General features: G+C 39.8%; 9 protein-coding genes across 19 annotated transcripts; 6 read left to right on the top strand and 3 right to left on the bottom strand.

The window, feature by feature from the left end:
• Positions 1–22,537: 22,537 nt before the first annotated feature.
• On the bottom strand, positions 22,538–70,808 carry MPPED1 (metallophosphoesterase domain containing 1; the record flags this gene model as incomplete). Its single annotated transcript, XM_080355776.1, has 6 exons — positions 22,538–22,656; positions 26,534–26,647; positions 31,352–31,467; positions 49,122–49,343; positions 65,335–65,520; positions 70,657–70,808. 6 exons carry the CDS (start codon positions 70,806–70,808, stop codon positions 22,538–22,540), a joined length of 909 nt encoding a protein of 302 aa, XP_080211902.1.
• A 74,726-nt stretch (positions 70,809–145,534) lies between these two features.
• SCUBE1 (signal peptide, CUB domain and EGF like domain containing 1) lies at positions 145,535–349,098 on the top strand (the record flags this gene model as incomplete). Its single annotated transcript, XM_080363809.1, has 23 exons — positions 145,535–145,625; positions 148,409–148,531; positions 174,079–174,207; positions 196,350–196,484; positions 250,594–250,719; positions 259,048–259,164; positions 262,032–262,121; positions 281,818–281,934; positions 301,908–302,030; positions 324,354–324,470; positions 327,233–327,355; positions 330,346–330,465; positions 332,038–332,130; positions 333,668–333,784; positions 335,564–335,722; positions 336,752–336,955; positions 338,370–338,531; positions 341,666–341,833; positions 342,722–342,883; positions 344,081–344,278; positions 346,576–346,728; positions 347,758–347,837; positions 348,946–349,098. The coding sequence occupies exons 1-23, from the start codon at positions 145,538–145,540 to the stop codon at positions 349,096–349,098; spliced, it is 3,057 nt and encodes a 1,018-aa protein (XP_080219935.1). The 5' UTR covers positions 145,535–145,537.
• Positions 349,099–361,545: 12,447 nt separating this feature from the next.
• Positions 361,546–391,254, top strand: TTLL12 (tubulin tyrosine ligase like 12). Of its 2 annotated transcripts, XR_013922922.1 has the most exons (15): positions 361,546–361,685; positions 368,156–368,331; positions 370,320–370,518; positions 371,872–372,031; positions 372,676–372,809; positions 377,955–378,031; positions 382,724–382,840; positions 382,948–383,142; positions 384,715–384,826; positions 385,750–385,901; positions 385,987–386,068; positions 386,528–386,596; positions 388,654–388,792; positions 390,304–390,370; positions 390,760–390,822. XR_013922922.1 is itself a non-coding variant. In XM_080354813.1 (14 exons), exons 1-14 carry the CDS (start codon positions 361,566–361,568, stop codon positions 390,909–390,911), a joined length of 1,884 nt encoding a protein of 627 aa, XP_080210939.1. In that variant the 5' UTR covers positions 361,546–361,565; the 3' UTR covers positions 390,912–391,254. The 2 variants fall into 2 exon arrangements, 1 of the variants encoding a protein (XP_080210939.1); XM_080354813.1 differs by lacking the exon at positions 390,304–390,370 and having other exon boundaries at positions 390,760–391,254.
• Positions 391,255–392,951: 1,697 nt separating this feature from the next.
• TSPO (translocator protein) lies at positions 392,952–405,202 on the bottom strand. The gene is made up of 4 exons (XM_080363862.1): positions 405,155–405,202; positions 397,747–397,947; positions 394,690–394,828; positions 392,952–393,816 (listed from the first exon to the last, which is right to left on the bottom strand). The coding sequence occupies exons 2-4, from the start codon at positions 397,932–397,934 to the stop codon at positions 393,640–393,642; spliced, it is 504 nt and encodes a 167-aa protein (XP_080219988.1). The 5' UTR covers positions 397,935–397,947; positions 405,155–405,202; the 3' UTR covers positions 392,952–393,639.
• MCAT (malonyl-CoA-acyl carrier protein transacylase) lies at positions 404,820–408,155 on the top strand. The gene is made up of 4 exons (XM_080363861.1): positions 404,820–405,912; positions 406,080–406,167; positions 406,662–406,879; positions 407,151–408,155. Exons 1-4 carry the CDS (start codon positions 405,469–405,471, stop codon positions 407,571–407,573), a joined length of 1,173 nt encoding a protein of 390 aa, XP_080219987.1. The 5' UTR covers positions 404,820–405,468; the 3' UTR covers positions 407,574–408,155.
• A 5,248-nt stretch (positions 408,156–413,403) lies between these two features.
• Positions 413,404–429,336, bottom strand: LOC308048756 (uncharacterized protein). Of its 2 annotated transcripts, XM_080358055.1 has the most exons (7): positions 428,982–429,336; positions 428,355–428,436; positions 425,984–426,029; positions 416,741–416,877; positions 415,444–415,545; positions 414,407–414,518; positions 413,404–413,700 (listed from the first exon to the last, which is right to left on the bottom strand). In XM_080358055.1, the coding sequence occupies exons 4-7, from the start codon at positions 416,869–416,871 to the stop codon at positions 413,599–413,601; spliced, it is 447 nt and encodes a 148-aa protein (XP_080214181.1). In that variant the 5' UTR covers positions 416,872–416,877; positions 425,984–426,029; positions 428,355–428,436; positions 428,982–429,336; the 3' UTR covers positions 413,404–413,598. The 2 variants fall into 2 exon arrangements, with proteins under 2 accessions (XP_080214181.1, XP_080214182.1); XM_080358056.1 differs by lacking the exons at positions 425,984–426,029; positions 428,982–429,336 and having other exon boundaries at positions 428,355–428,381.
• A 399-nt stretch (positions 429,337–429,735) lies between these two features.
• Positions 429,736–453,307, top strand: TTLL1 (TTL family tubulin polyglutamylase complex subunit L1). 3 transcript variants are annotated; one of them, XM_080352835.1, is made up of 11 exons: positions 429,762–429,855; positions 438,264–438,317; positions 438,857–438,989; positions 440,811–441,019; positions 442,500–442,680; positions 443,721–443,855; positions 444,024–444,132; positions 447,405–447,548; positions 449,330–449,416; positions 451,182–451,345; positions 452,773–453,307. In XM_080352835.1, the coding sequence occupies exons 3-11, from the start codon at positions 438,877–438,879 to the stop codon at positions 452,900–452,902; spliced, it is 1,272 nt and encodes a 423-aa protein (XP_080208961.1). In that variant the 5' UTR covers positions 429,762–429,855; positions 438,264–438,317; positions 438,857–438,876; the 3' UTR covers positions 452,903–453,307. The 3 variants fall into 3 exon arrangements, with proteins under 3 accessions (XP_080208960.1, XP_080208961.1, XP_080208962.1); XM_080352836.1 differs by having other exon boundaries at positions 429,826–429,855; positions 438,243–438,317; XM_080352834.1 differs by lacking the exon at positions 438,264–438,317 and having other exon boundaries at positions 429,736–429,855.
• Positions 453,308–462,753: 9,446 nt separating this feature from the next.
• On the top strand, positions 462,754–525,580 carry PACSIN2 (protein kinase C and casein kinase substrate in neurons 2). 4 transcript variants are annotated; one of them, XM_080348591.1, is made up of 11 exons: positions 462,754–462,884; positions 496,646–496,757; positions 509,103–509,259; positions 509,976–510,211; positions 510,721–510,876; positions 511,982–512,157; positions 515,214–515,334; positions 517,448–517,572; positions 518,247–518,363; positions 519,218–519,414; positions 523,756–525,580. In XM_080348591.1, the coding sequence occupies exons 2-11, from the start codon at positions 496,698–496,700 to the stop codon at positions 523,866–523,868; spliced, it is 1,458 nt and encodes a 485-aa protein (XP_080204717.1). In that variant the 5' UTR covers positions 462,754–462,884; positions 496,646–496,697; the 3' UTR covers positions 523,869–525,580. The 4 variants fall into 4 exon arrangements, with proteins under 4 accessions (XP_080204717.1, XP_080204719.1, XP_080204720.1 ...); XM_080348593.1 differs by having other exon boundaries at positions 518,250–518,363; XM_080348592.1 differs by lacking the exon at positions 462,754–462,884 and adding an exon at positions 464,335–464,382.
• An 8,298-nt stretch (positions 525,581–533,878) lies between these two features.
• On the top strand, positions 533,879–568,252 carry ARFGAP3 (ARF GTPase activating protein 3). 4 transcript variants are annotated; one of them, XM_080361715.1, is made up of 16 exons: positions 533,880–534,148; positions 539,768–539,886; positions 540,964–541,036; positions 544,577–544,708; positions 546,896–546,979; positions 548,981–549,068; positions 549,475–549,531; positions 551,303–551,349; positions 553,387–553,532; positions 557,067–557,192; positions 557,732–557,854; positions 560,733–560,870; positions 562,112–562,235; positions 563,254–563,344; positions 567,172–567,293; positions 567,994–568,252. In XM_080361715.1, exons 1-16 carry the CDS (start codon positions 534,080–534,082, stop codon positions 568,009–568,011), a joined length of 1,557 nt encoding a protein of 518 aa, XP_080217841.1. In that variant the 5' UTR covers positions 533,880–534,079; the 3' UTR covers positions 568,012–568,252. The 4 variants fall into 4 exon arrangements, with proteins under 4 accessions (XP_080217842.1, XP_080217841.1, XP_080217844.1 ...); XM_080361718.1 differs by having other exon boundaries at positions 534,053–534,148; positions 539,736–539,886; XM_080361717.1 differs by having other exon boundaries at positions 534,082–534,148; positions 539,847–539,886.
• Positions 568,253–569,060: the final 808 nt, after the last annotated feature.

The following is a 569,060-nucleotide window of genomic DNA, read 5'->3' on the forward strand; positions in this document are numbered from 1 at the left end:
TGCTTAGCTGTACTGGTCTCAAAACTTTTGATATTGTTTTAATGAGGAATAATCATCATTATTGCTTCTGGAGTAATTCTGAATATTTGCTATTCAGCTGTAAGAAAAAAAATGGCATAGGGTCCTAAGCCTTAACACTGCGTGCAGTAGGACATCCCTTGGTATTGTTACTGCTTCAAAGAGGTGAGGCAAGCGCTGATCTCTTCTCTCTGGTGACCAGTGTCAGAACCCAAGGGAATGTCAGGAAGATGTGCCAGGGGAAGTTTAGGTTGGACATTAGGAAAAGGTTCTTCCCCAAAGGGTGTTGGAGCACTGGAACAGGCTCCCCAGGGAGGTGTCACAGCCCCAAGCCTGACAGTGTTCAAGAAGAGACTGGACAAGGCCCTCAGACACATGGTGTGAACTGTGGGGTTGTCCTGTGCAGGGACAGGAGCTGGACTCAATGATCCTTATGGGTCCCTTCCAGCTCGGGACATTCTATGACAGAACTGCTCAGCAAGCAGTCAGGATGCTCAGTCACAGCTGGCAAACACTTGGCTGCAATAAGCAAAGCTGAGGTGTGCTTCCAATGCTGCCCTTCCCCTGCAGCTGCAGGAAGACAGCTCCTTGCCTGGTGGACTGTAAACCTGGTCGATTATACCAGTCACAGACATGTTATTTTAAATCTTTACTTTTTTAAGCCTGGTGGGAATGAGATGTGTTCTGGTACTGCCACATAGCTAAAAACTGAGTCCCTGTCTGCCCTTCTACAAAGGCTGAGGAGCAAGATGGATCAATGTGCCCATGTCATCCTTGTGCCTGAAGCTCCCAGTCTATCACTGCAGCTTTCTGACAGCTTGGGGACGCCCTCAGCAGACCAGGCTCAGGGAAGAAGGTGTGACAATCAGGCCCATTGCATTTGATTTTAATTTGTCGTGTTCCTCTAGGACATGTGATGATTACCATTGCTAGTTAAAGCAATGTCGACAACTTTCAGATCAAGCTTTCTAATACAATATAAGCTAAGGAAAAAAACAAAACAAACAAAAAAAAACCAACCACCACCACAACAACCACCATAACCAACAACAACAAACGAAACTGACAAAACCCACACACTAAAAACCCCAAACCTAAAAACCCTCATGGATCTAGATCAAGAAGCAATCCTCAATTTCAAAATCCTACTACAAAGGTGTTAATCTGCTGTTTGACAAGATATCAAGTGATTTGTGGAGGTACAGATCCCTTTATCTCCTAGGTAACTTAATTTACTGAAATGGGGAAATTAGCTCTCTACTAACTTCAGTAACACTGCTATTTATGGCTGTACTGTCTGCAAGGGGTCATTAGTGATTTCTGATGCTGATCTGTTAAGAGGGAAAGAGCGGCTAGGCTGATTTTGCCAGAAAACTGATGACAACTGGTATAGCACACAAGGACACACCACGCTGCTGGTCACTTTCAGCATTTAAATTCTCAAGTACCTCTAAAACCAGAAGTAATCCTCACAAAATTAATGCAGTCTTTTCCTTCACGTTGGGGCATTGAGAACATTTTAAAATGTTGAAGTGCTAAAAAAGTGCACTGGATGAAATATTTGAAAGATGCAGGTATCTAACCTGGCTTTTAGCATCAGGTGAACCAAATGTGTGGTGTTCAAGTCAGGTCCTCACTGCAACGTTAGGAAGGCATGTTCGCAGTCGGACCATTTGTCCCATTAAAATTAAAGGCATCGAGTGCATCGTTTGCATTATTATACACATAAGGGTTTGCACAGTTTGAGCAACTGGATTATTCCTTCTGATTCTCCATATGCAAAGGGCGCTGTTCACCTAAGAAGGAGAGAAAGGACTAAGTTCCACCTCTTTATCTCATCTCCAGATGGCAGTGAAAGCCTTTTAAACATATACTTTTGTAAATCAGCTTCTATGCACATGGGTGCTACCTGTTTCCCAATGCTCCCTCAGGTAAGTGCTGGCTGGGCCAGTGGACAAAACCCGTGTGTATGCAGGTTTTCAGATATGGAATCCAGGGAGCCAGTATTGCTGTAGGAAGACTAACAGATAATAAAGGAGGGGTTTATGATTCTAATGGTCTGATAAACCTAAGACAGAGTGGAGCTGAATCATCAAGTTATTTTGTAAATAAATTTTAGCAAAGATAAACTAATGTTTATACTTTTTGCTCACCCAGAGCACTGGAATAATTTTTAAAGTTGTCTCTGTCTTTTGCAGGTTCTTCGTGAGTACAGCATTGACCTAACTGGATTTATTTAAGATTTTGTAATAATACGATAAAACTTTGTCTTCAAAAATATTCTATAATGATGTTCTCCAGGCATTCATCCAGTAGGATTTGGTCAAATGCAGATAAAGAGAGTGACTGATTTATAATTTCAAATTTCAAACTAATAAATGAATTGAGTATGGCATTTTTGTATCTATTCATTAGAAAACTCAAAATAGTTTAAAATTCTGACAGTGGTCCTGTATTGTGGATTAAATCTACATAGTGAGGGAATTAATTTTGCATAATCCATTTATCAAAAAAGAGAAAGACAACAATTAACATTGTCAAAATAATGCTTTCTAAGACATCTCCAAAAGCAATTCATTTAAGGATTTTTTTTTAATTTTACGCATTTTATTCATGTCATATGCTTAACTTCAGTAAAAAGGTTTACAAGGCATACTATTCAATTTCCTCAATTGTCATTTTCCATGTGTATTACTTTTCACTTGTTATCCTTCATTATTCAGAAAAATCATCCAGTTTCTCGGTGCAGCTTTTTCCCCTACTTGCAGTGCCATATTTGTACTGTCAAAGACATGTTGATATGGACCAGCCATTGAAATCTGAGGAGATGCCAACTGTGTGTGGACACCACAGCTTTCTCTGTTAAAACTGTTGTTCTACATCCTTCAGCACAGTTCAGAAAATAAACTGCTTTACCAATAAACATCAGCTTCTTAACTGCAGAGAAATACACAAAGTGTTAGCTGTGAGGCTTAGTTTTTTAAGGATACCAGATATATATTTATAAGATAAACAGTAAACTCCAAGTAAAAATCTCTGGTTATATTTCCCTGATTCTGTTTGCGTATTTTGGGAGGTATTAAGAAATAATTGTTTGACTGTTGAACTCTTGTGATAATTAAAGGATAATATAATCATCAGAGCCTGCTTTTTGGCATTATATCAACAATTAAACACTCACCTGCTCTGAAGAGTTTTTAAATAAATATTTCACTATCTGGTTCCTGAATTAGTTTTTATCAACACACCAAAGAGCCCTGTCCTCATCACCTGAACTGATTCAGTACCTTTCTTTCTCCCAAGTAACAAATAAAGATAACTCAACAAAAATTAATAAAACAAACAAAAAAAGAGAGCAAGTTATGCATGCACAAACACATATATACACATCAGTGGAGGGTTTTGGAATGAGAAAGGGCAGAAGAACAAAATCCTGGGTTTCTTATTATTTCTAGTGAACATGTGAACCATTGAGATGAATCCAAAAGGTTCCCAGTGCAGAACACTTCCATGCATGTTTTTTTCTGAGAAAATGTTTCATTGCATTTGGACCTTTCAGGACATACTTTGAAAATTCTGAGTAAAAAGCATTGGGGAGGTTTCAGGTTGGATGTTCTGTATTGTTTCTCTTTTAGCTTCTAAGACTTGTGTAATTTGTACCCTACTATAAAATAAATACATTTTGAATTGGACATATCTGAAATAGTAATATAAAAAGTGCTTGCTAGGATGTTTTTCTGACACTGCTGGCTATTTGTAAGCCCCGCTGCTTAGATATTTGATTAACACGGGAGATCGAAACTATCATTATTTAAGGATGTTCTCCCATACTAAATAAATACCAAAATTCCACTAATAGAAAACAGCAGGCTTTAAGAACACACGAACATGTGTCAGCAAGAGTCTAAAAAGGGCTAGTCCCTGTTGAGTTGCTTGACTACAGGCACGAGTCAGCTGTTCCCACCTGGTCGCCATGGTGGGTCCCATGTCAGCACTGTCCAGCCCCACAAGAATGTCCCCAGCATTGGGGGCACCCCAAGCTGCAAGAGGTAACTGTGCTTCACCAAGCAAGCTGAGCACAAGGAGCCTTCAGTTTAGCCGCACTTAGGATCCAATTAGCCTATTTTTGTTTAATTTTATCCTTGAAACTGATGTGAAGCTTCAAACTTCTCCCTTCCTTAATGGCAACTTCTTTCCTCCTTCCCAGTCAGGTGCAACATGCCTGACGTAATGTCTATTATTATTTCATACAGTTTATGTACTGAATTAATAATTCATATTCATGAAAGAATTGCTATTTTGGAATACTTAAGATTATAACACAAATTTTACATTAATAATTTTTGAAATAGTCAATTTCACTGTACTGATATAACAGGAGAAAAAAATAAACTACTTAAGCGATTATTGGGTAGTGTTGTTTGGCTTTTGTGTTTGTTGGGGTTTTTTTGTGAGCTGGTTGGTTTGTTCCTTTTTCCTGTTTTTGTTTGTTTGTTTTTCAAACTCTCTTATACTTCATCTTTGATAATGTGGTCCAATTTTATATTCAAACACAATAAGACCTCCATCCCTGTGCTGCTTTCTGGCACGGAGTGGGGTTGCTGTGTTTCACGAAGGGTTGCGGGAGTTGTGTCCCTTGCTCCCCCATTTCCAAGATACCCACCTTGTTAAGGAGTGGCAATGTGATGGATGTCCTCAGGTTTCCTGACACATCCTGCCAGAGGATTTCTCATTAGTTCGACTGGCAGGAGTATCAAATCCAACATCTCTGAAGAGATTAAAGAACAATCTTGTCACTGTACAAACAAATCAAGTCCTGCTGCTTTTTTTAGTGAATTCTTACAGGCTGGGATGGCACTTATCAACTGTTTATCCAACATCAAAAAAACCCCAACAAAACAAAACTCACAAAATTGAATTGCAAACTGCCAGCATTTTGAAATAACAGAGGTAATTCTTCACATTAAAATTGCAAACTGCTGGATGGATACACTTTGTAATAGAGAGCACTTCTGCGGTTTTTTTTGCAGCCATTCCCCCAGCCATGGGTCAGCCACGCAGCCAGGAGGGGGCTGGCAGAGATCCCCTGTGTTTCCACTCTGAGACATATAATGTCAGCGGGACTGAGCATTATCCCAGGGTAATGGTCTCCCGCTGCTGTACATAAATGCTGCAGCAAAGATGAGGCAGTTACGAAAACAAAGAACATCAGTGCAAAGCTCAGAAATTTCACTTCCATGTAGAGGACAGCAACACCATGTCTGCTCCAGAGGGATTGCCATTTGCTCTGTTGTCCCCACGGCTACTGCTTGGGGCAGGAAGCAAGAAGGACAACGCCTTGGAGGGATTTTGGCAGGATGGGTTCCCATCAGAGCCCCCTGCAATGTGACATCTGCCGCCACCAAAACACAGGAGCAGGAGATGGCCTCCTCCCTGCCCCTGCTGGCCATCAAGGCACAGAGAGCCATCACTGGCTCTTCCCTCCAGACATACCTCTTCTGGGCTCAGCAGTGAAGAGCCCTTAAGTGTGGTCTCGCCTCTCCCTCTCCCTCTCCAAGGGTCCTACGGCTATCATTGGAAGGGAGGCATCAGCTCTCGCTCCTGGCCTCCTGTCTGCTCCTGGCTTCCTGACCAAGCCCTCACACTTGGCTTTGTGGTGGGCAGCCATCAAGCATCTCACTGGGCTAATGACAATTAACACCATCAGAAACCTTGCAGGCCAAGCACACTCTGTAATCAGGGCAGATGTCTGCCTTCAGCGGCCTCACCAGTAAAGCCTGGAGAACAGTAGATACAAATTCTCCAGGGTTATCTCAGCTGTGGTCAAAAAGCTGTTCCCTCCCAGATGACTGCCAGGCACCTGCACCCAACCCCAGCATTGCCCTTGCTTCTCTGTTCCCAAAACCAGCAGTCCCTGCAATTGCCTGTCAGCCTCTTCTAAGCTGAAGACAAAAGGTTTGCTGAAACTAAAGGAAAATGGGTCCTCCGGCAGTATTTTAACATTGTTATAAGGTTCACTTCCTTCACTTCAGAGCAGAATAAGCTAATTGAAGGAGGCTGAAGCCACTAGCAAATCTGCTGCTGCACAGGAGCTTCATGTCGCTGCCAAGTCATGCCCTCACCCACCAGACCCCTCTTGTCTCCCCAGCTACACATTCAAGTTTTGATCATTGCTAAATCCCTCAGCAAAACAGCTGCTCACACATAGCAGCTCTAACAGGGCTGGTGAGCAGGCATCTCCAGCTCAGCACTGCCAAATTATATAGTCTGACTGTTTAGAAAACCCTTTTACAGTAAGAAAACACCACAAAGAAATACTGGCCACCTGCATGGGGAAAAGCCCCCCAGAGCTGTAACTTGCCCAGAGGGACCAGGCCACCACAAGAAAGCTTACACCAGCCAAGCATCACAGGGCTTCCAGGCAATTAAAATACAACGTAAATATCCCTCAGCACACAATAAGTGAATTTCTTGTAAAAGCAGGCTATAAGAGAGAGTGTCTGTCCCCAGATTTTCTTTCTCCCCTGTTTTTCTTCTCAGGTTGTTCTCACTTCGAAGCTCTTGCAAATATGGATGCTCACCAGTAACATGTGCTGCTCATTAGCACATCCCCAAGCCCACCTGAGCTACTTGGCCTCTTAAAATCCCCTGCCCTGAGGCCAGCCTGCTGCTCTTGCCAAGAAGCAGGGGCTGGTTTGGGGGAGGGGGGTTAACTCCAGAAGAGCTCTTTTGGAGTAGGGCAGAAAGGCTGAGGCACAAAATCTGTTTACTAGAAGCCTGACGAAGCAGGGCAAGGGGTGTGAAAGGTAGGAATCGGTCAGAGGAGAGGGGGAAGAAGAGGTTTGTAGGCTCTGTACCAGCTATTTCTGTCCTAAGGCTTGGCATGGAGCCTGTTAGAGCAGAAATAAAGCATCTCTGTGCTCAAAGGATGAAGAAGTCGGGAAGGGCAGGGGGAGGACCAAGGCTAGGCAAAGGCACAGAAGAGAAAGGAAAGAAGGAAGGGATTAATGTGGGCCATCTTCTACACCAGCAACTGGCATAAAGCCTGCAAAGCTAGAAATAGACTGTGCTTCAGGAGAAAAAGAAAAAAATCAAACTTCTTCAGAATACAGTCATTTCATTTGTTTGATTAAGGCATTACTGTGTGAAGTGCCTATATCTCTGTGCAATTACTGTTTTTATCTGGATGATGTGCAGCAGGTCATGAGCAGTAAGGGATGCTCCAAACATGGGAAAATGAAAGTCAGATTAAAAAAAAAATCCATTTTCTAAAAAAATAATTTTCTTCAGTCTTTGAATTTTTCTATGCTAAAGGCTGTCATGGAATGGAAAGAGCATTATTATGCTGTGAAAAGAGTCATAAAAAGAATTTTGTATTATATCAATACTTAAAATATGCAAATATGAAATCTTCACAACGCCCAAAAATTATGCTTGGCATGAATTCCTAGCAACAATACAAATATCATCATCTTCAAATAAGCAGGTATAACATGCTGTTCAAATAGCTGTAAAAACAACCTCATCGCAGCTCTGGGAGCATCCAGATTTCGTCTTTGATGTAGGTAGATTTTAAGTAGGAAATGAAAGGAAGTTATCATAAACATCAGGGTGCGTTGGGATGATCCTTAGCGGAGCAACTGCGTATTTAAAGTGGAAAGGAGATCTGCTGGCATGCATTTACCATTGTCATTATAAAAATCAGGTTCTGGTTCTGAGAGCTGTGGCACAGCCTCTTCATTCCCTCCTGAATCCTCATGGAAACAGGGTTACCCCTAGGCTGCCATCCAGTGCATTTGGGCCTTACGTGAGCTAGTGTCTGTCTGTATTGCCACCTGTGAATTGGCTGTGATTTTTTAATAAAAGGGAGGGGAAAATGGTAAAAATAGCATAACATGGAAGTTTCCTTGTCAGGTGGATACTCTTTTGCACCTTCTTTCAGAGTAGGTACTTTTACAGGGCTTGATTCTGATCTTGTTAAATTCACAGCATACTGTGATGACACTGAGAGCAGTGGGTTAGTCCCAGCATTTGAGATCAGGATCAGACCTCAGCACTTTCTTTTCTTTTCACTGCAATCAGGTTTTCAAAAAAGTAGCAGCTATTTCTGCTCACTCCAGAGCAAGAGTGGCAGGAAGGTTTTGCCTGAGGAACAATGCATCCTTCTCCATACACTGTGCAGAATTCCCATCTTGTGCATTAGAATAGATGTTGAAACAGTTCTAATTAACATTTTTAATTTGCATTTTAATTGCCTGCCAGGGTGTGAAATGACATGTCTGGCTAAAGGAGCGTTTTTCTTAGTTGCAGTAGTTTGCACAGTCCCAGCAAGGTGACAGGGGCAGAAGCACTCTGGCCACTGGTCATTTTTGCAGCGTTCCCCATAATCCGCAGCCCAAATAAGTTAAGATGAAAGGGTTCACATGGGTGTTTGTTTGTTTGTTTATTTTTAATGAAGGGGACTCCCATAATTAATTTTTGTTTGAAGATTCACATCAGATCTTGATTTTTAAATTGTCAGTTGCAAAGAATCAGTGCAATCATTCAAAGGTTGTTTTAGTGGCTAATTACTTTCTTTGTAAAGAAAACACCATATACATACCTATGAATACACGTATATATATGTATTTGTAAGGTGATGTTATTTCAGATATTCATTTACCTCTGTGCAGCTTCCAGCTTGTGCACCCTGCAGTTACATAAAGGTCACGAGGAAATCATCCTGCACCTCTTATTTTTTCAGCAAGACAGAGCGAGCTATCCAGATTTTTACCTCTTAGGGCAAATTTTCAATTTCCACAGGTCCTCCTGAACTTCTGCAAATCATGCTAGAGTCAGAGATGTATGAACTAGGAGGTTTTCAAATCTCAGCCATAGGGATGTCAAATGTGGGGGTCATGTAATCTCCTTCTGCCAGCTTTGCCCACTCAACTGCTGCATTTGCTCTTCTGGCCGCAGAACCATCTGGGCACGCCAGGTCCTTTCTGCCAACCAAACCCATATCCAGGTCTTTTTCCCCAAGGCAAACTCACTCTGGTCCATGTCCTTGGCGATATGACTTCATATGTGGCTATAGTGAAATGTAGACCAAGTTGCTGTACCTCTAAAAAAAACCCTATATCATTGTGTACCTTTGAGCCACCCTATTCAGTATTTCCTGCAGTCCAAAACTTGGTTCATCTATAAAAGTTTCAGTAACACCTCTTTCTTTGGAGGGGGAGGTAGGTTTCCCGGCCAAGGTCTAGCAGTTAAATCATGTCGGGACAGGAACCACTAACTGGAGGAACCCACAAAACATATAGCCTCTTAAAGATGATTCCCCTTTTAATTACATCGGTTAGGTGGTTTTAAATTCATTTAATGTGTGCCATGTTGAAATTATATCATTACCGTTTCCTCCTCAAAATACTAGGCAATGGTGCCAAATCATGTGCCTTACAGAAGTCTATTACCTTAACACTATTTCATTTGTCATCCCAACTTGTAATCTCGTAAAAAGATATCGAATTAGTTTGATGAGATTCATTTTACTTAAATTCACCTTGATTAGCATTTAATTTTATTAGCCCCTTCTAATTCTTTATTACTCAATCCCATCATTGCTTTTTTCCGGGGATCAAAGTCAGGCTGACACTCTCTTGCGTTGGCCATTCTCTTTCTCTTTTTAAAATATTGGCACAATCTCAGCTTTCTCTGGGCTACTGAGACTTCTCTCATGTCCTAACGTGTCTGAAAATTCATTATTAACAGTTTAAAAAGCTCCTTGGACAACTTCTGGGATACGAAGTTCCCGATTCAAGAAATTCAGTAGTTGCTGTTTAACATGCTGTTTGAGGACTGCTGGGATGAAAAATACTTGGTCAGCAGCAGTGTGTAATGTTCCACTACTACCTGGCCTTTTTGTCTGCACACAAAAAAGACATTTATTTAAAAAGTCAACCTTTTTAATAGGACTGTTGAGGAATCTCCCATTCCCATTTTCTTTTGTATTCTTATCATTGCTGTTTCAAGCTATTGATACTCCCTGTGCGCATTTGCTTTCGTCGTCGCTGTTTAACATACATTTTTCACTTCATCAGTTCGGTGTGTATACATATGTGTGTGTGTGTGTATATATCTATATATTTGTTTATTTATTTATTTATTTTAAAATTTCCTCGGTGTGCTTTTATTTACCCTCAAAAACAGGATGTTTTTTTTAAAAAAAACTAGTTTGGATCTTTCTGGATTCTGGGACTGCTCTTTGGCAAATTTGATTAAAGCTTGCAAATACCATCCATATTTTCATGCTTGAAAATTCTCCTAACTGATGTGTTAGTGTTTGTCTTCGTAAAATCGCCCTCTTGAAAGACAATTTATCTGACTTGTTCTGTCTCCTTATTTTACGTTCACACAGTGGATGTGATTGAAGTCATGGCTGCTGACATCTCAAGCTGCTCCAGCGTCCTTGTTCTGTGAACAATTCTCCTTGTCCACCAGGATGAGACGCGGTGTAGATGTTGTTCCTGTTAGAAGTAGCCTTTTTTGTCAGAAAATTGAGATGTGGGAGATTTAGAAACTCTGGCAGACTAAATCTCTACTTTCAACCATTCAGAACAAACTGCCTCGCAACAAAGGGTGAAGGGCATGTTGCAAGTGTTATTGGTACATGTGTAAGTAGTAGTCATCCTCTATAGGTATGACTCACAAAGCTCAATTGAATTTAATGGTGTCAAGTGCATGTCACCTGGAGGGACACAACAAGCTTTACTTCTTAGGTCCAGTGGATAAATAAATACTCCAGTTGACTGACTTCATAGTTGCCAGGAACACCATTTTATACTGTGAGCCTGTTTTATTTCCCTTTCGACGAGTTATCTTTTCTAAAGAGATTATAAACAACTTAATCAACATTCCTGTCATGTGTCATCCTATTAAGTTTCATTAATATCAACTAGTTCAAATGCATGTTTCTAAACAAGCAATTTCTATTCCTTGCATTTATTACTTGGGCTTTTATTCTTGATACATAATCAATTTATGAATTTCTGCGCAGCATAATCTTTGTAATACGTTGCTAATACAAAGATCTTGTACAGCCTGAGGGTTTGGTGTTCTCTTATTTTCACACACCTCTGCTAACTGAAACCCCTCCTTGCAGCTCCAGAAAGCCTGGTCTTCTGCAGAAGAGGAGCTCTTCCAAACCCTGCAGATTTTCTGGTGTCCTAAAAACCCAAATTCTTTAACTTATACCACTAAGTTAAGCAGCATGTTCATTGTCAGGTCTATGCATCTTCTGATTTCCTTCATTTACTTCCAAGAGGATACCTTGGACATCACTCTCCCTCAGCTCCTTGGAATCAGTGCAGCGGTGTGTTCTGATTTCATGAGGTGGTGTCCTTTGTGCTGTGACTCTTCGTGTCAGTTCATCACTCTGCTGCCAGTCTGTCCCCTGGAGAATGTTTCTTCCTCCTCTTCTCCATGCAACAGGAGTCCATCTGCCTCCCTGATTTTGTCTTTTTCTGCTTCTTTCCAGTATCTCGTGTGGGGATCTCTCTACATTTCACCATCCCAGTAGAAAAATTTCCTTAGACTTGTCTTGTGGAAGTAGTAGAGGCTGTGCACTGTATTAACTTATCAAAGGCAATAATCAGTTCAACAACTTCTAAAGCAAAATCCTTTCCCAAAGAACGAAACATTTTGCTTGACATAGCTCAAGTTCCTGCATTTGAAGTCTCATATCCTGGCTAAATGTGAACCAAACTGCCATGGTTTGCAAATAACTACATAGTTCAGCATCTGGCTCTCACAAGGATAAAACTGAGGTGATGCAGGGGCAGGTACCCATGTCTCATTGATGAGTTGAAGATGTATTCCCTCAAAAAGCTGAAACGTTCCTTGGAAAATAGTCACAAAAATAAAGTGAAAGTGGGCTGTAAATTCAGGCATAATGAGTACAATATTTCATTAAACATGATCAGAGTGTTTCCCCTGGAAAGGATACTGCTCTAGTGTGGCCAGGTGAAGCGAAGGTCTGGCACAGAGGGTATTTCTCTTGACAATGCCAGCTCAGGGCATAGTGCAGAGATAAACATGGCTACTCTTGAAAACATCCCCAAAACTGCATAAGCCTTAGGGTGCAGTCATGTTAGGATGCTCTTGGCTCAAACTTACTGAGTTAGCCACTCATTTTGCTGAAGTTGGTTCTCACACTTCCACTGACTTCAGTAGGACCAAGACTTATTTTCCAGCATACATTTCTTCAGAGTAGGTTTTCTTCCTGCTCTTCCAAAACAGCCAAAGCAAATCAAGCTGTTGCACTGAAGTCATCAGAGAATAAGAAAGGAAAACAGCATGCTCCAGAGCTTTGCTTTGTTTCCCATCAAATTTTGGAGCAGCTGGGGCAGCCAGATGGACATGCCAGCTGCCTGGAGGCCACATGCCAGCTCTGAGCCAGGCACAACACAAGGCATCACCAAGCAGGAAGTCACCATGCTTGGTGGTCCCTCATCATGTAGCCATGTGGGCTGAGGGACACTGAGGACAGGGAGCAGTGCAGGCACCTTCCATTGGGAATGCAGGACATGAGCTTTCCCTTTTACAAGGAGGAGTGTTTTTCACCATGAGCGTGGTCAAACACCCACACAGGTGCCCAGAGAGGTCATGAGATCTCCATCCTTGGAGATACTCAAAACTCATCTGGAGGAGCCCTGAGCAGCCTACCCAACTGGGTGGGCTTCAGGTTGGAGGTTGGGCCAGGTACTGCCAGAGGTGCTCCAACCTGAGCAACCTGGAAACCAGACTTGGGTTGTTTTGCTCATCACAGAATAAATTAGTTTCCAGATTGCATGGACCTTGGGCTTCTGACGCAGTATGGGATGGATTACACTCAGATTTGCACTTCTACTGGCATCAGCACCCTCCTCTTGTGGGAACAGCTTTGCAGGCCTCTGTAGACACATACACAGGAAAGGAAATGCCACTGTGAAGCCATTGAGGAGTCAAGAGAAGTAACTGTCCTTTACATATATGGAACTTTTAAAGATTTTTTTAATTATTATTATTAAAAAAAAAAGCCACATACCACCTTCTGGTTTCAGCTTTACATGTGGGCTGTGATTTCCTCACGGCTTTTAGATGAAGAGCACGGTTGCAGAACGCAGTCGCTGTTAATAACTACAGCACAGAGACTACCAAGACAACACTGTTCTTTAAAGGACACTCTCCTTTTTCACTCAGAAACAGAAATGAAGCCAATAGGGAGCACGAAACATCACCGTCACTTCTGAGAGCCCCATTCAAGTCATTTGCTTTCATACATTTTGTTGCCTTCCATCTCCCGGCTTTGAGTTCCTTTTGTTGTTCCTGCTAGATAACACCAGCTTCAAAGTTTGGAGGAACTATTCTTCTGCTGCTGCTGTTGTCCTTTTTTCTTTTATTCCTTTAACAAATGTTGATTTTTTTTTTTCCCCAGTTAAAAGGAACTGCTTTAAGAAAGCACTCCCAGTACCCAGGAGATCTGTGCCTCTGGTGCTGTGATGTCTTGAGCTCATGGAGGGGTGAAAGGACCCTTTCCTGACCAGCAAAGTGAGCTGCACCTGTTGCCCCTCCAGTCTACCCAACCTGGGGGGCTTGGCGGAGAAGGTCCTACATTTTAAATTAAAACCAGTGCACTAAAGTTCCTATGCCTTTACTTTAAGGGATGGCATGTGCCCGTGAATTAAAAGCAATTAAGAAATCCTCTATTTTACCTTAGAAGCGAGCACAGTTCACCTCAGCACTAGTGAGAGCTCACTGGTTACAGCTGCCGTGCAGCAGGCTCAGCCAGCACTGCCTCGAGTGCAACACACTGACACAGAGCTAAAGGCAATTGATGAAGTGTCTTCATCATCGTTTGTTGAGTGCCTTGTCTATAATTTTATGATTTATTACTTCCCTGACTTTCTTCGGTGTTGGGAGGAACAATGAATCAATCCAGTCATTTTCAGAGTAGGGACTGCTAATTGCGTGAGCTCTGTTTACCGCTCCAGTTTTGACAAGTCTCTTGACCGCATGTTAATACATATGATTAATTATTGTTACAGGTATCCACAGAAATGGACCGGATAAGTAACACTTCAGAGCTATTATTTCTTCCTGACCAAGCAGTAAACATAATTATGTACACACTGCGTTACAAGCATAACAGGCAGGGAAAGAAGGTGCTTTTGAAGGTGTGTGGGCAAACCATCGCTCCCCAGTGATGGGTACCCAGATGGCACCGGCTGAAACGATGGGGTGGCAGGTGCAAAGTAGTTGCTTCTCTTGACTCCTTGGTGGCTTCACAGAGGCTTTTCCTTTTGTGCTGCATCACCTGGTGTGTGAATGAGGGGTGAACATCACGGTCAGAGTGCCAGAGGCAGGCCACAAGTTTAGCGAGGTGTCAAATTTCTGCAGTGTTTCACAAATGGAGGGGACTTCAGTGCCAGGAGGCTGGTGGACCCTGCTGGGCACACCTCTACAGAGGCTTGTCCAGCTCTGCCATGCTTTGCATTGGCCACCCTGGTGAGAAGCTGCCTTTGCTCTGGCTGTTGTTGGTATTTAATCCTGCTGGAGCAGGACTTTTCCCCCCCCACAGAGCAAACTCAGCTCATATGTGGGTAACTGCTAAGCCAGAGAGGCTTGGGGTGATGCTGGGAGATGTTGCAGGCTCACTCCAGGCAGAAGGACCTGTTTGCCTTGTCCTACACCACTCTTGGCTCATTGCTGGTTGTTGGAGTCGGTGCTGATGGGGGAGGCAGCAGGGTTTGTCTGTGAGCTCAAAAGCAAGACCAGAATGGGGTAAGGCTTGCACATCGTCCCTGGGGAGACCATATGGGTATCCAGGATGGGGGTGGCCATGGCGAGAGGCTGTTCAGGGAGTCCTGTCACAAATGGCACAAAGTGGCAAAGGCTGGCAGGACCAACCATGGGAAGCAGAGGAGTCGGTGACAGAAGAAAGGTAATCGACAGCCAACACACGTCTCTGTGAAGCAGCTCTCTGCTCATTTTAAAATATCAGGTAACAGATGCAATCAGAATGGCTGCGCCATGCAGCAGCCTCGTAAAACAGTAGAAAAAATATAAATACAGGTTTAATTGCCCACTTCACTTAAATTGCTTTATCCTGCGTAACTTCATTATTTCTAGAAAATAATGACCCAGGCCATTATGGTGAGCAGTAAAGTTTGTAGGAGCCTATGAAATTTCCCACTGCAGCAGCAGCCTTCCCCAGTGGGTTATTCCACCAGTTAGATAAGAGCATTTCTGCTTGCACAAATCTCTCGGTCAGCATGCTGGAGGCAAGGCAAAGCGCCATGCAGCTGGGGCCCGACCAGCACTTCTTGGCGTCCCTTGTGTCTCTCGGCGAAGGGGCAGCACCACCCATCTGAAATGAAAACCCGAAAGGACAGGGGAAATCCTCTCTTCAAAATCCACAGCAGATGACACCAGGGCTGCCCGGCTTTGCAGAGGTCAGGACAGAGTCACCTGCCCCATGTTGTTGGCTCTGGCCCAATGCACCCCCAGGAGAGGTCCCCACCAGGGCACTCACTGCAGCATCCCCAGACATTCCCTCATGAGAAAGGGTAATTTTTTGGGGGGAGGCACCCAGGGCTCTCTGTGACGCCTTCCCACTCCAGTGGCCTCTGCAGAAAGGTTCGTACCATCAACCCCAACAGCCTCCAATATCCCCTGAGGCACTCATCAGGAAATGGGGCCAGCCCCGGCATCCATCTCGGACCCACAGAGAGCCCCTGGCCAGGTTCGCATTGCAGTGGGGAAGGGGAAGCCAGAGCTGGGCTGGTGGGAATGTGTTTCCATGTCACTTGCGCTCCTCCCCTGCTTTTGCTGTGTACTGGGTAGCTCAGTTGGTGGGGTAGAACACTTTCCTTACCCTGATTTTGCAGTTTAATGCTACCATAAGCTGTTGCAGCAGGTTTATAGCATACAGCATTTTCCCATCTGGCCCTCCCCAAACTGCTTATCCCATCCAGAAAGCAGAAAGCATTAAAACAAAAATGCAATCAGAGTAAGCGAAATGGAACCCTGTTTGGGTCATAGCTTCCTACGGCTGTACCCCTTCCCCGGCCGCTCGCTGCAAGCACAGCCTCACGGTGCAGCAAAACTGGGGGGAGGCAGCTGCACTACTGGGTTTGCTCTGATGGAGTGTGTCAGCTGCACAACCTGATGAGATCCAGAGCCTTCAATAGTGCAGCTGATGGCTCTTCAGCACCTTTCGTGCCCCACTGTGCCTGTCCCCACATACACACCTGGGATGGTACTGACAGTCACCTTCTCCCCACTGGTGGCAGAGTGACTTCACCTCCACGCAGCTGGGGCTGGGACCCTCAATCAATTGACAGGGTCCTCAACAAAGGAGGTGCCCAGAGAAGCTGAGGAGCTTCTGAACCAAGTTGTAATGATCACAACCAGATCTGACCAGGCTATAAAACGAGGCCTCTAGTTTTGTTTCTCATGAGTGTATGTGTACATGTTGTGGATCGTCATTATTCTTATGTTATCATACCCCAATAATCTCCTCAACTGATATCCGAACGTGTTTTATGTTGTCGGAGTGCTAAATAACTTGTACAAGCCCTGTTTCTAGTCGGTTTATTTACTATACTTTTCTGGCTAGAATAAAGTCTGCTTTGGAACTTGTCCGCCTAAACTGACTTTTGTGGTGCCTCCGTGACAGGGAGCAAATGTCACTTTGTCCAGTGGTAGGAAGCACTTTGTCCACTAACTGGGCCTGGACTGCACTGAATCAGAGCAAACGGCACAAGGGTGAGGGCATGTTGTGCACTGGCCCAGTGGCCGGTAGCGAGGTTAATTACTCTGTTCACATTTGGGCCATTGTGCTCTAGAGTGGGAATACACTTTGCTGGGCAAGTGAAGAGGGGAAAGCCAACTGGTTTGTGGAAGAAAAAAGCCTGTTCCTTTAATCTATTTGAAAGCTTTTGGTACATCAAAGTCCTGGTGAGAAGAGATATCTCTGATATGTAATTGGTATGGACACTTGCAAAGGTTTTGATAAAGACCTTTGCGAGAGAGCTATTTATGGGAGGCAAAGAAGGGTCATGGGTTAGGAACTAGCCAAGAAACAAAAAACCCAAAAGCAGGATGAGGACTGGGCAAACATCACACCCTACCCAGCACAACCCCACCATAAAGGGCGGACAAGGGGTCCCCGAAAGCAAAGCCAAATTGGGGATGATGACGATTGCCGAGGGCACCACCAGATCCAGGGGAATGGGCCACAAAGGGAGAAGGATCTCCCCATGGACACAGCCTGGGCAGGGCTCCCTGGGACGAAGCGGGTGATGGTTGTGAAAACCGGCCAAGTCCAAATCAGTCATCATCTCAAAGAGAAAACACAGCTAAGGCCATAGGCAGCTCACCAGAGTCCTCCATGAGGGGTTGCAAATATATATTATGACCCTCAAAAACCCTAACCACACAAAGAACAGAACTGGATAAAGATCGGGAGAGAAAGTAGCAGGGAACTGTGTCCAAATGTTCAGAGAGGAAGGAGGAGGAGGTCCTCTTCTGGCATTGCTGCCTTGTGCTAGCTCCCGAAGGACACATCAAAAGGAGAGGAGGGGAGCATTTCCGAGATGGGAAAGTAAGAGAGGTTAGAAATAGAGTCTAGCTAGAATTGAAATTGTTTTAATTTCTAGACAAAGTGAGTAAAAAGCAACATAACGGCAGTATACAAAATAATGAATGGCACAAAGAAGGTACATATAAGTACTCCAATTTACACTTCTCGCAGAAAAAGAGAACAAAGGGACAGTCAATAAAGCCAAACAGCAACACACATACAAGGATAAGCGAAATACTGTTTGTTTTAAAGCACTGTGCACAATCACCTGGGGAGCTCACTCTTCCAAAATATCGCTAAAATCGCAGATGCAGAGAGACTTGCAAGAAAGGGAGAGGAATGTACCTGAAAGAAAAGAACATTTGCAGTTATATTTGCTATATGTGAGTTACATTAGCAGTGAGCAATAATACAGGTTTTAAAGAGAGAAATTCTCATACAAACAAGAATAAGTGGAAGGGGGGCAAGGATCCCCCTGGGCAGATTATTTCCAAAATTGCCGCCTAAGGAATGTCTTGTTCCTTCTTCCTCCGAGGCATTTGCATCGGCTGCTGGCAGCAGTCAGTGATTGGAGAGGAACAGCTACTTCATAGCCCCTGTGGCTCCCTCCTGCAGCAATACCAGGCACCTTCCCACCCGCTCTGTCCCCATGCATCGCCCAGAGATGGGGATTTTCACCTTCCTCCCCACAGCCACCTTGCCAGAGCAGCACCCGGCAGGGCCAGCCCTGCGTGCTGCTGCCACCAGCCTCGCTCCCTGCAGTGAGCTCCCTGAAGACCATGATAGTTTTGGGGTCTCTGGCTTCAGAGGCTACCAAATAGCACCATGTGCCAGCCAGTTGCCCAGGCCGGGCTGCAGCTGCGGTGGGTGGGGGCTGCCTGGGCAAAGGCAGCTGCTCAGGAGGGTGCCGAGTCCCAGCCTGCTCGTTCCTTGTAGCCAAGGAACATTTCACATCCTCAGCCATATGTGACTGAGAGAGGTAAAAATAATCATCTTTTCTTCCTTTTTCCTTTTTTCATTGACATGCAGCGATATCTCCCATATTCGTCATCAAGATGAACTGAAAGTAATCTCTGTAACAATTCTGCCTGGTGACGGGAAGGCACGTATTGGTGATACACATCAGCACACCTGCAGGAGTCATAGTACCTGGATAGATATCACTGAAGGTCAGCAGTGGGGAGGTGGGGAGGGAAATTATTTGAGAGACCATCCCTGAATTTAAATGGAGCTGACAATTGCAAAACTGTGTTTGCAGAATCCTTCCTTTTCGTGGCCTTGCTAATCCAAGGTAGATCAGATTCAGGGAACAAAGCCCAAAATCACAGAATCACAGAATGTCAGGGATTGGAAGGGACCTCGAAAGATCATCTAGTCCAATCCCCCTGCTGGAGCAGGAACACCTAGATGAGGTTACACAGGAATGTGTCCAGGTGGGTTTTGAATGTCTCCAGAGAAGGAGACTCCACAACCTCCCTGGGCAGCCTGTTCCAGTGCTCTGGCACCCTCACTGAGAAGCTTCTTCTCAAATCTAAGTGGAACCTCTTGTGTTTCAGTTTGAACCCATTACCCCTTGTCCTATTACTGGTTGTCACCGAGAAGAGCCTGGCTCCATCCTCGCAACACTCACCCTTTATGTATTTGTAAACATTAATGAGGTCACCCCTCAGTCTCCTCTTCTCCGAGCTAAAGAGACCCAGCTCCCTCAGCCTTTCCTCATAAGGGAGATGTTCCACTCCCTTAATCATCTTCGTTGCCCTGCACTGGACTCTCTCCAGCAGTTCCCTGTCCTTCTGGAACTGAGGGGCTGTCAATTGTGCCACAGTTTAAATAAAAATAGCCACCTTGTCTTAATTGCCTTCTCTGTGAGGGTTGTGCTCTTACAGACTCAACCCAGATCACGAACCATCTTTCCCCTGGTTGCTGCTCGTTCCCGAAGGACGGCACCTCAGTTCCCCACTGCCTCACCGCTCTGTTGCAGCGTTGGCTTCTCCATGCCCCACAGGCACATCTGGTACATTTCCCCACCAAAATACCACATTAGTGGAAGCAGCTGCTTCTTTCCCTTCTCTCTGCAATTGCAACTTCCAACTTGTGCCCTTCTGCAGGAGCTGCAGAGACCTGACACTGGCAGATGGATCCGGGCACCTTCTGCCATCACCCCCATTGCCCCCACCCCCTCTGCCAGCTGTCCCCCACGCTGACCCACAGGGGTGGGTCGTGGTGACAACTTCAGCATCCCACAGGCTGGCTCCTGCCTCTTGAGGCATGTGGGCAGCCTTTGCCCACATGGAGCTGAATGCATGAGGTGGATATAAAGAGGCGCTTTTTGTTTTTTTTTAAGACTTTATTCGTCTAACATGCTTGACCAAAAATTACAACAACAATCAAGTTATGCAAAAATGATTAAATAACCTTTAAGCTCTCATACCTCAAGTACTTTAAATGATATTTTGAAGTAACAGCTGCTTTCGTATCCTTTTCACATAAAAATACACAGCATTTTGAAGATACCTTAGGAAAAAACTATTTTTAAGAGAATAGTTTATGGTTGGCATAGAAATTTTGTTGAGGCTAATAAAAGGACCTCTTCCCCCCACTTTAACATTTTAGTGTCTTTAAGTGCCGTGAGCGAATGTAAACATTTCAGACTTCTTTAACATACAGCCAATTTCCTGCCACATTTGTTTCAAGCCACTTGAATTGTGACTAGCTAAGACACTTTTATTCTAACTACATGCTATTGCTCATCTTCCCAGTGAAAGCGGGAGTTCATATTCAACTATGCAATTCAGTCCTTGCTGATTAAGGAGCTGATCCTGCAATTTCTACAGCAATAGTTTTGACAAAAGTGGCCCCATCTGAATTCACGGCAGACTGCTCACGCACTTTGTGAACTATTCACCCAAAAACCAGTTGCAGGTACCACCGATCATTCTGGGTTTCTTTTCAGGAAAAAGAAGCAAGTTAATGTAGACTTCAAGCCACCCAAGAGCTTACAAGAAATGTCAAGAGCTGTGACTTGTCATGTTGTCTGGTGGGTTTCTGGTGGGTCCACAGCACGAGTTAGTGACTGGGTTTGCATGTCACCGGTCCCGGCAGCAGCTGGAAGAGCTGCTGCACACGCAGAGCCAGACAAACACCATGTTTCTGCCCACCTTGCTTAGAATTGAGGCTGACATAGCCTGGTTTTGCGACACAGCTATTTCTAATTGTGTATGCACATAATATACATGCAGCTGCTACGTGAGGCTCACATTTCCATTCATATATCAGGCAAAAAGTAACATACACAATTATCCAATGCATGTGTGCAGATGTGGGCTACGCACAGACCTGCTCACAACCTGCTAGCATCGGCAGTGCGATGATTTGCACAATGTGTGAACAAGATTAATGTCTAGATGCTGTCAGCCCGAATTCAGGATGTCCACATTCGGAATACAGCAGTTATCTCTGTCAGGGCAAAAAGGCTCCTTTTTGAGTATGGAGATATTTGTTAGTTCAAGGCAGACTTATTTCTCGTAGGGCATGTTGAAGCACTTGGCTTTGGAAATGGGTTTGTCATCAATTCTCAAGCTTCTGCTTAGGATGGGATGGAAATCCCAGCAGCTTCAACACCACTGTTCACCTGCAGGAAAGCTGCATGGGCAGCCTTGGCCACTCCAACCAGCTGCTGACACTGCTGTCACATGCAATGTGACAGACGGATTTCAACGCGGTGGACGATTTTGTCTCAGGCCTCTCTCAGCAGTGTCTATGAGCGGGCAAACAGCAATGACAGGTTCTGTGAGGTGAGCCCTGCTCGGTACCCACTGCTGTGTACTCGCTACTCATCACACTTAGGATGCCCAAACTCCACCTTGGGATGACCCCTTCCCCCTGACATCCATAATGCTCCCCAAGGACAAAACTATCATAATGACATTTAATTGCTTCTGAGTGAGGCTAAAGTCAAACCAGGAATCTCATCATTGGCTGTATGTCGCATTAACAAGTTTTAAACAAACAGTCTCAGTGGGCTTTATCTAAAATGCCATTGCTGAGTATTGGGTGGGTTTTTTTTTGCTTTTTACATACAATCACATACCGCCTTACCAGACAAAAACACAGTCATATTTTTTCTTCCTTATTTTTTTTTTTCAAGGGAAATGTCACTTTTTTTTTCACAGGCGAGGCCAGGTTACAAATTCCTGAGTTTATACTGCACTTAACACAGTCTCCCTTCTTGAACGTTGAGCTGTTTACAGCATGCCGGCAATATGCACCATTTCCCTTACCATCTGTAACGCCAGATGTAGTAAAACTTCATTTCAGTACAGTGAATTAGGGCCTATTGCATTGGTTTTGAATAGATGCAAAGACTTAGACCTGGAGGACTTGAAGTAATAGCTTTCCTCCTGTGACTGGTCATTCGTGCACCATCTTTTATACTTGCCATGTTAATTAAGGGAAAACATCTTTACCATCATTTTTCTTTTACCAAGAGCTCACTGGGAAACATCTGAAATGAGGAAATCCTAGTCTAAACACTTAAGTTTAAACCGCAAACTTTCTTAAAGAAACACTCCTTTGAAAGATGTCTTTTAATAAGTCCAATATAATGTACGGTATATACAAAAGTCCCTACTTGAGAGAGATATATATGTATATGTATATATATATATGTGGAATGCATTCACTTTTCTGTGTTCACAAATATTTTAATGGTGAAATGTTGAAGTCTTTAATCTGTTTCTGGCACCAAAATGTCTTTGTTCCTCATCCACTTTTGTCACTCAAAATTTATCTGTGAAGAGCTAGCAGGGAAAAAGAAGAAGGTTTTTGCTTTTTTGTTGAATGGTTCCCTATTGGGATTCTCAGCCAGCAATACAAAGTTGCTAATGTGTTGGGTACAACTTCAAATCCTCATTATAATCATGTGTTCCTTGGAGTAGGTAAATCAATAACTATAGGTGGATTAAGCGGCTGGTAATTCACAGTGCACACAGATGCATTCACATAGGTAGTAGTTCCATCAGCCATGACACCATAACCTACAAAGAAAGGAAAAACCACTCTGGTTACTCTCATTATTATTATCTTCTTTTAATTATTCAACTTTATCACATCATGGTAAGTGCCACATTTATTAGTCAGAAGGAATTTAAAAATCCCCTACATGCAAAACACAAAAGTCTCCTGAATTAATACCATCTTTGTCCTACAGCAGAACCTTCTGCCATCTTTTAAATTGTGTAAGAAAAGCAAAATGGACCCTCACTAGTTAGTGGCTACAATCTCTGGCAGCCAGCTCAGCAAACCTCTTTAGAAAGACAGATACTTTGCTCAGCAAAGGTTTTTTCTTAAAACCTTCTCAGTTTTGGAAAGGCTTAGAAGATAAAGCTTAGGCCATGGCAGCATTGAAGAAAACATACTTCTCGTCATTTAGATTTGCTGCCATCAGTGCAGCAAACTTTGGGTAATTTTCATCTTTCCACCTTTTTTCTTGTCCTGTGTTGTACACCAATGAAGAAAAATCACTGCTGGACTAAGGGGAGTATGTGTGCATGTGCACCTGGTTGGGATTTGTCTAGCAGTAACCTCTTTTTCCCATGTTTTAATTTGTTGACCAATTTCCATCAAATTTGATTTCACCTTATATGTCAGAGGATGCATGAATAAAGCTGTTTTTCCTCTGCTGGGGCAGGAATTTCCATCAAATTTGATGGAAATGCCTGCCCCAGCAGAGGAAAAACAGCTTTATTCATGCATCCTCTGACATATAAGGTGAATTCATACCCTAAGACACCATAACATTTCCACAGGAGAAAACCCCCTTCTGTATGTCTTCTCAGTGGTGAAAAAGCTTTGACTACATCTCATGCCTGACTAGACACCCAAGCCAAACAATTCCAGAGATAAATCTGCAGAAAATCAAACTTCCAGCTCTGAGGCCTTTAGAAATATGGTGAAATGCTGTTTCAGAAAGTGAAGAAGCAGCCCTTTAACTGCCCTGGTGTTATGAAAAAGTAGATATACTCTCCATTGTCAAAAATCTTTTCATGAATGGCTAGGAAAAAAACATAAGCTTGATCACACTAAGACCAGAAGCTTTATGCTGGAAACTTGTGTTGAAATGTTATGATCAATATGAAGAAATGCATTCAGAATCAGAAATATATGATTTTGGGGAACTCACCTGGTAGAAAGCGTTTCTACTTCAATTCAATCTCATCATTAATGAAGTTAACAGTAAAATGTATGCATTGCTACACACACTGAGTTACAGCTATTCAAATCCTAGCATCCTACAGTTTTTCTGGGTGCGATTTTGTGTCTTATAGAAGCATTGATAGTTGCATAATTTAAAACAAAACAGTAGCCAAATTCCTTTCTTTCTTGTTTCTCAAAATATCCTGAATAATGCAGGGCCTCCTGGACTCCCCATGGAAAAACCACACTATAATTAGGGACTGGGGAGGGAAGAAAACTCTGTCAGGTTCCTGTCACAGCCATTTCTTTAAATCATTTGCTGTTTGCCACAGAACAATTGTTCTGTGTAAAACACAAACTGCACGGAGGACAGTCAGCATTGCTGCTGGGACTTTCTGTCTCCTCGCCTACACGTTCAGAGAGAACGGAATCAGCTTGCTAATAGGCTCTTTTTGCTGGAAGATTCCTAATGCTACAGTTTTCCCTCCTACCCCACCGCCAACAGAGTTTCCTTGGCCATGACCTCAGCCCAGATCTGGCAGTAATGGGCTCATCAGGATTTTAGTCGGAGTCCCTGCTACGCTGCTTGACACTTCCATGGGTCGATGGGCAGCAAGCCCAAGTGTAGAGGTATGTTTTTGGCAGAGACAGCAGTGCAGAGGGGGAATAGGGAAGAAACATCCCTTCTAAGCATCTCTTCCTCCCGGATGTTCAGTAAATGAGTGCTGCAGATGTAGCTATGCTCAGTCAGGGGAAGAACTCATCTGTTCAAATCACGCGTTCTCTCTGCAAAGAGCAGCTTCGTTTGCACAGGCTGTCTGCAGTGGGAATTCTCCTCTGCAGAGATTTAGCATCCCACTGCAAAACAGGCTATGCAGTTTCCCATTTGTTTTCTCTAAATTATGATAGTTAACAAGAAGAGCATCTTGTTTCTGTGTTCCAATACCTACCGTGCCAACTGTATAAAGTGACCAGATTTACCATTCTGTGGAGGTGCCATTCTTTTCCCTTGGGAGCCGAAGTTGGGCCTGGTCTTAGCAGATGTGGTTATGTTTACCTGCCTGAAGCTTCGTGGCTTGCTAACTATTTGCTTATATCCCCTGCAACCCACTTGGCTTATGATTTCTGAAAAGGTAATGCGTTTGAATTGTATTTACTAGCTCTCTTGTATGGAATCTCAAAGACTGCTCTAACAGCAAAGGGTTAGGAAAAAATACTGCCTATGTGTTGTTTGTTTATTCAGTGATTTAACAGCACTTTAGACATTAACTAGGTATTAACAGGTCACTGCAGATGAGGCACATGAGGAGAATGGACTTAATTCCTGAGCTGTGAAATAATGATCTGAATGTCTTCTCCACTGATTTTATACCATCACACCTCTCAGCCATGTCACTTCTAACTTATAAAATCGTAGAATCATTTTGGTTGGAAGAGACCCTCAAGATCATCGAATCCAACCACAACCTAACACTGGCATTAAACCATGTCCCTAAACACCTTTTAAACACCTCCTGGGATGGTGACTTCACCACTTCCCTGGGCAGCCTGTTCCAATGCCCAACAACCCTTTCCATGAAGAAATTTTTCCTAATATCAACTTAGCATGGTGAAAGCCCCAGCAGCAAGTCAGAGTGGGATTTGTTGGGAAGGATAAAATGGTTCTTCACAAATCCAGAAGTATCTGAAGGCCAGCTACTCCAGTTTTTCTATTTGTTCATTTCTACACTTGCGAGACCCACAGAGATCCTACATCAAAGGCTGGAGCAGTCCCAGAAGCAGAAAACTGGCAGTTGCGGAACACCTTTTCCTGCCAGTAAGTTAACACTGCCAAGAACTAAGCAGCTGGCAATATATGCCTACATACCACTAGATACACTCCTGCACAGCCCAGTGGTTTCTTTAGCTGGGGGTACTGCTTGAAGTCTTGTTGCCATGATAAGTGAACAGGACAGATTTCTCTACAGGGGAGAGTATCTACCTTTTCCTTTGTCGGGAGAGGACCTCTGGCTGTCACTGACTTCAGTGGTGCATATTTGTCAACATTTACAGACTTATACAAAGGAAACCCATTTTTTTTTCCAGTTAAAAATCAAATAGTCAAGAGAACTGCTTTGTTTAGTCTGGGCACAAAATGTTTTCCCTGCCAAAGCAAATAAATACATGAATAAATATCTTGAACTTCTACACAAGTCAGCAGTGACATCCCTCTTGATTTCAACTTCTTATAAGCACTGATGGAGAGAGACAACTTTTATTGTACAATCTTGAGGATTAAGCCTCAGAAGCACCCCTCAAAGCATTCTTACCCGTTTTATAAACAAAGAAACTGAGACACAGAAGGCTTACATTAATTATCTTAAGTCAGAGAGATTCAGCAGAAGAAAATACAATCCATCAATCCTAATATTTAGTTGCTTTCTGTAACTACTGGACTTGTGTTCTTATTTTAAAATTCACAGTAATCCTCCCTGTGAAGGAGGCATCACCCTGTTTTATAGATGTAGAAACTGAAAGAGAAGCTTATTTTGCTGCATATATAGTACAAATACCGAAATATGGGTATCGGCAAATTTCATCGCTATACATGCAGCTAAGTAAGTATCTGAATTCCATAAGTGCTTCAGTTCAGACATTCAAGTTTGAAAATGTTAGTTAAACCAGACAACTTCTGTGTTTATGGTTTCCAAATATATATAGAAAGCAATGTGTTCTGACCTTCGTGGATATGTCCAAAAACATGAAGCCTTGGCTGTATTCGTCTCTGGACTGTGTTCAGCAGCTCAACACATCCTACCCGCTGCATTTTCTTAGGAACCCAGTCTAGAAAACCTTTGGAAAAGAAAGGAAAGCTTTAAAAGAAGACAGGTTATCTGCAAAGCTGTACTGCTACACAGTGTTTCTGAGATTTCACGTCTCGTGGCTTTTCATGAGCAGCAATGGAAGAATTGACATGGAAAAAACAGCATTTACCTTGGTAAGTAGAGGAAGGAAGGAAGGAAGGAAGGAAGGAAGGAAGGAAGGAAGGAAGGAAGGAAGGAAGGAAAAGTACTTGAGGAAAACCATAAAAGCCCATCTGAAGAATAAGCCCTATAGCTCTTGCCAGTTGTTTTTCAAGGACAAAAGAATTACTGCAATTAAAGCATTTCTGCACTGCTGTTAATGGGGAAACTCAATGTTTTATCCATTCTTCTTCCTTTCAGAGAGTGAGGTGTAAAGAGCAGTATGTCCACAGTGAGTCTCCAAAGAATCTAAATCAGCGCTTATCTGTTTAAACCTAGTCCTGGGATCTAGTTTCTTAAATTGAACACTTTAACTAATGTCATGGAATCTGTGTTGCTAATAATAAAACTACATTGCTATCACATGGAATTTTACAGGAGTGTCCCACTCAGGTGGACACAGGAGTGTCTCACTCAGGTGAGGAACACACAGCATGCCTAAAAACAACATCCTCCAGGAAAACTGGATGAAGTAGTTCATGACACAGTAAGCCTAAATCTATGGACCTCAGATAGGAAGCGAAGCTCAGCCCTTCCGCAGTAGATGTGTTTAAGTGCTATATTTACTTGCACAAAGTTTGTATAAAAATGCAATTTTTACGAATATAGACAAAAATGTGCACCAACTTGCTCAGATGTCTAAAAACATACTGCAGAGGGATGCTTACTGACAACTGAAGTCTCACGTTTCCCTCAAAGCAGTAGTATAAGAAGGATGTTGTGGTATTAGAGAGTTTGCAATAACCAATCTTGTTTTCTTTCTGTTGTTCTGCCATTTTCATCAGGCTCAAATTTTTCTTTAGTTGGTGCTTTCCCTGTGTGCCTCTCATGGATTTGTGTCTCTTACGGTGCTGCAATAGCATGAATATACTGTGCCTTTGAGAAAACAGTTGTCAACCAGAGAGGTATAGAGACTGGACCTCGTTTTCCTGTGTTTACTTTTGATGCCCACTCAGGCGTGGCTAAACAGCAGCTAACCCACTGGCTTAAAAGACCAAAACTGTGGTATTCAAACTCTTGGAAGAGCTCTCAGATTTTGTTAGAGTATCAGGGTAGGTTCACACACAGAAATAACTCTTTAGATGCCAGTGCTTGATAATGTACATTGTGCGCTTTTACAAAAATGGTAAAAATTTGCCCTTGCATCATAGTGACTCGGAGAGCAAAGTCTAGTTTTCAGAAATGAATTGGGACTGCAACATCCTAAGTGTCAAAAAGGAGTTCTGATAATGGCCACAGACTCCCAATTCATTCAGACGCCTCTAAAGACGCTGCCGGAGGGATGTGCAAAGAGAAAGCCCTACTGAATTACAGACAGAGCAGAGCAACGCCCAGCCCTAGTAACCAATTTTACCAGTCACTCTTGGTATCTGAGGCAGGTCAAAATTCACTGTAGGAAATAATTAGTATTTAAGATGTCAAAGTGAGGCCAGCAGCTCCTCTGGAATCCTGCCGTGTTTTTTTCAGAGCACACATGCTATAACCATAGGTTTTGTTACTACAATGATTTGAAACGGTTAATTGTCAAAATGTCTGTGGTGAACATAAAGCCAAAAGTATTTCCACTTCAAAAACTTCACAAACAAAAATCCATAAAATTAACTTCTCCATTAAATTAAGCATTATTTATGTTGAACATGTTTTTGTTTACATGCATTATCACCCTTCTGAAGCTTTCCCATATGTTTGCAGCTTATTATGTACACCTGACTACACAAACTAAGAATAATTGATTACACCTAGCTAACAATTAGAGCTCATCTTAGGGGTTTTTTAATGTTTGGTTACTTGAAACAGGTTTCTGCAGCTGTCAGGAGAAGTATAAATCTTTGTCACAGACAATCAAGCAGACAGCGACAAATGAAGACTTAAAGGTGAAATTAAATTAAAAACAAAGGAAAGTGAACTTTTTGAAGAGAAATAAAAGAATCGTAAATGCAGATCTTTAGGCATGAGATAAAAGACTTAAGAAGTTATACTATACATAAAAGTAACAAAAATATGCTGATAGAGAAATGAGCATTAGCACTAATCCCATAATCATGAATATTGTGTTTCATAAACTATGAAATATATGGCGTATCTTTATTAATATTAAACAAGTTACTAATAAAATGGTCAATAACAGCTGTTTTAACCCTTGTTTTCTGTGTGAACCTCCTGCATGTCTCTGTCCCGGTTTCATCAGAAAGCACTACTCTAAAACAGGAAAAAAAACCCAACAAACCCTCAGATTTTTATTATGCGCCTAACTGACTTAAACCCACCACGTCCATTAACTATCAATGGTGCTTCTGCATCTAAATCATGCAGGCAGTTTGAAATCTCTCTAATAATGTAGTATTAACTAGTTTAGGAGGACGCACGCTCTTTTGAAGTGAGGGAATGAGATAGCAGAACAGAAAATGGATGATAGACAGAATTCAAGTAGCCATGCTGGAGAAAAAAAAGGAATTTGCAAGAGCATTGATTTCTATTTGTGATCATTAGGAACAGCTCTAGTTATGCTGTCCAAGATCAGAACAACAGTAATCAGCTTTCTGGTTAAAATAACTGGCTGGGCGGGTCAGGAGAATCCTTTCTCCTGAAACGTCTGTGGACAGAGCTACACAATAAGGAGGTTCTCTAAGTTAGGCAGAGTGCTAATTTCTTTTGAAGCATCACGTATTTGTTGCCACGAGTGTCAGGGGGACCAACAGCTGATGCCCTCAGGGAGAGGGTTCTGTGCCTGAGCCATCTATTAATGCATCAATAACAAAAAGACAAAGAAACGGGAACTTTAGAAAAGAAAATCCTTGGAGGATGGTTGAAGCTTAAGAAATTAAAAAAAATAATAATAATTGAACAAATACTGAGATATGGAGATGGGGGGAATTCACATTAGCCCCTTAGAGTCAGTGGAGAGGGACGGCTCTTCCTCAGAATTACTACTATTACTAAATTACTTTTCAATTATTAAATTTACTATTAAATTTATTATTAAAGCATGTCTGTCGAGTGCCAGCTCTGCAGTGCTCCCCAGAGGTTCTCCTCCCTCTGCTGGTCCCAGAGGTTGCCTGGAGAGGCCTGGTGGCTAAATTAGCAAGGTGGCTGACGCTTGGTGGTGCCAACCACTCTCTCCCCTTCCCAACACGGGATTTCAAGTGCTAGATACAGGGATGTTCTGTACATCAGGCAAAGGTTGGACTTCTTTACCACTGATGAGCTGGTTTTAAAAATGGCTTTAGAAGTGCCGAAAAAGCTTCTGAAAAGGTTTTAAATATGCCTTATAAATAACACTGTATCAAAGACCCAGCAACATGTCTTGGATCCTAACGAGGACTCGTCTCCAGTACTGACTGTTTGAAGTCAGTATCTCAAGGTCTAAACAATTCCTGCCATGCACTTTTACAACACAGGTCCATGTTAAAAACAGCCTATGGCATGGCATGAGACTCCACTGAGGTGAAGTATCAAAACACATGCCCTTACTGTGAGAAACCGCTCACAAAGAAGCCCTTTCCATCAGGATTAGTGAGCAGTGGAATGCAAACATGTCTTTCTAAAGAAAACAACAAAACACAAACCCTTTAGATACTTTCTCCTCCAAGCTCTGAAAGAGAAGAAAGGGTGGAAGACAAGAGGGTTTTACCTTCAGGAAACTGACTAATCTAAAGGTTTAAAGAAACCAACTGCCTTCATTTCACACAAAGGACTCCTCCACAGTAAGGCTCAGCAGAACACTTAAGCACATGCTTCATGTTTGTGTCCATTTATTAAATCGGTGAGAGTTAAACACACAGTTGCCTTAATATAGTTTGCTATATGTTAAATACACTGAAAAATACGTTAAAAGCCTTAAGCCTTTACTGAATCTGGACAAGTTTCTGTGACTGTATTATTTCTATATAATTTCACTATTATTTAGGAATACAAGATATCTCTCCTGGGTTTTACAAAACCTACATTAATATTTTTAAAATACAAATACAAAACTATCTCTTGTTGGCCTGCTAGTGTTGCCAGATTGTATAGCAGACAGGCAATTCACCCATGCTATCCAAAGAACAGGCCAACAATGGCAGCATTTGGGTTTTTGAAGCAGAAGATGCACCAAGTCAGCATAATGAGGACAAATACAGACTCTGGGTACTTGTTGGTGGGGAATGCTACTGCAAGGGAGAGAGAAAGACAGTGCTAAAAATATAAGATCCCAATCCTTCATTGCTCTTCAAGCAGGCTCCATGCTTTAAATCTACTAATTTCACCAGCGGCAGACTGGACAGATGCACAGGAAAACTAGACTTTGCTTATTTATAAAGCTCACTAAGGCTTTATGTGTGAAGGCTTTATTTTAAGCCATTATTTAATTTCCTACCCTTGACCATAGGTCATCATGAAACATAACCTGAGCTGAGGTCCTGGTGCTGCTGAAATCATTATAGATGTTACTTTTAACTCTTCTAAGTCAGGATTGCACTCTTTTCTAAGGAGAGCCATCAGTTACTCTATAATCATCTGAAATACACAGCTAAGAGCACTAGTATTTTCTTACCGAGAGGTGGTCCATGTGTTATAAGAATATCTATTCCATCTGGAATAAGGTTCCATTTCTCTAATAGTGCTTGGCCTCGTGGAAGATTAAAGCCCCAGCCATAAAACCAAGGTTGCCTGCCAAGAGAGGAGGAGAATGTCTTCAGTGCTACTTCCATGTACTGGTTATCTAATTAAAATATGGAGATTTACTCTCCACTAGCATGGAATTTGGAGACACAAATAGCATTCATTTTCTTTATTGTGTGCACAGCAAAACCCCCTTTCCATACATCCAGTGTTATTTAACTTGTGTGGCAAATCAGTGCAGTCCTTACCGCTTTCAGTAGGCACCATACAGTAAAATATTCACGGTATTCCTCTAACTAGGCGAAAAATAACTCTTATGAGACCTGGATACCAAGATCTCCATCTGTGGATTAGCATGCTGGACTCTCACAACATCTAGAAGAACTCCTGTCTCAGATAACCTGGGTGTGGATACATGTTTCACATTGGCTCCCACGACCTTTGGCCCTCAGCCTACGACCAGCTGGGCAAGGACAGACACTGGCACAAGGAGAGATCCTGCTCCCAAGTCAGGGACATCATCTACGCTGCTTTGTTTCCCTACTTGGAAGCATCCCATCAGAACAAGAATACTGCTTCTTTTCTCACACACAATTTTCTTCTGTCCTCTGGTGTGTGGGCTTGATTTTAAGTAAGACTTTACATATTCAGGATTTCTTATCAGACAGGCATTTACATTTTTTAAAGTGTGCTCATGATGGAGCAGTGCGACAGTAACACTGCCAGTTAGAACATAATTTATCCAGATCTTGCTATCCCATTGATTAAAAAACTGTATTTCACAGCAATTATATCACACTGGTAAATTATGTCTTGCTGTTTATGCTCTAATTCTAGGTCATAAAACTGAGGGGTTAGTTTTAGGTTGGAATTTTTTTATAATTTTTTGACTGACGTCTTCTGGCTATGTCCATATTTGGAGAACAACAAATAGGCTGCTGTGATTTAATAAGGTTTATAATAATTGCAGCCTTAGTGTTTATAAATACATACACATCAACCAGAATTCTCTTTGAGATGTTACTTTGTTGAAAAAAGCTTTACACTCCCTCACTGCATCAAGAGACAGAAAGAATTCTTTCAAACAAATTCTCTGAACTGCACTTTACATCATGTATGCCAAAGACAAAAGAAAATGCCCATAAAGCTATTATTCATCCTCTTCCACTACTGATGCTTGACTAACATTTCAGAAATTAGCACATCTTCATGATGATATATTTTCCACTTTTCTTTTTGGAATGCTGTAAAGCACACGCCTATTGGAAACAGCTTTTAAAAGACAGATCTTGCAAAAATACGAAGCCATGTGGCTTACCTGAGGGAAGAAAATAAAATTCTGGTAAAAGGAAGAAGGGAGCTTTGCGGAAGGTTCCCTGCCTTTCTTTCACAGACAAAAAAGAGCCTCAACCATTCTAGACAACGATTGAAAGGCTTTCTGTTTCCATAACTAAGAGCTCATCTCCCAGCTCTTCATCACACACCCTGGATAACCAGGGTCTTGATAAATAGGTGTCCCAGGAAAAAAAAAGTGAGGTGAAGGAGTATGAAGAAGAGATGCTAATAGCAGTAGCAATGAAGCAGAAGCCTTGTTCCAAGTCAGGTTGCTCAGACCAAGGCATCTGGCTCACAAAAAAGCATATCCCTATGTCAGGGACATGAAATCACACTTTTCTGGTTACCTGTTCAACTCCTAGCAGGTTTCCTCATCGGAAGAACAGCACCTAACTCACATGTACATGTTTTCTTATCTTCCTACTGCTTGGGTGGTAACTCATGGTCCAGTTAGGAGGCTGAGGGGAGACCTCACTGCTGTCTATGACTCCCTGAAAGGAGGCTGTAGCATGGAGGGTGTTGGTCCCTTCTCCCAAGTAGCAAGTGATAGGATGAGAGGAAATGGCCTCAAGTTGCACCAGGGCAGGTTTACACTGGGTATTAGGAATAACCTCTTCACTGAAAGGGTTGTCAGCCATTGGAACAAGTCACCATCCCCGGAGGTATTTAAAAGATGTATAAATGATATTCTTAGGGACATGGTTTAGTGGTGGACTGGCAGTGTTAGGTTTGTGGTTGGATTTGATGATCTTAATGATCTTTTCCAACCTAAACAATTCTATGATTTGAGTTACTGGCTTATTCTGCAGTGAGCTACCCATGACATTACCGTGCAACAGTCACACAGAACCAAATCCCAGTCTGGGGAGCTTGATCACCCTGTCTTTACATTCAGCTCACCACTGACAGAATGGGAGTATTTTTATCTCACAGGAGAACCCTGAAAATAAATAAACTGAAGTCTGCGATGTGCTTGGATATTACAGAAAAGAGAGGCTTTGTAAAAATATACAGATGTTAGATTTTTTCTAAACTGCCCATTCATTCATGTCTTGGGATTGTGTTTCACACTGTACATGCCGAGTATGTTTCTTCACCAAGATGAAAATACTCAACCATTTGGCAAATTGTCTTTAGGCCTAGAGCAAGCTTTCCGGGAGCAAAACCTCACTGACAGAAAATATTTGCAAGGGCAAATAGGAGACAAACAAAGTGTCAGCAGAGTAAATCACGCTTTTAAAGTCACTGACAGATTCAGTGAATACAAGCCCCCGCTCCCTCCCATTCTTCGCCCCGTTGCTGCTGGGCACGGACAGGATTGTCCCCAGGTCCCCAGTGGGAAGCTGGGCGAGGTGCCGTCCTGCGTCCCGCACGTCTGCCAGATGCAGCACAATGGGCCCCAAGAAAGAAACCGAGGGGAAAGATCAATATTTGCCCAAGAAGGAAAGGTTAAAAACCTACAGAATAATTATTCTAATGCCACAATGAAACATTTATAAAGAAAAATAATCATGACTGTCACAGGTCTCGCCAGAAGTCAGTGTAATCCTGCTGAAATCCAATGGCGCAGGCAGCTGTGAGAGCCTCTGCCAGGGCTAGCCTGTACACGGCCACTTTTTAAAAATCCCGTTTACCCTTATGAATAGGCATGATGTGGTTATTAAGACAAGCAGCACTTTCCCCCGTCCCTCCTTCCCTCCCTCCTTTTGTGGTGACGGCAGCGCGGAGCCGCCTGCGTGCGGGGCTGGTAAGTTATGCATGCTGGAGCTGTTCTTTTGTGAAGGGGAGATGTTACAACTTGTGTGATTTGCCATTATGCTGTCTTTTGTGACAATCCCGAGATCGAAAGAGATGTCTCGAATATTTCTGGTAAAAAAAAAAAAAAAGGAAAAGAAAAAATAATCTGAAGTCCAAGAAAGGATTCAGCAGAGGATGTTGGTGTGTTTTACATCGGAGAGAAGAAAGACAAATCACACACTTCAGTGCCCCCACCCCCAAAGCAAAACCATCTTTATATGCACACAGGGATTTTACAAATCCCCAAGTCTCTTCTGAAAATTTATTGCAAAACAGCCATCAAAGTTTCTGAGTAGGGGGAAAAAAATCTTCTCTAATACCCACTGATGAGTCTGTGACCTGGATATCATGCAAAGACAACTTTCTCTAAAATTTCCATTTAGGATGGAACCTGAAAGGAAAGTTAAAGTGTTTGTATCACACCCCAAATTTCTGGATCCCCAGTTACTGCTTCCTCAGGAAAAGCATCATTTTTTAATATATTTTTTTTCAATACCACTTTACATTTTACCAAGAAAATGCTGTCATGTATGTTCCAGAAGAGAAAAATCCACTGTTCGCAAAAAAAAAATTCAAGAAAAACATATTTAGCAATTAAAGACATACATCATGAGCGTATTTCACCTCTGAGGTGAAGCGCTCATGTGTCGAAATGTACTCTGATTTCCGTCTTATGTTCTTAAAGTGAACAGTTTGAGTCTTTCCACATACTACTGAAATTCAATGGCATTATTATTATGGTAAGTATAATGATTGTCTACATACAAGACTCTAGGGGGAAAATACACTGGAAGTGAATTTGTTTACAGCACAATTAACCTTATGTTAAAAACATATGAACAAGTTTTGCAGGTCAAATAATCTACCATACAAAAAGGGCTGAACTATCAGAATTTGTGCTAGCAATCGGATGTTGCTTTATGTACTGAATTTCTGTCTTTCTGTTCTAAAGTAACCATTGGAATAATTTTCTTACAGAATGATAGTTGCTATGACAACCATAGCAAATTTTCCTTTTCTGAAACAGATGTCTCATTTAGTTGAAAATTAGAATGTGAAAAACCCATGGGAAAAATTAATTCAAACTTTAACAGAACACTGACTACAATGTAATCTCTTATAGGTTAACCCCTTAACATCTTTCTACACTCTTATAGTAACCTTCTCATAAATTCTAATTAAACCAGTTTAACCTCACAGGAATGACCTTCTTAGCTACCATTAGTGCTTTAGTTGTCTTTGAAAGGAGCATTTCTGTTACAATTATAACAGAAAAAGTCATAAAAAAGAAGCGGTCAAACATATTACCTCCTTAATTATTTATTAGTTTTTCTTCTTTTATTCAGCCACTCCTGGAAAGAGCTACCATGCAGACCAATAATTCTTTTGTCATTTAAATGTGGCATAACTTAGTTTTGGATGTGATTTACTGTAAAGGGCAGTGATGCACTACACAGATTTGACCTGTAATTTACGTGAAAATTGAAGGCTTTCAATTTTCAAGCCACTGGTACCCAGCTCAATCTGCTCAGAAGATGCACAAAAAGGGGACACAAAAAAGGATACTTGATCAGGGAAACCTATCTATGTGCATGGATTTTTCTATTACAAGCAGCAAGAGAGTGAAATCTGATTCTCCGTTACCTTGATTCAATTTAAACACCTTAACTTCAAGAATGGATTCCTTCCTCTCCGTACACTTACCAGCTCAGGAGGACCCCCCCACGGTACTTGGTCATCAGCTACAAATGGAGGCAGCAAGCAACCAGCAGCCCCTCAAAGCAAAATTCCCAGCAAGGCTCAGCTTGCAGTGCTTGCGGGGTGTCAGCTACCAGAAGAACTTTGGGACTGCAAGATTTAGTGCAGCAGCTGCCTCCAGGTTGTCCAGTTGAATACAACAAATCCTACCACCAGCAGGCGCTTACTCTCTTTGACTTCAAGGGAGAAGTCCCTGGCATAAGCCAATACCCGTGGAGAGCAATAGGTGGTAACTGACTGAATGGCCCTTAGCGTATCAAAGGGATTGGTGGGCAGTACCTTGCAAACATCTTAATAGCAAAAAAATGCAAAAAGAAAGCACAACACACCTCCTCATCTCTGTAGTTTCCTGCAGAAATCTTTTCTGCAGCTCAAAGGCAGGTTGTCTCCCTAGAATTCCTTTGCTTACAAAACACACTTAAAAGGTTCACAAACACATGTAACTTGCTCCAGTGTTTCCTCCGCAGCAGTTGGCATTTTTCTCGGATAGGAAAACAACCAGATATTGGCCAGTGCCTGTAAAGAAGCTCAGTGGGAAAACAATGGACCAAATCAGTCTTCTCACTTCTGTTCCCCTTCCCGACAATTGTAGAGCCACATATATTGAAAGTTTAGAAGACTGGACTGTGCGCACTGAAAGTCACACTGGTTAAAGTGACAGGTCATGGAGCACCGAAATGTAGTTCGATTCAGCAGTGGCGATCACAGGTAAAATTCCAACACATCCTGATTCCCAGCCTAAGAAATCGCACTGTTGGGGACTGAAGTCTAATTTTTCCTGGTCTTGATTTAATCTTACTATTATAACTAGCTATAGACCTGTGAACACAGATACACAGTACTATATACGCTCCATCCCTGCCTGGTGTTCACATCCTTCAGGTGTTCATATTTTTACGTTACTTTAATTTACCCAATGTCTGTAATTACCTTTTTAGCCTTTCCTCACTACATAACTGTCCAGTTCACTGAGTCCTTCTACTGCTTTTTACTCAAATTTCCCTCCAAGTATGGATTAATAAAAGTTCGCTTTTTTTTTTGCAGGGGGGGCGGGCAGCAATATTGGCTGTTTCTGCATCTGAAGTACTTGTGAAATAACACTCATTTTTCTAGACCACTAGTGCGAAGAAGGACTTGCTGGACACTGTTTATGGGCTTTCAAATACTGTTCAACATCTTGGTATCTGAGCATTTTAACAGTGAAACTGATATTTATAGAAATATAGGTTTCAGAAGTTTCAAGGAGTTTTAGGAGACATATAATGATCAACTTCCATGTGAGAGACAAGGGTAGTACGATTTTAGAGAAGAGGTACAAAAGGAGTGTACAAAAACAATTAAATTCCTCAAGAAAAATACTTAGTTTCACTCATTCATAATACTGGAACCGGGGTTTTTTTTAATGAAAGCTAAGGCCTTATACTTAAAACTAATAAATGCAAATGATGGATAATCTCATATTAGATTATCCCCTGGAACACATGGCCACAAAGTACAGCTCAGCAGGGGGAAAGGAGAAAGCAGAAGGGAGGGGAATGTAGGAGCTAAGACAGGAGATGGTTTGCACAGCATTACTTTGGGGGGCTGTACTGAGAAGCAAACTGAACTCAGACTCTCCCTCAGTCTGCTGGCCACAACAGTGTTTCTTCCTTGGGAAAGTTCTGCTGTGTTCTTTTTTTTTTGCCTTACTTGCTTTGCATCCAAGGTTGTCATTCTTGAAACCCGGAATCAAATTAAATTATTGTTTTGAAATTCAGGAAAGGAGGGTAAAAATCAGAACATGGCCCTTTGTCAGTAATTATTTCTTTTGCAATTTGACTTATACATGAAATCATTCATCTTTTGTTTAGTAAAGGATTTCATACGTCTCTGACTGGAAAAAAAAGAATGAGCTGTGACTAATAGGAACTGATCATTTCTGAACATTAATCTGTTATAAAACAAAGGAAAATACAATGAAATCTACTTTGTCTTCATAATAAGAAAACAGAAGATAACAGGTAAGGAGAAAAAATAATGAAAGACTGAATTTAAAACATGACAACACCAAATGCAAATTCTGCTGGGAGCCAAACGATAATATCCCGTCTGTTATTTTTAAAAAATAATCAAATAAACCCAACAACAACAAAAGGTAAAAGCTGATTTGCAATAGTTAGCCAAGAGATCCAATGCTGAGAGTACAGAACTGTACAGACTTTCAGTACGCTCTTACACATTTAAAGCAAGGCTAAAGTCTTGAGTTGCTGATGTCTCGGAGTGTGTTCCCTCAGTCTCTTAGACTATCAATATGTAAAAGTATAAGTACAGCCAGGTTGTGCAGACTGTACTTCACATGCTGACAGCTGACAGTCACAGAAAGAAGAAGGGTTAAGAGAGAGGAGGAGTTAACAGCCTCTCTGTCCACAGTAGAGTCAGCATCTCATTTTAAATGTAAAACTTGCCATGAATGGGCCAATCAGTAAGGAAAAATAATTTGAGGCCCATTGATGCGTAGCATCTTTATCATTTTTCACTATCAAATGACCCAACAACTGAAGAAAAACCATGTTCTTCCACCCAGCCAGCTAGTTAGTGTTTGCTGCAGTCCTCTCAGACTCTGCAGAAGTTTGCTAACTGTAGACCTGGAATATCCCTTCAAATACAGATCCTATACTTGTGGCTTTTTTTAAGGATGCAGCTCCTGGAGGGGCTATCCTAGATGAAACATGACTAAAACACATAGGATGTGTAATAGGTGCACTGAGAATCGATAAAAAAGGCCCTCACGGTAGCCACTTCTCAGTTTAGTAACTCACCAGGTTTACATTCTTTTCTCAAAACACCAGGAGTAATTAGACCATATGGACTAACTGTCTGCCAGTTCTTTTCTGTTTTTCCTTCCTTTTTGTTTTTTTTTCCTTCTTTTCCTTAGAAAATTCAAAGCCATTTTGAGTTAAACAAGCATGAAAGTGCTTCCAAAACTAATAAATTAATCTAGCACATGTGCATATATGCATGAAGTGCATTATTTTTAACGTTTTCAATTTAGGAACAGATGAACTTCTTGTTTAAAAAAAGCAAATACTGATACTTCATACACCATGTTTTCACCTGAAGTGCACGAAATCTAAGCAATCCTAAATTCCAAATTTATGTTTTCCTACAGTCCTCAATTCACCCTACAGTACAGTGGTGGAAACCAACTGCTGCAATGTAACTTTCTACATCAAAAACGTACAGCCTTAACACCTGGATGCTCATTCAGCTAGCGAGGAATTCTGAGATAACCTTAAAAAAATCATATACTTATCTGATGTAAATTATGTAATTAGAAATACCTGTCACACACAGCTGCAGCCCTCTGTTTTAATATTGGTTCCAATTTATTCTAATACCTTACTGGGGAAGAAAATCCTCATATTAATTCATATTAAACAATGCTAGTTTATTAAACAAAATTAATTTATGAACAATGAATCCAAAGGCAGCGTTACGATGTTAAACAGCTTCACAACAAGTGGTAAATTACTTTTCCTCTTAAAATCTGGTCAGGGAAAAGAGAAAGAACTCAGAGAACTGCGCTGCAATTAGTTCCTGTGACAGTGGCTCTATTTACAGTTCTTCACGTTGAGCACAGTGTCAAGTCACCAGCTACTTCTTGATGTAATAACACATGTACCGTGTAAAAACCTAGAGAAAATGCACACATAGAAGCTACCGTGAAGTAAGGGGGCTGATTTTCACCAGGTGTAAATGGCTCAAAAGCCGGTGGAGCTCTGCCAGTTTACTACAGCTGAGAATCGACTCCATGTAGATTCCGCTCCAAACTAGTTATCTGTTTGTGTTTCTCTTGGAATATCGCCAAAGGGCTCATCGCAATACCCAACTGTGTTTACATCTTTGAAACATCCTGAAATTGCTGCTGTCTGAGCCTACAGCCCAGACTACAGATAGAGCTGGTAGTCCTTTTGTTCAAGAAAAAATGGGGGAAATATGCGCAAAAACAACAACACCACAAAAAAGCACTTTAAACTTTAAAATCAGCTCTGTCTCATAAAATTAAACTTTCGGCAAATGTGAAAAATAAAGAGAAAACTGCTGTGGGGGATTGCAATTTCACTCTTGTGGTTTATGAACTGCAAGAAAGTGAAGCCAATTCCCTGTAGTGAGATTACAGGTCTCCTCTTCTATAGGTATTAAATTAAAAACCAGCTGAATCCAAAGTGAGCTAGTTTACTGGATCAGAAGATTTAATTATTTCTGCTAAGTAACCGAATGTGAACTACCTCCTTTTAATAATATACAACTAATAATTACTGCCCAAGAAAGGACTTTTTTCTACCAAGCTAATTAAACTAAAGCAATATATTTTTTCAACTGCTCTCAAATTTAACTAAAGCTAGAAACATTCGCAACAAAACAAGCAAATACAAATCTCCACTCACAAACAGAAATATAAAGCCACACAATGTGTTAGGACAGCACAAAACCCATGATTTGCCCAAAAAATGTAACATGAAATCACTATAATTTCTGGTCTATATTCAGCATACATGCATGTATTGGCAGCGTAACATCCTGCACTTGTACAGACACAATGGAGGAACACAACTGCAAAGCAGACGCAAAGAACCTTTGGTTTCAGCAACAGATTAAGGTCACTCTGCAAGAGGTCACCGTGAAATGTGTTGAGAGAATTGATCCATATCACTAATACGCAAACACGTACAACCAGCACGTGAAGGAGTTTGACTTGCTGGTTTTCCTCTATTGCAACTGTTCCAGACTCCTCCACCTTGGGCAACATTGGGAAGAAATTCTATTTGGGAGAAAACATTTTCTGGAATGTTTGCTAACAAGAAAAGAGAAAAGGGATACTCTAAACTGCTGTGACCTTAAAAAAATCTTGTGGGAAATGGAAAAATACAATTTCTCAGGAGCACGTAATTAATAGAATTTATCACATTGGTCTGACTTTTATATTTGTGGGCTAAAGTAGCTGTAGTTCAGTTTACATTTTAATTCACTCATATTCCTATTGCAGAGCTTAATTATAGTTAATAACAACTAAGTTCCTTTAACGTGCTAGAGAAACTTCACTTGGAGCCTGTGAAATTTTTATTTCCTTCAGTACACTTTTTTCCAGCAATGTTAATGATTCTTGCTAATTCATTTCAGTCACTTAATTTGTACAGCAGTGTTCATTAAAAAGACCTCTCCTGAATTCAGTATGATTGCCCACATGAGCAATAGCACCTGTGTACCTGCTGTCTACTGAATGGCACTCACATTTCCTGTATTTCCAAGATGTGTTTATCATACGAAATGTAACAATTTTAGCAAAGTGCTATTTGGCTGGTTGGTTGGTTTTTGTTTGGTTTTTTGTTTTGTTTTGGTTTTGTTGTTTTGTTTTGGTTTTGGTTTTGTTTGTTTGTTTGTTTGATTTAAAAAAGGAGGTGAAAAATTATCTGTTTCTGATGTTAAAACAACCAGAATGCACTCTTTATGTCTCACTTTCTGCCCCTGAAAAGCCTTTCACACTTCAGGAGTTCAATATCTTCCATTTCTCCCCACCACCTTCCCTGAACAGCTGAATTTAATAGATCAAAATCATTTTGCAGGAAAAACCATTCTTACGATCTTCCATATGCTGCAAGCTAAACTACAGTGTATTGTGGTTTTATGTATTTTTAGAAGCAGCACTTTCCAAAATGGAAAATAGTTTCTGATAGGTATGGAAGAGGAAATAAAAATATCACTCCAGCATTCTATTAAAATACAATAAAACCTATATCTATGTGCCTCAGCCTGTTAATTAATATATTTTAACAGGATGATGAATTTTGCTTTCTCTCTTCTAAACACATTGCTGCTTCTTACACATCTGTCACATCTTACCTACCTTTTACTGAATGCCTGAAATAAAACACCTGCAGCATTCCTAATCATAGTAATGCAGCCATATCAGGTAGTCTTAGATGCCAACCTTCTCCCCAAAATTTCTGAAACTTGAGATGCCTCAATTCTAAATTATGAGTGGAGTCTATTATTCCCACCCATGATTTTCGTTTTCTTCAAGAACCGTATCAGTCTACCTAAATTACTCACATTGCCTGCCTCAAAGTCACAAATTAAAAAAAGCTGTGAATGGTTCCCAACTTCAAAGATCAGGGAACATCTACCATTTTTAAAACATACTTCTGAGCAAACAAAACCCAGCACGCTGTAGTATGTCCACATCCAGCATTTCCACATCCATACATACAAAACTGTAGTGCTGACAGAGCTAGACACAAAAACAAGCCACTTGCTCAAAAATCTATCTATTCTGAGGTTTGCAAGAATTTTAGAGTGGTATTTTATTGCTTTAGAAAACAGTGAACAAGTGAGGGTGCAGAAAGAAGAGAACACAGGAGGATCAGCTGTTTTACGTAGAAAAACTTCTAGAATGGTTTTGTCCAAAAGTCACAAATTTTTGAGTCCCTATATATATATTAGTCCTGTGCAAGGTACTGAATAGGGTTTTTTTCACATTTGAAAGGGGGCATAAGAACTCAGAATAGGAGTAGTCACTTTGAGGCACAAGTTATTATTTTCTGTGAATTTTACAGGAAATAATACCTATAATGTAACGCCTTGAACTGCTACTGATGCTGTGTCTGGAAGCCACGCTCCCAGCTTGGGATACACATTATGTTAAATGGAGTCAATATTTTATATTAATACAGCTTCATTTTAATTGATGTTCACCTCAATAACTGTAAAGATTTGTACAATGTCTGGGAAAGTAAACATTAGGTGATTCATCACTGGCAAAATGAAAGCGTGTCCTTCTCATGAAATGAATCTATAAATCTTTGCTACATGATTTTACTTATGGAATCTGAGCTCAGTGAGGAATGAAAGAGACTATTATTATAGCTGTTCTTGAAAAGATGGAGGAGGAAGGCACTGAAACGGAGACCTAGGGTATGGTGGTCTAGAGCCTGTGGGGAACAAAAAGAAGTTTGCCCCATTTTGCCTTTTACTTGCTCTCTGAAACAACCCAAATTATACATGAAAGTTACCAGCTTTGCTATGCAAAGTGCACATACACACACACGTTTACACACACAAAGAAGAGAGGGAGTATTTGAGAAGGAGTAGAACAAAGTCACCTACTTCATGATGAAAAAACAAATCAGACAAGAAAATATTAAATCAGGTGGGAGTTACGCACCTGTAGTTAAGCACTCATGATCACACAGGGCTACACAGCTGAAGTAAAGATACTGGAATAGTACAGACAGCTGCAGTGTACCAAGGAAAGGGCCAACAAGTTGGAACAGATTTCCGGCCCTCACATCCAAGTGGGATGAAGATTTGGAGAATAAGCTCCCTGTCAGGGTTGCTTTGGGCTGATCTGGTGGCTGACACTCACTAAAACAACCTCCAGGTTGATGTCTTTTGCACTGGAAGGAGTTCAGCCTTCTTCTCTGACATAGCCAGAGCTCACCAAATGGCCCTGACCCAGAATGCTGAGCTCAGTGAAAACAATACTTGAACAGAAAGAAAACACTCCCCATATACAGACCCCTAATCTCCTTCACTGAGTTGCCATCATCAGAACAACAATGTCGTACAAGAGCTGTTGGCCTGCATGTAAACACACGGGGGCCACATCTCATCAATGTTCCATTGAAGAGAAGCTGCCAAAACCCAGAGTCCAGCCCAGGCATCTGTCACTTCAGGACAAATGGTCACAAATGTCTTTCTAGACTGATATTAATCTTTGCACTCCCATTTTCCCTGACTGGGAAATAAAAGTTTCTGAAGTTCCAGATGGCCTTTAACAAAAGAATGAAGGAGGAAATGAGGATACATAGACACTAGAAAAAATGGTAATTCTGCAAAAAGAAAAATGAGGTTCTGTTTCACAGGCATAGATCCCTCCAGATAATCAAAGCCAAGCAAAAATTCACTCTCTGGATAATGAGTCTGGAGGCAATCTCATTCCGAAGGGCTTCCTTACTCTATCCAGGCCAATATGTCATTTAGAAATATTAAATTGTCATATGTTTGGCAAGAGGGCTTTGATTGTCCTTTCCTTTCCCACATTGTGGAGAAGAAAAAATAAAAGCTAAAAGAGATATAATGCTCTCCTGACACCTTGTAGGCCTGTTTGAGGGTAGAAGGGGCAAAGTTTCTCCTGCAGTTCTGTACAGCTGCTTAGAAGCATTATGGAGATTCAGTGGCAAGGAAGACGTTTTCCTTCTGCCACTTGCATTTCTCTTGCTATGGCAAGTAAAAGGTGTACTCTTACCCTGCCATTAATACACGATAATCCACGTTTTCATAGAAAATGGCACTGGAATTCCTGCCATTTTCCACAAGATCAGAGCATATACACAGAATACCTGTTCTGCAGATGCACACATTTTCTGTAAATTTGGAGCAGGTGTGCAATATTACATAAGGGGGAAACAGCCAGCATAGCCTTTACAGACAGACACAAACAGCAACTGATTATTGATCAGGTGTCTTATCAGTAGTTATTGCATGCAACAGAAAAACAGAAAGCCAAGTTGCTTACTCATTCAGTTGCAAAAAACTCAATGGAAAAAAACACATAGTTCATTATCGGAACCTTGCACAGCAAAGAAGCAGACATAGCAACACTCAGGATCACGCATGCAAGTATGAACCTTAGACAGGTGTTCTCACATTCATACAAAAACATACGTGCACAATTAAAGGCATTTATTTTTACATGGCAATTCTGAACAATGACTATCAAAGGAATAAAATACAGTTGACTCGTTCAGCAAACACAGATCTTGTGTACTGAATGCATCAGGGATTTTTGTGCAAACAAGGTGTGTGAGTGTGCAATTAAAATCTTCAGCAGTGCAGAGGCACAAGTGGATTGGATGGCCTGTCTTCATTCCCACTGCAGCCAACGCTTAAACTCTTTCCTGAAAAATAATAACGCATTGTAGGGGTAATGAACCATAATTGAAGGCTGAAAACCTGTAACTGAAATACTCACTGATCATTTATTAATATGGTTCCATGAATAACATCAACATAGAGACAAAACCCAGTCTGATGACACAGGAAAGACCTCCTGCTTCAAACTCAAATTCAAATTTCCACTATTATCTTGGCTTCTTGGCTTCCAAACCACCTGTCAGGACCATCTACTGCTTGTAGCATGTGTGGTAACAACAGCAAAGCTCACTATTGTAAGGGCTCTGTTGATACCTGTTCAAGTATCAACACTGATATTAGCTCTAGCCCCACAGAGGGACTAAAAGAATCACAAAAGCATTGCTCAAAAGGGACCTTTGGAGACCTTTAGTCCAACCTACAACTCCCTACCACTCACCACCACCAGACCTGGTCAGCCATGCATGTCTAGCCAAGTCTTGAAAACATGTAAGGATGGTATCTCTATCACCTCTCTACAGTAGAAGGAAGCACGTTGTACTCTGTCTGATGCCCTGCTCATCCAGATTTGGCAGCAACACTGGATAGCGCACTGTCAAAAGCATCAGCCCTCTAGGCCCAGCACAGCCAACCTTAGAATTCCAGATTGCGCTAGATGCATTTACCACATTGGTATTCCCCAAGTTTCTCATTAAGTATTTAATGTTCTTATACTCCTCTCCCTCATCATCTATACTTATAGTCTGTGGTCCAAGATACCAGTGTTGCAAATACTAATTCCTAAATAGCAGATTTTGTGCTGTGCAGCTCGCATTTCAAAATGGCTGCTTCTTGCTTGATGATAATACTAGCATAATTAACATTTAAGGCAGTCAAATTTTCATTAGTCAGTAGAGGGTCAATCTGGCACTTGAAATCTTGCCCTTGGAGACCAGAAGAGTTAGAGTATTGGTTTCTGAGACAAGGCAGTGTCTCATTTCTTCTATGCAATTAAAAATAACCACCGAGTTTTAGATAATAATAGAGGTCAAAATACCCAAGTGCTTTTGAAAATATTTAACCACACACAAATGGTACATATTTAAAAGGCCTTAGAGACTGGCATGTTACGCAAACCAATCAAGCTCTCATGGTGTACTTGGCAACTAAAACATCTTAAGAAATACGAGCTAATTGTGTACAGGTCACATATAAAACCACAGATGGCTACAGGTAAACACGCATTACATTAATGCTGGTTGGCATTCACTCAGACCTTACTCTAGAGTTCTCAAAATACTTTGCAACTACTAGTCAACCTGTTTTATAAAGGAGGGATATCCACAGCTTGTACTTATTTTTACACAGTTTGAAGTAAGACAGAAGGTCAGGGCTGTAACCAGGAAAGGAAAAGGCAGGATCTGGGGCCACAGCCTTTTCATTTCTAGATTGCTTACCTACTCATTAAATAGTGTCATGTATGGACAACAAACATAAACTGTAATTGGGAATTCTCCAATTAAACAAATCAATTCAAAAGCTAGATGCCTATTTTCAAGGCTGGAAAATAAAGTATTTTAGGATACTAGAACAGCAACTGCATGAAATTTAGCTTTCTTATTGAGTTCTGAGATCTCAAAGAGCTCTAAATTTTGAAGTCTTGACTAGGATAATAAGCATTTTCTAAAGGACTAGCTTCATGATGCAAGGGCAAAAAAAGATTCGCCAGGGAACGTTCACCAAAATTCTGTAGTTCTTTAGAGATAGCACTACAAACCTCTCTTTTCAGAGTGAACAAAGAACAGAAACAAAAAGTAATGCTAAAGAACAGTAGTGATCAGTAAGCACAGACTTGTACTACAGCCTTCAATCTAGAAGGCAGCAAGTTTAACCCACACAAAATAGCTGTTTCTCATCCTAAGGTTTCTGACTGGTGGGCTGGTTGCTGTGACTTCGTTACTTCTGCATCTGCTGTTCTGATAGACTAATGAAGAACAACTTCTTATTGCTGTTCCTGTTTTCACTGGACAAGACATCAACTAGCAGGGAAACTTCATGCAGTATTGCATCATAACAAACAAAAACCACAGTTTGGCTGGAAGACTTGCATCAAGATTTTCTCCCACATGGAGTAAGCAAAGATCTTCAAAGGACCTTACAACACTCATCTTCCAGGAGCATAAGGGGGTGGAAGATGAGTTAGCAACACTGGCAAACATGTTGTGTGGAAGTTTAGATATAACCCGAAGATGCATAAAAGATGGAAAGCAATCTTTTTTCATGAAGAATAGCTCATGCCAGATAGCTTAGACAACTTGTGCAAAATGACAGGATTAGCACACAGAGGGAATGAGGCAGAGCTGATTTTACAGAAACATTATTTATGGGTTAGTGGGTGGACAAAAGTTTTCTCAACAGATGTTTACAGATCTAATCACACACAGAAAGTTCAAATGGTTTCCTTTAGCCTCCACTTAGTGCTACTTTATAGATAGTGTTTTACTTTAATTTAATTTATCTAGACTTTAATGAGACTTTTGGTACTTTACTGCCTGGAAAATTATTACTGACATTGGAAATATGGTGCTTGGTTACGAATATTGCAATGAAGATATGAAGTTGCCAGACATATTGTAAACAGAGCATAATTACGGTATTTACAGTTGAACATCAAAATGGGAAGAGATGCCAAGTGGCATTTCTCAGAAGTTAATATTGGGACTGATACCATCTAATATCTTCCCTAATAATTTGGAAATTGAAGTAAATTGTACATTGATTGAATACAAAGTAGACACAAGAGGAAGATGAACTACAACACAGCAGGTGGGTAGGTTGAAAAAAACCCAGAAAGATCTGGAGATCTAAGAGGGAGAGAGAGAAGTGTGCATTTAAGACGGGAGCTATTTAATGTAGACAAATGTAGAATAATAAGCTCAGAGAAAATTAACACCCATCTCAAGTAACCAAATGGGAAAATGCCAATTTTCATTTAAAAACAGAAATATACAAGAGATTTCACAGTTTATTCACACTGAAAATTCACATTGGGGTATATGCATCAGGTTTGACAACTTGTTTGCTACATTCCAGCCTGATGTGATTTTAAAAGAATAACAGATTCCCTTAAAAACCTACCTTTTAAAATATTTTTTTTTACTTATTTTAAATATATACTGATTGCTCATAAAAGACCCAATTTCCAGTCCTGTTAGCAGAAATAACACAGTAGTAATGTAATGCAAGAGACACAGATGCAGCACATCCAAGGTCCAAGGTAGAGGTCAGGAAGCCAAAGCCCATCTGTCTCCAACACTGTCAAGGAGTTCTGAGTGTTCACTCCATACAGTAGAGCAAAATCCATGAAATACTATGTTGCTACTGATTTGTTGACTTTAGTCTAAAAGCTCAACTATACCTTGAGGAAAGCTATTACTGTATAAAAGAAAGCAAGATTCTGAGGGATATTTAAAAAAAAAAAGCCTAAACAAATACTAAAACAAGCTTGCTGCGTTAAGTGACTACTGTAGGCACTAATGAACCTTAAATATTACCTGTAGGATGGAAAATGTCAAAAGAATGTACCCTTGCAATAAAATTAAACTATAATTACATAAACGAAGTATAGAAAACATATTTTATGACACAAAAACCCCCTACATGGACTACATTAGAGAATTGCTCCTGGTTGAGAGTTTAAAGAGCACACTACGTTTTTCCCACCATTATTCGGTTAACAATACCAATAGTACATTATTTTGTCACAGGAATGATTCATTTTAAGAAAATACAAAAACTTTATCGAACTGAGTATTACTTTTCTTCCTAACACAGCAATCCAAATATAGCTGATGCATACAAAATGGCTGATGTGATAGCAATCAACAATATTTTTTGTTATGTATGCTTAAAAACCTGCTTACCAAGGGGAGCCATATATTCTGAATCCCCTCACCGTCACTTCAGAGTCTTGAAGATAGATGCAGTTTGTTAGAAGAGATTGTACATTTTCATAGCTCTCTGGCTTCAGCTTAGAAACAGAGGGGAAATAGTAAAAGTCCTGCTTGATTAAGTCAGCCATGAATTCCTGGTCAAAGGTCAATTCATGATTTCCTGCTATCACAATCTTGTATTCATAGGGCAGGCTACCTAAAACAGTGAAAAACAAACAAATTACTTGTTTTGTGGAAAATCTGATAAAAGAAAACAGATACTCACAAAATACTATCGATTCCTATAACATGCTCACATATTTCAAACAATCTAGCATATCCCTACTATGTGTTACTGTAATTGCTGGTGATTTCAGGTAAATGACATCACTGTCCTTTTCAGGGCATACTATGATTTAGCATGCCTAGCATTAATGTGTTGAAACTACTTTCAACTCATCAACCTTAAAAACCAGTCTGCAGACTTCCGCTCTACTATTTACTTCTAGTTAATTGCCACTTGTGCTGCACGTATCACTTACTGTGACAGTGATGATAACTCTTTGACAGAAATTAGGGTTCAAAGACAATTGGCCATAACGCTTCATAAAATAACGTCAGCTCTCTTCTCCTAGAGCTGTGGTCTGAATCAGCTTGTACTGAGGAGGCCTTACAGACTCAGAACTTGGGTCAGCAAGAGGGGTCTGCCACCCTTGTTGCCCTGACATTAAGATGAAACCTTCCACCAAGACAGGGATTAGGTTTAGCTGTCAAAACTCCCCATCCCACAGAGAAGTCTTGCAGTTTGCCTCTAGCCCATGGTTTTTTTTCAGCTCCATTTTCTCAGTGACTTCCTTAGATCCATGGACTATAATTTCAAGTGATTCATGTTCAAGAGTATTTTACAACCCGTATTTAGTGAAAAATCTTACAACAACCTTCTGCTGAAGGCAAGATTATATATATGCCCACAAATGTGAGTTCTTCCTTAGAGCAGCACTGAAACAGAAAACTTTCCACCTAACTCCACGTTTGATTATCAACTGGATTCTGCCCTTGGGAGCAGGCATTGCCTGTCTCAAAAAGCTCATCAGAAACCTTCTAAGTATATCTGAGAGGAACCAAAGACAGAAACTGTGTGAAGCTGCATTCATTAGTGCTTCTGCACTATTAATTTGCATCAGGATGAAGACATTCAGAGCAGGAGACTGGGAGCAGAAATAAATATTTTGTTGAAAATGAGACCCACCTTGCACAGCAGCAAACTTGTCATTTTTTAAATAAAAATTTTAAATAAAAATTTTTTATAACATAGAGACCTATAGCAATGACCCCAAGCTTAAGCTAGAGGTAGGATGCCTAGAAAAAGTAAACCACCAGTCAATATGTAATGGCAAAAGTTGGCATGAGTAGGATTTAAGAACAAAATGCATCAGCGTGATTCAGAATTATGGAGAGACAAGACAGAGAACAGTGCTAGCCCAGAGGAGATGCCACATGGCTGACTCATTATTTGCCAAAGGAAAACATTGTGTAACTCTGAAGTTTAAGTTTCAGATACTTGTGACACCTGTATTAGAAAAATTGATTGTATAGGTTCCAGTCTTTCATGTGGAATATTTAGAATATTTATTAACAGAAACTCTTTTCAGAAATTTATAATTACACATTGAATGTTGGAGATCCAATTATTTACCTGAAAGACTACTTGAGATGTAACTGTTGTAATTTTTGCTTCTCAAAGGCTTAATATTTTGCAGATGTGCACTCCGCCTCTGCGAGTTTGGGGTGTGTGCACATACACAAGTTAAAAATTTTACTGACATGCTACAATGTATATGGGCATTTATAGGCCTTAAAGCGTTCTTGGGATTTAGGAAAATACAGCAATATTGTGTGCCGCACTGTTGTTAACAATTCAATTTCTCTTCTGGTTTGCAAATCTTTTCCAGCTCATCTGATCCATCCATCTAGCAGCCAAGAACCTGTACGAGCTGGTTATAGTTGTTGCTTCCACTAATGTATTTATGTCATGTTGCTGTCTGTGGGTGTTACTTAGGCAAATTAGCAAATTACTCTAAATGTACAGTTACATTTATTATAGTGGCGGCCAGAAGCACTGCTGTAGTTACAGGTCTGTCAGCTTTTCAATTAACAACTGTGTTTTTGATGAGTTTGCAGCTCAGTTTGTCTTCCTTTCATTCCATACCAGGCAGAAACTTGCTAAACCTATTTCCTTGGTTTTTGTCTCCTCAAGCCCACTTTACCCTTTAAATCTTAATTTTGTTGTATACCTTTAAATCTTAATTTATTTTTGTCTAACATGGATTTTTTTTTTTGCTGCTTGCACAAAAATTTAACAATATTTTGTTTAAACTTTCTTCCTTAGAAGACTTGTGAATATGCTTTGCTTTTTACCCCAAGTGCGAAGTCAACCTCTGGAATAAATCTGTGAAACCTTGTTCTTGGCTGGGCACCCCTGTCATGAACTGTATCTGCAGAACACCAGCTGAGCAGCTGCAGATGCAGACCCTCAGCTTTCAGACCACAATATTGATTACACATTTCCTACCTTCCCTGCTTCTAGCATGATCCATACTTACCAGTGCTCACTCTTGTCCACATGCAGAAATCAACACTGAATACTAAACATCTTTGCACTAAGTATGGTACTCCGACCACTGCCCTCAGAGGGACCAATACCACCTTACTGCAGCATCACCACAGTTGAACATTGTGTGTCAGCACAATCCTGAGAAATGGTGACTGTTTCAAGTGCCTTTATAGCATGAAGATCCACCAAACATTATAAATATCTGATCAATATTTACCTGAAAACTGCTTTAAAGCATAAATTCTTTCCTATTTCTGACCTACAACTTCTTACTTTTCCTTTTTATATGTTATTATTTAAACTCTACTGTATTTTCTTATTCCATTTTGTCCTTCCAACACAAATACATGGGTTTCTATTCCTAGGCACAGACTACTACACAATTTGTAGCCTTGGCTCAGCCCCTGGCTAGGACCAAGACCTCCCCAAGAGCACATAGCCTCATAAAGTCACAGAATCATAGAGTTGTTTAGGTTGGAAGGGACCTTCAAAGGTCATCTTGTCCCCCTCCTAGCAGTGAGCATGGACATCTTAAACTAGATCAGGTTGCTCAGAGCGGTGTCCAGCCTGGCCTGGGATGTTTCTAGGGATGGGGCATCTACCCTGGGCAACCTGGGCCAGTGTTTCACCATGCTCCTTGTAAAAATCTTTGTTGTATGGCTGTGTTTCTACATGTGTTCATAGCTTTAGAAAACTGCTTTTCCATATATTATATTTTGTGCCACCAGCTCTTGATCAGAGATAATTTAAAACACTTCCGGATTGACCAGTTTATTCCCACACCTGCTAGTGGATGCTAATGACAAGCTGAGTAGAAGACACTGGGCACATTTCCTGTCCCTTGTTAAACAAACTGAGCTGAGAATGTTGAACTCTCCCTCCTGCAGGTTTTCATGGCTTCTTATAACAATGTTTTGCTTAGAAAGACTCTGATTGAAGACAGCAGTGGCTACAATGTATGCATTGCAGTGGGTTCCTTTTGTCTTCTGTTTACAAACTTCATGAAAACAAACCTTAGTAAAGGCACTGGCTAACATTTTCATTTGCTAAGCTGTTTTCCTTGGTTTATTTTCCCTTCTTCTTCTTTTCCAAAATAGACAACTGCTAAACATTAAGTTCCCTGACTCTTCATCCATGTGGGCACCAATGGTACCACAACAGCAATTTTGAGCGCATCAAGGGTGACTGACAGCCCTGAGATAACAGTGAGGGGCATGTGACCCTGTTGGTACCTCCTCAGTCATCCCAGTGAGGGGGATCACTGCTCAGCTGGGAGTGGACGCATCCCACAGTCAACACGAGGCTGCGTGGCTGGTGCTGCAAGCATGGTTCCAGCTTCTATGACCACAGGACCATTTTTGAAGAACCAGAATTGCTGCACAGGGGCGGCAATCCCCTGGCAAACTGTAGCAAGAGTGGCTTTGCCAAAAAGTTCAATAATACAGTCAGAAGAATTTTAAATCAGGTGTGTTGGGGAAGGGTTGTTGTGCTGTGAAGGGCAGTGAAGGCGTGGAGGAGGCAGTGAGGAAGCATCTGGGGAGCAACAGGATGGCAGGGGCTCTTGCATTAATCTTGCAAAAGCAGCCTCACTGGGGCTCCTCTCAGGCACAGCATGGAGAACAACCAGGAGGAAGGAGAATTCCATACACAGCAGAGAGCTGTGACATCTCTGAGATTATGGAGACACGGTGGCATAGTTCACCTGACTAGACTGCTGCAATGGATGGACATAGACCTGTCACCTATCACAGGTCTATCATCTTTGAAAAGGATTGGAGAAGCTCCCAACGGCTGGAAAAAGGCAAATGTCCCACCCATCCTCAAGAAAGGCAAGAAGGGGAATCTGGGGAACTACAGGCCATCAAGCCTCACATTAGGTCTGGGAAAATTATGGAGCAAATCTCCCACTAAGTAATTCTCTAGGCACACAAAGGTCAGAAAAGTGATTTGGAGCAGCTGTCCTTGGTTTAACATGGGTAAATCATACCTATCACAACTGCTTTCTACAAGGAGATGACTGGCTCAGGGGATGTTGTTCACCTTGATTTTAGCTTTTGACACGATCTCCCATAGCATCCTCATACCCAAACTGGTGAGATAAGGATGGATAACAATGTGGGTTGAGTATCGCCTGGAATACTTTTCTCAAAGGACCAGAATCAGTGGTGCAAAGTCCATCTGGCGGGCAGTCACTAGATGTATCCCTCAGGTAGTGATGCTGGGGCTAATACTGCTCCTCATCTTTATTAACAGCCCAGATTATGTGATGGAGTGCACTTTCAGCAAGTCTGCAAACACCACCAAATTAGGGGTGGGGATTTGCTGCCCCACTCTGGAGGGCATGTCTGCTACTCAGAGGAACCTCCAGAGGCTGGAAAAAGGGGCTGACAGGAACCTCATAAACTTCATCTAAAACAAGTGCAAGCTCCTGCATCTAGAATGGAGTAACTTCATGCAACAAGCCTCAGCAGCATGTCTTTGTGGCAAAGACAGCCAACCACATCCTGGCCTGTATTAGTAACAGTGGAACCAGCTGAACAAGGGGAATGATCCTTCTCCTCTGTCTAGCACTTGTGAGACCACATCTGGAGAGTGGTGTCCAGTTCTGGGTTCCTCAGTAAAAGCAAAATATTGACAAACTGAAGCAAACCCAGCAGAGGACCATCAGGATGTAGCTTATGGGGAGAGGCTGAGATCTGAGTCTGTTCAGCCTATAGAAGATGAAGACCTTACTGCTGTCTGCAACTACGTGATCCAAGGTTCCAAAGAAGGCAGAGCCAGGGTCTTCTCAGAGGTGCACGAAGATACAAGCGGCAACAGACACAAGTGGGAACATGGTATAAGGAAAGAATTTTATTATGAGGATGGTGAAAAAGTGGAATAGGTGCCCAGAGCAGATGTGAAATCTCTACCCATGGAGATACACAAAATTAAACTGGACAAGGCGCTGAGCAGCCTGCTCTAACAAGAGCTGCTTTCAACAGGAGGTTGGACTCTATGTCCCCTCCATCCTGTGTGATTCTAGGTTTCTTTAATTCTACACTGGGAAACAAACAAGAATTTTAAAGAGACTGCAATGCTGAAGGAAATTAAAAACTCATTCTGTGTTGTGATTCTAATGGAACAAATCTATAGCAGACAAGCAATTTAACAGGACTAAAGATTATGTTCCATTAACTTTGGTATAAGTTTCTTGTGCCATCCATTTAGCAGATGAGTAGGACTAAATACCCAACTGATTGCCAATTAACATTTGATGCTAGCATATGGCTCTGCTGGTGGGCAGGTAGCAAACTTGGTATTAATACAGAAGCTCTATGTATACAAAGATATTAAAGAAAATGTATGGCTGTCATAGGAATTCTGCACACATATCCAGGACAAAATTCATTCCCCAGTAAAATTAAGGCAGCAACCATGTAAGAAATAGATCTGCCCTTCAGGAGTGCCAAGAAACACATGCAAGAACATATGCTATGGGAGTCAACGATGTATTTTCAAACCAAAAAAAAAGGAAAAGTTCTGAATTTGGGGGAAAGTTACTTCTTTTTTTTTTTTTTCTGATCTCTTAGTCTGACTAGCCAAAACAAGCCAAGTGGTTTTGCCCAAAGATCGGGGATCTCCCTGTTTTTGGCACCTGAGAAGTTTCTTCTAAAATATCCCTATAGCCTGGAGATGAACTACACCTAGAATTGGTAGGAAAAAGTTTACCTAAACAGTTTTCTCTATTAAAATACCACTTGGATGGAATGGGATATATTTGGAAATTCATGTAGTGATTCTGACATTACCAAGGAAACAAATGGAAGCAAAATGTCAGTTTAAAATATTTTGAGGTGAATAAAATAATCATTTCCAAGCAAAATTTCACTTTTTTTTTTCTAAAATAAAGGGTTTTTTCCCTCCCATAATGTCTAACTTTCAAGAGATTAAAATTATTTTCCTCCATAATCAACCTATAGCCACTTCACCCTATTTGGCTTTGGAATCAACAGAAATGTTTACACATCAAAATTCTGTCAGAAACCCACTGGCTCCAATTCTGTCCTGGGCTTCAGGGCTTTCTCTTTCAGGCCACATCCAACTTGCGCCTTCTGCCAATTTGGAATGGGGCTCCAAGACACCACCCACTCTTTCAGCCTCTATCTTAACATGGGATAAGAGATTTTTCCCTTCCTTCTCCTTCTCTGCTACATGGTTCTTCATCTTTTCCCTTTCCTTACCCGTTTCCCTTTCCTTACCCATTTCCCTTTCCTTTCCTTTCCTTTCCCATTTCCCTTTTCCTTTCCTTTCCCGTTTTCCTTTCCTTTCCCGTTTCCCTTTCCTTTCCTTTCCTTTCCCGTTTCCCTTCCCTTCCCGTTTCCCTTCCCTTCCCTTCCCTTCCCTTCCCTTCCCTTCCCTTCCCTTCCCTTCCCTTCCCTTCCCTTCCCTTCCCTTCCTTTTTTGTAATTGCAACCTGTAGGCAGAAAAATGCTGGAGACATATTATCTTGCACTTTAGCAGTTCCAGCAAAGAGTGTCTTTTTCTCACAGAAACAAAATCTGTATCAGTACGATGCTTTACACTTCTGTATGCTTGTCTCTCAATAAGCCTCTGAAAACACCCAATAAATTCAAAAGTCATTTACTGTATTCAGCAGAGGAGAAAAGGCCTCAAAGATAATTATGTTCCTTTGACTTTCCTGTAAGTGTCTAAGAACACTAACGCCAAGTCTGAAGGAGAGGCTTCAAAGGAACTGGACACCTTCAGTATCTCATGAGACACCTAAGAACCCACAGAAGTCTATGAGACAAACTCCAATAAGTTAGGCAGCAGTGGTTTTGCTCCCAGAACAATTCATCATGCACATTCTGCCTCAAATCTCCTAAATCAATGTCATCATTCTTTGAGATTATTTTACTATCAAAAAGCCTGGGATGTCATATTTAGCTTATATATAGCCAGATGGTATTATCCCCTTACAAACTTCTTAACTAGATAACATGGAGTTTTTGGCAGTTCTGGCGAGCCCTCCTCAGAAAGTTTCTTACCCTTTGTTTGCTTAGTTTAAGAATCTGACAGTAGTTCTGGTAATATAACTTGTGTAAGAGTATATATATTGTTTAGCTGGTAACATCTTTGTTTATTCCTTTCATTACTGTAGATTACTAATTAAGAAAATCAACTGAACATCTAATTGTTTGCATGTTTATGCACCAATTACAAAATTATTACAGCAATTCTTAACTTCTAAACTACAGTAGGTCCTTTTTATGGTGAACATAAATTTTACAAAATAACTTGAAATGCTTGGAAACCAATACTTGAACTACAAACTGCATAATGCAAAGCACTGCACAATGTGCCTTTGTTTGCTATTTCTCTGCATCTGAGTTTGTTCAAAGTAGAATTCTATGTGCTTAAAGATCCATCTCATTCTATCAGCTAGTTGTCTTCTCCGTAAATTAGATCAACACTGCAAATAATTCAAAAGTAAATGCATGATGTTTATACTCCAGGCTCCTCTTGTACTAAGAGGTCAGGCATCCTTATCAACCAGTGACCTCCTTTGGAGCTTACAATTGTTATCAACTTGCAACTTCACCAAGATAAATGCAAACTTGTACCAGCAGATGTGCTTTGCTTCTCTCCTGCTATTGTACTGAGCAGGATTTTTAGTATTCATTAAAAGCAGTGACAATCATATAAGTGCCCACTTAATGCTTTTTCCCTCTCATTTCAACCTTTCAGAACAGAGCAGTGAGTGATATAGTAAAAAGACTGCATAACTGTCTCAGATTGCTTTTTTAGCATCTCTTTGACAGTTCTGTGTTTAAACACTAGGGCTGATGTCTGGGAAATTCACATTAACATACTTTTTGTATGGTGCGTAATCTGGAATAACATTGTAAATGAACACTCCCTCCTAAGTCATCCGTAACCTGCTAGCTCTAGACATTCTCGCATTGTAAAAGCCAGCAATTATATCAAACACTAAAACAGCAAACACATACAACACTGCTCAAATTTGCAACACAGGATTTCTTAAAATAAATACATAAAGACAAATCAAACAAAAAAATATCTGATAATAGTCCAACGTAGACTCTTTGATATACTGTGTTTTATATGCACCCACACATATGTATAGTAATTGGCCCAAATTACTTCTAAAGAAAAAGTGGCTTCCTTTTACTCTGGTTTATTTAATTACCCTGCAATTATGCTGAACCAGTCCAATTCATGCTGCAAACTAGGCCCCTAGAGTAGCTGTAGTCAGACAAATTAGAAGATTACATAGCTCTGTACCTTCTGTCCACTAGTGGTCAGTAACAGATGCCTAGAAAATTATACGACTGCAGGGTTTGCCTAGATTGAACCTTCCTTTGACATGTCCCCTTAGATTATGCCAATTAACGGTTTGAGAATCCCCAACTACGTAAGTCACAGGGTCCATTGTAACTTTTTTTCTTTTTTACTTCCTGGAATATAGACTTGAATAATACACCTTTCTGAGGAGATAATTTTTCTACAACAGCTTTTTTGCCCTTCGGAATATTTTAGTTTTGGTTTACAACATGTATCTGGGGACAGTGAAAGCGAAGGAGATGGAGAACTGTGTTAAAAAGTAACAACTAAAAGAATCTTTAAGACTTCCTACCCGGATCTCTCTGCACACTGATACATATTCCTATTCAGATCTTCAGATCCAACAAATATCTCCCGCTTGCCACCTCTGGAAGGGAAGACTACAAAGAGCTGTGTGTCACGTCACCCTACGAGATGCACCACGCTAATAACAATACTTAATGTTTGTGTGTAGTGCTTTGCAGTAGGTGTTCAAAGCGCTGTACTGAGAATAATTAATACTCCAACACATTCATGTGGTAGGTGGGATCAAGCATCATTTTCACAGTTTTACAAAGGGGAACAATAAAGAGGCTGTCAAACCTGAAGAGGACAAATTAGAATATGGTTGCCTGTCTTCCTCAGGCTTTTTCAAATATCTCTGCCAGAGGCAATGACAGTTCACAAAATCAATATTCCAGATCTTTCAGTTCCCTGGTTGCTCCCCACACTTCTGGGTTGAGTGCCTTCCTAAAGCCACACCTGTCTGCTAGTCTGGAATAAGACTGTTTACTTGTACTCACTTGCTTATTTGGGGGGTCAGTGATCTCAGTATTTATGAAAATCGCAGGACGTTTTTAGGTGAGTCATCCCGAAGACTCAGAATCTTGAAGTCTGGCTACTTTCCACTCCCTCAGGGGCAAGAAGCAATCTCAGTATTAGTACAAAAAGCAAGAAATCCTCCCAAAGCATACCTGTGTTTGGAAGCGGGGGATGAAGGAAAAATCCTTTAGCACCTACCACTCCTATAGCTTCTCACCACTAGCATGGGAGGAATACCTGGAAAACAGTTGTTCTGGGTCATCTTCCCAATACAGGGACGTAGCTTAAATATTCCCTGAGACTCCCGGCAACCAGTTTAACCATCACAAGTCTCCAAGACATACTAACTCCCCAGAACTGGAGAAATATTTGAAGAGTGTGTTGCAGTGCACTTTTCTGTACGGCACTGTCTGAGCCTTAGAGGTACAGACAGATCTGAACCATCACACATTTAAGAAATGCAATAAAAGAACCCAACACTTTTTTTAGTATGCCCAGTCTTTTAAAAATGACATCTGTTCTAAATCCCTACACAGCTCAATGTTTTTTCACTGCATTTCCAAAGCCATTCTTTTGTAAATAGATAATTAGTGCTTAAATACTTCTTTCAAGGGGTTTCTACATTAACATAAAAATAGTGTAATTACCGATGGTCAAAATGGCATGACTACAATTTATAAATTCTAATGTCTTTTGCTGCTCTGAAGCTTATTTTCTTTCTTCTTCAACACAATTTTGATCTGTTTTAAATTTATTCTTGAACCTAAAAATATAAAATACCTGTTAAGAGATGAAGAAAAATAACTACCATCATTTTGCAAGACTGAACAGTAAAGTAAAAGCAAAGCTAAGCCTAGTCTTTCAAGCTTTTCTGAACGTATTTTATTTTTTTATCAAGAACTTAGAAGTAGGGATGACATTTATTGACCAAAATTAGCCGATTTTGTTCTACCATCTAATACTAGAAATAGGTAATTCTAGTACTGCTAGTTACTATAGCTGGGAAGGCATCTTCACTCTAAAACACTTTTTAGTCTGAAATGAAAATACTGGCCTTCGAACTGAATCTGCCCAGGTCAGTTCCTGAAGTGCATGTCAAATAATTTGTTTGTGTACAATATGCAAGTAACATTAACATTTTCAGGAAAATACTCTGAACAGCTAATTATTATTTTCAACTACAACGCAAAGCCACCTTCTGTTTTTTTATTTCAAATTTAGCTTGAACTTGCATTTTAAATAGGAAGACTGACTTTGACATTGGAAAATCTCAAGCAAACACACTGAGACAATGCATAGTATAAAATGTGCTAGTTTAAGTCATCTTTCCAATCCATGCACAGAAGAGAATTCTCAGAGAGAATATGGAAGCATGTGTTGCAGCTTATATCACAGATCGGCTATTTAGTTAAATTTCCAGGAAAGTAACCCACAAGCTTAAAGTGACAGTGAGTCCTGGAGCACATACAATTTGGAAACTATATTACAGACTTCAGCAAGGGGAATTACAAGTGCTACTGAGCCAAGTGGGCAATCTGCAGTGCCAACAATATGGGAGATAAGAAATAGAGACAGTTTGGGAGTCATTATTTGATGAGTGCACTAAAGCAGGACATGACTTTGTCCTACAACATATTTGATTTATATGCAGGTAGAGAATAAGTAACAAAGGCAAAAATAATGATAAATCTGAGGACAAGAGTAACTATAGTGCATAATGAGCTTGATATATATTTTATGATACAATCTACCTTATTTAGCCTTGATTACATAGAATCATTGAATGGTTTGGGTTGGAAGGCACCTTTAAAGATCACCTAGTCCAACTCCCCTGCCATGGGCAGGGACATTTTTCACTAGATCAGGTTACTCAAAGGCCTGTCCAACCTGACTTTGAACACTTTCAAGGATGGGACATCCACAACCATCCATCTGGGCAACCTGTTCATTGTAAAAAAAATATTTCTTTATGTCAAATCAAAACATACCCTCTTCCAGTTTAAAACCGCTGCCCCTCCAGTCAATACAGGCCCTGGTAAAATGTCTTTATTCATCTTTCTTATAAGCCCCTTTTATATAAATATATTGAAAGGCTGCAATAAGGTTTCCCTGGAGCCTTCTCTTCTCCAGGCTGAACAACCCAAACTCTCTCAGCCTGTCCTCACAGTAGAGCTGTTCCAGCCCTCTGGCTGTTTGTGTGTACCTCCTCTGGACCTGTTCTAACCGTATTTAGAAACAACTCCCATTAATTATTTTCAGCTGTTCAAAGTGATGTCATTAAAATCTCCTGGACACACTGGAAAATTAGCCCATGTTCAGAGCTGTCATACCATGCATCCTTACAATGTCGTTAGAAAGTTTCACTGGTCTCTTGGCCTTCTATTTGACCCTACCACGATACATTTGTTGCACTTCATTTTTTTGGATGGTCAAACTTGGAAGAAAAACACAGTCAGATAAGAAACTAGGTAAAAAAAAAAAAAAGGAAAAGATGAAATATAAAAATAGGAGAAAGATCATTTTGAGGAAAAAAAAAAAAAAAAGACAAGGAAATTACCAGGTTGGCACCATTGGCAAGTTTTGCAAACTGACTATTCATCCCTTTTTTCCCTTCTTTTTCTAAGCTACCTTGCATAAGAGTAGCAAAATAGAAATCTGACTTACAGAAGTACATCATGATACTGCATGACTGGGCAATAAAAGGACAGATGAAACTGAATATAAATTTATGCAGAATAATTCAAGTGCTGGAAAAAATATACCAACTATAGATACACACTGATGGGTTCTGAACTAGATATTACCATTCAGGAAAGAGTTCATAGAGTTATAATAGGCAATTTTATGAAAATGTCATCTCATTGTTCAGTCACAGTCAAAAATATAAACAGAATAACCCACAACACCAGAAAGGAAAAGAGAGCAAACTAGGAATTTCATTATGGCAGGGGATAAATCTGTGGTATACTCAGATCATGTGCAGTTCCTGTCTCACCATTTTGAAAAGGATGTAGAACAAAGAGGTACAAAGGCATGTAAGGACTTCTAAACAAGTCTTCAGCCTGAAAAATACCTTAAGGGCAGATATGGGAAGAACCTATAAATTCTTAAGCAGAATGAAGAATGAAATTGTTCCATTGTGTCTTTCTGTATTAGGAAATACCAAATGAAACTAGAAGATGACAGGTTCAAAATAAGCAAAGTTCTTCACACAATCCATATCACATTGTGGAACTCTGATGCAAGACTGTGTCAGCACTCAAAATTTGCATCGATCCAAAAGGCAATTAAAAAACTCAGAGAAGAAAAATCTATATATTAAATACAAAGTAATGCTATGGCTCAGGAAGTCCTTGGACTGCCTACCAGAGAAAGCCAAGAAAATATGCACAGCCAGTTATCACCAGCATTTAATCTCCTCCATAGAGTTATGCATCAACATAGTCCTAGTAAAGCTTCAAATCCCTCCCTGTGAAGGCACGGAGGAGGTTTTGAGAAAAAGAATAGTGAAGGAAAACTACTATTACTGAAAAGAACAAAGTGAAATGTAAGGAAGTGGAGAACTTTAGGGGTCAGAGGATAAAAAGTATAAAACCAGGTGACTAAGGGGCAGACAGAGCACAGCACGTTGGCTGCTAGCCACAAACACTGGGCTACAGAGACATATTATCTGAGCTGGTACAGGCCTTCCTGTGTACCCACATACAGTTAGCCTAAAAAAGAGAGAACATATTTTAGGGTATGACTCAACAAGCCAACATGCCTCTATTAGCACAACACTTGAGCATGTGCTCAATGTAACCAGAAGGTCCATGGAAGTTAACGATGTTAATGTAAAATATACTTTGCATCAGAAAGGCACTGAAATTTTATGTAGAACAGAAAGATAAAATCCAAACTTGCTGAAAGGCATCTTGAAAAGATGTAATAGGCCGATAGCCCAGAGTGGTACGGACCCAAGAGGGTATGATGGAACAGAAAGCCAAAGGTAGGAATCAATGCTACATAGAAAGATATGGTGCAAAAGCAGGAGGAGGAGATATCCCTAGTACCTAAGAGAAAGCTGAGATCAAGGGAAAGCGTAACAAACATTCTAGTGTGCATTCCAGGGCTTTAACAGAGTTATAGTCTAGCAATGGCAGAAGACATAGATCTGACACAGAACAAAATAAGTGGGAAGGAAGGCGAGCCCTGTGCTATGGGATGAAGGAATGGACAGGGAAATTGGGTGACGGCAAGTAAAAAATATGGTGGAGGTAAAAGTCTGTGCCAGGGTCTGTCAATCACTTTCTCGAGAAACTAGTAATATGTTAAGACAAGGAAGAAGGAGAAGGTTGAGAAGTTGCTGTGGGAGAAGGAGAAGGCTGTGGGAGTTGCAAAATCACGGCAGCTGCTGGAAGCAGCTACCTGGAAAATCCAAACTGTTGCAGACTAGTGCCTTTCACAACACAAGAACAATCAACAAAAACTTGAAATTTCTTCTTCTCAAGGAGAACGCCTTTAACCATTCTGCCATTTACTACAGGTTTTGCTAACATTCCAAGTATTTGAGAGTTGATAAATTGTTTATTTAAAACAAACAAGCAAAAACTTTCAAAAAAAGCTAAAGTTTCCATTTTGAAATCTCATTGTCTATAATAAAAATTTTCAATTTTGAACTGGAACAAAACTTTAAATGCTATCTGAATGAAACCCATGCAGTGACCCCAAAATATTTTTCTACTGGATATTGCAGAATGAATTAAAAAATTAAATTTGCTATTTTTTCAAATGGCCAAGACACTGAAAAAATCTTTTAACTTGCTAGATTTGCCTATCTCAAAGATGCTCTTTCAAAAATATAACTCAAACCACCACGATCACCTTTTCCCAAAATGCACACTACCATGAAATTGGAAGCATGCCTGAAAAGTCAGAAAATTAAGCCTTCTTTCGGAATAAAAATGATGAAGAGACCATCACAGAAATGCCTTGGGAAATCTCCCCACCATACTGAGAGGATTTCAGCTTAAGGACTTCTTCAGAACACTGTGCAGCTGTGACCAGCAGGGAGGCAGATGGAGAACTAGGGAGAGAAAAACTGTGCAGCAAGTAATGTGCGTAGCCCCCATCCTTGCTCGCTAGCAATATCCCAAAGCACTTTTCTTCCCACACTAGCAGATAAATAAAATGCGTATTATTTAGAAGGGACAGCCATATGGTTTGTATAATCTTTATATGCTATTTTCAGTACAGTATTATAATACATGGTAGAGACCTACGAAATAGGATTAAAATTCACTGTTTTACAACCGACCTGTGCACATTTGGATACAGAGACAGAGGTGAGGGCTCTAGGTGTTATGTTACTTCCACATGCTGTCCCTACCCTAATACTCCTAAAACAACGCAACTGTTCCATGCGGGGCATATTATTGGGTTCCCAAGCTCCAATAAATATTTATCAGCCTTGCTGATAATTATTTGCTAGTAAATATTTAAATTGTGAAGTCCTGACTTTTTTTAATATTCCATTTCAGCCTACATGAATCTGTCCACTTTATGCCTTCCTAGTGTGGAATGCTGTCATATGTAGCAATAAGAAAAAAACCAAGAAAAATGCAAAACTATCAACTACAGGAAAGAAAATCAACCTTAAAACTGAAATCCATTACCCTTAAACTGTGTCCTTGCTCCCTCCAACTCCTTCATTTCCTGTCGTCCTTTTTTCGATAATGAAGTATCAGAATCAAGAATCCATTTTTATTCTAAATTAAGGTATCCACATTGCTGCAGGAACAATACCGATCAGGGCTTTTGTCTGGATACAGTCTATGCCTTCCAATTTTCACTGTCATTTTTTTTGGCATATACAAAACATTGCTGAAGCACATGTAAATCACCACTCTCTTGCCCAATGGAACAGAATTTCAGTTACCAATGCCAACAGTTGCCTACAGAAGGCATCTACATCTGGTCTGCTACATCCAAGACAGCAACCACAGGCACACGTTTCGCTTTGTTTGGGAATTCATCATTGTGGTGCAGCTGAGCCTCAGATAAAAAACACTATGAGCCTCCGGGGTTAAACAGACAAATGTTTTCAGTCACAACAACTTTTTTTTGAGGGGAAGCAGAGCCATAACAATATATGTAAGAGGTTTTATGTAAATCATTAAAGGCCTACTGACTTAAATTGTTGCTAACACCGAGAAGTTGCTTAATGTACACTTGAGAGTGTGAAGGCAGAACAGATGAATAGTCTCACAAATCTTATTTGCTCAGTTGGAAAAATGCAAAAATATTTGTTAAAAAAATCTGATTCCTGCTCATTGCCATTCAAATTTAAAAGTCAAATTAATATTCATCATTTTTGAGTGCATGATGGTTTTTACTGGGAGGCAGAAGGGTAGATACAATCAGTAAACAAATTTACTTTCAAATCCACAGAGAATTCAATACCTACCTAGCCACTCGTTGAATTTTTTTACTTCACTAGGAAGTCCCAGCTCAGTAAAATCACCAGCATGTATTAACACATCTCCATATGGCATTTGGATGGGATCAGTTCTTGAGTGAGTATCAGAAATACAGACAAATCGTGTATATCCTGGAGGTTTTGGAGCATCATGGGGCACCGGATCAACCCTGTAGGAAATGCATCATAACAAGGTTATGTACTTCTTAGTATCTGCTTTGCAATTCTAATACTATTTTTTGCCTTTGCAAAAGATTACATAGACTCCTAGATCTCTCTGATGGAAAGGATTTATTAAAACAAACCTAACACTAATGGGAGGTGTAAAAAATCTTGATGTTCACATCACAACATTTTCAGTATTTGTAGGGTAGATGGATTAATTTAAAGAGATTAAGAAAAGGCTGCAACTCTGAAACAAATACTTACAAATAAATCAAAGCCATTGCCAGTTTCAAAGGAACAGTAGTATCCCCCTCCATTGTTTAAATATGATTACATGGTACACAGAGAAAAGATTTATTTAGATACATAAATACATTTAAATGCATTTTTTCTAATCGTAACTTTTTTTCTGCAAGTTATATAATTCCAGCAAATTTAATTAACACATTTTGGAGATATGTTTCAGTGCATTAATGCCAAGTAAGATAAGAACTCTCCTGACAACAGCTGTAAATGTATGTTCAAGCCTGACTATTGTTAGGACAAATGTGGCAACTTTCTGGGCTTAATTATACTAAATGAAATCAGATGCTATGAGGGGTACGGCTGCATTGTTCAGAGCCCAATCTTGATATTCAAAGCTGAGGAAACTAAAAGATCTGACCCAGTTTGATGAGACTTACTTATGATTTAGAAGAGAAAAGCAGAGAACACCTCTCTGCTATATGAGGAATATTTACTTTCAACTCAGTCTTTTTACCCTCAATCCATATTTTATTGGAATATATAGAAGCACATGTATCTATATGCAGCCATAACATATCTGCTATTCCAGTTAGGGAATTCTGGTGGAATAAAATGAAAAAGCCAGATGCACAAGATTTACATTTATGTCACTAGAAACTAGAGATATATAGAGAATTGTTATGAATTATTTTACTTTTACAATATTTATTTTGAAAGGACAAGTAAAATTAGTTTTGTTCACTGTTGCAGTATGTAATACATATTCCTACACCTTGCTGGTTGTGCTTCAATTTAGGAGCTTACTTTTATTTAAATAAACTCATAAAAAAGTTTGAGATTTTTGCTGTTAATAATATTACTCCTGTTTACTGGGTAAATTTTCAGAAGTCATTTTATTGCTTGAAAGACACATGATAAACATATTTAATCCCACAATCTTTTCTCTAAGTGGAAGAAGAATTCTATAGGCAGGTAAACTGAGCTGGTTTTGACAACTTCACAAGATTAGTGAGTGAGGAATAAATATAAGACACTCGATCTTGTTAAATACAGAAAAAGTTCTTAGCATTTTCTACAATATAACTACAAAATTAGAGTATAACAAATTATTTTGTACCCGTCTTTCCTGTACCCTTTTAGGAAGAAGAAATGTTGGGTTTTTTTACAGCAGCACTGAAGACACAGCCTTTTGTACAAGTACCTTGTAGTTGTCTTTCCGAAGTTCCAGTTTTTGAGCAGGAAGTAACCAAGTATGAGGTAAGGAGTAAAGCCAGCTGTGATCAAATCACACCTAACGAACACCCAGCACTATGTACATGCTAGCGGGATATGTAAGCAAGCACGTACTGGAAACTGTAAAACTTGGCTGACAAAGAGTGGAACGTTTGGACCTCGAGAGAGACCAGCTGCAAACACTGTGTGCCGGGCCGAGGGAATGTGCGTGTTGCGAAAGGACCACAGGCATGTGTAGAAGGACAGATGGGAAAAAGAGATGCAGAGGGAGTTAGGCATAGGAGGTCACAACCCCAAAACAGTGCAGCTGCATGACTGCCATCGCTTGTTAAAAATGCCTGTGTTTTGGAGGGAAGATAGCTGCCGTAGCACGAGTTCCATGGGTGGTGAGTGTGGAGGTAGCAGGGGTGCAAAGGCGTATGGATGGTGAATGGTGGGGTTTACACTAGTGAGTCTGGCTTGTCATAAGGCGTTAACTGTGTGAAGGGTAATGCATTGAGTTCATGGAGTTCCTCCACAAAATGAACTGAGATTGCTGGATAAAAATGATGAGGAGCTGACCCCGGCTATCACTGCAGCCATTCAAGCTAAAAAGATTAAACATCAGTTCAGTAAACAAATTTCTGATTACTGCTTTCTCTGCCCAGCACTTCTCAAAGTGATTTACAGGACGTATTATTAAGCCAGGTTTAAATTATGCATACTACCCTGGCACAACTTAAGGATATGGACCGATCTAAACTACCACTTTTGGGCTTTTCATGGTAGGGTAGCCTTTAAGGCTGCTTCTTCTGAAATCTTTTGAAGCTCAGCACACCAGTAAATTGCATGTTGGGGAGCAGCATGCATTTCACATGTTGCTCCTCTGAAGCTGAATGGAAAAAACAACAGACTTACCATGGCAACCCATGCAGCACATAATACATACGCTTTTTCTTATAGTTTGGGTGAGGATGAGGAAGATGTGGACAGTACTTTCCTGGTTGCTGAGGTATGTATAACTTTTAAATCCTGTGCAATGGGCCAGAGAATTTTCATGGCAAAAAAAAGCGTCAATACAAAAAAAAAAAAGGCAACAAATAAATGAGATGCAGATTTTCACACTGAAGTAATATGCACACACTGAGCCCGGATATAGGTAAAAACATATGTCAAGTTTCACAAGCGCATCTAAGTTGTATGACTGGAAATAATTTCTGAAGGCTCCATCCCCATACTCTTGCGTAACGCATTCCCACAGCAGCTGTCACACCAACACCCAATGCACTGCTTGCAGCACAAGCAGAGGAATAAAGATCTGCTGATTATTTTTGTGCTAATGCTTTTCCTTTTCTTTAAAGCAGAATGAAAACTTGCAGAGAAATTGAAAAGCAAAGTTAAAAAATCTCACAGCAAAATCGCTGCCAGAGGTTCGTTTATACACTAGATCTCAGTAGTTTCACAAAGGAGCAAGGCAGGAACTTCCCAGAAATGACTGGTGGACTTGAAAACACTATCAGAATTTACCACCCTTCTTGTCAGTGGCAAGCCAGTCATCTCACAAGCAAAAGCACAAGCATAGGAATGCCAGAGTGAGATGGGGCTAGGAAAGGGGTTATGGGTGCTAAAAAGTAAAACAAGAAATATAAAACTGCATGGAGGACCAAGGAAGAGCTGCAAGACTGAGTTCAAAAGAAGCACAAAAATAACCCTGTGCTTAAAGTAGTTAACTGCGAGTTCAGATGTTAACAGGTCTATGTGAAATCTGTTTATGATTGTCTGCAGCATCACTAACCTACCCATTTTGAACTATACATAAAGACAAGACAAAGCCTTCACCTCCCTGAACTTAACAAAAAGCATGGACTAAAACAGGGCTAAGATTTCACCCATAACAATCACATGAGTAAAAGGTGCTTTTGTTACACTTTTTCCGTCTATTTTTCCCTTCTTTGTTATTAGTCTATTCATTGGTGGGAGGCAAAAGCATTCCTGCTGCTATTCAGGAACACTTCCTAAAATTTCTGTACCAAGAGAAAGAGGAGGTCAGATTGTGGCAAATGTATCAATTGATTTAGCCTGTTTTTCTATTTGCACAAGCTTCTTCAACAGTATTAATCATTCATGAGAGACCTCCAAGCTCTTCTGAGGAGCCTTTTTCTAAGGATAGTTTATTTCTAACTTCTTGCTTAGGTGATGAACTTCTATCATGCAGCTGACTGTCCAAGCCCACCAGTAATATGATTTGTTACTGGTTAGTAGTTTAGACAGCATATTGTTGAGTAACCAAGCAAATACTAATAACTTATTTTTCACCCAGTAAAAATATTCAGCTTTAAGTCCAGTGAAAAAATTCATGAGTGCCCAGGAACTGCCTGAATATTCACAAAGAATGGCTAAGCCTCAAAAAATAAAGCAACCTGAATTTGGCATTTTCATTTGTAAAAGTATTTCTGAACCCACATTTTTTGTTTGTACTTTTGCTACCATTTGCCAGTTCTATAAATAAAATATGTTTCCCAGTGCTAATACTCAACTCATTTTACTGTTTGCATTTCAATAGTACCTAAAAAGCCCCAACAAAGACCACAAGCTAATACACTGCCCCCACAAACTGAGTGTTTTTTCGACACCCTGTTATATATGTTAGTCTTTGGAATTTTCTAATATAATACTTTGTTTATGCCAATGCATGCACATAAGCATTCACTAAATAGATAAAGATCATTCAACCAGTCATAATTGCTGGGGTTTTTTAACTGCAGAAATCATGGCCTACGTTTGTAAATTATCAAATCATATTAAATATCAAAAATGTGCATGAGGTGATTATTTATTCAGTCTTCCTAAAGGAAAAACATTTCCTTTAAAAAAATGAAAACCAGCCTCCTGATCTAAAGATAAGGCTGCTTCTCTCTTTAATAAACACAATAAAATGGTGCAGACATTTTTATTCCCTATAAAAGTATTTTACAGTAGAATTTTATACTTAATTTATTTGTAATAGCTTTACTGTTTTGTTCTTCCTTCTGGCTTTAAACTTTATGGCAGGTTTCATTTTGTAATTATAATTCTCCACTTTACATTACAAGTAAATCATTTAGAGCAGTTAATTTTACTGATGTTGTCATTATATAAGAAGTCAGAAACAAACACATTATTTTAATTACTCTTTAAGCACTTGGCATCTTCGGCACATCAACAGGAAAGTAAGTTGTCGGATGGGTGCCCACACTATCTTATTTATTGATGTGATTTCTCCCTTATATGTAGCTGTAATATAACTAACCAAACAGTATGTGTTGTACAGATACAGGCTTGGTATTTTCAACAGCCATTTACATCAATAAGCAAGTGCACAATGCAAACAAACGTTATTAAGTTTGCAGAAAGTATAATCTTTGAAGCATCTCTTATTTTATTACCACTGCTTGTTATTTCTTTTTGTAATACATATTATGTATAGAAGTTACATTGGTGGAGTGATCTTTTCCCCATCCTTTAGCAAAGTACTTGTACTTTCCAAACAGACTGATTTTGTATCCTTATTGTAATTGTTATTAGGAAGGCGGCAAAACAGTGTTCTTTAAACTCTTTTTGACTGATCCATCAAATACCACATCGACAGGGCAATAACAATTCAGAAGGCTGTGCTGGAGCAATAACAAAACTATAATACTTACATTTGCACATGTGGGGGCTGAAAACGTCCCTGGTTAATGTTGTAGAACGTGAAAGCCTGTGTGGGGTTGGAGCTGTACTCATCCACTTCAATTATAAGTCTACTGTGCTGATGCCTTCTAGCTGCCATAATGTGCGACTGGGAGAAAGCCATGCTTGCACTGCAGGGTTTGTTTTGTTCAGGCGATCATATCTGCTATCTTCCTACATCGACGGAAGAAGACCATGACATCTCCTTACCTACTCAGCACGCTCCTCTTCAAAAAACCTACAAGCAGATTGAAGAGATGGAGCATAACTGTTTGGCAGTTAATCTGTTTGGAATGTGCATTATTTAATATGAGATGAAGATGAAGGGGGGACGTGGAGGGACGAAGACGCACAGCTCAAAGATCTCATCACAAATCCTTCCACCTCAGCATTTTGATGAACATACTTTAGTTGGGGATGGGAAGCAGGGAGTGGAAGTAAACTCGTTAAAGAAACACAGGGGCAACTTGCTCAAATATCTCAGACATCTAACACAAATCTAAAAGACAAGGCAGCCATTCTTCAGAATGGTGTGTCAAATAATAATGCTTCTTCAACAGAATCATTTAATTTCTTTTTTTTTCTTTATTGCATTGCTGAATGTTTATTCCCCATCATCTTTCAAAAAAGGCCCACCAAGCCCAAAATTGAATACATTGCTGTACAAGACTAAAATGCAAGTTAATTAAACAAGAATCAGTTCAACCAATTCTTCAGAAAGTCGGTGCCATTTATTACTGGGAAGCATTGCAAGCGGTTGTTCTTTACATCCTAAGAAACAAAACAAATGGCCTTCTGTGCACTCTCTCCTGGTTTTACAGTATCACTGAAGGAACTCCTGAAACAGAAGAGCTCTCCCCTTCAAACGTTCTCTTCTCAGACAGCCCTAGCCCAACATTCTGGATTCACTAGAAAAGAAAGTGATTCAAAGGCTAACACACAGTTAAATGTTATTAAATATTTAAAAAGTAAAATCCATACAGGTTTTATGTTTGGGAATAAATTTTTCCCTGAAGTTTATGCAAGTCTAGAGCAGCAGCACTGAAAATGGGTAGAGGAACAGCAAAGTTAAACCAACTGGAATGCAAAGAGCATCCCCTAGAAACAGCAGAAAGTAATTTACATGTGAATTTTGGTTTTATTTCCCAGTTTTAATAAAAAATGGATTATAAGCTATAAAGGTAGGTATTTTTACAGTATAATTTTGCATCCTTTTTAAAAGTTGCCTGTCTTAAATATTTGCTTTCATACAAGCGAGGACTCTTTTCTTCTAGGGAATATAAATAATCTGCTTCAGAAGATGTATTTCATGAAAAGCCATGCTAGAATGCAGCAATTCACTTAATATGTGCAGTCTCTAGAAAGCAGGACTACAAGTATATTATGTGACCTTGCTGATATGCCTTACTTCCATTCTGAAGGGACCAAGAGTGAGAGATGCAGCAGGTCTTCCTAGTCACTCAGAGTTTTAAAGCGATTTACAGGTTCTTAGGTCAATTCAGTTCTAGTGGCAGTCAAGCACCTAAGCATCTTTAAAAATCTGGGCTTCAGTCCTTTGCTTATCTGCTACAGATGTTAAGTGCTCCAAGAAGTGGCTGTGTATTTTTTGTTTTGGGAAATCTTGTCCTTAGGAAACTGAAATGAGAGATTCAGCTCAGTTGCTGAATGGCTGCAAAATTATGACAACTTGCTGTCACTAACAACCCACAGGAAAACAGTTTGAGAATAAAAGAGCAGATTCCTTCATGCTGTCCCCCAGAACTGAGTGGTTAAGGAAATGGCAGAATAACAACAAAGAAAATTTTGGATTTTAAACACTCTCAGATGCCGTGTTCAGGCTACAGAACAAGCAGCAGCACAAAGGAATGTGCCAGAGCAGGCGGATGGACGGGAGGCACGATCCTTGTAAGAATAATCAAGTACAAATTGCTGCATTTAGGAAATAAGAAATTACGATGGCAGATGTGAAGAACCCTCCCCGAGGAGCTTCCTGTATTAAATGATGCATTTGTAAAGACGTTTGAATAGGCAAGGTCAGAGATTTTATAGGGGGCAAACTCTTCTAAGTGAACCTACTTCTGTTTGAAAGAAACTATTAGAACTGGTGACCTCTAGAAATATTCTCTAGTAAGATTAATAATTTATGATTCCACAGCTCTACATAAGGATTTTAAGCTACCTGAAAAACACAGCCTTTGTTTTATAATTCAGGGATTATGCCCACTTTACGCACAACTGAACTTGAAAAGGAGTTAGGGCACTGCCTTAGGGACCCAGAATCTCCCTTTGGCCTTAGTAAGTTCCTAGGAGCTCACAGCAGCCGAGAAAACGCCTTCTGTCAGCCCCTTCTTTGGGTCCTGTCTTTTATGACTTCTCTCAAGCTATACATCAGATCTGCTGCAGAAACAGCAGATGTATGCAGGTACCCCAATATCCACCCTTAAACTCTGCTTCCTCCTTCTGGCTAAGTGGAAAAGAGTACTCACCCAGGCAAACTAACTCAAAAGAACAAATTTGTTTGCAAACAGAAACAAACCACAGCCAGCACACCACTGGTATACCCTTTAATGCTGAAGAGTTCTTTTAAACAGGGAATCAATCCTTGCACATGGGAGAGTGTGTGAATCACACCATTAGGCCAGCTTGAGAGGATGCTAGCCACAAACACTCAGCAAGAAGTTCACCATATAAACATTTAGAAAATGGGATGATAACATATTTCACTAGAGGTAAGGAAAAATAAAAAAGATGCCACAGCACTGCTAAGCCTTCTGCCAAATGACAGTCACCCAATATCAATCCTGGACATATAAAAGGCATCCAAGACTGAAGAAGAAAGAGCCAGATCCTGCAATAAAAGAACCAAACCCTAGCAATCATATGAATAGCCTATGTTTAACAAAAATCAGATCTGTAACACACATAATCAGTAAGCATAATTCAATAGCAAACTTAATTCAAGCTCATTTCAGAAACATACACAGATGTCTTTGAACCTTACCTTTCAGTTTAGGGTTTTTTCCTGCCTAAGTGGTTGGCTGACTACTAACATGCTCGGTGTTCGACAGAATAAGCTGTCTCTTTCCAGCTTGACTGATAACCAGACTGACACCCATTACTCCCCTCTTTCTGTTTCCATTTCCAATAGTCCCCCAAATCGTAACTTTTTCCTTCTTTTAATATATTAAAAATTCTTCCCTTCCAAACCAGAGTATAAAATGCAGCAGGGAAATAATTATCTGCTTCTATAGCATGCAAGGTTTTAAAATTATATGCCCAGCATTTCCAACACAGAGCTTTAAGACTCGAATCCCCACAGCAACAACATGCTAACCATCCTCTTCCCCCAGACTTATGGAGCTGCGGGATGTCTGCCAGGGAAAAGCAGAGAAATGTAAAAAGGACTGCAAGAACATGAATACTAAAATAAATATCACAAACCTGGCTGTTAGAATCACAGACTGAGAAAAAGCTATTAAATCCGCTAAGCCATCTTCCTACCGATGGCAGGAATATTCTCCAATACACTATTTTTCTGCTGCTTTCTCCAGCACATGTTCAAATGTTCACAGAGCTCTGACCAAATGCCCACTGTTTTGGACACTGCTCCACTGTTTTCAGAAGGCTTTGCATCAGGCCATAAACTATGTGGACTGAAACATGTCTCCAGAGGAATAACTGAACTAGGCAGGTGTTTAAACCCAGACATACAAGTCCGTTGATGAGGTCCTCAAATAAATCTTTGTCTTTAGATTTTTATACTTTTTCACCCTGACATTTCTGGTATTTTCATCTCACAGCCTCCTTGTATAGCTGGCATAATTATTTCCCTCTTTTACATCAATCTTCCAACCTTTTTATGCATCCTATTTCTCTTTTTTTTTTCCATTCCATTCCAAGCCAACATTTTATTTTAATCTCACTTCTTCACTCACAAATGCTGTTTTAGTCTATGTTCATCCTTCAGTTCACTCTCACATCCACTGTCTCTCACCATATCTCATTCCATCGTCCCCACTGTTCCCTCCATCACCTACCCTTTGTCTCAAGCCTAAAGAAAACACTGAGACTTCTTGAAAATTATTCCAGCAACACAGAATACAAGTCTAGACTTGAAAACAACATGGTTTAAGCGGATGTCATAGAAATAATTAGAAACCAAGATAAAATACTGATGATGATGATAAAAAGGAAGATATAAATTAAGAGGTAGTATTGTGAAGGAGTTATCTGTTGAGCAATGAACTTCAATAAGTCACAAAAAAATCTGGAAGTCAAGAAGCACAACATGGTTATAGCACATCCTGGCAAAAGCCAAAGAGAGGCAGTTGCCAGATTCTGCACTAATAACTGTGAGATGACATAAAGAAAGAAGAGGATACTGGAACTGTCGGCAACACCAAGATCAGCGGCAAAGAGCTAGGTACAGAAAACATGAGTTTTGTTCAGAGCGTCTGACACACTGGGATTTGGGGAGGCAGTGAAGAAACAAAATATAGTATTAAAAAAAGAGGCATTTTCATGCAACTATAAAACATCAAAGCCATATTTTTTTTCAGGGAAAGACAGTAAGACCACAGCAGTAAAATATCTTAAAGAAGTGCGTGAGAGTTTGGGATAGACCACACAGTGACATACTTGCTTCTTGTGCAAATCTTGTACACTGTTAACCAGAAACCCTTCAAAGAGCTTCATCAAGGGTTCAGGTCTTCCACTATACTGCACACTATGCACTCTTTATAAACTGCCAGGTCATCCTTTACACAGGGAAGTAGACCTTTTATTTAAACCCCTCAAAAAGTGCTATAGAATATTCTGCAGCAATTGTCCAAATTGTCATAGTAACATTCCTATAACCAGTGGTGATTGGCTTCATTATCACAAATTACTGGTTTTGTTTTAACGCACCCCCAAAAAAGCTTGTTATAGACTGACCAGCAGTAAGCAAACATAATGGAACCAGTAAAGCAATTCACTTACTATGAGACATATGCTGAAAATGCAAAAGGTTTTTTGCTGTCTAAAATACCCATTTCAGATACTTCAGGTAGAAGCCAATCAATGGAATTACTCTGCTATCTTCAGTTCTGCCATCGGGAAATGAATAGTGAAATAATCCTAAAAAGGCATTTTTCTGTGGGAAAGGATGAGCCAAACAAATCACTCTGCAGACGAAACCTTTTTCCAACATGATACACTCTCTTCTTCCTCCTCATCATTTTCTGAAACAGAATGGAAGTCCTGGCAAATCAAAACCACTGAGTCTCCCCTTAGCAGGCTGGTTTGGACTTACTTGACAAACGAGGATTTTAAAGTGAAGGCAGCATAATCAAATGTCACTGAGACACTTGTAGATTTTAAGGTCGATCATGTACCTTTCTACTGATGGAATCATTAGGCTTTCTAAATGAATACAATTTGTCATCGACAGAAACACTTCCCATTGCATTTTAAGAATCAAGAAATAAAACTACAATGTGTTGAAGTGAAATACACACTTATAAGCCGCCTTTTTCCAAAGCAAAAAAAGCTTTATGTACCTGCAATTTGTGTCACTGAGAACTGAACAACAGCGTTAAAAAAAGAACAGACTCCTCGAGGATATCTGAATTACAATCTCACAACCTCTGGTGCCATTTAAGGTGTTTCCCATCCTTACAAACCTCCCAGAGCTCTTCACGATGAATGCAGTGACACAGAAATCCTGCCAGGAAACCTAACCCCACTTCAGCTACAGTACCATGAGATGGCAACATGCTTCTCGGGGCTACAACATGGACATATATTGCTGTGCAAGCTCCTGAAGTTGTCTTAAGGTCAAAAATTGGAATAAAACCTTTACACATGACTCTTTACCATGGCTCTTACCATGGATTTCACAATCCTTATGTGGTAACTTGAACACATATGCTCCAGTGTGGTATGACCAAAGACCTTTGCCTGTGGTTTATCTTTAATGGAAAGGGATCTTAAGCATCCCGTTTATAAGCCTCCACTCTCTTCAGTGGCTCCTGCTGAAAGAAGTTTTACCATCTCCATGATTTATTAAGGCGACTCTTTGGACTGTACTTTTAAAATGTGTCTGAGACAGTTTGCTGTGCCATCCAACTCTTACCAGTCAAATACTACTCAGTTCTGTGACCATATCTTTTCCCTGGAAGTCAGAGCTATTCCCACATGTGTAACCAAAACCAAGGGGCCTAATTCTGAGCTAATTGTATGCCTCAAAATAGTACTGAGTTCCATGAGAAGAAATGGAAAATCTATCCTGTTAAGAATCTCCTATTTCACCTATAAATGTGAATCGGTGCCTCATCATATATATCACATACTTGTTAACTGCAGATCTACAGGGTACTGCCGAGCAATCTGTTTTGTAACACCACAAAAAACAGTGACTTAAGTAAGACCTCTTATTTCTCTGTAATTACAATTATCTTAACCTGCATTAAAAAAAACACAACAAAATCTCCCAGGATATTTCTCACCATGCTAAAATATACACCATTGTTCCCTCTGCTAATTATAATGACCTGTCAAATGTAGCATGACAAAATTCTTCAATGAAATTAATTTTTTCTTCAAATTAGTTTTCTTTCATTGCTCTCAAACACAAGCATTATACACATTTCTCTCATTACCTTATTTATAAAGAACACTAACGTACTTGTTAGCTTTAGCTGTCATAAAAAGATTATATAGACACAGCAAGTAGGAAATGAGATCAATTATTTGTCTTTTGGAACTATGCCCTAACATCCACTTCTGTGGAGCTCCCTCCAAAAATATATTGCACCTACTATATGCCAAAGTTCTGATCGGGCAGCCAGAAAAAGAGATACATGAATTCATCCAGAAAACACCAGAATTGCACATTTGCCTATGAAATCTAATTCTGAATTTATTTAAAGCAGTTACCATTTAGACACCTTCCTAGCTAGTCTTATTTTGAATGATGATTGTATGATTTTAAATTACTTTTTCTCATTTCCCTACCTAGGGTCCTAAATCTACAGTAACTGAATATTCTATTTTAAAAGATTTAATTTTATTTTGGCTCATCAGCATTATCATTTTCTGAATCAAATTCTCATCCATACCAATAACTGTTCGTTTATTCAATTTACAAAATAAACACAACCTAATAATATTCCTTTGTTTTCACCTTAAATGTTCCCTTTACAATATATCAAATATATTTTAGATTTCAGCACTGCAATACTCTAAAATTTACAAACGGACTCAACATTTGTCAAGGCTAAATGCATTATTGTAATCCTACATGTGATCTTGTCTGAATGTGTAAAGCATTATCATATTTGGATAAAATACTTAAATTGATACATTTTTCTTAAGTAAAACTGAAACTTTTCCCTGAAAAATATACTGGTTTGGCCAAATATTAACTCCATTTATGCACCAAAATACCTGCAGAGGTAGCTAATCTATTTAGTAATTACCTCTAGGGAAGAAAATCTAAAATAAATAACTAAAAGCCACAAAACCCATGCCTCACTCTAAAACATTTGCCTTCATCTCTGGCAGTATTTCAAAATCTACTACTTTACTGAAAATCGTAAGTATTCATAAAAGACAAATTACAAGTCCCAAAATGGTAATAGTCATTCTAAAGAAAAATAGCTGAAAATACAGTTTATGTGGCAAAATTATCTAAAATGGACATTCCAACAGGAGTAAATTAGGGTTGCAGGAACTTGATTCTACATTTCAGTCTGTAATTTGGGCATGTCGTCTGATTAAGCTCTTGAATCTCTTAAAATATTATGTACTGAGAAGATAAAGTACTGAAACAGGATATATTTAAGAAATGGTTTGGCTTAATTTTTAACTGAAAAATGTTCTTTCTCTTCATCCTTTTGTGACAACTGGCCTCACACTCACATCCTAGCCTTTACCTGTACAAGCCCCGCTGGGTCAAATCCCATTTGCCTGCGCTACATACTTTATCCAAATGTATTTCAATGGAAATTTTGTATAAATGCACAGAATTTGGCCAATTTGATCATTCACGCATATCTGAGAGCAGAATACATCCCATCTGGCTTAGCTGTTCACTCCAACACCAAAATTACGTTGGAATATGTCAAAGCCTAACACTGAGCAGCCGATTATTTTAGCAGACAGCTCGAGTAGTTTTCACGCATGCATTCAAAAGCAGCATTGGTCACCAGCGGTGCCAGTCGGTGGGGTCGGTGAAGGACGGCAAAGGTGCTGGGGTGGCTCAAGGCGGAGGCGAATGGCACAGAGCACCCTTGGAACAGACAGCAGCAGAGCCAGCGACTCCCCTGCTCCGAATTTAGCAGGAGCTGGGAGCTGCTGCTTCATCCATAGGCACGTTAATACTGGTGAGACAGTTCCCAGGGTCTTCCCTTTTTGTGCAGCAGCACCTCTCGGCTGCAGATGAATTTCTATTGCCAATATTGTCATCTGATTTCAGAAAGAAACCTAACACTAACTGCTCATGAGAGGTTGCTGATCTCTATGTCAGTACATAAGAATGGAAAATAGAAGTGGGCAATCTATTCCTGTAGTTCGAGATGAATGAAATGCCAAAGCAGCAGCACACAAATATATATAAAGTGGAAAGCAGAACGCAGCTTACATGTAAATGTATTTCTAGTGATACTACTTCTGAGATCACTGTATCTTTTTCTATTAAGGCCAGGAGTTAAATTATAAAATGAATCAAGCAAATCCGTAACAGCTACATTTTTTTTTCTCTTAGACATAAAACTTTGAAAATGAAGTACACTGTCCTATTGATTTTGGTTTTTTCTGCTTTTCACTCATTTACCTGCATCCATTCCTTTGAAATCCTGCATGTCAGCTGATTAATGTTCAGGGACTCACTCGGTTTGTTCTATTTATTTTTCCAGATATCCTCCCCAGGACTGATGTAAGGAAAAAATACTCAACAGTTGTTTGGGCCACTCACTCCTCCCTACCCATAAAGTCATGTCTAAAAAGAGCCCCCCTACGTGGTCCACAGGAAACTGAAACAAAGGCAACTAAACCCTTTCCTTTCCATCAAAGAGATAGTATGGGGGGAGTGCCAGACCCACACTCCTGGGAGGGGAGCATTTCAGGTTAAAGACCTCTGGATATTCTCTAAGACCTAAAATGGAGCCTACTGATTAGCAAAGTATCCAGTCCCACAGCACCTTTCTCACACAGGGATGCTTCAAATCACTGCTCTCCCTGAAGCTGAAGAGGGTTCTCATAAAAGAAGCAAGATTCAGAAGAGCTATTCGGACAGTGTGCTCCCAGTGCTCCCTGGTAGCCAGGCTGGCTCAGGTAGAAGCCATCACACTGGCTGAGCAGGCACTGACTTGGGACTCCAGGCTGTGTGCACTGTGCATCAGCCGATACGCTGGCTGCCTGAAGAACTCCTTGGCAAATTTTATTTGGAGTGACTACAAATTTTTGTGTGATGTGAAAGATGCTAAAATAAAGCTGAACAGTTCAGGGGTGGAAAGTAAAGGGAGATCAGAATGAAAAAATATTTAGGAGGAAAATATCCAAGTAGTGAAATGCACTGACTACACAGTTTCGGATTTTCTTTTCCCTTGTTTTACTTAGTTGACCTGGTGAAACCAGACGTTTTTTTGTGTTGCCAAATCTGAGGTTTCCACTGAAATGTGTTGAAACTGACATTTTTTTGTTTCATTTCTTGTCCAAGGTATTAGACTGCTAATTACTGGCAGTGGTTGAGTTTTAATCCATCCCAACCCTCTACATTAGGCAAGTCATCTTAAACTAATCATAATAGGGATGAAATGCTGATGGTCAAAATCCAGAAGAGCAATACAGTGAAGATAAGCTCCAAGTGAACATTTTTTTGCTTTACTATCAAAGAACCAAAAGAAAGGCTTTCCACAAAATTGAAATAATCCCAGTACTACTATTTGTTATCATATGAGTGCCCACAGACCACATGAAATCCAACAGCAAACTATGCTAGGCACTGTACAACCATAGACAGAGTCTCTGCTCCGAACAGCCTGCAGTCTCCAGAAACTCAACAAAAGATACGGGAGAAAAATAATACAGCAACGCAGAGAAATTATCAGTGCCATGGTAGAACACTATGTTTCTATTTTATTTGACGGAGAAGGAAAAAAATAAGCAGGATTAGTGTCACAAAAGAGAGAGAAGACGGGATATGATAGAGTCAGTGAGAGGAGGAATAAGGTGATAACAAATAAAGTGGCATGCAGGATGTTTGAGCGACACAGCACGTTAAGGAAAGTGAAGCGACTGCGAGAGCTGGCAAAGAGTGAGCTTGAGAAAAACAGCCAATTAGGAAAAGGCAGAGAAAAAACAGTCAAAAATATCAGTAACCATCAGTCTCCTTCATATGCCGCTTCTACAGCTGCTCTTCTGGCTTCAGTCTTTGGCTGAATGGCAAGACCCTCACCTGCCATAAGGGAAGCTGTATTGGCTGTATGGCAGAGGAACTGAATTTAAAAGGTCAGGGGACATACCATACAAATACTAAATATAGCAAGCTTGGTTTTAGCGGAAATGTATAAATTAAAACTACATAATAAGTAACAGCAAATACTTGCAATTGAAATGTATTATACATATGTGTTAGATTTCTGAATCTGAGTAAAAAAGAAGACAAGTCCTTATCGCACTAATATTAGTATGGCTCCCTATATTTATACACAGTATAGCATATTTAAATGGCATTATGAACCAAATCTTACCCCCATGGTAAATAATGGCATTTTAAATAGTGACTGAATGGAAAACGCTAAGCATTTTGTATTTAGGTTAGTGTAATGAATCCCAAATCAGTTGTGACTGCGAGTTACTACATATAAACTGTGATGGTTATTTTTTAATCCTAATACAATTTCCATTGTTGTTCCAAATCACAACAAAACTGTCACACTTGTTGACAGCTTCAACAATGAGGTCAAGCAGTGAGCAGTTACAAAGAATGAACTGCTTTACCCTCCAGAGGTGGTCACTGGAGAAGCAGGTGAACAGCCATTCACACAACAGCTCTGATCCTTCTTGTGACAGATCTTATACTGGACAGTCATTCTGCAACCTTGCCCAAGGATTACATTCACATGTTATTTTATTTGTAATAACATGAGCCTGACAAAATTACTTTCTAAGAGGCACTCAAAGCATCGACCTTTAAGGATTTCCTTACATTACTAAGATTCTTTGTATTTCAAAACATTACCTAGAACATCCAGAATTTAAACAGAAGCATGTATTTAAGTTTGAAATAACAATTGGAGACTACCTTGCCCTCAGACACTCTCACGCAGACCCAAATTACCTACTAACAATGATGGCAGAATCCAAACTAGTGTATGAGCCAGAATATCCAAATTAAGGTTTGCAGCACTGTACTTTGTCTTATTCTGAAAGCTCAAACTCTACATTGTAATATTCTAATATATCTTAACATTACAGGAACATGTGAAAAGGCTCTTCCCTCAGATTACCTTATACATTCTCTCTGAATTCTTCAGAACAAGGTTCAGCAAGAATCAAACGGACTGCATTGATTTATTTTTTCTATGTTTATTAAACATTTAGGATGAAAACTGTTTTCATGGACAAAACTATTAAAATTCTCTATTATAAATGCACTTTTTCATTTACTATTTTCTATTGTTTCCATATGTCTGATAAAAGAAACTGCTTGGATAATCAACTAAGCAGCTACCTGGCTTCAGGGGATTTGAGTTTCCTTCCTTGTAATTCAGCAGTAAAACTCTAGCTGACTTAAAACAGTAACCTTTTTATACATCTCTACATGTTCTACTATACAGAAGAGCCCACTCCAGTGTAACTCTTCAGGTGAGAAGGACTGCACCTGAGGAGGCAGATCTGATCATATATGGTTCCAAAAATTACATAATCTGGACTTTTTTCTAATTCTGTATAATTAATTCAATTAAATAAATATGATCACGAACAACACTATATTCTATGAACCATTAATTCAAGAAGTAGACACATCAATGTCAGAACTGGCCATGTATGCCAAATCGGAATTCCAGTTCGCTTTACATTCCTGTTGACGGTTCCTGTAATGACCACACAGCATTAAATAAAAAGCATGACCTGTTTAAACAAAGATCAGAGCACCAGCTTTATCTGTGCATTCTCTCATGTTTGCTGTTTGGCATCACAAACTAATACCAAAACAAGTAGCTTATTAATACCAGCTCAATAGGTTTGCATACAGGGCATGAGGGGTTTACTCTCATCTACCAAGAAGATCTGTATATCTTTAAAATGGGCACTTTTCTTCACACAAACATGTACAGGTATTCTCAGCAGTTACTCTGCTTTAAACCAGACCGAAGGAGAGCAGGGAGAGAAGACATACAGAGAATAACATACAAGCAATAAATTTTAGGATTCTTCCTTCTCAGATAGCTTGAGACAATGAAACAAACCAGAAGAGTCAAGCTAAAACTGTTTACACATACTATTAAAATTTAATGGGTAACAATTAGTAGAAATCAATTCATGTATATATCATACATGGGATAGCCACTACATTCAATATTTTTTTAAAATACATAAAATATAAATTAATCCCCCTCATTTTTTTAGTACTCTACCAGAAAATTTACAGTGCCTGGCATCGTGTAACTATTTATTACAAGTGGGTGCAACACGGAGTACCGTCATTTAATGACTCTAACTGGTCTTCTCAAAAGATACACTATTTTTTGGTAGTCAGATTTCAGACATGCACATTTTAAACGTAGCCTTGCATTTTACATATCTACAGATACTCTTTCGCAAAACTGAGAGTGCACTTCATCAGGAGCAAATTACAAAGTTTAATGATCTTGCCTGGTTATAAATTTATCCAGAATACCCAAAGATCCTTTATACTAGTCTAAATTACCTACTATGTTCATTAAGCCTTAACTGAAGTTGAAATGGCTATCAACACCGCACATTATCAGAAGATCTCTTAATAATGATATCGTCAAGGTATAGATTGTGTAAGCAGAAATCTTCAACTATTGATCTTCCGCCAAAGAGAAAGGAATGTTTAAAATCTGTCTAGTTTCTGCATGTTCCACATCCTTATCTTCTGTGATATTCACAGACAAGTATATGCACTTTTAAATGTATTCCACAATACCCATCTGAAAGTGCAAAATGCAGGTATTAAGAAAGCAATGTCTTAAAAGCAATGCAATCCCTACCTAAACGTCCCTGATGTTTTTTTTTTTCTGCTCCACTGCTTTGAGCGTGCTGGACACCAAATAAACAGTGCCACCAATTACATGAAAATTTGCATGAACCCTGAAAAACTTATTGAGCCGTTTCCTCCCGGAACAAAACTTCGGAGGTCACTAAATCCTCTCCTACGACAAAGGAAAGTTCCTCCACTTCAGTCACCCCTTCCCCCGGCTACGTAAGGAGAAGCTATCGGGGAAGGCACACACGGATCTTCCTCACGGGGCTCCCCTACCGGGAAGTCCCCGCTGGCGGCCGGTGACACCTGAACGCGCGGGGATGAGAGCGGCTCGCCCGGGCCGAGCGGGCGGGCTGGTGGCGGTGCCGGGCGCCCGCGGGGGGGTCACCGCCGCCCGCCCGCGGCAGCCCAGCCTCCGCGGGAACTCTGCGAACAAAGTAACTTCCCGGCTGGCTGGCGGGAGGCGGCTGGACACGCGTGGGGCAGGGGAGCTGCTCTCCCCCTTCGCCAGCCCGCACTCGGCACGGCCGGAGAGGCAGGCGCGGGCAGGGCAGCGGCAGCCCGTACTCCCGGAGCGCGGTGACAGCCCTTACCTCCACACACCCCCTTGCTGGCGGCCGGCGGCAGGCGAGCGCCGGCAAAGGAGCACGGAGGCAGAGCGAGGGGAGCTACGAGGCTCTCGGCGGCTCTCCCTCCGCCTCTCTCCCGCTCCTCAGAGAAGCCCTTCCCCCCCACACCCCGACCGCCTCACTCTCTCTAGCTCTGGGGCATATATATCTATGTTTTTTTTTTTTTAAGGCGCAAAGAAAAGCCACGGGGAAGCTTGGTTGGGGGAAGCAAAACCCTGACGCGCTTAGGGGTGGGTAGGTGGCGGGGATGAATGGGGAGGGGGGGGTTCAGACCCTGGCAGACCCATCCCCCAGTCTCCTCAGTCCCCAGCCGGGGAAGACAGCGCCGAGGCTTGAACCTCGCCGCCTTGAGCCGATCCTGCACCAGGGAACGGGCCCTGCGCACAATTCTCCCGCCCCGAGCTGGCGGAGAGACCCCGCCCGGGGCGGCCGCACGCATCTCTCCCCCGCTTCCCATCCCTGCAGGGACAGAGGGGCGCCCGGGGCGGGGGGAGAGGGGGGGGCTCCCCCGAAATACTTACCCTGCCCGCCGGGGCTGCTTTGAAGACGCAGGATTTTGTGCGAGCGATCGCCTCCTTCTCCGGGAGCCCAGCCTCCCCTTTCCCCCGCCTCCCCTCCCCCGCCTCCCCCACCTCCTTTGGGGGGCCAGGAATCCCCCACAGCCGGCCCTCCCCTCCTCCCCGCCCGGCCGGGGAGCTCCGCCGGCCGGCTGTGCCCCGCGCCGCCGGAGCCGGGAGCTGCCGGGGCTGCGCCTGGGCCGCGGTCGGGGCGGCCCGGCCGGCTGCGGCTCCCACGGTGCTCCATGGCCACTGGCCGGGGCCGGGACGCGCTGCCGGCCCGCGCTGCGGCGGAGCCGCGGGTTGGCGCCCTCCCGCCTCAGGTGGGGGTCAGCGGGGGGCGGCGCGGGGCCGCCTCCGGCAGGAGGGGTGGCTGCGCCCCCCCGGCCCTCGCCTGAAGAGCCCGCCGGAGCCCGCCGGCGGGGCCGCCCGCCCCGGGGCAGAGTTGAGGCAGCACTCTGGGGAGCGTGTGTGTGTAGGGGGAGAGACAGAACTCCGCGCCGGTCTTTCTAGGGGACTGTCGGGGGGCGGACTGGGGGATCCCGGCCTCCGGTGCCCGGCCGTCCCTCCTTCTCCCCTCGGAGAGCAGGGGGAAGTTTGGCAGCGGGGCCCCGGCGATGTGTGCCCGCAGCCAGGCCGCGCCGCGCCGCGCCGGCTGTGAGGCGGGTTGGCGACCGTTAGGCGGGTTGGCGACCGTTAGGCGGGCGGGCGGGCGGGAGGCCCGTTGGGGTCAGCGCCAGCTGTCCCGGAGCCTGCGTCCCCGCCGCAGCCGGAATGTGCCGCTCCGGCCAGCGCCTTGGGGCCGGAGGAGCCGCTTCGGCAGTGCAGGTGCTTGGTGGGCGAGAAGGACGCGGGGGCTCCGAGGTGGCCGAGGAGGTCGGGTCCGATGTGAGGTAGCGGTGCGGAGCTCCGGGGTTACACGAGGGAAGGCCCCTTTCCTGCCAGCGCCTGGTGTGTTTCTCAGAGGCAATGAGCATGCACAGCTTTCCCTTCGCTTCGAAATCAGGCCATGATAGAATCATAAATATATAATATTACGTTCCTATGATATTATGAGTAGAGAGCAGGCAAGTTAAATGCATACATCGAGGAGAGGCAAATTACATATGAAGGGCTTTCCTGCACAATTGTCGCACAATTCTAAACCGAAATACTTTGAAATCCCTCCAAGAATAAATTTAATTCCTGCACGCTTGTTCCCATATCGCCTACTAGGCAAACAAGCATGCTGGATATCTAGGCAACAATTAGTGGAGTTACGTCTGCTTTTGGTGCACATGGTGACTTTATCACCAATCAAACAGTCTTTTTAAAAATCCGGGGCTGGAAAGTGTCCATTCGATTAAAGAAAATTGAGGTTTGGGCATGTGTTCTATGTTAGAGTGAAATAGAAGGAAGGAGTTAGGAAATTTTTTGGAGGTTGTGGAGTCTCCTTCTCCGGAGACATTCAAAACCTGCCTGGATGCCTTCCGGCAGGGGGCTTGGACTAGATGATCTTTAGAGGTCACTTCCAATCCCTAACATTCTGTGATTCTGTGAAATAAAGGAATGCATCCTAGCGTAGCCCCGTGGTCAGTGTATTACCAAAGCAGAGGCCAAACGTGAACACAGGCCTCTGCACATGGAGGGGATACCTCAGCTACCCACTGACCTGTTACTTACGTGTGCAGATGGAGATGAGGCTGGGCTGTGCATCAGAAGCCAAAAACTGGACCTGAGAGCCCTCCCACACAGTTTCTGTTACTGGCAAAACATATATTTATCTTGAAAGTTTTCATTTTGACATGTCAGCGTTTTTACAACAATATAAATGTGCTTGAAAATTTTTTGATCAGCCTAATGGTTAGGACCTATTAGAGGCTACAGAACATATTCACAATCAATTCACTTATTCAGATGCATGAATATAAGCTTAGAAAAGTAATTACAGGCACCTTTTTTGGAAATCTTGAGGCTGTGTAGTTTCCCCATGGGAAATATGAGTAATAAATTCCTACTAAAGGAAAAAAAAAAAAAGGCAAATGTGCTAAGCATTGTTCTTATTTATTTTTGTCTTTAATATTAAAAATTGTTGATTAAATGTTCCAGAAAGGGTAAGGGTGGTGGATGTAAATCCTTCATTTTAACTATTGTCTAAAACAACAAGCAGAAAAAAATGATCTTGGTAATTTAGATATTCTTTTTAGTTTTTAAATTTTAGTTGTCTTTCTTAAGAGAAACTGATTTTCCTTTTATCGTGAACATGTAAACATATATTTGCCACTGATCAGTATTACCAAATCTGGCTATTCCGGGTCTAAGAGATGACATTGTATCTATACACATTGAATTAATCTATGTTAGCTTTAAGATCTTTTATTCAGAATGTTAATTTCTCACCCTTTATTGCTACAAAATAGTGCATGGTACTTTACCTTTTTAGTTATTTCTTTATTATTTCCGTCAAGTTCTGTTTGTATGAAAACTGACATTCAATTAAAATTTACATGACATAATTATAAATTGTTCCTTAAGACCACCTTAAATATGCTTGATGCATTTCAAAAGCAGGTTTGCATTTTAAAATGTTTAATGAAACAACTGAAATAATGATCTGTAGATTGGCAATTAAATTGGAAGCTTCTAGTGGCCATGCCCTTAACAATCTTGAAGCAAGTAGATCTTATCCTCTCATACTTAGGTTTAGCTGTAGATTGACAGAAGAAAATAGGCAATCTTACTTTTTCTACTCTTACGTTGATTTTTCAGCTTTGAGTTAAATAGTTCTTAACTGAACTACGTGAATGGATTGAAACAAAGAAGATATTCACCCTGCCAGCACAAGATACCGCAGCTCTCAAAAATTGCTTTCCTGCATCAGTTACATCCTGTTCATCTGCTCAGCTAGTGACTTCAGTCAGTTCAGTGGCATCACCTTCAAAACTTCCGCAGCAAACTTATCTTTTGATTGACTGTCTTAACTCACTTCAGTACATGACAGCAAGTGTAAAATCTGAGTTAGCTGCAATATCAAGTATAAATCAAAGAAATACCAAAAAAGTGTTATTTGATTTTTTTTTTTAAATAATGAATTTTGGGGAAAAAATTATGAAATAATGTCCAGTTAGGACAGTACTTGTAATGTGATTTTGATCAAATTCATGGGATAACAAAGGAAAGAACCCCTAAACAGTTACCCGTGGTGGTACTAAGAGATTGTTGCTGTTAGGTGGAAAAGGCTATATATGTTATTTTTGAATGATTAGTTTTGACAACAGAAGGTGCTCTATGTGAACCTTCACTTGCATAGCAATGGACAAAAGTTAATTTCAAGTTATATGGGAGGAGATTATCCCCTTTTCTGAAGTGAAAGGTAGTTGGGCAAACGCAGTATTCAGGATAACACTGGGGAAAGCAGAAACAGATAATAAATACAATCCTGTATAACAGTGCATCACTATTTCTGCTGAATTTTTGTACTTAATTTGCTTTAGTGGGTGACATTTATGTGTAGCTTGATTTAAATCGGTACTTCAATATCACCCATTAAGTGAACAGATCTAGTCTACTTTAAGGGTTTTTGTGATTCTCAAGCGGTTTGATTTTTGCAGATAAGAATTCATGCAGACTTCTGTCAGCACTGTGTCACTGAAGAGGAGGAGCAGTAGACCACTGCTGAGTGACAGCCTGTAGCTCTGAAATCTGCAATCCATCCTCTCTTACATTATCCAGTTCCCATCCTCTGTGCTTCTTTCACATGTCAGACTTCCTGCATGTGCAGTGCAGACCCAGTCTACTCGTGTGAACTGAAGTCAGTGCTTCCTAAACCTGTCTGACTTATGGTCCTATGCTGCTTTCCTGAAGGGTCAGATTTAACACGCATGTGGAAGTAACAGCTGACCTGTACATTCAGCGTGGTCTTAGCCAGGACACCTGCATGTATAATGTGCAAATCAGAGTTAGTGTACATGAGCTCTGATTCATTGCTGTATGTCCATAAAACATGAACAAATACAGACAAACATCAGGTTGTCCCTGGACATAATAACCACACAGAGAGAATTACATATGTAGGAAGCCTTGTTTATAAAGTAGCCTTACCTCTTCATTGTACAGAATGGAGAGACCTGTTACTGGGGCAGCAGAACTTCTCTGCTAACACAGAAAATGTGTTACAGAGGTTTTGCCCTAAATTTTACATCTTTTCCATGGAAATTTAAAACTGGGTGTGATACATGACTAATATCCCATTGTCATTTCTTTAGTGGGGAGGAGGTCTCTAACATGCATTATATTGTTCATCTAATAAATTCATGGCTAGGTCTTAACACTAAATATATCAATCAAATCAGTCTCATGTCATTATCCAGTAAACCTCATTGATCTTTTTTTCAACTGTGGTAAAGTGTTCCCTTCAACTCCTCATAAAATATGGAACTGCGGTACTCTGCCTATGGGGAAAAAGCCTGAAGGCACATAGTGGTGTATCTGTTCAACAGTGTGAAAGAAAAATTCCCTATTCAGAGTCCTACATAGTCAACGTTACCTGCTGGTAAATGTTAAATTGCTGGAGTTGCTTAACATTCTAATTAAAAGCCATTTGTTTCTTGTATTATGTTGTGTTTGACAAAATAGAAGAGACACAAATCTCACAATTGCTTTCATATTGAGCAAACAATTGTACATTGTCCAATTGTACAGGTTTTTCTTATTCTTAAAACTATGGTCTAGTAATACTGTAGATACCACAAGGCCTTTTAATTTATCCATCTCGAGCAAAATGAAAGGCCGAAGTCTGGAACCCCAAAGCACAATTATGTGAATTGGGAAACTGAGTAGGTATATCCAGCAGCTACAGAAAAATGACAGGACAAAACCTCAGACAAGCCAGCATTGTTTCACCCCAAAGATGCTGAAAATGGCCTTGGAATTATATTCAGCTTTTAATTAAGACAAATAAGAAATGTCACAAATCATCCATTGTACAGGTCACAGCAAAAACACGTAACTACCGTAGAATTTCTCCTTCTTAAACACTGATGTAGTTCCCAGTTTAATTTAACTGGAGTTTTTCTTGAAGTTTACTGCTGTGTCAGAGGCTGGGGTGCTACAAATAACTCTAAAGCCTGAATAGCACTTGCTTATTGTTTTTAATACTAAGACAAAATGTCTGCGTTCTCCTGTATTATAAGGCAAAAATTAAGTAGAGTGAGTAAAAAAACAACCAACCAACAAAAAAAAACCCACAACCACAGAAAGTATTTGTATTTTGAAAGATCTGGAGTTACATATTTGGAACAGCTCCAAAGATTAGCTTCTTTTCAGTGTTATAAATTTTAAAATGTAACTGAGATGCCATCTATAGCGATGAAAGGTGTTCTTTTTTTTACCAGTGATACATATCCTTCAGCTCAGGGGAAAAAAGTCCATTTCAACAATCAAGTGGACATATTTGTGCTCCTATTTTAGGAACACAGATCCCTTTTATATACATTAAACAGTTTACTAGTGGAATTTTTTCATTTATTATAACTGTTTCATGTAATGTCTTTCATGTAAACATTATAAAAAGGATTTAGTGTTGGATTTAGAAGTTGGGGGTTGGGTTTTTTTGCCCTTTGTTCTTGTTTTGTATTTTATTTCTTTGCAGAACCCTTTTTTCCCCCTTTCAGGAAATTTCACATAATCTTTTCCATTCGTCATCAGCCAGGTTGCTGATTACCAGAGGAACTGCCAAGCTTTCAACTCCTTGTCATCAATGGGCTGTGAATGACAGACAGCATTAATGTTGGCAAGCTCCCACTCTCCTTTTCGCCTTTCCCAAATGTAATTAAACTGCACTAATACAGCAAAAGAAAAGCTGCAGCTTTATTTTACTCACCCTAATAACATAACAATTAAATCACAGAAGCACACAATACAGTCAAACAAACCCATCATGACAAGGAAATTCAAAGGTCCTGGAGGTGTGTATCTATCATTTAAAGAAAAACAGGAGTGAAGAGTCTTTCTTTCCTAGCACTATGGCGACCATGCTGTTTGACCTTCAGCAAGATGATACTGCCAGCATCGGAGTAACCACTCTGTTGCAGCCTGGTGAAAGGCCTCAAGTGCTTCCTCTTCTGTTGCACCTTTGGTTTAAAGCATAAAGGGAATCATTAGTTTCTCCTTCAAATGATCTGTTATCTCCCTAGTAGGGGACAGCTGGATAAGGAACAGAAAGGATGTGGGTCGTAACATGGAGTTCAAACGGAGTTACGCACTTTGCCCACCCGAAAGAAGTGGGATTATCCTGACCTTCAATGAAGTTCTGGGCCTTTGGTTTAAAGTCTGTAGTGGTAGAAGACAGCCGAGAGTCAGGAAGAGGGAGAAAACAGAATCCTCGCTCACTTGCAGAGGATTTTGCAGGCTCATAGAATGTACAGATACCACTGAATATTTCTGGGGTAGATAAATTGTCAGTAAATGAGTTTATATATGTTTCTCTGGACCAAGGCAAGTGAAGAAGCTGCTGGCCCTCAGAAAGGCAATGGAATTTACCCATAAACCCATTATTCCTCACAACAGTGCTTTAGGATGGGAAGGAAACAGCACAAGGAGGCTGAGAACTCATTGCCACGAGCTTTGTAAGCACAGCCTACATACATAGCCTGTCTCGCTTTTCAAGCTATCAATAAAAAGGATACAGTTGGCTTACAAGACAAAGTAAATTTGCAGTAACACAAAGAAATAGTTAAAATAAATGCAGACAGAAGAAGATACACAGCTAGCCAGAAAGAAGGGGCACCGTACTCAGTAGGGAAAGCAGGGAAGTTGTCCAGGACCCTCACCAGCATCTACTTGGGCAACAAGAAGAGGAACTTGGTTACCGACCAAAGGAGACCCAGCTTCAAACATGGCAATAATTAGGCCAGCCAGGCTAAACAGACTCTGAATGAGTCTGTATGCTTGTGCAATTTGGTGACTAATAGTGGGTGCTGGTTGACAGGTGGTACCTTATAAATCCAGCCCGTGACAAATTTTCTGAAGATCTGTTAGTGTGGAATAAGTAATCTACCAGTGTGAACAAACTGTCCTGCAACACTGAAAGCAGTTCAGTAATACGGTAGACTTCTAGAGGAAGAAGCCTTTGGTTGAAACCAGCTTTTAGACAAAGTTTACAGCAGGATGTTATGTGTTACATCTTTAGTAGATCTGGAGCAGGGGTGAATTTTTATTTTTGATAATGTGGCTAATTTGTAGTGAGCAGCAAAAAGGGGAAAAGAGGTGCATGTGAAGTGTAAAAATGTAAACCCACTGGAGCAAATGAACAGTGTATAGGAGGAACACTAAAGAGATAGAGTTGAAGGTTTCTTTTAGATTTGTTCTGACACCATACTGTTGTTTTAAACAGGCAGTTGCAAAATGGCCCAAAAGACCTTTTGGTTAAGTGTCACGATTTTATTCTTGATTCAGCAAAGACGGAGGCTGCAGTGTTCCAAGCCAGCTTCAGGCCATCAGAGGGAGAACCAGCACATCAAACACCCACCTCATCTGTTTTTGCCATCAAGCAAAGAAAGAAGAGGCCACAAAGGACATAGAAAAAAACATATCAGAAGAGCATGAGTGAGCTGTCAGCTGTGTTTGTGCATCAAGCACAATTCTTGTTAGAAAAAACCATTATGGCAGACTTGGTTCCTATGTAGAAACTACCCTGAACACTTTAAAAGGCTGTCTGAGTGACTATGAATAGATGATTCCCCAGACCTATAAAAATTAGTCTTATTTTTCAGACTGAATATTAAGCCAAGATTGACAATAGAAATTTGCTCTAAAGATGAGGAAAAGCACTTTATTGCAAGCAAGGTTTGCAGCATTTCAGTGTGATGGCCTTTGATTTTCATAGCGGGCAGCTACATTTGAGGTACCACCAGAGAAGGCTTTGGTCCAGAACTCCTCCTGGCCTGTTCACTACACCTAGATAGTACCCTAGGCACATGCTAGAATCTTGGAACAAATTTAGATGTATTTACAACTATACTAGGATCAGCTCAAGGCTGCTGACCTGAAACTGGACCCAAAGCAATAGTAACTGTGTTAAAAAGAATGAATTTAGGTCTGGCACACAGAACAGTGAGGAGGAAAAATCTGCTTTTAAGACCTTTGAACACCAGCCAGCTCCCCAGAGACTCCCAGATGTGCAGTTTTGTGGGACTTTAATCCTACCAAAGGAGGTATATTTGTGTGTTTCACAATATTACATAACATTTGCATAAAAAGGGTAGGAAAAGAACGTTATTTCAGTGGTCAGTGTGTGATTTAGCATTCAGATATTAAAAGGTTCTCCTGACTTTTTTAACTGACCAGGGCTTCAAGCCTCCTTTTCAATTAGACACAGATGCTTTGGGCTGGGTATTGATACAGGAATGTAAATGACTCGAGAGGATGATGGTTTATTAAGAGTCAATGGATAAACTCTCCTGGAAACAATTATCATATGCTCTGCCAGTGATTAAAACTATAGAACATGTTCACACCTACTTGTATGGAAAGAAGCTTAGGATGGGAATGGACCAGTAGTGGTTCTTCAGATTCAGAACCAAAGGGGCAACTTACTCCAACCGCAGACTGGAATAACTGTAGTGTTACGGTTTTGTAGTAACCAAAAAGCATGGATGCAGGTTTGACATTGACTGCTATTGATGTTTTGTCCAGATAGCTCCATTGAGGGATTGATTGCAAATGTCAGTCTAAACAAGCAAGGAGCAAAGAATTGATTGTTCTGGGGAATTAGTATATTTGGGAAGAGATGATTGTTTCCTCCCTTCCTGTATCCTGCAGAAGTGCAAATCCAGGGGAACAGTGGCTACAGGGATTTCCTAAGAAACAAGCGATTTCCACAGAGAGAACCTGATACCAGAGTACTGTGCTATTGGCAACAGCTATCCTGGAATATAGTCTCTCCCTTAGCATACTGCAGCGAAAACTGTTCACACTGGAATGGCTCAGGGTTTAAAACAAAGTTCTGTATAAAAGACAGGAAGAAAGCAGTAGATTATAAGCTTTATTAGCCAGCTCTAGATTCATTGAAAAAAGAAGGCTACAGTGTAATGTCAACGTTTAAAAACTGCTAGATATTTGAGGGGTTGCAAAGTAGTATGATTACTTTTGCATGAGTTACAAAATATATGTATAAAAAGTAGCTAGGAACTGTTGACACAGGAAAAGTCTCTGTCAGGCAGTATTTTGCCAAGCAGATATTTCTGATGTTTTTGAACAAGGACTAGTAATCATTATTTTTTAACTAGTTCACAAAATGGCATAAAGATTACTTGGGATGGCATTATCAGGGCCCCAAGTGCACTAATAAGTCTTAATGACCTTGACCGGCCTCACTTGAAGCCTCCACCCACACTCATTGGCCCAGGAACTCTATTTAAGCTCAGCCCTGGCCCTTCAGTATCTCCCTAAGCTTTGCTGGAGAAGTAATGGGTCATGACCATGTTGTGCAACCTCTTGATCTGGATCTTAACCTGTTGCTGTGGACCTCTCTGGTGATCACTGGGCCCATAGTAACTCTGACCTGTGGGCTGACTTTCTAGCTAAATCTGAGGCCTGCCTCATCACCATGGACTGCCTTAAGATCTGGATTCTTGGTTGGACCTGGCCACCATCTCTGGGTTTGTCCTGCTATGTCCCTTGAGTTGTGCGGAATGGGCCCTGGCTAGTTAGGCACCTGTCTTGGTGGCCCCAGCATTCCCCTTGGTTTACCTTCCTTTATGGAACAGCCTGCCCTGCCTGCTCCCTGCCTGCTCAAGTAGAACAGACTGTAGCAAAAAAGATAAATTAGATTTGGAATTTTTGGGGTGGGTCATACACAGGTCAAGGATGAAATTTTGAATCTAAGTGTTTCTGTAGATTTGTGAGACTATAGGAAATCTATTAACTACCATCTCAGTGCATCAACTTCTGATGAGATAGTAGAGGAATTCAGAGGGGATACTGCAGTTTTTTGTCCACAAGAGGCAGTAATTAACATTTTGTGTTTGTTTTAAACTTGTAGGCTAGAGCTTCTTGCTCTTGGTTGGGGGCTGGAGACTTCTGGAAATCTTCCACCTGGAGTTCCTGTAGAGTAACAAATATTCGGGTCATTCCAAAAGGACAAACTGAAGTGTCCTGTGCTTGCTGGAATATATTTAAAGCCAACGTCTGATAAATGGGACTGTCTACTACTGATGCTTCTAGTGTGTAAGCCAGGAGTGCTTCCCCACTCTTGAGTGTGGGTGCTGTGCAGGGACAAGACCCAAAGTGCACCAGCCTTTTACATACTTATTTTCACTGAGAGATTCGAAGCAAGCTTGGAGTTTCTCAGCTGGAGAGATCAGGACTGCAGGGTGTGCCACAGATGGCACTTTTTCAGCAGTGTTGTGGTTTAACCCGAACTAGCAATTCAACCACAATAGCTGCTCACTTATCTTATTCTCCGCTGCCCCCTCAAATAGGGGAGAGATTCAAAAGGGAAGGGAGAAACTTGGATTGAGATAAACACAATTTAATAAAATAGCAAAACTAATACTCTACTAGTAAATATATATATGTATAAATAGAATATAAAATAAAAGATAATCAAGGCAATTCCTCATGAAGTTTTTTCACACTGAGCAGCCAGTCCCAGGAAGCAGCACCTGGTCCTGAACAGCCGATCCTGAAGGCAGAAAAGAGCAAAAAGGCCCAGAGGCCTCTGCAAAATGGCAGAAGGCCTAATTAAATGTCCCAAACAGAACTACCCTGGCACCCACAAAAAGAGCAAAGAAGAATGCGGGAGAGAGGGAGATCCCAACTGTCCTTAAATAAGAAGCATGACACTAATGGGATGGAATACTCTCATTGCTCAGCCTGGATGTCAGTCAAGCTCTGCCCCATCCATGCCCCGCTTCCTCAATGCCTCACACCTGTGGGCAGAGCACTCAGAGTGTCCTTGGCGCTCAGACCAGAGCAATTTAAAAAATTAACTCTGTCCCAGGGTGTTATCTCTTGTTCCCAAACTTAGTCCAAATAATGACCATACTAGCTATGAAAAAGAAACGTTTCTAACTGCATGAAGAAAATTAACTCATTTTCAGTCAAACCAGCACAAGCAGCAACAGTGCCATTCCTGAAACAAAGATAATTTGCTAGAAACATCTCAAGCCCTGTTCCATTTTACTGGATCTAAGACAGTTTCTGAATTTCTAGCAAACTTTGGAGACTATCATGTCCTCCCCACAGAGCAAATCACAGATGGAACTACTTGGAACTGGGAGTTTGAGTCCCTATCACTGCTTTGTGAAGTCAATGCTCATTTTAGCTGTGATAATCACTGAGCAGCTGAATGGTTTGGGGAACTTCCAGTTCAGAAGAATTCCTGAAAATATCTCACTTAGATTTTATTTGGACTCCAGTCAAATCTGAAAAGCTCCCTCAAATTTCCATTGAACTGCAAATCTTGCCTTTGAGCCAAAACTGATTGGAAACTTTAAACTGGGTAAACCTTGGATAGGACCCCACACAGAACTGGTATGAATACAAACAATGTCATTTTAGATAATCTGGGGTTCAATCTTGGAAATATATTGTCGTGTTCCACTGAAAGCATTTCCAGGGTTAACATTATTCTCCTCCCTCTCTCATCCTAAAAATGGAGAGAATACCTGTCAATCTTCAAATTTCAAAAGCTGTTTCAGTAGCAAGCTCCTTCCCTTAGGATACTGTGGGGGGTGCCTCAGCCAGCAATTTCCAGTCATACAACAGACATTGTTCAGGAACCTGTTGAAAGGGATCCCTACAAGTAGGCTGAAAGAAACCTGTGTGAGGAGTGGAAAACTCCAAAGACAGATGCAACAAGGTACAACTGGTTTGGAGTGGCACATGAAAGCATCCTAATAGAAAGGGTGCAATTGCTTAAAATTATATAGTTTGTAATGAATCTTCTATATAGACTCTTTTATTTTCATTTCCCTATAAGGTGACTTGTAGGTGTCAAACTTCTGTTCTGAGTTGCAGTGATGAATAAGTGAGGTCAGTGGAGATGTGGCTATGAACTGCCTTGAGTCTGATCCTAATTGCTGCCTTATACTTCTAGTAAGTGGTAATAAGCTGTAAAGCTCCCTCATGAAACACTGGAGCAGAAGTGATGGAGAGTTCAATCCAAAGCTCATTGTCCAGAAACAAAGATACAGAAAGCAGTTTGGGAATTTACAGTATGTGGCCAGAGAGTCTTCAGTGGGAATCCCTTTGAAGGGAATGCAGTATATGTGTATAAAAATAGATAAGAGAAAGCTAGGTATGCAAAATGAACAGGTATTAGGAGTGTGGTCCTAACAAAAAGCCAAAGGAGAGCTTTTGAGGCTGAACTGTGTCAGATGACTGGCATTGTGAGCAAAGGCAGTCTCCTGCTCTTTGAGTCCTCTTCTGTTCAGGCAAATAGGGTGTCACCAAAGAAGCAGCCAACTCCTTCACCAACCAGTTTCTCCTCCTAACTGGAACAACCTGCAATGCCCAGTGTGATTCAGAAGGTAAGAGGGATTATAACACATATGCGTTATTTGCTAGAATAGTTATGATAGTTTATAAAATAGTTTCTCTCCTCTACTCAGCATATGGATCCAGTCTGACATCTCATTATTTGCAAATGGACGATAAGGGGAAAAAATAGTACTGGCACAGAGAGAAGTGGATCCTGCACACTGAAGTTAAGGAATTGGGACAAGTGCAAAGGAAAGTCCACAGTAGGAACATTTTTGTTCATGGTGCCAAGAAAAAACATGAAAGATTATACTATTAAGCTTGGAAAATAGGAATCTCATGCCAGTGATGTTAGAACCTCAGAAATGTGTCAAATTTGTTGGAACATTTAGAATACAATCTTTTACTGTTTCAATGTCATCAACATGTTGTTCTCACTATTTTCTATGACAAGAGAATTTATTGAGTCAATTTGTCTTCAACATGTTAAATGTACTATGTATAGGCAGGTAAGCTAACCTTACTTATATAGTATTACAAGGCAGAATGCTGACTACACTCACTTTTGCACTCTTGAAAACTCTATTTCTTCTAACAGAAAATACCACACATCCATTTTTCAGAGTTACAGACTCCAGCAGGTGTGAGAGTGCTGTTTCTTAAAAGAGTGGCTCTATGAAGAAGATACTGAGGGCAGGGCGTAGTCCTATCTGTGATGTTGAAGTTACACTGAAAAGTTTGGCTCGTCACTTCGCTTGAACTTCTCTCAGACCAGATACTGGTCCATCTTTCCTACAAAAATGCTCTCTCAGAATGAGACCCCAAGATATCTTTCCTTGCTGACCCTGAAATATCTATCGCCTTTCTGCTTCGTGCATTACTTCTTCTCAGCTCCACCTTTTTACTTTGTTGCTTTTATTGACTTACAGGGAGAATTTATTGTCTTTGCCTTTATGTTAATTTGGTTTTTGTGGTCATTCCCCTTCCTACCCCTAGGTAGTGATAGAACAAATGAATACTCAACCCTGTGCGTTTTCCTCATCTTTAACCGTGACCACTTTATATCTCCTATGTGATCCAAAGGTCTCAGTTCTGCAGTCTGCTCCTTCTGAGCGAGTTGCTTTTTTGTCACTATGTGGTATAGCCTGTGCAATATGACATCCCTCTCCACCACTGCACATGCTCAAGTCCAAGCAGAAACAGGGCTTCTTTGTGTTCATTGCACATCTTATTGCACTCTCTAAGGGACTCCAGCTCTCTAAGAGTTGATTCTGACTCAGGTGGTCTTCATACTACTCAACTTAGGTGGCAGTTCTTTTCATTTTTCTCTACTTCATGTCTGCCTACCTTCTTTGGTGTTTTCCCTGTCACTTTTTCTATATACCTGTTCACTGTACATACATACAGCTGAGATTGTGACTCTGTGTATTTCTGCACCTGTGTTCCCTGACATTTTCCTGCAATATGTTTGAGATCAGCAGTTGTTTATGAGAAATCTCACCCTGAGTATCTAGTTTAAGTATACGCTCTTTACCTTTTTTTACCTTTGCCCTTTCATTTTTCTCTGCACAAATTTCCTGTTCTCAAAGTAGATAATTCCTCCAGTCTCATCTTTTTCACTTGCTTACTTTTGTCTTTTTTTGCTCTTCAAAGGGCTGTTGGTCAAAACCCAAGACATACATTTCAGCAAAGTAGTCATCCTGTGCGACTAAAATCTCATAATAGCCCTTTTCCTCCCTAGCAAAGGTAGGCTTGTAGTATTTCTAGACAATGAATAAATCTTTAAGCACCTTACTGTTTCTGAGAGGGGTGCCATATGCTGGACTTCTCTCCTTCAAGCAGAGGTGATGTAGCTGCTTTTGCTTATCATATGAAAGGTGATATTATATGTGGAGATAGGATAACAAGCAAACTGGAGCCAGACTGGTTCGATGGCTTCACAACTTGAGAAGCAGGGTCTGATGCCGCATTCCTTCTCCTCCCCAGTCTGCCAAATATTTCTTCAAAACATTACACTGAATTCTTGTCTCTCTAAGACAGTGGTCCTTGCCATACCGTATCTCTTGTCATAGATAATACAGTCTGCTGTCATTTGGCTTTATAGCAATAACCTCACTTATCCAAGCTAAGCCATTAGAAGCCACAGTCCTTGCATGTTAGTCTCATAGTCCAGTCTCCTTTCCCTCCCTCCTTTAAATCACTGCATTGACTTTCCACACCAAGCAGAAACTCATCACTGTTACCTCTCAGCACTTGGTACCAGTCTGCTGATGTATCTGTCAGCTTGAACCTGGCAAACACCCTACTTTTACAAACTGATATGGACCATCTTGCTTCCCTGCTGTCCTTTCTTTAAGCAAATCCATGTGCGGAGAACATTGTGCTGGATGTTGTGCCCTGCAGCCACGCACTCAGATCCCCCCCACCCAGTTTCACTGCAATAACCTCTCCATTCTGCTGAACTGTGCTATAATGATATTAAATGTCCAAAAGAAACAATCTGCTCCTTAAGTGTCAAAACTACTCTGGTGCCTCATGGAGGTATACATCTCATAATTCACTGACTATCCTGTCTAAGGAAGAGCAATCTCTGATTGAATCTTTTTTCATGGTTGAGATGCTCGTATGGTCACTCTCCCACACATGGATATTGATGTCTAAAAATATCTTAACCTAAATGACACTCTTCTCCTCAGCAGAGGCAATTGTAGGGTTTCTGGTCACTTGAATTCACTAATGCTGTAAGAATTCAGTTACTCAGTTTGGGACACTTGTTCTCTGACAAATTTGGTTAAAAGATGTTAATGACTTGTAGAGGTATTCTGGGAGGGACAGATGTGCCTGTGCACACCAAGAACATGATTGATCAAGTAAAAAGCCTAGAAAGAAGCTTCTAATGTTTGTAGGCATGGTATTAATCTCAAGCTGTTTTCTTGTTGCAGACCTTGTTGTTTATCTTCTCTCATTATCTTACAGTGTCATTCCTGGTAATGTTGCCTCCCGTACTACACCTCTTATTAGGCATAATGTATTCTTATACAAGCACTCCCTTCATTAAGTTTACGTGGGTATAAGATTATAGGTCACATCAGCTGTTTCCTTCTGTTGTTATTCAGACCATCACCTGCCAAAACAGGTCTGCAAAGAAACTAGTGTATGTATCTTTTAAACATAACACTATGTATGTAAACTGCTTTTGAGAAGTTCTACTAGTTTGTAGATTTCAGGATTTTGTAACTTAGAACTAGGCAATTAAAAATATAGTCTGTACCAGTGTGTGTAGATGGAGAAGCAGGATACTTCTTTTCTCAGTTTTATTGTTTTTGTTGAAAGAACAAAGAGCTCTGGTGGCAGAGGTCACATCTGTGTCTGCATTTTGTACAGTGGCAAGCACTCAGCACATAGTCATTGATACATGGGCAGGCCAATTTGCAAATAGAGATGCTTTAATAACATGTCTAAACACAGAACTTGGGCACTCTATTAAGGTCCTCCAGGGCTGACACAATTTGAATCAATTTGACAATAATGTTGGGCACTTTATAAAAGCAAGACTAAACAAAAAGAAATTTTAAAGAAAGACTCACTTGAGACATGGAAATTTGGATATTATTCAAACCACAAAGCAGAATGGGTGCAGGGCAATACAACTGGTAGCTGTTGAAATAAATCTGGAAGCTGGAAGAATCTCCGCTTGGTTTTACTGATGTAAATCCTTTCAAAGGCAAGAACTCAATGCACTGCAACTTTCTGAAGCTACAGCAGATAAAAAGGTTTGAGTGATTTCTCTAAAGTGGATGAAATGACAGCAGCATAGAAACATCTTTCTGATATCTGCTTGTTAGGGCTTTAGCTAAAGTGTAATTACCCTAAGAAAGGATGACTCGTAATGGGACACTGTAAAATATAACAGAGGTCTGTGCACACATTGTAACCTTCATGTTGTTTGGATTTTACTGCAAATGTAACGAACTACAGAAGTAGCTTTGTCTAAATATGGACAATAATGAGAGAAGTATGCAAAATTCAGGGTTAAAGAAGAAAACAAGTAGATGGAGATGTAAGAAGAAAACAAGTAGATGGTGTCCATGTAAGCTCCACGGGGCAGGCTCTGATTCTTTCTCAGCATTTGCACCATGCCCAGATTAATAGAAGGGCGCTGATTACGGATCTGGAGCAAAAAGAATTAGAAGATAAATGAACCTTCGAGACACCCAGATCACAAAGAAATTGCATCTGAGAGGAAGTGTCATTAAATACACTCCATACATACTAAAATTAAATCCACTAAAGGGATTCTTAGTCAGAAGACTTTACAAAGTGGGGGGCTTTGTATACAAAATGCGTATTACATTCTGCATGTGTATTAGGCAATAATTTCCAGCTTCCTTAATTTGTTATTTGTTTACATTTTTCCTAATTACCATCCTTAATTTTCTTTCATTACTTCCCACAGTGTTAAACCACATAAAAGAACATCTACGAAGTGAATAGTACTTAGCACTATCCCAAACGGAAGCATAACAAAACCTAAACCTGTTAATTCTGCAACTGTGCTGAGGCATCTGTGCGGTAGCGAGGTCACAGCAGAAGGCCCAAGGGAGGACTAGGTCTAGTCTCAGGTCTGCAAATAAGCGATTCTGGATGCTGTCCAGCTTTCACTGATGTTAATGTTGAAACTCGCACTGAGTCTAGCAACTTGTTTCAAGTCACTCAGTCTTCCTACGGCTTGATTTACTCCCACTAAAGAGGAATAGAATGAAGAATGAAATGGAGGGAACTTTTTTCCCCTGCAAAAGCATTTTCTAGGGGGAGGAGACAAAAAAGGGGAATAAGCAAATTACTGGAGCAGTCAAAAATATATCTAAACAGGAGAGAAATGGAGTGATACGCGCTGCAATACAAAGGACTTCTAAGCAATGTTCTGATGCACTCTTTAACTTTCTGTATTGTACCTTAATTATTTGTAGGGCAAACCTGAGTTCATACCTCTGGTGCCTGGCTCTCGGGAAGTTAATAGATTCTCTGCTTTCCTGGAAAAGCCCTGGCCAAAGAGAAGAGAATTTTCTGAAACAGACTCATCTTCAAAACCCCTTTCTTATTCTTCCTTTTTCTCCAAAGTTGTCCTTGCCACTAAACTACACTAGGGCAAATAATAACCTCCATTTTATTTGAAAAATTTTCCTTATGAATGTGGTCACTTCTTTCCAAATTTTGATTTTTCAGAATTAAAACACTTGAGGTCAAACAGAACATTTCATTTCACTTGAAAAGGAATGTTTCCCTTTCCATAAAGCCCAAAGTATTACTGTGGGTCATACTGAAACCTAAAAGTTTATTAGATTCAGCTACCAAAATCATTTGTTCACACAGCTCCATGGCAGGGTGTTTTTCATGGCAAATTAACAACTGAAGTATGCTTTGAGACCTTTGGATGAAAGGGACTATAGAACTGGAAACGATTATTAGGTATATTTAATTTGCCTCTAGTAACATGATGGAGGAAATAATCAGTATATTAAACATACATGAAATATTTTCGGCATGCATAGCCTGTTGGAAAGGAATGAATGGTTCACGTTATTAGCTGGGAAGTGAAGTATATATAATCCACGGTGTGTGGTTGTCATCAAAGCCTTACCAGGAATACAAGACTAAATGTGCTATTACTACCTTATTTTTCTTTCCTGCTTTGTTTGTGGTTTTAGCAGAACAAAAAGAGACCCAGATATAATGCGAAAGATTGTTTTGTGTATATCATGATTGCATTTGAGGCACTGTCTTCAGTATGAAGGCACAATAAGCTTTTCATTTATTATTTGTATTACAGTAGAACATAGAGGCCTAAACTGAAACTCTACCATCCTAAGCACTGTGTACTTATGAGGAGGAACAGTCTCTGCATCCAAAGACTTTATGATAAAATAGTTATGGCAAACAATGAGGAGTGAACCGAGTCACAGAGAGTAACTCTGTTTACCTCATATCTGGAACATAACAAAACCAGTGCTTGGGTTGTGGTCTGCTGCCTCCCCTGTTCCTTACTCTCTTGAAACATGCTGCCTTCCACTGGAATTGATCTCTGAACAGCACGTGATCCCAATAGAAGTATCATCTTTTCTGTCCACAGATTTCAGCAGAGGCAGTGGATGAGTGTGATATGTGATTCACTAGAAGGTACCTGTGTTATTTTAACTTTATTGTGACAGAAATTTAAAAATAAACATATTTCTTTCATCTCCCAGACCTGACCTGGCAAGAACATTCATTTAAAGAAGCTGGTGATAATGCTATACAAGAGATTAATCAGCTTTAAATCCAAACCATTTGTAAAAGAAAATGGGATGGTACAAGCCTAGTCTTATTTTATTTCAGTATTTTAACAACAGATGCAATGCTGCCTTTGTTATTATCCTTTATTCCTCAGACAGTGTTCCCCCTCCTAATTATTACTTGTCGTCTTTAGTAAGATTGAGAAATGGCGTTCGTTGAGCTCAGGTAAATATCAAAGCAGTCTTACTTGTAATGACAGAGCTGCTTTCACCGGGGAGTGAAGAGTAATGAACTAAAAAAGGAACTTATACACTTTCCAAATTAAATAATGTATTAATTTCTTCCAAACAGAGGTCCCCAGCCCCACTTGAAAACAATGGTGCTTATAAATACCTGCAAAGCTTGAGGGCAGTCCAGCAACCAGCAGCCAAGAAGCAGAAGGTGCTGGGGCCACCTCCTTCATTGCAGTGCTGCTGCTGATGAACACAGCTGCCCATCGCACCCCTGCGTGAGCTTTGTCCCACTGCTGGCCCAGGGCAACCTGTGCGGGGACTCACTCTGTGGACACTCTACTGTGTCAGTCATCTCTTCCTTGGTTTTCGCCCCTTCAGCCGCCAGCAGTGACGCACATCACAGCCACAGCTTTCGCTGCAGCTCCCCACCACCTGAGCATCCTTTCGCAAGGGCCGCCATCTCTTGCGGTTTGTCACAACGTGCAGCGTTTCCCTGGCTGCCTCTGTGGCTGGAATCATGATTATATCCCCTCAAAAATGGCTGGTTTTGTGATTGCAGCAAATAGTTTGAATATAAAGATTCTAAAGGTTTTTAAAATCAAAGGCAAGTTAAAAAACAGGTACCTTTTTCATGTTTTGAGGCAGATACTCCTTTGTTTTAGGTATGTGTTTATTTAAAAGGAATAAGCGAAGATAAGAAACTCATTCAACTCAGTGCTTTTAACCTCTTGGAGAATTCTTTAGAATTGTGTTGAATGATTATTTGTTTTCCTTGGAACATCTTCTTTTTTTTTTTTTTTTTTTTTTTTTAAATTTCAGGAAGGGTTTGGAACAGCAATTCCAACCAGTTTTATGCAGAATTTAGTGATTAATCTCTGTTGAGCGTCTTGAGGTCATTAAAAGTGATGTTGCTGAGAGCAAGCGTGGATCCAGGCATGCTTTGCTACACAGAGATGGAACCACAGACTTATTCCAGCAGAGACGTGAAGTGAGAACTGTGACTTTTTAATCCGTCTGTCTCCATGAAACTCCATGTAGTCTAGACTGCTCTGAACATATCTATATGTGTAGATGTGTAAACCTATGGATGGAAACATATAGAGCTAAAACAGAGAAAGCGTGGAGGCCTGTATTCCATCACTCCAGCAGAACCATAATTAATGCATACTTATTTAAGGAGAGAAAAACAGACTTCAAAAGTGTTAAGAAATAAAGGAACATTCCCTGAAACTGAGAAATTTGCAGACTATCACAGATATAGCAAAACTGACAGAGCTGGCCAGAAATTTGCCATTTAAAAACTACTTCAAAAAAAATCTAATTTTGTTCGTTACATTCAAATCAATTTCATTTAAATCAATACTTAATGAGTGAAATGATCTTTTTCACTTTGGGAAAAAAATCAAGGATCTGCTTCACAGGCTTCATTTATCAGCCTTTCTGGTTTTCTGTGTATTACTCATGTTATTTCAAAACAAGCCAGTAGCACGCATAGAAATGTTCTTTTATAGACTGAAGTGTCAAAATGTCTTTTTTTTTTTTTTTTATTAAAACATAAACAGCTGTTTCAATTGGAATTCAGAAATAGCTATTTTAATTCTTTTTTTAAGTAAAGGGGAAGTTTGTCTCCTGCACCACAGCAATGCCTCAGTGAGCATTGGCATCATACATTCTTCTTGACACCTGGGAGCAAGGTAAAAATAAGAAAAAAGTGTAAATAAGGTGTGTTTAAGCATCATACATTCTTCTTGACACCTGAGAGCAAGGTAAAAATAAGAAAAATGTGTAAATAAGGTGTGTTTAATTAAGATATTTCACCTCCAAACTGCCTTTTTTTTTTTTCAGTAGGCTCTTCGAGACATTTAGTCGGAAGAGGGGCATTGAAAAGCACTTCCTGTGAGGTCCTGAAAATATTTGGTTTTACTCTGACCTATAACAGGGGGTAAATAACTCAAAACCTCGGGTCTCTGGAGGCAGCGGGCGGTACAGGCGGCTCGTTCCCCCTCTCCCGACCACAAGACCCCAACGTGCAGCTGCCTCCTCACCCACCGCCCGCTGTGCGGGGCAGAGACACCCTCCTGTCCGCCCCCACCTCGCGGTAAGGGTTTGGGTAGGAAAACAACCAACCGACCAACAACAACAACAAAAACCAACGTCGCCCCAAACCCCGGTAACGCCGCAGCTTTTCACACCGCGGGTCTGAGGCGAACAGCAGGCGGCGGCGCCCCCTGGTGGCCGCGCTGCGGGAGCTGCCGCGCCGCCCTCAGGCCGCTGGGCGGGCGGGAAGCGGCCGAGGCCGCCCGGGCTCTTCGGCGGAGGCGGCCCCCGCGCTTCTCACGAAGGCGCTTTCGCGTTTGGCGGCGGCGGCGGCAGCGAGGGAGGTCGGACGAGCGGGCAGCTGCTGGCTCGTTGCAACCAACACGAAGGGTGAGCCTGGCGGCAGCGCCGGCCGTTGCGTGTCGGCCATCCCCGCGGTTCATGCGCCTTCAGGGAGCTGCGGGGCAGCGGCGCGGGTGGGAAATGGCGTTTGCACTTAGGGCAAAGCCCGACGGGTTGCACTCTTCTGTGCACACGGTTTCTTTAGTTTCAGGGCCTCTTGGTCCACTTTTTCCCTCCGTGGGCTGTGCGTGAGGCTGGGTGCACGCAAACCCCAGCGTTAGTCACCTCAGATTGGGCACAACTGCTGCATTTCTCACAGCTCTGCTGAAAATGGGCCTCTCACTACAGGAAAGACATTGAGGTGCTGGAGAGTGCAGAGGAGGTGACGAAGCTGGTGAGGGGCCTGGAGCACAAGTCTGATGAGGAGCGGCTGAGGGAGCTGGGGCTGTTCAGCCTGGAGAAAAGGAGGCTGAGGGGAGACCATAGCACCCTCTACAACTACCTGAAAGGAGCTTGTAGCATGGAGGGTGTTGGTCTCTTCTCCCAAGTAACAAGTGATAGGACAAGAGGAAGTGGCCTCAAGTTGTGCCAGGGAAGGCATAGGAAGGTTCAGATTGGATATTAGGAAACATTTCTTCACAGAAGGGGTTGTCAGGCATTGGAACAGGCTGCCCAGGGAAGTGGTGGAGTCACCATCCCTGGGGGTGTTTAAAAGGTGTTGAGATAAAGTTCTTAGGGACATGGTTTAGTGCCAGAGTTAGGTTATGGTTGGACTTGATGATCTTGAGGGTCTCTTCCAACCAGAATGATTCTGTGACTCTATGAAATCTTCTCCCGGCTTCGCTTGAGAGGTTTGCAGCCCTGCGGGGAGGAGCATTGCTGAGCCACCGTGGGGTGAGCATCCCCTGCGAGGTGCTTTCTTGGAAGTTTTCTCCGTGGGGCAGTTATTCTCATCCTCTGTTCACGGTAACCTGCTCCAAAGCACCTGATTGTCTGAGCACCAGTTAGCCAAAATCTGGTGGGGCCAAGGAGTACCTGGTTAGATTATGTATGTGGGTGAAGAAAGAATCATAGAATCATAGAATGTCAGGGATTGTAAGGGACCTTGAAAGATCATCCAGTCCAATCCCCCTGCCAGAGCAGGAACACCTAGATGATGTTATGCAGGAAGGTGTCCAGGCGGGTTTTGAATGTCTCCAGAGAAGGAGACGCCACAACCCCCCTGGGCAGCCTGTTCCAGTGCTCTGGCACCCTTACTGAGAAGAAGTTTGTTCTCATATTGAAGTGAAACCTCCTGTGTTCCAGTTTGTATCCATTGCTCCTTGCCCTATCATTGGTTGTCACCGAGAAGGGCCTGACTCCATCCTCATGACACTCACCCTTTACATATTTTATAAACATTAATGAGGTCAACAGCTGAGCTGTTTTCTCCCCCTCCCAAGAGACAAGAGCTGCCCAAGCAAGGCAGCCGCCTGTGAGTTGGACAGTGTTGGGTTGACAGTTGGATTTAAAGGTCTTTTGCAACCAAAATAATTCTATAACTCTGTGACAGGAAAGGGGATAAATTAACTGTACTACAGAGGCTGCACCCAAAACATGTTTCTTCTTTTTCCTTTCAGACTAACTGGAAGAACTACCTGCACCAGTTTCCAATTGATTTGTGGCCAGTCATTTGTCCGAACTATGAGCCCTGTGCTCAGCTTTACAACTGAGATCCAACAGATTGTCCTGTGTGGGAATGGGGCCTTGTGAAAAGAAGCTCCGTAGTTTAATGCACTCCTTCCAAAGACAGGAAAAACATGACTCCTCTGCCTATTTGTGCTCTTCAGGTAACTCTGTATTGTACTCAGGAGAGTGGAAGGAAGGATGCCACTGCTCAAATCCTCAGCCCTGGAAGCCTTAAACATGGACTCAAGTATTTCCGCTAAAGACCACACCACATGCAGCCATAGTAGTTCATCTCTACCACTCTACCAAGCTCTCTCAATCCTTTTGCCCATTATTAATAATATTTGGGTGAAAATGCTAAGCACAAAGTCTGATCTGACAGCCACGGGCTGAAGAAACACCTGTATCAAGGCAATACTCAGATATGTGATAAGTAGGTAGGTAGACATAAAAGCATAGATAGATTCCCCACTCAATCTGTAAACCAGTCATTAGATGGGATCTTCTTCTAGGTCATTCATTAATCACTAATTCAGCCTCGGAAGTGATGCATTAGAAAGTAAATATTTTTTGGATTTTTTTTAAGCTTTTGAGACAGTGTTTGAGGCTTTTGAAAAAAACAGGAACATTTGACTCCTTAAAAATAGTCATTCTTTTATTGGGCAAAGGGGGCAGAATTCCTGCTTTTTTAAAACTTTCCTGTTCTTTTTCCTTACCCACAGGTGAAAAAGTGCATGAAAAAACAGAAAGCACCATAAACCATTTTTCCTCATAATTTATCTTTTCCCTTGGAAAAGGGATTTGCTTTCCTTGTTTTACTTGAAATGTGAGAGAAGGCTTGTGTTCCAAATTTTTTTTTTTTTAATGGAGAAAGCAAATGAGCGGGCTTTTTGCTCTTTACTTACTTTATTATGTTTTCCTTTTTATTATATGGAAGAAGAAACATGGTGATAGAACATTTCTTCCCACACACTCTATTTCAAGTTCTGTGACCTTTCCTTTGAGAAAAAGGGGTTTAGAGAACATGGAACTGGAATAAATCCCCTCCAAAAATCCCTCCCCCCCCTTTTTTTTTTCAAAATTTTTCTTCCTGTGGGAAAGACAGATGTAAGATAGCAAATAACATTTTAAGTATTTGCTTCTAAATGTGGTACTAAGAATTATTGTAGTGTTTTTCTTAGGTTTTCAATAACTTTTCCCTTCCATGAAGTATCTGCTGTTTTGTGGAAGTTGTTTCGCTTTTTTAGTCAAAATCTGCAAACTGAAATTTTCTTTCAGAGTTTCAACAGAAGCAAAGAAAAATTTAAAAAGTGAGAAATTTGGCAGGAAGAAAATAATCCTGCCAGCTGGCTTCCCTAGTTACACGAAGTGGAAAATGGAGCCATTGCTGGTGCTGCTGTCTCTTGCTTGGCTGAAATCTGGTTTGGATGAGTAAATTCACATAATCATCATGGAGGGTGTAAATCAGGTGAGATCCCACGTCCTCCTTGCTTTTTTCTGTAATTATGAACTCAGCGGGGCTATGTTCAATAGGTAAAGCCTTTGTTCCAGGACTGTCGAGCCATGGACATGAGGCCATCCTAGGCAGAAAAAGTAGCTCTGTGTGAGAATGTGCCATCTTCACAGGAATAAAAAAAAAAAAAGATCAGGGAAAGGGAGAAGCAAAACAGGAATTAATGCTTGTACATCAGCATGGTCAGAGATATGACAAAGAGTTATGTACAGATTAAGACTCTTTGTGCCAAAAAGGCAATCATATATTTTTAGGAGCTGATAATTTTTGAGCTTGCTGCACCATTGAGTTCTAATAAAATAGATTGTGAATATTTGAAGATTAAGCTACTTCTGCAGGTGGATTGCTCTGATATCTCCTTAAGCAGTTTCCAAGCTGGGTGATGCCTTGCTCCGCATTACAACTCTATGGACTAGGTATGCCCGCATATGTTTAAAACCATATGAGGAAGATGTGACAGAAAATTTCTGTGGGAAATTATTGCTGGGAATACCTATTCTTAGTTATATTAACTGTTGGCAGAACATGCATTATGGCCTTCTGCAGTTTTGGTGGGTTAATCAAGTTCTATTGGAAGATTTGAGGGTGAGGCAATGATCTCACAGTCTGTGCTGGCCTGGACAGCAGACTCTCCACTTTGCACAGGACAAATGGCAGAACTCTCCATTGGACCTGCACTCCTGTGGAATTGCCTTATCATGATTCCTGGGAAAGTGCCGCAGAGAAGCTAATGTCGTCAGTGCTGTGTTTTCCTGGGTATGTTTAGTGGGTCAGTAAGCTGTCCTCCTGGTCCTCACTTATCCAGTTATTATTAATCCCCTATAATTCCAGGCACGTAAATCAAGAATCTCCCCTGAGCTTGCTTTATAATCATTAGAGAAAGATTTCCCCCTGACAGTAATTCAGTTCTTAAGGAGCAGTGCATCTCTGGAGGGTGGTTTGACTCACTCGGGTGGCTCAGATGAGGGAGAATCTGATCACCATCTCGTCTTTCTTCCCCCATAGAAATACCAGTGAAGGCCCAATTGCATCTGGGTGATGGCAGTGACAGTGCCAGTTGCTGAGGAAATTTAGGAAGTAGAAATACAACATGAGGAACAACAAAGGTCTGATCTTCCCGTGCTAAAGAAGGGCAGACAGAGCTGTGCTGACCTGCTGACCTGCCCTTACTCTGGCAGTCACTGCTTGCTGAGTCAACAGCAGCTCGTATCTCCTCCAGCGCTAGCCAAGAAGTGCATCTGGTGCCCTGTCTTCCCCTTCTGCGCATGCTTTGCGCCTGGTCACTCCAGGACAATACCACACTTCTCTCCCTAAAAAAGGCTTCTACAGAACCTCTTGGCTGTGCTACTGTCTTCTGTAAAATGAGTGTTGTCTTCCTCCTTCAGTGAAGGGTCAGAGTTATTTTCTCCATAGCTTTTCCTCAGGAATAGCACAGAATTGCTGTGCCCCACAGGGATGAGGGAGACCAAAGTGGAAGTCACATTTTCATAGCAGTTCGAGCCCATCTATCTCAGCACTGCTGCCAGCTTACTGCTCCCCTACCTGTTGTAGCTCTAGAGAGCAAGGTTTGGGGCTAAACCAGTAGAAAACTTTACTTTTTTTTGATTCCTAAGCTTAGAAGTAGTGGGAATGTGTAGCAGGATGCCACAGCCGTTCCTTGGTCACTCAAAGTTCAGGCCCAGCCCACCAACAGATACAGAGCTTGGGGACAGGGCAGCCAACCGCACCAGAGTGCACCTTAGTGGCATTTCCTCCTGTGGGACTGACCAGTGAGTACTCTGACATCCTTCAGCATTCATCTGTAGTGCTCCAGTCCTTTTTTTGTACTTACTAGCTAGACAGAGGTGTTTAGAAATAGTCTTTCAAATTGGCTTGAACTGAAAATGCTCTTGCACTTGATTCTGGTTTCAAAATAAATTCTAGGTGAAGGCATCCCAGTCTCCACAGGGAGGCAGCAGAATACCTGTCAATTTGTTTGCAAGCTTAAATTGGCTGATGCTTTTTTTTTTTTTTCCTTTATTTTAAAGAGCTCCCTAACAGCGTACATATTGTTTGGATAAGAGGTTTTAAGAATTTTAAGTTCAGATGAAAATTCTTTTTTTCTTGCCAAGATAAAGTTTGCCAAAATCAACATTCCCCTTATTTCCCTCTGAGCTGCCACTGAAATGATTTACAAGTTATAAAAGAACCGATTTTGATAGAAATATGCATTTAATTAGAAAGTAAAAATCACAGTGTCTCATTTGAGACAGTATAGTTAAAGTTCTGCCAGTATTTCCATTATTTTTAGGGATTTATCGCCTCAGGAGAAGAAAGCGTTCTACTCTGCTGAAACTTGGAATTTTAGGCCTCAATACTTATAAAATAGGTAGGAAATAATAATACTATAAAGTCCAGCATTTCCAAACCAGCCATTCAAATATCATTGAGCAGACACCCACCACACTGCCTAAATTATGTGATTGGCTTAAAAATTGTGAAATCTTAAAACAATAAACATAAGGTTCTTTTTGTTTGTCTTCTGACTTGTGAGAATTTATGATCCATATTTTCAAAATGTTTCTCTGCAACCATGGGGACTAAAAACTTACTTATTTTTGCTTTTTCCATTTTTCTAAATGGAAGTTGAGATTTTCTCACATGCTCACATAACCCCAAAAGCTGAGTCTTGAAAAAAAATTGCAAATGTTGAAGGACATGTGAACATACACATCTTCACTAAATCAAACTACGTGTAACTGTTCTGGACTGCCTATATTCTTAGAGTAGCTTGCCAGGAAACAGGGTCAGAAATGCTTTAAATAAAACAGAATGGAGCAGAATGGACAAGGCAGAAAGATTTAAACTATGTATTTGCTTCAGTCAGAAGCGGTTGAATTTAAATGTATCCTTCAGAGAAAAGATAGGTTTTTCACAGTCACTGTTTGTTTTTGTTTTGTTTTGTTTTAATGTGAATGAATTCATCTTTTATAACTGTTAGTTTTATCTACAGGAGAGGTATCTCATTGCTAGGAGCAGAATCTATTTCTTTCCTGCTGTTCTGAACTAGCTATCAATCTGCCTCTGAAGTTTACTTCACAGGAGAAATTCCAAGTAAGTTTCCTCAGCTCCTTTGCAGCACCGTGTATTTGCAAAAAAGCTCCTCTCACTTGAGGAGTCAATTAATTGATACAGTGTGGGAAATCCTGCATTCCTGGCAAGACTTGGGGTTTTAGACTGTTCTCAGAGGTTCACTGACTTAACATGTAGCCTTCTGAAGACAGAAAAGAAAGATCCTGCTCTCTTCATGGTCATTTCTGTCCAACACAGTGCTAGATTTGCTTTGTGCAACTCCTATCTACTTGGGAAAGACAAGTAGAAATACTTTATACTTTTCTGTCCCTCATAAAATTCCGTTGAAAGTAAAAGCCTTAAAAATGATAGTGCATTTTTATTACATCTAGACATTTTCTTTACATACTTTTCAACTCTACAATTCCAAAATTGATCTGTGTGAAAAGTTTTCAGATTTTTTAATCTGAACACGCTTCTCTGAGAAGTATTCAACCAAAATGCTTGCTAGGGCCCTGGGAACACTAAATAGGTGTGGTCACTTCAGGGTAACACCATGGACCTTAGTGGTCCTGACTAGCCTCACCTGGAGACCCCACCACACACCCCCTACCCATTTAGGCTGAGCCTTGGGTCCCAGCCTGACCTGTGCTGCCAGGTTGCCTGTCTGTAGTGCTGTTCCGGTGGTATTTGGATTTCCTAGCCTGACCTTGGACCTGCCTTGTTACCTTGCTTGGTGCTTGCTGGGGAGGACTTGTTGCTTTCAGCATCCTTCTCTACATGTCTGTGTCTGGTTGGTGAGGTCACTGCCCACCTTGTGTTGTTTGCTTGTCTTCCCGAGTAGTAGCCCCACGCTTGCTGCACCCAAACAATGCTGTTTTATTTAAAAAACCTGCCAAACTTCTGGTGAAACAGGCAGAGAGAACTCTCCTGCAACCAACAGACCTAAGTCAGTGAAATCATGAAAGGGGAGCTTTCAGTCTTAGCTTAGGGAGATAGTGAACTTGTAACCTCAGGGTTAAAAGCTCTAGAACGAATTACGTGAGTTGTGAGCTGTGTAGTCCCTTTGAAACGTGGTTATAGGTAGAAGAGGAATGATAGCAATTCAAAGCCACTGGTGGTGTAAAGTTGTGTTGAGCCACTGGCTTGCTCCTCCAGCGCTAGCATTGTTCTTGCTGCTTTGGAGATGCTTCCTTCCCAATGTGAGTTGTTAAGCTAAGCTGAAGGGAAGGGTAGGTGCCCCAGGATGAGATGGAGTGTTTGATATTAGGAAGGAGCCAAAGGAGAGCTCCAGTTCTGTGGTGAACGATAGGCAGGAACTCAAAGATTGGCTACAGCCTAGCAGCAGTTAAGAAGCTGTCCTGAAACACTTCACTGATGAAGCAACAGCCAGAAACAAAGCCACCAAACTGTACCTTGTCAGTCCTGTTCCATGACCATGAGAATACTTTAGGCCTGAGCAACTGAGGCGCCAAACCCTAAGGGGGCTTGTCCAGTCCTCAAGGAGAGAGGGGCCAATCCTCAGCCTCTGCCTAGAGGCTTTGATGAGGCTATGGCACTGTGCTGTCACCTGAAAAAGAGCTGCTGGATGTAGAAGATGTGAGTGTTCCTGAGCCTTTGGTTCCTTCTCTGTGTAACTGATTATCTTTACAGGGTTGCTGAGAGGAGGAACTCATCTGTGACTGAAGCACTGGAACTACAGGGATGTCTGTTGTCAGGTAATCTGTTATCAATCTTTCCTTCTGTGCTGCCTTATCTCTAGTGTTTCGAGTTAGTGTCATCATGCCAAGTCCTCCTGGTGTTCCAAATTGTATTTAAAATAATGATATTATGATGAAAGGACAAATGTACATCAGAGCTGCTGCACAGGGCCACTGCATTTCAACAGTAATGGGGAGCCAAGAACTTAACAAAAGGGCATCACTGAAGACTTTTGTGAAATCCTTGGTTAAATAAGTTGGATTCAAAGGCTCTGATTTGGGCTCGAGAAATGACAATTCATCTGCCTTTAAAATTAGCTGATGTATTTTTCACATTATTGCTGCAGTGTTTCTGTTCTCTGCCCTCCCTTTCACTTCAGATGTAACCACATTTTGGTGGCAGATGAAGTGGTTCCTATATATAGCATGCAAAACATTTTGGGATCCTTTCAGTGGATAAGTCTCAGATACATGTCAGATATTTGTTTAGTGCAGCACTCACCACGGTCAAGAACACAGCCCTGGAGCACTTTCTGGCTTTAAGCTCTAAGCTGAACCTACTGTGTGTGGCTTGACCAGAATCTTTGAGTAGTAGATGTGCTGAGAAAAAAAATAAGTCTGCATCTTTGTTGTGAGTAATGAGCTCCTCACACTGGATTAATTGCAGTTTCCAAGGAGGCTGACATTTCTGCCCATTTCCATAGGAAAGGAAATACCAAAGGGTAGGCTCAAAGGAGGGCTTTCCAGGAATTTAGGATTTGCTATACCTATCAGGTCAGATATCCTGTTCCTAGCAGCTGTCAGGACATGATGCTTCAAAGGAAGTTGGATAAGTTTACCAACAGTTAGCCAAAGCATGACTAACTAAGGCTGAAGAGAACTGAGGTAAGCATCACTTTAGGTGGTGTGGGATTCAGCTTTCTGCCTGGAACATGAGATCTGGTTACCCGTGGCTTAGTAAGTTGTATGGCTGTAATTTTAGTAGTAATCATATTCAGACTTCTGCAGCTTTACCAGCTCTTTTTGTTGTCCCTTTCAGTTACCTGTTCAGCATCTGCTATATTTTCCCAAAGGTTTTGCAACCAAAATAGGATACAGCTCAGTGGGGAGACACTATATAGTTTTGTGTGATCAGTGACATGGTTATTCTGCAATGTATCTGCTGGGTCCAGATTTTGAAACAGATGAGAAGTGGGCAGAGAGCTGAAAGCCTTAGGACCACTGAGCTTCAGCTGTTTTCCTGCCCACTAAATTACAAGATCAGGTCTTCCTTAACACTTCCGTAAAGTGCCATATGTTAGAGATATCACCAATCCTTTTGCCAGTTATTCAAGTGTCTGTTGACTTCAGAGGTCAAACTTATTACTCTTTACCAAGTATGGCACTGAGGGCGCACAACACCAAATATTTTGTTTCATCTACTCTTTCAATGTATCTCCTCCTTTGAAAGATTCCTCTGTTAACTAAAATTGTCAGCTAGTGCAAATGGGCTTGAGGTTTTCTGAATTCTCCAAAAATCAAGAATTCTCATCTGCCTTTCCCTCGTCCTTGGAAATCATAGTCATATGTTGTTGTGCACTAGTGTTACTCCTTTGCATCTAGGAATGGGTTTACTTCAAAGTATAGTGGTAATTTAACCACACTTATCTCTGATTATCTCTACAGAAAAAGGACTCTTGGAAAATGTTTAGTAGGCAAATAACATAGGGAAACAGTTACATTTCATACCTAAACTTGTATATCTTTTTTCTGAAGTGTTAGGCAGACTAGAGGGAGAATATTTATTTTAAATTTTGTTGGGGGAAGGTAAAAGATTAAACAGTCTTTACTACCCAAGTAATTTGATTTTTTTTTTTTAATGGGCTGTTCCTTTTCTAAGTCTCTGGAGATACCATATCTTCTAGCATAGGAAAATGAGTAGATACAAAGGTTCCTGCTCAGTTTTCCCTGGATGTGATCAAGTACATTCAAATGTTGAGTGATAAATGAGCTAATTTACACATCTGCAAAACTGGCATTAGCATTTTACTAACTCCCTACAGTGTCATGAGGTTTAATTAATGGTTGTAAAATACTCCTCTGAATGAAAGGTATGACTTTTTACATTTGAGATTATGTAGATCCATCAGCTTCTGCTGTATTTGTAACAGCCGTCTAGAAGACTAATAACTGTGCAGATTTACTGCTGTGCTCTGCTGCTTTCTGCCAGCCTGCATTTTTTGTAAGTTTGATACTGGTGGTCACTTTCAGAGACTAAGACCAAGCCTAAATTTGTATTTAGCTGGAAGACGCCTCTTCATTAACTGTTCAAGGCAATTTCCTGGCATTTTAATACCTGTAACTTAAACTGTGTCAAATCAATACAAAGTGCACAACATTATTCACAAGAACGGTGGTTTTCTAGTAGTTGTGGAAAAAATATAATCTTAATTCCATGCAGCCTCAATGAGACGACTCAGTGAAGAAGTGAAATCCTTTCTGACTGCATCATCACTAGGTTGGTAAACCAGATTCTGGCTGCAGGACCAAGGCTGCATGCACTGGGACCCCTACAAATAGTCTTAAGAGGAAGCCGACTGAAGTGACAATTCAAAATATTTGTGCAATTCTTATCTGAAGGCTCCTTCTCAATTTCTACAGATAGCTGAATGTGGTTTTGTGGGTTACCCCTTGAGACAGCCTTAAGACTGCCCAGAGTGTTTCAATGAGATCACCAATCCTAATTAAAGATCATGATGAGACTATATTACTGGGGTACAAAGGATTTCTTTTTTTTTTTTTTTTTAATTACCTGCTCTCTGTTCCCCTCTGTCAATGTTGCTCCTGCTGATTTGGTGTAACAATGTCCCTTCCTGAACGAGATGGCAGTGAACACATGGCCTTAAGTTCAGCAGCAAGAATCTGTAGCCTGGTCAAATACTTATTAATTTTCACCTTTGCCTTTTGTATTGTTCCACATCATTTACTATTGTTCACTCGTCCCCAAAACAACATCAAAAGACTCTTTCCTAATGTTGCTTTAAAAACTAGAGATAGATAGAAAATGCTATTGCTGTCGTCATCCTGAAAGTGTCATGTCCCCCACTCACATGGAGCTCTTGTGTCCTTTTTGAAACCAGGAAGACACCACAGCTCTGCAGCTGAGACCCAAATAATCCACTGCAATGTCCTGTGCCTTACTCTGAAGGGACTCAATGGTCTCCTGAGGCTCACATAGAGCTGTCAAATTCTGGCAGAATGAGAAACCACCAGGTAGGTTTTTTTCTGTAATTCTATCACATATATCAATATTATATATGGATCAAGCCAGGGTCTCCTGGGCCTATGCAGCTAATAAGAGAGTTATTGTACTTAGAGAAGGATGTGACTTCTGGCCACACCAAGTAGAGCAATTAACCCAAAGTTACATTATACATTCTGTATTGCTCTGTTGATCTAAAATATCTGGGACTGTCAGTTACAGCCATCTCTGCTTTAATCATTTTTATTTGTATTAGCTGCATAAAGATCAGGACTATAGGAGCACATCTGTCTAAAGTGTTTGCTTTTTTCCTTGTGATAGCAAATTTATGTTTGACTGTGTTTATAACCCAGCGATTCTCGGGTAAATGATACAAACTAAAAATAACCATGACTTGATCCAGATGGTGATAATGCTTTTTTTACGATTCCTTAAGTCACTTTCTAAGACAAGGATGATGTTTGAGGTGTACTTTTTTAACCAGCACATCTTGTGTGGATAGCTAGGAAGCAGTCTTGCAAATAATTATCACCTCTGCATCAGTGTTGGAGCAGGAAGCAGTGTCGTACCAGTGCTAGTGCAGCACATAAAAGTATGGAATGGTCTTCGGAGCTCTAATTACTGAGCAGTAATTCACCCCACAGCAGGTCAGCAGCACACTGCAACCACCATCATTCTATTATTCTGCTTTTATATTGTTTCATTTTCCTTTGAGAATTATGACAGAAAAACCCTGCACAAATCTTACATGAGTTATGTGTGACAGCAAAAACATTCCAAGAGAGAGAAAAATCTCATTGTTGGTGACTTTAATCACTGTATCCTAAAAGGTAGTGAACGACACCTCTGTGGAATGTTGGAATATGCTTTAGCATACGAATTGAAATTGCAAACAGTACCTGGGAGTATGCATGAAGGAAAAAGACAGGACAAACAGAAAAAAAGTGTCACTACTTTTCTGGGTGGAAGAGCATGTCTAAGGGGCTGGAATTCCTGTAGGGCAAACAGTTTGAATTACTCTGTACAGTTGCTCAGTCCCTCTCATCACTTTCATCCCTATAGTGGGGGGCAGTTCCTCCTGTAGGGTGGTCTTTTGATCAGGTGGATTCTTGTTAACCAGGCAGTAATGTTGGAGCACTTGCCAGCCTCCTTCCATCAACAGAAGCAATCATAGGGACAGAAACCATGAGACCTCAGCAAGGCACCCAGTAAATCCTCTATTTTCTTTGCATGGAAGCAGCTAGAAGTCAGCAGGAGTGGAATATACCTCTCATCTCTTTAAGGATGCTTCCCAGGAGCCCTGCAGCCCCTTGGTAGGGAGGGGACGAATGCTGCAGCCATGCAGTGTCCTGCTGCAGCTCTACAGGATAGAGCTGAGGTTCAGCCTTGGTGCTGCGATGGTGGCCTGAGTTAGGCTTGTTCAAATAATCCATTTGTACAACTGAAGTGGAGGAGAATGGAAGGGGGAAAATAACTGTAGACATTTTAAAGCGGAGAATGAAAGATTGACTTAATAAACAGAGTTGTACCATAGTGTTGTAATATATCCAGAGGGTCTCTATGCCTCCTTTGTGTTGCCACCCACAAAGTTCTAGGCACTGCTTTGTCTGTAGCTGTGTGGTGCAATCTGTGGACCAAATGAAGGATGTGCCATGACTTGAAATGACATCCTTTGTTTGACATTAGACCACACTTGTACTTCCCAAATTTTTTTCTGTTGGCATTTCAAGAATTGGATGGTGTTTCTGAGTAAAAGCAAATCCATCCTCTTTGTCAGGAACACTTCATTTTTAGGCAAATAAAAAAGACTGTATCATTCCTTGTTATCTTTGTTCTTCAATCAATTATTCTTTAATCTTTATTCAATATAGCTCTTTTACCTGAAATACCAAATAATTGTTGTTATACTTCACAGGTTCTGTACTTTCTTTACTAATATTGATTTGTCTTTCAATTTCATTGGTGAAATAAGAGGCCAATTTGCAAACCGTGGTCTGGGGAAACATATGAAAGCACTACATTACACAAAAAAGGCAAATGATTCTGTGTAGTCACCGTTTTGTACAATACCAGCTAGTTGTGTTAGGATGTTTGTTCATGGATAAGCTGCAGTGCACTGACAGCCTTTGTTGACAAGATATTTTTTTCTATTGTCTTGAACAGCTGAGAGAGGCGTATCCCAGTTGTCTTTGTGCTTGCGTTAGATGTTAAGCTCTTGACTTCTGTTGGCTGTGGACCATGACTCCTTTCTTCCTGTCCGTGAGATTTTTACAGGCAGTGGCTGTTGAATAAGACCTGTGCCATTGCCTTTCGATGTCCAGTCGGAGGATGCATTCTGTCAGTGGAAACCTGTGGTTGGGTTATACCCATTGGTCTAGGAAGACAAAATAAAGTAATAAATATTAGTTTGATGGTCTAGTATTGTGTTACAGTTCAGCCACTGCATAGGGAGCTGCAGCATGTGCAAACTGACCTGTACCCACAGGCCATCTGCCTGTCTCTGATTTACAGTGTAGCTAACAAGCTTCCATTCTGGACAGAGGTGTCACAGTGTGCCAATAGCGGTCCATCTGAAAAAAAAAACAGAGTGTGAATTGAATTTTTTCAAGTGTGATTTTGAAAGAGAGCAGAGCACAGCAGGAGTCACATCCTATAGTGTAAGGGGAACCCAGCCTGGAATGGTAGAGCCTCATAAGAGGTATGGGAGCTCTGACCAGTCTCTGCATTCAAATGTTGCTGCTCAGTTCTCATGTCCCATTTATGTTAAAATATTTTATGTCTGAGGTTCTGAGACAAAAAGTTTGGTCAGACACTGAATGTCTCATTCAATAACATGTTACTGAGTGTTTTAATTATGCTGAGAGAGCAATTTTATTGTACTGGCACAAAAAATTTCAGCAAATGTCAAGCAAGCTGCAAATAAGGCAATTCCAGGCTGAACTTTTATTGCATTAAATGGATTATTTCCTTGGTGCCTTCGAAGTCTTCAAATATGTCTGGAATCTCTTACCCAGTCCTCTAAGTCTACTGAAACCAGATTATTAAATTGTCCATTTTCCATAATATCAGTCTGAATTTTTCTCATCAGTCCCTTGATGATTATAAATTGCATGGTGTGATATTTCGGAAGATTAATATTCCATCTGCCCTGCACACTGCCAGGAGATCAAAACGATTGGCTGCTCCAGCTCAGACTTAATCTGCATGACAGCAAACCGCTGTAAACACCCTATGTGTTCATGGTGGGCTTGTCTACATGGGTGGTTTATGCTGGCGGGAAGCTGACTGCATCAGTATAAAGAGATCTGTGTCATGCATCATTGACAAAATGCTCTGGAGCTTTAAATTCTGTTGAGATTAGTAGCACTTTCACAGTGGAATAAATACTGTTGAGTACCAAGTTAATTTTGTCTGTGCTACCGTGTTTTGTTAGCTGACTTGTTACTTTCCTGTATTTCTTTGTACCTAGTCCCATATGACTGCCCTGAAGATTCCCACTTACCTCTGGCCATCTGCAGCTGCATGCTGGTAAATGAGAAAAAGGAGCTATTCTACATTGTAAGGAAACTACCATTAGTGCAAAGCTGTGTGGGACACCTACTCACAAGCCTGAATGCATATTAAAAAAATAATAATAATCTGATCAGTAGTAGCTGGTAGTCAGCAGTTTGTTTGGATATGGTTTCTGCATGTTGGTTAATGTGAGACATTACCGCAAAGAATCTTACAGTAATGTGAATCTCCTTGCACAGTAACATTCACATTTGTGTATAATACATGAAATGGTCTTCTCTTTCCACACTAGTTTTGGTATGAAGGCTAGTGGAATGAGAATAGCAACAATAAACCCCATATTTGTAACCCAGAAGAGATTAAAATTCGCTTTTCCATTCTGCTTCAGTGCTGGCCAAGCTGTGGCCTGTAAGTATTGTGCTTCCTTGCTTAGGCAAGACGCCGTTCCTGGTGATGGGAGCAAAACTGCTTAAGCTGGTGTTTGCAGAAACCTTGTGTTCACCGTACAGTGAAAGAGGGGGCTCCAGGAAAGCCACTGTCATCCTCTGTATCAGAACTCATATAAAGACTTGTTCTGGGTGTACTCTGAAGTACAAGGCATACATCTGGCAGCTGCCAGCTGTGGAGTCAGGATGTACATCAGGAAAACTGTCCAACCCTTTGGTTGTTCTCATTCTTTTCTTTCAGTGTCCTGTCCCAGCACCACAGTCTGTATCACCCTCTTCACAAACTGTTCAGCTCTGGAGACTAAGGGGAAATTATGTTGGCTCAATAGTGAGCCAGCAATGAATAAGCATTATGTGGCAATTTGTACTCTTAAATTATCTGTGACAAAGATGAGCTTCAGCTCACAGAGAAAGGTGATTCTGGTAATTTTTTACACTCAGAACTAATCTGGACTGTAGATATTCAAATGTAATTGTGACAAAACGGTGTTCACTTAAAGGAATGGCTTTCGATTCTTCTTCCTCTGTATTTTTATACTTGTAGCCTTCACTGACCAGCTCTGTTCCAATGTACTCTGGGCACCATTGATGCCTGTAGGGACACACAAACATTCTGAGAAGTGAAATTGTGTTCTCGTGATGCTTACTTATACATCTATGCATTTCTCACTGAACAGTGTTAGCATGTTAAATTCACTTCTTGGTACAACCCCACTGTAATACTACATATCAGGAATTAATTTGGTATATAGTATCAAAGTGTTTGCTGAAATCATGGTATGTAGAGTGTTTAGTAATATGTTTAACATTGTCCTGAATCTAAACTTTCCCTAGCTCAAGAAGTTTTAAATTGCTAATGTGCACTCTTTAGAAATCCTTTCCTGATACTTTTTTGGTTTCCTGCTAATAACAACCACATTTAAACTGCTAAAAGGCGTTGAAACTGTGTGTGAACTGAAACATATTACTGTTATTTTTGTGTAGTCGAAGCTAGCAAGGCCAATCAAAACCTGTCTTGCTGTGTTTCATACAAATGTATGTGAAATAATCACCACCCTGAAGATTTTGCCATGAGGCAACATAAACTTCTCAGAATGCAAAACGGTGCCAACCCAGCTTCTAAGCCAGGGATGCTCCTCTCCAGCCAGGTCAGAACCTGAGCAGAGAAGCTTGTGTCTCTCTGCTCTCACCAAGCAGATGATATATAATTTCAATATGTGAAGCAAGCATTACAGTGAAGTAAGGATTATGCAACATGCAAATGCTGTGACAAAGTATAGGATATCAGGATGTTTGTGGCTAATGCCTACATATCACATGCTACCCCTGATGTTTGATTCCATTCTCTTTGATTATTCAGTTTTCTGCATTATTTAATGGCAGACCTTTTCTTGTTCCTAATAAGATAATCTATTGTCTCCCAGATATTTTTATAAAGGATTTTACAAAAGTACCTTATAAACTATGGCTAAAGTTGGAACTCTGCCCTTGACAAAAGCTGGACAGAGAGCAAGAGAGATGTGAGGGGAAAAGCAAACATACACTCAGCCTGGATGTTCAATGTCTGACTTTTTTTTCCTTCTGTAGAAACAAATGACTGACTACCATTGAAACCCCACTTTTTTAGGCATTGACTTAAAACATTTCAGTTTGGGATTTTCAGATAAATATAGGAAGTTATCACAGCAAACTTATCATTCTCACAAGAATTTTGATTTTGCTGAAAATGTGATCTTCAGTTGCATGAAAATTACATTTTTTCATCTAGCTCCTGCTGCCCAGGAGCTTTCTGTAGCATATTCTGGACAGAACCAGGATGCACCAGTATCTCCTTCCTGGAAACATTATTCTAATATGATCATAGTAGCTCATTAATGCTACTTGTGCTTATTTAAACTGTCAGAATTGTGACTAACAGCTTTGACCCTGCCCCTTCACCCCTCGAAGCTGTTGTGTGGAGTCGGGCAGAACTGCTGTAGGTGTTGAAGCACTAGCAAATGCAATTTAGAAAACTGTTTTTTGTGCTTGCTAAAGAAGTTCCACTTGAAATAAAAATATAAACAGCTTTAATTTCTCTTCTGTTGTTTGGAGATGAAGGATCAGAGCTTCTGCTGGTGAAGGCTGACTTGAGTAGAGCTGTATCAGGCTGTCAGTGCTGCTTCTACAATTGCTTCTACAATCTATTTTTCTGCAGTGTTGGTTCAGCCCACCCAGATAGCGCAGAGACCGGTCATTACTTTTGACTTGGGGAGCATGTTCCTAGACTTAGATTTCAGTCTAGCATTCTTCTCCATGACTAGAATTCTGAGCCTGAGACTTCCCAAACCATTACACACATTTCCCTTGAGTCTTACAAAGGCTTTGAGAACTCTAGGCTGGTGTTGCACTTCTAATTCAACTGAGCTGGAAAAACACAGAGGTGAAGAACACAGGTTCGTACCGTAGAAGTTTTATTTCTAAAGCATCTGGCTCTACAGATCTTGGAAAACAAGTTGATACCAGCTACACAGCTCCATTAATACAAATTTACCATATCCATAAGACTAAAGTTGCATCATTATTTTGGGAGAATTCCCTCTACACTTTCTGTCATGCAAGAAAGTCGCTGTATGTAGCAGTGGTTGATCACACTGCATCAATGATTATTTGGTGCATTCCTCATCTCTCTTCCCTGTGCTCCACTAAGATACTGCTCCTGGAGTCATGAAGCTCTAGCTGTGGTCTCTTGCACAGAAAATGTCCTGGTGAATGGTGAAGGGCCAGGAGCTGAGATGCGCAGAGCTGATGTCCCCAGCATGTATCTCTGAGGTGTTCTTTGTGATGGTCCTTCAGTGGGCCAACTAACTGATTTTACTTGGCTGAGCACCTTGCGATACCATAGACTGTGGACCTTACCCTCCTCACTGTCCTGCTTCTCCCTTGTTTTTGGACACTTCAGATTAGAAAGCTGCAATAAAATAACAACAACAACCTCTTAAGGACACAGAGGTGCCAGTTTGGATCAGCAGGATACACATTGTGTGTTCAGGTCACTGTGTCTCTAGCCTAAGTGCCAAGGATCACTTTTTAAGCAGATGTGTTTAACAGGGTGTAGATATAGCTATTAAATGGTAATGATTATTACTGGAACTTAACTGTAAAAGTAACTCTGAAAAAGGTCCTGGGATATTCCAGTTGAATTATGCTGGATATGTTTTGAAGCATAATGGTCTGAATTATTCCTAATGCCATTGTCAAGCATTATTATCATGGTCTTGAAGGCGAAACTTCCTGTTTTGTGAGAGTCCAGCCATAGTAAGACCCCAGAGTGTAAACTGCCCCATTGATTTCAGAGAGGTATCAGTTGCTCTCCAGGACCAAATTTTCCACCAGACATTTGGACAGCCAAGAAAGGGACAGTTTTTGTCACCCTGAGAGAGTCCCACTGAAAGGTCCTTTATCTAGTGGAAACAGACAAAATGTGGTCATAATTAAAACCACCCTTTCTATTAGAGAAAAATATTGCAAATTGAGTGAAAATATCCAAATCAACTTTTGCACTACTTCTTTCTAAAATATTCAGAACAATGGACTGTGAAATTCAATTCTTCACCTAACCAGATTTGTTCAACAGTAGCTGTTAACATGACACAAATGCAGAGAAGAAACACATGCTGGAAAGTAATCAGTTTTGAGATTTGAATACATGGTAGTGGCTTTCTTTACTTTTACAGAACAGCATCTTTTATCTGAATAGTTCAAAGCATTCCTCAAATAATTTATTACATCAGACCACCGCCTCTCTGAGGCTTTTAAATATTATTTTCTCATTGCAGAAGATGGAAAAATGGAGAAATCAGAAAAATTAAGTTACTTTCCTAAGACCACACAGTGAGTCAGAATCAGAGTGAAGAGTAAAAGTCTGAAGTGATAACTTCTTTTCTGCCATTCCAAGTACTGGATTATATAGTTTGCCTGTGACATTCCTTACAGTGAGATGTAATAGCTTTCTCAAGATCTCCTATAATTCAACCTGGAAGTTACTGGGGCAGATGTGTTAATTACTGGGTGAAATTCTGTGACCTGCTATTCAAAGGGTCAGACTAGATGATCAGAAAGGTCTTGTCTAGTCTTAAAACCTAAGAGTCATTACCACCATACAAACCTACTTGCCCTTTCTCTCCTTCCAACAAAAATCAGCAATTAGTCTTGTTTAAAAGCTTGCTATGAAACTGTGTTTTTCAAATGTAAGCATATTTTGCCAGAGGTTAGCAAAAATAGCTTCAGAATTCCTGAAAAATTGACAGGTTGAATCAATCAAATCCATTTTAAATTTTATTTTGACAAAAATTCACACTAGGGCTGACAGCTCCTTGTAAAAACAGCTTTGCTGACTGCAGTTTGAAACACACATGCTATAAAACCTCGGAAACAGTATTTATAATAGAAACCTGGCAGTCTCCTAACTCTACTAGTATTATCACCATGTGTGACGCTAATATATTAGGACCATACTTCAGAGCTCCTTCATTAGATTCTGACATATGGAGGAGAAAGGAGAGCCTGAAAACCAGGGAGGGCATAGAGTGCAGCCTCAGCTGTGCATATTTATCATCTAAATCAAGTGAAGGCTATTTATTGACTTATTGATTCTAATTCAAAATGAGAACTTAATTAAAAGTTTAGTTCATTACCACACAATTACATGGCCCTCAAGACATTTCTAGGCTAGTAAAGTGCATGCCTAATCATGTGGTATATTGGGAAGGCTGGATCTTCAGTTATTATAAATCAGGCATTAGTGGTACCATGCTAATTTGCGCCATCTGGGGACAGGGCCTATTAGTTTTCTATGCAGGAGACAGTTGTTATTGTTTTAAATAAGCGAACTACAATGTAATATTGTCCTTTGCTGAGCAATAGCATATGTTAACTTCCCACCAGAAGGCAAAGTAGTGATGAGAAATCTAGTCTCAGTGCCATGTATACCACATAGATATACCAGCCTCAGAACAGAAGCATTCATAAGCAGCATAAAGGACTGTCTGCCAAAATGTTAATAACAGGCCCCAGAGAAGCTGTTCTGCCTTGGAAACATGCTGTAGTGACTCTGCTAAGAGAGATTCTGGCAGAGAACAAACTTTCCTGCCAGTTGCTCCCAAGAACCACAGCATACGCGTGTCGGGACACAGGGAAAATCTACACAGATGTGCTGTGCAAGCTCTGACACCCTTTCTGGTTCTCAGCCTCACAGGGCTGTGCCTACTCCTCACAGCTTGTCGTGCTTCTTCCCCTCTGCACAGCTAGTGGAATCGTTTGTGTATGTAAATTTGATTTCCAAGGCAGAGGTTCTTTGAATGCAGCAAATTTAGGATTTGTTCCTGCAGAGGACCAGAGTCGTGGCTATATTTGCACTCATATCATGTAGCGTTCCAGGGCTCTAATCTTGAGCATTTTTATGTGTTTACATTTCTTTGGAGCATTTTTACATATTTACAAATGATCAGAACTTAAAATCTGGGAATCGAATTGTTAAAGACTTTCACATACAGGCACAAGGCACATTGAGGCTTAGCTCATTTGAGGTCAAGTTAAGCTGTTCGTGCAGACACACACTGTGTATCTTCAGTGACTGAAGTTCGTACTCTTAAAAAAGAAACTCAGCAAAACCACACAGAATGATACTCTTCAGTGTGATCCACAGTAAGAGTCTGAAGTCTTTGCTTTGCCTGGTATCTTTATTCAGCTAATTCTTCCCATCTCTGAGGCTCCTAAAAAGAATTAGGGGAGGCAATTTCTACATGTGCTTATATTTTGGATTCTCAGCATAGGATTTTCAGCAGTAATGTTGGGTGGGCTAATGTCAAGGAACACAAATATTACTGCACTTCTGACCTTAGGGACTAAAAGATTTTTCAGCTTGTATGTGCTGTACTTAGATGGACATCAACACGAGTCAGACACCAACAAGGAAGCAGGCATAGAAAGAGTTTTCAGACAATTCTCTGTTAGCTATGGGGCTGTTCTTTACATTTGAAAAGAAGCACACCTAGCAGTGCAGCAGGTGTGGGGTGAACAGCAAAAATTTTACCTGTTCAATCTGAAGCAAGTAATGGACAGAGGCAACTGAATGCAGAAGGGCACCACACACAGCCAGGAAGCTGCATTCATGCTTCTGTCACCCAGCAAAAATTAAGCATGTTCTGCGGGAAGCACAGTGAATAACCTCACACAGGTACATGTGCTCGTGTGGTTGCTGTGGTGGTGGTAACAGAGCCAGACAAGAGGAGCCTTAAGTGACAGAGCCTTTGAAAACTGGTATGTCTATAGGCCAAGGAGTATCTGTGTAAGGAATCGATTGAAGGAACAGGCATTTTAATAGCTGCATAGTAGGTGCACCTGCTACTACTCAATGTTCAACCAAATAGTATTTTCCAACTATTGATTGAGCACATCCCAGAGCTGCTGAGGAGCTGTTTCTACATAATGCCAGATGATGTGTGTGATTGCTCTTCTCTGTTGTCTTGGGCATTTCTGGAACAAGAAGACATGGGCTAAGGATGGCCTCTGCTATGCTTGATTGCAATATCTCCAGCTGGCAAGAACCCACGTTTTATGCATTACAATCAGATTAATGGTTTGTGCCTTTCCAGCACTCACAGCTCTGAGCCATCACACTGAGTTTATGGCAATAGCTGCATGAAACATCCTGCTGTCTCAGATCCCACTTACTGTTGTGCTAATTGTTTTTTCTCTCTCTGCTTATGCTTTCTCCTAGGGTCCATTCTAGTAGGCTGAGATCAAGCAGGCTTTTTGTGTGTGGCCAGTGTATATTACTGGAATGGACAGAGGCATAAGTAAGGATAAAAGAGCTTGCCTTGAAGCCATGCTCTGTGCTGTAGCTTGTAAACTGCATTTATTTTAATTTTGCTTCTTTGCTTCCGGTATGACTGTCTGGTTTTTCCAGCCAAGAAAAACAGAACACCACATTTTTGCCTAGTTCCTTGCAGAACTTTTGGAATCTGAGAGAGAATTTCCCTGACACCTTACAAATCCCACTGAAGCCTGAAATAGAGCAGTTTGGGGCTAGCGGAGCCATCAGTAGGCAGGTTAACAGAGTAATGCAACTGAACAGTTTATCACTGCTTTTCAGGCTTGCAGAAACTGGTTTGATGAGGAAGAACTCCTGCTAGATAAATTTCACATGGATTTCAGACAGTGCCCTAGTAGTGAGGGTAACTGAACATTACAACAATAGATGAAGGGGGCAGCATGACTGACGTCACTTGGAGTCTAAGTGACAGTTTAGATATCTTTCTAAAAGATATTATTTTAAACTGGCTTTGGCATCAATGGTCCCTTCTGGCCAAGGAATCTATCCAGAATGTGTCGTTCATTCAGCTCTTTCCTTCATATGTAACAGGCAGAATCAGTCCTCAGCATGATCATCATTTGCATAAACATAATGGTTGTAATAAAAGCCTGTGCTTCAGGGGTTTAGCTGGGTAACCACTGGGGTCACGAAAGACTTTTTTTTTCTCCCACCATACAATTAGCCAGATGTACTCTGGGTTAGTGTTTGCTTAGTTCCTCTGAAGCACTGGAAATTGGCCATGCCTAGAGACCAACCCTTCCCTGATGAACCTCGCAGTGGCCCAGGGTTATACTGAGACTTCCCTCACCGGTACCCAAGGGAAGCAGTTTGATTATTTGCTCAGACCTCAGAGATCTCCTGCAGCATGAGAGCATGGCTAGCTGGGTGTGTCTCATCAAACAATCCCTCATCTCCAGACAGTCTCCCAGTACCTGAGAGGCTTTGGAAATGTAACAACCTACAATAAAGATTAGAGTGACTCCTTTGTTTCTAAACTTTTCTGTTTGCAACACCATTTCTGGAGTAGTAAATCCCTTTCTGTGCTCCTAATGTCATTTGGGAAAGACAATAACAAGAATTTCCAAGATGGGAATATCTGCATTAAGTAATCAATAGTTTCTTACAGCCTTCACTTCTGCTGCTGCATTTATCTAGTTTTTGTCAATGTAGCTACCTCCCTCGCAGCCCAATCACTCTCAGGCCCCCTGATAGAGGCACTGCAGATGTGTAAGCTGGGGCACACCTGGGAGAGTCTGCAGGAGCCTGGGGAGGTGAGTGGCTCCAGCCATACCTTGTGTGCTAACATGCAACTGGAGATACTCAGGCAGGCTGAGGAGGACGTAGAGCCTGCTGTGCCCTGGTTGGCCTTGGGATCATTTTTTTTTTGTGTTGTTCTGTTTGGTTTGGTTTTGGTTTTTGTGGGGGTTTTTTTGCCTTTTTTTTTTGCTTTTTTTCTTTTTTTTAAGAGTGGTGAAGGCAGACTGTGAAATTGGAAGAGAAGGTTAGAGGTAAAGGTAACCTGCCAGTCTTGTGCTTGCTTTCAGAGTTACTGTGCCTTTCAGGCATCTAAGATGTGTGTTAATCCACATTTACAATATGCTTGTGTAAGATTAATTCCTACTTTGTGGGCACTGAGAACTACCTGTATTGTGCAGATTCTTAGAGAAATAATAATCTCTGAGCTGGATCTTACCTGTGTGAGTAAATAGGTAAGTAAAAAGACCTATGCCTGAGGATCTGCAGCAACAGGTCCTTAGGCAACACAAAATAGATGTGATCCTTCTTTCCTAACCTCCAGTGATTTTCATGGAGAAGGAAGAAGCCTAATGAGATTTGCCAGGACATATTACTGAGATCTGATGGCTGTGGCAGCTGAATGCTGCATAAAATGTGCAACTGTTATGTGCTGTAGAGTGCTTGGATTGAGTCACTGGCCTCTACTATGGTTTCTTTGGCAGTAAAACTTACATCTTTGTGACAAAGTAGTCACAGTGATTCAATACAAATGCATTTTCTAATACAGGGCTCCTGCAGCTCAGGAGTGGGTTCTGATCCTGCAGCTGTGATTGTACCTATTTTCATTATTGTAAACATTTGTTTTTTGTGGAGCTGCTCACAGGTGTGCATCTGCTGTTTATCTTACCCAGTGCTGGAATCTTTGCTTTCAAACATTTTTTTACTGAAAGCCTGACTTCTGGTGGCTACTCTGCTGCACAGGTTTTTTGGCTCTTGATAGAATTTGGACTATAAGCTAGTTCTCTTCCCTTTGTACACAGTAGCTTTTCTCCTCTTGCTTTAGGAACTTCCATGAAGATGGATCTTAATGCTATTTTTAGTTGTTGAAACCAAGGCTAGGAGAATATACCTAGTGTACCTAAATTCACAGAGCAACTCCTTGGCACAGAACAAGATCTGATTTGCAGTCTCCCTTTTTTTACTGCTACAAAATGGTAACAGAAACATGGTAGAAACAGGAGTTATTTTATATATAACCAAAAATCTGTCTTGTGTAGGGTAGGAAAGCATCAGGTTTCTTAGAACTGAGTGCCACAAGATGAATGCCTACTCTAAGGAATTTCCTTTCAAGCCATTCTTTCAATATTTTCATGTGTTCTTATGCTGTATATTTAGATAGAGTGCTGTTTTTTCACCAGTACTCCTAGGCAGGGCTGGATTTGTCTTGCTAGAAGTTTACAACGTCTTGTTCCTGTCCCCCACCCCAGTGTATATTCATTTTCTTTTTGGCATTAATAGCAGCACTACCTTAGAAATTTCAAAATGTAAGTTAACACTTTTTCAGGGGAAAAAAAAAAAGTCTGCCAAATACTGCTTGTTTTCAACCCTCCTGCAGGGTACCAGAAGTCAATGGAATTTCTTTCAACTAACGAAGTAAATAAAGTCTAATTGTACTTAGACTTTTAAAATGTTTTTGCAGCTTTTTCTCACCCCTCCTGGACCCTCATTTTTGTGCTGTTTGGTAATATTTATTTTTTTCTTGCAGGGTAAGATAGCACCTGATTTACCCTTAAATCTGCTTTTTCTAGAACTTTGCCACCCTTTGGTGACTCAGGTGTGCAGATTTTTTCCTCTTCATGTTTGAAGGGAACAGATATTCCAGTTACGAGCCAATTTTCTTATAACCACAATAATTCAAATACACAGTGATGCTTTTTTCTGTCTCGCCTAGTGGGAACTGTTATGTTGTCTGTGATATGCCAGTGCATGACATCAGAACAAACATTTACTCATCAGCAGCCCATATGCCACTTTGGGGATCATGAACTACCTTTTACAAGCCTGACAAAAAGAGGGAATTTTAGTTTATGACATATTGACTACCAAGTATGAAGTGTTACCTTTAAAACAAAATCACAAGTATTTAGTGTTACATCAGTTACAATTTGTTTCTCTCAAAATAGTTAGGCTACAATCTAAAGAGAAAAGAATTTACATTTTTCCAAGCATTACTATAATTTTCTTTAGTGAACTTTATTAATTTCAAAAATTGTACTCAGAGTTGCTGCTGCCACTTTCTGCAAGGTTTGATTGTTTGCTGCACTATCTGACTAGTGCTGCAGTCATCTGTAAACATGGGGGACATTTAGAGTTAATAAAAGGAAAATGTTGAAGCTTTGATCAGGGGAAAAGCAGGAGGGGGTGGGTTTTGTTTTTGATTTTCTTCCTCATGATTTTACAGTTTATTAGCACCAGGTTAAACAAGCTAATGGGTTCAAATTATAACAAAATAATTGCAGTGGTTTATGGAGCCACTGTGAAATAACCCCTCCTCCCCTTTTTAACCTTTCATCTTAGTCTCATTCTTATCTGTGGACTGCCGCTTTGCCCTCTTCTTCCACTTTGCCTGAAAAATAAGCAGAAAATACAGTTTATATTATGCCTGTACACACTTCTAGGTGTTTTTTAATACATCCCCAGAGGAAAGTGGATAAATAAATATACATTTTTCAATAGTTGTAGAGCATTTGTTTAACATTGGCTAACTCCCCAATAACTGGCAGAAGATTATACACGCAAATCTAATTTTCTTGCTAGCTTAAGCCTCTCTTGGGAATCTTGGTGGCTGCCTGCAAACATTTTCTTTGAATCACCAGTATCAGCAAAGATGCATTATGTTGCTAAAAGTATATAATGTAAAAAGTGAACTAAAAATGGAAGAAGATTTAGAAAGTAGGAGGAGATGGAAAAGGGAAGTACTATAAAGAGAAGGGCATCTATAAAGACAGAGGGGTTTAAGCCTTTTACAATAGAGGCAGTCTGAAATAACCATGGTTTCTTCTTTGAATCGTGAGAATAGCTATTTTCTTGTTTAAGAGCTTAAAGAGCTATTAAGTTGGGCAAATCACTGGTAAAACAGCTGGAAATGTAAATAGCAATTTAAACAGTCCATTGCCCCTCAATCCAAATGTGGAATGTGCAGATCTACTTCAAAAAAGTTCCTCTGGTTTTATTATATTGTCAATGGTAAGAGGATTGAGTAGGCACCCTTTCTCCGTGGACTGAATGGAGACCATGTGCTTTATTTAGAAAATCCACAATTTTTTTTCTTTTCTCATTTTTCTCCTTTTTTCTTTATTTTTCCTTTTTAACAATTTCGTTTCTTTTTTCTTTCTTTTTTCCTCTTTTTTTTCCTTTTTTTTTCTTTTCTTTTTTTTTTTTTTTGCAAGTGAGCAGACGGGTCTCTAATTTTCACGCCATTCTCCCTTAGAGACCTCCTTCAATTGCACCATTCTTTCATTATGTGGAACTAATGAAGTGCTCTGCAACCTTTAGGTCTCCAAAGAATCCATTGCTCTAGGAATATAGTCCTTAAATAAAACATGTTTCATTGGCTGACTTCAAAACACTATTCTTATTGCGGGGGGGGGAAGGAAAGGGGGATAAATAATTGGCCTGGAATCACTGTGTGAAAAAAGAAGAAATTACATCAGACAATGCTTCTAAATTATAGTTACAGTCAAAGGATACATTCAGCAGTGACAGTTTTGGTTCTTATTCCTAGTAAGTTGGCAAAATTAGATTATAATTTTTTGAAGTCCCAAATTACAAACCTTTCTATGACTGTTGCCTTTTCAGTGCCTGCGTTCTATTGAGTAACTACTGGGTTTTGTGATATAAAAAATAATGCAATGACAGATCAATAATTCAGCAGCTGAGTTTGATGGCTGGCTGCCTTGGATGCCTTAAGAATAACACCTCACATTTTATATATCACTTTTCATCTTCAAAGTACACACCAAACACTAACTTAGTCATATGGCTTGTTTATTTAGCCTGTGAAAGCACAGATCTGTATTGTCCATGATGTACTAACTAGATGCTTTATTCTCCCATTAATATTTGCAAGGATGAATGCAACTTATTTTCTTTTGCTGTTATGGGCCTTGTAGAACACAGCTATTTCAAATTTGTCAAAGTCTCTTTCTAAGCAGTGTCTGGCCCCTGGCATTTTTAATTGATTTGCCTTTCTTCCCTTAAGCCTTTAATTGGTCTGAGCCCTGTTTTCCTTCCCTTCTGCTAAAAACAATATCCTTGCAACCAAAATGTGCTCTCTCATAGTATCTTTGTCTGCAAAACCTGCTTTTAAATTAGAAAAACAAACAAACCAAAACAAACCAACCAAACAGAAAACACAAACAAAACAACAACGGGGGGGAGGGAGATCGTGGATGACGGGGGAAATAAAGCTAGAGTTCAACATGAGATTGCTTGTATATGTCAAGCTTGTATCTGAACCCAGCAAAGAAATGTAAACACTTCATTTTTTCTTAGTATTCATTTCCTTTAGCATTGCTTATCTTTTGCTTAATTTTATTTGGTGCCTGATCTAATTTGTAGCATATTGGATTTTGGCTTTGGTAAACTGAAATAACACTATCAGCATTATTATTATTATCGTACTGGCATGAGAGATTTGCTGGCTTAATTTCAGGGAAAACTAGAACAAACTGTAATGTCTGTTTTTGTCTGTAAAACAATTTGTATTTATAGAAACTGTTGTAATCATCTATTTTTGAGTGAAAGGATTTCTTGGATCATAACTATTCTACAAAACCCAGGACTTATCCCAAATTTCTAGTCTTAAAATAACACATTTAAGCTCTGTTGAACAGATTAGAAAACAAAACAGTGCTTAATGAAGATGAAGCTTTATTTTTTGGGTGGCTAAGGATAAGTGATAGTCTTAAGTTAGTTCCCACTCTGTCTTGGTAGGACAGTACACTGTGCTTTGTGCTACCAAAGAGCAGGAGTCAAGAATATGGACTAAGTTTTGCCAAGGTCATTAGTGGAAATGGTTGCCTAATTATGGACTGTCTTGAGTCGCCTGATTTTGAACATGCACAGAGCTTGCAATCACTGTATTAAGCCATCCTGTGTTGTATAATGGAGACATCTGAAATCCCTTTGAAAGTCTCCGCTCTGACTATATTTCTGGGTTTTCAAACTTCCAGTGTGAACCTGAGAAAGTCATTTAACTTCTCTGTATGTTCTTACCCTTGTCTTTACTAAGGGAGAGTAATACCCGTCTTTTCAGTGTTATACGATGTAACTCATGAATATTTATCAGTGTCTTTGTGGAGAGTATAATTTTTGAAACTGCAAATTGGAAACCTGATGTAGTTTCTGTAGCTCAGTATAGGAGGCTTTCTTGAACTGTATCTCATCAGTTCCTTGTGTGGAGTAACATTAATTTAACTTTGGTACCTAGAGAGAAAGTGCTATTGTGCTTTCTTCCCAAAACAGTGTCTGCAGTCCCAGGCTGACAAGCTGTGACTGGCATGCAATGGGAGCACAAAGTCATGGACAGATGACTGGCTGGCACAGCTGGCAGTGCTTGCTGTTGTCACCCAGCTGCTCATGGTACACTTCTACTAGAGACGTAGTTGTGGGCTCTACTACACCTCTGTTGTCTTCAGTTTGACCTAGGAGATGCAGTGCAAGCTTCCCGCAGGGCTGACACTACTGTTTTGCACTTTGCAGAGTTGTTCCTCTTGCTGTTTAGATCTGGCACAGCCTTTGTGTGAACCTGAATGCATAACTGAGGGCTGAATGAAGCCAGTAAAAAGCTCTACATTATTCTGAGTTGTTGGGTTGGACATGCAGATGAGAAACTGAGAAAGCAGATGAGAACTGAGACCCTTTTTGCACAATTAATGACATGCTAGGTGAAGAAAAAACCTACATGAAAGCTGTAGAATGGAGATTATCACCATGTTCAGTGTCAGTTCAATAAACACTTACGTGTAGATTAAGTTGTCTTTTCCTAGGTATGAAGAGAGAAACCTGAGATGCTGTGTGTAAAGCAGGTTCTAAATGTCAACAAGATCTTACATGTGCTATCTGCAGTCTTGGTCTTGACCCATGTAGGTTTCTGCATAGACCTGATTTGGGTTTTTTAGTGTCCAAGGATTCTTTACATTCACTTGGAAATCAGTGGGACAAGCATTGATTTTGCTTTTCTATAATTCTATTGTAGATATGTAATTGAAATTAATTCCAAATTATTTTAGATGTGTAAGCAAAACATGATCAGTTGAAGCATGAGAGTTTATCTGAGAGCTCTCAAGCAGACAGTAGCTTCTGCTTCCTGTATTTTCACTTAGTACTAAGCCTGCTTTTTTCTGATTTCATGAGCTTTCTGAGCACGCCTTTGTGAACCAGTCTTTCCATCCTGTTCTTCTCCGTAAGTTACTTCCACAGTAATTTAGTATACCTGCGTTAATCCAATCCATCTCTAATGATATAATACTGCTAACAAACGGCAACATTATTCATAGGTCTACACAGTCCATTTCATACAATTTGAAAAGAGAAGCAGTAAGCATGAGACCAATTCCTGCTGTCTTTATTCATACAGCTATATCCATTCAGTTGAACAGGATAATATGCAGGATTAAGCTGAGTGGAGTTTTTACCCTTTCTATATCAAGGCCTCCTGAGGATGCTGTATTTAATTGTATTTGATAATCTTCTCGTTTATTTGCCATTTCACACCACCTGAAACTGCAGCTGCCTGTCAGGAATTGAGTTAGTCTGAGCTTCAGCTATCTCATAGGTAGCTTAGCACACTAAAGCATTGGCTTCTCCAGAGAGCCCTTAGGGAGAAGATCTCATTTAGCAGAAAATGATAATTGGGTTTTCCAAATGGTTCTGGAATTGTCACTATATATTTGGATAGGATGATATATTTTAAAAGCCTCTGCAAGCGTGTAACTAAGCAGGCTGTGCTTTTAAGGATGAAGTAGGCTCCTAGGCTACCCCAATTCCTGGTTCCTGTAAAGATGATTACTGGGAAAACATGCAAGTGTGAGATAAGCATTCTACCATAGAGGAGCAGGAAGGTTTCAATATGAGGGTTTTGGGAGAGATGTTTACTTTCTGTGCTGGAGAGGGATCACTGTGGAGTCCTTCACAGCAGGGGCTGGTGTCTGTATGAGCGTGGCCCGTGAATCATGGGCTACCTGACAGCAACTGGAATTGCACCTGCAGACAGAATAGGACTCTAAAATACTGTAATATATATATTATATGTACGTAATACAATCCTGGGACTTGGAGAAAATGTGGTAGAAGAAATGAAGATTTGCTGACCTTCTGTTTTGATGAACTCTCTGCAAACTCAGGCTAGAAGAACTGCAAATATCAACACCCGTGGGTGTGTAGACTTACGTTTTTAAGAAGGGGGAGGCATTGCTCGATATTGTGGAAAAGTCCAACAGTAAGATTTGAGCTTGAGTATTTTCTGCAATATGTTCTCAGTTGAAAGTTTCTCTTAAACTACAATGATCATGCTAGTTTTGTTCCATCAGATTTTTCTTGTGTGTTGAGAAACACGTGTCTACTCAAAGCATGTTCTTTGCCTGTTGCTGTGTAGTCCTACGGGAACTGAATTTTACTTGTGTTGTGCCCATTAAAACTTTAAGCACACAACTATATTCTGTGGTCTAACTTCTGTCTTCCATTTACTTTGGCTAGTCTTTTGAACTAACGCATGTTCCTCTTCTCTGGGTAATGGTCACAATAGTGCTCAGCATCGACATTTTAAGTGTTTGAAGGGCTGAAAATGAGAGGAACACAGGTTAACCTTCCATCAAAGAATCTGCTCAGTCTTCTTAAAAGTTAAACAGTATTCTGGTAAAGAAGCTTCATCCAAATATTCTTATAAAGATCCTATTGTGAGATAAGACAGTATTTTTTTTCCTTCTCTCTTAAAAGACACTGAAGAAAATAATCTTTCCCTGCTTTGAACATTTCTATGTACAGAAGCACTGTTCTATTTACTGGGAAGTGGTTGAAGCTTCTCGTCTGTTACAATCCTTAGCTAATCTGAGCACAGCTAGAGATGGCAACAAAATTGCTTAGTACAGGATTATAGAAGGCAGGACCTTGGTTGTTCTGATTTTGAACCTTTAAATGTCTTGCGGTGCTGCTCTTGTTAGTTATTCCTCATCATGTGAACACCACAGTCCTCATGCTACAAGACACTGTAACTTTCTGCTGCCATCTACCTGATGCTCACTTGTCTTTCCAGGTGACAGGTGGAGTATTTTATATCCATTTGTCACAACTGAAGAAGCCTAAGCTACAGTCAAAGCAGGGGAAATGCAGGCTCCCTCATCAAAGCTGATCTCCACTCAGCTGTGTTGGAGGAACAGAATAACTTAATTAAAATTTGTTTAATTACAGTGTAAAGACTTACATGTGCTTATTTTTCAGTATAGGCACTGACTTTGAAATTAAACTCTACTTGGTCAACAGTGGTTTTGTCTCGGATAAAAGCTGTTATTGGTAATAGACCAGGCTTACTGAATAAAGTCAGGGCTTGATCTAAAGCACCTCTTTAACAACATACTTCTTGCTTAAGATGAAGTTTCTGTGGCAATGGGCTCTTACACTGTGAATCGTATGCAGTAAAGATGGCAGCTAAACAAGGGAATAAGTACATATCTACACTTGCACTAAAATAATTATATTGGTTTTAGGAAATCTGTATGCAAATCGCCACCAGCACATAGCTCCCTACTACATAGATAGCAGGACTTGTGTTGGTAAAGGAATTGATGCCATGACCTGGTCCTTGGTCCTCCAGATGTTTTTGATGGAAGAGTTTTTCTCCCTGCAGTGAAGTGAACAGATGTTGCAGTACAAAATTATCTAATTTTTCAACAGCATTGGACCCTTCTCATATTATGGCAAATTAAAGGGAAGGTCTTGAAGAGTAGCTTTGGTACCGCGGGCCTCCCTGAAGAATGCAGAATTTTGAATTGGTACACAAATCTCACTCTATGCTTCAGTGGCAGGGTAGATGGGTGGGGAAGGAGGAAAACTGCAGAAGCAGGCTGTATTACAGATATTTTTCTTTCCTGTCTGCATGAAGGTGTCCTGAGAAACAACCTTAAATTGTTCGTGGAATTGTGGAGTCAGGAAGCATTTTGATTAAAGAACTTCTGTTGAAATTTTCCTGGACTCTTGTTGCTGCTGTTAATGTTTAAACTGAAACATTTTGGGTTCAGGAGAGGTCCAAAAGAACAGATGTAGAGGTCTTAAAGGATCTTACCGTGACTTGGCAAGATGTCCTGCCAACTCATCCACCCTTGCAGCTGTTCTGTGAGGCTACATGCAGCCTCTGGAAGTCTTGGGGCTTCTGGAAGTGTAGGTTTTGAGTTTTGGTTTGGCTTGGGTTTTTTGGGGGGCCAAGGAGAAGAGTATGCAGGGCTCTGAATTGGAGCAAAATAAAATTTCACAATATTAAGTCCTCTGTGAAGTAGAATCAGCTTTTTCCTCTGAAATGCTGTCATGTTATGTTCTATGGAGCAAAGAGGACTGCCCATGTGGATTAGAGCCATATTACTCCCCACATCTGTTTTTGAGCTAAGCTGAAGGATAAAGGGACTATGAGTAGAGGCCATGGCCCCTTCTCTTTATCTTGCAATATACAATTCTGAGCCTGCTGAGGCAGTCTTTGCAGAAGTCTATGTGCAAGAGTAGTCCTGCTGATGAATATGTACATGCTTCAGTGTTCCTTGCATGTTCAGGGCCTTGATTAGACTGGGAAAGCACACAGATAACTGACTGCAGATCATGAATAACAGTAAGAAAGGAAACAACAGAAAGTACCTCTGCTTGAATGCCCTAATCAGAGCTTTGAAGAAGAAATTGGAGACAGCTGTAGCTATTTTTGAAGGATAAGTTCACTTTAAAAAGACTGATCATAAAATGTCACCTAAAACAACACAAAAGCTTTCTCACCTGTTGGGTTGTTATAATTCTTGTTGCTGTCCTATGCAGTTAGAGCAGTTAATGACTATTCAGGATTTAAGACTAGAAATGACAGTACTTTCTTCTGAGTTGTTGGATCTTTTAGACTGTGCAAACCCAGGTGTTCAAGAGGATAGCACGTTAAAACAGCAGCAGTACCACGTATTTCTTTGGAATCAAAATAATCAGTGAAATTCATTTTTAGAGTAACTGAGCTGCCAATGATAAGAATACAATGGTAAGTAAGCTGTACCAGATCAGGAGCCAGAGCTTGTACTAGCACAAAGTCACTGTTTTGAAGGCTTCTGTGAAGTAGTCTTTGAGTTAAGATTCTGATCCTACTCTGGTCTAAAGTTAGCAGATGGACAAAGAGTAATGGGATCCTGCTCGCTTCATCCCCTTTGTAGTCAGGATAGGATTCGATGCTGACATTTTAGCACCTCCTACATCTTTCTGTGAAGTCCAGGTAAATACACTGTGGCTTAGCTTCTGTCAGCTGGTGTGTTTTTTGTTTAAAGGGAAGAGTGTTCTTGCCATCCATTTTCTTTCTCTATAACATCTATTGGCACAGAAATCTGAATGCTCAGCTACTGTTTCTCCAGTCTTCCTTTTTTTCTTTTTTTTTTTCTTCCCTACCCCCGTCTTGAGATTGCCCCTCTGGTTCTCTTATGCCTTCCCTACCTAAAATCAAACCATTTCAGAATGCTGCTGCCCATGTCCTTGTGAACACAGACACATCACCACCTCTAAAAATATTATGGCAACAGAGTTGACAAACAGGACTTTTAGAAGAGTATCCTTTTCAGCTGCATGTTTCCACAGGTCCTTGTCCTCCTACCTGCTACAGTGTAATCTCGTAACAGGTAGTACACACAACCTTGTTCTCTGCAATCCCTTTTACAGCTTTTATAGGTGTCCCTCATTCATTTTAAGGTAGACTGCTGTATCCAGTCTCCTGCATAATCCAGGTCATGAAGTTTTACCCTTTACTTTTTGTGTATGAAGTCCTTATTCCCCTGTTTGGGAAGTAACCTTCATCATGCCTCTACCAGGATGCAGTGAATACCAGTAACAGAGGATCTACTCTAATCTTAGTGGTGATGGTGTTATGTTCCAGCTCTTCATTAATATTATCATCTTCCCCTCTCAGTGGGTACAATCCAAGCAGGAAGAAACAAACAAAAAAAAAAAGCACTACTCTTTCTAGTAATGTTTCTCCCCGCTTCTAGCTGCTAAAGCAGTTTTCTGGATGGAAAAGTGTTCTTAAGACAGTTAAGGGGAAGACAGTTTGATGAATTTGTAGATATGCATTGCTCAATAAGGTGTATCACGATCCACCATGTTAAAAGATTTACAGGTTTAAGAAAATGTTTTTGTATGGGTTGTAATCTCTTTTCGCACTTTGGCAAATGAAAGGGGGAGGGTCAGTTGGATTAAACAGGTGATGTGTTTTGGAGGAAGGTGACGTCACAGTAGAAACGGGAGAGTTGCTGTCCTCAAGCATGAGTTGATGTATCCCTTCAAAGTTTGGCACTGACTCACACAATTTTTTTGGCCAGAATACCCAGATTTACCACTCTTCCCACAAGGTTTCAGCCATTGTCTTACCAATGAGAGAATGAGATAAAATTGGTTGTAATCTCACCAAAGTGAGAATGAACATCCCCTTTTAACTGTTACAGCAGCTGCTATGTAATTTCCCATCCCCTCCAAGGAAAAAGAAAAAATCTCATCCTCTCAGATTCTTATTTATAACTTTTGTTATGGATTGTGGTGGCCTTTTTTTTTTTTTTTCTCCCAAGTACAAGGACAAATCATGGAAATACTTCAGCTGCATGCTGCTATGCTGCTTCTGACAAATTCAGATACTGTATTTTCCTGGAAAGAAGTAATATAGCACTGAGCATGTTGTGCTATGCATGTCCGTGGCCTCTAGTTGCAAAATCTTTCCCTAAGTACTGTAGAAATGCAAAATAGTCTATATTGGATTTTTACATTGTTTCTTTCTTCCCAGTAGAAGAAAGAAGATTTTAAATAAAGTCTGGAGATACACGGTTAAGGGTTCATAGTGTATATGCTCCCTGCACAAATTCTGGCACATGGCCTCCCTGTCCCCATTCTGAGGGAGGCAGGTTTCATGGAATCATAGAATAGTTTGGGTTGGAAGGGACCTTCAAAGGTCATCTAGTTGAACCCTCCTGCAATGAGCAGGGACACCTTCAACTAGATCAGATTGCTCAGAAGCCCTGTTCAGCCTGGTCTTGAATGTCTCCAGGGATGGACTACACTTCAGGGAAAGAACTCAAGTTAAATAAAAGGATTCTCCTATCAGAATTTATATGTCTCCTTGACCTCATGAAAGCCCTAACTGGGGAGACAGGCAAAATAAGTTTAATTTGTTCTTTTGTAGGGTGTTGTATTAATATAGTGATAGACAGGCCCCACTACATTTGGCTTGCCCTGTAAATGGGCAAGATGGACAGAAGGAAGAAAGAGAAACAAGCAAAGAGGTACAGGAATTTACTCAAGTTTGCACAGCCTGTCCAGTGACTGCTGTGATTCCTAGGCCTGTCCATAGCTTGTGTTGCCTCCTGCGGCAGCATGTGCCTCAATTTACAGGTGTTGACAAATAGCAAACCAGGAAACCAAATAATTCTGCAGATGCTGTTCTGTCTTCTCAAAGTATTCTTGGAATGGTGCACGTCTGTGGTAGAAGGTGTTCTGGAGGCGAGGTGACTGTTCTGCAGCCATGTTTCTATTTCTATACGCTTGGCATTCTCAGTATGCAGGTGTTCATGGATGTTCTACTCTGTAAAGAGATGGGTCCTAAAAAAATGTATCAATTATTATTATTTTATTGGAATATTTCCCAAAAGCTTTAAAGATGTTGTTACAGAAGAACGTTAGAAGCCCGTGCAAGATGTTGGTGCAGACTGCCCAAAGGTTTTCAGGCAGAGCTCAAATACATTGGTACAGGCTTAAACAGAGGCAGTGATTCCAGGTGAGGCCTCCTCTACATTCAGTTCGGGTGGCTTTTGCTTACCCCAGTTATAGAGAGCGGATTTATGGTCATGAATCTTGCTCTTAGTTTCCACACTGGAAGAAGTTGCTTGGTCATTACTTCTAATATAATTTTTTTCATGCAATTGGCATGGGATGATGTTAGATGATGATAAAGCAAGCATAGAAGCATAATTACAAGTGGCAAAGGTGAAAGTCCACAAGGATCCCCTTCTGGAAATATTCAGACTGGCAATGTAGATCATATTCTTTATTGTATGTGATGATCGCCACTTAAGGTTCAGGCCCTCTTTTGAAAAACTATACTATTGTATTTTCTCATATGTTCTGTCAGTTAGGAACTTGGGGGGTTTTGTGTGTTTGTTTTTAAAGAAGGAAAAAAAAAAAAAGAAAAGGTGTGCTTGCTAGAAGAGGGACACCTGATATGAAGGATCTTTAGCTTTCGGTTGCATGTGACCCTTGAAGTATAGAAGGGCATATATATTATAGACAGTGTGATGTTTGGATCAAAGTGACTTCCTTTCCTGAGTGCCATACAGGTAGTATTAGTTCTGTACCAATTATAAATGCATAGAATCAGGGAAGATAAAAAGGCACAAGTGTAGTGATTTCTGTAAGAGTAACTTCACAGATGCAGTTAACATGATATTTATAATAAATGCTAAAGAGCAAGTCACCAAGGCAATTGGAGTATTTTGTTGAGTTAGCAAACCTTTTTATTACACGCTGACTTTTTAAAAGTTGAGATATTTAATTTTTAGCCTTAATTTTAGTGAATTCCTTCATGGAAAATATAAATTTTGGACAATTCATCCCATGATATCCCATGATAAATTGCAGCATGATTTCATGAAATGCAATGACAAGGCCAATTACGAAAGATTTCAAACAAAATAGTAAGAAGGCTTAGCTTTATTTTCCACCTAGGGCAAAACTCATACTTACAGAGTCTCTGAAAATAAGAGCCTTTCCAGAAAGATCGACGAGTGGTGTTAACAGGGTAAAGATCATCCTACCAGCGGATAAAGTTATTGAGGTGCTGTTCGCTCTGCTACAGCGTGGCATAAACCTCGCTAGGTGGAGCTCTAAGGTACCAGGTAATCCCTCTGGGGACCTGCATGGGAGTAACGCTCATGGTCTCCATGGGAAGACTCGGGCATGGAATTCACAACCGCATCTCCGCGTATTCACACAAAAATAAGGGGCTGGAATTAAAATAATAATACCCCTGCCCCACCCCTAAAGGATTAAGGACGGGAATGCTCAAAGCAGAGGTGTAAACATTCAGAAAGCAAACAGCTTTTGCTCTGTGCACAAGTTTAGTTTTATGAGGGGAAAAGATAGTGGCATGTACTTTTATTTACCAAGCAGCCAGGCTGAGCAACATTTCTCAACGTTTCCTTCCCATCTCCTCAGGCTTAAAGATACTTAATGGTGCTACTCTCTGGCCCAGTGTATTGTACTGAAACATGCATACATTTGGGAGGAACTTGACAAAAAGAAGCATCTAAGGCTATGGAGGAGTGTATTTATTATCCAGATGACAAGTGGATGTCGCATACAATGGACAGCCTCGCTGGGGAATTAGGAGGAGTTAGAACCTAAAGTAGCAAAGCATTTCAGTAGGGAGGGGTCTGTGAAAGAAACAAAGGTGTAAAGCGAGTAGGGGTGTAAAGTCCTAATGAGGGATGTCTGCAAGCTGTTCCAGTCCTTTAAAAACAGTCTGGAAGACGCCAGGGTCAAGAAGTTTGCCTCAAAGGGGGCAAATTTCTCATATTTGGGTTTAAAACCGAAAGATTTTCTCCTTCAGGGTGGTGGTGACAATGACACTCAGAAACACATGGCTGCAGCAAGGGGCAGTTACAGCTTCCCTGATGATTTTGGGGGAGCATCTCACCCGGGGCAGGGCCGCACGGGTCACCTGCGAAGTCGCAGTGGGGCTTGGAGGAGAAGAGCTGGGGGAAGGCTGGCCGGCTGGAGAGGGACATGCGCCTCTGCGAGCAAAATCCTCAAAACGCTGGAGAAACCCAGCGGCTGGTAATGACCTGAGGCGAGTGGGAACGGCAGCGCTAGGAGTTAGGCGAGGCTCAGAGGAAGGCGGGGGGGGGAGTGGGGGGGGTAGACGACTTTTCTTTTAGTCTGAGCCCAGGAAGGGGGGAAAATCCCTCTCAGCTGTTGTCAAGGAGATGGGCGGCCGGGTTGGCCGGACTGTCTGCTTTCAGAGCCCGCAGCTCGGGGGGAGCCGTTTCCCCGCGGCTCCGTGCGAGGGGCAGGGGACTGTGCCCCCCAAAGAACCACTCCCAGCTGCGGGCGGGGGCACAACCGGGGGGGGGGGGGGGGAGGCACTAACGGTCCACCCGCGCGCCCCGGCCCCTGAGGGGAACAAAGCTGCGGGCTCGCGCAGCTGGGTACGCCCGAGGTCGAAGCCCGGTAACGGCTGCAACGGCTTTCTGCGGGCTTCCTACCTGTTGGGAGACGGGAGCGGCAGCTTGCGGTGGCGCGGGCATCGCGCCGGTAAGCACCGCGCTAAGCCTGACTAACAGACATCTCTCGCGGGTGGGGAGGAGTTCCACCGCTTCGCCGACCACCCCCCACCACCGGCGACGGCGGCGGGGCTCAGGGGCAGTCCCGGGGGCAGGAGGAGCGGCCCGGCCCGCCCCGGCCCGGCCCGCCCCGGTGGCCGGCACCGCCCCCGCCGCGGGAGCCCCGGCGAATCAGCGGGGCGCTGTCAGGGCGTCGGCGCCGGCGGCTCCGCGCGCCCGGCCCCGAGCGCGTCCCTTATCGCAGACAGGCACCGGGGGCCGGAGATCGCATCATTATCATGGGCACTGTTTGCTTTTCGCGGCGCTGCTGTTTGCTTTTCGCTCTCGCCTGGGCCGGCAGGTTGGCGGGAGGCAGCGGGGGCGCAGGTAAGAGGGGGCTCCGCCACTGTGCCGCCTTCCCCAAGGCACGGACGGCGCGGAGCCGTGGCCCCGGGGGGACCGTGTTTGTCCGCTTTCCTCTCCCTGGTGCAAGGTGTTGAGGGGGAGGTCACTTCTTGCTGCGAGTAGTGCCGGGCGTGTTGGAAGTTGTGGTGGGGAGGCGTTTTCTCGCATGTTTGACACTGCCGGAGCCAAGGGACGTCTGGAGGGAGAGACTGGGAAGAAAAAGTTACTTTCCTTTAAGTGCCTACGTGATAAGTCTGTGCTGAACCCTAGAGACTCCATAGGGGAAGCGTTGTCTGTTATATCTTCACAGGTTTTCCTTGTTTGCGCATTAGCCCAAAGACCTGCCGTTTCCTAACAGCCGCGCTCGTATCTGTTTCATAGCAGTAATGATATTAAGTCTTTGCTCCGGTGTTAAAAAAAAAAGGCACTGAAACCGCTCTCCTCCCCCCTCCCCCCATCTGCATAGGAACGTTGTAAGCCCAAAGTAATTCCTTTAAGATGTGTGTGCAGTCTCTGAAGTTGTGCTAGAATAAATCGTTTAAGGTGAAGTAGGAGAGTGGGGGTGGGCCGAAAAATCACTTTTTGTCAGATGGCAAGAGTTTAAGCGCAACAAAATGAACGAAGTCAGCGTAGAAGTTCTTAAAGTCCAAGAAATGCAATGTGAGATGTGGAGCAGAGCAGGGGCTCATATTTGGTTTTGCCCTTTCATTTGACTCATTGGCATTCACGCCTGACTCCCAGGCATCCTCTGGTTGCTGTGAAATGTCCCCCTTGGCTCAATGCAGTTTGAATTTTTGACGGCATTATAAAGAGTCCAGCTGTCACTTTTGCTGATCTTGATGGGAGATGGGTGCCGGTTTAATGAGTCAAAAGTATGAACCAAAGCATTTAAAAAAAAAAAAAAAGGCACAAAAAAACCCCTTCTTTTCTTTTCGTGCTTGACTGGATCTGTGTCTGATCTGGGCAACACCCTCGGACCCCCTCAGCTAATTCACGTAAATCATAGCTAGATCTGAACCGGTTCAGCGGTTAAAATAAACGAATGGACAAGAGATAAGTATACAAATTACAGCAGCTCTGCGTTTCTCCAGAAAATACAATGCTTTGCTGTTGGGAAGGGGCAAGTGTTCCTTTTTTTCTTAAAAAAACAAAACCAAAACATAATAACAACAATACCGAGTGCAGGCAGTTCTCTTGCTAGGAGCCCTGAGGTGCCCCGCGGGGCCGTTCCTGGTCTGCACATCTCAGAGAAGTTCTGTGTGCCGTGCCACAATATCTGATTATTCTCCCCTCTCTAAGTAGCCCCCTCCCGTCCTCGGTTACTTTGAAGGATCCGTGTTTTATCACTGGAGATGGCTTGAATGAGCACTTCTGAAACAATTCGCGTGAGGATTTTAAGCTAACAATAAAAGTGTTTTCACTTTAGTGCACCTTTTTTGAGGATCTGTTAATCTAATTGGCATGAAACTAGCTGCGCATGTGTCTTGCTGGATGCCCTCCTCCCTCCATCCGCAGCACCTCTCTTTCCTCGACACTTCCCTAAAAACGAAGAGGGGAGACTCTACTCTGTGCAGCTCGGCTGGTTGTTACCCGGCTGCTCACCCGCCCCCCCCAGGGCAGGGCGCTCCCCTGCCTACCTTTCTCCTCCCGGGAGCCCCAGATGTGGCTCTCGCCTGCCTGACATGATGAGGGAGTCCCCGTGAGGTGCGTTACTGACACTGCGGCCGCGGCTGACAGCGGCGGCCCGGCCGGTCTCCTCGAGGCAGCGCCGGTCTCTGACGGCGGCGACATCGCCTCCTCCCGCGGCGGCCCCGGCGCCCCGGCCCCTCGCGTAGGGCGCTGCGAGTGACGGGGTGGCCGGGGACAGCCTGTGAGGAGAGCGGGGGGCAGGGCAGGTTAGGCAGGGCTTTAAATGTTCCCCTGTTAACAGCACACCCCATCCTTGAATAGGTCGGAGCTTTTTTATTTTCTTTCCCCTTCTATGTTCACTTCATTAACATTCCCACGACTACCAAATCTCGACTCTCTCTCATCCTTCTCCCTCCCCCATTTTCTTTAAATCCGGGGGAGAAAACGAATGCCCGTCACTGAAATGTTTGTAAAGGCTTCCTACCCTGAAAACAAGAAAAGAAGTCTGTGTCCCCCCTTTCAGAGTCCGTTTCACTAGTGAGGCACCCACCCGAGCAGGGGCTGGGAAGGCTGCTGGGACCTTTCCCTTCTAAATGGGTTTTAGTCCATGTAGATGATGCAGGTTGCTTTTCTTCGTGCTAACTTACGGAGTTTCATATGGTCTTTTTTTTTTTTTCCTCTTAATAAAAAGGATTCATGTGGTTTTGCTGTTCAAATATTTCTTTTTCTCATTCCCCCACCAGCATAGCTTATTTAAACTAGTGTAAATTAAGAAGATCTCTTTGCTAGAACATGTAAATGGGCTTTTTTTTTTTCCCCCCTCTTACAGGTCATTTAAGCACTCTTTTGTTTTATGAAGATGTGAGTCCAGACCTATACAGCTGATGCTAATTTCTCATATGTCTAATGATTTCCTAACGCAGAAGCTTGGTGAAGCAGTGCTTATAAATGACTTCAGAAGAATAACACATTGGTTTGTTAAGTTATTTGACCTTAGCTGTTCCCATTTCCAGGATGACACTTGGAAGGCAAGCCAGCAAACAGCTTCTTCAGGGGGAGTATTTCTCCTTCGTGGTTTTCTGTGTCTCAGGTCTCCCTTCTTATCTGTCCCCTTGGGGTTCATTCTGTGCTTGCAGATGTTGACGAGTGTGCAGAAGCTACGGATGACTGTCACATCGATGCAATTTGCCAAAACACACCAAAATCCTACAAATGCATCTGCAAGCCAGGCTATAAAGGTGAAGGGAAACAATGTGAAGGTAAGGACAGCTCAGCTCCTCTCCTTTCTCCCCTCCCATCTCTTATTTGTTTGCTCTTTAAAAGCTTTTGTAAACAGCTGAATTCCTGAAACGATTAATGCAGATTTACAGCTGCTTACTCTCAAATCTCGGTGTTTATTGGCAAGCATCCCCCTGCTGCTTTTGCTAATTGTCCGGCATCACAAACATCGTGTCCGCCAGCCCACTTTTAGCAATAAAAATAAATAAAATTTTAAAAAGGGTGGGGGGTGGGCGCGTTTCCCCCTCCTGGGTAGCACCAGCTTGTCCCGGGCAGCGCTGGGCCCGCTGCCGCCGGGGCTCGAAGCGCCGCGCCTGGCACGTGGGCCTGCCCGGGGCGCGGCCGCCGGGCTGGGCTGGGACTTCGGTTCCCTCCCGGTGGGGAGGGAGGGTGCGCTGGCCGCGGTGGGGAGCCGGGGTGGCCGTCTCTCCCAGCCGCAGGCGTTCGGTGAGGCCAGCCAGCGGGGCTGCGGGGAACCGGGGCCGCCTCACTGCACCGCCGTCCGCCCTGCGGCCTCCTCAGCCTGGCCCAGCACGGTGTTGCAGCCTGTCTCAGTCACTCTCCTCGGGGCCCTCTGAGGTGCAGGGAAGCTTGCACCTTCCACTTGGCTAAGGTGTGATTAACCATCACTCTTCTCACCCAGTGAGAGCCTCGTTCCTCCTGGTCTGTTTGCAGTAGGTGTTGTTTTGTGTCAACTCGAACAAGACACTGGAGCTTGCTTCTTTCACCCCACGAACATGTCATGATCATGTATTTCTAGTATATGAAACACTATTTGAAAAGGAACTATTTCAGATTATTATACTTACACAGACTTTAAAAAGTTGGTTTGCTTCTGTATGTCCTTGCATCAATCCTTGCACTTGAAAAAGACATAGCATGTTTTATTAGGCACTCTGTACACTCATATTTCAGGTTTTATGAACTCTGTCTTGTTCTCTGGTGAAAAGACCTAATATTGTAATTGCAGCAGAATGCCTTAAAAATATAAGATACAAGGTGTGTATGGGGGGGTGTTTGTTTGTTTCTACCTACTCGTAGATGCCTAGCAGCTATAAAAATTCTAAGTCTCTGTCTTTCTCTAGCAGACTGAAACTTTTTCAAAATGTATATGGCCAGTCCATTAAAAAGATTAAAGACCTAGAAATGACTTTGCTGAAGTCTACAAAAATTTGAAACCACATATTATTCTCCATGGACTTCCGAACTGTTTGTTCAAGTGCCCTCATAAAGCATTTTTGTGGTTGTCATATTTTTCTGTGTTGGGCTTAACGTTGACAGAGCCAAATTTCTACTGTCCACCTCTTGGTGCTCTAGCATCTCTGAGCTGCTGTTTAGAAGCCAGATTCTCTTTCTTGCAAACAATAATAATTCAGCACCACTTATTCATCCTTTCCAGGGGAAGAGTTTTGTACAGAGAAAATGTACTCAAGGCCACAGCTGTGGAAGTTATAGCATTCTCAGAAATGGGTACTGCTTGTTGTATTGGTTTTCCATCTCAAAAGCTTCCTTAAGCTTTAACTACTACTACTGTTTTAGCTGTTGAGCTCTATTTAATGGTAGACCTGGCTGATACTCATGATTATTTAATACATATATTTCTCTTTGCCTGACTTACCTTTGCTCAGTAAAAAAGAGAGCTTAGTAAGTAGTAAAAAACAAGTTTTGTCTGTGGAATGATATACAGAATTATAGAATTTCTGTGACTGATGTCAAACTTGTATCTGATGGAATGTAGTGTCTGATAAGCTTGATAAGTAAGGTAAGCCGAGGCAGACTGCAACACATTTTGCATGCATGTTAATTATTCAGCATTAGGTAAATGAATGCGAGGTGTCTAAACCAGGTATTACTAGGTGTGATATATAACTTTAAAAAATATCACAGTAAGAGTTCTGAAGATTTTGCATCAGGTCTATATTTTAAGTTTGTAATTCATATCAAACTTAGAGATAAGCAGAAAGCTTGAAATATTTTTGGATGCTTCCTTTTTGGAGCTCATTTTAGATTACTTATGTAGTACGTTTTCATTTGATGTCAAAGTACTTTGAAACTTTGTTACTGACATTATGTACCTTCAGTGGCAGGCAGATGTCATTATGTCCTTTTTGTAAGTGAGCAAACTCAAACCTATAGAGGTGAAGGAAGGGTCATACACAGTGCAGGCCTAAGGTATGTCTCAGGTCTGCTGTTCACATAGAGTGGCTTGATTTTGCATCTTGAGGTCAAGTATTCAAAACCTACAGAAATAAGCAGACTGGCAGTATTGATTGGTATTTAATATTCTGTCATAAGACAACACCAGTAATCAGCCATTAAAATTATCTTTTCAGATAAAAGTGACTGTGCTTGTAATAACAAAGATGAAATACAGTGAGTGGTTTTTGTTGTGCCAAAACCAAAGCGGGGTCATGAAGCAATTCTGGATATTTATAGCTGAGCGTTTCTAAATAAGCTTTTTGATTGCTGAAACTAGAAAAGGATGTCTTGTGCACAGATAATGTGCCTATTTAACCAAGTTTGTAGTAATCTACTGGTATTGCTTCATGTCTAAAGAACATTCCTTACATCATGACTAACTCCCTTATAATACAGGCTCTTATATACAGCCAGATTTTACTAAACAAGCAGAATTGCAACTTTTATAGTGCAGTGAGCTTAAAGAAATTATATGATCAAATTTATTCAATTTAATTTTAGTGAGCTGCCAGTTTAGGTTATACTGAGGCATTACAATTAATTTAGAAACATCAGTCTTTAAACATCAGTCTTAAGTTTTACATTTGTTCACTTAAAATCCATTTTGAAAGAAAGGGATAGGGTATGGGAACTAACATGATTTATAAAAGTGACGGAGAACATATTTGTACAGATATACCCAGTACGTGAATATGTATTTTGTGTACTTTTGCATATTTATTTATAGTGTTTTATTCAAAGAAAATTAATATTTTAAAGAATGGGATCTTTAGACTAATGCAGGAGATGTGGAGCCCAGGCATTTGTGCAGGATTTTGTGCATATTTTGGTGCTCTGACCTAAAGATGGGGGAGAAATACGTACAACAGAAACACTCCTTAAAGGGACTCGTGGAGAGCCCTAGCAGCAATTATACTAAAATGAAACATTTTCTTGACAGTCTGTTAAATGCCTTTAGCAGGGAATTTGTTTCTGAACTTTCCTTTTCTCCCAAAATGTCTTTCGGATTGGATTGCTCCAGAGTTTCCAAGGATTTGGGATCACTTCACAGTTTGCAGATCTTTTTTCTTTCCATTTTTTCTTCTGGTTAGCCTTCTTACCTGAACCAGCTGACCTGTTTTTTTTCCACAGAGCACAGTTGTTTCTCCAGACAGAAGAACTGCTCATTCTTCAGGTGTCTTGTCTCTTGCTTCTCTCTGTAGTTTTCAGTTTAACTTTTTTTCAACCACCTATCCCTTGTGCTTTGTCAAGCCATATGGTCAGCATTGCCATGATGATATTTCCCCATATCACATATTATACCAGTATCTTTTGACCACAAATTCTCTAGCTGGTATTTTCATAGGACAGAATAATGTGTCCAGCCCTGGTAATCTTAAAAAAAATACTTGCTTCCAATTGTCCATTTCTATTCAACATACAAAACCTATTCATTGATAACTGATTCAGTTGCCCTGGCAGACCTACTATTACCTAGGAAATCTTCCATGTTGTGATTTTAGTCAATAACTCAAATGCAGTGGCCTGCATTCAGCTGCAAGTGTGCATTTTCATGCTCCCTAGGTCTTTGTCCTTGCCTTCTCTACATTGACTTTTGGTCTCCCCACAGGTTGATATCTCAATAAAATTGTTAGCTGGAAAGTGGTGTCAAAGCAATAGAGATTCCAGAGGGTTCAAAAGGATTCCAAGCCCTGAGGTTCCCCTAGGCCTCGACAGGGTCTTCTTTGTCCCCGATACCAATGCTGCATGTTTGCTCTTGTACTCTGTCATTGAACAGTTTATAGCTCTTAAACCTAAGGTTTGGAGGTTTTTGTCCATGTTACTTCTCAGGCTGTTCCAAACCCTTGTGCCATTAATGGTTAAAATACTCTGTATAATTGCTGGTTGCTGTTTATGTGTGCCAATTTTATATCCAGTTAGTGTGTTAGCTTTATTCTCTATTTTAAGCATTTTTTTCCTTCAGCCTACTGTTTATCCCCAGTGTGACTGTGATTTCAGTGAGTTCCTCTAGCTGTAGTTTCTTTTTCTTTTGGATACCTTATGTGTAGGATTCTTTCTCTACAGTATATAGAGGATGCGATTGGGTGGATGTGATTTTTCCTTGAGAGATGTTCACTGGGACCTGTTGCTTCTAGGTTGCAAAACTCTGCTCCAAGATTTCCCATATTGAATAAGATTTCCCTCTTGGTGTGTGTTTTCTACTGTCTTTCATAGTATTTGCATAACTATTCTTCAGTTGTTTTAATAATCGGTCTGATACAGTTGTTATGTTTCTTGAATTCTGTACAGAAGAGAAATGCTCAAAACTTTTAGGTGTACTTTATTTTTTTTAATTCTTGCTGTGTAGCTTCATAATACTGTTGATGGACTTTGCACGGAGAGCAGCATACATGTGCTGTGGCAAAGTATGCTGTCAGTATGCCTTGAGAGGGTGATTATCAGGTTGGAAATTTGTGCTAGCAGCAGCAGTTCTGCTTGAATACTAGTTGAGTAACCCTGTGCAGTTGTCATGCTGTTTGTCATATATTGAGGTACTTGCAGACTTTTTCCTAACGTAAGTAATCATTCGAGGTAAACAGGCAGGTGATCATGCTGATCTGCAGAGGGGGCTGTTATTCTTGATTACCCCAGTGATAGCATCCCACTGGGTATAGGCATGATACAATCTCAGAATAAGATAAACCATTCCTGTCTCAATCACAGGTTATATTCTGTGTATGTCCATTTGGAAACACAGACTTAATTGTCCTTTCTGAACATCAGTGCTCATCTAAGGGCTGCCTAGCTGAAGGAAGCTTCTGGAAAATGTGCAGCCAAACAGTCTAGGAAGGCATCTCATAATCTGGGGCTGATATGCTGCTCGTTGCAACTTCTACCATAGTTCCTAACATTTGTCTGTTTACAGTGGATGGAAATAATATGGTATCTGGAAAAATACTTGCATGGATATAGCTAGGTTTTGTTATTCCCATATGTTATGTGATGTCTGGCTTTGCTTCTGACACGGTACATTGCTGCAGACAGAAAAGCACAGAGTATCATACAGATAATCTCTGAACTGTTAACTAAAGTTCCCTTTTCTGAATTAGGAATTCTATTGTTGTGGAAACAACAGGATGGTGAATTTCTTACTTTGGCAGGTGTTTGAGACTCTTGTGATAGGACATGCAATTCTGTCTTCATACTGCAAGTGCAATAATGTCCCTAAGCCAAGATTTAAATTCCTCATGGTGTTTGCAACAATAGACTTAAGTATAAAATGAAAGCTCATTGCAATTACAATGAATCAGAAATGGTATAGATAACCCACTCATTATCATATTCAGTAATTGTGTGGTGTGAAGATATACCTATTTGTTAGATCTGTTTAAAAAATATTTTAAACAAATATTAGCAATAAAATTATTATTACAGGGCTACTCTGAAACAGCAACCTGGAACCAGCACAGGACATTTCAGCATTCTCACTTCCCAGCTCCTGGTCCAGTATCTCACACTGAAGCCTTCTTTTCTCTGCAGAGATAATTAAGTATGAAGCTTTTGGATGTCTTCGAGATGGAACAATGTTCCCAGTTCTTTTAAGAGCTCTGTGGTGTGCAGTCAATCCACTCTCAGCTATTTTTTCTTAAGTGGACCATCTTTATCAGTGATGTTTTGTGGGAGTAAAAGAACACTGTTGGGTATCCTTTGGTTTCGGAAATTTGGGCGTCTTGATGCTTGCACAACTGCAGTGGTCTCAGGCTTGTACTGTCTGTCTCATTGCTGAATAACAGAGATGCCACTGAACAAGGCAGCTTAAGTGACTTCTTCCTGATTGATGATTCTTCTAATTGCAGTAGAAGGTGGATTAATTCTCTCAAGGAAGGGTCATCCTCTGGGATCTTGCAAATATTGACTCATTTCAGGCTGAATATTATTACTACATCCATAGTCTTGTTGTTATTGCTTTCAAGAAGGTGCTATGGGAAGTCAGTTTGGTCAAATCCGCTAATAATATCTACTACTAATGTCCCACTACGTATCTGTCAGGGCAACAAAGGATTTTCTGAATAGCTCTGTGTTGGTGTGTTGAGGTTCTTTTTCCACTTAAAACACCTCAAATATCTACACTCTTTGTCTGTTCTGAAAAGCTGCAGGAAGACGGAATGTGAACATTTTTTCCTACATATTGTTTCAGCCTTTTTTCATATCTTTATTCAAATTTTGTTATTTTTTTGTTAAACCGTTTTATGCCTTGATCTCAGTTTAGTGCTTGAGGCTTTGATGCTGATCTAATTGCTTTGGAACTGGATGTCCAGTAATCTTGAGGTCTGCAGTGAATATTAGGTAATGAAGCTGCTGTGCTTTCTATTTTTACAGTTATAATACCTTAATAGATGACATTAATGTCATGTTTTGAATTTTATGTCACCCTTCTGTAATGGCTGTGTTCTGGATGAGACCTGTTGCTACAGGCCTGTGATGCTGGTTTTGTCCTGTTGGCTGCAGCAGCCCAGCTGACCACAGAGGAGGAGATACTCTACAACCTCCCAGTTTTGTGGTGATTTTTATTTCAGGGTCAAACCTTCCTTCCCAGTTTTATTCACACAGATCATAGCTTTACTCTGGGTAAGCCATTGTGCTGATTTCCTGAAAGCAGCTTCCAGAAGCTGTACATACTGTCAAAAAACAGGGAAGGGAGAATATAAAATAGCTGCTTCGATTTAAGCTGGTAACTTTTTTTTTTCCCCCCTCTCTGTAAATCCTACTTATTTGATTGGGTAAATTATGCATCTTTTTTTCGGTTTAGGCTGATAAAAGTGTTTCCCAGAATTCAATTCTGAGGTCTTCTCCGTGCCTTTTTTTTATATTTTATTTTTCATTTTAATTGTCTGGTACCATTTAATACTTGATTCTCAGCTTGCCAGTTTTCCGAATTACTTCAGGGATGGAGTTTCTTTGGGGATGGAGAAGAAGTAGCAAGCAAGAAAATACTCTTGAGAACATTCTGTAATAAACCAGAGTTTTATTAGAGCCTAAGTGAATTAACAGATTATGATAACTTTTTCTTTTCTCTTGCCACTTCAGTTCCTTGAATAGGGCTTTTGTTTTGGCCAGGGTTGAGCCTCAATTTGATTTGTTTATTTATTTCAGATGGCTTCATTTTCCGTTTGTTCGGCAGTTTATTCAGTAAAACCAGAATATTCCTTAGTTGGGATGACATGACACTTTTCACTGCTCACAGTACCATCAGTCTGCAAGTGTCACACACCCCATTGTTTTCTCCTCTCCCTTTTCCTCTCTGCCCTGTCCTGCCTCTCAGAGCTACTTTCTGGCAACCCATAGTGCTGCTTCACTGAACAGCTCCCCTGGTGGTCCAGCTTGGAAATCTTTCATTTTTCCTTAAAAAAAAAAAAAAAGAACATTTGCTCCAACTTTTCTTTTTTTAATTTTTTTCCCCCCCTTTTTCCTCCAGAAATGCTTCTTGGATACAATTATCGCTATATTTTGCATAAACAAATACCATACCACTAGAAATTTGGTTTCATTCTTCAGCAGCATTACATGTAATTCTCAATTTGGAAAAAATATAGTTTTATCCAAAGACATTTCTCTAAATAGTTGATAAGCTCCCTGTCTGCTGGATGGTCTGTAGGTACTCTGGGAACTTATAAATATATATAACATTTTATCAGTCTCAGCAGTTGTTAAGCTGCAGAATCCAGGGTGGCCTCCTGTGATGATGTAAACTTGGTATTTAGAAGGAACCTCTCCTTTCCCCCAAATATAGAGTGTAAATTTTCTGCCAGAAAAATTATAATAAAATGAAGGAGCATAAATAGAATGTACTAAGCTCAATGTGTAAGAACCTGTCCTTCTTTTGTCTTAATTCTTTAGACATCTGCCAGATACTGCCTGGTTTTCCTTGTTTTCCCACCCGTCACCTTTACTTGTGGTGTAGTCCCCTTTCCTTGCAGTCTTCATTGTGTTGTCTCGTGTATTCTGTTACTCAGCTGTCTCTTGGTCTTGTCATTTCCATAGTGCAAATCCTACTTCTCTTTCTTTTGTCCTCTCCCAGTGTATTTTCATGTGCTTCTTTTTTATTTTCTTCAGTTTTCCTTCCCTTATCCTTTCTCTCTGCTTACTGCAGTTACAGCAGTATCAGTATGCTGAGAGCCAGTGACCCACAGCAAGATCTCTGGGACTGGAGAGCTGGTAGCTGCAAGCTCTGAGGACCCTTTACAGGTCCTTTTCCTTGCTTTCTGTCTTCAGGTCAAACCAGCTCCTGCTAGATCCTGTAGTTTTCCCTTTTTCTTCCTTTTTCTCCACCTCTTTCTTGCCCCCCCCCCCGAGCTCGGAGTTGACCTGTCGCCTCAGCACATTTCTCTTAATGTTGCCATTCATTGAGGAAGATCCTAGTGTTTGTAATTGCAAAGCCACCTGAATGATCCTATTTGCACACAGCATATTCTGTAGGATTCATATTTAATGAAAAGGACAGCCTGGTGTCTTGATTACGTTATCTGATTTGTGTGCTCATGGAAAGTCCTGAAGGGTGCAAAGAACACAGGAGAGATTTGCTATTTGGGTGTGAGTGTTGCAGAGGGTCCTGCTGGGTGAGGGCTCTGCCACAGCTGGGCAGGGCTATGTGAGGGTGTGTGTCATGCCCTCAGAAATACAGGCCTCAAGCTTGCTCAGCTGTTTTTGCTTGAACTTGCTAAAATAGCTTGATCTCAAAGACGAGACCAAGCATGCAGAATTTCAGTCTTTGAAGAAGCTGTGAAAATGAGAAGTGGAAGGTGAGGTTCTTTGAAAGGCAGTTTATGTAAGTAATACTAATTGCAGTATACGTCTGCCTTTATCTGTCAGAAGTACACACAAAACATATGTGATTAAGACCATTAGGCCAAGTATGAACACAACTAGCAAAAGGGAGAAATACACTACTGGGAAGTTTACTACATATTTTTATTACCAAACTATGTAAAATTAAGGGAGAAAAACCATAATAGGAGCAAAAATTATACTACATTTATAAAATTACAGAATTCTATTTTATATTTTGTTTTTAAAATTATGCATGGTAAGCTGTAACATACAAACATATAACAATCTGAAAATCTAGTTTACCAAAGGATTCTTCTTTAATGACCTTTATGATCAACAAGGAACTATAAAACTTAGGGGAAATACATGTCTTCTGGTCTGAATTAGTCACTAACATGGTCTTTTCTATTATAGTATTTGAAGCAGGAGGGAGTGCTTTAAATGCTTCAACCCATTTAACCTTAATTGCTCAGTTTTAATAGACATTTGCTAACTAGAGGAACCAAATTATAGCTTGAATTAGGGCTTACTAATCTTAATTAAAAGCTCTACTTTATAATCGGAAACAGCTTATGTTTAAACCAGTAAGCCTTTCTTAAATGACTTTTTTTTTTTTTTTTGATGCTAAGGCCCTTTTGATAATAATTCTTTAGATTGAATATGGGAAACCATTATTCTCTTTGCATTGCATTTAATTAAAAATATCTCCTCCATGTGGTTTTGTGCCTTCTGCTGGCTGTAAAATTTTTGAATTGGTGGGGGGTGGGATTACTTTACTTTTCCTGTGGTAATTTGAAAACATACTGGTGCCCTTTGGTTTAACAGTTTTCTGGAGTCACAACTTAGAAAATTAGTGCGTGAATTAATACAAATAATAGCTTCCTGCGTTTCTCTATCCTCAAGTGAACGCTTGTCATTCACTTCAATTAATTGGTGTGCTAGGCATATAATTACAACTGTTAATAATACATCTGATAATTCATTTATTTTAACATTTAAATTATGCTGAGACAGTTGATTATGGTCTTCATGTTCCACTCCTTCCTGAGACCTAACTTCTAGTAAAAATAAAGTCTGTTATATTGAGAGGGAGGCCCTGGCTCTATGTATTGCACATTTGGTATACTGGTAGAGTTTCTGTTCATTTCAGGGGTATCTGAAGAGAACAAAGGGTGGATTTCATCTGTCCAAATATAGATCTCAGTAGCAGAGACCAATACACTTAAGCTGTTCACTTTGCTTTCCCTTTTTAGTTGATGGAGAGAAATAGGAATTTCCTTAGCGGCGTTCACCTTGTATTAACTGAGACAAAAACAGGTCAGATGAATCGTGTCCTGACAATAACAGTCTCTTTCTAACACAGATGTGGACATGTACAATGTAGATGTGTGAAGTTGGGTGAGGTGTATCTGGGCCAAAGAGCCTGCAGCTGTGAGATTCAGAGGCCATTGAAATTAGTGGAAAATATTCTGTACTTAATTGCGCTTTGAATTTAACAAGGACAGGAGATTTTTAAGCTGCAGTATTATTGTTTGATCATTATGAAATTCATCCTCTCAGTTTCAATTTTACATTTTTTATTCTTTAATTTAAAATAGGCTCCTACCTCTTCAGCACAGGCATATAGTTAAAAATACAAAACCAAACAACCTCCCCCCCCAAGTTTATTCTAGGAAAAAGCTGATTTTTTAAATTGTCTTTTCTTAGAACTCAGCCTTAAGATTCTTGGTGCATCCTACTCAGGAAGCGCTGCCAGACTGTATAGTTATACTTGTGTTTAAATTGCATTGCTTTTAATTCCAGTAGCTGAGTTGTCTGCTTGCATAAGCTAAATGCATATTAAGAGTCCTTTACACTAAGCCTGCTAGACCTTTCTGCACACTTAGAAGTAACTTCTAAGAAAAGTCACTTGTGCCAGTTATGGAGATGGACAGACCTTCTTGAATGTCAGTCTTGTTTGTTTAGTTATCTGTTCTTTAGAACACCTCTTAAGCATTTTTTAGAATTTTTCCTTTTTGTTCAGTTTGTTGTATGTATGTTCTGTGCTGATGGAGTAGAAAAAGGTTTTTAAATTATACTGGTTACAGGAACATAAAATCAGGGCGCTCTGCAGTGGGTTCAAAGAACTCTGGTCCCTGTCCATGACACATGTCTGTATATATTTATCTTTTAATATGAGAAGTGTGTAAGCTGGACAGACCAAGTTTGACTAAAGATGTCTAGCTTGACGTGCAGTCTCTGACAGGGGCCAGTGGATGTTTAGGGTAGATGATATGAAATGGAACATGGAAGAATGCAGCTAGAGGTTTAAAGGCTTCTCGTGCCAGAAGTTTCATTCAAATCACTGTGTTTAATTGCATCTTCAGAATATAAATGGAAAATGAGTATGTTTGCTTCTACAGGTGTTCTGCAAAACTCACAGCTGGTAGATAGGTGATTAGCCATGCTCAGTATACTGGAAAAGAATTATATAGGAGCAGGGAGTCATAAACACCAGTCTCTTTTCAGCCTCCCATCCACTGTTGTTTACCATGAGTGTCACATCATGCTTCTCTATATTGGATGTACTGTCCGTTTTTTTTAAAAGAAACAACTGTTTATTGGATTTACTGTTATCAAGTCTTTAGTCAAGCAACTGCTGCCTTTGCTTTTCTGTGCGTAATAAAATAGCATTGCTGTAAAAGGCATCTGTTGATAAATTGTCTAAATGAGAATATTGAGGATAACTCTACAGGACTAAATGAATATTTATATCAACATTTCCACTTTCATTCCTCTACTGTTGGGGAGGAGAGCAGTACAATTAGACTGCCTAGCTTTCTGTCGTGTATTCTGTCAAATGCATATTATTATTTGAATAGTGCACAGAAGTTGTAGGCATTCTTTGGTTCTTTCTACCTAACATCCGCCCCGATATAACAAACAAATATAATTACATAAAATTGCAAAAGGAAAATTTCCAGGTTATGAATATAAGCAAATGCGCATGTTGCTGTTTCCATATCTACAGTATCATTCTTTTTCTACTGAATAGTATTAACGGTGCTGGATGCTATGTTTGCTGTCTCATATAGGGTATTTGAACACTGGAGCAGAAATGTCTAATTTCTTGGCAACCCTAGTTGATTACATCTGTTTGCTCTATATTTCGTTCTTGTCCAAACATCAGATGTGAGCATAGCCTGTAATTGAAAATATTTGATGATTCATGGTTCGGCAATGGTGTTTTTACATTTAATCCTTACTCCTTTTCCTGGATTTTCCTTACTGTGAAATAGGTGTTTGTACAGCCTGCCCTGGCCTCATCTAACCCTCACTCTGGCGTGTCAGGCAAAGGGGAGTGTGTAACTTCATTAGTTTCTGTTCAGGGAGCCCCAGCTCTTGCTTTGTTCTCTGCTGGCTAAAGAGTTCAGGCAATGTTTTGAAGTCTGTAAAGGGTCATGATGGAGAAGCTGGTGGGTTCCATGCTGGTGTTCACTATGTGTAGACATGTGCCTCTGCTGGACAATTGTTACACATCTGCAGGTCAAAACTCAAAAGCTGCTTGCCACTGGTTTTCAGATTTTCTCTGGTTTTATTATATAGAGCTCTAGCTCACAAGGCCAATTTCTGCATGGCTTTTTAGAAGACTAAGGAGAGCCTATATCATAACTGCTGAACTCCCTTTGTGAATAAAATTTTAGAATTGTCAGCATATATCAGTAGGAGAGGGTTCTCTGCTTCAGGAATAAAAAGCTTCAACCAAAAAATTACATTAATATTTGAAAATAAAACTTTTTTGCATTGATTTACTGCAATAGCATCTAGGGCTTCTTGTTTATACTGGCTGGGGCCACACTTTCAAAACAGTGTGGAACATGTTCCATCTGTATACCCAAACAAAATTATGTGGCAAGTATTTTACACATTGTGGCAATAGAATTTTTGATACGAATCTGAGAGGCTGTGCCAAAATTCTGAATTGTGGAGCAAAATTGCCAAATGTTTTGGCATCTTGGAAATAATTCCACATTTCATGATTGTAGAGTTCCCAAACTACTGACTTCTGATTGAGGTAGCTCTTAGAGCTGTGAACTGTTTCCAACAGTGCTTTGTGTGCACCCACATTTATGGTATTATATTTATTATCACAGCTTTAGTAAGATTCAACTTACCGAAAGTTGAGATGCTGAAACACAATTCTGTGACAAGTTGAATTTGTCATTATAGAAATATAATGTGACTTGATCATCTTCAGCTCTTGCATAATAACAAAATCTGCAGCCTAGTAACTTTTTTACCTCCTATACAGTGCACAAAGCTGAAGGGTGCTGGACAAAAGTGAGTTTGAGCGTTTTGTAAGCCCATCTCAGATTTTTAAAAAAATACTGTAAATCTTTGATGTAATTTCTGTTCGATTTAGTCTTCACAGATCTTTTTGAAGTAAATGTGTCAAGCTCATAAAGGAGACATTTCTCTTAAGTGTAGGGTCATCTCAACTGATTTTATGCAGTTTGTTTCCTAAAGATGCTGGGTACCCACAGCCCTGCAAGGGACTCATGAGAAAAATTAACAATTACCACTCTCCTGAAAACATAAATTAGATACAGATAATATATCTGTATCTAGGCTGGAGCACTGAAATAATTTTTAAGCAGACTTACTATCAGTGCACAACACCATAGAAAAGAGAAAGAAAATATGGAATCCTCAGTACCATCTCCTGGATAAGAAAAGTGGAATATTAAATGATTGATATTGGAAGTAGGCAACATGCTGATATTAACATATTTGTCTTTCAAAGGTTACTCTGGAGTCTTAATTACCACAAGGTGTTTGGGATTTCTATTTAACTGAGTTTTAACGAGTGGCCCATACTCTTCATTTGTTAGTACATTCTGTGCGTGTTATTGAACCATCATGTGGACCTTTGTAGTCCAGATAACCACTTCTGTAGCTGGAAAATCTACTTATGGCAAAAATAAACATGATGATTCTGAAACAAAGGAGCATCCGTGCTTTGATCGTCCAAGTTGTCCTCCAGTAAGCCCCTGTTTAACAGGTGAGGAGTTACACTTATCATACTTGTGAAGGACTGAGAGTGCCAGTCCTTACTGGCTGCCCTTTGCTTTTCTCTGCAAAGCAAAATGTTGGGAGGCCTTCACTTCATAAAAGGGTGCTGTTGGGGAACTGTGGGAATTTGTCTGCGTTTGGGGAATGAGTGACAAAATAGTAGGCAGGTTTGGTTTCTTGAGTTTCATAACTATTAGGTCCAGCACTGTCAGGGAACACAAATCCATGGATCCTCTGTGTATCGTGTTTAGAATCAGCCACGCGACTTCGATAAATGTCGCAACAGAGGGCAGCCCTGAACAGGTCATTTGAGTGCGTGCAGTGGTTCTCTCATGGCAGTGTACAACAGCGTGCGCAATGCAGAGTTGCTCTGATCAGAGTTAGATGAGTTGTGTACTTTCATGGGAGTTTTTGTAGGCTAGTAAAATTTATGTCTGATATGTGTCCCACACAAAGGAGAGAGTTTGTCCAAGTAATGCAGGATGACAGGAAGCCCTACATTTTACAAATCCTACATGATATAAATTACATTGTATTTCCCAAGCGGTTAACCAGCACAGCAGGACGGTTCTCAGCCAGGAGTCTGCAGTAGCCCCAGGACTACTGCTAAAGCACATGTGGAAAAAGTAGATTGAAAAGTCAAGTCTACTGTCAGAAAACATAAATTTGCTATACCAGGATTTGCACCTCTGCTGGAAAACATAACAGTTTCTCTTATCCAAGAAAGTTGAAAACTGCTGCTATATAGCCTTTCAAACTACTTGTGTCCTTAGCTGTCTCAGCCTAAAACTGGAACAGTGTTGATCTGCCAGGGACTAATGAAGCACATGCTGTGTGATATCAAGAAATCTTCCATTTTACAGTACTTGATCTGCCACTGACTTGTTCTGAAATGAGCAAGAAGGAATAGCTAACTTCTGTTCTCCCACATGAAGAGCCCCAGAAAATAAGTTAATCCATGAACAGATAATAATTACATTTATTTCAGAATTGAAGCTTGGGATTGTTTCCTTTTGTCAATGGACAGAAATTTTAATATTAAATGCAAAGGAAGGTTGATGGACCACAATCTGAGAATGAAGGAGATGCCTACAGGGGCTGGAAAAAACGTAGGTGTATGAATCAGCTAGTTTCACTGTTTTAAACCTCTCCCTCAAAGTTTTTAGATTAATATTTCAGTTTAAAGGTCTAGGAATAACCTTCTGTCTTGACTTACTGAAGCAATAGTCATTAGGATGCATGCACACCAATTGTGGCAGAAAGGCACACAAAAATATTCTCCCATTAGATCTCCAAGAACTTGCAAGATTAGATGTGAAATCAAACATTTCCCATTATATTAAAAGAGGGAATTGTGGTGGAAATGACTGTGATTTAGAAGTGGTGGGAAAAATGCTGTCAAATGTCATGTTTCACATTCATAACAGCTTGTGAACAGGAAATCTCTCTGCTTGAGCTTGTCGGGCATGGCAGCTACTAAATAAAGACAGACTCTAAAACTGTTATGTGCTCTGCAGGTATCCATCTTTATTTGGGTATCTCACTTGCAGTTCAAAGAACTTGTTGCCAGTCTGTTTAAATATCAATTAAGAAAAATGTCAAACCACAACAAACTCTAATCAAGTGTTCAAGATGCGTAATGCAGGATAACAATAATTTTGTTATTATCTAGAAAAATACTGTATTAACCATGAATAGATCTGGAATAGTCCCAGATAAGTTTCCATGGTGCTGAGATGTATATGAATAGGTATATGAATAGAAAACATATTTTTCCTCAGGGAAAAACCTCTGCTTAATTATTTTTTTCCATAAATGACTGTAGCTGTCCACAGGTTTTAGACCTTCAAAAGGTACTCTTGGGTAAGAAACACTACATGAACCTAATGTTAATGCAGTTGGAAGACTTGTCAATTAAGCAGTCAAAAACTTTGTAAGGTCCTAAATGAATAGTATTCCTTGTCATTTATTTGATCTCCTTTTCATTTCTGCTTCTGGAATGTTATCTATATATATAAAGAGTATTTAGGTGGCTTTGAAGTTGCACCAAGCATGCAGAATCTCAGCTTTCAGTTTCTGTGGGGTTTTGTTTGTTTGTTTGATTGTTTGTGTGTTGTAAAGTAATTTTTATTACCCTGTACCTCAGTGATAACTTTTCATTGATAAAGTACACGTACACTGAAGCAGTGATACCTGCCTCAAACTGCAGGCATCCTGAAAGAATGAATCAAAGGGGCAGATTCTTTTGTCAGTTTGATTGGCATATCGATGTCCAGCCACTAAAAATGTTCTTCTCACTCTTTGAACTAGGAGTTTAAGCAAGGAGGGAAATGTACAGGGAAGAGAACAGAGACAGGAAACTGCGGAAGGAAAGGTGAATTTAGGAAAAATACAAGGAAGGTAGTCTCCAGAGACCATGTTTGTTATCAATGAATGAAGAATGTGATGGTCATTCACCAAAAATGTGAAGTATAATCATTCCGCTACTGCAGAAAGTTTGGATTTTAACAGCCTTGTTTCGTTTAACAATATGAGCTGGACCAGCTGAATTCTGCTTACAGCATTTGGTGCTTGACACTGTCTAGCCACTAGAGTCTTTAAAAGTGACTTTTTAATGTTCTCTTTGTATGATAAACAGTATTTAAAGATAATTAACTAAAACTTGCAAAATAACAAGCACTAAACACACCTACTTTTTCTACAGCTGATTAACTCAGAAGTTCACATAGTCCATTGACTCCTTAGGGAAGGACTTGTGTGTCTGAAAGCTTGCTGTTTTTTCTCCGAGTGGTGAAGGTGACTCTTACAAGGCCATCCTTTCTCTGTGCAATTTGACAATTTGACTTATACTTGCTGTGATCAGTGTAGTAATAGGAAACAAATTCAGACACGGGACAAAATAAACATCTGCAATAGATGTGTCTGTTCATTCTCTAAAACTAGGAGATAATAAGTGTGGTCAGAGAAAAAAATTAAACAAATAGGAAGTAAAAAAGTCCCATCCTACAGCCAGTGATAAATGGGCCGGTGTCTCATCTGCCTTCCAAATGCATCCTAAATGTTTTTTAGGCAAGCCAGTTCTAAATATGAAGCTGCTCACACTTTAAAAACATATGTGCTGTTTAACCAGCTGGGTATACCTATACATAGTTTGGTTTGTATTCCATTTCCCTCCCACCTCCTTTCAGATAAGTGCTTTAAGAAGATACAAAGCATAATGAAATTCATGCTCAGCCATCACAGAAGGAAGCAAATAAAACTGGTTCAGATTACTTGATGTTTTCTGGAAGCTGTATGAAATGGCTTCCAGAAAAACACCCCAACAATACCACAGATTGCATCCAAATAATCTCCACTAAGTTGGCATGGCATTTTCATTTTATTGCTGATTTAGTACTAGAAAATAGGAGTTTGTGACATTTTTGAAGGAAGTTGTAAAATGGATTTTTTTTTCTTTGTGGATGCACTAATAGGAAAAACATTGGAGAGGCAGTTCCCATAGTGTAAAGGCTCTTGAGGGATTTAAACTGAAAAAACCCATCATGCTAAACAACCTATTGTACCTGTTCTTTTTCCTTTCTCCACTGAGAAACATGAAGCTGCTTTTTCTGATTTTACCCTCTCTCCAGCCTGCTCACCCTTGACCTTGGCTCTCAGAGTAGTTCTAATGGCTATCAAATTTTACAGTTTTCTTGAGCACAAGCGTCTTGAAAATATCATGACAACTTGAAAGCTGTAAAACTGCACTGTGTGTTCCTCTGATTCATTAGATCATAACATTTCCAAGGTCACAGCATCTAAAGAATAAAGATGTTAACATTTATGAGTCAAAAAATAAAGTGTCTCAGGAAGAACCAGATGTTACAAATGATGGTTTTTAATTTGTTTTCTCTTATAGAAAAAGTGACTTATGAAGCTTTTCATGCGAAGGGATTTTCAGACTTCACTCTGAGATGAAGGTCAAGGTTTCATTTGGAGTAGAAAAAAAATGATTGAATCTTGATATGTCAATATTTTCTTCATAAATTTTAGACTTGGAGTAGATATTGAATTCTGCTACCATGGAACTTAGAAAGGCAAGCGGAATTTCAGTGGGTCAGGTTGAGTGGGATTGATAACATTTTCCCAACTGATTCTTCATACATCTAGCTGGGTCAGATCTTGCAAATGTTAAGAGCAGAGCTGAGTGGACTTCAAATAATTTTGAACACGTGGAAATGTGCTGATGCTAAACTCCTCTTGAGAATCTAATAATTTTAGTATTCTTGCTTGGGTTGAATGCTTTCCAGAGAGCTGAACTTTTGGCAAACTTGGCCTGCCTTTAACCAAAAGAGTCTTTAACCAAAGTGTGAGGGTTTTTTTTCTGGTCTTCAGATCTGAAGCTGGTTCCCTTCTTAAGAAGTGTGCAACTTGATATGAGAAATACAAATGCCTTAGGTTTGGGTTATCCAGTGTGTGTGTAACTGCTGAAAGTATGTTAAATGTAGAATCTGCCGAAGAAACAGAGTATATCTAAATATCCCCATGTTGTTTTTATTTAATGGCTTTTACAGTCTCCAGTCCAGTCATTAAAAGAATAAGATGCTGATCTTATTATGATCCAGGACATGAACTTGTTTGTATTCTTGTCAGTATGTGTGTTATTTCATGTCTGCCTGTTTCCTTAAAAGTAAAGTTAGTGTGTTGACACTGCACTGCTGCCTGTTCTGAATTGGAAGCAGGAACAAGAAATTTAAGTGCTTCTCCCGTCTCACATGTCTCTTAACTGTGAGTCCCAGGAAACACGTCTTCCTGGCTCCCTGAAGCCACTGGCAAAAATGCTTCTTGGCTTTAATAGATTGGGATTTCACCCCAGGGCATTTCACCTTTGGATATTACAAGGTCAATTCTTTCCCAGGCATCTGAGATCAAGGTTGCATAAAACTATGCAGTGATGAAGACAGCTCTGTTTGTACTGTAATTCTGTTCTTAACTGGGTAGGATTCGGAACCTTGGGTGAAGCTTTTATCCTCTGTTTTCCTATGGAAATGAGGATACTGCGTTAGTCTTAGTGACCAAACAACAGTGACCAAAATGCAGTAAAGAATCAGTAAAAATTTTTGAAAGCTTTTAAGAGGGAAGCCATGAAAGTGCAAAATATGACCACATGGAAATATGCATTCCAGCTTTTTGCCATGTCCATTGCTGCATAACTGTTCTGGATAAGAAGGCAACATACTGCAATTCTAGAACTGTAGTATGACTTTTTTTAGCAGGAGAGAACTGGTAATAAAGAATTCTGCAAGGTGTATGTTTTGTCCTCTGTAGGGGGCTAGCAGCAGCCTCTCATGGAGCAGGAAGGTAAAAGCACAATTCCTTTACTGGCAAGTTTGTAAGGACAATGTGATTTACTGTCTTCATAATGCCTCTTTGGCAGTATTTCATTCAAAGCACCTAGATAAATAGATGAAGATGAACATAAAAATATTTTTCTCCTCAGATACTGAATAAATATGTGGATTTATTCATCAAGGTACACTTACAAAGAATTTAACATTTCTTTTTCTTGCTATTTTATGGATCCAGCTCCTTTAGGAGATATTCCACATCTGCATAATATACCTGTGTGCCAAGTTTTGGGTTTGGTTCTTTAAATTAGAAGAAATTCATGTGGGCAGACAGCTTCCTTTGACTATTCATTTTTAAATGTCCAAGCACATAAATTATTCCTTTCAAAGTCAATTGAAATTTGTGTTTCCTAAATTAACTCCAGATCTTTCCCTTACATTAGTAGTCAAGAAATACTTTTAAAAGAACACAGATTTTACCCAATCCTACTCCTATTTTGAACATCTTCTGTTGCATTGAGAATGTTGGGATCTGTGGCCTAAACAGATGCCAAGATAAAGCTTATGCCAATTCACACTTTCCCATTTTCTATAGAAATCCATGGAATTCAACACTAAAACTTGAATTTGGCTGATTGACTTTCAGGCCTCAGCTATTCTTCTTTTTGCGTGTTAATAGCCGTCAGACTTCTATGATAGTTTAGCTGTGACACTGATGCAAAATTCATCAACTCCCTGCAGACATTTGCTTTGATTTCAGTAGCCTTGCCCATTATGATTTGTAGCTATGCTGACTAGTTTTGTTACACGTGTTGCAACGATTTTTGGACATTCAGGAACTTAATTAATGGCAACTGCTATAATGGAGAGTGGGAATGGATTTTGCTGGAGGTAGATTTTGTACGTTGCTGGTATAAAATTGATGCCATCTTCTAGCAAAGATTGTTAGTGTTTGGAAAAGATGCTTGGCATGCCGCAAATTTCATGACAATGCTGAAAATGTTTAGACGAAATGAGAACTAGCATTTTCCTCACTCTGTTTTACAGTTTGTTTTGTCTTTTGGACATTAGTTATTGCATGCTGATGTGTCTTCTATTCTCTGCTGAAACAGAAAGCTGAAATACTGGAAGCAGAAGAGACGGATTCTTGTTTTATGTTGAACATTTCTTAGTCAAGTTGTATGTGCTCCTGGAAGAGCTGCTTCTCTGCAGGGTGGCTTTGTGAGAGCTCTGAGAGTGCCGTCTCCTTGTTGCAGAATACACAAGTAAACAAATTTCTGGAATAGTGTCAGTCAACACCAATCTGTATAAGGTAGATACAGGTCTCCTCAAACTAAAAAGAATTAGGTCACTTAAATACAGCAGATTGTAAATTACAGCACTGCCTCACAGTAACAAATGCTAGGATTTTCTCGGATACTTGTTTAGGTTTTCTTAAAAAAGCTCTTGGGTATTTATAGAATAATTGCGGTCTCATACAGTATATATTCTTTAAGTAACACCACTACTCACTGATGAGGTCAACAGCCAAGTATGGCAGTGCCGTGTTTCCCATGGCTGAAAGAGATTTATTTCCAGGCCGTAGCAAAAAGATTCATCTCTGCTTTCCAGAAGGAATTATAATGTACTTCCCAAGCTTCTTTAACCTTGGCAAATAGCTGAACCGGTGCAGTCGGTAGTACATCCAGGTAAACGAGCTTCTTTTTATCTCTTTTTTTTCTGATCATTTTTTCCTTTAAAACTTTTGAAACAAACAGTGGATTTTGGAGATTGCCCAAACCAGTTCCAGAAAGATGGTCAAAACTACCTCATCAACAGCTGTGGTTGTGGTTGTATACATCCAGCTCTGGCATTAGGAGTTGCTTTCTCATTTGAACACAGTAATAAGTGGCCCTACACTTAATCACTTTGGTGCATTTAATTTTTTTCCAAGGTTCCTGTAATTGCTCTTGTTGTAATAACATATGAATTTAATTCCTCTTAGAAAGGAAATCGAAATGCTTTTTAAAGGTGTTTTCTTCTCTTGATACCCCAAAAGTTGCCTGTCTGCACAGGCCAAGTTTACTGGAGTGAAAATTTGATAAATATTTTGCCAGTGTAGAAAAAGTTTTACATTTCCCATTGAGAACTAGATTGCAGTAAACCTTTATAGTTCAACAGTATATGCAGCAATTTCATGGTTGGATGTCAGCATTTCTCTGTGTCTCTTGTTTTGTTTTTGTGTTACGGTAATTCCTTCCTGGTGAAAGACAACATTAAATGATTGAACACTACAAATGTTAAGGGTAGTTGAAGCAAGATTAGTGGGAAGAGTTAACATTCTGAGATAAAGGGGTTTGATGCCAAGAGTCTGATTAGTACCCAGTCCTATCAATTACAGGAAAAAAAGAGTAACGGGATATGACCTAACCCAGGGGCATCAAACTCATTTTCACCGAGGGCCACATCAGCCTCGCAGTTGCCTTCAAAGGACCAAATGTAATTTTAGCTTCTGCTACATTTGTACAGTCCTAAAATTACATTTGGCCCTTTGAAGGCAACTGCGAGGCTGATGTGGCCCCCGGTGAAAATGAGTTTGACACCTCTGACGTAACCAAAGGGAAATGAACATAGCTGGCCCCTGCTGTGCATTTTACAATAGATAAAATTCAGAGCAACCCTGCAAGTTTTAAGTGTATGTACTCCTATTGCTTTTATCGCTTATATTAAGCTTACTAAGGAAGCTGCGTCGTGCCATGGCAGATGTAATATTCTTCCCGTAAATTATAGCTGTTCAGCACTTTCACTGATGCATTCTGTAAAGAATGTCCTCCTCCAGGTATACCAGAAGAGAAGATGGGGTGATGTTCACATTATTTGCAAGTGCATTGTCTGCTTTTATTTTGGTGCAGCTGGAGCTTGAAAGAATCATTTAGGTTGGAAGAGACCCTCAGGATCATCGAGTCCAACCATAACCTAACTCTAGCACTAAACCATGTCCCTAAGAACCTCATCTAAATGCCTTTTAAACACCTCCAGGGATGGTGAGTCCACCACTTACCTGGGCAGCCTGTTCCAATGCCTGACAACCCTTTCCGTGAAGAATTTCACAGGCTTTATACATGCTTTTGGTGGAGTTTCTTCATGTTTGCTTTAAAAAATAAAGTGTTAAATTCACCAGTTTTATCCCCTTGGTGTTTTATTAGCAATACTGAAGATAGAAATTCCGGTCAGCCTGCCAGGTGAAGTCTCTTAAATAGCAATGTGGTTTTGAAGGGGAAAGAAACACCAAAAAACCCACAACATTGCTCTTAAAAACAGGTAGAATATTTGGCTCTACTCCTAGTTTTGTACAGTTCTTGAGGTACAAAATGGAGAAGTAATCTTGTAATCCTTTTGCAAAATTTAACATAACTGGAATTCCTTGAGAGAGATGAAAATAATCTGTTCCTTTTATTATTTTTCTGGTTTATGTATCTGTTAAATTACCCTTTCTGGAACTGAAGTGTTTGTTCTACATCAGCACCTTGTGCTGCTAATAACAATACAGCTTTTTATAAACAGGTATTATATAAAGGGTAGGCTCTCCCATCACTCGTTTAAACCAGTAGTCCTGTTTGATTAATTGTTTGAATAAAGAGAATGAATTGATCAGTCTGATGCTGAGTAACATAACTGATAACACTTCATTGTGAATTCCCTCTTTTGAAGAAACTTGATGCTGGATAAAAGTTAAGAACAAATCTTAAAATGAAGGTACCGTTTTTCCTGAGTGTCCTGAAGGAAGGCCTGGCATCAAAATCATGTTACGTGCCTTTTGATTATTGACTTGGCCTATTAAAACATGGCATTACTGTAGAGTTCTGATTTTGTCCTTGTAGCCTGAGAATGATAGGAGATTTCTGCAAGTATTCTTGAATGGTTATGGAAGCTGCAAATATCTGCTAAATCGAAACCTCACTGGAATGCTTTGGCAATGTGTGCCCAGGCACACTGGGCTGTAAATAAAGGAGAGTGGCTTCTCCGGGACTTTTAACTTTCCATTTAGCTATATCTTTATTCAGCATAACTGTAGATAAGGCAGCAAACAATCATTTGAAGCTTAAAAAACACTTTTAAATAAGTATCAAGGCATCACATTTGTTCTGAAACGGTTTTATTTTTAGGGAATACTGTTTAATTGTATTTCCTGCCATGCATTGCGACACTGCAAGTATGTTCAGAATGAACCAAATATGCAGTAATTGACTTGCTGGTGGTAGTTTTCAGGAAGAATCACAGTCATATCTTTTTGTTGTCATACTGGACTCCAGAAGGTTGAGCATATCCACAAGCTGTGCTGACTTGGAACTTATACGACTAACAGAAATTTTTAGTAAAGGATGGGGACTTTCTGAAACAGAGCAGTGGCTAAAAGACTGGAAAGTTTACCTTTAAGCAGCAGGTCATATTTTTGTGAATAAGATCCTTTCTCCCGCTTCTTACTTACAGCATTTTTGTGATGCTGAATGCTGAGTTACAAAAAAGCTAACTGGGTTTGCAGATAAAGTCAAATTTGTAATTCCTGTTTCAAGCTGCTGCAGAGATTGTAGAAGCGGGAGCTTCAGGGCTATTGGAGGGAAGTGGGTGGAGACCTGGGCTATTCAGAGTTTAAGGTAGGTTTCTGGTGGGGTCAGACCAGAGTGGGGGAAGGCTTGCAAAAACCTTGGGAGGAGCGTGTCCCTGCTCTGACAGACCAAACTTCTCAGAGCATTGTGCAAGGAGGGACAAAGCTGGCCAGACTCAGTCCAAGGGCCAGAAATGCTGACAGCTTTGAGTGGCTGAGTCTTAGCTGGCTTTTGAGAAGAATCTGGTTTTACCTTTCTGTTTTGACATTGTGGCTTGGTATGATGTCAGGTAGCAATGCTTTTCCTGGACTACTTAAAGAAGTTAATTAAAAAAAAAGGAAAAAAGGCTGTGTGAATGTGAACCTAATACAGAAATATTTCAACCACCTCTGCAGTGGAAGGCACATTTGAAATGTACAGCGAGGATAGCTCTGATGTATTGACAGTTATCAATGACTTTATCTGTTTATCATACACTATCTAACCTAGAGACAGTAGCTGGGGTTTTTGATCTAGCACACCACAGATATAGAGCTGGTAGTTATCAAACTATGAGGCTGTCTATAATTATTTGTGTATTTTTGGTTGGTTGATGTGCACCACTGAATGATTCAAAGCAGTGACTGTGGTGCTGATGTTCCATAAATAAGCCAAGATACAATCTGTAAGAAGAAGAAAGTTTGCACTTTCTAGAATGAGTGAAGAAGTGACTTTTTATGAGGGAGGGAAGATCATAACAGAATTGTTTGTGCTTGAAGCAGAATGCATCTTGCTTACCATTCATGATACTCTTTCGGATGCAGGCCAGTGTACAAGAAAAGAATTAAAAATAGCTCTAGCATACCTTCTAAGAATAAAACGTTTGACTTTCTCTTGTTGCTGTGAATTAATACAGAAAATGATAATAGGGCTTATTTTGTGGAAAAAGGGGAAGAGACAGACAAAACTGTACCAGGTTTTCAGCAGTAACTTCGTAGAGCTCTGTGGACTGACAGCTGTTTCAGAAATGGTGTTTTTCAAGGTTTATTGTACAGAACCACAGCCTTATGTGTTGTCAGGCATGTTGCAGATGATCTTTATTCTGAGAAGACAATTTTTTGTTAAACAAGGTATGCTTCTGTCTTATGCCATATTATTATCATGTTTCAGATAGTTGTTTGTTACTACAAAGTCAAAGGTTAACTCATTGTCTTCTTTTCACTTCGGAAGACAAAGGACAAAAAACCCAGAAACCAGATATTAAATATTAAAAATGTACCAAAATCAGGTGTTTCTTTTTAATTTTTGACAATATATCATTGTTTACTGTGATGATACTACAATTATTTTGGGAAGGAGTACTCTATACATTGGCTTGCTGCTTTTCAGTCATATATGACCCAGCTATATTCAGTCAGTAATTCCCTGAGCTGTCTTTTGGATGAAATATGTCATATGCCTATTTAGAAAGATTAGGAACATGCGTATATTCAAACATCGTGCTCGGCTGCAGAAATTTTTCTGAATACTTAGCAGTCTCTTTTTACAAAAGATGGTTTTCCTCCTCTTGTGTTTTAGATATTGATGAGTGTGAAAACGACTTCTACAATGGAGGTTGTGTCCATGAGTGTATCAACATTCCGGGAAACTACAGGTGTACATGCTATGATGGGTTCATGTTAGCCCACGATGGCCACAACTGTCTTGGTAAGTACTGAACGCTGGCGAGAATGTTTCATTTCAGAGCTAAGGTAAGAAGGCCTGATCTGCTTGCTGCATTTTGTCATCTGATGTGTTTTCGGTAAGGATTTGATCCACATCACACTAAATAAGTTCAGATCTGTCCATTGACTCCGGTGTGGTTCAGAGCAGAGCCTTAAAGTTGGCACTCTTAATCCTAACATACAAAAATCAGTTTGCTCATCTTTAACATTGCTAAAAATAAAGCCCTGGTGTCCAAAGCCTGTTCTGGGTGTTCGGGCTTCTTTTTTTTCAGAAAAGTAGTTGTCCCATCCACTTAAATATATTTGGTCTGTTTCTTCCAACTTCTATAGTTCCAGTCATATCTTTAAAGCTCCCTTTCCTCCTTTTTCCCTTTTAGGCTAACGTAGTTCCAGGATATGCTATTTGAACTTGAATTACAGAATGTTAAAAGTGCAAGTGTGTTGAAGGAATACTTGGACAATAAAACAGGGCAGAAGAAACAGTTATCTGTAGTAGCAGTTTACAAACCGTCCACTAACTGTACAAAGCCATCTGCACCAGTCTGAGGATTTGGGGATATGTTTTTGTTTTGGTTTTGTTTTGCTTTGTGAATTAAAGTCCATTGCTCTGGTTTAAATAGGTTGAGTTTTTCCTATAAGCTAAAAAAGTATGTCTTTTGTTTTGAAATTTCTTCACACCAGTTATCTGGAAATGAACTTAGACTGCTATATCCAGTTTCCCATACCTGCTTACTTGGTAGTTATTTTAGCTAAATCCTAGTGCCTAGAGACTATCTTTCTGAAATGCAATGTCCAGTGTTTGGTACACTCTCAACTTCATTTCAATGTGTCATTTACTAAAAGTTTGGAAAGGGTATTTCTTCTGTGTCACGCAGCACCTTTAGCAATAAAAGTCAAGAAATAGGTAGTGAACCAGAAATAATGAAGTCCAGTAACACCAGTCTGCACTGACTGAAACCATGGAACAACTTGAATTTCTGAGCAAGAATTTGGTTAGCCTTTCAGTACACGTATTTCCTACTGGGTTCATTTTCAAGCTGAGTAATATTTGTTCAGATGGATTATATATCCTGACCATTGACAGGCTTTTGACTCAAACTTCCAAATTTCATTTGTTATAGAACAGACTAAATAGATTTATTTGCCACAACCCGAGGTGGTTAAATGATTAATTGTGCAAGAGGTATTTCTTACACAAAGAGCAGCCAGCCATTCATTTTAGAAAGAAAGGAAAACTCTATTTATACTCATGTTCATAAATATATCTCAATAAAACAGGACACAAACATAATCAAATAGTTCAGCTATTTGGAATTCAAATAGCTGTGAGTATACGTTGTTTCAAACAGCTTGATATTTTCAACTTTGTTTCCACATGATTCCCATTGGTTAGCAAGTAAGTTAGCAAGTATGAACAGCAAAAGGAGTGACCTGGTAAATGATAAACCTTTCAGGAGCTCTCTGACATGTATTTGGACACCTGCTGTCTGTGCTGTTGCTCGCTGGTCATGAAGTGTAGAGGCTGGATCTACAGACATGGCCAGATTTCTGATTTTCTTTTAATTAATTTCTATTCAGCCACTTGGGTGTGGTTTTTTTTGGGGGGGAAAAAAAAAAGTCTACAAAAATATCAACAATTGTGCTTAACGGGTGGCTACAGTTGGAAGTACCAATCTGAAGCTTGCCAACAGATCTTTCAGGTTTTTTAGAATGAGCGTCTGCCCACATTAATAGTCTACTCTGAGCTGACTTTCTGTGTTACCCCAAAAATGTTAAGAACCATGTTGCTTCTAGAAGTTCAGTGAACTCCCTTTCTCCTGGTGTGTGACTGTAGGACACTAAAAGAGGTCACAATTGCCCTTCTAATTTTGAGACCACAGACTGGGGAAGTTTCTATTCCTCAAATGCAGATTGAATATTTGCAACTAATGAATGGTCTTTGATATCTCAATAAAATAACTACTTTTACTTAAAGGCACTGAAAAGGAAATCAAGGGACATTCCTCTTTTTACCTTTCTTTGAGTGTGTTTACTGAGGACAGAAGTGTCTGGTTGTAAGGTCTCAGACTGAAGTTTTTAATCCTGACAGTAGCCACGCAAATCTTGCCATGACTGCCTCTTGTGTGCTAACTCAGATTTTGGACAGCATTGCTAGAAAAGAGAGAATTTCATTTTTCTGCCATCATTTGGCCCCTCGCTACCTGTGGACATTATCAGTTAAACTGACCACTGGGATAGCCTGTTTGTGCCCATTAGCACAGTACCAGTTTTGAAAAGGGGAATGTTCTAGTCTTGTCCCTTCTAGAATAGTTGTATTTCCCTTCGCTTCTGCTATCAGAAATGTATAAATGGAGTTGGCTGTTTTTAAGAGGACACAGTGAGGTCTCAGATCAAAAACAAACTTTGTGTTTGCACATATTTAAATTAGGATTTCTATAACCTTTTGGAAAATTTTTCCAGCATGTAAAAACTTGGTTCATTTATTCCAAAGAGATATGTATTTTTTTCCCATGAGGTAATCAGGCATTGAAAGGAATTAAATTTTTGATGAGTCCACTGTTCTTGCTTTTTGAGAAACTACTGATTTTTCATGGATTATAAGGAGACAAAGAACTCTCATAAGATTAGTGATAATGTTTTTCACCTTTCAGTGCATTCTTTTACTGTTTGTTTGGGTTTTTTCCCCTCTTCTTCACCCTCCACCCCCCAACCTCTATGGGACTTTACAGAACTGTCAAATTGAAAATTATTAGTTAGGTATTGCATCATATGTTCTCTGTATCAAGTTTATGTTCCTCTTAGAAAAGGCATGTAATATTTGATCAGCATGCTGAAATTAAGTCAGTATACACGTTAAGTAGGGCTGTAGTGTAGAAGGTTGATTTTGAAAATGCTCTCTGAACCGTCTTCTCATGCAGCACCATGGACGCTTATGTGCTTGGATAGAAGATTTTCTTGGAGTGACCCCGTGTGAGGCTACACTTTTCCAACTTCTGTCCTTTTGCCTTCCAGGCATTACTGTTGGGGTCCATTTGGTCAGCATATGGGGAGGAAGGCAGCAAGAACTCTTAGGGGCAATTTGACTGTCTAAACACAGGAGCCTCATGCCAGTGAGAACACCCTGGAGCTGACAGATGTGATGTGAGATCTGCAGGAGTAGACCTGGAGCGTGAGATGAAGGCTGGATGAGATGATACTAGGAATCTAAAGTGGCATCTGACTTCAATGTTTAGACAGTTGACTTGCTCTCACAGTGACTTGGGCCACGTTTTATCACGCACACAATCTTTGCCTAGTGATTTCAGATAGAAGGCCTTGGGATGAGACCCCACAGAAGTTCAATGATAGTCCTATAGGCCATCCAGGAACCTTTAGGAAACAGATTGTAATGGACAAGAGTGCTATATCAGGATTTCTGCATCTCTTGCTTGACTGAAGTCTGTCCAAAATATTAAGCCATCTGTTATTGACCGGGTTTACATTCCTGAAGCCTTCGCTGGATATCTTTCTAATAATGTCAGTATAGCAAGATCATGACAATCTTCTTTATAAATAACAAACTTGGAGTATTCACAACTAATTAGAGCAGGTACAGTTGCAGGTTGTTTTTTTTCTGAGTACTTGTTTCAACATTTGTTTCTTTCCAATCAAATTAAATTTCCTATTTATTTATTTGTTGGGAGGAGGTGTTTGGGTAAGAATTCATGGTTAAAATTTGTACTGGAAAATATCCAAAACTGTCCTCAGGGAAACTTGACTTGCTCTCTATTTGACATTTTTATTGAGGAATTTCTCAAATATAACGTTAAATGACACCACAGGGAATTCAAACTATGATGAGATCCTTGTCTGGCTAAAAATAATTTATTTTATCACTGTAATAACTTGAAATAGCAGTAGTTCTTTCTCAAAATTGTGCTAAATTCTGTTCAGTGGATGCAAGACTAATATTTGGTCTCCTGCAATAGGTTTTCTTTATCCTTCATTTGAAACCAGTTATGAAATATGTTTTCCACTCTCATATATGAAATACCAGTCTGGTTTTTTTATAAGCAATTAGCTCACTGGTCCAGATGTTCTTTCCTGTTTGATCATTTTTCTCAATGATCTTACTGATAAATTAGTTTTTCCTTCTTTATGTCTTTCACATCCAATGAATTTTCATTCTCTTTTGCCTTTAAGAGAGATTATGGCATAACTGATCATCATTCCTATAATGTGCCAAACACTTTACCCACCTCATTTGCAGTAAATCAGAGTCTCTTCTCAGCTATCTGGTAAAATCTGTGCTACAGATAATCAGTGGATAAGATTTATGCTTTTAAAGCTGATTATTCAAATTATACTCCCTGTTCTGATTCAGCATGCCACTAATGACATGTTTCTCGTTTGCCTAGTGTTTTTTTAATTTATTGGTTTAATATTAAGTAATAAGAACGGACTTTTGCATATATATGTAACTGCCTATTTGTAAGGCCTCTTTGGCAGTTGGGATTAGTTGTATTCTGTCTTCACATCCTCTTGGAGGCTTTCAGTAAGACAGGTAGCAGAGGAGGTAGATTGATTCTGGTTTTATAAGCCTGGGTATTGTACAAGGTGAGAAATGTGATAGATGGGGATGACATGGAGAAGACTTGAGAATTTGTCTTCCTTTTCAGTGGGAGTTTCCGAGGAGCTTGGCATAGCTGCCACTATGGTGACTCCAGAATGTACCCAGGAGGGTAAAAGGGAATATCCTCAGGTTTTCAGTTTACTCTCAAATTATTGGGATAGAAATTTTCATATGGTAAGAACCTCTCTGCTCCTACAGTAGCAGTAAGGCTTCAGTTGGTGGAGGACTGTTCAGTTTAGGCCATTGCACTTGGATGAAGCCAAAAGAGAGCAGTGAGAATGAGTGATCTAGAGAATACAGAATCACTGAATACCTCAAGTTGGAAGGGACCCATGAAGATCATGAAGTCTAACAGGGCTAATGCCAGAAGAATGAAAGAAAATATGTAGTTTTCTTATAGGGAGTAGAAGAAGAAAAGTAAGACTCACTAGTCATAAAATTCAGAAGAGGCTACTTTGAAGAATTAGATTGTTACTCTTTTATTTTTTTATCCCTGACAAAGCAAATGAGGTAGCACAATATTATTTGGTTACTACACTTGGGAAATTCACAAAGTGTGTTGAATTATTTTTTCATTTCTCCTGAAGGACTCTCAAGTGACGAATCATTATCTTACATTAATCTCTCTCCTACTGTATAAAAATTTAAGCTTCCTGGGAGAGCATTGTGTGCCGTGTTGGTCTGAAGCATCACCAAAGAGAAGAGTTCTGAAGCTTATCATGGATTACTAAACGTTGGGATTTATCCCAGAAAAGCTTGCTAGAAACCTTGCTGAAAGCAGTTCTTGCTGATATTCCTGACTAGGTCTTACAAATTTATTCTGCATCTGAAAATAGAAAGTGGAAGAGAGTACCCTAACTATTCGGATGAGAAAGCAGGGAGCCTTGCTTTGCAGAATTTCCTTGCCAAAGGGCTCAGGTATCAGCTGGTGCTTCAGCTGTTCCAAGCCTTCTGGAATTAACCTATCTCTGATCAGAATGTGAAAAAAATGGGGAAAAAGGAGTGTATAAGAAAAATATGTAGCACCAAAAGCTGACTGTCAAGTGATTCTTACTGGACAAAAACATGTAATACCTACTGCACATGCTGCACTTCTCTTTTTCCTGGAGGCAGAATTTTTGTGTACATATCATTGTGGAATTCTTCCTAAAGACTTGACAGAACTGTTTTCTGTTTTCAAACCAAATCTGGGTGTGAAAAATATTTCATGTTAAAGAATGAAATTGCATGGAGTGATTATTTTCTTTTGCTTATCTGTTCAGATATAGATATGAATAGGTATGAAGTGCTACTCATCTCTCCTTTTGTGTGGCTTTAAAAATTTTCTCCATAGCTCTGATTTGTCATAGTCCCTTTTTAATAGGGGGTAAGTTTTTTGGCAAAAACACTTCTTGCTTCCAGGTTGCACTCATCTTAACTCTTTTTTTCTTCTGATGATTAGCGTAGGTTTCATGAAGTTTTCTGCTCTTTTTAATTTCTGTGGCAAGTAAGTGTGCTCAAGAAGGTTGTAAACTCCTCTTGGAAACCATAAAAAATATACAAAGGAGCAAGGACAAAAAAATGTATAATGATATATAAAGAGACTTATTTATTTTATTTATAGGTTTTTCTGTGGTATTAGTTGCTGTGGCTTAGGAACATATGTGAGCACCTTGTAAATACTAATAGATTTGTCCTCAGAAAATCCTGTAAGGAAAAGAAGTATAATTCACTTTTTTTTTTTTTTAATGGATGAGGAACCAGGGTAAGCAGATTAAGTTACTTCTCAGTCTTAACACAGGATGTCTGGATGTCTGCAGCATAGCCAAGAATAGAATCCTCACACTTCTGAATCCCTGCTTACACAGTCTTGTTTTGAATATTCTGTGTAACTTTGGTTTCTCTTACAGAAGAATAACAATTACTAAATTTGGACATCTATAATGCGATATCTCAGTTAATTCTCTTGTATGTCAGTTCTCCTGAAAATAACTACAGAAGTAGATTTTGATGATCCAGTATATTTTATGGTTCGGCAGCAGTTAATCCTATGTCTGATTTAGAAGAGTCCTGGGAAGTAGAGTGAACTTCTGATTATAAATCATATTGGAATTGCAATTACAAGTGTGCATTATAGATTCTGTGAAGCTCTCTGCAAGAGCTGAATGTTCCGTACAGTAGACAGAAACACAAGCACAGTGTCAGCTGTCAATTCAGTAGCAAAGAATTGAATAGCAAAGTCCTGGTCATGTCCACAATCTTGCTGGTGTGCTTTGGGCAGAAGCCTAATTTTCCAGCCTGAAAAACAGACATTACTGTTTTATTGGTCTATTCTCAAATGCTATTTTGCATTTCTTGACAAAGTGACGAAGTCACGTGGAACACCCTGTGGGAAAGGAGAGGCAGCACTTTCTCCAGAGCAACTGAGCCTGCTCCAGGTGTGGTACTCATGTGCCTATTCTGATAGGTGGAGCAGAGTGACAATCCCAGCGAGGCATTTGGGAGCCTGCAGCAAAAGGAGAAACTTCTGAGACAAACCAGGCCTGGATGTTCACAAGCTTCGAAGTAACATCTGCCTGTTATAAAATGGGCCTTGAGATCCCAAACCAGTATAAAAAGCAAGTTTGTGTTTGAAGTCACACAATTTCTTTTCTTTTAAGGTCTGAGGTTAGTATCTAAACCCAAGTTCCTGTCTTGCAGTGCTCCTTTAAAATCTGTTGTGATATTTGAAGAGAAGGGTGGTTTTAACCCTGGCATGTAGACTTAATTCCTCACTGGTTAGTAGTAATCTACGATCTGACTCAGATGACAAAAAGGACATTTGTATGTACATACATGTGTGTAGATCACATTGTATTGTTCATCCTCCTTCAGTGAATGTTCCAGAGCTCTGTGTTTGTTGTTTTTTTTTTTCCAAAACAAACCCAAAACAGTTAGAACCCTGAATCTACCTATTCCTTCCCTTCTGTTTGTCTGAATGTATGCACTGGGATAGGGGATTATGACCTAGTCTACCTATCAGTGTGATGTGGGAGGAGAGTTGCAAGTGTATGAGAAATAATTTCTAAAGCTCTGACATGTAAAATGTCAAGAAGTAGTAAATAACTCATTTAAGATTGCATAATCACCACTATGGTTAAAGAGACCAGTGTCTTCCTTTTAATTTAGCTTTATTTTTCTTTTCTCCAGACAGCTGTGCACAATGTGTAGCTTACTTGAACTCCAAATGAATGCTTCTGTTACTGTTGTTTATTTTTCTTTATGTTTCCCAACAGTTCAAGTAGATATTTTTTTAATGTGAACATTTTAAATATAAAACTAGCCAGCTTTTGGAAAGTTGTTTTTAGTTTCATAAAAACAAATATTTTAAAGAGAAGCTGAAAAATGGTCAATTTTCTTGGCTGTCTTCCAGTTTTCCTTGCCCTTCTTTCCTAATTCCAAGAGACTATTAGGTGAGCTGACAGTTAAATATTGTCCTACTCTAGCACATCAGCAGGGCCTCTAATAATACTATCGGTCATAAACTCTCTTCCAGATTTTCATGGTTGCTAATCTTAAACTCCTTGGCAGATGGAAGAGGGTTGAATAAACCAAATAGCCTTCTTTTCATAACTCTTCATTTTTATTAAAACACATGTAAAATTATGGTATTTTTGTAGAGAAAGCTATTAATCTAAATCTTGAAGCTCTTACTCATTTCCAGTGATTCCAGTCAGAGTTTTGCTTGAGCAGACCTTCAGGATTTGGCAGTTGTTTTATGTCTTAAGAGAAGGAGGCCAGACTCCCAAATCAGGGCTCAGTGGTTGAATAGCAGAGATCTGTTCTAAATGTGAGGGGCCTAGCCACAGGATGGGAATGGGGCCCTATATAAGACATATTTACAGACAGCATGAAAAGTGTCGAAATGCAAATTCTAACAGTAGATGCATCTGTATGCTTTGAACCTTTATGTGTTCTAAATTTCTACAGTGACTGGCAATGATTGGGTCCTTGGAGCACAGTAAGAACCTTGGGATTAGAGGATCCGTGCAAATGGGGGCCCAGAGGTATTAAGCTACTGAACCTCACCCAGACAAGCTGCAGTGGGTGCGTGCACAAATATCCACACTGCATATTTCACAACTGGCTGAGTTTCAGTGATAAATGTATTCTTTCAGAGTAAAAAACTTGAGTGCATTTTTTTAAGTTCTTGGTTTTTCAGATGCAAGCCTAAATGACAAAAGAAAGTTACTTTCTGATGTATTGCTTTAGCAAGCTAATTTTTACTCTATTACTGCTTTCAGATCTTCAGTTAGTCTTGCTTGGTCTGTACATTAGATGAATGATAACAGCTGTGATTCATCACAGCAATTTAAAGTATCCAGTCTTTGTGGTAAGGTGGCATGCATCAGATTTTATAACATGTACTACTATTCTACAATGCCTTCCGCTAACTCATGATTAGGTGCTGAGCAAGTATGAATAGCTAGGATGATAAATGAATATTCTATAGACAATTCTGTATTAGATGTTTACATACAACTTCTGTATATATGTCTTTACTTCTGTTACTTGGTTACCTGCATCTTGTGAGAGTCTTCATGGGACAAATGCTAGTAGACAATCAGTATGGGACTATAATATGTTGGTTCTGATGATTTTCCTCTTCTGAACCTCACATTCAGTTTTATGGCATCTGGTAACTGTAGAAATGTCCAGACTCTGAGCCACTGCAGCCTCCTCTCTTTAGGAAGGTTCCATGATAGACAGATAAGAATCGTTATTATGGTGTTTGCATACAAGTTTGAAAAACATTTAATGACCAAGAAGTGAAGCCCTACATTTCTATAAAGTTTATGAAGCCCTCAAATTAAGAATCACTTACTTAAAATGTCCTAAGCTGTGCTTTAGCTGCTGGAATGTTAGTGTCTGCACACAGGCCATCTATCTGTACTCACCTTGGAGTCACTGGAGAGAAACAGGTATTTTGTGTGTGTGTGACTGCCCTCATCATAAAATACATCTATACTATAGTTCAGATGAACTGCTCCCTTTTTTTCATGGATACAATCTCAAGGACTTCAGTTAATCAACACTTTCAAAAATAGGTTTGTGGCTATCAGAAGTTTGGGGCCCAAAACTGGAGACTAATTTTGAAAATATGTCCATGTTCACTTTTGAAATCCAATAAAAATATGGTACTGTCATTGTGGTTGGTGGAAAAGCCTCTGATATCCAGCCCTCTCTGAGGCCAGGATCTGAGCACACTGCTTTTCTTATCCTGCTTTTTCAATTTCTGTATCTGAAAGTTTCCCCCTTCGAAAGTACTCTAATGTTTGGTCACCCCACATTAATCTTTTGAGTTCAAAGAAGATATAACTTTCTTTACGTCTTAATTTCCCATGTATTTGCTTTCTTAAGCCAATGTGATCTGAGAAATACCAAAACAAGTGAGAGTATAAATCAGCGTAGGCCCAAGGTTTTTTGTTAGGTATGGGGAAATAATCAAAAGTGTGGAATAAATCTTGTTCGCTGTCAACTGTGAAGTTGGATTCTCAGACTGTCATAATAAATTAAGAAGCTGGGAGCTATGTGACAGCAGCATCAATCTCAGTCTCTTGTTTCTGCAAGTCTTCTTGTCTGAGTATTTTTTTTAAATACTTACTCCCTGGAGGAGGTAATCAATCACAGTAAAGATTTCTCTACATGGAACACTCAGGAAAGTAAAGAATAATCTGCTTAGAGTGTGAAGTTCATTTGTGTAAGTTAAATTTGTTAAATTGCATATAGATGCTCTTATTTGGTCTGATATGGCCGTAGATGCCATGTGTCTTAGTTCAGCAAAGAGTTCTATTCTCAATTATTTATTCTGCATCCTTATTGTTTTATCTTGTTTGCATTAGTTTCGTATCTTTTGTCAGTTCATTTTAACTTTCTCATAGTAGCAAATTTCTAAGCCAGTGTTGGCTAGATTAATGTATATCTTAAGAGAAAAATTATAAAATATATTAAAATTAACCAAAGCTTTGGAAGCCACATTGTGTTTAGTTCTTACTTAAAGCACGAGTGGATGTGTATTCACGTGAGGATGCAGGGGTTCAGCCTGTAATGGGTGTGTTTACCAGTCAGATGTGCGTGTCATTCAAGCCATCCCTGTGGAAAGGTGCCTTTGTCAATCCTGAAAATTACACAGATCCGGTTAAAACACTGAATTCATATGGATTACAAAAAGGCATCAGACAAAGTAGAGAGCAGTGAAGTTGTCTGGTCCCTGATTTCAAATATAGCCACTGTCATTATACTTTGCTTAGAACACAATCACTTCTTAGCACTGTTGGTTTATGATAAACAGTATAGTTTATACAGTCATAGAATAGCCATTGGAAAGAATAGCTGCTGCATGATTGCCTACTGTATTAGAAAATGAAACCAAACTCTTTTGCAGTATGAATGAGTACCAGATGAAAGGTTGGTAATGATTTTCCTTGTTAAGTAGATTCCAGGGTTTCGGCTTTCTGTAGTGCCTTGTTTTTGCTGTCTAATACTTTCCATGCATTACTGCATCTTGATGTTTACCCTTTTGACTTCAGCATACAACGTGCAAACTTAAAAATTTGAATCAGACTACAGGACCAATATAGAGGATGCGTTTTATTGCTTCCGTTACCTTCTGCAGACTTCAATCCAGATCGTTCTCAAGTATCTCAAAATATTCCCTGTATACGCATTTCTTACTGGAATTGTATCAGAGCACAAGATGTAGTTTTGCATAAAAGAGGGGCAGGAGGTATTATAACGTGGACTAGTTAATGGTAGCATATTTTAAAATGACTTTGTGATTACTGTAGTTAATATCTGAATAATAATAACTCATTAATGAAACAGTAATTGAAAAGTCTCTCAACACAGTTTACAAGAATGATTGGTTAGAGAATTTGGAAGGTTTAGGAATAAGGTGAAATTTATGATTAAGAGGCCTTATGGGATATGAAAATAAATGTTTGGAAACAATTGAAATGTACTTTGTTAAAGAAATAAGGCTGGAGTGGACCTATGGTAGTGTGCTGTAGGACAGGAGCAGAAATGCGAGTCAGGGCAAAGCTTTTCCACTCCATCTTAACAAAAGAAAATTCTAACTGAAGAGAAAGTTGCTACAGCACTATTAGGCTACAACACAGCCTCTTCAGCAGAGCAGTAATACCTTCGTTAAAACAGAGTAGAAGTAGAACTGAAGAGTTCAAAAGAATGGAAACATGTATTTTGTGAATTTATTTAGACAGCAGCATTACAGACACTCCTCAACAAGAGTTAGGCATCCAGAGTTCTGGGAGCCTTTAGCTTTGTGTATTTAGTGAGTGTAGTTCCCTGGGTACTTTTCCTCTCATAAGAAGAGTTGTGAAGAGAGGACAAGATTTCTGCTGCAGGACCTTGAATTGTGGCTTGACTTTGAAAATTGTGGATATAAAATTGTATAGTTCTTCATGGGCAAAAAAGTGTATTTTTTAATTTTAGCATACACCATACAGTTTTTCATGCTATTTTTTCCTTTTATTTGCTCTTGCGTGAGGCAACATACTAAACAGAGAAAACACATAGGAGAAGTTTCTTATAATTCTTTTTGATGAAATAAGCTTGAATAGGAAAGAAGCACATTTTCCTATGAGGTTTTTTCTCCTACAGCATTTCTTCAATGTAATGTGTTTATAAGTATGCAAGCAACTTGAAAGTGACGTGATCTATTTTTGTGCATCTGAGTTAACAAAAAACACCCCCAAAGTGATTTTTTGCAAGTACTTCTTGTGTGTTTCTATTGTGACCAATATAGGCTGAAAAGTTTTCTGCTATTGATGACTTATACTGTTATATAAAAATACCAGAGTCATATTTTTCAGATACATATTAGCAAATAAGGAGTAGAAATATTTCAGTATTATCTTCTGAAAAATAGTTTCTGGAATTCAGTATCATGAGTATATACATTGGTATATTTAGACTTAACTGGCGAGCTTTAACAATTTCCTTTGAAAAAGTTGAGAAACTTCATTTATTTAATTATTTCTGTTGTTTGTTTTGAAGGCATAACTAAGAAACTGCTTCTGAAGTTAGTCAGAGAGACAATGAAAATGACTAGTATGACAGCTGAGGATGGGTTCTGGATCCTACTAGTGATTTATAGTGACAGGCTTGGAGCTGCACTCACTGGACAGAGAGTCCAGCTTTTGTCGTGTGATTTAGGAATCACTTAGGGCTGGGTTAGATGAGATGTGAAGCATCCCAGTACTTCTATGCACACACCAAGTATGAGTCATGATATCTGCTGCCTGTGCGAGTGCAGGGTTTGCTTTAATAGGCTGAGGCTGTCTGTGTGCCACTGAGTGTTAGACAGGACTTGCAAAAACCTCTGAAACATCTTAGGGAAGCCTAAGAGACTGGATTTTACTCACTTTAAAAATGACTGGAAGAACTCCTCCTAACTATAAATTCACTATCAATTAGGTTCTGAAGGGACCGCAGGCTCAGCCCGTTAATGACTGTGCATTGAAAGAATGTGAAAAACTCATTCTTGTACTCTGAAATGACATGAATATCCTGGACTGAGTTTTGCTTTGGGTGTTTGAATTTGAAATGAGAACTCAAAGAAGAACTGAGCTCCAAATAGAAGTGTCCACTTTGTAATTTCACGTGGGCTACATCTTTGAGAGGGACTTTACCTGCCTTAACATGTGCATACTTTTCCCTCTGACTTCAGATTCTGTACAACCAACAGCAGATATCTTAGACTAAAAAGTAAGAAGGCTTTTAGTCGAATAAGTTGCCCATGGGAAGCTCTGCATGATCCTTGTCATTTACAAATTAATCTGCGCATGAAACACAAGGTCATCTCTCTTGTATTTAACCTATCTGATGCATTTGCAAAGTGAGTAGATGCATAAACGTCTTATGTTGGATGCTGATAATGGAAGACCATGACTTTGAATTAAGTACTTTGAATTAAGAAAAAATGCACACTTTTATTCCCATGTGTTGGTGAAAATAATACTGTCAAGGTTTAAGGACAAATACACAGCTCTGGTGAATTTCATGGAGAAGGCAGGGATGAGGCGGTTGTTTGTTTTGATTTATTTGGGCTTCTTTTTTTGTTTGTTTTGACTTTACACTACCACGCTACAAGTCTGAGGAGCAGCTGAGGGAACTGGGGCTGTTCAGCCTGGAGAAAAGGAGGCTGAGGGGAGACCTTATCGCTGCCTACAACTACCTGAAAGGGAGTGGTAGCATGAAGGGTGTTGATCTCTTCTCCCAAGTAGCAAGTGATAGGATGGGAGGAAATGACCTCAAGTTGCTCTGGGGGGAGGTCTACATCGAATATTAAGATTAATCTCTTCACAGAAAGGGTTGTCAGGCACTGGAACAGGCTGCCCAGGGAAGTGGTGGAGTCACCATCCCTGGAGGTGTTTAAAAGGCGCGTAGATGAGGTTCTTAGGAACGTAGTTTAGAGGTAGACTTGGCAGTGCTGGTTTAATAGTTGGACTCAATCTTTACGATATTTTCTAACCAAAATGATTCTATGATTCTATGCCAGCTTCAAACCTATTAAATTCATCTCTTCTTTACAGAGTTATGACATTCCCCAAGTCAGGTTTTTTGACCACTGTTGCTTTTCATTGGTAATTCCCAGCATTCTTACGGATCAAGCAATGCTGATCTCTGTAAGAGATGCATGTGCCTGATGATGTTCATCTGTTGATGCAGCTTCCGTGTACTAATTGGCAGCCACTGCACAGGAGCAATTTCAGCATTTCCCAAATGTTTTCAGCGTTTTCCTCCTCCAGAAATGTTTAATACATAGATATGTGCCTGACTGAGCCAGTGTTTCTCAATTCCTGATACAGATCTCTTTGCAATGTGTTGAAGGTTGTGCTTCAGACACTCCTGTTTCTTCCACTTTTCATGGATTTCAAGTTTAATCAATATAGAGAGTGAGAACGACTTCATAGCCTACTGGATGCTGCAATGCTTAGTTTAAAATCCCTCATCTGAACCTAGAAAGTCTGATAAATAACAAAGAAAATAATTAATCTAGCCATTTCCTTGGCTTTTATTACCAGAGCTTAGAACTAAAATGCATCATAGACCTGGAAAATATTACCAACTCGAAAGGGATATATTGTTTGGTTTTTCATGTTAAGTTATATGCCGACCGACAGCAAAATATTTTTCTTTTTTTTGTAAGAAAAACATCAAAACAAACAAAAGCACTTTTGAGTAAACCCAAACCAGGGTCTATAAGTAGATGTAAAAGGAAACAGGTACAAGCACTAGTTATCTTGGACGAAGGATATAGAATAGTGCTTCAGTAGCCTGGAGCAGTTAATGATGCTCCAGATAAAGCCCAGGGATAAGACAAAGTGAGGGACATTATGATAATAAACTGCATAATTTGCTCAACTTGTCCCAAAATTTTCCTTCACTTGATGAGGACTGCTGCTTGTTTGCATCTGTAATTAACTTCCCTCCTTCCAGTTTATAGAGGATTGTTAATCTAGCATTGCAACTTGGAGTGCCCTCTATTCAGCTAAACATCAGGGGCAACTGCAAGCTTCTTGCCTGTGGGGCCGGGGCTCTCCAAGCCTCACAGTAAGAGCCTCATGCCAAGCTGGAAGCCGCTGGCATTCCCCAGACAGTGGCACTGTAGATGAAAAGAAGCAGGATCAAATTCATACAAAATTATTTTAAAGCCCTGTATCAGGAGAATGGACAACTTATTGAAAAGCACTTGATTGGAGACTTGGTTGTGTTTAGGCGCTGTTGTCAGGAGGCCACCATGTGTATTTGTCTGTCTGAAACACAGACATGATTACCAAGTGAGAAGATAGAAGCTACAACCAAGATGTCACATTAAGGGGCTTGGATGTTTATTTTGGAAATGCTAAAAGCTGCAAAAAGGGTTTTGGTGTCTTAAAAGGACAGACAGTGGTGCCCAGTTGTTTAAGAAAGGCATAAACAAGTGACGTCAAGAGTCTTGAACTCGATGCAACATTCACGCAGTGTCCATGGGGCTGTTTAATTCAGCTCAGCAAATGGGCAGGCATCACATGCAGCAGAGTTAAGCTCGAGTTAAGTGAATATTTCCTATGCTATACATAGCAAAGAAGTCTGTTGCAGCCACATTTACACTGTGTTTGTATAGTGTGAAATTTAAGGAATTCCACTGTGTGTCACAAAATAGATGTCAAGCATTCCTTTTCAAGTTGCTCACATCTATAACTCTCCAGGCAAACAAGAAGCCTAGTGAGTGGGTGTTGAGGTGATAGGTGATTGTAGCCCATTAAGAGAGGGGATTCTCCAGGACAGATCAGGGGCATCATTTTAAGTGTTCTGTCCTTGTGTGTACGAGAAGACTGGTTCTGGGGATCAATTAATTGATTGTTTTAGAACTATTTTAGTATTCATCAGCCAAGAGCATTCTTGTAATTAGTACTTCATATTTATCTTCTGTAAAATGCACTTTATTTTTCAGGAAAAGGTAGTTTTTTTAATGTCTACACCAGTAAACACTCAATGCTGTAGGATCCATTTTTTTGCAACGGGATCTTTTCTCAGCAAGGGGTCTAGTGAAAATTTCTGTAACTGTGGTAGTGAATGAAGTGCGAGATTCAAAGGTGTGGTGACTTTTTCCTTTCCTTCATGACATTTTTCCATTTCTGAAGGCAGGGGACAAAAAGCAGAACTCTAGCCTTATGTGCAAATAGTAGATAATTTGGGCTGTGCTTTTGAATCCTTAGTGAAGTCTGATTTCAGATCTCCTGGAGCTATGAATGCTGTGTACATAGGTAGTGGTGACTCTTCTGATATTTCCCTTTGTACACTCTTATGAAGTTGGTCTGAGAAAGACGGCTTAGCAGTTTTTTCAATTAGCAATGATTCCTGTTTCCATGCCCCCTCAGCTGATGCATTATATCACCCACCATCCCTACCTTGACAGCATATTGCTTCTTGTTTGATCCTTCCAGCATGAACACCTGCCTCCAGCCTCTAATCTGATATGACTTGCTTCAATCCTACGTGCCAGATTTACTCCTTGGGCTTCCACAGCTATCTTGAAATCAGATCTTCCAAGTCACCCACTCCAATAGAGCATCTTGGTACTTGAAGGGAATGGAATAGAGAAGTGAAAACAATATGACAAATATTGCTGCCATTAAGGTTAACTTCAAGAAATGAGCACTTTTTGTTTTAAATGTGATATACAGAAGTAATTTAAATTGCCTCTGTAGTAATCATATTTGTGTACTGCTGTGCTTCAGGGTTCAAAATAGCTGAGGTAGACAGTGTGAGGCTGAGGAGGATCTGTAAAATCAAGAAAGATGCAGAAAAGGCAAATAAGGAATGGGTATTTACTGTTTCTCACAACTATGGGATGAGGGGCATTCATTCAGACTATGAAGCAGCATGTTTGAAATTAACAAAAGGATGTCTTTTTTATGTAACTCATAATTAAATCGCAGACGCAATTGCCCCATCGTGTTTGGTTCAGAAGTGATTGCACAAATTCATACAGAAAAGTTCCAGCAGGACAATAGTCTAGCAAGTGATTTAGGAAGGTTAATGGGTACGTGGTTGCTGGAAGCTGGGGAAAGCATGCCAGCAATAGTTCTGTCCTATCTCTACAGTCTTCTCCCAAGTATCAACTACAGGGCAGTGTCAAAGAGAGGATGCTGAGCTAGATGTTCTTTTGGTATAAGGATAACTATGACTACAGTAAACCCAGGTATATTATTGTTTTAATGAGACTTTCAGCCATCTTTCTGACTAGAAATATTCAGAATATAATGATTTAAAAACCCCAGAATCATGCACTCATTTTTTTCTGAGTCTGTGGTTGCTAATTGGTTCTCTTACAAGTATAAGATATCTTCAGTGGTTTGGTTGCAAACTTTTGAGAAAAGTCTGCAGTATTGCTATCATCAGTAGTTCATCTCTGTCACCATGTTTTGCATTGGTAGAACAGGCATCTTAGAAAAATCTTCCAATGGTTTCAAAATGTAGCCTAGAGGAAAAACTAACAGGATCAGCTCCATGGATCATGAGTCAAAGTCCTGTTTTTAGAAGTCTCCAAATAAACTTAATGCCATCATAAGTGAATTGTACTGTGGCTCCCAAATGCTTTGGAGACTTTGAAGATGAGACTCAGATTTCTGAGGGACTTGAGTGCTTATGAAAATGCCGACGTGAAGGAAAAATGTCAGAAGGAAGGAAGAGAAGATCATGGGAGGAAGTGGACAGTGGACATACTGTTCTTGACATTGATCCTCTGTAGCGTTTCCACTTCTGTATCTTCCTGCTTGTGGCTTTGGTTTCAGGTACCCTTAGTAGATACTTCTCCCTTGATTATACCCAAACATAACGCTGGATCAGAATAGCTTCTGTAGGCCAAATACTGCGGGAAGCTCTGAGCTAGATGAGGATGAAATACCAGTGGAGCTAGTTTGAAAAGTTCATCAGATAAAATAAATGAGAAACAGAAAGGATTTGTTTATTTAATAAGTAAAACATCCGTCTTTACCAACTGTAATGTTTCCTACCCTTTGATACTGTTCCACACTACCACTGTCTAGAGGATCTCATCTTACCAAGATACAGAAGTTTGATTATGGGAAGGCAGTGAGCCAAAAAGCTAGAGGTCTTATGCAAATTCAGATATGCATTAATTTGCACAATGCTTCTGATAAATAGATAGATATATGTATGTATGTATATATGCATCCATTATCTCTCCTTCTCTTTTGAAAGATACTTCTACTTTCCCAGCCTCTCCCTGAGCTGGCTCTTCACGAATTCCCTGTTGTCTTTGATGATGATTGGCCAATTTGAAGTCCGGGCCCTCATCTCCCTGGAAACTCAAGTTTGTCACTCTGGTCTAAATTCTGTATAAACAATTCTAGCTCTTGTACTGATTGTCATCTTAACTATTTATTTGTGCTCGTATAAAGTAGTTAAGAGCTGTGGAAACTGAGTTATTTCTAGATGCTTCCATCAGGGTTTGTGTTTGGTAGACATAATCACAGGACAGTTCTTTGTGGTAAGTGTTACAGAGAGTGAGTTAAGGACATATAGTCACTTTCTCCTAGTTTTTCCTTCTCTTTTTGAGGATGAGAGTTGGAGCAGCCGTGTGGGATAACCATCTGAGCTCAGCTCAGGTGAGAACCTTTTTCCATCTTTTTGTGAGTCTGGATTGTGTAGATTTGCTGAAACCTTGCTCCAGATTCGGCCCTGAGATCATTAGTAGGATTTTGAGGCTCAGTTCTCCTGCAAGCAGTGGATAATGCACTCTAGGAATCAGCATGCTGTCAGGTGGTGAGGCCAAGCTGGATGCAAGAACTTTTCCCAGATAAGGAGCCTGGGAAATGGATTTCCATACACCAGTTTAAAGGAAGGGAGATCTGCACCTGCTGCCGTGGGGCTGCCATCCTCAGGGAGACAAGCCTGGTCCTGAGTAAGATAAGCAGTGGTAGCTGATTTTATGCAAAAGATACGTCTGTTTGCTCTAAAAAACAAGTCATTTTTATAAAGAGTAGAGTAATAAAGTGAGCTTTGCATTTTTACTCAATAAATTTAAAAGTTTTTAAAATGGGTTTAGTTGGGGCTTAGAGTAGATGTTTGAGTGAAGGGATTTTACATCATAAGTGACTTTTCCCTGTGTCTAGAGTTAGGCTCTGGGGTGCAAGTCTTCAACAGGTGTAAACTATCACACAGGGTGGCAACAATTAAAGCTCCTGAGGATCCACCCTTAGTTTTTCAAAACAGTCAACAGCCCAGTTTGACATGTAGGACCTCCAAAACTGGAGCCAAGGAGAGCTTTATTGAAAATCTGGCTACTTATTGTGGTGTTTATGTGGAACTTAATCTCTAGAAAATCTGGTCCAAAATGCAATCTCACAAATGCTGCATTACTGATGTTTACGCGTTCAGCTGGGTAACTTGAGCTGCATTGAGCGAAGGTTGCACAAACAATGAAAGAAAGGAAAAGCTTCTCTGGCAGCTATTTAATTTCCGAGCTTTGAAAAAATTCAGATACATGAAGGAATTATCCTTCCAGATTTACCAAAGCTTGAGCTTTTTGGAGCTGGAGTTCTCTCTCCTAACTTCGGAACTCTTTTTAAAATGCATTCTCTAAACTGGGTTAGTTTTAGGCTGATCATAAAGTGCCTTTATTGGAAAGAAAGTTTACCAAGTAAATAATTCAGTAAATATTTTCCAGGCAGCCATGTCTAATAGATTGCTTGGTATGGTGGATAATAAGCAATACTGTCTTTTAAGACTGCAGTAGTACAAAGTGCTCCAAAAAGCCTGACCCTGGTAAGACTGATTTTAATCCTACACCACCAGGCCAAGATTTACTGGAAGGCATGTAGTATGGAGATATAGCAGTCCTGGATTCCAGCTGCTCCCTTTCTTCAACTTATTCCATTCATGAATGCCAATGACAATAATTTTCAGGCAAGTAATTGAAAACAATTAGAAGAAATTCCTCGTAGTATAAGTTTTTAAAGAGTTTAAATTGTAATAAAATTTATTCAAGCATATGGATTTGTAGCTTGATGGTAAATTTAGCTGTCTCTTTATGGAAGTGCTAAATCACCAGCATTTGCTATCAAGAGCAGAAAAAAAAATGTTTATAAATAATTGCATTTGTTTCAGATTATTCATCAGAGCTGGAAGGCAATTGTTCAAGTTGCTTTGTGATACTATAAACAGAATGCTGGGAAGGCTGCATACTTTGTAGCAAAATTTTGGGGTTTGTATGTGTACCAACTGAGACTTCTTCCTTCAGTAAGTGTTCAACTAATCCTCCAGAGAGCAGGATCTAGATTCCAGTGTACTGTTTTGAAGGATCAAGTTTAAGTTGGCACTGAGGGCAGCAAAGTCTGCTGACTCACAGAGGAAGGGTCTCACAAAGTTGTCTTATTTATCTTTCCTTCTTATACTGCAGTCAGCAAGGAAAGTCTTCACTTCTCCTTTTCCTGTGTGCTCCCAAACTGCTCTGATGGGGTTATGACAAGGTTCAAATCTGGAAAAGAGTAAGAACTGAGGACAGGGAGGATTTTGATATAGAAAATTTGAGGCAATAATGCTCAACATTTCCTGGTAAATAAAAAAAGGACAAGGACTGTCTCCACACTTGCATTGTAGTTCAAGATGGGAGGAGACTCCCGGTTTTCCTTGTGTACTGCTGTAATTACCCTAGAGTTTTTCTTCTCTGAGAAAGAGCTACAATTTCATCACATGAAGCGCAGGCAGCACACCAGCGCAAACAGCAGTGGCAGGCTTAGTCGAACAAGCTACCAGAAACAGCCAGTGTTCCTGCATTAGTTACTAGCTGAGTTTCTCCAGCATTTCAGAGCTTCCTGGCCTTGCCTGCAAGAGTATTGGCAAAAGCAGCTTGGTTTTACCTTAGCATATTGTGGCCAGCCCTGGATGAATTAATTCCTGTAGAAGCTGTGCCAGCTCTTCTGAGGTTTTGAACATTGTGGATCATTTAGCTTTGTTGTGGTTTTTCTCCCCCTCCAAAACCAAAATGAAAGTAAAACACATGCCAACTCATTTGCTGACATGTTGACACATACTGTGCAATAACTAACTGGCTGCAGAGTCTCCAAAAAAAATGAAAACATGGATTTTTCAGGTGACAGGTTGCTTTTATCCAGAGGAGAAAAAAGCCCAAACCAAAAAAAAAAACCCAACACCCAAACACACACCAAAAGGAGAAAATGGGTATGGTATACCTTTTATGAGTAAAACAGGAGAGTTGCAAGGTTGAATGTGGGTCACATATGTTTTAGTGGGCATGATTTCCCAATGCTGAACCATATGCCTCTATTAAACACAACAGCATAAAAACTTTAATGCCAAAGAGAGGTGATGGAGGGTAGGCAGGGATCCTCAAAACAGCCAGTAGCTAATGCTGCCTTTGTGGTTTTATATATTTGCCTATTAAAATGACAATACAGACATGGAACATTTAGATTTAAGAAGCCTTCTTTTCATTAAACAACATTAAACAAACTGACAAAGTAGGAGGTTATGACTCCAGTAATTGAAACATGCTGTTCTGTTCAAGACCAGAACTCTGTAAAGCCTCTTTTCACCCAGTAATGCCCTTTGTGTTTGCCTGCTACCCCTGCTAGAAATTACTGTAGGCCTGAAGTATGTCTTTCCAAGTGGAGTGGGAATGACAGAGTGCAACACCACACTTGGCAGATGGGGTCACAGCCTTTTTAGGCCGTTAACATTCATTGTGCATTGGAAATCAATTTGCAGCTCAGAACGCATGGAGGCTTAGCTGGACTTCCCTCCCTGCTGTTTTTTATGTTAACTTTAAACCTAGGATGCAGGAAAAAGAATCAGATGGATTAATTTGGATTAACTCTGATGGGGTTCGGGTAGTTTTCATTAGCTTAATTTACAGTGTGCCTTTTTGTGGATTCCTTGCTCTTCTAGATGTATTTTCTGAATCTGTACATTATCTTGCATTTATTTTTCCTTCTCTCTTCTAGATGTTGATGAATGTCAGGATAACAATGGAGGGTGCCAGCAGATATGTGTAAATACTATGGGCAGCTATGAATGTCAGTGCAAAGAGGGCTTTTTTCTGAGTGATAACCAGCATACCTGCATTCATCGCTCCATTGGTAAGTTTTCCGTGTGTAAACTGTGCTCTTTAGAATAACTGTGTTCAGTCAGAAATGCAGAAACTGTTTGGGAGATATTTTTCACCTGCAGACCTTCCAAAATGATTTCACTGGTTGGTTCAAATTGGTTAATTCTTCTGCTACTCAAACTTATAGTAGAGCCATAAATAAGACAGGGGAAAAGGCTTTAGTTTGACATAGAAATTATACATGGTTTAAACAGCAGACTTTTTGGGCAGGCAGAGGCAGATTTTCAAATGGCAGCTTTCTGCTTCTGAGTTTGCAAGACTTAAAAATTTCTCATCTGTTTGTTGCATGATAGTTCCCCTGTCTTCCACCTTGGAGAACATGGTATCTTAAGTCAAAATGAACAGCTCATTGCTTCTGAAAGTTACACAGGTTATGTTTTTTTTGCCGGTCATGTAGCTCATTGCTTCATTGCAGACTGATGATGGCTGATATTATATTGACACAGTACCCTGTCTAGGGTGGATTAGAAAACTGCTTTTCTGTTGCCTATGCACTAGCAGTAGAAATAAGGAATCCCTGCAAAACTGTGATCCTTGCCTGCTGCTGATTTTGACTATAATAAGCAGCTCTCCCTTTTCTATACATGTCAGACATGGAAGACAAGTTTGAGTGGAAAGGGAGAAAAGAAAACAGCATAGCTATAAATCTTCGCAATTAGGTGGACTCTTTATGTGTTCATTCAGACTTCTGGTGACCCTGGCAGCAAAGAGAATATATGCTAGTAAACTCATTTACCAATAGGCAATACAGAATGACAAAGTAGCAAGATGAGTCTGGTGATCAACAATGTAAGCACGCTGTAAATTTCAACGAGCCACACAAATGGTTCTTAACTATTTGAAGTCACTAAAATTAACCAGAAAATCCTACTTGAACACAGAGTATGAATTTAGTCGCTCTGTTGACAAGAAAGCAAAACATTGTAGTGTAGCATCTCAGAAATGTAAATGTGTGTGTCTGCTTCCACAGAGTTGTAAAGACAAGTAGGAATTTTGATTTTTCAGAAATGTGAATCTCGGGAATATATTCACAGGTCCACTTTTTAGCATGGTTGTTAAGTTTTAAGCAATTGAGGTATTTTAATTATGATAAGGACATACAATTAAGCTCCATCAACCAGGGCATTTTAAAGATTGTTATCTAATAGGTTTTTAGTCATTAATTTGAAAATATATTGTTCAGATTTCTGTCCAATGTCTTTACAAAACCCTGATACAAAGATATCCAACAGAGCAAGGAATAGTAGCTGGAGGCTTAATGAAAACCACTTGCAGAGTACTGCAATACAATCATTATTTCAATTTGCACGTTATAAAAATTCCCAGCTGTAATAAAACAGAATTTAGTTATCTGAGATGGAAACTAATGAAATAAATGAAAAACGAGACTCCAAAGGCAAAAGTTGCTTCTAAGGAATAGATCTATTGAGGGAAAAGGGTAATTTTTTTTCACAAAGAGGATTCCTAGTTTGCCAGAAGGACTGGGGAAGTGGATTTGTAAATTGACTGCTGCATGGACATAATAAATATGCATGGGAATAATATATTTGTGTTAACTTGTTTACAAAGAAAATTTCATGTAAGATGTGGACATTTAATTTGAAACATCTTCAAATTATTTTAGTTCTGAAAAAAATAAGGAGCCTACCAACAGTGATTGTGAAGTGTTTTAAGAGCGAACCATTTATAGCTTTTCAAAAATAAAGTACCAATTTGCAATAACAGCAAACACTGTGGTACCATGATCCCCCACAGAATTATGTCAGATGGGTATGCTGGAGGAAAGAAATAAGCTGAAATGATCTCCTTCAGTTGTCAGAGGTGACTGAACTGCAAATAGTGAACATACACAGGCAGAAAGTAAATGGCTTTTAAATATCTGCGTTTACATACTTTTTTCCATCTCACTTGTAAGCGCTGCTACAGAAACTATTGGAACACAAAAATACGCATCAACTTATTTAGCCAGAACTGTGCCCAGGGCTATATTGTGTCTATACCTCTGTTGGTAAACAAGGCTGAAGTAGACAAAGGGCACACAGCCAGCATTGACACCCAAACACAAAGGTGCTGACTTGCCAAAGCCCCTCAGCAAGCTTGTTGACTTTGAGCATAATAAGATCCATTAATTGCAGTGGGATTACTTTTCTGTCTCTGAAAAATGCATGTGTAGTCACACAGTCTCAGTGTTCTTGATATTACCTAAAGTTTCTTCAAGGACTGAGCTAGCCTAAAGTAATCAACCACAAGGTTCTTCATACAGTTCGCTGTCACCTTTTCCCTCCTGTTTTCAAATGTCTTGAGGAAAGGGGAGAAGCATTGCAAGGTGCTTAGGATGTCCTTGGAGTTGGGATGAGTTTGGACTGGAGGGAGCAGTGCCAAGCCTAAGTAAGGCCCTGTCTGCAGGCCCAGCTCACCTGCCTTGGCCATCAGCAAGGCTGGTGCTGATTACATGCTTTGAGCTCATCAGCACATGCTAGTGATGTGGTAGTTTCAGAGTTGAAAAAGGGCACTGTGTATTCTCCTAGGGATTGAGCAGAGGAAGGAATATGTTCTTTTTTGCACTAAGCAGCCAAGGGAGAGGTGTCTTCTGATATGAGGCACCACCCTCCATTAAATTATTGGCTGCTGTGAGAATTTTCTCAGCTTCCAGAGATGATGCCGTGCCTGTCCCAGTATTTTGGGCAATTGTACCACCATGCTCCTACCCACAAGCTGTGGTTAAAAGCCACACTGGATTTCATGGTAGGGGCTTTTAATATCCTTGTGTCCCAAATGACATGTTTATTTGCCATCTAGAAGTGTTCTTATTATTTCCCGTGGACAAAAAAGATTGATGATCCACAGAGAAATACAAATTTTATACCAATGGGAGGCCAGGCTGACATTAAAGTCAAGGTAAAGCATGTTTTCTGAGTATTTGCTTTGTTTCACTGTCTTTCATTATAGACTTACTGATTTCTTATGTTTAGTTTCAGTATCTTTTGGGAGGATACTATGCCCAGTACAACTTACCTCATTTATTTTTGCATTAAACTTAATTTCCTTTTGCCAAGTCAGATTTCTGTACTAGTTTATTAACAATAATAATGGCAACAACAGGGAGAGAGAATAGATGGGAGAATACATTGCAAAAGATACAGAGAACTTAACAGTTACTTATGTTAGTACATCTTAATTGTGATAGTAGGCGTGAACACTGAATTATGCCAGAGGCACGTTTGTGTTTGTTTCTTCGTGACTTAAAAAGAAACCAGAATAAACCAGCTGTTACTGTATCATCTCCAGCTCCAGAGGGAGCATGTGTTTAATAAATGTGTAGATTAGTATTGTACACTGCAGCTGTGACTGGGTCAGGTGAGTGGGTTACAGCTTATTTTCCCTTAATTTGATGATAAGCCAAAAGCCTCAATTCAGCAAAGCCTCTGGACACATCCTTAAAGTCCCAGTGACAGCAAAGTTGGTTGAAAAAACATCAAATAGAGTTTAGCTATATGCCTGCATCTCCGTTGAAGTTTAGAGACAGCTAACAAAGGGTACGGTATGTCCTATTTGCATTACAGGTATAAAAGGTATTGTTGTCAGGAGCCCTGGCTACAAACTGCCTCACCAACCATAATTCTCAGGTGAGGTGTTAGAGAAAACCATTGCTGTCCCACCTCCAGAGGGCGAGTCTCCTAAAGCACGAAGGTGGTTTGCTTACACACCAGATACCTCAAGAGTTCTGTGGCTAGGAAGACTTCTGTGATTTTAGATTCCATCCCCTGAATGTCTACCTAAAGCATAATTATATTAATGATCTTATATGTGCTAATCATTGACTGCCAATGTTTTTATACAGCTAGTGCTAAGTAAGCTGAAAAGGCTGGTGCAATTAGGAATGGTAATTATAAACAGAGACGAGAAGAGGTGGAGAAGTACCAGGCTACAGAAGGCTAGAAATTATGATGGTCCAGTCAAACAGTGGAAAAGCTTTTTACACGGTTGTCACTATCATTTTCAAGGCTGTTTAAAAAACGTTTGGCAAGGAAATGCTTTTTCACTTCCCTGTATCCCATTAGCGTTATGTTCTTAGCAGAGTTAGGGAGTTTGACATAACGTCAAGCTACCACAACTTAGCAAGTTACTGTGCTACAGTCTCAAAACCAGCTCATCTCTTTTCTACACTAGACGTGTAACAGTGTAGTCCCAGAGAAAAGGCAGACATGCTAAGCCAAGTTGTCTTGTATTTTTCATGTGCTAAATGGGTTTATGAAATGGCTTACTATGCTTGTGCTCATACATAGTAACCCATTAAACTTGATTATATGTTTAAATGCTTGTTAATTTTGCAGTAGTAGCATAGGAGTCCTTTGGTTAGCTGATGTCAAACTAGGAAGTTCATTCTTGTTCTAAGGATTATAAAACCACCTTTCTTTCATTTTTTTCATTCCTACTTTCCATGATTTATTTTCATTGTTACCTGTTTTCTTAATTCAGTGTGATTTTATAGCGGCAGAATGATGTGTTGGGACTCCCTGAGAGGAAGCATGATCCCCAATCAGTGCAGGAAAGGTTACAGGTTGGGATTCTGGACTTTATTCCCATCTCTGGTGCTGGTGCCTTGTAGGACTCTAGGCAAGAAGGTTATTGTGACTCAGAATTTCTGCAAAGCACTTTAGAGAACAGAGGTGCTTTTTCTACAGAAAGCACAATAATCTATTAATATTTAGATTAATGTGGAAGGGTGACTGTATAATTAAGTGTTGCCAGCACTGTTCCAGACTTTATGAAGTACAAGGTTTTTCATCTCAACTATGAAAGCTGTTTCATGATGATGTAACTGGTTAAATTACTCCATTACTTGAATATATTTCACCATTGATACCTTGAGTACAGGCATCCCATTCACTGGAGCTTCAGAATAGTCCTATTTGTCTTTTTAAATTGGAATGCTAATATGATTGTAAAGGAGAGGAATATATGTAAAATAAATTTTAAGGAAATCAATTCATATGCTTTTAGATAACATAATAAGAAAACCTTTCAGGCACCATAAGTTTTATCTGGACAAAAATACTGTGGTCTTGGAAGCTATTTCCTAAAACTGCACATAGTATGACCTAAGTGTAATAGAAACTTGTCTGTTCATACATTCCCATGATACATTTTGAATAAATAGTTCAATTGATTGTCTTTCACAGAATACAGGATACAGAACATATCCCGGAAAAAAAAGCTCAATAAACCATTTTAAATGTCATTGTGCCCTGTTAACAGTGTGTAACCTTTTAAAACTGTGTATAAGCCATGAAACTTGCTGTACTTTGGTTTCAAGGATTCTTATTTGCTGCAGTAGCCTGTGTGACGGTCACCTTACATTTGCTTTCTCCATTCCACTGGAATGGAAGAGTTTGTAATTTGTCTGGAGGGAAAATGCAACAGGTGAAAACACCTGGTATAAGCAAAAAATAACCTCTGTTAGGCCTGGTCTCTCCCCTTTCATGTATCAGTAATTTACCATTATTAGGACAAGTAAAATTACACGGGTGTAAAACTAGTTTAAGTGTGATCTGACTTAAGTTCAACTGTGAGGGGGAAGTAGTAATTATATAATAATAAAAAACAGTGTTAGGTGAAAGTGTAGCACTAGATGTGAAGGTAAGTAGTCTCACAGAATCATAGAACAGCCTAGGTTGGAAGGGGCATCGACAGATTGTCTGGTCCAACCTTTTGTGGGAAGGGAAGCCTGGACGACAATATCAAGTACTGTCTAGTCGCATCTTGAAATCCACCAGCAATGGGGACTCTACAGTCTCCCTGGGGAGGTTGTTCTCATTGTAAAAAAATTATTCTTATGTCAAGATAGAACTTCTCACCATGAAACTTGGACCCATTGCCCTTTGTCTTCTCCATGTGGCTCCTTGTGCAAAGAGAACATCCATCCGCTTCATAGCTGTCCTTTAAGTGCTGTTTAAATAAAACTAAGTCTTGTTTGTTTGTTTATTTTCTTTTTTGTTTTCCCTTAGCTTTTCATGTTAAGGCCTTCAATAAATATCAGCTTAAATAGTGACTGCTTAGGATGTTATAGATTAGAGGCAAAGTCCTGTCACTTTTGGCTTACAAAAATTTTAAATGCATCTGAAACATGAGGATTCAATCTTCCTTTTATAGGTAAGAACATTGAGCTGTAGAAGTTTACAGTATTGTCTAAAGTTCTTGTGATTGTGTCTGAACTGCGGGATAGATTCACCCCACTAGAGCAGCTGCAGTTCTGTTCCTCAGAGCAGTCCCAATGGAAACCAGGATGTGAGGAAATGATATAGGGTATGAAATCAAGATAGAGTTTCAGTATATGCGAAGTTGCAAAGTTAAATATAGTTAAGTAGAGTTTGTTCCAGGCCCTCATTGAGTTCCTGGGCACTAATTCAGACCCATATCTTACTTCTACTCAAAAAAATATGAAGTCTCTACATATTGTGCCTTAGTTTTATAGCTTGCCTTCCTTCTGAAGGAAAAATATTGTGCTTCAAAGTTTTTGGGGACTTTGATGTAGGTTTAGTTCAGAAAGAAAACTGAATTTGTTGAGTAATCAATACCCTCTGCTGCTTTGCTTCAGCTGAGATTGAATGCAGTAGTAAACCAGCTGGTTAGGGGATGCAGTGGTGGTGAGTTCATTGAAACTGAAAGGAGAAATGTCCCAGCGCTCAGGAACAAGAGCAGAATGCCAAATTTTGCCAACATCTGGGATTGAATTCTGAGAGGGTTGTGCAGAAGCCGTCCTGTAGCAGGTCCTAGATTTAAGTGTACTGATCAGAACAGACAAATATTTAAAAAACAACAACAAAGAAGAAAATAAAATAATAATAAAAAAATTAAAGCCTAGATGTACTAGAAAACATAAACTGAGGTCAAACCTGTAACTTGCGTATAGTGCTTGAACTGTAGTAAAAGCAGATGCACAGATGGACATGACTGACTAGATGATGAACTAGGACATGCAGATAATTTCTTAATGAGCCCAAATTTGAAATAGTTTCGTGGTACAGTAGTTGTTTCTGCATGGCTCCAGTATCAATGTCTTTTGGTATGGAAAGGATGAAACTAAAGGGAGAAAAGAAGTGTGGAAGAAACAATGAAGCTGGAGATGCAAAGTAGTGTGTCTTGGAAAGAGCAGCTGTTTGAAACACCCTGCAGCAGCATGACAGCCAACCAGTTTGCCAGGGGGAGCAGGGAATTTGTAACTCAGATCAAAAATCTCTCCACACCTGTGTGACAGAAAGTGCAGTGAACAGTCTGTAGCTCAGCAACTGACTGACTGTCAGTGCTGACAAGATGGGAAAGCTGTACGCATGAATGGGAAAACACACTGGAACGTAGTACATTAGAAAAAAAAATTAAAGAGAGAAAATATGCAAAGGGGGCTTTCACACTCAATCATTCAATAGCATTGGAAGGGAACCAATGTTCTGTTCATTCTGTCTGCTCTGGGTATAGCAGGATTATACTAAATAAAAGAACTGACATGTTTTTTAAAGGCCTCTAGTATCCAGTTGACTGAAACATCAGGTGAGAAAGATCTGGGAAGAATATTAAGCCAGAGTGTACTGGAAAAAATCTTGTATTCACACATGAACACAACAAATGGACTCTGTTTTAAGTATAGCATACGTTGTATTTGTCATGATGTGTCGCTCTCATGCCATCAGGGGTATAATGATGAATTCAGGGCCTGCTCTGAATACTGTGTAAAGATGCTGAGCATCTTTCATCCAACCTGTAGTCACTATGGGTCTCTCTGTGTATGTCTTGTACTTTTCACTGTGCAGAGAGATCAGCTACAGACCATGTTGCAGGCACTGTTCCTCTTTTCTGCTATTCATGACAAATCTCAGGGATGTGATCCAGCAGAAACTCTCTAGAGGTCAATACTGCAGTGTGGTTTTGGCTATAAACCAGTAGGAATCCAATATATGAATGCCAAATACCTGTTCATAGATACTGTAACCCTCCTATATATGGTATGCATACTATGCATTTAAAGAGTTCTGTTCATTATTCAATTCCATATAATTATGTTTGAGGTTGCTCTGAGCTATTCTGAAATAATTAGGAGTTAATGGAGATAAGAAGGAAGATGCTTGTATTTAATAGCCATGTATGTTTTCAAACCTAAGAATACTTGCCTGCTCTTTGAAGCTTTATATCTTGGAAGTATCTGGGTCATAAAATTGTTGGGTTTGTTACTGTTCTTGGTGGTATTTTGATCATTTTGTACTTGAGCACCAGTCAAGAATGGGGCTGGATTGCACAAGATGCTGTACAAATGGAAAATGTACAGCCTGAGTAAACAAGGCAAACATGAAGCAGAGGACAGCACAAAACACATAGTCACTATGAACACTTTCATGGCAAAACCACTGTAGTAGCACCATGAGATATTTTGAAGAGGGGGCACAGAGGAGAAAGGGAGTGAGATGAGGGTATGTCAGGTAAACAGAAAGTGAGAGGAGGAAGGAGACAGCCAGCCAGCCAAGTGGGAATGAGGTGAAATGGAGGAGAATAGATTGAAGAAAAGAAGGGTGTGAAATGGCACAAGTCAAAATCTGGTCTTCTCTGTCTCCTTAATTCCCTGGTTCACTAATGCCATTTCTTTTCAATATCCTCTCCCTCATAGTTTTCTTTCTGTTTAGCTCACTGCTCCTGTATAAACCACAGTCTAGTCATAGTGTAGTCAAACTTCAGTAATGTCTTTGCAAGCTAATGTTTTTCTCAGTGGAGTGGGTCATGTGCTGAGACTGCAAAGCCAACCTGCAATCATGCACAAGTGATCAGGATGATACCCTTGCAAAGGTTCAACTCCTTTGCTTTTCTCAGGAGTCGAGAAATGTGGAAACAGAGACGTAGAACAGGGAGACAAGCATCGTGTGCTGTTGGAGTTACTCTCTGCACTGTGTTTGCCATGGATAAGAGCATTGAGCTTGTGCCATGAATCAGTTCACCTGCTTTTTGTGCATGATGCATAGTGTGACTGAGTGCTTTCAAAAGGCTTTGCCTGATTTACCAGTGCTGAGTAGCTGCAAATAATCTGTCTTCTCTTGTTCCAACATAAAGCATTCACCTTTGAGTAAAAGCAACAGCACTTTTGTCCCTCTTTGATATGGAACACCTCCTTTAAAAGTTCTTCATTGTATTTATAGCTGACCAAATTGCTGCACACACAATGTAAGCCAATCATATCCGGTACAGTGTGCTGCAAGTATTGTGTTACATTAGTGATTTACCAGAGTTGGCAGGTTTTCTCCCTACAGTTAACGCGGGCTGAGGATAATAGAATAGCTGCTATCTTCAATCCATATCAAACTGCAAAGTACTAGACAGGCCAAAACTAAGAGCCTCCTTACTCGCACATTAATTTTTGACAGAAATTCACATGATCGGTGTTGGCATTTCAGTATTTAGTGTAATGAGAATCGGTTATTTAAACTGACATTTGTTTGGAATGCTGCAAATGCCAAGAAGGGGAATCAGTGATGTGAATTGTTCTTATGCTGTGCATTTCTCGTTCTGCCTGCTTCAGAAGTGAACTCCTAGTTATTTGCTTTTCTAATCACTAATTCACTAGAGGCTGTCATAGGAGTCTACAAAAACTACCTGAGGACTCCAAACCCCCTCTGAAATAGGAGCTATTTTGCCATGTGCTGTAAGCTACAGATATGGGAGGAAGAAAAGTTAAATAACTTGCATAGAGTTACACAGGAAGGCTGTGGAAATCCTGAGAGCTTTTCAAAAAAACTGTGAAGGAATTATTTGCCAGAGCCAGTAGTTTAATTGATGCTATGCTGATTTCACCAAACCTGCTCTGTAAAACTGTTCTTGTCTATGCTTCTACTAGGAACACAATGCAGATACCCTGAGCTCTATTCTTTTGGTCTGTTATTTAATTCCCTTCTTTTATCCCTGGTGCACTTTAACATCAGTGATTGATGAATTACACGTACACGTTTTGAGATCAGAGCGTAGCACAGGGAACCAAGTGGGTAACTGCACATTTTGCAGATCCCGTGCTCTCCTGCCTTCCCTCCCTACACTTTTTGTTCTGTTTGTTCTCTGTTGGCTCACTGTTGGAAATTGAACAATTTTGGATGGTGGCAGGCAGCTTGACTTCTTACTGAAATTCAGGATTCCTGATGACTGTCTGCACTGTGCCCTTGTACTGGGAAGGCAGCCAAACTGACACTGGGAATGTGTGGGTTTTCTGAAAAGTGAGGTGGAACACAATTACCTGAACAGGTCAACCAAATGTTGTCAAAATTTTTTTTTTAAAATAAGTGTATTTTTCCACTAAACTAAAATTTTTTCTCTGAAGTAGCTGCTTTTCTTGTAATAATAATAATAATAATAATCATCATCATCATATATAGAAATAATCATAGAACAAACAAACAAATCAAAGCTCTGAAACATTTAGAGCATTGTCCTTGGCACTATATGGTAGTGGTGGTTTGGCAGCCTTGCCTGCCTCCATAGGCGGCTGTTGTATTGTACTATAGCATGAATGTCCATGAAACCCCCTTATCAAGAGGAGGGACAGCACGCTTGGTGCAAGAAACAGCTCAAACATGAAGCCAAATTTGTTGGGTGAAGGTGCTTATTCTTGGTAGTGTTTCTGAAGCGCCTCCTTTCACAGATGAAATATTTCAGTGTTGGGGAGCTTTCCGGGAAAAGGCCAAACAAAACAAAAAGTCCTCCTGCCATTTAAGCTGTGCTTGAGGTAAGACTGGCCTGCCCTGCAGACAGCTGCTTGTCTGCCTGCCCCTCTCCAGTACTGTGTGTCCACTCCTTGCCTCTCCAGACAAAGTGCTTTCAGAACTCCCTCTAAGCTTCCCAGGAAAAGCTATCATTTGGCCTAAGTGCTTCTTTAATGGATATTTAATTACTCTGCTCTAATTGGAGTCTGAAAAACATATAGTTTAAAAAAAAAAAAGCCTATAATGAGCTGTTTTAAATCAGGTTTTGTGAGTAATACTCCTAGCCTAATCTATGTCTCTCTCTTGAATCCTCAGTAGTATGTTTACCTGGAGATTTATTTTGAAAAAGCTTCCTGTGTAGATCTCAACATGACTTTTTAGCATTTGGCTAAGTTACCATTTGTCTTCAGCTAGCATTAGCTGAAAATACCTCGTGCTGTTCAATCTTCCAAGAATTTGCAGAAAGAGATAGTGAGCTGTCATTCCTGTGCTATCTCACAGGGAAGCTGACCACTTATCGGCCAAATGAACTCTGAATTAATCTGGAGGATTACTTGTCAGGAGCTCACTGAAGTGCTCTGTGAAATAGCCCCATGATAGAGTAAAATGCCAGAAAAACAATAAAATCAAAGAACACTGGTGGTAATTCTCAGTAGGTGGATCTTTTAAAAATAAAGCCGTGGTGGGAGACAGAAAGCCCCTTTGTGTTTTTTATGTTGTTCTCATTAGTTTCATATAAGAGGGACATAAGATGGCTAAAGGAATTTTCCTGTTGTCCAGACTGTGGATATGTTATTCAGCTTGGCTCTGAGGCTTTCTAGACCTAGTGTAAATGCTGCCACTTCTGAGTGTCCATCAAATTCACCTCTTACTATTAGCTGTCAAGTGCCCAAACCCAGAATGTAAATATAGCTCCCAGCACTCAAAGTTTATTTATGTGTCATTTGATTAAATATTTTATGGGGTTGTTTTGTTTCTTTGTTTCCTCTAAAAACACCTGTAAAGGCCTAATTTTCTCTTAGTGTTTATTATGACTCACTTCATGGAGGTACTTCAGTGTTGAGCTGTCTCAAAAGCAACATTGTGGTCAGCAGTGTGGCTGTGTTGAATGACATCCCATTTTTTCTGTTCCATATTTATTCTCTCCTTGGACTTCCACAGTCTATTTACAGGCAGAAACAGGATTTCCTTGCTTTCCAGTATGACCTGATATCAGGAAAAACACTGCCATTTTTTTCTGCTTAACTCAACCACCAGCAAATACTGCCCAAATTAAAATCTGTATTCAGTGTTTAGCTGATACTTTTCATCGCAGTATAGAAATCAAATAGAGCTGCTTATCCAGAAGAGTTCTAATTTTCCATGTTCACCCTTGCACAGCAATATTTACTGCACTCTATTTACTGTCTCAAAGTCTTGTTGACCTCTTGCAAACAGCTCATAGTTCCCAAAGGATTTTCTTCACCCTTCTTTTCTTAGATCGTTAAGCCAGGGGTAGCTACAAACCAGGTATGCTATTAGCAGATGTCATGCTTATTTCCATGTGCAGTTCTGCCAGTGTATCTTCACCTTCATTCATCCTGTCCTGTCATGTCCTTCCTCTTTTAAAAAAATGGAATACCAATTAGGTGTATACATGGCGACTAAGAAAAAAGATGTAGCTTTGACCACAAAATCTGTATAGGCTAAAGACAGCTTCAGTCACAGGTATAGGGTTCTTTCTGAAATGGAGATGAGATGCAAGTCTGATCAAACTGGTTCAGAAGTCCACAAACTCCCAGAAGTTTCATTAGGATTTGAACCAGCATCACAAGACTCTGAGTATCTTCAACAACAGAGATGGAATCAGAAGGCGATGCAAATTATCGTTGTTTCTTTCGGTTACAACATTGCACAGCTAAAGAAAGCTGTCAGTAACTGTACTACCATTGTAAACTTTTCACTTTCTATGGAAGAGCTAAGCAAAGCATTTCACTAATCTATAGGACAGATGTGTTTCTAGGACCTACGCAGAACTTTGAGAAAAGAGGGTAAAAAGTTCCAGAAAAAAAAAAAACAATAGGTGCTAAGTAGGTTAAAGGCAGTTCAGTACTGTACAATATGTTTGCAGGGCAATCATGGAGTCTGCTAATCCCAAACACCACTAATGATTGTTATTGTAGTAAGCAGTCACTACACGCTGTAGCAGAGCAATAAACAAGTGCCAAGAGATAGTCACCTTGGCATGGAAGAGAGCCGGCTAGTTTTAAGATGAAAAAACTATTCTGCATTGGCAAGTTAGCCTCAATGCACAGAAAAAGAGCAATGATATGAGAGCAACAGAGTGGTTTGTGTAAACACTGAATGTTTCTCACCCTGAATGTGCCAGCAGAGCATATAGACTTCTGAGAGAAGCAGGTTCTTCCACTTTCACACCACTATTGCCCTATAAATATTTCATTCATTTCTGAAGTACAGCTTGGAGATTAGGCTTCCACTCATTGTGTTAGTGATAGCATTTGGTCTTAAACAGCTAATAACATAGGACTGCTATTTCAGGTGCCTCCACGTGAAATCTGATGCTGAGTGCCTCAGAAAAAAATTAACCATTTGTGACAGGAATGGGATCAAATCTGCTGCTGTGTGGAAAATGTGTTTGCCTGCGTGCCCACTGTGTGTCTGTATTCATTGCTGGTTGTAGCATTTGAACAGAGAAGCAAGAGGTTTATTTCGGTGAATATAAATACTAATGATAGTAAAAGGTGAAATAATAACTGTACTTAGTCCTTTTGGTGATATTCTTGCTCAGATAATACAGGATTTTGTTGCCTGAGGTCAGTGCAAAATGGTTTTTGAATGCCTTAATGGTGCTGTCTGAGCAGATCATGATAGCAGGTAACTTTTATCAAATGGCAATAGATTCATCATCTCCATTCCACACCCACCTTTCCCCAGCACCTCTCATTTTTCCCCTGACCCAGACCCTGCAACATTGCCTTCCATACCGTGAATCACTCATCTCTCTCCCTTGTGCCTCCACCAAATGTTATCACCACACTCGCTTGAACGCTGACACTTGATTTGTGTGAGCTAGGATTGCTGCGTGTCTCGGGCTGATATTTTATTCAGATTCTTTCTCTGAGGAAAACTCAGGGAAAATGGAGCAATATATTCCATTTCCACTGAATAGCAAACTGTCTTCCCATAAAAGCAAACCCAGTAACAAGTTTTGATGTTTTTTTCATAGCTAAATGGCCCTTTCATATTGTGAATATGCTAGACTCTTACAATGATTAGGAAACAATATGTAATACCACCAATGTATATGTATTTAAAATTTGTATATATGAATACATAGCATTTTGTAAATACATTTTCCTAAGCTGTCCTTGAATGTGGCTGCTGTGAACCCCCTCCTTGCCTGCTATACCCAAGGGAGGCAGCATTGATTTTATTCTCTGGGTTCTGTAGGTTTTTCTGAAAGCAAGGGAGAGGCTTGTGCCTACATTGCATTTTACTTTAATGTATGGTCAGGCTTTCAGGCCTTTGTTGTTGGGACTATTCATGTACTTAAGTGTTTTGCTGGATTGGAGCCACAGAGCAGTTAATGAATTAGTGCACATACCAGGGTATAGCATTCTATTTCTTCTTTCCAGACAGTCTGCATTTCCAGTATTTGTATAGGATATAGGGTGAGCAGCAGCCTGTTTTCTTTATTTATGAAATTGTATGTAAAAATGTCCTCTCAGTTTTTATATTTCTGCATTGCCTTCTGATCGATGAATTATGTTCTCCTTCCGATCCAAACTCCATTCCCTAAAGAAAATTGTATGTGGTAGACATTTTTGCTGTACTTTCTTCTGTGAAAGTGGCGATGTATGAATGTATATTCCTCATGGTATGTCCCAGAGAGTATTAGAAACAGAATTTAGTTGCCAAATGATTATAGTGATAGTGGCAACAGGTACTCAGTGCAGGCTGACAGAAGCTTCTTTGAAAGCATTTGCTTAATTTTGTTGCTCCCAGCTTGGAGTATGGAACAGTAGTTGTGCGTGTCTTCAGCAAATTTCTCCTTTGAAATGAAATTTCGACAGTGGCATTTGAATTGGGAAAACACATATTCGTAGACAACTTATTAGGTGCAGATGAGTTCTCATTTTGCTAAGTTATTTGTGATCTTCTATATTGATGTTTCTGCTCTAGTAGTAAATGGACCATGTGAGCTGAATATTGCTACTCGTCCACTGGCACTGCTTTGTGTGGCATGTGCTGTCAGTCACCAGCCCATTCATGTCACAGCTATGTTGGGTCCTGGTTTCCACTTTTGATTAATATTTGGTGGCTTTCTCAAAGCAAGGTCGTGCCCCAATAGAGCCAATAGTGCCAGGGTTCCACCTTCCAGGAAGCAGTGCTGGTGACTGCTTCTTATCTTGCATGTTAACATTATTTTCTGGCCCTCTAGGCCTTTTTCTATCCTGTGTCATGATGCTGTCTCCAATGCTTGATTCTGTTAACTTGGTATTCCTGAGTGAAGTAGCAGGCCAGCAGTAATTTTAAGGTACTGGTATGTATTGTTTTCTCACAGTGCTGCTTCTGAGGTAGTTGTATTTTTAATGGGGCACCTCTCATCCTGAAGTATCTCAGGGTGCTTTACAGATATGGTCCTAGAAAATGCCATTACCTCTGGACAGAGGCCCTTGAAGGCATGTACAGTATGGGGTGTATGTACAGCATGCTCTTGGTTTTACTGGAAGCAAGCTGTAATACTCCCAGTAGTGATGACCACTAGAATCCAGTGAACAGAAGGAGGAGCTAGGGATTGTTCTCCCTTCACCATCTCCCTGAAGAGCTATGGGAACTCATCAAGTATGAGGAGACAGAGACAGGTGGAGGCAAAAGCTTGATGTTACATAGAGTGGATATGCTAAGAAGCAGCCAGGGTCAAAGACTGAACAGCAGATGGACTCATTCTTTGAAGAGTGCAAACTCCATTATACAGAGAAGTAAGGAAAGAGTGGTTTATAGAGAAAGCCAAGTCCAAGTTGCAAGTGGTAGCTACTCTGTAGGTGAAGAGAGAAAAACGGGAATGATAGCTTGGAAGGGATGTTATGACAGAATAAAGCGGGCAATGCAGTAGCTGTTTGCCAGCATTACATTAGGTTGGGAGTTAGACATGATCATCCTTCTGGGTTCCTTCCAGGTTGAGGTGTTCTATGATTCTATGATTAAAGGAGTTAGCAAGAAAACCAACACAAAGGGGGAGGACACCTTAAGAAGATGTAACTAGATAGGGGTCAGAGAATGATAGAAGAAAATGGTGAGTGATGTTAAAGGGATAGCGGGGAAGAACAATTCCAGATCCTTGCTTACAAGTCTCCCTTGCATTATATTCCATTTCCCCACATCAGAAGAGGCAAGTAGTTCAGCCACCTCTGTGGGTTAGCATACACTTTTTTCCATACCCCGGGACTCCAAACAGAAGCCCTACTGGGAAAGGACAATGAAGAGACAGGTTCTGGAGAGGCTATGTCAAACTTATTTGGGCAGCTGGACAACAGACCCTCCATTGTGCTAGAAGATAGTTTAAAGAAAGTGCACACAGTTTTTATATTGCCAGGGACCTGCAAGATGCATCAGATTACTGTGGTGAGCTCTCTTACCTTTACTGGGATACAGAAGGGAGTTATTTACACGCCAGAAAGCTAGGAGAAATCTCGCGGAAACCTTTCTGCCCTGTTATGTTCATCAGTTTCTATATAGCAATACAATGTGGATTTGTTTATCTCCTGAAAAGTGGGAAGTGTGAAAGAAAACATATTTGCACACAGTAAAATATATCTGTACTTGTTACAAGCTGGTTCATAAAAGTGTATATCCCTTCACACAGCAGTTTCATGCTAAGAATCCTGGATTTTTCTGAAGGTGTATTGATATTAAGCATTCAAAGAATAACTGCTGATGTTTTGTGGTAGAGAGGAGTTATTATCTAACACAGTGTAAGCACAATAAAATATTTATACAGTCATTAAACTCTCCGTGTTGGATCAGTCATTGGATCATTCGCTAAGCTAATTCTCAAAATGTTAGCAACAGGCCTCAGTTGGCAGTATCGTTACAACCAACACAGATCTCGAGCTAACACTGCTGTTGCCCTTTTGTTTGGAGTATCTGATTACAAGTGAATGGATTCACTCTGAGATTCTATGAGGAAAAATGACTTATTTCTGCTTTCAAACTCTATGGAAAGCATAAAGTCATGCTGCCTTCAACTCTTCCTGCTAGATGAATACAGTGACTGTGTGTAGCACCCTCCTGTGGTGCCTTGTGGCTTTTACTGCTACTTTCATTTTCTTCTCTGCTCTCTCGTTACCAAATTGGTGCCTTGATACTGTCTCACATGTTGTAGCCCAGACTGAGAACGGAAAGATGTACTGTAATGAGCAATTCATGTGATACTGTCAGTTTTTCTCGTGGACTTATTTCTGGATTCTACCACATCTTTCCGCAATTCTGCTTGGCATCAGATGTTGAAAATATTTAATTGCTTTAACCTTCTGGTTTCTGAACGTATTTAGTGTAATGTTACGAAGATATTTGAAAGAAGTAGAAATATTATTAAAAGGTAGGTGTAGTGCGAATAAGTACCCTTCATCACGCCTCTCAAAATTCTTCTTTCTTACTAGCTGGTAGCATCCCTTTTACTCCATTTTTGACCCTTTGTCTGAGCAAGCAATGGTTAGTCATGCTGAAGTTAGTTTAAAGATTTTGTATGGGAACATTCATCTAATGATCTCTTTGTACAGCTTACTTCAAGAATTGAACTTACCTTTCCAGGGTGTAGATCAAGCAGCATTCATCTGCTGTGTTGCTGTTCCATTCCATATATGCTATTGTATCCTAATCATCTTAACATAAAACCACTGCAATATTAATCTGCATCATCAATAGCAGTTATTTCTATCACATGTTGCTTGTTTGTATTGTCATCTTTTCCACAATAAGTGTGTACAGGATCTCCTAATTCATCTCCCCTTCTTCCATTCACCTCCAGGAATGATGTCTCTGTTGCAAACCAACTTTTTCTTTGTCAGGGAGAATTACACCTCAGTGAAGAAGTGAGCTTTTAGCTGAGGCATTCACAGTAGGGATTTTTTAAATTCCTTTGAAGATGATTAGAAACTGGGTGTAGAAGTCATTTGAGATAAGAAGGAGGAACTTGATGACACGTCAGTGGCAAGCCAGTGTAGAAAATGGAGGGAATGTCTGATGTGCCTAATCTAGGAAATACGCTGCAGTTTTTTGTACTTGAGCACTAGCATTTCCTAAACACTAAAGGTTTTGAGCCTAGGTGTATCACCTTGGTGTGGCCCCACTGAAAGAGGATAACATCATGAACTACTGAAGCCAAACTTAGTTAGCAGTCTCCTTTCTAGCCAGAAGGTATAGAAGGTGATAATTGGGAGCTTTGCTGTGTTAGGCTTTACGTGGCAAGGAATGCAAGAGGCTTTTTCAGCTAGAGAGAGAACATACCACTTACCATCCAACCAAAAGAGACTAGAGTGTCTGCAAGCTTGTCAAAATACTGTCATGGGTCCCACTGCATCATTTGCTGTGGTGCAGCTTTAGTCACACGTTTTTAAGGTGATACCTTTAAATTGACAGCTGAAATGCAATAGTGATAGAACAGACTGCATCTGTAACAAGGAACTACTCAGCAATGCATTTCGAAAAGAAGGGTTTAATTCTCAGATTATGCTTTGTAACTCTATGTTGACGCCTTTGGTTTCTTCAGGTACAAAATGACTCCCGTTTTTTGAATGAATAAAGGTCTGCTAACTCTGTAATAAAAGCAGACACTATTCCTTATGGGTTTGAAAAGCAGCTGTACCAAAATTAGGTTGAACTGATGTGTTTCATACTCTTGTTATCTGTTAAAGAATGTTGCTCCTTTTGTATGATATTAAATTGCTATTACGTGTCACTGTCGAGACAAGAATGGTTAGGTGAATGATGGGAGAAAGTCTGACAGAAAAGCACTAATTAAATACTGTTTTGCAAATCCCTCATTGAAATTCATAGCTTGGTACCTTTGGGGACTTGAAAGTAGGGGAGATGGAAAGATTTCAATTAAAAAGGTATTTGTATGGTTCTTTGGGAAGCCAATCATTGCCTTTTTAATATGAAGCATGTAAGTATCTGTCTAGTACACTTCACAAACATCAAACATCGTGCCTTGAAACAATGAGTGTTTTAATAGGTCTCAGAGCAAGGTATTTTTAAATAAAATAAAAATTCCATAGACCTAAAATTTTATTCAGATCAAGGTTCTGTTTTTTTGTTTTGTGTGTTTGTTTGTTTGTTTTTTGCATAAATGCAATCTTAAGTAAATTCTGCATTTATTGCCTAATTAGAAAATTAGAAAGAAAAAATATACTTGCAAAAAGGAATACAGTTGCTTAATAACTAGTTTAGTTATTTGTGTTTAGCAATCATTGTAGTTATCATTCACAGCTTTTCCATGTATGCAATGATCTTTTTATTCTTAGAAAACTTTTACTCGTTTGGTTTTTTTTTAATTCTAAGACCTTCTGTAGCATGACACCTCATTGAATTGGTGTTTGAGCAACCTCAGTCAACAAATAACAGGAATATAGCAATATAGGGCTAGAAAAGAGCACCAGGGCCATCAACTGAAGTCAGTTGCAAGAGATACATAGTTCTGAAGGATTGAGAAAGCATCTATTCCAGATGCGACTAAATACTGTGAGCCACAAAACGCTTGTCAGTAAAACAAATGCAAAACTTATAGCAGAACCCCAAAAGCAGAACTGTAATTTACCACAGAAAGAAAAAGAAAAAAATGCAGGCATTGCCAGTTCCTTAGATCCTTGAAGTCATGGGGAACTTAAAATGAAAGTTCCAGGTAACCCAGTGCCCCATGCCCAGTTATAAAAGCCAGCAGATCCAGAATGATCGCTGTTGGACTGACGTACAGTTAGAATTACTCTTGTATCTAAATCTGATGGTCAGACAATGAAGAAAGTGTACCAGTAAGCAAATGCTGGTGGGTGTTCAGACTAGCTATTGTAACAACAGTAAAACCTACCCAGTCTAAGCAGCATTCTTCACCTTCTTACCAAATCACAAGCTCTGTCTCACACCTACTGATCCAAGCAAAGCTGGGACTTTTATAGCATGTCTTGGAGAATCCACGGAACCAAGTTAGTGCAGATAGTGGGATTCAGGGCAAAGAGCCTGAGCAATTTCGCAAGGAGGTGCAGAGTCATTTGAATCTCATTAGATCTCATGCAACACTTGAAACTGTATCTTGAAGCCACAAGGTTCTGACCCTATGAATCTCTAGAGCATTGGCCTGAAATGAACAGGAATTCCTGGCAGGACCGCAAATGGTAGCATATTAAGTCAGTGCCCTTTCAAGGGAAAGTTGCTCATTAATTTAATCTTCGGTTTGTCTGGGGTGTCTTTGATGACACTTGAACCCTTAACTGCTGCATCACTGGAAGCAGCAGAGCTGTTAACAGGCTTTACAGGAAAGACAAATATCAAAATATTGGTCATTCTGATAAGATGAATTCTACCTCCTTTATGTGGATATAGACTGACCAAGAAGGATGTAATGGAATGCTTTATTTGAAATTAATCCTTTTATCTAAAACCACACCTCCCTCCTCCAAGTTCTGCTCATCAATTCCTTTTTCTTTTCAAAGTTGCCTTAACTTTTTGCTTGATCCAGGAGCACTCTGCTCATTTTATTTCTGCAGATTTCTTATGTAGCATTGCTCAGGCCATGTCCAGCAGGAAACTTAGTTATGGTTCTGTTATCAGGAAGAGTGAATCAGGAGTCAGAAAATAACTGTGGTTTAGGACATTGTCTAACAGTCAGCGGAACACTTTCTTCCTACACATGCCCACACACTACCACAATAACCATTGCTACTTCTGTCTCCTTTGTGACTTTGACCTCGACCATTCCCCTGTTGTATCCCCAATTTCCTATGAAGACAGAAGCTGTGCATGCTGTGGTGGGTTCTCAGCTGTGCTTTTGTCAACAAGCCCTATTTTTTTCCTATATGCTGCCAGAGTGGGTGGTATGCCATGTAAAGCGGGTAGCGCTCACGCTAATGTTGCAGCCTTTCCTGGCTGGCATCACCAGTCTAGTTCTCTCCTCTCTATTTGTTTGCCAGTTTTCACAAAGCTTGTAGGAATGTAATTATCTTTGGTACCTCTACCCTCTAGCTAAGTGAGTTGGGATAGCCCAGTGGATTCAGAAGTGACTAAGTGGAGGGAGGCTGAGGGAGCTGGGGTTGTTTAGTCTAGAGAAGAGGAGGCTTAGAGGTGACCTCATCACTCTCTATAACTACCTGAAGGGAAGTTATAGCCAGGTGGGGATTGGTCTCTTCTCCCAGGCAGTCAGCAATAGGACAAGGGGGCATGGGCTTAAACTCTGCCAGGGGAAATTTAGGCTGGATATTAGAAAGAAATTCTTTACAGAAAGAGTGGTCAGGCATTGGAATGGCCTGCCCAGGGAGGTGGTGGACTCGCCGTCCCTGGAGGTTTTTAAACTGAGATTGGACATGGCACTTAGTGCCATGATCTAGTAAATGGACTGAAGTTGGACCAAGGGTTGGACCTGATGATCTCTGAGGTCTTTCCCAACCCAGTCGATTCTGTGACAGTTGCTTGAGCATGATGAGATGAGATGATCAAAATAATTTTTTTAATCTGCAACTATTTCAGGTATTTTACCCCTTTCTTCCCTAAAATCTATATGAAACGTATGTGTATTTAATTTCAAAATATTGTTTATCTGTCTGAATAGGTTTTCTTATTTTTCTGTGAATTTGCTCATGATTTCAGATTATGTAAATATGATTTTTGAACTAATGAACAGTTTGTCTGTGAAATCTTGCCTGACACTGGTAGCGAAGGCTGGAAATCTAGCAAGCTAGAAATCAGGAGGCAGCATTCTCTCCCTAGGGAGGCCAGCTGAATACCATGCCTCCCTGCCCGGAAAGTAGGGATACACATCTTTTATCTATCTGAACGGCAAGGAAAAATCTCAGCTTCTGAGTCTCTATCTCTCTATATTGAGTGTAGAGCAGTTAACACAATAGACTCTGACCTAAAAGCTACTGTAATACAAATTAATACTTGTTTTCCACCAGCACTTTAGTAATGCTGCCTAAAAATACTTTTTGGCTAAAGTACAATCCACAAAACAAATGATTTGCATTAGAGATTTTTACCACTTGCATTGCAATTACCACAGTGAAGTAAGTCTTTTAAGAATCTTAGAGGTATAAAAAGAAAATAGCATCATCTTGTTCAATGCCAACTCCTCTGCTAAAATATTCATCACCTAAGTGACAGTTATGTGCTTTTTCAAAGTGTAAAATGCACAAGCTTTGCCACTGGTAGACTATGTTCTTACTATGTTTAAATCTGTGTAGAGCAGCCATAATTATTAAGCATGGATGGCCAAAAATCAAGATAAATTTTAAGAGAGTATATATTTTTATTCAAGTTATGTATGGAATGTTTTAAAAAGAAAATTAAGAAAATCTCAGAACTGAAAAATGCACACTTAGACATCTGAACTTTTCAATAAGCCATTGCTTTAAAATAAGATGCAGTTATAGTTACCAAATAAATGAACCGACACTTATTTTTTCTTACTTGCTACTATTGGTACAATGTGTTATTATTATTTAATGGATATTTGTTATTGTTGTCTACAAGGTAAAATACCTGAAATAGTTGCAGATTTAAAAAATGATTTTGATCATCTTTACATGAAACTGTTGATGCTTCATTTTCCCAAGAAAACTGCAAAAAATATCTGCTGAACCTAAATGAAACAAAACCCGGAACTTGATGCACAAAGCCAGCCCCCTTATGGGTATGAGGGAAAGAGGTTCTTTAAAGCTTCGGTGTGCAGGCTCAAGTCAGTAATAGGAATGATGATGAACTCTAATGGAGAAGTTATTCAGAGCACCTGAGGTTAGGAGCTGAGGCTCCCTGTAGAGAGTAGAGAGCACCTCCAGAAGGCCACCAGGACCTTATATGCAACAATGAGCAGGATTTATTTCACTGGTATTACGGGTATAAGCAGAATGCATAGATGTGTAAAATGTATAGCATGCATGTAATATTTGTGTCAGTGGCAATTAAACCCACACTAGTAAGTTGGAAATAAATTTTCCTTCTAAATTCTGAGATAAAACTCCATTCCACCCCAAATTTCAGTTTATATGGTAAAAACTTGTTTAAAGTTATTTAAAACTCTTGCAATTAAGCCTTTAAAAACCTATATTTTCCAGTATATTCCAATATACATACTTGACTTTGCATTCTGTATTGAGTCTAGTCTGTCCTTAATGATCTATAAAAGTGGTCTTGTTTTCAGTCAGAAAGCTGTTGGGTAAAAGTAAAGGGGAGTTAAACATGCAAGCATGTGTGTTAGTGCTTATTTGCTAGTTTACTTCTATGGAATTAGGAGCAGAAAGGATATAAAGGAGAATGCTTAAGAAATGTCTCATCTGCCTTATGAGTAAAATAATTTATTCATTACCCAGGAAAAGTGGGGAATGGAATAATTTGTTAATAATGGGAAAAAAAAACAGAGTGTGTAAGCCATAGGGTACGTGCTACAGGGACTCTTCTTGGATAGTAGGAACAGTGTTATTTGTTCAAAATACGGGTCCATCTTGCCCAATGTCCTGCCTCCAGTAATAGCCAGAAGTATCTAGGAAAGAGAAAAAGCAGGGCAGGCACATGTGGTACATCCTGGTACCATTTCCAGCTCAGGACAACTTTCTAAACCTGCTGTGGTTTGTCTGCTTTGTAGCCCTTAGTGGATCTCTCCTATACATATTCTTCTTGTCCACCCTTGAATCCATATCAGCCTACTGCCTGTTGTCTGAACAAGTGCCACCACCTGTTTGGTTCATCCTGGCTCCTGCTCCCTTCATTTGGTGGCCTCTTGATCCCAGGGTATGAGAGGCAGAGATCTGTTGGTTTGCATGCACTCCCACACATTCATTCATGATACTGTAGGTCTGTACAGTACTCCCTCACTCTAATGTTGCTGCGTACATCTGTTCCGGCCCTTGGCTGGAACAGGTAAACCAACCTGGAGGCCAGCAGCAGCTGCAGAGCCACGCAGAGATGCCCCCCTCCTTCAACAGTCATACTGGGAGCTGAAGAAGTTGCTTCACCAGGTCCTCCAGGCTCAGGTGAGCTGCTTGGGCTGCCCTGCGCATGCGCGAGCCCAGAAACCCTTCCAGAGCTGTCACAAGTTCAGCACAAAGATCTGCCAGTACCTCTGCAGAAGTCAGCTCAGATACAGTCAACATTATTAACAACCCAGCATGCAAAAATGGGCAAATTGCTTCTGACAGAAGACAACCTTGTGCGCGTACAATACTACATGATTTTGCAGTTAGGCCAGTCTGACCTGAACTGATCAGCAGCTTAGTTAATCCTCAACCTGGAAATATAGCCTACAGTGAAATAGAGCCGGTTATTTTACTTGCATGTGACACCATTTGCCACCCATATCTAACCAGTGATTTACTGGTTATCAGATTGCAGTAAGGTTTTATCACTAGCATTTGGAGTAGGGGAGTCCACATAAGTAAGGGAAGGTGAGTCCCATTGGGTGCTTTTTTGGTTGGGGTTTTCTTTCAGTAGTTGATTATATTTTTTTTTTTCCTCAGGAGGTGAAATGTAATAGTCTAAACTTTCCAACATGTATAAACCAGCCCAGATTTATTTATTATAATAAGTAAAAGTGGATGCTTCTTCCTAATTTTGATTCTGTATTTGTTAGGGATGAATCTAAAACAATGTAGATTCATGCTGATATCCATCAGAGAGCCATGAGAAATAGTGGGAGTTTACTTGCTTAAAGATTACGTGGTATTCTGTGTTCTAAAAATTAGTGAGGGAAATGCACAAAATATGAAGCATTAGAGAGATGCCTGAATAGTTAAAAGCCAGGACTTGTTTATCAAAAACATCAAATATGTTTCAAAGTAAATATTGACCGTAACTGAAAAACATCTGTGACTATATTTCCCTCTCTCCAAATAGACTAGTTGACATAAAGTTCTGTTTCGTGTGGCTGGCTTACTATTAAGAAGGATTATTTTAGTTGCAGTCTCTAGTACAAGAAGGTCACTTTTTTTCCCTTTCTTAAAAGGTACAGTGATGAATTCTGCCCAGTTACATCTAATCAGTCAGGCATACTGCGTTGGTCCTTTCTGTTGTCTTTGCGACTGGTAATTCTTCCTTCCAGCTTCTTCATACTATGCTGCCTAACAATTCCATACCTGATATTATGGTCTTACTTTCAATATAAGAACACCGTTTTCTGCAATGTGCTTTCCAGTTTGGCCGCTTTTCTGAGACAGTAAGTGGATACAGGTGTGGGGTGAGGCAAGGGGAAGCAATTAGACTAAGTATCAAAGCTCCAACTCTCTACTGATACGAGGTGGGAAATATTAACAGAAGTAGCAGAACTTGTTAACTGTGTCAGGATGTCTGAGTAACAGGGAAAAAGGATGGAAATACGTCATTAAGAATGCCACATTGGGGTGTTGTTCACTCCTTTGTTTGAATTACAGAAATAAATTTCCATTTTTCTTTTATTAAGTCATTAGTTTAACTCCAGTGTTGCAAACTTTTAGAAGTGCACTTATTTTTGCTCCATGAAGATAATTCAGGATGATATCAATATGATTCTTTGGTTAATATTAGCACAGTTGTCTTTCTATGAAATAATCTCAAAGGAAAATGGGTAGAGCTGTGTTCTGACTGTTGTAATAGCTTGTCTTCTAGATAATCATGGCCCTAATCAGTTCTGAAGAAAGGAACTATAGAAGTGATGTGAAAATTAAAAAGGAAAATTTGTCTTTTTTTTTTTCTTTTTCCCAAGAATCCCATCTCAACTGTATGTTTCTGAGCAAACAAAAACATTTGTGGGATTAATCCAATAGTACTGATATCAGTGCATCTTTATGTTGAATTTAGCAGGATTAAACACATAACCACTGAGGTTTTTGGTTAGTTTCCAGGAGCATTTCTACTAATGTTAATCTACTGGAGGGTATTGTTACCTTGCTTGTTTTACAAATTCCTGTCATATGATTTAGTTAGGTGTAATACATTATGATAAGCATGCTTCCAAAAGCAAGATGTTGTCACAAATCATATAGATAAACCATTTATTGGAAATAACTCCTTTTTTTTGTAAGCCTGATTCTTTCCCTTCCTAGTCATATGGTGAAATGAGCCTGTGCTTCACAGATGTCAGCAGTGAAATTAACTTCTGACTACAGGAGGAATGATTCTCGTAAAACAGAACTATGTTCTCAGCTGACATTTTTGAGTAGCAGGTGTGTTCCTAAAGCAGACAGCGTGGGTATAATGCACGTAAACTCTTCACCCTTCAGAGCAGTGGAATATTTCTGTTTCTGTGAACACCTAAGGAAGAATAAATTCAAGGCTATATTGGAGACTAACACAAATACTATTTTTCTAAACTAGGCCTTTTGATGCAATCTCTTACTGAACAGTTTTGCCAGCAGCTTCAAAGAAAGCAGAACGGGACATCAGATTCGAGCCATTTGAATTTCTGCTTCTCACAAGTGACAGGTCTGGTTGGCTACAGCCTGGCATTAAATGGGTTAGTTTTCAAAAGGAGAGTGCTTAGTAATTTCTGGAAAATCATACTTCTTAAGCAGAAACCAAAAGTTAGATCATGAAATACTGAAACATCAATTTCTAAAAGCTGGCCTAAACAAAAAAGGAGCTGATAAGTCACTTTCTCAGTCAATGGAAATATTTCTCCTTATTACTAATGGATGCTGCGTCAGACTCAACATGCCCACAGCAAGTGAATTCCGACATCAAGAGGAATGTACTTCCTTTAATAAAAGGAATAGGGAATGTTTGAATGTTTGTGTTTAAAATAGGTGATGCAACTATATGAAGGTCCAGACTATTTTCTAGTACTCTCTGACCTCTCCTCCTCATTTTTTTTATGCAGTTTTCAAGGCTATTAGGTGTGACTCAGCTTGCCTTCCCTTCCTTTGCAACCACCTTCCAATCACAAAAATAAGCTGAAGTGGATAACAGCTCTGGCCTTTTGCTCCCAACACTCTGTTTCTACTACAGTGTGTTGTTCTAATGGAATGACTTAGGTGGTCTCAGTTCAGATCCCAGTTGACTGCAGGCCATATTGTAAAACCACTATGTACAGATTCAGTGGAATTGGCAGCCTTTGCTTGAAATAGATCCAGGGCCAAACAAGCATAAAGAATGAATTATTTCTTGCTTCTAGAGGGGGTCTCTTTAGGTCAGGGTTGAAAGCATTGGCAGGCCAGTGTAGGGAAGCTTCCACTCCAGCTGCCTGCATTGAAATTAGGCTGCTGACAAATAGAGGACTACAGTTTTCAGGACTGCCAGCTCCTTAAACTTCATTAGCACAAATATTTGCTCAGGTTTTTATGAATGTTGTATTTTCCGTGTCTACTATTGTATTTCATTCCTAGAAGGATACTCTTCAGGACAAAAATCTTAGGAAGTTGTCTTTTTCTTCAGCAGACATGCAGCAGCTTGAGCAAGGTGTACAAGATTCTGCAGTTTTCAAAGATAAGTTTCTGTGAATTTCTCAAAGCATTTCCTCTTGTGTTGGGTTATATGCTAAAGAGGTAGCATGAATTTTTCCTTTATAAAATAAGCAGGAGGCCCACAGGGACTCATAACCTGACTTCAAAACACTGCTTTCTTAAGCCACTCCTTATGGCAGACTAGGAATCCCTGGAGAGCTGTGCTCGTCTGTGGTCTTGGCAGGGTTTTCTTCTGGCCCACCAGGTCCGGTGCAAGCACAGGTAGTCCTAAGCATAAATAACTCTGATTTTAATGAAAAAGATTTATGTGGTCATAAAGGAAAAGTTTCCCAGTGAGCCAGTTCTGTACATGGCTAAATACCTAGCCACATATGCACAGAGGAATAGTGTCCTTTTTTTTAATATTCTTCCACTACATAAACAATGGAGATGACTTTGGATAAAGCTCTTACCACAGCATATGTTCACTTGCTGGAAGTTTCTTATCAGATGCACATAGATTTGACTTCCTATTTGGAACAGATTAAAGAAAAAAAAATGAAAGTGAATATCCCACAAATAGATAAGACATAGAAAAGAACTCCTTTCCTCCAAGAAAGCATTTTGGTGTTGGATAATAGCTCTTCATATCTCCTGGTCGGGAATCCAGTGCAGCGTCAGAGGTAGGGAAGTGTGGATCTAATACTTAAGTTAGAATAATCAGTTGCAAATAACTTTTCTTTTCACACCTGGGGATCTCTTCGTACTCTGACTTTCATCACTCTACAAGCAGAGCTTAACCATAGGCAAGGGGCACTTGAGCTCTCCCCCATTGACAGCGGCTTTGGCAGATTTCCAGGCATCTGAGGGCCATGCCCTGGCTCGCAGAAACAGGAGCTGTCTGGAGTCAGATGTCAAAACTCTCTCCATCCTTTTTCTAAGCAAATTACAGGGAGGATTTAAAATAGCATCAACAGTGAAAACTTAGTTATATTGAAATTTCAACAGTTTTTGACTTTATCTTAAAGCCGAGGATTTACCCAAACTCTGGAGGACTTCACAGTGTGTTGCAGGTGTCGTTCGTGTTAGTAAGGAAGTCATAGCTGCGATTTTTGAATGGCATGAGAAAGGTAGGGATTTTCAGAAGAGACAGTAGTTTTTCAGACTTGATAGACGTGGAAAACTTGGCAAGCTTGGAGCATATAAAATCTTCAGGTCTGGAATAAAACCAAGAATATTCAAAAGTCAATATGAACTGAGCGCTATTGTTCCATGTTTGACTAGATGCTCTGAGGGAAACATTGACTGTAGTGAGCAGGGGAAGAAAGGGTGATAAGGTGGTTTTCTCCAGTGGGAGGAGAGAGAGAGGTTGGTAATTGTTCTTCAGGTGGCACTGTTTCAGTATTTCCTCCATGCAGATAACTTGGTTTATTTTATTAATTAGATTATTTTTATAAAAACATACTGCTAAGGTGGCAAAAGTAACAATGACAGAGATCACCAGCAGGAACTCAGCAGTAATTGCATAACAAATGGCTGACAACTTTATTACAAAAATCCTCAGAATTACTTTACAAATGTTTTAAAAAGCCATTTCACCAAGCATGACATGGTTCATAATTGCTGTGCTGAGAAATAGGTACCTTTAACAAAGCAAAATCTGACAGTCCAAGACCCAATCTAACTTCCAAACTTTGAGCAAACATGGAATCATAGAAACATTTCGGTTGGAAGAGACCCTCAGGATCAACGAGTCCGACCATAACCTAGCCACTAAACCATAACTCTAGCACTCAGCCATCTCCCTGAGAACCTCATCTAAATGCCTTTTAAACACCTCCAGGGATAGTGACTCCACCACTTCCCTGGGCAGCCTGTTCCAGTGCCTGACAACCCTTTACATGAAGAAATGTTTCCTAATATCCAATCGAAACCTCCCCAAGTGCAACCTGTCCTATCACTTGCTACTTGGAAGAAGAGACCAACCCCCTCTGTTCCACAACCTTCTTTCAGGCAGTTGCAGACAGCGATAAGGTCTCCCCTCAGCCTCCTTTTCTCCAGGCTGAACAGCCCCAGTTCCCTCAGCCGCTCCTCATCAGACTTGTGCTCCAGGCCCCTCACCAGCTTCCTCACCCTCCTGTGCATTCTCTCTGGTACCTCAATGTCCTTCTTATGGTGAGGGGCATCTTCTAACCTAAATTATTCAATAATTTTATGATAGAAAGGCTTACTATAATTTGTATTCTGGTGATATGATGGTAAGTATGTAGGTAGGAAGGTGGGGAGGTGTGTAAAGTGGTTGAGCTAAAAGTGTGTTCTCTGGATCTATGTTGCAACTGTAACCCTAGCAGTACCTCAGAGTGAATGTATATAACCAAGTCAGAGTAATGTGCTTTGCTTCTTTGTCAGTATTTGTCTCTTTTTTGGGGAAGTCCAGCACTGAGCTGGGGGCAGGGGGAAAAGATGTCAAAACTTTCTTAGAATTGTTTGGATATGCCTAGCATATGTAAGTGCTTCTAAATTTGCCCCTGAATGAACATGGAAAAAAGTTGTATCTGCATGACACTGAAAGTGTTCCTCAGTGACCCTGAAGCTTGAATCTCTTGTTCCAGAATTGAAGTAAATTTCTTTACAAACTCATACAGTGGAGTCACCACATACAATGACCAGTTTTAGTTCAGGAGGAGATATAAGGAGAGAAAGTAAGATTTCTGAGTATGCATTCCACTTCTTCTATACATTCCCAGACTAGGGTAATGTCTGAAGTTCTTTTCCACTCCTTTTCAATAATTGTGGTTTATTTACAAAGCAAATTCTAATATAGCATGGAAATTATTTTGAAACTCTCTGTATGTGGCTTTTCTTTGTGAAGACTGCACAGCCTGTGCCTTAGATACTGCATCCCAGAGGGCCCATCCTATATCCCTTGAATTCAGAGGCATTGAGTCAGTCTTTCCAGTCTTACCTGAAATGTCAGGATGTTACAAGCATGTCATACTGTGACAACGGCTTATTAGGAGAAAGAAGAAAGTGCATTTTACATCTTATTTAAGAATGCATAGAGTTAGATACTGCATATAAAGCTACACTGTGGACTGAATGTATTTTTTCTGCTTGATCAACATTATGTGAAATGTGTTCATTTCAAGTCCACCTTCAGCAATCCTTTTTTTTTAAAGATCTGAAATAAAAATATTTTATTTTATTATTTGAATATCTGTCTGTTTCAGTAAGACTTGTGCATGTCAGTAAAGCATAGCACAAGTTCTGTGAGCTCTGCATGGTCATAGAATGGCTTAATTTTCACAAAATCACAGAATAGTTGAGGTTGGAAGGCAAGTCTGCAGACCATCTAGTCCGACCTCTTTGCACAAAGTAGGATCAGCTAGAGTAGCTTGTTCAGGTTGTCCAGTCAGGTTCTGAATATCTCCAAGGATGAACACTCCACATCCTGTCTGGGAGTGTTCATCATCCTCACAGTAAAAACAGTATTCAGTGGAATTTCCTGTATTTCAGTTTGTTCCCATTACCTCTTTTCCTGGCACTTGTCTCCCTGTGGACCACTGAGAAGAGTCTGGCTCCGTCTTTTTGATTTACATCAGGTTAACTTTACATCGGATGTTTAGATACATTGCTAAGGTCTCCCTGAGCCTTCTGTTCTTGAGGCTAGATGATCCCAGCAGTCTTAGCTTCTCATATGTCAAATGCTTCAACCCCTTAATCATAGAATCATTTTGGTTGGAAGAGACCCTCAGGATCATTGAGTCCAACCATAACCTAACTCTAGCACTAAACCAGGTCCCTAAGAACCTCATCTAAATGCCTTTTAGATGCTTCCAGGGATGGTGACTCCACCACTTCCCTGGGCAGCCTGTTCCAGTGCCTGACAACCCTTTCTGTGAATAAATTTTCCTGATATCTAATCTAAACCTCCCCTGGTGCAACTTGAGGCCATTCCCTCTTGTCCTGTCACTTGCTACTTGGAAGAAGAGACCAACACCCTCCATGCTACATCCTCACTCTTCACTGGACTCACTCTGGTGTGTCCATGTTGAGCACTAGATGCATAAACAAAGAATAAACTGCCTGCAAATTTACAAAGGTTTTGCTTCAAAATACTATCTCCAGACTAAAAGAATCACTGCCACATCCTGAAAACAAATTCACATGGGCTTGGAGGGGTGAACATTTGTAAGGACTTGTCTCACAACCCCAGAAATTGTAACGAATAGTTAGCAGAAAAGCCGTTTGGACTTTCAGATCTAGAACTGGCTGCTTACACAATGGTAATGTGGTTTGTGCTTACTGACATTTTGTGAACAACTGTGATATTCCAGTACTTCAAGTTAAGCCTGCAAAATAGAACTGTTTCTGTGGCCTTTTTTTCTCTACACTTTAATTTTGTTGCTGAAAATCATTGTTTTTCATTTCTGGTAAGCAGATTATTTTAAATGGTTAAAAAAAAAACTTACATTATTTTTACACCAAAATACACTGTTATTCTTTAAGAAAAGTCCAGATGGATGTTTTTAATCATCTTTATTAAACTCATTGGCAGGGACTCTTTCCCTGATTATACATGCTGGGTACTGAAAGGAAGTTGATCTTGATTGGATTCTGTGGCCCATCGGTAATCCAGTAGTACTAATGATTAGTTGCAGTACTTTATCAGACCTCAAGTGCCGCAGTATCAAAAGAGGAGACTTAGTCTCTGTAGTAGTTGTAAAGAACAGGCTATTTGATTAAATCTAGTTTTTCTGTCCACATGTACCCACTGTGTTAGAAATCCTGTCTTCATGATTTGTATTACCGCATTGACTAGCAGCGATGGGTCTGTTCCTGGATCCATGTTGCTTAGGCCCATTCATTCAGGCAGGTAGCAAATACAGATATGAAGCAAAGATCTTTCCATCTAAATAGGCAGAAAAGACCCAAGAGGGAAATGCAGGCATGGGAGTTTAAGTGAATTTCCTTCAAGGTATTGCAAGAGATCAGGCTTCCTGAGTTTTATCTCTGTATTCAGTCCAGTAGAGCAGCCTTTGAGGGCACAACTTAATCTGAATACTTCTTCATATGCAGCTTTTTTTTTTAAATTGGAAATGGTTCACAATTTCTTTATATTTAAATGGATTTCTAACTAAAAGCACAGATCATGCAAGAAATAACTTTGGCATGAGTGGGCAAATGCATTTCTGAAGATCAGAGCTTATGTGTGAATTCTTACATACACTCAATATATTTCTTTTCATAAATAATGTGTAATTCTAGCTTAAAACTTGCTGTTTCAGCAAATTATCTTCATGAAATTTATTGAAAACATGCCTGAAAAGGGAATGCAACATTCATGGGCATTTATTTTAAAAATCAGACGTGCACTGGGCATTTAAAAAAAAATCTGTCACATTCCGACTCAGGTCTACAATAATACGGATTTTTTTTGCTCAGAACCAACATCTATGTAGATCGTACTGGTGATAATTCATGGTAAGTACTGCACCATGTAATAGTAGTGCTTAGCCCTGAAAAATACAGAACTATCTCATCTTTTAAACCACAGAGCAGATGCGTGGTAAATAGTCAGGGATCCAATTGAGAGTAATTGTGAAGTGAGCTGTAGGGACATGTAATTATTGTGAAGCCCTACCTATGATATTTACTGGTGTAGTTACCACGTAAGTCAAATACATTTCAAGACTCTGTAGTCATTCTCTCAGTATAAAGTATTACCATTAGTTTTTGTCATGGTTTTTCTCCCAGAATTCTTCTGTGTGTTAAGTTTTCAGCTCATGTTTCCCATTGCATCCTTATTACAGCCAGCCAAAAGAAGGGCTCAGCCCACTTCTCACACAGGAGGGTCCTGAGGGAAGGGTCAAAAACCTTCCATGCCATCCATCTTCCCTGTCCTTCACTTCCTTCAACGTGCAGGTAGTTTAAATCACTTTGTTTTCTCTTTTGTCATATGCTTCTGGGCTGCAGTCCCTGTGGACAGCCCTGCCAGTTGGGTCAGCAAACCTGACACTCTCACTACTGCACTTCAAACTTTCATTATAAAGTTTGCACATGACAGCTCAGAAAGAGAGCCTGCTTGTTATAATGAAGTGCGGTGGCTAAAAGCTGAAGAAAGGTTCTGTGTAGCTCCAAAATTCAAGGCAGCAACTTTAAGAGATAATTGATACCTAGGTTTCTTGGTACTTGCATAGACTGATGTGAGCATATAAAGGCAAGGCACAACCATGGCATAAATGGCCACCAGCGGTATTGGTGGCAGGGAAGGTAGAGAATGGTAGAACGAAAGTACTATAAAGTTTGGGCAGGAACACTGATAGATTCTCTAGATGTAGTTGTTGCACTTTCAGAGTGAAATAGATTTGTCAGGTTTACTGCTGTATTTTGTAATTTGTAGATCTAGGTGCTAAGTCTTTTGCTAATAAGCTTTCCGTTCTGCTGTGCCAATATATTACACTTAGAAATTTTTTATTTTCGTCAGAATTAGTCTTGACATCTTTGTTTTGTTTATTGGGTTTCAGACCTACTCAGAACCAGCAGGTTTCCTCAGCGCTATACTTTGCACAAGACAATGAATATCATAGTTTAACTGCAGTTGAACACATTAATCTAGATGCTGCACATTATTAAAAAAAAAACCCAACTATGTTCCTTTGAAAGAACTAATGTTTTCTTCAAGAACTAATGTTTTCTTTGGTTGTTATGTGCTAGATTGCTGTCTTAGACAGACAGATGCACACAGATCTAGCCAGACTCTTCTGCTACTCTCTTAGTCATATGACTGTTCAGTTATATTTTCTCACAATTTCTTCATGATGTACATGTCTCTTTTTTTTCTATTTTTAGTATTAGTATTAGAAGAGTATTAAAAGACATGGACCTGTTGGAGAGGGGCCGGAGGAGGCCACCAAGATGATCAGAGGGCTGGAACAGCTCTGTTGTGAGGACAGGCTGAGAGAGTTGGGTTTGTTCAGCCTGCAGAAGAGGAGGCTCCAGGGAAACCTTATTGCAGCCTTTCAGTACTTAAAAAGGGCCTGTGAGAAGGATGGTGATAGACTTTTTAGCAGGGCCTGAAGTGATAGGACAAGGCTTAGTGACTTTAAACTAAAAGAGAGTAGATTCAAACTAGATATAAGAAATATATATTTTTTGCAATGAGAGTGGTGAAACACTGGCCCAGGTTGCCCAGAGAGGTGGTAGATGCCCCATCCCTGGAGACATTCCAGGCCAGGCTGGATGGGGCTCTGAGCAACCTGATCTAGTTGAAGATGTCGCTCCTCATTGCAGGGGGTTGGACTAGATGACCTTTGAAGGTCCCTTCCAAACCAAACCATTCTATGATTCTGTGAGGAGTTGGTTGGGCCATTTGTGCTTTTTGCCACAGACCGTGTGAGTCTAACCAGGAGACAACCTGCCTTACTTCTCACTCATGGCAGGCTATAGAATTGGCTTGTTTTACTGTTTCTATTTTACGTCTCATCTGTCCCTGGAGTCCGAACTAGAGAGGTCTGTGATGCTGAAGCAGTTTTTGTTTGTGAGACATAGAACTGATGTGATAGCTGGCTGTTATCCAACATAGTGAATGTATTTAATAATCTTTTGAAAAACAGTGGTCTGATATTATGTTGGAAAACAACAAACACTTTAAGAGGTTGCGGTAATCAAGGGATGGTTGCATTCTGTCTGTGCATTTCATGTCACATGTCTAAGGGAGATTCTGACTTCTAGAGGAATTTATTTCTCTCCCTTAACCTTGCAGGGAGAATACAGAGACTGGATTCCTACTTTAGACAGAAACTGTTTGAGATGGATTGTAAATATTCAGGCTTCCCACTTTGACACACACATCCCTTAGTTTCTTCAGAGTTACTACTATAATTTAAACAGTCTCAAATGCAGATTTACTGTTTGTTCATGTAAGATGCAGTTGGTTTAGAGATTTCTGGGAATGGATATTTTTGCTGTGAGAAGTAGCATTTAAAATCGCTGACTTAACTGACCTTACTATGAGAGCAATGCTATTTAATTTTCTTCAAAATGCTTTATTATCTTTGGAAAACTTGAAGATATTGAAAACAGGCATAATTATCAAGAAGCAATCTCAATATTGCTAGAAAACTGACTAAATTAGATATGTTTCCTATTTGACACTGTTGTGATAACACTGATGCTTCATGTCACTGTGTGGCATAGAAATGCATGTTAATTTATCCTTACTCCTAGAAAATGAAGTTTAGTACTTGAGGCCCTTGACCTTGTCTGAGAGGGTGAGAAATTACTTCTTCAGTTTTAAACTCTGAGAAGCTATAGAACCAAAGAAGTTGTCAATATTAAACTAAATATAACACTTTCCCTTGATAACAAATCTGCCCACGGCTTGTTTCTCTTAACAAGGTACCTATGCAGAGGTCATCATTAAAAAATATGCTTTCACAATTTGTTCTGAATAAGCCATTCCAGGTTATCTCAATCCCTGTTGCATAATTTTCAGTGACAGCACTAATGGTAATTTATACAGCGTGACAATAAATTAATCCATTGCATCCTTCATATAGAAGCAATAGCTGCAGTAAACATTCAGTTCCATTCCTTAGAAGGAACCTGTATAATTTTCTGTCCAAACATGCAATTTCATTTCAAGGTCCTTTCATACACTTTCCTCCAGTACTACTTCTGGGATGGCTTGTGATCAATGACCACAAAGTCATTTTCCCAGCAGTATCATTGTTGTTCTGACATTAGCACGCTGGGACTCCTGGTGCAACCAAGTCAATGACAGATTTACTTTCTGTTCAAATAGAGACCCCTTTTTAGCTACTCCATTAATAAGGAAATAAGGTGGTGGTTCTGTGCTGAGTAAAAAGATTGTTGGTGATTACTGCATTGTACTGTAGCTTTGGGATCTGAAAGCTCTTGCAACATCATAAATTCCATGTAAAAAGCAATGTCTCTTCTAAATTACCAATCTTTGATTACTCAATGTTTCATTAAAAACCTTATTTTGTAGGCCTGTAAGTGCCTTAGAAAAACACATTAGTACAAAGTCTCTTACAAAGTACTATTTATTTATAAGATTATGCAGTTTTACCTAACATTAGTCTGATTCCTTACTATTTCTTAAGCCATTGGCATTAATAAAGCTTGCATGCAGGAGAAAAGACCTGGAAGACAAGAGTCAGGGTCAAAAGTAACATAGCAACCCTCCCAGTACTTATCAAAGCTGGCAATTACCAGTATGGAGAAAGAAGTAGAGTGGCTGCCAATAATGTTTCACAACAGTAGATGGAAGGAAAATCTCTGTCCTTTTGTTCATACCATGAAGTTGAAGATGGAAACTCAGTGGCATCAGTGTGGAGCAGCAATGTTATAAATAATGTAAAATGGCTTCCCAGTTGTTAGGCTGGGGTAGTACAAACCCTAGTTAGCAGATGTGCCAGACCTATAAATTGTACGTCTGAGTTGTGAAGGCGAGGTCATAAAAGCAGTTTCACAGAAGAATTGCAGGCATAGGGAAAGGCGTCTCTGAAGGGCTTAGGGGGTGCTGTCCCAGTTTTGCTTTCTGGCATCCACCACTTGGCCTATACTCTTATTCTTTTTGGCAGATCAGGTTTTACACAAAAAGAGAGGGTAGCACTTCTAATGTGGTAAACATGCACAGCCTAGAGTAGCATTGTGTTCTCTTCCTTGGCTGGCTGAGTGACGTAGCTGGAGTTTGTTGTGTATGTGTTGGATTTAATTCAGATTATGGTAGCCTGTAATTTTTAAGGATGTGGATTACCATCACACTAGATATTTAAATGTGAAGCCAGGCCTAACTGCATGTTGTCTCCTTTATTGTTTCAGTGAGTGTAGAGAAAAGCACATCAGTGATACCCAAAACCAGCACACTACATCTATTAAAATGGCATACAACCCACACCCTGTGGCAGTTTTCCAAGTCCACAAATTATTCTAAATTATGGTAATAACCCAGCTAATTATAGCACTTTTTTTTTTCTTTTGTAAAATAAGAAGTGTATTGTTAAACAAACAAAGAACTTAATTTCATAAGCACTCAAGAATGCTGAGCTCATCCAGTATAGCACCTGGAGACTGAAACTCCTGTTTGTATCACAGATTAAGAGTTTGCCCAGTACTTTACTTCTGAACATAGAGAGTTTCCACTGTTACGCTTTGCTGGGTATTGATAATGATGATCCTTATGCCAATGGCAGAGAGGAATGCTCATAGTGTTTCTTTGGTCTGATGTCACCCCACAAGCAGCCTGGTTATACAGAGCTGTGGTGAGAAAGATTGTAATAGATTAAGTCAAGCCTTCCCACAAAACTCTATTAGAGATGCTGAAAAACATATATATTCTCAAGCTAAGAACTCCAGTGGCATGCAAGCAATTGTCATAAAATATCATTGAGGAACGTGGAATAAAACTGAGTGGCACGTGACACACCTTTTTCTCTAAGCCCGAAGGCTGTATTGACTCCCTCTGCCTGCCATTTTTTCCATTCATTTCTCCATTATCACACTTTCTCTGTGCAAGGAATTTAACTGACCTGTTCAGCACACTGCCTTCTCTATTTCCTATGCACACTACGTCACTTCCAGGACTTTATCAAGAACAGCTTTGCTTTCCTTCCCTTTACAGGATTTACCTTCTCCAGCAGGGGACTGTAACCCCAGACCTTCTCTCCTGATGGCTGATATGCTGTGTGCCAGCGTTGTTACTCACGTCCTCTATGAGCCTTTATCCAAATCCATTGACACAGCGGCAATGAGTGACTGACCCTTCATTCCTTTCTAACCTCCTTCATCTCCTTATTTTGCCTCTTCTCCAGGACTCATGTCTCATCTGCTTTCTCCATCTGGGCAATGCCCACGTGCTGACAGCTTTCAGTTTTCTCTCAGCAAAGGATCTGGCAAGTTCCTTAGCAAAGATATGTCACAAAAAAGTCTACCCTGGTACCTGCATGCTGATAAAAGCACAGCTGTAAGACATACTTGCTAGCTGTTGTTGTGCAAGTTGTGGCCAGAAACATGTCACTAAAGCTTTTCAGTGCTATCTTTGAGAACATTTTAAAAATACTTTTGTGACTTAAGTGTAGGGGAAATGCACCTATTCAAGTAGAAATGGTGGTGATGTAGAGGTGGATGCATTCTTGCAGAGGGCATGAAAACAACTGAAGTTTTGTGATATGGCATGATGTAGGCGGTTGGTGGTTTGGTTTTTTTGTTTTGATTTGGCTTGGGAGTTTTTTTGGTGATACTCTGCCTTTTCCCACAGTGGTAGTCTTATTAATTCTAAATAGCCACAAAGGCACTCTTCTGGGTTCATCTTCAGGTTTCTGTTCTGCAAGCATCCGTAAAATGGAATGATTATTCTCTTTTGAGAAGCACCACTAGAATCCTCTATTAGCATAGAGGAGTTTAAATTTTAACAACACTCCTGCTTTTCCATTGAAAAATTGTACAAATTTACATTATTATGTGGAGGAAATTCTATCTGAGGATTCAGAGGACAGAAAAAGAGAATGATTTAACTGATGCCTGATTATTGTAAGGAATTTAATTTTTGTAATTACTGGTGAAAGAAAATAATATTATAAGCAGTGACATATCTTTTCAAAATGTCTCATCTCAGAAGCTTTTTTCTCTCTTCAGAACAGAAATTAAAGATTTTCTCAAAGTTCTGTGCAAGAATGTGTTCACATTGAAGTGATCCTTATGTACCGCATGCATTCTGAGGTAACCTCTGAGCAATTAATATTACTGAGTGTCCTTCCAGTTACAGTGTCCAACAGAGTTAAGAAACTGTTGCTTAACAAAACACATGTACAATTTAATACTTACTCCATAAATTAAGCAGATAAACTTCCAGTGGCCTTTAAAGTATCTCAGAGGAGTTGCAGAGGCTCTCCCCAATTCATCAAAACCATTGGTTTGTTTTGTTGACAACCATGCAGGAGTGTCGATCTGAATGACCAGTAAACTGGGAGTTGCCATTCAGGTTTCAGCCTCTTGAGACCAGCTAGGAAATTACAAAAGTCGACTTTTTATTTCCAAGTCTCAGACAGACCAGGAGGGAAGGGAATCGTAACATTTCTTTCCAATAATTTGTCTTTTATTCCTTCAGCTTCGGAGATAAAGGGTCATGTTTGGATACTGAGAAACAGATTTCACTAATTTTTGTTTTCTGGAGAATTTGGTGAATAGCCCCTGAGATAAGCTGAATTAGCCCATTAGCTGCCCTATCAAAGCCTTTCAAGAGAGCTTTCTAAACAATTCTTAAATGTGTTGAAATCTAGTCAGAATGTAGAAGCTTTTTTTCCACGAAACAGAACCCAGTCAGTGCTAGCATTTAAACTGGATTGAGTGGTGGAGTACTTTGAAACATTAGAGCAGAGGCTCTAAAACAGAAAGGAAAAGAATTGGTTCCCGCCATCTGCATATGTTGTTAGTGTTTAGTGGCTCACAATTCCTTTAGGATTTCCACAGTAACAAGAGAGAGCTGGAGGAGCTTTCCAAAATGGATAAGCATTATCTCTCACTTTAAAGGTGGAGAGATAGAAGCAGTAAGGAATCAAAGGACAATGCAAGATGATAATGTGTTCAGGAAAAGGATTCAAACATCTTGAATTCCTTTTGCTAACTAGCTCAGACTTCCCATGGTAAATGTAGCTGTATGGTTAAGTTGTTATCTTTTATTCATAGACCATTCTTGTTCAGCTAAAGTGTTTGGAATTGCATCATCTTAATAAATTCGTTTTACTGCTCTAAACGCGGTGAGTTTTCTGCTGCGTATCTTTACTGTTGTTAACTGTAACAGCCCTTTGGTCTGATTCTGTAGGATGTGTGTCTGAGCTTACCAACTCTTATTCTCATCTCCAACTCAAGTGCTCCAACTACCTTTAAAATTCGTCACTCCTTTCTTCCTTTCCTCCACACTTTTCTCTTATGTTCCTTTTACTACCTAGATTTTCCCATCACCATCTTCAGCAACTGACCTTACTTAGTACAGGTATGTAGGGAAAGACCCAAAATATATAAACAAGCCATTGCACAACATGTTGACCTGCACTTTGTGTAGAAAACTCCAAGCAGCACACTCAGAGCTCCCATTAGCACATCGCACATGAGAATGTCAGGACGAAAGCGTAACATTTCAGAAAGGTTCCCTGATTATATGTTACATGACTCTTAAAAGTCCATGCAGTCAAATCGTGCTTTGGTAAAGGTCCCATTATTTATGAGCTGACTTTGTGTAGTAAGTCTGTCTACCATTTTGCTTTGGCCTTTGAGTTTTTCAGCTTACACAGTGTTTTACACCTGTTTAGTAACACATGTAGTATTGAAATCCTGTATTCTTCTGTTCATACAGATTTAGAATAGTTTCCTGTTATTATACAACTTAAAAAGCCAAACTTTCCCACCACAGACGACTTTAACCCGCTGTCTTGAAATTTATATTGATTCTGTCACTAATCTAGTTGCTTTTGATATGAGTCTTTTAGGAGAATATGCAGGGTTCTTTAAATTTAATTGCAGCAGATGTTTCTTTGGGTTTCTCTCTCTCATTTCACTCTGGATTTTAGTTGTTTTTCCTTGGAAAGGTACATGAAAGGGAAATCCTTGTATAGTCAAATGTTTGTTTTACCATCTAAAGCTTGCGAAGGGTCCTTAGCCTGGGCTGATTTCTTCTTGAAGAGCTGTAATTATTCATGGAAAGGAAAAAAAAAAAGCCTTTGTCACTAATAGGCTTCTTGGTGCTTCTCGTAACAGTCTTTATTATTCCTTTCTACATAATTTTCTATTGATGAGGTGAAAAAAAGGCTTCCTCTGCTGTTGAGAGAGAAAAGGTAATTGTTCTTTTTTCACATTTACCAATGCTTGTTGCGTTCCTTATGTGTTTAAAGGACAAGGATGCAGAAAATGATGTTATTGATGGCATCACCATGGCAACAGTTCTTTGGAATAATGCATTCTGGCATTGTTATTCTGCACACACAAAAAAAGGGAGACTTTCTTTTAAGCACAAGCAGATTGTGCCCCTTTTAAATGCACCCATGAACTTTGCTTTTCTGAAGATTTACAGACTGGTTTGGGGCAGAAAGGATTCTGACATCACTTACCTCTCTGTGTACATCACATTATGGCATTAAAAAACTCCACTTTGAAAAAGCCAATGGTTTAAAGAGACACAGTATGGGAAGGATACATAAACATTTCTTTGATCAGAAAGCTAACAAAAACTTGAAAGAATTTTGAAATTTATGAGCTCTAGCACCAGACCCACTAAATAATCAATCAAGAGACAGAGGAGAGTAGAGACAAACATTCTGAGCTTATTAAAGTAATTACTTAGTTATAACAGTACTCCAGATAACTTAGCTTTTACCCCGGCCACTACACACGTCTTAAAACATTTTGATAAGAAATTGAATTGCCTGTTTATAAGGCAGTTTGCAAACACGTATTTTGCCTTTCATATTCAATCTTCCAGTGTCTTCAGGTACTGACAGTCTTGCTAGAATAACATTTTAGAAGCAATAGCGTTTTCTAAGGCATAGTATCATTTTTTTCTTTCTTGACTCCACTGCAGTTCTGAGATGGATTACTTTATTTCTCTGACACTCATCACTGAAATATATATGTGTTTTTATTCTGTGTTTCATTCTGCCGTCTGTGGTGCCATTTCTGGTGCCCTAGCGTACACCTTACAGCTTGACTTCCCCAAGGGACAAAGTATTTCCAGCACACCCCTGGTTGGTGGAAGTGGGCTGTACAAACCTTGAGTTTTGAATGTAAGAAAGCTTTGCACCAGAAAGACCTTGTATTGTGTGCAAACTTATTACTTAAGTATACCCACAACCTCATTTTTGAGAGACACTGTAGTTGACTCAACAGCTCCAAAAGTACTGTTAAAATTTTGGTTCCGGGTTGTATATGATTTCTCCGAATGTTGCCACAGGTGGTGGAAATCAGCCGTTTAGTTGTTGAGCAGTTACTTAGACCACCAGATTTTTCTGCTATCAAAACATTGATGGAAATGTGAAGCTCTGGGGACTATAGCACAGTTACATATTGATGTTGCTTCACTTTCAGCTTTCTAGAGCTGATGTGACCCCGAATAAACTGAACAGGAGGCTATAAACTCTATTGCTTTATCTCTTATCTTTGAGAGACATGACCACCTTTGTGTTACACAGTCCTTTCTTTGTGGGGCCAAGTCTATGGATTCTTTAGCATCATGGCCAGTGTTTCATTTTGTAAGGGACAAATAGCAGAATGAGCTCTGAATCTTGGTCACATCTACCCCTACAAAAATGATAGGCCTGATGCACAGTAATTATTTGGTCTGTTCTTTATGTTTACCTGTAGAGCAGTGGACAGTCTTAATTTATTGCACAACACATTTCGGGGTTTAAATAGGTTATATATGCATTAGTACATATAGTATTATATATAATTATGAATATTCATTATATATATGAATTATTGCATATTATAATGGTACATATCTCTATGATAGTACATAATATATACAGTTAAATATCATATCAAATATAATTTTGCTAATTAGTCCTAGAGTGTATTTTCTGTATATGTAAAAAGAAAATAGGACAAAATCTATTGCATATATGAAACTTTTTCCAGCCATCAGCACTTAGAAATGTCTTTACGTGTTGCGTTCATGGTAATAAAAATATCTTACTAAAATAGCAAAATTTGTATCAGATTTTTTCAGACAATGTTGTCTCATTTGGGGTTTATTATGGCTTAGAAAGGTAGTGCCTGTAAGTTGAGGCCACAGGAGACTCTTATTTCCCTAAAAAAGAACTTGAAACTTGTGAGAATATTCTCAGAATAGGCATTGCTGAGGTAATTCTTCCACTTGGAGTTTGAAAGTAAACCCTTGCTCACATCCAGAGCCCTTCATCCTTGGTTGGTTCCATGGGGAATGAAGCATCTTAGCTAAAGCTTAGTAGGAACCCAAAAGAAGAATCTGTTTCATCCTACTATTTTACAAAATGTATTTGCTACACAGCTTTCTTAAATAGCAGTTGGAAAGGAAACCTGCTAAATATGTCATCTGACTTCCAAAGGTGATGATCAAGCACATATTCATTTTATGTTTAATTACATCATGTTGCAAGAGTTTGGGATGTGAAGGAGTGTTTGGGATGTGAAGGAGTTCCTGCAAAGGAAAGTGTTGTTGAATTTTATTTTCTTTCTTAATATATGCTATGTGTTTGAAAAAGTGACCTAGAAATACTGATTTTTAAAATATTTCATTAGAAATATTTATTTCTGGAAACCAAGGCTATCTCATATCAGCTGTGCAGATTTCAGAGAGAGGAAAAGATATAAGATTTCAGGATTCTTTTTATAATCAAGTAATCCCATCTCTTGTCTTTTCACAAATAATACTGTAATGATTTAAACTTTGGTTAGACCCAGTTCAAAGCCTTCTCAGGAAACACTAATGAAAAGCTCTATTTTAAATTAAATTATTTATTTATATTTGTGGAAAGTGTCTCTTTCTGAGATTACTTTAAGTCTTTGTAGCGGTGTTGACTGTTGTTTTGCTTTGCTTTCCTTTCCTGTCCTTGGCTTTCTGTTCCTCTGCCATTTATTTCCTTTTGTGTAAAATCAGTGGTAATGTCAGGTGCCAAGTAGACCCTGGCAGAGACCAACAACCTTGATTCTGACAGAGCAGCAGCAACACACATTCTCTGGCCTATATTGCTGAATTTCCTTTGAGATAAAGCATCTGTATGTGTGAGGAGGTAACGGAGACTATTGGAAGGGGTTTCAGTGAGCGCTGGCTTCCATTGTTAACTCTGCAATGTGGGAAACAGAGCAAGATGACCAGACTTCTTCCATGTGATCCACCAAAAAGCCATCACACAGTCACAAGTCAGTCACAACCAACCTGGGCTGCATTTCAGCCAGTCTTTCTTATTCTCTGTTCATCTTCCCATGGGCATTGCTGACATTTTCTGGAAATTTTTGAATCTGTTTCTCTTCTCTGTCTGCATAGTTTTTCTGCTAAATTAAACTTGATCCTTTCACTCCCATCATTCATTTAATCTTTCTGTCCTCTTTTCTGAAATTACAGTACCTTTGCATAATTGCAAATCTTTGCTTTTACTGGTGACAGAATGAAGTTGTATTTCTGACACATGCCTATTTCTAAATCTTAAGACAAAACCCCTGTTCAGGGCTGGATGACACATACAGTTTCCTGGCTGCCACTCAGAGCAGGAACATCTTGTCAGAGATCAGGCTGCAAGCCTGCCTGCTGAAGATGCCGTCCCTAAGCACATTTTACATCCAAGCTGAAACACATGTAACTGCTAAACAAACTTGAATTTGTTTATTTTGTAATATAGCAGCAGCTGTTTTCTTGTATGATGTCCAGGATTTCTCCAGCCAACCTACTTAATTAGTGTAGAATTCTGTTTCCTTGGGTCAGGTTCCCTGCTTTGTTTGTTTTCTTTTCAACCTCACTTGGGGTGAGTTGTAGTCACTGGAACAACTGTATTTTTCTAAAGCTTTAGGCAGAACCAAGCAGCTTATTTCAGAAATGAAGATGGAAAGGAAGTGTTGTGTTCATTCAGTTAAGAATACAAAAAACATTAGACCGTGACATAGATTATTACATTTGCGGCATACCCAACATGTGGTTTCTCATGAAGCTCTAGTGCTCTGTTCCTAGATGGCTGCTTTATACCCAGGGTGTTGTGATGAGCTGAGAAAGGGTAGCTGCCTCAACCAATTAGGTTTATCCTCCATTACCTTGCTGAAGAGAGCAAATCTTGGTGATTTTTGTTTGTTTGTTTATCCTCATGCAAGGACATATTCTGTTTTGAGATGAGAGCATCTTAGGCTCTCACTGGGGAGCCAGGCTCACCCAGACATTCTTCACATCCCAGAATCCCTTGTCAGTGAGCCAGAAATGTCTGGAGGATCTGATGTAACTGTGCAGCATAAAGGTGAAGGTCAGATACAGGCTATTGGAAGACAATCCTTTGGCTTCAATGGAGCTAAGATCTGACCATATGTATTTGTTGACTATAACTGGAGTTTTTAGCCAAATGTTGATTTTCATCACTCTTTTGAAGTGCACAAGATGCTGGATTTAGAAGGCCAAAGGAGAGTGTGAGAGTTGGTCGACAGAGGGACACTCGGAGGTGTAGGTAGGGAGCTGCTTTCCACAAGCCAGGCGAAAAGTTACAGTATGGGTTTTTTTGGATAGTCAACCATGTAACTGCATTTACGTGACCAAAATTTACATGCAGAATGTAACATTTGGCTTGAAACAGCTATCTTGCATTTTCACTAACATCATGTTCCTGTCTCCATCAGAAACTTAGTGTGTTCTATTTGGCCTACATTCCAAACAGAGTAAAACAAAAACTCTGGGAGAGGAGTTGTCTCCCTCAGTGTTCTAAATTGCTTGGTCATTGACTAGTGTGTTTATTGTAACTCTGTAGTTCCACACTTGAATTTTTAAAAAGAAATAAAGAAAAAAAAAACCCACTATGCTAGTAGTGTAGTAAACAACTCAAATCACAATGCTTGTTTCCTCTTGTATTCTTTCTTCTCTCTGCTGCTGAAGATGTATTCCTATCTTCCTAGCACCAGGCATTGAGAGAATGACCATAAGTGACAATCAGGTAATCTAAAGACATTCTATTTCATGCTACTTATTGTTTCTTCCTTTAAAGTTAATTATAAGATATTGGGTATTATCATATTTTGCCATGATATATAATACCTACTGATACAGTTGAACTGTATCAACTGATCCTGATATAGTTGAACTTTACCATTCCTTAAATTAACAGGTTTTTTAAAGAGAAAAGTCCTGAAAGTCCTGAATATCACCAACAGCAGTTTCATAGCACCACATGGATCCCCGACCCAAGCAGAAGTAATTATCCCCTATAATAAAGATTGATGGAGAGAAACTAACCACAACAATTGCTTGTTGTTTGTGTTATAAAGATTTATGCTTTAGTTTACATATAGGATATGCTCATTAAAAGTTTGTAAAGCAGTTCATAAATAATTAAACACTGTGGTTTATCTGAGTCCAGCAATTCAGTGCCTTGCATATAACTTATATTTAATGTCTTTCAACTCTTTGAGAAGTTACTAGAACAGAATCATACAAATCATGTGATGTATCAATTTCATAAATCATGTCTACAACTTTTTACATTATTTTTTAATAAGATTCTTTTTTTGTTGTTAAATAGGGTGCAACTATAATACAAGATTTCACTATGTAGCTCATGCTAAATTAACAAAAAAGATAATCCAGTTACATAGTTTTGGGGTATGAGTACTGTGTGCTACTGTGTGTGTCAGTGTGTATATATGGGTTAAGTTCAAGATTTCTTGTATTTTCTTGCCACATTCAATCACATCTACTCTGACAGTATTCTAAAAGCTATTACTGTATTATATCTTTGGTGTAATGTAAAGTAGTCTTTTTCAGATTATGTTTGGAATCAGCATGTTTAGTTGGAATTTATAAAATATAGCAACAATATAAATACAGAGTAAGTGAAATTATGACAAAGTAGAGGATAATACAAGCATATATGATGAACACAGAGTAAAATAATTGCAAGAGGTCTTAATTAAGATGAGAACATGCAGTGTTAATGAGAAATAAAGGCTGATCAGTACATTAGTTGTCACAGTCAGCTTGATTTAAGCACTTTCACAGCCATTGAGCTGAAAACGTTTTTAGAGCATAATACAATGGAGAGGTCATTGTATCAGACTGAACATTTTGCAGAACAGCACTATTAAGAGATCTGCGATAACTAGATAGCAGACTGGATTTATGTAGTAGACTCACACTCAAATCTCTCCTAGGTCAGGAACAAAAATGAATGTGGACTGTAGGTCATATAACAATGTCTGCCACTCTCCCATGAACAATCTTTTGTAACTGAAACTCAGAAAAAAAAAACAAACAAACAGGAATGTGATAGGAGAGCGTTTCTCAAGTCATATAAAAAAACATTAGGAGAGGATTTAGTTTAATTAGATTAGTGTTTTCCTTTCTTAAGTGGCATTTCTCTTCCTGTTTATAATATATTTTACATTGGATTTTGTTTTGCTGTCTTTTTTATTAAGGTGAATTTGCTAAGAACATGTCTGTGTTTGAAAAGTTTATTTTACTGTCTGCCAACATTGCTGAAGAGAACATGCACCCACTTTTGTGCTAGGCTTTAGAGACTACCTTGAGTAGCAGCATGTTAAATTACGATGCTGCTTTTATTAACAGTTAACATGAAAAACCTAGAACCTTTCAACATAGAGCATTTTAGTGTCATGATGATAAAATGAGCATTTTTTTGGTGTGCAGACTTCTCTTTCATGAACATCTAGTCTGTCCTTTGATTTGGGAACTATAGTTTTTCGCTTGACCGTAAACACATCAGTTCTAGAAGCTGGGACACACAGATCATTGCAAAAATCGAGAGGAGCAGCTGGGAACAACTCCTTGTGCTCGACGTATAGAGTACTATCCAGGGGCGGATGAGGAGTGAGTTGACACTCTGTGAGTGAGAATTAAGGGGCAGGCTGGCAGGGGTGACACTGTTGTCGGCGTCTATTACAGGCCACCAGATCAGGATGAGGAAGTTGATGAGGCCTTCTATGGGCAGCTGAGAGCAGCCTCACAGTCACAGGCCCTGATTATCTTGGGGAATTTTAACTACCCTCATGTTTGCTGGAAGGACTACTCAGCCAGGCAGCCACAGTCCAGGAGGTTCCTCCAGTGCATTGATGATAACTTCCTCATGCAAATGGTGGAGGAGCCGACTAGGAGTGGTGCACTGCTGGATCTCATCCTCACTAACAAGGAGGATCTGGTTGAAGCAGTAAAGGTTGAGGGCTGCCTTGGTTGCAGTGACCATGAGATGATGGAGTTCAGAATCTCATGTGCCAGGAACAGAATACCAAACAGAATTGCAGCCCTGCACTTCAGTAGGGCCAACTTTGGCCTTTTCAAGCGATTGCTAGGGGAAATCCTGTGGGAAAGTGTGCTTGAAGGTACAGACCCAAGATAGTTGGTTAGCATTCAGGGACTGCTTCTAACAAGCTCAAGATCAGAGCATCCTGACATGTAGGAAGTCAAGGAAGGGAGCCAGGAGACCTGCATGGTTAAGTAGGGAGCTGCTGGGTAAGCTCAAGTGGAAGAGGAGAGTTTATAGATCATGGAAGGAGGGGCTGGCCACCTGGGAAGAATATAAGGCTGTTGGCAGAGGATGTAGGGAGGCAACTAGGAAAGCTAAGGCCTCCTTCGAATTACACCTTGCAAGAGGGCACAAGGGCAACAGAAAGAGCTTCTTCAAATATATGACAGATAAAACTAAAACTAGAGGCAGTGTAGGCACACTGATGGAAAAGGTAGGTGCCCTGGTGACAGAAGATACAAAGAAGGCAGAGTTACTGAATGCCTTCTTTGTCTCTGTCTACTCTGACGGAGGCTCTTCTGAGGAGCCCTGTACTGCTGCGGCCCCAGAGGAAGGCAGGACAATGGAGGAGGTTGCCTTGGTTGGTGAGGACTGGTTTAGGGAGCAATTAAGTAATCTGGACATCCATAAATCCATGGGTCCAGATGGGATGCACATGCAGGTGCTGAGGGAGCTGGCTGAGGTCATTGCTGGACCGCTCTCCATCATGTTTGCCAAGTCTTGGGAAACGGGAGAGGTGCCTGAGAATTGGAGGAAAGCAAATGTCACTCCAGTCTTCAAAAAGGGCAAGAAGGAGGACCCGGGTAACTATAGACTGGTCAGCCTCAGCTCACTCCCTGGAAAGGTGATGGAACAACTTATCCTTAGTGCCATCTCAAGGCCTATCAGGGGTAAGAGGGTTATTAGGGGCAGTCAACATGGCTTCACCAAGGGGAAGTCATGCTTGACCAACCTCATAGCCTTTTATGAAGACATAACCAGGTGGATAGGTGATGGCAGAGCAGTGGATGTGGTCTACCTTGACTTCAGTAAAGCATTTGACACAGTCTCCCACAGCATCCTCACAGCTAAACTGAGGAAGTGTAGTTTAGATGATTAGGTAGTGAGGTGGACTGTGAACTGGCTGAAGAAAAGAAGCCAGAGAGTCATGGTCAATGCGGCAGAGTCTAGTTGGAGGCCAGTGTCTAGTGGAGTGCCTCAAGAGTCAGTACTGGGGCCTATATTATTCAATATATTCATCAATGATTTGGATGAGGGAATAGCGAGCACTGTCAACGAGTTTGCTGATGACACCAAGCTGGGAGGAGTGGCTGACACGCCGGAAGGCTGTGCTGCTATCCAGCGAGACCTGGACATGATGGAGAGTTGGGCAGGGAAAAATTTAATGAAATATAACAAGGGAAAGTGTAGAGTCCTGCATCTGGGCAGGAACAACCCCAGGTTCCAGTATAAGTTGGGAAATGACCTATTAGAGAGCAGTGTAGGGGAAAGGGACCTGGGGCTCCTGGTGGACAACAGGATGACCATGAGCCAGCACTGTGCCCTTGTGGTCAGGAAGGCCAATGGCATCCTGGGGTGTATTAGAAGGGGGGTGGTTAGTAGGTGGAGAGAGGTTCTCCTTTCCCTCTACTCTGCCCTGGTGAGACCCCATCCGGAGTATTGTGTCCAGTTCTGGGCCTCTCAGTTCAAGAAGGACAGAGAACTGCTGGAGAGGGTCCAGTGTAGAGCCACAAAAATGATTAAGGGAGTGGAGCATCTCCTGTATGAGGAAAGGCTGAGGGAGCTGGGTCTCTTTGGCTTGGAGGAGACTGAGGGGAGACCTCATGGCGGCTACAGCTTCCTCATAAGAGGAGGAGGAGGGGCAGGCACTGATCTCTTCTCTCTGGTGACCAGTGACAGAGCCCAAGGGAATGGCAGGAAGATGTGCCAGGGGAGGTTTAGGTTGGAACCTGCTGCGGTCATAATTCTGTACTGTCTTGGTAAAGGCGAAGAACAATTCCATAGGTGCTTCCCCTCTCTTCCCTGGTTCTGCATTACGTTGGTCAGCTCTAGGAAGGAGCAACACATGAAGCACAGGGCACTCCTCTTGATGCTGAGGCCCCTGTGGTGAGTTAGGACTTATGATGATTAAGAGAAAAACTTTGAGCACATTTAAATGAATCCCGCCCAATTTTTCTATGATCATGTTTTTTTTTCCCGAATGACTGTTTTTTCACCCATCTCTACAAACCAAGCTGTTTGGCCTGGATTATGCCAGATACCCCCAGAGGGAAGGCAGTGCTTTTCCTGGAGCTGTGCACTGCCCGTCACTGCGCAGCGGAGCCTCCTGGCTGCCTGCACATGGCAGCAGTGCCAGGGGGTCTGAAGGCTCCCTGTCCACCTCCCCTTTAGGTCACGCTTTGGCCTGGGGCTGAGGGAGGATTAAAACCAAGGCAAGCACAGCAATGCATAAGAAACATCCCACTTGAACATCCAGGGAATTTTTTCCATGCTGTTCTTCACAGTCTTAGCTAGTTCTTTAAAAAGCATGTGCACATTAGGTGGCCACTAAACATTAGCCAATATAAGGCAAAACTCTGTTTCTCAGAAGGTGATAGTGAAGGGAGATGATAACTCAGACATTTTACTTCTATGATAGCAGAGTGATGTGCAGTCAGCAGACCAGTTATTTTATTAGCAGCAGTGCGCTGCATCCAGCTCCAGTATAGGCAAATATATGAGAGGTGATTTATGTACTTCTAGTTAATTTTAGAGTTTGCACCACATCCTGCTAAAGAGAATACTAAACAAAGTCATTTTAGGAGTATTTGTCTCTCCCATTTATATGCATTTGTATAGCAACTGAACTAGTATTAGGAAGCTATTTAGCATATTTTTGCATTTTTTAGTGTGATTTATATGCTGTATCATAAAAGGTTCAATATTGTCAGAAGAGTTAGCTTGCAAATAAGTAAATCTTATGTATCAACAATAAATAACTTGTGTATGTAGATTGATACAGATGACATTGGGCAAAATTCTGCATTTGCTGAAAAATTAAAATTTGGAATGATGAATGCTGTTTGCAAATTAACACAAATTTCATTTACATTACATTTTTAAACAAGCCAAAATATTGATTTGCTACATTTTTATTTAAATAGTTTTTTCAGGCCCAAACAAAATTTTGTTTAGGATTTGGTTGTAATTTAATTCTTAGGGATTTTGAAAAATACTGAAATACAAATGAGAGGTTTTGTTGTGGATGAGTTTCTGCTCTTGATTGGAAAGTAATGGTCTTCCATTTCACCAGAAAAACCTAAATTTTCTGAAATAATGGTTTTCAGGCTTAGGAGATTTCTGTGCTGTTCTTCAGCTAAATAGCTCCAACTACCCGATGAATACAATAACTGAAATTATTACTGTAGTAACTGAAATATTGTGGTTTTATACACAAATACCAGCATAAAATTCTGCTTTCTCTTTCACTTCCGTTTCAGAATGTAATAATTCTGATCTTTGATTTCTCCTGATATTTTAGCAGTGCACCATTTCTGTCTTCCCAAGTGATTTTAACAATGGCAGATATTCAGTATGTGTAAGTAAACACTGAAAATCGCTTGCTTCATTACACTTCTGGGCCATTAAATATCTTCTTTCATCTGTCTAATTCCTCTCTTCTCATTGCCTCAGCAGTGTGACTCAATCAGGCATGTGTTATCTTTCCCAGATCCTTTTCTGAACATAGCATAGCGCGCAGGAATGCAGTTTGTCAAACACATTGTGTCTGAAATCCTTTGTTGGGAGAAGTGTAGAGAAAGAGATTATAAAATGCCTCAAAACCTTCATTAAGGCTGTTCCCAGGTTTCTTACATCTGTTCAGCCAAACAAAAGATTCATACCTCACTTCAATGTATAGGATGGTGTAGTATAATATAGGATGTATTATATCTTCCAATCGCATCTTTTATCCAGGCTGCAGTTTACAGACTAACTTATTTTCTGCTTTGACAAGTTTTTTAACTCATCAAGGCTGACACAGAGGGGAATTTAGAAGAGAGAAATATATCTGTTGTCCATAATGTTGATTTTCATGGGCGGTGAGATTTAAGATCCTGATATTTTTTGTAGGAGAGATGAACAAAAATACCCACGTGGAGTGGTGATGGGTGTTTTTCATTGCTCTGCTAATATAAACCTTTCTGAGGTAAAGTTGAACAGCGCAAATAACTTCTGAAGCTGGTAGCTTCTGTCATCCTGAGGGAATCTCTGGCTGACTTCTGTATCATTTCCTCCTCAGAATTTTGTACTCAAACTGTCTTACATGCTAATAATTTCATTTGAGTTACATTAAAACTATGCTGTATGCAGACAAATTTTGCACAAATTCATCATGAAGCTTTCACACTTGGTTTCAAATATTTGGTAGTGTGAGACCAGCCTCAGCCTAAAGGCTGTATGTGTAGATGCCAGAGGTGGCAGGTAGGTTCATGTAGCTTCTTTGAGAATAAAAAGGGAGAGCAGTGATCATTTTCACCTCTGGAGGCAAAAACTTTGCAACAGCTCTGAGAAGACATTTAATTACAGTACATTGTCACTGTAGGTGTGACTTGAACGTTTTACACTGGAGTTATTTTGAGAAATTAGGCTAGAATATGTAGAATATACAGCTGCTGAGCCCACACTGACATTGCATGCACCAGTGTTTTGGGCAATACATGCTGTGTTCACACTAGTAAACTGAGTTATGCAGTGAATTCTCTGTCAGTGTACCCCGAGACAATTTTTTTTCTCCTTTCCAGGTCAGATATCCAAGGGGAAGTCTGGGAAGGCTTTGTAATGCAAATCTAGCTTGCCTTTGCTCACAGAAGGAATGCTAGATGCTGACCCATAAGGACTGAGTTCAAGATTTCTGTGAATATGTGGGATTTGAATTAACTGGTTAATGAAAGCCTCTAAGAGTATAAGACACGTTCAGTATCTAAATCTCTTACGTGGTTTAGATAGCTAAAATTTGCCCTGTGATGATTAAGAGAAAGCTGGTTGATGCTGCTCCTTGGTATAAACATTAACAGGAATCCACACATGGCACTGGGATTTTTGTTGAAAAGCTGGTATGTCTTGTTTTCTTGTTTAATAGAGTCAAAGAAAAAAGTGGTACTGGGTTTGTTGGAGTTTGGCTGCGCTTATGGCGAATGACACAGACAATAGATATGTGTAACGAATAGTGAAGAAACAGATCCAAGCAAAAATGCTCAGATATAACCTTTGGTAGTTTTTTTCTGTTTGAGAGTATAAAGCACATTAACAGGCAAATAAAAATGCACCAGACAGCGACAACCATTTAATTTATATGTTGAAAAAAATAAGAGTGAGTTCAGTTATTCAACTCTGATAATCACCTGTGGGACAGACAGCTTTCTGGAGCTTCTTTTGAATCCATTATATTTTCCAGAGAGATTAGAATATGGATATGGAATAGGGAAGTCACAGGTCCTGGGTTTCTACATGCAGCAGAGACACCCTGTATTCCATGGCAGTACTTATATTCGCCCCAGAAGAGATTTGTCTTTTCTTACACTGTTTTGTTGATTGTATACCTCTTTTTCAGCTGCATTCTTTTGCATTGTGGAACACAGTTCAGATGCAAAATTAAAATTACAATTAAAATTACCAGAGGACTGGATGTGTATAACTATTTTGTAATTTTATTTCAGTATTAATATTTTCCATTTTTCTTTCTTTTTTTTTTACAGAGGGTATGAACTGTATGAACAAAGATCATGGGTGTGCACACATCTGCCGGGAGACGCCCAAAGGTGGGGTTGCCTGTGAGTGTAGGCCTGGCTTTGAACTTGCCAAAAACCAGAAGGACTGCAAATGTAGGTAGATAAAGATTAAATTTCAAATGCCCCCAAATGTCTTATTTTCTTCATTGTTGTTATTTTCCAGAAGCCAAGAAATCAACTTTGTTTTGGCCAAAGGTGATTTGTGATTTTAGTAATGTGGTTTTTTTCTGTAGAAGGTTTACTTGGGGATGGTTAAGAGGGATTGAATAACAGAATGTTGGCAGTGACTCTTTTAGCAAAATGGTATCAACTTCTCTACCTGCCTATGAATGCAGAAGAGTGAGGGATCAGTTTAATCCAGGTGTTCCTTGTAAAGCAAAACAGATAAATTATAGAGGATTCTGGGATACAAGGTTTTGAACGTCCACAATGATAGATGCATTGATAAATCTGCTAAAAGGTTTAATGATAAGTCCACTAGAGAGATCAAATTAAGAGTGTTAATTCCTCTCTTTTAAATGATAAAAATGTTTGCTCTAGTCCTGATTCCACTGCACATAGGCTACTTTTCTTGTTATTATGGTATCATCTATATACTGTTCTTCAAAGAAAAACACTAAGTGATGTATTCTCGAAGCTGGGATTCTGAAGACACAGATACTCATTATCCCACAAAATTGGAAGTTCTTCTGTATAAGTTAAAATAATTGACCCTCTATAACTTAGAATTGTCACATGAAAGCTTTCAAATTGCATGGGAGTATTTCTGATGCCTTCTGTGAGTGTTAGATCTGACTCAAATAGCTTGCTTTCATACTTGGCAGCTTTGTGAGGGACAAAAAAAAGGAAGTGCTATAAAACAATATAAAATATGTTTTGTGCTTTCACAGGGCCAGTATTTTTGTGATAGCCTTTCTTCCACTTTGACTTTTTTCTTCCTGAGATCTCCACTGTATAAACACACTTAGATGATATTAGGTCCCAAATACAAAGTCAAAAGAATAACCTTCAAATATCATCAAGAAATGCCACAGGATATTGTACAGCCTGATTGCTCCTCAGCATTAAGAGGCTACACAGAGCCAAAGGCAAAAGCACAGAGAAAAATTGTCTTCATGGCCATTTTCATTCTCAATGTTTATTAGAAGTGAACATTGCATGTTGTTAATTGCACTGCAACATCAGCTACATCAGTAAAGTGGGAGAGGATGTTTATTTATGTTTTTTATTATTTGTTTCTACAAATCTGTACATTCTTTAGGAATTACACTCGCCTTTTTCATAGTGAGATGGTGACAGGAGAATTAGGGCCTTTTCTAGAACAGTATTTCTAAATGCCTCAAGGTTTAATGGAGTGAAAAACTTGAATTTATTCTGTGCCTTGTGGTGTTCAAATTGTAGTTGGAAGTACAATGAACTTTTGCTGACAGACCTCTAAGTAGGGCTGCTGACTTTTTCAAGGCCGCAGAGCTTGCTGCAGAGTACACTGACCCCTAAACCCACAGCACATTCTGCAAATGTGTTCCAGAGTCTCCTTTAAAATAACTGTATTTCCAGCCTTTCCAAACGCAAAGAAGTATAAAGCTGTAGCCAGATAGTCTGGGACAAAATTTGTGAGATTACAGGAGGCTATTTATAAAGGACTAGTTCTGAAACCAAATCTTGACTTCTAAAAAAACCTTTTCACAGCTGACCATTTCAGTGGAATTGGCTTAAATCTTGAGCTGCAGCTTTGCAAGTACAGAGTAGAGCTATGTTGAAGAGCTGAAAAAGAGACACTTGCCCCTTGTCAGCCTGGACTGGGTCTGTAGCCCTGTATACCAGGGACTGGTAGGGTCTGATATACTCCTGTCCCTGGATCCCTCTCAATTATTCTGATTTATCACGGTCCCTCCAGGAGACTGTGCCTTTCAGAGGCTGTCAGAGCTTGCTTCTCTGTTTTTTATGAGAGCAAGTGGTAGAAAACCGGTACCTTACTGGGTGAATTTTTGTCAGTTTGCAGTTGAATCAGAATACTGGAGTGATTTTCAGACGTATTGGCCTAAGTCCACTAGCAGTGGGATCTTTGTTCCTCAAAGGGAAAAAAATATGTTAAAACAAGTTAGAAAACAGAAAAAAAAAAAAAAAAAGGAGGGATGCTCCTGCCTTTTATACCTGCATTACAAGATTGTCCTTACATCCTAATCAGATTATTACATATCAGCTGATCATATAATCGCATGCTCATGAGGAAGTCACTATTGGTGTCTTGCTTCATTTAGTGTACATGATGGCTAGTGCTCATTAAACAGGCTTTTGTTCAATACCTTCCTCTCCATAATTCAGGGTCATACCTTGCCTGCTGCACAGTATTTAAACCCTATCATGAACATGAAATTTTTAATTTCCTCATGGATGTTCCCACGATACTCATTACTGTAATTCTGAAGTGCTTTGTAGGCATTGGTCATGTGTTTTCAGAACGTTCTTGTCAATTTAAATAGTACTGGTTTGCCTATCTTACAAATGGGTAGTCAATATAAAGATGTTAATATCAAAGTCATTTAATAGTGATAGGTGATTAACAAGAGACACCCAGAACCCAGGTCAGCATTTATAGTACTTCAGTATGATCAAAGCTCCAGCCATGGTTGCAAATGCTGTGGCGAAACGAATATGATATTAGTAACCTGTAATAGATATGATTCAGGTGACTTGCTAAGCCCTAAGTAGGAATTCCCTGGCAGGAGCAGAAATAGATTAAAGTTTTTTTAGGTCTCAGTTCACTGTCTGAACAAGACCATCCTTTCTTGATGGTCCCTTTCTGATTTACTGCTCATTCTACAGCAAATGAGACAAGATTCTCCAGCTGTTTCCACAGACCTGACTTTGCCCAGCTCCACTGTGCACTGAAGAAGACAAGAGTGTTTTCTTCATCTGCCATTAAGGATGATTATCATGATACAACAAGTCTAGATACCAAAAGTGTGGTATTTTGTAACTTTTGAGTGCTTAATATTGCGAACTTAATGGTTTCTTAGTGTACATTTTAAACATGCAATTTATTTTAAAAAAAAAAAAAGTCTTGCTCACCATTCTAGGAAAACACAGAAGCACTCAGGCTGCAAAGGACCTCAAAAGGTCACCTAGAAATACACCAAGCAGAATCACACAGATCCACACATAATCCACACATAATTCCTCAGAAGAGATGCATCCTTTAGATCCAAGCTGCAGTGAACTATCATCTTCTGTGTACACAAGCCACTAGAAAAGGAATATGCTTTGTCAGTGATTTTCATAGATAGGAATAGTGGATTTGGTTCCATATCACAGTAGAAAATCAGAGGAAAAGACCTTTCTTTATCTGTATCCATGATAGATTTTAAGATCCTACTCTTGAGCATAATTGCATTAGAAATTTTTGACAAACTGAAGATTTCCTTCCCAAACATGAACAAGCCAAGACATTTTTTGTTAATCTCATTATTACCTGAAGCAGTTTAGCTGGAACTTGAATAAGTAAGAGAAAAACTAAAGCAGATACACATACCTGCAAGTCACAACCCAAAAGAAATAATTCTGGCAGTTATAAACAAGTGAAAGCTGAATGTTTTAATGAAAAATACTGGCTAAACTGAACTACGTCTGTTTCTGTGTGCCCTCTCCGATAATAATGATTTAAGTGAGGAGGAAGGCTAATGCTAAGTAATTCTAAAAATCCCATCTAGTATATTTACAATAGAATGCTGTCCCACCAATGCCAAGTGTCAGCTTTTCAGCTCCTGCTGACAGTGTTCTCATACAGCTATTTGCTGTCTGTACTAAGATCTCCAGAATTTTGAAACTGTAAGGCCATGCTAGAATAAATAATGCAAGCAATGTTGCATGCACAACTTTATCACATAGAAAGAGGTGCCCATATATTTGTATAAATTATATATCTAATTGATCTAATTATCAATTTACTTTAAAAAACAGTGCAATTTTTAATTTACCTGGAATTACAGCAAACTGCTGCAGAAAGCCATGCTCCAAAAAAAAAAGGTCTGGCTTGTTGCAAATTCTGTGGCATCTAAGCCATTATGCATTTCTCAGTCCACATACAGACAAGATCGGGACATTGTTGTCTTAGGGGATTTTTTGGGTTAGTGGGCACTAAATGCTAGATTTAATATTTGGCCGTATGTTTTCAAATACTTGTTATGGGCAAGTCAGATGGAAGGGATCAGAAAAAGGATTATGTGAAACTTCAGAGAAGCACTGAAAACAGGATTTAGCCTGTAGAGTGAGGCTGAATTTTGGTGTTTTCTCTCTTCTGAGGGGTTTAGCATAGAAAATCAATATCATCATTTAGAAGAATTAAGTAAATTAAAATCTCCTTTTGTCTTTAAGATGTCATTCCTCTTCCAGACAGTTGTTTCTTGTCTTTCATCATCAAATGCCATTTCAAGACTAGTCCATATATTTCCATGGATATAAGCAGTGGCCCACTTGCAAAGCTGTGTCTGAGGGATGCTTAGCTCAGCCCAGCCTAACTGAATAGTGGCTGCTGCTCACAGTGTAGGCAGGTGGGCACTTAGGGAGACAGGGTCAGCCTGCAGGCCCTAAAGGGTGGCTGGCCAGTTCAAGAGCCTGAGCATTTTAGCCAGTGAGAAGAATTACTCTTGTCTGAAGGCTGTTTGAAGCACCAGCATCAGGGTTGCAGCTCAGGGTGCCCCATAGCTCTTCGTTCACAATAGAAACAATGTTGGGACAACAGGCAGGTAACTTGACCACCAGCATTAGATACCTCACTTAGATAGTGTGCATCTTTGTAGGATTCATCTGTGGTTTCTGCTCATGTTTGTAGCCAACATGAGCAAAGGCCCCTCTAGCAGATGCTGGTTTTTGCCAATTTTACAGGGTATTTCTTCCACTAAGGGAAAGAGCCCAGCATTTTGACTGCACTTAAGACAAATGCATACACAAATGCTGAAGCGGTGGCAAAAGCAATAGTGTTATTCTGGTTTTGAATCTGGTATGTGAGGTTAAGTATATCTGAGTTCTAACAAATATGTATATATTCTCCTTAGGTTAAAAAAAAAAAAAAAAAAAAAAGAAAGAAAAGAAAAATTACTTACTCTTTTCCATCTATTTTCCATCCTTTTTATTGTAACATGATTTATAATATTTGAAGCTGAACTGTGTCTATTGGAAGTTACTCTTTGGCTTCTGTTTGCCATTGTAATGTCATAGACTCTGAATGAACACACAGTCTTAAAGCTGTGGAGTCCAGAGTTAATCAGAACTAATTTTTAAAAGAACGCTGAGATATCTCATTAAGCTTGCTTTAATGATTTCTGGCAAAAATGGAGTAGATCTGGATGTCCCTTTGCTTTTAAATAACTTTGATTTTCTTCCTCTAACAAAAGGAACTTCTCACTGTGTCACTGCCACAGAATTAAGGCTGGAAGGAAACTGAAATGACATATTTTACAACTGGATTTTGTACCAATTTCACCTGCAGACCTGTCAAGCTCCAGAGTTTTTCTGAAGTGCTTAAAATAAATAAATAAATTGTAGTCTAGACAGAAATTCAAATATTTCAAAAACATGATTTATTAATATTTGTAAGAGACAGGAAAAGGAACTGACCTACATCTATGACTTGGTAGAACAGGAACCAGTAACTTTAGCATACAGGGCAACTATAAAAGAAGTGTGTGATTCTGCAGGATTTACTATAAACTCGTCAGTCTAATGAAGTTTTTCATAGACAAATATAGCAAGGAAAAGTCCCTCATATTACGCAGATCAGAGAAACCATGTTAAGATATTTTCATCTCTGCCAGCAAAGGCTTTCAGCAAGGAATACCAAAAATAACCACTGCATTCAAGCTGTTTAAAATATACACTGTGTTGCTGATTGCACTTTAAAATCCTCAATAAAATTACTGTTGGCTAGAAATGTATTTAAACTTCTGGCATAAACAACACCTTTAATTTAATTCGTGAATGGCATGACAGTCCAGTTGGGCTAGAAACATGTGATGAACTTCCACATAGTCCAAGAGGCAAACGGGGTCAAGAAGGAGGAGAGGACAGGTAGAGGGAAGTTACCCCATCCAGGATTAGCTCTGCCAGTGCTTGCCCAGCACAGACAGGCATAGCATTGAGCAAGTAAATGTTTTTTCAGCATGACTGCATCCAAAAGGCGGGAGGTTTAAGACTAAAATTTTCATTTATTTGGTTTGCATCAAAAATAAAAGCTAAAATATTATTGTGTATTGAAGGAAATGAAATGTTGCCTCCATTTGATGCAAAGCGGAATGGCTTGCTTCATGTATTTTTTCACAAAAATACATTAATAGGCAAGTTATAAAACTGGAGAAGGAGAAAGAATGCCTGAGAGTGGTTGATGCTTAGGAGGCTTTTTAATGTAATTCCTTGGAATTTTAGGATTCTTACGGCTTTGGGTATGTGAGTTCAATTCCCTCCTCTGTCTGTGGGACAGAACCAACAATTCCCATTTTCCAGCCTAGTGCCCAAAGTGTCAAGCTCCAATAAGAGAATGTGGATCTGGCTGCTCTCCATGTTTCTCATTGCCATTCTTTGCAATGGGATAGAACTGTGACATTCCTGGGAGGAGAGGTGGGAATCCAGGCCGGCCCTGTTCTCAGGGAATGTTCTAGGCCATGAAACTACTCCCTTTCTATCTCTGAACAACACAAGAATTCTGTTCAAAATGTACAATGTGAAGGACCAGGGATGCTTGCATCTCTGGTCTGTACTCGCTTGGGAGATGGACAATTCCTGTTGTGATCTTTGCCACACTTCAGGGACCACGGGTGTAAACTTGCAGTTCCCACGCTGGCAGGAGGTTTTAAGGTGAATTCTGTTGAGTATGCTGTGCTGGGTCTCCCTCAGTTCCTTTTCTTAGAATTGTTCCATTTTAAGCAAAATACTATAGTGATTACTGAGAGTGGCATGACTGTTCAGCACTGGGACACTCATGCCACAGGTGGGATATTTCTAGTTATTGTGACTGAAAATTCCAGTCTACTCCATTTTAAGAAGCTAGCATTAAAGTGGGGTCACTGAGGTCAGTGGGAAATTATATGAGTTTAGCCCTATTGGATTAGATAGAACCCCAGTTCAGATGTAGATACATGATTTTAAAATCTTGTTAACCATTATCCTAGTTTTACTGTGCATTGCAATTTGCTACCCTGGCTCTTCTGTAGACTCTCTTCTCTAGAACCAAAATTCTGCTAAAACCAATGTGAGGAAGTTCCTTCTGATTAGTAGGAGCCAGTATTTAAATTACTGTAGTGACTGTTTAAATGTACTGTAACATTTCAAAACATTGAAGTCCTCTGAAATGATGAGCATAATGTAACTGAATGACAGCATAGTGGATTTGCCCTGTATCTGCCAGTATGTGTATACTGATAAAGAACCTAGCCCAAATTACCTGTATGTGAAGACAGTAAATTGAATTCAGTCAGATCAGAATTGTACTATTCAGCATCACGCTATGTAACTGCAAAGGATTAAGGGGAACAGGAGCAAATGAGCGGCATTGTTAACGACACTCGCAATCTTAATATTTAAAAACAGTTTTGTCTTAGTAGTCAGACGTTAAATCCATCATGTGACAAAGGAAGTTTGATCTGTTGATTCATGTAAACTTCAAAACTCTGTCTTGAACAGTGTTTGCTTGAATGAACGTTTAGTATTTTTTCACCAGAGGATGTTTTAATTGCTAAAAGCCATTTTCCACTGTATGCTTGGAAGTGGAAGTGACATCTCCAATGTTGCCTTCCTAGTTTAGGCCAGAGCACTGCAAGGCCATAACAACCATGCATTTTTTGCTTCACGGAAGAAAAAAAAAGTTCCCTGTTTGGTTTTTTTTTAAACAATATTCTACTCTAGGAGGACTAGTACTTGAAATAATGGATTTCAAGACTTACATAGTTTTGTTCCTGCTGTTTGGTCTTTGCTTCCTCCACTTAGAAAGTGAAGGGGAATGGCAAGATAATTGCTGTCTGTCGACTTGAAAATAAATGTCTATTTTGGTAGACTGCTCATTTCTTCATGCCATGTACATCACGGATATGAAGCATGTAGCTTTTAGAAAGAGATGGAATTAGCTAACCACTCTTACTAAAACTATGAATGCAAATAGGCTGGGGAAGAAGTAGCACATACTTCTGTTTTTCTTCCTTTTTTTCTTTGATGCATGGATTGAGAATAGGGTGTGAGACAGGAGCATGGCTAAGATAAGCAGGGGTCAGAAAGAATAAGAAATGCAAATAACCACAAATACAAATGTTATGTTGCCTTATGTCTTGGTTTGTTACTGCTCTTCTGTGTTCTGAAAGGCCCTCAAGACTAATTGGTTTCATTGTCATTTTATTTGTATATACATATATACACATTCATTTGGGGCTTAACTAGTAACCTGTAACTATGGGAATGGAGGCTGCCAGCACACCTGTGATGACACAGATACTGGTCCTGTGTGTGGTTGTCATCAGAAGTATGCCCTACATTCAGATGGCCGAACCTGCATTGGTAAGTACTTCACTGCAGCACGTTTTATTTCATATTCCTCATAGAATATATCTGTGCACATGTGTGTGCGTGTGTGTGTGTGCATGTGTGTTTATATCTCACAGGTGTGCAGCACCATTGCTGAGAGAAGTGTCTAACAGCAGTTACTGGCTGTAGCAGCTAAGGTCACGCTATACAGAGAGAGAAGCATTTGTTCTTGTTTTGTCAAAATGTTTGTTAATGAAGTATCCCTTTGTTACTCCTTTGTAACTTTATTTTCATAACTCTAATATGAAGTTAAAACGTGTAGAACATTCATAATTATGAATGGAAGTTCAGCTCTTCCATTCACTTTCATGAGTCAAGACTTACTTGCGTAAGCAAGAGGCGGAAAATAATCCTCTTTTCTAAGCTGTTATTGGGGAAAATTAATCGTCATTACGTGCTTTCTTCCCTGTTGTGTGTTTTATGATTCTAAAAATTACAGCACTTGTAATGAATTAGCTTTCACTCAGATTATCAGTAGGAAAAAGCTGTACAAGAGATGGAGCATCTTGGGAGATGCTGTGCAAACTTTTATGATTATAAAATACAATATTTACCTAACACTATTTCTTTCCACTCTGCCTTTTTTTTTAATAAAAAAGCATATTTTTGCATAGCGCAAGTTAAAATTTGGATATTCTTACTCACCGATCAGAACCTAAAATCCATAATGGTTTTCATTAGCACTGTGGTCATGTTGACTTTTTTTGTTTGGTTAATTTCAAATGCTTACGAATTCCTAGTAATTTCCTGAGTTTGAAGAATCACGGATGCATATTTATAATCTTTCCTCTCCTTTATCGATACTGCAAGACAGAACACTTGAAATCCATGGAAATCTGTCAGTTATCTTTAGTGATCCGTCGATCAGATCCATGGCGTAAAACTCAGTGGCTGCCCAGAGCCTCGCTCGCTTCTGCAGGGTTCGATGGCACACACGTGTGGTAGTGTTGTGTTGGCAGAGGTAGAGCGGGACAAGGTTCAGCACTGGACACTGCCTCGCTGTGCACACAGCTTGTGTCTCAGCTTACGGGATCTCTCAGCTTGTGCTTTTGATTAACACAGAGGGCTCCATTGCATGGTCTCTCTGTTTCAATAACCCGCCCTGAAGCCTGTGGCAGTTCCAGATGCAGAGGATTAGCAAGAGCGAGGGCCTTGAGAGCAGGTTTTATTGAGTGGATAATCGGTCTTCTATTTCTTAGTGTTCACTAATATCCTCAAACTGATGTTTTATTTTGTCCAGCATGTAAAAATGATTTTAAAAGCTGTGTACACTGCACCTGTTTTTTACTTTTTCCTTTTTTTTTTTTTCATTTTTGTAATGTAATACACACAACTCCATGTTACATTCCTTGGTCTTGTGATGTAAGTCACATATTACTGCCTGTGCTGATTTTCTTCCTTCTAAGTAGTTCTTTCTCCTAGAATACTTTTGATTATTTTTTTTTAATTTATTTTTACATTTTTATTCCTGCTTTCTGGTGATGGTTCCTGATTGCCTGTCTTGTCTGATAACCGACGTTCATTAATTATTTACAGAGCTAAATAAAAAAAACTCAAACAAAAGCCTCTATTGCAGCCTGATCCCATCTAGAACTTGTTAAAACAAAACAAAATAACTTCTTGTTACCACTCAACTATTTAGTGTTGCCACAAACAAAACCTGCCAGCCTCCTCCTCCTCCTCCTCCTCACTTCAGTGATTCCAGTGTTTGCTGTCTTCAGTGGTGTGTATATTCCAGGCATCACTGCAAGAAATGCAAACTTCTGCAATGCCGATAAATACTTGTTGACTCTTTGTCTAACATATTATGTCTTTGTTTGCTTGACTTATCCTTTTTTTTTATGTTTGCTGCATGTGAAAGTTTCCACTTGCACTTTTGTTTTTTTCTTTTGCTAATAAGCATTTCCCTCTCTGTATGAATCATTTTATTTACCCAGCTGCTGCTTCTCCATTGCTCTCCTGTACCAGAAATCTTTATTTTTATTTCATTACTGATCATCTCTTCCCACACTTGTGACTGTTTCTGTGTTTTTCTAGTGAAGCATAACCAAACTAAGGTCCTCATTATGCTGTAATGGAACTCTTACATGTAGCATATCAGAGACTACTTTGTAAAATGACCTTTGCTGACATCATCTTGCTTACTGCATGCTTATAAAATTACTAAACCCTGTTCTTGCAACATCTTTCCTAGCATTGAATGTTTAGCTAGTAGTGTTTCATAGACAAGCAGGCAACCAGCACTGCCCAAATTGTTCTTTTTTTGTGTTTGTTTGGTTTGTTGTTTGTTTATTTTCGTTGGTTTTGTTTAATTTGCATGCTGTTGTTTGGTTTCTCCTCACAATGTGTCAATGTGTACAAGACTATGGTGCATCCGTGCCCATCCATCACCGGACTATTCTAGCTCTCTCTTGTCTGTCTTGATCTTCTGCCTGCCACCCTCAGATCCTGGTCCACCATTAGCCTGAATCACTTTACAGTTTGTTCTTGATAGTTTGTTTAGCTAGCACCCTTGAATTTTAATTTTCACCATTAACACCTGTCTGGGGCACTCATGTGAGCTGTCTTGCTCTCCAGTAGGAATCCAGCTTCCTGTATGTGGTTAATTACTTCATATTTGACCATTCTTCCTCCCCCCTCTCTTTCTTCCTCCTTTCCCCAAACACCCTTTAATTTTTTCCTGGGGTCCCAAAGGGAATTAACTCTCTAACGGGGATTAGTGCTTTCATGCCTTGCTTCTTGGCCTTGGCTATGCCATGCCAAGAAACTGTCTTAGGCAGTGGAAAATTGGGCTTGTGATTAACCAACTGCTCCATGTTTGTCCCTTACTTGTGTTTTAGAGAAGGATGAGGCTGCAATTGAGAGTTCTGAGTACAATGCCACGTCAGTAGCTGATGTGGACAAGCGGGTGAAACGGCGGCTACTTATGGGTAACACTTTTCTTCCACTTCCTTTGTTGTGCTCTCACTTTTGTCTGTATGTGTGTGGGGGGGAGGTTCTCTTTTGGTCTCATTTGGTCCCTTTGGTTTTGGTTTGGTTTTCTTTAACCTGGCTTCATCTGTGTGGAAAGATCATCAATTTTGTTAAGTTCTCATCTGTTGTACAACTTCATTTCTCATTTTTAAACTTTTTTTTTTTTCCTAATGCTGCAGCTTTAATGTTACATTTCTTCTGCGTAGAAAGAAGCTTTTGCTATTAACCTTACTTACCTTATGCAAGCTACCTCTTACATGTGATTTGTGTGCGTTTGTGTGTATGTGTTGCTGTAGGATTCCTGAAAAATCTCATGTTGCAGACCTGCCTATTGACTTAAAAGTGAATTATGACGATGATATAAAACAATGTTCTGTTACATATGTAGTGTTAAATTAACAAGTGTATTTGCCCACTTACAACTTGCAGTATTTTTCATTGAAATGTAATATTATGACTGAAAATTCTTTTATTTCCTTTGTGCAGCTGTGTTAGTAACCACTGAAAGATCTTTCCCTAGTGACTAGTGAGCTTCCTTATTTTCTTTTTTCAAGACTGAAGCATGGCTTGTTTCTCTTTGTTGTTGGAGTCTGAGAGTAGAAGGGATGAGGAAGTGCATTGTACAATGAACATAATTCTTTAGTTTCCACTCTGGGTTGGCACATTGCACAACCTTGTGCCTGTCTTCATATTGCATTTATGGCCATTATTGAGAATGACCTTTTGGGAACAGAAAGGGTGGAGTGGTTGGATCTGTGTCAGACTCTTTCATGTGACAAAGAGCAAAGGGTGACACAGACTGCGGAATGATGCCAACGGTTTGGAGGTTTTCAGGAGGTTTATTACACTGTATTTTCCATTCCAGTGCCCTACTCCACACACATAATTATTTCTGCTAGGTTTTAAACATAGTGAGCATTGGTGAGATGTACCTAATGAACCATTTACAAGACAGGGATTCTTCACGCACAGAAAAGATTCTGGCGGGACAAGATTCTGCACTCTTCCCTTGTGGTCCTCATTTCATTTCCTAAAACCAGTAAGCCCATTGCAGACTCTGTCCTTGGTGAGCTCAGCTCTGGCTATAAGCATCCACACCTATCTGGAAGGACCACCACTAGGAGGCCAGAAGCCTCGTTTTGAATATTTAGTTGATTGCTGGGCTAATATTTATAAAGATTCCATATCACTTGTATTTCATCACCCATGACAAACCATCCGCTTAACCATAAGCCAGCATACAACTACTGTATAGGAAATGGCATGGTGTTATAACTCTGAAATGGTAATAGATTGTAATATTGAGGTAAAATATTTTCCCTCGCATGAAAACCTGGACATATCTTCCTTTATTTTTACATTATCTATGATTGTAAATTTGCAATTAGTTTTCAGACCTAGCAAGTGACCCATATCAATTTATTGTTTAATGATGCACTGTTTAAGTTAATTTAACTAACAAAAGCTATGAGACAGTTCATCTCACTTTCTAAAGGTGTTATTAAAAGTTTTAGCTGTAATTTCAGTAAGACCCATAATCTAACAGGAAGTCAGGGAAAAAAATGTGCAAAGGCCTCTAGACCACTGGAAAATCCAATCCTCTAGGTCTAAATGTTGAGTTTGCCCAGCCACTAAGAGTCTGTACAATATGGTTTAGAGGGATTGAGCAATAGAGTGAATTGCATTGCTGCCTCACCCTCTGGTGAAAGTACTTATCCAACATGAAAATAAGCTCACACTGCCTACAAAAGTCCAGGCAAATACAATGAAATAGTTATGATTAGCAAAAATCTTGTTAGTTATACCAGGTCTGCAGGTTCCAGGCTGAACATAGACTGCAGAAATAGGTTTAGGGAGGTAGTTAAAAATCCAGTTTGCAAAACACGTTCTTTTACTCTTCAGTACCTCCTGTATTAGCAGGTATCAGCCAAGAGCTGAGAGTTGCTGGACATGCTGTGTTTCAACAACTGATTCCTTAGAAAACCATTAATGAGAGCTGAAAAGAAATTTAATTAATAAGTGAGACCTGAGTGGGTGGCTTATTACTTAGGGACTTTTCTACTTGTTTATTTCTACTGGTTTCTGATGCTCAGAAAATCCATAATTTATTTGCTTCATGGAGTCTTAGTACATTTCAAAAGTGTAGTGGCATTTCCATGAAATACCATGTCTTGAGATGCTTTCTAAACAGCTGTTTTAGAAAGTACTGGAAGGCTCCTCAGGAAACTCTGTTACCAGCTTTTGTAAATGGACTGCGATTTTTACTGTCCTACAGGCAGTCTTGGGAGAGTAGTAAAAGTAGATGACTTTATGTAATTTTAGTAGTTTGATGAAAGATGCTTTCAACTGCAAGCCCAGAGACGATAATTTGTAGTCCCCTGTCATTTGCTGCATGCTATTGAAATGGCTATGGTCTTTGTAACCCTTAAAAACAGCCAAGGCTAAGAATAAGCTCACATGAGATTACTTTAGGAGAAGGGGACTGCTGTCAGACATGGCTGCTTATGCTGCTCAATTTGTTACAGCAAGACTGGCTGACTCTTACAGGGGCTCATGTCCTAGTCATGGTGTGGTCTTGTGACTTGTGGCTAAATCTTGAATAGAGAAAAGTTTCTTCCTGTTAGATGTGTTTTTATCTAGATCTTCAACACCAGAGAAGAAACTGGTCTTCTCTGATGATCTACAAGAAACCTTCCTTCAGAGCCATCCGATGATTCCTAGGAATTTTCATCCAGCTCTTTAAATTATGTCCAGAAAGACCCCAAGGTCTTCCAGCTGCTTCTTTGTCTCCCCCGTTCAGATAAAAATACTTGGATTCAAAATAAAGAGCACTCCCATTAAAGAGATGGCACTGAATGGCTTTTCTCTGATCCGTGAATGCTGCACCACGTTGCTGTTCATACAGCTCATTTACATTTTCTTCACGTCCCTCTGGGCCGTTGCCACTGCAGAATGGAGAAGGGTGCAGCCTTAACTATACTCCAAGTGGGCTTCTGGTGAGGTTCTGTCATCTACCAGAGTTCTCTGGTGGGTGCTATAGACTGGACATTGAGCTGTGTACATTCTGTAGATTAGGAAGGAAAGTGCACATTCATCCTGCAGAAGTGCACACCTCTAAGCATTTAAAACCAAAGCCTTACCATTATCTGTGAGTTATGTTTATATCTGCCTTCTTGATTAGAGGAGCGTGCTGATACATTTCACATATTGTTCAGTCTAAATCCAGCATCAGTTTGAAACACCGTATGTCAGGCTCTGCCTACCTGGATGTAAGCCCTTCTAGTGTGGGCACACAACTTTAGAAGTACCAAATTTCTGCTTGATCTCTAATACACATATCCTCAAAATATTTTGTCCAGCGTCACATCTTCAGCAATGGAAGTTGCTTTTATTCATGTATCCAGTTTCCAAATGTCTTTTTGCTGTCGCAGCCCTGGATGGAATTTGTAAGTCCAGTGACTCCACAGTCTACAGCTGTAAAGATGAGTTTATCCTCATATATGCTGTCAATTATCAAGTCTCCCTGACTTAGCATTATTTTCTTCTTGGGCACTGCCTTTTGCTTGAAAAGGCTACAGGATTTTTCTAGAGAAGCTTTCTTTTACATAGAACTTGATACTGTGGATGCCAAAATAGATTTTGTGTCATCAGTGATGCCATTGGGCTGCTTCATTACAAATAAGTCAACCACTTACAAAGATGTGATAGGGTCTTTTTCTAAAAGAGCTGAGAACTGTCAGGTCTTAAGACTCAGTAAGTCTCCATCTGCTAATCAAAGGTAATGCTTTGTTCTTTGGCTACTCTTTACATCAGCTCTTAGGACGAACACATTTTGATATATTTTTATATTGTCTTTAAAAATGCAGTCGCTGCATTATCACCACAGACCTTACTAGTCTGCGTGAATCCTTAAGGTGCTTTAGCAACACAACCATGATATTCTATCCAGGGCACTTCTTAGATCTTGTCCTCTGATGTGCACTTTTTTAAGAGGTGAGCCTGACCCATTTCTCACTGTGTTTCATTTCCCTACCTGTACTCTTCAGTAGTCAAATGAATCAAGTTCATTTTGTCTTGAACCCAAGTGACTTCAGAACAACTGCAAAGGCTGCATTTCTCTCCCTCACCTTCCATCCAGCTTTTCTATTCTTTCTAGAGATCACTTTTGTAAGAACTCGCTCTGGCAGTAAGATGTTCTTCCTCTGACCCTAGAAGATACAAAATTTATTCATTCTTGTCTCAAGAAGAGAGTTTTATGAAGTTCTTTTCAGTATAGCAAAAAGCAACAGGACATTGAGCCTATCTTGAAGTTAAGGAAGCACAGTAATTTCCCTGGAATATTTAAGGCCAGGATAACAGTGCAAACAGCAGTAATACCATTGCTACAAGTGTTTTCAGGAGCCTAAACTCCATACTGATATTCATTCCTTCACAAGACATGTTCAACTCGTATGTCAGGGCAGCTTAAGGTTTTGCCATTGGACATGGACTTCTTGGGTCATCAGTAAGGCTGTTTGCAGCCCATCTCACATACAGGAATGTAATTCTCTTTCCTTCCCTTGAAACTGGCTCCCAAGATCCCTACAAATTATTTTACTGTCAGTTGAAGTGCTTGCATAAACTGTAAAGTGGATTGGAATTGTCCTGGACTTTGTTACTGCTAAAATTTAGTTCTGCCTAGATTGTTTCTGTAGTGGAGGAAGCACTTCAAGTCATTTGGAAAATCACACCACCAGTGTTGCCAGTCTGGGATATGTTATATATGTAGCTATGTTACATTTCATCTCTGATTTCCCAAACAGGCAGGGCTTTGGTCTGTCTATATTCATGGCATGTAACTGGCAATTACAGTAGTACATTCACTAGTTCTATATTTTCCCTTGCTGTGGCAAGAATCATTTGACTTCTGCAGATGACTCCTCTTCCATCTTTAGTAGCCTTCCAGCCAATTATACTGAGCATCCAGCTATCTGCTTGGAGAGCCAAGTGTGCAGTCCACTAAGACCATTTCCTTGCACAGCAATCACTGCTGACATGAGCTGTGGAAAATGCGATTTGGACATTTCTCCAATGGATTAGCTTATGGCAGAGGACATCAGTGCATGTTATATGCACTTAATGCGGGCTAGCTTTGGAAAGCATACTGCCACTGTCAGTTCAACTCCAAGGATCTCAAACGTTGCAGCAAATAACCAGTTCAGACTAGTAGTTCACAAATGCAGGTCTTGCTTTGGCCACTTCTGTACATGCCAGTACTCCTTTCTCTGTGTACTGGTCAGCTTTTTCATCCAGTCCTGTGCCTCCTGAAAGCATCCAAACAACAGCCAATATAACTGTATTTACCATGTCCTGGCCAAAAGACATTTTGATTTCAGGAGATTTTTAGCCCAGTACCTGTAATGGATTTTAATAAGCTGCTCACATCAAATTAAAATTTAAAACAAAACAAAACAAGCAAACAAAAAAAAAACCAACACCAACCACACCCACAAATTGAGCTTATGGTCATGACTGACGGCATTTGCAACAAAGGAAAACGTTTAATCATCTGTTACATCAAATGTATCAGTCAGAGAGATGTAGACTTTACAGCTGATCCTTTTTTTGAATCATAGAGTAGTTGTTCTTGTGAAAGTTGTGCCTACCTGACCCAAGCTGTTGTCTCCAGTCTGGTGTTTTGTTTGTTAGGAATTTCAGGACTTAAATCTCTTTGAATCATTGTTTTCTTTTCAGGAGAGACATCCACCAAGTTAATTAGAATTATCAGAGTTTCATAATTAAAGTCATTTGCTCCTGCCATGTGTAAAATTTCATCATTTCTATATGGAAACTTTCCTTGGTCATTCTTTCAGCCATCCAGAGATCTCTCTGCTGTTGGTTCACTGTGATCAACTTCTCCAAAGTCAAATCTCTATCTCGAGTTACTGTATAGAACACACAATGATTGTGCAGTCCATATGGAAATCCACCATCTTCTGGATTTCAGGACTCTGTGGTGGATCCAATATTTAGCTCCTTTGCAAATCAGGAAGGAGCTATAGAACTGTAGAACAATGAAGCCACGCATTCTTTATCTAAAAAAATCCTCTAATCTGATGAGAGTTTTCTGGCAAACCCCTTTCTTTTTTCTTGAGAGTTGGTTTTGTGGGAAGGCTCTAGTTTTCACAGTGCTTTTGCCTGGAATGATCTTCAGAAACAGGGAAAGAATATACACAGTAGTTTGGTTAGAACATTTATTTGAAACATGAGGAAATTACATGAAGACCCTTTCATTGTGATTTTGGAGGGAAATGTTGGGATGTAAAGTCAGACTGACTCATTATTGCCTCATGAAGGTGCTCAGCTCCTGGGGCCAGTATTGATAACCAATAGCCTGATAAGGGCTCGGGATTCTTCAGTTTCAATAAACATAAAAGAATAGAAAATGAGACCTGGGTTTCTAACATGGTATGTAATGCCCTAACTACCAAACCATTGGAACCGAGAGTGTTATGAGCTCTGGTTTTCCATTAGAAAATTTCCTAAAGTCTTAGGTTGTTTTATTCCAGTGTGAATTAAAAATGGATTCTGTAGTCTTCATTTTTGGTTCTCTTTCAAAATGGAATGAGAGTTTCTAGGTGAACCTATTCTCAGTTTTCTGTGTGAAAGAGCAGGGAGATGGACAAGCTACTCTTTGCTTCCAAGTGTTCTCTCAAAGCAATTAACTTCTATCATAGTTACAGCCTACCAAGGGTCACTTTAAGCCAAGAGCACCTTTTCAGTATGTACTTCAGATCCTAGCTGTTGTACTGCCTCCTAGGACTCTTTCAGATTACTTAAAATATGTCTTTATTTCTCTGAATGGCTTTTATCTGACTTTGAGAAATGCTCACTGTCAGAAAGCCAAGTGTGCTGCTCTGTGTGCATCACTATTTTTTTGTGCTTTAATCAATAAAGCGTTTAAAACATATTATTAGCAGGCATATTGCCAGGAGGATCTCTAACTCAGTTACTAACTGTGAAACCAAGACATCACTTTAACTCTTTCTGTCAGTTCTACATTCCCATATGAAATCATAGAAAACAGAGGGAAGGAATCCCTCAGGTCACTCATGCATTCTCTCTCTCCCAAGGGCAGATCCTTTCATCTTGAGTTATCGTCACTTTTATTCATTGAGTTTGTGAATAGTGTGCTATTTCCTGTAAAAATCCTTTTTCTTCATTTCTTTGCTAATGGTAAAGACTCTGACCTTATCCAGAATTCCTACCAATACCTTCCATTGTTTTGCTTTTTTGTTTAAAATGAAAGGATTTGTCCAAGGTCAGGAGATAATGCTCCTTCACGATGTTCAAAGTATTTTGTTTTTTCTTAAATGCAGCTTCTTTATTTAGAAGAAGTGCCACAATCACAACTAATAGTGCTGTTTTTAAGGGATCAGACTGGGCTCATCTGGTGCTTATAAAACACCTGATCCAATCTATCAGGTGGTGTTCCCTAAATATGTAGTGTCCCCTGAAGAGGAATCGAACTTTTCTGAAATGAGAGCTGTGGGTTTTATGATTCAGTGCAAGATTCACCTAGACGTTTCTTCACACATCCCATATGTGACAGTGCAGAATTCTCATCCTATTTTCATGCAAATAAAATTCTACCAATCATGAAATTGCAAGGAAATGAGGAGACAAGCATAACGGAGTGAAGAATTCCACATCCTGCAAGTTACCCTTTCTGTCTCACCTTTTTCATTCCCTGAATATGAAGCTCTTTCAGTTTCTCCTTCATCTGTTCTCAGCTCTTTGTTTCTTTCATTATACTCTTCTGAATGCTCTTTCTCTATCCTTTCAGCATCACAGAGCATAATTTGCATGAGAATGACATCATTCTCACTTAACTGAAAATTCAAATATTTCAGTTGTGTGTTTAGTTTCTCCCTGTGCTTCTTGTCCTTTGGGCCCCTCCATGTACCCTGATCTCGTGCCATATACCACATGCACTGCCGCTTGCAGTAAAATGCTTTTTATGGTTGGCAGCAGCAGTCTCATCATGTGTTCTCTGACTCGTTGCTTTCTTACTCATACTGCATATTCTCTCTTACTTAAAGGCAAGAACATCTGTATAATCAACAAAATTTTTTTAGATGCCTTTCCTGAGTTAAATGTTAATCTCTTCCAAGTTTCAGGCATTCAGAATTTGTGTAACTTTGGTCAGAATTTGGGTGGGATTCTGAGTGTTTTGTCATCCAGTTAAATAGGCTTTGTTGTTAGGCATTGCCATGCAGTTCACCTGCATACAGCAGTGATGCCACTAGTGGTAAAATTATTTCTGTAAGATTCTCCTATATAACATAAATGTTAAGAGAGTCGACTATGCAAAAACCCAGTATACTTGGAATTCAGAAAGATCTGTGTTTGCTGGGGATTTTGCTGAAGGAAACTGTTTAGATGTCAGCACAGGCCACCCTTGAGCCAGACTAAGCAAAGAGCGTTTTTGGATGTGAGAGGAGATGAGATACAAGTTATGGTCTAATTTGATTCCAGATACTGGCATGAGTTTGACATTCTTTACAGTCAGGAAGTCAGTAACACTTGGCTGAGAAGGATCTGGCCCTCCAGTGGAACTGTTGTAATACCTTAGTATTACCTTGGTAACCGTAACTTAATAATAGCTGGTCTTGATCCTTATGAGTGCTCAAAAATGCTACAGTGATGCAAAGAATCATTACATATGATAGCAATGGTTTAAGATTTTGCCTTCTCAAAAGAAAAGCAATAATGAGTTTGTACTTTTTTCCTTCTTAAAAGAATCACCTAATTCCTGACAGTTTCATTTGAAATCTTACTTTAAAAAATAAATCCAGTTTAAATTTAAGATACGACTCACTGATATCCTGGATTCTCTATCTCAGACTGGTTCTGCAATTTCATTTCAACTGAGATGTACTCTAAAATCTGTTAGGAATCAGTGCAGGACATAAAGCAAATGAGCAGAGAATGGCAGCTCTTTTGATAGCTATCAAGGTAATGAACGTTAACAGGCATTTTTCAGCTTTTTAGTATTCATACTTACAGATAGCCAGATATTTGACTTTCTTTCACAGCTATCCTTAATCTTTCCTCACTTGTTCAAACATATAGTTTTCCTGTCTTGTACACATAGCCTGGAGAGTCAGTTTGTGTTTCACTGTGAATTAAGTACAGACAAATCACCTCATTTTTTGTGTTTAGGATAGGTAAACATGTTATCTCTTGGTTCAGACACAGGAGCAGTTTACAACAGGTTTAGTTACAGCACATCTGCTGAAGAATAGAAATTGCAAGTAGTTTAACCCTTTTTGCCACTTCAGTTGCCAGGCAATATTACTTCACAGGCACCTCATAAGGAAAGAATGGTCTAATGTAATTCTTATACCTCACAGACCAGCTAAAACAGTGAGTGCTCTAAATCTGCCCTTCTGCTTACAACCTTTAGCTTTCAGTTACATCAAGACTGACTTGCTCATGTGTCTGAGTCCTGAGTTTAAGACAATTATTCTGAGCATCAGATACTGTGTTCAGATCTTGTGTAAAATTCAGACCGAGTGTAGGAATAGATATTATTACATTCTGAGTATTATTACTCATAACTTTGCTTGGGATATGACCTACTTGATAGGACCTGAAAACTACTCTAAATTCACAGCTCCAGACTCTACTCCATTGTGAATTGCTCTCCAGCTGGCATAAAAGTTGGCTCAAAATAATCTTCTCTAATGTGGTACAAGTTTTGGGAGCAAAGCCCGACCACCCTTTATCTACTGAGCCCAGTGAGCTTTAGGCTACTGCAAATGAATTCCAAATGAAAGGCAGTTGAATTGATAGTTTGCTTTAACTTGCCGTATGGTCAGTGTCATTATTTGGCCAATCATGGGAACAAGGTAGGAAAAGCAAGCATTTTTCCTCTTTTATGTCTTCTTGTGTCAACCTAAATGATTTACAGAAATCTGGCAAACTTGGAAAACATTCTGTGTTTTGGGAGACTGCTATCTCTTCTTCTCCCTTTTATCTTAGAGTCAGACATTGCCCAGATTCGTATCTTCAGACAGCGTTTTACATTTGAAAATCAGCAGAGAATCATAGAATAATTTTGGTTGGAAGAGACACCTAAGATCATCGTGTCCAACCATAACCTAACTCTAGCACTAAGCCGTGTCCCTAAGAGCCTCATCTATACATCTTTTAAACACCTCCACCACTTCCCTGGGCAGCCTGGTCCAATGCCTGACAACTCTTTACATGAAGAAATGTTTCCTAATATGCAATCTAAATCTCCCCTGGTGCGTCTTGAGGCCATTTCCTCTCATGCTATCACTTGCTACTCAGGAGAAGAGACCAACACTCTCCATGCTACAACCTCCTTTCAGGTAGTTGCAGACAGCAATAAGGTCTCCCGTCAGCCTCCTTTTCTCCAGGCTGAACAGTCCCAGTTCCCTCAGCTGCTCCTCATAAGACTTGTGCTTCAGGCCCCTCACCAGCCTTGTTGCCCTCCTCTGTGACCAAACCTAATATTTTATTGCCTATCTGTTGCTGCAAAAAATCCTTTTCTTCTGCACAAGGCCTTAAGACAAGAGGTCAGTCTAACCTTCGTTTCTCATTTGGAGGAGGAGGCAGTCATCATGTATACAGAATTTTTTCATTTAATTTTTTTCAAGGACAACTTTTTCCATGGAAGAAGGTGCTGTTGACTGTCCATCTGATGCTTTTCCTAACACATAGATGACCAAGACAGCAGCTGCCGCAAGACCTCCTTGAATATAGGTGATGACTTAAGCTGCTTCCCTCTCAATTTTCACCTAAGCCTATATATGATTTCTTTTGTTTTCACTACAGCTAGCCAGTTTTGATCTTCCATTAAGGCCTCTTTGTGTGTTTCTAGATGCATTATTGAAAACAGCTCCTTCGTTTATATTTGTTGTCTGCTCTTTCCAGTCATGATCAAGAGTTAGAAAACAAATAGGGCTTCTGGATCCTGTTGACTGCAGACTTCCATGCTGGGTAACAGAAAAGACTGGAGAATCACTTCTCCATATCTCCAAAGGAAACACCTTGATGCTAGGTGGCTTGGTTTTGCTTTCATGCCTTGTGGCTGAAAGTCTCTTCATGATAGATCTGCGTATTGATCAGACTAAGGGAGTTGACATTGATCACCAGTGCAATATTTCTAGACTTTTTCTACATTCTGGGCATAACATTAAATCAAGATCATCTTCCTTCATGCAGAGATCTACAGAGCACTCCTCTGTCTTGTGTCTTGCTCAGGAAACAGCACCGCAGGTCAACACAGTAGAAACAGACTACATTGACTGCTGTCTCAGTGGCCAGCACAATGGCACACTGACTGCAAATGTTTGTGCTTTTAGACAGCAATAGTTCAAGCCCAAGTTATAGTCAGCATCTTTTCCTGAGGGCTCTTTGTGATTGCTGCCTAGCTCAGCCTTCTTGTGTGATGGGCAGGATTACACCTTTACAGTCCAAAAGCAGTGCTTGCCTTTTTCTGAAATTACCTTCTTGCTTACCACCCAAAGAAGCTTATTTTGGGTTAAGTCATCTTAAAAATTATGACTGATCACTTTGTTACTTGTCCATTTCATTTGTATTACCCATGTGCAGTATCTTTAGGGTTTTGATTTTTTTTAATCTTTTAAGAGAATAATTTAAATATTTATGTTATTTTAAGCAAATTTTTATCCCACTGAACAGTATACCAAATGTTTTACAATGTTGACTGATATTGGGAAAGCAGAGTTTTGCATATAGGTGCAGTTATATGCTCACATTCCACAGTTTATGAGATTAATTTTTAAAGTAGAAAAAAATTAGAGCTAATCCAAAAATGAAAGACCTTGGTTATGACAAAACAGAGACACCAACCTGTCTGCTATATAAAGCTTTCTCATATTAATCACAGATCACAGAATGTTAGGGATTGGAAGGGACCTCAAAAGATCATCTAGTCCAATCCCCCTGCCGGAGCAGGAACACTTAGATGAGGTTACACAGGAATGTGTCCAGGCGGGTTTTGAATGTCTCCAGAGAAGGAGACTCCACAACCTCCCTGGGCAGCCTGTTCCAGTGCTCTGGCACCCTCACCGAGACAGTTTCTTCTCAAATTTAAGTGGAACCTCTTGTGTTCCAGTTTGTATCCATTACCCCTTGTCCTATCATTGGTTGTCACCGAGAAGAGCCTGGTTCCATCCTAGTGACACTCACCCTTTATATATTTGTAAACATTAATGAGGTCACCCCTCAGTTTCCTCTTCTTCAAGCTAAAGAGCCCCAGCTCCCTCAGCCTTTCCTCATAAGGGAGATGCTCCACTCCATCATTTTCGTGGCTCTGCGCTGGACTCTCTCCAGCAGTTCCCTGTCCTTGAACTGAGGGGCCCAGACCTGTTGCATATTATGCTAATCTAAAGGAATTTAAGAGTGGATAGAAAAATGAAATTCTCTTATCCCTGTAAAAAGGTAAATTTACAGAGGAATAAGTATTATCAGGGCAAAAAGTAAAGAGTAGTGTGTGTCAAGTCTTGCATTTCATTTTGGTACTATTGGTAGTAATTTTTATACTATTGGTAGCAATAAAAACAATGGTATTTTATACTTATATATATGTGTCCTAATGAATTTCAAAAGATCTTATGAGTATAGGAAATACTGCTTCTCTTATATTTTACATGAGGGGACCAATATATCACAAATTTTTTGTGATCTTCAGTCCAAGTAATTTGCCAAAGGTGAATCAGCAGCTTTTGGGAAGCTAGTGAAAAAATTTAGGTCTCTACTTCCATGCTCTGACTTTCTGAACATGATCATTTCCTACTGGAAATATTATAGAATCATCAAATATCTCAAGTTGGAAGGAACCCATAAGGGTCATCGAGTCCAACTCCCTGCTCATCATAGGACTACCTAAAACTAAACCATATAACCAAGAATGTCATCCAGACACTTGAACTCTGACAGGCTTGGTGCCGTGACCACTTCCCTGGGGAGCCTCTTTCAGTGGCTGACCACCCTCTCAGTAAGGAACCTTTTCCCGATGTCCAGTTTGAACTTCCTCTGAAGCAGCTTCATTCTATTTCTTCATGTCCCATCGCTGGTCACCAGAGAGAGGAGATCAGCACCTCCCCTTCTGCTGCCCCACTTCAGGAAGGTGTAGACTGGGGTGAGGCCCCCCTCAGCCTTCTCTCTCCAAGCTGAACAGACCAAGTGACCTCAGCTGTTCCTCGTAAGTCTTGCCCTCAAAGCCTTTCACCATCTTGTTCGATAGTTTGACATCCTTCTTATACTAAAGTGCCCAGAGCTGCACCCAGTGCTCCAGGTGAGGCCACACCAGTGCAGAGCAGAGCGGGACAATCACCTCCCTCACCCGGCTGGCCATGCTGTGCTGGATGCACCCAGGACACGGGTGGCCCTCTTGGCTGCCAGGGACACTATTGGCTCATGTTCAACTTGCCGTCGAACAGAATCCCCAGATCTTTTGCCACAGAGCTACTCTCCAGCCTCTCATCCCCAATTTGTACGTGTAGCCAGAATTACCCTGTCCCAGGTGCAGAATCCTTGCTCTTGTTAAATTGCATGTAGCTGGTGGTTGCCCAGCTCTCTAGTCTGTCCGAATCTCTTTGTAAGGCCTCTCTACCCTTGAGGGACTCCACAGCTCCTCCTAGTTCAGTATCATTTGCAATACTAGATGTATCAGATGTGTATTGGCAACATGTATTGGTGATATGAATGTATCAGATTCCAAAGAGATCTTGAGCTTGAATAGGATAATGAGTAGAAATGAACCATGCCCTTGAATTTGACATGTTGCTTGCTGTGTTCATGGCATTTCCCTTCTTCTTCCCCTCCCAGTAATCTGTATCAGAAATAAAGTAAAACCGAGACTCAAATTCCTTGATCTCTGTAGGATATGTGAATCAGTTTCATTGAATGATAGGTTCATGTAAATTAGAAGGGACCTCCAGAGGTCATCTAATCCAATTTCCTGCTCAAAGAAAGGGCAACCTACCTGGTTGCTCAGGCCCACATCCAGTTGAGTTTTTAATATCTCCAAGGATACAGATTTCACAGCTTCACTAGGAACCTGTTCCTGTTTTTGACCACTCTCATAGTGAAAAATGTTTACCTTGTAACAAGCTGGAATTCTAAGTCGTGTTTGTTGCTTCTTGTCCTTCCACTGTGCACCTCCAATAAAAGACTTGCTCCATCTTTTTTATACTGTCCCATTAGTTAGCTGTAAACAGAAATTAGATCTCTGAGCATTCTTTTGTTAAGGCGGAACAGCTCTCAGCTTCTCAACCTCGGCAAGTGCTCCAGCCCCCAAAATATGATCTTAATAGGAGTCCACTGAATTTGCTGTAGTAAATCCATGTCTTTCTTGCCCTGAAGTGCCCAGAACTGGACACAGCACTCCAGATGTTGTTACTCCAAGCACCAAATAGAGGAGTCGGGTCACTTCTCTTGAGCTCCTGCTTGTACTGTTACTAATCCAAGCCAGGATGTTGTTGGCCTTCTTTGCCTTAAGGAAACACTGCTGACTTAGATTCAACTTGTCCGTCAGGGACCCCAGGTTTTTCTTCAAAACTGCTTTCCAGCCAGTCAGTTCTAAGCCTGTTCCGTTGTATGGGATTATTCCATCCCATACACAAGATTTGGGTTTGCCTTCACTGAAGCTCACAATGTTCCCCTCAGGACAATTTTTCCAACCTGTTAAGGCCCCTCTGAATAGCAGCCTGACTCTGTTGTGTACCGACCACTGCTCCAATTTGATATAATCCAGAAATTTGCAGAAAGTGCTATCCATCCCATAATGTGGGTTGTCAGCAGGGACACTAGGCAGTGTTGGCCCTAATATCACTAGCTGAGGCTGAGGGACAGCTGTAGCGACAGACTGCCGGTTGGACTTTGTACCGCTGATTCAGTCCTTTGAGTCCATCTGTCCAGACAATTTTCCACTCCCTGTATTATCCACTTGTCTACTATATCTGACTCTTCATCACTGTGGCCTTAAGGATGCTAGGGAAGACCATGTCAAGACACTTGTTAAACTTAAGATGAAAAACATCCACAGCTCTCCCCTTATCCAAAGTGTAAGTCGTGTCATTGTTAAGGCAATCAGGTTAATGAGACATTGTTTGCTCTCAGTAAGTCGATGCTGGCCATTCCCAGTCATCTTCTTGTCTTTCATATGTGCTTGTAAATGGCTTCCAGGATGATTTGCTCCACAAATGCACAGGGGTCTGATGTGAGTAGTAGGCCAGTAGTTCCTAGATTCCCCCCTCTTGCCTTTCTTGACCGTGTCCAGTCATCAGGAACGCTACCTTGTCCTCATGACTTACCAAAGATTATAAAGAGTGACCTCACTGAGACATATATGACCATATGATCTTCAGATGTGTCCCTTCTAGTCCTACAGATGTGTGGTTCTTCTGCTTTGCACTGTATCTCAGCTCCTAAAACATTGTTTTGGATCTTACTTCAGATTGACCTAGGCTGCCAAAGGGAATAATAAAAATTCCAAGATTTTCCTGATTTTGAGTCATAGCCTTAAAATCACAACACATTCTTTTGATCATAGAGATAAAATGAAGTCACAAAAATTGGAAGCAAATTTTGGAGACCCCTGCCCCCAAGGCACTTTCTCAATGGCTTTATGAAATAACTGGCCACTTCAAAAAAACAGATTTGAATAGAAGCTTACAGTTTGAATGGTTATGTTTATCTGGTTCATAAAATAAGCCAAAATTTAGATTTTCAGAAATGTTCCCATACCATGACATATGTGTTCAGAGTTTCAGGCATTTAGTCATATTCAAAGCCAAATAAATCCTTTCTGGTGTCAGTCTTATTTTTAGGAAAGTAACCAGGCTCTATTGCCACCTGGTAGAGATTCTGCTTCAGTTCAAAAACTTTGCAACTAGAACCTGGAGAACTGATGTGTTATTGCTAAACTCTTGCAGACACTGAAGTGACACATTAAAGGGCTGAATACCCATGTAACTTCACCTGGTAACTTAGTCAACATTCCTGATCCAGTGCTGAATGACCAACAGCTCAAGCTTCTGCTTTTTTATAGGATATTTTAATATCCAGAAGTAGTGCTTATCCCACAGTGCGATGGACTATTGTTAAAACAATAAATCTGCTGAGCAAGCCATTGGTATAGCATGTTGATAATGATTTTGGTTATTTCTTGTCTAGAGATCCAGGGAGCAGATACATGAGACTTTGTTCCAGAATTAGGAGCTTACAGTGGAAAAATAGAATGTAAGCTGTCCCAGACTGCCTTATGTAAATAGATGTCCTTCTCTTTAGATCCCTGTCTCTGTCTGAGTTTTCTGGTGGGAATTCAATAAGGATGTAAGTGGGGCTGTAAACATCACTTCAAATTCACAGGAAGGTCTAATAGTTTCAAATGATGAGCTTTATCATAATTCAGAAGGATTCTAAACGTCAATTACATGACAGTGCTTTATTTGTGTCTTCAAGTTATTTTTCTGCTCCCAAATCAGAATTTAAAAAGTCAGAAACATGCCAAAAAGTCTGAAACAAGGAAAATAAATTTTTTAAAAAGAGTAATAAAAGAAAGAGTAATAAATATACTGAGGTTGCCTTTCACAGTGAAAAAAAAAACAGTGGAAAATTGTCTGTAGGATCAATATCAACATAAATTTTGAACTTCCGTTCTTTCTCTTCCATATAAGTACAGCTTCTCCCATGTGATACCTTGGAAATGAGTAGTTTGCTTCCGCTCTTTATTTCAGACCTAGAACTTGTGTTTGCATTTCAAGTATATAATCAAGTTAGATAGTCATGAGGTGAAGAATGAGTTGAAGCAATTTCTAACAGAAATATAGGTGGTGATGCGCTTTGGTTTGTCTTGTACATAGATCTTAGCTATTCTATTTGATGTAGCTCATGATACCCTTTTGCCACATTCTACTGTTCATGTTCGCTTTCTCTTGCCAACGTGTTCTCATGACCTTGAATTTAAGGAGTTTCATCATTACATCTCTCCTATTATGCGAAATGTTAGATGTATTGGCAGATGTCCTCTTGTTCACTTGCATCTTCATTCTGTTAGAGTTCATCATGTATTAAAGTCCAAGTCACCAGGAAAGCTGATGAGTATTTATCCTTTTTGGTTTGTTTTACTAAATCTTTGTGAAAATAAGAAAAGCTGGCTTAATTCCCTCTATTTATACATAGAAATAACTCTTGTTCACTGAATGACCCTTACCCTATAGATCCAGTCATCCATGCCATGGGAAAAAAAAATTGTTGTGTCTATTCATTTTCACTGGATGTCATCCAGAAAGCAGAAATATTACTGCTTATGTTCATCTTGTGTTGATGAACTGCAATAAAGGACTCTTCATGTGCCAAAGTTAATCTACTAGTGTAAGATTTACTGCTTTTCGCAGTGCCATGCCAAACGTACATCTTCAGCACTTTTTCCTGGTTTTTAATCTTAACTCTTTACTCTTGGCAGATCATCCTACCATTAAACTCTACCCAAGTGAAAAAGTTTGAAATGACCCGAAACTTTTTCCCTTCTCTGAAACATAAAATTATTTGCTATGTTGGCCGGTGAGAACACACACACACATTCACATACAAATGGAAATGCCAGCATTGTCATTTACAGAAAAATTCTTCAAGCAGCAGTGTCAGCATCAAAGTCTATAAAATAGTCCTTCCCAGGGGAGTAAATGAAAATCAGAACTACATTATTGAAACAGTTAGGTTCAGGTCCTGCAAGTCATACCTAAGGTGAGCAAGAGCTCTGCCTGGAAATAAGGAGTTGCAGACTCAGCTCCCTTAGCTCCCTTTTCAGAAAGCTGTTCCAAAAGACGTGTCAATCCATTTGTTAGCTGTGCTTGCTGGCAGTTATATGCAAATCCATTTGTATGCTGATTGCTGCTTCTACATGATGTTATTACATAACACACATGGCATAAAAAATATAAAATCTGTCTAGTAGAGCATGTATGAATGTACATGGACAGCAGCGTTCTGTCCCATGCTGTTAATGCATGTGTGCCCCAACCACTTGCTTTCCGTTTGTTCGTAAGTGCCAGCAGCTCATTCCACAACTGATGGAGAGGTCTGTGCCCAGTGCAAAAGAAAAAAAAAGTTACACTTTTTTCTTTTATTTTGAAAGAGGGAAGTCCCTCCAAAGGGCCAGTCTAAGTTCACCTTGAGGGCATTAGCAGAGACTACTTCAAAACAAAAATCTTTTAGTGCTAGTCATTGAAAGATAAAGCCTTTTCTGTTCCATGTAAATAATTTTTGATCAATGTACTGTTCTAAGGCAATTCCCAATTAGCATATCCTATAGCTTCTTGTCAGACCCTGTCCACAGGGTACAATTGTGACACAGACTCTGAATATTCAGCAATAGGAGTCTGTAAATCTGAGTAGGTAATGACAAAGCCTCTTTAGGGAAAGCCAGAATGAGGTGAGCTGAGTAGAATAATGGCAGTCTTGGGGGACAGGGGGGTATTTTAATCAAAGCCAGAGCAACTGAAAAAGATACTATTAAAAGGACTTGCTCTCTGAAGTAAATACTTTTCAGATAAATGCACAGTTCAAACTGACATGCTAAATTGGCATCCTTACATCCACTCTGTTCTCTGGATCAAAGCAATGTTAATCATTTCACTTGCCTTTTATCTGTTTTATGGATGTATGCGTGTATGTGTGTGTATGTATGTGTACGGTGTGCGCATGTGCACACACGAGTAACAGACAAGAATGGCAATGAGGGAGGGGTTTTTGCTTTTTCTGTAATGAAGTTGGAGATTTTTTTTTAAATGTGGTGGTACCTAATAGTCATTGCCCACTGTTGTAAAAGCTCAGAAGTATTGCAGCTTTCTCTTGCCTGTGTTTGCCCAGCCACCCTTCTACATACTACAAGCACTGGGAAATTTCAATGACACAGCTTGGAATGGGTTCAGTGACCTCAATTATGCCCTCCCACCCACTCCAAACTCCTTTCAATTTGCAAAAAGCTTTAAGTGGACAAAACCCAGATGCCTTTTGCTTGTAGTTCAGTAAGAACAGATTGGGCATGTAGATTCTTGTCAAAGTGATATATGTAGTTCATTTTCCATTAACTCTTTCTTAACTAAGGATTTTAAATTCTGAGTTCCAAGTCTAGCACTCTGCTTTGCTTCCTGCTGCTTTTTAAAGTTCATTATGCCTACAACATCATTTAAAAAAATGAACCTTAAAAAGCCTCAGCTAGACACTGACTGATACAAAACAGATTGAATGTTTGGTTCTGCTTTTAAAGGCAATCACTTTTTTTTCTTTTTAAGCTTGTTTCATATGTAATAACCCATCCTATTGTCTAAGACTGTTCGAAAGCACTAACTAAAAATAATAAATAAAAACACGAGTTTGGGGGGAGAAAGAAATCATGACCTGTGGGAATGATTTACCAGTGAAAACCAGTATGTGGGCCCTGACGACCCTGAGAGCTTGTTTCAGTTGGTTTGCTTAAACTTAGATTGCTTTCGTAATGTTGTAGTATTGCCCCAAAGAGTCGGTGCCTTTCCCCTTCCCTTTCCCCAGAACATTTCATTACACTCCTTTTCTTCCTTCCTCTCTCTCTCTTTCTCTCTCATTCTGCAGAAACATGTGCTGTCAATAACGGAGGCTGCGATCGGACTTGCAAGGATACCGCGACAGGGGTACGATGCAGTTGCCCAGTTGGATTTACCCTGCAGCCTGATGGGAAAACGTGCAAAGGTCAGCTTCTGTTTGCTTTGCAATGCATCATTTGCCTTCAGCAGTTCCAGTGCAAGATGTAAATGTTCAGTTATTTAATCAATACTTTTAAGTTAAGGAAATACAGGCAGAGTGATTGCAATTGAGTTCATTAGCTTTCTCCTTCCTTAATTTTTCTGTATTTACCTATTTCAGTCATTTTTCTCTCTATTTATTAGAGGGTTTTATTACTGCAAAGAAATGAGATACAGAGGTCAAACTGTTTCAAACTGACCAGAGATTTAGAGGAACAACTCTGGGCTGCAAAAAGCCTTCCGTTTCAAAAGATAGTCCGATACCCTTGTAAAACTTCAGTCATCTAGTGGTGTCTGAATTTGCCTATTCAAAAAGTGAGTTAAAATTCTCAGTCAGTACTTAGTAATAACCAGTTGATTACCTGAAGGTAACAAAGAGAAGCCAAACACAAGATGCAGAGGCATTGCTCAAAAAACCCCAGACAACTGTCCATTTCTGCCCCTTCAAGACGTAAGTAGCCAGCTACAAAGGAAAATCAAAACGTTTACTAGTGCACAAGACTAAACCGGACAGCCAACGCTCAGATTTTACAGTTCCAAAGGCAGCACAAGAACCATGGCATTTCGTCCTTCATGAGTGTGTTAAAACTGAAGTCAGGGGAGGAGAGAACAAAGAAGAGCATCTGATGTCACTGTCAACATCTGTTCTCAGTTAAGGAGACAGGGACAGTGCTCAAATATCCTTGCAGAATGACATTTAATGGGACTATGCATGTGAGTAAATTTTAATACCTCTTAGTAGGACCAGGCCCTCCATCAACCATTTTCCAATCTTCTATGTATTTCTTTTGAGATCCATTGCAAGAAAGTTGATGATGGACATCCAGGAGGACATTGGATGTATTGTTGTCACAGAGAATACTTTTTTATCACTCAGTGATTTAGCATCTGTTGACCTAACTTGCTAAGACACTGTTGGGACTTTTTTCCTTCAAAGTAACCAGAAATGTCAGAAAATGTTCAGTCCAGGACTTGATGTTACTTAAAATAGTAAAACCCACAAAAATAAACAGAAAATGTGTGGTTTCCTCTTGCTCCAGGCTGAAAAATCCCAGTGCTTGGGCATGATCCTGTTAGTATTTAGAGAAATAACAGTCCATTTGCCTGTTTATTTGAAAATATAACATTTAAACTGCCATTGCACACGATGTTAATAGTTAAGGGTGAGCACACATCAAAAATTTGTCGTTTTAGTTCAAGCCACATAAAAATAAATCTTCGTTTTTACAGGCAGACTACCTAAGCCATAGCAGAGCAATAACAGTCATTCCAGCAACTGCTTAAAAAGGAGGCATTTTAATACTGTAACATACACCTAGACTTCATCATAATGTTTATTATTGAAACTGCATCATGAAAAAAAAAGAGTTCCAAATTTAGAAGTTGGGCCATAGAACTAATACAAAACAATATTTATGTAATAATCAAGTCTATAATTAGTGCTACAGACAAAATGTAATACTTAACCGATCTTCAAAGCAAATACCCTAGCTCTAAGCTCTTTCACATTTTTTCTTTTCCCCACTTTTATGAGAATAAAATATAAGAAACAGAACCTGTGTTTTTATGATGCTGCTGATTCTTTCTTACTTTCCTAAAATAAGTAGCAACTGGAAATCAACTCATATAGTTTAACAAACCAACCAGACCATTTCTTTTTAATCTGTATCGACATTTTAGGAAATACTCTTCATCGTAAAATGGTAAAATACATGTTTTGCATTTACTTTCACTGTAACTAATAATGTTTATCTAATATATAGCACTGTGAGATTTTGGGGCTAGATTCTGCTTCCTTGAAGCTAAAGTAACTTCTCATTTAAATCTCTTTGCAAAAAATCCTGCATGTGAAGTGACCAGTGGAGCTTCTTCTGTAGCTTCGCCCTTAGTCAAGGCTACTTTCTCTAAGATTTACATCTTCTGAGTGCAAAATTGAGCATTTTGGTGGAGTGACACTGATGCCTTCTCAGCTCCTCTTGCTTATAGGTAAAGCCTGGAAAAAGCTGGGTAGGGAAATGCAGTGTGCCCATATTACTTCCTCTGAGTTCCATAAGAAACAAAAGAGTGATCAGCTCAGGTTTTATCCTTTTATTTTTTTTCTCTTTACTCTCATTGATTTAACTGGCCCACAATTTCTCATAAATATAGTTGATTGTTCCTGCTAACTGTAACATTACATGTGTGGTAAGAGCAATGGATTATCTATTAAAGCATCTTCAGAGATCATGCAGCTGTCACATCCTGTCTTTTTGGGGCAGATTTTTCAAGTCCATCAAGTGTCACAGCTTACCCAAAATAATGTTTTTATTGGAAAGTCCACGATTTTTCAGTCCATTTTGGAATCTTCCTCTCTTAAGACATTTTACATAGTGCAGCTACTATTTGAAATTATGTAGTTGTTTAGATACAAGAAGCTTAAATAAGACTCAAAGAAACATCTGAACTTTTGAGTGCTTTGAGGTTAACATTGTGTAATTAATTAATCTGTAATTTTAGCTCACTTATAGGTGATTTCCTCAATAGTGTGCTTTTACCAGACTGGTTTTCTGTGGAAATCTATTGCCACTTTTCTTCCTTATTTTTTACAGCTACATTAAAGAATTTTTTTTTGTTTTAAATTAATGAAAGAAATAAAAATATTATTTTTTTCTAAATTACAAAAAATACTAGATGGTTCCATTCAAAAATCAGTACTTGCCTGTTTGAGGCACTGTATAGACACATATAATGGGGAAAAAGAGTTTACTGTCTGAAATGTTCACAGGTTTTTGCTTAGTAGTTTGGAATTTTATTAACTGTTTAGTATAGGAAAAGGCAAGTAGACACATAAGAAAGGCAGTTTTTAAAGAAAGAGCATATGCAGACATGCTTCATTTGCCAAAAGCACATAAACCCTATTAAATGTAACTAATTGTTCTACACTTTATTTGCAAGATCATATTTCACATTCTATAATATTCTATAGTTCTGTCATAAAATCTGGGGTGGATTCAAATCATAGAGTACAGAACTGAGTCAGGACTGAAACTCTGGTATTTCTCTTGGCCCTTTCCCAATGTGTCAGAGAATGGAGGATACAGGAAAGCAATTTCCAGGTAATACAAGGGACCTACCTTCAGCAGTTTTGCATGTTGATCTCTTTCACAGACTTGGTGGGAAATGACAGTTCATTGTACCTCAAAGAATCAAGTTCCTTTTGTTAATGCATGGTGCAGTCTGGTTTATATCAAATGTCAATAAAATAGGAAAAAAAAATTATTGTGGAGAAAGTTTTAACATGGAATATGTACAGGTAGCTACACAGACCATAGGAAGACTACTATAGTAGTCTTCTGATTATTTTGGCTTCTGGAAGCTGAAAAAATCTTTTTAATCTCCGATTCTTTCTCCCTACATATATTACTTACCTGATCTCATGGTGAAATAAGAGCACAAGTGCTGTCTGTGGTCTAGGTAGAGGGACTTTCAGGTGTGTTGATGGTGGCTGGGATAAAAATTCATTAACCTTTTGCTTTTCTTTAAAAGTCAGTCTCAAACTCAAGTATTCCCTCAGATGGGTTGGCAGACAATGGGAAATGCTCCTGTTTTCCCTTCAGCTTTCCTATCAACCTGGCTCTTAATAAGCCAAACCATGGAGGCTTTTGTCAGCTAAGAGACACATCCCAGGCAGAAAGAATTCCATATTCTCCCTCTAAATAATGCTATTTAATTTCTCCCACTATTGTAATGGGGTGTTCCCAGCTTGACACTGAGTTTATTTGACGCTGTTGATTGTTGTGCTGCATGTGACAAAACAGTGTAGTTCATTTCCTTAAATGCCGAGCAAGTCATCCCACAGAAGGCAGCTAATGCAACCAGTAAGAGAGCCAAAGGACTAAAAGACATAGCGGCCCAGGATGCTTATTGCACGTTGCCTCCTACCCACTTTTTAATATCCCCTGTATTGTGCGTATCAGGGATTCTGTGGCCCCTACCTCCCTTGCTTGTTGGTTTCTGTGCATCCTTCCTGCTGAGTACCCTTTTCACGCATCTGTGTGTAATCTGCCCTCAGCGAGAATATTTATCAGTTTAGCATTTTAATTATATTAAATACAACTTATGTAGCTGATAAAGCAGGAGACTCATTTGCAAAAAACTTCTGGGGTTCAGTCAGACTAGATTAGACTTAGGACAGTTTTCTGAAGATTGTTTAACTGCAGCTGCCAAACTGGATCAAACAATAAAGTGCTCATCTGCCCAAGGGCAGCTACAGAAGGATGGGAGACAACCTGAGCAAGGGAGCATTCTTCTTCCAGGACTTACACTAGAGAAGGACTGGGAATGACTGTAAAAGACATCTGAGAGAGACAGAAGCTTTCTTTGTGGATTCTCTAAGAAGTTAATTAGAGCAAGAGGAAGGGCCACAGGCTTCTGGCATGGTGTAAAATGTAGGACTGTGTATCTGATGTGCTCCATCTCTGCCTCGGGCATTTAACAAAGCAGCTGTGCCCCCAGGGCACTCTTGTGCCCCAGAGTAATGCAATTTCCCAGCTCTGTACACGTAGGCATAGAGGAACTGTGGAGGGTATTGCACTTGCTGAACACCTGGCTTCAAATGGCAGAGAAAATTTTTAAGCAGGAGAAGAGAAGCATAAGTGGATTTCTAAGGGTTATGGAGCAAAAGCCACATCTCAAATATGACTTTTCAATAAGCATCTATAAAGTGCCACTTAACTTTGCAATGTCCTGTAGATTATTTGTAATAGCAAGATGTGTATTATTTTGTTTAGCTAACTTTCTATGTTGCATCATTTTCATAGGTAAGCTTGACAATGGGATTTTAGGGAGGTAGATATTCAGCTGTGCTAGAATGTCAGTGGTTTTAGTAGCAATATGATGTTACATTGATAATCTGCCACCAGCTCTGGCTAAATTCAGCAGTGTTAATTCACATGCATGAATAGATCTTTTCCAAGCCCAGGTGATCCCATAGACATGTATTCAGGAGACAGAAAGGTCCCTGCACATCTCCACCTAGAGATGGGGCATTTTATTTACTGTGCAACAGTAAGTAGGCCCTTCTTAACACTCCGGCATATTGTTTAACTAGAGCGGTGTTAAGCTGGGGTTATGTGACTGGATGCTGTTTAGGCAAACATTTCTTCTTCCTGCTGTCTCATTGTCATGGTTACCCAGCAGTGTGGTGTGCTCTCCACTTCCTTGAAACAGGCCCCCATCCTTTTGCATTCAGATGCAGCAAAGAAATGTGGTGCTTACACGCTTAGATACTTGACTGCGCTACAGTGGGAACATCAAAAATGCCTTAGTGTTGAATGGTTTGTCCACTAATGCAACTCTATAACCATCCTTATCATCATGCAATCTACAAAAGACAAGCAGGAGCATAGAAACTAATGAACAATTTCAGCCAAAGGACCAAATCAAAGTTTATTGAAATAAAAGGGAATTTTTACATTGGCTTTAGTAGGTTGACATAGTAATTGCTTTTTTATCTTTCTCAGCTGCAGCCTATTATAGCAGGAAAATGCATTTAAAATTGGGTTTTGGGGATACAAAAAGTGAAACTCTGAAAGTGAATTAATTTTTGAAAACAGAATTGTTTCTCTGAGGAAAGATTTTGTTACAGAATGAGTTTCAATGAAGCAAAATATGTCATGTTTTGTTAAATATTAACTGAGAAGTTTAATTAAATTAAATGTTAAAAATTAATGCTTGACATCAGTTTGATACAAGAATATGACTCAGATGTTGAAGGCTTTCCTCTCTTTTCATTCAGAACACACTAAGTGAAAAGCTCACAACGAACAGTTTAGCTGGCCAATTTGGCTTCATTTCCTGACTACAGAATATCTGTGAACAGTTATAATTTCCTCCATCATTCCAGTAGTCAAAATCACTTAGAATTTGGTGTAGGTTTTTTTCTCTAAATTGGATTAAATTGACGAAAACTTTTAGAATTGCATCTTGTCAGTCCCGATCAATTCATGTGAAACTAAAAAAGTTTCTACTTTCCCTAGAAAGAAACACTGGAAGGAGTTGAAGGTTATTCATATTGTTTATTATTAGTAGGATGCAGTTATTAATCTGGTATGCCAATTATTGGCTTCCTTGACTTATGATACTGCCTTCGTTTGACTGTGATTGATTGGATATGTATCAGAGTGGCATATTTTTTTTCACTGATTGCCTAAATGGGGAAGTTTTTGCAGTAGGAGTAATTATCTATGATGAATTCAGGTTTTGTTTAGTTAGTGTCCCTGACTTGACTTTTCTTTACATGCCAGTAAAAGTTTGACAGTAAAATATATCCCTGTGCAAGATAACCTCTATACAATACATGCATCAGGCAAGTTTGCACCAAGGCAGATAGAACTTAAGTGGCACAGGTGGCCACACTTTTCATATCATGGAAGTGTCCCAGTAACTTTAGAATCAAATCTATATGTTTGGATCAAGTCTTCTGAACTAAAATTTATCTCCCCTAAGAGGCAAATGCAAGACGGACACAACTGAATGCATATGAATGAACTTTTTTATTGTTTTGGCTTGAGCACTGTTCTAGTTTTCTTCCTTCACTATAAAGAGGCCTCCTTGAAAGTAGTCACTCAGATACAAAAAGTTTTCCTTGGTTAGGCTGCCACAGAAAATTCTTAGGTTTCTGTTTGAGTGAGACCGTCATCTTACCAAAGGTATACATGACTTTTTCATAAATGCATAAGAAGCATTAGAAAAGACACCACTAAAAAAGCATGCTGTAAGGTAACTTAAGGTCTCTGCTGAAGTGTGTAACTTCCATTGGAAGGTACACACAGAGTTTAGATATTTAGCTTCTGCATAACTTCAAGGAACATACTGCATTAGAATCACTAAGATACTGTGCTGTAAAGCTGGAATTGTGTTCCCTGTTCAATTAACTTACATATATCAGCAGTTCAAAGTAAAAGGTATTTAAATTATCTCCTCAAGAATTTAAACTTCTAGGGATTGCTTATAGAGGCAAATCTGTTCATAGTTGCCTGACAATCCCCACTTAAGATCTGCAGGCTGCTTTCTGTGCATCTCCCATTAGCAGTATCAGTTAGTGTGATACCTGCAGTACTTCACACAGTGAAAGGAATATTGGTGCCTGCTCTACACTACATTGTGTGTCAATATGTATTGGATTGGCACTCAGAGCAGGGCCTGGGACATACAAAACAAGCTTTTTCCAGCTCATCTTCCTCTAGGAACACAAAGATTTTTAAGACATTTTTAGCTTCCTCCACATTAGACACGTGTTTTTTGAGGAAAATAAACATTATGAGCCGTTGGCCATAATGAGCCATTAGCATTTTCTAGTACTCTATCCAAAAAAAGGGAAAAAATACATGCAAATGGTGCGAAAGAATAAACTCAAATGCAGTAAGTTGCTGGCAGTCATCACCTCCACTGCAGTCAGGGTGCTGTGGCAGCAGCAAATGTCAGCATAAATGTCAGTCAGAAGACTACAGGCAGCAGTGGCGTTTTTGAAGGGGACATCTGGCAAAGCCAGAGAGGGCAGAGACCTGCTTGTCTCATTCCCTTTTCTTCTGATTACATTTTCCTCAATAATTGCAGCACCTGAAATGGCCATTTACTTCTGTGGCAGATCTTTAAGATAATTTATGTAGTTAATAGAGTGGTTGTACTCTTAAGTTTAATACTAGTTCATACCATTGCTGCTTGATGCTAGAGTAACTTGGTGTACAACAGATTAAATGTTGTTAACATTCTGCTGATATGGTGCCTTATATTGTACTTGGTTTGGAAAATAGTGTATGGAAAACGGTCCCTTAGCCTTACTCTCAGTCAAAGTTAGAGTGATGACTAGTGAGAGCAGCTTTTCATTAAGCTAATAAGTAGCTTATCATGGCTTGCTGCGCATAAATAAAGCTATCTGGGTTGGATTGCTCTGGGATATCCCAGAGCAACAGTATGCATGTTGCTTAGAGTCTGTCAAAAGTAACTAAGGGAAAGACAGGATTACTCTTAGTAGGCTTTTATTTACTATTTTCATATATCTAGTGGAAAAAATGCAAAACTTTGCAAATGGAAACAGATTGAGATACACCGAGTGCTTAGACCTTCTATGAAGAAGCTGACCCAAGCAGATAGAACATTTTAACCATGATTTCTGGGAGTGGCAAGTGATTGGCCATATATGCTTCAGGCTTTTTAGGGGAAAATTTCTCAGACGTTTCAGAAAACTGAGTCCTTGTGGAATTTCAAGTCAAGAACCTCAGAAAACAAACAAACAAACAAACAAAGGAATTGAAAATTACTATTTCATTTTTAAGATAGAGGTTGTCATCCTCAGGCCTTTGTATAGACTGTACCTTCTGTGACCCCTCCTTTGATCCCCAAGGCCCATATTGCCTCTGCCATGGATACTGAACTAGAATGTCTGTCCTCTCTTCTATGCATCAGCTCTCAGTGGTCATCAACTTTGATTCTGGACCTTATGCCTTTTACTTCTCTCAGGAATCCCACAGTGTTCCACTTTTTAGAATATGGTCAGAAGAATAGCTGACCCCAAGGAAAAATAAGCACATCAGCCTTGGTAATTCCTGATGGGATTAGAGATTTTGCATCATATGGCTAAATTACCTCCTATTTGCACAAGCTTAAAGGTACGTGCATTGGGAAGTAACATAGAACAGCTGGCACCCTGTAAACTCATACCCTATCACAATAACATGCTCATAAGCACATGCAAATAGTCTAATCCCATCCTATAGGGTATCCACTGGACTTGCCTTGAAACTATATCTGAAGTGAGTTACCCATTCCACTCCCCTTCAGAGTCTGACCAGTGAGGAATGAAGTGACTCTTCTTGATCTCAACTATGAAAAAAAAAAAAAAAGAAAGAAAAAAAAAAGTGAATGTTAATACAGTGTTGCAAAGAGGCCTGTGTTCTCCACTCACATGTGGAAGTCAATGCAGCACAAAATTCCAGTTCCACTCCGGTTTTCCTGTACCTTCTGTGTCACTCACTCAGAAAAATGTCCTACTCCAGAGGAATCAGACTTCCCTGATTTTTATCAACAGCAGTCAGTAGCCTGTTTGTCAAAGGCAGTTCACGAGCTGTCTGGAGTCAGGGGGAAGAATTTTTTGAAGTTAGTTATTGAAGTATGCGTTGTCTTTTAACAACCCTTAAGTGTTTACTGAAGTGGTTTATTCTGAGCCATTCTTTCTCCCTGAATGACTCTCTCCCTGCTTCTCATCATCTTAAACCAAGAGTAAACTTCCCAATAGCCAAATCAAGATCTAGTTTTCATAGTTCATTATACAGCAACTCTACTTCCAACAGACCCCTTACATGACTCTGTACCACTTACCAGTGTTTGTAACTAGAAATAAGTGCATGTTCAAATATAAACACCCTTTGAGTTTGCTTCTCTGTACATGTAAGCAAAGAGCTATCAGAAAATAGAAGAGATGAGGTATTATCACAAACCACTGCAGTCATGAATCAAAACAAAAAATACTTTTTCCCTCTCCATGTTGAACACAAGGCAAATACAAATCTTGTGGCTGAGGTCTGTCTTTTATCCTAAAACCAAGTAAAAAACCCCCAAACAAACAAGCTTTTAAATGTTTACATGCATAAATTGTATGACACAGAATGGAGAATGGATAGAGGAATATCTTTGCCTTTTATAAGAAATCAGCACCTAAATAAATTCATGAACATGAGACTGATGTGAAGAATGATGATAATGAAAATGTGGGTCCTCCAGTAACAAGGCTAGTGCTTTTAGGAGGAACAAAAGTAGTCATTTTCTATATATGTGATGCACAGATTAAATGTGCAATTAAATGTTCGATTAAAATAGCTGAACTTTCTTTAAAATGCCTTCTATCAAACAAGTTCTAACCATTTTCCAGTGCTTCTGTGTAGTTAAAGCATCATGAGATCACCTGGCATTTTCAAGAAGGAAGCAGATAGCTTCTTGGTAAAGGCAGAGTTGTGTGAATCTTAAACTTCTCAAGTGATTTATGGACACCAACAGATTTCCTGGGTAGATGTTGCCCCAGCAGCAAAGGATCTCCTTATCTCTTCCCCTTCCTGATACACCTCTTCTGGCAAAACCCTTATGATTGAGAAAGTAGAGGCATTTGTGCCAAAAAGGTGACCAAAGGGTGGGTGATGTAGGACTATGAAACAATAGATGCAGCTGCCTAACCAAAGAAAAAAGTAATGAAAACAACATTAAATGAGAGCAAAATGAGGACTTCTGTCGTGAAAACAGTGGTCCTGTTCACTGCTTAAGTACCGGCAAGAGTTTCTGAGAACAGAGGCCTTGTAACCTCTTTGTGAAAGCACCAAGAAGATTGTGTTATAGTGCAACTCAGTAAATGCTTCACCAGGAATTTCTTTGGCATATGAATCAACCACATGCATGGACTACGCAGCCGAGATAACAGGTGGACTTGTACTTGTTGAAAGAAGATGCAAAGGAAATTTTCTAAATTTATTTTATAGGAGTGACAAATGGTCCACTGAAGCCAAAAGGGAATATTAAATAACAGAGGCAGTCTTGAGGTTATTTTTGTTTTGGTAGGACATGAGCAAGACACAAGACCATCTGTGTCCAATAAAACCTAATAAACGTTGGGAGTGGGAGGGGGAAGACTGAGTATCTGATGGAGGAGCAATGGTCAAGTTCAGTTTATCAAAAGAGCTGCTTGTTTTAGAAGAGATGGATAAGACTAGGAAATCAGACCAGAGCATGAGCTCCCAGGCAGCTACAAAAACATTTTCAGCATAACTACCTAAATGTGGATTAAAGAAGCAAACGTTGAGGCCTGACGGTGATAGCCTTGTTACTGAGGCCACAGTCATTTTATGTGATTACATCAGTGTTATCCAGTCTCTGACGAAGAACAAATAAAATCAACCCAACGTGAGGAAAATGGTAACAGCATCTGGCAGACAGCTGGAGCAGCTCAGTAGAAAGCTCCATGTAATGTCCAGTGAGGGGGCCATAGTCATCTACTGCCCTGGAAACAACTGTTTCAAGGCTTGATAAGACTGCGAGGTGACTCAGAATTACGATTCTAAATTTTTTCCCCACTTCTTTTGAGAAAAGAGGGAGTTGACTATTGTTGGTGCAGAGGCAAATCTGGCATGTGGTAAGATGACAGAGCATCCGACTGAGGAGCATAGGGAGGCACAGTGAGAGGTGAAGGGTCAGCAAAGTTGGTGGTAAAATCATAGGTGGTAGAGGAGACGTTGCAGAATCAGAAAGGTGCTGATCACCAGCAGAAAATGTATGGAATTTGAGGGAGGGAAAGATAGAAAACTCTTGGTGGTAGGTTGCTGTAAGTGGTCAAGCCTAAGGAGGGGATCAGAAAAGTGGGAAACTGGACACTGGCTGATGGCTGTGTATGTTGACTGGGCATCGGAACAGTAAATTTTAGCTATATAGACATAATTCGATCCAGACTTTTTAAGAGAGAATTGGAGTTCCAGGCCACAATGAGGAAAAATTAAATGATAAACCCATGGAGTTTTAAGAAAATGAGAGGAAATGCAAATTGAAGGTACCAACACAGGTGAAATTTGTCAGAAAGAAAACAATGGAACAGAAGACCAAAAAAAATGTGAGCGGATGAAGAGCAGAATCGAAGAAATAAAACTGCGGATAACATCTGCCTGCTAACTGTTGCTGCAAATTTATCTACTCCAGAATGTGTGTGAAACTTTCACTGCCCCTTCCCTATTTTGGAGGCGATTGCCTTTTGTTTTGTTTTAGGTTAAAGACATACAATTCATTTGTCTGCTGTAGACTTCTTCACGACAGACAAATGTAATATAACAGATTATCTTCCATTAAAAAACTGCAGACTTGGGTCAGCTGCCATGTAGCTCATTCAGTTTTGTTCCCTCCCAAGGGTTCCATCTATCCCCACAAAATAAATTCATGTGTACTAAGTTAGGGTTTTTTCATGACTAGGCAATATCCCTGTTCCCTGGAAACTTGCAGTTGTTATTTGTCTTTGTGAACCTCCCCTTTGAAAATGCCAAATCCTTTAAATTAATGCTTGGGAGGGTCATATTTTGCATTTCAGTTGCTGAAAAGACCTTGCAATTATTCAACAATATAAAGCTCCCTGCGGATCAGCAACCGCAGTTTATTATGTAAAAGTGTGCTGTGCTTTCTGTAATTTGAGGGTTGACTACTCACATAATCATAGCTACCAACATTCAAAACTTACGGTATTTTTTTTCATTCTTTTATTATTGCTTTTTTTATCATAAAATAGAGCTTGTTTTTTATATGGCTAGATCCTGATCTTGGTGAAGTATCTGTCTTCCCTGGTACAGAACTGATCACTAGTTGCTTGAAGTAACATCTTCCAAAAGTTTGGGGGTGTTAACTTTTGGTCATCAGCAAAGAGGCATTTCAGTTATCGTGGGCTAATTGCATTCAGATGTCCTTTTCAGCAGGAGCGGCTTTATCATAGGAAAGCTACCATAGTTTCAGTGGGATTTTAGGGAGATCATCATTATCATCAGCTGTCCTTAATAGCAGTTTTATTTTTAAAATTTAATTCATTAAATCAAACACATTTTTTAGAAGCAAACTGGGAAATAAGCACACAGCTTTCCTCAGCAGATAGCAATTCCAAGAGGGAAAATGAAAACAATGATGAGTAAAGGTAAATTGAGTTGTTATGTTAAGTCTAGGGATTCTTGTTTCTTGGTCCAATAGTGCACAGCTTGATCACTTGCCCCTTTGCTCTTTGTGAGATTACACAGAAAAATGGAACAGTGTAATGGCAAGGCCTTGTTTTTTAGTGAGCCTTGATACAGAGAAGATGCCCAGGGATGTCAGCTCCCCAGTTTTGTCCAATTTCTACATTAAGAGATGCTGAACTAACTCCTTTACTGTTGCCGTAGTGTATAATCTTCAGCAACTTCTGCCTCAGCTCCTCCTGCATAAAATGCAGAAACATTAAACATAGAATTATTGTGGTCATGGTGGCTGTGTGAATAATTGAGGTAGACAGTAGTCAGCACAATATATTTGCACATTCCTGTGCCACTACTTTAACCACAGCCCCCAGGTCTGCATGTGTTTACATGATCACTGTTACCTTCTGAATTTCCCAGGGCCTGATGTGCTGTATTGTCCACATGCTTTGTAAAACAGAGATTTTATTTGTTGTCCTGAAATAATGATGGGAGTCTTAACTGCAGGTTTATTTCTTCCTCTCCATCATTTTATAAAAAGCATTTTGATTGATAAAATGTTACAGCAGGAGGAAGACTTTATTTTCTGGTATTCCTGTGGCTGGGGGAGGGGCGGGGGCTAGCAGGCAGGGAGGGGTTTTGCATTTAGTTCAGCCTAGACAGTAACTCACTTTATCAGCCTATTTTTTTTATGTCTCCAGTCCACTTCACAGCCTGAGACAGCTTGCACTGTTTGGTTTCATAGCATTGCACTAACATGTTTTAAAGTTTAAAAAAGCATTCAGTGTTCAGCAAAAATTTTAAGTGAAAATCCTTTCTTTTCACGTTAGATTGAGCAAATCCCTTCCCTTTCACAAATGAGAAACCAGGGCCTAAACTATTCTGACAGCATTTCGAAGTTTTTAACTTTCGAAGCTTTTTGTGCTTTATAAATCTAATTAACTGTAATAAGAAAATAATAGGTCATAATGTTTGTTTTACAAGGTGATTGATCTCTTGGCAGCCTGGCAGACTCTTTTATTGATTGGTTGGTGGATACTGTCAGAGTGGATACGTCCTGGAGGAGAATAGCTGACACCTAAATCCATATGTGACAGATTACCATCTGGGTTGGAAGACAGGTTTCTTCATGAAATTGCAGAGATAACAGGTGAAAATGGAGAAAGTGACATGAGGGAAATGCGTTGAAACCTGCCTCAACCTTTCCGTGCTCTAAGAGCATTTACACAAAGCTCCCTATTTTGTGGGCAGCCTGTTTTCAGAATGAGAGAGATTAAATTTTAATTACACTCATTCCTGTCTGCCCAGTCGAGTTTTAATTCTGTTAATTAGGAAAGTGTCTTGCCCCACAGCCTAGCCATAAAGCTAATTAAACAGAGAACCTTCATTTGCTACTTAGTGGAACTTCAATTCAGTAATGATTATCATACATTACAGTTAATTAGCACTGTGGGAGGGAAAATGAGGATGTCACTGAAGAGCAAAACTCAAATTAGAGGTGCTGTAATATATGCCTTTTTTCATTTTGTAGCTATCTGATGAAGGGAAGTCACACACTACCCTGCCTGTCTCGGTTTCACATTTGTTAAAGGAGAATTAATTAAACTTATCTCTCCTGCAGATGTGTTGTGTAGGTTTAATGTAATGAAGTTGATAAGATGCTGGCCTTTGAAATCCTCAAGTAGAAGACACTGCGTAAATGGAAATACTCCTCCCTGAAACATGCAAAGCATATTAGAGGCAATGAACTATGCAGTCACAGGTAGAGTGGTGGTACGGCACATGTACCTTCATAAAGTAAAGACGGCCATACAATTCTGCACATATTCACAAAATCCTCCAGGGCAAAACACTACCAACATGGAACTTGCTGCTGTATCAAACCATTCAGAAGCCCAGACCACAAATTAAAAACAACTGTCATTTGACTAAAAAAATTTGACAGTAAATGACTTTGATTCGTAATGCTTTGTTAAATTATGATAATCCATTTTAAAGTATTGGTCCTGAAAATATCAATACCCCATTATACAGGTGAAGTAAAGCAGAGGAGGGTTCAACTTGCCCAAACTGCTAGATAAATCCTTTGTAAAACTGCAACTGGGACTTCTAAATCCCTGTAAACTACCAGGCAACAGCTGGCTCCATGTTTTCTAGAGGGAACAGCAGCAGTTGTATTTTCATTTAGATTTTCTCGTGGTGGCACTGACTCCAATGAGTCCGGGGTTATGAAATTATCATTATACCTTAATAAAATATCCCTGGCATGCTTTATTTAAGACACTGCGGAAAATGTTGTTTAGAGCATTGCGAGTATAGCCCGATAGGTTATGCTTATGTTAAACCCGACTTACTCAGTATATTTCCAGTTTTATTGCAAAGTGACAGATGAATGTTAAAATAACTGGAATCTGAGCATTGGTGGCTTTGGTAATATTTGTAATGTGGAGAAACATGTAAAAAAGCATGTGTTTTCTGCAAGCCTGTGCTGGTTGATACACCGTCTAAGAAAAGCAATCTGCTTGGTTGTGCACTGGGCTTGGATTCAAGTGTGGATGAGTTTGTTTGTCTGTGCCGCTATTTCCCCACCTCTGACATGGGATTTAAAAGTTTTGTGGCTGCTTTATAAAGTACTTCGTGGTCTATATGTATCAGGGAACTAATATTTGTGTCAACAAGGCAACCCTAGTTATAAGGTTTGGGGGACAGTGGTGATTCGTAGAAGCATGAGAAGAGAGAAGGGAAGAAAAGGAAAAGTATGAAAGCAAGGAATAAGAAGAATTAGCAGACTGGCCCACTTTGCAGAAAATACGTCTATATTGATGTCTACTGTATGCTGGCAATAGCATTATTAATCCTAACATGCTGTCATTAATAAAAACAAGAAGGGTATGAAGCTTCCATAATGATTTTAGGTTGAGCTGGGACTCTCATTTTCCTGGAGCTGGGTAGCATTTTAAAACTGCAAAGGATTAGACAGACACAATCAGTTCAAATATTTGTCCAGCCATTGAAAGGAGAAGCCTCACTTCCGCTTGTGATGAGGCTTTGGAAATCTCCATATTCATCATTGTTCAACAGCTAAGTGAAGACTGCACATTGATTGCCCTTTCAGTTGCCTTTAAGCAGCTTATGTGAAATGTTAAATTCTAAGTTGCCTAAAATCCATACTCTTTAATTTGTTTTCTGACTTGTATGCAGCAAGGCAAATCTTTGTGAGTTTATATGCACACAGGCATGCACACGTGCACCATGATCAGAACCAGATCCTTCCAAATATGAATTATGCTGAGCAGAGCTTTAAAAGGCACAAGTGGAACAGAACCAGTCATTCACATTCATCATCATAAGGACGTGAGAAATAACAGACTGCTTGTTTCATCTAGTCAAATTGTGGCTATGCAAGTTACCACAAAGCATCTGAGTTTCTGTTCCTTTATGTAAAGCTGAAAAGTTTTATTTAAAGCTGATTCCACTGCCTCCCTCATATGTTGAGATCCTCAGAAAACTTAGGATAATCACTTATTTCAGAAATATTTTATTTATTCCTTCTTTATTCTTCCAAAATTATTATGTCTTCTATTCTTCTGACATTAGCTTTTGACTGTCCAAAAAATATGGAGTGCTTTGCAAAATAACTACAAAGAAAGGGCATTTTAATAGAGCACTTGGATCTGTGTACCAAAACTGTGACTTATTAGCAAATGCCACAAGGCTCCAAAGTCACATAAGCAGATCCAGAGAGTAGTCGTGCTTGGCTTCATCACAGTGGCTTTCTTGATGCCAGGCCTTTGCGTATGGGATTTGCTGCAAGCCCAAACTTAACAATGCACATAGAGATGGCAAGGGCTCACAGAAGCTGGAGTGGAACTTGTCAGCTGTTTGTGAATTTTACATGGGTGTTGGAGAGTTCCATCTCCAGCCTAATATTTGCGATGGTCTTTTTCCACCCGAATATTACAACTTTAAAGAAAATTTTAGCTACCTTTGTTCAAATCTTCTGTTTGCTTTTGTTTGGTTTTAGCTGCATGGAAGGAGAGGAATTAACCATTTTCAGAGCTAATGGGAGGCTTGAGTGCTGGCTTGCCTGTTATGCCATACTTGCATCTGACATTTTTGACTAGTAAATTTTAATGCTTCTGTGGTTTTTCATTGGTCTGTATTTTGCATTTCTGATTGTCTCCCATTTGTACTGAGCACATCAGTTGGTCTTTGTAGCAGATCAGCAGCTTGTATAACCAAGGTATCATTTAACAATATTGACTTACTGCATTAAGAAAAATCCTTTGGGATTTCATTGCTAATGCACTAAAAGCCCATCAGACCTCCTAGTCTGAAATGACCAGCATGTTGTCTGACACTGATCATCGGGGCATTTTACATACAATGCCCTGTGGAGAAATACAGTTCTTTATATACTTCTGCATTTCTGGGGATGCAGCGAAGCAGAGCACTGTGGAAAGTTGGAGCTGTTCTTCTGCAACCTGCATCACACCTTGAAAAGGAGCCACTTGAGAACTATGTATGAAGACACCAGGTTTATGACTCCCATACAGACCAAATAATAGTATGGAAAGATGTGACCAAGTAATTTCTAAGCTGGTAGAGGTACCCTGATGGGTTTCCACTGTGTTTTCTTTTCCTACATGATAGGTAGACATGTGTTCTCTCTGTGAAGACCACAACAAGCACTTGACAAAGTTGGGTAACAGTCAGTTTAAAGATAAATGTGGCCTTACCTTCTCACACAGTGGAATCATTTATTTTCACATGGCTCGTGACATGAATTATTTATAGCTATGGAAAGAAAAATAGTGGGGTATAGACATGGTGCAATTTCTATGAACCAGTTAGACATGATACGGTTGGATACTGCTTTCTTTCAAGTGAAATGCAGCAATGCATTGCTCTCCATAGAGTGAAATAATTTTTACATGCCTTGTCAGTCTCGCTATGGCCGTGGAAAGAAATACAGTGAAAGCAGAGACATTGGCGCTATTTGTGTTATTTAGAATGTTTTTGCAGCTAACAGTTTTGACCTCTATTCTGTTTTGATGGTTCTGGTTTCACAAGGCCACATCATGTTTTCCAGCTACAAGACCTGAATAAATACTTTCTTTTCCCATGGACTCTCCCAGGTTTCACTCAGACCCTGGTTCAGGATTATTCCAAAAAATTGCTGGTGTAAAACTGATATGCTGCATTGTCAGTGGAATTACAGTGATTAACAGCTTTAAATCCAGTCTCTGAGGGCAGGAGGGTTTCATTTTTGTCCCTTATGGTTTGGAAGTTAATATGTGAAATCCGGGGGCCATCATTTAAAACATCAATCCTTACTTCAGAATGGTGTTTGACAGGCTGCAAGTAATTTCTGCTTCAAGCAGTCTCAGGCAGCAAAGTAGCCCAAAGGTCATGTTGTTCTTATCATGGGTAAAAGAGATCTTCTTCATGATGGATGACTACTGTGTGTGTCTATGATGCGTAATATATTAGTAATTTTAATTCACAATTCCATTTGCCCAACAGTTTTGTCAGGGCAAGCAAAACTATGGTTAGGTACACCTGTGCTGCGCAGGAGAGGACCGTTGTGGTAATCCATCATAAGACCTGCAACACAGTCCCATTGCACATACCGGAGCTGGGAGGAATCATTTCTACAAATGGAAATGCCTGGCAAGTCTTGCGTTGTCACTGCTGGTCCTCACCTGTGCTGGTGATCACAACTGACACCAAAGCACTTGCTGCCTCTAGTCTCGTGGTATTATGTAGAGCAGCGGTGTCAAACTCATGTTCACCGGCGGCCACATCAGCCTCGTGGTTGCCTTCAAAGGGCCAAATGTAATTTTAGGACTGTATAAATGTAGGAATCGTTACATATTGCTATATGTAGTTACATACTCTTGTAGAGCAACATTCAGTGTGTTCCTTAGCAGATTTATCAGGTTGGGAGTCTAAGGTTCTCTGTTCTTGGCTAGCCTAATCCTAACCAAAATTGGAGGACCACAGACAACAAACACAACTCCTGATTTCAGATCACTCTGAGAAGTTTGCTACTGAGGACATAAAGTTTTCAGCTGGCTTTGTGCAAAGCACTCAGGGTGTGCACAGCTGCCACCTCTCTTTTTACCCTCATGCTTTTCATAGGACTAAATGCAAAAGCCACTTCCGGCAGAACCAGAAACGAAGGTAATAAGCAGTAGTATTAGTTACGAGAGTCTCGGAGCAAATTTGCTTTCTCTTTGCCACAAATGAAACTCATAAGCAAACCGTTATAACAATATACATTGATCTCATTTATTTGAGTAGTACATCCTCCTGAGCATGTTTCTGTCAACATAAGTGCAGCAAACTGCCATTTAGAAAAGAGGGCTGCATTTGCCTCTCAGCTATTAGAATGTCTAGATTTACCTCCTCACTCCTCTTGCTGCTGTTTATAGTTTACATGCAGAAATGTGGTAAGAGCTGTACTACTCTCGCATGTCAGAAATTGTATGTTTTCAGAAATGACAGAATGACATCCACTAAAAGTCGTACTGAGTTCAAATAATTTTTAAATGAGCCATTCATTCACCAGCATTATGCTGGCTTTCATAAATTTCCCTCTCTGTATATTAGCTCTTTTGGCATCTCAATTTGCATTTTGCAAGATTAGCTTTTTAAATGGCCAGCTGTCACCTCAAAGTTTCAAAGCTCTTATAGCAAGAGGCTTTTCAATAGGATACATCATTCTCCACTCACTTCTCTGAAAGATCTTGTTTTCACTTCCAGAAGCGGGCAGCCAAGGCTTTATGATATTGATTCTTCATCCCGAAAAAGAGCTAATTTTTGGCACTGTTCTCCTGGGAGAAAACAAAACAAAACGAAACAAAACACTTATATAGGCTGAAGTCTTCTGTCAGGCAGACCACTACATCTTCAAAGCAGCTTCCCTGAATGTTCTTTAGTATCAAAGTGCCTCAGCTTGACTCATCTGGTGCTCATCTTGGGTCATCTGAGATAAATACTTCTGTCTCCACAACAACTCAGCCCATAGCTCTTTTGTAAGCCTGGTGAGAAAGTTTTGGGAAGGGAAACATCTGACAGGCCTGATTCCTAGCAGGGATAGCAGCATCCTTGGAGGTCTTAGTGAACTCCTATACCCCTGCCCTGAACTACTGAATTGCTGTTGTGAATTACATTTTTACTCTTTCACTCTTTGCAGACATTGATGAGTGCTTGGTGAACAATGGTGGCTGTGACCATTTCTGCCGAAACACAGTTGGCAGCTTTGAGTGCAGCTGCCAGAAAGGTTATAAACTTCTCACAGATGAACGGACCTGCCAAGGTAATACTTCCTTTATTTTACAATTGGTACAATGAGGATGTTATTTTCAGTGAATTATTTTTGTAATTAAGTCATTTGTACTATAGGTTTTAGTCTTACTGTCATATGAAGTAAGGTTAGAAAAGACCTACCAGATTTCCATTTTCTGAGATTGGGTTAGAAGGTTTTTGGAAATGTTTAAATGTTTTTAGTAGTGGGAATGCCAGTGTCCTGCTGAAGTAGGAAAATCCATGTGGTGTAATGGAATAGGCTCAGGGAAAGAGCCTTATGTTCAAATCCTCTAATTTGCTATGATCTTAATGGGGCAGAGGCTTATCTTACACCACAGTCACTTGGGGTAGCTTGCTGGAATAGAGCATTTGCAATATTTAAACTGAATAAATAGTCTAATTTGTGAGCTCACCGTTGCCTGACAGTATCTGTTTATGAAGCAATAACAGAGGTGTTTTGTGAGAATTCAAACGAAGTATGTTTTGTGTTGTTTGATGTGCATGTTGTGATTTGTTCTCCAAGTCATATGATGTTATATATTCTATGACTAATTAAGTTCATAACTTAAATACTAACCATGTACCTTTGGAGAAATGACACTTTAAGCATTTGAGCTCTGTAACTTCATTTTTTAAAAGCCTCCTAGAGAAGGCTAGAGATGAGCATGCATCAGCAGAGAGGCAAGCAGAAGGAGAACATATTCAATAAAATTTTGTACAGGAATTGCCTCTTTATGAGTACATAACTATTTGCATGGGTTTTGAACATGTAGCAGTTATGAAGTCCAAAACAGCATTAGTATTTGAGCACTTCTTTGTTCCTCAACAAAAGAGAAACCAAGGTCTGAAGGTGTATATGTCATTCAAAAAAATTTCCATTGTATCTCATTTGTATTTCCATCGTCTGAGAAGCCTGCTCCACCCTGACTATGTGATTAGACACAAAGGAGTCAGTGCAAGGTTGGTTGCAAGCTGAGGCAGGATGCGAAGAGCTGAGAGTGGCACAGTTAGTGCCACATGGCTGGGCAGAAATAGCATTGTAGGATCATGTCAGGCAAGGGTATGTCATCAGGTGTTTATGTACCTACTAAAAATAGGGACAAAATGTTAACAAGAAATGTTCCCTTTGTGATATATTTAGAGATAGTTAGGAGTACTTTCTGGTTCATGAATTTTAGGTGTCATCACATGCTCTCTCACTGTGGTATCAGTTAGAGGTTTCACCACTGAAGTAATTGGAATTACACCAGTGAAAAACTCAAAAGAAAAGTCAAGCCCTGCATTCTTGTTAGGCAAGAGCTGGTGCAAAACTGATTTGTTCATTATGCGAAGTCTTAGTAATAGGCTTTGAAAGCTACCTGTAAATAATCAGATCTCTCTTGTGATAATGGGAAACTAGAAGCAGCTCTGTAAATGTTGTTCAGCTGAGTTTTGTTTCTTTGTGTGCGTGGGCTACTGCATGAGTGAGTTGCCAGTAACAGTAAATGCCATGCAAGGAATAAAGCAGTAGCTGATCTCCTCTCCCTCCTGTGATCAGACGTGGAAATAAAAACATGATTTGGCCATCCTACTTTTTCCGTTGTCAGTGAGCAAGGACAAACACTCTGTCTGCCCTTGTCTCTGTCATGGTACTTTGACTGATTTATCAAGTATAGCTTATCTATTGCTGTAACAGATAAATTAGTGCAAGCCCAGAGAATTTCTGGGCTGGATAAGTTCCTCCAGTCCTAGAAACACTGGTTCTTCATACTGTGAAATGGGGAGAACAAAGTTATTTCTTGTTTGATGTTTGAGGTATTTGGGCCCCAGAGACAGCAAACATGGCATGATGCCTGCTTTGTAGACGGAGCACTGCAGTAATTTAGTTCCTGTCTGGTGCTTGAGGTGATAACTGGTAACTCATTTTGTCAATAGGCCTGCTAATAAAGAAAGAAGGAAAGTGACTATAGATCAAGAAATCACTGATGTATGAATCACCTGTACTTTGCTTCTTCCGCAGCAACAAGAATATAGTTATTGGAAGTGGTTATACTTATTAATGTCAGGTTTGACAGAAAAATGTGGTTTGTGGTTAGTGATTCTGCTGGAATATAAATCATCCATGGGGTTTTTTGGTAACAGCCAGTCAACACTGACCATAGAACATTACTGAGAGATTCAGGAAAATTTATTTTGGGCATGCTAGGCTTTCCAATGTGTGAAATAGAAAAGTGTAATTTGTATTAATAAAAGATTCTGTTGTTCACTTGTTGTTTTGATTCATAATAGAGTTTCTATGACTTACAATCTTACTGTCAACATTGCCGTTATCCTCTGGTTTTCATTTTAAAAATAAAGATTTCATTCAGTTATGAATCAACATATTTACCAAATCCTCACTTAGGACTTTAGAGGTTTACATTTTTTGGACCCAAGTCCTATTTAGTTCAGGTGGCCTCCCTAGTTCAGATGGCTTCCCTAGTGTATAGGGTGTTCATCTCCAAATGAGTTAATCACAGACGTCAAGGAACATATTCTGCTAACCTTAGGCAAAATGCTCATGGAAAGAGCTAGTAAGCTTGCCCCTTTATGACCTGCAGAACCCCTGGATAAGTCTATGACCACAGGAAATAATCAGTGAAGAAGAACAAAACCACAAAGTTACAGTTCGTGTTAGCAACATTTTGCAAACTGTTAAAAAATACAAGTAAGCTGTTGCTGCATAACTTTCTTCATATGATCATTAATTTCAGCACAAAGCAATTTTACATGTTTCAATAAAAAGCTTTCTTCATATTCCCTGTGAAATTCTGAGGTTGTCCCACCTCACCTCATTTCCTTGATGCCCTTTCATTGTAGACCTTCGAGCCGACTTTAAGATTGCAGGGAAATTGTATCAGAGTCTCAGACTTTGTTCTGGTTGTTTGCAGAGCTCCCACTGCATTATACCAAGTGCCTTACATGCATTCATCCTCCCTGTGAAGAGGAAAGTGTTCCTCTGTGTTTTTCAGGCAGGAAGGGTGAAGCCAAATATAGCAGCTTGCCTAAGATCACACGTATGAATGCCTGCACTACCTGGAGAATAAACCTCAATTTTTTTGTAAATCTGCCCTCTGTGAATCTGCCCATTACAAGAAATTTTCTTCCTTCTGTGTTTGTGCTCATACCCTGATAGGAAATTTCATTGGTTTTCAGGAACGCCAAAGCTTTCTGCTCACTTGGTGCCACTAGCTTGCCACTCTACACGTAGAGTACTTGTGTAAGCGGCCCTTGCATTTGTAAAGGGCATTAAAATGTTCTGCACTTGTCTGTTTACAGCTAAACCATTTTTAGCCTCAACTGTGAAGAAAACCATTGTCAATCACAGATTACTTCTGCTAGGGAGTGGTTCTTGTGCTGTGGCTCCCTGCTAAACAAGGAGAATGTGGGGGTTTCCCTTCCTTTCCCCTCCCCTGCATTCCAGCCATTTAAAAGGAAAATTATTTGTAACGCAGAAGGTGAAGAAGCCACATTGCCCTGCCAGTGATATTGTGGAGGCTGATAACTGCTTTCCCAGAGTCTCTCTTTTCATGCAGACTTAAAAATAGATTTTTTTCTCCTTTGACGACAAAATCACTGTATGACAATACAAAACCCATCTCTTGTGTGTTATTTTAACAGATCCCTTAAGTCTAAGGCATTTTAAGTTCTTTTATACAGGAAGAAATGGTTGGATCAGTTTGTGTAAATCTAGCAAAAGAGGCCTGCATCTCCTTTGAGCACGATACAAATAACATAGCTGTATTTATAGCAAAAAGAGCTTCTGTTTGTAACCTTTGTGGTAATTAACAGCAGGACAACAACTCAGATTAGTTTTAGAGCCACATCAGCAACAAAACAGCAAGCAAGACTGTTTAAAGCAGCAATGAATGTGTGTAAGCGCAGACATAATTACCTTAATCCTCAGCCAATATGAGTTTTAAAGCCAGTTAACTTAATTGCTTATTCAGTTTCTGTTTGTTGTGCAGTGATCTCGAAAAAAATTGAACAATAAGCACTCTCTCTGCTCCACTCAAGTTCAAGCTTCATTAAGCACCCAGAAAAATGTGTGAAATTCTGTCATAAATAATTTGCTCTTCCTGCTGTAGGAATTGCCTTTAGCAAAGCAAGATGAGGAGAAACAGCACATATATTTGTCATAACTTTCTCCAGGGAGTGGTAGAGTTGGAAAGATGAGTTACATTCAGAAAAAAAGTGCTTTAGGTGGGAACATCCAGTGATCAACACATAATACTTCGGCCTGCTAAATCTACACTCTTGCCCTCTGCCCCTCCCCACCTCTGTCCAAAATAGAGCCAGGTCCTCCTGCGCTGAGGAATTTAAACTTTTCCAGGGGGCAGTTCAAGGCATTTGCATCATTCTAGTCCACTCACAGCCTCCAAAGCAGGCCCAAGTGGGGCTTCATGATTGCTAGATCTCATAGACATGATGCTCAGCCGTAATGAAGTTTGCCCAAGTAGCCTTTTCACCAAGCATTTGAATTGATGAAAGGAGGTGCCTGTAAAAGGAGATGATTGTCCACCAGACAAAAGTACCTCTGGGGCTTGTGAAATACCTGCGTGGGCCATCTGGCATTTTTGGGACATCTTTAAGGCCCTGTGTTTACACACAGGAGGTGACAGTATATTTTGCTTGCTTTGATGTATTGCTTTGATATATGTAATAGTCTAAAACTTAGTTATTCTTTACTACCTTTCTACCAGATTTTAAATGAATGTGATCGACTCTTTTGTAACTTGGCACTGGAATACAAGGCCTCATAGTCTGCTGTTGATAGTGCTGGTGTCTGTCTAAAGGATATTTAGTGATGCAGGTTTATACAACAGGAAATCCTAAACAGTATTTGTTTCCCTAGCTTCACGATATGTCAAATTTTCCCTGTAGTGATTTTCTGTGGACACATTTTGCTAGAGGTTTGGGGTTTTTTAATGCTACAAAGCTATCCCGTAGAAGTCCAAGTATAGCTGATTTTAGGTGCTTTTTCCTCTCATTATGAAAGACATGAGCATATCCACTATCAGATTTGCGTATTTGGATGTTTCTTTCCCTCTTTTAACACAAATGTGTTTCTTGTATGCCCGCCTGTATCCCCACTTTCTCTATCCCTAGCCTCACTACCAGACAAGTGTTCTTTAAAAACTTGATGCTCATGGAGTTGAGCAACTGGAAGTAATGGCTGGAGCCAGGGATATTGTGAGCAGATACTGAGGCAGTTTTCTTAGTAACTGTCAGCATGTCTCAATGCTGACCTGCAAAACACCTCAGACCTTGTCCCAGCTCTGGTTTTTTGTTTCGCAGGTTGTCTCTGAGCAGACTTGATGAGTGTAGCAAGTTTTGTGATAGCTTTCTGATATGTTACAGGATATATCTCCTAACTCTTGCTGTCCACAACTGTTTTTTACTTATGATGTGAAATAAGATTTGAAGTCAGCCTCAGACCTTCTGTGTTAACCCACTGCCGCACAGAACCGCAATCCATGCAACCCTAAAGTAATACTGTTAAATGCCTGACCTTCCTCTATTGCTGATTGGGTCTTCATTCCAGATAATTCAATGTGATTAGAGCTAGCTGACCCTATGATTGATCTGATGGTAGAGGGATGCTTTACATAGAGCTCCCAATGCATAGTTGTCAAGAGAAGCCTTTCATTGCAGAATGAAAGAAAGAAAAATAACACCTTGAAAAATACAGTAACTGTCTATGATCCAAGGATCCTGCAGGCCTGGTCTTGAAACATTGCCACATTAACTGGATATGTAATCTCCTCTCATAACATCCACCTTTTCACTTATTTGTACAAAATATGCACTATTAGCCTTCCAAAGGCAAGATTTGAATCTCCCAGCATGGTATCTCCATTTTGAAAATGGGTATGAAATGAGGGATTAATCATACAGGGAAGGACAGATAGAAAGTGTTTGTGGGAATTATTTTTGGCCTAAAGTAGCCCACAAAGATTAGCTACAATGATCTCACTGTACTCCTCTGTATGGAACCATTGATGATAAATATGGCTGTACAGGACCAGTTTAAACCCAAATAAATCAGTGCATCCACACTGGCAGCACTGAATCACCAGACATGTTTGAAATAGGGTGACCAAATTAAAAAATAAAAAAGAAGCCAGAGACATTTGCACCCTTGGGTTACATGACAGTGACCTGCCATCCACATTTGATCATGTAACCCAGTAAAGCAACTGGCCTTGTCCCAGTCACATAACCTGATAAAGGTCTCAGGATGAGGATACACCTCTTGCATTGGTTTATACAGGACACAGTCACCCATCTTAGACTACTTAACTAAATGCATGAGTAGAGGTCAGGCCTGGAACATCTGTCCCTCTCTGTCTCTTCTTACATCATGAAAATGGAGGGCAGGGAGAATCCCATGTCCTGTGTCCTGTTTTTAAAATCCTGAGGAAACTCCTTGGAATAGCTGAACAGGGCAACTTTCTGTCATGACTCTCCCAGCCAAGCCAAGCTATCTTTTTACCTTACTGCTACTCCTTCAGTTCTTCTTGCTCTGAGTTATAGCTGAATGTACCCTCCTGCAGTCCCAGAGGCAGTGAGCCATGAGGCATGTTAAATGCATACAGCAGCACCATACAGCAGGGAAGAGACTGATTAAACCCTTCAGCTAATCCGTTTCAGTACAAGAACTAGTGTTTCATGTAAATTAGTGTAAAAGACAACGGGAGAGGCCCAGACCCCTCAGACTCAGTACATCAGCATTACTGTTGGGCTGACTTTCCAGGGAAAAATATTGGAAAGTTTTACTGTTGATTCACCTTCTCTCTTTGCTTTTCTCCCACATTAAATAAATAAAAGAAGCAGATGTTCAATTAAAGTGTCATTATTTAGCCTTCTCCTTTCTGGAGTAGCAATAACACAGAGCTATATAGCCAGCTGAGGTGGAATTATATAAAGAGGACACCAGCAGAAATTTTACTGCTTGATGTGTGGTTCATTCTTAATATTTAAAGCAATTTTTTACCTGAACCCACACAGATATCTCACTGAGGTTGTTACCCTCATGGTCAGGACTGAACTGTAGCAGGTGGAGAGTGTTAGCAAGCCCTTAGGGTGCTGCTGGATGAGTCCTTGCGAGGGAGGTGGCATCAGGATCTCGGAGACTGTTTGCTGTCTGGGATGAGGAGCAAGCAGGCTTACAAGTTCCCTTGGTGGCTTTTGCCTGAGTTTGCATGTGCATTTGCTGTAGGTTTTACGTTTTCAGCAGTAAGAGAAAATACCCAAGGCTTCATTTTGTTCTCACTTACGGAGAAGGCTACTGTACTCAGCAGAGTTACAGTGCTGTCACGCTAAGGGAACCTGCTGGTATTATCTTCAGCCACTTGAGCAGGGTGGTGAGTCAGTGCCAGTGGGGTGGTGATTATTGAGAGAGGGATGGATGGACTCAAGCCGTTCCCCTAGCAACACTAATTTCTGTGATACACATGAAGGAAAGTAATTTTGCTTTGATGCACTCATATATACATCAGGTTAGCATGCCATGAGATATAAAATACATTGACTTGATTTTCAGCCAGTCCAGCTGAGTCTGGCCCAGTATGTTTAGTTGTGTGGACACTTGGTATATAAACAGCAGTGCTAGTTCAGCTGCTCACGTAGCTCAAGAAGCAGGAAGAATCAGTGGTGCACTGGAGGAGATATTGAAAGCTTCTTGTGGAAATCAGACTAGCTCGCAGGAAGAAAATTCAAGATGATTTCCATCACTGATGATGTTCATTCCCTCTGCAGATTTTCTCTAAGGCATTCTGTGTCACTGAGCCTTACAAAAATATCTTGCTTATGACAAGCACCATATTGCTTCTAGCATCAGATTAGAAAAATACTCCGCTGGGAAGCAACCTGTTACACTGTCAATAAAAGGAATACTTCTCAAACCTTTTCTGTTACACATGGTGCTTGCTCTTGGTGTCAGTGAGACTGTGAATAGTGGTACAGTCTGCCTTTGTGAGAAAAAAAAAGGGTTGCAAGATCATAACCAGAAACAAGAAATGCCTCAGGCACGAAGTAAAAACAGCTCTAGCCAGTACAAGTTTGTTTGCCAAGTGATTGTATCTCCCATGTTGGTTGTAGCAGTTAAGTCTGCTGAAACATGAAAATAAATACATCCCCCCCACCTCCAGTTCTCCTCTCTGCAGTACAGTGTTATCATAAGTTAAAGGACAATTTTATTTGGTTGCTGCTCCTTGGAAGGAGCATTAAACCTCACAATCTAGGCTTTAAATCAATTTCTAATGCGATGAGACCTGGTGTGGGGAAGGCAGATGGACAGATTATTCCACCTCTGTTTTCCATGAAGCTTCTGACATGGGCTTCTGTTGGAAGGAAGATACTGGATTAGTTTGACCTCAGGTCTCGTTCAGTATGATAGCTCTTGTATTTGTATGCTAAAGTCTATAAAGTATACTGCTATCAAATTGCCTTTTACAGCTCTGTCTGGCCCCCTCCCCTTGCTGATGTGTGTGGGAAGCCAAGCAAAACGTTCCATTAGTGTTTAGAAAGAGAATTTGAGATATATTTTGGTTGATGTTGTAAGATTTATGATGTGTATAGTGCAGAAATTATTTTACTGGCCTAGAATCATGTTATGTATTAATGAATTACCAGGATATGAGTCAGCCTTGGAACAGTTTGATCAGGAAGGTAACATTATTCGGCAAACAATAATTTGTTGATAAATAGTGCTGAAAGCTGTAATTCAATAGGAATTGTTCTTAAAGAGAATCAGAGAAAGACTATATGTATATATATTCTCTACTGTTGCAGTGGTGCACATTGAGATAATGCTCTGTTACCACGTTCAATCATTTAACCGCCTTGATTAAGGTCAGATATCCTTTACACTAACTGCTATACAGGTTTGCAATAAAATGACAACCTTATTCCAAATGTTCAGGAGAGTTTTCTTCTGCTTGCATCTATCCTTCTGGGCCTTTTAAAAGTGCCCTCTTTTGTTTATTTTATTCTCATGAGAATAAAAGCCTAACGTATTGAAGCAAAGGGGTGTGATTTTCTTCCAGTAGCCCTGTTATGAACTGCTACCACTTGTTTTGATAACATGGAGATGAGGCCCTAGTTAGGATAGGTGAGATCAAAACAAAAATCTCAGCTCAAAGATTAAGAGGCAGAGGAGGGGAGGAGTATCTTCTGGGGTTTTGCTGGGTGCAGGTTTTTGGATGTGTATTTGCAAAACATTTCTGTTAGTGTTTCTGGAGGGATACCTGCCGTTTCTCGACTCCACAGAGGCCGGCCTTTCTGGGCAGAGTTTTGAAGCAAGCCTTTGGAGCAGAGCCAGAGAACAGCAGTTCTTGTGTGTGTTCAGTGGCCACTGACTTCAGCAAGAGCTTGAAGTAAGCTGGGAATGAACAGCCAGGTCCATGGGAGGTGAAGGGAACTGCTGCATTTGAGTTTTCAGTTGAAAACTGAAACCGTGTTATTGTACTTGCTCTTTCAGCACCATCAAATAACACTGGGCACATTTTCACCCAGACTAGGCCCTTGTTCCTTCAAGAAGTCTCACTGGCTGCTCCTACTAAAGAGTGATGGAGACAAACACCCTGGGGAAAGAGAACCATTTCCTCTTTTCAGAAACAGGTCTAAAAATCAAATGTATTGCTGGATAGAGGGAATATTACTTGCTTGATGCAGAGAGGGTAAAGCCTTTTTTCTGTTGCCTCGTCAGACTGTTAAGTTCCTCTCACAGTGTTGCTGCCTAAATAATGGCTTGAGCAGAGTGCAGACTACTAAACATGTTTCTGTTTGTAGAAAAACAAATAAACCTGCCTGAAGTTTCTTTTAATGCACTTCTACTCTTGATATATGACTTCCCCTACCCCAGGCACTTGAAGTAGTAGCACAGTTTATTGCCATAATAGCAACAGATAACTCAGCTTGCCTTCACCTTCAAAAATGATAGATGTTGGAAAGGGATACATGTTTGTTTATAAAATCTTGGCAAAGTTTTGATGAAAGTACTTTGTTTTCTCAAAAAATGTTGGGAAAGTATTGACTTCAATTTCATTTTAGATTGTTCTAGCAAAACAATAGTTAGAGGATAAACGTAATAGGAGCCAAAGCCAATTGCCTCCTACTGGGTTCCTCAGATTAATAGAGGAGCGTGAGCACAAGTGAGCCCTCATGTAATGGAGAGTGGTGGGAAGGATGGAATAGAGCCAGATGATACGTAGATGCAAGAGCACAGGTAGTGTCTGGGAAGTCTACAGACAGTCTAAGCATTGACACAGCTTCAATCTCCAATTTCAAGATCTTCATCAAACAGAAACTTAGCCTTTTGCCTTTCTTGTCTCTAGATCTCTTTCTCTTTTACCCTCGTATCCCAGCAGATTCAGCTGTCAAAGCCTGGAAGCGCTTGTGTTACCACTAAGTGATTGTGTCCAGTTGTCACATGTAGAAATACCCATACAAGTGAGTTTGGTCAGAGGATCTTTATTTTCATACCATAAATAATTCTGTTTCAAAATCTTGTGTCAAACACAATCTGTACATAATATGGGAAGCAAAGAAAGGGAATGTCAGAGATGCATCAGGGATGGTGGTCTCAGGGATGGTGGTCCCCCACATCTGCAGGGCTCATTTCATGTAACAATGAAGATGTGGTTGCACAGACTGATCACTGAAGTGCTCATATGGGTCTCTGAGAAGAGCTGTCATCTGAGAGCTGGACATCCTCGTTCCTGAAGTGCTACAACTTTGTTGGTGCTAGCGTACAGAACGAATTTGACATATCACAAATACCATCAACTGTAGCTGCACTTTCATTCTCCAGGTTAAGCATTCAGATGTACAGTTTCAAGTCAGGCTTATTTATCACAGCTCTATTGACCTTTCTCTGATTTGCCATTACCGAAAGGCTGCAAATGTACTTAGACTTTCTCTGGCACGTGGCCTTTCACCAAGCAGTTCGAGCCCTTCCTGGTCCAATAGTGGGTAGTTTTTGTAACTCTTGTGAAAAAACTATGATCTGACAAAGTGCTTAGGTCAACTCATTTCATATCAATTTTAAAAGTAATAGGTTCACAAAATGGACAATACTGTTAGATGTATTTACGCATTTTTTATCCTATTAGCTTTGGTTGTATTTAGAAGATACCAGTGCTTTACTCAGGTTCAGATCCATTTGGTGCATTTTTAAATAATTTAAAAATCCTTTAGAAGTCCTTTTAAAAATTGTTATTCACAAAGATAACAGTAAGAAGACAAAATAATATGAGAGAAAGTGCCATGAGCCTATGGTGAAGGTAAGTGTGAGGCAAGCGATAGCAAAAACCAATAATGATTTGAAATCTTCTGTTCCAGATGCCTTTATAGAACACCTCCCTTTGCTCCCTTTGTGTCTGTGACCTTGGACAGACTTTCTAATTTTATACCATTGTGTCTAGTTAGTAGTGGGGGGGGGGGTTATGTTCCATAAGAGACCAAGCAAACTTTCTTCCCTGCAAAAATAATTCCTTTCTTTTCTTTTAACTTCTCTATTTGAAAGTGTCTGCAGAGCTGTCTCTGGTGGTTGGCACAGCTCTCTGCAAACCCTCTGGGGAGACTCCCCTAGCTGAGGGTTCTTCTGCCCTCTCTGCTGCCTTCCCCTGTCTGAGAGCAGATGTGGAACCCTAAAGTTTCTTTTCTTGGAGTACATGAATACTCAATCCGAGGGTGTCTAGAGGGTGTCCATCCTGAGAGGATGTACAGACGGTACCACATGGCCAGATGTATGGGCACCTTCAACCTTCAAGTGGTGATCCTCAGCTACAGCACAGATCTGGGGCCTCTCGCCAGCCCCAGGAGCTCACACATTCTGTGCAGCTGGTCATTAAATCACACACTGGGTTGACTAAGGTTACCTGTCAAGTGATTTCACAAACTGAGGGAGAAGCCATGGCAGAGTTTGTTGAAATATGGTCAGAAGCATCAGGATGCATTAAGCTAGAAGGAGTTCTGGATGTGTTTCCTGAAGTGAGTGACCAAGTGAGGTGTCTGCACAGAAGAAACAAACCTACCTCATTAGCTGTTAAATGTACTGCTGCCTGCCACTCAGAAGCCTCAGGACTCAGTGTTGCTTTTCTCATTCCTCTCTCTGCTAGAACAGCTGACCAAATTCAGAATTGCTGAGCAGTTCAGCTCAGCTGAAGAAACAGAGGAAGAGAGAAGTTGGGCTTGGCACTTCTGAGGCCTGGCACCTTTTCCTCCTCAACAGTCCCGTGAGCAAAAGCTGCCACTGCTGTTCTCCAGCTCTCCTTGCAGTACTGAGATTTAGCAAGTAGTTTTGCACAACCATGTTTAAAATATTCGAAGAAATTATTATTTGCCAGAAAGGGAATTTATCAGGTAATCCTCTGCCATTATTCTGGTTTTCAGTTTGGTGCTGCTTACAAAAAAAGAAGGTGGTGTGGTCTTTAGTAATACCTTTTTTTTTGTCCAAGAGAAGAGAACTAATAATGTAATAATAATGGCGGTGATGATGATGTATTTCATTATAGAAATGTAAAAACCCTTAGGCCAAATCCCACCAATGTATTCATTGACATCCCCAAAGACCGCAAAGTTAGCTGCCAATTTTTGCCTGACTGAAATTGTCAAATTCTGCAGTTTCAGTCCAAAATCATAAATCTTCCTAGCCCCTCAGGCAAAGCTTTTGGTGATTCAAAAGCAAGCAAACAGTTCCATGGCTGATTCATGAAGCAGAACAAAACCATACTCACTGACTGGGAGCAAAATTTGCTCTGCAGAGCCAACAGGAAGGAGAACGTATGGTGGTCAGTTGACTTGGCACGTGTGGTAAGGAGAACGCATAGGGAATAGGTATTTACTGTGTTAAGATGTCGTTCTGCAGCCTCATTTGCAGACGCTGAGGAAGCCCTGAGGGAAGTTTGTGGGAGACAATAAGTTTGCGGACTTTTTGTGTGGAGGAAAATTAAGTAGGAAATTTTTGAAAGAAACTGAAGAGGGAAGGGAAAATTCATTTGTTGGTACGTGAGATCACATAAAACTCCCTTCGAAGAGTTCCTAAAGAGAGGATTGTATTTACTCTGGAGAGGGAGCAAACAGTTTAGTCCTACAATTTGCCAAGTCTCATTTTTTAACCAGCTTTCCTTCTGTTTTCAAATCCCAGAGATAGCACAGTGGCCCCCAGAAAATGCAGCTGGTCTCTTTTGATAAGATCTGGTAGCAGAGATCAAGAAAATGAGCTGCCATTTGCCTTTAAAGACTCTCACAAATATATTGTCTTGTTCCTCCCAATGGCAGTTCCCTTTGCTGTAACTTGTAGGTAAACAGTGGGAAACCATTTGCTCTGATGTTAATGAGGGTGATGAGTTTGCTGGGTTAAGAGTTGTCCCCTTGGTGTATAGCATCAAAGAAGGATCTGACTGCTGCAGTTCCTCTGACCGCTGAAGGGGCCAATGAAAGATTACTGTCTGCTGAACTGAGCTGCTCTGGTGATAGGAATTAACAGAGGCAGCCAGCCAGGCCAGGGGAACTACTTAGTTGGAATCCTGCTTCCTTGTGTGTAACTCAGACCCAACAAAATAACACGAGAAATATGTCAAGAGGTACATGCTGATTCCTGGAAGGATCAGGTATGCATTATGCTCTTTTAAGAGAAATTATTCTGCCTTCACCAAATTTAGCAATTTGAACTCTAAACATTAAACTGATGGAGAAGACTGAGAGATCAGTCCAGGAAAATACCTAGACAACCCTTTCTGGAATAGAGACGATTTTGGACGTTACCAAGCAAAATAGCTAGAGGCTGCTTAAGTGCAGGAGATCAGACTAAGTAAGCATGGTCATCTTACTGGCATTAAATATACTCTATCGAAATTTCTATCAAAATAAACATCCAGTTTCTATCCACACTGCTAGGACTTGGAAGACATCATTCAACATCAGACATGTAGCAGAAGTGTGAGAACACACAGAGAAAGGAGGAATCGATGATGTCCAGATATTCCTTAGAGCAAAAGAAGAGGATCTAAAATCATCAGACCATAATGACAAACAATAGACATAACTGTGAGTCCCTAAAGTGCACTTGCAGCAGAGCTATAGAGTGTTAATACTGCATTTAGTATTGGACAAAGACAAAGACACAGCCTCTGTATAGGAGTGATGGTTAGCATTTTGAGAGCATCAAGAACAGAAATACTGGGTTAATGAACTTATTACAGGTACAGATAGGCTGGAAGGGAGATGAAGACAAGCTGTTGTCAGGATCTCAATACAATGAATAAAAACATAGAGGCATGAAAGGATACTGAGGCAAGAAGGCAGAACTAGGTAGATGATCACGCTAGTGGTCCTTAGTACAGCTGTGGATTGAAAGGGATGGATTCCCACTCCAGGTGTTGCATACCATGCAGGATTAAACAAGTGGGAACTGTGGCCTAGTTGCATCTTCCAGGGCATTTGGCTGCTTAGCAGAGCACTTCTTGCTTAGCCAGCCTGAAGAGCTGGAAGGCTCATGATCTATGGAGACCCTACTGCTGTGGCAGAAGCTCCAGCTGCCAGGTGGCTTGCAAGAAAGCAGCCATTTTCCTGTGTTGAACCCAGAGGAAAGCATGTTTTGCAATTACTGAAGTCCATGTTAAGCCACTGCTGTGCCAGAGTGTTGCCCCCTGGGGCAGCAAGAACCTTCTGTGGATTGCAGAGCAGAAGTGAACGTGAGCCCAAATTTCTGCAGTGGGAACGTGACTGGAGGCAGAAATGCATGACCCTGGCATCACTGCAGGTCCTCGCTGATTTCTGTGGTTCCCATGTGGAGCGAGACATGGGCCTGCTCATAGCATTATTGCCTTAATCTGTTGCTAGGGGTCAGAAACATAATGTTTGGTACAAGTGAATGAGAGATACAACTAAATGCTGTGGCTGATCTGGGGAAAATAGATTGGCTCTGATTTGCTACAAGCTAACTTCTGTTCCTGAACTGAAACAGAGCAGCATGTTTAAATAATGCGTGGAACAGTGGTCTTACCTGTATTAGAGTGAGTAGCAACCAAAGATTCTGCAGATTTTGTCACTGACTACTACTGTGTGCCTGTCCGTGAAGCTGAGTAATAAGTAGTTTCATTTTGTACTGCTAAATCCTTGAAATACCTCCGCTGTGAGAAGCTTACATAATAAGTCACAGGTTTCTAATTATTTATTGCCTCTGTTTTGCAGGTTTCCTTTGCAGTTTATATACATTTACTTGCTTTACTGCCACTTTGCATTCTAAGAACAAATCATCTTTAATAAAAAGCACATTTCCTTGCAAGCAGAATCAATTTCCTTCAGAAGTCTTTCATTCCCCGATTAACGTGTTACATTTGGTCTTCACTAATTACATAGTTAACTGTGAGCAATAAAGTTCTTAAATAAATAAATGCTCTGGTCCAGGTCAACGTTAGTCATAATGGACAGTTTCCCACTTCAGTTTCTGGAATACAAGATGTGACTGTGCTGCTTAGGCACTTAGATTCACATTAAAAGCATAGCAATTAATGCCAGATCGGTTTTTTTTCTGCAGGTCATTAGTATGTTACTAAGAATTAAGTCTCAGCACCAAGTTGACTTTGATTGCAAGTCCGTAAGGCAGTGGGAAGTCTGAATGGGTGTGGTTGTTCCATTACTTTTAAAGATTTGGGGTTATGGCTTTTTGGGGGGTGCCTTTTTTTTTTCTTTTTCTGTTAGCCTGCCCCAGAAGCACTCAGTGGGAAGGTAATGAAGTAGAAGGTTTGTACATTACTACATCTTTCTTTGCTTCCTCTTCATTGGTTTTATTATTGTAGACTTTGAAACCTAAGGAGAAGTCAGCTACAAGCCATTACTTCTGGTCAGTATTGGATGTGTATTAGAGAGTTACGTTCTCAGACAGAGGATGCATTTTTACTAACTGTGAACAGCGGTAATTCACTGTGGATTAGAAAACGTGAAATGTGGTGGAAACCCCATCGTGTCACTGCTGTAGCAAAATAATATCCTTCCCAATACTGAATTTAAACTAGCATTTGTTGGAGAACATAGCTTGAATCATGACTCCCTATGGCCCAGCAGCCACTCAGATTAAGATATGTGGTTTCCCTAATGTCTGTCAAATATTGTTGGAAACCACGCTGGCTAGGCTGTAAGGTGAACAACATTACATGGGTGGTATCAGTTCCCTGCAGAAATCGAAGGGGAGGAGGGGAAGACAGAAAATAACTTTCAGCCAAAATACATATAAAAAAGCATTAGTGTTTATTTTAAAAACATCATGTAACACTTCTTTAGAGTTTCTATGTATGTGTGCTTAATGAATGAGAAAAAGGAGAGGCTCTGTTTCTCAGAGGAGCCGATGACTTGGAGGCTGAGAAATGTGAACACAAAACGTTCTGAACTAGCCTTGAGTTTGGCTTGTGTGCACAATCAGTTGAGTGGGGTACTCCACACTGAGTCCGCTTTTGGCTTGGCAGTTAAAAATAAACCAAGGGTGTGAGAGACAGACAAAATAAAACTATGTATTATGAGTTTTTGCATTAGGAGAATGTGGCTGCATTGGGAGATAACCCCACCGAATTGAGCAGTGGCTTTGCTGCAGGCCATGGCATCTGGCCCGGGGGTCAAACACCATTAATGCATGAATCTGAAAACCACAGATTCCTTGCTGTGTGTGTTCTTAGCAGCATCCCGGGCAGAAGTAAGGAGACATATATAAATCTTGCTGCTGTAATGAAGGTTTACTTAAGCTAACTGGGAGGATTGGGAGTGTATGGAGTCATGACTGTGATAGCATCTCAAAGCATTACTATAATATTGTGACCATTTTTGGCTAAAGTGATCTACCAGCTTTAAGGGTGTCATAAGTTGCTTCTACTGATGAAGGAATTGACAGTAGATATAGAGATTTCCTTTTCTTTTTATTTTGCTTTCTATTTCTAAGCAAAAAGTATTTATTTTCTATTGTGCTTGTACTTGAAATAGTATATTTAAATTTAAGGTATATATTTTGCATATAGCAGTGATCTAGTGTATACCTCATGTCTTGCCTCACTGAACACAGTCAAATCAAATATGAGTTCTTTGCTTACAGTGTCCAGAATCATTAGAGTCTGCAATCTGTCCTAAATCCCTGTTGTAGCTTTTATTGATTGTCTTTGAGCCCGGCATGTCTTGCTCTTTGTAATACAATAGAACCATCAAACAGCAGCGATCTCCCCTTGCCATGTTTTTTTTTTAGACTACATGGAAAATACTGCAAGCAGGAAGACCAGACTCTTATTCAAGCATCATATGTGGCCTGTGTTTTGGAAGGAGGCTCCCAGTTTCATAAATTAACGTAGTCACTTAATGGATGTCTCAGAGAAAAGCTGCCATGGTGACCAATAGTTTTCTCTGATGAACTTCTTCACTTGTTATTAATATTAACAAACAAAATTACATTATGGAAGAAAGATGGGGGAAATCCTTATTTTTGCAGTAAAACTTTAATGCGAGATTGTGCCAGTTGGGCATTGAATTGTTCAGTTCTGTAACCACAACCGCTGAACCACATGTGTAGCTCTGTGCGAGTGAATTTTGCATGTGTACTCTCTGTCAGGGGGGCAAGCAGTTTCTAGTTCAGTTCGCAAGTCCTCAGAACTTCTCTATTTAAACAGTGCTGTCCGCCAGCCTCGCCTGTAAATGTTTAGTGTTGAGCTGCTTTCTTGCAATGCTAACGCTTTTTGGAAATGTCCTGCATTACATTTTAATTTCCTGATCACTAGTTTCTTTTAATTACTCTGCAATTTATTTTAGAGAAGAAGGCAATGACAATCAAGAATATAGGGGACAGCATTTGCGGACTGGAAACAGAGTACAGAAAAGAGCTTTTCACTTCAGAGCTGCTGGTAGGAATCCAGCTCAGTCTCAGACTTAGCAAAAAATCATTACTGTGTGGTGGCTTCTTGGTGCCCTGCACTCTACATCCACAAGTGAGTCAGTGTCCACATCACACAAACCACCAGAACAATTGCTGCTACTGTAATTGGGAGTCTACTGGCAGCACCAGTGGAAAGGGCAGGGACTTGAATGAGCATGGAGAATGAGCTGCTTTCTCCCCGCTCACTCAGGTCACCTTTGAGACACATCCTTGTGAGAAAACTTGGAAGAAATTTGATCTCTGGTAGCTCCCCTTCTGGAGATAGATGGAAGACTTTACTTTCCAATACTGACAATCTGACACACACTAACAAACATTATATTCAAGAAAAATAAAGGTCATTATGGGATCATTTAATTAGTGAAAGCATGAACTAAAATAAATGCTAAGTATGATTGAAAAATGAACAATAAAATCCAAGTGCTGACTTGAAATAATAGGAACAGAGCCAAACAAATATTATCAAGCATGACCGCCGTTGGCAACAATTTCTTCCCTCAAAACATAGGGAAATCCTGCTCTTTTACTAAACCATCAAACAATCTCTTTGAGTTGAATCTTTTCTAGGCAAAAATAAAGGGGTGCTTCCACTATTTGAACATTCTCTTTGAAGACGAGAACGTAGATTGATAGAAGAGGTGTTGGACTTTATTCAGCCTTAGATGATGCCTTGGAAACAGTGGCTGGAAGGAGGCCTCTCAGCAGCACAGGACACCATAAAGAGAGGACTGGGACTGCCAACATGAATGTGAATAAGTAATGGAGGTTGGAAGGGTCCCCTGGAGGTCACCTGTTCCAACCTCTGAACTTGGCACTTCCACTGGGTCATCTGCTGTGAAGTAGGGTGATCCTCATCTTAGAATTTATATGCTACCGTTAGTAATCCTAAAAAAAACTTGCCTCAGGCAGGGAACTGATAGTGTACTAGCAGAGATGAATTTAGCCCCATAGTTCCTGTAAGCTTCAAAGAGTTAAGCTCTGAAGATGTCTCTTAATATGCTGAAATGACACAATCCCATATGCTGATTACAGTGGTGAATGTGATATGAATTTTTGACTAAGTGAAAGTAAAAAGAATGTGTTTGATGTCAAGTAAGTGCATTAGAAAATCTGAAATGTTCTGAAACAGCTTGGACTATTTGTGAATTCATGCCAAATTCAACTAAAAATAGACTAGAAACTTCAAGTTGAAGTTCTCCACTGCAGTTCCTCGAAAACAAAACATTTTGACTTTTCATGTTAAAACAGTTCAAAAACTTAATTTAAATAACTTTAAATTATTTTAAGAGCGCCACAGACACAGAAAGTTCTTTTCTCAGTATTTATTTTGGTATGTGGGAGTGGGGAAATTCAGAGCAGCCCAATACAAAAATGTATACATTTTTGAGTGTGTATGTGGGTTTGGGTACATGTATTTGGACGTGGGGGTTAACCACAAAACCAAAAGAGAAATTATTTGCTCTCAGTTCTCTAGCTGTAACCAGCCACATCTCTGCTTTTGTATGTTTGGGCTTCTCTTCAGTAGATATACCAGATCATGTAGTGTTGTTTGGACAGAAGAGGCAAGATTTCGGTACCCACGTTCATTCCCAGTTGTGTGGTAAGCCAGATTGGAAGCCTGGGGCTGGCAAGGTGAATACCAGGTGTAACTCCTGGCTCCTTAGTCTCTTACGAGAGAAACCTGTGTCATGAGGGTGGTGGGAAATAAGCACATCCTTTCAGGGTAAATATGGAGAAGTATTGCGGAGCACCACAAAAGAGTGAGGACCAACTTCAAAGTTTCTGGGAGCCAGGTGATAACAGCGCCCAGAACACAGATTTCAGAGTTTAAAAATAAAAAAAAGGCTCAAGAGGATTTCAGCATCCTCCATCACACCAGCGATTTCTTTTAGTGAAGAGTACGTGGTGCATATTTTTCCCTTTTCTATGACCAGTGATGAATTCCTCAGGGGACTGGTGATTGTGCTGCAGGGAGCCGGGGCCCTGGGGCAGCGCCCGGCCCTGCCCTCCCCAGGCAGCCAAAGAGGGGGCAAGGGGCTGCTGGTTCCGTGAGGAAAAACCTGCGTGGAGGCTTTTCTGCCTTCCCTCAGCCAAGGCAAGACGCTGAATTCAGCAGAGGTTGAATTTATGAGAATAGCAGAAGGAGGTGGGATGAGGGGTGAAAAAGCTTTTAATAGGAGCCTTTGTGTTATAATAAAAGTGTTTATTTCAGCATCTCTGCCAGCCAGTGTAAGCAGTGTAAATTTATGAGTAGCTGATACTGCATGTAAAAGAAATGCATTTGTCCATTTTGAGTGCCTGTTAGTTGGCAAGCAGATGACTGGTCATATTGTTAGGTAGCCTGTTGTTTCCATGGGCAAAGAGGGGTGTGCATCCTACTTAATGCGAAGAAAAACCTGCAAAGGCCTAAGCCGTAGTATGTAACAACACCAAGCAGCGTGTGTGAAAGCAATGCGTAAACCCCAGTGACTAAACTAGTGCATAATAAGATCGCTCTTGAGAAATATGAAATGATTTTGAAAAAGAGCCTTCCAAGGTAAGTCAGAGGCCAGAAAATGAACTGCTTTAGTAAATTTCCTGCAATACCTTATAGTGAGCGAGGTTACACATGAATGAAACCATGATGGAAGATTTGGCTTCTAATGTATTAAAAATCCTTTAAAAGTATAACTGCTGTGTTCATTTCCAAATGATTTTGCTTTATGTATTTACTTAAAGAAAACTAAAACAGTTTGCAATTTATGTGTATTCAAAAACTGCATACTTCCAAGACCATAAAGGAAACCTTAAAAAGAAATTGCTTTCAGAACTCAAATAATGATATCTTAAAAGGCATAGGAAAATGCATTCAAAAGGAAATAGATGTAGAAAGAACAAGTGATTGTGATGCACACATAAAAAGAGATGCATACATTTTTGGTCATCGTGTGTATTTCATTTTGTGTTATGCATTTGCCCAAGCAGTTGCTTCCCACATTGTGAATTCTCTTTAGTGTGAATGTTTTAAAATACTTAAAATTGGAGGTCATATAAAATATAGCTGTTTACAACATTCTAAATTTGTGCATAAACTCTCACACAGATTTGGGCTTTGTGTACACATGCACAAAATCTTAATTTTATGTTTCTTTAAGTTAAGTATTTGCATTTATAATAGCACAATGAGACCTAGAATATTTCATTAAACCTCAAAGTGTATAAATAGTCCTTGAGTATAGGAATTGGGTAGCACATCCTTAAGTATTTGTGAATTTCCGTGTTTTTCAATCACCCACATCTTTCCAAACATGTACAACATCAAAGTCCAAGTTACACAGCAATGGTGCTGCTCAGGCACCTCTTAATAAGCAACTCTAGAAAGTGTGCAAGCTATTAAAGGAATACTGTTATACTGTTCCATTCATTTATATCTCCAAAATATTAGAGGAATGTGATTTTTGTTCAAATTACCTCTCTTAAATAATGCCATTGAATTAATTTCTGTGACCTTTCAACAGAAGAAATTAATCACTGAAGAGGATTCTAGGAAAACCAAGTGTCTGAGGATAAAATTCACTCAAAACTGCTGTTATTTTGCAAACAGTGCTATTTAAAGTACCTTTAATGTAATGGTTTTCAGCACATCTATTCTGTGATGACTGCTGTCAAATAACCCTTTATGTTACCCTGCTCAGCAAAACCTTAGTACTATCAGCAATGTGCTGTTGATTGCTTTCTTCATAGGCTGCTGGATGGAAGAGACTATGTAAATAAGGGTTTCACATTAGTGAGCAGTGATAATTAGAGATGCCTGACTTTTTTAAGGGTAAGAGGTCAAATTTTCTTGAATTAGGTGTTAATAGAATGTGGACTTTGAACTGAGATTTCCTGTGTCTGAGGTGCAACCCATCCATTCCCAGCTTATTCTCTGGTGGTATTTTGCCTACCCCTTGGTAGTTGTGTGTGTGTCTGTACAGTCTTGCTTAGGCAGAGCAGAATTCTGCAAGTGACTCCGTGTCCTGGGGGCTGAGATGTCAGAGGAATGGTCAATGAAAGAGGGAATGATTTGATTCAACCTAAAACTTTTTTCCGTTGTATCACTGGCCCCCCAAAACCTTAATACCCCCACAGCCCTGCTGGGAAAATATGATCAGAAGTTAAAGGTTGCCATCTAATGGTGAACATTCATAATACGGTCTTCATGTTTTTTCTTAAATTATCTTTTCTTACCTTTTTCCATGTACCTAAAAGTCCTTTCTTTATAAGGCATTAGAGGAATGAGGCTGATGTTTTCTTCAAGTTTTACCTGGGGTGATGTCTGCTAGTTTATCAGTAACAAGATATTGCGACTGAATGTGAAATTCCAGCAATTCACTTTAACTGAATTCTAATTTCTTAACGCTTTTTCTATGAATTCAGATATAGATGAGTGTTCCTTCGAAAGGACCTGTGATCACACCTGCATCAACTACCCTGGAAGCTTTGAATGTCTCTGCCATAAAGGCTACACCTTGTACGGACTGACGCACTGTGGAGGTTTGGAAACTGAGTTTTGCTTACCCATTTGCTTGTTTGCTTTGTGAACTGTTTACTGAGTCACACATTTGGTTAGCTGAAGATTGTAGAACTGAAGAAGATAAACCAATGAAGTTAAAATAAAGCTAAAATAGCATGAGCTGGGTGTGACTGAAACGTCAGCATCTCAAATTTGCTGAAGCATTCCCAGGAGGCAGACATAAATAAAAATGCCCTTGCATCTTTTGCTGGTGGTACCTAGCAGCCTCAGTACAGATGAGGAGCCTGCAGCTGCGGCACTTGCAGCCACTGCTGCAGGAATGCAGCTGTTCTGCTGCAACCATTGCGAAGCAGCCTGCTGGCTGGAACTCATCGCGCTGCTCAGGGTAAGAGTCCTGACAGAGCTCACAAGTGCAGGGTACCTCCACAGGAGTGAGGTTAGTCACAGTTGTGTTTACAGAAGGAAGGCTTCAAGTGATGAGCAGCAAAGAGAATAGGAGGAAGATGTCAGCTTTACAAAGTTTATGAATTTTGGCTCAGTTGGTGTTTGTCCTTACCAGACTGTGACATAAACTGCCTGTGAAATTGGTAACAGAAGGCTGTAGCATACCTTGTTCACATCTTCTGTGGAGCTGCCTTAGCTCTTCAGCCTTTTTGGCATAACTGGAAAGAATTGGTGCAGTAATGTTTGGTTATCCAAGAGAGGGATATTTTTTCAGTGCCTCATAGGGCGGTATTACCACAATGACTAAATTAGAGGTTCAACTTCTACTTGGCAGGAGAATTTCGGAGCACTCAAATTAGGTCCCAGTGTTTGCCAGGGATGTCACAGTACGAGACTGCCTGCCACCGACCTGGCTGACGCCCCCAGGTGTTTCTGCGGTCTCCTGCCTAAATGTTTAATAAGTGGGGTAGGTTTTGATCACGTTCAGAATGCTGGTCAAAGGAGAGCAAAGGGGTTTTGGGGGGGGATTTGGTGAGTGTATTAAGTCCAAATTATGTTTTTAACCAATCAGGTCAGCATCACACAAACAAAAGGGACAAGAGAAAACTATAATAAAACCCAAAAGCCGTGAATCTAAATTACTTGTTAGATAATACTGACACAAAAGAAGCTCTCCATGCTATTTTTAAATGTAAAACTAAATGGTTTTGTTCAGTTAAAAGATGGTTAATATATAATTATTTAATTATTCTAGTTATTGAAGATACAAGCTAAGTAAAGCTTGCATCAAGCTATAAACAAAGCCCCAACTTTAAACCCACAAAATACATGTATTCAGGCCAGGTTCTGATCTAGGTCAGACTTAGCCCAGCCAAAGTATGTTAGAGGAATTACTGAGAACAGTGTTGGACCTTAACGACTCTAAATTTGTGGAACAGACATCGTGGTATGTACCTCACCCTCCAGCTTCAGATTAGGACACTGGGCTCCAAAACTGATGCCTGGGGAGAACTGGCTTGAACTCAGACTATGTTCCTGCAGACCGTATGGATTCACGTGGTGCCAAGCACATGGCAGTTGGAGCTCAAGCCTGGGCTCAGCCTTGCTTTGGAAAGGGAGTTAGACACTCACCCTGTGAGCCTTGAAGGCCAGACCTCCCTTAAGATTGCATTAAGTGACAACTTTCCTTCCGCAGTTACATTTTGAGGCTTATCTTTAAGCCAGGGTATTAGTAATTCAGTGTATGTCATGTTGACTTGGTGTCATTCTAGCTTATATGTGCATATGTCAAATGGTACAAAACCTACACACCTTGGAAAAGTCTATTACAGTAATGCTACCGTTTTAACAAGCAGGCAGGTAGCTGCATTCAGAGGGCAGAAACCATTTGTTGAGGGTAGTGCAGTGCCTAAAATAATGAGGCTGTGGCTCATAATAATGTCTTTTAGGTTATGGCTAAACTAGTAAATTAGTTTCTAGCAGCAGTGCGCAACTGTTGGTTTGCTAGCGCCACTTGACAGTTTTGGCCTATGCCATCTAGTGTTCCAAATGTGCCTGAGCATGATCCAGAGGAGTATTGTGGCAGCACAACTCCTGTTGAGCATGAAGGATGAACATCCTTACTGGCGGTGGGAGGAGAGGGATGAGAGATTGGCCATTTCCACATAAGTATATAAATACTGATTGCATTGACTGAAAAGGTAATGCCTCATATTGGCTACTTTTCCAATGGATCTAAAGTTGGAAGACTTTTTGTGAAGTATCAGTGATAACATATCCATAAATTGCTTTGCCTTCTTGCAAGCTTTTACCTTTCGTTTTTGAGGAGCAGAAGACTAACAAACTACACTTCAGCTGCTAGGTTTCTATCAGACATAGAGTTTCCTCCTTCATCTGAATAATTTCTAAAAGCAAACTCTGTGAATCGCAATGGGGGATTTATCTTCCTGTTACGCAGAAGTGATCTAATCTCACAGATGTTTATGCCTTTGACATGTTTCCATATAATGCAATATACATAATTGTCCAGATGCTGCAGAGTCTTTGTATGTTTTGTACCTTGTGAGTACTCCCAAGAATTTCATTGTAACTAGTCCTGGCAAGTAAATTGTATTGTATGCATAAATCCTTGAAACAGTAGGAGGTATACATGTGTCTAAGGACAAATAACACTCACTGTGCACTAAAATTGTTTGATGTATTGCATGCATTTATACATATTTATATAGACTTAAATATAAAAGATATAGTACAAATGTATACTTAGGCACATAGTATCTTAATGCACAGTATACATGCGTACCTATGGTTAATACTATTAACTTTAATTACATTTCAGATATTGATGAATGCAGCATCAGCAATGGTAGCTGTGACTATGGTTGTCTTAATACAATGGGGAGCTATGAGTGTGTCTGTCCACCAGGAAAGAAACTGCACTGGAATAAAAAGGACTGCGTTGGTAAGTGTGGGAGACTGACTCAGGAATCACTGTGGTGATGCTCCTGTTCTCCAGGAGGTGGAAAAGCCCATGGTTTTGTCTGAGGGATGCTGCATTTGCACAACACAGATCCCCAAATTCATTTTATAAACTCACATAACACCTGATCTTACGGGGGTCCATGGGCAGGATATAACTGCAGGTCGATTAGAGAATGGGCAATATGTTGGATTTTGTGTTGATTTTTAAAATTTTTTTATAATTCCATTTACACAAATCTAAGTCTTATTATTTTATGCATTTTATAGTTTTATCCTATATTTCTCCATTGTCCATCTCTATGTCCTCAGCTATAACTTCATCTCCCGCTAAGGCTAATTTAAGTATTCAGGTTGATGTCTACAGTGACAGCACCATACCCCAGTTTTCCAAGTTATCTCCAAAGGTATCCTGCTTAATATTAAGTGCTGACACTACCAGTGTTAGAACTATTAATTGCAATGAGCACAAATCTTGAGACCACTAGAATTATGGCATTGGCTGCTGGTTTCACTTACTTTGTGGCAGATCTGAATTTTCGTATCCTTTAAGTAAATGGCTTTTTTTTTCTGGGTTCTCATTTGAAGCACTGCAAATCTTGGCCATGGCCACAGCCACTCGAAGTATTTTCTGTGAGATTTTAATTCTGTTTTCATGGTTTTAAGGGGACCGGCATCTCTTAGGTCTTTCATAGTCAAATTTAGGTTGTGGGGTTTTTGTTTCTGGGTTGTTGGGATTTTTTTGACCACAAATAACTTCTCGTAAATACGTTTGGGGCTAATGTCTAACACCTAACTGGGAGTGAGACAGAAGAATAAATGTGGGAACCTTACTTCAGGGAGTTTCTGCACATACTGAGGGAAAGTACTGTACTCTGTAGTAGAGAGCACTGCGCTGGCCTCTTGCATGGTTATGCAATTACAGCTTTTTTTCACTTACCTGGATACAGCAGTACAGAAAGCACTTCATAACCAAGGTGGGACAGGGTGGGAGGTGAGTGTCTCAGGTTGGGTTTCAGCCTTTGCCACTGACTTTCTTCCTAACCACAACTGAGTACCTCATTTTTCCCACTTACCTTAATGTATACTACCTTCACTGGTATATAGAGAACTAAGTACTATAGGAGTAAGAAATGGTTAACTCTGGATTTTTTAGTTATATACTAGGTCTCCCTTGCAATGTACCACTTAGGCCTCTGGAAAGCCTACTAAGTGTGCTGTTCCCATGATAAGAAGCTGTATTGAAAATATTTTCCTAGTTGTAAATTTCTCTTCATTATTTGTAGTACTCAGTTGGAAGATGAAAAATTGAAAACCCTTCTCTATTGATATACACTGATTTGATTAATTTAATGAGGCTTGAAATGAGTGTCATCTCCCTGCTGATCGCCTGCCTTTATTAGCAACATTGTTTAGGGGAAACTGCATTATACATTGTTATAAAAGCACAATAAAAAGGAGGAGAATGATATCCAATGCTCCTGAATGGCATATGATTTGGAGACATTTGCAGTAACATAATCCTCTTTTGCTCAGTAAGGACACCGAGCTTCTGTTGTCTCCTAAGTCCAAAGAAATAATTTATTTAAAAACATCACCAAAGCAATATAAAAGGCCTTATGAGGGAGGTAAGTGGACGACGATTGTTCCCATATTTGAGATGTGAACATCAGGTGTGTTTAAGGGACTTGTACACATTTATATTTAACAAGCAGTGAGGCCAGGAACACAAACTAGCTGGTAGCTCCTGGGACCCTTGCTCTGCACTCAAGCCAGGCAAGGCTCATTCAACCCACCACACTTTAATTGCCCTATTTCATCCCAGTTTACTAGTTTTTTTCCAGACCCTGGTGGACCTAAACCAGTCTGGCTACTTCATACTGGACTTGGATGCTGCAGCTCTGATCTCCCCCTTACTTTGATGTGGTTCAGTGGTGAGCTGAGGGGTAGGAAAAATGACATTTGCAGTAGTGCAGTCAGCCATGAGCAAAACAAGAGTCAGCCAAGTCCATCTTGTAAGGTGAGCAAGTTTAGGAGAAGGACCAAAGAACATTCAGAGAAAAAAAATCTGTACCTGAACAGGTGTACAGAGCTGAAGCAAGAACTGCTCTACAGACACCTGGTTTAGATTTAACCAGCTGATGCAGTGTGAAATACCTGCTTGAAGTGGTGCCCAGCTGCACTTGGCCAACAGTCAGTGCAGAGATTAAATCCCAGGGGGAAGGAGGGAAGCCGTGAGGCTGCCTCAGTGCAGGTAGTGATGGCCCCTGCTGCCTGCAGCCAAGAGTGAACCTCATTGTTTTTGTGCAGAAAGATGTAAACACTTCAATCTCAAAAAATGTCCAATTAAAACAAATGGACATAAGTAAATAAGTAAGTGGCATACCGTCATCTTAGAGTGAAGTACAGAGACTGGTCCAACAATTCATAACAATTTTATGTAGTTTCAGCTAAAACACAATCAGTCCCTTACCCAAACACGAAGAGCAGCTTGTGAGATCTGCAGGATAGTCGGTCTTCATCCTGCCATGAAGCCAAGAGGAGAAGCTGGATATTTCCATCACATGAGCTGCAATGTATCTTACTTATGCAGTGTTATGCTAATCAAGTTCTATATAAACAGTTTCTAAATAAGTTCTACAAGGAGTATACCAAATAGTTCAATAAGCTAGGGCAGTCTGTATCTCCTAACACCACAGTGAAGGATTAAAGGGATCCTATCTAGATCTAGAGTTTAGGTCTAAAAATGCGAAGGAGTTTCATTTTCAAGTCCAAGCTCAAGATCCAGATGTTCTCTCTCTAATATGCTCTTATTTCAGCAATGTCTGAGCCTGTGATTTTGCTTTGTTGCCACTTACACTTTTCCTCACCACTGTGTGCAAGTAGATGTACTGGTTGATGTACTGGGTTCTGGGTTGAGTAGTGTCTGATTTTTTTTCATTTCTCTCTCTCTTTCTTTTTTTTCCTCCTCAGAGATGGTGAAATGTCTCCCGAATGCAAAACCAGCTCCCAAGGCTCAGCTAGTGTGTAGTAAGACAGGAGGCATAGAGACCTGCTTCCTGTCATGCCCATACAATACTCTTTTTGTTCCAGGTTTGTACAAAGTATTTGTCCTTCTGAGTCTAGAATGTGACTTGATTATTTTTTTTTCTGCTAGTGTATTCATAATTTTGCATTCAGTCTTTTATTATGGACAACTCTAAATGATCAAATACATCATTATAAATTCAATTGGGCCAGACCTGCACATCACTAAATACAAGAAGAGCTGATTGTCAGTTACATTAGAGGTGTGGCCCGTCGTAGTTTAATTGGAGGTGTCGTTGATGGGGTGGAGAAATTCTAACAAAAACCTGAGACACACAGCTACCTTAACAAGGATGGTCCAAAAGAAAAAAAAAATAGTATATTGAATTGCTATGTCAAAAGAGTTCTCAAAAAGAGAACAGCTGATTTCAGTGAATTCCTGCTAATTTTTAGGAACATGTTTTTCAATATTAGTAGAGTCACCTGTGCTCAGCCAAGAACCGGCTTAAAATGATGGATGCAGCAGCATGGCATGAAATACTCTGTAATTGTGTGATTGAGCAGGACTAGAAATGAGTCCCAAAGAGGAGGGTTCCCCTGAGTGAGCACAATGTGAGGCAGGGGCAGGAGGGGAGGAGTGGGACCTGCTGGGCAATTTAGTGCTGTGGCTGCCACGGCACATCATCCAGCTCCCACACCAGCCAGGTCAGCATAAAACATCCATCAGCTCAGCCAGTGGAGTAAAAGATGACCTAGCAACAGCTTTAAACCTGTCTTACTGTCTCATACCAAACGGATACAACTAACTATGTCTCAGGAGGCTGTGTAGAAAAAACATCTCTCTGTATACAGTGCTGGCAGTTGCTGTTTTTTCATAAATTTTTTTGATAATAATTCAGCTGACTCATTTATAAAAACTCCAGCATTGTTGTTTATAGAAACTCCCTGTTTTTCTTGTAATTTGCCACAGGTAATTTTCATATGCACAGTTTTGCGGGGCAGGTGGGGCAAGGGGGTTGCTGGGTTTTTTTAGTTCTGGTTCTGACACAGGATTATTTTCCACCAGAGTGTCTACTTTTCATGTTCGTTCTGGCATTTGTTTCAGTAGAGCTGTTCACACTTTATTTTCAGTTTAGCAGAGATTGCTGGAACCATGCATTTATCTAACTTACATGCACCAATATACAGTTTTATCTGTGCAGTATGTAAACCTTGTTATGGTTCTAAGTATGCTATTTTTGTTTCTGCCAATAAATTCTGCCAGAGTCTGAAGCTAAAATTATTACTAAAGTAGATGGTTTATTTTTTAAATTAGAGAGATGATCAGAGCACAAGGACTCTGCCATGGACAAGCACAAAGTATCATGGAATTGTTTTGAGCTAACCTCATGCCAAATTGTTTATAACATATAACATTTCAGTGCTGGAAGAAACAAAACTTTTAGTCAACACTGTGAAACAGTAGCCTTTGGCAAACTACTTCAGCCATTTAAAATCCAGGTTCAGCACTTAAAATGTCTCCTTATTTAGCAGTATTGAGTTTGTTCAAGCACCGAACATTAATGCTGGTGGTTATGAGGGGAGCAGATGCTTTGTGAGGCTGTTGGGCATGTGCTGACCCTGCGCTCTGCCCCACAGATTCAGAGAACAGCTACACGCTGAGCTGTGGCGTTCCCGTCCAGCAAGGCAAGGCCCAGCAGAAACACAACGCGACCCTGCCCAGCTGCACAGGTAGGTGCCCTCCTGCTCGCGGGGCCGTGACATGACACCTCGGAGTTGGTGATGACATTCCCAAGACCATTTGGGAGCTGCAAGACACACTGCTCTCAGGTTACATGAGGCCAGAATTAAGGTAGATTGTATTTCATGATGCACACACTCGCTTTTCTGCAGCCTCTCCTCGACGGCTGGAGCATGCTTAATTGCACTTCAGCCCAGCACTGGTAGGTCAGTACAGGAGTGGTGGAGGTTTGACATATATTTCGTATGGACAAATACTTAGAATTGTTTACTTTCCATAGTCCAGAGAGGCAATATCAAGCATATAAAAATGGCATTTCTTCCCAGACTTGGAAGTGAGCTGGAGGGGCCTCTCAGTAGCAGAGGGTACAGTGGGTCCTAGCCTTCACCCGCCATGTCCTTCTGTAGGAGCACAGATCCTCCTACTGGGGATTCCCAATGAAAAGGTTACGAGACTTTCATAAGCACATGCTGTGTTTTGTTCATCTTGTTCTCAGAAATGGTTGGATTATTTTTGCAGAGGCATCTTAAAGCTGATACTCAACATAAAAAGTTCAGGTCAAAATGGTTGAAGTCTGGCAAAATTAGAAGCAGCTGTATCAGCATCCAGCAGCGGGAAGCATCAGCCCACTTTGCGTATCATTACCTGCTGTACTTCTCTCCAATTTGCCAGTTCTCTAACCACATATTTCTTACATATTTGGAATGCATTAGGAGGTGCAGTGCTGTGGAGTGAGGTAGCACAGCAGCAGATGTGTCTGCTGGTGGCACAGGGACAGGCTACCTCTGTAGTCCTGGCTCAGCAAGGCCCTCCCAAGGAAGGAGGGACCCACATTGTGGCACTTACCTGTGACCACCCTCCACCTGCTCCGGGTCCCATGGTCAGCCCCCAGCAGCTGGCAAGTGATGAGCCAGGCCTAGCCTTATCCACCATGGATTTTGTGAGGAAGTCAGCCAGCAGCTACATTTTCTAAGCAGTGCACGGCTGTATAACAGCCTTTAAAGTCACAAGGCATAACTGGCTTGGATTGAAAGCTGAAGAATAAATCTTGCAAGTCATGGATCGCAGTCAAATAAAGAAGTTTCCTTTGGATGGTTTTCAACTGCCAACGGCGTAGCTCCACTAAATTAATCTTATTCCTGGTTGGCATTAGCAAGGGCAGAACTACAGCCAAGTAACATGGGAAGTCACAGACACAGAGTCAGAAAAAACAAAAGGTAGGATTTAACCTTTTTCATAGTAAGAGACAAATTCACCCAAATTCCACCAGGACGTGCAGGCCTGCTGGAGGGAAAGTGCATGTGCAGAGTGTGTGCAATACCAGCAAATTCAGTGATCCTTATAGGCTTAAAAGCGCTTACGTACAAAAATGAACCTATGGCAATGGTTCGTCTTGGGTGAGGTGTATAACTCTTGGGCTGTCTCTTTTCTGTGTTGCAAGAAGACTTGGAGTCTGTTTTGAAAAATAAGTTTTAGATTTCATTTCATCTGCATCCCAAATGACAGCTTTTTACTTTACATCAACAGATTCATTAGCCCCTCCAATCAAGCAGAAAGCTCGTTTTAAAATTAAAGATGCAAAGTGCCATTTACGGCCTCGCAGCAAGGAAAAAACAAAAGATTCTGGGAAGCAAGCTGGTTTAGGTACGTGTTTTCTTCTAACATGTAAACAGCATTCTATTTTTTTGTTTGTTTACTTGCTTTTTTGCAGATTTTATTTTCATAGTGCCCTGGGTTTGGATCTAACAGTGCTGAAATGTCACCAGTTGCTTTGAGAATTCTTTGTTGAAAAGTACATGAGTTTGGAATTAAGCTGATCCTTTTGCTGGCATTGGTAATGGTAGAAATATCCTGACACAAAAAGCTATGACCAATGCAAAGCTATATGAAACAATGTCGGTGTGGTTTGGTTTAGTTTCCCCAAATGAAATTTTAAAACTGATACATATTTAACAGATCTTCATGACATTTATTTCTTGTCTTTCATACCCTTGGTATCACGACAGGGACAATTAAAGAGTGTTTGTGTGTTATTGATATGCAATTCCACAGCTTAAAATATTTGAAGTTCATTTAACTCAAAATTTGCCATATTTTAATACATAGTATTGATATAATTGCAACAGCTCATATTGTTGCTTAAAGCAATTTAGCAGATTACAGCAAACATCTGCTGTTGATAGATCTTCTGTTGTGAATCTGTTTTACCACCACTTTTACTAGTGAGTAAGGAGTCATAGAAGAGCCCTGAACAGAGAAGAGTAAAAATAGCTGTCCTAAGAAATTGCTAATGGTTTAAAGATTTTACTTCTAAAATTTGAACTCATATTTTATCACTACCCTGCAATCTAAGACATTTATCTCTCTAATTTCCTAAGTATTGGCTTTAAACAAGTCTCAGTTGTCAAGATGCTTACCTTGTCCTTATATATCGTCTCCTGCTTTTTTAATAAGAAGTGATTATCAGACTAACTTTTAAAGGCACAGAAGTTGAAACTTTTTTTGGTCCATACAGTCACTGTGGGAATATATTTCTCGGATGCATTTCCTTGTCCTTTGTTTGCTTTGCTTCGCGTGTGTTACGTCATCTGAAATTCTGGGTCTAACAGTAAGGTTACACATAAGTGACGAAGGCATTCAGTTCCTCTGCCTTGTGATAGGACAAGAGGAAGTAGCTTCAAGTTGCACCAGGGAAGGGTCAGTTTGGATATTAGGAAGAATTTCTTCATGTAAAGGGTTGTCAGGCACTGGAACAGGCTGCCCGGGGAAGTGATGGAGTCACCATCCCTGGGGGTGTTTAAAAGGCGTTTAGATGTGGCACTTTGGGACATGGTTTAGTGGCAGACTTGGTAGAGTTAGGTTAACAGCTGGACTTGATTATCTTAAGGGTTGTTTTCAGCCTAAATGATTCTACGATTTCCCCTCAGATAAAGCTTTCCAATGTATTTTCATAACCTCACAATCAAAGGCTTTTAAAACTTTTGATATTGGATGGTTGTCATTGCTGAAAGAGTACCAGTTGGTACTTTCTGGAGGCCCAGGGCTGCCACTCTTAGGAATTTATGAAAATTTACTCTCTTGCTTTGTTTAGCCATCAAATGACTGTATTTAATATTGCTCATCTTAACTAATTTCTGCAAAGAGCTTGCTAATCCTTATGCAGAAAAGAGACGGGCAATTATAGGCATTAGAGGTACCACTGTGCAGCTGAGCACCACCACACTGTATTTTTGCCTCCTGCATTCACTAGCAAAATGAGCAAACCCAAAATTGCACAGAGAAGGAGGTGTCTAACAACACATGTGAAATGTTATAATGCCTGTCACTGCATTCATGATAACCCAGCTGAGATATCGCTTATTAGCCTGTCACTTGCTGCTTTGCTACTTGATTTCTTTTCTGTGTTGCTTCTCTTATGCAAAGGAGGTCAATTCCCTTGTACAGACAACTGCCAAGTGACGTTCGTGAATCTCAAGTGTGATTCCTCCAAGAAGAAACGCCGAGGCCGCAAGTCGCCATCAAAAGAAGTGTCCCATATCACCGCAGAGTTTGAAGTGGAGATGAAGTCAGAAGAAGTCTCAGGTTTGTGGAAGATCTGTCTGTGGAGATAAATCAGAATTCAGTTCCTCAGAGTGTTGTTAGAATCTCTTTGATGCTGTTTCATCAAGCTGCCATGCAAACCTTTTAGCATAAGCCTCATTCAACAGCCTTGCCAAACTCAGAGTTCTAGAGGTTTAATTGAAAGGAGTCAGGAATGAAATTAAGCCAGAAGAACATAGATTGAACCAGCAGCAAAATTCCTTCAAAGCCTCGAGTTAAGTTATGTGCTTCAATTTAGTCTGATTTCTTTAAACAGCACAAGTGCTAATTGATGCACAGCGAGTATAAGGATTAGGTAGAAGTTCTGCAACTATGACGATAAAAATATCCTCCTAAATGTAAGTTGCTGAAACTTCAGTCTGAGAATCAAACATTTTTATTAATGGTTTCATAACAAGCCTCAGGAAGAAAGAGAATTGCTTCAAGTTATTAATGAGATGCGATATTATGCTATAAAATCCAGCCAAAGAAAACGTGGGCTGAATTCTATAAACATGTCAGTCCTCGAAGGCAGGTTTCTTAACCCTGAGGAATACCTCAGTAGCCAAGTGATTCAGACAGTAATTGTGCCAGGTAGCACCTGTCTTTGTGTCACTTGAGTATTTTGATCAGGGAAGTGGGAATTATTCCTAATCAACTCAGTAAAGCATGGGCAGAGAAAATTCAGCAACCTTAGTAGTGGTAGACTGAATGCGTATCTGGAAGCACCACACAGCGCTCTGCCCATGCACTCAGTATAACCAGATTTCTTAATGCTGGAGTTAGGATATCAACGCCCAGTCTGCACTTATTACAGGCTGTGAAACTCAGCTTGATGGACCTCAGTGTACTGTCTTAGCCCTTTAAAAGGCCTGATTTTGAATACAGTGAGCTGCTTCTACAATTTATATGGAGAAGGCAGTGAAGCAAACAGAGGTGTCGTAGTGTAATGCAAGCTAAGCTTTTTGTGAAGCACCTCTTTTTAAACATGAATCTCAATTGCTTCTAGTTTTCTTATCATTTCCCATCTAGACACCTGTAACATTGACTGTGTTCGGAAAAGGATGGAGCAGAAGCTGCAAACTGCAATCAAAACATTGAGGAAATCTATTAATAAACAGCAATTTTACATTCAGTTTTCTGGGACAGAATATGAAGTGGCTCAGAAGCCAGCTAAAGCTACTGAAGGGCATGAAGCGTGCAGTACAGGGCAGGTGCTGCAGGAGGGAAAATGCGGTAAGTCCCAACAACTCTGTTCAGCTATATGCCTCGAAACAAAGAATTCAAAATGTACTTGTCCCTAGTGAGCTGGGCAGCAAATCTATGAAATAACGGAAGATTTAGATCAATATTATGCAGCATGTGTGCATGGACCACTGGCAGTTTGTAAGACTTTAAAGGGAGTTCATTAAATGATTGCAAGAAAACAAAAGCAGCATATATATGCATACATTCTCATGCTGTCAGCTGGTATGTATCAAGGCCTGCCACAAGGCGATGTTGGCAATCAGTTCCCAGTTGCTCCCAGCATCTTAAGAAAACATAATTACAATTCTGTAAAACAACAAAATGGTGTTTGCATAGATGCTGTGTGTTCAGTTTCATATAACCTCTCTTATTCTCCTTGTCACCAAATAATCCATGACCCATGGATATATTTATATTTAACACTTAAGACATCCGATAAAAAAAGAAAAAATTATAGAATTCTATTTTAACTTTATGTAAAATACCAAATTTCTTTAAGCCTTTTCCGAGGTTATCAGGCTTTACTGGGAGCAAGGTGCTAATCCAAACCTATTACTGGCAGCTCTCAGCACTGCAAGCTTTCTAATCACTTAGAGTCAACTTTTCAAAGTCAGCGTATCTATTTTTCCAGCATCTTTTGGACGCCATGTGATTTACAAGCAAGAAAAAATAGCTAAGTGCAGACCTGATAGCTGCCCCTAATGAGTTGGTTCAGAGTCTGTTTTCATCATACAGGAACAGTGATTTAGAAACAGTATTGAAAGACGGTTGCTATTAGTGTCTAGAATCACATGCATTTTAACTATATATATCCAGCAGAGAAAAACATTTAATGCAGTTACATGCTTTGTTGCAGCAAGAAAAGCATGTGGATTCGTATCTGTACTTAAAATGCTTTCCGGTTGGGGTATTTGAGTGCCAAGAAACATAATACACAGGGATACACTGCCCTCAGAGAAATCTCTAAAACTGATCTCAGGCAACAGACTTTTTGCAGTTGTGTTCCATAAAACCAACGCATAAATGCATCTAGTGTAAAATAAAACCTCACATCACTTTCTGTACGTTATGCACCCCTGTCTTAATTAAACTGCAAAACACTGTTTTAAGACTGCATCAGCTTTATTAACAACATATGTCTGGTAGGCACTTCAGTGCAGTACAGTGCCATTTAATGGCTTAAACAGTAAAAGAAGGACTTCACCCTGATGTAAATTGACCTAGACCACAAGGGAGATTGGCCTGTTTACATCAGATGAGGATCCCGGACTAACATATGCAAAACATACGCCACTGTAATACTGGGGCCAAAGAGATCCATCGTTTCTAAATGTTTGATATAAAGGCAAATGCTGTGATCAAAATGAAAGTCCTTATGTAGATTCCCCTTTTCTTTTCTCAGTTACCTGCAGCACGGGCACCTTTTATAGCGGAGAGCATAATCAGTGCGTTCCTTGCTCACCGGGAACATACCAAGACACAGAAGGTCAACTTACCTGCGAGCCTTGCCCAAGTAACGATGGACAGGGAGTAGCAGGCGCCCGGAACGTGTCAGAATGTGGAGGCAAGTTTAATTTCATGATAAAAGGATTAGGTGTTGCCACACAGCCTGTGAGGCATGGAGGCTAAAAGAGGGGAGAGCCTTCCACACTTCTGTCTTGTAAAGGTAACAGAAGAAATCTCTGTGCACTTACAAGCAATACACAAAATGTTTTGGCTTGTTCCATCCGCTGACATTGCCGACAAGAAGATGAGGCCTGCTTCAGCAATGTGAGTTATGGTATGGAAATGAGCAAGTGAAGCAAAACACTTTGCTTCAAGTCAGGTATGGAATCTGGACATACTTCGACTTGTAAGGACTTGTCAGGTATATTGTGAGCCAAAAGGATGGATTACTTTGGTGAGTCTAATGAACTTGCTGATTTAATGTTTTGTATGGGATGCAGTTTACCTGGCCTAATGGGCAGCAGTCATCATTTTGAGATAGTTATGCTGCAGGAATCTGTAACCTGGACTCAGGGCTAATGACTACAAGTTTCAATGCTGCTTGAATTCACTGTAGTGAATTGGCAAGTGATGTGGCATCTCTGACTCAGCTTCACAATACATGAATTAGATGATAATTATGATAATACCTGATTTCAGAAGAGTGCTCTGAAGTTCTTTGTTTATTCTTCTACTGTAACTTGATCAAGGTTTTAAGACACAACTGCTAATTATTTTATTTACCTTATTTTATAAGTAAAATCTAGTTTATAGCAGATACATTATTTGACTTTGAAAGAAATGTTGTATCTGCTACACAAGTTCTAACTTCAAAACTCATCCATGTGATGTACATTAATGCTTTCTTCACAGATATCTAGAGAGAGCACACAATGAATGATGCTTAAGAAATTGTCTCTTTTTCCCTGTCCACTGAATAAAAAAATAATTCTAGTGTCTCCAGTCCAAATGTACGGTAGATTTTGGTGATTTACTGTATGAAGGAACTATCACAGAAAAATCCTTGAGATGCTTGTGCATCTTTGTTATGTTGACTTGTATTTTGCCAAAATCGAACAAGAATAGATAATTTTTTAAAATCTCAGTTTATAAAGGTTGAATTTAGTATACTGACCTAAGCAGCACAACAACTAGGGGAAAAAGATTGTTTTGTTTGAAGGCTTACATATGCATTTTTGTTCTGCACGGCAACAAAGAGAAACCCTTCTGATTATTTTTGTAGAGTGGATCTGCCTAAAAATGTTTGTTGTCAGATCACAACAGTCTGTTTTTCTGCTCAACTCTCCCCTTTCCTCTTTCTCCGGAAGTGGAAAGAGGGAATATGCTTTGGACTTTGTAAACCTCCCTGACAAAGATTTTGTCAAAATGCCTCCATAAGATGTGTCAGCATGTGTGATGGAACAGTGTATTCTGATGAACACAGATTTTGTTAGAAATGCACTCACCATCTGTAAACAATAGTATTTTCACATCATATCTTCTGGACCAGTAATGCCTGTGTAGTAACAAATAAGCTATGACAGAAATCCTCACCCTGACAGGTGAGGCACATGCAGCAAGATTTTAAGTGCCTGTTGCGTAGAACTCTTATGTTGTAGCTGCAAGCGAATAAGATGTTGTGATACTTAAGTTGCATGAGATCCATGCAGGTACAAGGCCAAGACACAATTAGGAAACTAAGTCGTTTGGGGCATTTCTCAGGGAAATCGCCTCAGATTAATTTTGTTGGTAATTTCAATGCAGAAGTCAAGAAGGGAGCAAGTTAGTTTATCCTTACATACTGGTAAGGACTGAGACATTTTGCTGCTGCAAGCATCAGTTATTTAGCAGTATTAACACCCAACTGTACCTCTTCTTTAAAAGGATGTCTGTAAGCCACACTTCACAAGTACATAATTTTCACACTAAAATCCAGATCCAAATCCCACTCTCCATGAACTGCCTTAATGTTAAAGTCCAGCGACCAATTGGATCAGACCAGGTGGGTCAGTTTTGCTACAAAAACAATATCAGAATTGTCTTCAAATTAGTAACGGTCATACTATTTTTCAGATGTCTGTGTCACAACAGCCAGCTTGTATGAACATATTCGAGCTAGCTGGGATGTTAGCAAAACTAAATCCCAGAGATCCTGGTCCCACAGCTGTCCATAGGGGTTTGACTTGCGTGGGGACAGAACTTGAACTTTGCTTGTGCTCAGGATCTCTGGTTTATCCTGAGCACCATGTATCTAAGATGCTGGAGGCCCCCAATATTTCCAAGCAAGTATCCAGGGTTCATAAGAGATCCCAACCCCACCTAGAGCTCTCAAAACTTTCAGGTTTTCAAGCCAGTTGCTCCTGCCAGCTGTTCAGTTCTCAAGGAAGCTAAATTACAAAGTATTGGGATTAGGAAACCTCAGGGCACATATAACATCTCCAAGTGCTGGTCTCCTAGGCTGGAGTGGTGTGAAGACACACATTAACGTCATAATTTTGAATAACCTGACATCCTGATTCTCAGGCAGGTTGTCAAGGAGTAAAGTATTCAAGCTAGCAAGAACCAAGCCAAACGAACACCTATCAGAAACTGCCTGGAGAGCAAGTTTTGAAACTATCCTGTGTCTGTCAGTAGACTCATTCACAAAGTGCTTTGCTTTACACAAATCACCCTTTTCTGGCAGAAGCGCTTCTGACAAGCACGAGTTGTCACAGCTACCTGGAAAGCTGCTGGTGTCAGCTATTCTCACAGACAGGGTGCTGGACTGGTCCCATCCAGTCTGGTAAATCGCATGATCTGCTGTTTCCATACCTATGATGTAAAAAAATTTTTAAAAATTACTTCCTCCATAGATTTGGTGTGAATGTTCATTTTTTCCTACAAAAGGCTTTGAAATTCTCAGATTAAAGACTTGGTGAAAGTATAAAGTATTCAAACAACATCTTAATAGAGTCCTTGCAATAAAAGGAAAAGAAAAAAAAGAAACATAGATAGCAAAGAGCTTATTAAGAAACCAGATGTATTTACTGGCGATGTTTTTAGGAAGCTAAGAAGCAGTTACAGGAACAATACAAAATCAGCAGGTAAGATAAGAATTTGATCTGCAGCTGTCTTGCTGTAATGTGTTTAACTTAAAGGAAGCATTGCTAAGTGCTAAGTACTTTGTCCAGAAAAGTCGGCTCACTAATACAGATGATCATTTTCCATTTCTAGGGCAGTGTTCTCCAGGGCACTATTCTTCAGATGGCTTTAAACCTTGTAGAGTCTGTCCTTTTGGTACATACCAGCCTGAACCAGGAAGGACCCTCTGCTTTCCATGTGGTGGTGGGCTTGTGACCAAGTATGAAGGTGCTGTTTCCTTTCAAGACTGCGAAACTAAAGGTGAATTTAAAACCTTTCCACAATTCCTGTTCCTGCTGCTTACCCTTTTGTTTATAATCTTCACTGCCAAGGGGCTTTGGAAGACTCCAAAACAAATGTAGTCACTGCATATAGAAACACGGTGTGTGATTAGATTAAATTAAATTAAATGGTGAGGAAATCTGTAACCTAGGAACGATCTCCCAAGGTTGTGGAGACTGAACAGGCTTTACCTTTTTTTTTGGAATTTACCACCGGCAGGTAGAGAGTCAGCGCTGCAAGTGGTAAGTGAATCAGCCCCACTGCATGGCGAGAAATAAGACAAACTTACATTAGACAGTGCTTTAGCCTTCAAGTCCTGCATATTTTTATTCACCAAATTAAAAAAACTAAACACTATAGAAATTATACAAAGTTAAGGATTTATTATTAATGGACTAGGCAGAAGCTGTAAGTGTGCAACACATTGTATGGTCCATAATGTCAACTTCCAGTGCAAATGCTGAAGAAGGAATCTGCCCAAATCCATTTTGGTTTAGTTACTGGCCCTGCCAAACAGACATGAATGGAAACCTCTTTCCTGCCATTGGGAAAGGCATTTTTATTGTTGAGGCAGATGTGCATCAGCTTCCACTTATTACAGACTCATTGGAAACCACTATTAAATGCAGTGAGAGATATATGTAGCACGTGTTGCTAGTTCATAAGGGTTTAGCTCTAGTCTTTGGAACATAATTCTAGTTAGAAGGTCCTTTGTCATGGGAAATATGGGAAGCTGGGGTCTTTTTTGCCTTTTATGGCCTAATGAATACATTGCAGAACAGGGATCATGAGGCATGTCCAGGGTAGAGGAAAGTTCTGCACCTAAGATTGCTACTTTCTGAAGATAATACACCTCATACCTTACAGTTCATTGTTCTCCTGGACACTACTACAACTCTACAACACACAGATGTATTCGATGCCCTGTGGGAACATACCAGCCTGAGTTTGGTCAAAACTACTGCATCACCTGCCCTGGGAACACAAGTACAGATTTTGATGGCTCCACTAATGTTACACACTGCAAAAGTAAGTTGCAATTATATTAGTTGTGAGGTGAAGCATATCTCTCCATGCATCAATAGAGCACAATATCTTCTATCAGAGTAACTGCCATTTTATAATAATTATAAAATACTAGGAGATATGGTTATGCATACCATTGCCAGGTGATCACTCATGACAGTGAAATCTTCTCATAGGTTTTTTTTGCAGTATTCAGCCCACTATCTTCAATTACCAATTTAAGTATCCCCAAGGATTCCAGTGTAATTTTATTTTATCTTTATCAACAACTGATTATTTTATGCAAGCATTTTTTTCATCCCTACTATGCTAATTTAAAAGCACGTCTCTGTAATAATTAGGTAATGTCATCTAAAATAACTATTCATGTGCAAGTCTGTTGGAAGTTTTTATTCTGATTATGTGCCATGTATCTCTGAAGCCCTTCATCATTTCTAGTATAGTTTGAACAAATTAGATACTTGTAAGGAATTTGAAGGAGTTTTATGATTTATCTATAAAAGAAAACCATGCTTGTCCCTTTGCTGTTTTAGATACTCCCTGTTTTCAAACCATTTTCTGATCTTGCATAATTTTTGAGCAAAATATTTAAACATATATCTAGTTTTATGTGAGTGAGTAGACCTGGAGATATCAAGCTTAAATTACTTAGTGAATCGAGCTTCTGTGGCAAATTCAATAGGAGTTTTGAAAGCTCAGAAAGTAGAACCTGATCTGTCAGTGGACATTCTTTATTTCACTTAATCTAAGATAAGGCAGATCTGTAATCAAGATAAAGTTGGCTATTAGGATCATCACACTCATTCAGCTAAATCCACTTAAAAACCAAATGAAGTTAAACCAGAATATCTTCTGCATGTCAGTATTGTCTTAGCAGTAACCACTGTGCGAATATCTCCAAAATGGGATCATGTTTACTTACCTGTGTTCATTTCTTAATCAAATGACAAAGCAGCCTGAATGAAGCATTGAATCAGTTTATACACTGTAGATTAAGGTTTTTAAAATCAGTTGGGTCAGCCCTGCGGATCAAGGTATTCCTCTAAAGGCTTTCCGTGCTAAACAAAGAGGCAGCTGGAAGAGAATGTACGCATTTCTAAAGCCACAAGGAGGAGTTTAGACTTGCTCTTGACAGATCTAGAAGAACAGCTCATATTAGCTAATCAGCTAACACAGATGCTAATTTATGTTTCTCCACAGACCAGCACTGTGGAGGAGAACTTGGGGATTATACCGGTTACATTGAATCGCCCAACTATCCTGGAGACTACCCTGCTAACGTTGAATGCATTTGGAATATAAATCCACCCCCAAAGAGGAGAATACTCATCGTAGTACCTGAGATATTTCTCCCAATTGAAGATGAATGCGGTGATGTTTTAGTAATGAGAAAAAGTGGTAAGTTGCCAGACGTGTTATATAAATATTTATTGCAAACTGACTAAGTGGAAAGTTCATGTTGAAGGTATGACTGTCTTCATCTATCCAGTGTTTCTAAACGGATTCCTGAATGAACTGGCATAAGCAAGTTAAAACAGAACACTGTATCAGTAACAATTAACAGAGTGATATTAACTATTCAGGTGTCTTGGCTGAATCACAGAGCAGTTAATGGGCTTCTGTCTGGCCCAGTTACCACATGGGATAAATTGCTGCCACTCTAGGAGTCAACAAAGTTATGTTAAGTTATATTGGGAGAGCTGTCTCCTATCACCTGTTCAAACTGTTGTCTCTACTTATCCTTTTCATGTGTGTATATATATATATATATATATATATATATATATATGCTGCAGTTTTCCTAAATCTGTGCAGTGACATGGGCTGGTACACCCAACACCCTCAAGAAATCCAAAGTTTTCCCAGTTTTTTATGGAGTGGGGCTTGTGTTGTGTCTTTGATTATGAAGTTAATTCAACAGCATCTGAAGTTAAGACACCAATGAGGTGCACTCCTTCTTCATTTCTACATAGGCATCCAGCTTCTGGTGATCTGTTGCTAAATTTCCTAAAAGCACCAAACCTGAAATGCAATTGTTTAAATGGAGCTTTATTTAAAACAGCATCTTTTACCTGCTAAAACAGTGTATTTTATTTGCTAAAACAATTTTCACAACTTTTTATCCTTGAGGGATTGTCTTGACATCTCTGTGTATCAGATTAGTACATGGAGAAACATCACCGTAGATGGAATGAAATTGTATCTGTCCAGATCAGTTTTTTAAAAGCAAACCACTTACTGCAGCAAAACAAATCAGTCATCCTCCTAATCCCAAACTGTGGTTCCAACAGTGAGTAAAGGCAGGCACATCAGGGAAAAGTGTGACTTTCACTTCAGTACCCATACCAGTACCAAAACAACAACAACACTGGAAAATGAGGGCAGTTTTTCAGATATGTGATTTTTGATCTTCGTATGTTTGGCATCGTAAGAGTAGATCTTCCAAGGATTTATCATAGTTCCTGTAAGGTCAGCTGCTAACATTACCAATCGCAGTTGCAGAGTCACATTTAGATCCACTTTCTGCACTTCAGGAGTCCAAATCCCATTCAATTAAAAAGATCTATTTTTGCTATCATTGTTGGAAGTTGAATCAGCCCTAGCAAGTACAGATTTTAGGTTACCTTTGTTATTTTCCCTAATTAACCTGTGCCTATGGGGTGTTTGTTTTGTTTTAACTAGGTAAGAAGCTATATTTTCCTTTTGTTTGAAATTCATTTCAACTTAGAGGAGCCTCACAATACATGCATAATGATTTGAAGCCAACCTATACCCTCCATCTGTTATTTATGTTAGGGGCAAATGGGGGTCTTTCTGGTTCCCAGCTATCAGCTTTATTTCAGTATAGATAAATGACATTTTCTTTTCAAACCTATAACCAGGTATTTTGTGCTGGGAGGTGCTGGTCTATTGATCCCAGAAAGAAAGGGCACTTAGACTCTGTAAGGTATCATTTAAAATGTTATCTATTAGAGGTATCATTGTAAGGACAGAATAGTATAGATAATCCTACATCCCTTTAGATGGTGGGAACCGCAGGCATCAAACAGGCCTCTGATCCACACGCAGCATGCTGGGCAGACTGTCCACAGAAGAGATTTTGCCCTTTCAGTTATTCAAGCCATTACAGGCTTTTCTTACAAGGAAACAACTCTATATATAATTTCTCCTGTCAAACAGAAACAATGTTCTCATGAGAACTTCTTGCTGCACTTTTAGATAAAGGCAAGGACAGGCAGTAGCACAATCAGTGGTACCAAGTGGGACCTGCCTGCAAGTTCCTCTCATGACAGAGAGCAGGCCAAGGTTATCCTGCAGTTGTGGGGTTTGTGCCACACAACACAGGCCCGAAGGCCACACTGGACATACAGCCCAGCACAGGCCTGGCTATACCCAGGTGGTTAACTGTTCTGTGGTTCCCTAACCCCTTGGTGCACGATGATCTTTCGGTCAGAACCATGACACCAGGCTCTTACATTCTGGTAAGTGGTTTATTCCTCTCAGCTGAACTCCCCAAAATGAGTGTGGTACAAGCTGGTTACTGCATCTACCTGGGGAACAGCTGATTTGTTTTTTACCTGTCTGGGCCCAGCATATGGGAACCCTGGAATTCAATGCTAGACTCGTACACAAAATAAGTAATAGTGATAGCAATTTTATATAAATAACATTTATTTATTTAACCTTCTTTCTAGCTTCTCCTACCTCAATTACTACATATGAAACATGTCAGACTTACGAGAGACCTATTGCATTTACCTCAAGATCAAGGAAGCTCTGGATTCAGTTCAAGTCAAATGAAGGAAACAGTGGCAAAGGATTTCAGGTCCCATATGTGACTTACGATGGTGAGAAAGGGATTGTTTTCCATCTGTGTGTTATATCTGAATTCTAGAAAATCATCCTTTAGAATCTCTTTTATGTTGATGACAGGGAGAGAAGAATGAGGAAAAACTTGATGTAGTTCAACTTTTAGTTCATTTAATTACTTTAAAACCGGTTGCAAAGACTTTGAAATAATGCCTAATTTTATTCTTATTACTTTTTCTAATACTTTAAGGACGGGCAACAAGTTACACAGAATTCTTTAAACTTAATCCTTATCCCACTGTATTCAGTGTGACTCCTTTTAATTGGCATTTATCCCTTGCATAATGAGAATAACATTGGCTGCCTTGCACTTTAGGAAACCTCTTCATCAAGTCCTACTGGTAACCCACAAAAATTTGAAAAGTATAAATTAATAAAGTCCAAAGTCTAGAAGAAAAAAACAATGATGCAAAATAAATATTTTTTCAGTAACCACTTTAATAAATCTACATTTTAAACCAGTCTGGCTTGTCATATAAATTACGCTTTAAACTGTATATTTTGGGACATTGAGATTATTTCCGTTTTAACAAAACTAAGACTTTTCTGTGATACCTTTGGCAGCTGTTAGTCCATCTCTCTTCCAAACACGAGTGCAATTTTGTGAATGATGAGAAAATCTGTATTAAGCTGGTGATTCAAGAATCAAAATGAGAGCTGTTCTCAGAGCAGAATACAAGGATCCGTTCCTAACTGTGCTGCTGTGTAACCTCTGACAGTCATTTCATATCCCTGGCCAGCTTTCTTATCTCTAAAATGCACAGAATAAAGCATTATTATCTGGAGGGAGTGGTTTTCTGTCGATAAATTAGTATTTGTAAGGATAATTCAAAATTACCAGGCTAAAGCAGTACAGAATGTTAACGTGATTAGACTACAGTGTCTTGAGTTACACTGAATAATAAACTGAATGCTACATTTCTCCACTCTGTCTTGAGGAGGAGTTCTGGGTATTATCCATCCAAAGGATGTCACAGACAGTCACTCAACTGATCTTTATTTTTCAGAGGATTACCAACAACTAATAGAAGACATTGTTCGAGATGGACGGTTATATGCATCAGAAAACCATCAAGAAATCCTAAAGGTAAGAAAGTTCTGCTTTATCTGAGGCTAACTAAGAATTCCTTTTGCTAAATATTTTCCTGAGATAGTTCTCATTACTCTGATAAGGTCATAATATTTAAACCTCAAGTGTGACCCCAAATTAAATTCTCTGTCTTCTGAGGTTTATGCTGGTATTTGGAGCAGCACAAAATCAGTAGCTCAGCTGGGGTGAGCACATGTGTACATCTTTGCTGAATCAGGAACTAAATGAAATGTATGCTAATGTGATTTTATATTAGAAAAATCAGTCAAGGAAGAATGAAAAACCTATTGTTCAAAGAGCCTTCTTCAGCCTCCGTCTGGCATGTGTTTAAATGAGTCATTAAGTTAGAATTTCCTGTGCATTAAAAAATGTGTTTACTTAAATCACTGTTCTGCCTCAACAAGACATAACCATAATGTAGCATTGTAAGCCGCCTATGAAACAGTTTTCCAAAGGCACAAGCAACTCATTGGAGGGAATTGGGGAAGAAGGCTGCTGGGCTGCCACAACTAACTGCTTAAACCTGAAAAGAACAAAAAAAAAAAGACTGCTCAGAAGGCAAAATTCAGCCTTGTAAATGTATGGCTTGGAAGGACAGGAGCTGATGAACAGCCAGTTCCCTGGCCAGCCCTGCCCCCGCCCTGCCAGTGTTCTCTCACTAGAGCTTTGAGTCTGCTCAGGTCTCAGCCACAGTGTATACGGTCAGGCACGGGCTCAGTTGAGGCCCAGAATCAAGGCTTTACCAGGGTACAAGAGAAGGTACTTAAAGAGCTCAGCATCACAGAAAAGCAGCCTTCTCTCTTCTTCGTGGAGGGAAGGCCCTGGACAGCAGCGTGAAACAGGCAGTTTGCAATTCTAATGCCCACCTTCTGCAGCTGGTTTGTGTTAATCCAGCATCTGCACTCTCAGTTCAGGACCTTCCAGGAATATTAATTGCGAAAAAACATCCAGCATTACAGAAAGATTTATCAGTATAAAAATCTACAGCAACATTGAGTAGTTTCCTTACACTGATTTACCCAAGTAAAGTTTTGCATGTTGTTCATTAATTTTGACGCTAAATGCAAACCATGTATTTATCCAATATGTATGTTGTCTCCCATAGGACAAGAAACTGATTAAAGCTCTCTTTGATGTACTGGCACATCCACAAAACTATTTCAAGTACACAGCACAAGAGTCAAAAGAGATGTTTCCAAGATCATTTATCAAGCTACTGCGATCAAAAGTTTCCAGATTTCTACGACCATACAAATAGTCTAGTGGTATTCAATTTTGGGTTACTTTGCATTCCTGTCAAATATTGTCTTTCCTCCATAGTAGAAACATTTGCTAATTTGAAGGCTCTTTTTTGCAGTCTTTGTTTTCAATTGTATATTGAAGAATACCTATAATGTTTTATTAATATAACCATTAAAAGCCAATGTTCTGAATGGGATTTTTACTACAAAAAAAGTCTGCATCCTCGAGTGCATCTAGTTGAAGATCCAAATTTGTGTCTGCACTAGTGTATCTTCACTTCCCATTTGAAATTACATTATGTGAAAAATATTCTTTCTAGCTTTTTTACTTTTCATCAACAATAACGTTCATCGAGGCAAAGAAGGAATCTATTCAAATCTGATGAAACTACCTGCAGATAAGTTGTAGAAAGAAGTATGTAGTATAAATAATATTTGGATTTTGAATTGCACTTGAAGTTTATATTTGAATCTTTAGAAGAAAACAAAACAATCTAAATTTTGTTATTTCTTATTTGTGGGTTAGTGGAAGTTCTGTCCAAGTAGAAATCAAAAGGGAAAAAAAAGAAGAAAGAAAAGAAAAAAAAAAAGAAACAGATGTATAATTTTGTTCTATGAATTACTTAAGATTGAGTCCCGTGCTCTAATGTCCGAGTGTTTTTATCTGTCCTCTTCTAAACTTCTTCAGAGGTTTGCCACTGTCAATTACTCCATTGAAACAGATTTAGCTCTGGATTTCTATATACCAGTTGGTCCCTTTGAAGGCATTTACAATAGGATAGGTGAGAAATGAACAACAACAACAACAGTAGTAGTCTTGTTTTTCTTTCTGTTAATAGAGCATCTAAGTAAGTACAATATATAAATATATAAATATATACTTCTATTTGTGGGTACATTAGTAATGTTATCTTTAGTAACTGTAAATATTATTCATGCTTAAATCTTTACTCCCACACAACCTATTTACTCATATCTATTTGTAACTTTGCTTAGATGATTAAATGACTTCTCCAAGTGCTTGTCACTTCCATTTACACCAAACTGAAGCCTTTTGGAGTTTTATACTACTAGATAATGGTTTACTCTGGGACAATCTCTTTCAACATACCTTATTCCAGGAAAATGAACATCAGTTAAGATGCAACTGCTGTCCAGTAAAGGGTCAGCTCTTGCCTTTTCCTTGGGCACCCCTCACATGCAGACCGAGTTACCCCTGAGGATGACACACATGGGAGGAGCTCACCAAGGAGGAATTCATGTTGGAGCTGCCAGCTCTAAAATGCTGGGAACACACCTGTGTCACAGGCCCAGACTCTAAGGAGGGTGAGGGGGTGAAGAGGACCCAGTTTTACAGATGAGTTGGAGGCCAGGCCCTTCAGTCTTTAGAGACCTGGCACTGCCTTTTGTCACAAATTTGTAGCTGCGGTGCCCATCAACCGCGGAGACTGTATGGCCTGCAGGAGAGCGTTAGCCGTGCGGTCAGGCCTTCCTCACAGAATGACAGGTACTGGTCGGTTTAGATGAGGTAAATCCTGTGTTTCCTGCTGTTTCCTGGCACAGGAGCTAATTTCAATGAGAGAGGAGCTAATTTGATTAGTATTTCAGCCTACTTCCTTTTAAGTCCCTTCCCCTTGTAGATCATTTTCCCTTTTGATCCCACAAGTCATGCCAACATTGTTTCACAAAAAGACAAACATACAGTTTTGCTTCACTGCATTTTATCTACCCTGTCATTTAGCAAACCCTTGGACACTCTCAAGGACATACATCAAAGGTGGTTATGGTTAACTTCTTACACTTCATTTTGACTTTGAGCAAGTAATGTTAAAATTTACAAGATTGTTTTCTGTTGGCTACTAGTGGTTGAATATGCTGTTTCTTAGGGACACCTTAAGTATTATGTTGAATTTTTCTACTTGGTCAGCTTGTAGTTTTGCTTGCTTTCGTTACTTTCTGTTGAAGAGCCTAATTTTTATCTTTCTGTGCCTGAACAGTTTTAACTTAGGGTTTAACAACGCAACTTTTTCACTCACAGATCTTAGGTCTTTGATGAGCTTTCTCTTTAACATATATGTATATATATATTAACCCTCCTTTCAAAATGTAACATAAAAGTCCTCTTTTGAAGGCTGCTAAACCTGACTTTTTGTGAGGATGTTGAAACTACTTTTACTAAATATTCATTCTGGGCTACTAAAGGCGGACATTCGAAGGAGAACATCTCGTCAGTCCTAGATTCAGTGCATGCCTGGAACGAAAAAAATTACAGGTTTTTATTCCCTTAACAGGAGTTATTTGTAGGGGAAAAAAAATCTTAAAAAAAAAAAATTAAAAAATCTTTTTAGGTACTCAATTATTTATGAGCATTTAGGTAAAAAGCTACTTCAGCTAAACAGTATTTAAAAGTCTCATAGGTTATCTGGAATGATTAGAATCAGTCAGGATTGCAGCCATTCTACTGAAAGATATGAAGGAAAAGATCTGAAAGATATAGAAAAAAAAAACTTCTTTATTTGCTGAAAAATTTACAGTGATCTTCAGCATTTCAAACTTCAACAAGTGAACTTTGGAACCTGATGCTATGCAGTGAATTTAGTGAAATATGTGCTAAAATTTGTGCTTAACAACCCACGTGTTTGGACATAATACCACTGTACAACACTGGTACCAAGCAGGACAGACTTTCTGTCTGGAACACGGCTGCAAGCAATTGCCTCATGAGTCCAGACACCACCAGCAGCACTGTAACATTTTTCAGGTTCTCAGCTACATGGAGAATCCAGTGCCAGATAACAACTATGAGAGGGACACATGCCAGTTGTGGCCACTGCTAGTGGGACCTTGGTAGAGCTGTAAGAGGGGAATCAAGGAGGGACCAGCTGCATTTAGTTCTGGTACAACTTGCCCTGACTTAAAACCACATTAGACAAAACCAGGGTTTTGTCTGGTTCATCTTGACAGACAACCTGAGAGTGTGTGTTAGCTCATGTTCTCTGAAGCCATGGAAGGGCATGGACTCTGCAATCAGGATGTGAGGTGCTCAAGAAGTTCTGCAGCAAATTGTGTTGCTGTAAGCAGTGAAAGAGAATGATTTGGTCTTCAAAACTATACAGTGAAATGCTTCTGAATATGTAGGGTTTTATAGGTGATCTATTTAGAAAATGAGTCCGGTTTGAATGTTTGCAGCTCTGCACAGAAATGCCCTTGGATGTGAAAATTTGTAATGAAATAAGTAATGACAGGTATACAGGACTGTCTGAACCTTTTTCAGCTGATTTGTACAACAACATCTTACATCAGTTCTTATATCAGCTCTAAAAGTTAAAAATACTTGGACTTTCATACTAGATTTATAGTTATAGGAACTCATGGTCACCAAATAGAAGGTGAGCTCTGTTCTTCATTCATTAATGCAGATGTAGGATGTCTTCATTGTCCTAACTCAGAGAGCATATTGCTGCTACACAATAACAGTACAACAACAAGGAATGTCTTGTATGGAGAAGACATAGACATTATTGGGATCAAAAACCATATAAGGAGAAGTATGGCCACCTTTAAGATAACCAGCTTTGTGAAATGAATCAGTACATCGCAGAATATAACATTTTGGCTTTTACCCTAACCATGAAATATTACATTTAAACATATTCAATAAATACAGCCCTGTGTCTGTTTTTATAGAATTGCACATTGTATGCAGGATAGGTGCAACAACATGTTTATGTTTTGTTACAGGAAGGCTGAACAAGTGTCCATTTGTGATTGCCCAGTTCCACATCACAAACTGAGCTTTGCATTTTCAATTTGCAAATTCCTTTATGCTTAAAAGCTGTACCCTGTAGCACTTACTATTTTAAGCCTCTCCTCCTGCTTTAAATACTGCACTTATTTTTAGTGAGGTGGTCGTGAATCATCCCTAAAAATTTTGACATGCCACCAAATCACCACCTGTATACCTGCTGCAGTCCAGGAGCCTGCAACAATCAGAAGTTGCTAATCAAGCCCTATGTCGTGCCATGAAAGTGCTCATTAGTGATTGCTATGGGCAGGGTGCCTGTGTGTGTCATTTGAGTGCGGGAAGCATCAGCTTTCAGTGTTCAATACCTTGGCACCTGCATCTTGACCGCAATAGCAAGACTTACTCTCCCTGAAGATTTACCTCATCAAAACTGGATTTAAAGCTGCTGAAGTCTTCTGTCAGCCCATTTTCTTGCCCTGCCTTCCTTTTCCCATCATAACATTAGATTTTTTACCTGTAGAGCAACTTTTCAAAATAAACTTATTTCCTCATTATGCCTCCCCTATAAAGTTAAATCACAGTGTGTTATAACAGCTAAAGATTTAGACTCATCTTTCCTATGCATCAACTTTATATTACTTAAAAGAAGTAAGCTCACTTAAAACCAGCTTACCTAGTAAGCTAGGTTTAGTTTAGTTCAGTTTTAAACTACCTTAAATAAATACAGGCTTAGTCACAGAGTTTTCAGAGAGTCCTTATTCTGAGTTGCCAGCTGGTTTTGGAAGAGCACAGCTCACCTGTAGCCCTCTCTGCCTGCAAGCAGAATGCAAGGGTGATGCCACACAAACAAACACCTACGTGCATTCAGCCTTCAAAGAGGAAAGTCACACCCCACCCCATATCCCTTTGTAAGCCTGACCAGCACATTCAGATTTCTCAGCTCAGTCTTATCAGTGAACAAGCCAGTTTTAATATTGCAAAGAACAAGTTATGAACTTCAGGAGCAAAAGTAGTGGTATGACTCTGATACAGGAACTGCTGACAGGCCCTTAGCAGCAAAACCTAACTGCTCTGTGACAGTTCCCATGGCTGGACTCCAAATACCTTTGAGTGCTCATAAGAAAGGAGTTGGAGTGAAATCTTCAGCAACTGAACGCAGTGGTAAATTTCTCAGCCACTCGGGGGTTTGGATTTTCCCTTTTCTAATGATGAGAGTGAGCAACGCACGCAGTTATTTGTGCCTGTATCATGAGTTCAAGTAGTTGCATTTTTTTCATAGCTTAAAACCACCAATTGACAGGAACAGTAGTAAGCGGAGAGGTTCTATAGACTCTAAATACTTAGAGACTTTAATGAAATAGTTTTCTAGGATGAGAGACTGTTGTAAGCACTTGGGAAAGGAAAAAAAAAAAAAGAAAGAAAAGAAAATAACCAACCAACCAAAAAAACCCAACAACTTGCATAAGAATTTATGGAAGAAGGGAGATCTCTATAAGGTAACATGAACTTACTTCTCAGTGTGAGACCTGGATTCAGAGAGAAGTGTCATGTTTTACTGTAACGTTTTTCATCTGAGTAGAAACAGAATGGGAAATAAACTCTTAATGTCAAAAAACTGTTATCTAAGTATCTGAATATATACAATTCCAGTTTGATATTTCATTTATTTATTCCGTTTCATCACTAAGCTTTTAATCTATGAAATTAATATGTAATATACAAGAGTTAAATGTACAGAAGTACCTTTAGATGTAATAATTTAAACCATCTGTATTCAGAAAGCGGAGATAACAACTTTAAAGATATACAAACAATTGCAATTCAATTTTAGCTAAATTTCTAAAATCTAGAAAAATAAGTAGCTTTGCTTAATTAAACTTTATTTTATTGATTGTGAAAATATAGTTTTTTAGAGTTTGGTTTTGTTACTTTTTTAATTAAAATTATTTTGTAAATATTGTTTTCTATGTTTTATACCTTAGAAAGGCCGTTAATTTGCATTGACAGCAGCAGATACTCCACATGGTGCTTAAAAAGGTACTTTAGGAGACTGGGGTGGAGGTGGTCAGTAGTCAGATTCACCTTTCCAGATCACTGCTCCTGTTACTTGTGCAGTCTCAGTGGCATCATAGGAGGAGTTTTCCAGGGCAATTTAACCTGCTGATTTTCATAGAGTTGACTATCAAGTGTCATTCTGAAGTGCTTGCCATTTTCACAACATATAAAGAATACGTACTTTAAAGCTAGTATTAGTTCTTCCATTGTTAGGATAAGAAACAACACAAAACTCAGAAATAAAAGGGAAGTCAAAAGGTTATACCCAAATATACTATAAGGACAAGGAAAGGTACAGTATCTCTGTGCTCATAGGTAGCAGTGGAAGTGATAAAGCCTTGAACTGGATGGATCAGCTCATAGAGCCCTTTTAAGGCAAAAGTGCCACCGAGGTCAGTTGTGGCTTCACCTGCATAAAGTTCACTGTCATCACATCCATCATCTGTTAAGCAGGAATTTCTGGTAGACCAGATTTCAGGGGAAAATACCTGGAGCGTAATATTGGCTTCTGTACCAACTTGCTCTCTGTAAATCACTGGGCAAGAGTGACATTTGGAACTAAACCCTTGTAGATGCTGCTGGGACTTCTAAGCTTTATTACCAATGTAAATTATGTACAAACAGCTATTTCCATATGAAATGTACCATGATAGTTTAGAGCAAAGATAGTGAATAACTGTACAAAATTTGATACTTAGAAAATAAAATACAGTGGTCTGGGCTTTACCAATATTTTAACAATACTGTCAGATTTGTAGTAGAAAATGTTGTTGTAAATGTACCTTATAAGAAAATACATTTCCTTTTGCCTCTGTATATTAATGGCTTTGATTTCTATGTCAAAGCTCAAAATGAAGCATGTAATAAAACTTTTGTTAAAATCACTTTCATAATAAACATAAAATGGAATGGATACCCTGCCTGACATTTATTTTTGTACGTGGAAAATACTCCAGTGCAGTGTACATAGGAATCAGAAGAGAACAACTCTTCATAGCGTTTACATATTTTGGTCTAATTTTCATCTTTTGGCAACAGAGGGCTTTTTCTTTCTCATCGAACAACTGGAATTTATGCCTGCTGGGACACAGAATTCCTTCCAAATAGACTTCAAGGAGGGTTTTTCAGAGCAAGAAGAAATCCTGGCTACAGCACAGCACCACGTCAATGTCCCTCCAGCACCTTTAACCATTTCTTAAAATAACTCTGGTGTTATCATGTATACCTCATACAGGTGCCCTTTCCCACACCCCTCTATTGAAAAGCAGTGTCAAAGAAAGAGGAAGGAAGCTCTCCACTGGTGGCCTGATGGGCTGTTCCCACCACAAGCTGCCGAGAAGACCAGTGACTTCCAAACTCACCTTGTGCTTATCCCACTGAGGACTAGGAAGAGAAGAAACTACACTTGCACCTAAAATGATGATTTAAGGAAAGATCAAGTGTCCTTTCTCCCTCTAGCTCTGCTGTAAAAAAGTGCGTTTGCCAAGGCCCTTCTTGCTGCTGAATTTTACGATGATAGTTACACTTTTGCAGTCTGAGATTACAAAGCAAGTAGAATTTGTACCATCAGTGGCCTAAGTGAAACTCCTGATGCTGGTAATGATAAAAATGGATTATGACAGACTGACAGAAAATAGACTGTAGTGACATCAATAGTTCAGTTAGATCTCATTTAAATCATCTTTCGCAGTGCAAGAAGTGCAAGTTGTCACCAAGGGTACGCAGCATGCTAGGGCAGACAAAACCCATGGATGTTATTGAGTTGATAACACCTGACACCAGGTTTGCCACTTAGCAGCACTCATTAGGGATGTGCACAGCCTGTAGGGCATTGTTAACACTGCAGCAGCCACCTACTGTAGAACAGGCAGGAGACCTCACATACCAGCACAGTGCGTGGTACTCTGTGGATGCTCTTGTGTAAGCAGTTTATCTTGTTCAGAGAAAGTGTTCATCAAATGACAGCATGCCCCACTGATTTTATGTATGTTGTAAATGATATAAATACTATCAGTATGCCTGGTGACTATTGGTGTCGCCGACAGATTTGAAAGACATAAAGAGAGACGCAGCTAAATTATGACTGGCTGCAAAAAACTGGGCAGTTACCCTCATAATGCTCCAAGATACAGCATGCCCTTTATCACCCTACAGACGGTGCCATGTGAGATGGCACTCAGTTCTCTTTATAGCTTCAAAGCTTGAAAGGACTAACAGAAAATCAGCTCCCATCAAAGACAGACAAAAGCTGAACTCAATAGTTCCTAAAGTTGATTGGAAGTCAAATTAATTACTGGTAATGAAGTATCTGCACACAAGGGTGAAAGTCACTGAAAGTTCATCTGTTGTGATAATGTGCACTGGAGTACAAGATTCTAGTTTACTGAAATAGGCATTGCTTGGCGGGAATCACAGGAGGGGTCTGTTCTCATCTCTGATTTCTCCATGACTTCCCAACAAGCTCACAAAACATAATGGCCTGATGAACAGCACTCAGGTGCAGCCCAGCAGGTAAGTGAAGACGGATTCTTTGTTCAGCCACCAACACTGACTGACTCCTGGTGCCACAAAAGGGCCCTGTTCTATACAATCAAAATAAATGGCTATTTTTCCCACTTACAAATAACATCTAAATGGACAGTCAGCAGTGAATCGCTGGCAACATGTCTCCAAATCCTTATGTAAGTTGCAAACCTTACATCATTCCCAGAGCATTTTTAGGAGACATTGCCCTGCCATGGTGTATTTTTTCTCCTTCTGCTTTACATAGCTGTGCTTGAAATCCTATAGCATGTGAAGCTAACAATGGGCTGCAGTCTGCTTTCTCCCAACCCTGTGGGGGTCTTGCTGCTGCTGCCTTGTGCCCCAACAAATTTCTGTCATATCATGTTGCTAGACAAGCAACATAAACATAGATGCATTTGCTCTAGGTTGCCACAGACTAGTTTTGCTACAAAATGTTTCTATATTTAAAAGATAAATCAAAAGAAGTACCATAAATGCCCATCCCTGCATTTTATCCCATATGGTATTTATTTAGGAGTCAGAAACAGCAGGAAAATGACGTGGGGAATGCACATCAGATCTATTGTGATCAGATAGCCATAAACATTTGGAATAAAGCCAGAAACTGCCAATTTCACAAAACTCTGTAAAACTCCAGTTGTATTTGCTGGGGGCAAATGCTTGTTCACATATGCTAAATCATGATAAATTGCCGCTACAGGCTGCTGCCAGGCAGGAACTAAATGAAATAGTGGTGGGTAAGTCATTGGGGACTGCTGTGACAGGGGCACAAGGGCTGCATGGATTGGCCCTCTACAGGTAGCGCCAGAAGGGTAAAGGCTCTTACATTAGACTGGGGTAGATCAGCCTTGCTGAGAACTTTTTGCATTCTCTTCAAATACCTATGTAAAGTAAGCCATTAAATTTAACAAGCACTTTGGCTGAGTGTACAGACTGCATTGTTCAGGCACTGAAAATTAGTCACTCTTCCTAAGAAAACAATGAGAATAACATACTGTGGTAACTTTTTCTTTGCAAAGATTATCCACAAATACCTGTTGTCATAATGAGAGGCTGACAGTGGTATCTCTGAGCTATGGCTCAGGGATCACAAGTGATCTATGCCACAGAGTAGGAACGACTGCTCGCAGAAGCCTCACTGTGCAGCTGAAGCAGTGACAGGATAGTGGCAAGTGCTGGACTCTGCTCCATGCTCCAGGAATTACTCCTGTTGTGGAAAACCATCAAAACAGTGGGATAGGCTGCCAAGGACAGCAGCTGAATAAGTGCATTAGGTAACTGTTGGGCAAGTTCAGGGAATAGCTCACTCAGAGTTGCTCAGTGTCTCAGGGTCCTTACTCCTAACCCCAGTGATTCTGACTGTGTCTTATTATCACTGGAGAGTTTATCAGCTGCATTGTAGCCTGCCTCCAGATCTGCAAGCTCCCCCAAACAACCTGGACAGCTGGCCGGGTGCCAGAACTCCTACCCAAAGGGAGGTGGAAGTGCAAACAACCAGTGAGAAAACACCTGCCTGCACTTGGCAAGGAAAAGAGTTATGTAAATGTCATGTTGGAGCAGGATCACATTCCCCTTGCCCCTGGCCAGGGCATGATCACTGTGGCTCTACTGAACAAAGAAATGAAAATACATCCCACTTATTTTATTTGGTCTGTCTAGTGAAAGAAGATTGACCTTTTTTTTTTTTTCTGTTGTTGTAATTAAAAGGTTTGACTTAACTATAAAATTGATATATATTTTCTGGGAACTCTCATTTTTGCAAAGTCATCTGGCAAAAAAAAAGAAGTAAACAAATAACCAGTAGTAAACACTCCCAGCTTGAGACAACATTTTGTATAGTGAACAAAATCTATGCAAAAACCCAAGATATGTAACTTGCTATCCTTGATATAGGCCATGTAGAACCATGTCATGTTGTGTGCATACGTAACGCGCCATCACGTATGTAGCCTATGACAAAGACAGAAATGAAGGAAGGGTGGCAATGGGAACCTTGTCGGTAAGCAGGACACCCATAGGACTGGTAAGTGATCCAGTCTCCACATTTTATAATACCAGTGCAAGACCACCACCATAGCCATCCTCTTTTTCCAAACCACAATATTAGCAAAAACATCCTCAAATTCAGAGTACCATCGTGAGAACGCAGTCAAGGAACACTGGAAATACAACTGTTTTTTGATCTTCTGTTGTTAATCAGGTAGGTGTCCTTAATGACATCCCAGTAAAGCCTTTATGCTGGGGAAGTGTGGGAACACAGCACGTAGTGAAGCAGACAGAGTCTCAGGCACAGAGGAAGATTTGCTTGCATTTACTATTCAGATATCCACCTGAGAATTGTGCTATATCCTCAACTGCAGAACAGTGATGTATAGTTACAGCATGTAGGCAAAATTTTTAATCTCTTTCTACTGTGTCGCAGCACTTTAATATATAGACCCTCCACCTGGTAACTCTGTGATTATATGGAGAAACCAATTGCTCTGGGACACCAGAGCAGCAACAGAAGACAGGGCAGTGAACAAAGAAGTATTTCTTCAGCATTCATATACATTCTCCATTGACTGCTCTCCATGAATTTGGGGATTTCTTGACCAGCTACTGACCCTAAATTCCCATTTCTAGAACCTGCCTTCTATTTCCAGGGCTGTAGGACACGCCTGGGAGCACGGTGCCGTGCTGCCAGCAGGAGCGGTGCTGAAGTCCGATCCTGGCTTGATTTGAGGACAGGCTTGCAGGAAAAGCAGTTTCCGCAGTCCCTGTAGCAGACAGTCCACAGAGGGAGCAATGTGGATGCTCCCAGCCACAACAGCAGGCACAGTAAAGCCCTGGCCTGTGCTCCCAGCAGCCACCAGGGTCAGACACCTTGCTTTGCTCTTGTAGCTTATTACCATGCCTGAGTTAAGACCAAAGCTACTAATAATGTTTAGGGAGCCACAGCTTAAACTGGTTTAGACTTTATTCCCTACAAAATCTGAGAAGGAATGGGTTTTCTTACAAATGTCTTCTGTGAATAAACACAAGAAAAAATACTGGGAAGCCACTACCCTGCTACAGGTGCTTGCAAAGAACACACCTTCCTCTTACACCGCGAGATATTTAAGAGTGTCCTATATGTTAAAATTCACTTGTCAAAGTTAAACAAACAAACAAAAAAAACCCCACACAAAACAAACAAAACAAAACCAACAACAAAAAAATCCCCCACACCACCACAACCACACAACTTCAATTTAGAGAATGACTGTTTGGCACCCTATGGGGTGTGAGTTTTACTTCTTCGCACACAACTCAAAAGAAGCTCTGCCCATGGCTGTGGCCAGTATTTATGCCCCCCTCACATGTCACCTGTAACCCACTTCAGGGGTTATAGCTGGGGCCTTCCCAAAACTGCCCCACCATCACAAAACACTGGGAAACTCAAAGTCTTGTGGCCAGGACTGCACAACGAATGCTGTTTTTACTAAAGCTTAAGGACAGAACAACTTGAAAGGAGGTTGTAGCATGGAGGGTGTTCGTCTCTTCTCCCAAGTAGCAAGTGACAGGACAAGAGGAAATGGCCGCAAGTTGCACCAGGGGAGGTTTAGATTGGGTATTAGGGAAAAATTCTTCCCAGAAAGGGTTGTCAGGCACTGGAACAGGCTGCCCAGGGAAGTGGTGGAGTCACCATCCCTGGAGGTGTTTAAAAGGCGTTTAGATGAGGTTCTCAGGGACATGGTTTAGTGCCAGTGTTAGGTCAAGATCAAGCGAGCTTTTGCCCTTCTGCTCCGCGGGAGGTTTCTGTCCTCCCTGAGCTTGCCTTAGGACACCAGCATTACGCTTCGACAGGTGTACCGCCCCAGTCAAACTCCCCACCTGCCGCTGTCCCCGGAGCGGGTCGCGATGATCCCGAGGGTCTCTTCCAACTGAAATGACTGTATGATTCCATGACTGCACGATTCTATAACAAGCAGAACCCACACGGGCTCCACAGACTAAATCCCACTCAGACCCCTTCTCCCAGCGCCTGCTTGGAAACTAATTGCGCCCCGCCCTGAGGCGAGACGCTGCCTAACGGCCGCCGCTAACGGCCGCAACCGCCTCTCGGCGCGGAGAAGCCCCGCCCCTGGCCCCGCCACGCGCGCGCAGCTCCCTCCCGGGTAGCGGCGGCGTGCGGCCATGTCGGGGGACGGTGAGGAGGATCTGGCGGCCTTCGTGGCCTTGCACGGGGCCGCGCTCCGCGCTTCGGGGGTCCCAGGGCGCTACTGGGAGAGCCTGTGCCGCAAACTGCGTGGCGAGGTGAGAGGCTGCGGGCTGTTGCGGGGGGGAGTGGGAACAGCGCTGAGAGAAGCCCCTCCAACCGGGGGCGAGGGGCCCCGCACGGTGTTTCCCTCAGCGAGGAGACGGTGGGGCGGGGGGTCCACTCTCCTCGCTTCCCCAGCTGGGTGTGAAGCAGCCCCCGCCCGCGGTGGTGAGGGGAGCGTGGGGTGCAGGCTCTCCTCACGGAAGCCGCGGTGGGGAGCGGGTCCCCCTCTCCCAGCCGGGTGAAGAAGAGAGCGAAGAGGTTGTTCTGTGGAGGAGTGTGGGGAAAGCTTCGTGCTGGCTGTGTGGCCGAGGCTGCAGCTTGGAGCTGTAAAAGAGATGAGGTGTGTTGTGCATATCTCATTTCATCTTATTGTTGTCAGCGTGAGGCTTGAAAGCGTTTGGGCATCCTGGTAGCTGGAGATCCAGTACTAGGGAGAGGTGATGAGTACGTCCCAAAGCCTTCAGACCTTTTTGCCAGAAGAGGAGTTTAGAAAAGCAGCAGTGGTAGTAGTAAAGTCAGGACGTTGTTATATGCTAATGCATTATGTTTCGCGTTGGCTTTTATCTGGTATTTTTTTGCTCAGCTCTCTTTGCTTCCGTGCTGGTCTACCCTGTGCTCAATCATTTATAACTGTGCAGAGCTAACTCAGCTCGTCTTGCGTATTCCCAAGTTACCTCTCTAAGGCTGTTTTCTGGAGTGCTTTTGGCAAGTTGGTTTATTCATTTAGTCCTGATCTGAGTAAAAGCCATTCAGCTCTTGCAGAGAATGGGGATGTTGGTAGGAGAATGTTCTGGCAATGGTTAAAACAATAACAATGCAAGGGCTGCTTTGTAGAGCATGTCAGACCAGTGGTGCTGTGTGACTTTTTATCAGCCCAAATTGTGGGCAAGTTTTAAGCCTTTGTAAAATAACCACTCAGATCTAATGACATAAATTTAGGGACATTGCCCTTTGTGGGCCTTTATGAGTTCCTCTGTTGTAGCTGTGGCCAGGTGGCATTCAGACCATACCTTGCAGGGGCTGGGTGTGTTTCAGCTGAAGCTGACACCAGGAGTCTCTGGACCTGGCCCTGAACTGAAGGAAGTGTGAGGCACAGGCACACTCTAGGATAGAGAATCAATCCCTTTTCACCTGTGTTTTTAGCAACCACCTGGTTGCTTCCTGGAGATTTGTGATGAGAGATGGAAGAGTAACAAAGTTAAAGGAGTAATTTTGGATAAAGAGCTCTTAAAGTCAGAAGCTGAAATGAGAAATTTTGTTTTGCGTGTAGGCAGCAAGCCTCAGTGGCAAGGAAAGTGGTCTTGGATTTGTTGGAGTGAAGGAACAAGGAACTGAGGCAGGAAACAGACACAACTCCAAATTAGTTGTCTGGAGACTTGAGAGCTCTCTGGGGAGTCTGGAGGAGTCTACCTAGAGAGTTAAATAAGAATGAGGTGAACTTTCAGTCCTAGGGAGAGAGAGATCGATCTGATGGGAACCTCAGGGAGTGGAAGAAAAAGGAGCTAGTGATGGGGTGCAGGTGGGCATGATGAGCAGTGGAGGAACAAGTGAGATAGAATGAGAAGTTTCAACAGGAGGTATAGGACAGTGAGGAGGGAGGGGGATTGTAGTTTAACACACATGTACAAGTAAACTAATTTCTAATTACTTGAACAGTTTTCCCCATCTCAGCTTCAAAGCTGGGACAGGAGGGAAGCGTATAAAGTCATATAATCTGAGTGTTCATAGCACATATAGTCACGAAAGGTCTGAATATCTTCCTGCTGCTTTATAGCTGTTGCGTGTCTGGTACTGCAAATAACAGGAATACATGTGTATTACAGAGAAAATGAATCTACATTAACTCAACCATATGCCCAGTCACAAACTTCCTGTTGTATTATACCTCTCTCAACAAGCATACATGCAAGTGACTTGGAGCAAGCGAATATCTACCGTTTTGCTGAAATAGGAAGGTGCAGAAGGGATGTACTGGAATGGTATGAAATAGAAGGCAGTATAAACCTGGCAAGGCAACCCAAAGCTGCAAGCTGTTGCATCGCCATACGCCAGTATTGTGAAACTAGAGGTAGCTATCAAACTTTAGAATTCTCCTGTGACGTTACACATGCATCAGATTTATGTCCTGTGGCTGAAATCCTTGCATGTTACTAGCTTTAAGGGGTGTGAAATGTAGAAGGTAAGAGAACAGAGTGAAGAGACCCGTAATCCTGATCCTTTTGCAGAGGCTGGGGTGGAGAAAGACACGATGAAGAAAGCATATGCCCCAAGGTGTCAGGCTGCTCCTCCCGTTTCATTTTGCTTGCAGTGGTGGCTGACCATCTTGTTTTGTACTAAATGTTCCAGTACATGTAGAGAGAAAGATTTAATTATTTCAGTGTGCTTAGGAGGACTAACTAGGCTGCTGATGGTACTTGTCTCTACTGTTGCAGCTTCTGAGTTTTATCTAGAAGGAAAGGCAAAAGGATATGGAGAAGACTGGGATGTCCAGGGGAAATTAGCTCATGATGGGGCAGAGACAGAACTGCTATACCTTACTTAGAACTGGACCGTGTGGAGTGGCTGGAGGAGCAGCAGTGAAGAAAGAAAAAGACATGAAAGGTTGAAAATGTTTTGGGGGTTTAGGTAATAAAGAGAATTGGAAGGGAAAAATACATTCAGTGCAACAAGGAACATAGTATGTTCCTTTGTTTCATGTGTGAAGGTGGGAGGAATTTTTCATTTGTCCTAACCTGTTGCGAAGATTAAAACTTTCTAGCATTGAACTTGGAACATTTGCATCCATAATAAAGATAAAAATCTCTCTTGCATCACTACCTCTAGAACCCAACCCAGGCAGCTGTTTTCCAACACACACACATGATTCAAAATACAGATGGAATATACCCTCCCTCTTGTGTATACCTTAAAGCCTGCCAGAGAAGTGAAGGGGCTTTTGTTTGTTTTCGTTTGGTTTGGGTTTTTTTACCTTAAGATCTGCTGGAGTGGGTTTCCTTCATGTTATCATTAATTGGATTGCTCATTTAAAACATGGTGTATCTGCTAGATACACCTGCATTTACTTATTTTGCGTTTAGCGTTCATTGTTGGGAAGCAAACTTTTCTGTGTTTCTGGGAGAAACTTGGTAAAAAAAAGCATATGTATTAATTTACTATAAACCCTAAAATTGTATTTCTGATACAGTGGTTGTTTCTTATGTTACTGAAGAAAAAGTGTATAGTCTGTTTACAAACCTGGTAAATATAGTGCCTGCATCTATGTTGTTTGGTTTTTTTCTTTCTTCCCAGCCATATGCTAAGTTATGTCACAGGCTTCTGTGTGTTGAAGCAAGATTTTTGTGGCCCTGAGATATCACTGACAAAGGACTGCTTAGAGTTTCATCCCAGTTAGAAATGGAGGCTTTGGATTCATTACTAGGAGGAATGCAGCATGTTCAATACTTACCAGGCTTCCTTTTCCAGAGCAGGCTGTTGCTCAGAGAATACCTGTGGCCTTCCAAGCAGTTTGCAGACGTGCCTGCTTTATCACGTTCTCTGGTTCATTAGGTTTGTTAGGCTGGAACTGCACCTGCATATGAAGAGGAAGTGATTTTGCCCAGGCATGTTTTGCTTGCAAATAGTTGTGACACCGTGTTGCTATCCCTTTGCTGTCTTCTAGAGATTATTACTTACTCTGGTGGAGTACTTCATGTGAGTTGTCCCTGTTCTGCTTCAAGCAAAAAGTTATACTTTTCAGTTTGGTGGCATGATCTTATCCAACTGTTTTTTGCTTAAGATTCCTTTAATGGAGTTGCTGCACTGGTAGGTTCACAGTGTGACAGGCTCTCTCAAAGGGAGGAGGGAAGAGAGGAGGGACAGCAGTGTTGTCCACACTGCCAACCAGGCACTTCTGCAGAACTGGTCAGTTCATTACTGAACTGTTTGCATTATCAAATATGATTTTAAAAAACGAAAACACACCACATCAATGAAAACCTCACAAAAAGTCACTGATTAAGATGGTCTGGAGCTGCTGCTCTGAGAAGCATGAATTGCTTCAGATGAGGAATATAGCGAATTCTATTTTTTTTAAGGTTATAAGTTCTCTAGGACGTTTTGTGGGGTTTTTTTAAATCATAATTCTACTGAAAAGATATTGAAAGTGGAGATTTTTTGCTAAATGCAAGAAAATCTACAGTGTCATGCAACCGATGCTCTATTGGAGGGAGAGATCAAAATTTTGGCTTAGACGATTTGGAGCCCCTTAACTTCTAAGTCTTGAGTTGACCTTTAATAAAATATAAAGCCTTATCTGTAGAAGAACGTGATATTAACATTTGCCATGGGTGTTTGGTGAGTGGGTGGAGCATGTGCTGAGTGACAACTAATCTCCACATCAGCAGCTGAATCACCTCATGTCCTCACTTTCACAAACTCATTAAGACAGAATGTCAAGTATAGACAGCATACAAAGTGCCAGACTGTAGCAAGTGTCAAGTGAACTCCAGTGAATCTCACTTGCTGTTTTAACGTTCTAATGACTGCCAGTCACTTAGCTGCTGCTGCTTCTATCTAGTGAGCTTGATGAGGACAGCTCTCAATCCAGCAACAGGAGCAGCCAAGTGTCGCTTCAGGGAGGAGTAGAATGTGTGTATGCCGTGGTGCGCTTCTTTGCCGTCTGCTATGGGCCAAGATGAGCACTTGTCTGGTGAGCCATATCGAGGAGCTGACCTGATAAAAATGAATTGTGAGCACCACTTATGACCACACAGGAAGGACTCTTCCTTTTGCTGGAACCTGCCTGCAGTTATATGGATGACTATGAATTTTAAAGGCAACTGAGCAGAGACTTAAGAAATGTTGGTGGCTACTGTTATAACAGCAAGAGGTTGTGATATTGCTTACTATTGAGTAATATTATCCTCTTCTAGCAAAACTGTCAAACTAGAGATAAATCAGAGCTGCTAGCGATTTGGATGCCTGCTGAACTGTAAGATATTAAGTCAGTTTCTGATTTTTTTTTTTTAATAGATATATTTTTAATCTCTAGTGAGTCTGTTTGCAAAGGAATTTTCTCTATCCTAAAAAAAAATATATATATGTGAAGTTAGCAAACATATTGTTGGCATCTTCTTTTTCCATTCCCCAGCCCAAAGGAAAATACTATCCTCTGCTCTTCAGAAGGGAATTTCAGGGACTTCTTCACTTGGATCTGGTTTATGATACCATGCTGTGGCTTAAGATCTGAAGTAGGTGTATTTCCCTGCTGCCTTCCTCCCTCGCTAGCTGTCTTTAGGCAGCTATCTGCTTTGCCTAGGTGGCCTTGCTTTACAAATATGGAGACGATTTCCTTATCCTCCTGTTGGGGCTTAGCAGAAATATTTATCCAGAAGGAACTGTCACTTGAACAAATAAGAGCTTGTCACTGGGATTTTGCAGCTAATAAGTTGCCAATGTCTAGAAGTAAGACTTCTAATAATGTGGTGTCAGATGCTGGGTGTATCTTGGCATGTTAAACCATTGACTCTAGAGGTCACACTTCTAAGTTGTTCTCCCTCCCTGTTGCTTTCTAGTGAGACTAGATTGAGACAAATTATTTGTCTGCTCCTACCTGGTTTGTTATGTGGTGTGTGAATGACTTGGTAAAATAACTCCTTTTGAAACCATTTGAAAACACGTCTGAGACTTCACACGTTTTTTTTCTTCTTAAAAGCATGTTTACTGCAAAATCACAAAAGTTGTCCGTAGCATCTTGGTTCTGCAAAAGATATGCAAGCCTACAATTTGACAAGATTTTGGCAGAATGGAAACTTGTGTAGTGGCTTGCTTAATTTATGTAGGTTCTAGATCAAGATGTTATGTTCATAGTAGGCAAGAATGCAAACAAACCACTTTCAGCATATTGGTAGAGGTAAGTGTACACACCTTAACTTGGAGCAGTTTAAGGAATTTCTCAGTTTATCCAAAAGTGAGTGAGCACAGATGTTTCCTTGTGTAGGTAAAGAAACGGGTGAAATATGCTGAGATTTCTTAACCGTTTCAGAACGTGAGTGGTAAAAGCTCTTTTTGTTCAGAGGCCTTAATTGTATTTTAGTATGGTTCTGGAGCCTGGGTGATGTCTGGTTAATACCTGGTTTTGCAGATCTTAAATTGTTGATTTTAACAAAGTTGAGCAAAAATTATGTTTTCAGCTTCTAGAGTTATTTATGAGGAGTTAAACTCATAGACAATCATCAGTAGACCGATTGGTACCGAAGAAACCAGCAAAGTTTCCTGCCAATATTAACTAAAGAAACTTCATAAACAGCTCTGTTAAAATGTAAAAGAATAAATACTGTTGTTCGTGTATCTGTTAAGTTGAAAGTGCCAGTTTTTATCAGATTGTGGGCCAAAATTGTCTACAGATGCCTTTTGGTGTTGTGTTATGCATATCAGGGTATTCCCTCAAACAACTGCTTGATATTCTGTGCACTTTCAATCTCAGGTGTTTGATGCTGGGGACTACTTTGGTATCATGCAAGTAGAAGAGGTGGATGAGGATGAAGAAGGTGATGAAGAAATGGAAGAAGAATTTAAAAAGAAACCAAATCCTGGAAATGAACCTTGTTTCAAAGTTATTGTAACAAACGAGAACGGGCTTCAAGCCTCCAATCCCAATAGGTGAGTAGTGATTTTGGAACTAATGTCCAGTCTTTGAGTAGTCTTAAACCCTAAAATGATACAGACAGTTTGCTTTAAAACTTGTTTGATCCTATTCAGAAATCATCTTTTCTGCTGTAAGATATATCTGTCTGAGTGAAAGGTGCATGCTATGAGGCACATCTTTCAAAGGGTGCTAGGAGTGCAAGTATCTTAACATTGTTCTTTTTAAAATCATGCAGGAAGATGCTTAGAAATCAGTTTCAGTAAATTGAGGAAGAAAAGAAGGAAAAGGCAGGCTTGAAATCTGCAGCAAGAAAACAAAAACAACTGTATCTGTAAGACTCTCTGCCTTTGGGGATGGAAATGACTGAAGAAATTACAGTGACTTTCACAAATCTCAGGCTAAGGGAGATACTAAGCAGCTTCAGAGTGATTATCCGTGGAATATTAAACTTCCTCCACTTGGCTAAAATATAATTAAAGAGTGCGATCGTGTGATTGCATGCTGTGCATGCATATATAGTTGAATACATTAAGTTGCTATTGGCTTTCTTCAGAATCAGCTTATCTGTTGTGAATATGGCACTACTATGCAGCTATAAAACTAGGAAAAAGTTGCATAAGAAACAAATTAATGTTACAGCACAGCTTTTTGTGGTTTTATTGATTTTAAACATAGAACAGACTATTTGTCATATGTTAATAAATGGCAGTGAGATGAAGTCAGCTCTGCTGGAGATATAAACACAATTTTGCTCAGTTCTGTAAAACTTCTTTTGCCAGAACTTTAATACTTTTTGGGTCTTAGGTAAGCATACAAAGCTTAACAATCTAAATTTGGCCTTCATGAGTAAAAACAAAATAGAGCACAGGTATCTGCCTTCACATGCCTGCTTTAACCTAAGTCATTGCCTTTCTAAATCTGAGAACATACTTTTAAGTTCAGAACAGCTCCAGTGATAATCCTGGAGCTTCTTTGCAGCATCTAGATGTGTGGGAATGTAGGAGCAGAACACCAGCATACCTGTTTGCTAATGCATTTCCAAAGAGCTTGACCTTAGCATTCTTTGGAGTCTTTAATTTTAATATTAAATGAGATTTCTTCTGTATGTGGAATCTGAGATACAATAATTTTTTAAGGCTACTCAGTGTATTGTAGCTAATGTTTTTAACTTGCTGAAATATTGATTGTGGTAGGGTTGTTTGTTCGTTGTTTTGTTGGGCTTTTTTAGCAAGTAGAATTCAGTTTCCTCTCTGACTTGATTCAGTAAGAAGATATATCCAAAACGTGGACAACCCTTTTGTTTGAATAACTGTGTTTTTTATAAAAATCATTTAGCCTAAACAAGGGTTAAACTTGTCCAGGAAAGCTGTGCCAGTTGTGTGTGATTTTGTTTTGGGTTAGATTGGTAATTCTTGTAAAACAATGCACTTTTTTTTCTAAAAAAAAAAAACTGAGGGGTTGGGAGAGGAGAATAACACCACACCCCAAAAATCCTAAGGAGAAACAATCAAAAAAACACTGATTTTTTTTTAATTGTGAATGATACAAGCTTTTGATGATTAGATCTCTCCACCAGGTTTTACAGATGATGGTAGATGTCACAGAGCTCATGGCTAACAAGATCCTCAAATAGTTTTGCAAAATAATGTGTTGTTTTGCTTCTTCAGGCAAAAATATCAAGTTAATGTTGTAGAGTTAATAGTGATTTAAAAGGGAAGAAACTCCTGAGTTCCTGGCCTTTAAAGTGAACTGGGCTTACAAACTGAGTGCCCTGTTCTGTGTTTGCTCCTCATTTTCATGGAAATACTAACTAACACACAATAAGCTTTCTCAAACCAAAACAGACTGTTACTGCTGAGAAGTTGTTCCTAGCCTGTCAGAGTGTGTACTCTGGGAGTGACTTTGGACTAAGAGAAGAAGAAATGTAGCTTTTCGTCACAGGATATTTGGCTATATATGTGTAAAAATATACCGTTGTAATGTTGCTAAAATTCTCTTTAAGCATTTTCCTCATCGACCATGCCTGGACATACCGTGTTGAACACGCCCGCCAGCAACTGCTTCACGTACCTGGTTTATTGCACAGAATGGCCAATCTCATGGGAATCGACTTTCATGGAGAGATCCCAGATGAGGGCAGTATTGAGCAAGTGTTGCGGGAAATGTGGAAATACAATCAAACCTACCAGCTTTCTCAAGGGGTATGTCTCTAAAGCCTAATTAGGATGCTAAAAAGTTCTGTGCAATCCTGAGTGAAGAAGACATTCCAATACATGGCTATTAACAAAAGATACATTTTCAATACAAATTATATCCTTTACAGACATTTCAGAATAAACTTCTGCTTGGAAGGAGAGCAAAATGCCATGTAGGGCTAAAATGGAGAACGGCTTGCTACCAGCTTTCTGATGGGAACTTTGAGGGGGTTTCTGTAGAGAGGGGAAGCTGCAAAAGCAGCAGATACTGCAAAAGAAGGGGGCTGGAATGGAGAGATCTGCCTGTATCTTCTGTGAGGGTTTCCTACTCAAGCTTTCTCATAGTGAAGGAGAGAATCTGTCATGAATCAACTGTCTCACCTGGGAAAATATATACATACCAGGGATATATTGATACTGTCAAATCACTTCCTGGTTTGTATTGGGCAACTAATTGTACTGTGTACATATTAGCTCACCCTCAGGTAAGAAACAACTAGTTTCAAAGTAGAGCCTTAGTGTTTCTGAACATAGCTTACTCCAAGGGCCACTGCTTTTAGGTTGTGTGGATAAGACTGTACAAGGTTTGGTCCCTCTGCCCTACACAGTCCTTCAGCACTCTACTAGCAGGTCTTCAGCCTTCGAACACTCTCAAGTGCATACATGCCATTTCTGAGAGAATACAACCCTCAGAGTTCAGTTAAAATCTTTTTGTAGGGACTGCAGTGTACTCCCTATGTTATTGTGATGCTTTTTCCTCTTTTTTTCCCCCTTTTTTTTCTCTCTCTATTTCCTCATCTGTAAAAGGGCAAGAGTAGTGCTAGCAATTAGTTGAAGTTTTACTCATTCATTCAGGATTCTATCATGACATGTTGCAGAGGAAGGCATGTTGCAGGCTCAGCATTCTTACAGCCAGTTGTTGTTGCAGGGGGGAAGTTCTGCTCTCATTCCTTATTAAGCTGTGAACTTTCAACGCAACCTTGTAGTGAACTTGTTCTGATAGATGCAGGAAAACTAACGAAGACCAAACAAGCCTTCTGCTGGTTTAGCTCCCTGAACTGGCTAGTTTGGTAGAAGGGAAGTGGGTCTTTTAAGCAATAGCACTAGCATAAGAAAGAGGATGGGCCTGTGCAGTTGAGATGGGAACAGGCTGTTCCCAGCAGTGGCTGGATGCTAGGCAGGCTTAGCCTCAGAGTTGTAGGGATGAGAGTGTTACTCTGTACTTAGCACCTGCTTGCAATCTTGGCTGGTGCAGGAAATAGAGAAATGATGTAGGGGGTACTGCCAGTGCCTTCTGTTTTGTGGTGCTTTTCCAGCGATTGATATGTGCAGGATATCTCACTCTCTTTAATTGTACAGACTGCCGAGGAGAAGGTTCCTGTCTGGTACATTATGGATGAATTTGGATCACGCATTCAGCATTCAGATCAGCCTAGCTTTGCAACAGCACCTCTGTTTTATATGCCTCAACAAATTGCTTATACTGTTCTCTGGCCTTTGAGAGACCTTGAAACTGGTGGTAAGTATGTGTCTGTAAAGTTGTAGAGTTAGTTTGGGGTTTTTTTATACCCATAACAGAAGGTGCACCATATTCTTACAAATTGCTGAACATTTCTCAACAGACAGGTATTTGAAGACCAAAATGACTACATATTTGCAGTGCCATAATTTATGTGAGATAGAGGCCCTCATCTGTCAAAACATGTTGTTAATGTTTTTTTGATGGAGAACTTCAATCTTGCATCACTGTCGTAGTGAAACTAGTGCTTCGGTTATCTGAGAGGTTTTTTAAAAAAATCCTTACAAGTCTGTGTTTGCAGTTTTGAGTAACAAAGTCAAGTACTTGAAGTTGGGAAATACCAGGCCAGCCATTTACTCCTTTAATCCTGGTTTGGGGGCTAACTTATGCCTCTGTCATGCAGAGGAGACAAGTGCCCAGCTGCCTGACTAAAGTGACATAAATCAGATGGTTTGGGGCTATTTTTTCCATCCTAAATGATATCCTTTTTAACTTAGTTCTGTAACTATCTCTAAATTTGCATTTATTTAAAAAGGTGTGGTATTATTAACTGTTCAGCTGTCATTGGTGTGATGTGGCATGAGGAAGGTTTTCAGTAGACAATGAAAGGCAGTTCCTAGAAGGTTCTCCTTGTTTTGCTACAGATGAAGTGACTCGTGATTATGCACATGGGGAGACAGATCGCTTGATCAGGAAGTGTGTTTTGTTACCGTGGGTACCTAATGAAGTGTTGGATGTCAGCTGTTTTACGCCAGAGCCATCAGATGAGCATTACCAGGTATAATTTTAACAAATCTCTTATTTTATCTCCTTTTAAAGAGAGGTGATGTGTAAAAACATTGCAAGAATTCCAGTTTTGTTCCTTTTTAGGCTTAAAAGAAAGCATTTTGAGATAAGAAATGGCTTACACATAATATTTAACCATTTAAAAACTGAAGCAACACAAAATATTTCTAATACATTACTGCAGTATTGTATAACTCATTTTATAAGCATGCTACAAAGTACTTCATGTGAGGTACCCACCTTCCAGTTAGATATTTGAGACCTTGTCTGATAGGATTACTAATTGGAATTATGATTGTAGCACTTTTGGTCAGTCTTGCATTAGAGAAAGATTTATTTTAGTATTCTAGGAGTGGTTATATTTTTCAACCTGACCACTCATTTAATGTCATGGTTTAGAACCATTAAGTGTTAGAGCAGAGGTGTCTTTAATTTGATGGCACTGTTATAAAGTACTAATCTGTTTTGTTTTGAGCTCTGCATTCTGCTAAAGGTTTGTGGTATTTTAAGGATGTGAAATTATTTTCATTTATAATCTCCTTTTCATGAACCAGATCTACATGAGGTTCTTTTTTTATTTATTTATTAAAAAAAAAAAGGAACCTGACACCTCTGAGGACACTGTACTGGCCACTAACAGCATTCAAAGTGTGGGTTCTAAAGATTAATCTATACCCCAGCTATACATTTCTTATGATAGAGGATAGGCAAAAAGTGCTGGATCCAGCTTGTTATTAACAATATATACTCAGAAATGAAGTTTCTGCCAAAGAAAGGTATACATTCAAAATAGTTAGGCTGTCTTGTAACCCAAGTCAGATTGGTTGATGGGGATTTTGCGTTTTTGGAAGAGGGATAGATATATTTTGCATTTATAGATGAGGAACAGTAATGCACTGAAGCTCATGTCTTACAGGTGTTCTCTTGGCAAAAGTGCCTGGATCTCAGATAAGGCAATTTTTTTGCATGGGTTTTAATTCTCTTTTGGGATGGTCAGGTCAAGTTGAAGAGCTGCATATGGCAAATGGGCAAACAGTGTCCTCCTTTACTACCCTACCTTAAAAACATCTCAAAACATCCTTTTTTTCTTTACTGTGTCTCTGCCACTCAGCTGTTGAGAAGATATGACAGCAACACATTGATGCTAGAACCAACAAACAGAGCTATGTTTAATCTGCAGCTAAACATTCTAGGGTAAAAGTCTTAACTGGTGACAGACCAGTGAAGAATAGCTTAGGGCATAGCACATCCTTAAGCACCAAAACTGAGATGGCTAGGGAGACATGCAGTGTTGCTGATACTTCCAATTCCCCTATTTTCACATAAGCAGGACTGCATGTGCAAAAAAGTGCAGAAAACTTCTGCAGCATTAATGTGTGAGCCAGCAGTTCTGCAGGGAAATAAAATTGTGTGAAAATATTTCTAAATGTAAATGTAATTTAAAAATAATTTGCTGCTATCACTGTACAATTTCTGCAACTGCTTTAATACTATGTGCAAATAATAATTTGTTGTTAAATGAGCTGTGTTGTTGGTTTAAGGATATTGTATTTCTTATTGTAATTTTATTTTAAATAAACCCAAAGGCTTCAATGTTCTATTTAAAAAAATCACAGAGTTGTTACAGCAACATTGCAACTTGACTTTTACCTTTTTTTTCTTCTGTTACCTAATTCTGGTCTCCAATACAGACCACAAAGGCTGTAACTTAAGTGGTGCTAGGGGTAGTGATGGGGCAATGATTGCAGAAACCAGTGTCGGAGGAGGCAGCTTCTAATGAAGTGTCTGGGATGAAAGAAGTATCTCCTGGAGGGACTGAAGTAGTTGCTGTTCTGCAACAGCTCCCTGTGTTCAAGTTCACAGTATCACAGTATGTTTGGAATTGGAAGGGACCTCAAAAGATCATCTAGTCCAATCCCCCTGCTGGAGCAGGAACGCCTAAGTGAGATTACAGTATCACAGGATGTTTGGGATTGGAAGGGACCTCAAAAGATCATCTAGTCCAATCCCCCTGCTGGAGCAGGAACGCCTAGATGAGGTCGCACAGGAACATGTCCAGGCGGGTTTTTAATGTCTCCAGCGAAGGAGACTCCACAACCTCCCTGGGCAGCCTGTTCCAGTGCTCTGGCACCCTCACTGAGAAGAAGTTTCTTCTCAAATTTAAGTGGAACCTCTTGTGTTCCAGCTTGATCCCATTACCCCTTGTTCTATCATTGTTTGGCACCGAGAAGAGCCTGGCTCCATCCTCATGGCACTCACCCTTTATATATTTATAAACAATAATAAGGTCACTCCTCAGTCTCCTCTTCTCCAAAGTAAAGAGACCCAGCTCCCTCAGCCTTTCTTCATAAGGGAGGTGCTCCACTCCCTTAATCATTTTCGTTGCCCTACGCTGGACCCTCTCCAGCAGTTCCCTGTCCTTCTTGAACTGAGGGGCCCGGAACTGGACACAATATTCCAGATGTGGTCTCACCAGGGTGGAGTAGAGGGGAAGGAGAACCTCTCTCAATCTACTAACCACCCCCTTCTAATACACCCCAGGATGCCATTGGCCTTCCTGGCCACAAGGGCACAGTGCTGGCTCATGGTCATCCTGTTGTCCACCAGGACCCCCAGGTCCCTTTCCCCTACACTGCTCTCTAATATGTAATTTCCCAACCTATACTGGAACCTGGGGTTGTTCCTGCCCAGATGCAGGACTCTACACTTGCCCTTGTTAAATTTCTTTAGGTTATTCCCCGCCCAACTCTCCAGCCTGTCCAGGTCTCGCTGGATGGCAGCACAGCCTTCTGGCGTGTCAGCCACTCCTCCCAGCTTAGTGTCATCAGCAAACTTGCTGATAGTACACTCAATTCCCTTGTCCAAATCGTTAATGAATATATTGAATAATATTGGCCCCAGTACTGACCCCTGAGGCACTCCACTAGATACTGGCCTCCAACTAGACTCTGCACCATTGACTACCACTCTCTGGCTTCTCTCCTTAAGCTAGTTTGTAACCCACCTCACTACTCTCTTGTCTAGACCACACCTCCTCAACTTAGCTGTGAGGATGCTGTGGGAGACTGTGTCAAAGGCTTTACTGAAGTCAAGGTAGACCACATCCACCACTCTGCCATCATCCATCCACCTTGTTACATTCTCATAAAAGGCTATGAGGTTGGTCAAGCATGACCTACCCTTGGTAAAGCCATGCTGACTGCCCCTAATAACCCTCTTATCCTTGATATGCCTTGAGATGGCACCAAGGATAAGCTGTTCCGTTACTTTGCCAGGGACAGAGGTGAGGCTGACCGGTCTATAATTACCCGGGTCCTCCTTCTTGCCCTTTTTGAAGACTGGAGTGACATTTGCTTTCCTCCAATCCTTGGGCACCTCTCCCATTTCCCAAGACTTGGCAAAGATGATGGAGAGCAGAGTGGTCCAGCAATGACTTCAGCCAGCTCCCTCAGCACCCACAGATGCATCCCATCTGGACGCATGGATTTATGGACATCCAGACGATTTAATTGCTCCCTAACCCAGTCCTCATCGACTAAAGCAAATTCCTCCATTGACCTGGCTTCATCTGGGGTCTCAGGGGTACACAGGGCTCCCCAGGACAGCCTCCAGCAGAGTAGACAGAGACAAAGAAGGCATTCAGTAATTCTGCCTTCTCTGTATCTTCTGCCACCAGGGCACCCACCCCATTCATCAGGGGGCCTACATTGCCTCTGGTATTAGTTTTATCTGCTATGTATTTGAAAAAGTTCTTTTTGCTGTCCTTGACCCCTCTCACCAGCTGTAATTCTAAGGAGGCCTTGGCTAACCTAGCTGCCTTCCTACATCCTCTAACAGCAGCCTTATATTCCGCCCAAGTGGCCAGCCCCTGCTTCCATGACCTGTAAACTCTCCTCTTCTGCTTGAGCATACCCAACAGATTCCTATTCAACCACACAGGCCTCCTGACTCCCTTCCTTGACTTCCTACGTGTGGTGATGCTCTGATCCTGAGCATGGAAGAAGCAAGTTGCAGAAAAAATAGTAATAAATCCTCTGACACTGTTCTGAGAATTGTAGTTTATCCTCTTAAAAATACAGGCTCCCTTCCTATTTCTTAGATGACTGCAAGAATTATTTTTTATTTGTACTGTCCAGTCTATTTTAGAAGATGATGTCTAAGATCTTTGATTACAATTGTGGTTTTGTTTATGCTTTCCAGTTATATATGATTGTACTCCCTCTAACAGCTTTAAAAGTAAAGAGGTGTGTCTATGGCTGGGCAGACATTTCACCACTGCAGCTTATGAGAACAGCTGGCAACAGCTAGAACTCAGCTGTTGCAGAACAGTGGCTACTTTACTGCTGAAGACTGCAAAAAGCCTTTTGCTCATTTTTACAGGAGCAGAATTAGGTTTCAGCTTCCTATTTTGTTTTTTTTGTTGTTATCTGTAATAAAATATTATGGTTAAATAGTCAATCTTCCATTTTGTTGGAAAGACGGTATCTTTGCCTTTACTGCCTATGATCATCTCTGATTTGATATTTTGTTTAATGCATAGGAGAAACAGGAATTTCTTAGGATGCTTTGGCAGTGCTGATAAGCCCTGGTCTTGAAGCCATATTTCTTGTTCTTTTTTTACTAATAGCCTCTTACCTCTGATTCCCTTCTGCCTCTGCTCTTATACTGATTTTTTTTTCCTGAGCAGCATGTTATACAACATATTGCTCAAAATGCAGCTTTGGTGGAATTCACTTGCATGAAAGACAACAGACCAATGAGACAGGCAAATGGACTGTCATTTTTATGGTGACTACAAATGTACCTGTGCATGTGTATTTAAATACTCACATGGAGATAAGGAGTTGCAGAAAATCATCTGCAAAGGTTTGCAATTTGAGAAAACTTCAGCAGGCTAAATTGCAGCAAGGTCTTGCTACCAAAACCCTTGGATGAACATTGAGTCATACAGAATATTTTACCTGTAAGTTCTCCTTCAAGATTGTTTCTTTTCAATCACTTATTTTATCAGCTTGATTATGCACACTTTAAAAATTCGTTTTGGTCTAAGCTGCTGAATATTGTGGAGTTTGACGTAAGGCTGCCCATTTATTCTGTGTAATGGTAATTTTTTTGTTGATTTTGTTTTGGTTTTTAGGCCATTTTAGCAGAAAACAAGGAGAAACTGCCTATAGCAATAAACCCACCAGTTTATGATAAAGACAAAGTTTTCAAGTAAGTATCTGCTAACAGTGCTTTGTTACCAGGTGTAATAATTGCAGTGTGCTGAGGCTGAACAGCCTTTTCCAGCTTTAAACAACAGAGTCAAGTTGAAGGTGTGTTTGTAGGTTGCCATTTGCTTAAGATTCCGACTTACTGGTTGTTCCTGTTGGGTCCTTCAGAGTAGATGGATTGTCACTTACAGAATTTCTAAAACTAAATTTAGATTTAGTTATTTAAGTGCCACCCTTCTGGGTGAAAGAGAAGTTGCATAATGTCACACTTTTCACTAAGGAATATAACTAAAATGTGTAAGAGAGGCTAACAACTTCTGCATTATAGCATATATGTCCATAGGGGTACATGTGCTTCTCTGCACTGTGTGAATGTAACCGACTGTTTCAAAATTTAGAACCTGGGATGAATTCTTAGTCATCTTGTTTCCAAGTAGAGCTAAGAGTGGGAAGATAGATGTTTAACCTGTATCCTGAAAAGCAGGGGAGCAAGCACGTGTAGTTTGATGTAGCTAAATTATAGGTTCAAATAGGTCTGGTAGCATTAATAGTAACTGCTGCCCTAGGGAGATTTTTTTCTATCCAGCTGTGCTGATTGCTGGCTTGAAAAAAAAAAAGTGGATAAAAGAGCTGAATGTTTCAAAGACACAGTTTCCAGCTTTTTGGGCTTGATCATCTTTCTCTTCAGATATATCGGTCATTATGTAAAGATGCCCAAAAAGCTGTTATGAGATGACAACTCTTGATTGGTCTTGTCAGCTCTGTGCTTTGGGAGTTGATTCTCATAACTGCTTGACTTCAAATGCTTTGAGTAAGTTAAGTAACATGTACTACCTTACTTGCACAGTTCCACTGAATGGTACCTTCTTCGATCCTGGACTTTATAGCATTCCTATTAGGACTTCTGTATAACAAGGGGAAAAAAGAAAATCATTCCGGAAACATGGTTAGCTGGCTTTGTTAGTTCAGTGTGTCATTGATATTGGAATGAAAGGTCCGGAATAGGTTGGCTGATACCACAGTTTTGCAGTGTGGAGGCTCTGTCAACCATCAAACTTAGAATGGGACTTGATGCATTCCTTATCTGTCTGTATTTTTATGTATATATGTGGATGTGTATAATCAGAGTAGACATTGGAATGTGTACCAACTTAGTAAACTAAAAATAAGGGGATATCCTTAATCACCCAGTAGTTGTCACATGCCTGCCCTTATAGTCTGTGTCCTTCAGTGCAGAGGTCTGAATTTTCAAATGTATGTATTATTACTGGATATACTAAAGTACCTAAGGAAATCCGACCAGTAAACTCAGTGATAGGTGTTGGAGTATTGCATATAGAATGGATTGAGTAACTTAAAAACTTGCAATGAGTGAAATGGCCTTATTTTCCCTCTAGACTTAACCTCAGTCAGCGTATTTCAGTGGCCTTCCTGCACTTAGCAAAGGTAGATTGAGCTCCCCTGTTTCTTCTGTGCTACATTTTTGTGTTCTATAAGCAAGTCTTAATACACATAATCCAGAAGGCTCCAGCGTGTGAATTTCCTAGCAAGACTTCAAGATTAAGAAAGCAGGCTTTTCATTGTTAGAGTAGCACCTCTGTGAAATCATGTGTATAGCTGTAAGCTACTAAAAACCAAAGGTGTTTCTAATAGTCTCTGATAACTATATATTCTAGAAGATACCACTGTGTGTTTATAAAGGCAGCTCAGTGTTCTAGTGTGAAATTTTTGAAAGAGAAGTTAGTTTGTTAGGAACTGTGTTTCTTTAATACTTAACTGGTGGAAAAAGAGTACCAGAATCATTCTTTAAGCCTGCTATTTGGGGTGACTGAATGCAGGTTGCTACTTGTGTTTCTGTGTGATTTAGAGCTGATACAGAGCATTTAAGTGGATTAACACTGGGCAGGAATTGATTTTTGGACATGCAAGAGGAGGTGACCCACCTCTAAGATGAATCCCCAATTTGTTTAAAGAACACCTAGCTGTTCATCTGAGAAAAGTAGCTGGTGTCCAGCCAGCAGTGAGAGTTTATTACTAAATGATGTATTTGGAAACATGGAATAACAAGAGTGAAGGGAACCTCTGACTGATTAAATGATGTCTAGGAAATTATGTGGAGTAAGACTTTTTGGGAGTTATTAGATGTTGCCAAGGCTCTCCAGGTGTCCTTCCATGCTGTGTAGGGCCAAATGCCTTGGCCTCAGGCCTTTGTTACAGCAGCATTTTTTGTACAGTTGCCTCTTTCTGGCTGGAGTAAGGGAGTTTGCCACAGGGATTATGTTTTTGCTTGGCCTTAAGCACTGATTAATCCATTTCAATACCTTAGGTTAGAGTTCAGCTCTACTGTTGGCTGGAAGAATTGTGAGAACCATCAATTGATGAAACAGGTCTCAAAGGTGTTTGCTGTAGCTGCAACTGGAGGAGAGGGAAGCCTCACTCTTCTGGCTTCCAAAGATTCCCTGTGGAGTTATTTCCACTAATTTCAGTAAGCCCCTTTTTTTAAATTTCACCTGTAAGTGCATTCCAGGTCTCTGGTAGTTTATATGCAAAGGAGTCCTATCTTTGACTCTTCATAGCTCCAGTGTAACACTGATTTTGAAACAAGGTATCACTTCTGTCCTGGAGAAGGCAACTGTAATCAGGCTGGTTTTGTGGTTAACTCACCAAGTAATTTTACAGCCTTAGCCCAACTCTAACCATGGCCGTACTCCAAATACATAACATTATACAAGTTTTATCCAACCACATGGCTTTTCAGAATGAGTGTACCAGACACTATACTTGCCTGTGTTATTTTTACTGTTTTTTACTGAGCTGGAAACCAGACACTACTGACATAGCCTGGAGTGGAAGCTGGAAGTCCTGAAGGCCAGCATACCAGCACTCTGTCACAACAAAAAGGTGCAAAATGTTGGAAAAATATTTCCATTCTATGCTAAAGGGGCTTTATCACAAGACGGGGAGAAAAACTCTCAAACTCCTATTGCTGTTCCCATTTATTGAGTGGATTTAACAAAGAGTACGTGTCCATTGTGTAGATCAGATGATCCTCTTTCTACTAAGATCTATTAGCTAGGTGTGCAGCTACACAGGATGAGTGACTGTGGGATGAAAACGTGTATTGTAGGGTGTATTTGTAAGGGGCTGATCTGGGACTGTATGAGCAACTTAAATGCTAGTATTTCTTGTGCCGTATTTGTTCTTGTGTGTATTTGTGTGAGGATGTTGGATGCTTTGAGACCTTGATACAGCATTATAAGGCCTCTTATCTTCAGTTCACCACTTTGATTCCCTTTTGCTTCAGCAAGGACTAAAAGTGGCTCCAAACGAGTGGATATTTGGATAACTTTAGTATCAGATGGGTTTGGTGGAACTTTTACTGAGTCCTGCATCAAATTTGGCATCATACTTTCCCCTAGTGTGCATACGTGCAAGAAGAAGCCAAGCCATATATTGCAGAAAGAAATGCTAGTGGGGCTGTACAAACATAATAACTTTGCTCTGTTGCAACAGTGGGGAAAGATTGGCTGACTCTCTTCATCTACAGTGAAGTCAGCTCTCTTAGTCTTGGGCTCCAGCATAAATAGTCTAACCATTGTTGTATGTCACACATGGAGCTATGCAAAACATTTTACATTCTCTTCTTTTTATAGAATATATTTCCCCCTGTGATGGGCTGTTTTTACAGTTCATTGTTTCAGAGAAGTCTGTCTCAGGGGAATATATCTTCCAACTGGTTAGGAGCAGAGGTGAAAGTTACACAACTGATAAGAATAGGTCTGGAGAGGAAGAAGAATATAGTGGTTTCTCATGGAAAAAATTAGCAATCACTTAGTCTGTTTAAGTGTTCCCTTACCATGAGAACTGTTTTCTATGTCAGTCTTGGTTTTTGAGTCATCGTGCTGAATTATGAATTAAGTGACATCACTTTAAGCTGTAAAATCATCAAAATAACCTATATTGCTATCTGCTTATTTTTAGCATATCAGATAGCCAAGGTACTGGTTTTACTTAAAAAGGGAATTTCCAAAGATCTGCAAGATCTTCCCTCATTCTTGGTTATGTTCTGCAATGTGTATCAGGTTTTCAGGTTTTCATTGGGCTAGAGTGGTGAGTTTTTGTTTTTTGGTTTTTTTTTTCAAAAGAGTTGGGAGGGGATTTATATTAAACCTCAAAGGTGTGTGTGCTTCCTGCACAAAGGTAATGTGCTTACTTTCATATGTTTTGATTGTTTGAAAATGTCTATTTGTATAAAGTTCTGAAAATAGTCTCCTGAAGTTACTGAGTTAAACTGACAAGATTTCCTATGAATTTCTTTCTTGTGAATGACAAAATCTTTAGGGCAGCAACAGAGGCTTTTACAAGGTCTGTCTCAGGGACTTTTCGTGTAGAATAGTGAATTCATTTCAGTGCTTCTGTTGAGGACTTAGCCACTGTCTTCTGAATTGCTATTGTTGTGAAAATTGTAGGAGTTAAACTGTCTTTGAGATTTGTGTCTCAAAATGCGATCTTTTTAATCTGCCCCACTTCAATTTAAAACTTTTTTGTGGGTTAAGAAAAGACTGTTGCAGATAGCGTGTATTGGTATTGTAGGAAACCAAGCTTAAAACTTCTTTCTGTTTAAGCAAGAGCTGATCAGTTTCAGAAACCGAACTCACATTTTTCTTCATATGCCTTTTTTTTCCTTCCCTAGGGTTTTCACAGACATTCAGCAAGTCCTCAACAACTTGACACATCCCCGTTTTGTATTCACGGACAACGAGGGAGAAGCAGACATCCTCTATAACTTCTCACACTTCAAAGATTATAGGTTGCAATTCCTCTGATAATGCAAATTCTTTTGTTGCTGTAAAAACTGTGTTTCCCAAAGGCCTCCCTGACCTTCCTCCTTCACCCAACTATGTCTCTGTTTTTTAGGAAGCTAAGTGAGGAAAGACCTGAGGTAATGCTGAATCAGTTCCCTTGTGAGGCCCTCCTGACTGTCAAAGACTGCCTGGCATCCATCTCTAGACGAGCTGGAGGACCAGATGGGCCAAGATGGTTGCCTCGTACTTTTAACCTCCAAACAGAATTGCCTCAGTTCATCAGCTACTTTCAGCAGCGTGACAGAAGGTACCTCGTGTTTCCACTTCCTTACATTTTAAGCTTTCTTCATCCCACTTTCCTCAAAGATCAGTAGCCCACATTTTGGGGTTGGCAGCTGTTACCACCATGGGTTTGTTCTTGCTGTGTTTATGTTCAAGTGAATTTTACCCAGGAAGTGTGAGCTTTTTAGATGTTTTCTTTAACATAAGAGTAGTTAAGCAGTGTATTTTGAAACACAGACGCTTTGCCATGATTTGAATATGGATTTGAAGCTGTTGCTTTTTGTCTAGTCAGGATCTTGCCTCTAATATTTAAGACATACAAAGAATCAAAATGTGTTTGCAATAAATTGTTGGGTTTGTTTCCCAGGGAACCGATAGCAGTTGTTCTTGCACTTAAGCCAGAGCAGAAAATACTTGAAGTACTTGGATTCTGTAGGGTTGTGAAAGTAAAATGAGTTTTAGTGCTAGCCGAAAGCAGTTGTGGAACTTTAAGGTTTTAAATCCAAACTCCTGCTGGTGCAACTGCCTTGGAGTGGATGGAAACGAATATGTTCTTTTGATAAGAGAAAGGGACCATTAGGTACTGCTAGTGGAATAACCTCTTAGGCCTGGCATGGAGTTTTCTGGTTTAAATGTTGCTTCTTTAGTGATGCTTGCTTATGGTGCCACCTGCCAGGCATTTCATTTGGCTGTTCTGCCCTCTATGTAGCCTGTTATTGACTGGCATGGCCAGGAGAGAGCGCTCCTTCAATGTATCCTTAGCGTTTGGGTTATTAATGCCAAGGACTGACATAAATGCAATGTGTATGCAGAGGATGGGAAGCAGAGGCTAGGAAGTTTCAAATAAATAAACAAAACAGACCCTCTTAAGGTAACACAAATAACATCAGCTCTGTTCATGCTGTTTTTCCTGAATCTGAAGAAGTTTCTCAGACTGAGGAAAGGGAGACATCAAGTGTCACTCTGACCTTACTCAGAAAGATGCATTGAAAGACCAGCATGTTCCCTATTTTCCACAAAGATATTTCAAAGAATTTTGCCCTTTGAGGTGACTAGTTATTAGAAAGTGAGAAGATGGTGGTGTGCTTTCAATTTCTTGCAATATGTCGTGTTGAGATATTGTGCGATTTCTTCTCAAACACATATGTTACGGTGTCTTTTAATATAAGTCATTTGGAGGTGTTATTAGGGAATCTACTTAGAAAATTTGACAATACCCTGCCAGAATGTTCTTGGACTCCTGGCAGAATGATTTCTGCACCGTGACCTGTGTGTGTTCATGATGATACTGCTCTGTTGATGGGTGATTTTTCCCATTTTGAAAGAGTTGGATGCAGAAGAAAGAAATAAAGAGTAAGAGCATGCTAGGCCCTAACTGAAAAGATGAGTGAAAACTACCACTGACTTTTCTCCCCTTTACACCTAAGGCTTACTGCTCCCAGCTGTCAGTCCTTAGTCCTTGCACTGTAGTTCACAGCTTTGTATAATAACATGTTTATTCAGGGGAGTACTTAGATCAGTTCAAGGGGATGTTCAGAAAAGTGAATGAGGTGGATACTTACGTGTGTTGGCTTTTCTCTCTTTCTCTCTCTCTCAGAGGAGAAGACAATCACTGGATATGCAAACCATGGAACTTGGCCAGGAGCCTGGATACCCACATCACCAACAGCCTGAACAATATCATCAGGCATAGGGAAAGCACCCCAAAGGTTAGAAAGTGTGGTTTTGAATGTGATTTGAAAAGGAAAGAGCTGAAAAAACTGCTTCATAGAAGGAGGTCTAAAAATTCAAATAAGGAAAATTATTTCCTTCGAACTTCGTATGCATAAGCGTACAGTTTCAGTCAATTCAGAATTGATTTGGATTTAAATTGGTCAGCTCCATTTGCTGAAGTGATAAAATCAAAGAGCCTGGTGTTTTCTTATTTAAAAAATAAAACTACCCCTGACAGTGACAAATACTCCAGTGTAGTGCTGCTTTAATGCTAAATCTCAGACTGGCAGATGCACACACATTAGCTATAGTTAGTGTTGGTCATATATTCTGTAACATTATTCCTTCGGTTCCCTGGTTGATCGTTATTGCTGATCCACAGCTCTGCTCAGTGGCACAAAGTATCATCTTTGCCAGCAATAGATGAATTGTGGAGCTTTTTATAGGGAGTCTGCAGCATGCGGTCATACATCAGAGTGTCACTTCAGCTTTATTTCTGTTAGTGTGTGGACTGCATGTATTTTCTGGAATGCAGAAATGCACGAAGAATTGCTTCACATTTCTAGTTCAAAAGAACAAGGCCACCGCAACTATACATGAAATGTTATGTTTTAGTGGTTTGGGCTTTGTATTTTGTTTGGTTTTGTTTGGTTGTTTTATTTGTTTAGTGGGGGTTGGTTTGTTTGTTGTTTTGTTGTGGTTGTTTTTAATGAGTACATTTTGGCTTTTCACTTCCCCCACCCTGATGTCAGAGTTTGATAAAAGGTACTTATTTGCATAACAATGTTGTGTATTCATGCACCTTTCTAAAGAAAAACTGAATTGCAGACAAGAATACCTTAACTCATCATCAAGATCAAATGGCACTTCGTTTTCATTTCAGTTGAATTATATTTACTGTTTTTTTGCTTTGTTGTAGGTGGTATGCAAATATATTGAGAATCCAGTCTTGTTTCACCGAGAAGATGTGGGGATGGTTAAGTTTGACATCCGTTATGTTGTGTTGCTGCGGTCCATAAAACCACTCAAGCTGTATGCCTATGATGTATTCTGGCTGCGCTTTTCAAATCGGTAATTACATTCTCCTCATTAGTGTGGAGGAGCTTAGAATTAAATCTGATAGCTTGAAAACTGAAGGAATTGTTTTATTCCTTAGGGCATTTTCACTTGATGACTTGGATGACTATGAGAAGCATTTCACAGTCATGAATTATGCTCCTGGTGTAACATTAAAACAGGTAAGAAAACAGTCAAAAACATTCCCTTGCCTTTCCCTTGTTAGAAAATCTTCTGGTGCCTCCTTTGTGACTGTTTGCTATTTCACATCCACTTAAACAAGCAGTCAGTGTGTTGAATGTGCCTTAAGCAAATATTTTCCTAGGTTCTTCCTCCTCTGGACACCTAATAATCTGTGATTATGTAAGGTAATACAAACCTACATCCTGAATATAACCCACCTTGACAGAGATTGGTAAAAGAATTATTAAAATGGCAGCTAATCGTTGTCAAAGTCTTCAGTGTGATCTTCTATAAAAAGAAATACTGGAACAAGGAAGGTGTTCAGGACCTGTCTAATTCCCCTTCCCTACCTGGACTTGTATGAATGGCAAAAGATATTTGATGTTCCGTTCTCTTGTCATCTGATTGCTTGGTCGTTCTGAACCAAAACCCTCTTTGATGTTGCCAAACTGTTTTAGGTACATTGTGAAGAATTTATTCCTCTGTTTGAAAAACAATATCCTGAATATCCTTGGACAACAGTACAAGTAAGTCAGCAATTCATCTCCATGTAAATGTTAATGGATCTTTTTTTACTCAGCAAGCTAGCTTTTCCAAAAGTGTTGTGGTTTTTTGTTTTGTTTTTCTCATATGACATACTTCATGCATGTAAGTTCCACAATGGACAATAGATGTTAATCCTTACTTCAGAAGCATTTGTGAACTTAACATAATTCCCTCTCAAACATTTTGTTGTTAGCATTTGAGAATTTTGTCTTATGATTACACTGAGAATTCTTTATATTTGGCTTAGTAATAAGGCCAGTCCTGACTGCTCTTAAGATCCTGGGAACAGGATATTTTTTTCTTGCAAGTTCCATCTTTTTTGGAGAAGGTTGCCAATAATCTAAATCTGTTTGTGAAGATTAAGTATTTCATGCAAAAAGACAGGGAAGTCTACAATATAAGTGTGCTAATCACTACACGTGTTGCTCACGTGACTCTGGAAAAGTTGTTTTCAAAGCCTTTACGACTTTATTTTCAGTAGAATTTTGACTCTGATTCTCAGAAGTTGAACCAGTGAGGTATTCAGACGTTTGCTTCCTTTGTTCCAAACAGCTTCACAAGATAAGGAGCTCTCAAAACAAGTAGGAGACCGAAGTAAATAGGAAATGACAGAATATAGCAATCTTAGTGAAACAGCATCATAGGTTTTGATTTATTTGTTTTAAGCAGAGCTGTCTATAGATCTCCCTGTGCACTTCCAGGTTAGCTTGCTCTGCAGTGCACTGGGGCTCACTCACGAGATAAGGATGTGCCCAGCTGTGCCCAAGTGGCTGGTAGAAACAAGCACTGCCCTTGCTCCGGGGTTGCTGTGCTTTAAGGGTTATGCTGCCAGATTGGATGGTGCAAAGGCTGCATTGTTATACTGTCGCATGTTTAAAAGAAAACAAGTTAGGCTCATCTTCTCTCTTTTCTTAAAGACCCCTCCACCACCAGAGTGCTGTCTCTGAGCTAGTGAGTTAGACCCTCTGTTTGTTAAACTAAATCTTTCTTTTTAGACTGCAATGCAGAACTTCCAGCTGCTGCCACAGCTTCTCTGTGCTAGCAAGCTGGCAAGAGCCCTGTCCCTGGTCATTGCACTGATGCCCTAAGACTAGGGCATCTTTTATCTGCAAAGAGGAAGTTCCCAATACTGTAGTTCCATAAAACATGCAGACAGGCAGATGAGGGCCTTCTCTTTTTTCCCCTGTATTTCATGCTTGAGAGAAAAAGCTGAATATGAAGAGATGGTTCAAAAACATGCACAAAACTAATTGTTTCATTCTTCCATATTTATCAGGAGCTAGAAGATGCAGAATGAACCGTAGCTGAGCATTTATATGTACATATACTTTCAAAAGTGAATAAATTACCCAACTGTGGGTTCATGTTCATAAATTAATTTATATTCGCTATAACTAGAACCTCATATCCAATCACTGATACTCAGAGTATGACAAGTTTTGCAGGATTAGGTTTAAAATAGTCTGGAAGAGACTGCAAGAGGTAAAAAGAGAGGTGTTAAAATACGTACTATATGTTACCCAAAGTACTACTGCATGCAGAATCAGAACAGGAAGCATTACACCATCTTTTCCTTTGCAGAATGAATCATTCACTGCAGTATAAACTCAGTACTCAAGTTCACACCTGTACTCTCTGTTTTATTTCACTTTCACATTGGATATGATTGTTTCTCAAAATATGAATGTAGTATGTTCTTTAAATCTCCATGTCCCCACCACCCTTTTTAGAGGGGTGTAAGTGGGTAGACTTTTTTCATTGCAGAACAAAACAAAATGAAGCTAGAAGTCAACTTAATAGGCGGCAAAAAGTCAGAACTTCACAACTGTACTGCTGATGTTCACAGAACTCTCCTGGGTTTTCTTTTTCCCCTCTTCTACACAAGTATACTACCATACATAATGCCTGAGAAGGGGGTTAATTCTAATATTAATTTATGCATACTCTTTGAAAAGCTGTATGAAGGAAGTTATTTAAAACATGTTTCTTGCTTCTGCAGAACCTCAGTTCTCATTCAGAGACCTTTTTCTGTTATTAGGCAAATATTTTTAAGGCATTTGCTGAATTGTTCCAAGTTGCTTCAGCTAAACCTGCACCTCTTGGCATCTGTGATTATCCATCATCAAGAGCAATATATGCCATTGACTTGATGCTTAAATGGGACACCAGCAGAGACGGTGAGAACCTGCTTTCTTTGAATGTTGATTTATTTATAATGTTGGACATTTTCAGAAATGTATTTATTCTGTCTGAACTCTTGCTGTTTTTCAAGCAGTGTGAGCTGCGTGCTCCATGCCTCCCGCTGACATCAAGCATATCTGGAGTTGCAGATCTGTGGGTTTAGCATCTGCCATGCTGGTTAACGTGGATGTTGGGGGAGCTGTTAACTGTGCTTGACTGAGTCCTTGCTTCCCCTATGCTGCTGCTACTGCCATTCTCTGTGTTTAAAAACAAACAGAAACAAAACAAAACCACACACACCAAAAAAAACCCAAAACCAAACAAACCCAAAACACACACACGCGCACACAAAACAACCACTTCTGTACAGCAATCTAATCACTCTGACAACACTAAGTTTTCTTTCCCATTTATGGTGAGAGAATTTCTGAAATACTTGTCTCTTTATGAAGACCTCAAAGAGACATCCTAGTGTCTGTGGCTTCAGAGCTTGGGCCAGTGTCTTCAATGCACATTTATTTATAAAAGCAGGGAAGTGACCACATTCACCATTTCAGTGCTGTTGGTGTCCTCAGGACCATCACTCAGTTGTTGCCAAGTCTCTGCAAGAACATGTATGTGAGGCTGCTTCATGTTAGTGCCCCAGCACGCCTAACTACCTGGAGACTGGCTTCCAGTCATTTGTGGTGGACTGGTAGCAAAGCTTGCTAAACAGGGTGAATTCTTTATTATCTCACCAGGAGGGCTCAAAAATGTGTCTGGGTTGGGTACACTTAGAGAATGTATCTTGTAGGTGGAAAAGAGGTAGAGGCATCAACACAAAAAGGACTGCTAGGGCATATTCAACAGACCTGAGCGTACTCTTTACTTGAGATGTTGTTGTCCCCAAGACACAGGAGAAATTAGGAGCTTGTTCCCAGGTTTTACAGAGGAGTGATTAAGTGTTGTATGTTGGGTGGGTGCCTCTAGCCCACTCCTGCATTGGGTGATTCTGCACATATTGAATCACTTTCAGGGAGAGTGATGATTGAGAAACAGGAGGTGTAGAATTGAGTCCTGTTCAGATTAAGTGGAGCAAGCAGTTGAATTTGGCTCTGCTACATCCACTTTGAATGCTTTTTCACTTGTCACAGAGTTGTCTTAAATGGGAGAAGCAAAGCAACTTGGTAATACTGCTTGCTCGAGGAGAACTGTTGTAGTAGAAGGACCAACCTGACATTACAGCCCTGGCTGAACACGAGCTGTGCAGGTCCCTTGGCTTTTGAAGATGGGGGTATGGGTGTGAAAGTCATGGCTGTGATGCTCTAGGCAGCCTATGGACAAATAGGTTAGTTCTTTCTGTGCAGAGCAGAGTATGATTTATTACACATCAGAAGCTTGTATCTTCACGATCTTAACACCAAAGAGGAAACAAAATACTTTGTTTCTCTTTGCACAGAATATATTTGATTCTGAACTGTACTGATGAAGTTTCAAAAGAAAACTAAACATCTTGACTTCCTTCTAGGAGTGGGATGAAGCAGCAGGTGGGAGTGGCTGAAATGTAAAGGAACAGGACTGCTAGAACTAGAAAGGTAGATACCTAAAAAGCTTTAAGACACAAAGATTTGTACTGAAATGTGAAAGGAGAAGCAAGAGTTTTTTGGAAGATGCTTCAGACTGTCAAGAAGACAGCTGTATCGGGGCAATCCTATTAAATTCCTGCAAATTCTCATTCTAAATGAGGCGTTAGATTAGCACAGTGATTGCAGAATTTGTTGAATAATTGTCCTCTGGATAATGATGGTACAACAGATGTCCCTCAAAAAAATCTCAGACCCACTGAAATAAAAGCACCTAGCTTGGGTCATAAGAGATGGCTTTTTCCAGTTATTTTCTATAATCTCTGACTTAAAAACAGCTTGTGATTCAGGTTCTCTATAGAGCTTATATTAAGAGGCAATGTTTGTGTTCCTTTTTACAGGGAAAAGAATTATGCAGCCTCAGATCCTGGAGGTGAATTTCAACCCTGACTGTGACAGAGCCTGCAAGTACCACCCTACCTTTTTTAATGATGTCTTCAGCACCCTGTTTCTGGATGAAACAGACAGCTGCCATGTGACTTGCATTGTTTAGCCAGAGGAGGCTTGACTGTATTAATTTCCTTCCCAGATATGCTTCACAGCAAGATTTATATTTCAGTTCTATGAGCTGCTGATGCAACTATTTTCCTGTACTGGTAAGCCAGGAAAAAGAAGTCATATCAGAAGAATATGCATATACCATATACTCTATTGATAATATTTTGTCTGCGTTTTCCTTGTCTTGCTTAGTTCTATGAATCATCGGTTTGTGTTGACCAAATATCTTTATTGAATATAGGAGACCTCAAAAATAAGACAGTAACTGGAGCAATTGACTTGTTTCTCAGGTAGCCTGATTGCTTGCTTGCTGGGGAAACACTGCACAAGTTCCTCATGTCAACATTAAAACTATAATTTACTGAATCATTGGAGTTCGTAGATCTTTCTTATCTGTCCCTCTGTTATACAAAGATGTAAAGTGTTCTGATGGGAAAATGATATTTCAGTGCAGAAAACTACTAGGATAATGAGATCTGGTGGCTCTTCCAATTTTTCTTATTTTAAAAAAAGGTAAACAATCCCCACAACATTTAGGAACCCTGTACTGCTGGCTGTCATCCTCAGCCTGCCCCTTAAAGAAGCTCTTTGTGAGAAGTGGTCAGGCAGGAAGTAAAACGAATGCAGTGTCCAAGGCAGCACCGGAATGCAAAAGCCCAAAGGAATGAAGGGGATCTGGGAAACTCTGCTAGAAGCCCAAGCAGTCTTTGGACTTCAAAGTTTAGGATGTAAGATAGAGGTATTTGGGAGTGGGGAGGGGTGTCAGTTTGAAATTAGTAATTCTTAATCTTCCTTCTCAAATCAGGGTAACTGTCTGAAATGTAGCAAATTTAGGCTGTAATTATGTTGCTTTGTATGTCTGTACAAGTTGCAGAAATTCTGCTGTCCATGATGGAAGTTTAGATTATGTGGTTAGTATTTTTTTTTAAAGTCATTTGCAGCAATCGGTATCTGCTTGAGAGTGAAGTACAGGTATGAAATTGTATAAACGTTCTAAACTTTGCTTTAAGCTTTGAAAAAACACAGCATGTTATCCCTCCTGATCAGGAAGGGAGAGGGATATTTTAGGTTAGTTCAGGCTGGTCTGCAGAAATCTACTTCTTTTAACTGACTGGAACATAGGCTGGAGAAATAAACCATCTGTGTCTTAAGAAAATTCAGTCACTGCACAGGTGGTGCAGAAGGCAGAGCTGGATTGCACAGCCAGAAGTGGTGCTGTCAGACTTGTCAGCCTCCTGCTCATGAGTAGAACGTTTTTTGACTCCTTAAGTGTGATTAAAGAAACACGGTGAAGTGTTTAACATAGATTGTGTGACTACTTCCGATGCAGGTAAAAAGGTTGCCTGTGTTACAGAATATAACAACAGGTGTTTGAGACTGTACATAAGGGGGCATGCAGTGCTGCTCAGTAGATGTATTTGTCACTTGTAGGAGAGCAAAAGGCATTTTTTGCCTTCAGAGTACCTGAAAACATGTAACAAAGTGCCTGTGGATCTAGAGTAAAGGGGAAGGTTTCTGTCATCACACGGGGAAAAGTGATGTCATGCTTAACAAACCAGAAGACTGACTTTAAAAGCAGTAAGATGTGTGAGGTGGGACCACAAGCTGTGGGCAAAAATAGTCTGTTGTTGTGCTCTTAGACAAAGGGGATGGTTTTATCTCATAGGAAGCAACTAGTTGAGCTAAGTATCCCAGATCTTGCAATCGGCCTCCATAACCCTGAAGAGAAAGCCTTGTTTCTGTTTCTAAGCAGCTAAAGTGAGCAGGTGCAGGTAGGAGATGCTGGTAGCTACAGTGGATATACTGCCCTGCTGGGCAAGAGGCCCATCAGTGGCCTGTCTGCTGGCTCCGTCATCAAGGCCTAGTGGTGAACTGGCATCACACTGGGGGTCCAGGTGGAGAACGTTGATGCTGTTTGGCCAGTGCTGCTGGTGATGCCTCAGAGGTGTGCGCAAGAGGCTTCTGAATGTTTGGGTCCTCCCTGTGTGTGTCCAGGTGTTCTGAGTTTCTTGTTTTCTCTTGCTCATTGCAATGTTCAGGAGGAGAGATGAAGGGCCTATCTTTGAGGCTATAGCATCCTGTTGCCTTCAGTATTTTTCTGCTCAAAACCGTTTTAAAAACAATTAGAGGAACAAGGTTAGTAAGTTTACGTGTAGTTTAATGCATTTAGCTGACACTAGATTGTACAGTGCTTCAAAGTGGTAAGGCACAAATTATGAAAAATATCTAGTCTTAAACATTTCCATGACCAGAAGATAAATATCTGGTGGTTGTGGTGGGGACACATCATAGCACTAAAGCACAGTGTCTTGTGGTAAATGTGAAAGATTCAGGCCCTGATCATGCCTGTCACTGTTAGGACCAGCTTTCTGGAAGTTGTGTTAATATATGGCTGGATTTCTCCCTCTGAACATAATGAAGTTGGAGTCCATGCTTACTTCTGGTAATAGTTAAAATGCTGTTGTCATATAAAATATAATACTGTAATATAGAAAACTAGTACTTTTCAGTCAGCACTATCTTTAGTTTGCCATAAAACCCAGTCAGGTGTACACCCCTTTGTGACTTGCCTAGTGAAGGCATATTTGTTTTAAACAAGTACTCCTTTGTCAACTTGTAATTAGTAAACTAATGTTAGAAGTAGTTCAGCTAAAAATGTAATAAGGCCATAACTTTAGAAAATTCTTGTGGGGAAAAAAAAAATCTTTTTGGCTGAAAACTGTTTATTCAGATTGTTTCTTGTTGCGATTGTCCTTCCAGATACGGTAATTGAGTGCAGAAGCCATGGTTAGCCAAGCTAAATAAGGAACCATCATATAAGTTGCCATTTTGTTGATGTTATACCAGGAAGCAGCTGTAGCTGTTGCCGTACCAGTCGTAAGCAGGAGAGTCACCAACCCCTGAAAGACAGGAAGGTGGTTAGTGCTGGTTTTACTTGTTGCTTTTTCTTGACTAGATAGTCTTTGTGTGGCTCTTTTCACTTAACTCTGGTACTTGTTGGATCCCTCTGTGGGTTAATTATTTCTCAGAAAACCAGACAGAAAAAAAAATATTTATGCTGGGTTATGAGTCAATTTGACTCTTAATACAACAGTCACAAGAAAGGTCACTGCAGCTGTGAGCTGGAGAAGAAGAATAAAATCCCTCTCACCCATACCCTCTTTTTTGTCAGTGGGAAGTGTCGAATTGACTACAAACCCAGTGTGACTTTGAGCAAGTCACTTAGCTAAATAAACCTATCCAGCCTTTTCATGTCATAGACATTGCCTGAAGAGGTGCGGTGTGAATGGATCAGTGATGGATTGCAAAGTCTTCCATTGTTACAGCATTGCACGTATATTTAGAGAATCAGGCACGTATTTTATTTTTCAGGCAAGCTGTTTCTTTTCAGACGGCAGAAAATTAGTCTTCTCTAAAATAGGTGCTGATTAACAGAGTAATGTTATTATAAGCTTCTTATCACTACTGTTTGCCAGAGATACATAGGAATTTTAGTAAGGCATAAATGCTTATGTTTCCTAGTCACACAAAGCTCTTATCAAAGGGTAGCAGAAAGAGCTGCTTGAAATCTAAACATTTAAGGATGTTGTAGATATCTAAATTCTCCCAGGTGGCTGCTGGCATGTGTTAAAGAGAATTTTAGAAAACTACTGCAAGCCATTTTCTCTACTTAGGCTCATTTTCTGGGAGAAAAGATGACACAAAGCTAATGTCTTAGCACCTTGCAAGTGACAGCAGTAGCCTATGATTACAAAATTTACTTTTCCACTTACCCATCCCATTTTGTGAGCTCCAAAAAATACTGGAGTCCAGGCCCAGTTTAATGCCAGCTGCCCTGCATACAGACCCAGAGGAACTACTGATTTTTCGTTGAAGCCCCCCAGTTCTTTCCACACCAGGTAGGAGCCATATCTGGAGAAAGCAAATGTAAGGTGTAATTCAGTATACTGGTTAGGAAGCAACGATACATTCTTGATCAAATGAAATTACTTCAGTGATAGGGTCTAAATTCATTTGGAGAAGTAGATATCCAGGTACTGCTTGGCACAGTAACTACACAGGGTTGATCACCAGCTGTGGAGATCAATAGGGAGAGAGAAAAGTTCCCTATCTTGCCAGAGTTCTCACTTCTGGGTGCAGAAGAGCAGATGACCTACTGCATTTCAGTCTTAAAAGAGAAAGTTGTGTTGAAATGGAAGCAAGTCTAAGATGCAAGGGTAAAAGATAAATCTCAAAATAGTGAGGAAACTATTAATTTTGGTACTGGGAGATGGTGCTTCAAAAATAAATCTAAAAAAAAACCACCAAAGCACCACAATAACAAACACCTTGTTTTTCTTCAGATAACTTTCCAGGGTCATTCTGGGCGCTGTCTACGAATGTGAGGCAGTGAGGAAGGGGGGCATGGGTGGGACAGACCTTGACTGACATCCAGACTGAGCAATGAGAACATTCCATGCAAGCCTTAGTGTCATGCTTCGTATTTAGGGAGAGTCCGGTTTTCCAGCTGGAGAAATCTGTTCCAGTCCTGCTCCATTTCAGTTGAGTTTGATTTGGGGAGTTCCTTTAGTTTGGCCTTTTGCTCTTCTGCCATTTTGCAGTGGCCTCTGGGCCTTTCTGCCTTTTTGGCTTTTTCTCTTACTTCCCCGAAGATCGGCTGTTTGGGACCAGGATGCTCTTTTCCTGGAACTGGCTTATCAGCGTGGCCAAAGTTCACTAGGAATTGCATTAAGCATCACTTATTTTATATTTTATCCTCAGTTTATATATATTAGTAGTACTAGTGGTATATTAGTGTTATTTTGTTATTTTATTAAATTGTGCTTATCTCAATCCACAAATTTCCCCCTTCCCTTTTGATTCTCTCCCCTGTGGGGGCGGGCAGATGGTGCAGTGAGCGAGCAGCTATTGTGGTTTTGATTGCTAGTTTGGGTCAAACCACAACAGGTATCTTGGCAGTTGGATTACGGAGATTATTTTTAAAAAGGGGGAGGTTGGGGTGGGGTGTTTGTCTTTGTAAAAGGCATCAGGACCCAAATCTGTTCCTAAGTGATTTACAGAGCCACACAGTGGACTTACAGTTGTTCGCACATCTAACTTTTACTCCAGACCAAGATCATGATGTACAAATCTGCTAGGAAGCAAAGTGTCAAGAAAGACATGTAAGCTTATTAAATCTTGCTTACAGTTGCTTATTTTAATGGATTACAGAAGAAAAGGCCTGATAATAAATATGATCTTTTCACTGAGCTAGATGTACAGTACATAACTGGGACCATCCACCTCAGAATATTCTGATATTATCAAAGTAATAAGCTGTCACAGTTTGGATTTTTAAAATATTTAACTTGATATTCAGGTTTATGATGAGGAATCCAGAAACAGGATTACAAATTGTGCAGTCAGCTTGAAGGAAGCCCTTCCCAGGAAAGCCACTCTGCTCTTGTCTCTCTGATAAAAGCATTTTTTTTTATTCACAGGACAGCAATGATGTGATTCAAATGCTAACTCTTGGAATATACAAGAGTAGAGAGCAATTTTTAAAAGTGTACTCTGTAAGAGGAGAAAGAAAACAAAATACTGGCAGGAAAGGAGGGACAGTGCATAAGGCTAAAAATTACAAGGCTTTTTCTGGAAAGAAAATAAAACCAAAATGAGAGAATGCGCAAGAGCCAGTTTAGCATTCAGATACAGTTTCAGACATTGTATCATTCCCATACTTTGCAATAGGTGGTGTGGTATTTAAGATAACCTGCAGGATAACTGTGTAATGTTAACTTGGGAAATATTTGGTCTTTCTGAAACTACATAGTTAAGCCAGTGCTATATACCAGTTACACATCACTTTAAGATGTACTGTGATGATGGAAGAAATGGGAGGTGTAAGCCATAAAAGGCATACTGCGGCCTAAAAACTATCACTATTGGATTAGCAACAATGGGTATTTGATAGCGAGGAAAAGCATGCTGAATCTTGGTATGTAGCTAGTTCTGAATGACCAAGTGCAGAAGGGACACAAAGCATCACTTCGTGCCTGAGGGCTGTGCTGACCTCTGTGGCTCTAGAAGCAGCAAAGCTCACCAGAGTTAACATAAAAGCACGTCTTGTTGGGTGGACGGCTTTCAGAGCAGTCTGGGAGGAGTATCAAAACTGCCCAAACAACCTCCTGAGACAACCTGCCTCTATAAGTATTTTTGCTACATCTTATTAAAATTAACAGCTGGCAAAATACAGTATTATTAAACTTGTACGGTTCCTGTGGGAATGGTGTTTGGCCTTGTCATTCCTTGTTCATTTGGCAGTAATTTCTGTGCTCTCAAGTAGTTTAAACTAGTTAAATAAGGAGGCAGTGGATGCTTCAAACATGGACAGTTTAACAGCCTCGCAGTTTTATTTGAAAGGACATGTATATTTCAATGTTGGTTTCTTTTAATTGAGCTCTGTTGGAACTCTGAGTTTTGTCCCAATCCCCCTCCTCTCTTTCTCTGTTTTCCTAGAACTACTGCAGGACATCCGCACAAGAAATCCCAGTGCTGCCTTGCTTCATCACTGCCAGCTTGGCAGGTCTTCCCCTCAGAATGAATGAGAAAAGCACATCAATGGTAGCTTTTCAAACCCTTGCTTTTGATGTGAATACTTGTGCATACAAAATGTCCTATCAAACCCACACACAACTCCCAAAACATGTTTTTACCTGTTAAACAAGCAGCTTGACACAGTTTCTTACAAACATACAGCCAGGAACACAACAATAGTTCTCTGGTCCAGCATTATACGATAAGCAACTTTGAGGTAAGATAAGTGCCGTAATACAATGTGAAAAACATACCCCATAGATGTATAGAGAGTTCCCCAAACGGGAGCAAACACCCAGTTAGGTGGACACCAGGATGGCTTCTGTAGAGATTGGTACCACACTGGGATTTCCTTTTTGGTTATCCTGCTTCCTAAAATTCCTCCTGCATGGGGCAGGAGTGTGAAACCCACTGCTGGGGCCCAGGCTGATACCACTTCCATTGAGACAGTGAATCTGAAACAAACCCAAACACAGTGATTGGCAGAGCGATTTTTAAATGCAACTACAAAAATATTCCATTTTTAGCTGATTTGATAAATATATCCAGGTGTAGGATCTGATCTGCAGCCTAGTCCAGAAAGACCGCAGCTGAAATGAATGGATCTGGTACGAGGTTCGCTGGACAATACCCACCCCCATAAAGAAACTTGTCATTTACATTTGGTGGGGTTGGTTGCTGAGGTCTTTACTTCTCTCTCAGCTCTGTGCAGTAAGATTACTCAATCCTACCTACAGAGATAATTCTCACCCATAAGTATGCCAGAGGAATAAAGCAGTTTTCTATTATATGAACTCCACCGGGAGTGGGGGGTGATAGGAAGCTCTAAGTGTGTATTTCTGTAGTGACCAGGAGGTCCATTCACTCAATGGAATGGTGTAGTCAGAAGTAAGAAAACAGTGTGTGCTTTCCTGTGCACAAGCAAAAAGAAACCAAAACCAGAGATGCTCAATGGTTAGTAAGAGTGATCTGAATTAGTAGCAGACACTTGAGAAGCTACCTTGGAAAATAACCAGGGAAGACAATGAGAAGATAAGCACTTAAATGATGTTTTGGTAAATGAGGGAGGAGATCTTGATGGATAAATGGGGAGTACGCCTGTGGCTTCTTCATCAAGCCTTCAATCAGTTGCAGCAATCGTAGCTGCCAAGCCCATGAAGTGTACTAGATTAAATTGCCTACAGAAGTAACACTAAGCGATGGTAGGCCGCACTGCTTTAGTTAAGAGTACAGGCAGCAGTAAAAAAAGGACACAAGTAAGTGGGAAAAAGCTTCATTACAGGTTTTCTGGCCAAAAGCCAAATGCTACAGAAGAGCTGTGTTTAGCTTGCTAAAATGTGAACAGATCAGAGGTATGATAAAAAAGGGCAGAACCGCCAAAATGCGTCATTTTTTTTTTTCAAATCTACAGTAGGCAAATACGCCTAATTCCTGTTCATCTGTTGTACAGGAGGTGGAGACAGCATGAAGGAATCATCAGAGAGGCTGCGGTGGGCTCATAAAGCAGCAGGGAAAGCAAATGTGGAAGCCCCAGGAGTTAAAGTGAGGTTTTAGAGCAACCAGCATTTCTGAGGCTTATCAAAGAAAAGTGCCCTATTGACTTGGCTGTTGTCTTAGCCTATGTTTAAAAGTTTTTACTGCTGTAGTTATGACTGCTGGGATGAGGAGGCAGGGAGTGGGGAAAAGGAAATCCCACTTGTACCAGATGTGCTTAAACTGATAGGAAATGACGCACGGATGACGTTGCACTGTCGTGGTTCTGGTACAGTGGATTTCTGTTTGGAGAACAGGTATAAGCTTGGCCAGCCACAGGAGTTTTCCCTCATTATGGCTCGTGTCCCTGTACTCAGGAGTCTGCCCATACAGTTATGCAGGTTTAATGAAGATATATCAGGGGTTGCGACCACTAGCCAGATGGCATGGGGTCAAGAAAAATCCTGGTGATAGAGCAGAATTTTGAAGGCAAAACAGCGTGGAAGAACTGGTAAAGCATAGAGGATTAGAAGGTTGCAAGGAGTAAACAAGAAAGGGCATGTAGGCAGCTGGGCTGTGGGCATGCCTCAGGGGAGAGTCGTGGGAGGGATGAGTAGGAATGCACACAAAAAAAGCAGCAGACAAAGCAGTACAACAAAGTCAAAACCAGAACAAAACAACAAGTAAGCGAAAGAAAAAATAAGCAGGGAAGAATTCAGAACTAGGGCTGAGGAGAAGTGGGAGAACCACGTGCTAGTCTGCTGGAGCAGTATCAATTAGGTCTTGGGTGGAGGATGGACAAGGAAGGGAAGAAAAAATATGCATAGTTCATTGCTGTAGTCACTGCTGCCATGCTTCCTGCTGAATGGATTCTACTTGCTGTTTACCAGGGAGCATCTTAAATGGAGTGGAGGAGTTGACAGGCGCTCCCATGCCCAGATCTGTATCACTGCTTCCTGGAGGGAGCAGGCTGCCAGCTGCACTGTATACTACTTGTCACCCATGCTGCCAGCCCAGCATGAAAGGCTCTGCTTTTACTGGGATAGGAACAAATCGCGATGTGCAGAAGCAGCAAGGTATAGTGGGAACAAGAGCTCCAAGCACAATGCTTCTACCTTGCTTGCCTTCAGATAAGTAATGCCCAAAGCTTTAATAGAAATATAAAGTTACTGTTATAATATCTCACTAATTCTTAACCCTGTCCCTCTTGCTTTGCCTTCAGAGAGAACACTAGGCTTAGTTCTCTACACATGCTGTAAAGTGTTGGCCATCTCTGTAGCTCCAGTGTGGCTGTCAAATGCTAATATTTGTTTTAAAAGTGATAAGCAAGGACCCAAAGGAGTTCATGCTCTGTTTGGATGTGACAATATCAGGGTGGTTTCCTGCAGGTATTCAGCAACTGGAGTTCGTCAGGGGTTCTGTCAACTTCTCACCGGGAAATAAAAGTCTGAAAGTGTTCTGCAAGCTGAAAGTGCTAAATGCTATCAAATCAGAAAAGTACTGCTCTGCTGCAGTCATTAGTGAATAAATGATGTAGCTACACGTCTGTCCCTCTCTGTGTTGGAGGAAGAATGCTGAAGTAGTTCTTAAGGGACAAGAGAAAGAAAATCAGGCAGGAAAACAAATGAGAAAGGCACAAAGGAAAGAAACAGGGAAACCAAAGCCATATGTGCACAGGAAGGGTGAAGAAATGGAAGTGAAGAGATTGAACATACTGGTTTGAATTTAATGTTGGTGTCCCAGTGTTTTGACTACTATTACTACTAATTGTGTACTATATTTTCCAGTTGTATTTCTCAGGAAGCATGGCAAAATACTCTCTTGCATAGTACCAAGGGGAACAGGGAACAAAGCAATTTATCAAGATCAGAATGTGCTGGTAGGCTCAGCCAAGTAGACCACAGATGCCCATCAGCAATCGGAGTTCCTCTATTTTAATTCCCACAAAATGAAATACTAGTATTGATTTCCCATAAAAAACAGTAGCTAATTCAGGGAGCAGCACTAGCTGATTTTTGGAAGAAGTCACGTCCATCTTCCTCTGGTTACTTGGTGTAGATCTCTGGTGAGAGTGAGTGAAAGGCAGGGATGTGCTAGAGAGCTGGTGTGTTTGGTTAGTGCTGTAGCATTCATTTGGTTAGTTCGTGTCACACAAGATCTGTGCAACTTTTATCAAGCGCCCAGTGCATTTTTGTAAACACAGAGAATATAAAGGATTATCAGCCTTGATTTCCTTTTGGGGTAGAGCTGATAATCCTGAAATTACTAGGTGATAACTTAGATGGCAACAGGCTTGCTAACACAGCCCTTCTGCCTGCATCTGTATTACACAACCTAGAAATAATTACTACTTTCCTAATCATATCCCAGCTCCACTTCAGGGTGAGATCTGGTTGCACAACATCCTTTCAGCCTGATTTTCATACTGAAGAAACCCCTATGTCTGTGGATGATATCTGCAGTGTGCCCAGCAGATATCTGCCTCTAAGAACCACCACAGTTGGAAATCTTTTCTCCACACACACACTTAACTTGTTTAGTTCTGTTTCCACCTCTTATCTCTCCCCTGCAACACTGACTTCATCATCCTGCCCATTTTCTGTTTAGCCCTAGTCTGACAGCAGTGCAGTGAGGGCTGCAGCAGGCCAGGTTTTTTTTTTACAAACTTGTTAAAATAATTTTTCTGGGTATTCAAAATAGCAGACTTGCCCAAAGCTGGCTCCAGCTACATAAAGCAACAGGAGAAATAAAGGGGAAAAAAAATCCAGTACTGCAACTTGCTGCCTAATGGGCTCCACTCTTTTTGCAGGTTGTTTCTCTGTGGTGGTGTGTCATGCGGAAAATGAAACAGAGCTTTTTCTGTGTCCTCTCTTTCTGGAAAAGACAAAGCACACCCAAAAAAAAGGGATGGGGTGCTGGGGCAGGGAAGACTAGATGTATCATGACATAAGAGCTAGTGTGCTTCAGCCTGATGAACTGAACCACTTGCTGCTTCAAGCAGGTCTCTGAAAGGCAGGTGGTCCTTTCCCCTTCTCCAAGCAGGGCGAGTTCAGTCAGTGGGAAGGAGAAGGAAGGACAGGACAACAGCTTTCATTACACTTTCTTATATCCCTGTCTTGATAAATCTCTGATTATTTTCTCTCTTGTGTAGCTTAGTGCTGGCTACCCAGTCACATAGGGCTTCAATTACAGCTATCACATTAAAAACACAAAGGAAAAAATCTCTCAGCGGAGCAGCATCACCCATGTGGTTCTGGGGTTCCTAGTCCTGGATGTTTTGAGGTAGATTGACAAAGCTGTGAAAGTTCTGGAGGTCAGGGGGGTCCCCCAGGATTTACATTCTCCCTCTGATCTTCTGCAGTGTATTTTTTTGAGGGCAGATAAGGTTCTACCTGGGTCTGAGAGGCAGCATGCAAATTTCCTGGGGAATAGGCTCCTTCCTGAGATAGCCCACTGAAGAATTCAAGTGTGCATACTTAATTTATATTGATAAACTATTTACCTCTGTGGTGAGTTTAAATCCTGGGAAACCACAACACTAAAAACAAAGCTGTATCGCTGTCTGTGATACAGGATACAGCTACCATAAAAAAGCAGTCTTATCTTTGTTATCTAGCTTCAAGTAATAGAGACGTGTAAAACAATATATATATTTTATAGTAGAAATACAAGATAAATAACAAATAAGTGTATGTTATATGTTTATAATATGTATTTATAACTAAAAATAGAAAATATGGTACTAATTTTAAGGATATAAAGTGAGGTGTACTCATCAGGTTTAAAGACAACAAATCTCGCTGCTCAGATTACACTTCTTTTAAAATGGCAGAGCACAAGTTGTGCAAATAAATCCATGATTTACTGAAGATTCACATACTGGGAATTGACATGTATGCTAGAACAAATTCTTCCCAGGTGACAACTTGTCATTCACCACTCAATCTGTTCTAATTTTTCCTGTGTATATTTGTATAAAACCCGCTGCGCACAGTGTACTTTAAAGGCCAAATATCCCTTAGACTACCTTTCTTCCAAGCGGGTACCCACCCTCCTGCTGTAGGTGTTTCTTCTTCTTTGTCCCCCCGCTTAGAAAGTGTAATCTGTATCCATTCTTAAAACAACTAAATTTCTCTTGGATATTTCTAGTTTAAGTGCTGCCTAGGCCTGACTCTTCAGCTTGCCAGATATTCTTTTAACAGGGTAAAGTGCAACAAGTGCCACATCTGAGAGATGCTTTAATAGCAGCAGGACGTTCATCGGCTTCAACACTGGTAAGTCACAAGTGCTTACAAACAGTCTGCACCCTTTACAGCAAACCAAAGATAAAATGGTAGCGCTGAGGTGCACTCGCAGCCACAGCATTACTACTGGTTTGCGGGAACGGGGCTTTGCCTCAAACGTGAAGGTCACAACTGTGACTCTTGCCAGGGCTTGACTGGCATGCAGTAGGGTGAACTGTAATCACAGAATGATAGAGTAGTTTGGGTTGGAAGGGACCTTCAAAGGTCATCTAGTCCGACTCCCCTGCAATGAGCAGGGACATCTGCAACTAGATCAGGTTTCTCAGAGCCCCGTCCAGCCTGGCCTGGAATGTCTCCAGGGATGGGGCATCGACCACCTCTCTGGGCAACCTGGGCCAGTGTTTCACCACCCTCATTGTAAAAAATTTCTTCCTCATGTCTGGCCTGAATCTCCCATCTCTTAGTTTAAAACCATCACCCCTTGTTCTGTCACAACAGGCCCTGCTAAAAAGTCTGTCCCCATCTTTCTTACAAAGCCCTTTTAAGTACTGAAAAGCCACAATAAGGTCTCCAGAGCCTTCTCTTCTCCAAGTGGAGTGCCAAATGGGTGCCCTTTGCTGAGGGGGCTGGTGGGGCAGGTGGTAGCAGGGGTGCCTGAAAGCTCTAGTGCATGAGCTGAATGCTACGAGAGCAGCAGTTACTACAAGATTTCACTAAGGTACCATTATACCTCAGCCGGCCCAGCTGGTAACTTGCCACCCAGCATCTTCTCTTGGCTTAGCACAAGCAGGTAGAGGCCACCATGGAGTGACGTGTAGTCATATATAACATATATTACTGCCTATATATTTCAGCTAACTTGAGAAGCTCACTGACTTTTCCAAGTATTTTACTTGGAGGCTGACAAAAACGGAGGAAATCCTATTACAGAGCAGCAGAGGACACAGATTAGAAAAGTGAGCAGAATCTGCTCACAGTGATCCTTTTGTATCGGTCTGAATAGAAAGTCAACAGAATTTCTTGCTATTCTGATCCATTTTCCTTCTCCTGAGTTAACCTCATACAATCTCATTTATTACTGCTCCGTGAGGTCTGACTTGCTGCTTGATACCATTTCACAACCTTAAGTGATGCAAAGTCGTTACACAACTACAACTTTGGCAGGGCAACATTCACTTTTATTTTTTTTTAAAATGATCCTACCATTGAATGCTCAAATTAGTAAAGTGTATTTTGTCCTGATTTATAAGCATTACTGGGAAATTCAGAAGGGGGTAAAAAACAACAAAACAACACAACACACAAGTCCTTTCTTTCGCCCTTAAAGAAATATCCAATTCAGAGCAAATTACAGCGATACTGAAAGAAAATACCTTTAGTTAAACAGCAGCCTGAAATAATCTTCACCCGAGTGCACAGTGTAAGCAGGCATTGTGTGGGAAGGCAGAACTGCAGGTCCCCGTGGGACCCGAGGAGTGAGAAGTGTGGGATCTGCTCGTCAGTTGCCCTGCCTGCCTGAGAGCCGCCGAGCCGCCGGCGTGCACAGCTGGACAGCTGTGAACCACTGGAAAACTCAGATGCAAACGCAAAGCTAATAATAAGATTCGGCAGGCAGGGCACGCAGGGCTCTCGCCGGCTGCGCTGCGCTCGCCACCGGACGCCCCGCTCACACTCCTCCGCCCGGCGCCGGGGGCGGCGAGGGCCACCCGCGTTGGTGGCGGCGGGGTCCCGGCGACGGCGCTGCTCCAAGAGCCACCGGGACCCACACTGGGACTGCCCGGGGTGAGGCGGCCCCGGCGGACGGGCGGGCCCGGGACGCGACCGCAGGGTCTCTGTGGTGGCTCTACGGGACCCACCCGGGGCTGCACCGCCCGGCGGGCTCTCCCGTCCCGTCCCGTCCCGTCCCGTCCCGTCCCGCGGGGGGCACAGGGCACCCCGGCATTACCTCCGCTCCCGCGCTGCCGCCGCCCGTCGCGCCCGCTCTGCCGTGAGGCGGCGGTGCCCGCCCCCAGGACCGCCCGGGCCCCTCCTGCCGCCGGGCCCGCCCCGAGGAGGGCAGCGGCGGCCCCGGGCGGGAGGAGCGGCGCGGCGCGGGCCGGGCGCAGGGCAGCGGGCGCGGCTGGGAGCGGCGGGGGCCGGCCGGCCGATCGCCCTCCCTTTCCCCCTCCCGGCGCCCGGCGGGGGAGCGGTTGTCCGCGGGGGCCGCCCGGTTCCCGTGGCAACGCGGGGCGCGGCGGCGCAGGCGGCCGGGCGGCGGCCATGGGCAGCTGGGCCGCGGCGACATGGCGGCTTGGTGGCTCCAGCGTGCGCGGCGGCCTCCGCGCCGTACCGCGGCGGCGGGGCAGTTCCCGGCCCGGCGGTGGGGACCGGGCGGCGATCCTGAGCGACCTGCTGCAGAGCTCGGTGGAGGCCGAGGAGCCGGGCGCGGAGGCGGCGAGGCGGGAGCCGCGGTCCCCCCGGGAGGGCACGGTGCTGCTCTTCCCCGGGCAGGGCAGCCAGTTCGTGGGGATGGGCCGCGGGCTGCTGCAGTTCCCCGGCGTGCGGGACATGTACCGCCTGGCCGAGAGGGTGCTGGGCTACGACCTGCTCTCCCTCTGCCTGGAGGGGCCGCAGGGCGAGCTGGACCGCACCCGGCACTGCCAGCCCGCCGTGTTCGTCGCCTCCCTGGCCGCCGTGGAGAAGCTCAACCACCAGCAGCCTAAAGTGAGGGGCGGGGAGGCCGCGCCGGGCCCGGCCGGGCGGCTGCGAGGCGGCTCCGCATGGCCCGGGCGCCCGGCGGGACGAGAGGACGGGGTGCCGGGCGGCGCCCCGGGCGGCCCTCTGCCCGCGGGAGGGGGCTGATACTTGGGCTCGGGTGTGTGTCCGTGCAGGTGGTGGAGAGCTGCGTGGCGGCGGCGGGATACAGCGTGGGGGAGTTCGCGGCGCTGGTCTTCGCTGGAGCCCTGGACTTCGCCGAAGGTGCCCGGGGAACGTGCTGAACCCCTTAGGCCAGGGCTGTGCAGCTCATTGTCACCGGGGGCCGCATCAGCCTCGCCGTTGCCTTCAAAGGGCCGAGTGTAATTTCAGGACTGTATAAATGTAGGAGTAGTTACATTTACACAGTCCTCAAATTACACTCGGCCCTTTGCAAGCGACTGCGAGTTTGATGTGGCCCCCGGTGAAAATCAGCTCGACACCCCTGCTCTAGTAAAATCTCCCACCCCTGCCCCGTGCTTTTCCCAAAGCATCGCCTGTTACCACTGTTTCCCTCCTGTTTTGCTGTTTGTTTTAAAAAGAGGATCAATTTTACTTCCTATTTCCACTGTTCACTTTAATATGTGTAACACGGCATTAAAAGCATTGACGTTGCATGAGAGTAAACAGCCACCCTTTCTTGTGCGCAGGTGCGAGGCGCCTTCAACGGGGTTTTCTCCAGGCTTATGTTTACTGAGCATCTCTGTTTCTCTCCTTAGCGCTGTATGCGGTGAAAGTGCGCGCCGAAGCCATGCAAAAGGCGTCGGAAGCTGTCCCCAGCGGAATGCTATCGGTTGTCGGTCGGCGGGAGGCAAATTATAAATTTGCCTGCTTGGAAGCCCGTAAACACTGTGAATCACTGGGTATAGAAAACCCCGTATGCGAAATCTCAAATTATTTGTTTCCCAACAGCAGAGTCATTGCAGGACACTTGCAGGTATTGCTTCAGAATAACTACCCGTTTGGTTCAATTTAACATTTCCTTTGTTTTTAACCTTGTACTTTGTCCTCATGTGTGTAAATTATGTGCGGCCTTAGTTTGTCCAAACAAAAGTATTTGATCTGTGGGGTTTTTTTCCAGCATGTGCTCAGTGTTTGGGTAGGGAGAGGGATCCCTTTATCACAATAAGTCTGGTAAGGTGGTTCTTGCGGGGTGACTGAGTAAACATTTGTTGTACAGGGCTCTCACTTCTCTCTCTCTTTTATAGGCTTTGGAGTTTTTGCAGGACAATGCCCGAAAATATTATTTTACACGTGCAAAAATGCTTCCGGTCAGTGGGGCTTTTCATACCAGACTTATGGAACCAGCAGTAGAGCCACTGGCTGAAGTCCTAAAATCGATTGAGATTCAGAAACCACTGGTCTCTGTCTATTCCAATGTTGATGGCAAAAAGTACATGCACTCAAAGCATATTCAGAAGCTGTTAGTGAAGCAGGTGGTGTCACCTGTTATGTGGGAACAGACCATGCATTCTGTATACGAACGAAAGCAAGGAACAGAATTTCCGTACACGTACGAAGTGGGGCCCGGGAAGCAACTAGGAACCATTCTCAAAAATTGTAATTTAAAGGCCTGGAAACAATATAAGCATGTCGATGTTCTGGAAGATGAGGAAGCAACAGAGACCTAAGTGGCCTGTTGAGAAAAATCCATGCAACTTGGTTTCTTTCTGCCTAATTTAAAAATAACTTTGTGCTTCCAAAGAGGAAGGTTTAAAACATTCATGGCTTCTCACGATGAAAAGAACACCGTGCTAATCACAACGAACATTTTCCTTCCCCGTGTGCCTCAGGTGTGGAAGGGGAGAGCAGAGTCTGGCTCTTCCATCTTTGTCAGGACTGCAAAACTGCCAATAAACATGCCAAATAGCCTGTTTGGCCTCAATCCTGCAAGCAACTTCCACTCTCTTACTTTTTATTCCATTTTTAAAGAATTTGGAGGGGGTGTGGATTCAAGTTAAAGTCAGTAGCTTCAGCTGTCTGGTGCCGGGATCTTCCACATGGATACAGCGGCAGAACCAGGCTGTTGGCTCCGAATTATGGGGGCTCTGGGCTGGGTCTGAGGGTGCGTTTAGAGAATCCGTCTGGTTGATGCGGCTGTCGGTATGTTGGTGATCCTGTTTCCTAACTCGCCTGACTTGTGGGATGTTCATCTGTGCAAAATTCTTCTTTGTCCACATTACCAGGCAGCAGCAGGGTAAGGCAGAAGTTGTTATTAGGAACATAATTTTCTTAAGGTTAACCTATAAATAAAGTATAAAGCTTTTCTTGACATTTTTAACGCTGTGGAGTGCATTATTTCTGGCTTGTAGTCCACAGGTGGATGGAAGTAACTTTCCCTCCACCTGTTTGGTGTTGTGATGCTTGTGCTAAGTTACTGAAGGGAGAAGAAATGTTTCACTGAATGAAGTTGACCAAAATTCCCAGCCTCCCCAGAGGTGCAGGGATTTCACCGACCTCTGAGGCTGCGTAGGCTGAAGCAGCCCTTTGGATGGCTTTTCTTGACAGAGAAGAAAACAGCAGCGCTGGAAACTTTGCAGAAAGACCTTTTTGGGGGCACCTTTGGACAGGGTGAACCTTGTGGCAGCAGAGTGCTGGGGAGAAGGATTTGAATGCTGGTATTTCAGTTGTCTCTGTGTTTTTCACTGTTCGGCCAGCTTGTACATCTCCCAAAAGCAGATGAGCTGGAGAGGAGCGGGTTGTCCTGAGCCCTCCTGTGAGGAGCTTCCCAGTTCCCTTGTCAGCACCGGCTCTGGTTGGATGGGTGGCAGGTCCCTGGGCTGGCTGGCGGTGGGGGCAGTTTGTGCTAATTCTTACCGCGGATTCTATTCACTTTGTGTTTCGTTTCGTTGGTGTGAATGCATTTTATATTCAGCACCTTCCTTCACTCCCGACAGGGTTCAAAGTGGCGCTCGGAACGGCTTTAGCACCAACTCTGTGCATTTGGATTCGATAACCCACCCTCGGCTTATTAAAATAGGTTCAGTCATGTTAGAACATAGTGCTGCCCGTGCAAGATACCTGCAGGGTGTGCAGAAACCGTGTGCTGGCTTTATTTGCTCTTTGTCTGTAGGGGGTACTGGAAGCTTTAGGAAATCAAAGAGAACAGTATTTGCTGGGGGATCATGTACAAACAAGCAGGAAGATGTTATATTGTGTATATTATAGCATGACCATAAGCTTCAACTGGACTCTAGCTTTTTTCTTTATTTTATTTTTGGTATTTTAATGGTCTATTTAACAGATCTATAGGAAAAGCTTAAGGTATATGACTTAAATGACCATGCACATCTTCAATAGTTTATTATGAATTTGAGAATAATTTCCAATTACAGTATTAATCATTTTGTAATTTCACATTTCCAAATGGGAAAATGAATTAAAAGTACTGGCCTCAATTATGGTTGCTGAGTGGAGTGTATCATAAAAAGGTTCTTTTGTGAGCTGAAATTGGCTCACATTGCCTTTACAATTCCACTTTTGGCATGTGCAAACATTAGCGATTAGTAAAATACAGAAGAATTTGTCATCTTAACCACTGGACTATTACAGGCTGCCAGTTAAGGGTTGGGTTTATTGGAAAGAAAATCATTTCAGTGAAGGCTCCTGCGTTACAGGTAAGGTGTTAATTATTCTGTAAAGCAAACCAAAGTCATCACCAGGTGGATACAATATCTCAGACAAATCACGTTCATATTGTTAAACGCTGATTTATGTGCTGTGTTCGAAGTTTCATCTTGTAAGATGTGTTTGAAGTCTTACGTCTTGTAAGACCAAACACAATGTTAGTGACTTTGAAACTAGTTTTTATGATAGTTGGAACTGAGCATGAAGTGTTGGTGGCACTCATTTTGGGTTCAGTCTAGTGCTTTATAGTTTATGTACTTTTAAAAAAAATTATTTAACTTTTTTTGTGGAAACTTTGGAGACCTGTTTTCTATTTGGATTGTTTTTACCAGAAAGATATATTTTTATTTCCTCATTTCCCTTTGTTGCACACTTTGCCTGGGATCTTTGGGAGAATCATGCTAAAAAAATCTCTGCTTGCAAGTGCAGAGCATCAGAAAACCTGTGCACCTTAGAATCATAGAATGATTTTGGTTGGAAGAGACCCTCAGGCTCACCGAGTCCAACTGTGACCTAACTCTGGCACTAAACCATGTCCCTAAGAACCTCATCTACACATCTTTAAAACACCTCCATGGATGGTGACTCCACCACTTCCCTGGGCAGCCTGTTCCAGTGCCTGACAACCCTTTCCATGAAGAAATGTTTCCTAATATCCAATCTGAACCTCTCCTGGCACAACTTGAGGCCATTTCCTCTTGTCCTATCACTTGCTACTTGGGAGAAGAGACCAACACTCTCCATGCTACAACCTCCCTTCAGGGATTTGTAGACAGCGGCTGCAGAGCGCTGGAGCGATGCCTGTATCCTAAGAGCATCCCACTCTTGCGGGCCCCTTTTAATTAGCGGGAAGAAGGCGCTGCAGCCACCGCTGGGTGTTCGCTTTGCTTCTGCGCAGTGGTTGAGCCTGAGCCAAGGCAGCAGGTCAGGTGTTGCTGAGGCTGCTCCTCACCAAGCCTCGCGTCTTGAAGACCAAGTGCCAAGTGGTACTGTACTCTTGTGCCGATGCCGCAGTTTGTATCAGCTAAAAAAGCGTGATGGGCATCTTCATCTCTGCATTGAGAGCGTTCAGGGCTTTCTCTCGTGTGGTGCCTTGCAGAACAATTTTGGTGCGTGGCTGTAAATGAGCGGGAGGGCATCTTGTGTGCTGTAAGACTTGTTGGTGGATGGCAGCATGGTGAGTAATTAAGGATCCTGGATCTTAGTACTGTTGTTTACATTTCTTTTATGTGCTTACTCATCTATCCCTTCTGCTTCTGGAAACAATGTTTAAGATGTGAAAAGTCGGCACGCTGTTTCTTCACCTAGGAACAAGCAGAAACAAGATGTGGAAAAAAATCAAGTGCCGTAAACTCTGTCACATGAGGAAGTGTGAAGTAAAAATAAAAATAAATAAGAATTAAATTTGGGTCTCCTGAGTCACAGCGCGGAGCCTTAACTAAAGGGCTCTTTGTTGAGCTCCAGGGGTAAGAGGGGAGCCTGGTAATTACTGCTCACCAAATGACCCAGTTTGTGCTAATTCTTGTTGCGGATTCTATTCACTTTGTGTTTCATTTTGTTGGTGTGACTGCATTTTATACTCCTTGAGACTGTGTTTTGTTCCATACATACTGGATGCTGAAGTTCCCCTCTTGTGATTCAAAATGTTGCGTTATTGCTCGCAAGAGTGTGAAAAAGCGGATTCGTCCCACGCAGCTCTCAGATGGAAGAGGCAGCAGTTTCCCATTTATCATTGCTCCCCTGTGCGTAAAGATTACTTATCCAGAAATAACTGAAATTATTCTGCAGTGGTAAAAGTGATTCAGCCGGGGAGAATTAAATTTTTGGCAGCTGGTACTTTCATTACACGTGCATAGATTGTTTATTAGACTTCTGATGGGAATTTTTAGCCTTCACTAAGTATAATAATAACTAACTTCAACATTTTTTCTGTCACACTACTGCTATGGAGTTAAATAGGGGCAGTCAATTCACTGATGAAACTTTGGTCAACAAAGTTGATGAAAGGAGTGGAGCATCTCCCTTATGAGGAAAGGCTGAGGGAGCTGGGTCTCTTTAGCTTGGAGAAGAGGAGACTGAGGGGTGACCTCATTAATGTTTACAGATATATAAAAGGTGAGTGTCACTAGGACTGAGCCAGGCTCTTCTCAGTGACAACCAACGGTAGGACAAGGGGCAATGGGTACAAACTGGAACACAAAAGGTTCCACTTAAATTTGAGAAGAAACTTCTTCTCAGTAAGGGTGCCAGAGCACTGGAACAGGCTGCCCAGGGGGGTTGTGGAGTCTCCTTCTCTGGAGACATTCAAAACCCGTCTGGACACATTCCTGTGTAACCTCATCTGGGTGTTCCTGCTCCGGCAGGGGGATTGGACTAGATGATCTTTCGAGGTCCCTTCCAGTCCCTGACATTCTGTGATTCTGTGGTTTGTGGTTCGATGGGCAATTCAGCAGGCCAGCTTTTGGCCAGGGTGAGACTAAGGTTTCAGAGGTGCTAATTGTGCTTTTCTAGGAAAAACTTGCCTATCTGCTGCAAGTTGGCTTGAGGGCATTTTGGAAAAAAAAGTGACACTGGAATATATGCTGCTGCTTGAACTTTTGGGGTATGCCGGAGCCATCACCTGCTACATACTTTCTTTGCATAAACCTTCTTTTTGCTCTGCACTTCACGTCAATTAAAGACACTTCAAAGTCCGTTAACATTAAATGGTTGACTGAAATATTTTAGTTGAACCTTTTTTCCTCTGTTTTTTCTCAGAAGAAATTTTCGAGATCGGCGCTTAAACTTCACTGAGGAGCGGCTCAAATTCCTTGTCCGATTTAAAGCAAGGACTCGAAACTCCAACCTCTCGGATGACGGCATTAACTACTGCGTTTTTGTTTCAAAAGTGCGCTAATGGTAGTAGTCGTTGACTGGGCAGGGAACAGGCATCCCCTGTGCTGAGGGGAATGCCCAAACCACAGAGATGCACTTTCCTTTTCTCTCGCAGACTCTGTGACTGTATGCAGTGAAAAACAGCTTCAACAGCAAAGAGCTGGGAAGATGCACCCAGATAGAGAGAATAACCTGGTACCTTTGGGCTGTGTCATCAAGAGAGAAGCCACCAGCGGTGTCCCAAGAGCTGCCTGTGGGGTGTGCAAGTGTGACACCTACACCATCTCTGTCCTGTAAGCTGCGCTCAAGTCCCCCTTTGTCATCCATTTCCCCCTAACCACGTGCCTTGCAAAAAGATGCCTGTCACAAAAAAACCCCACAATCTTTTCAAGTTCTATCAAATTGGGATTTCTTTCTGGGCAACTCGAAGTTTTACTTTGGAAAGAGGCAGAAGAATATAAAATCTGATACTAGATTTCTGAAAAATTCTGGAAAATAGATGGGCTTGAGTGGCCCTCAAGTACAAACTTACATGCTAGCTCATCTGGACCTCTCTTTTTTCAATAAACTATAATTTCATATTATAATTTTACTGCATAAAAATCAAATAAGGCGGGTCCTGTAGCTTTAGATAACAAAATGTACGAGACAAGGTATTGTTACTAATGTGTGACAACACAGTCTTGGAAAATAAAGTAGATAACACTGGAGACATTAGAAGCAACAATTTAATTTTTAAAAAAAGTATCACGGTTTTAATCTTTACTATTGCTTTTACAGTGTTAAAATTAAAGGATGCCCAGCATGCCTTCAGTCTCCCTCAGATCCAGAATCTCTTCAAGAAACTTGTTGATATGAAATAGACACTTTATATTGCATTAAAACAAACACAAAAGAGACAGACTTTCTAATCGCCTGGAGTCACATTTCAAAACTAGCAAGTCAGGCAGTTATCCAGCAACAACCTCCTTATTTTAAACATTTTTATTTAAAAAAAAAAGGTATGAAACAGCAGTGACCCAGCACTAGCCTAGGTTTTAAATATAAAAGAGATTTTTATCAGTGTAAATTTGAAAAACAAACCAACTGCCACCACCTGGGTGTTAATGATATTGGTCAGAGTCCAGCAGTGACCTCCTATTGTAACTCTCTCTGCTAATTCTGCAGTCCATAATTCACGGCCCACCAAAAGGCCACAACGAGCAAAGCCGCAGGCACCAGCTTCTGGCAGACGCACCTGAAAGGAAGCCTGCAAATCTGCGGGAAGAAAAGGGAAGGTCTTTAGAAACAACCAGCAGCAAAAAGACGGTGCAGAAAAGCCAATAACGCCTGCGCGCGAGGGGAGCGCGGAGCCCAGAGATCAGCCCAGTTCTGCTGCATTAACGCGCTTCGGGGGCTGGTTCTGCTGGTGGCTACAGCAACTGCTGCGGTGGTGGGGTCATATCCAGCCTCTAAAGAATCCTCCTCTCTTCTCCAGGGTAAACACAGGGTAAAACGCCATCCCCACTCATCTCCCCTTACAGCCTCTTACAGCGGGAGACACTTCCCTTCTGCATGGACCACCCCGCACTGTGAGTTGTGTGGGACTTGGGCAGCTGTTTGCAGACACTGGGTGCACTCTGTCTGTAAACAGTATCACAGTATCACAGTATGTTTGGGATTGGAAGGGACCTCAAAAGATCATCTAGTCCAATCCCCCTGCTGGAGCAGGAACGCCCAGGTGAGGTCGCACAGGAACATGTCCAGGCGGGTTTTGAATGTCTCCAGAGAAGGAGACTCCACAACGACAAATTTCAGCCTAAAAATTAAAAATGGGGGAATGGAGGGACACGAACAAACTAAGGAACAAACCCAAACCTAGAACTGCGTTTACTAATTTACGCATTGACACTTAAATGGGAGTTTAGGTGTTGCTGTTAGCTATTTGTCAACAAAAAGGTGGGAGAAAAAGGACAGAACGTACCCAGCTTCCATAACCAAAGATCCTCTTTGTCCAGTTATTGTTCAAAATATTTCCAAAGCTTCTTATAACACTTTTAATAATATTCCACGTCTGGAAAACACTGATAGCAACCCTGATGATTTAAACAAAGAAAAAAAAGGGGGTAGGGGAAAAAGAAAGGGGGTGGAAAATTTATTCTAAAAATTGACAAATAACAAGGTTTAGAAAAGTACAAAAAGAAACCCAAAACTCCAGCACGTTCCTTCCTGATAGCTTGTGTGTATGTATATATTTCTCTAAATATTTAGGAAGAAGACCTGGCAACTTGGGAGGGCTTTGAAAGCTAAAGATCATTTGGTTCCAGAATTAATTGATCGCTAACATCACACAAGGGAACATGCAGCAGAGCTCCTGAACAGCAATCTTGTGCCTTTGCTCTTGTTTCAAAGTTAGAACAGCACAACCCTGCAGCAAGGAGAGAAGAGGCAGAACCTCACGTGAGTACCTGGGGGTTCAGGCTCAGATCGTGTGTCTCCGGTTAGGACATTGCTGCGTATCAGTTAATCTGCAGTTAATAACTATCCATGACAACCCTCAGCTCTGAGCAGATAAAAGGCAATTTGAACGAGTCTAGCCACGTTTTATTGTATGTGCATGAGTGGGTTATTTGACATGCAGTAACATGTTCATCCCTGAAGCATCACACTTGCTACATTACAGACCTCTCGTCGCTCAGTTGCACCTAAAGACACTGTCTAAGTTAGGAAATTACTGTGCTACTGTGAAACTTTAAATACCAAGGAACTATTTGAATCTTTTGACTGTAAATGGATGTAGTCTGTGGAAACAATTTACATTATAAAGCTCCTCCTTGTAAAACAAGCTGCAGTACTTGGTACTTGGTTTTTAGGTTCTGTATGAAGCAGCAGTAGCAGCAATAAAACCTTTACTCTGTGTACAGAAACAATACGGTTTATCTAACAAAACATTACCGTTTACCTATCTAACACGGACTTTAGGAGGATCTGAAGGCTGGCAGTGCCAGACAGGCAACTTACCCATGTGCCAGGTGAAGCAGTGTATCTTCAAGCTTCCTGTGGTACATCCTGTTAAACTCATCCCCAATCAGGGCCAGCTGATGGCCGACCTGGGTAGCTGAGCTGCAAGGTGTTTGGGATGTGCGTGTTAGAGGAAAATACTGCAGCAACAATCCTCTAAAAAACACTCTGCAAATGTCAGGCACAGTTATTCCCCTAACAGTTGGACTAAGTTGGCAATATAAAAGGTTAAAGGGTTTTTTTTTCCTGTTACTTATGCTTTTATTTATGAGGCACCATAAGCTCGCGTTTACATAAATACAGAAGTGCTTTGATGTTTTCATAAAAAGCTGCATATTTGGCACTTTTGACAAGACATATTGGGGTTTTTTTCAGGTGTCAAAATTCTTTATACAAGGCAATGGAATTCTGTTGTTGTTGCTTTTGTTTGCTTGGTTTTTTTCCCGAAGTCAAACTACTGAAACAGCCTTCGTGCCGGATATTTCATATTTCATAATTATGTAATTTCATATTACATAAGCGACGGCTTTGACATCTACCAGGTTTGCTCCAGTGATTTCCAGGATGCAGTGCAGGTTCCCAGCTAATGGGTGGTGCCAGGGTATGAACTGGCCAAACCCTAAAGGCTGTGGGGGAGGTCGTGGGGCGTGCAGATCCTTGAACTATGATGTCTGTGGCATGTGTTGATGCCAAAAACTGGTTATGCATTCCTGATGAAAATTTCCAGTGAGATTTGACTATACATTTCCATTTTAGCTTGTATGTCTGCTGAGATCTGCTTGTGAGATCTGCTGAATAGTAAGGGGGCTTAAGAGCTTAATTCTAGATATCTGCTTAAAAAAACTTGGGCTTGGTTTGGTCAGTCCAACAAAAAACAGCACAAACCACACACACAGAAAGGAATTTTCACAGATGGAGAAAGGCAGCCCCTGACTCTTGAACTGGAAAAAATGTATGTATGGGATTAAGAAAAACTCAAAGCAGCACTATCGGTTTGTTGTGAGAGGCGCCTAGAGAATTATGTAAAAATGGCTGCCTCAGCTGCTTGCTATAACAGGTGGGTTTCTAATGAAGAGCCACATCTGCGTCCCTGTGCAGGATAGAAAGTTACAGACATTTGATGCAGCATAATCTTGCGTGGTCAGTGTTAAGCACTACAGGTTATCTACACTTGCATCTATTCCATTTCCAAGAGTATCCACTCTGATTACTTGGCTTAGCAAAGTCTTCTTGAAAGTCTGGGGGTTTGTATTTGGTGGGGGTGGAGGACAGAAGGAGTATTAATGTGGCGTGATACCTGATATTAAACTCCATTTGCTCTGTGGTGTCTGGAATTGTTTGGAGGTTACCGTAGGTTCCCTCTTCTGGTGCTCCATTGGGGTGGCCGGAGAAGACAAAGTGCCGGGGGATTCTTCTTCTTTGAGACATCTTATTCTGCAACAAGTCATGAAAGACAGCCCTGTGGCTTCTTGTAACACACATCCTTTCAGTTTAGATGGAAATTGTTTAAAGCACTGTTAAAGTTACCCTTTTTTACTCCTCCAGTCAGAACGCGAGCATTGTGAAGGTAACTATTTTGAGGGTAGTCAAAGGAAAGCCTCAGTGACCCAACAGATGTACAGCAATTCAAACACGCAGCATTTAGAGGGCTGCTGCTTCATATTGCCTCAAAACAGCCTAGAAATTGGAAAATCTAGACAAATATAGCTAGTGTTGATAAGTATAGCTTCTCAGTAGTTTCATTTAGTACAAAATGCTTTCCTGCACTTTTTGCAACAACCTGCCTGGCATTAAATCACTCCAACTGGTGGAGATCCCCAGGCAGCAAAGCTCCTAAAACATACAACTTCAACAGGTTTTCCCAGGTCTCTAATTTAGGTCAGAGTTTATGTATCTTCTTAAGCTCAAAGCCGCTACCATGGAAGTTACAAACAGCTCACCATAGAAATAGAGTATAGCAAAGATTTAAATGGATTAATAGCTTTCCAAATGGAAGAGTGGACAGTGGGAACCTCTAAAATCAATGGAGCTGCCTGCTTGTACAACGGGAAAGTTATTATGGAATCACAGAATCATTCCAGTTAGAAGAAACCCTCAAGATCATCGAGTCCAAACATAACCTAACTCTGGCACTAAACCATGTCCCTATTCACAACCAGTAGCCAGGCTCTGGCGCATAAACACCTCATAGGAGATCATCCTCTACTCACTGAAAAAAATGGAGAAACTCAATGCATTTCAGTGTAAGTGAAGCGTCTTCTAATATTTCTGGTCTTTTGATAATGTTTTCCCGAAAGCACTAAAGAAGTTCAGTTCACCAGCCACAGAGCTTGGAGCGGAGCTGATGTTTTTATTGTTGTGACGATTGTTTTATTTGGCTTATCAAAAGAAATGACATCAGAGCTGTGGACGGGGATTATTTCAAACAACACGCGCGCCCTTGGGCAGGTAACACTCCTCCTGCCCCTTGGATGTTTGCTGTGGCGGGAAGCTCTGCTCCTTGTCTTGGGGGTGCCTGATGCTGACTTTAATGATAGTCTTCTGGAGATGCTTTTTTTAATTATTATTTATTTTTATTTGGCATGGTGCTAGGCAGCTCTTTTATGATCTTTTCGCTTTCCAGCTCCACCGTTACAGAACTGGCTCTCTTCGTCAATGGAGCGATCATCAACAGCAACAAAGGGGATTTCCCCCCAGCTGGATTCCTTTCTCCTTTTAAGCATGTTCTCTGAAGGTCAAATAAATAAAACTCACATAAAGTATTGTTAGAGATGAAGCTAAGCCAAGCAAAAGGTACCTGTCATGCTGCTGCTTGGTGGGGATTTCTTTTGCCACGTTTCTGCAGTCCTGTAAACTCTCTAAGTTTTACACTCAGGATGAGGTCGGGGCATTTGTGCCTCAAAGGAGCCTTGATCTTCTTTCAATATTTAGATGAAATTTACATTTTCCACAAAGCAAAATTGTTAATAATTAATGTGTATGCATTATTGCATAGGCAAACACACAGAAATGTGATACTAAATAACTAAAAATATACTCGGTTCTACAGAAGTGAAGGCTCCTCATACTTATGTTTAACGTGGCTGGGGAAAAGCATGCTATGGCCTGGTTTCTGCTGGGTGGACATTATCATGTGTCATATAGTTTGTAGTTTAACAATCTGGTCTTTTTCCCTTCTATTTGAAGCTTTTCTGCTTTACTCATATAGATGGTTGTAATCTAGGATTTTAAATATATCGAGATTTCTGAAGAGCTGTGAAGTTTAGCGATGACAAAGAGGAGCTGGCGTCCCGCCTTCTGAATTTTATGGCGACCACTATGAGGGAGTTCAGTGACCCAACTCTGTTCCCAAGGGGAAATACCACAGTTCTTTCTTCCAAAGGGGCACCTACGGGTTTGTATTTCAGAGTGGCAGAATCTGAACCTATTTCACAGGTGAGTTAAAAGGCTTAATTAAATAAGATCTTATTTTTAAAAAGAGAGAGAGCGAGCAGTTTCAGGTGCTCTATTTCCTTGGAGAGATGCCCTGTCCTCTTTTAAACTCTGTCTTTACACATTGCTCTCTGTCTCTCTCCCTAGTCCAAACAAAAATAATTAAAAAAATCGTAATGTCCATAGAGGAACTTTGGGCATTCCAACACCATACCTGATTTCTAGACACCAAATCACCCTGAGGACTCTGTAGCTCTGAATCAGGTGCCAAGGCTCCGTAAGTACCCCACAGTGAAGCTGTTTCACTTTAAAAATCCATATTCCCTGGAGCAGGTACTTGAACTGACTCTTCCATTTCCCAGGGAAACATCTAGACCAAGGGTTACTGGTGGTCCACATCTGATCACATTCACACAAGTGCAACCCTGTCCATTTTTCGTGCAAGGTCTGATGTGACACGTACACTATCACAGCATGGACTGCATGACCCAGGGCAGCTCCTGGTTTAAGAACTCCACCAAAGCTCAGACAGGAGCTCTAAGGGGTCCTGAAGGTCCATGAATGAGAAATTGGGAATGGCTGAGCAAGGTCTGGAAGATCCCACGGGCACTGAAGTACTCACTTGGACATCCAAAGGGTCAGTTCTTTGGATGCAGTTAGTCTCAGTGGACCGCACAGACACACAGACAAAGCACACAGGTGCTTTTGGGCTTTTTAGGGTTAAATAATCCAACTGTACACTCAGACATACAAAGTAAGCATCTAGGTATGCAGTGACGTGTATCTGCAGCCTGTGGGTACCACAGGGAGATTGAAACAAATGGAAATGTGTTCATTGTGTTTCTTTGCTCCTTATAGTCATTAAATGTTTCTAGTAAAACAAGTACTATAGCGGATAAAGTGTATTTAAACCCAGCATAAAAAGTCAGCTGTCTATTGCACATGTATACTAACTATTCTTAGACTTCACAACCGTGGGTTGTGAAAAAAAAAAAATCTAAAAAAAGGTATTTTCTTTTTCTCTCTCTTTTATTTTTTCCTTTTCATTTCTAGACTAGATGCTAGTTTCACATTCCTGGGGCCGTATAATGGAAACCTTTATATCTGTGAGAGACGAAAACTGTATTCTGAAAAAGACCTATAATAAGTCAATGCACTGCAGAGCTCAGACATGTAAACAAACCATACAATACCACGACAAAAGCCCAAAGCGCAACATATGCTACCTCACACCTGTTATGATAATACCTTCCTCCCACAGGCTAAAAAATAAACTGTCGTGGCTGTTGGGTCATGCTCTCCACAATTCAGCTGCAGGCTGGTATGCCGGCTTTGCCCACCAGTTTGTCTCGATGTTCAAGTAAGGACAATCCAACAAAGAGCCAATTTATAATGTCTTTTACAGGGCAGACAGCACTGGGGCAGTCTGGCAGGGCTACTGTCCTAAGGATGCACAAGACAGGTCGAATTTAGTTTGAAAGCAAAGCTTAGCAATTGCTTTCTTGGCAGGGAGGGAACAAATTGAGATCATATACTGATTTCTCTCATTTTTTTTTGAAATCTAGGTGTGCGGGTATATATAGACACATATAAAAACTGCATTAATAAAGACCTATTTCTTTCCTCCAGTTTGGATCTGTACAGAGCTGGGCAAGAGAAGTGTTTATCAGACTCCACAGGCCCTCCTGGTTCTCTAAAGCAGGTTGTGCTGATCTTCTACCACCCATCTCTCATTTATACAGAAAGACAAGACAAACTGATTTTGGTTTACGGAAACCAAGAGGTCATACATGTGCACGAGTAATGGCTTGTCATGTAGAGGGCAAGTGACAACAACTGGTCCCTCACAGCACCTCTGAGGAGGTGGCAGCAGGATCCTGTGCCAGCCACAGGGATCGTTTCCAAAATAGTGACCAGATCAAAAAACTCGTGCTTCTCTGTAAGGTTTTGACCAAGCAGGCTAAAAGCTTACTTTCAATGGTGAAATGCCTTCAGTAGAATAAATAATGTATTTCAAGTTAAATACATACTTAACATTTTGCTGGACAGAAGCCTAGATCAAAAAAACCAAACCAAACCAACCAATCCAACCAAACAAAAAAACCTCACAACTCTAAATGCCTAGTTTTATGATGGAAATTATGGCGTTTTTTGAACACAATTAAGACTGAATAATGAAGCATCTCCAGCAGAAAGAGTACGTTGACACTGTTCTTACTTTGCATAGTCAGTTTTTTCTATTTGTGTCTTTTTTTTACCCAGCAAAAGAGAACAGAAAAGCTTCTTGAAAAAGGAACGTGTTGCTACACCAAGTATGCCAGCAGGTGAGTTGGGGGAAAACAAATGGTCCTGAAATGTACTTGTAGTCAGTTCAATTAGATTTGCTATGGTAATATTTTTTCAGAAGGAAGTCATTATGATACTTTGGTATAATGCACTGAATACATTAATTATAGTTTATGTATTATCTTTATGTATTTTATGACTTATCTATAGTGTAATTTATGTGCACTTTATGTCTTACGTATACAATCAATCTTATGTATTTTGTGCAGACATGACACTGTAAAGCTACTAATAATTACAATATATAATTTAGTATGCTTTAAAGCTGGTTAAGGAAGTAGAAAATTACTACTGATAATCTAATTCCAATGTTTGGGCTCAAAATTCCCAGCACCTACCTCCATAAATATGGATTCCCAGACAGGACCCTTGTCCTTTACCCCTGAGGTATCAAAGTACATCTCAAACTGTTTCAGATTCTACCAGCTGCCCATGCAAACTAAATTTAAATGAAAAACAAACAGAGGCTTGGTTGTTTGCATATATACCTCCAATCCATAGCCAACTCTTTCAAAACATGACATCATCCTCACTGTTGCAAACACAAATCTCTATGCCACTTTACAAGGACAAGTCTTTGATAAGATGACCCAAGATTAAGAGCTAGTTAAGGTTACAGAGAAACGGGAATATTGGATGCCCAGCGCGCCGTAGCAGGGAAGAATATACTCTTTACAACTCCAGGTGGTGTTTTGGTTTGTTTTCTTTGAATTCTGGGCTCTCCTATGACCCCTGTCAGATTAGCAGCAGTTGCCCTCGGCTGTTGACCTTCCTGCCGTGCAGGTCAGAAGCCATATAAGCCAGGGGCAGCCCATGGGTGGCGGGAACTGCCGCTGTTGCTACAGGATCAATCTGCCTCTATCCTCGCAGGGATGCCGGAGCTTCCACAGGCTTGGCTCCTCAACCACCACAGCTTGTGGCAGAACGTCACAAGTTGGCCATCGGCAACCTCAGTTTCTCTTAAAAAGACGAAAGGTTTCCAGTCATTGTTATTGATTTTTTGAACCCAGGTTGCTGGATTAAGTCTTAAATCAGGACCAGGTTAAGGAGCACAGATAAATTAATTCTTTGTCTCTTACTCTGTTCCTAGTCAGCTTAACGTCAATGACCTTGGAGACTGTTTACCCATAAACACTTCTTAATATTGCCTCAACCAGCTATTAAAGGCACACTTCTGTAAATTTAAAAAATACATGCTCTCCTTCTTACATTTTATTTCATTTATGTTTTTATCCTCAGTAAGTCAATAATAGAATATGCCTTCATTGGGAATTTAGTACAGGCTCTCTTACCTCAAAACAGGGTAGGAACGAAGTGTTTGATTATATTTAAAAATAAAAAATGTATTCCTTAAGCAAGTCTTGTGGCCTGGGTAGTGAAAGAAACGAACACAGCAGACTTTAAATGGAGGAAACCTTTTGAATTAAAGAGCTCGCACAGGTATTTTCTATTTCAGTCTCTGTTGAAAATACTTAAGAGGCCCTGATTGAAATTCTGAGTCCAGACCTCGAGAATCTCTCAAGATTTTTATGCATCATCAGCATTAGCATGTTGTCTGTTAAAGCACTCAGTCTTTACTGTGACATTTAATATATGACTGTAGAGAACAACAAGAGGTTTCCACCTTAAAAGTAGACAGTACCATTATGTCCACATTAAAAAGCCATGATTTGATAAGCCTACAAAGTACCATTTTCCTTTAAGAGCCTACAAATTCCTTCAGTGCTCACAAGCCTGTTTCAATGGCTTCTAAATACTCAGAGAAACAAGGGGCTTCTGCTTTTATAAAAAGGAAAACATTAAATTCCCAATAAGTTTTACGGGAAGAACTAGGAATCTTGAAGTAAAAGATATATAAATACCAAACTGAAATTAACTATTTCTATTTTCAAAAAACACAACACTTTTTCTGCCACACACAGATTTTTCTTTTGTGGCAGTGCCATGTATCTCAGGGATGTTGCCTTTGTTCTACTTGTTCACAAAGAGTTAAGGTTTAGATTAAGTCAGAAAGCTTCTGCTCTAACATTTACATTTCCTTTCCAAAACATCTTCTGCCCTTTGCACTTCTCAGTCTCACCAAAAGGTCAAGATTCTTTTTTAATAAATAAGAATTTGTTTAAAATTGTTACTTGAATTGCATGGCCAAGTTGTAGGAGGTAAGTATGACAATGTATATAGTTCAATGATCCATGAAAGAACCATAACGCTGTGGAAAATGTTTCTTTGCTCACATTTATTCTAAAACTGTGTATGTATCTTAGAGTTATTTTTGAAAGCTCCTAAAATAAGTGATGCAGATAGAAAAGTTTAATAGTCAGAAACGTTCACTCAATGGTCTTAATTATTCATACAGTTACATAATAATATTGGAATACTTTAACATTACCTTCAATCAAATTGGGCAAAAAAAAATGATGTACTTAAGAGGCCTTGTTTCCACCATCCCATACTTGAAGGGTGAAGTACCTGCAACGAGCTTGCTGGCATCCTCAGCAAGCAGATTATGGAATTCATGCCTTGATATTAAATTCAGGATTAAAGGATGCTGATCACCTAGGTCATAATCTATAAAAATCCTTAGGCAGACGCTTAGCTTCAACAGACCAAATAATACTGTTAATTTAAACATGATCATTGATACTCTTAAAAAGCTGGCACATTTGGGATAGCTATGGGCTGGCATTTTCCCTCACCTGGTCTCCCTCAGCGCTGCACAGCAAGGTACCCATGCTGTCACATATTGACACCTCACACCTGCATCCTGTCCCACTTAACAGGGACATTTGATTGGATTTACAGTCAGAAAACTCAGCATCTTCTATGACCTTTGGTGCCCTTCTCCTGCAGGTGCCTCAGATCCCACTTACTGCTGCCAGATTGGGAAGATGAGAGAAACTGTCGATTTGCAGGTACAGTGTAACTGTAAGTCTAAGAACTCAAACTTAACTCACTATTTATGCTGTCTTTCTTGTTTTGCATGTCACTATAAAGAATTAAAATGCCACGCTGTTCCGAGTTTTACTTAGGCTTCCCTGTATTGGTAAAATGCTGATAGTAACAGTGTTACAAACTGCAATGAAGTGACTATGATTTACAATCCTAGTTCACCCATAATGTTTTAGTAGTATTTTCACAAAATAAAATTACCAAGTTACCACTTGTAAGGTATATTCCACACATATTGCAGACAGTGTAACCAGAAATAAAAACAGGGTGTCTTATGAAATAGATCAAATGTATAAAACTGACCATAGAGCAAATGAAGAAGGTTTTATGAGCCGGGGTCATCTTGCCCCAGTACAGCACGATATTTCCTCAAATGCAGTGTGTTCTTCACTCATTTCTTTTTGTAGATTTGTATCCCTTACTCATATAAATATTGATTTAAGTATTCAGCTTCCTAGTTTGATTTCAGAGCCATACTACCTACTTACTACTTCCTTTGGGAACTGCAGGATCAAGCTCACAGTATCCTGCCCCCTCCAGCTCTTGCTTTGGCTATCAGCCTGTTAACCTGCAGAAGCTGAGTGCATTCAACTTTTCTTAGTCCTCTCTAAAAGGTCTTACAGTTAATGGCCTATTGATATAAAAATCCTTAAAAAGAGCTACCACAGACACCTACCAACCAGGCGAAACAGGCAATTTTCTTAAATTATTCCTTTCAGAGAGACAGGGTCTCTACAGTGGTTACATTTTGAGATCAGAAGAAACCAAACACCTTGAGCAAACATTGGTTTTGTTCTTCATTATACTCAGTTCTAATTCCCATTCAACAATACATTAACTCAAACTAACTTTGTGTGTGTACCTGTGAGAGAAAATCATAATGGAGGCCATTCTGTCTTCTCATTATAAATATGTTTTTGCCATGGCCTAGAGGAGACTCAGGCTAATATTAATTTCACAATTTAAACACCTAGAAACCTGCGAAATCACAGAACTTGCTACAGTCCTGCAGTCATTCCTCATGAAGCGACTTAAACATTACTGAATATATATATATACGTACGTACTGCTGTACGGAACTCTTTATCTATCTCTGCTGTTGCACATCATTCCTGTTATCAGTAGCATTGTTGTAAACGTATACAGATATAGAAAACGGGTTATTCGGGAATATTTTAAAATGTTTATCAGTGGCACGCTGCGCTATACACCTTAGACTTATTTTGAGGGCTTATTTCCTGCTTTGCTAAGAGTGAAAGTACACGTACTCCGCTCCTCATTTGCTTAGAAGACAGCAGTTGAGTACAAAGCACCCAGGTCGCCACAGCATCATGTGGAAGGGCGCAAGACGTCCCTCCCGCAGGCTGAGCAGCCGGGACAGGTCGCTCCTTGCCGACGCGCCCCCCGCCCCGAGCACCGGCCGTGCCCACCGCCCGCGGGCACAGCGCTGCCTGAAACCGGCGGCTCCCGGTGTTCGGGCCCCTCCGGCGTGTTTTTTTAAAACACATCGAAACCCCTTCCCGAGCGCAAAGACACTGCAGCGCCAGACCCGCCGGGGGTGCACGGGGGCTGCCTGCGGAAACCTGCCGGGACCTCCCCCGGGGGACCGAGTTATCTTACCCCCGGGGCCAGGCGCGCAGGTGAGGCGGCGGGTCCCGGCACAGCCGACCTCCCGCAGACCCCCGGGACTGCGTTCGGGGTCTGCCCGAGAGAGCCCGGCCGGTTTCCCCTCGCTCCTCCCCGCCACTTTCAAGGAAAGGCGCCGCCGTCCCGACCCGTCCCGTCCCTTTCTTGCCGGGACCCCGCTGCTCACCTCGCTCGGCTCCGCTCGGCGCCCCGCGCTGGAAGCCCCCGCCGCCCTGCGAGCATACAGACAGGCGTCAGGAGAGGGGGGTCCCCGGGCCCCCCGTCCCGCCCCGGCCCCACGGCGCCGGCCACTCACCGCGGCGTCACTCGCAGACTGCCCCTATTGTCCGCCCGCCGCCCCGCCCCGCTCCGCGCACCGCACCGCCCCGCCGGGGACACCCGCCGCTCCTGCTGGGTCGGGCTCGGTGGCCCGGGCTCCCGCAGGCGGGAGGATAAGCGCCGCGGGGGGAGCGGGACCGTGCCGCCCCCATGGGCCGGGCTGGCGCTGGCGCCGCCGGGCGCGCCTGTGTCGGCGGGTTGGGGGCGCCGTCCGCGCCGAGTTGGAGCCAGCGAGGCCGGGATGGCCCCGTGAATGGACGGCCCCGCGGTGGGACACCAGCCACCGTGGTGGGATATCAGCCACCGTGCTGGGATGTCCCCCTGCCTCTGTGGTGGGACGTGAGGGGACACTGCCCACCACGGCATGAGCTTTGTGCTCACATCGGTGGAGATGCTGAGTGACAGGATCAGGCCCTGTGGTCCCTTTGCCAAAAGACCCCTTATCTAAATGGCTTCACCCCTTATCCAAATTGGCTTTCCAATGTCTTTAAAACACTGGAAACGTTGTGGTAGTGTTTGCTTTTGAACAGCAAGGAGTGGAATCATAGAATCATAGAATGTCCTGAGTTGGAAGGGATCCACAAGGATCATCAAGTCCAACTCCTGTCCTTGCACAGGACAACCCCAAAATTCACACCATGTGTCTGAGGGCCTTGTCCAGTCTCATTCTTGAACACTGTCAGGCTTGGGGCTGTGACACCTCCCTGGGGAGCCTGTTCCAGTGCTCCAACACCCTCTGGGTGAAGAAGTAGCCTTTCCTCTGAAGACCTCTTAGCCTGTTCTGCTTAGCAGAAGCAACTGAGGTACATGTGCATCCCAAACTGTCCCCTGGGTCCCTGGAGGTGCAGGATCTGCCCCCAGGAAAAGCCCTGGCAGCCCATCCAGCCTTCTTGGTCAGCAAGTGCAGAGTTACTGAGGGGTTAAAGAGAGAGACACCCAGTGAAACGCTCCTGACCTCTTGCCCATAAGGTTTAGTGAGGTCACGGGACTGCTGGTGTTTTTCTTTTGTGCTGTTGATAAGTGTGGTGACTGATGCAGTCAGTATCACCCATCTCTAGAGAGCACAGTTTAATGCAGAAGAGCTTTAAAGAGCCAAACCCGGCTATTGCTCCACTCTCTATTGTCATGTCAAACAGGAGACTTTATCGGGTAATGCCCGAGAGTGGACTTTGTCCTCTGTTTATAGTATGATTTCATCTCTCTGTGAGTGAAGGTAAACACCAGGAGAAGCACAACAGTGGCACAGATACAGCTCTCCAGCTGATGCTGGGATGTCCGCAGACTTTCACCGCTAAGTTTTTAAATGCAGAAAAGTGCACGTGTGTGTGTATATATATACTTATGCAAACCACTTATTTTTGAGCTATGCGTAATAATCCTCCTTGTAACATGGATGTTTTTCTCTCATCTCTCCTGCTCCATACATGAGGGTTACTCAACTGTAAAATGAACATGACAATGCTTATCTTCCAACTTGTGCCAACGACCGTGTGGAGAGGATGGTGTTTACACATGCAATATGCCAGATGAAAATTGCCTCGAAAGTACAATGTAATAAAAGGGAAATTAACCTCAGTGATACCACTTCTTGCCAAGACTTTGTCTTATTTACCAGTTCTGATATTTCAATTTTCATATTTACTTTGCTCCAAATCAACACTAGCTCCCCTCCTGAAACCAGGCTTAATTTTGCACATACAGGTAATCTTGCTTAATTCGGTGAGTTGACTCAAACTTGAAACAAAATACGCAAATGTCATCGTAGGAGTGATTTCTGTCACAAAGATAGCATGCCAATGCTGCTACAGCATTTCCTGATACAGGAATAGTAAGCACTACTGAGATATTCTCAAATTCTCCCCAACTTCCCTTGTTGGAACAATGTTACAAAGTGGAGGAAATATTGAAAACTAGAGTATCTATTATTAGCTATGATGTAAAACTGCCAATGTCATTTTCAAACGGACAGCAAAACAACAGGTTTCGCTACCATGGAACTACAACTTCTATTGAGGACTGCTGAATTAAGCTAAATGACTCTTACATAAAAAAACCCAAACAACTGTTTCCATCCTTAATGCATTATTAAATAAATTTTAAAAGTGGTACTTTTTCAGCTTCCCCCTGAGGTGTGATGGATGCAGGGACAAAAAGGGATTGATAGCAAGGAGAAGATTCAGGTTCACTTGTCTTGCTGCCAGCTGTCATAGCAGACAAACCTTCTTGGTTGAAAGACGGCTGTGGCGGCTGCCCCCCGCTCTCTTCTGTTGCCAGAGGTGTTGTGGTGCCAGGAAATTTCCACTGCACATGACCAAAGGAAGATACACTACGTTTGTGGCTGCTTTCGTAGTTAAACTAGGGAATATTTAATAGCTCCAGTTTTATTAATAATTAAATTTAACTGATTCTTTGTAGTTGCATCCTTGAAACTGAGCCTATCACCATAGGATGATCTGGTAAATCATATTTATAACAATCAGATTATTTGGGGAATTAAAGCTCTTAGGGAATATAGATTCATATGAGAGTTATTTGCTGTACACCAACACAATGCAGACAGCTTATTTCAGCTGCTGTCTTGATCAATGTATTTTTTAATACGTAATTTGTCTTACCGAATGAATAATTTATTTTACCTTTATTTTTTTCCTCATAGACTCTTCACAGCTCTAGAGTTCATTATGAAATACCTAATTGTTTCATATTGAGCCTATCACAGAATGTCAGTAAACCTATGTCAGGTATCTTAACATACTCTCTTATTTTGGTAGGAATTTTGTATGCGTAAATCAGGCTTCTCTACACAGGCTCTAACACCATAACTTCTAAAGCACTATTTCTCTCACCTGTTTTTCACCGTGAATTAGAGTTGATCACTTTGGGGAAAATTCGCACACTGACTTGGAACAGTATCAATACAAAAAAAAAGGCATTCCCAGAGCCAGAGAGCGATGAGCCTCTTAGCATGTGGTGTGCTCAACAGGGAGTTGAGCTTTGGCATCTGAGTGGCCTCATTTCACTCGGGTATTCTGGGAACACCTAGGCATGTTTTGTCACACTATGACCTTCCACAAACCTCCATTTACTCCCTATCAGATGTCTCTCAGGGACATTTTTTCTGATGATGAGACAAGCCCAAGCCACAGTCGCTTAGGATCAAAACGGCCCCAGGCACCACGCATGAGGGCTGGGCAGGTTTCAGGGCCCTCCTGCCAGGCTCGCAGCACACGGAGGTTGACGGAAAAGTGCGGGCGAGGCCGGAGCCTGGCACAGGCCCCAAAGGGAATGAGCCCCTCCCCTTCGTGGCCTGCACCGGGCCCCGGCCTCGCCAGACACCCTCCACAGCTCCCCTCTCTCGTAACTCGGCTACGGACAGTCTGGTCTGACGGGGCTGCCAGCCACAACCAGGCCCCGGCTCCCCTTTCCCCGTTACGCAGACAAGATGGCCGCCAGCCGCGTCGGGTGCTCAGCGCCCCGCCCTCGCGGGGCGTGGCCGCTGTGCGTCTCCCTGGCAACCGAGCTCCCCGCCCGCCACAGCCTCCTCCGGAAGTCCCGCCCCCGGCGCGTCGCGGTTGCTAGGAAGCGGTGCCGGAAGGGGCGGGGCGGAGGGCTAGGCCGCGGCCGCGCAGCGGAGCCGGAGCCGCCGGCGAGGGCGATGGGAGCGGCCGGCGGGGACGGCTGGGCGTGAGGGCGAGCCGCGGCCGCCCCTCCCGCCGGCAGGTGAGCATGGAGGCGCGGGTTGTGTCGTCACACACACGGTGAGGGCTGCAGCCACCCACCATCAGGGGAGGCTCTCGGCCTCTCTCCCGCTCAAAGCTATCGCGACCCTTCACAGAACCACAGAATCGACTGGGTTGGGAAAGACCTCAGAGATCATCGAGTCCAACCCTTGGTCCAGCTCTAGTCTGTTTACTAGCATAATTAATTATGGAGCAGTCCCCTTGCTACTGCAAAAGCCACTTGCTGGACCAGTGCATGCAGTCTTTCAGGGTTCCTTGCCATAGGATATGTAGCTTGCATTGAAATATCTTTGTAAAGTATCGTATAGAAAAGATGCTGTGACAGCTGTTGCATCCCAGGGTAGGAATAAGGTTGCAGCATTAGAAGTGTTGGCAAAGTAGCCCTGCGTCTCTTAATCTTTGCCAGGCAGCAGCTACGTGCTTTTGTACGTCCAACCTCACTTTAAAAACCTCCGGGGACCTTCCTAGGAGACGGAGAGGGACGTCACCGTCTCACCCAGGTTCCCGTTGCGAGCCCGCTCTTGGAGGGTGCTTGAGAGGGACGGGGCGAAGCCAGCCCGGGCTGTGCCTCTTCGTGGCGGCTGTCCTGTCGCGACATGGCGCGTCACCTTGCGTCGCGGAGGGGCGTTGATGGGGGCGCGAACCCAGCTGCCCACGCTCCTGCCGCCTGGGCTTTGGGGCATCCGCCGCTCCCCCGGGCTCCCCGTTTCCGACAGCTCAGCCGTGCGGCTGCTCAGGGCTCCGGCTCGTTTTCATCCCTCACGTTTTGGGAATCTCTCTGGCGGGCCCTCCCGGGTTCCTGTGGTGGCTCAAACGCATCAGTGAACTGATACCTACAATCAACAGTTATGTTTGCAAATGTTAGGAGCCAATAGAGCTCCCTAGATCAGGAATCCTCATTTGCACGTAGGCACAGGCATCACTTACATACGGTTATATTTTGCAGCGTGAGTGGTCTGCAATCCACGTGAGTGGCAGTAAATCCCAGGAAGAATGACAGCTGGGATGCTTTTGGGTTTTACCATCACCTCATAAATTTGTTCCAGGGCCAGAGGCCCTTGCCTTGGATTAGGTTACTGCCAGGCTTCCTTACCTTTACCTGCTACCAGTAAAGGCAGTGTTTGGGGGAAGCGTCAGGCCTGCTGCACCTATATTATGTACTTCTTCTCTACTGAGTAGGAGGTCTGGTGCTCTGAGAAGGTTTTGACATACTGTACCATTACCCTACCATATGCAGGCTAGGGCTGTGTTATACAGCTCTTCTTTGATGTTTACTGAAGTTACGGGTCTCAGCTGACCAGAAGTTTTAATATGTGGTTATCTCACGCAGTCTTATCAGGTTATCTAGAATACCTAATCACAGATCAGAGGATTCCTATAGAAAATTATGTTCTATTTAAATTATATTATTGAAAATAAGCAAGTTTTTGGTACAACTTAATATGAGGGTTTTTTAATGACTCCTTGTTTGTTGGTTTCAGTAAACAAATTACACAAAATTAGAAGAGTTTATTTACAGGTCACATAAACTAAGGACTAATTTTCAGTCTGCTGTTGTATTGCTATCTTTTCAGTCCTCCTGTAGCAGTATGGATCTGAAAGGACTAAAGTTCCCAAAACAGGAAAAAAATGACACTCATGTAATTTTTACTTATGGTAGAAGTTACCTCCAATTATTAGCTTTGGTTTAGTTTTAACTCACCTTCCTGTGGGTGAGTCTTCTGTTGAATTGTCCCTGGCTTCTGAAATCTAACGGTGAAGTCTCTGGGAGACAGAGAGCATAATTAATTATGGATCAGTCCCCTTGCTACTGCAAAAGCCACTTGCTGGATCAGTGCATGCAGTCTTTCAGGGTTCCTTGCCATAGGATATGTAGCTTGCATTGAAATATCTTTGTAAAGTATCTTATAGAAAAGATGCTGTGACAGCTGTTGCATCCCAGGGTAGGAATAAGGTTGCAGCATTAGAAGTGTTGGCAAAGTAGCCCTGCGTCTCTTAATCTTTGCCAGGCAGCAGCTACGTGCTTTTGTAAAGACAGGTGCAGACAACTGCATTTGTCTGATGCAATGTTTCTGGAAGAACAAGCCCTGAGGGCAGATGTAGCTTTTGTGCCAAGGATACTGGAATGAGACAAGCTTGGGAAGTAGGGGCCAAAATCACTTGGGTGACAGAGAAACAGGTATAGCATTGGGGTTGGATGCTGGTAAATCTAATTGGGTAGCTTGGAGATGTGGAAGACAGGCTTAAGGCCTTGTGAAAAATTTTATAGTGTGCTTGGTTAATGCTATTGTAGCATTGCTGTGGTTTAACTCAGCAGGCAGCTAAACACCACATAGCCATTTGCTCACTCCCCCCCCGTAGGATGGTGGAGAGAATAATTAAAAAATAAAAAAGGCAAACCCCATAGGTTAAGATAAAGATAGTTTAACAGAACAGAACGGAAAAATAATAATAATAGAATATACAAGAATAAGATGCACAATGCAGTTTCTCGTCACCTGCTGACTGATGGCCAGCCAACTCCTGAGCAGCGGACCCCCGGCTGACTTTCTGCCTAGTTTATATGCTGCCCTTGACATTGTAGGTTATAGAATATCCTTTTGGTCAATTGGGTTTAGCTGTCCTGGGTGTGTCCCCTCCCAGCTTCTTGTCCAGTCCCAGCCTTCTCACTGGCAGGGCATGAGAACCTGAAAAGTCTTTTGATTTATTGTGAGCACCGCTTAGCAACCACTAAATCATCAGTGTGTTATTGTTATACTAAATCCAAAACACAGCACCATACCAGATATTAGGAAGAAAATTAATTCTATCCCAGCTGAAACCAGGACAATAGCCACCCCTTATTCCATACCATCTACATAGTGTCCAGGTCCCACATTTCCAATACATTACATTTAATCACAACCACCTTTCCTGTCTTTTTATATAGATACACAGATATCATTCCCTTAGGCAACGGGCCATCCCTCTAAAATGTATGTTGAGTTCATTTAGTCCATGACTTTGGGCTCCATCTGTCTCAACAGTCCTTCAGGGAAGGAGATATGGTATGTGGTAGTGGACTGTTGCATGCTGAAGCCGGTTTTGTTTCCATCACCACTGTGCTTGTCTGGTTCTATCATTGCTGCACTTTGCTCAATTTCATCAAAATTAATTCTTCATTAATCTGAGTGATTCTTACTGCAATAACATTGATATGGCATATAGCAACCAAAGTAGCGATCACGTACTGTATTAGATAGCAATTAACATAATACAATTCAAATAATTGGCTATTCTCACTCCAAAACAAATCCTATTAAGGTACACATCAGACTTCCAGATCCTTGCACATCAACCACCAAGTACACCCAGGTCCTTGAGCAAAAGCAATTCCACGGATGGGTTTACCTTTACCTGAGGCAGGAATAACTGGACTATCTTCCCCAGCATATTTTTTATGTGCACTACAGGGGCTTTATCCCCTTCTACAGTACATAAAAAAATTTGATTGGGCAGAGCCAGTTTGACTGACAAATACCCTAGTGTTGACTAACCAGGTGGCTTTCTCTAAATGTGTATCCCATTGTTTGAATGTCCCAATGCCCACTGCTCTCAGTGTAGTCTTTAACAGTCCATTGTACCATTCAGTTTTACCAGAGGCTGGTGCATGATAGGGGATGTGATGTACACATTAAGTGCCATGCTCTTTGGCCCAAGTGTCCATGAGGTTGTTTCAGAAATTAGTCCTGTTATCTGACTCAGCTCTATGGGGTGCCATGTCCCCATAGGACTTGCTTCTCAAGGCCCAGGATAGTCTTCCAAGCAGTGGCATGAGGCACGGTATATGTTTCCGGCTGTCTGATGGTTGCTTCCTACATTGTAAGCACATAGCACTTGCTATGATTGTTGGTGGGAGTGTGATATAGTCAATCTGCGAGGCCTCCCCAATATTTATATTTTGGCCATCATCCTCCATACCATAGAGGTTTTAACTGCTTGGCTTGTTTGATCACAGCATTTTTCACATTTGCAGATAACCTGTGTGATAGCATCCATGGTCAAGTCCACCCCTTCATCCTGAACCCATCTGTATGTTGCGTCTTTTCCTTCATGGCCTGAGATGTCATGGGCTCACTGTTTTGATGTTCTTCAGTGGCCCAGCTCTTGGCTACATGAGCATCTAAGCGACATACTTTTGCAACCAGGTTCTCTAGCTGGGCAGCAATATCTTGCCACGGTGGGGCAAGAAAAAAATGGGCTTGCCTCTGCACTGCCAGTTTCTCAGCTTCCGTTGCTGTAGCCACCCCCCACAGGGCATTTGCCACCATCCATGAGTCAATATAGAAATAGAGCACTGGTCGTTTTTCTTGTTCAGCGATGTCTAAAGCCAGCCGGCTTTCATCTCTGCAGACTGACTTGATTTACCTTACCCTTCAATGTTTTTAGCAAGCTGTTATGTAGGATTCTATACAGCAGCCTTCCACTTCCATTGCTTTCCCACAATACAACAGGACCCATCAGTGAACAGGGCATATCGCTTCTCATTTTCTGGTAGTTTGATATACAGTGGGGCCTCTTCAGTACACATCACCTCTTCTTCTGGCGGTATTCCAAAATATTTGGAATTGAATTCCAAAATCTTTGCCTTCTGCCCAGTCCACAATCACTTCCAAAATCCCTGGACAACTGTGGTTTTCTCTTCAAGCCTGTTGTGTGATCAGTGTGACCCACTTACTCCACGTGGCATCAGTTGCATCCAGCTCAGTGCCAGCAGTTGAGGTGCCAGGAGGAGCTGTGCTTCAGTACCAGCCACTTCAGAAGCAGCTCAAACCCCTTCATATGCTGCCAATATCTCCTTTTCAGTTGGAGTGTAGCAGGCCTCAGATCCTCTGTATCCCCAGCTCCAAAACCCCAGGGGTCAACCAGGAGTCCCCCCTTGTGTTTTCTGCCAGAGGCTCAAGATAGGCCCATTCTCCTTGGCTGTGGTGTAGAGCACATTTTTAACACCTTGTCCTGACCGGACTGGCCCAAGAGCTACTGCATGGCCTATCTCCTGCTTAATTTGTTCAAAAGCTTGTCACTGCTCAGCACCCCATTTGAAATTGTTCTTTTTCCAGGTCACTTGATAGAGAGGGCTTACAACCAGACTGTAATTTGGAATGTGCATTCTCCAAAAACCCACAATGCCTAAAACTTGTGTTTGCGTTTTGCTAGTTGCTGGAGACATAGCTGTTTTTTTGTTGATCACATCCGTTGGGGTCTAACAATGTCTGTCTTGCCATTTTATTCCTAAAAACTGCATCTCCTATGCAGGTCCCTTGACCTTGTGTTGTTTTATGGCAAAAAAAGGTTTCAGAAGGATTTGAACTATTTTCTTCCCTTTCTCAAAAACTTTTGCTCTGTTGCCCCACACAATGATGTCATCAATGTATTGCAGGTGTTCTAGAGCTTCACCCTGTTCCGGTGCAGTCTGAATCAGTCCATGGCAAATGGTAGGGCTGTTTTCATCCCAGGGGCAGTCAATTCCAGGTGTACTGGATGGCCATCCAAGTGAAAGCAAACTGTGACAAGCAGGACTAGCATTTAACGCATTTTGTTTTGAAGGGACAATTCTATTCTAAGCTGACTAATCCTTGAACTTTTAAAACCACAACAAGACGGTGTGTGGTACTTGTGAGTCACCGATTGTGAATCACACATACTTCAGTGCAAATAAATGAATTCCTTTGATTCATTTATTTTTGTTTTGGTAGCATCTGGAAGGCTCAGAGAAAGACCATGACCTTGTAGAACTAGATGTTGCATAAGCACACACAAAAAGACCCTGAGTCTGCATATACTCTTTTCTATCTGTCTTTAAGTTTGATTTCAACTTGTTCTACCAACGTGAATAAAAATAAGTGTGCCTAAAACTCTGTAAAACTGAAGTTTAATAGTAAACATTTCTGCCTTGCGGAGTCTGACAGTCTAAACAGACTTGGAAGGAAAAAGTGGGAGCACTATATAATGTACTATGCCTCTCAGGAGGAGAGAAACCATAGGGGCGTTACCTTGCTAGGAGATGTACAACTCCATTTCTAGTCCTGGAAACTGAAGATCCCTTACATTCCAGTCCAATAACTTAGTTGCAATGGTTTTATTAATGACATTAATTATTTACTTGCATTAATTACATTAACACATCAGTGAAGGTGATATTGAGTTTAAATTGACTTTTCAGTTGAAAATTATATGTAGAGGGAGCAGTAGCTGATGTTACATGTGTCTGTGTAATTCTGTCCCACTTCCTTGCGTGGCTTTTTTGTTCTTGGGAGAGGAGTGTGGCAAACAATGGGCTTTTGGGTCAAAGAGGTTTTCTTCTGAATCAGAACTTCTCTGCAGTTCATTTCTGTGAAACATGACTGTGAAAATTCACTAGGCTGCAATTTTAAAACTCATTTGTAGAACAAACTGCAGAAGGACTAAACAGCAACATTGAAACTGCTTATGGGAGCTGTCTGTCCTTGACCTTATCAGTTAGTATCATTTGCTCATTAATATATGTTTTGATAGTGTGCTAAATGGTTGTATGTTAATCAGGCCTCTATCTTGGAAGGATGGGCTTCACTGCTTACTTAGAGACTGGGTAAATATGTTATTTGGATAAAATACTGTGTTCTGTCCACATCAACTGGATTGTAAGCTCTAGACTATGTATGCACAAAGGACAACATGCTTCAAATTGTTTTTCTTTGCCCCCATCTTCATTGATATTACATTAACATGATATGAGACACCATGTGAAGGGGATCTTGCCAAACAGCCCTTGTAAAGGGGAGTACAAGCAGGTGAGTTCCTGCTGGTGTCAGAAAAGGTTCACCCTGCCCTTCAGAGAAGCAGCACTTGTGGGTGCTGGGCTTGTCCTCACTCCTGTGGTGCATTTGTTGTGCCCCCCCCACCTCGCTAGACTTGGCTGTTGTGCTGGTTTAACTGAAAACAAGTTAATTTTCTTCATGCAGTTAGAAACCTTTCTGGTTTGTAGATAAGACAGTCATTATTTGAATTTAGTTTGAGAAGAAGAAGATAACACAGCGGGACAGAGTTAATGTTTTTAATTGCTGTGGTCTGAGTTCCAAGGCCTCAGAGCTCTGCCCACAGGTGTGAGGCATCGAGGAAGGGGGGCATGGATGGGGCAGAGCTTGACTGACAGCCAGACAAATCAATAAGATTGTTCCATCCCATTAGCGTCATGCTTCATATTTAAGGAGAGCCAACATCTGCCAGCTAGGTTCTTTCGGAGTCAGGGCAGAGACCTGTTGGGGGGAGTTCTGTTTGGGAGTTTAGTTCAGCTTTTTTGCCATCCTGCCGTTTGCAGAGGCCTCTGGGCCTTTCTGCCTTTTTTCTCTTTTCTCTTGGGGATTGGCTGTTCTGGAACAGTTGCTGCTTCCTTGGACTGGCTGCTCGGTGTGGATGGAGTTTGTGAGGAATTGCATTGAGTATCTTTTATTTTATACTCTTATTTCCATGTTACTATTATTAGTAGTATATTTGTGTTATTTTATTAAACTGTGTTTATCTCAATCCATGAGTTTCTCCCTTTTGATTTTTTCCCCTATTCAGAGTGGGATGGGGGAGAGTGAACAAGTGGCTATGGTGGTTATATTGCTAGCTCGGGTTAAACCAGGACAGCTGTCTTTCTCAAACAAAAAGGACAAGGGTGTAACACAATATATCAGGGGATGGGCAAGAGTAACTTGAGCCCCCCCAGAACACTACAGACATTGATAAGCTGGAGTGAGTTGAGTGGAGGGTTACCGAGATGGTCAGGAAGCTGGACCACTTGTCTGGTGAGGAGAAGCTGGGTCAACTGTATTTCTTGAGTCTGGGGAAGAGGTGGATCTGGGGTGACCTAATAGCAGCCTGCCTGTACTTATGAGAGGTTATCAAGAAGATGGACCCAGGCTCTTTAGTGTGGTGAATGGGGGGAAGATGAGAGATAACAGGCATAAACTCAAATAAGAGAACTTCAGAATATATAGAAAAAATAAATATTAGAAAAAACCCCAAACTTTCCCTCATGAGGCAAGTCAAGCAGTGAGACAGGATGCCCAGAGAAGCTGTGCATCTTTGGAGGTTTTTAAAACATGGCTGGATAAAGCTCTGAGCAACCTCGTCTAACCTCATAGCTAACCCTGTGTTGAGCAGGAGGCTGGACAGGAGACCTCCTGAGGTCCCTTCCAACAGGAATGGTGTATGATCCTAGCAGAAAAGGCTCATGTAAACAAGTGAGATATCTAATGTAGAAAGTGACACCTACGTGTCATGAACTGAAATGCAGCTTATAAGGACTGTTTTACCAGCCTAATGTTTGGGGAAATTCCACTGTCAAGGGTTTAATGATATCAGTTTATCCTACTCTCCACCTAGAGCAGAAGGCAAAATCATGGCTGCATGAAATACAGAGAAGACAACACAAGACTGGTAATGTTACTTTGGTTCCTTAATTGCAGTATAGCAAATCATGCTTCTTGATAGAGCATGTAAGGGATTTCCCTTGGAATTTTTTGCCTACAATCACTAAGTGATCCATGTGAACTCTCTAACTTCAAAAAAGATACATGCATATAAGTCTTGGAAGTGATAAATAATAACAGGTTTGTGCTCTGTGCTTGGTTCTGTAAACATCACCCCATAAGTGTACGATAGTGATTTCTGTCATTATTGTATTTAAAGGGCGGCATGAGTTGTGTTCCCATTCATAAAGGGTGGGTAGGCTGGGGAGCGTGAAAGATCCTTATAACTAGTTTTCTTCTTTGTAGTTGACCAGTTGGCAAATGTAGGGTTTCAGACTGAACCCAAGGTGTTTTTTTTTCCCTTGTTTTTTAAATTAATTTACTGCTTCTGGCTTACTGATGTTAACGTGCTTTCCGGATGTCCCTTTTTTTCCCCCCTTTGACTTTCCTGGTTTTTGTTCTTCTCCATTTTCAACTACACATCTTTAAACTTTTATTTTCTAACAGGTTGATTCTGCTTTAGGATAATGGCAGGAAAAGTAAAGTGGGTAACTGACATAGAAAAATCTGTTCTAATAAACAACTTTGAAAAAAGAGGCTGGATTCAGGTGGCAGAAAATGAAGACTGGAATTTTTATTGGTGAGTACATTAAAAGTACCAATCTGTAAATTTGTGAAGTATTTTTATATCTTATCTTAATACCATTAGTAATATAACAAAATGCATGTTTAAAAATAAAAGATGCAGAAATTAGCATTAATTTGCTGCAGTGCTGCTAAGAGTGAAACATTATTTCATTGCCTCTGTAATTGCTTGTGTTGTTGCTGGTCTTCTGTGCAGATTTGCATTGGTAGATTCCTGTATCTGTGCAGGCCTGCTAAAATAATTTGTGTTTCTCCAGGCAGAAGCTCCCATCTGCATTAATCCATTCCCATGGTACTGATCTCATGTATCTTTGCGTTTTGCCAAAGGTTTTGTCAGGGAGTGGAAAGTCACTGACCTAGCAAGATACCAATCACTTCTGGGAATATCAATTGTAAAAAGCCCAAGGGAAAGGCAACGCTCAGTGGTTTTTGTTTTGAAATGTGATACCTCATTTTATTCAATTTTTCTATTCACAATAACGAGAATTTTTCCTTCACTGCTAGAGGGGATTTGTGGCTTGAGGGGAATCTTTGAATGTATCTTTTTCCAAAATTTCTGATAATATAATGTAAGCAAAGCAATCCAAGAATACACAGTTCCAATATAGGATAAAATACTCTTTTGTCAATGTAGTGAAGGCTTGCCCTGTTAGCAGAGTCCAGGCTCCTGTAATAAAGGCCTTGAGAACTGTACTTACCTTGTTCTTCATGTTAATGATTTATATGCAGACTAATTATTCAACATTTCAATACTGAGAGTGAATGTGAAATTAAATCACAATAAAGGTGAAAGGAGGAGAGTAAATAATCTAGCTGCTTATTTGGCATTTGTCTAATATAAGACCGTGAAATGCTGTCCTAGAATGCAGTAATCTATTAATTGGCAGAAACAATACTCTTTAAGTAAACCAAACAATTTGTATTGTCCCTTTCAAATACGACAAAATGGTGGTTTATGCTGCCAAATGTACCCTTTGTGAACCACTTATTTCAATGGGTAGGAATCTAGTAATCTGCTCACGGCTTTGGAATGTGATTGGGGGGAGCAGTGGTGAAACAGAGAAGTCATGGAAACTGTTGTGTGCCTGGTAGTTTTGTTTTGGTTTTGCCTTTCTTTTCTATTCTTCTGGAAGTTATAATGTAGCAGACCGATGGCATTCAGGAAATATTCTTAAATTTCCAATGTGAGACATCTAATACAGAAAATTTTTATTATCTATGGCCCTGCTCTTTTGTGAAAAATGAAGTAGATAAGTGGTTTCATGACTTTGTCACTGCAGCCCTGTGATCTGACACTTACAGATGTTTTTAGCAAGATCTCTGAATCACTGTTTTCAATTCTTAAAGTGCTTCAATGCATGAAGTCCTTTATAGTTAGAATAGCAAGGTAGTCAGTAAGAGGTTGATTTTGTGGCTTTTTTTTTTAAGAGGAAAACTAGTTTTCCAGGGAGTGAACTAATAGATTTAGAAAGATGCTTCTGTCACTTTTGGGTGCATATCAGTTATTTTTAGGCCCTGTGACGGGTTGAACTGACTATCAATAAGCCGGAGTTCAGTAAGGTCAGGTTGTCATCTTTCCTCACTGTCTGCCCCTATTTCAGTAGTAGTAAAGGGATAAAACCTCTGACATGATTTCACTGGTTCTGCTAATAGAGGTTCAGGATATGTCGGATTGTCACTGCTGCAAAATGTTATATTATAAACAGAAATGGGAGAGCAAAGATGAAGTGAATGTAACAAACAAAAAAACCCTAACTTTGTCCTCCTGGGATGTGTTTCTTGGGAGAAATAATTTGGTATCTGTCTTTGCTTTCAGGATGAGCGTACAAACAATCAGAAATGTTTTCAGTGTGGAGACTGGTTACCGCCTCTCTGATGACCAAATTGTCAATCATTTCCCAAACCACTATGAACTGACCAGAAAAGATTTAATGGTAAAGAATATCAAGCGGTATAGGAAAGAGCTTGAGAAGGAAGGAAGTCCTCTTGCCGAAAAGGATGAAAATGGGAAATATATTTATTTAGGTATGTGGTTCTCATTATCAGCATTAAGCTCTTTTCCTCTGTGGTCAGTAAACTGGAATTGAGGCTTTTCTGTGCATAAAGTGCACTGAACCTCTGAAGTGTTAGGACATTAAAGTGACTTGAAATCTGTCCCTGTCAATTAAATAAAGTGCACTTTATCCTGAAATTGTTTACTGTATTTTGCATTTTCTATTTTTCTCTGTCTTTTCCATTTCCCTCCCCTCAAATCTGCCATTAGAGCATAAGGAAGCACAAGAATAAGGAAACTGATAAAAACAGTAGTAGTGAGCATTTCATATCAAATACTAGATTTTCAAAGCTTTTCACAAACCTTGCTTTGAAGTGTAATGGCTAATATTTTACAAATTGAGAGGAATAGAGGGGATGGCACTCATTTGGGATCTTTGTTGAAGTTAGAGAGAAAGCGGGAATACAAGATTGAATATTTATCTTTCCCTGTCATATTGCCACAGCGCTAAGGCCCAATTCCTTCACTGTGTACTTGCTAATATTTACCAGTATTCAAGAAGGAGCACAAATCCAGTTTGTACACAGGCAAGTTGTATTAAGACTTCATTTTGTAAGTAATAAGGTTCTTCAAAAACATTGTCTGGAAATCTTATACTGGAGCAAAACCAAATAAACTTCTGCAGAAACACTCTAGACAGAACTGAATGAACAAACGCTTCAGAGGAGAAATTTGGGGGAAGTTGAAGAACAAGTAATGACTGCTAGAAAATAAAACTAAAACAGAAAAGCAGACAGAAAAATACCCCAAACCCTCAAACCAAACCAGCAATAGATCAGGAATAAGGAGACTAAAGTTGTGTTGGAGGTCAGAAAGCGTCAGAGTGAAACAGAGGTGTGAATATGTTGAGCTGATTTACATCCTGGGAAAGTGAAATGAGAGCACTGCTCATCTGTGTAAGAAGCAGTTCAGTATGGAAGCAAGTGAGGATAATCCGACAGCAAAGAGCAAGAGATGCTTTTCTTTAGATTTAAGTGAGCATAGTAAGCAAATAAGTATGACTAGTGGGAGTTACATGGAAATAAAAACTACCACATCCAAAGGGGAAGCAACATCGACACTCACATTTTTGCATGCACAGAGGCTGATAAGGTGGTTAGCAGCATGGTAAAAGCTGACACAGGAAACTGAGAAAATTTTATAAAGTGAAGTTGGAATGGTATGTAATACTCTAATTTCACAGCATATAAACAAAAGAAAAAAATTGATTAATGTGAATTAAAATCTTTTAATCTGAGGTTAGCAACATGCAATAACTTGCAATTGTTTGTTTAAGTAAAAACTACAAACTAAAATGTAAATGAGATAAAAAGCATCATGAGTCTTGATGAAGGTGGATCATGCCAAACTGGAAAACTGAAAAGACATATATATATATTTTTAATATATATGTATCAATAGCCTGATCAGATAGTGTGCTTAATTGTGTACTTTTTTTTCTCCTTAACTCAGATTTTGTTCCTGTTACTTTTATGCTTCCTGCTGATTATAATCTCTTTGTTGAAGAATTCAGAAAAAATCCCTCCAGCACTTGGATTATGAAACCTTGTGGCAAAGCTCAAGGAAAAGGAATATTTCTAATCAATAAACTCTCTCAAATTAAAAAATGGTCTCGAGATAGTAAAACATCTTCGTAAGTTCTTAAAACCCAAAGCTTTTTTTGTACTTTTTATAATCAGGTGAACCACGTCAACATATTAATTGTCTGATGCATGGGAAAAGTATTCCATTATTATTGCTTTATCATTATATAGTTAGTTTTGCATTTAATCTCAGTTGTTATCTGACTTCCTCCTTCAAACAGGTTTTAATATGATTTGTTTTGGTATGAGGAGGTACAAAGCACTGTTAAATTAGCTATTCTTTATAAAAATGCTTTCAGTGTTGCTGGGAAAAAATTGCACAAAAATAAATTGTTCTGCTTTGTATTATTAAATAACAGCAATTTCAATAATTATTTAATATGTATTAATTCACTTTTTAAATTAGTACAAAGGAAGACTGCATTTATATTAAATAAATACATTATCCATTTGGAACACAAAATAATAGACCTCAAATAAATGAAACAGGTTAGCAGTTATGTTTTTTGCTGTCTAGTAAATGTTTTGATCACACAACTAATATCAATTTTTTACCCTTGTAAAGTGACTGGCTGAATATCACTTGAGTCTTGTTTCTTTTTTTTCTATTTGACTTGGAATGTGAAGAATGTAACAGTCTGAAAGTTATCCTAGCTTTTCACAGTGGTTTGCAATTGCACACCAAGCATAAACATTCTGGCATTATAAGGCCTTGACTAATGAAGATAATATAATATACACTCTTTACTTGTCTGGACCATGCCAAGCCCTAAATGCTCTTAAGGAAAAGACTGGCTTGTAGAGCTGCGTTCTGAATGGCTCAGTCAGCTACCTTGTTTACTTCAAAAATGAGTTTAAATGGTTAATTGATCTTGGTCATCTGTTTAGTATTTTAAACTTTTTTTTTAATATATAGTGCCTGATGCCAAGTGTGTATTGTTAACCACTTCAACTTTATACATTATCTTGGCAAAAGATGCAAGATTCCAGTCAATCAAAAATTTACAGACTGCTTCAAAAGAAGAAAAAGACTTAGCAGATTATAATCTTTGCAGTTGTCACGTTCTGAAACATGATCTGTCTTTTTCAGGTTTGTATCTCAGTCTTCCAAAGAAGCCTATGTGATTTCACTCTATATCAACAATCCATTACTTATTGGTGGAAAGAAATTTGATCTTCGTCTGTATGTTTTAGTATCTACGTATCGTCCACTGAGATGTTACATGTAAGATTGTATATATTTGCATTTTGTTTTGAGAGAATGTTTAGTGTAGTAAAAATTACATTATGCTTATTGTGCAGAGAAGTTTTACATGTATGTAGTCTCCTAGGATACTCCTTTCCTTATTTCTTTTTGGGGTTTAACACATTTTAATGACTTTTTGCATTTAAGGTATAAACTTGGATTTTGCCGGTTTTGCACAGTAAAGTATACACCAAGTACAAGTGAATTGGATAACATGTTTGTACATCTTACAAATGTTGCCATTCAGAAACATGGGGTAAGTGTACTGAGCTCTTAGGTGCTCTTTTGTAGCAAGACTGATTTTCTCAAATTGTCCCAAAAACTTGGAATAAAAAGGTTTTATTTGTCATGTTCTTCATCATCTTGCAATTAAAATACTTCAATTGAACTTGCAAATAAATAAATTTCAGAAGACTGCAGATCGAAAGTATGCAAGATGATGAGCTGCAGCTCTGTGATAATGATATCTTCAGTATTGACTTCCAGTAGTTGAAAGCAGGGGTTTTTTTCAAGTCTCCTGTCATTTAAATGCTAATACGCTCACTTAGCAATTGATTCCGAGAGCAGTGGAATTAATGAAGCCTGGTTCCTGTGGATTTGTATTTTATAATAGCACTTTAATATCACGTTCCAGATCTCCTCTGTCCTCTCTCTCTCCCATGCAGTTAATTCAGCTTTCCCATTTCCAGCACTTAATCATCACAGTACTTTCCACCTTCTTCCTGTGTTCCCCCCACTCTCCCCTTTCTTCTCTGGGTAAGAAAGGGAACATGCAGTTGTGAGCTTGGAGATAAGTGTTTGCTGCCTGGCCAGCTGGTGGCTTCCTCTTGAGTGGACAAAGATGGAGTTCTGCCTGCAGAACAGTTCTGTCCTGTAATTTCCCATTGATATTCATAAAACATGTGGAAACATGGTAGCTTTGACAGCACTTCCCCATGTCAAAACAGGCCAAAATTCACCAGTGGGAGGAAAAGCTAGTGGGTCAGGGGTGACATGAACAGATGGGCATACAGTATCGCTGCCCAAGCCTTGTTTCTTCAGGGAATCCACTTGATGATGATGACTGTCCCTTTTGCGTTTTAGCGGATATCTGTGATTTATAAAACATGCCTCTGTTATAGTAATTAAAACTCTATTGTCGCACTTCCTAATTTCATAGGTTTTGTTTTCAGGTTATGGAAAATAAATGTATGTGTGCATACACGCACACATACACTCGTGCATATACATTTCACGTGTGTATACACATACACTCACACACAAGATACATAGAATGTATCTTTAATTGCAACCTTGCTAAATGTGCCTTGTCTGTTATGTTGTTCTGTAAGATGTGTGGCATAGCAGAACTGTTTTTATCTGAATATTCCTGTAACAACAATGTGAATTATAAATGTTACTTGTGGTGGTAGCTATAAACCAGAATAAATGTGAAAATATGGCATTTTTCAATGCTATAACCATTTTCTTGCTCAGGTGCTGATTTGTGAAGTGCTTCAAACACATGGTTTGACAGAGCACACTGAGAATGTGTTGTGGTGAAAGGATAGCCCATACAACTTAGAGCATAAATCATGGTACTGTTGCAAGTGGCAGTGAACAATTGAGGCACGTGATATGTTGCCTATCCCATTTCTATGCTCCCTTTCATCTTGTCTACCAGTTAAAGTATGGCCTTCAAAATTTATCTCAAATATAAGTAGAAGTGAAAGTACTGGTGAGGTCACTTTGAGAGAAGAAAACAACAAAAATGGGTATAAAAGTAACAGCTTAAAAACTTGCAGTCATTCTGAAGAGAAACTCATTCTGAAAAGAAAAACTTTTCAGAAATTCTGAACCACTAATATCTGTTGAGTTTTGCAGAAAGAAGTGAGAAAAGTTTAATGTATAGCCACTCTATACATCTTATTTTTCATTCCGGTTTAAACATGTTTGTAACTTCAGAAGCAGTTTGGCTGTATGGTTTTAGAAGAATCTAATTTGAACTGTCAAGTACTTTATCAAAATTACACTGAGGTCTGGAAAAACTCTTTAATTCTAGCTATCAGTCTCTACTTTAAGCCCTATGTGAACTGTAGAGTTCCAGTGTGTTTGTACCCTACAAGCTCATAGGAAAACATCCCCAATTTGAAAAGTGCACAATTCAGTATCAGGGAGAGGGAAAGGCTAAAGTGAAGGAAGGAGAGTACATCAGTATACTCATCATAATGTTTGTGCTGGAAAATACAGTTCTGAGTCATTATTCAGTGCATGTGTAATACAAACAAAACAACAGTAATTCTTCTCCTTAATTATTTTCCGTTAGTGATCTTCTATGTAGCTTGCAATATTCTACTTTAAAAATTTTAATTAAACAGCTGTGATTGTGTAAAGCTCTATCCTATTGCAATCTATTTTGATTTGGGTACTTGTTCTGAAATGCAAAGAGGGCTGGAACTTTGATCTCTGTTCTCTTGCTGGAATGTGGTCTCAAGACATTTTTCCATGCAGCAAGTCCTGAGAACCATGTTTCAGATCTTTATTTGTACAGTCCAGTTTTCCAAATTTACTAAGGGGGAGCTGCAGAAAAAAAAGCCTAAAAATAGATAGAGGCTTCTCTGACCTTGCCTTAGAGAATGACAGACTTCATTCCTCTGAGAACTTTTTTCTGCTCTATTCATCCTATGTTTTATAATGTAGCAGGCATAGTCATTATTTCTTAGAAATGCTCTGAGGAGAACCTTTATAAAGAGACAAAGTATTTGTCCTGAGAGTTCCTCAAGGGCTGAAGCTGTGTCTTTCCATCAGTAAGAAAAGCCTCAGTTTGCTAGGAGAACCTAGTGCAGAGCCTTGATAGCCTCTGAAAAGACAAATATAAGGTAACTCATTTTTTTCTGTTGTTCTGTTTCAGTAGCACTTAGTGTTTTCTCTATATAAAAATACTGAATTACTTAAAAAAATTAAGCTTTAAAAATAATTCAGGTGTCATTTCACTGTCTTCTTGAGAATAACTGTTGTCAGTAGCACCATTAGGAAGATATTGTGTTTGCCTTTTGGGAAACAGACGACTCGCATTTTAAATTAATAAACACAGACAAGCACTTTCCAGTGTGGCATTGTAGAACAGCTAACTTCAGTGAAATTTAGCTATTGCTCACCTAGTTATTTCCCTCTTACTCCCAGAGGAGGTAAAAGTTCAATTCTTTCCTTCCACATTTTAGAACTAGTATTTCCCAATTATAACTTATGTTTTACTATGAAACTATCAAAGTATAGTTGGTTTTTTTCTTCTAGGAAAGGTTTATTACTTGATTTGCAATGTGTGAGATATACATATACAAATATAATAAAAACAGTTGTTTATATAGGCGACAGTTCAAAGTAAAGCTGAAGTCTTCATAAAGCTGTAAAATAGAGTAAAAGCAATTTACTGAGGTTTTTTTAAGAGCAATACTTGTATATAGGTATTAGTGGCCTTTTTGTGTGAATGAAACAAAACTGCTGAACAACCTCAAATTCTTAGACTGTATTAACTGCTTAACTCTTTAGGATGATTACAATCATATCCATGGAGGAAAGTGGACAGTGAGTAACTTACGTCTTTATCTGGAGAGTACCCGTGGAAAGGAAGTCACAAACAAATTATTTGATGAAATTCACTGGATAATTGTGCAGTCACTGAAGGCTGTTGCGGTGAGTACTGTTCCTGGAATACTGCCAGTGATAGCGTTACAGTTGCAGACTTCTCATAACTGTGAAAACGAGTTTGCCATCAAAACCCCTACAATCCATTTACTGCTATTTGAGTGATGGTGTTGATGCTGATTTCTGCAATTCTGTTATCTCTTGACTTCTCTGAGTGAACTTGAGTCTTGGGTGGGTGGGTGAGCTATCTGTGCATACTGAAGAAGTGAATGAATCTCTTCCCTTGAGGGCTTTGTGAACTATTTAATATGGCTTGATACTGCCCTTGTGAATAGTATTAAGCTCTGCCAAGGCGCATGACGTCATTTCAGCAATAACAAATGTGTCAAAGAAAAAATAGCTCTGGAGGACAATTTATCAAAGAAAACATAAGGGTATCAGTTCAGCAGAGTTACATAACTTACTTTCAGCTCTTTTATACAAGAGTCATGTAGTTATCATGACTCTCATTAAAAAAAAATAGCGATCAGTCCTCTGCTTGCATGACTTTATAGTGTTTGGGTAATATCCTGTATTTACATTAGAGAGCAGGTATCACTCCATGGGTCAGCTGGGGTAACTGAAGATCTCACTGGTGCCAAGGACTTGTCCTGTTCCCAAGTGCATGGTCCTGTAATCTCTTTTGGGTTGGTCCTGGCACCGTTGTGAGCTGAATCAGCTCACTCACCCAACTGACAATTACTGCCTTGCTTTATTGATGGGTTAGTATTCTGCCAGTGTAATAAGCTGAATCACCTCACTGAAGGGCCAGATGAACACCAGAATCAGCACAAGAAAGAGCGACAAGGGCACGAAGCTAGGAGCAGTGGGAGGTGGGGAAGCATGGCTCAACTCAGCTGCTGCTGTGCAATCATATTTAAAACCAGATGTGAGAAGAAAAGGGGTTTACTCCAAATGTCAGCAGAACCTTAAAAGAGAAGAGAAAAAATTTTCAGAATTAGTGAGCATGTAAGGTTTTTGTCCTCCGTCTTTCTTTTAATGGCAAATGAAATGAGATATGCCTGTTCCTCCTTTCTCCTTTCACTCCCTGAAGAATTGAAAAGCTTTCATTATTAATCTGGGGGAAAACATCTCACTAACCTGTTACAAAGATTTCTTTTAAAGATCTAATGAGATTTGCATAGAAGAAAAGTTTTTCCATGCATACTGCAAATGTTTAGCAGATGCTGGAAAACTACTGATTCTCTAGAGAATGTGCATCTAAGTAGAACTTGGTCCTCGGTCTCTCTTGACTTTCAGAATCATAGTTCACTTGAGCTAATTATAATTCTAAAGTGTATCTGCTAATTGTTTGACCTCAAATTTCTGCATAGTTACAGCAGCATAATAAAATAAATGTCTTGGAATGAGTCTTCTTTTTCCGAAGTTTAAAGAATTTATGATTATGTGAAGCTGTGTTACATAAATTTTAAAACTTCCTGATTTCTCTTGATGCATGCAGTCTTTAAATATTGTTATTACTTTTGCAAAATATGAAAACACTTTATTTTCAAACTGGAAACATAATGGAAAATTAATGTGACTTAGTACTTGGTATTAATGCAGTCATTAATATTGAGATATTTACTTACAGGTTGGAAAAAAGAGGCAATCCTGAACTTACTAGTTAGCAAGCTTATGTTAGAATTGCAACACTGAACACTGTTGTGGAAGATTCATAATGTAATAGCATGTGATTTATAGCAAACAAAGTGTGTGTAATCAGGTTACTTACTAAATTGTTTGTTTTAATACGTATTGTTGTCTTTTTTTTTTTTTTTTTTTTTTAGCCTGTAATGAATAATGATAAACACTGCTTTGAGTGTTATGGATACGACATTATCATTGATGACAAGCTTAAACCATGGCTAATTGAGGTAAAGTTACATAAAACAGAGGAAAAAAACTTCCTTCTCATTTCACAGAATAAAACTAAGTAGATTTCAATGTAGTGTCATGGTTGAGCCCCAGCCAGCAACTAGGACCATCTGGCTGCTCGCTCACTCTCCTTCGCAGTGGGACAGGGAGGAGAATCAGGAAAGAGAAGGTAAAACTCCTGGGTTGGGATAAAACCAGTTTAGCAGACCAGCAAAGTAAGAGGTAAACAACAACAATAGTAACAATAAAAGAATATACAAAGCAATATAGAATATACAGTGCAATTGCTCACCAACCCAGAAAACTGAGGCCCAGCCTGCTCCTGAGGAGTGATCTCCTGAGCAGTGATCCCATACAGCCAATCCCAGAAGAGCGGAGACTCAGACAGCGCTTGGTGCTCAAATGTGATCACATTGAACAGCTGGTTCTGGAATGATCTCCAGACAGTAAAACCTGTTCCAGCTATGTATGGAGTGTGACACCAATGGTAGGGAATATCTCACTGGCCAGTCTGGATGTCAGCTGAGGTGCTGTTCTGTTAGGTCCTCCCCAGCCCTCATGTGCACCCACAGCTAGAAAGCTGAAAAAGTCCCTGGTCTCCCTGGCAACCTGAGTTGTGAGCCCTCACATTCCTTCTATACCAACTCCAAAAAAATCAACTCTTTCCTGGCAAAACTAGCACCGTACTCTTTCCTCTTTTAAAACAATCTTTTGTTCCCTGGGTAAGTGGATTTAAAAAAATGTTGAGAAGTAAAATAGGCCACATGATGACAAGCTATCATGTGCTCCTTTCCTGTTTGATATTTCTATTTGTTTGTGGCTTTATGTTTTGTCTTTTAAATCCGGCGCATCTATACAATTGGACTTCAGAGGCAGGCTGAGTGTTAGGAGCCCTATTAGATACTGTATCAGTAGCTGGAAAATTTGCATTGGCTTGATGGAGCATAACATCGAACTTCAGTTTTAAATGCTGTCCTGGCCTTAATGTTGCAGGTTCAGAGGAAAAAAAAAAAAAAAGGAGTGCACATAGGATAATTGGGATATTTGGAAGGCGCTTTTTTTTTTCACCTATATTTCTTCTTAGTGTATTAACTTTGGATCTGTATGTTCAATGTAAGTTTTATCCAGCCCTCTTCTTTCTCAGGCTAATTGAAAGTGAAAGGTCAATGGTAAATGTACTTTATTTTTTTAAAAGAATCTGTTTATTTTTCTGATACTCCATGATAATTGTGGAACACAAGATACATGTTAAACAAACCCCGGTTTTAGTTAAAACAAGATACAATGTACTGCTTTGAATAGAGAGCACATATGTGTTTCTCCAGTTCACAATTTAACAGGGGAGAACTCAGATTATGAACATAAATAAAAGCTATTTACATAGAAGAAACACAGATTCTTCTATATAACAGCTGTTGTAGTGAATCAGGCGAATTGTAAGCACTGAAGTTTATGGTTTTGCTATCCAAGTAAGCTTAGAAAATCAAACAAAAATCTGTGTTTGTCTGATGAACTCTGGTGAATCTGATCTTAACAAAAATCTTTAGGCTGACACTGCAGACACTTTGTACTTTGAAAAAGCACCACACCACTAAGAAAAACATCCAATGGGGGATTCCTTCCTATGTCTGAGGAACTGAAAGATGTGCTTTGAGACGCTGAGTCTTAATTTCCCAAATAGTACATATAGTCATCACATATGCTGTTTGGAGAACTATATACCACTCAAAAAATTGATGCTGACATTTTGTTTTCCTTTTGTAGGTTAATGCTTCCCCTTCTCTTACTTCCAGTACTGCTAATGATCGCATCTTGAAGTATAATCTTATTAATGACACACTTAACATTGCTGTGCCTAATGGGGAAATTCCAGACTGTAAATGGAATAAATCTCCACCGAAAGAGGTTCTTGGCAACTATGAAGTCTTGTAAGTTGTATCAATGTTCTATATAAATGCAAATGTTTTGCTGTCACCTCATTTTTTAATGTAGACCACACAGATAATGTGAACTTCATTCTGATGTAAAAAATGGACACAAAGGTACTACTGAAGTTCTTTTTTTGGAGCTACAATAGCAACGTTGGAGGTGGGAGTGCATTAAAGCAGAGTTGCCTCACCTCATCTCCAGAGGGAATGTTATTAATACTTGTCTGATAAGCTCCTACCTGTACCTTCTGAACTTCCAGCAGCTAGATTTGAGGGGCAGAGGCAGAGAGTGTGTTTGTCTTCTACATATGTAGAACTTGAATTGTATTCAGTGTAGTATATAGATGGTAGTTAAATATCTATATTAGCTATTCGATACAAATTTTCTCTCCATTCATAGAAATGATGCCACTTGACTCCTGTGTTTCATGAATGTATTAATAATGAGTTGTCAGATATTTTTTAAATTCCCCAATCTGTATTACAAAGGGAGAAATGAAGGACACCAAGATCTTTATACTGGAGTGTCTGAAGGATTTATCTAGGATTGATTGGTCTTATGTAGAGGAACGCTGATTTAAATATTATATTGATGATACAGTTTCTCATGGTTTTAGAGAAAATGTTCACATAGGTTCTCTAGCTCTAGTGGTACAATTGTTCAGAATGTCAGTAATGCAGTTATGTACATAGCTGATCCACTAGTTCATACTGATCCTAAATACTCTTTCTATGTACTAGTAAAGGCAGTTAAATGTGTATGTGCTCACTGAATGATTTAAATGTTAATGAATGTTATATACATGGTAGCTGCAAATACCTATACAATAGTGTAACTAAGTATATATTGTGACTGTTCTACAAAGTGTTGTAGTATTACTTTTATAATTATGCATTTATAACAAATTTCTGCTTGGGATTTGCATAGCAGCTGAAAGGTAAGTATATACTGAGGTTATCTGAGGCCATAATGGGCTTAAATATTTAAAGAACTACTTGTCACTGTGGTTAAGTGTTACAAAATACATGTCATCAAACGCATTTAATTTAAGCACGCTGTTGTTTGTTCACCTTATTCTTTCCCTACTCAATCTCTGATGCAACGTTGGAGTTTTTTAAACACTGCAGCTAACAATCCTCTGTTTGAAGCAATAGCTTAAGACTTCATTAAGCTGCCAGCAGTCTGTTCGTGCTTAACCACAGACCTACGTAGTGAGGAGAAATACAGAAGTACATGGGAAATTTCACAAGCATAAAATTTCACAAACTTGGGAGTTCAAGCAAAGCTGCCATATTATTTGTTTCTTTCAAAAAGTAGCTGAAGATATTTCAGTTGCTCTATATTGTAGCATCACATAGTAGTATATTTCCTTGGATAATGTAGAAAATAGCAGGACAAGGCATTAAATGGGTTATCTCATTTTTAGATATGATGAAGAGATGGCGCAAAGTGACGGGCCTGATCGTGACTTGCGAAGTCGTTCTGGGCAGTCCACTGGAGTAAAAGGAAATCGTGCAAGAGATTCGGGAAAGCCTGTACTAACCACCTGGAAGTGATAACAGAAAAAACAACTGCAGTCTTGGTAGGAAGACATCATGAACAAAAATGCAGTTTTTTAACAGATTCCTCTATTTTGCTGTTTTGCGTGTGGGAAATATTGAAAGAGGACAATACAGCCTTTGAAAAGAAGTGAAACAAGCACTGTAAAACCAGTAACTGTACTAGACATACACTGACTTGATTAATAAAAAATACATATATATAGTATATATGTATATATATATATATACATATATATACTTTGTATAACTAATATTCTGACAGTAATGACTAAGAACTTTCTTTATAAAGAACTCAAAATATGCATTCTGAAAGAAACTGCCTACTGTTCTGGAGATAATTTATTTCCTCTAGTAGCCTATCCCTAACTCCCTATAATAAATGAGCTGTGGATTCTGTGAGAGGGTGTTAGTGGTGTTAATATTGCCACAATGATGGTTCAGAGTCTTGCTAGTTAAAGAAGAGCAACTAGAAAAAATAGCAATACATGATCTCGAGGCTATTGTCAGTTAATGCAGCTAATGATTTGTAACCAGTATTAAGAAATAGAAAAGTGACTTTTTATATGCTGAGGGTTTGGGGGTTTCTTGGGGGGGTTTTATGCTTGATTAGTTTGGGGTTTTTGTTGGTTTTAGTTGATTTGTTTTAAATTTATTTTATTTTAAATTTCCTTGAAGTGTTTTGAGCTGCTAACTCTTTAAATGTATAAAGCTTCATGAACTGAAGGAGTGTTGCAAATGATGCATTATTTGATGCATTATTTCACTAGTCATGAATTTTTATTTCAAGATAATGCATGTCTGTAGGAAAACAGACAGAATAACTACATACTGTAATAAATCTCAATGGGTGAAGCTGATGATAAAGCTTTATTTGCACCAGAATTTCTTTGTTTATTTATGCATGTATATAAGTACAATATCTGAATTTTTGGTATATTTTGTGTGTACTGTAACAAAAATATTGTTGCATGTGGTAAGCTATTTCTCGTAGCTCTGATAACAAAAGTTGTGATGATTAGCTATTAAAATGTATAGAGCAAAAGTTAAAAATAGGTGTTTCAGTCTTCTAACAACATAGCATATAAATAAACTAGTTGGGTCTGTGATTGGCTGTTGCTTCCACTTACATTTCCACCAGTTATTGGGTGGTTATTTATAAATGTCAATATGCAGTTCTAGTTGTCTTTATTCTCCTTCCCTCTCCTCCTTTTTTCTTTTTTTTTTTTTTTTTTTTGATGGTGGAATATTGTAGAGAGAAAGATGAAGGAGGTTCAAAGTTGCAAATGTCCATGTAACCATAACACACTCTAACCTGGGTGGCACTAGTGCAGTGGTAGTCAGCCTGCCTGCCACAGCAGGCTACAGGCTTTGCCCTCCTGTGTGGCGGGCCACTGAAGTACATGCAAGGTAAACTTAATCTCCCTGAAAAGTTTTGGCTTTCCTGAACATGTAAAACAGACCAACTGCACCACAGAAAATGTCAGTCCTTTTTCTGCTTTTGAAGGTCCTCCTAGAAGAGGGCAGGTGCTTGCAAACTGTGGTCTTTGGGACAGTTGGTGCTGCTGACTCTCAGTCTGAACACAATCCAGCAAGAGCAGCTTGGGCTGGGGAGGAAGGGCAGATGTGGGCTGGGCTGATGAATATCCTTACGATCTGGGATTCATCCTTGCGATAAAGAGTAAAATATGTAGACTAAATGAGTCACTCCAACTGTAATCCTCATCTTAATTAATCTTGTATATTCCATTAAAATAAAGACCAAAACCCAACTGATTCTCTGGTCATTCAACTTGAATCTTCTCACTGACCTCCACAAAAGCATATTCAGTTTGGCTCTTGAAGTAAGGCTAAAAAAAATGATCACTGCAGGATAGTAAAGCTCATCTAAATTGCAGGTCTCATAGTTTTTGGGTTTGGGGTTTTGTGATTGGTTTGTTGGGTTTTTTTAGTTCCTAAGTGTGATTCTTGCTTGTATATTTGAACCTTGATGGGTAAGCTACTCTTAATTATATGTGTGATCAGATACTAAGTGCTGTTTTAATGATGTGATATTTAGTGGGCAGATGTTTCCGGCTTTACCCCCAACTGCCTGTTAGTAGGAAGTATGTGACAACCTTAGGAGCTATGAGACTGTAGTAAATAGTATTTTGTCATATGGTCATATTTCTTACAGACAGGGAATATAGTAAGGATCCTCTGATGGAAGGAAACTGGAGCTTTCTCTCACTTTCCACTGCTTGTAATTAATTTCCTTAATAGCTTGGAGAAAGGTTGTTGTGGTCTTATTCCATTGTAACAGTAGCACTAGCAAGGACAGCCACAATAGGATGATTTCTCCTTCCCTGTTCATGCAGCATACACTGGTGGGACTTAATATGGAAGAGGTATATTGAAAAATGCAGATTCTCATTTAAAAAGTCAACTTCACACTGTTACTTTTTGAGTATGTAGAAGTCAGAACATACTAACTGAGCTGCAGTGACTTTCAGTCCCCTTATTGGGAAGGCTTAATGCGAAAGCAAAAGCATCTCTGGGTTATTAGGATTCATTGCTATAGAAGGCCTTGGAAGATTAATGCAAGTGATACTTTTTAGCTGTGATTTCACAATGAACCAAGCCTGATGGTAGCATCTAAATAATCTTGTTCTTCCAAACTTGTTTGTAGGTGGTATCCTGTGTTGGCAATGGTGTCTTTACAGCTGGGCAGTTGTGTCAGGGCCTCCAGAACACAGGCTTTGACAAGACAGAGTAAGGATGGCACTACCTGTAATATTGAATATTCTTATTTATTTGCTTGGAGGTCTTCTAATGGCTCAGAAAGGTTCAACTCATTTGAGCTTGCACTTGTATTACTCAGTATAATAATGCATCTCTTCCAGTCCTGACTTCTGAAAAATTGTCATCATGTTAAATCAGCGGACGTTGTACAGACTTCAAAGAATAAGGATTTCTGTCCCAGTGTGTAGCAGATGTATTTCAATCGTATATAGTATTTAGAGAGCCGTATTTTATATGGAAAATATTTTTGTAGCAGAGCTGTCAATTTGGAAGAAACAAATCCTTCTCTTTGGCCACTGTAGTATTGGGAAAAATAACTAGTAAATTATCATTACTACCTTAAAATCAAAACACTAAAGTATTACTAATTGGGGAAAAAAAATAATAAAAGCTCTTTCAGGAATCTTTGGCTATGTAGTACTTAATCTCAGAACTAGAATTTAGTTTTCAAATGTTGATGTTACATTTTAGACAGTTAAATTTCCAACTGATGTATTGCTAGTAATTTATCCTGCTGACCCAAACATGAATCCAGAAGTGCAATGTTCTTTAAAGAGCGAGAAGTCACAGAGACTGCAGATACAGTGACCCTCTCTTCCTGACCCCATTCTACTTTCTTTTTAAAAACAGTAGACTAGTGATTAGGTACGTCAGACTGCTTTCTCCTTATTTCCTTTTCCCACAGGCTTTTTGCAGAGGTTGAAGTTTGAAGGCATAGGTGTATTTTCACTTCTAATACATTAAAAACTTACATATGTAAATGGAGTTTTAAAGAACAAAACTGAAATAACATTAAAGTCCAGATGACTAAGATTGCCTTTCTGATTATCAGTAACAAACAAACCCCCAAAAACCTGTAAGCCATCAGGAAGTCTTCCTTTTCTGATGAAGAACTTGAAGCTGCATGAATGTAATTAAATGTTCTTGAGAAACTGAAAAATGAGGAACATCCATTGCTATATCTTTTTTTCCACATAAGACCTGTTGAAAAATAAAATGCTTTGAAGGAACTTGAATAAGGGTCATGTTCTGCATTAGCTGGAATGAGAGTTGGCTCTGTGCATGAAGCAGCATGTCTGTAGACTCAGAAGCAGGAGGATGACAAAGAAACAAAAGCAGTCATAGCTAATAGTTCTGAAGGGGGGGAAGGGGTACTATGTGGATATTGCCCTGTGAAGTGCCTGTTTGTACATGGCCTTGAAAGGTAAAGGTGAAAATCTGCTAAGGAGGAAGAGAAACTGGAAGTGAAAACTTTAAGATTATATCCCTGAGCAGGCAATTAAACCTTTCACTCTTGCGTCCTTAACTAAATCTGTTGCTGTGGTAGAACAGAACTAATGGTACGAAGTGGTGCACGTACTGATAACAGCCTGGGGCATGCTCTGCTATCAGCTGCGACTGAGGTGATTAGAGAGATGTGTACACCACTCAGGGCATGCCTCTACTATAGGAGTTAAGTGGAATTGACTGAAGTCGTGATGAGAAAATGTATAATAAAAGATGTCAAACCTTGCGTGGATGCTCTCATTCAAAGGTAAAGTAGCTTGTTTTGCCAGAGCCTAATTCTGCAAAAGATTGAAGACTGTTTTACCTCTGACTGAGAGGGCTTAAGTGAGCTTAAATCTGAGTGGCTGCAAACAGACAAACTCTTCGTCCTGAGTAACTAACCGTGGCCCTAGGCCAATCATCCTCCAAATGTATCTAATTGTAGGATAAAGAAACTGTTTTGGCTTTTAGTGCAGCAAAATAAATCACAAATAACAGTTCCCAAAAGTTCTGACTCTGGCTAGTGTAATAATTTGCCAGGCAGAGCTAAAATAAATGTGCGTCTTGGTCCTAAAATACGGTTCTTCATATGCTCAAGTGATCACTGGCATAACGACAGTATTGTATGAAGAATTAAATAGACAAGCTCTAAACAGCGACAGGAATTGTTATAATGACATCAGTGTAGAAGGAGCTTATTGCTAGAGTTGAATAGTGGGGCTTGCTTCCTGGGCACTAACCTTTCTCCCTATTAATTCTTTGACATGGAAGGAATTAATAAGATTCCCACAGAATAGCTTCTTTATATGGCTTTAGGAACTTAATTAGAATAAAAGAAACAGTATTATCCCTAAAGCTACTTTGTTGCTGTTGGCTTTACAATAGAACTTCTGCCTAAAATGTCCCCATCTCCTGATTCACTTCCTGCTATAAACTTAGCAAAACAATAGACATTTCACGGAAGATAGATAGTCCTGCATTTCGGCAGCAGAACATGTCAGGCAGAGCTCATTTATCTGTAGTAAAGGAAGGGCTTTACTCTGTCATGACAAACTAGTGCTGTTTCTGAAGTAGTTACTGTTCAGTTTACTTAGGTGAAAAAAAAACAGAAGGCAACTTATATTTTGTGCCTTCTTTATTAAAATAGCTCACTCAAGCCTTCAGGGCAGTTGGAAGGACTCCATGCCATCTGGTGCGTAGGTATCAAAATGTAACACTGGTGTCCATGGCTGGTTATGCTAACATGTGAGGTTCCTTAACAAAAACTTTATTCTTGTATTCGCTGCAGAAAATAAATACGTATAGCTGGGAAAAGCTGACTTTAGCCACAATTTTGTTAAACGTTCGATTATTAAGAGGAAATAGGAACATAAATGAGTATCTTGGAAAAACTGATTGTTTTTACTGAATAGGAGGAAGTAGTTTGTGCTAGGCTGTATTTTTTTAACATTTTTTTAGGTTGCCATCAAAGCTTAGGCAAGCTCAGAGAAACTCTCTATAGTCAGAGCAGTCCATAGCCAGAACTTTCACAGTTTTTATAATGACATAGAGTTATCCTTACCATTGACAAAGAACCTTGTATGCCTTCGTTATTCTCAATTTTTGTACCTATTAAAAGCATATCAGCCACATCTGAGCCAATCATAGACAACTGTGAAATTTAAAAGTTTGGACAGTATGAAACACTAATTAAAAACATTAATGTGAAAAACAAGGAGATAATAAAGAATATTTCAGACAAGAACACATCTTAATGTGAAAAGTTCTTTCCCAGTGAAAGTTGGGCAGTGAAACAGTGCAAATTGATTGGAGTGGAATTATATTTTGTATTCTGAAATTCTGTGTCATTGGTTGGCATATATATTCACTAATGGCATTACATTTGCAATCAAAACATGATTCAGGAATTAAATTTAAAGTGTAAGTAAATAAATACATGCGTAACGTGGGCTTGCTTGTCTAGAGAGGAAGGTTTTGAAGAGAATGCTGAGATGTTATTGCAAGAGTCAAGAAACACTAACAAAATTTGCATGGAGTGCAGCCAAGAGACAGAATTTCTTTACAGATAAAGTATTAGTGCTTAAAAGGACACATGGAATTTCTGAGGACAGCAGAAGACACAAGAAGCATATTTAAAAATAGATTGTGTTAAAAGTAAAAATAACCGTGGGATACTTATCTAAAATGAGAGAGATGATTTTTTTTTTTTTTTTCAGAAACTTCCTTTCCTGTTCCTAACAGTCCAAATCAAATGCTTACCAGGGGGGCTGCATAGACAGTTAGTCTTTCTTTTAAGAAGAAAGATTGGGATAATCTTTGCCAGTCTGTCATATTCTGAATATAACTGAAAATGGTCAGAGAACAAATGAATTTTAATATTTAGGAAAAAATATCAAAATCCTAAACCCAAAATGATTAATATGTTAAAGTATGATTCACTAGATCAGTAACTTATTTATGGCATCATAACAGTGTTAACACGCTGGGAGGTTGCATGACTGATGATAGATATAATTAGACCTCTAATCTCATTTAATTCACTACAAGAAAAACTTGGCATTTGAATATGCATAAAGATAATTTACATTTTATAAATTGAAAAAAATAGTACTTTATTAACCTCTGTGGTATATTTACCCAAGCAGTCTTTCAAGTGCATTTATGTATTTATCTAGTGCCTCAAGCCTACATATATTTATATATACCTTAAACTGTATTACTATAGATAACGAAGTCAAATTACTGCACCAGCATGAGTATTAACCCCAATGCAGACAAATTCTGCTTTTGCGTCTAGAGGTAATTCGTGAGAAGATTGATAGAGTTGATCCAAAAAGTAGACTAAGATGATTCTAATGTTGCTTCTGAATTGTTTCAAATAGTACACTTGGAAGGGGGCAAAAAAATTTACAACTGAAAATGTATTTTAAAAATTCTGATGGCTGCTCTTGTCTTATTGACTTCCAAAGGTGTCTAAGCGTTTTTCATCTAAATGTAAAAAGCATAGGAAACATCTTGCAACCGGAAGAGAATATTCAGCAGCTTGAAAATGCTGTTCCTCAAAGTGGTGCCTTGAGACACCTCCAAATATTAAATTAAAATGTTCATATAAATTGTCTTTTGGTTAGCTTTCTTTTTTTCCAATTAATAGTCCTGCCTTTCATAGCATTTATAAAGATATTTAAGTGAAAAGCTGGAAAACACGGTTGTTATATCTCAAGTTGTGTTAAAATCTGAATCTAGTTGTTGGTACAAAAATGTTGTGTAAATTACTCATTTCTGATCATCCTCTGTTCCCTTGGAAGGCAGAAGCAGTTCAAGTTCTATATGACAAGGACTCCCAAAACTACACAACTGCCTTTGCACTGTGACACAACGACTGGACTTACGGTACCTATATGTACATATTTTTTTTAAATCTAGTAAATATATATATGTAAATACAGTAAATATATATGTAAATATAGTAATAAAATAAACACAATGTATATAAACACACATGATGTAATATAATAAGTAATATATATAATATATATAAAAGGCATAAGCAGTACAGAGGCCTAGCAAAGTCCATACATGGGAATAGCTGATTTGAAGAATAAGGCACTATTTTCCTCATTGTTGAAAGACTGATAGTTTTTGCAACCAGACTCAGGGCTCTCCTGCTCCATTGACAGTCATTATCCTCATACTGGCCTCATGTAAAAATGTGAGCGCTGGCTTTCACAGGCAGTGGCATGTATATTATTTGCACTGCTTTTGTCCACAGTGATTTTTGGGGTAAAAGGTGGTATTTAACCAACTCTTTGTGGAATAGTTGCGCTTTTTTTGTGTGTCAGTCCACCACCAACTGCAGTTGAACTTCTGTCCTCTGCTGAAATGAAATTCCATTTCATCACAATATGAACTTAGTTCTACCAGGGAGCACTATGATTTACACTGAATTCCTGTTCTGTTTCTTCAATCTTTGAACAAGTTTGAGCCTTATTTGACCATACAAAGAGATGAATGACTGTTTTGATGTTGAGGTTGAAGAAAGTCTAAGTGTTCTGGCAGGGAGGATTTCCAGCTTTGACAATGCTCTAGGCAAAACGGAAGCTTGATTCGTGTCCATACAGAAAGAGCTGTATTTGCGATTATATACATCACTTGTAATCTCCTGTAAAGAGAGCTGGTTTATGCAAAGCTTGATCTCATATTTAATGAGAGCCACTGTGTGGAAAACTAAAGCACATTTGTGGTCAGAACTGAGAGAAGAAATAGCAACAAATTTCAAGATGTCTCCTCTAAACTGTAAAATTCTTAATTTCAAGAGAGATGAAAAGGAGATTAGGGAAGGGAGAAATCATGTTAAATCTTAGAATGATTACCAATCTGACCAAATTTTGCAGTAATATTAACTGCAATTAATTAAACTCAAATTTTTAAGGACATTTCTTCAGAAGGTAAAATTTACCTCATTGCTGTGGTCTCACAGTCCTGAACTAAATTCCCAGTGAACTTAAAACTCCTTGAGTTCATGAGTCACACACTTAGTGAAGGAGTACAGGAAGACTTGGCGTCTATGCTGATTATATGCAGACTTGCATAAGAAACATGGCCAAGAGGAAAGTGCTCTTAGGACTGTTTTGCAGCCCTAACAAATGATCAAGAGCTCTTGCTGTCCTCAAACTAGGGTGTCCTCTGGGACAACGCTGGAGGCAGATGAGAAGGGCAGATGGGAAGGAAATGCTGAAACTGGTGGAGGAGAAGGTAAAGGCTGAAGGGACAAAATAAGGTTACCGTGATGACTGCTGCTTGGAACTTGAAATAATCCTCTCTCTAGAGCAAATAAGTCTGAAAGATAGGCAAGGGCTGGAATAACAGTTCTGCCTGTGGTACTGTTCAAGTATTACGTACCTCCGTGCACCGAGGTTTAAACGAATCAGCAATGTTATTTTAAAGGTGGCTCTGTCCTTGAGCCACCTCCGTCTCGAATGCAGCTGTCAGACAAGCCCGCGAAGTCCTGTGCCGTCCCCCGCAGCGAGACGCGGCTGCAGCTGACAGACAGGAGCCGGAGGAGAAGCGGGATAAATGCAGCACCGTCATTGCCGCATTGTGGTGTTAGAGGGCACTGCGTTACACGGCGGGACTGCCGCGGGATCGGGAGGGAAATTAAAACCTCCACCACTTTCGGGCCTCTAAAAGTCCCTGTCACTTTTCAGGATCTTTCGGTTCGCTCGAATTCCGCTTCGGGAAACGAAATCTTCTGCTCGTTCACGGTCCTCCGCAGCGGAAACGGGACATAGGCGCAATGTTTTTATTCACGTTGTGCCCTGACATGTTCTGCAGCGTTACTGTCAGCGGTTTCCGACCACGTATATACCTGTGTTATACGCACACAGTGGCTGCCCTCTCGGCGAGCCGGTCGGGGCGGGCAGGCTGCCCAGTAGGCGCGGGGTGGCAGCCGCTGGCGCTGCCAGCCGCAGACGCGTACCCCGAAGCGGCCACAGCCCCCTCAAGATGTGCCCCCCAGCCGGGGGCTCGGCCCGCCAACCGGGCCACTCCGAGGCGCACCCGGCGCTAACGGCCCTCGGCAGCCGTTGGGGAAGCCCAAGCCGGCCGCGGGCGCGCGCACCACCAGCTACCTTTGCCCCCACCGCCCCTTCCAGCCCTCGACTAGGAAGCAGCGTTAATTGGCAGTCTGGGAGAGCCAATAGTTGGCGGCGGGGCGGGAGCCTGCTCGTCGCCCTCGCCCAATCGGAGGGCGGCTGGGCGTCCGCCAATCGGAGGGGCGGGGGTGGCGGGCGCGGGGGGCGGCAGTCGGTGCGGCGGGGAGCGGAGCGCTGGGGTGTCTCTCGCGTTCCGCCGCGCTCTCTCTCTCAGTCTCGCCGGCCCCCACCCTCCTTCGCCGCCCACGGGCACAGGAGACGGGCGCTTCCCGACACTTCAGGTGAGGGCGGTGCCGTCGTCTTGGGCCCTGGCCTCAGAGAGAGACTCGAGGCAGAGGCCGGGGTTTAGAACCTCGTCGGGGCTTTTGCGGGGGAGCGCGGAATGGCGGGCAGCGCATTCGCACCGGGGACGCGGGGAGGGCGTTTGGTTCAGCCCGTCGCTTGTGAGCCGGCGGCGGCCGGCGCTGCTGTTGCCCCGTGGCGGGGTCAGGCCGCGCGGGGCGGGGCGGGCGGCGTGCCGTGAAGGCCCCGTTGGGTGCTGAGGGACCGCGGTGAGGCGGTGGCGGGGGAGGGAAAGAGGGTCTGGGGGCACGGACGGGAGTGACAGTGCTGAGGCGCGACGGCGGCGTGGAGAGGCGGCGGCCAGGGGGAGGCGCTGGGGGACGCGGGTCCCGCGGGGGTGTCGAGGCGTCCTCTCTCCGGCGGGCGTGGGGAAGGTGAAGCTCTCCTTGCACGGCTCCTGGCGGGGCAGGGCAGGGCTGGGGCTTGCGAGGAATGACGACAGTGGCTGTGGGGAGGCTCGGTTCCTGTAGGAGGGAAAGAGCTCGGAGAAGTTTAGTGACCCACTCGGTGGTGGTGGTGACGGCTTTGGTTTTGGGAGGGGAGGAAAAGAGGGTGTAGAGGGAGACCTAAAATTGAGTGACTGGATTTTTCCTCCCGGCTTTGAAATCCCAGTGTCCTGGATGATGGCAAGTAACGATGCTGGTTTGGTGGGAGGAAGTGTTTCTATAGGGGAGAGTGAGGTTTTAAACAGCTCACAGTCTCCTGAGTACTGGTAATGACCCAGCCAAGTCAGACTTCTTGGGCTTGCCATTGCCGCCTTCTCTCTTGACTTTCCCTTTTTTGGCTTGCGGAAAGAATCTCCTCGTCTTGCAAAGTGAAAAATGCCTGTGTGAGAGACAGAAGTCTCTTTATGTGCATTGAGACTACCTGGTTAGAGAAAGACTGGGTATCTACAGTGTCTGTCTGGCTTGCTATATCCATCTTCCACAGCTGCTTGGCTGTCTCTGGTTGGAGTGACTCAGAAGCTGATAGATTCAGTCTTATGAGCCTTCATCCTTTCGCCATAGCAGCAAGGGAAGCCGGAAAGGTGCAAGTGACATATGATGTCCTTTGTAAATGGAATGTTTTAAAACTAAATGCAATCTTGCAATTTTAAATGTTCTGTTTTCTTCATAGCCATTCTTGATTAAAAGCATAGGTTAGTTAGGATAATTTAAAACAAGTACGTCACTGCTCACATTTTCTGTGCCTATTTCAATAAGTTTGATCGTTTGTATGTGACCCAGACTGGGGTAGAAAATGAGCCTTGAGATGTGCTAGACACTTTTGTTTTCTTCTGTTGCACTCCACAACCTCACAACAGACTACTTGAAAGGTTGCCATAAGACTATTTTCTCTTGCTAGGGGGGGGATTTTTGCCTTCTGCTAGTTTGAATTGAATTCTAGAGTGTGTTCAGCCCTTCTCTGAAGACAGAACGTTTTCACTTCTTTGAAAAGGTAAAAACATGAACAGTGCATTATTGTAATAGTCATAGTGAAGACTGTGTTATGTAAGCAACTGAGTTTTCATTCTGGTTTTAGTGCAACAGAAAGATCATTCTCATATGTCTGTGATGACACTAATATAAAAACATTGCTTCATTGCTTTCTTGAGGGGGAGGAGGAGGAGAAACTTGTATTTCTGCTTAAAGGAGAGAGGTAACTAAAACAGTTTGCCAACTGTATTTCAGGTGGGCAAAACTCCTTAATTGTGTTTTTTAACTATTAAGGTTATTGACACCAAGGGCTAATGTGCTTGGTGTATGAAATTATATTTTGTCAATCTTGCAACCTTCCTTCAAAGATAGTAGGGTTATGTTCTACCAGTTAGGACTGAATCAACTTAAACAGTAGCATGTATTAGCACATGAGGTATGTCTAATTAGCACAATGCAACATCATGTTAGAGATCTCTGATCACACTATACCACAGCTTAGGTATGGTAAGCAGGAGAGGAGTGCAGGTGCTACCTTGTCCTCTGTAGTGTTAACCTTGGCATCCTGTTCAGTGTTGGGGTGCTCCAGACTCCTCTCAGTGCATATTTTACAGTTCCAGAGTCGCTTTCTTTGGCTCAGAGTTTGTGTTGTGCAGTGCCATATTGGAAAAGATATTAACACCTGCCCTGGGGGCTAAACTGCATGCCACACATCAAGCAACAATATCAATGTTAAAAGGAAGATACGCAGCACAATTGTAGTTAGCAACGAAATAGTTTAATGGTTGTTAGAGAAAACTGTTTTGGAACTTTTTTTTTTTAACTGAATGTCTTTTCTCTCATTTTGAAGAGGGTATGTTGACTTGAATTGGTAGCCTGTAAATGCAGGACAAGAGACTTCTGTGCTTGTCAGCCTGTCACAGCAATGGCAAAAGATAAAATGCTTAGTGGTCCAGCTAGTCAAGGATTGCCTGTGCTTGTGTGAATCTGTGGGAGTAATGGACATTAGCTAAAAGGTAGCTTTCTGCCTCTGAGATGGTGCATGGTTTTCTCAATGTGGGAGTAGCAGGTTGTGGAAAAAGTTGCATCTTATCATACAATAAGCCAGGAGAACAGTAAATGCAGATTGAAGTATATTTAATAAATTTGTTTAAACATGCACGTAAACTAATACACTGGAATAGTGTTTTGTTTGTCCTTGGGATCTCTGCTTTTTAAAAGAAATTATAAGATTTAATGACTTACTCATTGCCTGAGATCTGGAATGAAGTCTCTAATGCTTTAATTGAAGACTAGTCTGTCAGATAAACAACCTTTTTGTAACATAGAATTTAATGAAAATTCTGTCTTAATCCATAAAACTTTAAGAGGTGTATTGTTCCTTTCAACTAAACGTAGTTACAGATTTTTGGCTTGACAATGTAACGATCAATTGTTCTCAGCACATGAAAAGGAAGAAAGCAGGAAATAACAGTGATGTAACTGTACTGAGACAAACTGAGCTAAGTATTCTAAGTCTGTGGTTGAGTAGAATGGTATACTTAATATGAATGTTACCTGGCTAGTTGGCACACAGGGGTTGGGAAGAATAACCTGAAGTTGACAGTAAAAAGGCTGTTGTATCCTGGGGTCGGTTCCCAGTCTACAGTCATAGTTGAATTTATCACGAGACTTGAATGTCGTTCCTTTGTGTGCTCTTCTGCAAGGTACCTTGCTTGGGGCGAGGGAACAGTCAAAATTTCTCTAATGACGTTGGTCTGGAATCTGCCTTGATGTGTGCTCCTTGGAGTGTGAGTGATTCTGCTTGAGCCATTGTGAACTGCTGTGCATTGGTAGAGTCCTGTAAATCTTGGTGGACAGGATGTGTCAATATTTGAGGAGGCACACAGCCCCAGTTAGTAAATAGGGATAGAGCTAGCACAGGTATTGTAACACTGCACAGTAATGAGCTTAGAAGCAATAAGAAAATGTCTCTAAGGCTTTAAGTGACGTGATTTGGTTCAACTCTTCACAATATGCAAATGTTTAAAAACTGTTCTGGCTTATACAACATGTTGTAAATATTTTGACAGTGTTGGAAACCTGTATCTTGCAGTGTTTGTTTTTGGGCAAATGCATGTTATTAACCCTTTTTGCTTGTCTAAGACTCCACTTAAAGTTCAGACTTAATTCCAAGACACATACAGACCAAAAATTTTAAACAACCTTCTTTGTCTTTCATCATATACTCTAGACTGGTGAATAACAAACCAGACTACAACATAGCAGCAAAAATGGTGAGGATAATAACAGCCTGTCAAATCATATTAATAAATACTTGTTTCAAACAGTTTTATTGGAACCAAGAAGGCTGGCTTTTATGTCATCTTTTGACCTAAACTTATAGATGTGACACTCTGAGAATGAGTGCCATGCAGATTTTAAGTGACACTGTGAACTCAGAAGAGTTCACAAGTATGTGTTCTAAATATCTTCTCATGCCTGTTGTGATTTATGGATCACAGAATCATGATGCACTTGCAAACTCCTAGCTTTTGACTATAATGTAGTTGGCTGTTTACTAATATTAAAACTGGATGACTGTGAAGTGTCTTTTTGCAGGAATGTGATATTCTTTCTGTCTTATTGTTATTGTATCTTTCTACACGAGTAGCACAAACAGGACTCATAAATCTGATTTTTATGTATGGTAATAAGTTAATCTCCCCCACATATCAGGCTGATGCACTGCCAGCTGGTGATTCTAACAGCAAAAGGTATGTATTGAGTGAGCTCTGAAAGGACTAGCATAGTTCTCATACCTGCCATCTCAAATTTTCTGAGCATAACCAAGGGTTTGGGGTTCCAAAACCAATTGTACAGAGCTTCTTACTTAGCATAGTAATGGCAGATAAATGTTGAAATAAGAATTGTCTTAGTTATCAATAGCAGATGCACAGCCATACTTCACTATTCTTTTAAGCTTATGTAGTTTTTTGTTTTATTTCTGACTTAAAAGGTCAAATGAAGGGTGTGGGGTGAATATGCTTAATGTGTCCTTAAAAAGGGTAATGCGAAGTACAGATTTCAGTCAGTGGTCTTCCATAAGTCACAGGACAAATGGGACATCTTTTAAGTTTGGCTTATGCCTCCAATCCTGACCCTTAATAGAGGCTTACTTAGCAAACTGGCAGATACCTGGATCACTGCTGAGTGGAACAATGCTGCTTTTGCGGCTTTCTTGTCAGGAGAAATGATAAATCTATAATAAACAGGTCTAGTTATGTTAAAGCAACTCTTTGTATTTAATGGACCTGCGTGCGTACAACATCAACTTGCAGGCATGCTTGATTCCACAGTCCTTGAATAACATTTTTAAAAGCATTTTTTTCCAAAGTGTTCAAGTTCTTTCTGTCTCTTAATAGTTACAGATAAAAGCTTAAACACTTTTTTTTGTCCTTGTCGTTTACCTGAAACAAGCTAACCAACTAAGTAATCTAATATCTGGCTAATATACAATTGTGCTTAACTTGAAGGAACCATTGACCTGCTTGGTTAAGCTTTAGGGTGAACTTAACTGAAGGGAATTGTTTCGAAGTTCTTGCTGGACTGAGGTGATGTTTCCATTCCAAAATGTGAGCACTCCATTTTACATGTAAGAACTGAAACTGGATAACCATTTCCTTTAAACACATTTTCTTTATTTTTTTTTTTGGTTAGGAAAGAGCTTCATATAAAGAATGCTATCAGTCTTGTGTCATTCAAATACAGTGAGAACTGGGCAATGAAATTTCTTAGAAACTGTTATGCCCACAGCTGGAGTATTGGTGTCTCATTGATTATTTATATTGGTCCACTATTTCCGTAGGCCAGTAGTGTTCCCACTGGTTTATACTAACTTGAGTATCTTTTACTGCTGTTCTGTTTTGTACTAGTAGTTTTTATGACACGGGGAACTTTTAAGGCTGTGTGTCATTCTTCCTTTGAAGTTTTTGTCTTTTTTGAAAGCTGGTTTAATTAAGAGTAGGAACAACCAGCACATATGGATAAAGTATGAACTATGAACCTGCAATTAATAGTGCTACTTCCCAAAGCAAACTTCTATGCTGTCTTAGTGAACTGAGTCCTCAATGGGGAGAGAAGCGAAACAACTTGTATATGGCTACTGTGTCATTGGCCTGTGGTGGGTTGACCTTGACTGGATGTCAGCTGCCCACCAAGCTGCTCTATCACTCCCTTCCTCAACTGGACAGGTGAGGCAATATATAATGAAAGACTTGTGGGTTGAGATAAGGACAGGGAGAGATCACTCACCAGTTACTGTCATAGACAGAACAGACTCGACTCAGGGACAGTAATTTAATTTATTGTCAATCAAATCAGTGTAGGGTAATGAGAAATAAAGCAAAATCTTAAAATACCTTCCCCTCGCCCCTTTTTTCTTCTGGGGCTCAAGTTGACTCCTGATTTCTCTGCCTCCTCCCCTCAAGTGTTGCAAGAGAACAGGAAATGAGGGTTGTGGTCAGTTCATCACGTTGTCTCTGCTGCTCCTTCCTCCTCACACTCATTACCTGCTCCAGGATGGAGTCCGTCCCATGGCAGATGGTCCTCCATGAACTTCTCCAACATGAGTCCTTCCCATGAGCTGCAGTTCTTCATGAACTGCTCCAACGTGGGTCCCTTCCATGGGGTGCAGCCCTTCAGGAGCAAACTGCTCCAGTGTGGATCTCCCACAGGGTCACAAGTCCTGCCAGCAAACCTGCTTCATCCTGAGCTCTTCTCTTCATGGGGTCATAGGTCGTGCCAGGAGTCTGCTCCAGTGTGGGCTCTCCATGGGCTGCAGGTGGGTATCTGCTCCACCATGGACCTCCATGGGCTGCAGGGGGACAGCTGGCCTCACCATGGGTGCCAGGTGCATAAGAATTTGGGAGGGGGCACAGCCAAGACAGCTGACCCAAACTGCCCAAAGCAATATTCAACACCGTATGACTTCACGCTCAGTATATAAACCTGGGGGAAGAAGGAAGGGAGCACATTTGGAGTGATGGCGATTGCCTTCACAAGTAAATATTATGTGTGATGGAGTCTTGCCTTCCTGGAGATGGCTGAACACCTGCCTGCCCATGGGAAGTGGTTAATGAATTCTTTGTTTTGCTTTGCTTGTGCACACAGCTTTTGCTTTACCTGTTACACCATCTTTATCTCAGCCTGGGAATTTTCTTACTTTCACCCTCCTAATTCTTTACCCCATCCCACCATGGGGGAGCGAGCAAGTGGCTGTGTGGTGCTTAGTTGCCGGCTGAGGTTAAACCATGACAGATAGGAAAATCAAACTTTTTCTTGGTACAACCCAATGTGAATTCTGAAGTAGGGTCTTTAGCTTGTCTTCATTTCAGCAAACAATCCAAATATGTTTATCAGCACTGGATTCTCTGTTATTTAGAATTTCCTTCGGCTTTTTTTTATATCAGCTGTGCAGTAGATCAGTCGTGGGTCCTGATCTATTCTGATGTCACCAGTGATAATGGTAAATAGCTTAGTGGTAGCTCAGTAGACACATCCTGCTTCATATAATGTCTTTATTCTATTTTGAGAGCTGAAAGTAAATGTAATATAAGAAATTTTTCGTATTGATTTTTTTTACTTACGTAGTAATAACTATCAACTTGTTATGCTCAAGTGGGATCTTATTGGTTCCATTTCAGTTGGCTTGTATTTAGTAAGCTATAACCATGTCCCTTTTAAAATGCTTACGTAATATCAGTTTTCCCCATTTTTCAGAGCTTCTTAAAAGTTTGTTGACTTAAAGACACTCAAATGATTTTTTCAAATTCTTGAACAAAAGCTAATTTGGACATGCTTGTTTTGGACTCCTAAGTGTCTGTAGTTTAGCCCCAGGTGCCACACTCAGCAGCTAAAACCATGTTCCACTCACTCACCCCTCCCTTGCTCCTGGTGGAATGGGGAGAAGAATCAAAAAACAAATGCAAAAACTCATGGGTTGGGATAAGAACAGTTTAATGGAACAGCAAAGAAAAATGAACTGACAATAACAACAACAATAATGAAAGAAGCTCTGAAGCAATGGGACCCCAGTGAGCCTGTCCCCCTGGCCCACCCCCTTTGTAACTGAGCATGAACTTATGTGGTATGGAATACCCACTTTGGCTAGTCTGGGTCAGCTGTCCTGGCAGAGTAGAACTTAACCCTGTCTTGGCTGACCTGGCACACTAAGCCATTTTGAATTCTAATTTGAGGGGTAATAATCATATAACTCACTTATGATTATTTGTCAGCATTCATAGACCTTCTGCCTCTGTTACTACATTAAGGTGTTGATACCTTATGAATGATGACATTGTTGCCAAGGTTGTTATAATAAGGACAAGAAAGGAGCTTTAAAAATATTTGAGGTCTACCACTATAACTATTTCTGTCTTCCTTCTTTCTGCTGTCTTCTGTAATTTTCCGTCCATTTTGTTACATTTGTTACCATGAACTTCCCTGCTTTCCCACTTCACTTATAGGTATTTCTCTTGCTACTTTGTTTTCTTCTTCTAATGTGGCTTTGGGAACCGTATAATACAAAAAAAAAAAAAAAATCTCGTGTGATTCCATGTGATTCTTGTGTGATAAACTAATCATTTGATCAGATTGCAAAACCTGAGTCTTCTCCGTTGAAACTGGAAATAGTCTGAGTCAACTCAGGACTGGTATGCAGGTAGTGACTTCTTTTAGTTCTGTCATCCATTCTCTTTTGAGGTACTGTATGCATGGACTTCCTTTGTATTGGATGCAGTGTACTCTTTGAATTAGGACATTGTCACCTATAATGTATGTTAAATTCCTTGCAAATTTTAGAATTGGGAAAGTGAAATGTGGAATATATGTCAGTGGGACCAAAGGGCCTCACAGTAATGTGGCATTCTTAACACAGCAGTTCTGTGTCAGAAGGAGCTGACTGCTCTTTGTTTACTGTGCTTGAGTGGTCTTAAGTAGACAGTAATTAGTGCCCATGTGGTGCACAAGCTACTGGAAGATGTTGTTGTCCTTTAAAGTTGTTAATAATTCAAAATCAATGAATATTATTGCAGGAGTGTCACCACTTCTTTCTTGACCACTTAATCCTCTCTACCTATGTTATAACCACTAACAAACTGCTCAGCCATGTGACTTGTACAGTGAGGTTTCAGTGATGTGAGTGGTCTTGATTTATGTTCTCAAAGGCAAAAATAAAATTTTTCTGACTTGTGTGTCTACCACTTGCACATAAACAGTGGAAGTATCTTTTTGCCTATCTTTCAGGGTCTCAGACTTTCAGAAGAGTATCTTTCATGTTGTAGATGTACTTGCTCATTCCTTTTGTTAGCACAGCATCTTGTAACTTGTTAAACTAGCTCAGAAGCTTGTTGCCACTTCTGCTCACAGTGATAAGGCAAGTAACATCAAAACCAGTGGCAGTCTGTATTGCTACTAATATGGGAAATCAGATTCTTTCCCTGGTGCCCAGCTATTTGTTCTTGCTATGTGCTCTATGTTGGCACTATTTATATGGTTGTGCTGTGACTGGAATTGGTTTCCCTTTATTTTTGGCAGAGTAATTTTCAGCTGGTAAAAGCTTAGCACCTGGCTTCCTGAATATAATTGATGGCATAGGGATGGATCAGGAGGAGTGACTGGGGACATGGGAGAAGACCAGATCAATCTTTGTCAGTGGAACAAATTTATACCATAATAAAGTAGAGCAGGCTAGGTATTGAGATGAGCAGTACAGTGAATAATTTCTATGAAGTTAAGATGTAAAGTGAATGTTGGGTGTAAACAAGTTTTTGCGTAAGTGGTTTTATAATGTTATATATGGCAAAGATGGTCAGGATGTAATAAAATAAGAAAAATGTAGTGTGTAGAAATGGAACAGTGTTGATCATCCTAGCAGCTGAAGCTATGTTATATGAGCTGCTGAAATACAACTGTGTAAGATTTAACACTTCCTGCCTGGAGACTGTACACTTTATTTATAGTTAAGGGAATTGGAGATTCACTTATTTTTCTTGATTCTTTTTTTTTTTTTTTCCCTAATTTTGAATGCATGGCTGAATAGGTAAGAAGTTTCAAATGATCTTGAATTCATAAATTTAAAGGTAAACTTGCTGGGTTTTTTTATTTCAATTTTTCCTTAAAATATTTTAGTGTGGAAGGACTAGAAGACAGAATTGAAATACCTTTCAAAATTGAACAGGTTCTAAGTAGAAAGGAGCTAAAAGTCTTTGCCTTTTAACTTCTAAAATACTTGGTTGTAAATAACTGAAATGTTTCTTATGTGTAACACTGATTCTTGTGTAATGAAATGCTATATTTATTTAAAAAGTGAATGTTGAATAATTTTAAAACCTCCTAGCAGTAGATTTAAATTAATTAAATTTAAATTAATGCTTTATTGTTAAACCAGGCTTTGAAGAACTAGACTTGAATTCCAACTCAATATTTAATTTCCCAAATTGACTTAATCTTATGGAAAGAATCAAGTATGTGGGTTTGGGGTGGTGTGTATGGCTCTCTTTTTTTTTTTTTTTCCTTTCCCCTAGGTATACACAAAACCCATGCCAGCTCTCTTATTTCCTATTCTGCCTTATTGTAATGTGTGCTGTGATTTTTTTTTTTTTTTCTTCCTTCTCAAAAATAATCAAATCAAATAAGTTGGGTCCTCCTGTTACCTTTTTTCTGTGATACTGCCCAGTCTGCTTTCTTAGTTATTGACAGCAAAGCGATCTTCCACCTAATGTTTTTTTGAAGCAGGTGCCCAGACTGGCTATCAGAGAACATCTTTCCAAGTATTGCAGAACCCTTTTTGCTTTTCTTTCATTGTTCACTGCACTACAAAAGGTGAAAGTTCATTCACTAAATGTTGTGAATGACGTGTCTGTTCATTAAGGTAGGATGAGATCCATTATTTATATTTCTAAATACAAATCTGAGCAGATTAAATGGCAATCCATATAGTTTTAAAGGATCTGTAGGTGAACTTTAACATTGGTTTGAATTTGGCCAAGAAATCCCTTGTTCAAAGTAGCATAGAAGCAGCTGCTTCTGCTTTGCCTTGTAGTATCCCTGTATCAGACAGCAATATGTGTGTCTAGTTGGATTCTAATCACTGTATATTTAGTATTTGGTTTAGATTGGGTTATTAAATAGTTTCTGGTAGAATGTAAATCCTGTGAGTTGTATGGGTATCATGAGTAAAATCTGTGCTGTGCGGTTTCAGTCATTGTCAATTGGTAGCAGTTCAGTAGTTGATACATGGAAATAGATAAAACAAATTTACATGAATTCTGGATTTATTTTGGGGTTATGCAAGACAATGTATTTGCTTTAGACTGTGATCAGTCTAATAATTTTTTACTAGCCCTACAGAGAAACTGAAACTGCAATACTGCAATTGAGTATCTTTATTTCTGCTGCTTTTGCCCTCCTTTCCTTTCTTGCACAACAGGGTAGTTAGGAAGCATCTTTGCTTCTACATGTTAAGTGTTGCAGAAGCACTTTCCTTTATGTAATTAAGAACAAACTGTGCTAAATTAAGTATGTAATGCCCACCAGTTTTTGCAGAACAAAATTACTAGTTTTATAGTAATAATTTGACCAGTCTTAATGCTATTTCCAGGAGATCATACTGCATAGCAAGGAAATATAGAAGGAGTTGAACAGGTTTTAATGTTTTCAAGTACATTTAAAGGTTTTTTTCTTCTTTCATTTGCAGTGTTTATTTCACATTTCATATATAAAAATACTACTTTTTTGAATTAATAGTGCTAATGCTAGTGTCATATTTTTCAAGATTATTTGTCTGAGTTGTGAGTGATGTTAGTAGTTCAACTGTGAGGTTTATAAAGTTTTTATAAGATTATTAATATTCAGGGGAGTGTAAAGTATCTAATAAGGCTAGAATACTAACTGAAATGCCATTTATTATGTAGGAAAAAATCCCGTAAAAAGCTGCTGTACAAATTGGCTCTTTAAAGCTGAAGATTTTATAATGATGCTTTTCTAAAAATGTGTTTTGAATTTGTCAAGGAAAAATGTATCACTTGAACCTTTGAATAAAGTTTGAGCTACTTTCTCCAGTTATGTAGCTATGCTGGCCCATGAGAATTATTGAAGTGTGCAAAAGATGGTATATTACACCTCGCCTTTTACATCAAAGTCGGCATGCATGTTTAAATTTGGAATACTGTGAAAAATCTCAATCTGGCTATAGTATCTGCCCCAAAAGAGGAAGGAATGCAAGTCATGTCTTCTGTGTATTTCACCATCGCCCACTTTTAAGTACTTAACTGCTTTATGTAGCTCTGAATGCTAAAAGCGATGCTAATCTAACTATATAAATTTAACAAGGCATTTAAAAATCTTGCTTCCCAGTTGGCTAACTTGCTTTATGAATGTGCTTTTCTGTTTCAAGGAAAAAAAGAAATATTGGGTGAAAGACAAGTATGGATTTGGCATACATATGTCAAATGCATTAAAAAAAAAAAACCACAACAACTTTAAAGTTTTGTCTAAAGCTAGCCTACTAAAACTTAAATATTGAAGCAAGTGCAAATTTACCTACTTGAAAATCCACTTAAGAATTTGTTATTGGATTTCTTTTGGTTTTGTATAGAATTTAAAACTTGATATAGAATTACTGGTTATCTGTGTTAAGGTGAATGAATCCAGGTGGTAACTTGCATCAAAAGTCTGAAAGTGTTGAATAAATTATTGCAATATTACTATGGAAAGACCATAACTAGAGGACTGTGAAAGATGAGATTAGAGATTTTTCAGAATTTGAATAAGTTTTCAGTACTTTTGCCTATAGGATAAAGGCACTGGATTTGTACTTGCATATCTTGAACCTCAAGCCAGAGGTTTTCTGCATAATTAAAAGAACTCTTTATATAGCATTGTATTTGTGTCAGTCATATTAGTATGACTTTTTTTCTTTCCTTCTACCTACCCTACTTATATTACTTGGTGCTAGCTTCTGTTGACTTTTATTTTTCTTAGATACTTGAAAATGGACAGTGATTTTGCATTTTATGTCTGTCAATTGGAACCACGTGGATTTAGTAAAACTAATTTCAATGTTGATTTTGCTAGGACTTAGTCAAAGCTGTGAGTCAGCACTAAACCCATTCAAATAGCCACCCTTGCTCTATTTTTAGGTTGAAAAGGCTATCTTCAGAAATTTCTTTATTTGATGAATACTGTAGGGATATAGTTTCTATGTTCTCATACAAGTAACCAGGGAGAACTCAGAAAAACCCTTAGAGCTCTTCGCTGATGTTGCTACTCTAATTTGTTCGAGTTAGTCCCAGCCTTTGTTATTCGGAGCCTCAGAATGAAGAAGTTGGTTTTTTTTTGTGTCAACTACTGTAATTTCTCTTTCAAAAAGCTCTCAAAGCTGGACTACAGGTGGATACTATATTCTAACAAAATGTTGGGTAGACTTAGACTGGTTTGGTGTAATTAGAATTCTTCAATTTGTGTATAAATAATAAACACATAAGCACTTCTGAAATAGTAGTTGCCTTCCTTTCAAAGGATTTTTGGGTGCTAGTGGTAGAAATGCAACACTGAAATATTGTGGGTTTAGAGCTTTTATCTTTTTTGGGAGGAAATGTAGTTGGGCATTGATCATTACTTGCTCTTTTCACATTCTTGTGATTTGCGTTGTGAATTGTAATATTGGATTGCCTATGCTTTCAGAGCAACATTTAGGCAAGATCAAATAATCCAATATTTAATAACTGTGCGAAAGTAATATGAAATAACAATGCAAATACTGAAGGAGGGGTTAGTAAAGAGAACAAACCTCATGCCAACGTATGTTACAATAAAATATATTAATATAGTAAAAACCAGTTATACCCACACGAAACAAGCCCAGGAGAAAAACTATTTTGTGGAGTACATGTGCACCAAATAAGTGTTCTTTGAAGCTCTTAGTTACTTGTTTATTTTCAATTTGCATTATGCAAAATGAACAGTAACATAAAACTCAAATCATTGCATGAATGTGTTATAGCTTAGATTTTCTGTGTACCAGAAAAATGTTGTTACCAGGAAATTCTTCTTCAGGTATTAGACTTTGTAGTTAAAGGATGACTTAATGGCTTTGGTTGCAAGATTCAACTGTGTAGCCTTCTACTTTAGCCAAAGAAAAAAGGAAAAATGGAGTACAATTGTGTCTGTGTGTGTGCAGGAGGTAAACCAGCAACTGAAATGGTAACTGGCTGTGAGAATGGTGCTTTTGTGATTGTGATTTAGTTCTTATCTTTTGGAAGCTGAATGATTGAAGACGTCTTGTGAATTGATAGATACCAACTGTAGAGTCCGCATCACTGGAGGTTTTCAAGATTCAACTGGATAGGGTGCTAGATAATCTCATCCAGGCTCCCGTTCCCATGAAAGGTTGGACTAGATGATCTTTCGAGGTCCCTTCCAACCTGAGCTGTTGTGTGATTCTGTGATCATTGACAAATATTCAGCTGAAATATATCTTATTGTTGTACCAAAGTGTGGCTATTGAACACTCTTTGAAGACCTGCTCAACACATTGGGTAGTCCAGCCTCAACTGCTCAAAGGACCTGATCTTATTTTCAGGATTCCTGTGACCCTCACTATAATCCATATTATTTTGCCAATCTCTTCAGCTATTGCATTGACTTCCCATAAAATCTAGTGTTAAAAATGTGAACAGATCTTACCTTTATTTTCTGAGAAGATGAAAATAAAGGGATTTCTTTCCTGTTGAAAACAAAGTCTGATAGATTTTTCTCTGTCACAGTTAACTAGCTCATTGCTTATCTGAGTCAAATGGAACAAAGTGTTTCCAATGCTAAAGTGCTACCAGTCGGTGAAGGGATCAAGAAACATTAGCCGCCTTTGTTTTCAAATCAGCATTTTGGGTTGGAATTATGTCAACAGGCTTTTTACAGTAGCGTGCCAAATGTAAACTAGGTAATAAAACTGCTTTTCTTCCTATGAAACAAACTGAATATTCAAATTCCTTGTAGCATAACATGGGGAAAAGGTAGGCAATTTTTTGGAAGCTGTTAGAGCTGGACAAAATTTCATTTGCAGTCTCATAAATTGCCAGATACAGAATAAATGGACATTGTCTAAGGAACAGAGGTTATTAAGCTCTTGAATACATAGCACATTCTTTACTAATGCTAATTTTTTAGATGTGGTAAAATACAATGATGTTTTAAGTGGAATACCTGTGGGGTTTTTTGAGTTTTTTTTTTTTTGTAGGTCTAATGCATCAAATATACGGATATTTTGCCTCAGTGAAGCAGCTATTATTTTGTCTTTCAGATATGGACAGTTGTACAAGTTCTTTTGGTATAAACTGAAATTTTAAGCTAAACAGAAATATTGGTATTCCTACTTCTGTTGTGAGGATAGCCACCTTGTTACAAAGGGTAAAAAAGAAACTTTGCAACAGGAGTATGTGTGTGTGGAGCCTTCAAGTAGTTGTACCAAAGGTTAATAATACTCAATGGCAAGAAAAACCCTGCAGTTAAACTTGGATCTCTTTCATGCTTGTAGTGTTCTTGTTTTTTTGTTGTTTGTTTGTTTTTGTGTTTTTTTTTTAATTATACGTATGTTTGAAACACTTTTTTGCATGTTGTGAAATAAACTTAGTAGATCAAAATATACATCCCTTAAAGTATATTTTTAAAATATATATGAAATTATTTTGTTCTTTTGAGTGCTTTGTACCCTTAAGCCTTAGAATTAAGGACAGTTGAGTGCTCTTTAAAAGAACAGTGATCTGAGACCTGGATTGATTGTGTGATGGTTACTTGTGAAGATGACTCTTCAGTTATTAAAAACAAACATCCCTGAGATCATAGTTGTAGCTACTGGAGGCATTCTTTTAGTGGGTTAGAGAAACTTCTGGCTTTTCTAAGAAGGCTTACAATGAATGACTAAGGAGGTACTATGTGTAATATTACTGGAGCTGATGTTAGCTTCATGGGTCTAGTTGGGATTTTGTCAATTTAAAGCCTTCTGGATTTGGTATGCTCTGCTATTTGGGTAGATCACAGTTTGCCTCTGATTTATGCTAGGAACTAAAGGATGAATGCCTGCCCCTCCAGTAAAGCCATTGTGTTTTGAAGTAATGAAAACTGAAAAATGGTGTGCAGAAACAAGAAATGAAGAGGTTTTGAGATTTTTCTGGATGCAGTCTTACGTCTTATAATGCAGTTTATATCAGATGATATACATTAAAGCTTTAAACCTTCAGAACAAGAAGTGGAAAATACCAGTACTTAAGTTTCACAAGTGTTCTCAGCTGAAATGTTCTTGACTTGACCTGTGACATTGAAGAGTATGATTATGAAAATATGTTACCTGTAAATATTCTAAATAATATATTTTGTATATAGTTTTTAATCACACTTTTTTTGTCTTTATTTGTCTATACTTTTTTATGCATTATTTTAAAATCTTATATACTACTTTTTTTCTTCCCACTACCATATGGTAAAAAATAGTTAAATGTGAAGTTTATTAGTCATTGAGTAAGGACATGGCTTGGTTTTCTTATTCTTGAGGAATATTTTATCAAATAGAAATCTTATTTTCAGTGACACTTTTTAAGACATTTCTGCATAATTGAAGCTTTCAACTTGCAGCTGTTTCAGCTGTTGAACCATTCGATCTGTTTTACTTTCCTGCTCAGCCTCTTATCTGATGAGCCATATGGAGATACAGCTTTGTAACTGTAGTCATATGTAGACAGGTGACTCACTTCAGTAACCACAAGCTATTCTAGAACATTGGGGATATTAGTGTGACCAGTGACACAGAGCCTAGCCTTTATAGTGTCATGGTGCAGTTCTGTCTTCTATGTAATTGTCTGCCCCACCCCACTGCTTGGAAGTGAGCACAGTGATAGCATCCTGGCTGTCAGCTCAAATGCAGTATGTTTAAATCTTGGAGGACAAATTCAGTCCACAGGGAAATATGGCGTGTAATCTGTTCAGACATTCAAGTTGAATTCATGAGCGCAGGATCACTAACTAGTTTGTAAAGTCTTGAGTTGGAGGTGGGCCCTGGTAGCACTTTTGATAAGATCGCTGAAAATTCCCAATGTGTTAAACATAACTTGAGGCCAATGGCACAAAAGCTCTGTACTACTGAGGAGAATTATTTTTCCATTCCTGGCTGGTTTTATGTGTGTGTGAGTGCATATGAACCATATATATACAGCTTATGCACAAAGTACATTTTAGAAATCTGGCTTAAGCCATTTCTTTTGAGTGTGTGTAAGTTTGATATTTTAATTCCAGAATTATTTTATTCCATGATACTAACCTTTTCTGTTCTGATTACTTCATGTTACTATGCATCATGTGAAAATACCAATTGAATTCTATTTTCATTTAAAACAGGTTGTTGCATTTGAATGTAATGACTCCAGACTCTCTGGAGTCTAATGTTATGCAGTTTTTCAGTTTGATTACAATGTGCAGAATGATTTGCAGTAAACTAAATGGCTTATGAAATTTGATCACTTTATTCTGGAGCTATTTGTGCCTGCTTTTCTCAGCTGCTATGACTATCACACCACTGGTTTGTGACTGTAGAGGTTACTGACATATGAATTTAGATTTAGTTCACAAAGCAAAAGAGGTGGATAATTCTACCTTTAGTAGCAGTTGGTTCTGTTTTTAAGAATAATTTTGGAACCATTTAAAATGCTGCAGTTATGCAGCAACACACGTGACGAACAAAGGGATGTTGTGTATTATGTGCTTACTGTATTACTAACACTTTGCTTCAACACTTTGGTCCACCTTGGCTCTCGGCCATATATATTTTAAAAGTAGTCTTGCATACTTGAATTTTCAACAGTAGTGTTTCTCAAACTCTAATCTTGGGAGAGCACTAGGCTGAACTTTGTTATTTACCTCTGTTCTTTCTGTCCTTTAATTTTTGCTGAGATGCATATTAAAAGCTGCTGTTTAAATGCTCCATAGTCAGTGATGGCACAGCGTTATTAAGTGAAAAAACACAATGGTAATTGCGAGTGCAAGAACCTGGTAGCTAATGGGGCCTCTGTCCCAGTTTCCTTGAATTTCAGTCCAATTTAGATTGTAGGGTAGGTCACTGACCTACTTGTACTTCAGTCAAGCGTTTATTGAAAATGGCATAAAAAGCTTTCCTTTTCCTGAAAAGTGGGAGAAGGGTAGAAAAGACTAGTCTTTCTCAGATTAGTTGACCAAATTAAGCATTCATTTCACCTTGTAACATTTAGGGATTCTACATTTAAGTGATTTGTGTGTTTGAGAACTGTATAAGGTAATGTGTATCCAGATTTCTGAAAATCATAAGGAAGACTGGCTACTCTGTGTGTTTTACTTCTAAACCCTTAATAAGATTAGCAAAACCTTGAGAACCAAAAAAGAAACCCCTTCCACTTTCATTTTTGCCTAATGTTGATCTTGTATGCCTGTTTTAAAGTAGCACCTTGTTTCGCACACTGAAAGCTCTAGCTTTTCAATTGTGTTATGGTTAAAGTAGGTTAAAAAAATACACCAAAAATGAACTTACAGCTTAGTTTGTCAAATTATGTATACAAGGAAGCCTATAAAATCAGATCTGTGACCTTAATACTTAAGCGTGATACTTCTAGGGAGCTTAGACCAATAAGTTTAGTATGGTAAGGAATTAGTTTGTTATATTTATCTTTTTTTAAGTGTTTTTTAGGGAGTATTTCATTCTATTAGATCAGCAGCCCATGTTGTGTAGATTACTAAATGGTAAGTAGAGGTCTTATGTCCTTATAGCAAATTATCATTTCAAGACCAGAAAATTAAATTGCCTAGAAACATGAGTAGTCCTGGCTAAAGTTTATCTCAGATTCACTGAGCTGAAAATCTGTTTAACAGAATTCAAGAGGGCTTTTTTTTTTTTTTCAGTGGCCATGTTAATGAAATTAAGTATTAAGCAACCCTCTCCCCCTCCTTAACACAAGCAAACAATTCAAATGCTCCTAACTCTTCTTAACTGTTCTTTAGAAGCTAGATTCAGTTTGCTTTAAAATCTGAATTAATCTTATTTAATCTGAAATATGAAATACAGTCACATGGTCTTTTGTACTGTTGAAGTATAGCATTGAGTTTGAAACACTTGAACAGATCTTTTATTGTTGCTAAAATAATAATTGGTTATTTAACTTACTGGAAAGAAGAATAGTTGAAGCTAAGTGTACTTGTTGTTTTCTTTCTAAATTTGTAAATTTAATTCTACAGGAGTCAATAAATTCTGTATCAGTTCCAGAAATGAAACTGCTGAAATGATGTATAAAGTTTATCTGACAGTGATAACAGCTGAAAAGGTTGCTTTTAAGTTGTAAGGCTATCTTCGTTAGGAATTTTTACTTTGTTAGTGTTTTTCCAAAATACTAAACTACTCTTGAGTGTGTTTTGAGGACTGAGGAAAGTTGTGTGATGATTTGACTTGTGTTTTGTCAGTAGGGCTATGACAGTGAGGGGATAATGGTTGCAGGAAGAATTGGTAATTATTTAAACTACTGTTTAGAGCTGTTTCACAGCTCTGAACTAACTCCAAAATTATGGAGTGATTATTTGATTTCTTCTTTAGCAAGAGTCCCAGGCTACAGTTCTGTACTAGCTTGCACTGGTCCCTTGAACAAAAGCTATACTAGCGAAACATTTCTGCTGTTACAGGGTATTTCTGTTCCTGTATGTGTTCAGTAGCTATCCTAGAAAGCTGGTGGTTTTGTCTAGTAGAGAATAATCTGTTCGGCCCTAAGGAGTTCTGCGTGGAAATGTGATGCCTCTGCACTGTTTTGAATTAAGTATAATACGAGCACATTGTGGTCTGAGGAACTGAGTTACTTTACTATATTTTGGAGTCTTTTCCTCTATCAGCTTCAGTAAGGTCCTTCTGAGATACTATATAGGAATACCTATTATTGTTTGTGCTATCTCTTACTTTCTCCATGGTAAGAAAACCATCGCTTCCCATTTTCCTTTTTTCTTGATTTTATATACCTCTCAAAGTTACAGAAGAATTAACTAATATTTGAAGACTACACACATTCATTTGGGTCCACATGTGCAACTCGCTTTCCCTGCTTCAATCAGTTTGCTGGTTTCTGGCAAGCATAGTTATCTATATCTAAGAATAACAGAAGGTTGAGTATGCTGTCATATTGTTAATGCACCTATTTAGAGTTTCTAACAGTGCTTTATTCTTTGGAAAGAAATATCTCTTAGAGACAGTCTCAGGACTAGATTTGGTTCAAATGGGGTCTCTGAATTGGTTCTCTCCAGAAGTAAAGAACCGTGGCTCCTTAATGTAACCTTTAGATTCAGGAAGACTAGCTTGTATCACCTTAAATTAAGGGTTTAGATATGCTTCTATTCAATGCACGTCAGTATTTCATTAATTAATATTACAGCCCCATATTTCCTGAGATGGAAAAATACAGCTTTTGACCGTGAAACATTGAAACAACACAGCTGTTTCCTAAGCAACACATCTGCAAAATGTGCCTATGTTTCATGGAGGTATTTAAAAACACTATTCTCTACCAAAGCTAGTTGTGTGAGTAAAAAATACCTTCCAGAAGGGTACCTCTGATCTTTCCTAAAGATTATAATAAACCTGAATGTTCAATTTTCTGGCTACATGGAACCATCAGAAATGTGTGTGACTGAAAACCTAGTGTTGGTTTGAGTGCTGCAGTGTAGGGGGAAAAAAACATGACCTTAGCTTGAGCTACAAGGTTTTCGTCAGCCCACAGGAAATGATGACGTGCACTCTGATGAGAGAATTCTGTTTGTGGAAATGAAGGTCAGGCAAAGCCGTGCAGGTACTACAGCTATCTGTGCAGTTATGTTGCTGAACTCCATATTTGGAAAAAATGAAAGTGAATTAAGGCATGTTTTTTAAGGCATTTTGTAAACAGTATATCGAATGATTTGCCAAACAACTCTCATAGTTGCTTTTTTCCTACCAAAAATTTGCTGTGTTGTAGCTGAAAGTAGTTTTGGCCAAGTGAATGTGGTATTTTTGCAATGTTTGTTTGAACATGAGAGTATGTTTGATCAATGTTTGAGATGATGGTTCTGGGCTTAGCCTACTGTCTAAAACACACATCTCTTTCTAGAATGGTTATTGTATATTTATGTACTTCTGTGTGGTTTTCTGTTTTCAAGTACAGCAGTGTTCATGTTTTGTGGTACTTGTAGGGTCAGATAAGTACCATGACACCATTTATTGTCAGAAAGTTTAGATATCTGAGTCAGTGCTTCTTGTAATGTTCTATTTTGCTTCTTAATTAAATGTCATTTTAGAACAGTTGTATACATGTCACTTGTCTGCAGCTATTTTGTTAGTGCAGTTGTAAATGCTGTTTCATGTTTTCTCGGCTGGAGAATACATCAGTACTATTCCTCTGCACTACCCTTCTTTTTGCAGCATCATAAAATTCTACTTAAACTAAATATTAAGCGTGTATACTTTAGGTATTTCCCTTAAGTTTTTGCTAAAATAAATGTTCATTGTGAGTGTGTGTAACTAGTCATCTAATTCCACTAACTAAAGGGCTATTTATTTATTTTTAAGGTATCTTGGCACTTTAAAGATTTCTTGCTAACTAAATGGTTATGAAGTGCAGTTTGCATCTTGAAGGCATCTAGTCTTGTGCCCCTGTCTTGTGAAAGGCATATTTAGCTCAATTTTATTTGTTTGGAGAGATGCCAAAATATTAAGGATAATTTAATTTTAGGAGACTTTGACAGGATGTGAATTAGCGGGTGATGTCACAGATGGTACAAAAGTGAACATTAGAAAAAAGTGAACACTTCTAATTAAATTGAAATTTTTCCTTCACTTTAACATTTTAATCACTCCAACCTAAAAAATGGAAACCTCTGATTAAACAACAACAAAACAAAACCACAAATAAAGCTATTTGATGTTTCAAGTTATTTTAATCTCCAAACAGTTCTTCAGGTGTGTTTTTGGCAAAATTTACTCAAAGACAATTTCAATGTAGTTTTTTTTCTGCAGTGAAGAAAATTTAATGTGGATTTTTTTCTTGATCAGAAAGACTCAAAGCTCTTAAAGAACCAAGTTTTAAATATTCTTTATTTAGAGGATGACTGCTTAATATTATATTAGATAGCATAATACATAGGTTTTATGGCTCTGGCTACTTACAGTCCTTTCCTGGATCTAAAACTCAAGCAGCATGTCTTTAGGATGGGAAATTTCTTCTATAGTAAAAAAGTGTTTCAGGCTTTAAAATCTAAACCACAAGTGTTTTGTGACCAAAAAGTCTACTGTGAAATTGTTCTCTTATGTTGCTTCTCTTTTATGCTCTCAACAGAAGTAGGAGGATGTTTTACTTGTTTTAAGGTTTTGTGGTTACATTCTTTATCTAATGCCAGTGAAGGATACTATACAAATGTATTTTGTCCTGTATTTTTCCTTGTCACCTGAAGAACTTGCAGGTAGTATTCAATACTCAACAGGACACCACTCCTCTGAAGTTTGTTTCAAAAATTAAATATTGATTAAAGCCAGGATCAGTTTGTGTGCAAAACAATTTAATAAAATCTTCATCTTATTCATAATAAAACAGTCTCGTGAGATGCTTTTTAAATATTATTTTTAGCCTATTTACAGTACTTCACTTAAATTCTTTTCTTACAATGTCTCTTTTTATGTTTCTAAGAACAGTCAATATAGAAATCAGTCTGAAAATTTGGAGAGAGAATTTGGGCAACAGTTGCCTCCAATAGTTATAGTTACAATGAGTTTGTTTTAAGATACCTATTCTACAACTTATAGAAGTAGAGACATAATGCTTGTGGTTTGGGGCTTTTAATATGTTTTAGCAACTACTTTTTTTTCTTGTATCAAGGTCACCTTGATTTCAGCTTCAGATGTTACTTATTTTCCTTTTTCTTGTACAGAAGAATCCTGAAGGAAGTGTTGCTAATAATTATTTCAATAGGGAGAATTGACTTGCCAAGAAGTGCTGTTGATCCAGGAAACAAGATACAACTCTGCGGAGTATTTCAAAATTACTCTAAATTGAAGATACTAATTTTTAGAGCATAGTGTACAAACAATTGAGGTGTTTTATCCTCCAGTGGGATTAAATGAAAAAGCTCAGCCTTTGGCTCCAGCTAATTCCTGTATTCAGTTCAGATTTCTCCTAATCTTAAGAAATTTTTAAAATTTTAATGGTTATGCAAGAGTTTAGAAGCCTGGGTTGAATACATTAGCCTAATAAACAAGTGCTATATAAGGGTTAAGTGAGATCCCTTATAAAATAAATTATAATGTCCATTTAATACATAGTAATTGCACAGTTCCTTTTATGCCGGGTATGCATCACGTGCACTATTGAGGGATATCATAGACCCTAATAATCTGTCTTGCGTGTTAATTTAAATGCATGTCATAGCTTGGCATTGATATTTGTGTGTGTGTGTTTGTTTTTTAAACACAGACCTGACCTCTACAACAGAAAAATATTTTTAAAATGGTATCTCTATCCTTTGAGAACCTGAGAGTGTTTTTTAAAAAGGTACATTTCAATACTTTTCAGCAGACGTGTTTTTTGAATCCTTGACTATGGTGGTCTTTTGATCTCTTTTTCTGGATGTAAATACTGATGCTATCCAGTGTTAAAACTCCAGTTGCTTTCTGCGAGAAGAAACACTTAAGCATTATCATTTCAAAATACAAATATTAGACAAGATCATCAAAGTTCATCTTAAATTAATATCTGAAGAAGTACTGGGAATACCATACAGTTCATAGAACCTTCATTTTGTATTATATATTATGATCATACTTTATGGCAACTGTATGCACACAATGATAATTTTGTTGTATTTTTCCAACACTGTGTGCACATTTGAGTTTGCAACATGATTTTCAAGTCTGTAAAAGCTGGAATGCTCTCTGAAACTGCTTGTTTTAAAGGTGTTCTAAAAATGTGGCAATTAGATTTTACGGTATACTCTGAAGGACAGGAAATGATCTAAGAAGGTGTTTGAGAGAGACTTCCAGATCTTGTAGGTAGTCTATTAACTTCTTTTCTAATTAAATTTCTTGCCCTGACAGCCCCCAATCCTGACATCTCTGTATTCAGAAGCATATTGGCCGAAGTTAGATATCCTCAAATGGTTGTCCTCAGTTTATCATGCCCCCTCTCTTCATGAAGTAGTAGGGAATAACTCCTTGTTTACATTTCCTTTCTTAATACAGGGTGGTGTTCAAAAATGTCATAGGCTTAATTTTTGAAGAGTATAAAATAGCATGGATGAAATTTATTGTATTTCACCTTCCTGTCATTTAAAACTTGTAATGAAACTCAACAGTGCTCTTTTATTAGAGAACTGCTTAATACACCTCTTTTCTATCTTAAGCTGGGTTGAAAGCCCTGTTTTGGCCTTTGGCATGGACATAACAAAGGGATGTAAGAAGAAGTACCTTGAAGTGTAATCAGTAATTTAAGAGATGTGTTCCCTACCTAAGGACGCAGTAGGTAAAACTTTGTATTCAGACAGTATCTTGTATTTGAAGTTAAGAGCCCTGTCTTCCAAAAAGTAAAAGAAAATGCACAATTTTTAGTGAAGAATACGTACAAAAGTGCATATTTGAAACGCTTTCAGTAGTAACATGCTTTCCTTTTTATGACACTTAAATTCATGGAGCTATTCTTTAGCAACAAGCATGACTTCAGTACCCAGTTGAAAAGGCAAAACTTCTTGTCTCTGCTTAGCACTCCTTGAAATCTCTACAGGCGTTTTTTTGTAACTTGGGTGTTATTTAATAATTCCATAACCTAAAGTTCATTGGTTCTTACAGAGAAGAGAGGATATGGGGGGGGGGGGGGGGGGGGAATAAAACAAAAACAACAAACCAACAAGCAACCAAAACAAACCTACAAAACCCACCACCACCAACACTAAAACCCCAAACAAAACAGTACTTTAGAAATCGTGGCATGGTAAAATTTTAGTTTAGGGAAATTTAAGTCTTTACTATTATTAAATGTTCATACTGTTGTGTCTGTAGTTTGAAATCTCTTCTGCAGTATCTAGCAGACTGGAACTAAGCTTGCAAAGCTGGATGTTTTATGCAGTGGTAGGCTGCTGGAGTTGAAAACTGGTTTTAATGGAAAATAGAAAGTAGTGCACATGTTTTTTGTCACTGAAATAATTTTAAGAGCTCTGAACTTAATCTTCAAGTCACTGAATAAAGCTGGAGATGGCATTTTTTTATTTTTCTTGGTATGAATCCTATTTGCTTAAGTTGCTCTGTAATTGAGTTTTCCTTTGACTTTCAAGACAGAAGAAATTGTATCAGAACAGTTACATGGGCATCATCTTCAAATTTAACCACTAAATGTCGTGTAGTGGTGGTCATTTAAAAAAAAGTCAAACTTTCTTGATTAAATACAGCAGAAGCACATTAAACAATGAAATATTCATCAGCTTTGGATATTTTAAATCTGAAACCTAGTGATGAGATAATTCCCACGCAGATTGATACTAGGGATTCAAAGTGAACACTCAGTGTTGACATGCCCTAGGATTGGCGTACAGCAGGAGCATTTTAACAATGTTATCCAGCTTTGAGCGGAGTGTTATAAATGCAAGTGCAGGTTTTTATCTGCAGAACTGCATATTTTTCTTTTCCTTGCATGATTTGTTCTGGTTACTACATCATCCCTCATGCCTCCAGCTAAGCAAAAAGTGTAATCTGAGTAGGTTAGAGTTTGTTTTCAGTATATCCAAATACTTTAAAGCTCCCCAGGCAGCTGTTTATCAACTTTATGTCCTTAGCTGGTATAGCTGTGACATGTAAGCTTGTAGTTTGCAGCGCTGATAATTTCCTGTGGTCAGTGTTCGTTTAACTTAAAATGAGAAACCTCTGCAAAGCTTCTGAAGGTTATTAATAACTTTACTAGTTAAAACAAACAAATGCACAGTTAAAAGAATACACCTACGCAGAGTGGCTTGTCAGGCAGAGAATAAAAAATGATGTTCCCCTGAAGTAAGTTATTTTGCTAGTTAAGGCATCTCCTGGTTAGTTGGAAAAATGCAAAGGAACATTATGCTGGCAGCATGTGGGAGCTTGTAAGGATGGCTAGGTCTTGAATCTGCAAAAAACCAGCATGTCTAACAGCAAATTAAGGGGGAGGAGGATAGAAGATGAGAGCTAGTTCTGACAGCTGCCTTGCTCTGCCATTGCTGCTCATGACTGCATTCAAGGCATGAGATTCCAAGAAAGAATTCCCCAAGAAACTTGAAATGGTCTCAGTTATATTGTCTTTGAATGTAAAAACAGATGGAAACAGCGGCTCGTAACTTGAGCCTATCTTCTCTAGGCTCTAAGAGTGGGATAACACTTATACATATATGAAATATAATGTGCAGGCCAAGAGTCTGTTTGACAATGTTTGCATCATTATCTCACATTTCAGATGCATTTCTGTGCTGTGTGTGCCATGCAAAGATAAGGCTTAATCATGAATTTTAAGTTTCATTTATTTAATAAAATATGCAAACTGTGCTTAAAAAATGTAATGACTGAAATAACTGTTCTTACTCCTTATGTGTTCTGAAATTTATATGTTGTAAAATTTCAGTCACATAGTGTTGCTATGCCTGGAGAGTTTAATTTGAGATACTGTCTTCTCGCTGTAGTTGTGTGGGTTTTTTTACATGTGGTGAATACCAAGGAAATTTTAACTGCTTTAGTGATCTTCTGATGTGTGCTAGAAGTATGGGTTGCATTGCTTTGCAATTATGCATACTTGCATATTTAGGCAGTGTTTCTGTGGCTTTCTATAGCAGGTTACACATACAGCATTTAACAAACATGGGTGAATATAATCCAGTAGCGAGGAAGTTGTTGGGAACCCAGCATCCTTGACTCAGGGGGTTTACTTATTTGGCATTTAACACCAGCTTCTGATTGCTGATGGGAGCACAGGGAGGGGGCATGACCCAGGAGCAGTTGCACACCTGTGGAACCCCCTTCTCTCTGCTCTCCTCTGTCTGGGCTGAAGCCAGGTGGGTCCCCCCCTCCCCACACTGTCCTTGCCCTAGTGGCTCCTATGCCCTTCCTCCTGGTTACTACCAGCTTCTGGCCACTTCTCACTCCTTTTTGTGCCTCTTGCAGGCCACGGAAGTGCAGGGAATCTCTTACTTACAGTTATGAATTATTAGTAGCTTCTTACTATTTCATGTTATTTTGTGTTATTTGCTAACTGAAAAATAGAAGTGCAAAATATTAATACTGAGGTATCCAAATTAGAAAATATAAGAATAAATGTTGCTACCAGGCTCAGAGGAACAAGTATAATAGGAAGTATGCTTCCACAGTTTGTAACCTTATGCATTTCCTAGATTCCTTCCTTTATTGCTCAGGATGGATTTGTACCAAATGGATTGCTGTCAGCTTCTTTCAAAAAAATTGTTTGGTGTGTCTCTGCTGACTTTGACAGACTGAATTTGCAAGGAAGTAGGGATTCCATTTCCTTTTACAGACTTTTCTCTGGTATTTGTTGCTGGAATTGTTTTATTGGCAAAGATTCAGGGATTTTCTTAAATCTCTGTGAAAGAGGGTGCTATTCTTCTTATTTATAGATTGAAGAATAAGAATTAGGCCAAAGTAATTGATTTGAGACTCTCCCTTTGAAAGTCTAAGGCCTGACTTCTATCAATAACATGCACTCATGTCTACCAATTGCTAGAGTTCGTTGCTGTCACTTGAATGTGTAAACCTTTTTTTGCTCTAGTTACTTGTCTTATTAATGTATGGTCTTTTCAGTGTGGCTAATTGTGATTATTAACAGGTTTTGGTACATGATTTCATAGTATTGCTAAAGAAGTGATGTCACACTTTTATCTCTGTGTAAACAATAAACAAATTGCAACACTGAAGAAACTGGGAATTCTTATAGAACAAGTTGTTTGGACACAAAAAAGGAAGGAATGTCTAAACAGCTTTATTTAGCCAGGGAATATGAAATACAGCATAATCATGGTAGTTACAGCTACACTTGGTAGCAAACTGCAATAGTTTGTACTTAAAGCATAGGATATGTTTGACTCTGTACAATGAAGTCCTATTTCCTTGCTATTCTGTGTGGAACAAAACCTGAGACTTCAGTGAGTAATAAGGAAAAATATTATAGTTGAAAGTTTTTTATGAGCAGCTAGTCCAAGTTGAGTGATGTCCTTATATATAAGTGTTTCAGTCATGAAACCTGGAATCCTGCTGAGTCAGATCCATAGTGACAAGTCCTGCTGTTCCAAAAATAAGTTTAAAAAGTAAAGTGACCAGGTACTTTTCTCTTCTAGAGGCTGGTAGACTATCTTTGTCTGAGCTTGCTTATGTAAAGTCCTTGGAGACAAAACAAGGATAATATTAATAGCTGAAGAGACCATTTGGTTTTCTAAATATCGATTATTTTCTTCTGTTTCTCATCTTGAATACAGTTGAACATTGAAATAGGATGCACAGAGAGGTTGTGTAGTCTGTCTCTGGAGGTTTTCAAGACCTGACTGTATCAAGTTCTGAGCAACCTGGGCTGACACTGCTTGAATCATTCTGTCATTGTATGATTCTGGGATTTTGCTCTGTTTTGGACCAGTTTGTCACCTAGAACCACAGTATTAGTGATTGCCTTGCTTTAAGGCAACCTTTTGTACATGACAGAATAATTGGAAGAGAGAATTATTACGTCACGTTGGCACTGAGAACTTCTGTCAGTTCCTTCTGTTCTAGAAACTGTGGAGTTCTGGAATTAAGGCTGGAGGAGTCACGCCTCCTGTTTGTCATCTGGATTGTATGTATTTGGAAATGTTGATCTTGTTGCATGGTATTGTCTTCAGGTTTCAAGTATTGGAAATTGTGTTTTGTCTGCAGGCATTCTTTTTGTTGGGATGTCAGACTCTGAATCTATTCTCTCTATTTAGAGGACTTAGTAAGCAGCATTAAGACCTTAATTAGATTTTTTTTTTTTATTTTTAATACCATCTTTTTTAACTATAGTGAAATATCTAATAAAAATAAAGAGCATATTCCAAGGGAGTTCAGAATGTTAAAATCTGTCTTTCAGCAGACAGCTCTACCTGTTTCTCAGTAAGAGTAAGAAACAAATTCTCAGTAAGAAACAAATTCATCTGTTATTGAGGCTGAAGTGGACAAACTGAAGGGTTTCTTTAAATGGTTTTTTCCCATCTTACTGTTGGAAAACACCTTAAAAGAATCTTTGGGATTCACTGGATTGTTTTAGCATCTTAAAAGTCTGTTGCACAGATTTTTGCAAGATAGGTATTGTGCTGATCTCTACCACCTGACACATGAAGAAAAAGGGAGTAAAAAAAAAAAGTGTTTCAACATGAATGAAGCAAGAATTTTTGTGAATTGCTTTCAAGATAACAGCACAAAAATGAACTTATTGAGAGCAGAGGCAGCATATTCTATTCAGTTGTTTTTATGCAGTATCTGAAGGTCTGCTTGCTCATTATTAGTTAATATGTTCTAAAATCCTCATGTGTTAAGCCTTCAGGATATTTATAGCAATTACTTTCACATCGTGGGACACTAGCAGTAGAGAAGAAATTCAAGGTCTTTAGCCTATAGCACTGTTAGAATGTTCCCTAAGAGGAAGTTTTAAAAAGTCTCATTTATTGGTCAGGTTTGTTGTATCTAAGATTAATGTATCCTAATTTGCAAGGATTGCTTAAAAATCACCAAGTCAAGAAACTTGAGCCTTGCTTGTTTGTACCACTTCTGTAGCTCTTACAGTATGAACTATTTCATATATAGTTACTTTTTTCAGTCGGACTTTGTGGTTTATTTTTAGCCTATGTAATTTCTCTTAGCTAATGTGTGCTGGGATTTCTTGTGAGAAAAGGCATCAGGCATCAAGGGCTCTGAACTACTAAGGCTTTCTCTCTGCTGCGTCATGTTTGGTGTTTTATGTATGGTGACACAGGTAAAAACTTGTTTGAAGACCTCTGAACTTGATGATTAATAATATATTGAGATTTTGGTTTTCAGTGGAATTTCCAAAGTTATTTGACACAGGGGAAGAAAATACCGTGAGAAGTGTGAAAGTTATGAGATTTCATTTGCGTTGGCCAAGAGCATGCTGAGGGGAAGGCACAGAGCATGATCCAGAGGAGGTTTCTATTCACTGAAGATCTTGAATCTGCCTTCTAGGAGAACGGGACACCTTTGCCTTCTCTAACTTCCTGCTTCCATAATTTTTGAATCAATTGGTCAGTTTCAGACAAGTGTTAAGGAAGAACACCTTATAGAAGGAACAGATTTTTTTAAAAAAATCAGTTTCATGAAAATTGGCAGCTATATGGGAGAAACCTAAACTGATTGAACCGCTGAAGGAAATCTTAATGTGAGCTCTGTAATAATCTGTCCTATTTAGTGAGCTGGTTCACCAGCCCGTCTGAAGTTGGGTGGAAACTGCTAGAGCACTGCGCTACTGCTTGCTCAGCAAGTAGTTGACAGACAAGAAAAAGGCATTGTAGGTACTCCTAAAGAGTTGGACCTGGAGTCGTGGAATGAGAAGATAAAGGCCGGAGTGTGGATGAAGCCAAACCTGTGGGAATATAGGAACTGGGTGCATACACTGTGCTTTCCTATGGAGTTACCAGTTCTGCTGCAATCTAGCTCACCAAAGCACCCCCGGTTTTGTGAGGTACAGATGATCATTTGTGGAAAATCAGTGCAGAGCTTACGTCTTTTGTCATCTTGATCTAAATTTCCCATATTTTATACTGACAGTTTTAGTTGTTCGTAGGTGTACTTTTATAGTGAAATAGAAGACCCTAGAAATCTAAGTGCAATGAACTTTCACTGTGAAACCTCTGCAAATTCACTTGAAGGATGCAAGAACCAAACCCTAACAAAAAATGTGCTAAAGGACTGGCTGCTGTAATAGTTCTATTTCATGAGGGTAGCATGACTCATACCGCTTAATGTTCCTATCTCAGTATTCAGTTTATTTTTAAGTAGTGCAGTACAAATAGTGTTTTTCTGTGCCAGTTGTTGCTATGACTCCATAATATTTCCCTAAATACGCTTGCTCATACTTTCTCACAGAATAGTATTTGGCATATAAAAACCTTAAACCCATCAGAATTTTCTGAGTGCTGATCATTTTAATGCTTTTATGGAAAAAAGGATAGCTCTGTGTATTATGTAGTTTTAGTTGAGGAGGAATAGAAGTTCTTTTTTCTTTTTTTTAAAAAAAACCAAGTCCACACAACCTGTTTCCCCATTCAAGAAAATGTTCATCTGTTTCAGCTTTTCCAATTTAGCTTTTCAGATTAAATTTCCAGCCCTTGTGTAGTTTAGGATATTTTGTTAAAGGTAAGTGGATGCTGTATTATTATTTCAGAACACTTTCACTGTCTTTTCTTTTTGTAATTGGAGGGGAAAAAAACATTTCTTGTGTGGCTTGAGGGAGTGGGATGGGTGACATGTTGAAACTTTCCCTTAGATTTATACTTTTGCATAAGGGTTTATTTTTCCAAGATTGCTTAACTGTATGGTTGCGTGCCTCATCTCTTCTAAATCACACTGAACACTTTGGTTGAAAGATCTTGGTGTACTGCAGCAGAACAACTACAGCCTTTCCTGAGAACCCCTGGAATCTTGTTGCTTCTTCCCTTGTTCTGCATGATGTGTCTGGGTAACACGCTTGCTTCAGTCGCTTACTTGGTTTCAGAGTGACATTAGTGCAAAAGGACACAGTTAACAGACTATAACCCGGAATGTTTGTTGACCTAACAAGTTGTCTTATAAACTCTAGATCTCCCTTTGATCAGATAAAATAATACTATAACTTATGGTTAAAGATACCAACGCGCAACCTTATGTTTTTGTGAAAACTTTAAAACAAACTCTCAAAAAAGCTGTTTATTGTCAAACTATGTTTTTGAGTTGGTCTAACTAGTCGCAAGTTTATTGCACTTCTCTTTCCTCCTTGTGCTGCTTATGGCTACCTCAGAAGGGCTATCAGGGAATAAAAAATGCTTACTGATGTAATCTTTGTTTACCTGGATGTATTGTAAGAATTGCAAGGGCCAAAATTTATCAGGAAAGAACACATTCCATGTAAAGGTATGCTGCTAAGAAGCTGACAATTCAATAGTCTTTTAATGCACTTTTCACTTAGTTCTATAAAAGCACAGGTGGAAAAGCCTTTTTTTTTTTTTAATTACTAATGCCATAACAAGTTGAGGGTTGTTACACTAATATATCATTTTCCTTTCTAATTGCTGCTGTTTTGCAAAATGCTTCCTGTATTTTTGGCTATCTTTTCAAAATAAAAATGTAACAATTGATGTTTTTGTTGTAGTTTTCAGTTCTGTAAGGTGTTAAGGTTGTTTTAAGCTTAGTGTGAATTAGATTATGGAAATTAATTGTATGAAATACTGCTCAAGAGGAACAGCTTGTCTTCCCAACCGGAGCATTTCTTTGTTCTGGTTGTGCTGTAACTGTCTGAACTGCTTTTTCAGTAGCTAGTTCTTGTTACATGCAGGTGGCGTATGCTTACCCTTATGGCACAGTTATTTTCAGAGTATCCAAGAAATGCGGATTTAGTGTTGAATTCTCCTTGGCAGCTTTCAATTCTGTTTGTCTTGGCAGTGTGCCATAGCCCCTCGGTTACAGGGTAGGCCAGGTTTGTAGGTGTTTTCTACTCTTCTTTTTGAAATGGCCCCATTGCATTAAAGAAAGCAAAATTCATAGGGCAAAAGAGAGAGGAAGCTTCACCTTATAGTCAGTCTACCAATAAAGGTATTCATCCTAGAAGGGGAATTAAAATCTGTAACCCGTATGTAGCCCTGGAAGTAGTTATAGGCAAACTTAATAGGAGAAATCTAAACAGGAGAACTTGCTGAAATATCTGTAGAGATTAGGCAGGGATTTGCATGTCTGTGTTGTGGGAGGGAGCTGTTTCCTTCCTCTCCTGCCTCCTGTTCTCCACCCCGCAAACAGCATTTATGGATGTGTCTGAATTTTTATCTCAGAACTGTTTTCAATACTTTCCTTAAATGGTAGTTTAGGATAACCCTACATATTTTTTATACATGGTGCTTTATAAACAGTTATCTCCTTTGATGAGGATAGGTCATTTTTGTCTTCATGCATGTGTGTCTATATAAGTGAGAATGCCTGAAATGTTAAAATACTGGCTTTTCATAAAGGCCAGAATTTGGAATTGTTTTTTTGTTTCTTTGTTTTGCTAAAAGAAGACAATGAAAGAGTATAGTAACATGTCACAAATAAAATGCAGTAAAATGAGGTGTGCAAATTTCAGCTTCTAGGGAAATAACTGTCCCTTTAAAGGAGACCTTCTGTCCTGGAGCCTATAACCTTTGACTTGGTACATGTACCAACAATTGGAATCTATTCTATACTTTGAAATGCAGAAGAGTGGTGGCAAGAAAGCCCAGGTAGTTACTAGCCCAGTAAGAGATGTAGTGACGAGTGACTGTCTGCGTGTCATAAACTGTACTAAGACTTTTGGGAAGGAGGCTGGTCTTGCCTCCTGCATTGGACTTATGCAGCTGCAATACTCTTCATGTTGGTTTTGCTTTACATTGTTGCTGAGGAAGCTCTGTTTTGCATTTGTGGTACCTTTAGCTTTCAAGTAGATGACTTAAATCCAAAATTCTTACAGAAATAAAACTCATTCTGAAAAGATTTTACTTATTTTTCTTTAAATCAATAAGTGGTTTTGGCCTTAAGTATCTCTAGTGGGTTTGGTTACATAATATAGATTTTCAGTGAAAAAGGAATAGGAAGCAATGGAGGTTATTTTATCAGTAGCAAAGGTCAGTTGATTGTATCTTATGGCATGCATTGAAGTGGAATACTTACTAAATAAGCATCACGCTGCTCAGTCATTTCTTTCAGTTGTAATAGGAAATTTTATGATAAAAGAAATTAAAGAGTTTGAAATTTAGTATAGGCAGATGGATTGAACATTTTCTGGACAACAAATGTCATTAAGAGAGCCAAGAACTTTGTGTGGTAGAATAGTGTTCAGTTGCAAAATGTACTTATTCACATGTACTGTGTGGTTAGCTCTTTTTTTTAATTTGGCATCCCCAGATATCAAATAACTTAAGGATGTTACTTTGTTTCTCTTTTGATAACGGTTTTCCATTTATAATGCTCATAAATATTTTCTGTCTTTTCACAGATTTCTGGAGTTGTTTAAGCTCTGAATACTTAAAAGTTCTTCATACAGAGAAATGTCTGGCTCATATGATGATTCCGTTGGAGTAGAAGTTTCTAGTGACAGCTTCTGGGAGGTAACTTGGATCAATATTTTGATTTTATTTTTTACTCTTACTATAGAAAATCTGATTTTTGTACATTGTGAACTGTGGAGAGAACTGCAACACAAGATGCCTTTGGTTATTGTGATTTGCAGAAATAGCCTTCAGAATGGAAATGAACATTTAGGTTTTGTCCTAGTTCTGTCAAGGGTTTTTACCTGGCACAAACTTGAGGATCATCCATTTGGGTCAGAGATGCAATTCAGAATTGAACCTTTGTCAGTTTTTATTGCTGAAAAGGGGTGTGGGTGGGTAACTTTTAAAATTACCAAAGGGACTGAGTGATCAATGTTAAATCTAAAGTGGTTAAAGGCTACTGTAAGTGTACAGAAATGATAAATGTAAGATAGTGTGTGAATGTATTGCATGTTTTCTTTTTGTGTCTAGATGCAAATATAAACTTTTTTGAGAGAAGTTGCCTTGTGCTTATCTCAATGTGAGATTATACATGCAGAAAGATAATACAAAGCCCATTATAATATCAGTAATTTGTGCTGCCCAGATCTGAAGAAGGCTTTCAGATGTTCTGATAATTTGATTAAGCTTTAAAGAGAGCAAACTTTTTCAAGCAGAAAGCATTTAAAGAAAAATTTTATTGCAAGAAAAGGAAAGGTTTCACAGTGTCAGTACTGACATTAATTGCAGGTGAGTACGCTGTCCACATGAACTGTATTCAGTGGGGTAAATTTCTACCATGTGACTTGAAGCTCTTTTGAGTTTGAACTATAGCAAACATGAAAATGGCTAGGGGAAAACGTCTGAGACTATGTAAGACAGCTTGGTTTTGGTGAGCCAATTGTGCATTTTTTTAAATGAAAGCTTTTCTGGACCACTAACCTGTGTTGGTGGTGGTAGTGAGGGCATATTACATTTTGATGCAGATTTCCCCTTATTTTCCGATACCTTATCTAAAAGACATAATGCCAGTGAGATTCTTGTTTAGTAGACAGCTATCATTTTTTGAGGAGACATGTTTATTATGGTAAATGTCTATCCTATTTATAAATATGTTGTTTTGAAATTACTGGGTGCTAAGTTTTAACCTCTTTTGTTTTTGGGCTATTCTGTAGTACATCTGCAGAGAGGATGTGGGACCTCTACTCTTGGAGGTGTCTAAGACTCAACTGGACATGGCTCTGAGCAATCTGATCTGTCAGACCTGCTCTGAGCAGAGGGTTGGACTAGATGATATCCAGAGGTTCCTTTCAACCTTAATTAGTCTTTTCTTTTAGATTTTATTTTAAGGCAACTTTCTGGGGAGCCTTCCTTGATAGCAGTGTTTCAAAATAAAATAAGGAGGCGGTCAGGAAAAAGGAATCCTGAACCAAAGGGGTTTTTTTGGTGTGTTTGGCATTTTATACTTGTCAGGAGAACTTGATTTCTGGCTATTCTATACCAAGCCATTGTCTTCAACCAAGTAATTGTGTCTGGAAGCATAAAAGATGAATGAGAATGAGAATTTTGTAGACTAGTATGATTGTTTGGATAAATGTGAACTCAAGTATTTAATATTAAAGGATGATACATGATCAGAAATAGAAATTAGGCTAAACTAGGACCTTTACAAAGCATAGCTTAAATGTATTTCATGTTTATTATAGGTGAGTTAAAGGTGTTCTTTGTATTTGTGCTATTGGTGACATATAATATGGTAAACACTACTGCTAAATCTGTTTCTTTGGACTCTTCCGTGTATTGCTTCCGAAAGAACAGAGCTGCAGTCTGTTTCATAAGCAATGTCAGTAGGCTAATGTGTAACACATGAGTATATCTTTATTTACCCTTGAGTAAAAAAAAAAAAGTCTTCAGTATTGAGATCAGTTTCTTCTTTATAGGTTCAATTATTTTCTCTACTCTTTCTCTTTTTTAATGTATAACCACAAAGTTTGTTACGTTAAAATGGTCAAGACAAAAATTTTTGGATGGAATAATTAGGTTTTGGTTTTTTGTATGTGTGTTTGGTTGGTTTGCCTTTTTCTGAAACTCAGAGTACATCAGGCTGGAATAGTAATATGTTCTGTGAGTTGACTAATGCTCTCTAGAATAGGTGTGCAAGTTGCTCAAAGAAGAAGACTAGCATTGTTTAGATCATATTAGCTAGTAATATGCTAAAATCAGTTTAAAATTATCTCCAAACTTGAAGATGCAATTATATTCTTATGGAATAGTTTCAGTTCATTAAAAATTCTAGACACCATCTTCACACTCACTCTTCAGGGAGTAAAACAAGTTTTGGCTGCAGTAAAAAATTAATTCAAATGATATGTTAATGGCTTTTTTTCTGAAGGGACTTTAAGGGTGTTCAAAGTATTAGCAGTTTTTCTGAAAGCAGAATTGGACTTTGATTGCAATTGATGGCCATATTGAAAAACTAAACACTGAATTTCCTAAGTAAATTTCCTAAATTTACTAAGCTTTTGGCAGTTTAGCAATATAAAATGGAATATTTAACTGAACTTTAGTGTTTTGAGCATTGTATTATGTAGGAAACACTACTTGTTTTGCAGTTCCTCTGCTTTGTACTCTTTGATTCTTAGGACAAATAGAAGTTTGGGGATTTTGTGGTAACAAACATTGATTCTTTAAAAAAACATTAATAGAGGCAGTTGTGTTCTTAGTATAGAATCATAGAATTGTTTTGGTTGGAAAAGACCTTTTAAGATCATAGAGTCCAACCCTTAACCTAGCACTGCCAAGTCTAGCTCTAAACCATGTCCCTAAGCACCACATCTATGGATGTTTTTAAATATCTCCAGGGTTGGTGACTCAGCCACTTCCATAGGCAGCCTGTTCCAGTGTCTGACAAAGGCTTTGTCACTAGTTTAGCAAAGTGACTAAAGCCTTGAAATTTCAGTATGTTGAAACTAGGTGGTATTTGAGTGAAACAGAGGGGAGGCTGTAAAAGTTTTGTAGTTGATTGGTGCTTAAAATATCACCACTGACATTTGTATTGTGGTTTAAAAAGAAAAAGAAAAACGAAACCCGACAAAGAATAGGTTAGATAGTTTGAAAGATAGAGCAGATTATCATGAAGCCTTGTATGTGTATAGCTGAAAGACTGTAGTAGGTATACCTAAATGTTTACATAACTGCATGGAGAGTTGAAAATGTGTGGTATGATGTCCCTGGCATTCTTCAGAGATGGAACTTTTATGGATACACTAAGATACTTTGAACTAAACATGAAAAAGAGTACTCTGATGCAAGCAATTTTAGAGTAATACTGAACTATTAACAGGAAGTGGTGACACAGTAGGAAATTTAAACCTTCATGCATGCTGTACTTGGTAAATTTACAGAGGCCATGTAGTTTGAGAGAATAAACAAGCTTACAAAGCTGACTTAAGAAAAAAAACATATATAAACTTTTCTCTCAATGGAAATAGCCAAGACAGTATATTAAGGAAAGAAATGGCTGTTTCGTTGTACTCTGATACTTATAGGATGACTCCTTATTGCTGCGTATAAAACTATTCAAAAAAATGGTAGTCTTGGCAATACCCTGTTACACTGAGAAATGTGAATAATGTGGAATTTTGGTTGCCAGCATTTAGGTGCATGTTGCATTATGTGTCAGGGAAGTGAGGGTTGTTTTGTTTCATTTTTAATCCTGACACTGAGCAAAATGCTTGGACTAAAGGACAACATAAAGGAAGGTGGTAAAGTAACTAAAGCTGTGCTGTCCACTGCAGTGTAGCCTTGATATAGATATTAAGTAATTGCTTTCGTCAAAAAATAGCTTTCTTGTGATCTCTGCACTCTACTTTTCTGTGTTTCTGTGAGGGTAACTGCATTTTGACATGCATGCCTGATACTAGATTGGAATGCATTTTGGGTTATATGTACTTCTGATTATTTGAGTGAATAATTAAGGTATCCAGTAGCTTGCTTAGGCCAAGTAATGCCTTGGCAGAATGTACCATTTAACTTAAACTTGCCTTTCCACAGAGAAGCCTAACAAAACAATAGGACAGGAATTATTATTCAGATCAAGAGTTAAGATGCAGGAGGCGGTTTGCCAGGCTTCTACTGTTGGTAGAATATGAACCTAAAGTAAAGGAAGTCCTGTGCAAGTCTTAATAAATTTAACTTAAGAATAACTCATCAGTGTTAATTGACATGCAGAAACTAACTGCAGGTCTGTCAAATGTAATTAGCAAAATCTTGTTTAAGTATTTCTGGTTTGGAGCAATTTTTCCAAACTAAATTTGACCAAATTTTAGTCTAAAATATGTCTTTTTTCTGTATGTTCTCTGAAGACTGCAACTTTGAATTCTAGCCTTAATCCTTCACAAAAAGGATAACTAACTGCTTTGATCAACATGTTTTGTCTGACTTGATTAGAAAAGATGCCATGTCTCTGGAATGCCAGTCTCACTACTTAATGCCTCGGGTAATATGAAGTAAAGAACTCTTAATCAATTTGGAAGTTGTGTCATTACTGCAGAATTTGTCATTTGCACCCTTTTCTTAGAGGATTTTAAGATATTTTACATGATAATTTTTTTCTTTGTTTTTAAAGACAGCCTGCAGTTTGTTAAAAGCCACCTTGCTATGCTTTAGCACCACAGCTGAAAGTAGAGAATGTACTTAAATTCAGCCATGACACAGAAGAGACAGTCTGGCAGAGTGAAATTTTGACTTTATTTCCTCACACTCCAAAATAGCTCAAATGTATTTACCTTTGGAGTGTGCTGCAAAGCCCTTTTTTTTTTTCTTGAAAAACATGTAGGAAAGAGTGAGGTGGTTGGGTGTGGGACCTATCTGAAGAACTTACTGTGAAAACTGCTTTTTTGCTCACTGCTTATCTTTGAAACTAAATCACCTTTCTTGAGTGTTGATGTTCTGTTGAGCTGATAAGAACTGTATTTAATGTTGATAAACCAACTTCAAAGTTTTTGCCATTGCTGTTGATAGAAATTCCATGCAATGTTGTTGTCAGGAAATAAAGCACTTGCTTCTTAGTAGTTTTTCTGGCTGTAAAGGTGTTTGCTTTCTTTTGGAGTTGTCACTGCCTTTGCTAGGGTTCCTTATTACAAAGAAAGTTATTAGCAGTTTGATCACGTTTAAAAACGTGAATCTGTAGCATATGGTTGCATGGTACTAAACTTACTGCTCTAACTTCGACTGCGTATGTGCAGACTGTCCACAAAGCAGTTCAATGCAGGTTCCTTAATCTTTGAAGCTTTTTCTTATTGGGTTGCTATTTCAATACTGTTCATGGAAACTTCCAGTTCTGGCATTGAGAATCAAGCTCAATGCTTGAAACCCAAGACAAATAGTAATTTGTTTCTTCTAAAGACTAGTAATTTTTATTACTGCATAGATAGTGTTATAAAGTTCAGATTTGTGGTTGGGAAATAGTTGTCTCATTGAAAGGTAATTGGAGAAGTTGCTGTTTGGACTTGTGTTCTTGGTGTCAACTTACTGCACATCTATCAGTCAAAAAATGTGGGTAGGATGAGGCTTAGGCATAGGTAGTATCTTGTATCAGAACAGCTGATACAAAGGCATTTAGATGAGGTTCTTAGGGACATATTTTGGTGCTAGAGTTAGGTTATGGTTGGACTCGATCCTGAGGGTCTCTTCCAACCGAAACAATTCTGTGATTCTAACTGAAAAAAAAAAAATTAAGCTTTCGGAAACATGCATCTTTCTTTAGCAGGAAATAGAAATAGCAGCAGCTTTCACAATTGAGGGTATTTTTCTGTATTTAGTTAACCCAAGCCACTACTAGAAGTTTTTCATCTTTGAGCAGGATGGCAAATCCTTTTCAGGACAACAGATCTTTTACTTTCTTCTAATTTGTCCAGGTGTTTACCAAATAAAAGTATGTTAGGAGACAGAGAATTTCATACATGTTTTTATGGAAGCTTGCATAGAGAGCAAGGAATTGCAAAATAATAAAGACATTAGAAAGGACATTCTGAAAGATAATTGCTACAAAACAGTGGAGGATTTCATCAAAGCTTCAGTTGTAGTAGTGCATTAATTTAGTTAAGAAATGGAAGCTTCTTTTTCTTTCTTAATTTTTCTAACAAGCCTCAGTGTACCTTGATACATCTGGTTAAGTTCATGGTGCTGAGTGCAGAAATTTTTTTAAGACCAAGGAATCTTGTTAATCTGCTCCAAGAAGTAATTCCTTCATCTGTGTTACTTTGCTGACAAGGGTGGCATGCTTTGGGTAATCAAAGGTTATTGCTGATAGCCTGGAGCACGATGGCAGTAGCTTTTCCTAGGGAAAACAGAAGACTTGGAACCCAATGTACAATTTGAAACCATTTGTATTTATTTCTTATCTGTCATATGGACTCTAAGCATTTGCATGACTGCTGTAAATATATCTCAGTTTGTCAGAATAATTCATACTACTTTCTTGCATCCCAAAACAGGCTGTGGCAAAACTGATTGGTTCCATCATTGTACTGCTTTAGTAAAATGCAAGAAAGGGAAACCCTATTGGCCTTGTTCTACTAAAGTAGTTCTGAAATGCACATTGAAGAATTTGGTATGTTAATAACAAATGGAAGGCCAATTTTGTGATGCATTTTGTTAATTAAGTTCTAGCCTTATGCTTGCTAATCACTATTATGGTCATATTAAAAGAAAAATGCCTTGAGCAAGTTGAGACCAATGCTATTGTTCACTTAGATACCTGTGAAGGTGATGAGTAAGCATTTCTAGAGATCAAAGTAGAAGTGTGTGCATCTCTTGCAAGATAAGACATCAAAAGAAAGCTACCCTGCCTGTGGAGGCATTTGTTTTTAATGAGCCATAGGCCCTTCACAGGCTGTGTGCCACTTGTACACATGTGTGTTCTTACTCCCCCTTATTTTCTGCTAGCATCAGCAAATATGGAGCTCTCTCCATTTATTGCAGGGGTGTTTAACTGCCCTGTGAAAACACCTACTCATCCACACAACATAGCCATTCTGAACAGCTGCTGTACCAGCAAGTGGCATTAGCTCTATGAACTTAGGCCTGCGATTGATTCCTATGGAGAACAGGACCTGGCATGCATTTTGAGGTGCTGAGCACATGGCTTTCATTGCATTCTGAAGTATTTGCTGAGATATCCACTAGCAAGAGAATTTCAGTTTATTCCGAAAGGGGAAGCTGGTCCCCTATGTACTATGGGTGAATCAAATTTGGCCACCATATGCATGCCTGTTCTCCCCAGAGCAAGGCCTAAACCCAACACTCTGGATAGCACAGGCAGCTGATATGGGACATGCCTCCCACAAACTGCATTATAAGCTGTCTGCTCAGATGGTCGTAGTCCTGCCCATTTGGGGCAGGACTGTGCTTCATGCCTACTGCTGACAGCCAACATCTGCATGAGAGATCTATTGAGGGGGTGTGTGTAGGATGCAGGGAACTTAAGAGGGAGAAGCTCTCCAAACTCACTCTTGAATGTCAAAAAAGTGTTCCTGTGTTGAGGGATTTCAGTTACTCGTCAACAAATGCTTTTTGCTGATGAAACAGACTGTTCTGTTTTGCTTTTTCATTTTAAAAATATTTGGACTCTGCGATAGTAGATTTCTGTCATATCTCCTATATGCTCATTTGTTTTTTTTTCCTTCCAACATGGAGCAACATCATGTTCTCCATTTATATTGCCAGGTGTTTGGCTTCAGATTTTGTCAGTTTAAGAGCTTCCTTGAGATTTTTCTTGCAACCAGTGGTGCATTTATACAGCTAAACTTAAAGTTACACAGAGCTAGTACTCATAGGTACTTGAACTGTGTATGTGTCAATTAGGTACCAAAATAATTACTTTTATTTACAAAACCCCCACAATATTACACATGTTAATGCTGGTTGAAATGTTTGGAAACTTCCTGTTTGACATAGCTGGAAAGAAATTGTAGTCATGGTTAAATGGAATGCTGGAAATAGTGTGTCCTCATATTGGCCATCAGTATGTGTAGGTTTAATGATGAGCCTTCAAAGTGCGTTATTGTGTTTCCTGCCTAGGAATATTTGCCCATAAAAAAGAGCCTTATTGTATGCTACGCTGACTGACTTTCTTTCAAATATTTCCAGTTCATGAAGGCTGACTGGTTATGAATAAACTAGGCAAGCCTGGAAAAAGAGTTGACATCAAATCTTACTTCAGGCATTTGAAACTCCTGAAATATTTGTGGTTATAGCAATTATCATGATACACCAGAATTAACTGGTTGGAGTTTAGCAATAGCTGAATGTGGCCACCTTCTAGGCTGCTAACAAATTAAAATACCCTTAAACCATTCAATGTACCAGAAAAACCTGTTAAGTGTGTTTAACCCTTTATGGACTTTTATACTGCTCTGTGAATAAGTTAAAAAAAAAAGTTTATTAGTTGAGGTAAGGGAGGCTAGATAATTTAAGACTCTCCCCTTGTGTATAGTGTTGTGAAATTGTAAAATAATGAGGTTGTAAGCTCTTAAATATTCCCATTAAAGATCTCATCAGTGGCAGTGCGTGGCTACTTTAGTACAGCGGTGGTCACAAAGGAGACATGACTGCACTGCTGACTATACCATACTAAATGCCTCAGCTTGTGTGTTTTTCTCTGGTTATTACAGATTTGGAAAAGGATTTGAGGTGACATTGCTGTGTTTGTGCATGAGAGGAAATATCAAAATGAGAAGGAATGTTTTCTTGACTAAGCACAATGGAGATCTGAAGGCGTCTATAATGCCTACAGGAGATATAAATGGGGGAAAATTGGATCAACTGAGACTTAGTAGCAAAGTTCAGTTTTTTTGCAGTGGAAAAGGGGAAACTGGTGGTTAACTTATAAAAGGTGAGGAGGGGGCAAAACTGAATCACAATTTTCATAGAATTCACTGATTGCATCAAGGAAGTGACTATTATAGTGGTATTTTGAAGAAATAAACTCATTGGCTTATTTTCTTTTGAAGTGTTTCTGGCAACTAAGGGTAAACAGCAACTGATTTTGGTGTTATGCAATAAAATGTCTCAGATAGGTAAAGTGTTGATGCTAAAATGAAAGCAGGATACAGTTTTAAAATATCTCTCATCCTTCTTGAAGCTGTAAGAAAGTTTATAATTTGCAGTTTACCTTACTGAAACAAATGTTTCATTTGTAGACCAAGGAACCTAATAACTTCATGTCTTAGGTGTCTACTCTCTAACAAGTAATAGCCCAGTGCTGAGAATGATCAGAAGGTTATTCTAACTAGCAAAATCATATGTTTGTGCTGAGCAGAGCTAATTGAGAAATCTGAAAATCCCAAGGTATTACGTAAACATGACTCTGACTGAAACAAAACCAGATATTCTCTTTTTTTTTTTTTTTTTTTTCTGGTGAGTTGCTACAAATAAAAGAATTTGTCATTTTTGTTTTAGCTCAAATACTTCTTGTGAAGGGGAAGGGGGAAGTCATGCAGAACGTTTGCAGCCTACCTCAGGAAACTGGAGAAAATAGTCTTGAATAAAAGAATGTATTAAGTCATATTTTTCTTCTCCAGAATTCAGAGTGTCTTTACTGTGTTTGTAGGTTTTTAATTGTTCTAGCTTATCTACAGTCAGTAGTAGTTCATTAGCTACTTTAACACTAGAGTTCCCTTTACTTGGCTTTGTGGTCTAAATACCTTGTGCTGTCATTCCTCTGAGTCTGCCTTCTACAGTGGAGGCTGCACATTCCACTTCTCAAATTTGTCACTGTAGTGTCCATAACTTAAAATGCATATTTTTTAATAAACCACTATGTTTATTAAATGCCAAGTATATCACTTATGTTTTTTATCATGGAACACAGAAAAATGCTGTATTTCCAAAATGGTAGCATTTCCCTTAAGGCATGAAATTTTAGTATGCTGTCTAAAATACCTTAAACTACTGTTTCATAAATCAAGTTAATGTGTTGGTTTTTGTTGTTGGTGATGGGTTGGTTGGTTTGTTTGGTTTTGGGTTTTTTTGTGTTTGTTTTGTTTGTTTGTTTTGTTTTTTCCCCTTTGAAAATATTAGTGTAAAAGGCTTTCTTTGGAATACAAGGTTATTTTCTAGTATTGGAGGTCTGGTTCTTTCTACCTTCTAAACTGTGATGCTAATTCCTTCAGTCCTCCTGTGGAGAAAGAGGTAGCATGGGTGAATTATCTGTGGTCTGCACACAGGCCTTTCAAGGGGGCCATATGCAATACTAGTGAGCGAACCATCATAGGTAAGCTGAATTCAGTTCTCTGAATACCTAGCCTGAGATTTGGCAACTGCTAGTTATTACCATGAAGTTAGAATTTGCTCAGACAACACAAAATGAAAGCATTAAGAATACCATGAGGCAGCCAGCTCCCATTCAATAGTAGCATTTAAAATGCTAATTTAATAGTGAAACTTTATGAAAGGAAATGTTTGTGCTAGAGACATAAATCCCTGGGCGCATAACTGGAGACACAAATTGATGCTAATATAAGGCTTCAGTAGTTGTGCCAAGCAAGCATAACCTGTTTTAACCGTCTGCCTGGCTGTGAACCTACAGGTGGAACGATTTTGAGCAAATGAATGATTTGCCCTTCCATTACAAAAGCTGTAGAAAATATTCTTTAAGGTACTTAATTTCCTTAATTCTCTGATTACATATTTGTATTATATTTGTTTGAATACCTTGTTAGTTTGAAACTGCGTACTTCTCAATTGCTATTTCTCCTGAAGATGAGAAGTTATTTTTCATACTTTCTTGTTAATAGATGAAATGTGTTTTGGTGTGGATGCATTGACTCTCTTGACTTTTGGTGTCAGCTTCTTTGTGATGCTTTTTATCTTCAATTATCTTGTGACTTATTCTTAAAGGCACAGAATGTGTGCGTACTTTTTTTACATTATTTAGACAAATCAGTGGCTGCTAACTAATGCTTTTCTTAGATGCTACCTAAATTTCTTTCATCTCTTGAAATGGATCTAATCCAAAACCAAGCCCAAATGAACGCTTTGAGGCTGCTGTCTAAAGGAATTGGTTTTTGTCCCTTTATTGATGGTTTAGATTTCCCCCCCACCTAGCTTTGATGAGGAGTCCTTACATGCGTCTGTATTTATCAGCATAGTCACTTATTTTTCCAGCACATAAGAGTATTTCCCTGTATACTTCAAGGAGTTTTTCCTCAAGCAGATGGCTTGCATGTACATCTGCTGACAAAATTCTGAATAAATGAGAACCTAAATGTTGGGTGGTTCCCTGTATTTAAGATATGAATCGGATATGATTCAAATGTAAAAATTACAAACAAGCTTTAAGTATTCAAATGTTTAATCTACTGCTTTATTGCTAATCATTTTTCTTCAGTCAGGTGGTTCGGGCAGATAAGAAGTCGACCGTGATATTTAATAGGCTGTGCAAATTCTTTTAACCAAGTTCTTACGTCTTGTTTAATGTTTACAAAAGCCAACCTGAGTGACCTTGAAATCAGTGGAAATATTACGCTAGGAGCAGTATCAGGCTTCTTCTTTTTCCCCCTTCAGTCATCTGATTGGTGATTCCATGTTGGTGTGTACACAAAAGTGAAAGGGGGTGGAGGGTAATTATATAATGGATTTTCATTATATAGTGAACATTTTTCTCCATATCCTCATCCTTTTGTATCTTGCACAATGAGCAACTGTGTTTGTTTTTCTTTAGAATTCACAAGTTAATTCTAGGTATGAGAACTCCATGTCATTGTCACATTGTCACATTTCCACATTAAATTCTACAATATACTTTTGAAATAGTTGCTATTGAGTTTGGCAGCAGTAAAGCACAGCTGTAACAAAGGGCACATCTTGTCTCTGTTGTATATATAAAGGTTATGGTTTGTCCATATTGTATTCTTAAACTATATTATGCTTGTTGTATGGTTTGTCCATATTGTATTCTTAAACTATATTATGCTTGTTGTAATACTCCTTTGCATGTCTTTGCAGTTTTATTAATCCTGAAAGATTAAACACAGCATAAAATTAAGACATTAAGTACTTAATAATAAGCATGGCAGAGGGAAATACTGTATTTGTGTTAAAAATCTTGCTTATCTGAGACATTACCAAGCAATAATAATGCAGAACAATTGTGATGACTGCCCACAATTACACTGCAGGACTAATACAATATAACAAAGCTTTTACTTTTAAATTTAATAACTTTTTACGGGAGAACTCATGGCCTTTGTGGTGGTGTTGCAATTTGGTTTCAAGATTAATTGGGATATGCCTTATGCTATGATTGATTAATTCTTGCTAGTAGATTACCTTGCTCTTACGTAACAGTGTTTGTGTTAGAGATTTGTCTTGTCTTCAGAGCTTCCATGCAAGTGTTGTTAAGTATTTGTCTCTCTATAGGTTGGAAATTACAAGCGGACAGTAAAACGAATTGATGATGGTCACAGACTTTGCAATGACCTTATGAACTGTATTCATGAACGGGCACGAATAGAGAAGGTCTATGCTCAGCAGCTTACAGAATGGGCAAAAAGGTGGAAACAGCTTGTGGAAAAAGGTAATACACTGATTTTGAACTCTGAAAACTTTCTCAAATTGAATAAATGTTTCTATATATCTTTGTTTTGGTAAGTATGAAGTAGAAATTTTGTACTTTTTTGCCTACAATGGAGCCTTTGCAAAAGACTCAATAATTTAAGAAATGATCAAGCTTTTCTTAATGAAAAACAAACAAAACCCTGCTCCTTTGCTAGTTTGCTTGTTACTGAAGCAGATGCATCTTGCCTCCAGTGTTGAGGTATCCAAATAGATTCAGTTCTAGAGAAAAGACTGTTAGACAAGTGTATCTGAATAAGGGGGCAATGGTTATGGGAGAGAGACTAGTAATAAAAGACCTAGACATTGCTCTAATAGAAGGCTAATCTGATACTATTTTAATATATTCTGAAATAGTTTGTCCTTTCCTGGTTATCCACGCTTGAAAAATAAGTATGTTGAGAAATTGAAGGCAGTTCAAAGAGGAGCTAACAGGTGGAATACTGAGAATCATGGTACAGGGAGAAAGAGGCCAGAATAAATGATTATTATTTCTTCTGGTGTAAAAAAACTTTAATATTTTAAGTTTATCTGAAAATAAACTGTTCCCTTTTCTAGGTTTGCGTCAATATTGCTGTTTACAAGTGAATATAAGTAAATAGCTTCAGGTAGTTTCTTGGAAATATAAGTTCCATGTGGGTAATGGTTACTGAGAATGACACTTTCTGTTGTGTTTAGGCCCACAGTATGGAACAGTAGAAAGGGCTTGGTGTGCTTTTATGTCAGAAGCTGAAAAAGTGAGTGAACTACATCTAGAAGTAAAAGGTTCACTGATGAATGAAGACTTTGAAAAAATCAAGAACTGGCAGAAGGAAGCCTTTCATAAGCAAATGATGGGAGGATTTAAGGAAACCAAAGAAGCAGAAGATGGATTTAGGAAAGCTCAGAAACCCTGGGCAAAAAAGCTGAAAGAGGTACAGCAGTAGATTATGTATTAGATATCCTGTGTTACAATATATTAATGTCTTGAATCTCTATAAGGGAGTAAACTCCCTATTCTCTCTGCTGGACCCTCCTTTCTCAAAAAGATCTCTTGCTTTCTGTCCTCTTCTGAAAATAAGTATTTTTCTCTTGGTCTCTACTAATCTTGATGACTTGAGTGAAAATCTGCAAAAAGTGGAATTTAAGCTATCATTTTAACAATGTCTGATTTTGTGCATTTGAAAGTTAAGAATTGCTCAAAGAAATGAGCAGGGAGAAAACATGTTTTTTTCCCCTGTCATGTAACATTATTCTTAAATAGCAGGTTTGTAGAAGAAGGGGAGCAGGAGAACATGGGCATGAGGAAAAAGTGTTCTCTTGGGGACTTCCTGTAAACCTTTCTTGAGTCTGTTCCACGCTTCTCTAAGCTGTATGAGTGTCATTTCTTGTATGGTGAGAGAATGCTCATTTGTAAGTACTACAATAATTTCCTACTTTGTAGGTGGAAGCTGCAAAGAAAGCATACCATGCAGCCTGCAAGGAGGAGAAACTGGCTGTATCCAGAGAAACAAACAGCAAAGCTGATCCAGCACTAAATCCTGAACAACTTAAGAAATTACAAGACAAAGTGGAGAGGAGCAAACAAGATGTACTAAAGGTATACTCTATGCTAAGATACTGTTAATATGCAGGGTTTTTAACCTATAGCTCGTGCATATTTAACCTTTTTTTCTTGCTTAATGCGCTGTGGACTGCAGTGCAGCTCATTTTCAGTTACAGTCCTATAACAAAATGTAGAGTTTTCTCCAAAGCATGTGTTATTGCCAAGTGTTCTTCAGTGAAGAATAGATAATGTGTTCCCTCTCTTTCATGTCAATACTTTCAGCAGGGAAGGAAGCAGAATAAGACAGCGAACTTGTAGGACCGAATTCTACTTGTTCAGCTGTGAGGACTGAGTTATGTCTCTTGAGAGGCTGTGAGATAGGTGCTTAAAGCTTGCTGACAACGTCTAAACTCATAGTCATTCTTGACTGCAGAATGTACTTTTTAAGAAAGTAAACTGACATAATCCATTTCAATAAAAATAAATACAGTTGTGGAAATGCTGTACTGTTGCCCAGTTTGGTTTATCTCTTTAGCGGGCTGCTCTCAAAAGGCTTTCCTAGTGTGACTTTCTTCAAAGACATCTTTTCCCTCTGAGGATGCTGTTCTGTGATCTGGAAGACTGATGTTACATTGAGTGGGATATTTCAGTTCCTGTCTCTGGACTACTTCTGTAATTGAGTGTTAGAGTCTGAGGTTCTATCCGTTAACTGAGCTGAGAGGGTATGCAATTTATGTTTATGGGCATGTATACAATGTTTGGTTTTTTGGTCATAACTCAAAGTTGACTATGTAAATTGCTGAAGGGGAAAAGACAACACTTTAAAATTATTTGGAGATCATTAAATAAGGGACCTGTAACTTAAGACTGCCTGCTCTGATTTACTCTGTGGTTTCTTTTATTTTTATCTTTAATGTTAATATTAATGTTTGTCATGGTTTATGTTAAAAAGCCAGAGGAGAGGCTTAGAACTTTATTGTAACTGTTCTGTAATTTTATTAGATAACTCTCATTGTAACCTAACACAGGTACAGTGCTCATGAAAAAAGACTGCAATTTGGGAATTTCTGGTCTGAATCCTGGCCATAACTACATTGATAAGTCTGTTACGTAGGGTAGTAATAAAATATATTGCTATTTTTTTGTTTTCCATCCCCAGACAAAAGAAAAGTATGAAAAATCACTGAAAGAATTAGATAATGCCACTCCTCAATATATGGAAAACATGGAACAGGTATTTGAACAGTGTCAACAGTTTGAGGAAAAACGCTTACGTTTCTTTCGAGAGGTGTTACTGGAAGTTCAAAAGCACCTTGACTTGTCTAATGTTGCAAGGTAAAACTGTAAGCTTTCAAACTTAATGCTTAATACTTTTAGTGAAAAGTAATCCATACTTCAAGTAGATCAGAGTTTGGAATCTGATTTGTTTCTATTGTATTTCTTCAATTTGTTTAAAGTGTAACTGAAAGAATATCATTCTTTGTTTTGTCTAAGATCGTATCAGCATCTATCCCTAACATTTGCTAGATTTTTTTTTTTTTAACATGGGGTCAAATGAACCAAGAAACCCTCATTCTTTTTGTATTTTTATAGTCTAATGTGTCCCAATTAGAAAGGATTCAGAGCTTGCAATCAACAAAGTGCTGGGTCAAAGGGTAGAAAAGGAGGGGTTTAGTGTATTATGTGTCTTGAATGTTTATTGGAGAACAAGCTAGAATTTATTAGTGTAAGGTAGCATGAACTTCATAGCATAAACATCTATAGTTAAAATATGAGAGCTCAGTCTAAAGGAATTACCTTAACTAGGGGATAAATGTTAAAGATGATTGATGCTGAACTGTTGTCCACCTTAATTTTAAAGTCTGCTTTTTATACTTTACATAGTATATAGAAAGCATGTCTTGGAGTTCTTTCTGCATGACCTTCCTCACTATATTCCAAGAAATCGAAACTTCTGCTAGGGAACTCAAAGCTCATTCAGCTGATTGTCAGGCCATGTGGCACGTCATACACACAGAATCACAGAATTGACTGGGTTGGAAAAGACTTCAGAGATCATAGAGTCCAACCCTTGGTCCAACTCTAGTCCATTTACTAGATCATGGCACCAAGTGCCATGTCCAATCTCAGTTTAAAAACCTCCAGGGATGGCGAGTCCACCACCTCCCTGGGCAGGCCATTCCAATGCCTGACCACTCTCTCTGTAAAGAATTTCTTTCTAATCTCCAGCCTAAATTTCCCCTGGCAGAGTTTAAGCCCATGCCCCCTTGTCCTATTGCTGACTGCCTGGGAGAAGAGACCAATCCCCACCTGGCTATAACTTCCCTTCAGGTAGTTAGGTAGTCATCAACTACTACAGGCCGTTTTGATACTAAGCTACTTCAGTATGTCAGCAAAACGATGTTTACAAAGTTTTTGTTTTCTCTTGCATTTGGGAAGACTAGAATACTTGCAGCAAATACTGTACCACAAGTAGAATTTTCCATGCCACTTGTAACAGCAGAGATTCATGTGCACTCTGGTGCTTCAGTTAAGAGGAGAAAAGTGTGCTCCTGGCTGGCAGCTCATTTCTGTTCTCTCTTCTGCTAGTGACAAAACTCTTAACGGTAATACAACAAGTGCAATTAAGTAGGTGATCAAGGTAACCTACGGCAAGAAGAATCTGCTTTGGTTTGAACCCTGATCAGTGTTTCAAATTGACTTGCTATGCAGTCACACCAATGTTAGTGCTAGCATAAGTGAAAAGGGTGACACAGGGGCAAGAACAAATACAGAGCAAGCAATAGGTAAGGGCAAGATCACTTATTGTAGCATCATTATAATTTTGGGCTGCTTCACAGTTCTTATGGAACCACTGTGGAAGACAGGTTCTTTTTACTCTCAGAGTAGAGAGTTAAAATTGCTGCCAATTTGAATTCCGTTTAATCAGCTTGAAAGAAACTACAGAAGAGGAAAAAAAGATAAATAGTTGACTTAAAGGGCAAGGTTGGGGGAAGACTACAGAAGATGACAAATTGGTTTTAAGATACTTAGGAGGTTCAGGATTGGTGTCTTATGGTATATTAGTAAGTTACAAACAAATAACTGTTAGGAAAAAGCTCTAGGGATAAAGCAGCTGTAACTGTTTATCTATTTGCTTATCTCTGCCTCTTTGAATACACAGAGATGAAGTGTAGAAAAGATGCCTATAAGAAAGAGTGATTTCTTCATGCTGAAGAACACAGTCCAGAAAATAGCCCTGCCCTGTTTTCTACAGATGTAGACCTCCAGTTTATTGTTGATTTAACTGATGGCTAGTGAGTGATCCAAAATTATTCCTTTTCTCAAAAGACATGCCTTTCTATTGCTTAAATACATTCAAAGAACCACCGATGTGGAAAAAAATATCCATACCACATACATGTTAAAGCAGTCAAGTAACATACAGAAATTGAGAAATTTGAAGTGTAACTTGAGTCCTTGACAATGTAGCACCAATGAATTCTAGTTCTAAACTTCGTGTGACTTGATCTGGCAGGGTTTTCCCAAATTCACTCTAGCTTGGAGAGAGCCTAGCAGTTCTGTGTCTTATTTTAAGCTTTGTGGCTAGTGTGTTAAGATCTCTTTGTACTCCAAGTTCCATGTTCCACCATATTGAGGTTTTTTGTGTAAAACAATTTTAGTTGTAGTCACAGGCTACAGAGCGAATACATCATGTGCATGGTCTAGGATCAGGGAATCAAAGTTATATCTGCAACATGACTTCGTTTACATTTGTGAGAAGTCAATGACAAAGAATTCGAGATAACTAGTGAAGTTCTTTTTTGTAATATTTGATATTTTGTATAAACAGTGCAGTTAGTAAAATCGTGGAGTACCTAAAACAATAAAAGCAGTTAGCAGATATTACATCTGCATAGGGAAATGTTTAACCCATTTAATTCTGCTTCAGGTTTGAGTATTACTTTTATAATGACTTAATTCGCATTGGATTAAGACAGGAGATTTCACAGAATACTATGGACTTCTCACAAAAACAGTTCCTACTGTCTTGTAGGCAAGCTTTTAAGTTCAGGAAACTTCAAGATTGGCATTCAGTAATCTAAATACACCCTATGTAAATTCTGTATTTAATGACAGCCAATTAAGTTACTTTACACAAGAGTCATAATTTTAAAATCTGACAAATAAGGATTTAATGTTTTCGTGAACTTTCAGCACACTTATGTGTTGAACTGCTCTTCCTTTTTTTACAGGCATTTAATAGGTCTGCCAGAGTTTTAAAAAGTCTGTCTTGCTGTAAGATTTTCAATACTGTTGTAAACTTTGATATTTTTTGTTTTTAATCTAACTAGGTGATTTGCCATGTTTCTAAATGTTAAATTAAATTTGAAGACAAATTTGTTTTGCAGTTACAAAAATATCTACCGTGAGCTGGAACAGAATATCAAAACAGCAGATGCTGTTGAAGACTTGCGGTGGTTTAGAGCAAATCAAGGTCCAGGCATGTCAATGAATTGGCCTCAGTTCGAGGTAAGGTCACAGTACTTAAAACCCAGATTTGTTTTGTCTATTTTTTCTTTTTCTTTTTGGGTCATATACCTTTCTGGAGTAACTTTTAAATTCAGGCTTCTAGCAGGGACTTTTTTTGTTTTTACAAGTCATAGTAGTTTTCTTCCCTTGACTTTCATTGGGTTCTCGTCATCCCCCAACTTTTGGGTGTGATTATATCAGACATTTATTTAACCAGAAAAAGAGTAAAACAAAAACTCTGTAGTGGGTTTGGTGTTATTTTTAAGCTTAAAGGCATTACTGAAGTCATTTGTAAGCCATGGTTTAGTTGATAAAGTTCTGACACCTGTAAATGTTATCCTGTAGGTTTTACTTCTCCCTTTTGGTGTCAGACTTCAATCTGAATTTCCTTGCTATAAGCAGCTAATTATAGTGTAGGCAGCAAAGACTTTGAAAAAGTTTGAACTAAATACTTCAATCAGCCCTAAAAAATTGGTATTTATAAAACTTAACAAGTGTTTTCAATACTGTTACATGAAAAAGGTCCGTCTTTAACCAGTTAGTAATTTGATTGTTGAAAGTCATCTTCAAAAGAAAGTGTGGTGTGTGTTTTTTCAGCGTAGCTTATAAGAAACAAGTACCAAAATGTATCAGTGAAGATCATACTATCAGAGTACCAAATGGCAGGAACTGAGTTTGTCTGACCAGAATCATGGGTCTAGTTAAAATAACTTTAAATTAATTAAATTAATGGAGTGGAAGCATCAGCTCTGGAGTGTTCACTATTCCCTTATTAACTATAATGGAAAATATCACTTGTCTTTAAAATATGAGTAACTTCAGATTAGAAGGTTTGAGGAAGAAAACTAATAATAATACTGCAGAATTTCTTTGCCTGAAATACTGAAATACAGTTACTTCTGTGTGGGGAAATTACCATCACTTTCCTAAACATTATAGTTAACAGATTAAATACTGTTGTTACTATTTTTCTAATCAAGTGTTTTCTCATTTACATGCTACAAGGATGACGTAAGTACAAAAAAAAATCACAATCAAATGAATATGAAATTGCATTATAAACTGCTCATATGCATAGGTCAGTGGTCTTTAAACTATGGTAACTCAGAAATCCAATATATGTGTGTACAAAGTTAAAAATAATGAGGTATCTCTGAAAAGTTGGCCAGAAATCACTTGAGTGACTGACTGTACTACATGTATAAACCAGCAAGAATAGCAACTCACAAAATCTTCATTTCCTATTAAAAATATTTATCTCAAATGCTATCTTCTGTATAGAAAACTATGTCCTGACATTTTTTTACTTTTAAGTCTTCTGAGATGAAACATGTCTCAGCATAGGATATTTGCTTGCGTGCAGTTTGTTCTCTGGTTTATGTTAGTATGCAGCTTAGTTTGACTTCATAGGTAGAAGCTGTATTTGTGACTTATATGCCTGTCTGCCTGCCTTCTGAAACATCTGAATGGTTCAAAACATCAAGGAGGAGATACTTTACAAATGGCATCATGAGTCTTGTCAACAGTTGTGTTGATTTGAGCCTTAACTTTTATGCATGGCTTTTTAGGACAGTAAATTTCACTAAACCTAGGGTGAAGTACCTTAAGGGCTCAAATCTTAGGGACAGGAGAAGTGTTATACAATGAGCTTCTTCATAGGTCATTCTTGGAGGACTTCTTGAGAAGCAAGCCATGTCTTATATTGGATTATAATATATTTTTAAATTAAATGTAAGGTTTACCTTTTAAAGCCACATGTGTTGGCATTATTTGAAACAGTGAGCCCTCTGAGTACAACTTGTAAAAAGCTGCACTGGCCAACTCCTTTGATTTCTCCAGTTGTTTGCCAGATATCTGGTATTCTACGTCTTTTCATGGTGTTTAGAAGTACAGATAACCTGGGCATTTTGTGAGTAGCACAGATATCTATTTGTATTGCTAGGCTGGTAACTAGATGAGAACTAGAACTGAAACATTTAGAGTAACTTATCTTTTTAAAAATAATTGTACTGCTGTATGTATAAATATATGTTCCATAACTCAATCTGAAAATTAAATGTGATACTGACTTGTTCAATTAATTTTCTTAATCGCATTTTGCATTCATTTGTAGGAATGGTCTGCAGATCTGAATCGCACTCTCAGTAGAAGAGAAAAGAAGAAGGCTTCTGATGGAGTGACTCTGACTGGTATTAATCAGACAGGAGATCAAGTTTCACAGCCTAACAAACATAGCAGGTATTTTTTTTTTTCATGCCTAAAAAGACTGATTGTAAAGGATTGTTATCTTCAAGTACACTAAGCTCTACAGAATAAAAAAGTCACTGTCCAACCAAATGTTAGTTACCTGTGAGCATTTTTAGTGATGTGGTTCTGCAGCTTACAAAATACTCCAGAAATTATTCTCCATTTTCCAGTTCTCTTTCCATGGGGAATTAAAAGAAACCAGACTTCATGAGAAACTGAACTTCCTGTAGCTAATCTGGTAGTTAATCTGTTGCTATTTTACCATTTCTGTAAATAACAGTTATACTTTGAAATCATGGCTTTTAAAATGTTTAGTCACTTCAGAATTCCTCATGTGATTAATACAAAACTGTTAACATCAGCTGCTTTAGAAAGGGGTGAAACTGACTAGGAAGACTGCACTGCCTTTTATTGCAGGCGGTAAGAAAAAGACATTATGATCCATGAAGGATATTCTTATTCTGGAGGAATGTATTGATGTGAGACTTCCCAGACTTTCTTGGGTCTTATGCTCCACTTAGTAGGTGTTTGGTTTTTTGTTTGGTTGGGGTTGTTTTTTGGCTGGAGAAGGGGTCTGCTAAGAAAATACATAGTGGGACACCAATGACAGTGTTTCACTCTTAAACAGATAGGGTCACCATAATGCTCTTTCTTTTCCAAATTAGCAGTCTTAGTGTCCAGAGTAACACAGTGCAGTCAGTACAATCAAGTTACAATCCATTTGAAGATGAAGAAGATACTGGGAGTACTGTCAGTGAAAAGGAGGACAATAAGATCAAAAAGTTGGTGAAATGTTGTTTTTTTAACTGTTTCCACACTTGCACTTTCTCTGTCCAGGGTTTTCTGGTTTTGGTTTCTATAACATTGTGCTGGTCAGTGCATGACGCCCTTTTGAGCGGTTATGTAAGCAACACTGTAACTTAACTTGTTTTTCCTAACAGATGCCATATCTGTTGCCTTGATCTTTGGTTTGAAAGTACTGGGGTTATTTGCAGTTGCTAACAGAACTGCTGTTGCTTTTTTCCTTCTTTTACCAGCCCTATAAAATGTTAAAACTGACGTGTTTTTCTGGTGAAACTGCTTCTGGAGCTTTACTGCTCTGTGTGTTCTCGCTGAATAAATCTGCTTTTACGAATGCTTTCTTTTTATTTAGGACCTTCTCAAACAGCTGCCTGTTGCTTCAGTATGCACACCTAGGGATGTCATACCACTCTCTTAAATGGCATGTGCATGCTCAACAGTGAACTTTAGTTTAAATGATCAAGTTGTTGCAGTATCGTGAAGTTTCTTTGCTGGATTGCAACATACAAAAAGTATTGAAAGCTGTTGTAGAGGTGTATAGAAAGTTCTGCAAAACAATTTAAATGTCTTATCCTAAACCAGATAATTCCTCTCATCTACTACCTGCACACCTTTTACTTTTCTAGAGTAAATAATCCCATGGGTTATATACGTTTATTGATAGAGAAGTTTCTGGAGTTTGTGGATAGGTTGTCTTTGTTACTTTTTTCCTTTGCCTTTTTCTGACTTTGTAAATGTACTGCAAGAATGTGTGGTGTTTTGTTTTTTAATAAGGTATTGTCAATTAGTCTCCTATTTTAAGAGCAGAAAAGAATAATTTAAAAATTGTTTTCAGTGTTAGCAGCTATGAAAAAAACCAAAGCTACCCTACAGATTGGTCTGATGAAGAGTCCAACAATCCTTTCTCTTCCACTGATGCAAATGGAGACACCAATCCATTTGATGAAGATACCTCTCCTGCAATGGAGGTGAGAGTACGGGCACTCTATGACTATGAGGGCCAAGAGCAAGATGAGCTCAGCTTTAAAGCTGGTAAGTTTACAGCATTCACTTAAAAGCTCCTCCTCTCCTTTCCCCTTTTGACAAATATTTTATTTTCTGAAGTCACCTGTTTGTCTCGAAATACAACTCTGCTTACAGGATTCTGTCTTACACTCACACACACACACACCCAATAGAGCTTCTTAGTATCCACTGTTTGGAAGCACTGACTTCTAATCTGTTTGGAATGTGTTGGGATGTGTCTGTCTGGGATATTCCTTTCTTTCATCTTGTATTAAACAGAATGAGCTGCAGGATTGATAATCTGATCTCCTTTTTTTAGCTGGTGACAGTAACAGCTGCTGCTTTTAGCTGTCTAGAAATGCCAACTCTACAAAGTTATTTTATGAAAGGGAAAGACTACAGCAGATATCTCAAACCAATATCTAATCAACTGATGTTTTTTTCTGTTTAAACTGGAATATCCCTTTTTTGGCCTCCAGTTTCCTACAGTGCAAAGTTTTTAAGGTTGAAAGCTTAGTCATGGGCAGGTAATTTCTTACTCTCTTTCCATTCCCCTGCAGTGTATGTTACGCATAGTAAGTGTCTTCACTTGGTTTTTCATCTTACACGGTATTATGGTACACTAGCTATACATCTCCCTTCTTAGGATGATGTATTTCCCTTGAGCTGTTTTTTTTCTGGTTTTTTTTACATTTTACCTCACTGTTATTGGATTTCAGAGAACAGAAGAGAGGCAACTGACAGGAGAGCCCCATGCCACAGTATGTTTCCACACATATGAAGTTAGCACAAGGGTATGGTGGCTGCGTGCCATGGATGCTGCTGCCTCCAGTTTGTCTGGGCTGGTTCTACCAGCTGTTGTGCACTGAGTGAGTGCCTGGGCATCCTACTCAGCCCCCAAAGTAGATTTAGAGTCTCATAAACTGGCCAGCCTGGAGGTAGCACCCTCTGGTGATGAAAGGTGAAATCTACACTCTGTCCACGCCTTACTACTGTCTTGCCCTGAATTGCACATGAAAAGTTTACTAACCAGAAATTACAGAACAAAATTGCAGAAGTAGTTTAGCAAAAGCAAACAGAACTTCAGTTTGTGTGAAAAGGAGGTAGGCATTCTCATTGTTTTTGTTTCTTTTCCTGTTTGCTTGTCATTTACTCCCTTCTCCTGTAATGATTAACTTGATTGTAGAGGAACAACAGGATTCAGTTGTTTGAGAGAACTTGTGCTTCTCCTTCCCTTTCAGCTGGGGTTTGTAAGAAGTATGGTAGTTCTGCACCGCCTGCTATGGACCTTAGATGGCCATTAAAGCTGAAAGTTAATGCAGCAAACAAGTCAATGATGTAGCTAATCAGTGAACCACCCTGCTTATGGAGAAAAGTGCTGCTCAGAACAGTGTATTTCCAGGTCACATTCTAAATGCATTTTGTGTTTTTTAAACCAAAACTCCCACAACTCAGGCGATGGTCCTCCTGTGTTTCACTTACCTCTCTCCTTTTTTGTAGTGAAACTCTATATACCTGACTACTCTTCTTAGTAGGAAGTATTGTAGGCTTCCAGAGTGGAGGAATGGGTTGGTCTGTCCATTAACTTTGCTGAATTGTGCCCTGACAGAAGGACAGTAGTAACAAAACATCTGGAACTTCCTCTGGAATGCACACCAATAAAAATATTCTTCATTCTGTAGACTTCAGCTGCTCCTTTTTTCTCAGCAGGGGATGGAAGTATGCTAATCCTCTTGAAATATATGTATTCTGCCTGTGAAGCAACAGGGTGGCATTCCAAGGGCTTATCGTAACAAGCATTTCAGTGGCCAAAGTATGCATTGTTTATATGCACATGTAATGGTTCCATACAAAGTTAGGTATTCTGTGCTTTAGTACCAGCAGTGTGACTTGCATTAAACTACTTCAACCAAGTGGTTCTTAGTGTGAGAACTGTAGAAATAAGGTACAGGAAGTATGAACTGTGAGATGTACGTAGGCTTAACTTAAAAATAGCTTAATACCTTTGAAGGAAGAGCATTAAAGTATCTTATAACACCGAAGTACGATTATATCAATTGTAGGAAAGGGATGACATGCTAGACTATGAATCCCCTTACAGAAGCTGAATCGTAGAATAACAAGAGTCAAACATACTCATTTTTTAGGCAGAAGTATTAGTTTGACTAGGTTTACACTGAACATACAAAAGACTAAGGATAAAAATTCACCAGGTCAAGCAGGAGCCAATTTAAATTGTACTCACTCCCATGCTCTATGTAGACTATGCTTAGACTCCTAAGCAGCTGTCAACAGAAGATTAATGCATTTGGCGAGCTGGTTTAAAGGTACACAGATATTCTCATATGGGATTTCCAAGAGTATTCAAAGAATTTGCCTACAAATCTTTAATGACTACTTCTGGGTACATGCCGGAGAATATATGCTCTGCATAGTGTCCACTAAATGTGCTTGAAATACATTAAATTCTTTTTATTAGTGGAATACTTTATACATCTTGTGGGTTTTTTTCTTTGCAAATAACTGTGGGAAGCTTCCAAAGAGGAATAACAACTTTGTTTATTCGTATCTTATGAGAGGTTTTACAATCGTGTAACAGGATGGGACAAACCATCTACCATGTGTATATCTCACCCTAATATGTCTCTGCCATGGCTGAGAAGAAATAGCTACAGTAAATGTAGACCACGCAATGTTGTCAAAAGGTGTTATTGCATATGCTGTCTTTATTGCAATTGTTAGACTTTTTTGTTGTAACTGTTGTGCAGATGAGACTAAAAGTGGCAATATTTTCATAGACCTCCAAGATCACTGAGATTCTAAGTGCTAGCTGTTAATACTGGTGCACTTGCATTGGGGCTCACTGTTAATGCAGTGTGGCTTTTTGATAGTCATTGTTTTAATTCTTTATTAACATACACTTCGTAGAAGCAGTGAGACAGCTTAGAATTGTACCCTCATTCTGCAGCACTAGAAATGCTGGGAAAAATGGTAAAATTTCTCCATAAGCTGAGTACAGTCTGCAGTGCCAGACATTTGTTCACAATGTTCTCTTATTAGTTATGTGGTAAATTTATGAACTAGAAGAGATGAGGCTGTAACCTTTTTTTATCTAAGAGAAGAACTACAGAAGATTAATATCTTGAAGATCATGAAGCTTGTTCATTTTTACCAAAGAATTTATAGTCCCTTGGCTCGTTCATGTTCTCCTAAATGATACCAAGACTCTGTGTATTTGTAGCCATTGGGGACTGTATTCAGTGGTTAATACCTTCAGAACGTTATTTCCTATTGCTAACTAAGATGCAATACAAATCAGTTTTATCTAGGGAGATAATTTGACACAAGTAAGTTGTACATGAGGAAATTGTTATTCCGTGTGGCCCTTTTTGCCTGGCTGAGGTGGACATTCATTTGCTCATATCCAGCATCTTGGAATCTGCAGACTCTCTAATGCCAAAGTATTTCCTGAGAATGTTGAAGATTAGATGTCTATCACTGTCAAGAGGATGTTATGTTATAGTTAATGTGTGTATGAATGGATAATCAGTGTCATCTTTTTCTGTGTAAGTTAGGAAGCAAATTCTGAGTTACTTTTTCTGGAGCTACAACTGTATGTTGGTTTCCAACAATATAAAGCTAGAGCACTAGAAAGAGAAGTTATATCTCAATCCTTATTTCTTATCATAAAAAAGCGAGGAAAGGAGAGAGACAGCTGTAATGAAGTGTAAGGTAGAAGATTCCTTTAAACCTTTCTGCATCACAACCTAATAGTGGTATACTGAAAAGCTGCAAGTACAATTCAAGATAATTTCACTGCTATGTCTTAATTTTTGTAGCATTTTTCCTCATGTTCAATAAACATACATATTAACAGTAAGCCTAATGAAACATTTATTTCACTTGCACTGACGTTTTGTTGAAGGTCATAAATGTAGGATTATTCTGCTTGTTTAGAGGTAATTGTATTACCCACAATTATCTTTGACTGTTCATACCCTTTAGGTGTAAGGGAGTCTTCGATTTTACAGCGAAATAGCACTTGTATATAACTTCAAAAGTCTGCATTTTTTTATTGCGCTTTAAAAAACGTTATGACCTTTTCAAAATACAATCAATGTAATGTTTTATTTTCAAAGTAGCTTGCTTCTTCATATTTTCTTGAAATTGGGGACCTTTCATCCCATATGCAAATCTGCAAGCGGTATTATCAATATCAAAAGCATGATGAGCAAAGAAGGGGGGGTTTCTACCAGGGCCTGGGGTGGACAGGGGAAAAAAAGTAGACATGTAGATAACTGTCATATTATCTTCCTGATGTTACTTTAAAGGTTATTGTATGTTAACAATTTTTCTTCTTTCTTTCAGGGGATGAGTTAACTAAAATGGAGAATGAAGATGAGCAGGGTTGGTGCAAAGGACGTCTGGACAATGGACAAGTTGGTTTATATCCAGCAAACTATGTAGAACCAATCCAGTGACAAAGGAGACAAAGTTAATAAAGAAGTGTTACAGAAGCTCTGTAGGCCTGTACAGTATATATTTAAAGTGAGAGGAAGCTGAGTGATATATAGAGTGTATATATTTTAATGAAAAGGCGAGAGCTTGATACTGAGATCACGGTGATTTAAAGACAGAAGTTTGAACTAATAATTTGACATTGTTTTCAAAACTTATGCACCATGCAAAGGAAAGGGGGTTAGGTTGAAAAAATAGTATGATAGGAAAAATACTTCTTAAGCTTTTTCTTCCCATGTGGTCTGATATTGTGAATCCTAAACATTTTTGCATTTTCTATGCTTGTGCCTCATCCTACCCTAGGTATGTGGCTTATACTCACTTTTGTTTAATCAGTTATTTTAAGTGACCTTCAGTAACTTGCAACTTGAATTTTAAAGATTATTATAGTTAATTTTTTATTTGTTCTTAGCGAGGTCTGAAAGATGCAGTATTTTTTTATTTAAATGCTATGTAGTTAAACACCTTTTTGTATGCTTGGATTTATCAATTAATACTTAAATTATGACATAGATTTAGTCACCAGTTGACTGAACGAAAACTTTTTCCATGTTGTAGTAATCTTTCTATGTTGTCAGCATGGCTTGAAGTTGTAAAACAAATACTGTATTTAATAAATATCTGTTACAGAAGGTTATTTGTAGCAGAGAGATCTGCAGGTGTCATGGGTGGGAATTCTATTATGAATGTTGTTTATGTGGTTTGACACTTAAACTAAGAGTTTTCCATCTAGATCATAAATGGCACTCAAAAGAAAGATAAATTATGCGTAAGTCCCAGAATAGTAGCTATTTCCAGTACATGTTTGCAGGGAAAAAAAATAATCTCCTTTAAACTGCTAAATATTTTCGGGTGATTTGAAATGTTAAATCTGTGAAGGCTCATTTTTTTTGGACAGAGAAGACTGTAAAATAGACTAAATGCTTTTTATTAAGAGTCTATGTTGTGTATATGTACATATAATTTGATATTCCAAAATATAAAGAGCATGGCTATCAGTTATCAAGCCTTTTGATGTCAATAAGATTTAGACTGTTTTAAGAGTTTAAATTATAGGCATATTTAAATCTGCTTTCCTGCCATATTCATTACTGTACCATAGACAAAGTATTCTGTGATTAGATTTGCAGAAGTACAGTAAATACACTAGCATACTCAAAATCAGTATTTATGGATAAATTTGTGGGTCAAAATATAAACTAGCTTTAGTCCTTTACATGGATTATTGTAGCAGAACACTGTAAAATCTACATTTGTTTGCAGTTACAACTCAGTCATCTGTAATTGTGTCAAATAGTATACGCATTTGTGACATTTAAAACTGGGTTGTAAAACTATAGCAGATTATGTTTTAAAAAACTAAGTATCAGGTAAGTAAATATGCTATGTTAGTAAGCTACACTGTAATGAAGCTAACAAATCTGTTTTGAGGTAACTATAAAACACTGTTGGTAGTTTTGGACTTTATCGTTTGCTTTTTGAGCTTATATTTAGTCATCATTTTCAATAAATCAAAATGTGCAAGCTTAGAAAGTGGATGTATGTATATGTCTGTCAAGGAAAACTTACCAACATAATTGTTCATCCACAAGACGGTTACTAAAGTTGTCAGGAATTACTGGTTTGGGTCTCTGTATTGTAAAATATTTTAGAAAACAATAAAATCTGTTAATCTCTTAAATATACAGAATGTACTTTTACTATTTCAATGATGTGAAAATAGTCTTATGAAGTAAATAATCCGTGCATTTCGTTGCAATTCAAGATGACAAAATCTGCATTGCCTAAAAGAGCCATAAAGTGGAGGATGACATCATTGCATTGGGCTGTTAACAAAAAAGGGGGAGTGCTGTGCACAGGGGCTCTTGGCAAGACATTGCAGCAAAATCTTTATGGAAGGAGACCATGTCTTTTATGGGTATGCAGAATCTACTGTGATGCTGCTTTCTGTGATATAGTCAAGCCTGATACAGCTTGGGTGAGCAGCTAAGCTCTTTTTTTAGAGTATCTGAAACTTCTACCTTTTCTGAGTTTTCTTGCTGACTGGCAGTGATTAATGTAGTAGTGTTTGGCTAGCTGAAAGTTTTATCTCTTCTCTCCCATCAATACTGCATCTTTTAATCTAAATAAAGTACTAGTTCTTTATGCTGGATGTCCAGTTTGGTGAAGGCACTATAGAATCCAAGAGGGAAGGGACCAAGAGATGCTTCTAGTCCAGTGCCCTATTCAAAGCACAGTCAGCTCTGCATTCAGACCAGGTTGCTCAGGCCTTTGAGCTCGTCTGGAAAATTTCCAAAGACTGATTTTATAACCTCTCTGTTCAGTCTCTTACAATGCTTAATTATATTTTTTTCCCCCATTTTATTTGCAGTTAGACCCTGTCCTATTGCAATTTACGACCTTTGCATGTGATTCTGCTGTACTTGGATGGAGCCTGGCTCTGTTGGTTTGGTAGCGTCTTTGTAGGTGCTAGAAGGCTGCTGTTGGGATCCCCAGACTAACCTCTTATCCAGGCAGAACAAGCCTCTTCTCACAGGCCAAGTGCTCCATCCCCCAATGTCCCTCCACTGCACTTGCTCAAGTTTATCAGGATCTTGTAGTGAGCTGTGGGGGGGTGGGGGTGTCTATGTCCAAAACTGGACAAAGTCTTCTATAATACTGAGTAGCAGAAGCTAATGGCATACTTATAAAACACTAAAAAAAAAAAATATTTTTACTCAACTGCTAACAAACAATAGGTCATTTAAAGTGCTTGAAACTCTTATTATACTTAATTTCATTTAGAACTTTGGGAAACAGACCTGGATTTGGTCAAGTGAAAGTGACTAACTTCATCCTCATTTTGAATGAGCAGTTGTTTACATTGCACAGATGATTCAATTGAAAGTTTTGCTTTAAGAACATGGATCTTGTCTCATTATCTAGTATACAGAGTTTGCATATACTCCTCATAGCCAAATTTAGAATGAGAATGCAAGGGACTTCTGGAGGCTACCTTGCCCAGCCATGGACCTCAGAGCAGGTCCAGTTAGAGCAGGTTTTTCAGGGCTTGTTCAGCTGAGTCTTGAACATCTCCAAGGATGAAGATCCAACCACCCCTCTGAGCAACATCTCTTAGTGGTTTATCACTTTCACCATGAATAGTTGTTGGGTTTGGTTTTGTTTTTTTTTTTTCCTTATATGCATCAGAATTTCTCATGTTTCCTCTTGTACTCTGCTTTTGCACCTCTAAGAGTCTGGCACCATCTTCTCTACACTTTTCCATTAGGTAGCTTGACACCAAAATTTTGAACACACTTTCCCTAGACTGCCTCTTATTTTACTTGTAGGCTATAATATGAACATATATATATATATATATATATATATATATAGGCTATAAACCTACTAGATGTCAAAAATAAAGCTATACTCTCAGTGTAATAAACCAACCCATTGCTATTATCTCTTGTTGAGATGTCTGTTTTTCTGATGTAATACTACCGTTCTCACCATAGCTGAGCTTTTTTTTTTAATTTTTATTTTTTACTTTTTATTTGTTTTCTTCCAATTTTGTCTTTATTTATAGCATTTGCAAAGCAAAAATTAAGGCAGACTTCACAGTTGGAGATAAATAGAAATACGCTTATAGTAGGAAATCAGAGACAATAAATTAGATGGTTTTGTACTAATCTGGTATGATTTGGGTGATTTTTTTTTTTTTAATAATGTTTGGTTGTTTGGTAGCTGTATATTCTTTTAAAACAAATAGAGAAGGGATAGAACAGAGAATGGTGTACTGAAGGCTGGATATCCAGCAGCACCTGTTTTCCAAGAGTTGCATCTGGTTTAAAAAATAACTTTAAGATTACATAATCTTTCTCTAACCTTTCTGGTTTGGCAGAAAGTTGTTCATTCACCTCAAAACAACAGGGAGCTTGCTAATTGTGGCTGAAAGCATATCTAGTGGTCAATGTGATGAGCGGCAGGTTGTGTTCCTGATGTGAGAGAATGCAAGATAATCCCAGTTTTGCTGGAATACTTTCACTTTCTCATTTGGTTTGGACTAAAACATAAAGAGCAATTTCAGAACCTAACAAGGGTCCTGTGGCAATTACTGCAATGGACAGTCCCTTCAGCATGTTTGACACCTAGCAGTTTACCTGCTAATGCTCAGTATTTATCGTTATCAACCTGCTTTAGTTGTGTTCTCCTGTTAGAAATTCACATCCTTGTGTGATACTGTATTTATCCTGTAGCACAAAATTTAAAAAATACTTTAGGTGCTGCTTGAACCTTCCAGTCAGGGGAGAGTACCTACATACATCTGAAAGTTTTACTGTGCATCTGTCCACATTTCAGAAGGTGTAACCTCTTCTCTAAGAACAACTGTAGTCAGTCAGACAAGGCCTGTGCCAGTGGTGCGTAGCCGGTGCCTTGGGAAGAGTGTAGGAACAGGCTGGGATACAGTGATACTTCAGATGTATTAGTTTCAGTTTTGCATCTGGTTCTATGAAATAAGAAAATGCATTCTTCATAATTTTAAAAATTCAGTTCACTGCTTTGGTGACAACTGAACACAACACTATTGTTCATACACAGATCTAAATAAAGTAGTTCAGAAAAGGCAACCTGTGGTCAGTTCCAGAAAGAGAGCCAGTAATCCTTTTTCTTAACAGTTGCTAGTTCTGACCCCATTAGAGAGGATCAGACCATATTTTTATTTTGCTTTTGACTTTGAAATTCCTTTGTTCCTTTATCTGCTCAGTCCTGTACAAGATCCTTTTGCAATTGTTTTCCACTTCTGTGATCATAAGTAATTTAATGTCAATAAACTACCACCTTTCCACTCATCCTTCTTGTAGATAAATACTCAAATCTAGAGTCCAAGCATGAATCCCTCTTGGGGGACACACAGGTAACCTCTCTCTTCTTATTACTGTAGTCAGTAACTGATTTATTAAATGATCGCTTTCTATTATTTCATGGCTGTTTACTTTGGCTTTTATGAGGGACATTAGCAAGAACTTTTTGAAAATCAAAGTCACCTATTACTTCAGCTATTAATAGCGTGACCCATGAAATCTCCAGCCCCGTGAGGTAAACAACCATATCAATTGTGAAGTACTATGATAGATATTCCTAGAATCCTTATGCAGAAAACACTGAAATTTGATTGCCCCGGCATAGTTGGAATACTATCATGTGACAAACATAGGTGGGTTTTGCAATGAGATGCTACTTCTAGCTGTATCTTTCCAAGGTCCTTGCATTGTTAATACAAACAAGCTTAACTAAGCACAGCTGATTGAGTCTGCAGAGGGTTTGTCTGTAAATGACAGTATAGTAACTTATTGGCTTTGTACTGGGCCATTGTGTTGAGATGTAGACCACTTACTAGAGTGGAAAGTTCCAAGAAACCTCACCTGTTTGAAGTGGTTATTGCTTCTTGATGTTATCAGTACAAGCAATGCATTAGTACTAAATAAAAATGTATTACTAATGTGTTGAATTGTTTTCAACTGGTTTTTAATCTAGTTAGTAAACTTCATTTCCATGGTGTGGGAGTAGGCATTTGGATGCTTGATCTTTCTGTTCTAGAGAAGAGATTTCTCTATTGATTATTTGTACTGGAATGATACATGTCAATGACTTTATTGTCTTTGGGGATATCAAGTGGAGAGGGAGGCTGGCCTAAAAATTCTTGAGCTACAACTTTCATGAGGCAACACTTTCATTATCAGCAGTATAGCTGTGAGCAGTGACAAATTTTTTGCAGTGTGACCAAGTTTTCCGAAGGACATCAAGCACAGTTGATACATATCCTTTGGCTGTAAGGGAAGCTTTGGCACTGGGAGGGTAATGTAGATCTAGCTAGCATGACCTGGGACTATACCTATGTTCCGTAATTTCTCAGCAGCAATGTGAGGAGAAAGCAAGTAATGGGAGGCTTGATAATAACTGGAGAACAGCACTAATAGAATTTTACAGAACTACAAGCTTTGAAAGTTGGGAATGGCACCAAATATTTTAGAGCTGTGAGACAGTAGGTGGCTGCTGAACTTTTAATTACATATAACTCTATGTAGATGCAAGTGCTTACCTCCATTTATCAAATCAGCCAAAGATCTAGAACACAGGCCTTGAGAGATCATCCTGAATGGTTATCATTCTTGGTATTCAATTGTTCTGGTGAGACTGTTCAGCAAGATTCAGGAGCCTGAGACTTTTGTTGTGGCATTTGGATAGGTGAGTGTAGGAGAAGGCATTGGAACAGGTTGCTTTGCCAATGCTGCATCAGCTCACAGAGTAGCTCTGGCACCCAAAACGTGGGTGTCAACGAAGTATTACAGGGAGACCCCATCCACTTCAGATCTAGACTGGGTATGCAGAGAAGGGGGTATTATCACAGAATCATTTGGGGAGGAGGGGGCCTCAAGACATCTCCAGATCGACCTCCTGCTGAAAGTGAAGTCAACACTCAACTAGAAGCAGGTTGCTGAGGGCTTTGTCTGGTTGGGTCCTGAAAACTTGCAAAGACAGAGATTTCAGTTGCTCCAGGAAAACTGTTCCCAATGTTTGATTCTCCTCACCATGAAATCTTTTCTTCATATCAAATTGGAACTGTATTCTGGGTTATTAGTAAGAACAAGAGCCCTTGGGTTTTGATTTGTGGAACGGCAACGCCCAGTGTCATACTCCGGCATGCTGGCAGTGACTTGCTCTGCATTTGCACCAAATTAGAGGGCTTCTAGTACAACCCTTTTAGAGAACTGTACTTGGCTGACATTTGCTTCTGAGCATACACATTTAGCAGTCTTCCTCCATGTATACCTTTGTCAGGCTAGCTGGCATGGAAGCAATTTTTAAATGGTTCTGTGTGCACTAGTAATAGAAATGTGTATTTGGGGCATTCTTGGAAACCCCTAGTGAGACATGACATTACTACACTGAGGCAAAACTGACAAAGCCGAAGTTGTGGTCTGCTTTCTCACCACTGCTGCTATTCTCTTTGTGCCTTCCCTCTTTCTGCTATCTACTCAAATCACAGACTTGCTGAAGAACTAAATGCCCATCTTTTTTCTGGAAACATCGCCTTCTGGGGCCTATTCTGATGGTTTCCATTATTGAGAGTCTAGTTTGCTTCTGCCCTGGGACTGGGCTAGGTCACCATTAAGGGAAGAGTAGGACACAGAGGCTGTTTCCAAAATAACTTCAACGAATTGCCATCCTTTCTCATGAACAAAGAAAGTGGCAACACAACATGCTATGAATAATGGGGCCAGGGAAGCAATCTGTGCTCCTTGGACAGTTTTTTGTCAGCAATAAAATTTGCTGAGGATTGAGGACACAAGCAATGTCAGACCCAGGAAGTCAGTTGTGCTCACAGTGCTGGTCTGCTATGGGGTCTGAGTAGGGACCTGCATTTTTTTATTTGCTCAATGTGCAGAGCACCCAGTGAATTATCAACACTGCCTTTTTTCCTGGCAGAGATGGACCAGTTCAACCCTTCCTTCTGCTCTTACCTCCATTCACTATATTACCTTTCTTCCACAACCTAGAGTGTGGTCTAAGATTGCCTCCAGGACCTGCTCACCTCCATCGTGTTCATTAAGCATGTGCTAAATGCTTTTCTTCCATCTTGTCTACAACTCATCTCCTAGCAATCAGCTGAGCTTGCAGTCTGCAACAGGAATCTGTTTAGTGTGCGCATCCACATAGTTGAATTGCGAAGTACAGCCTTAGGGTAGAGGTGCTGTGTGAGGCCAGGAAGGGATGGTGCAGAGTGTGCACTGGTGCAGCTGCGGAAAGTATGGGATGATAAATAAGATCATCCGTTTCATGCCAGAAAGATCTATCTTTGGGATGACCTTGTTTTTCTGATGTTAATTGTTCCAGTTAACCAGCAAGACTGCAGCACCCCGTTTATTTATTTATTTATTTATTTAGATAAAGGTGACATAATGGACTCTCCTTTGTGGAAATATGGCAACTCTCTCTCCCTGTGAGGCCAGTGTCTGTAGGCTGGGATGCCAATCCTTGTGCAGTCAGATTAGATTTGGTGAGCATCTGTGGGGGGGGGAGTGTGCTGTAGGGAGCACCTACAACCACATGAACAGTGTCTTCCTGACATGTAAACTTCACTTGTAAGAGGAGGTCTCTTGCTAGGCATTCTTGATCTCAAGTGATTGTGAAGGAGGGTGATACTCGATGGTATGAAACAGGCAACAATTTTGCCTCTACAAGCTCCGATGTTTTGTGTCTAGTCCCCGTTACTTGGCTGTATGCATACAGATGGATTTTTGGACTGCTAATCCTGTACTTTGATCAGGTCCCCTACTTGTGATAGTACCAGGCCGAACAAAATTAATCTGGAATAAAGAGGCTGCTGGCCTACTGCCAGCAAATATCTACGCTCTGAAAAGTGTTAATGCATTTAGCTGACTGTTCGGATAACTAGTGACTGACTCCTAGTGATCAGAAAGGCCCTATGGCACCACGGTGTGCCTCAGTCACAGTGCTGAGGGCCCAGCATGGGGACAGCATGCAGCACATGCTCCACCAGAAATCCCTGAACCAGTGGTCATGGCTCTGCTCACCGTGTGACTGCTGCACGCAGCGTGGCCAGAACCGAGGCAGTGACAGGTCTCGTCACCTGGAATGACTTCCCCACTGACTGGTAGGAACTGAGGGTTGTTAGCTTCTCTGGGAGATGGTGAACCTTGTACTTAAGGCACTGAAGGTGACATGGGGTTGAGGCTGAGAGGCTGAAGCTAGATTCTAATGCAAAGCCCTGAATGTGTCTATTTTGGACCTTAGGTAACTCAATCTGTGGCCCTGTTCTTAACAGAAGGTTAGAACAGGCAACCTCCTGAGGGCCTTTCCAAACTGGACTTTTCTGAAAGAAAATGACAGAATTATAGAAAATTTGCCTTAACTCTGGATATGGATGACTATGCAGTCTTACCTATGTCAGAAGACTAAGTGAGAAGGTGATGCTGCCTTGTGAGCCCTGATGGTCTCTGATGAAGAACAGTGCCAAGATGCCACGCTCTGAAGATCCTGTTATGGATCATCTTACTGCTGCTCAAAGTCGAAAGCCACAAAGTTGTCCTGGCACTGTTTTGCAAGGGCCACCCTTAAGGATTTCATACTTTTAGTTCAGTGCTGGCCATGAGGGACCTGGAGTGGCTCCTGCAGGTCCTCTGCAGCATCCTGGCTGGTGTTCCAGCAAAACGCTTCATTAGTCTGGCATCTCTGCTTTGCTGAGCTTCATGACCCAAGTGACAATCCTCCTGTAAGGTGGAGGGAGAGCTGTGACAGAAGGTCTCTGCTTGGAACTGCATTCAGTGCAGTGTGGTTCAGGCACTCCAGGTTTTTTGAAGTAGGGATGCCAGTCAGTTACACAATTCCTGATTGTATTTCTATTATTCTGAGAAAGCTGAGAGGCTTTATGATTTCAGATTTATGCTCTGAACACGCTGCTTTTGAAAGCAATTAAAACCTGTCTTTTAGTTCTGGGTTGGCACTGACTCACTTGTCCCCAGCCATGTGCTTTAATGCTAGTGAAGACAGGGAACGCTGCTTTGAAGTAACATTTTTACAGGACGCTTGAAACCTATCTGTTGAGTCCAAGAGCAGAAACAAGCTTCTCCACAGCCATAATAATGTACTTTATCACCTGTCCTGAGGGGAACGCGGCTGCTTCATCATTTTTTTTTCCCCAAACCCAGTTAATGGAGCAGGTGGTGCTGTTCTCCTGAGGTGCCCCGAGGAAGCGAGGCCGGCGGGGCGTCCCCACCCCGCCACGTCCCGTGCCTGAGCCCTCTCACGGCGAAACGCCCACCGCCCCAAGCCAGCCACCTCACGCCCCTCACCCGCTGCCCCACTGTCCCTCCTCCCGCCCCGCGGCGGTTGGAGCGCCCAACGGAAGGCGCTGACGCAGCAGAGCCGCCCGTCTCCACGGCAACCGGGAGGCGGGGGGAGCGTCGCCCCCTCTCGCCACGCCGGCGACCGCAGGCCGCGCCCCGCCCCGCCGCGGGTGTGCGCGCTGCGTGACCGCCTCCCGGGCGGGGCGGAGCGGAGCGGAGCGTCCCGAGGCGGCGTGGGGCGTCCCGGCGGTGCGAGCGGCCGGTAGCGGCGGCAGCTCCCGTTCGCAGCTCTCCAGCCTCGCCCCCACTTGCCGCCCGGCGCCATGTGCGAGCCCAGCAAGCAGGACATTGCCGCCATCTTCAAGCGCCTCCGCTCCGTCCCCACCAACAAGGTAAGGGCGCCGGGCCGGGCTGGGGGGAGGCGACGGCTGCGCCCCGCCGTTGTGACACGTCGCACTGCCGGCGCGGCAGGGAGGGGGAGTGCCCGCGGCCCGGCACGCCCCGCCGATCGCCCCCGCCCGGCTGCCTGCTGCCGGGGGGCCTGTGAGAGGAGGGAAGGGCCGGGCAGCTCCCCGGCCGCGGCCGGCCCGCGAGTGGGGGCAGGTTTGCCGGCCTGAGGGGCGACCCGCAGGCGCTGTTCCGCCGGGCGTTCTGCCTTCAGCCTGTCGTTAGGGAAGCGCCGCTCCTCTCGGGTACCTGGTATCTGAGGGTTACTAGAAGGAGGGTCAGCTCAGCTAAAAATAAAAAGCAGGTTCCCAAACAGTAACAACCTAGAGTGTTGAAAATGGTTTATTTTTTTTCTTTCTCCTTTTTTTTTTTTTTTTTTTTCTTTAAAGAAGCAAAGCCTGTTGTGGCACAGCTGCTTCTGTGGTGGTAAAAGTTCGATCTTTTCTTATCGCGTTGGAGCTCGTCCAGTGGCGACTTTAGTTGCTCAATGTTGTAAAGCCCTGTTGTTTTTATTTAGTGTTCATTACCTACGAAGGTGTGTGGTGGCTAGGTGGGAACTGGGACAGGTGCCCCTCAGACTGCGAGGTGACATGGCAGAAGTGTTGGGTGGCGGAACTACCTTCAGGAGATACATGCTTCTGTGCTGCTGTTTAGTGCCACCTACTCCATTGTATTGGCATTATGATATGGACTGTGAACACGTCTGAAAAATACACTAGGAAATTTTGAATTAGTGTAATGAAGAAACACCTTGGTTTTGTTTTCTGGGATATGAATCTGGAGGTCTGTCTTTGGTCCAGAACTGACTTCCACACTTTGCCACATACAGTCTTAATGATTTGTATTTGATGGGCCCATGTCTGGTTTCTCAGAAAGTGTACCTCAAATGTGAATGCTCGCCAACAAGTTTCTAATGCAAACGTTACTAAAACTTGCCTTTGCAATGAGGTAAAAAGTTCATCAAGGTAAGGTCCTAATCCCAACAGGGAGAGTCAGAGAGAAGTTTTTTTTACAGGCTCCTGAAATGCACCGGCACTGTGTCTAGGAGACTTTAATGCTGTTGTGATGCTTTGTCTCTACTGAGATCATGAGAGAATCAGAAGGTACTGCCCATGGCTGGTGAGGACAGAAAACCTGAGGATGGAGTGCCTCGAACAGTTCTGAACTTGTCCTTACTGTACTAGCCTTAGTAAGGTGGTTGACGTGCATCTGGTAGCTCAGGCATGTCTGTCTCTCCTTGCAGTCGTGTCAGGTGCTACACAGAAATTCAGAGCTAATGTTGGCAAAGAAATACTGGCACAGTGTGTGCTGCCATTCAGACTAGGTCAGTTTGAAAAAAGTAGCTCAGGTGCAGAAAAGTCACATTAACACTGCAATGACACCCAGTGTTATTGACCTGTAAAGACAGGCAGGAGAGAGTGGAAACATCAACATCTTAAATCTCCCAACTCTCCAATGCCTGTGTATCTGACCAGTCTTCTTAAGTAAAAGTTGTTGCTGCCATCAGTTTATCCTCTCATGTTTGATTACATCTTGTTTTGTCTCCTTTCTCTTGTGTTCTTGCCCCTTTTATTTGTAGGGTGTTTCTGCTTGGAAATGAAAACTTGGGAAAGTGCAAATGTGGGAAGAGTTCTGTGTTAAAAGCTTAGTAATGTGCTATAATTGTGTTATGTATGGTTTGGGAAGAACTCGTGTTTCTTCTGTGCATCATCTGGGCTTACTGAGTGCCTACTATAGGCAGGCATGTACGTTTACACCATGCGAGGTGCTCTGCAGTAGTTCTGAGTGCACATGAACTTAGTAAAATAATGCTTGTTTAAATGTGCAGTTTGATTTGTGGATTAGAGTGTGTTGAAACAGATATTTGTATAATTGTCATGAAATTTACATATCTACAATTTGATCTTAGTTTGCTTTACTTTGTTTAGCATGAGAAATGGCTTTTTTTGAGTTCTTGTGTGTCTTTGGTATTACATAATATAGAGCTGCCTGATGACACTTAACAGACATGTTACAATTATTAAATAGGATGTATTTTGTACGTATAATAATGTTCATAGTCCTTAAGCTACCTGGTGTTGTTAACTTGTGTGTTTGTAAAGCTCACCTTTAAAAGTGAAAACTTGTACCCTGAGGCTGTGCTGGATAGTCTTTTTTTTTTTAACCTGGCATATGTATTTCTTTGACACTGTTAGGTTTTTATTCTCTTCTCTCTGTTTTTTTCTTTTCTTTTGTTGATTATGTTATCCATGTCTCTGCTTGGAGACCTAGATCAAAGATCTGAACGACCTGAAAACTAAGTATGTGTGTTGTGGTGGTGGTTTATCAGCTGTTCAGTTCCCTCCCTTGTATTGGCATTACAGGTCATGTGCCTGTGACATGAGTTGGACCTACCTTTGCTCTGAGTCAAAGCTGGCTTCCAGTAGGATCAACAAATGTGACTGTTATTGCTGATACGAGTCATGGTGGCTGGTCTCTAAGGGAGTAGCTGCTTGGATTTAGATCACTGACCAAGTGTAAAACTTGCCTCCTGGGTTTCAGCTGGTTTAGTGTTGGTGCAGCTGTATGTAGACTTGCCACGGTAGGAATGACAAGAACAAGGAGATGCGGAGCTGCCCTGTGGTGGTGGCCCCATTACATGGAAGGTTGGAAGTGTCTGTAACCGTGACCTCAGGGGTAGGTCAGCTTGTTGAACCTGCACACCTCTTCTCTAGTGCCACAACTAACATAATTTCCATATCCAATAAAAATATATATTGTGTATGTATTTATTAACATAGGTTTCTTGTGCAAGGTGGGTGTTGTATGCTTTACTGACTGCTTGCTGTGGATTATACCCAAATCTTTGTGTTTGTTCTGATACAAACAGGACTTCTGCTATTTTTTTCTTTTTTTTTTTGAAAGTAACTGTTACTGAAGTGAGACTGTCCTGAAATGCTTTAGCATAAAATAAGGAAAAATAATGCAATAGCTTAAGCATATCCTTCAATTTGATTTTTTTATAATTATTCAGATATTTTAGCAGAATTAGTGTAAATATTAACGAAACATGCTTCTATTTCTGTTGCATAACATGATAGAAATGGCAGTTCTTACACTACTTTCATAAGAAAATTAGATGTTCCTTACTTGCATTGCAATCCTGAAAGCTACAGTTTTAATGCAGATGAATAGTTTTTACAAGTGTCTGGTAAAGAGCTGATAGAGAGTCCTGCATGAGTGGAGATATTGAACTGTACTGCTTTGTGGCAGCTAGCTTCCAAGGTGATGCAACTGCCTTTTAAGATGTTGAAATTATGAAGTGCTTATAATTGTAGCGGGGAGGAGAATCTTTAGGGATGTTTATAAATGAACCTTTCCAAACATGGGATTTTTATTTTAACCACCTACTGATAGTAGAGATTCTTGTTTCCCATTTGTACTCAAGAGAAGTTGCACAAGACTTACGTCTGTAAGTCTGCTTTGCTCTTCTGTGTTAGGAGCAAGACGAGGGCTGTTCTGTTAGTTTTGGTTTCAATCAGAATCTTCTCCTGTTTTGTTGTCCTCATCTTCCTTTTGGCCTTGTAAGGAAAATAGCCAATTTAAAATGAAGATGAGGCTCATGTTGTTTTCTTAAGGAGCGACTTCAAAGACTGGAGAGAATTGGGGAAAAGATAATCTGTGCTGACTACTAAGGCTATGTGTTTTTTTAGAATATGGCATCAATGAAGACTGACTAATTTCCTCAACTCCCTGTATATAGTTCTTCCATCAGTGCTTGTTTCAGGGACTTTCTCTAACCCCCTCCTTCTGTTGCTCATCCTCTGTAGCTTTGATCTTATTTCTTCTTTCTGCTAGATGCCAGTGAATGACCCCATTTCCACATACACTAGTGGGATGCATAAATGACAACATTAATAAATGTTAAGTCTCTGTTGACAGAGAAAAAGAGGATTCGCGCATGCAGAAACTGTGACCTCCATGATTTCTGTTTGTGTTACTGCTCATTAGCCTAATTGAAGCTCAGACATAAAATGTTCATGTTTTGGAAGAGCTAATGCTGTATCCGCTGGTGAACTTTGCTTGTGCCTGATAAATTCAGACTGTACAAGCTAAACCAGACCCACACTAAAATAAGGAGTTTAGTTCCTGGGAGTGTACTTTAAATTAATTTGGGTGAATGACAGGAGAGCTGAGTTGAGTGTGAACTCAGGTCTTGTTTGACTGGGTATGCACAAAAAGTAGAGACAAAAATCTCTACTTAGTTGTATGAACGGAGTTTCGAGCAAGGGGACTTCTTTTCACTTTTCCAGCCTGATGAGGAGGTGCTGGAAGCATTGTGCCGTGTGTGTAGGGTATACCATATGTCCCCAGCTGATTGAGAAGAAAATTGTTTTTATTCTTTCTGCATATAGCTAGAACTTCACTCACTATCTGAGGATGCATTATATTTCTAGGAGCATGTTAACAGATAAAATTGCAGATTGGAACTTCATCAATTTGTGTGTAAAAGCTTGTTTCTCCGTGGAATTATTTCTTAACAGATGCCTCTTACTGTACCTATAGTTGGGTTCTTTTACTGTAGAAGTACTTCTTTGAAGCCTTTATAAATACCACTGAAAAAACATTTTTCAGATAATAAAGTGCAAGAATACAAGAATAGACCTGTGCACATGGCATGAACAAGGAGAGATGTTCCTTGCATTTGAAAATTGATTTGTATCAGATAAATTTTTTGTTCTTGCTTTCCTGGACTAAAGAAGTACAAAATTTAGAATAACTGAGACAGGACTTGGAAGTTGTGATCTGCAGACCTGCAGGGTATATGAGATGTAGACACAGATACCTCATGTATTTTTGGCTGAATGTTAGGAGTCTAATGAGGTGGCAGAGGATAAGAAGTTCTTGGTTTTTGTCTATGCAGTAATTATAGGCATATTTGTTTATTTACCCGTGTTATGGACAATTAAAAGGTTGATACAGCAATACATGTGAGCTACATCATACAAATAGTCATATCTGGCAGAGAGTGCTAGGCTGGGCAATACACAGCATGGAGGCTTTATTCACACAGCTGCATTTCAGAGGTTTACTCTCAGGGCCAAGCATTCGATATAGGAAAGTACATAAAGATCTCATTACTAGTGCCGATAACTGCAGTCACAAGTACGTTCTGAGGAAAGAATAGACTTTGGTACGTCATGAAGAGATCCTGCCCTTGGGAAGATGTTTCTTGAATGCTTTCCTGTTTCAGTAGTGCTCCATGTTCTGTGTTAAATATGGGTTTGAACTAGACCGATGTGGGTTCTCCGTCCCATGGCTTCTCAGCCTGTGGTCCATGTGTACACAGGTTATAGACAGAAACTGAGAAGACACATAGTCCTGTCTAGTTAGGGCAAAGACACACAAGCATGGGCAGATTGTGTAGCTCCTCTTTATATTTATAAAATTAGGATAATGTGAAGTTAGCAGGTCAGCAGATGCACTAGGGATGAGTTAAGTAAGTTTGATCACTGCAAGGGTGTTAGCATGACCTGTAACACAACTTAGAAGAAGTCCTGTTACTGATCTTTATTTTCTTTAAGGTATGTTTTGACTGTGGAGCGAAGAACCCTAGCTGGGCAAGCATAACATATGGAGTTTTTCTCTGTATTGATTGTTCAGGGACCCATCGATCTCTTGGTGTTCATTTGAGTTTCATTCGGTAAGTAGTTTGTATGTTTTTATACTAAAAATTGCATCTTTTAACGTTTTTGTTTGTTTGTCCAGATACTTGCTTAGAGAGGAAAACCCATTATTCTCTCAGCTACTGATTCAGACCTTTTTAATGCTTGTATTGGCTTTGATGTGTCTGATAGCTGCTTGAGAACTAGGTAAAAAAGAAGGGTTCAGTAGAATTTGTTCCAGGCACCTGTTCCCATCACCTGCTTCTTGTGTTTCTGGTGCACATTTGTTGGCAGATTTGTTTCTACATAGAACATGATGAAAATAAAGAACAGAGTAAGCATGCTAAAGTGTTTTATCACTTTTCCAAATAAAGACTGAGGCAAATATTACTTTATTATCTTCAACAGTGTTACAGTGTTTTTCTCATAATCTGGCCCCCAGCAAGCCAGTTTGGACAGCTAAATAGCATTTTGCCAGCTTTGCTTCCCAAAGCAGTTCTTTATGGTGTTACCTAAGGGTTAGTACTGGAGTAGTGTAAAGAGCTACCTACTCCTTTTGGCAGCTGTTTAACTCAAACAGTTGTTGCCATAGATCTGCACCCTGAACTTGTCGCATTTAGGTGAGTATCGCAGCTGATGGCCTCTGGGCCTTTTTGGTCTGATAAATAGTTACATATTTGAAATGTAAGGTTCTGCTTGAAGCAAGTGAGAACAATGCATGCACGAATGAATTGCAGATAAAAGCAACTGGTTTTTGTCAACTAAAATTTTTCTTCAGTTGCCTTTTCACTGTATACAAGAGTATTACAAGAGGCTTCTCAAGAGTCGGTTCCTAATGATCACAGTATTAATTCTCCTCATACTCATTGAGCTTTTGTTGTGGTATGACATCCGGATGGTCACTTTGTCCATCGCATCTGATTGTCATTTGCTGTTGATGGAGTTCAAATGCGATTCCTGAAAATGTGTCAAATTGGTGCTTTTTAAAAGGGAAAACCTGTCAGCTAGAAGGTGCATTTATTTTCAAGCTTTTACAGTTTGAAAAACTGTGGCAGATCTACATGGCATTTTAAATAGCATTGGAGATAACTTTAAAAATGTTTCCTTCTGTTTAGATCGACAGAACTGGATTCCAATTGGTCTTGGTTTCAGCTGAGATGCATGCAAGTTGGAGGAAATGCCAATGCTGTATGTACTCCTGTGTATTTGCTTTACACATTGAAGCTTGGAAGGCTTGGAAGCTGTTGTCTGTCCTTCTTGGCTCACATCTTGGGGATATTTTTATTTTTCCACTCCATTTCTCTTTTTATTTCTCTTGTTTTTAAGAATTCCTTTGAGTGCTGATTGCATCCTCCATGCTTCTTGCAACTTTTCCGTCTTGGTATTATCTGCAAATGTTTTATTTTTTTCTTACAAGTCAGTAACAAAAATCACTCAAAGGGCCAGGTCAGGTTTCTTGTCAATAAATGTCTAATTTAACAGGGAAACATTGCCAGGTGCTGAAAAATAGCTTTCCAACAGCTTGTAAACCTCGTTAATGGGCATTTTCCTGTGACTGTGTTTCCTTACATGGTTTATGACAATGTCCTGCCAAAAATCATGTCACTGTCAAAAGTGACACTGAAGTCAAGATCTGACTTCCAGCTCAGGTACAATTGAGGTCAAGGTAAGACGTGCTACACTGTCAGGGAGGACATAGCAGTGTTTTGGTTGGGGCCGATTCAAATTGGCTGCTACTTTCAACTTGATTTTTTTATGTACTTAAAAATAAGTTTCTTACACGATGTTTTTTTATGTTGACAGCTGTATAGTTGTCAATCTCCTTTTTAAAACAGGATTATTTCTTTTGTCAGCTTTTTTAGAATCTTGCCTGTTGTCCCTTGTTTTTTTGAAGATTGACCACCAGTAACAGAGATTGCTTCCCTAAGTTGACCCACTCAGTGTGGAAACATGCAACTTCCCTAAGCAATTTCTACTTTTCTTGTAATTCCCTGAATGCTTACCCCTTATCTTTCTTCATTTGTGCTTTGTCCTTAATGTTGTTTCTTTAAGAAACTTCACCCAAACTTTCTTTCTGTAGGCACTTTCTTCACAATTTTCTTAACAATCTGTTTCCTTAAGTCTAACACTTAATATTCTGAATTGGTTTTCCTTTTTTATGAACTATTTCCATACAAAAATTATTAATTCAGTATCATTATTATTTATCTTCCACTTCTACATTTTCCAATCAAACATTTTTCTTTGAATTTAGCATTCAGCAGGTGTTGAGGGTTTAGATTGCGGGGTGACAATAAAACCCTGGCAGATGTATTGTTAACCTCCTCTCCCCCTGCGTTCCCCCTTCTGCCCCTCCCTCTCCCCCCTTCCCACTGAGGACAGGCGATCGGGAGGAAAAGAAGGACAGAGAGGAGAGAGTTGGAAAAATTTAAAATGTTTTACTAATGCTACTAATAAGAATAGAGAAAATAATACAAAACATGCAAAACCAATCTTGAAAGTCCCAGCAACTGCAGAGCTGGCACCCAAAGTCCTGGACTGGACTCTGCAGCCAACCAGAGCTGGATTCAGTCTGTCACTAGGCCTCAGTTCGCAGGGACGACTAGCAGGGTCCTCTCCTAATGTCGGCCATAAGCAAAAGGGATGAAGAAGGGCAAAGGAGGACGAGATCCTCGTGATCTCCCACTTTTATATGAAGTATTGACTTGAATGGGATGTTATACACAGTTGGTCAGTTTTTTGGTCGCCTGTTTCTCTTTGCCCCTCTCATGAGATGTCCATCCATGCTTATCAATAACTTTGCATTCCATTGCTATGTTTACCAAAACATATATCTGGTTCTCCAGGAAAATGCAGCTAATATGAAGGCTTTAGCTGACAGGCAAATTCACTGAAAGAGAAACTTGTTTTTTAACAAAACCAGGACAGCAGGTCACTGTCTCTGGCTTGCAGATCTGAGCAGGTGCATGGTGTCTTCTCCCTCTTTTTCTGTCTTTTTTTTTCTGTCTTTATTTTTTTGCCTGTCCTTTCTAAGTTACACCTTTCTGTATTAATACTACTGTTATAGGAATTTACTCATTGAATTTCGGTTATGCCACTTAGTACATAAAAATCACTATTTTGATTGATCACAATAGGGAGATTTTGCATGAGAAATATTTTCCTTTTAACCAAAGGTTTACAAACTTTTGTTAAACTATATAAAACTTTGCTATACAAAGGTTTAAGGAAGATGGAAAGAAGAGATTAGAAAGCATATTACCAGAAGAATAACAGTAGGCCTTTATAATTTAATTTTATGAGTTTTTGTCTTTCTGCTTGGATGTCACTTTTTCCTGTCATACATTGTACCAAGAGGTGTAATATACCCACAGCCAGCCCTCACATACCTCAAATTCACAATGACCCATTTTGGATTACCTAGGAAGATACCTGAAACTTTAAAGACCATTTTAGCAAACTGCCTGAAGATTTTTAAAAGTAAAATTAACACTTTCTTCTAGTTGCATTTAAGAAAAAATCCATTTTTATTCCAGTTAAATGCCACATCCTGTTTTTATGAACTAGTATTTAGAAGCGCTATCAGATTAATATTAATCTTTTGTGTTCTATAATTACTTGATGATTCTGAATCTTGGATAACAGCTGTCCTGAGCTTTGTAGTTATGTATCAGATTGCTAGAAAATCTGAACTGTCCCTACTTCCTTTTTTTTTCAGAATCACAATGATGACTGCAATTTGGGTTTACAAAAAAAAGCTCTGAATATGAGGTTAATGGGTGTATATATTTAAACGCAAAACCACACCTTTTTGGCATCTGTGATGTTTACAACTGTTTCTGTTGTAATCACAGAAGTTGACTTTCGTTATCTCTCTCCTGCATCGTTGTTGCTTAATTTTTATACGAAACCTGGCACTTGCATACTGGATTTGTGCTTGCAATTGCAGCATATGAGGTCATAACCTTAGGTTATCCAGATGTGCTGATCCTGTCAGAAACTTGTTTATTATGTTTTAGGGAATACTCTGACGTGTTCCTCCATGCAAGAATGTATGTTATGATTTGCTAGTCAGTTCTAGGTAATGAGAAAACAATTGGGTTTTTTTTCTACCTTTCAAACAACTTGTGGAACTTCGATATAAATGTATTGATTTGCTTTTGGCTGAAAATCTAAATCAGAAGAAAATTTTTCTTTTATATATTTATATTTTTATATAAATACCCAATAATATAAATACATATGGGTACATATATATGCATACGCACACTTTTCTTTTGAAGGAACGCCATTTTTATACAGTCATTTGGATGCTATTGGAGATACATTTTTCTCTCTAGCCTGCTAGAGATGAAGCCAAGAATTGCCTTTTAGAATACCGTTAATGTCCTCTGAAGCACAGGTACTGGCAATCAATTTTGCCTCTTCCTTTCTACACTTAATTTCAGGACTAGATTTCTTTGTATATGATGACAAGCTTGCATTTGTACATGCTTTTAAAACATCTCACTAATGTATTTGTTTTTTCTGTGGTTTTATTTATGCATAAAGAGGTTGCCAGTATAGAGTTTTCTTTTTGTTTGGAGATCTATGTAGCCTCCGTAATTTAAAATATTAGATTTAGGTAGAGGAGCAGAGTATTTTGCTGCATTGCAATATATTTTTATGTTTAATGTAATTAGTTTTTAAACCTGTTTCTCATAGCATTTTCTGTGTTCTACTTCGTAGTCTGCTTTTTTCCATCAACATGGATGCACAACAAATGATACCAATGCAAAGTACAACAGTCGGGCTGCTCAGCTTTACAAGGAGAAGATTAAATCTCTCGCAACACAGGCAACAAGAAAGCACGGTACTGATGTGAGTAGTGTATGCCCTGTGTCTTTATGATTTCTGTAAAACATTATGTTCTTTCCTCATAGAACGGGGTGTCAAACTCATGTTCGCCGGGGGCCGCATCAGCCTCGCGGTTGCCTTCAAAGGGCCGAATGTAATTTTAGGACTGTATAAATGTAGGAGTAGTTACATTTGGCCCTTTGAAGGCAACCGTGAGGCTGATGCGGCCCCCGGCGAACATGAGTTTGACGTCCCGTCCTAGAGTAATTTTAAGTTTCTAATCAGTAGTGCAAGACATTATCTGTCTTTAGGAAGTACTGATACACATTGCAGTGAATGGGCCAGCTGGGGAGTAAACTGTAGCTTAACTTTTTTGTTTGGGAAAAAATTTCGAGATAGAGCTCGACTGGGTATTTCAGGACCATTTCTGTGTTATTCAAAACAATAACTCTAACATTTTCAGTAACTTGTAGGAGTTCTAGGCAGAAACTTGAACTGTTCTTCAAAATGGAAACTTCTTTGTTTGCAGGTGTGCTCCAAAATTATATTTGTGGTATTGCACAACAAAAATGTCAGCACTTCTTGGTGAACTATATAGTGGTTTTATTTTTGCTTATCTGGAACTGAATTATTATTGAGAAGTACAGCATTTAAAAATGTAAAAGTGCGAATAGAATTAGCTACAAAATATTTGCGATTTAAGTGGAATTTGATTTAAACAGGTAAATGTGTGTATTTGCTTTTTTCACTACAAAAATAATATTTGAAAAATTAGCAAGTTATATATATCCAGATCTTGCTATTCTGAAACTGTTCATGCATGCTGTCAAAACATTGTTAGGTTGTTGACAGGAAGAAGTTATTAGCAGAGTATGCAGAATTAGTTTGCTGAGGTGTTAAATAAGTTTGACAGCAGTTCTTTTCTGCATGTACAGAAAGCGTGTGTTGATTGTTTAATTCAGCTTGTTAAAGTCGGTGACTGATTCATTTGACGCTGATCAGATGAGTGGGAATTAAAGAAAAAGCATGAAAGCTTGTTTGGTGGGGTTTTCTAATCTATGCATCAAATAGCATGAAATTGAATGGATTATAATAATTCTGTATTATAAATGTTATAGACAATATAGTTCACTAACTTCAGAGAATTTCTTTTGACTTAACAACTTTCAATGTAAAACACGTTCAAGTAAATACAATTTAAATTTAAGTTGATGTTAGGTTCCCCAAATGACACTTTGAAGAATTGTCATTATCTTGCTTCAATTACAGATTCCATCCAGTTGTTTAATGTTAATTATATATGTATATCTAAATTCCTGAAGTAAGTTATTCAGATAAACAGATTTAGTACCAACCAGCCCCTCCTCATCTCATTAAAAAAAAATTATTCTCTACCTTAATGATAGAGTTGATTGGTGAATGATGAGGCAAGCTTGTTGCACATTCAGTAACCTTTTTTGACAGAAGTAATTATTTTTGCTTGTGTATCTTTTGCACATAGTAGAAAGAACCATGAGAAATTATTTGCCTATGAGTAGCCTTGGAGAGCAGATCACAAGTTACAGTCCCATCCTGCACGATACTCAGCATGACCTCTTGCACCACGGGCCCTCCAGCCCACCCTGAGATCAGGCATTGCTCAAAGCTCTCGGCATTTGCCAAACCAAGCTTTAACTGTAGCAAAGCTTTGGGAACTTTGAGACTCGGTGGGAAAATGCATCAGAGTATCAGACCACACTGATAAAATTCTGAAAACTATTTCCAGTGACTGCTAGTTTTGTTCCCCTCCCCTCATATATATATATTATTTTTAATTTTATTTTTGCTTTGGACAAAATAAGAATATTCGAAAGAAAATACCTTATATGAGAATAAACCTTATTATAATATTAATATATTATATTATATGAAAAAACCTTATTATAGAGCTCTAGTGGTACTAAATATTGACAGTATTACTGCAGCAGAGCATATACTGAGCGTTTTTTTAGGAAGGAAATGGATAATGTGAAGGAACACGTCAAAGATGTATAAAATAAAAAAGGAATGTCATATGTTGAAGCTTGAATAAATTTGTAAGGAAAGATTATGTACGAGGATAAAAAAATCAATAAATTTTTAACCTGAAAAAAGAAGTAGTTTTAATATTGGCACATTTGAAAAAAATATATTCATGCAATTGTCCTGTAAAATGCTCTCTTTTAATTCTAGCTGTGGACAGATGGATGTGGAATGCCACCTTCGTCACCTCAAACCAAAGAGGAAGACTTTTTTGCATCCCATGTTTCTCCCAAGGTATAGATTACCCATATTTAATTCTTGTTAGCTTTCTTAACACTTGGGTTAACTGTGTGTTCTGTGGCGAAGATTAAACCCTCAAAGAAAACCTTGTAAAGGGTTGGTCAGGAAGTTAACATTTATCTGCTTTGCCTTCTGTGGGTCTCAAAATTCTTCCTGGATGTGAACCACTTTCTAAGGTGATAATTTAGAATGACCCAAATAGTAGCTAAATGTGGAATGAAACTCTATTTTTTGTAGGCATGCAATTCCACTTGGATTTGTTCCTTGCTTGGGAGTGCTCTGATTTAAATATACCATGTAATAGCTTTGGCTTTTCATCAGTAAAGCTTAAGAGTTCTTAAAACATTTGCTAAGCATAATGTTTTTTTTCTTCCTCCAAAATTCTTACATCCTCTTTGAAAATGTTAAAGTAACTTTCTGAAGGCTTTTGCTACTGTTGGTTTTTGTTTACTTGATCCTGCCTCCTTAAGGTGGTAGGTAGTATATTTATTTCAGAGACTTTCTTGAGTCTGTTATTTGAAAAATACCAGTGAAAACAACTTCAGCAATTGTGATCTTAAACTTGGAGCAATTACGTTATTACTACACCTAGTATTTATAAATATTGCAACAATATTAAGTGTTCTAGTATAATTGCTTTCTGGTGCAGCTGCAGACTCTGAACCTCTAAAACACAAGTATAATCATAAGGCATATTTTGAAATAGAGAAGAATTCGAAGCGCTTGGGGTATATCCGATTAGCTCTTGTTGTGAAAACTTTTCACCAGTTCATGTGTGTGTTTGTTCCTATGACATGATGTTGTGGTTGTGCCATGTGCATTAGCAGCAAGTCATAAAAACTTTTGCAACTTGCTCGTATCTGCACCTGGGTAAAGAACATAGTAAAAATGACATGTCTTTTTAGTGACTTTCTAGTGTATATGCCATGCTTAAGGAGGAAAAAATATGTAATTTAAATGATTTTTTTTCCTTTTGGTTATTCGTGACATTTAAAAATTTAACTTTTTAGTTGTATTTGTGAGGTTTCAGAAATGGTGCATTTTAAAGGGAAATTCAACCTTTTTGCTATTTACTTATTTTATTTTATTTTAGGAACTTCTACTGAAGCCAGCCTTTGAATGTCTTATAAAAATAAATTTCAACATTTTTGAAACAGCTAAAGATATTTACATTTTATGGACTGTGAAGGTTTCTGTATGACTCAGAAATGCTCATTGCAAAGACCAGAAAAATCAGTTGTTGTGAATTCTAGTCTAGTGTCTTCACCAGAAGATCATCTGCCCTGATAGTAGAAAAATAAGTTGAGTATTTCTGTTTGCAAAAGGCAGCTTGGAAGAATGCTTGCAGTTGAATGGGGAAAGCATAAACTGAGGCAAGCTAAACAGAAAGAAGTTTAAGCAGCAAACTGTTATAATATTTTTGTGGTTGAGGACAAAGAAGTAGGAACATGATACAAACCCTCTTAAGAGAACGTATGCATAAGATAAAGTAAATTTTCACAGGAGAAACTTTTTGGGTAGCTGCAAAGGCAGGAGGTTATAGACTGTGTTATGTACCTCAGGGCAAGAGATTATTTGGATATGGATTTTTAAGAGATGTGGCAGGAAGTTTTGAGATTGAAGTTTTAGGGAAGAAGCAGCATGAACTGGCAGTGGCACAGCACTGGTGGGAAAGATAATACTAAGCTGATATTGTTGAGACCAGGTCACCAAGCATATTAATTTTTTGATGGTAAACATATTGAAATTCCTGAGAGGGTAATACAGGTACTTAGGACTGGTTTAAAGTCAGCTCAGTTTTAATGAAGGTAAGCATTCTTTGTAACATTAATTAAACTGCCCTTCTGAGAACAGGGTTTAAACGTAGAAGCTGTGATCATAAGAATCCAATATTAACTCATCAGTGGTGCTTAAGGCAGTCTTTGAGCTCAGTGCTCATATTTATTTGTTGTACACTACTTTGTGCACACTTTTGATTTTGTGATTTTTTTCAAGGCAAAGAATACGGAGTGGGTGTTATCAGAGCCAGAGCCGATTTCTCTACAGCAGAAAACTTCAGAAAATACGCCAGAATGCTATGAAGGTATGACATTCTTTGTCAAAAATAAGCTGCATTTTTCTTGTCATCTCTTTGTTTGGGCTCTTTTTAGCCTATGTTAGTAGTTAAATAACTGAATAATGATAATAGCACAAGAACTTTGGAGGGGAAGGACTTTTTAGAAAGGTTATGATAGAATGTGTGGGGCTGCATGGCATGTTCCTTTAATAACATTTAATAGAAATCCAAATGAATATTTGATTCTAAAGACTTCGGATAAATCTTTGGGTGTTTGCTGCTCTTTTAGTAACTGGTAAAGGTGTGTTACAAATAACACATTTTGCTGTATGTGTCAGCCAGTACCCTGAGTAGGGTAAGTTGCGTTTTGGTATATTTAGCATTCCTAAAGAGCCTTCTGTTATTCTTACCCCTGTTATTCATTATGTTTTAGGACCAGAACAAGGACCAAGTGTTGATTGCCTTAGTACATCACCAAAAGCTGCATTAGGTAATGAGTGAAAGCAGAAGAAAATAGCAGTCAGTATAGTATACCTAAATATTCATTTGTACAGAGAATGTATAACTGAGAAGAGATGTGGAATGCTTACTCTTAATATCAGTGTGCATGAATAAGTTGAAATATCAGAATTCATATTACAACTTCTTCTGTTAAACAGTGTACTCCATCTAAGAAATTAATTTTAGTCCATGTTGTTCTGATTTTATCTATCTTACCTTAGCCAACCTGATGAATTTAAGTGCCACAGGAATCACACCTAATAAAGGTCACTGTTAACGTTTTACATCTCCTGTTAGGCTGCTTTAAGTTCTGCATGTAAAGTACACAGGTGGAATAGAGCATTGTGCTCTGATTAATGGCCAGCTGTCTTGTACTAATAGGTCGGTCTTTCTATCTAGATATAGTTTTTGCTCTTTTTTTAGAAAACTGAACATAAAAATTAAGACTAGAAAAATCTTGTATTTTTAGTACAGTATCTTCAATGTCCAGAGTCTTAATTTACTTAACACTGCAGAGTGTTTTACTATAAGTAAATAAAAGTTGAGGAAAATAGAATAAAATAAATCAGGAATTTATAATTTTGAGGGTCATCCTGCAGGAGCAGGTTTCTGAGAATGGAGACTATTGATTTTCAGCAGCACAGGAGTAGTACAGAAGTTGTGTCTGGGACTAACTCAGTACTTCAGGAAGGTGTGGTCTTCACTGTTTTTATATTCACTTAGTTGGGGTTTAGAATTTTTTCTTTTTTTGGAGCTGGAGACTAGGAAGAATAGTTAACTGCATACACTTCCTGGTTTTATCATTTGTGTCTTTTTACATACATTCTCATAAAACATCTCATAAAATATAAAAAATTCTTTCTTGTTTGTTTTGGACATCACAAGTTCTATCTTATGTGAAGAATCTCTGTTCTATGTATGCCTGTTTCCAGCTAAATTTTGTCTCAAACCGTTTTTTTTCTGGATTTACAAGCATCCAGTAGGAATTGTTGACATTTGATTGTGGAAGATTTACCCTAGCTCAGGGTAGCTGTCAAGAAAGCACAATATAGCACCTGGCAGAATGTAAGGAGTCTTATTAGGGTGTCATTAAAAGTATCAAGATTAGGGGTTGTGTCAGACTTCATGCAGACAATGTACGCTCATTTTGATGTTTCAAGATTTAATACAAAGCATTAAGGCTGGAGCTTCAAGCTTTATGTATAGAGCTAGAATCCCCATACTGTACTTAGGCAATAGAATAAAGCTCTTCAGTCTAGTAAGTATCTTGTGATGTCTGATAACACTTGTGATTTTTTAAAGTGATAATAAGTGATAATACAGATATGTTTCATCTGTGTCATTTGTGGGTTTAAACATAGCCAATACCTTTCTATCCAGGAAACAATTAATCTTGGAAATCGAATGGGATCAGGTGGATCTCTAGCCTGATTCAGAATAGCAAGTCCTGCATTCTTGTTCTGTTTACTAGCAGGTATCCACAACTGAAAACTGAGCTGTAATTTCGTTTCGTTGTGCATTTGCAGGAGATACCATATCCTCAATCAGAGGCGGTTTCCCGCATCTTCTTGGAGATATTCACAGCTCCATTCCCTGTAACTCAATTTAGTATTTCACTCTCTTAGTGTAGTAGCTTTAATACTTCAAAGCATTAAAATAAATTCCAAAAACTATTTTGAGGCTGATATTATCGTAGTTATCTCTGCAGCTCTGGAATTAATGAAATTGTATGTCAAGTAACGTACCTTTAATTCTTGCAGAGAACACCACCTTCATAAAAAAGAAGCCAAATCAAGCTAAGAAGGGGGTAAGTGTATATGTATATATACATATTTTTATCTATACTATAGATTTCTGGAAATACCTATGTTGCAATATGGAAATGCATCATGTAAGTTAGCACTAAACAGTGCTTATATTGGTAACAATTTATGAAATTAAAATGGAATTGAAAACTGTTTCTATATCAAAACAGCCAACAGTCTGATTGAAAATGGATTCTTGTTAAGATGAATTTGTCTAACAGGTCACTGCTTTTACGTAGTAGAGTGCTTCAGATCTGTGGGTTGTTTTCTGAAATCAGATAAATTCTAAGGCTGTTTTACATCTATGTAGCTCACTGAACCATCTAGAGTCGCACATGCATATCTGAGTGTCATTTTCTTTTTTGCTGTCTGGGCCTGAACAGCAGGTGATGCCTTTAAAAATGAGTAAAATAAAAATGTCAAAGCATATATTGATGTCAAGGTCTGTATCCCACTTCAGTTCTTTTCACAACTATTGTCCCTGCGACTCCACTGATGCCCTGTAACCTTTATTCTCACTTGCTGATACTGGGTTGCAGGGCTTATTCAGACTTTCACCATAGTTAGTTGGCAGTGAGATCTTTTTGTAGCAAATCCTGAAAACAGAGTTCCAATAACATTTCTGAGTCGCTAAGTATGTATGTGTGGTATAATCTGACAATATAAGGTGAGTTTGAGACATGTATTTCTGGAGCAGTCCTCATCTCATACCACACAGCAGGATGGTATTTGGTTGCATTTATAGTTAAGTTGCAGCTGCATTCAGTTCAAGGTGGTTTCAACATGGTTTACAGACTTGTTTCTGGATGGGGTCGTAGCATTTTCTTAGGCATCTGGCTTCTGTAAAGAAGGCATGAGGAGAGTTGAGTATCTCAAAGTGATAGTTCAAGGAACCTGAAAACTGAGTAAGACAGCTTTTAAGTTAGCTAGGAAAAAAACCACATTTTGAATGTATGGCACTTGAGGCCCAAGAAAATAGCCCTAATATTAGACTATCAGGGTGACATATTACAGGAAATCACTTCTTTTAACTCTGGGCTGTTTTCTGGCAAAAGAGTTTGAAGATTTATTGGAGCAGATTAATTTAGATTGAAACCTATTATTTTTGCTCCCGCTAGAGGGCCCTAATATGCAAGAGGAGTTTCTTGTTCTAAGTGGTATGCGAAGGTATGTTCCCTTACATTAAGAAGAATATAACTGGGTTCACAAGTGCACTTATAGTTGGTGAACAGTAGTTTGAGTGCTGCACCACTATCTGAATTAGCATCATTGTATCTCTTAGTATTTGTAATATAAAGTGGTTTTTAAATCTTTGATAATCAAAATGAAAGAGTATGTGTTCCTGTATTGAAGTAATATGAGCTTGGAATAGAATTATTTTAAAAGAATGAGTGCAAAACTGGAACCTCTCAGCTGATGTGTTTATCTAAAAGAAGTTTACAATGCTTTATCACATGTGAATGCTAATCATGGATACACGTATGTAGAAAACGTATATATTGCTCTTCTACCATAAGTCAGTAAATACTTGTGTTACCTGTGTACATGTTAATTAAAAATATGAATAAATAAATACTTAAGATAACACTCTAGCACTGGCTAGGGAGAACAAATTCAAGAATCTTTGCTACTTCTGAATGTAAACTGTGAATTAAGTGAATGAGCACCAAGAGGTTCCATTGCAACAAATTTTATTATGTTATTCCTATGCAACAAAATAATTATTAAGAAACTCAAGTTGTGCTGTATATTATTTGACATGCTGACCTCGGAACAATTTAAACTATAATAGTTCCATTGCCCTGTGGTACTTGACTGCAGAGCCAACTAAATTTGGAAGAGTTAGTAGAAGAAGCACGTGGAGAGTCAAAACATGAAAAAATATAATCTCTACTCTGAACTTGCATTGCTGTTTGCATGTGCTCCTGAGCAGAGTATAGGGATTGCCATTCCTTTCAAAGTTGACTGTTAAGTCAGTTGAGGTGATTGTCTCAGTTGTAATGTTGGGGCTTTTGTTTTTTGTTTTTCAATAAATCAAGCTCGGTGCCAAAAAAGGTGGTTTGGGGGCACAAAAAGTGAGCAGCCAAAGCTTTAATGAGATTGAAAAACAAGCACAAGCTGTAGATAAAATGAAGGAACAAGAGGATCTTCATGGCAGTAAGAAAACTGAGAAGGAAGAACCACTGTGAGTATGAATTGTATATACAATGGTAAAACATGAAGCCTAATTTCATGCTAATGAAGTACCTGTCAACATTTTAAATGCTACCACAGATTGGCTCATGCAAATAAAACTTCAGTTCTTGCTTTAAAGAAATTCCAAAATGTAGATGAAGTGATCCAAACAGTAATTCCCCCATTGCCCTTTTTTTGCTGTTATGTTCCTACAGTTGATAATTTACTGTAGAAATAGCGCAATGCTATATTTAAAAACAATCTTAGTGTTATTTAACACAGAAAATAAGGAGACATTCTACTGATACATATGAATAAAATGTGAAATAAATCTAAATTATGTTAAATTTAAGTATTACCACTGAAGACTCTAGCCTCTTGAATTTCCTTTACCCCATATTAGTTACTTAGTTTATTTTGGTTTGCTGTGGTGAACTGAATAGTGTTTAAAACAGTTTTTCTAAGAGCAAAGGGAACATACAAATATTCAGCTTTATTTGTACTCATTGGGTAAGGATTTCTATGCTGAAGGCAGGGGGTAGTTAAGATATGGCTAGAATTGCCTTCTAAAATTTCAGCTATTTTATATTGGAACTGCCTGTATTTTCACTAAAACCCTTTGAATATTTTTGTCTGAGGCCTCAAATCTCTTTGTCTGTCTTAATTAAGAAACACTAAGCCCTGAAGCTCAGAGAGTGCTGTTCCTGGTTCCTTCCACTACATTCCTTTGCTACATGTTTTCTGATAGCTGTCATCAAAATGAGACTATTAGACTATTGAAGAGTTGGTTATTGTACACTTTTACTGTTGTAAAGCTTAACATGCTAATATGCGTAATTTTTATAACCTATTGAGAATTTTTCTGAATTATTACATTGTTACAGGATTTCACAGAGGTCATACTACCAAGCTCTTTGGATTATTATCTCCTCCCTACTCCTTTTGCTCACTTTTATGTAACCTCTGCAGAAATAGATGTTTTGTGTGCATCAAAAATAGTAATCACAAGGGGATAATTCATTTTTCTGAAGTATTTTTACCACAAAGTCCTGCTTCCCAGTGATTGCCAAAAACTACCAGTAGAGTGACCCAGAGGAACAGACTACTAAATAACAAGAAAAACAATTGTTCATTGTTATTCTTTAATGATAGTATCTTCAATGATATAATTCAGATTGGAAGAAACTGTAATGATTCAGTTTTTGTATCAGAAATCAGAAATGTATCAACTTATATAGATTCAAGGCAACCTTTAGTATAAATTCATTGTAACCTTTCAGCAGTGGCTAGAACCTTCTAAAAATCGCTGCAAACATGAGAGGTGAACATTCACTTCAGCTTATGGATCCAGTCCCAGTAGAAGTGAGATAGCTATTTCCCTTACGATTAGCTTTTTAGATTTTTAACTGGAGATGGCAGCATATACCAAAATCAAATAAGGGTGAATACTTTTAAAATTGCATTTGCTTCCAACTAATTTGTCTGATGGTTTTAATTTTAAAAGCTTGAGTCATGAGCTTTAGTAAATTAATTCAATATGGCTTTGTTATGTGACAGGACTGGAAGCGATGCTTTTATGGTCTAGTACTCAGAAGGAGAAAGAGTCCTGAGGCTTGAAACTTAACATGTGAATTTATAATTGGAACACAGTTTCTTTGTTTTATGCTGGGCACTGACAAGAGAATAGATAACTGGAGTTCCTTTTTTTTAAAAAAAACCAGTATCCCTATTTGTTTTAGTCAACAGCAAATAAGATCTTTGATGTTTGTAAAACAGATTTCATAAGATTGGCTGCTAATCTTTCTAATTAAAATGCTGGACAGATTTTATCAGTAGCAGTCTTAAGTTGAATTTTGGAGAACATTTTCCATTTTCTGTGTAACCATTGATCCTGAATGTCAAGGATTGATTTAAAACATCCCTGATCATACTCTGTGCTTTGAAGATATATTTTTCTGATTTTATTGGGTTCAGAAGCCATTCCACAGATGCATCCTGGTTTGTACCTGACTTTTATTGTTACGAGCATCTGAACATAAGATGTAGTGATTTTTTTTTTAGTTCTGGCTCCAGGTCCTCTGAAAGCCTTAATCAAAGGATGCCTAATCACCAAACTGAGATGGCTCTCCTCCTTTTTGAAATGCCTCATGAGTGGAGGAGTGATGTCCCATTCCTTATAGCAGGCTGGTACCACCATCCCTTGTCTGTGAAGGAAGGAGACCAGATGTTGTGCCCTTTTCATTCCAGCACTTGCAGGCACACAGCTCGTGTCTTGCTGGAGATGCACTAAGCAGCAGGGTGTGAATTTGGTAGAGATGTGTTGTACTCTTGGTTAAAGTTAAGTATGCATGGGACCAGAAAAAATCAAGCTAGGAAGAACTTGTTTCAGTAATCAAATAGTTAGGAGAGACACTGGAAGAAAATACTCCTTGGTCAAAAACTTGTTTTCTTTTCATTCCTGCTTCTGCACAAAATGCATGGAAAGTTATGAGGGTTTTCAGACTTGAGCACTTCCTTTCTATTTGCAGCAGGATGTCTACCAGCAGCATCCTAAATCCCATTAACCTTTCTTCTGATAGGGTTCATTTATACTTTGGGTACTTTATGAATTAAAATATTGCTGCATTGCTCATTAAAATTACTATTTACAGCCATTTTAACCTATCAAATTAAATGTCAGCAGTGTTTCTACAGTTCTGTAATCAAGAGTAAAACCCTCTGTCTGTGCTACGTTGGTATTACTGGAAAATAGTTTTGAGGTATAGGAATGCTCATGGCATCTCAGAAAGACAGCTTAGTATATCTGAACTGGGAGGATGTTTTCGATGACAAAATGTGTTGCCAGCTGTGCAGAAAATAAGTTTTGGGTGCCTCAAAGTATCCATAATACAGAATATATTCCATTTTGGGACAGGGGAAGGCAGCAGCAATAAAGGAGACGTGTGGCCTAACTCTAGCACTTGCTTTGAGTGTGTGTATAGCAGCTGGTAAATCCACTAGGAGCATGAAGGGAGTGAAGGGCAGGAGATGTACCAGGGCGAAGCTGCCCATGAGGGGAAAACATCACTAGTGTTATATCATGAATTCCACAGTACTGTAGTATTGTGAGAGTTGGATAATTTTGACAACTATTTGGTATTACATAGACCAGGGGTGTCAAACTCAGCCTCATGGTTGCTTTCAAAAGGCTGAATGTAATTTAGGACTGTATAAATGTAACTACTCCTGATATAGAATAAAGACTGTGGAAAAGAGACTTTTTCAGGTTCAGTTAATGGTGGTGCAAAACCGTGTCCTGAACTTTAGAAGTAGCATGCTTCACATTCATTTTGAAAAAGACTGTTCAGACAGTCTTCTTACTGGCTTTCTCCCATCCTTGGGATTGGAATTTAATCCAATTAGTACTGAATATTTTCAGTAAGCACAGAACATACACAATACACTACACAATACTACGCTATTGTTAATTTTATACCGGTATTGTTGGGTTGGATGTTCAGTGTAGCATTTTACAGCTATATGTTAACTGTATGTTTTGTTGTAGCGTATCATCCTTACGGCTGGCCTACAGAGATCTTGATATTAAAACAAAAGAAGAAAAGTTAAATCTATCTGGTAAGAAGAAAAGTGAATTGGAGAGACTTGGCATGGGTCTTGGCAGCAACAGGAGGTATGTGGAATTCTGTGAGCTGTATTTAAAATACTCCATGTTTTTATGCAGTTATCCTTTGTTTTAAGTAGGAAATGAAAAAATATACTTAAGTGTGTTATGTAAACTTAAACAGTATCATCAAATAATCTAGTATTTGTCAGGGGCAAGATTACTTCTGATAGATTCAAGTTCTAACCTGCCAGACAGTTGTTAACTTAAATTGTAGGATGTCTGTTGGGTGTTTGCCTCCATTAGCTGACTGTGAGGAAGGCAGTCAGGTATACCAACCCAAGTATAGTCTGTCTTTTACAAGCCAAAACTTAAAAAGTCACATTGCTGTGTTTTCCAGCTGCTGGAATGATCTGTGTGTTCGGAAGTTCTGTCACTACTTCAGAGAACTACAGTTGAGTTTTTCATTCCTACTTTTTCCTTAGAAGTTTCCATAGCCTAGGCTTTATCAGCAAGTTTCAGAAACTAGAGTTGGTCTTTCATTTCTTGGATTTTTAGGCTATGAGCTTTGTCATCTCTTTACATACGTATTTACTTCCTGTCCCCAGTGGCGTTTCTCACTCAGTCATCTCAGACATGCAAACGATAGAGCAAGAAACACCTACAATTGCAAAGCCAAAGAAGAAATACACCGATGATGCAGAAGACTCATATTTCTCTTCTAGTTCAAGGTAATGTATAAGCTTTTTATTTTGAGTGAGTGTAGAAATATCTGCAAGTCACGTGTTCAAATATACACAATACATTTGAAACACAGAAGACAATTGGACTTGTCTATACACGTAGCGTATTGTCAGGCATCATTGAAAATAGTGAAATAGTTGACCTTACCTTGATGACAGATGTATTTCTAAAGAAATAGAGTTACTTTTTGTGAGAAGGAAGTCAGAATTATGCATTCACAGGTTTCGTCTTGTTCAAGTTGAAGTCTCTACTTGCACAGATAGTTGCCAGGTAAGCTTTTCTTTGCTGTATACTAAATCCAGTGATTTTTTTTTTTTGTCAGAATGACTTGTGTTTTGTGTTTGCTTTTGATTGGTTGGTTTGGTGTGGTGGTTTGTTTTGCTTGGCTGTTTGTTTTGTTTTGTTTTCTCCCCATGTTCTGGTACTGTCTTCAGATTTCACATAAAATAAGTATGGAAGTCTGATACTAAATATACTACAGTTTCATCAGTCTTTTAACTGGGTGTATACAAAATGCAAAAACATAAATCTTTTTGAAGTATTTTGTGTTGGATGTATTGTGTAGATGTTTGCAGTCTTATTTGACAGACTTTAATGTATTTGAACATAAAAGGTAAGTAAAAAATAATGGATAGATTTTTGATCAGAGAATGAATGCAATGCAAATTATAAAATACTCCTGTTGGAAGGGAGAGGAAAATTAATGAGTCCTACAGGCACTAACTGCAATGAAACAGCTGTTTCTGGACTGACAGGTAGAAACAGGTATTGCTTTTATAAACTGCCTTTCTTGGATTGGTGCCACAGAAACAGGAAAAATAGTAGCTAATTACTTGTAGACAAGCAAATAAAAACACAAAGCTTTTGTGTCATTACTTTGTAGTGTAATTACTAGTGGCAGAAATGCAAGTGTGGTACCAAGTAAACTAGCAGCAGCAATCTTGTAAAATAAAATGTATCATTTCAGTGCTTCCCTATTTGTTCTTTGGAAAGCACTGTTACTGCTCTCAAATTATTCATAAGCCTACTAGCAGGCAAAGGATAAATTATGGAAGAGACATTTTAATGTGTTTTGGTTCAATAATTAGAAGATAAATTGTAACCTAGCTGTTCCCAGCTCTTGTTCTAGTTATAGCAATAGTAGAATCTAATTGGAGTTGGAATACATATCCATTCTCTTTAAAAAAAGTATGAAATCAGTTTTTTGGACTCGGTAAGGTTTGTAAGGTGATTATTATCCTTTATTCCAAGCTGTGACTTTGAAATAGAGGAAGGTTTAATATCATCTTAGTACATGCCCAAGAGTAAAATAATGTTGCTGGTTATTAGAGTACTGATAAGTATCTGTAAACTAAGCAAGCTAAATGTCTCAAGGTTTAAATACATAATTGAAACCTCCCAAAATCCTTTGATTTTAATTTTTCTTTTTGCTACAATTTAAAATTTTATTTTCTATTGAATGCAGTTTTTCTTTCTCCTTCTGCCCAGCCCAAATACTGAAGAAGTATTTTGCAAAGTTATGAAAATCTGAAAGGGAAGGATAGTCTAAATAAATCATCTTACTCAAATAAGTTCTTGTAGCCCATGTCCCACTTCTCATAAATTGCAAAAACAATATCTCAACTATTCATTAACACAGACGTGGAGAATATTGGTTTTTAAAAGTGCTTTTCACATAATATAGATGCGGACTTTAATATCCTGTGTGTGTTCTATTGAATGACTCCATTCTGCTGGCCTCCTGTTGTTTTGATCATCTTAGGCCCTATCCTAGTTGGATCCAAACTTTTAAGAATATTTAACCACAATGGGAAATTCTTAATCTTTGGCACTTATATGGAAAATACTTCAAAACTCAATCTGTTAAAGTTTAGATACGTGTAGATAATCCAAGGGGAAAAGGTCAAGATAAGTTACCGCTGGAACTGACAAACATGTTGCTTTTTTTTTTCCTTTTCTTTCTGTTTGTGTTTGCCCAGCAAACAGTTTTGATATGTAAGATTAGATTGTCTTATTAACTCACATTTAAGAAAGATGTTATTTAGCAGTGTTTTAATGAAAACATTACAAAGGTCAGAAATATTTAATACTAATATCTTTTATTAAAAAATGTATATATACAGAACCAGAGACGAGGGCATTCCTTACTGCTCTGAACTATGTTTCAAAACGGGAGCAGATTCCCTGCTTGTGTAGCTTATAGATTGACTCGTGTGGAACTGTGAGATGAGCCATGGTCAGCCCCTTGGGTAGAAACCTTTGTCTTGTGTGGAACCACAGCACAACTGGACGCCAGCTGGGTGCCCTTGAATCTCTAAAGTGTTCAAAGGCCTTGAAAGTTGTGGTGGCCTTTTCATAGCTGGTTTCTTTATACTGGGTCTCAAGAGCACCACGTCTTTATGAGCAGGCTACTTTACCTTGTAGGATCATCATGATGCCTTGCTCATAGGGTCCATCCTGCAGTTTTCTTAGCTTCTGAAGGTCTTAAACCAGCCAGGTATCTTGACAATCTTCTTCCCAGTGCTTTGTCTGACACTAAAGAAGAAATAATACTTTGAAGTAATGAGTACTTCACTCTTTTTGATGGGACCAGATCTTTCAGGCAGTCCACTGCATATTTGTGAGCAAATCCGGCCTAAAGAAAGGCCAGACTTTTCATTCGGTTAAATACGTGTGCAAAAATACCCCCAGAATCTGTGAGCTTCAACTGTACAAGGCTGCTAACCAGTATGATGAAATCCAAATGGTTCACTGACAACTACTATTGTGCCAAAAACTTATTTGCTAGTGAACGCTTATTAAAGCAGTATTGATTTCACAACATAAAGTTCCTGCTTTTTCAATACTCTTTTTCTTTTATTTTAGGTACTATGATTCTTCAGATTTGAGGAGCAGCACTTTCTCTAAATGGGATGACAATACAGATTCTTTTTGGAAGAAAGAAAATAACAGTAGAGATGTTGATGTAATGTTAACTTCAAAAAGTACAGGATTTTCAGACAGGTATGCAAAGAAAACCTAACTGATTTTTGTGCAGCAAGCGCAAGGTTGTTAATATGAGTTTAGTCGTGGTCCTAATACTGGGATTTTTTTTCAGTCTAAAATTTTTTTCAGAAAATTTGGCCATAGCTTTCATCAGCAGTCAAGAGACTTCCTGTCTGAATTTCTTTTGTAAGCTGAATTTGCTGTTTAGTTATTTATATTTTAAGCACTAATTTGCTCAGTGCTGTACAGTATACATACTGGAGGTAATTTCCCAAGTGTTTCAGCAAAACAAGTATTAGACAAAAGATGTGGAGAGAAATTCAAATATTTACACTGTTCTGAGAGCTTGCTTGCTTTACTTGCTTTGTTTATTGCCTAATGAAGCAAGCAGAACCCACTTACCAAGTGACTGAAACTTTAGTGTACTCAGCTTTCAGGGTGAAGGTGTTGAAGATACTCACAAACAACAGGTCTGATTGTTGTGATAATAAAAAACAAGTACATTTCTTTTCTGACAGCTGTGTTTTTATCTTTGTAATCAAGTAGCAAACATAATGTGCAGTTTTGTGTGCTTGCTTGGTGTTTTTGCTTCTGTTCTTATTACCTGTATTTTCCCTTACCTGCACAATGTGGTTTACACACTTAATTACAATTGTTTTTTAAACACAAGCATGTTCTCTTGTTCCCTAAAGACTGAAGCAGTGATGCATATTACACAAAGTGGGGGTTCATGTCCATAATGCTATTACTTCATTATTTGAGTATATTTACTTAAAAAAAGTAAAAGAGAAAACGAGGCAAGTGTTGAATATGTATGTTTGAGGTGGAAGGCAGTGACAATGCAAAGGATGTTGTACTTTTTTTGTACTGGTATGTTTAAATCTGAGTTTCACTGACATTGTGTTTTGTTTTTTTTGAAGTTTTGTGGAAATATTCTGTTCTTGTTGACATAATTTTGGCTTTCTTTTTAAATTAACTCTGAGAATAAATATACAGGATTAATGAATTTGAAATACTGTATGTTCACCATCTTGTAAAACTGTCACTGGAATTTTGTTTGCTGCTGTATCAACTTAGTTATCTGAATTTCTTTATCCTGGATTCATACTGATTTAATTTTTATTAAAAAAAAAAAATATCACAATTATACTTTTAGGCTTCACAAAACTAAGATGATCGTGCTTCTTGTTTGATTTACTGCATCCTGCCATGACAGAAATAAAAGTTAAGTCCACTAATGCAGTTTATTTTTCTTTTAGGCCTACATCTCGTCGTAAGCCTGAATACGAACCGTCTTTAAACACAGATGAGGCACAAAAAAAATTTGGCAATGTAAAAGCAATATCATCAGACATGTATTTTGGAAGGCAAGATCATGCTGATGTAAGTAGAAAGCAGTGCTAAATATTTTTTAACACAAAAATATTCTTTGACTATAAGCATAGTGTTCTTCTGTAAAGAGAAGGCAAGAAATAGTTAAGATTGGTAGAATTAGTAAGCTTATAGAATTATGTGCACTCGATATTTGTTTGATAGAAGTGTACAAGTCTGATAACTCTTGTAGTTTACTGTTTTCTAAGGAGTTGCAGCTGCAAGTAGGGCCTCACTTCCCAATATTATCCCTTTCTGGAAGAAGTGATAGACAGCATTCTTTATTTTTGAAAGAATCAGCCTGATGGTGGATGAAGGCTTACTTTTTTTGTTCTGAACACCCAAACTGATGCTAACAAACCGTTGTTAAAGGAGCTGTCCCCTTTGTATTTGTTACATGGAAACGTTATTGTCAGGCTAAGCAAGCAGGTAAGTGGTTCAACAAATGCCGTGTAATTCAATCAGCCCAAGAATAAAATTATGTTGCGTTTTGGAGGCGAGGCATCATTTTTTAAAAAAATATATTTTTAATGAAATATTAACAGTGGAGACAGTAATGTAAAAAAAATAATAGATGTATTACCATTCCCAAGGAACTCGGAAAAAGTTGAATGAAAAGCATCATGTGATTAGAACTGTTAACGTGATGCTAACTGCAGTGCTTTTTCTTTATCGTACCCAGCCACTGCATTTCACATATTTCAGTTGTCTTTAATTCTTGTGTAGTTAATTCTCCTCTGCCTTCTTAGCAACCCCCCTTTTTAGGGTGCCTAACAGTGAGTAGGCCTCTTGGTGGTGCAAGTGGTAAAGGTCGCTCTTTGATCAACTCAGAAATGAGTTGAGATGATGACCAACTCACACCATCTAAGTCGTGTGAAAGCTACAAAATGGGAACAGCTTTCAGAGCGATCAGCTTTGAGTGGGTTTGTGTATTCTAAAACTGTATCTATAGTCTCATTAATTACCTGACACGACCTCGAAAGATGACAACATAGTGTTACAGTGCTGTTTCTTCTCAATTCCTTTCTAGTATGAAGCAAGGGCCCGACTAGAAAGACTTTCTGGAAGCTCATCTATAAGTTCAGCTGACTTGTTTGATGATCAGAAAAAACAACCAACAGGTATATATTGCATGGAGTGGGAAACTGTGTCATGCAGTGAATGCGCTTCCATATGCTACTTGTAGTTCCACGGTCAACTGACTGTTGCTATACTCTGCAAGAAGTGCAAAGTGCAGTATTGTGTTACTATTGCTAACAGGTCAAACAGAACAGGTGTAGTAATTACTTGTAAAAAATAATTTCCTACATTTCAGGTTCTGTAGTTTCAGTTTAGTAAGTTCAGTATTTTATACTGCATTTTTATGTGACTTTTTACAAATAATAGGCTAACTATATTGTAAATAATTTTTATCACAGAAAAACTGTTATAACTGTTTTATATACTTTGTTATAAAAATAAATGTGATAACACCTACCTATCAGGTGGTATCTTTGATAAGTTACCATGAGTAACTTATATATTCATATATGTGAAAGTAACTGTCATAATAATATCAAATCTAAGAAGAATCTTTAATAAAATGTTAGTGGCCATGAAATTCCCATGTGATCTATTGCATGGCATATCCATTCATCAGGATATCTGCTTCTAAGACTGGTCTTGCCAAATTAAGGAAATTTTTCAATTGGTTTGTATATTTAAAAGATTTGTTGGAACACCTTACACTGGAGAGTATAGTTCATCAAATTAGAAGAGAAGATTGACTGAAAAGTAGCCACTGAGGCTATCAAAAATCTCTCCTGTTTCTTTTCCAACACCCTTTTTGGATAGTGCAATAATGTGAAATAGAAAAGGTAGGGAATACTGGAACATTTTGTTGACTTGGTCAGTTGGGCTTCATTCCTTAACTTGTGAAGAAATAGAAAAAAAAAGAATTCTTGCAGAACTTGAAATCTGTGAGTAATTATATAAACAGTCTGGAAAAGCAAACAGAATGCAGCATCTGATTTTACTTTGGAAAAGTTGGAGGAAAACAACCAACATGTGACTGTTCAGTGTCGATCCCCAGAAAGCAGGTTTTGAATACACTGGCTAGTAGAGAAATAACTCCTGTTACCAGTTACTTAAACTGGACTTCCATTAATTGAAATGGAAAAGAAAAAAAGGAAGGGAGGAGGCATAAAGCAGAAACTCTAGTAATTTAATTTAGTCACTTGAAAGAATATTTTCAACATGGTGTCATACTTGTGCTTAAAAAGATGTGGGAAACAAAAGCAAAGAAGTCGTGTTTCTTTCTGAATCTGTAAACAATGTTTTCAATAATACACGAGATCGTGATAACAAACATTATTTTGTTATGTATCTGGTTTTGACTAGAACTTTCTTTGTCCTTTTTCTTTGAATTTTATTGCATAGAAATTATTTTATATAGAATTAATTTTTCCTTTAACGTGTGTAATATGTGTGGGGCTTTTACACAGTAATGAATTGGAGAATGAACTAAGAAAAGGTAAATATAGTTAGAGATGGGTCAATTTGTGCGATGTGGTAGATATATATCTACGTGTGTATATATATATATATATATATATGAATGCACCTTTCTGTGTATGCATACATATATATATGTGATAAAATTCTCACTGTATTCTAAATAAGAGTACTTACAGGCAATTCTGTGTTTACTATGTGTACGTGAGTTGTGCACAGACAACTGTTCATCACTCACCACTTGGAAAGGTTTTTGGGGCTTGTTGGAGGAATGCAGAGATTCCTAATAATGGGATAAAAATGCATGTCTGTGACTCAAGGTCAGTTTTGTCTTGAGGGGCATCTAATGCAACAGTAAATTTAAAGTTATATTACAAAGACTAAACTTCTGCTAAATGTTGTGGTTTGTCAGCTGCTCTAAAATAATAGTGAGGAAAGAAATGCACCAGGAATTATTAGTTTGTATATTACAAATTCGTGCTATATTCAGTCTACAGAATGTTCCTTTCCTGCATGTTTTTCTTTAGCTTGTCTGGTGTTGAATTAATGCCAAGGCCATCGTTAGTTTCATAAACTAAAGGTAATCAGGAAACTGGAGACTGGCAACAAAAACGCTGCTGCAATTCTGGGGTCCTTGCCAGAATACAATGTTCTTTGCATCAAAAGTTGTTTTTATGAGCACTGCTGAGATTTTAGGGTAGAACAATTTTGGGATGCTTGATTTTGTACTGAATGCTGTAGGAGTTATTTACCAAAAAGAGGTGGCTGCAAGAAAATGCTTGTACTTGGGGGATTGGACTAGATGATCTTTTGAGGTCCCTTCCAATCCAGAACATACTGTGATACTGTGATACTTTGTGTTATGTCAGGCCTATTGGTTAAGAAAGAGGGCATGTCAGATGACTGACTTGTAGATGCTGATTTTGAATGAAATCACAAGAAAAGGAGTTGCTTTCTTGTCTCACATACAAGTAGTTTTACAGACAATTACGCATAACCAGAGAAAACATGAGAAAGTGCATGTGGCTGTGAAGTGGTTAGAGCTTTTCTCAGTTTATTTATATCTGCAAATTTTATTTCTGTGACTCTCACTTTAATAACAAAAATGCTGAAGCATTTGATAAGCGGAACAGATGGTAAGGAAGTCAAAATTACAGTTCAGAAATAGGGCTGTCTCAATGACAGCGAATTTTTGAAAATAATTTATAAACAAGTGTGCCCCATGCATTGTAGAAACAGCTACTGGCCGCTTTAAACAATGGCGTGGGGGCTCTCTGAGTGTGACCGTGCACCTGCTGCCACAGACCAGCCTCGTAGCTTTGGTAGATCAAACGATCTGTGGTACTGTCTGCTTTGGCCTCCTAACAAGGCAGGTGCCTTTAATTACCCATGAAAAGAAGGGCTGCAAGTTCTCTCTCCCTTCCTCCTCCACCCCTGTTCCAAGGTAAAAAAAGGAGAAGAAACGGCTGCTGGTGTGAGGTTCTGTACGGTGCCGCTGTCAACATGAGGTACAGGGCTGCAGGTTGTGGAGTCTGCGCCTGGAATTGCTTCCCTGAGGCTCAGTAGCTGCTCACAAGTTACCCAACCAGTCATGACTATCAGCTGATGATGTGTCTAAATTAAGGCTACGGATTGCAGTCCTGATTTTGAAAACATTCTGTTTAGGAATGCTTCTTCTCAGGAGCCCAGTTTATTCCTGAGCTCATACGTAGCTCTGTGATGCTGGTTTACTGCTATTTGTGCCTTTCACAGTATCAGGTATTTAATATTAAGACATGCCAGTAATTCTTTTTGCAAATGAGTGGGTGATTGCAATTGCTAGCATGTTAATACTTCCCATGCTGTTAATTTTGGAACAGCTTTGATTTCTGTTACCTTTAGGCCTATACTTTTCATAGTAGCAGTAGAGCTAACCCTGGCCAAACTATATTGGCTTTAAGGAAGGCTACTTGCCAGCTTTGTTTTAGAGTTTTAAAACATACTTGCTTTTACTATAGTTTCTGTAGAATTTTCCAAGTCTCAGATGTAGTAATGCAAAATATGTGTGTATATACAGCATGCAAAGCATACCTATGCATGCACACAAATAAGGTTCATCGCTGCAGTGCATTCATTTTTAATTGCAAGGTGGTAACAGCTGCTCGGGATACAAACACAAATAACATTGCAGCAGATTGAAAGTCCAGAATAAATCATATCTTATCCAAACATTAATTGCTTATCTGGGAATACAAAGTGTAGAAGGTGACAGGTGGGATTATGAACAACTGAAAAAAATTAAAAGGAAGATACATTTAAGACATTTGAGATCTTTGTCTAGTGCTTTTTAGTGTCAATCAGACATTGGTATTTAGTGTTACTAGTAGTATATTGTACTTTGAGGGGAGGGAAAAAGGCTGCTTTAAATATAAAATTCTGTTTTCTTCTTGTGTGTGTGTGTGTGTTCTCCTTTTAGGAAGCTACAATATTACAAATGTCTTGCCTTCAGCTCCTGATATAGCTCAGTTTAAACAAGGAGTGAAATCAGTGGCTGGAAAACTTTCTGTGCTTGCTAATGGGGTCATGACATCTATACAGGTTAGTAGAAAATTGCAATATATTAACCATCAGTTGAAGTCTTTTTATAGGGCTTTAGTATCATGGATCCTGCTGGAGTGTCATCTTCAGGGAGAAAAGAATGAATTTGGTTTTGAGCTTTGTAGCCTCTCATGGTAGACAGTAGACCTTTATCTTTTTAAAAATAAACCTGTAGCTGATAGCTCACCTTCTTTAGAATATTATTTTGCCTTTTCCCTTGTATAGTTTATGTCTTTTCTTACAATTGAAACAAAAATTCCATCATGGAAGATATTTGCTGTCACTGTATTTTTAAAGTAATAATAGTTCGTAAGTCAGAACAAAATCGTTTAATTGGAAGGGACCTATAGCAATCATTTAGCCCAGCTTTTGTATTAGCTCTTTAAGTAACTTGACAGTAATACCTTTGATCCATGTCTGTGCACAAGATTAAGAGAACCTGGTCTCACTAGCGTAAAGTGTGCTTTGTGCTCCTGTTAGTTTGCATTTCCTACATGAGGTCAGTGGGAGCTCTCGGCTGTTTGAAAATCAGGCTAGTTGTTCTGGAGCTGAACTGCAAACTCCAGTTCTTGGAAGCGCTGGTCAACTTTCTTTTAGTCTTTAAGAATTAAATTATGACTTGTTTTACAAATGCAAGTAAAGCTAATTTATTTCAACAGAAAACATACTCACGTCTGTCTTTTTTGTTGTACTTTTCTAGGATCGATATGGTTCATAACATCTTTTGTATCGACACAATTAAGTGCGCTGAAGAAGGATTTCTCTTCAGATATACAAATAATCATACTGCTGATTCCAGTGAAGGTTGCCTTAAGACTGTTGATGTTTTTACTTGTTCCCACATATTTGTTTCTTTGTACAGCTTTCTGGCTCAGCCTCTTCTTACTGCTATTTCATTTTTGCAGAGTAGAAATCTTGTGCAACTTGTTACATTGCATATGCTTTTTTTTTTTTCTTTTCCCTCCTTTATGGTCTTGTATTTCTTAGTGACCTTAATGTTAGATGTTGGAAGCTTTATTTTATTACTGGTTTTGGCTGTGAGGCAGGAAAGAAAGGTTGAACGCATACATGGAAATGAGGCTTCCTAATAGAAACCTCAGTGCAGTTGCCTCCTGACTTGCCAGGCATAACTGGTCTGTCGTAGGAGCTGTGGAGAAGAAAATGTAAATTAAGCATATGCTGAGGTGGTATTTAGTGGGCTGTAGCAAAATAAAGAATTAAAGTTAAACCTGTGCTTATGGGAAAATAGAAGCTCTTGCAGGTATGAACTGATGTGCATTAAAATGGTGAGGAATTAGTGTTTTAAAACAATATTCCTGATAGAAAGTTGTGTGCTTAGATGTGAGATATGAAGAAGACAAGACGTGGTATATTGAATAGTGGATTTCATCTTGTCATGGAAACAATCTATTTATTCCTAATTTTGAAAGTTACAAAAAATTGCAATATAGAATCCTTAAGTGCTTTTTAAAAATCTGTATTGTGTACAAATTGAAAAAAAAAAATAAAGGACCTAACAGAGTAGTTAATTAAGTACTTGTTAAAAATGTTTAGAACAATCTTAGTTTTTTGATAAATTATGAAATATTGAATGAAGAAATAGTGGGGCTGTGTTTTAGACAGTCTAGAATGTACTGTTGAGGACATCCTGTATAAAAACGAGTATGACCTTAAAGAAAAAAACCTCTCAACCAAGAATGAGCTCAAGCTAATTCTGTTCTGTAGCTTTATTTCTTAATTCAAATTTGTAAACTGCTGATATCTAAT

Source organism: Nesoenas mayeri, assembly GCF_963082525.1.
Source record: "Nesoenas mayeri genome assembly, chromosome: 1".
In the NCBI taxonomy this organism is placed as follows: domain Eukaryota; kingdom Metazoa; phylum Chordata; class Aves; order Columbiformes; family Columbidae; genus Nesoenas; species Nesoenas mayeri.

What these genes read in the sequence shown, in the direction of transcription:
- TTLL12 (XM_080354813.1), top strand. Translation starts at nt 361,566, where the DNA reads ATGTCGGGGGACGGTGAGGAGGATCTGGCGGCCTTCGTGGCCTTGCAC. An exon ending in TTTCAGCAGCGTGACAGAAG is followed by an intron (nt 383,143 to 384,714) that starts GTACCTCGTGTT and finishes TCTCTCTCTCAG; the next exon opens with AGGAGAAGACAATCACTGGA. An exon ending in TGGCTGCGCTTTTCAAATCG is followed by an intron (nt 385,902 to 385,986) that starts GTAATTACATTC and finishes TTTATTCCTTAG; the next exon opens with GGCATTTTCACTTGATGACT.
- TSPO (XM_080363862.1), bottom strand. Translation starts at nt 397,934, where the DNA reads ATGGAAGTGGTATCAGCCTGGGCCCCAGCAGTGGGTTTCACACTCCTG. An exon ending in ACTCTCTATACATCTATGGG is followed by an intron (nt 394,829 to 397,746) that starts GTATGTTTTTCA and finishes TGCTTTCTCCAG; the next exon opens with ATATGGCTCCTACCTGGTGT. An exon ending in GAGCTCACAAAATGGGATGG is followed by an intron (nt 393,817 to 394,689) that starts GTAAGTGGAAAA and finishes CCTGTCTTTCAG; the next exon opens with GGGTTGGTGACTCTCCTGCT.
- MCAT (XM_080363861.1), top strand. Translation starts at nt 405,469, where the DNA reads ATGGGCAGCTGGGCCGCGGCGACATGGCGGCTTGGTGGCTCCAGCGTG. An exon ending in AGCCCTGGACTTCGCCGAAG is followed by an intron (nt 406,168 to 406,661) that starts GTGCCCGGGGAA and finishes TTCTCTCCTTAG; the next exon opens with CGCTGTATGCGGTGAAAGTG. An exon ending in TCATTGCAGGACACTTGCAG is followed by an intron (nt 406,880 to 407,150) that starts GTATTGCTTCAG and finishes TCTCTTTTATAG; the next exon opens with GCTTTGGAGTTTTTGCAGGA.
- LOC308048756 (XM_080358055.1), bottom strand. Translation starts at nt 416,871, where the DNA reads ATGTCTCAAAGAAGAAGAATCCCCCGGCACTTTGTCTTCTCCGGCCAC. An exon ending in CAAATGGAGTTTAATATCAG is followed by an intron (nt 415,546 to 416,740) that starts GTATCACGCCAC and finishes AACACCTTGCAG; the next exon opens with CTCAGCTACCCAGGTCGGCC. An exon ending in CTGCTTCACCTGGCACATGG is followed by an intron (nt 414,519 to 415,443) that starts GTAAGTTGCCTG and finishes TTAAATCATCAG; the next exon opens with GGTTGCTATCAGTGTTTTCC.
- TTLL1 (XM_080352834.1), top strand. Translation starts at nt 438,877, where the DNA reads ATGGCAGGAAAAGTAAAGTGGGTAACTGACATAGAAAAATCTGTTCTA. An exon ending in TTAAACCATGGCTAATTGAG is followed by an intron (nt 449,417 to 451,181) that starts GTAAAGTTACAT and finishes TTCCTTTTGTAG; the next exon opens with GTTAATGCTTCCCCTTCTCT. An exon ending in CTTGGCAACTATGAAGTCTT is followed by an intron (nt 451,346 to 452,772) that starts GTAAGTTGTATC and finishes TCTCATTTTTAG; the next exon opens with ATATGATGAAGAGATGGCGC.
- PACSIN2 (XM_080348591.1), top strand. Translation starts at nt 496,698, where the DNA reads ATGTCTGGCTCATATGATGATTCCGTTGGAGTAGAAGTTTCTAGTGAC. An exon ending in CTAGTGACAGCTTCTGGGAG is followed by an intron (nt 496,758 to 509,102) that starts GTAACTTGGATC and finishes GTCTCTCTATAG; the next exon opens with GTTGGAAATTACAAGCGGAC. An exon ending in GAAACAGCTTGTGGAAAAAG is followed by an intron (nt 509,260 to 509,975) that starts GTAATACACTGA and finishes TGTTGTGTTTAG; the next exon opens with GCCCACAGTATGGAACAGTA.
- ARFGAP3 (XM_080361715.1), top strand. Translation starts at nt 534,080, where the DNA reads ATGTGCGAGCCCAGCAAGCAGGACATTGCCGCCATCTTCAAGCGCCTC. An exon ending in GTTCATTTGAGTTTCATTCG is followed by an intron (nt 539,887 to 540,963) that starts GTAAGTAGTTTG and finishes CCTTCTGTTTAG; the next exon opens with ATCGACAGAACTGGATTCCA. An exon ending in ATCACCAAAAGCTGCATTAG is followed by an intron (nt 549,532 to 551,302) that starts GTAATGAGTGAA and finishes TAATTCTTGCAG; the next exon opens with AGAACACCACCTTCATAAAA.